The sequence below is a fragment of the Crinia signifera genome, chromosome 2 (genome assembly GCF_055691185.1).
Source record: "Crinia signifera chromosome 2, ASM5569118v1, whole genome shotgun sequence".
Classification (NCBI taxonomy): Eukaryota; Metazoa; Chordata; class Amphibia; order Anura; family Myobatrachidae; genus Crinia; species Crinia signifera.
Genome location: NC_139218.1, coordinates 302,473,644 through 303,004,421, shown reverse-complemented (window position 1 = coordinate 303,004,421; position 530,778 = coordinate 302,473,644). Strand labels below are relative to the sequence as shown.

Here is a 530,778-nt window from a genome sequence, read left to right as displayed (position 1 = left end):
TCCTGTACCTCCAGATCCTGTTTGGCCTTCTGGAGGCCCGAATTTAATTTTTTTTTATCCCCCCCCCCCCCTTATTATATTTGTGCCAAATAAACGTTTATGTACAGTTCGAAATTGCCTTTGTTTTTAATCAGAAATATGTTAGAGGGCTTGTAAGGGTAGGTACATACAGATGTGTACTGTAAGTTATACTTGTAATTTGAGGTGAGGGGTAATGATTGATGTGTGAATGTGTGTGTTTTTGAATAAAATAACACATAGTAAAAATGCATGAATTTTTAATGTTGTTCGATTACAACATCACACATAACATCAGGGTAGGTATACATGTTACACATTGTGGACAAAGTAATTATGGACATAATTTAGTACATATACAGAAACACCAACATTACTTGATGTAAAAATAACAGCAATATGGGGACACATAGATAGTGATTAAAATGCCACATTAGAACATAACAAATATACATGTAATAAGGGGTTCAAATGTAGTTTTATTAGGTCTTTATTGAGGTAGACAATTGAGTTAATAGAAAACAATAATTGAATAACAAATAGATTAATTAATCAATTGTGAGATTTGTAGTTGAAAGGGAAGATTTGCAGGTCCATATATGTGAAGTGTATGCCAGCGTACACGGACGTACGCTCACTCTCACGAGCGGTGACATAACTTGTGTTTTCCATTGAAAACAATAGGGACCCGTGCGTGCAAGCTGGCGTACGCTCAGATCTCCGCAAGAAGTCGGTGGGAAGACGGACGAAAGACGTCCGCGTACGTTGCCGTACGCTCAGTTGTACGCCAGTTGTCGAAGTGTAAGGGCTGGGCCGGCCGCGTACGTTGCCGTACGCTCATTTGTACGCCACTCCCCTTCTACGTTATTTCTGCCCGTACGTAAGCGGCTGATTTGTGGGTGGACTTAACCCTAACGGCCGCGTACGGCTAGCGTGCGGTAATGGCGAACGTACGCACGTTTGGCCGCTCCGAGCAGAATAATGCCCTTTATGTGCCATTTTTACATGCAATAAATTGCATGCAATTTAATGCATGTGATACTCCTGGGGAGCTGCAGGGGGGTGGCCATCAGGGTCCGGCCAGCTGGTGGTGGTAGGTGGGCAGCTCGTAGTGGTGGGCAGCTGGGTCCGTCCAAGCAGCGGTGGCGGCTGGGAGCTTGTAGCCGCATTTTGCCAGGCAGCGGGGCGGGATGTGGCTGCTAATTATTTTGAAATGACTGGCTGGACACTGATTGGCTGAGAGAATTCTCTCAGCCAATCAACGTCCGGCCAGTTATTTCAAAATATTCAGCAGCCGCATCCCGCCCTGCAAAATGGTGGTACAAGCTCCCAGCCGCTGCTCAGACGGACCCCGCTGGCCACCAATACGAGCTGCCTGCCCCCCACCACCACCATCAGCTGGCCAGACCCCGCTGCCCGCCCCCCGCCGCATGGGGAGGGAGGTCCCAAGTTGACCACCGGCTCAGGTCCGATTCGTATGGGACTGCAGATCGGACCTGAGGGGACATCAAACTGAGCCGATTTTGGTCAATGTCACGGTCCGATTCGTCTAAATGGAACTAAATCGTCCAAATCGGCTCAGTGTATGGGCACCTTTAGTTTTAAAACATAAACAAATGGCAGGCTAGTACATTTGGGCTGAAGTTAAATGGAATTCAATAATCAGTGACTGTCATGGATTAGTAAAATAACCCAAGATTTTGAAAATTTGTGTGATTACAGTAAATGTAGTATTTACTATATACAGTTGTGCTCATAAGTTTACATACCCTAGCGGAATTTGTGATTTTCTGGCCATTTGTCAGAGAATATGAATGATAACAAACTTTTCTTTCACTAATGATTAGTGGTTGGGGGAAGCCATTTATTGTCAAACAACTGTGTTTACTCTTTTTAAATCATAATAATAACAACAGAAACTACCCAAATGACCCTGACCAAAAGTTTACATACCCCAGTTCTTACTACCCTGTATTGATCCCTTCAACGACAGCTTGAAGTCTTTTGTGGTAGTTGTTGATGAGGCTCTTTATTTTCTCAGATGGTAAAACTGCTCATTCTTCTTGGCAAAAAGCCTCCAGTTCCTGTAAATTCTTGGGCTGTGTTGCATGAACTGCACGTTTAAGATCTCCCCAGAGTGGCTCAATGATATTGAGGTCAGGAGACTGAGACGGCCACTCCAGATCCTTCACTTTATTCTGCTGTAGCCAATGACAGGTCGACTTGGCCTTGTGTTTTGGATCATTGTCATGTTGGAACGTCCAAGTACATCCCATGTGCAGCTTCTGAGCTGATTAGTGCAAATTTTCCTCCAGTATTTTCTGATAACATGCTGCATTCATCTTGCCATCAATTTTGACCAAGTTTCCAGTGCCTTTGTAGCTCACACATCCCCAAAACATCAGCGATCCACCTCCGTGTTTCACAGTAGGAATGGTGTACCACATCATAGGCCTTGTTGACTCCTCTCCAAATGGAACATTTATGGTTGTGGCCAAAAAGTAAAATTTTGTTCTCATCACTCCAAATTACTTTGTTCCAGTATTGTAAGTGGAATGCTTTGTGACATTTGCATAGTAATGGCTTTCTTCTGGCGACTCGACCATGCAGTCCATTTTTCTTCAAATGCCTACTTATTGTGCATCTTGAAACAACCACACCACTTTTTTTTCAGAGTCCTGTATTTCAACTGAAGTTATTTGTGGAATTTTCTTTGCATCCAGAAAAATTTTTCTTGCAGTTGTGGCTGAATTTTTTGTTGGTCTACCTGACTGTGATTTGGTTTCCACAGAATCCCTCATTTGCCACTTCTTAATTAGAGTTTGAACACTGCTGATTGGCATTCTCAATTGCTTGTATATCTTTTTATATCCCTTTCCTGTTTTATACAGTTCAATTACCTTTTCCTGCAGATCCTTTGACAATTATTTTTCTTTCCCCATGACTCAGAATCCAGACACATCAGTGCAGCACTGGATGAAAGATGCAAGGGTCTTTCAGGAGACTAGAAACTCACTGACCTTTTATACAAACACACTGATTACAAGCAAACAGATCACAGGTGAGGATGGTTACCTTTAGTAGCCATTCAAACCCGTTTGTGTCAGCTTGTCTGCATGTTATGAGGACAAAATCTCCAGGATATGTAAACTTTTGATCAGGGTCATTTGGGTAGTTTCTGTTGTCATTATGATTTAAAAAGAGTAAACATAGTTGTTTGACAATAAATGGCTTCATCCAACCACTAATCATGAGACCCAAACCATGCACTCTCTAATGGTTAGCCAAACTCTTTGGTGGCTGGCCACACCCTTACACATGGGTCCCTACCACTACATACTCCCAGGGACCCTTCATGCCCCAACACTAGTTTAGGGGGTGCATAATTTATTGAGAAAGGTTATGCTAAAATTAACCTCTGCTTTAATATCTGCCTGGATTAGATGAAATGTTAATAGTAAAACCATGCAAACCTTGTATGATGTATTTGCCACTATATACAGATGGAAATTATCTTTTCTTTTTCATTTACAGGTCCTCAATAACGCTCTCCCCCTTTGTTCCAAAACACTGTGCTCTTTCATCTCCTTGATCGTCATCTAGGTGAACTCTATTAGCAAATGGTAACTGTATTTAACCCAGAATGTGAGAACTGCCCTGAAATGTATGACAATAATTATGTTTAATTTTCAAAGCTTAACAGAACCACTGAAAACGTACTTACATTGCCTTTGTGTAAAATTGTGTGAACTTGTTATGCATTATTCAAGTAGTAAGAACAGTTAAAATGAAAATCTTTTGACCTTACTAAAATGCACTAAAGTTTAACTCACTTGCAGAAGGGAGAAAAATAGCTCTTGTTTTTTTCCCCCCAGACCTCGATTTATGCTGGCTGACTGCCCTAGGTTTAATAGAGCCAAAGCAGAGAACAGGAACTATAGTGTAGATCAGAATGTACATACAGTACTTGAACAATGTGTTATTTTGTTCATCAGTGCTACTGTACTCTTGTATTTTACAGTTCAGCAGCCTAATAAAGCATTGTTACAATCTCTTAACACTCAGCTTTTAAATGTAATTGAAGTGTGGTATTTATTATTCCCAAGTTATATGAACAAATCTACTTAAGGTCAATTGGATCAGTGCTAAAACATTGTTAATACTTCCATCTGGGGGTTTAAGCCTTTTATTCAGCTTAGTAATTATTCTATATATAAATCTGAACTGAGATATAAATCCCCTGAAAACAATTCTAGAAAATGAAGAATTACCTTTCATGTCTGTGTTATAACACTTATTATTAGTAAAGTGTTCTCATTTTGGATTGCGAATGTACATGTACTTTTTTATCCCGGCACATTGGGGAAATTGCAATTAAATAATCAGTGTGTCATCGTCTATGAAGAACAGCTGGCACTATTTGGGGATAGATCTGCCACATATGTGACCTTCAAGTACAATTACTACAGTCCTCTTGCAGGTCTGCAAGGATTTGCATACCTCCCAACTTGCAGGGAGACCAAGGAGGGACATTGTGATGCGCGCCGCAGGCCTAATTAAAGGGGGCATGGCCTATAATTGCGGCTCTCCCGCGAGGCCACCCCCCATTTTGACGCTATGGGGGCATAACCCAGAGGCTCTGTGAGCCTCTAGCCATGCCCCCTGGCTGCGGGAATAGACGCTGTGAACGTGCGCACAGCGTTTATTCCCCGCTGCTCAGCAGCCGACAGGGGGACGCCCAACAGCCCCCCCTTCGCCACGGGACACTGCCGGCCGCGGGGGGGACGCGGGAATGTCCCCGAAAACCGGGACATTCCCGCGGTAATCGGGACTGTTGGGAAGCATGGATTTGGCAGGCACTGGGTCAGTTATCCATAGGCATATGGCCCTTTTGAAGCTGTCCCTGTTTCTGATTAACCCCACCTCTGATGCTAGAACTTTATTTAGACTGCCCAACAGTTGGAGCCTTTGAATGACAGAAACCATTGTGGTTTTATATGGAATTCAGTGTCCTTTATCCCAGTTATTGTATAGTGGGTCGACAATGTCTAAGTCGATAGTTACTAGGTGAACCACAATGTCGACCTTTTGCTTGTGCTGACATTTTGTCAATGTCAACCTAGGGTATGTCAACCATTTATAGGTGTCGACCTAGTCACGGTATGCCATTCATGGTTGACCTAGTGACTGTTAATCTAGACATTGTCGACGCTGGAACTGGATACCCTTTATCTCAATACCTCGTACCTCCATAATTATCAGTTATACTTTCCTTTAGCACCATGGTACTTCATGTCTGCAGTATTATTGATTATACTCTCCAGTGGTATCCTGATACTTTATGATTATAGCGCTATCAGTTACAATATACCATCACTTTGTACTCTAGTGCCTCATGTTTTGGTACCACAAGTTATAACACACAGAGGTACAATGGTTCACTGAACTATTTATGCCTTATCTCTAGTCATTTACTCTAGCACTTCATTGTCAAACTCAGTTGAGGAACTGAAACTGCTTAGTGGTTACTAAGCCCATGCTGACATCCCAGGTGATAACCCACACCTCGTTAGTCTCCACATTTCTGAATATTGTGGTATCAAAACAGAACTGACCGTAAGGTATCTGTTACAACCCCATGACTCCCTCATTCTCATTTTCTCTTAGCAGTTTAACTGCTGATTTATCAACATTGCCCCAAGACCCTCTTATTAGGCATAGGGCATCCCACAGATTCACCCAGTAAGCAGGGTGACTCCCAGTCTGCCTATAAATATGTTAATGTGATGTTTTTACAGCTCTACAAGGATCTGACTAATGTGCCACTTGGATATGTGACAAGTAATGGTGCAAACCTGTTGAAGTGCAAGTTTAGTCAGATATTTACATTGTTCCACTCGCTATTACCTTCAGAGCCCGATGAGCAAGTGATTGTCCTGAAACATAGGTCGGTGTCACACTAGGCTTGGATGGTGGAACTGGAGGGTGAGGTGGTGCTGGGGATGCGGCAGTGAGGTGGAAGCTCATGTTAACTCATAGAAGAGAGACTGAAGTAACTCTGGAAGAACACTGAAGAATGCTTGAATGGGTTTTAATGAAGAAATTTCCCAAACAGTTCAATGGTACAAATAGCAAGAAACGGAACTCCGGTCTAATAACTCTCATATGAAATAAGGAAGCTAGGAGACCAATAGACAAAAACTTGAGACTGAGACTTAGGAGATGGGGATGAAGGGCACTGTGAAGACTTTGCAGCTGTGGCTTGGAATACGGGATAGAGACACTGTGAAGACTTTCCAGCTGTCGCTTGGAAGACAAGATAAAGGCACTGTGAAGACTTTGCGGCTGTGGCTTGGAATATGGGATAGAGACACTGTGAAGACTTTGCGGCTGTGGCTCTGAAGATGAGATAAAGACACTGTGAAGACTTTGCGGTTGTGACTTAACCTTTTAGGATACAGGATTGAGTTCTTTCTCAATTGGATACGGGCCAATGAATCTTGGAGCAAATTTCTTGGTTGGAATCCTGAATCTGAGGTTATGGGTGAATATCCAGACTCGATCTCTCACCTTTTAATTAGGAACAGCCCACCATTTTCGATCAGCAAAATACTTATATCTTTGTGAGGTTTTAAGCACAGACTTGGATTTGTCCCCAAGTTTTGGAGAATTGTTGTAGGGTAGAGTCTGCGGTGGGCACTTTAAGAGCAGAAAGTGGTGAAAAGGAAGGTACACAAGGATGAAACCCATAATTATTGAAGAATGGAATTGGTGGAGGAGTTATATAAAGTATTATGAGCGAACTCCGCAAAAGGAAGGTAATCCAACCTTCGTCTTAAGAGGAGGACATGAAGATTCTCAAGAAAGTCTCTAGGTCCAGATTGACTCTGTCAGTTTGACCATCTATTTGTGGACATGAAGAAGAGAAATGCAGTTTAATTTCTAAAGTGGAACAGAGTACCTCCCAAAACTTTGCCACAAATTGAGAGCCACGATCTGAGACTATTTCCTGTTGGAGTTAGTGTAAACCAAAAACCTCAGTGATGAATAGTTTAGACAACTGAGGAGCACTAGGCTTGGAGAGAGGTATAGCATGGGCCATCTTAGAGAATCTGTCAACAATGACCCAGATGGTGTTGAAAACCTTGGAGATGTGTTTCCGTGTGTGTCCAACTCTGTTACATCCTTTCTTAACTGTGGCCACCAATAGGACCGCCGTAGAAAAGTGCGAGTCTTAAGGGTACCAGCGTAACCCATAAAAGAGGAAGAGTGAGCCCATGAGAGCAAATGCATATGCCATCAAAAGAGTACAAGTAGGAATTAGCATTCAGTTGAACGGGGATTCCTAATTTACTAAGCGACCATTTGTAATATACAGCCGCTAATTGCCGCGAAAATATTCCTGGAAAATACTCCTTATTTTCCAGTCGTATTTGGCTTTAGCCTGCATGGATCAGTCAGATCCATGTAGGCTTCAGTGTAAAAAAATGTTACAAATAAATAAATAATTTAAAATAAAAATATTGTAACCCCATGGCTATAACCAGCCCTGAGCTCAAAGAGCTGGTTCTGGTTCGTGAAACTGAGGGAGCAATTTAAGTGCACCAGGCTCCAGAACCGGTCCTGGTATTTTGCTGGCTTGTTGGGCCTTTTGCCCAACAAGCCAGAAGAGTAATGCCACAGCTGGGGGAAACATTTTATACAAGTTCCTCCAGCCAAAACATTCACCCCCTTTCATTGTGTTTTAAAAAACTATAATGTATTGTTGTGGAACTATGGGACTCACTTGCTGCAGGGGCTTAAAGAACCACAAGTCTCAGCATGCGGGGCATTAAAGAGCCCACCGAAACTTGTAGTTCCACAACACTGCAAATAGTTAAATAAACACACACTGACACCCCAGTAAAGTATAACTTTATTACATATATACCATAGATACAGTACTGATACTTACCTATCTTGACACGTAGGTATCCATCCTCTGGTCCAGATTTCATATGGGTATCTGTTGAAGGAAATTATACTGACAGCTCCTTCACATGGATCACATCCTCTTTGTTACCTGTAGGCACCCAGGTACTTGGCAAAAAAACAAACTGAGAACCCATGCCAATATGAACAGCGATAAACGTTGAATGTAGTGTTTACATTCAGCGCCTCTCACTCCAAATGGTGCTATTGGCCGTCTAGCGTCCAATCAGGAGCAGGCTTTCAGAAAAACCGATTCATATTTCCCCTGAAATAAGTCATATTAATAGTCATATTAAATTCACACCTGGCATCGGTCGTATTTCAACATCTTAGTAAATTTTGCCCCACACTGTGATCATCTATAATGATTTTGATAATATTGGCTTTAGTGGAGTTTTATTTTCCTGTACGGACCTTTAATTAGTTACTACAACTGGTTATGCAAAAACTAAATTGACCCCCTTCCCCTTTACTCATTAGTCTTGGCTACATAATCAAATGTTAATTTAGGAAACATTGCCCAGCAGAGATAGGAAGCATATTAATAATCACTGTGCGCTGACATAAAATGTTCCTGCAGTACCAGTGGATTGTATCCTTTTAGGTTTAGTGCACATTTTCTGCCCAGTGCATAATTAGAACTTGTAAATTACTGCCAAGAGAACAAAAGGCTCAACAGCTTGTTTTGACACCAAGAAAAAAACACGCAGTACATTCTGTACTGTCAAAACATCTGTTTAATATTTGCACAAAAATGAAGATACATGCTCAGTGCACTTATTAATTATGTTGATAGAAACTGAAATTAGCAAAAACAGATGTTGTAATCTCTTTACTAGTATTAAACTCCAGGAGTTGGGCAACTTTCTAGCTGTGGGGCAGGCTAAGCATTGTGACTGGAATAGATGTGCGGATGAATGAGATCATTTAGCAAGGGCATCAATACCTCTATCAATCCAACTAGGCTTAGAAGTCATATTCATTTTCCAAGTAGAATAATGTACAGTAGCAGAGATATGCTCAGCCGAGGAAAGAACACAAGGTAAGATGTCAGCTACATTACCAGGCCAAGGCATTTATCTAATTTTGTTGGCTATAATTGCTAATTACCAAAATGCAAGTGGCATTATCTTCAATATTATTGTATTTTTTTAATCAAGGCCATCAATTAAAATTTATCGTAGGTGGATCAGCTGTAAACTGAGTGGTTACAACATGCAGCCAGAAAATAAAATGTAAAAAATGGTGTACTATGAAATACTAAGCAATTGCGTGGCTGCAATATTGAAGGCAGAAGAAAATGAAAATTGTGTACATGAAATATCAGACTCCGAAAGAAATTTATGAGGAAGATTAAGGAGGCAATGTTTCTTTTTGTAGAATATATCACTGTGTGTTTTCAGCTTTCAATGATATAAGTGTTATTCGTGTTTTTTTCACAATAGATGTTACCAGCATGTTGATGGTGTTTATTTGGTCTTTTGTGAGGTGAGGACAAGCACTGATAAATGAAGTATTGATTTCTCCTATTGTTCTGTGCTAGCATCATAAGCAAAGTAATAGCTTTATATATAGTGGGCAAAATCAGTTCTTCGATCTAGTACTGTATAATCTATTTAGTAAATAGCAGCTCATGTTTTCCACCAGCTTAGTTTCGGGGCAAGCTGTGATAGCACATCACATGGTAATATCACCCAAACTATTATTACCCAAACAAAGGTAGCCGAATACTAAAGTGCTAGCTAACAAATAAAAACGTGACCTGGAACTGTAACTATAATTACAAAACAAATCCATTCAGCTTAAACATAAAAGTATAACAGCAGCATATAGTAATAATAATAATAATAATAATAATAAATGACATTTCAATATCATTTTTAAATATAAAAAAAAGATAAATAATTCTGAGGTTTTCCTTATAATACAGCCACTGGCTGGTATAAATATAATACATGCTAAAAAATACACATTCATTGTTATTGCAAGATTAGAGGTGGAATATATTAGGAAGCAAAAAAGTTGATGTGTTTGAAACAGGAAATTTGGGCAAGCTTAAAAGATCAGTTATTCATACAAGGGCCCAATTGTGATGGCTAGCCCGAATCAGTGCATCTCCAAAATGGCAGGCAGTATTCAGTGGTCAGTACCTAACAAAAGTAGTCCAAGGAAGGATGAATGGTTAGCCGTCAATAGGTTTATTGGTGCCCAAGCTTCATTGATATGCGAAGTGGGGAAATGCTAATCTTTCTGGTCCTATCCCACAAAAGACTATGAAAGAGAGGTGTCAGAACACCCAATGGATCATACTTTGCTGTGCATGGGGCAGCGTAGCCACAAACTGATCCCTGTTGACAACCTGACCTAAGCTTAAAGCACCTACAAAAGGCACATACTGTAAGCATTTGAAGTGGACCATAGAGCAATGGCAGGTGGCCTTATCTGATGAATTACGTTGCATTTACATCATGTGGATGGCTGGATGTATGCAGGTCATTTAATTGAAGAAGAGATGGAACAAGAATGCAATGTAGGAAGGATGCAAGCCAGCTAATACAGTGTGATACTCTAGGTAATGTTCTGCTGGGAAATCTTGGATCCTGGCAGCTATGTTATCTTACCACCTAAGTAAACATTGTTGCAGGCCAAGTATGTGCCATGATGACAATGGTTCCTTGATGAGGGTGGCCTCATTCAGCAAGATAATTCATCCCTGCCTCACTGCAAAGGCTCATCAGGAATGGTTGGAGGAAAAAGCCAATGAGTTCTAGGTGTTGACTTGGCCTACAGATCCCCCAGATGTTTTGGTAAAACAAGTCTGAGTCATGGAGGTCTCATCTTGAAATTTATTTTATTGCAAACAGACATTGTACAGTGCAGAGTTTACCATATTGCTGTATGTAAATGTAATATATCATGTTATTATCATTCTAACAATCTATTCCCAATCCACAATTAATCTCTGGGTATATTAACAGTTATGTTTCCACCAAGCTGTATTTCTAGACTTTTTTTGTTTTTACAGCATTAGACTTTCTGTGAGCCCTGATAAATTGCAATCAGGGGATGGAGTGCTTTATGCTCTACCTGTAAAAGCATAAAAGCTGAGCTAGAACAGTATGAAATGTACTGTAAGTGGTTGGAAATGTTCTCACTAGGATTCAACATCAGGCCACACTTCATTCTACCTAAGAGCCTGGTAAGAGTAAAAAAGACAAGAAAAATCGATTCATCTAGATAATAATGTTTTTTAGGTTTGCTGGCACATTAGTAAACCAGTGATTTAGAAAAAAATATATACTGTATAGATTAAACAGTTAAGATATGAGTACTGTACATACTGGCAATAATGGAACAGCAAGCAGCCAGCTGCTAATGATCAGCTAATTAGTAAGATGTCTGTAGGGATAAAAGAAAGTAGTGATGAGTAGTTTAATTTTACTTTAACAATGAAGAAAGTACTGAGATCCCAGATGAGTTGCTGTTAAACGCTAGCCAGGAATGCCGAGTGAAAATGATTCATCCAAATATGGTTTTGTGTCTATTTCTAAAATATAGGGCCTGCATCAGAGATGTATGCAAATGTATTCGCAGCTGCACATTTTAGAGCAGCGACTGTATGAAAATATGCAAATGTCACAACTGCCTGGATTTATACTCAGATGCCCACCAACATATTTGCAAATTCTAGTGGCTGTGTACAAATACCAGCAAATTGCTGAGGTTCTAAGTATCCCTAAAGGTGTGCACACATGGGGCCTTATTCTGGTTCATTCTTTCTGACAAAATCCTTCTTACAGTAGATGGACAAAACCATGTGCACTGCAGGTGGGCAGATGTAAAAAACAGGGATAGTGTACCAGCGCAGGCTGAAAAAAATGGTGAGAACGGTCTCCTTTACAATGACATTTTATTCTTAAAGTTAAATACTAGAGCTGAAATAATGGAATTCAATTTAAAATTGATAATGAATAGGGGGGCGTGGCCTGGACGTCTATGGAGTAGGCAGCAGATCTCCTGAGCTCCCTTTATACATCCTGAAATTTATCCTGATCTGCTGCCAACGTGGACCCTGATTCCTACAACAGGCGTGGGAGACCCTCCTGACCGTCCTGCACCCCCACTGGTGGATCCCTGGGACCACCTGGCTGCTGGACTCGAGGTAGTGGGGGCTGAGGCCTACATATATGCTGAACCCCGGACACTGCTGGCCTTCTCCTGTACTGTAGAGGCACCACGTTTGACGCTGCCTCTCCGGCTGGTGTGGTGGGCGGGAGTGACAGGTGCCTACCACTCCCTGTATACAGAGCGGGGAGCGCCCCCCTTCGGGTAGCGCTGCCGCGGGCCGCGCAGGGAGAGTGGGCGCCATCCTGCCCGTGTGCTTCTGGGGTTGTGGCGTCTATTGCAAGCACTCCGGATTCTATTGCGGTGTCCATTGCCAGCACTCCGGACTCTCTATAATACACCTGCAGGTACGTGCTGTATATACCTGGTGACGCCTGGCATTGTAATGAGGGACAGACCCGAGTACAAATATCCTAATCTCTAATTGGCTCTTTGGCAAAGCGCACCTGCTTATTATATGTGACTCCGTAAAGCCTTGTCTCTCTGATATATTCCTTGGAATACCTATACTGAGAGGGGTGAAAGTGTAAAAGGACTTGTTGCTGCCTATCCAGATACACTGCTGGGTCGTGCTAGCCGTCCCCATTTCCCCTTGGAGATATCCTGTGACTGAGAGTGCTCCCTTGTCTCCTCCTTTCACCAAGCCCAAGATGGAGGCTTCTGTATACCATATCTTACAAGCTATTGCCTCCTCTGCTGACAGGCTTTTAGCTAAACTTACTGATCTGCAGCAGGATATTACCTTTTCTTCTTGCATCGATGCTGCACATGCTGCAGTGCCTGATGGCACTACATATAGGTGTACTGTCTCCGCAACTTCCATGGTCTCTGCCACTCCGGATATCCGGGACAATTACCCACAGAGTCCTATCTCAATACTTGAAAATATGCCTATTGCCCGGCCTTGGGGTCTCATTTATGCTGCCGCATGCTTCATTCTGCCTCATATACATAGAATTCACTATACCAATACTTGGATCTGGTTATATCCGTATTATGGAACTTATCCTGCCTTTCCCTTTGATGAAGACGGAAAACCTGGCCTTTTCTGCTTCTATTTTCCTCGGTTTGAAAAGTGGCCGGACTAACACTACACATCATATTGTGATTTGGATATTCCACTATGTCTAACCCATTCTTTGTTTCCAATTTTGTCTCCTAGAAAGATGTTTCTTTTTTCTTTTCATTTTTTCAGCTTATTGTTTTACATGCGGCAGCTCAGAATTTCATGTGTGCCCCATGACAATAGTCCTTATATATCCTGTTGAACATGTATAGTATATTGTACTTGGGCATCTGGGTGGGGGAGATGGACACATTTAGCCTGATTCAGGGTCCTAAGTGTAAAGCCCTCAACACATTTGCTTCTTAATATCCTGCGCTCTCTTTACTTATTGGGGGGGGGGGGGGGGGTGAGGGGGATTTATATGTTTAGTTTAGTGTAGGGTAGGTTTAGTGGGATACCCTAGGGTGGGTATAGGATTGTTACTGGGATCCAGGTACGCCTTAGTTGGGGTTGGGTTGTACAGGGTGGGGGGTTATCTGGGAGGTTTGCTTTGGGTTTTAGGGGAGGTCTATTTTATTTTAATAGAAATAGTGGGGTAGGATAGAGTCTCCGACAGATAAATAATCTCCGTTATTTTTCTTCTTTATGGGACTGAGGTATCATTCAAATATTTGCCCTGTGATTGTGTTCTATTATCTCCTGCTATGTATGCCCGGATGGCGCCTTCGGGTTGCATTATTCATCTACAGTGGTAAAGAGTGACAATGTTGCCTTAATCCTAATTATGTACACATTCTCCTTTGTATACCCAAGATATTCCCACACGCTACCTGTCTATTTTGCTTCTGTCGGAGTACGCTGTTTAAAAAATGTAAAAAATTTAATAAAAATTACTGAATAAAAAAAAAAATTGATAATGAATAATAATAAAAAATATAATAAAATTTGTGGACATTCAATAATATACAGAATACATCACAATGCAGGCTGGCATTTGTATAGGCATATTACCATGCGGACATCAATCAATGGATCCCATGAATAGCAGATAACCAGGTGGCCAAATGTGTCTCATAAACAGAGTCCAAGATGGTATAGGTTCCTCTGAGTGGAAGGATGGTAGACCTGGATGACTGATGATAGTCCAAAAACTGCCTCGGATTGCTTTCCGGATGGGTAAGTTTGCAGATGGATATTAGATGTCCTGAGTGCATGTGATGCCGTGATGTGAATATAGAGAAAGTCCACTTTTGTAAAAGCTCTTATGCATTAGAAATCACCTAAGTAATAAATGGTCCGTATATTAACATGGAATACTCGGGGCATGAACGACAAGATAAAGCGCTCTTTGGTCATGCGCCAGATTAGACAAAGTAAAGCAGATATAGTGTGTTTAACTGAAACTCACCTGACAGGAGTAAAATTACATACACTAAAAAGAGCCTGGGTGAGTCATGCATACCATGCTCCTTTCACATCTTCTGCACGGGGTACATCAGTTTTAATTAAAAAATCTGTAACATTTGTTTGTAATAGAGTTAAGGCTGACCCAAATGGTCGGTATATTTTTTTGGATTGTGTGATCAACACCAAGCATATGCAACTACTTGCGGTTTATATACCACCTCCCTTTACCTTCGATGTATTGGTAAGAGCAGCTGATTTTGTGGCAAATGTACCAGAGGCCCCAATAGTATGCATAGGGGATTTTAATAATGTGCTTGACCCCAAACTTGACAGATGGAAGAAAACCCAGATGGGAAATAGCATTAATAGTAGCTCCAGAAAATTTTGGTAATCTGATCAATGATTTAGGATGGGTGGACCCATGGAGAGTTAGAAATCCAGACGCAATTCAATATTCATGTTTTTTCTGCTTCTTACATGGCTTTCTCTAGAATTGACATGGTTTTGATATCTAGAGAATTGCTACCGTCAGTGTTGGAAGTGGGTTATAAAACCAGAGGCATTTCAGACCACTCTCCCCTGGAAATAGAAATAGAGGATAATATTGATAAAGGATGTGTTTTCTGGAAATTTAACGCTACATGGTTAACTAACACTGAAGTAATGGGAGGATTAATCGCACAATGGGGGGAGTGTTGGGATATCAATAGGGGGTCAGCACCCGATATGATAACATGGGATGCTTTCAAAGCGTATGTAAGAGGTACCCTGAAAAAAAAAAAAAAACAGGTGAAATTAAAAGAACAAATAGACAAATTATTATAGATCTGGAAAAAAAATGTAATGAATGTGAAGCAAGTTATCTGGCTACGGATACTCCCGAAACAAAAATAGCCTGGGATTATGTGAGAAATAAGTGGCTAGATCACATAAAAACCGATAACATAAAACACATGAAATTTAGCTCGCAGAAATTTTACGCCAACGCCGATAAAGCAGGTAGCTATCTGGCATATCTGGCTCATGTTGACAACCCTTCAAACTCCATCCATAAGATCCTCGATAAGAATGGGGAAATGCAGCACAAAACTGGTGATATAGGTGCAGTGTTTAGGGATTTCTTTGAAACACTGTACCTATCAAATTCCGTGTTCGATCAGGTACAAACACGGAACTTACTAAAGAGTATTAAACTGCCAACCCTACAGGAGGAGGATAGGGATGATCTTGAAGCCCCCATAAAAATAGAAGAGGTAATGGAGGCTATCTCTGCACTGCCGGGGGGTAAGGCCCCGGGCCTAGATGGTATACCCATCGATGTCTATAAAAAATATGCTGCATTTTTTGCCCCCCCCCTCCCCCGTTGATGGAACTTTTTTCCTCCTGTTTTGAGAAAGGGCAATGCCCTCAGACCATGATGGAGGCTAGAATTATACTCTTGCTTAAGCAAGGAAAAGGGTACTTATGTAATATCTGGGCTCCCGTTTTTCTTATGAGACCGCGTCCCCTTGCGGGGCTCGCTGCGCTCGCCACGCTTCGGGCACGGTGGCTCGCTGCGCTCGCCACACTATATAAAATCAACTCCATGCATAGTTGGATAGTAGGGGTATGAAAAAATGAGGTGCATTTAACATGGGAGCCCAGATAATACATAAGTACCAGGAAAAGACCCTACTGACCCCGAGGCATATAGACCCATCTCTCTGCTTCCGTCAGAGGCAAAAATACTGGCAAAGATACTGGTGACAAGGCTCAATAGACATATGAAAAAAATCATCCACCATAACCAAACAGGGTTTTTACATGGTAAATCAACTTCTATAAATATAAGGAAGGTATTTAGACATATCCAGATTCCACAAAATGTTATAGACAGTTCAGCAATAATGTCCTTAGATGCCATCAAGGCATTCGATGCTGTTGAATGGGTGTATTTGTGGGAAGTCATGAAGGCATTTGGATTTGGATCAAATTACATAAGGTGAACACCAATATTATACAGCAGCCCAACAGCTAGAGTGTCAGTTAATGGATGGACGTCCACTGCCTTCCCCCTTCACAGGGGGACAAGGCAGGGATGTCCCCTGTCCCCAAGCCTGTTTTCTTTGGCGATTGAGCCTTTGGCTTGTGCTATAAGATCCTGCCCTGAAATCAAAGGCTTTGATGCTGGACCATGTATTGATAAAATAGCATTATATGCCGATGATCTATTGATATTCCTACTAGACTATGCAAACTCAGCACCTACGATGCTACGCCTAATTGAAACTTATGGCAAGTATTCTGGATTTGGAATTAATATAAATAAGTCTAGTATACTTGCTTTGAAGCCACATCCAGCGAACGAGCCCCGTGAGATATTGCCGATCGGCTGGACTGAATCCTTTAAGTATCTCGGGATTCGAATATCAAGAGATCCTTATGAATTCAGCCAGCTAAATGTGCAACCGCTATTGGACTTTATTGCAGTAAAACTTAAATCTTGGAGAAAATTAATGATTACGGTTACGGGTCGGATCAACCTGATAAAAATGATTGTTTTGCCTAAGCTGTTATATGTTATACAGCAGTCACCAGTATACTTGCCAGTCTCGCTATTTAAAAAGATAAATAGCTTAGTATCATCATTCATCTGGAATAATAAAAGGGTTAAAATCAGGGTTGCAGACTTGCATATAATCCTCTCCGGGAGAAGCCCGGAGAGGAATCTTTCATTACGAGTTCAGGGGCGGGGGCTTACCGGTGACGTCATTAAGCCCCGCCCCCATTATGACAAATAGCCGAAATAACGATTGTGCCATTTTAGCTCCGCCCCCTACTCTGAGACCCGCGGATTGCAGCATTTAAATGCCACGATCGGGGGGGGGGGGGGGGGGGGGCTCAGTGGGGGTCCCCCTGATTCCGGGAGGGTTGCCCACCCTTCCGGGGGCTGGGAGGGGGGACCTGATTTTCGGGAGACTCCCGCAAATTCCGGGAGGGTCGGCAACCCTGGTTAAAATACAGCTGAACACGTTAATGCGGAAAAAGGAGCAACGCGGGCTTGCCCTCCCCAATTTTAGAGTGTATTATTTAGCAGGGCAGCTAATGCACATAAAAGAGTGGGTAACAGAGGAGAATGGTAACAGCCTTATAAAAACACCACATTTTTCGATCTCACTAATTAAAAAAGAACTACAAAAGGGGGAAAAAAAAGAAAGGGGTTTCTAGGATGTATGGCATGATATTGGATTCGATGTGTACAGATGGGTTGGATAAACTCAGTGAAAAATGGGTAGTAGATGTAGGGTCATTCCGGACAGGTGAATGGGAAATGGCTAAGGCCTCGGTGCAACACGCGACAAATTCGATTAAAACGCAACAAGTGCAGCTATACATCTTGCACAGATCCTACCTGTCTATGACAAGGCTGGTAAATATGTGGGGTAGGACATCCTCCCTATGTCCCAAATGTAAAAATGAGATAGGGTCATTTTGGCACTTGATCTGGGAATGTGCTGTGATAAACACCTTTTGGGGTAAAGTGATGAACACACTTGTGAATACTGGTATCCCCGAATCTATATTAAACCCCAAAAGTTGCATATTGAGCATATGTACAGATATGACAATGAACAAATTTGACAAGGCATATATATTTAATATGTGTGCCTTAGCCAAGCTGATGATTGCCAGAACCTGGCTGTCAAAAGATGGTCCAGATTATGGGCAGTATTCAATGAGAAAAGTTCTCCGTGTTTTGTGGAGAATTTGTGCTTTTTTCGCCGTGGAGAGAGTTTTTTTTTCTCCAAAGGCGAGCCACCCTATTCAATGTGACATTTTCGCCGTCGGAGAACAGTGATTTATTGCGTGCTCTCCGTCTTTTACTCGCCGCCACTCTCCGCGTGTTGTCAATGGGATTTTACATGTAGATTCTCCGTCTCTCGCCGTCACTCTCCATGAGTGTATTCAATGCGAAGATGGAGAATAAATTTCTAGGTAAAGTTCTCCGTGCCTCTCCGTGTATCCCTCGTCATCTTTTCATGGAGAAAAGTATTCTGAATTCATGCAATAAGCATTTTGCAGTGTTAATATAAACTGTACTAGTGTATTTTAATTTATTTTGAGTTTCCTTCAAGTTCATTTTGTTCTCCAAGTTCATTATAAATATATATCTGATTTATAAGTTTATTTTTTTTTTACCCAGCATGCATTATTTTACCCATGATTCTCCACACGTTTTTTACCCATGAATCACCTCCCCACCTCACTCCTTCGTTTGGCCTTTGAGGAGATAACACAGCTTTTGCAGTCTGCTGTTTGGAAACGTTTTTTCAGGGTAATTTGCGTTTTTTTGCATTTGTCTGCAATTTCTTAACACTGTCTACAGTTATGGAGTTGTTTAGGGACACTTTTGTCACGTTCATGCTGAATGCCTGCGTGGAGGAGGAATCAGATTTGGATGATGGCACTAGTGTTTCGGCGATAGCTCCATTAGGTGAGGCAGTGCGGGTTTCAGTCCCACGTCCACGCCATTTTCGTAGTAGGCGTGAACTGGGTGATCTCACCGAGGCGGAGGTGATATCTAATTATCGCCTTTCGTCTGAGGCAATCCACATGCTCTATGATCTCATGGAGCCAGACCTGGTCGCTCGGGGACGGGGCAATCACGCACTCACCGGTTTCCAGAAACTGTTGGGTGCGTTGCATTTTTTTGCGTCGGGCACATTCCAGCCCACTTTGAGCCAAACCTGCGGATACTCACAGCCGACCCTTTCGCGCTGTATAGGCCAGGTCATAAAGGCATTCCGCAAATTGACGACCCAGTTTATAAAATTCCCAGATCAAGAGAGCGGTTGGAATGAGATCAGATTTGGTTTTTATTCAAAATGGAAGTTCCCCAATGTGCTGGGCGCGATCGACTGCACCCATGTGGCGTTCAGACCACCGCGTGAAAGTGAGGAGTGTTTTCGCAATCGAAAACATTTTCACTCACTGAACGTTCAGGTGGTCTGCGACCACCGAATGAAAATTACTGATTTACTCGTGGGTTTTCCTGGGTCGGCCCACGACTCGTTCATTTTAAGCCAGTCTGCCTTGTATGCCGATTTCGAGCACGGTCGAATGCCGGACGGCTGGCTGTTAGGTGAGTAGCCTATTCCTTTTTTTTTTTTTTGTTATTGCAATACAAATATCTACAATTGTATTTTTTCATTTTTTGATATAGGTGATGGCGGTTATCCCAATAAGGACTGGCTCCTGACCCCATTGTCTGATCCGGTGGGCGAAGCTGCAGAAAACTACCAAAAGGCTCATACGACAGCGAGGGCAGTACAGATGGGTCTTTTGCCATCCTTGCTGGCGGGTCGCCAGAACGTACGCGCTGGCGACCCGCCAGCAGCCTCGCCAGCGAGGAGACTGAGACGCGCGTGCGTCTCACGCGCACGCGCGTCTCAGTCTCCGTCGCTAGCGCGACGGAAACCCTGTCCGTCTCCGCCTCAGGGAGACGGACAGGGCTAGGGGGGTTAGTGGGGGGTGCGGGCAGGCGGCGGGGACCCCGGGTTACCGCCGGCAAGCCGGCGGGGACCCGGGGGAACGCATCGAAGCGCCGTCGGAAGGGGACGCGCGCGTCCGCTTCTCACCGTCGCCATGGCGCTGGCGGGGGATGGCGGCTGGCGACGCCAGCGCCATCCCCTGCAAAGATGGGACAAGACCCATCTGTAATTGAGCGAACCTTCGGTGTCCTTAAAAGCCGGTTCAGATGTTTAGACAAGACCGGTGGAGCCCTTTTATACTCACCGGCGAAGGTTTGCGGTATAATTAATGCCTGTTGTGTGCTACACAACATTTGTATCGCAAACCGTTTGCCGGTGACTGTAGATGCCGAGGTTTTCCGGCATGGGGACCTTTCTACAGATTTGCACACCGGTATGAATGAACGAGATACAGCGAGAGCTCGACTCATCCGGACTTATTTTTCACGCTGTGAGTATTTTTATTCCATAGTTTCTTATTTTTTTATAAATATATTTTTTTAATGCTATCTATATTTTTATTTCATGTTTTTCAGAGTTTATTTGGCGTGGTTCTTTTTGTTTACATCTGTTGGCCCACTAGTTTGGTTGTTCCTTGTTGTTTGCCGATCATTTTGTTGAACTTATGCTACTTTGGAGCTGTCACCAGGTGAGCATCGCTTCCCCATGGTTATGGTGGGAGGAATGGGGCACTGTGTAATGTTAATAATACCTTCTTTTTCTCTTCTAGCTTCTTCAGTTGGAATAGTTTTTTGGGCCTACAGATGAATACCTGTGTATATGGGTAACCCCTGCTGTTGTGATGCAGCTTGCCTGATTCCCAGGAGCTGTCACCAGGTGAGCATCGCTTCCCCATGGGGAAGGTGGGAGGAATGGGGCCCTGTGTAATGTTAATAATACCTTCTTTTTCTCTTCTAGCTTCTTCAGGCGGAATGGTTTTGGGACCTACAGATGAATACCTGTGTATATGGGGAACCCCTGTTGTTGTGATGCTGCTTGCCTGATTCCCAGGAGCTGTCACCAGGTGAGCATTGCTTCCCCATGGGGAAGGTGGGAGGAATGGGGCCCTGTGTAATGTTAATAATACCTTCTTTTTCTCTTCTAGCTTCTTCAGGCGGAATGGTTTTGGGACCTACAGATGAATACCTGTGTATATGGGGAACCCCTGCTGTTGTGATGCTGCTTGCCTGATTCCCAGGAGCTGTCACCAGGTGAGCATCGCTTCCCCATGGGGAAGGTGGGAGGAATGAGGCCCTGTGTAATGTTAATAATACCTTCTTTTTCTCTTCTAGCTTCTTCAGGCGGAATGGTTTTGGGACCTACAGATGAATACCTGTGTATATGGGGAACCCCTGCTGTTGTGATGCTGCTTGCCTGATTCCCAGGAGCTGTCACCAGGTGAGCATCGCTTCCCCATGGGGAAGGTGGGAGGAATGGGGCCCTGTGTAATGTTAATAATACCTTCTTTTTCTCTTCTAGCTTCTTCAGGCGGAATGGTTTTGGGACCTACAGATGAATACCTGTGTATATGGGGAACCCCTGCTGTTGTGATGCTGCTTGCCTGATTCCCAGGAGCTGTCACCAGGTGAGCATCGCTTCCCCATGGGGAAGGTGGGAGGAATGGGGCCCTGTGTAATGTTAATAATACCTTCTTTTTCTCTTCTAGCTTCTTCAGGCGGAATGGTTTTGGGACCTACAGATGAATACCTGTGTATATGGGGAACCCCTGCTGTTGTGATGCTGCTTGCCTGATTCCCAGGAGCTGTCACCAGGTGAGCATCGCTTCCCCATGGGGAAGGTGGGAGGAATGGGGCCCTGTGTAATGTTAATAATACCTTCTTTTTCTCTTCTAGCTTCTTCAGGCGGAATGGTTTTGGGACCTACAGATGAATACCTGTGTATATGGGGAACCCCTGCTGTTGTGATGCTGCTTGCCTGATTCCCAGGAGCTGTCACCAGGTGAGCATCGCTTCCCCATGGGGAAGGTGGGAGGAATGGGGCCCTGTGTAATGTTAATAATACCTTCTTTTTCTCTTCTAGCTTCTTCAGGCGGAATGGTTTTGGGACCTACAGATGAATACCTGTGTATATGGGGAACCCCTGCTGTTGTGATGCTGCTTGCCTGATTCCCAGGAGCTGTCACCAGGTGAGCATCGCTTCCCCATGGGGAAGGTGGGAGGAATGGGGCCCTGTGTAATGTTAATAATACCTTCTTTTTCTCTTCTAGCTTCTTCAGGCGGAATGGTTTTGGGACCTACAGATGAATACCTGTGTATATGGGGAAACCCTGCTGTTGTGATGCTGCTTGCCTGATTCCCAGGAGCTGTCACCAGGTGAGCATCGCTTCCCCATGGGGAAGGTGGGAGGAATGAGGCCCTGTGTAATGTTAATAATACCTTCTTTTTCTCTTCTAGCTTCTTCAGGCGGAATGGTTTTGGGACCTACAGATGAATACCTGTGTATATGGGGAACCCCTGCTGTTGTGATGCTGCTTGCCTGATTCCCAGGAGCTGTCACCAGGTGAGCATCGCTTCCCCATGGGGAAGGTGGGAGGAATGAGGCCCTGTGTAATGTTAACAATACCTTCTTTTTCTCTTCTAGCTTCTTCAGGCGGAATGGTTTTGGGACCTACAGATGAATACCTGTGTATATGGGGAACCCCTGCTGTTGTGATGCTGCTTGCCTGATTCCCAGGAGCTGTCACCAGGTGAGCATCGCTTCCCCATGGGGAAGGTGGGAGGAATGGGGCCCTGTGTAATGTTAATAATACCTTCTTTTTCTCTTCTAGCTTCTTCAGGCGGAATGGTTTTGGGACCTACAGATGAATACCTGTGTATATGGGGAACCCCTGCTGTTGTGATGCTGCTTGCCTGATTCCCAGGAGCTGTCACCAGGTGAGCATCGCTTCCCCATGGGGAAGGTGGGAGGAATGGGGCACTGTGTAATGTTAATAATACCTTCTTTTTCTCTTCTAGCTTCTTCAGTTGGAATAGTTTTTTGGGCCTACAGATGAATACCTGTGTATATGGGGAACCCCTGCTGTTGTGATGCTGCTTGCCTGATTCCCAGGAGCTGTCACCAGGTGAGCATCGCTTCCCCATGGGGAAGGTGGGAGGAATGGGGCCCTGTGTAATGTTAATAATACCTTCTTTTTCTCTTCTAGCTTCTTCAGGCGGAATGGTTTTGGGACCTACAGATGAATACCTGTGTATATGGGGAACCCCTGCTGTTGTGATGCTGCTTGCCTGATTCCCAGGAGCTGTCACCAGGTGAGCATCGCTTCCCCATGGGGAAGGTGGGAGGAATGGGGCCCTGTGTAATGTTAATAATACCTTCTTTTTCTCTTCTAGCTTCTTCAGGCGGAATGGTTTTGGGACCTACAGATGAATACCTGTGTATATGGGGAACCCCTGCTGTTGTAATGCTGCTTGCCTGATTCCCAGGAGCTGTCACCAGGTGAGCATCGCTTCCCCATGGGGAAGGTGGGAGGAATGGGGCCCTGTGTAATGTTAATAATACCTTCTTTTTCTCTTCTAGCTTCTTCAGGCGGAATGGTTTTGGGACCTACAGATGAATACCTGTGTATATGGGGAACCCCTGCTGTTGTGATGCTGCTTGCCTGATTCCCAGGAGCTGTCACCAGGTGAGCATCGCTTCCCCATGGGGAAGGTGGGAGGAATGAGGCCCTGTGTAATGTTAATAATACCTTCTTTTTCTCTTCTAGCTTCTTCAGGCGGAATGGTTTTGGGACCTACAGATGAATACCTGTGTATATGGGGAACCCCTGCTGTTGTGATGCTGCTTGCCTGATTCCCAGGAGCTGTCACCAGGTGAGCATCGCTTCCCCATGGGGAAGGTGGGAGGAATGAGGCCCTGTGTAATGTTAATAATACCTTCTTTTTCTCTTCTAGCTTCTTCAGGCGGAATGGTTTTGGGACCTACAGATGAATACCTGTGTATATGGGGAACCCCTGCTGTTGTGATGCTGCTTGCCTGATTCCCAGGAGCTGTCACCAGGTGAGCATCGCTTCCCCATGGGGAAGGTGGGAGGAATGGGGCCCTGTGTAATGTTAATAATACCTTCTTTTTCTCTTCTAGCTTCTTCAGGCGGAATGGTTTTGGGACCTACAGATGAATACCTGTGTATATGGGGAACCCCTGCTGTTGTGATGCTGCTTGCCTGATTCCCAGGAGCTGTCACCAGGTGAGCATCGCTTCCCCATGGGGAAGGTGGGAGGAATGGGGCCCTGTGTAATGTTAATAATACCTTCTTTTTCTCTTCTAGCTTCTTCAGGCGGAATAGTTTTGGGACCTACAGATGAATACCTGTGTATATGGGTAACCCCTGCTGTTGTGATGCTGCTTGCCTGATTCCCAGGAGCTGTCACCAGGTGAGCATCGCTTCCCCATGGGGAAGGTGGGAGGAATGGGGCCCTGTGTAATGTTAATAATACCTTCTTTTTCTCTTCTAGCTTCTTCAGGCGGAATGGTTTTGGGACCTACAGATGAATACCTGTGTATATGGGGAACCCCTGCTGTTGTGATGCTGCTTGCCTGATTCCCAGGAGCTGTCACCAGGTGAGCATCGCTTCCCCATGGGGAAGGTGGGAGGAATGGGGCCTTGTGTAATTGGAATAATACCTTCTGTTTTTTTCTTCCAGCATCTTCCGTCGGTTGATCCCAAATGGCTGTGGAGTGATGTGTGTCACCCCCTACTTTTCGAACAGGCTGGACCTGATGATGTGTGCTCCATGACTACTTTATATGTCGACTTGCTGCTGTTATCAGGTGAGTGTCGCACTATCAGGAAGACATCCTTATTTGTACTTTAATATAAATCTACTTATCAATAAAAATGATAGTTGAAAAAAAATTGTCTTACAGATTCCTCCGAATATTTGGGAACACTTGCCCTGGTCCTTTACCATGAGAACAATTTGGTACATTTGCCCTGGACCTTTCGGACACTTGCCCTGGACCTATACCTTTTGGACACTTGCCCTGGACCTATACCTTTTGGACACTTGCCCTGGACCTATACCTTTTGGACACTTGCCCTGGACCTATACCTTTGGGACACTTGCCCTGGACCTATACCTTTGGGACACTTGCCCTGGACCTATACCTATACCTAAGGGCTATACCTTCTGAACATTAATGGACACTTGCAATGAATCTACACCTTGTTAACAATTTAAACACTTGACACACCACTTTTTTTTCTTTTTTTATTAGAAAAAAATTACATAATTATGTTTCATGTTAAAAATAAAAGTGTTGAGAAATTTCAATTGTCTTTCATTACTTTGTAATCTTCATTTGATTGCAGTAGAACCTACCTGTAATTAAAAACAGATAAAATAAATTAATAATGTATTTATTGCAAACACTTGCAAAGAGCAGTTGTTCTATCTCACAGGCCAAAGGCTGGAGTCCAGCGCTTGGCCTGTGCGATAACACAAGTGCACGGTTGGGTGGGTGCGTGGAGCCTGTGGAATGGAGCTTTGCTGGCGCAAACACTTGCAAAGAGCAGTTGTTCTATCTCACAGGCCAAAGGCTGGAGTCCAGCGCTTGGCCTGTGCGATAACACAAGTGCACGGTTGGGTGGGTGCGTGGAGCCTGTGGAATGGAGCTTTGCTGGCGCAAACACTTGCAAAGAGCAGTTGTTCTATCTCACAGGCCAAAGGCTGGAGTCCAGCGCTTGGCCTGTGCGATAACACAAGTGCACGGTTGGGTGGGTGCGTGGAGCCTGTGGAATGGAGCTTTGCTGGCGCAAACACTTGCAAAGAGCAGTTGTTCTATCTCACAGGCCAAAGGCTGGAGTCCAGCGCTTGGCCTGTGCGATAACACAAGTGCACGGTTGGGTGGGTGCGTGGAGCCTGTGGAATGGAGCTTTGCTGGCGCAAACACTTGCAAAGAGCAGTTGTTCTATCTCACAGGCCAAAGGCTGGAGTCCAGCGCTTGGCCTGTGCGATAACACAAGTGCACGGTTGGGTGGGTGCGTGGAGCCTGTGGAATGGAGCTTTGCTGGCGCAAACACTTGCAAAGAGCAGTTGTTCTATCTCACAGGCCAAAGGCTGGAGTCCAGCGCTTGGCCTGTGCGATAACACAAGTGCACGGTTATTGTAACTCACCATTATGCGATCATGTTGTCTCATTCTGTCCGCTTCAAAAATAGATGAGTCACGATTTCAACTCTAACCAATCTTCTTTGCAACATCTGAAAAAAAAATTAGGGAAAAATGGTGATACATCTGGCATTCAATATAACATATTTCACAAACAAAAGTAAAGATTTTTGGGAAAAAAGAAAATGTGGGATCAGATTGCTGTTTTTTGGCCCATTATTACATCCACCATTGTTAAGGAGCTCTCATCATTTCCCAACAATTTACAATGCATGCACGCGCATCCATTGCATATCTGTAACGCCCAACTCCTTTATGAACACAGCTGAAAATGTAAAAGCAGGGGTTAAATAAACACACAAAATTGAACAAAATAGAAAGAAGGGATGAGAACATAAACATAAATAAGTAAGAATTAAGATAATAGACATACAAATCAAAATATATAAGGAAATATACAACCGTGTTCACAATGTGTGCTCCTCTTCCTCCTCAGCTGGTGCTTGGGTGGTTGATGCTCTTTCAGGTGTTGAGTGTCTTGGTGGTCTGCTTGGCCTTTGGACGGTGCTTGACGGAGGTGGATGGCTGTACAGTCCAGAGTATCCTTGGTAAGACTGGGATGGACCATACATGAATGTAGGTGGATGCACAGGCTGCTGGTGTAGATGTGGCGTCGTTAGGTCTGAACTTCTTTGTTGTCCCACGTAGTCCTGTTCATTCCTGGTCCTCAGGCAGTTGGCAATTAGCATGCAGCTTGCAGAGATTTGAGTCTGGCAAGCAGACATGTTCCTCAAGGTCTCCTGTTGACACGTGACGTTCTCTACCAGCTTGTAGATTCCCGTTGTCAAAATCTGAATGCTTTCTCGAAGTCCCTTGCTGTCTTCTTGTCGTCTGCGTTCGGATTCCAGCCAGTCTTCATGACGTCGTCTTTCGATTTCTGCCCAGTCCTCTTGCCTTCGTCTTTCAATGTCAGCCATTGATGTTGCCAGCGTTTCCAGGTGCCTCTCCATGGCAGTCATCCGTTGTTCCATCATGAGGCGGTACTGGTTCTGGCTGTCTTCGATGACTGCTGCCATTTGACGTACTCTCTGCACACGTGATGGAGTCTGGCGTTGCTGGATGTCTTCAATCAGCTGCAAGTCCGCTACAATAATCAAGAAAAGATTGTCTGAGAAACTGCAAAATGACCCATTTTTATAACTGTAACACAAGGTTTAAAATAAGGATTATAGCTTACGTTGCAATGGCGGTGTTGTTATTGCATCCACCTCCTCTTCCTCCGATTCCTCTACGATATCCAGGTTGGAAAGCTGGAAACTCGGTTGTTGAATGGAAAATCCTGTTGTTTCTTCTGTTTGCTGGGAAGTAGACAAACTGCTTCCTTCAAATCCAATGAAGGTGTCTTCAGTCACATTTGAGCTTTCCAAGTGACTAAGTGGACAAAGTTCCAGGGTGAAGGTCTCTTGTGCCGTCGATTCGTCGGGTGGATTTTCCTGGTTGATGGTAGTTGGAGCTGGTGCAGTTACAGCTGCTGTGTTTTCTGCTTGAACATCTGTTATACAAATGTCAGAAAATCATTTAAGTTGAAAAGTGTAAAAAAAATTCTCATATGTTAAATATCACAAATGCTTACCCTCCTGTGGTCTTTGCGAAGAGGTTCCTGCTGGTGTTTCCTCTCGTCGTCTTCTGTGCTGTCTGGGAATCGCATCTGCCTGTGCATTCAACACTTCGGCCCGGCGTACATTAGACTCCACCGAACCTGGTACTCCTTCAACCATGATGGGATTGAAGTGGGCCTGGATGACTTCCTCCCATGGAAGCCATTTCACATGTAATGGAGAGCCTCCTCCAGTCCCCAAACCATGTTGCCGTACCTTTCCCATCTTCTTCTTCGTTTGCTGGCGACAGTCATTGAATCGTTTGTGGCATTTGTCTGCATCCTTTGGGTTGCCACTCACAGGGATCCGATATGATATCCCGGCGGTCGGGATCCCGGCGGTCGGAATCCCGACACTGGAATCCCGACCGCCGAAATCCCGACAAGGGGGGGACATGGATCGCCCCCCCTTGCGGGCTCGCTGCGCTCGCCACGCAGCGGGCCCGGTGCCTCGCTACGCTCGGCACGCTATTATATTCTCCCTCTATGGGTGTCGTGGACACCCACGGAGGGAGAAAGTTTCGGGATTTCGGCGGTCGGGATTCCAGTGTCGGGATTCCGACCGCCGGGATCCCGACCGCCGGGAAATTAACCGCATCCCACTCACAGCTGTAACCTATGATGGCAGTGAAAATATACATCAATAAATCTGGAATTAAACTGGAAAAAGGACCTTATGAACAAGTTGAATTAAAAGGATGTAAACAGCTGTAGACCGTACCTTCTCAGCAATGTATGACCAGATCTTCTTTCGCTCCTTGAAGCTGGTCTCCTGTCTGCGTACACCAAACAGCTTGTCCTGGAATTTGTACGCGTATTCCACCAGAACATTATTCTCCGTTGTAGTGAACGGAGTGTTCTCTTCCGCTGTTGCATCCTCTGTGGGTCCCTTCTTCTTCCGTCCTCTTTTTTTCTTTGGTGCAGACGGTTGTGCACCCGATCCACTGGGTTGTTCCTCATCTGTGGCCTGTTTTTTGAAAAAATGATTAAACAAAAATTAGTTTGGTTTTGATTGTATGTCATCCTGGTGTGCATATTCATTATTCCATAAGTTACAGTACCTGTCTTCTTTTAGTTATTGTTTGTGTGCGTTGCACTCCTTGTCCTTGGCTTTCCGCTACATCCTGCACCGGCCGGTTAGGATTCCTCGCCAACGTAGGAATGGTCTCCGTTTCTTCCTCCCTTGATTCCATTGCTTCCTGACTGGACTCACCTGTATGGGAAAAAAGAGGGGAAGGGGGTCCACGTGCTCTGTTTGGCCTCGACATACCTGTTGTATATAAAGGAGAAAAAAATACATGAGAAATCCGTCTGAAACACATTTACACCCCCAAAAGCCCCATGCAAGGTCAGATCACACACCCAGGAGAGGGGGGCACCCACCCCCACCCCCAAAAGCCATGCTGCATGCTTTAAAGAAAAAATGCACTTTGCAAGAAAAAAAGCACCATTTAAAAAAAAAAACCCAACTTTGCAAAGGGGGACCCAGGGCCACGCCCGAAGCAAGCTGGGCACCCCCTAAGACCCCAAAAAAGCATGCAGCATGACTTTTGGTGGAAAAAAAAAACATGAAAAACACATCTGAAACACATTTACACCCCCAAAAGCCCCATGCAAGGTCAGATCACACACCCAGGAGAGGGGGGCACCCACCCCCACCCCCAAAAGCCATGCTGCATGCTTTAAAGAAAAAATGCACTTTGCAAGAAAAAAAGCACCATTTAAAAAAAAAAAAAAACCTTGCAAAGGGGGACCCAGGGCCACGCCCGAAGCAAGCTGGGCACCCCCTAAGACCCCAAAAAAGCATGCAGCATGACAATAAAAGCCAAAAAAATCAGCAAAATCAAACAACAAAACAATATCAACTGATCACACAATGCACAACTGCCATAGCCCCCCTAAAGTGAAACCAAAACCCCCATAGCAGCCGACATAACACTACACAGATTTCTCACCTAAAAAAAAAAAAACCAATTCCACACTCCAAACTCCACTCCACTCCACTCCTCTCCTCTCCTCTCCTCTCTCCGGGGGTGCGTAGGCTCCTGAATTCAGGTAGGTTAGTAGGTGCTGAACAACTGCTCTCTGCTCTCTGCTCTCTGCAGTTCTCCAACGGCGAGAGTGCGCAGCAGAGAATTTATTTATATGGGACGGGAGAGCGGGAAATCATTCTCCCGCCCTCCTCCCATGTCACCTCATTCTCCGGATTGGCTGATACTCGCCGCGAGGGGCGGCGAGTATCAGCCGCATTGAATACTCACTAAAGTCCCGTGACGGAGAATCTCCAAACATGGAGAATCTCCGCAAAATCACGGAGAGTGCACGGCGAGCAAAAAAAAATGCTCGCCGTGCACGGAGAATATTTTCATTGAATACTGCCCTATGTGTCGTGGATAGCATTGGTCAAATACACTGTTTCACAAGAAAAGTATATATATCTGAGTAGAAATAACTTATGCACATATAAAAAAATTTGGCACAAATGGCTGGAGTCCAGTTGCACAAGTGGGTCATTATAATAGTAAATAATGACAGATAATCATAATATAAGTAAATAAAAATTTTGATGAACTATTGACACTGTATTTTTTGTGCACAGAGCACTGGGTCGGAGTCTAGTTATAGAAATGGCCTACTATAATATTAATAATAAAATATTAAACAATGATAATTACAGTATAAGTAAATAAAAATCTTGTTGGATTGTTGATATTATATTATATTATCTGTGCACAGAGCACTAAGTAGATTAATTAATAGAAATATAATAGTCACAATGGCACTTAAAAAAATAAAAATAAATAAATAAATAAAGAGGAGGGGGAAAATTGATGAATGCCCACGATGCATATACGGGTCAAGTTGGATAAGTCTATTTATTATTATTATTATTATTATTTTATTTATAAGGCGCCACAAGTGTTTCGCAGCGCCGTACTAAGTAATTTTTGTGTATAATGCTATAATATTGAGTATAATACTTTATAATAATTTATATAATGTATAATAATTTAGTATAATTTTGAGTATAATACTATTTGAGTATAATGCTGTACAAAGGCTAAAACAATCTGTGCAAATTTATAAATGTGCAAGATAGAAGTAAATATTAAAATAAAATATTATACATATGAGTAAAAAGCCACCCACCTACCCCCAATAAACAGGATAATGATAAAATTGTACCGTACTTTCATCATTCCATTAATCACCTGCTCCAGTTAATGGATGCGGGTATATTATGTCTTCCATGTATTCTTTTTTTCTTTTTCTTCTAAAAACCTACAGTAAACTGCGTGCACTATTAATGTACAGTATTTTGTAAATGTATTTGTATTGTATGTGTCCTTTGGTAAATGTATGTAAGTCATCCAGTGTATACGGTTGTTTATTCTGCAAAACATGTTTCTTAATATGTGTAACTGTAAGACTGGATTTTAAATGGTATAAAACAATAAAAATTCAAAGTAAAAAAATATATATATATATTTTGTCAGAAAGAGTGAACTAGAATAAGGGCCTCAGTTCCTGCTGGAGCCTGCAGAAAAATAGCCCTGTAATATATATATATATATATATATATATATATATATATACCACTTATGTGTCCAGGATAAAGAGACCAGCACACCACCATTTAAAGCATCTTGCCATGTATTAAAGAAAAGCTTATTTCCAACTGGTAAACATCAATGTAATTAAAGCAGGTAAAAACATGATGAACTTATCATTCCATTAGGGAGCTGCCCATACAATAAACTCCCTTTGGCCCAACAGCTGTTTCGGCGCATCAGCACCTTCTCCAAGGGCACAACTGAACTATAAACACATTGAGGTTTAAATGTGATTACACACGTGTCATGGCCGCTGCTACCACATTGCCACTAACGGTGAAGTTGGATGTGATTGGTTATGGTGAGTTTGGCGGAAGCCTTATCCTTAACCCCTTCCTGACAGAGCTAGTTTTTGCGTTCCTGACAGAGCCATTTTTTTCAAATCTGACATGTCTCACTTAAGTGGGGATAACTTTTTTTTGCTTTTACTTATCCCAGTGATTTTGAGATTGTTTTCTCGTGACACATTGTACTTCAAGTTAGTGGTAAATTTTCGTCAATACAGTCTGTGTTTTTTTGTGAAAAATACCAAAATATCGTGAAAAAATGGAAAATTTAGCGATTTGCAAAATGTTAAATTTTCTGCTTGTGAGACAAATAATCTTACCACTCAAAATAGTGAATAACTAACATAGACCATATGTCTACTTTATGTTGACATCATTATTTCAACTTCCTTTTAATTTTTTGGGACACTAGGAGGCTTACAATATGAATAGCAAATTCTCAAATTTTCAAGAAAATTTCAAACACTGATTTTTTTAGGGACCAGTTCAGTTCTGATGTGACTTTGAGGGACTTGTATGTGAGACACCCCCATAAATGATGCCATTTCAAAAAACTGCACCCCTCACAGTATTCAAAACAGCATTTTGGAAGTTTGTTAACCCTTTAGGTGTTTCACAGGAATTAAAACAAAGTGTAGGTGAAATTTCAAAATTTCTTTTTTTTTGCAGATTTGCAATTTTAATACATTTTTCTAAGGAACACAGTACATTTTACTAGAGAAATGTGACTAAAAATTGATTCCCCCAATTCTTTTGTTTTCATAAATATCCTATATGTGGCCCTAGTGTGCACGGTGACCAAACCACAGGCTTCATAATAGAAGGAGCACCTACTTGATTTTGGAGCCTCCTTTTTATGAGATTATTTTTTAGGCACCATGTAGGTTTCTAGGCACCATAAGATGCTAAAAGTTAGGAACCCCCCCACAAGTGACCCCATTTTGCAAACTACACCCCTCAGGGAATTCATCTAGGGGTATAGTGTACATTTCAAACCCCCAGGGGTTTCACCAATTGTGGTACAACTGGGCAGTGAAAATGAAAAATTATTTTTTTTACACAAAAATGCAGTTCTGGCTCCAAATTTGTCATTTTCAGAAGGTATGAAGGAGACAAAGCACCCCAAAATCTGTGCCCCAATTTCTCCCGAGTACGGCAATGCCTCACATGTGACCAAAAAATACCAGTTGGGTGCATGGCAGGACTCAGAAGGGAAGGAGTGATTTTTGGATTTTGCAGCTCAGATTCTGGTGGAATTTTGGTGGGTGCTATGTCGCATTAGCAAGACCCCCCAAGCACCAATACAGTGGAACCCCCCCACAAGTCACCCCATTTTGAAAACTACACCCCTCAGGGAATTCATCTAGGGGTATAGTGTACATTTCAAACCCCCAGGGGTTTCACCAATTTTGATACAAGTGGGCAGTGAACATGAAAAATTACATTTTTTTACACAAAAATGCAGTTCTGGCTCCAAATTTTTCATTTTCAGAAGGTATGAAGGAGAAAAAGCACCCCAAAATCTGTGCCCCAATTTCTCCCGAGTACGGCAATGCCTCACATGTGACCAAAAAATACCAGTTGGGTGCATGGCAGGACTCAGAAGGGAAGGAGTGATTTTTGGATTTTGCAGCACAGATTCTGGTGGAATGAATGGTGGGTGCTATGTTGCACCAATACAGTGGAACCCCCCCACAAGTCACCCCATTTTGCAAAGTACACCCCTCAGGGAATTCATCTAGGGGTATAGTGTACATTTCAAACCCCCAGGGGTTTCACCAATTTTGATACAAGTGGGCAGTGAAAATGAAAAATTACATTTTTTTACACAAAAATGCAGTTCTGGCTCACAATTTTTCATTTTCAGAAGGTATGAAGGAGAAAAAGCACCCCAAAATATGTGCCCCAATTTCTCCCGAGTACGGCAATGCCTCACATGTGACCAAAAAATACCAGTTGGGTGCATGGCAGGACTCAGAACGGAAGGAGTGATTTTTGGATTTTGCGGCTCAGATTCTGGTGGAATTTTGGTGGGTGCTATGTCGCATTAGCAAGACCCCCCAAGCACCAATACAGTGGAACCCCCCCACAAGTCACCCCATTTTGAAAACTACACCCCTCAGGGAATTCATCTAGGGGTATAGTGTACATTTCAAACCCCCAGGGGTTTCACCAATTTTGATACAAGTGGGCAGTGAAAATGAAAAATTACATTTTTTTACACAAAAATGCAGTTCTGGCTCAAAATTTTTCATTTTCAGAAGGTATGAAGGAGAAAAAGCACCCCAAAATCTGTGCCCCAATTTCTCCCGAGTACGGCAATGCCTCACATGTGACCAAAAAATACCAGTTGGGTGCATGGCAGGACTCAGAAGGGAAGGAGTGATTTTTGGATTTTGCAGCACAGATTCTGGTGGAATGAATGGTGGGTGCTATGTTGCACCAATACAGTGGAACCCCCCCACAAGTCACCCCATTTTGCAAAGTACACCCCTCAGGGAATTCATCTAGGGGTATAGTGTACATTTCAAACCCCCAGGGGTTTCACCAATTTTGATACAAGTGGGCAGTGAAAATGAAAAATTACATTTTTTTACACAAAAATGCAGTTCTGGCTCACAATTTTTCATTTTCAGAAGGTATGAAGGAGAAAAAGCACCCCAAAATCTGTGCCCCAATTTCTCCCGAGTACGGCAATGCCTCACATGTGACCAAAAAATACCAGTTGGGTGCATGGCAGGACTCAGAAGGGAAGGAGTGATTTTTGGATTTTGCAGCTCAGATTCTGGTGGAATTTTGGTGGGTGCTATGTCGCATTAGCAAGACCCCCCAAGCACCAATACAGTGGAACCCCCCCACAAGTCACCCCATTTTGAAAACTACACCCCTCAGGGAATTCATCTAGGGGTATAGTGTACATTTCAAACCCCCAGGGGTTTCACCAATTTTGATACAAGTGGGCAGTGAAAATGAAAAATTACATTTTTTACACAAAAATGCAGTTCTGGCTCGAAATTTTTCATTTTCAGAAGGTATGAAGGAGAAAAAGCACCCCAAAATCTGTGCCCCAATTTCTCCCGAGTACGGCAATGCCTCACATGTGACCAAAAAATACCAGTTGGGTGCATGGCAGGACTCCGAAGGGAAGGAGTGATTTTTGGATTTTGCAGCTCAGATTCTGGTGGAATTTTGGTGGGTGCTATGTCGCATTAGCAAGACCCCCCAAGCACCAATACAGTGGAACCCCCCCACAAGTCACCCCATTTTGCAAACTACACCCCTCAGGGAATTCATCTAGGGGTATAGTGTACATTTCAAACCCCCAGGGGTTTCACCAATTTTGATACAAGTGGGCAGTGAAAATGAAAAATTACATTTTTTTACACAAAAATGCAGTTCTGGCTCAAAATTTGTCATTTTCAGAAGGTATGAAGGAGACAAAGCACCCCAAAATCTGTGCCCCAATTTCTCCCGAGTACGGCAATGCCTCACATGTGACCAAAAAATACCATTTGGGTGCATGGCAGGACTCAGAAGGGAAGGAGTGATTTTTGGATTTTGCAGCTCAGATTCTGGTGGAATTTTGGTGGGTGCTATGTCGCATTAGCAAGACCCCCCAAGCACCAATACAGTGGAACCCCCCCACAAGTCACCCCATTTTGCAAACTACACCCCTCAGGGAATTCATCTAGGGGTATAGTGTACATTTCAAACCCCCAGGGGTTTCACCAATTTTGATACAAGTGGGCAGTGAACATGAAAAATTACATTTTTTACACAAAAATGCAGTTCTGGCTCAAAATTTTTCATTTTCAGAAGGTATGAAGGAGAAAAAGCACCCCAAAATCTGTGCCCCAATTTCTCCCGAGTACGGCAATGCCTCACATGTGACCAAAAAATACCAGTTGGGTGCATGGCAGGACTCAGAAGGGAAGGAGTGATTTTTGGATTTTGCAGCACAGATTCTGGTGGAATGAATGGTGGGTGCTATGTTGCACCAATACAGTGGAACCCCCCCACAAGTCACCTCATTTTGCAAACTACACCCCTCAGGGAATTCATCTAGGGGTATAGTGTACATTTCAAACCCCCAGGGGTTTCACCAATTTTGATACAAGTGGGCAGTGAAAATGAAAAATTACATTTTTTTACACAAAAATGCAGTTCTGGCTCAAAATTTTTCATTTTCACAAGGAATGAAGGAGACAAAGCACCCCAAAATCTGTGCCCCAATTTCTCCCGAGTACGGCAATGCCTCATGTGTGACCAAAAAGTGGCAGGACTCAGAAGGGAAGGAGTGATTTTTGGATTTTGCAGCACAAATTCTGGTGGAATGATGGTGGGTGCTATGTCGCATTAGCAAGACCCCCCAAGCACCAATACAGTGGAACCCCCCACAAGTGACCCCATTTTGCAAACTACACCCCTCAGGGAATTCATCTAGGGGTATAATGTACATTTCAAACCCCCAGGGGTTTCACCAATTTTGATACAACTGGGCAAAATTACATTTTTTTACACAAAAATGCAGTTCTGGCTCAAAATTTTTCATTTTCACAAGGTTTGAAGGAGAAAAAGCACCCCAAAATATATGCCCCAATTTCTCCCGAGTATGGCAATGCCTCATATGTGACCAAAAAATACCAGTTGGGTGCATGGCAGGACTCAGAAGGGAAGGAGTGATTTTTGGATTTTGCGGCTCAGATTCAGGTGGAATGAATGGTGGGTGCTATGTGGCATTAGCAAGACCCCCGATGCACGGTGAATTGATGGACCTAATAATCCATAGATGTGTGGTATATTTTAAAACACTCCTTTATGCAAAGGCCGGGTTTGTCAGGGCAAGTTTCACAGTGGAAAATAGTTTCCTTTCTTATTCCCCTTTTATAACAAACTTTGCACCTTTTTTGTGTCCTGCCCTTTTTTGCAGTGGAGGGGATTTCGTTGGGAAAATGCTGCCCTGGTACAATACGGGGGCCAGTACTAGAAGTACTGGGGCCCTCTGCCTGCTGGTTCCCAAATATCAGGCCCTTTATGACTTCCTCTTGAAAGTGCATAAATGTCCCCCTCTGGCCGGTAGAACGGAATAGCACGTAAGCGTTATACAGTGCCATCTGGATGATATACACGGCCAGCTTCTTGTACCAGATTTTTGTTTTCCGCAGGGCACTGTACGGCTTCAGTACCTGATCTGAAAGATCCACTCCGCCCATGTACCTATTGTAATCCAGGATACAATTAGGTTTTGAGGTGTGGGTACTGGTACCTCGTACAGGGACGGAGGTGGTACTGTCTCCGTGAATTGTTGTCAGTATAAGGACATCCCTCTTGTCCTTATATTTGACCAACAACATATTTTCAGTGCATATTCCCCTGCTTTCACCCCTTCTCATTACTTGGGCAATGTGCGTTTTTGGGAGGCCTCTTTGGTTCTTGCGCACAGTACCGCAAGCTGCTGTACCTCTTGAACCAAGGGCCTTAAACAGGGGGATGCTAGTGTAAAAGTTATCCACATAGAGGTGATAACCTTTATCCAGGAAGGGGTGCACTAAATCCCAGACAATTTTTCCACTAACACCTACGAGGGAGGGGGGGCATTCTGGCGGTTCAATACTTGAATCCTTCCCTTCATATACCCTAAACCTGTGGGTGTACCCTGAGGTGCTTTCACACAGTTTATACAATTTTATGCCATACCTTGCCCTCTTATTGGGAAGGTACTGGCGGAATTTAACCCTTCCTTTAAAATGTAAAAGGGACTCGTCCACACAAATGAATTGTTGGGGGATGTACATCTCCTCAAATTTGGCGCTGAAATGATCAATGACCGGCCTGACTTTGAATAGCCGGTCAAAGGTGGGATCATCTCTGGGTGGGCACTGTGCATTATCGCTGTAATGCAGAAATTTAAGGATCATCTCAAAACGAGTCCGGGTCATGGCCATACGGTAAAATGGGGTGCTGTACAGAACATCTGTACTCCAATATTGCCTAATTTCTGGCTTTTTTACTATGCCCATATGAAACACCAGACCCCAAAACGCCATCATCTCTACTGCATCTACAGGGGTCCACCTAGCAAATGATGACGTGGGGTTTTGAGCAATAAACTGCTGGGCATATAAATTAGTTTGGTCCACCATTAAATTTATAAAATCATCAGAGAAAAATAATTTGAAGAAGTCAATTTCTCTGAGACCTGTGGAATCAAATTGGATTCCTGGGATGGCCAAAAACTCAGGAACCTGGGGCTCAAAATTGGCTGGTGGTGGGATCCATACGGGATCAATCATTGGGGGGGGGTCTCAGCTGCTCTACGGGGGCGTCTTTGAGGGGGTCCCTCATCACTAGAGGAGGAAGATGAGGTTAACACAAATCCTTCAAATTCCCCGCTTGCCTCACTGGCTGTGTCACTGTCAGAGGCAAGCATGGCATATGCCTCCTCCGCTGAGTACATTCTTCTGGATGACTGGGATGACATTTGGGATGACCTTTGGGATGCCATTTTTATTTTTGTGTTTGTGGTTGTGAAATGTTTCAACACGTGTATAGTGTAGGGGGGGGTACAAACTTTATTTCAACCAGGTAGTGTGTATGTAGTGCAGAAAAAAAAAAAAAAAAAAAAAAAAAAAAAAAAGGTCCTGCACCAAAAATTGAGCACAGATGTTAGTCAGTAACGACCGTCACTGAACAGCGCTCAAAGGCAACAGGAATTTATTAAAAAAAAAAAAAAAAAAAAAAGGTCCTGCACCAAAAATTGAGCACAGATGTTAGTCAGTAACGACCGTCACTGAACAGCGCTCAAAGGCAACAGGAATTTATTAAAAAAAAAAAAAAATCAACCCTGTGCCGAAAAAGCTGATCAGTGATGTACGTCACTGATCAGCGCACAGTGGCCACAGGACACCCACAAAATCACAGTGTGTGTAAAAATACCCACAGCACCCTCAAAAAAAAAAAAAAAGGTGAGGGGCAGCAGGTGCACAACCTTTGGTGCAACTGGCAGGTATATATTTCCTGCAGACACAAAATATAGCACTCTATCACTCTCTGTCACTCTCTCTCTCTATCTCTCACTATCTATCACTCTATGACACTGCAGCACTGACAGGAATTTAAAAAACAAACCCCTGCACCCCCAAAAAAGTTGCTGATCACCTCAGATATAGTGATCAGCACAAAAGGCGGGGGCAGCAGACACAAAATTTAGCACTCTCTATCACTCTCTCTCTCTATCTCTCACTATCTATCACTCTATGACACTGCAGCACTGACAGGAATTTACAAACCCCTGCACCCCCAAAAAAGTTGCTGATCACCTCAGATATAGTGATCAGCACAAAAGGCGGGGGCAGCAGACACAAAATTTAGCACTCTCTATCACTCTCTCTCTCTCTCTCTCTCTCTATCTCTCACTATCTATCACTATCTATCACTCTATGACACTGCAGCAAACCCCTGCACCCCCAAAAAAGTTGCTGATCACCTCAGATATAGTGATCAGCACAAAAGGGGGGGGCAGCAGTCAGTTATATAAAAAATATATATCACAATCTGTCACTATCTCTCTATCTCTCTCTCTCTATCTCTCTCTCTATCTATAACTCTATTACACTGCAGCAAAATATAGCACTCTCTGTCACTAGGCCTCTCTATCTCTCTCTATCTCTCTCTATCTCTCTCTATCTCTCTCTATCTCTCTCTCTCTAGCTAACTGCAGCAGCACAACACAGCACAACACAGCACAACACAAGTAGCAAGATCCAGGCAGTGATCAGGTAAGTATTTTGCACGGTTTGCACGGATCAGGTCAGTATACTGCGGCAGCCAGGCACGGTGACCACACTGCACGCAATTCCAGACCGGAATGGCGTCTGCAGTGCAGTCACCGTTAGTTTAAACCCCCCTCCATGGCTGTGATTGGTCCGTCGGTCCGACGAACCAATCACGGCCTTTGGGGGCGGGCGGGGTGAGGTGGGGTGACACCAGTGTCACCCTTACACCCCACGGTGATTGTGGGTTCTTGTGAGTACTTCCCGACCATGACGTATATATACGTCAAATGTCGGGAAGGGGTTAATGTTTGGGTGATATTTGCACTAGTAAGCATCAGGGGCGGATCCAGGATAAAATGACAGGGGGGGCACCATGATAAAAAAGGGTTTGGGTGGGGGAGGGGTGGTGTTAGTGGTGCCAGTGTACATGCTAAGAGAGCGGCAGGAGAGGGTGGGAATGGAATTAAAAATAGGCCCCGGCATTTAAAGTATGCAGGCCCACCATGGCGACAAAAGTGAAGGATGTAGTTGTGCGCGCGCCAAAGGCGCGCTCCAGAAAAGGGTGTGTGGCCACTCAACAGGGGGCGTGTCAACACCATATACAACTTCTACACATTATGCAACAAAATACTAGACCCCATTATACTTGGGGTCTAGTATTGATGCCAAATGGAATGAGCCAAAATTGACATAATGCCACATGGATTGAGCCAAAATTCAAATAATGCCACATGGATTGTGTCAAAATTCACATAATGCCACATGGATTGTGCCAAAATTCACATAATGCCACATGGATTGTGCCAAAATTCACATAATGCCAAATGGATTGATCCAAAATTTACATAATAACACACACGGATTGAGCCAAAATTCACATAATGCCAAATGGATTGTGTCAAAATTCACATAATGCCACACGGATTGAGCCAAATGCATAAAATGCCATACGGATTGAGCCAAAATTCAGATAATGCCACATGGATTGAGACAAAATTCACATAATGCCACACGGATTGAGCCAAAATTTACATAATGCTACACGGATTGGGAAAAAAATCACATAATGCCACATGGATTGAGCCAAAATTCACATAATGCCACACGGATTGAGACAAAATTCACATAATGCCACATGGATTGAGCCAGAATTCACATAATGCCACACAGATTAAGCCAAAATTCACAATACACTTCATAAACAGGGACAATGTCCACCAAATGCGCGCATTAAACATTTACACCATAATGTCCATTACACGTTAAGTTACACGCCATTATGTCCATTATGTGTTATGCCAAACACCATAATGCCTATTAAAAATTATGCTACATAAGTGCTGCTTCTCTACATGCTCATTGCCAAGGGTTCCATGCTCATTGCCAGATGTTCCATGCTCGTTGCCATGTGGGATTACATGCTCATTGCCAAGGGGGAATACATGCTCGTGGTAAATGGGGGACAGCCGCCGCCAGGCAGAAGTGATAGTCACTGACAGTGGCAGAGCCTGGCTGTATTCAGAGCACTGCAGGTCCCGGCTATTTGAAATAATACCCCTTTCACACCAGAAAATGCATTCCCAGGTTGGCCCCTTTTACACCAGCCTAGTCCCTGCATTTTCTGGTGTGAGGGGGAGAGAAAACCACCCCTCCCCCCTTTAACCAGTATCTTATTTAACCGGCTATATCTTCGGAACCAACTGACCCATTTACATGAGACAAGTATTATATTGAAGAACTTTTGAGTGGGCTTTGAATGATTTTGGTCCAGTGAAACTGGAACGTTTGGTTCCAAAGTAATCTGCCCTCATCATGAACAGCCATGAAATTACATTTAAAAAAAAAAATCGGTTTACACGCAATATCTCTGGAACCGATTGACAGATTTGGACCAGCCTGGTATCATATTGAAGGCCCAGCGATTTGGAATTGAATGCTATCAACCACAAGCTTCTGATGCCAGGGCGGGAACTGGCAGCCGTCGGAACCGGGTGGGGGTCGGAATTGACGGGTCCCATATTATCCTATGGGGAAAAAACGTTACAGGTTTGCCAGGCGATATCTCCGGTTCCCGGGGGGCTAGAGTCACGGGGCTGGGCTCGTTGGAAAGCCCTAGTCCTCAGCTACAAAATAAATGACAGGGGGGCACGTGCCCGGGTGCCCCCCCCCCTGAATCCGCCACTGGTAAGCATCCCCTGTTATTTCTACATTTTTTTTTATTTATTTACTAGTAGTGGATTAAAGGGATGCTGGCCAGAGGATAATTGTGCTGAGTGCACTACACCTGGCGAGATTGGACCTAATTCAAGCCCAATCTGAAGGGGACAAATTCGGTCTCATTCCAATGGTAGGGAGTCTGTGTATGCGCATATTTGCACTTGTGCAGACCCCCTGTGGGTATGTCTTCGGCGAGTGTGATATCACACTCTCCGAGGCATTTGCACGGGTGGGGGGCAGGCTTTCAGCAGGGTGGCACTGACCTGTTCGCTACTATTTGAGTGAATGCTGCCTAGCGAACAAGTCTGAATTAAGCCCATTGGGGTAGTTGTATGAAGCAGATCAGTGAGGAGTAGTGATAAAGTGCCTAGTACTTTATCACCGGTCAATCAGCTCTTAACTGTCCCCTTTTAAAAAACAAACATTATCACTTTTCCTCCCTTATCACTGCTTCATACATCTACCCCATTGTTCTTGTTGCATTAAGGAGATCAGGTTATCTGTGTATTTATCCTTTATGGGATGTTTCCTGGAGAGACTGTGGTATAATTACTCAATTGGACATTGCTTTTAGCTTCTTTTGTTTTCCAAAAATGTAGCTGCTGCATAATATGGGTTAGGTGAAATCAGGGAGATTCCTACTACAGATGTAGCCCTGCTCCATACCTCCCAACAGTCCCGATTTTATCGGGACAGTCCCGATTGTCAGGGCCTGTCCCACCCGCGGGCGGCAGTGTCCCGCGGTGTGGGGGGGCTGTTGGGAGTCCCCCCTGTCAGCTGCTAAGCAGCGGGGAATAAACGCTGTGCGAATGCGCACAGCGTCTATTCCCGCAGCCAGGGGGCTGGGGGCATGGCTAGAGGCTCACAGAGCCTCTGGGTCATGCCCCCATAGCGGCAAAATGGGGGTGTGGCCTCGCGGGGGAGCCGCGAGTATAGGCCATGCCCCCCGAAAATTTCAACACGCCTCCGGCGCGCAGCAGCAGCGTCCCGCCTGCTGACCTACAAAAGTTGGGAGGTATGCTGCTCATTGGAGCTCCGCCAAATTGCACGAGCGTCATGTGTGGTGAAAGGTGTGCACCTACTGTAATACTCGTGCATCGATGTTGAACCCATTGGGTGGCACATGATGCAGCACTGTTATCCTGTGCTGTGGGTGGGACTTGGCTGCAGTTGTTGCAACTTTATCTGCTGCAGGTTAATTACCTCTTAAACTGTTGCAAAGTGGCACAAAATGTGCAAACTGAGGGGTGGCAGGATAGTCCCCCTAAATCGGTTCATTTGGAAAGTTTGCAAGAGCGAGCTGCAATCCCAGCATCGTCTAGGACAGGTTCTCATACATGTCTCACAGCAACAAGTATGTGCTGAAGTACAGGGATGGAATTTGTTGGTGGGAAATGAGTAATCCTGCCTTGAAAAGAGAATGTTATAAAATCTTGTTTTAGAACCCCAAACTTAATCAAACGTTATTGATAAAAGTGATAACATATCGTTCTCAGGTATGCACTATGCATAACGCAACTTGGCTCAAGTTCATAGCATATGACCATCTGCTGGTAATACCAGATAAGTGGCTGTGGACGGCGATGACGCCGGAGTGCGCATTAGCACTCGCCGCTCTGTACACACTGGGCGGCTTTTCAGCTGAAATCAACTCAAACTGCAAAAATGAGCTGTTTTCTGCTCAAAACCACCCAGTGTTTATGGGCCTTTAAACTTAATACCTTTTTGGGGGCAAATTGGAAGCTGAATAAAGTGATATTTATGAGAAAATAAAATAGGCAGATCATTGTTAATAGAATATACATGCTATATAAAATATACACGCACATACAGAGATCATTATTTCCGAACACGTCTCCTGGCTGTAGCTGCCGACAGTGCTGGAAACAGCAGTACCTGATCTACTTTTGTCTTTTTCTGGCGCCTTTCCCTTAACTATGATGGCGGCACTGGCTTCTCACATGACGTCGTCGCTCTGTGACTCGTCACCGGCTCAGCTTTGGTTGGCTGGTCGCTGAGGGTCAACGACTGCCCGTTTGCTGGTAGTTCGCTGTCACCCATTGTTGTACCTGACGTCATATGTGAGCGACGTGCGTGTCCAGATGAGGTGTCACCGTACCCGGACACCCGAATATTAGCGAGAGGGCTGCCTTCTGTACTCAACGAGAGCGCTGTGCACCCGGGGAGAGGAGGCCGCCACGGAGACTGGAGATGGCAGACGTGACTAGTGCATCGCTCTGCCAGGAGGAAGGATGGTAAGATGCGGCCTCACAATGATACACAGGGGCCAGAACCCAGGCCTGTGTATACTGTGTATATATCTATAGGTGTGTGTATATAAAGTGACATTCTCATACAGGAGATGCTGGGTTGTGACATGTCCAAACTATTCACACGCAAAAGTGTCACCCTGTCCTTTATGACCATATGGAAAGCACTGCCGGTCTTATATTTATGTGCAAACCTACTTCTCAAGTTTAAGTATAACTTCCAAGCAAAGTCCATTTTAATAAACTTGTATCTGCGTAAAGCCGCCTACACATGGTTCGATTCTGTGTAGCTTCTATTCGATTTTGCTTATATAGACAAAATCAAATAAAAAATCTAACGGTTTTCAGCTGCATTCAGTTCCAATGTGCGGCCACTCAACATCAAAATCGAATAGAAATATATATAGTAGAGATCTCAAGAGGTTGAGGAGACCACCCCGCTTCATCTACTCAGCGGCAGGAGTTGGTAATTTGTGTCATCCTGGGCCACTCCTGGTTGTTCCATCTGGTCCTCCCTCTGGACTGAGCTATTGGGGACTGTTGTTGTTCCATTCTGGATATACAAAGTCGGGACTCTCCTGGCCACTTTCCAATACATTGCCCGGTTTGGTGAGACCTTTTTATCCAGCTTTTAAAGTCATGTCAATCGCATGCATGGACATCCATGTGTACTATTGATATCACTGGCTTAGCCTATCATTTTAGTTTATAAAATAAATTTTTGCACTAGATTCACCAATCTGCTTTCATTTTTTATTCAGCTTTTATTCATATTTTTACTTGTAGCGCTGCTCACTTCCATTGTATATAGTAGAGATCTCTACTATATAGTCCAAACCAAATTTGTACACGGCGATCCTGATTCGATAGAAAATTAATTGCACCGTGTGTATGGATGGGACTTAACTGTTTTTGGACAGCATGGGTGGTGTAGTGGTTAGCACTGCTGAGTTTATGAGATCAATTCCCGGTCATGACCTATTTGCTTGTATGTGCTTTCTCTGTGTGCATGAGGTTCTTTCATATATTTTTGTTTCCTTCCACTCTCTGAAAACAGGAAATAGAAACCTGCTTCTAGGTTAATTGAATTGCTGTGTTGGAAACCCACTGGTTACATTTGCACTAAAATAAATAAATTTCCTCCTTTGTAAGTTAATGATGGCATCCTCCAGCAGCAGCTTGTTGGGAGCTAATTTGCCTACCAGTATATTTTTGGATTGTGGGAGGAAACTGAAGTACCTGGAGGAAACCCACGCAAGTACGGGGAGATTATACAAACTCTGCACAGTTTTAATTAAGTTATTATTTATTTATTTACAGTTTCTTATATAGTGCATCAGATTCCGTTGCGCTTTACAGTTGTAGACAGTGATAGAACAAACTGGGTAACAACAGACAGACTTGCAGGTGTGAGGGCCCTGCTGCAAGCTTACAGTCTGTAGGGATATATGAGGGAAACACAAGGACAGGCACCAGTAATTGCATAACTTGGTCCAGAAGGGAAGCTATATAATACATAAGTGCCTCAGAGGGTTATGCGTGTAGAACTTAACTATGATAGGCTTGCCTAAAGAAATGAGTTTTCAGGGAACGCTTGAAAGTTTGGAGGCTGGTAGAGAGTCTTATTGTGTGTGGAAGGTATTCCATAGGGTAGGAGCAGCCTGATGAAAGTCCTGTAATAGTGAATGGGAGCTAGTGATCCATGCAGTTATGGCCATGGTGGGAATTGAACCCATGATCTCAGTGCTGTGAGTCAGTAATGCTAACCATTACACCAGAGGTTCCCAATCTTTTTTGATTCACGGCACCCCTAGAGTATCAGAATTTTTTTCACGGCACCCCTAGGTCCTAAAAAAATTAATTAGATTGGGTTTATATGCGATTCTTGAGGCAGTTATGTGGTAAAGGGCAGAATTTGCTTCTGTTTGTACACGATTGGCAGCCACCAGCACTGGTTTTGCTCCTAAATAATTAACCATTAATAGTTTGAGTTGGTCCTGGACCACCAAGCCGCGGCACCCCTGCATGTGTCCCGAGGCACCCCAGGGAGCCACGGCACACAGTTTGGGAACCACTGCATTACACCATCCGTAAGCTGGGTGCTGTGCTGTTATTTTGTTCTGTGGTTCAAGCGACAGGATAAACAGTGTGGTACTTATGTAATATCTGGGCTCCCGTTTTTCTTATGAGACCGCGTCCCCTCGCGGGACTCGCTGCGCTCGCCACGCTTCGGGCGCGGTGGCTCCCTGCGCTCGCCACACTATATAAAATCAACTCCATGCGTAGTTGGATAGTAGGGGTATGAAAAAATGGGGTGCATTTAACATGGGAGCCCAGATAATACATAAGTACCCAAGATAGCCAGCTTATCAAGCGTTCCAGGGATTGTTTATCCTACTCCTGCAGGTACCATTAAAACATCTTTGGCGCTTCAATAATTACATTGGGCCAGAATACTGGGAGAATGTGAAAAAAATAAAATAAAAAAATAGCAGCAAAAAAAAAAGTGACCCACACTGCCTAGTGGGATTCAGTATTGAATCCCGGCGGTCGGGATCCCGGCGTTCAGAATCCCGACGCCGGAATCCCGACAGCCGAAATGCCGACAAGGGGGGGACGTGGATCGCCCCCCCCCTTGCGGGCTCGCCACGCAGCGGGCCCGGTGCCTCGCTACGCTCGGCACGCTATTTTATTCTCCCTCCAGGGGTGTCGTGGACACCCCAGGAGGGAGAAAGTGTCGGCATTTCGGCGGTCGGGATTCCGGCGTCGGGATTCTGAATGCCGGGATCCCGACCGCCGGGATCTTAACTGCATCCCGCCTAGTGTACCCAAAGCTGCTGTAATGGATGGTGGCAGTCTTCTATGGAAATTATAGTATAGTGTAAGTAAAGATGCAGCTCTCAGTGGAAAATGTAGGATTTTCAGAGAGGGGTTTCCACATGTAATCTAAAATCTTCCACTCTGCAGTGCATTGGAGTAAGTAAGGGAGTCTGGGGGAGGGTAACAGCCCTGAAAATTGGTCTTTTTGGATACTGTATGGAATACTGTATTAATGTTTAACAGTACAGATGGGCTATAGTATAGGCTGTTTAAAACATTTAAATAAGTGGTCAGGAAAAGGTTAAACATAATAAATACACAAACCTAATAGAACCCGTACTGCATTTTTCTAAGCTCTCAATCTCTCACTTCATGGTAAGGCTCCTGTCTCTTTCTCCTGGCAGCTGCTCTCTGGTCCATTGCGATGTTTGAGGACTCAGATACACACATACAGTAAATACGGTAGAAGAAGCTGGTACACTAGGCATGTGCAGCAGCTCTGCTGTGTCCCTTACACTGCATGATGTGGGGGCAGCTAAATCGATCATATTATATAGCAGTGCTATTGTTGTCATAATTTCAAGGCACTTGCCAGGAGGAGGTGGGTTTCCGGGCAACCAGAACCCCAACCCCTGCGTTTGCCTATGGCTCTGGTAAGGATAAACTGCTAATGATAATACTTAATAATACTTAAGCATTTATTAGTAGATGGGATATTCCACATTAAACATTCGTATGAAGAAAGCAAATTAGCACACATTTAAATATGGACAACAATATGCTGATGTGAAATAGTGAGGTCACTTTTAGATTTTTACATTACTATTTGAACTGCTATGGTCCCAATAATAAAAGCTATCAGTCCAGATAGGCCATTCTCCATTAAAGGTATTTACCAGTCCTTCGATATTAAGGTCCAGACATTCCTTAAGCAAGGCGACTTGCAAAAAGACAGGTATACTGTACTTTGTGTGTGTGTCTTTATTTTAACATTCTTGGTTGTTGTGTATTAGCACGGCACCCACTAAACAAATTGCTTAGTGGGCGATTCTGCGTAAGAAAATAGCATCGCATGCGATTTTATTAGGGTATGATGCCATTTACTTTACTATACACTTCTATGAGATGCAATGAGTTTTAGGCACCCCCCACTATCCACGCCACCCCGAAGTGTGGCGAGCGCAGCGGAACGTGTCCTCCTGACCTTTTCATACCTCCACTATCCATGTCGGCGTGGAGTTGATTTTCTATAGTGTGGCGAGCACAGCGAGCCACCGAGCAGGAAGCGTGGCGAGCGCAGTGGAATACTTGTAATGTAATCCGCGTCCCCTCACGGGGCTCGACATGCTTCGGGCTCTGTGGCTCGCTGCATTTGCCACACTATATATAATCAACTCCACGCCGACGTGGATAGTGGGGGTATGAAATGGTCGGGAGGTTGTGTTCCGCCTCTCCTCGCGGGGCTCGCCACGCTTCGGGGGGGTGCCTAAAACTCATTGCATCTCATAGAAGTGTGACGTAAAGTAAATAGCATCGCACCCTATAAAATCTCATGTGATCGCATGCGATTTTGCTTGCGGTGCGATCGCATGCAATGCAATGAAATCGCACTGCCCACAGCCAGAGAGCAGTGATTAAATTACATTGGAAAATCGCATTGCACGCAAAAACCCGCATGCGATGCGATATTCATATGGTGCCGTACATATGCAAATAGGGCGCCGTGATAATACACAAGTACCACATTCTTTTTACAGGCGAACTACAAGTCTAAGGTGTTGTGGTTCACCAAGTCCCAGCACACGGGGAAGGCCTGCTGGGACTTGTAGTTCGATTTGTAAAAAGCGATGTTTTTTTTAATGTCATTTTACACATATCAGCCCAGCATCCACCGTCCTGGGACACCTTGGACGGGTGAAGCCTGGGGAGGACCCCTTTTTTGGGGGTTCCCACTCCCCCAGGTACTCTATCCAGGGCCAGGGGACCTTATGTAAAGTGTGTCAATGAGCCCGGGGCTGGTTATGCTCAAGGGATGCGGCCGGAATCCCAACCGCCGCAATGGCAGCACTTTGTCCCTCTATGGGAGAATAAAATAGTGTGCCGAGCGTAGGCAAGCACAGTGAGCCTGCAAGGGAGGGGGGGGGGGGGGGCGATCCACGCCCCCCCCTTGTCTCGGCATTGCGGCAGTCGGGAATTACGGCGGTATTTCGAACATAGGGATTCCGACCGCTTTTTTTTTCTTCCTAAATACATCACACTTTATTGTCTAAAGTCGCACATTATCAGTACTAACAATCTCACCTTTTCCTTACTAAAAATTAAACAATCCCATGTGAATCCTGACTAAAAAAAAATCGCACCCGATTACATTTGCGGGTTTAACAGGAAATGTGCTATTTTTAGACATGCGATTTAGTGCGAGTGTAAAACATGTCTAAAAAAATCACACTTTATCTGTGTAGCTGGGTTTCACTGCTAATCTGTAGAAAATAGACTTTACACACAGACACACTGTTTGATTTTCTTAAACAATGTGCACAATAATGATAACCCCTAGCATCTGAACATGCAGTCAAATGTAATCGTATACTTAGGGACTGCATATTCAGCGGGGGTAACATCACTGAATTCTGTCTTTCAGCGACTACCTGGAGAGTCAATTGTTTTGTGGCATTGCATATCATATAGTGCATGGGTCCTCAAACTGCGGCCCTCCAGATGTTGTGAGAAAAAAAATCCCAGCATGCCTTGCCACAGTTTTGCTATGAGGGAGTGTTAAAACTGTGGCAAGGCATGCTGGGATTTTTTTTTTCAAAACATCTGGAGGGCCGCAGTTTGAGGACCCATGATATAGTGTATGAAGCATCAGGCTGCATGGAGGGTTAGTGTTCTTGGGGTAGAGGGAAGGGCATTATACTTCCTGGAACCCTCTTGGTATTCCCTATATCACGATAAAAAAATACATTTGGAATTGAAAATTTGGCAAATTGACTTGAACTGATAGGATAAAGTTTTTAAATACTTCCTCTGGCTCCTGATGAGAGCAATGTGGGGTCTATTGTTTCTCAGTAGAGAGAATATGGGCGATGACTAGATACATACTGCACGCTTTAATGATCTAGACCGGCGATAGCGTCATGGAGGGCCGTGCATCGCCTTCGCGATACACACTGAACATTTGTGCTTAATTTCTAAGTGATTTGGCCAAATCGCTGAAGTTCTGTACACACTGCCCGATATATATCGGATGTTAGATTGAATAACCAATATATTGATGCACTATCGGGCAGTGTGTACCATTGATAAATCTGTGAACGCCGTCATTCACAGATATATTGCGTCAGCTGTGCAACACAGCCGATGCCCGATTTACTTAAAGATGTATCAGTGCATCATGCTGTGTGTATGGGCGATCCGCCGACCGCCTGTACAACCGTGCTAGGAGCTGCTGGTGAGTGACAGCTAAATGTGCAGGCTCCCATTTGTGATGTCAGTCCCGATGGATCGGGCAGCGTGTATAGAGATCACGCTGCCCCATCTATCTGTAGTTATATCGGGATGAAGTCAATTTACCTACAATCAAAATCCAGAAGGTCAAAATACCGACAACCATTGACCGATGGTCAAAATACCGACATTTAACTTGTTCATACTTAACTAGTGTTCATTCTAGCACCTGCTATCTTTGAAAACCCATGCAGTTCCTCTTCCCTGCCTGAGGTGTCGCTTTCTGCTGTGGAGTTTCTAGCACAGGTCTGGTTTGCATATCGGTGCTGATATACAGACCACCCTGGGCTTGAAGCACAACAGCAGACAGCAACACCCCAGGCAAGGAAGAGAAACTGCATGGGTTTTCAAAGATAGCGGGTGCTAAAATGAACAATACTTTATCATCCCAGTGGACATGGAGGGGGAATATATAAGTGCCCGAAGCATAGCGAGCCATGCATGGGGACAGTCAATGGTCATTCAGAAAAATTTGTTAAATCCATTTAATTTCACTAAGTTATATGAACAATTTGTCAGTTTTCTAGCTTCTGGGAGCAAATGGTTGATTTTCAATGTCCCCATACATTACCAGATTTTTGTTCTCACCAGATAGATCAGACCGATACATATTTACTTGTGTAGCCAGCATAAAGCTGGCCATACACTAGAATGACATGTAGGAATGCACGATTTTGACGGGTCGTGCGATCAATTGTGTGCCCATCGTGTGGTATATCAGTTCGCTGTGCAGGTCGAGAGGTCGATCCTCAGATCATACGAGCTGCACGTCTGATCAGTAGTGATTGGGTGCAGATCGTGAGTTAGATTCTGCACATGCGATCAGTTGTTCGATGAATCGTACGCCCACCCTCATTTGACTCGCAGTTTCCTGCACAATCCCACCCCACCTCCTGTGGCGTGTGAGGCAATCAATCGTATGCGGCAGCTGGATCGCATAATGGATTGTAAGCCTATTGTTAACACATTGTGTGTCAAAAATACCCCAAATTGTGAGTCCCCAGGGCTGCTGGGGAGTTCAAGTGAAATTGTGACACAGTCAGAATCACAAGCTTTGAACTTCTAATGTATGGCCAGCTTAAGTCTCACTTATCCTCCGCAACACTGGACACTATAAGATAAACTCAGCAATCACAAAGCACTGTGTCCAACACTAGAGGGGGAGAGGAGAGGTCATTTGTAATCAATCATTTTGTAATCAATAAAACCTTTAGGGGGCATTCAATTAACCGGAAAAACTTTTCACAGGTCAAAAAGGGAGATAGCATTGCGCTTTACCGCTTGTGGCCAATCAATTGTAGATGCAATTTGCTCTTCCCTGTTATTTTCCAGCCTTCTCAATGTGACTGTGAATTTCATAGCTTGATTTCTGAACAAACAAAACCCCAGAACATTGATATTGGAATCCAGGAATTGCCTAAAAATGCTTAGTACATGTGAACAATAATTCCTTCAAAACACATATTGCACCTTTGCCATCCCCTTCAAAAGCACAGGGGCAAGGACCTTCTTTATTTATTTTTACATTGGACAAGTTTTGTATTTTACCTTAGTTATCTTTTATTTCCTGTAAAATAATTTTTAGTGCAATGTGCTACTTTCTGATTGCTTTACAGTTGAGCGATTATCAGTTGCAGGGAAACCTTTATTGCAAAGTGATTGACTGGAACGTTTGTAGGTGTAGCCTGATTCAGACTTCTACTGCGATCTCATATGCTGTTATATTGTGTCTAGATTCCTGCGACCATAGTGCTACTCAGTACTTTGACAGTTGACTGATCTGTGATGGGTAACGAATACCAAGAAAAAGACTTATGTTGGGGTGTTGAATATGACAATGTACATTGCTATTCGATTAAAACATAGCTTTACTAAGTATGCATTAGAATAATGTCCTCAGGACTTCCGGTTCTGGCTGCCTGATGAGGAGGCTGAGCACTGCAGCTCTGTTTAAAAGGCTGCCCAGCACCTCTTACACTGTGTTTCCGCCTCCCTCCCATCACCAATCTACCTCTCCCATACCCAGGACGGCCTCCCCTGCATGGAGCATTACTTTTCAGCAATGCACAGCACAAAAAGCCGTGCACAGCGCGACCTTGAGAAGAGGGGCAAGGAATCCAAGATGGCGCCCGCCACCGCAGACAGTGTGACCGGGCAGCAATCCTCTTCCCACGGCACCCCAGCACATCAGATGTCTCACCAGACTCACAGAGGAGTGGATGACCCTCTCCCTCCCTCCGGCTCACCTGACAATGCATTACAGGTACTCCCAGCTCCCTCAGACCCGGTCACATATGGGGATATGGTGCAGGCTATCAGGGCTGCCATAGGCCCCCTGTTAAAGGAGCAGGCGGCTGATATTACTCACCAGATTGCCCAAATGAACCAGAGAGTGCTCCTTACAGAACACAGGGTGGGAGAAAATGTTGTGGCAGTTACTGAACTTAAAAAAGAATCAGTACTTGTGTACTTTCACGGCTCCCATCGCATGCCATATGTAGTGGCATGTGATGCGATTTTCCCGTGTTTTTATGCATTTTTGATAAAATCGCATGCGATCTGATGCGATGCGATGTCATTTTTCACAGAAATTATGGACATGAGTTGAAATCATGTAAAATGCACCCCAAATGTCATTTTTCACACTGTTCCACCCCACTATCAACGCCAACCCGATAGTCGGGGTATGAAAAGGTCGTAGGACGCGTACTGACGCCGCTCGCCACGCTTCGGGTTGGCGTTGATAGTGGGGGTGGTACAGTGTGAAAAATGACATTTGGGGTGCATTTTACATGATTTCAACTCATGTCCATAATTTCAGTGAAAAATGACATTGCATCGCATCAGATCGCATGCGATGCGATTTTTCCCTGTACGATGCCCATCGTGGGAGCCGTGATAGTACACAAGTACCAAAGAATCTCACAGCCACACTAAAGAATTGTACCAGGTACACAACAAGCTACAGGACCTTTAAAAACGGGTTGAGAAGAAATAATTTGAGGATACTAGGCCTGTCAAAATCAGTAAAAGGGCCAGAGCTGTATGATTTTATTAAACTCACCCTACCCACAATACTACAGATTTAAGATCGCTGTGAAAATTTAGTTATGGAAAGGGCTCACAGGCTAGGCCCTCAACGCCCACAGGAGGGAGCCAGACCCAGGGCTTTAATTGCCAAATTACTGAATTATCTTCACAAATAATTAATGTGAAGTGCATCCCGCAGACACAGGAACATATAATGGGAAGGAAATAAGATCCTCCTATTCCAGGACTTTTTAGCTGAATTGGCAAAGGCTAGGAATGACTTTTCCTCTTTGCTCCAGGCTGATTAAAGAGAATAGGAAATTTGCATTATTGTACTCTGCAAAGTTGTGCATCTTCACAGGATCCTCATTCAATAACTTTGTCTCCCCTGGATGCAGAGAAATTCCTTGACGAAGAAGACACCACTCAACCCCCCCCCCCCCCCCCCCCTCGCTCCATGTCTGACTGCGATTGAACTTGGTGTCCTGACCCAGATGGGAACGGACACTCGGTCCTTTATATGACCCCTCTTTACCACCCTTACATGCGTTTCATGGTTTGACTCTCACTATTCCTTCCTCCCCCCTCCCCAGCACACAAATTTGGTTGTAGACAATTTCACGCTGCATCATTTAAAGATTGTGAGTATGTACTTGTGTTAACCTTCTTAGTATACAGGAATGTCTGTTAAATTAGGTTCATGGAATGTGGGAGGGATCAATTCCCCCTGTAAATGCAAGAAGGTCTTGTTATGCCTGACTAAGTTGCACATTGACCTAGCTTTTCTCCAAGAGACCCACCTCACGGCTGAGGAGACACTTAAACTTTCCATTTTGGGATGGGAAGTGCAAGCCTCTACCCCTTATACATCTAAGGCATACTTTCCTACCTGACCCTCTCCATGTGGGAGAAAATGCTCTGTTCCTGGACTTCCCTGGTAATGTAGGATTGCCATCACCTGTGGGCAGCTAGGTAAAGGTGTCTCACCACAGGTGATGGCAATCCTACATTACCAGGGAAGTCCAGGAACAGAGCATTTTCTCCCGCATGGAGAGGGTCAGGTAGGCAAGTATGATCTAAAGCATGGGTCCTCAAACTGCGGCCCTCCAGATGTTGTGAAACTACAAATCCCAGCATGCCTTGCCACAGTTTTGCTATAAGGGAGTGTTAAAACTGTGGCAAGGCATGCTGGGAGTTGTAGTTTCACAACATCTGGAGGGCCGCAGTTTAAGGACCCATGATCTAAGGCAAGGGGACTGGTGATCTTGGCTAGAACTGCACTTCCTGTAATAGTTGATAATATTGTATCGGACCCTGAGGGTCGCTACTTGTTATGTCAACTCACAATGTCTGATAAGGTTTATATCTTTGATTTCCCCTTATGTGCACCTTCCAATAGTGTTATGCGGAGACTTTAACATGATCGCATATCCTTTGTTGGATAGACAGATCCAGGGAAACCCAAAAAGACGTCAACCCAAATTTGATGTCTTTGGCTTCAAGGCTGCAGCTTTTAGATATTTGGCTAACCTTACACCCCACTGACAGTGAGTTCACATGTCTCTCTGCCTCCACTGGAAAGCTATCCCAAATTGATTATATTATGACCTCATCCACTATATTACCAAAAGTGGAGGAGGCAGGTATTGAACCAATTTCACTATCAGACCATGTTACGTGGGTTAAACTTACCCTGTCTACAGAGAGCTCATCGTTCATATCCTGGTGATGCCCAGCTTCCCTAGCAACCTCCAGCACACTGAGAGCTGCAGTTTTAAGAGCCTGGGAATCTTATTATAAGGATAACGCTGCAACTTTACACACTGATCCTCAGGCTGTACTCCGTGGTTCCATAATATCTTTCTCAGCCCATCAAAAACGTAAATTGACCGCTGACTATCTCTTAGCCCAGAATAATCTTACTAAATCGTTTCAGGCTTACAAATCACACCCTTCCATACACACCCAATCCTCTTATACAAAAGATAAAGCCCTATTTGATAAACTACTTTCTAAATTAGAAGCTTGGTATACGTTCCTAAAGGAATTTAAATTCCATAAGTTCTGCAATAAGTCTCAGCAGACTCTTATCTAACCTTTTACAGGGCCAACGGTCCCCATCAACAATCCACCCTCTAAAACAACCTGACCTCCAATAACCAAATAGCTGATGTTCTCAATCAATTCTATTCCCAGCTCTACTCACTCCCTACATCAGACAATACCCAGAGACAACAATTCTGGGAACATATAGCATTACCCCAGTTAGACCACGCCCTAAAATTCTCCCTTACGTCAGAGATTACTCTGCAGGAGGTGACTGCTATTTCTCACCTTTAATCAGGTAAGGCCCCGGGCCCGGACGGAGTTACGTCTGAGTATTACAAACTACTTCTCCCCCAAATTGCCCCATGTAAGGTTACCATGTTTAACACACTTCTTCAAACTAACACAATTCCCAATCATTTTAATTCTGCAAACATCTGTGTTATTCCCAAACCGTGAAGTGACCCCTCAGACCCAGCTTCATATAGACCTATATACTTTTTAAACTTAGATTATAAGTTATTAACGAAGATTTTGAGTAGTCCCCTTGTTGGTCCACCTAGGCCAAACTGGCTTTGTCGCAGGCCAACACCCAGTGTCGAATATCAGACGAGTTCTTTCAGTGGTGTGTCCAGGATGCCATTCTTTCCTTGGACGCAGAAAAAGCCTTCGACATGGTGCACTGGGATCATCTGTATTTCACCCTGCAGCGTTTCCGTTTTCCGGAAACCTTTCGTGCTGTGGCTGAGAACCCTGTATAGTGCCTCGTCCTCCAGGATTGTCTGAAATGGAACCATCTTTGAACCTTTTCAGGTATTGCAGGGAACAAGGCAGGGTTGCCCTCTATCCCAGCTCCTGTTTGCCCTTAAGTTAGAACCCCTTGCTATCGCCCTCCGTCCCCCCCCCCCCCCCCCCTGTGTCCCCTGGCATTGCCCTAGGTACTACTGTTGTTCACTCTAGAAATTTTATCGGGCAGGACGCCGGGGGGGGGGGGTGTCCCAGGCCGCCGACGTCACTAAAGTCGAAGGCGGCGCTGGGCTTCCCCGTGCAAGCTGTCGGGCAGGCACCAGGCTGTTTTAGCGGGGCGCTGCGAGAGGGGCAGGGCGCATTTTGCCCTTAAAATATCGTGCAGGGTGCAGCGCCCCGCTAAAACAGCCTAGCGGGAACACTACTACTGACATCCGTGTATCCTATTTTGCAGATGACATGCTGCTCTTCATGTCTAGTCCACAACATTCTATCCCCACAGCCATAGACATAATACGCCAATTTGGTAGCTTTTCTGGCTCTATAATAAATATAAGTAAGTCAGAGCTTTTGACCCTGTGTGGCCAACCCCTGAGTTTTCCTGATAACCCAGACTTGAACTCTATTCGCCCACAACCATCCCACATTAAATACTTGGGTATCCAAATCCCGAATAACATAGAAAACCTCTATAAATTAAACTTCACACCTTCCCTATTAAAAATACGTAAAACTATGGAGGGATGGCAGGATCTACCCCGTTCCTTACTGGGCCGTATGAAAGTTGAGAAATCAGTCTTATTCCCCAAACTCACCTATATAATGCAACTATTACCTATAAAACTATCCAATGCTGGTGCACTCCAGATTACTAAACATTGTAGCTCCTTTATCTGGAAGTCCAAAAAGCCCAGAATATCCATGCAAAAACTTCAGCAACCCAAACCGCTTGGAGGCCTAGGCTTCCCAAACTTAGCTCTATTCTAGGGCTCAACTGAATAGATATGCAATGGATTGGGTTCTGGATTTAGACCACTATTCTGTCCTGGCACCAGATAAGACACTATTTTTCCCTTGCTCTCTGAGCGCTCTGCTCCACTCCCCTAAAAAATTGATCCCCTCTCGGATATACTCACACCCCCTTTTTTTTTTTTTAAGAGACATATGAGGCCTGGCACTTTCTATGTAAAACCCTCAAGAGACCCATCCATTTCACCCTGGCTACCAATATGGGGTAACCAGAGTGCAATCCGCAGCTTTTAACCGTATAAAGTCAAAAGGGTTAACTTACTTCCCAAGTCTTTGACCCCGGAGGCAAACCTAACACCTTCGCGCAATTACAAGAGACTTTTGGACTGCCCCAAAAAGCCCTATTCCCAATTATGCAGCTGTTACACGATGTCAAATCCCTTCCAAACAACACTTTCACACAATCTGTGCAAGACCCTTTCTACAGCATAATCTTAAAAATTTCAACAACAAAAAATGGAAAACCAGACATCTATTATGAACTTGCAAACCAGAATGATATTGAGCGCTGATTAATTTTATTCTGTACTGCAGCTGCACCAAAAAGGGGGATTACCTAAACCCCTTTAATAGGATCAAACAGACAAGAAAAAAGAAATATGGAGCAGCGCTGTACTGAATAATAGAAAATTATTATATTTTAAAATATAAAATATAACAATAATATGGCCTATCTATTATGAACTCCTCGCCCCATATACTCAAGCCTCTTGGTCCCGCTCCACCCTTGCTTGGTCTCAAGAACTACCAGATATGCTTTCCCATGATACTTTATTTAAATACCACAGAGAAATAATGAGCACTTTAAAATCTTCTTTATTACAAGAAACACATATTAAAACATTAAACAGAGCATACAGCTCACAGGGACAGAGGAGTCACTATGTAGACGAGGAGACGGTTCAATGCCAAAATGCTGTTGCAGCTCCGCGACACTCTTCAACAATTTGTGGTCCTGCAGGCATATCAAACCATTTTGGAATAAGATACTTTATTATATAAATTAACACTTACACAAATCAGCTACCTTACATCATGTACCCTTACTTTTAGCAAATTTCAATATTTGGCACCTCTCTGGACCCCATGCACATTACATCCTGTTTTTGACAATATTAGTCCTGGCAGCAAAGAAATTAATTTTGAAACCATGGTTTCCCTCAAAACCCTCCCTCCCTGACAAGTCTCCATCTAATGCTAACCAAACTAATGCACTTTGATAAATATGACACTTCACTACCCTCTGGAAATACGTCTAGCTTTACCAGGAGATTATGAAGACTTGCAGCAACCTGACCCATTGTGAAAACCATTAGGATGTTTTACCTGCTCGAAATACTCAACCATGTGTCTCATTATTCAACTCTCCCTAACTAATTATATCTATATTCATTATTATTCATTATGTGCCTAGTGATACAGATCTGATACAATTATATACATGCTCCCATCAAATCTAGTGTGTTACAACAAGTTCCTCTACCCTCCCCAACTTTCCCCTACTATATATATCTCTATTTCTATTTTTACCCCTCCTAACTTTACATATAAAACTGGCAGTTACTGATTTTGAATACCTATATTGTTTATGTCGGTTTCCTAAGTTGACCCCTGTCTAGCGACAAGCAATTGACTATATATTATCTTGATCTCAGGACTGTCATTGTTTGTCCAACATTTTAATGTTATCATACGGATCGGCAAATTGTGATTTTGCTGACTTTTTTAGTTACTACTCTGTATGATTTATTCTACAGTTCTATGTGAAAGTATCAGAAAACCCAATAAACAAAGTTTAAAAAAAAAAAAAAAAAAAAGAATAAAGTCCTCAATAGTTATGATTGTAAATTTATTTATCAGTTTCTTGGACCAAGATTTTAAAATTTTGGTCCAAGAAACCGTTAATTATTATCGGTCATAACTATTGAGGACTTTATTCTAATGCATACTTATTAAAAGCTATGTTTTTATCTAATAGCAATATACATTGTCATATTTAACACTGTGCCCCCAACAAAAGTCTTCTTTTTCTTGGTATTCGTTATGCTTTATTTCTGACTGTGGGTAGCACCTCTTGGTATTCGTTCTGCTTTATTTCTGACTGTGGGTAGCACCTCCAACCCAGTATAAAAGCAATAACAAGCTTTAGATATGATATGGGACTTGGAGATTTATTGGCAGCTGATAATTTAATATATGCTTCTGAATAAACACGCTGGCACTGTCCTGTGCGAAACCATTCAAACAATACTGATCTGTGATGGGTGCAGCCTCCATGTATGCGATTACTGGGATTTACAGGACTGCTGGTGGGCATTTCAATGCAAATCCAGGCAGCAGAGACCTGTTTCCACACAGCCTATGCATACATCTCAGAATTTTGCTCATAGTCCCTAACCATACTACAGCAAATGGCCACTAGTCTCCTTAATGAGGACATATTTTTATACTCACCCAGGGCTGCATCACCCCCCCCCCCCCCCCATCGCTTACATGCTCCACCGGGGATATGTGTGTGTGATGTGGCCACCGCTGCGCTCCTCTGGGGGGGGGGAATGTTTTATGCGGCTACCGCCGGGGTTGGAGATGTGGCTCCGGGTGGGCTCCAGGGGGGGCGGGGGTCACTCACCTGCTCCCAGCTCCTTTCTTCCTGCTCTCCTCAGAGGGAGCGCTGCTGCTGCTGCTCCTGCTTCCTGCTGCCCACCACCGCCGTCAATTGGCAGGTGCCCTAGGCAAATGCCTATTCCTGCCTAGTGGTGGCACCAGCCCTGTACTCACCTATTTTATCTTTCTAGCATTTCTTCTAGATTGTGATAAATTTGTTATATTGAGATTAGAATAATGAGTAGGTAAAATGGAGGCATCTGAGTTAGCTGTGATGTGCCGTTCTGGAGCAGATCATTTTCTCAACAGATTTTTTTTTTTTTTACAATGCACGTTCCATTTGCTCTGTAAAGCGATTGGCTGGCACAAATATACAATTGTCACATATCAAATGAATCGGCACAATCTCCTCATGTGTCCTAGCTTTGCGACTAAGATGCATATTGACAAAACAAGACACAAAAAAACACCCAATACTAGCAGCGTATCATAGGAATTGGCGCAAAGGGATCTAGCACTGCATGGTGTATTGAGGCCAGATGTACGAGGATGCATCTGTACACCTACTGTATCTGTATGTCCTGTATATGAACATCTGCTGATTATAGTGGTTAATTGCTTACACCTAGTATGTACTACAAGAAAATACATTGATTGATTTAAATATAAAAAAAATATGCAGTAGTATTTGCCCCAGCACCCAACATGGTTGTAAGTGTTATACTGGTGATCTCTGATGGTAAGAGGACTGCACATGCATTGCAGTGTGCATGTGCTGCGATGCAGGTGAGACTTCAGTTGCCGTGTTGGAGAAGTAGCTGCCTGATAGACTGGCAGCTGCCAGTTGGGAGCAGAGAGGGTGCTTCTTTCTGAAATGGGAGGATGTCGTACCCATTTTCTGTGTATTCTGAGACCAGTGTTTGTGTCTTTTGATGCAGCATTACTGGTCTTGGCAGTGGGGTGATGATCCAATGCTGCGTCTTTGGACTCAGCCGTGTGTCAGAGAAGCATGGGAGAGAGTGTTTTTCCTTAAAATGCTTTCTGTAGCCTTAGCATAATTTTGCACAGCTGCTGTGTACACAGACTTAGCAGCTGTTTTATAAGGTTCCTACACAATTGGTGATGTGGGCTAGTATGTATGATAGCGATGATAGGGAAAACCGCTGGGCAGAAAATCGCACAGTGCATACACACGGGGTGATTTTTCTGCCCATTTTGGAGATGATATGGGAGAGTGCATCATTGCTCATCACTGTCCCATACACATTGTGTGCTGTTTTCCGGGGAAAATAGCAGCAGCTCCCTATTCAATGCTGTCTTTAGCGACAGCATTGAAGCGGGATCATGGCAGAATGAGCTAGTCTTTAGAAGCTGTCGGGCCCATTATGCGGTGGATTGTGGCGATCCCGGCCGCAGATCGACAATCCACGGCGGTTTTCACGCCCCCTTTACGGCAATCTGCAGGTGGGACATTGAATCCCGCCTGTCGTTCTACTGTTGGGCTGACCGCAAAGGGGCCAGTATCACGGCTGTCGTCAGGGAACGACAGCCGTGATCCTAGATTGAATACCCCCAAAGTCGCCCAGTGTGTATGGGCCTATAGTGTCCATCTTCATATTAGTCTCTTTTTAGCATTCATTACAAGCAAATCCGTGTGCTCTGAGCCCGTTTTGCTTCATACACTGACTGAAGCTCGGTACACATTTAGTGATTGCTGCGTAAGATTTTTACCGTACACATTGGTCGCTAATATTGGGAGGTTGAGCTGCATGTGCAGACAAGGGGCGGAGGGAGGGGGGGGGGGGGTGTTAATAACGACGTTGTGATTGTTATTGATATTGACTGTAAACACTAGATGTTATTATTGGTATTGTCAATGATAGTCATGACCATGTCACCCAGTGTGTACAAAGCTTGACTCGCACGGTTACGGTATCTAGGTCGACCATTAAAATGGGTGACGCAAGATTAAGGTTGGCATGGTCAATGCTTAAAAGGTTGACACAAGTGTTTCATGATTTTTTTTTTTGTTGTCCATGCTGACATGTGTTGACATGGACACCGTATGAGTGTACTACATCCCCTCGCACACTGTTACATTCTTACTCTATGCTCACTTTGATAGTAAAATATGAACCAAGTTGGTCTACACCAAAAAACTTGAAAAACTTGTTTGGACCTTTGATTGTCGACCTTAAGCTTGTGTTGACCTTTTGTCAATGTTGATCTATGGTATGTCGACCTAGTCACTGTTGACCAGTAGTGGTCGACCTAGACATTGTCGACACAGGGACTGCATACCGACTCACACACAGATCAAGTGAAACATAAAAACATAGAATTTGACGGCAGATAAGAACCGCTTGGTCCATTTAGTCTGCCCCCCCCCGTTACTATCAGATGAATCACCACAGTCATATGATGGGTCCTAGGCTCATTTCCAGGTGCATTGTATGGTTAAAAAGCATGAATAGGACCGCTTGCTCTAAAGGCGCCCATACATGCTGTGATGCTGTCCATACTTTTTGTACTAGATCTCGTACCGCAAGCGTGCGATGTGTTAAAGTAATGTGAATTTTGTACTAGATGTGATGTGATCTTGTAAAAACCAGGCAGCACAGACCTTAGTTGCTGTGTGATGTGATGTGTGCGGGAGCGCGCATTGCACCTGTACATCGCAGTGTGTATGGGCACCTTAACAGAGGTAGCCCACTCATTCAGGCCCTTATTCTGGTTGGTGCGGCCAGAGCCGCACACGGGGCTCCGGCCGCACAAACCAATCCCCGCCCACCCTACGGATCGCCACGGCCGTCCGTACACGGACGGCTGGCGATCCGCATAAAAATGGTGGAGGCTACGCCTCCACCATGGTGGGAGCTGCCCCCTGCATTCGATGGTCGTCGACCATCGAAGGCAGGTCCGCACGCCGCGGCAGCTCCCGCAAGCTGAGACCACACGGACAATCGTCCGTGTGGTAGCTTGTATGGGGGCTGAAAGCTGACATCCGGCGACGTCAGCTTTCCGCCCCCATGAGTTGCGTCATGGCCTCATTACCATGCATACGCCCCGCGTTTGCATGGGAACGCCCATGAAACGCGGGGCGTACACATAGGGAAATGAGGGCATGATGCCTCTCACGCCCCTATACGCCCCCTTTGCGGCGGACGAAATACGTCTGCGGCGAAGGGGGCTGCACATGCGCAGATTCACCTCTGCGCATGTGCAGAGTAAAAACATCGGCGGTACGGCCGCACGCGGGCCGTACCGATCCGATTAGAATAAGGGCCTCAGTATGGTGCATTGAGGCTAGTTGTATAAGGACACAGCTGAAATCTAATGTTCTTGTCGGATATTTCACATTTAAGAGTCTTTATATAATATGAAGCTCTAATCCTTATTTTCAGTGCCCAATGACTAGTTACCTGATGGAATGTAATCTTAGATGTTAGGGCAGCTTTAGAATGCTTGTTGTGTGGATGACTTGTCCTCATTTGCAGCGCTCATTACAGAATGTGATATGAGAGGCCTTGGCAGCTGTATATCCCTTGGAACTAGGCTTCACAAACTCTCCACTATGTTATATTTATTTATTATAATCTTTCGTCAAATCTAGTTAAAATAAAAAATGATTTACCTTCTAAATATTAAATCTGTAGTAAAAACAAAATCCTGTTGGTTTTCATGCAAACCACTCAACATGAACAGTATCTCAGTCGGGGACCCCTTTACGAGGCCAAGCCATGTACCCCGAAAAATAGGAAGTGAGTTTGTGGAATGACATGCCCACGAGCTGCGCCTACCATTTGCCATCACAGAGCTGGCGTGCCCCCGTCTCCTTTGAATAGATGCTATGTGCACAGGACTGCACATATTTACCGCTTGCTGCTGAGCAAAGCAGCTAGTGAGACTGGGACTTACTTCTGTCCCCCCCCACCGTGGGACACTGCTCCCCGCAAGCGAGGCAGTCACAAAAATCGACAGTTTGGGTGTATGCTTAATGTTCTTTCTTAAAATGATATAGGGGCTTGGCATGTTAAAGTGGTCGTAATGTTGACATTGACCATGCTGACATTTTATAATGTTGACTTTTCTTCCCTGGTGGTCCAGCGGCGACTTACCTGCTCTTGACAGGTGTAGCGAGTCCATCCTCTTACTGAACCCTCCCACTAGTGTCCAACTCTGCCCCCCCCCCCCCCCCCTAACCATAGCGGTAATGTCAACATTCTGACAGTGTTGACATTTGGAATGTCTGCATGTTAACTGTCCACATTTTAACATAGGAACTGTTAACATTGTGCTGTAGACATTACTGGGTAAATTTACTAAGCTTCAAAAAGGGAAAGAGGTGATGTTGCTCATAGAGAAATTATAGATAGAATCTAATTGGTTGCTTTGGGCAACATCACTTATTTTCTTTTTTTTTTAGAAGCATTCATAAATGTACCCATATGACTGTCGACATTTTGATGACATTATTTATATAGCAAGGTATTGTCCACGTTAGCCAGGTATTGTCCGATAACATTTAAATAAACTGATCACAATTTAGTGGAGAAAACGTCATCGTTTCACTGATCTTAGATTAGTGGAACGGCGCTATTTTCCCCCACGTAACATTTATTGTATTCATCATCTTGCTTGTGTAGCTGGATTTCTATAATAAGTAGTAGAGCTGTAAAAATGTGGACCTTGAAATGCTGGAAATGTTCTTTTTATCTGTCTTCTAAATGTGAGTTTGGCAGTTTTTTCGTATTTACAGGCGTGCAATAACAGGCTTAGTATTCTTCTTTGTGTTGCACTTCATGTTCTGCGTACTTTCATTCTCCATCTTTCAATATCCTTTCTATGCTATTAAACCAGCATTCTTGCTCTTCAAATGGCTTGACAGTTCATTTTACCTTCCTCGTTCTTTTGATTTTGCTATCACACTTTCCACCTTTTAAGATATTGTTCTCTCTATCTACTGAAAGTCCCCATGTCACTCACTGTTCTCCCACGTGGCCCTATTTCCAATGCCATCAACACAATTGTATGGTTAAAGGGAAAAAAAAATTCTATCTTGTTAAAAGTTTTGAAAACATGGCATGACAATTCTACGTGTTTCCCATACAATTGTTTACTGCATTTGGGATGTTACTTGTGAGCTATTGTCTGGTGAAATTTGCCAAATAAACTTGAAAATAACATTTCAGCACTCTGTAAATGACATGTCTTTGAGGAGAGAGAATGCTGCAGAGAGCAATTGGAAGGGAATAATTGTCTGTGTCACAGAGACCTGGTTTGCATAGCTTTTAACAAGGCTGAACAGCGACATTTCCTGGACTAGTCCGTTATCCATTCCCTCTTTTTACATTTGCATCACTCTCCGCTCTGGTGTTAAGCATCAGAACAAATGTACATGCGGTGTGAATAAAACAGCAGGGCCGTTTCTGTTAGAAAGCTTCACTGCTTTAATCCAAGTGGAGAGCAGCACTGGGATGGAGAATGTGTACTCTCCTAGTGTTATCAATGAGCATCTAAAGCCGCTTTATACTGATTGCTTTTGAGCAGTAAGAAAAGGATACATTAATTCGGGGACAGTTGGGGGTACCATATATTTTTCTTCTGGTTAATGGAGTTTCACTGTAATTTGAACAAAAATATAGTAAATAGAAATGGAAGAATGACTGACAGAAATGGCGGTGCTAACTTATTATCATCAAATTTCTAAAAATGTAACTATTTACATGATATGTTTTTGTGTATAGCTGACATCCTAAAACATTATTACATTATTTTAGTTTTAAATAAGTGTTCATTCCAGCACCTTATAAAATGCTTGCAGTTCCTCCTCCCTGCCTGGGGTGTCGCTCTCTGCTTTGGGGTTTCTCCAACAGCCTGCTTTGTGTCTCAGCATTGAGATATCAACCAGACTGTGCTACAAGTGCCACTGCAGGCAGGAAGGAGGAACTGCAAGGATTTTACAAGAGGCAGAGTGCTAGAATAAACACTAAATAACATTTTAATAATCTGTTTGTATTTTGTGTTTGGTTATATTTTTTTCTCTCGTAGTCAGTCTTTCATATATTCTAATACCTTGACTGATGGGTCTGCAGATTTTATTACTTGTAACACCATGGATATAGGCTTTTTTCTTTTGGCCACAACTTTCTCCATTTAACCCCCTCACCGGCCGCTCACCATATTCAAACGGCTGTTTAAACCCCTCGCAGGCCGCATTGAAAACAGCCCACTGTATTCTACTCGGTGAAACCTGGTGTAAAGCTAAATAGAGTAGTACTGTAACATCCCTATTATTCCTCTACCAACCAGCATCAATAACAAAACAAACGTCTCCCCACGCCCCCTCAGAGTTTTCAAGGAAGTGGATCTTTCTTGCATTGTTTAGCTATTAATGTGTTTATACGCTGGTTGCCAGCAACATCAAGCCTCCATTTTGTAGTGCTATGGAATGGTCGGGCAAAGGTGACCAATATCTTTAATCTCTTATACTTGTACCTAATAGAAACATTGTTATATTGTGAGTCTTTTTTTTTTTTTTTACTGCTTTAACCACCTAACAACAGTTTTTTTTGTTATTAGACGATGTAAAAAAATTATTCATTAACGCTGACTCAGAATAATATTTTAACAAGTATGAATAGTCAAGTTTAAATAACTATTTATACCCTTTAGTTTTTTGGGGAAAAGTATTAAGCTATACAGTTAAAAACAAAACAAAAAACATGTATGTAGGTGTACTTTAATATCATGATATATATATATATATTGTTTTAATAATTGTATACAGCTACATACTTCTTGTGGGACTTCATAGTCCTGCATTAAGAGCAGTCCCCAACATCAATCCTGCTGTTTGGGAGGAATCATGACTGTGCTGCAGCAGGGAACCCGAACTCTTTAGGCGCGTACACTCTAGACAATTAAATGAAATGCATGATAACGACATTCTTTATCGTGTAGTGTGTGTACATTATATTAACAATGCGTGCTTCTGTGTGTTGTTAGTGATGTCCTCCGTTGTCTGGACATGCTGGACACCTTAGGATATTGCTAGTGAGAGCCATGCTGTGGAATGAAGCCTTTGGAGGCTGTGGGTAGGTGGTAATGTCGGGGCCAGCCGAGTGCAACTAGATATCATGCAAACAGAGACAGTCCAGTTTGGCATGGTCGCGTGCTTTAAGACCATGTCTGGCAAGCGGTTAAGCATTATTTTAAGTTTGTGCTAATTTTCCTATGTTTCTGAATTTATACTTACTGTCTTTTGGATTGGAGTGCGTAGTGAGAAGAAAGTTGCATTTGGTGTTTGGAATAGCAGTTGACCTCTATCTCTGGCCGTGTACACAACAGAACGATGTGTACCCCAGCTCACTGGGCAACCGAAAGAACAGTATAAGGTGTCACTCATATACAAGATGCCATAGATATCAGTGAGATTTATCATTGTCAACCGCATTAGATATACTTGACATTGACACATTGGATGAACCAGGGAACTGCCAGCGGGATTGCTGGATTGTCCCTATACATTAGACTATACGTACTAATATATTGTTCCGAACCGCATTGAAACTATTTATCGTTCAATATATTGTCCTGTATAGGAAAAAACATTTGGTATCCCAATTGCACACTTAGTGAAACATAACTACATAATAATCAGATAACACAGAGATTTTGGTTGTGTTTATCTGCAGATATAGGGCTAAGCCCCCAGGCCGTACGTCAAGGCATCTCTGTCAATGGGGGTCCCTAATACTTGGTATGGTTCCCCCAGTGACAGAGATGCCTTGACGTACGGCCTGGGGGCTTAGCCCTATATCTGCAGATATATGCAACCAAAATCTCTGTGTTATCTGATTATTATGTAGTTATGTTTCACTAAGTGTGCAATTGGGATACTAAATGTTTTTTCCTAGCCAGAATTACCCCTCCCTTTTGGCACCTGAGTGACACACCTCTGATTGAGCAGCTTACCAACAAAAGTGTTGTATTGTCCTGTATTGTCAGGCTTAAGGTGCCCACACACGCACCGATCCCGGCGATGCTATACGATGGGGTGCGCGCTCCCGCGGCACCTCATCGCACAGTACAAAAAGTATGTGCTGCACATACTTTTTGTACTAGCTTTTTCTAGCATAGCATCGCATCGCATGCACATCGTATGCACAAGGCATACGATGCAATGCTATGTGTGCTAGTTAAGCCCACAACGCACGCCGGAATGCGTGTGGGCACCTTAAGTCTGACTTCTCTACTTCAATAGAAAAAAAAATTGCATGTGCAGATTCCTACCTCTGTCTCTCGTGTTTATTGCTCTAATGTAGAGGCTCACAAACTCTGCCATTACAGTCCAGGTTTTAAGGATATTCTTGCTTAAGGGCAGATCTTGTAATCAAATTGTTTGAGGTACGAATTAGCGCACCTGTGCTAAGGCATGGTTATCCTAAAATCTCTACTGTAATGGTGGAGTTTGTGAAACTCTGCTAAAGCTTTACCCTACTCTGACAGAAGTGTTATTATCTTTGTGAAGCAGACATTTGTGTGAAGTCAGTCACACTACTAAATAGTATATGCATTTAACAATATTAAACTACGGACAGCAGGTCACATTTGAATGTGTAGAACCATTGAATTATGCTAATTGATTCTTTAAAATGTGCAAATTAGCCTTCGTTTGTCACAGGTCTTAATAATTTGGGGTATTACATGGTTTTCCCATCACATCACTCCTCCCTTAGGTTAACCGCAATAACTAATCACTGAAGCATAAGATTATGCAGCACACAAGGGCAAGCCTGCAAAAGAGCAACTGTTGTCAGAAATTGTCAGTTCTTTGTTATTGCGTGGTTTGCATGACAATTGTGTATTGTTCTCAAGCCACATTGGGCAAAAATACAAAGAAGAAAAAGCATTACGTTGAAAACCTATTGTTTCGAATCTCAGCATGTGCCACTAATCTTAAAGGTGATTTTATATATGAATATATGCTGATTTATCATAGAATAAAAATCCTTTTTGCTGTAGCAAATAGCTGGTTTCGATGGGTGTAAGAACTTATTTTAGATGTGCTAAAATTAAGACCCGTACATGTTAGGCAATCCCCACCTCAGTGGGGAGTTGGCAGGTAGCAGCGGCAAGTGCATACACACTTGACGATGCCGGCGGGTGGGAGCGATCGTGGGTTAGGTGGCAGCAGGGGCCTCGTGAACTGCACAGACGAGGGAGGGGGTTATTAACGATGCTCGGGAGCACACATCATTAACTATATTGAGTATACACACTAGGCGAGAAAGTAAAAGATAAAGCTCAGAAGAATTTACCTTTTTTACTTTTAATTTACAGGGGTGAGTAAATTTAAAGGGATGCCTGTGAAGTGCCAGAGAATAGTCCAGAACACTGGCAGCTTACAGCCACCAATATTTCACATTTGTTGCTGACCTTAATTGCAGCACATTCCTGAGAATTGAGTTGCCCCCTGTATATGAGTGTGTTACAGTTGGAGTTTATGGGGAGATTCCATTGTGCCCTCCCCCTGCTAGGTGTCTATTGAAGCTATTCAGTTGTTTCTCTTATTAGAAGTTAGTAGTTAACATTCCTGCCCAAACTATGGACATTTTCATGCATTTTTTTCTTACACCTCTTGAAACTGCAAGAGAAATAAGACTTCTGTGGAAAATTGCCAAGCAAACATTTTTATTCCCCATAATGACCTGTAATGTTTACTTTATATAAGAAATATAATATCTATTTATACAACATTTTTTATTTGAATGAATATAACGAATTTGAGCGACGCTGGTATTTTTTACTGATATTTTGCACATTGATGATGATGATGAAATACGCAATTTTTTTTAACAATGTATTGTGTGTATTTCTTTTTGAACTGGCCCAGGAATTCTGTGCTAAGGGGTTACCCCACCTAAAATGAATGGCAGCATAACTACAAATCCATCCGGGTGTTACAATCATAGTATGGATGGTAATTCTTATGGCAACCTCTCCAAATGTGGCGCCAACCATTTTAATATAAGTGAAAGGGCAAAAGAAAACACTGGCTCCTAATTGGGCTAAAGAGGTTACGAAAAGCTAAGAAAAGTTTGAGCTCAGACTGTGCTCTTAGCAGTGCCCTGGGCATTTAATTATCTGCCTAAAAAGAGACTTGTCAGAATTAATAGGATGTGTTTATGTATTTTTTTTTAAAGATGATTACCCTTGGGCCAAACGGCTTACATTTTAGTCAGTCAAGTAGGTCGATCCAATATATGTGATCTCTTTTTGTGCACCATGCTCGTTATTGTGAAACACAATTTTTATATATACACATTAATATCCAGTCAGTTGTCAGTATGGCCTTGCACTTATTTTTCTACTGTGGCTTTATGTAACAGTATTGCGTGGAGCATATTAATTGTTTATTTTTTACCAATTGTTTTTTTTTTCCCGTACCATTCACCAATGTTTGCATAATGTGATCTTTTGTTCATTAAATACTGCCCATTTAACATTGCGTTTTGGTACTCGTCTAAGGTGGAATCAATAAAATGGATGTGTCCCTGAGTTTTCTGCTTTACCGATTGTTTAATACTGTCCAGTGTGAGAAGTGCCATAGAAACATACTGTAGATTTCATATTAGCGCTCTGCCTTATTTCATTAAATAATAGGTAGGGATGGGTTTCATAGGCAAGTGTTTCAAGTGTACAGTGATTAATATGCTTTTAACAAATCCAAATAAATAAGTAGAAGCTCTCGCAATGATTATTGAAACGGCCCTGACTTTTTTCAACTGCAAGATGCAGGAGAACTAATGATAGAGAAATAAGCGGTAATCTCTAATTAGTGGTGAAGACAACATTGACAGGAAGTCTTGCAGAATAATTAAAAACTGCTTGATCAATTTTATTTAATTTGTATTATTACTTGCATCAATCACACGGCTCGTTTCTATAACATTATGTACTCCGTTGGCCCTGAGCAGAACGTTTGAGGACAGCATATCCTCTTCCAGATATGTTTACTGTCCAAATTGTTTGCTAATAATGTAATGGCTTAATTTTGTAACGGAAGATTATAATAGCATTTATTTTAATCGTTCATGACTTTACTGTGAATGTTCCTGTTTATTTCCCGTTGAATAGCAAAACCAAATATTCAGTACAGCCATACACCGATCAGATGTGCCCAGTAGGCTGTATTGCTCAAGTTCTCAATCTCGTCCTCAGGACCCCACACAGTGCATGTTTTGCAGGTCTCCTCACAGAGTCACAAGTGAAATAATTACCTGTGGATCTTTTAAAATGTGTAATGACTGCACCTGTGCACCTTCCGGGTGACCTGGAAAACTTGAATTGTGTGGAGTCCTCATGACCGAGTTTAAGAACCCTTGCTGTATTCCATGAGTAGGAAATGTGTGACACTGCGGGTGCAGTTGAACTACACATCCCAGCATGCACTACTTTCAGAGAACTGATGTTAGGGCATGCTGGCATTTGTAGTTCCACAGCAGCTGACGTGCCACATGTTGTCTACCTTCTGCTCTCCTCAGTCAAGTTAGGCAATGTAAGACTTTTTTTTTCTATTATCGGTTTCTTGATTTACGTGACAGACAGTGAGAGCAAATGTCTTATTGGTTAATATAGGTTACTGCATGTTTGCTCCATAGCATTTTGACAGTTAATCAAATATTTATTTTGTTTAAAATATAAATTCTATCAAGAATTCAGTCCAAACTGTTTTGTTCTCATGGGGCCAAGGATGAAACCATGCAACATCCTAAATCCTGTGACATTCTGATTACATGCGACCAGGTCTAAAAAAATAAAAATAAAAAAAAGTAGAATATTTATGATTTCACGAAAATTGTTCATCTTAGGTAAGCGTGTCACTGTAGCTAAAGATTCTAAAGCATATGGCTGGTATGTATCAAATGAAAAATACGGTAATAATCTGTGTTCAAGGATTTTACTGTATTTTTAAATCACCACGTTTTCGCCACGGAGGGTAACTAGATTTTTGTGGCATTACCCTATGGTAGCCTACGGCTTCTTCTAGCATACAGCTGCCTCGCACCACTCAAGTCAGCTCTCCTCACCTGCTGTCCTGGCATCCTCCTGGGGTATGATTAGGATTATTCTGCAAGGGGGGAGGGGGGCTAGGCTGCAGTTTGGGAGGCTTAGGTTTAGGAGGGTGAGTTACTATCCGGGATGCTGTTGTCAGTATTCTGACCTCTGGCATCCCAGGTGTTGGGATTCCGATACCATCCTCAGTGTGCCAGCTGCTGTTGATGGCTCATGCTGGTGTCCTGATGCTATGCTACTGCCACTACTTTGCCAGCTATCCATAATGTGCCAGTCCATTTTGATTGACACCAATGCATGGATGGAATGCGTAAATGTCCATTACATTGTATACATGCCAAACAAAAATAATTAATCTCTGGTGCTATCAAGTATTGAGCTCGTCCTGAGTAGAGAAATCTTATTGGAAAGAAGGCGAAAGGGTTCCCTAGAATTTTCAGGACACTTAAAGATCCCAACTTATAACCTGTTGCGTCTGGCTATGTTAGGGGTAGTTATCGTGCATGTCCACATAACAACCATCAACCTAACATTAAAGGCCCCCATCCGGAATGCACATGCGATGTGTCACTTGTCATGCAATCCATTGCAGCAATTATTGCACTAGTGAATGGCGGCCTTTACCCCCACCCCTGCACTCATACCTCGGCTGCAGGTACAAAATCAATACTGGATGCGGGATAACTAAAAACGTCCACTGTACCTACAAATTCCTCCTTGGCATAAATCTGTTACAGTATGTCTCTGGTGATCAGCACTATGTACTGTATGACAGCTGCTGTAGCGATAAGTCACAAATAAAATGTTGCTCTACTGAATTTTAATATGTATTTCCTCTACCTTCCCCCATGGCAGCCATTACTATGGGTTCCTCCCTTCTGGGTAGTCCTTCGGAAAAGAAAAAAAGACACCAGCCCCTATAAGAAGGCTCCACCTCCCTGCTCCGGTGTCTTTTTTTCTTTTCCGGGTAGTTGGAAGAGGGCTTACCCTGTGAAGTGCTGCCGGTATGTAAAAAACCGCTGCTCAGGTGTTGGGACCTTGCTGCAGTCGGTGGGAGCCGGTCCCAATGTATTGTGCCGCATGCGAACCCATTCTGCAGGGGGGAGCTAAGTCGGTGGCACCCGCAGGGACACACTGTTAAGCGGCGCGGGATAGCGTTGTGGTGTGGTCTCTGGCCTGTGTTAATCTGTCGGGAGAACAGGCGGGTGTCAGGTGGTGCGCGGCGCGAGCTGATGACAGAGCGGGAAACGTCATCTGCATGTTAAGTAGCCGGCTGGAGAAGAAGCCGGAAGACGCCGGGACGCGAGGACGCGCTGTGGCGGAGAGCAGAGTCGGCTGGACGGGTAAGAGGACTCAAGCAAACCGCTGTACCACCAATGTTACAGAAGAGGCATAACTAGCTGTGCGTGTGTTACAGTGAGGATAACAGAGAGCCAACGGGGATTGTTGTGACGCTTCAGTGGCTGGAAGGTGTCAGCGGCAGTAAGGTGATTTACTGTGTAATGGGAGCAGTGTTGTTTTCACGGAATGCAGTGAAGCAGAATATTGAATATTGTTATGATCTTGTAGTGCGCACCACCTTAAAATAATGGAGGAAGAAAACCGGCAGGCTGCTAGGAAGTCAGGGTAAGCCCAAATGATTTTTCCTATGGTGGTGGTCTGTATTTTGGTTTTTTTTTTTTTTTTTGAGTGACACCACAGTAGTGATTAGACTATTCTCTGTTGGTAGGTCTGAGACCAGCAGAGAGAAAGAAGCAGAGAGAAAGCAAAGGAGATCTCATAAGCCTAAATGCAGTGCTTGTGACAAATCATTGTCTGAAAAGCATGTGGGCAACCTGTGTGAGGCTTGTAAGACCCCAGTGCAAATACCATTGGTGCAAATGAACAGTTTGGTGGATATGCTAAGAAAGTCTCTGTCGGATACTTTTATGACAAAGGAGGACTTTTCTAAAATGAGATCTAAAAGGAAGCATGCAGTGTTAAGTGATTCAGATGATTCAGTGGAAGCAGGTGGCAGCATGCAGGTGCTGGATCAGGATCCGGATATTGATGATGAGGATCAGGTGCAGGACAAGTCTGAGTCTGACTTTAGCACCGACATGATTAATAATTTGTTGGGACTTATTCACAAGTCGCTTAACATACAAGATCCTGCAGAAGATCTTAATTTACAAGAGATGCTGTTTAAAGATAAAAGGAAAAAGAGTAAAGTTTTTCCATTATCTCAAACCTTGAAGGGGGTGATTTCTGATGAGTGGAAATACCCAGATAAAAGGATTGCTATTCCAAATAGGATAGCAAAGATGTATCCGTTTGAGAAGGAGCAGGTGTCATCTTGGGATGAGGCACCTAGAGTGGATGCAGCAGTCTCTAGGATATCCAGGAAGACTACGCTTCCACTAGAGGACGCAAACATTTTTAAGGATCCTATGGAAAGGAGGATTGAATTGGGCCTTAAAAGGCAGCATCTAGTGGCAGGGGCGGCGTTAAAGCCCGCTGCGGCAATGGCGGTGACCTCCAGAGTTCTCAGAGGCTGGTGCCAGCAACTTGAGGCTGATGTACTGGATGGCATAAAGAGGTCTGAGTTAATCAAAATGATTCAGGATATACAACTGGCAGTGCAGTTCTTGTGTGAGGCGTCGTTGGATTCAGTACGCCTGGCTGCAAGGACAGGGGCCACTACAGCGGCCATCAGGAGAGCATTATGGCTGAAGCCATGGGCGGCAGACGTCCAGTCAAAGAACAAGTTAATGTCTCTTCCGTTCCAGGGGGATTACTTGTTCGGGAAGCAGCTGGATGAGCTAGTGACAAAAATCTCTGGGGGCAAGTCAGTTTGGTTGCCCCAAGATAAAACTGCCAAGAAGAATGTGCCTAGTAAATTTAACAGATACCAGCCACAAGACTATAGGGAGGCCAGGAGTTATAGGCCTGGTAGAGCCTATAGAAGGGGGACCTGGATATCCAGGGCGAATTTTCGGGCCCAAAGGGGCAGAGAAAATAGATTCACTTCCAAAAAGGAACAGCAATGACGCCGACCCTCAGAGGGTAGGTGCCAGGCTGTTAAAGTTTCACCAGGCCTGGCAAAGGTCCACCACGGACAAGTGGGTCTTGGAAATCATTCAGTCTGGATACAAGATAGAGTTCAAAACATGGCCAGGGAAGCTGGTAATAGAATCCCCTATTCCCAAAGACAAGGAGGAAAGGGAAGCTTTATTTTTGAGTTTGGAAGAAATGATGGCCCAAGGCGTGGTCACCGTAGTACCAAGAGGACAAGAATCTCTAGGGTGGTACTCTCGTTTTTTTGTTATAAAAAAAGCATCCGGAGGTTTCCGTACCATTCTGGATCTCAGAAGGCTAAACAGGAAGGTGCGCATCAGGCCGTTCAAGATGGAATCAATCAAGTCCATACTTCCAGAGATAGGGCCAGGAGATTTTATGACGTCAATAGATCTCAAAGATGCGTATCTTCATGTGCCAATATTCGAGGGACATCGAAAATTTCTGCGCTTCAGGATCCTAGGAGTGAGTTATCAATTCACGGCCCTTCCATTCGGGCTGGCAACGTCTCCACGCACGTTCTCAAAGGTACTGATAGTACTAGTGGCAAGACTAAGACAGGAAGGCATAAAGCTTTGGCCTTACCTGGACGACATACTCATAGTGGCAAGCTCCAGGGACGTGGTGCTACGCCACACAGAAAGAGTGATTCAGTGCTTGGAGCAACACGGATGGCTTATAAATCGAAAGAAAAGTCATTTAGAGCCAACTCAGAAGATTCAGTACTTAGGGGTCATAATAGATTCCGGTCAAATGAAGGTGGCATTGACAGACGACAGGAGGTCGAAATTGATACAGCAAGCCAATATGATGCAGATAAAATCAACAGTGAGGTCACAGGACTGCATGAAGGTGCTGGGTCTCATGGCCGCCGCTTTAGAGACAGTGCAATGGTCCAGGTTTCACATGAGGAAGATGCAGGCTTGTTTTCTCACACAGTGGAACAAAGACAGCAAAAACCTGATGCAAAGAATAATTCTGACAAGGGCGGCAAAGTCAGATTTGGCCTGGTGGTCAGACGACGTTCGGCTAAGGCAGGGAAGGTCGTTCACCGCCATGGAACAAGTGGTCGTGACCACAGATGCCAGTCAGACGGGCTGGGGGGCAACTTGTGGTTCAGAGATTGCACAAGGAAGATGGTCCCCATCCTGGAGAAAGGCACACTCCAATGTGAGAGAAATGGAGGCAGTGGTCAGAGCGTGTCAGCGATTCCAGCATCAGATTCAAGGCAAGGAGCTCATCATCAGATCAGACAATCGGGCGGTAGTAGCCTATATAAATCGCCAGGGCGGAACAAGAAGCCGCAGTCTGATGGAGGTGGCAGACAGGTTGCTGGTATGGGCAGAGTCTCATGTCCTGAACATAACATCAGTCTTTCTAGCAGGGAAAGAGAATTACAGGGCAGACGAACTGAGCAGGAAGACCTGTCTACCAGGAGAATGGTCACTCAACGAGGAGGTGTTTACCGAGTTAGTAAGAAGATGGGGTCTGCCTCAAGTAGACCTCATGGCCTCAGCAGAGAACAACAAGGTGCCAGTGTACTTCTCTCGTTTCAAGGATCCAAGAGCAGAGCAGTGGGACGCTCTGACGGCCACCTGGTGGATGAGGCGTGCCTATGTTTTCCCTCCGATTCCGGTAATTCCCAGGCTGCTGAGAAAGATTCAGAGGGAGAAAACAGAGGTAATAGCGGTACTACCTTATTGGCCACGGAGGGCGTGGTTTGCTTCAGTGCGCCAGATGGCGGTGGAAGAACCGTGGACGCTTCCTTCAAGGCCAGATCTTCTAATCCAGGGGCAAATATGTCAACCGCAGCCTTTGACCTGGAAGTTGACGGCCTGGCGGTTGAAACCAAGTCATTGACTGAAAGGGGTTTCGAGGAGGAAGTGGTACAAACCCTGCTCAAGGCGAGGAAGGGGTCCACTTCCGCAGCATATTACAAGGTGTGGAAGAGATACGTGTCAAGATGTAAGGAGAAAAAGCAGTCGCCAAGGGAAGTTACATCAGTACTAAGTTTTCTGCAAGTAGGTCTGCAGATGGGACTGTCCTTGAGTACTTTGAAGGTACAGGTTTCAGCCCTGTCAGCAATGTTGGACTGGGACTTGGCAGGAGACAGGTATGTCCGAAGATTTATTCAGGCGGTGAGAAGACTGAAACCAAAGTTTAGATCTCCCATGGCACCCTGGGACTTGAATTTGGTGCTTGGAGTTCTTATGGAACCTCCGTTTGAGCCCTTACATGAAGTTTCATTACTTTTTCTTTCCTGGAAAGTTTTATTTTTGGTGGCAATTACATCTGCAAGAAGAATTTCGGAATTGCAAGCGTTATGGGCGGAAGAGCCCTTTCTAAATTTTTTTGAGAACAGGGTAGTTCTAAGAACTAATCCACAATTTTTACCAAAAGTTGTGACAGAGTTTCACATAAATCAAGAGATTATTTTGCCCTCGTTTTGTATGAATCCTACAAACGAAAAGGAGAAGCGTTTGCATAACTTAGATATTGTGAGAGCGTTAAAGGTTTATGTTCAGAGAACAAAGGAAATTCGAACAGTCAAGAATCTGTTTGTGCTAACAACTGGTGCTAGAAAAGGTCAAATGGCCTCAAAGGCGACATTGGCACGGTGGATTAAGGACTGTATCCTCAAAGCGTATCAGGTGAGACAGAGAGAACCACCTGCGAGTTTAAAGGCACACTCTACAAGAGCAATGGCCGCTTCCTGGGCGGAGAAGGGATCCGCTTCAGTGGAAGAATTATGTAAGGCGGCAGGATGGTCGTCGATACATACATTTACAAAGCATTACAGACTGGATGTAATGTCTTCAGCGGACGCTAAGTTTGGAAGGAAAGTTCTTAGCGCGGCTCTATGAAAGTTTGAAGAAGTGATTCTGAAACTATGATTTACGTTGATTATGATTTCGAGGAGGCAACAATTCGGTGCTGGTTGTGAGTATGCCCTCCCGAAAATAATAACTGCTGGGGTATGACCCATAGTAATGGCTGCCATGGGGGAAGGTAGAGGAAATATCAGATTATTACCTGGTAATATGTTTTCCTCTACTCCACCATGGCAGCATATATTCCCATCCCTTGCGAATTGTTGTGTATTGTGTTATGTGGAATAATTATTTCTGTTTATATATTAAAGCTGGAGAATGCAAGACACCGGAGCAGGGAGGTGGAGCCTTCTTATAGGGGCTGGTGTCTTTTTTTCTTTTCCGAAGGACTACCCAGAAGGGAGGAACCCATAGTAATGGCTGCCATGGTGGAGTAGAGGAAAACATATTACCAGGTAATAATCTGATATTTTCTGATTACTACACAGCACCTAAAGCAGTGGCTCCCAAACTTTTTTGAGTCACCGCACCCTAGTGTATCAGAATTATTTTTTGCAGCACCCGTTGGCAAAAAGTTTCTTCTTGACATATGTAAAAATATTATTTTAAGTAAATTGTGTTTATATGTTAGTGTTCACTCTAAGGCGCCACCGTCATCAAAGGGGGCGGGCCCGGCCCCTCCGAAGCCACTATGCTGCTGGGGAAGCGTCGGGCATCGCCGCCTATGGCAACGCTGGGCTTCCCCGTGAGGCGGGGCGCTGCAAGAGGGGCAGGGCACATTTTGCCCTTTAAAAACCGGGCAGGGCGCATTGCCCCGCTAAAACAGCCTTGCGGGAACACTATATGTCATCCTTGAGTGTAATAATGGGGTAAAAAGCAGTAATTGCTCTTATTTTATATATACACTGTTCGTACCTATGACATTGACCCATAAATCATTTAAATTGGTCCTTGACCACCAACTCGAGGCACCCCTGAATAGTACAGATGGAGTAACTCTCATTGGAGCTGCTCTTGGCAATTCCTTCTCCATTCACCAACTGACAGAAGGGGGTGAACGCGTACGAGATGCTCGCGTGGACCCTTATGTTGGAGCCTTCCGCCGTCCCTCTTCTATCCTGGTTCTCCCGCGTAGCTGCCCACACTCCCCTCTCATCCTGCCTATCTCCCTGAAGCTGCTGATGGGGACGCTGAGTGTGTGAGACGCTCGCTGAGTGTTATTTAAGAAATATTGGATTGGGCAAAAAGAAAAGAGAATTTTTCAATTAAATAATATATTGGGGTTAATTGCACATTTTCTTTCAATTTATTTATTACCAGCGATTTAAATAGCGCACACATATTACACAACAGTTGAACATTCAAATCAGTCCCTGCCCCAGTGGAGCTTACAATCTATATCCCCTACCAAATGTGCGCACACAGACATTTTAGGGTTAATTTTTCTTGTTGGGAGCCAACTAACCTACCAGTATATTTTTGGATTGTGGGAGGAAACCAGAGTAAACCCACGTGAGCGAGGAGAGAATATACAAATTTCCCAGTTAGGGCCATTGTGGGAATTGACACTATGGCCTCATTGCTGTGAGGCAGAAATGCTAAATATTACACTGTCCATGCTGCCATTTAAATGAGGACCATCTTTCCTAAACATTTTTGTTCATCTCTAAATTGATACTTTTTATGTGTATCATGTACCTTTTCTCCTGCCACTATAAATCAGATCAGTTGTGCAGAATCCAATTGATTTTTGTGTATACCAGTTGAATGTGAATTCTGTGTTTTGGCTTCAATTATTAATCTGTATAGTATATGTGCTTGTTCACACAGCTTAATGTGTGCCCTGGTCAGTTTATAAGGTACATTGATCTGTAAAACAGCACGATTCTTACTTTATGAGCCTATATTTTCTATATATGTTTGGTCAAAGGTTTCAATTAGCCTATTAATATATAGAGCATGTGACCCGGTCTCTAGCATCACGCACAAATGTAAAATGTTAACCTTGAATTGTGGAATTGCTAAATGGTAATGTGTGGAGACTGAAAAGGAATTATTGTAGATCATATAACTGTGACGTCAGAGCATACATTCATTAGTATTTATCAGTGCTTTTATAGAATAAGGGTCGCACTTAGAAGAGGACAGTTTAATTGTAATTACTTGTTTGATTTTGCCCTGTGTTTGATTTGAAAACAGCTAATTAATTTTGTCTTTGCTTATTGAGTGTTACTTCTTTTTCTTGACTAGAGAGCTATTTCTCTATCATATTTAAACAGCAGAATAATTGTATCACAATTTGTGGTCATGACTTGAAGGGGATTTAGGGAAGATGGACATAGGGCATGATTCTGGTTGATTTGCAAAAGCAAACTCATTCTTTAATGAACAAAACCATGTGCACTGCCGGTAGGGAAGATGTGACATGTGCAGAGAGAGTTACATTTGGGTGGGGTGTGTTCAAACTGAAATCTAAAGTGCAGTGTAATAGTGTTTACACACGTGCAAAATGGCTTCCGATGTTCACTATAATTGGCAACATCGAAAGCCCTATCGCATGCTGATTGTGTGCTTTTTTTGGGCTTGCGAGCCGATGCGCTACTGATGCTCACTCCCGTGTAGCGCAAATTGGCAGCCAAAGCCAAGTGAATATATGAATATCTAATGAGCTGCTCCCGGCCCCCCTGCTGGCTGTTATGTGTAAAAATAAAAAAATAGCATGCCCCTTCACAGAAAAAAATACAGATTTTTTTTTTTACACCAAATAATTAAAAAAAAAACTTTATTTTAAAAGATCACAGTTCATTTCACCATAAAAAGATGGCGATTGCTACACAGTGACACATGGCGAAAATCACATTGAAAAACCGCAGCGGATATCAGACGGCAAATTTTCTGTCATTCACTGTTTGCATTCGGCGAATAGTGCACGTTGAATAGGGTGAATCACTTTTTCAGTAAAAGGATTAGCCTTAGAGCATGAAAATAGCACACATTCGACGTAGAATATGGCAAACCAGCCTCATTGAATACTGCCCTAAGAATAGAATTTAATTAGCCAAAAAGTGCTGCTGTGTACAAAACTGCTAAGTACGGTATTCCAACAAGGCAAATGTCTTGCGTCACTATTTGAAATCTCCATTAAACATAAGGATTGTACAAAAACCACTAGTAAAGTACATACTTTATATAGATTTTTCACTGTAAGTGACTAGAGTATTCTATCTGAGCTGACCTCATTATTGATACGTGTAACAGTATTTTATGTTTTTACATCCCTAACCAAAACTAGAATTTCAGCAAAATTATGTCCTAATGAAAATGATCGATAATGAAATAAAAACATTATTAATCTTAATAAACTTTTGCCAAAATGCTATATTTGTCTTGCGGTATGCAGTAAATATGGAACCCTCCATTCAGTTGGAATGGGGTTCGATTGAAAACCAATGCAAGTAGTAGGCGCTGCCTAATTTATGTAATATACTCCCTGTACCCTGCTATTCTACCCCCCCCCCCCCCCTCAATTAATATTTTAGTCTCTTGAAGGGTTTACAAATGATGCATTGTATTTTATTTTGGAAAGGTAAAATGCCTGCAACTTTAAATTTGAATAATCTATCAAAGTAATGGAGTATAATGGAGCAGGAGTTGTTAGGAGCGCACTTTCTCTGTGTATACAGGTGCATAGCTGCAATCCACAAATTGGTCCCAATGTGTGGAGCACTGAGATGCTTCTCAGGAGACCATTGTAACTTCAGCACAATGATTTAAAAGAAGTTATATTTAGGCATGCTGCTACATTTCATGATACTGAAATAACCTCTGGAAAAAAAAACAAGCCTGGCTTTTCCAGTGTTACTGAATGCACTGATTTTTAGATTTACTGTCCATTATTTGGGTCTTAAAGGCATACATGGCATCTAAACTGTATTTGTAAGACCATTACATTAAGGGGAATATTTAGATCTGATTTAAAAGACCGGGTGATAATTGGATGACTGCGCATGCGTATGGTTTGTAGCGAGCATGCATGAGAACATCCTGCGATAAAATCTTATGTCCGGCTTTTGGGGGTGGTAACCGAAGGGAAATGAAGGGAAGTCACGTGACGTCAGTTGCTGCCCCGATCAGCCTGTTTCTATCGCAGCCGCCGAGTAAGTCCTGGGCTAAGCACAGACTGCACACAGTGGAAATTTTTGGGGATGGTGAGCAACTTGCATATGGATTAGCTGCTAATCACTTAATTTTTCACACATCAATTCTCATGCTTGCATAGGGCGGGATTTCACTCTGGCTGGGCAGCGATTACATGATCGCAAGGCTCTACAAATTAGCAGAGAACCATTCAAGTCTGAATAATTAGTGGTAGAGTATAATTTAATGATGGTGTGTAATGCCAGTGACTATAGATGCATGTAGTGGTTGTGTATGTAGAGAACTGTTATGGTATAAAGCCAAAATGGGAAACCTAGACATCCCAGCATGCCCTGCTACAGTTTTGCGGTTTGCCCATGCTAATACTGTTGCAGGGCATGCTGTGATGCGTAGTTCAACAACAGCTGAAGGAACAAATGTTTCCCATTCATGGTATAATGGTTTGACATGCTCAGAGTAGACATGGATATATGAAGAGGTACACATTAGTTTTTCTTGTGTAGATTTCAACATATGTATGGTAAAGGATGTATGGTAAATGTTGTCCTCTGCCATGTCGGCATTTTGCTTGTTGACATTTTGTTTCACTCAAATAAATGAGCAAAACAAGTAAACAAAGGCTTACAGTATAAGACCATGTAGGACAAGTATATGGTAACTAAACATTGCTTCATTAGGGGACATGACACAAAAATAAGCATCAGGGTTTGATGGAGTGAAGTATTTGCAGTAGAAGAGGGTGGTACAGTATCAAAAGCAGCAGAGAGGTCAAGGAGAATATGCAGAGTGCATAGTGGCTCTTAGATTAGGCAGCATGGAGGTCATTGCACATTTTTCTTAAGGTGTTTGCAGTGGAGTGAAGAGGACAGAAGCTTGATTGAATCACGTCAAGCAGGTAATAGAAAGTAAGAGAGGTGGTAAGGTGGTTGTAGACTATACACTCAATGAGCTTCAAGGCAAAAGGGAGTAGGGAGAGGAGTTGGTAGTTGGAAAGAGTTGAGCTCTAAGCTCAAGAATAGGGGAGGCAAGGGTATGCTTGAAGGCAGAGGCGGATGTGTCTGATGAGAGAGAGATTATTGAACATGTGGTCAAGATGGGAACTGATACTGGGGACCTTTGGTCTAGTATTGTAACTTTGCACAAATATCCCAGGCCTAAGTTTATTAGACTAAAGGCTATTTTATACCTTTTTTAACTGTCCTAATTTAGGTGGGACACTTGGGGTAATAGGGCTTTAGTATTTACTGGGAAAATTTGAAGGTATAGCCTTTCTGTTTCTGCTATGCGGGGGAGTAGTGAACTGGGTTCTCCCAAGCTCTTCCCTTGTGGGCTTTTCCTTCTCTTACTTAAACCATCTTTAATGGCATCAAATCCTGCGGTTTGTAGCCACCCTGACCTTTTTATGTGTCGTCTGTTTACCTACCCTGTACTTGTTTTTTTTATTGTATTTAATTGTAAGTCACTGTTCCATGTTTTGCGTAATATATATACTCTATAATACGGCGGTACGGATCCCTTGTGGTGCAACTTAGATAAAGGATGATTCTGGTCGTAATAATTGGTCCCATGCTCAGCTGCTACTTGTACTTGTAACAATAAACTGGTGTTCGGAGGGGGGAAGCTAATGTCTTTACAAATGTTGGGAGCTATACTGTATGCTTTGAATGTCATACATAGTTATGCCCTGTATTTATCTACAACCAAAGTACAGTCATTAGAACACAGGGCAAAAACATTTTTTTTACTTTAACGTTTTTATTGGAAGTTTCTATCTTGTCAAACAAATGTTGAAAATATACTGTTGTGAACAAAAACTAACATATCAGTTGATAACTTATGGTACACTGGTAAACCATGCCTGTTTAGTCTTCTAAGTTTACATGTTGGATTTGTGGAATGGTAAGGTGCACTAGTGCAACTCATCCGGCAGCTCCCAGTCATTGCTGCGGGAGCCAATAGATACTTGTGGCAGCCATGACTATCTCGGTCTCCAATGCTCACAGGATCGCCCAACTGATCAGAATTAGAGGTGAAACACGTGATTTGGCACTTTTCATTCGTTTTCTCCACCCGACACGTCAAAATCATATGAAAAGGGTTAAAATAGAACTAGTGGTTGGGTATCTTAATGCAGATTTATCTGTCTGGTGGGAACAAAAATCTGCTAATGTATTGGGGGAAATGGCAGTTGAGCATTTGGAAAACAGGGAATGGTTGTGCATGTTTAAATCCATTTGATCAAACAGATTTATTAAAATTATTATTTTTGCCCGTTTTTCAGCTTTTGGAAGCAAATTGATTTTAATATGCTTTTATTTATTACCATATTTTTGTTTACACCAGACAAAATTGACTGATAAATCTGTACGTGTTTACTAAGCTTTAGGGGGGTATTCAATCCCAGACTATCTTTCCAACAGGCAGAAATATCATCCGTTTTTTTTACAAGAATACGTCAAATCTACATTCGACCTATTCGTTGTCCGCTTCAATTTTTTGACTGTTTAAATCTTGTGATCGATTAAAACGTGTTTTTCCCGGGTAAAGGGTGTTGGAAACAGCTCTTGTCCCGAACTTGCGCAGCCACCTCCTGCTTCCTGTCCACCCATTACCTGACTGCTCGCCGGTGCCCCCCCAGCTGCACTGCTTTCTTGGGTTTCCCATTGCAGTAAAAATGGTGTCAACCCGGGAAAACACGGCACTGGAAACAGGGACATGTCATTTGAGACCCGCCATAATACCGGGTCAAAAATACTGTGTATGACCTCGGATTCTGGTGGAATATGGTATAACCCTCACTTGCATAACTATAAACCTATACAGTTTTTTTGCAGAGCTTGCCATTAATGAAATAATAAGGATCTACCAATATCTGTCTGAGAGATATTTTATCAAAAGGCTATTGATCTATCCAGCTCATGGTAATTTGCTCAGTTGTATGACTGTTTCTTTTATGTATGTGCTCATGTGATCCCTATAAAAAGAGTAGTAAAAGAGACAGCTTCAACTCTTCATTCTGAATGCAGGAATTCAACATACACTTCTGTATTCCAAATCAGTATTTCAGATCAGATATTGCTGAATATTGGTGGAAAGAGTATGAATAAAGCTGAAATACAAGTGTGCTTTTTTTTCTCTCCCTTTTACCTTAACCCTTTCAGGAGGATGTTAAAAGGAAGAGCGGGATGAGCAGATGAGCCAAAAATACATCTTTGTGTGTATATATTAGATTGTTGCCTTATCGCAGCCACTTGTGTAGTGTGAGCATTGGTTGCTTGGCGTTATTCTTGTTCATTTAAATAAGCGTAGATCTTCTCCTTCAACCACTATGTAATCAGTATTCATTAAGTCTACTAGCGTAAATTGGCATTTCTTAAACCATTCCATGTCAAGGGCAGCAAAAACAGTATTAATCATTTTAATGACCACCAGTCTTTGTTTGACAACCTAAATTTGCATGCCATAAATTAAAAATAAATACCTGTCCAATTCTTGGAACACAATATGAATGCGTTGAATGACGTTGTGACTTAAGAGCACAAAAAGAGATTTCTTCACCCAAATGGGCAAATGTAACTGTGCTCTTTCATAGTGGTTCTGAAAACCTGGATGTATTCTGTCCTCTCTGGCTAATAGAGGGTACACACTGTGAGATATGCACTATTTTTCTAATCAGTTTTGCTTAGAGAAGCAAAATCGAATAGAAAATCGAATGAGCATCGATGCAGATTCGATCCCAATGCACGCTCCCATGTAGTGTAAATCGAATAAAAAAAATATTCTTGTCAGGCAAGACTATATAGTACAGATCTGTACTATATAGTCAAATTTAATGCATTTTGCATACCATTCAATTCGATCCCAATCGAATCGTAATTAAAATCACTCTGTGTGTACCCACTATCAGGGTTGGATTGGCTCGTCGGGAAACTGGGCCATTTCCCGGTGGGTCGGTCCAGATTTGGCTGCTTTCCCCCCTGGCTGGGCCGCCGACCGTGCTACCAGGGCTGGCCGGCGCTGGAGAGCTAACGTCATGCAATGGGGCGGAATTCATAACTGAACAGAAGATACCTGCGGCCATATTTGTTTTGGGCTATGCTGCTGCCCTTCTTTGTAACCAGGCCGTGGCTGGTCGCTCTTGGGTGACGTCACTGCATCACTCAGCGACTGAGTGGCTTCCGTGGCGGTGTGATGGCCTGGTCAGTACCACCCCCCCTTTCCTGGTCAGTAGCATTACCCCATCGTCCCAAATCCCCCCTTCTTTCAGTAGCGTTAGCACCCCCCCCCCCCCGGGTCAGTATCGTTACCACCGTACATTCAGGAGTGTTTGCTTCAAGTTTCTATGCAGCATCATACACCATTATGTTTTCTATATGTGTGTATATATGTATATATATATATATATATATATATATATATATATATATATATATATGTATATATATATATGTATATGTGTTGTATTGCAGGATGTTTGTTTTCTTTTTCCTTTTTACTGCACTTTTTTATGTTTATTTTATTATTTATTATTTTATTTTTATTTTGTATTGCTTATATCTGGAACCTTTTTGATGTGACTGCTTAATCCAGACAAATGTACATTCCTGTAGGCTTTTCTTCTCTGTTTTTCAGAACTATAACTTGCACATTTCTTGGCAGGAAGGCAATGTTTACAAATGTATGCTTTTGTAAATGTGATGGTTGCTTGATTTATACTGTTATGCATATTTTATAAAACCTTTTCACTCTCCTCAGAAAATCTATTGCATAGTTGCACAGCTGACTACAGCAGGTAATAGGCTTCATTCAGATAAGGAAAAAGCTAGGACTGCCAATAGAGCATTGGTCATTGAATCCATGGTTAACCAGCAGTCTGCGATCTCAAAAACCATTCCTGGTTCTTGCAGAATTCTGCTTAAAATTAATATTGACCAAATAATTAGTTTTTGTTGCTGGATGCAGCAGCCAATATACGTTTTTGTCCATTATTATGTTCAAGTACAGTATACACCTTTTACTATATAGAAGACTAATACTTATTTAGCATCCAAAATAAGTTTAATATTAGAAATTGAAAGGTGAAACACCAGCAGTTTATCTGTAGGAGAAAATCTCGCGATCACCATGTAGCTGTTAAATGTGTCTATGGGTTCAGTATGATTTCCCGGCATTCAAAATAATGATAAGCATTGGCAGACAGACAAAATACCAACCCGCTTACAGTGCCGACAGTTAAAATGTCGACGTATCAAAGTCGGCATGTTTGCATCATATAAGTGTGCTTCATCCCTTCACAGGGCTCGCTGCTGTCGCCATGCTTCTATATTCATAACCCACCTCGGTCGTGAAAGTAAGAACCAAGTCGGTTTCAAAGAAAAAAATCCTGAAAAACTTTGACATGTTGACCATGTCGGCATAATGTTGGTATTTTGAGTTGCCAATGGTAGCTTGGTATTTTTTTTTTTTTTTTTTACTGCATCCATGTGTCTATATATAGCATTGCTCACTTCCTATGGTTGCACTGTTGCCAGATTATTGCCAGTATTTGATTTCATTGTCCTCTAATACCACTTTCAGACATGCGACACCGCAATTACATGGCATTTTCAGTGCTGGGTCATTTTGCCGGGTTCAATATGACCCCCTTTCACACTTTGCAGCAAATTACTTGGTTCAAAACGTCAACCCGGTAATTTTCTGAATTAGACGAGTATTTCTTCAGTGTGAAAGGGTCAACCTGCTTCACAAATCCCGGGTTGTCGACCCAGTTAAAGACTTAAGACCCAAGTTGACCCTTTCACACTGAACAAATGAACAAAGTTTAACTGCTTTACCCGGTTTGTTGTTCAGTGTGAAAGGGGTATATTTACTAAAGTGTGGGTTTATAGAATTGAAGGTGTTGCCCATAGCAGCAAATCAAGTTCTAGCTACTCTCTACCAGAAGATGCTAAATAAATGATAACCTACCATCCAGCATGACCCATTCTGCTATGTACAAAAGGCTTTGTTTCCAGACTTCCGGCCAGTGTCCTTTGCAGAGACAAGGCTGTAGCAGGAGCACCGCTATTTGATTTTTGGACTGCGCTGCAGCTCTACCTCTGCAACTGCCACTGGCAAGCAAGTCCAGAAACAGAGCATTTTGGGGCAGGTTTATTAAGCCTGGTAAAGTTCTAAAGCAGTTATAAGGTGATAAAGCACCAGCCAATGAACTCCTAACTGTTATTTTTCAAGCACATCTGATTGGCTGGTCCATTATCATCTTCCACTTGATCACCACTTTATCGCTTTACCATGCTTAATACATCTGCTCCTTTGGATGGTATGCAACAAGTTCTCCTCTTCCATAAGCTTGCACTTTAGGTAATATAGCCACAAGAATCTTACCTGGAGATTAAAAAAATAAATTAATACTGGTGACTATGCCCTAATAACATGGTCCCAGCTTTTGTTTTGCAGGGTAACGGTAATAGTATTTGGGTCTTATGGCAGATGCAATTGCCAGTTATGTAATTGGGGCTTTGTGTATGGGGGTGGATGGATGTGCTTACTGTATTAAACCAAACATCACTCTGCTGTGCACCTAGCAAAGATAAAAAAAGGACTTTAAGTACTAAATAGAATTGTGCATTGTAAGACGTGAATGATGTAGTTTGGTTAATAATTCTTCTTGGCATGGTCTTGGGATGGAAGCACTTTCAGATATAAACACCTCTTTTACTCTTAAGAATTGCTATTTGCCGCATTCCACCGTTCAGTAGTCATTGCTATCATGCAACAGTCCAATACACTAAAAGGTTAATGCTTAAAAATCTAACACGAAGATACTGCACTAATGGATAGCTGGAGACCTTTTCCTTTATTCCTAAATATTAATAGAGTGCCGTCTGTTTTAGTTTGTGGGACCGAAGACACTGCAGGACATCTGAGTAGACCTGGCAGCTGCCTGCTAGTCTCTGACATTCTAAGTGGCTAAACACAATTTGTAACTTGCTTTTAGCTAATTGATGTGATAGAGACAGTAGGGGTTTAATGCAAGAAACACTCTGGTACTTTATATCCTGTCCCTGCAGCCAAATGCCAAGAAAGGTCTATATTAAAATTTCATTCTTCATGAAAAAATATCAAACCTGATCTTCTAATAGATTTTTGCAGGCATCACAAGTTGTTCTAATGTTTAATTTTAGTGGCAATCCAATAGGTGCTCATAGAATGTGTTTTATATACTTGCATCACTCAGAATGTTTGTCTATATAATAAACATCACCTGTTACGGTGAGATATCACCTCCTAAATTACTAATTTTCTGCATTCACCTTCCTTGTGCCTTACCATCTGCACTCCTTCCCACTCGTCCACAGGATTTGTTTATATTACATATGCTTACACAGAGTGAAAGGGTGCACACTATAACGAGGACAGATCTTCCATCCTATCGATCTGCCAACCTAAAGGCCCATTGATAATGCATAAACTCTTACTAAATGTTGTCTCGCTGTGCTGTGCCAGACCTCACAACATGTGCCTGTCCAGTTGCGAGGTCAGTCACCGGTGGCCAATGCAGCAGGTCTACCCTCACCCATACATGTATTGAGATTTAACCACCATCAGTGATATGTCTCTAAATGACAATGTTTAGACACATTGCTGCTATGCACCGCCAATGTTCCAAAATACCAGCCAGTGAGTATCCAGCATTACTGAACAAACCACTCCCCCAAAATCCCTCCTTAAACATAATAAAACAACAGCAAACTGTATAAACACTGTACTTCTGATATTTCTTTTCGTCCACTCATTGCCTTGCACATTTTCTCTAATCCTGCTGGCTGACCGCTCAGGCTGCGAGAAATGTGGACAAATTATGGTACTGTGCACCGTTTAACGGAAACTCTTGAGTGGAATCACAGTTGGAGACAAATCCTTTCAGCAGCATCAGTATTGCAGCAATAACCCTCCAGTAGCATCAGTGCTGCAGATACAGGCCTCCAGCAACATCTCTGCATCCATAAACCTTCAGTAGCATTACTGACACAAACTTTCAGTACAATGACTGCAACAGACACAATTCTCCAATAGAATAACTGGTGGCATCACTGCTACAGTGCCATTGCATACATCAACCTTCATTTTTTTTTACTGCATAAGCCTCTAGTATCAACACTGGTCCAAACCTAAATCTCTGTTGGCATCACTGCAGCAGACACAAACCTTGGGTATGGGTAATAGGATTGACCACTATAGGACAACAGTCACTAGGTTGGCACATGAAATATGAAAAACTAATGTCAACCTGTTTTTTTGTGTGTCTGGGCACAGTCCCTCGCTGTGCTCCGCACACTATTATATTCTCCATCTATGCTCACTTCAATAGTAAATTATGAAAAACCACCTTTAAAAAAAAAAAAAACCTCATGTCGACCTTTATCGTGTGTCAACCTAATGGTTGTAGACCTAGTGGCCGCATCCCCAAATCTTTAGTACAATAACTGCAATACTTCAGACTCAAACCTCCAGAAGCCTGACTGCTGACCTAAACGTACAATAGTCGCACTTCTGCAGACACAAACCTCCCAATCTATCATTCTGAAACACGTAAGGAAATGCTCAGTGTTTGTGCCAGACTTCCCTACAGTTAGGGCTGTTTCACACACACTGGTTTTAACCGGAAGGCAAAAAGCCGGACACACTTTGTCCGGCTTTTTGCCTGACAGTTGTTCATTTCACATGCACCGACTCCGTGAGCCAGTGCTGTGTAAATTTGTGTGTGGAAACTAAAGTGACGTCCGTTTGGTGGTGGTGGAGATGGAACATGTTTTTTAACCTTTTCATCCCGTTTCAATGCTGATGTGCGCTTCCGTTCAGCTCAAATCTAATAGCCAAATAGACAGTGCAGCAATGACGATCTAGTACAGATGTGTACTATATAGTCAAAATTGAATGTATGCGTTTTGGCTTGCTGTGCGATTCGATCCCGATTGAATAGCTATGCTACCGCACTGTGTGCACACTCCATAAGATTAACAAGCCACCTACAAAATATAGCATAGTTTATATTTGTAGTCTGTTACTTATGTCACTGACTCTGACAAACTGTTCAAGTTTCTAATCCAAATAAGAATTGCATTTACAATTTTTAAAGTTAGAAATTGTAATTCACATGATAAATTATGCAGTAGCCCACAGGATAATATCAACCTCTCTCTGCATAATTTCTATGTTAAGCCTCTCTGGATGTGATCTTGTTCTCAGCTAGGTTCATGGCTGCTGGAGTTACTGCAAGAAGAGCATTGTGGTTGCTTATGTGGTGTGCGGATACATGTTCTAAAAAGCAGAGGGTCAGGTATTAATCAAGGCGCACTCTACCAGAGCTGTGACGATTTCATGAGCTCAGGCTTCCTTAAGGGACATTAGTGAAGCAACAGCTAGATTGTCTATTCATATGTTCTCTAAACATTATGCTTAAAATGTTACTACTGCTCACATGCAGATCAGCTCTTGCAAGGTGCACTTGCTAAGTAAATCATATTGCATTTATTTTGTTGTTTCCCAACCTTTTATTGTATGTCCTAGTGTAATGACTGCCATGGGGATCATGGAAGAACCAGCAAATTCTACCCACCAATAATTCCATTTCTCCTTAGAGATCCCATGGCAGCCATTAGAATGCCTTCCCCTTGTAGTGTTTTTCCAGGGATCCCGTTTCAATGCCGATGTGCGCTTCCGTTCAGCTCTAAACGAATAGCCAAATAGACAGTGCAGCAATGACGACATGTACAGAGACACTTGAAAGACAAGGAGGAAGGGGAGGAGTGAGGTTATAGACCACCAGGTGGGCGGTCCCAAGAATAACGCCCTTTCTAAACTAGAGAGGGAGGATATCTTAGTTTTATGGCTGCCATGGGATCTCTAAGAGGAAATGGAAATATCAGTGACTAGAATTGGCTGGTTTCTGGTTTTTGACTTGAATATTTAAAAATGAATAAAATATTTGTTTATAATTTGATGTACATTTAAGACAATGGGGCTAATCGGTGGAAGCCATTGGGTTTGGAGCTTCGTCTTAGGTTACAGCGGATCTGAGAAGTTATGCAAATGCTGCAGGTACCATCTCAAAGATGTCTATCTCTGGTTGTAATAAAGATACAACATCAGAGAAACTTTAGGAATATGGCAAATAGTCCAATACAACTGATGCCAGTGAATCTGTATCTGAAGATCTGTTTTATACAACACTCCCCATCTCTACACCCATATACCTGTAGCCTGTTAATCAAACTGCATTGAGAGCTGCACTGTAACTCTGTTGTAAGACCAGCTATGGCATGTGTAGATCTCCATCTGTGACCAAATCAAACCTATGCCCGCCTTTAAATCTGGTCCGTTATTCTCCATAGATCTGTAGCTTAGAAAGCATATCATATGCTCTAGCAGATGTAATCAATTAAAAAAACTAAACCACTAGATGTGCCTTCCCCTTAAGATGCATCCCCTCCTTGTTGATAATCCCATAAAGTGCATAGGCCAGAGGTTCCAAATGTGGTCCTAAAGGCACCCCCAATGGTACAGGTTTTAAAGTAGGTATATCCATGGCTCAGCAAAGATGGTTAAATCGGACTGAGTTACTAATTAAGTCACCTGTGGCCAAGCATGGTTATACTTAACCCCTTCAGTGGCAATCCCGAGAATTTTCCGGGCTGTGCCTCAGTGCCTAGTCTGGCAAGCCCGGAAAATTCTCGGGATTTCCACTGTTTACAGCCGGGCAGCGCTGCTGAGTTCAATCAAATCATCCTCGGCCGCCCCTCCGGCTCCCTCCTCCTCCCCCCTCCCCTCCGGGTTTTGTATGAGAAGTCCCCGGCGCCAGCTTATGACAAGCCGGCTCCGGGGACGGGGGCGCAGGTCCGGGCAGCCGCTGATTGACAGTGCAGCGGCGCTGCCCGGACCCAGGGAGCAAGTGGTGTTTTTTTTTTAAGGGAGTGCTCCCCATAAAAATCTCGCCCAGTGGGGAGCACTCCCAACCCCCCCCCCCCCCCACTGAAAGGGTTAATACCTGGACTGTCGGGGTGCCTTGAAGACCATGATTGGGAACCTCTGGGATAGACCCAAGAAAATACAGAGGAAACACTAGGTGTATAGCAATTTATGGCCAATGAATCAATCAATGACAGTGTGATGCCAGATTGTTTCCCTTACTCCAAGACCCAGTGACAAATGTCCAAACCAGTTATGCAACGATGGGTGCAGGAGCACCTGAATAACCCAAATGGTGTCAGAAAACTCTTATGATCATCTTATGGTCATGTTGGATGAGTGTTAATAAAGTGTAAAGACTCATCAGTCTGTAATACAGCACCTGCACCACTGAAAGTACAGTAAGTGCCCCATTCCTTGCCCATTCATTTGCACAGATATACACCAGAAGGGATTTGGAGCAGCATTTGCATGATGTGCATGATGTTGCAGACTGTCCAACATCAAATGAGGCAACTGTGTCTGCTTACTGCTCTGAATAGGGCCCTGTAACTGTTGTGCAGCAAAACTAGTTTATTATGAGCAATCTCTAAAGAGGACTTCTAATCATGAAGATGTTCAGTGATACTTCGAGGAATGTCTCCATAGGCGCAGAGAGGCTTGCACCATCTTTTGTGCTTTTCAGAGCTTTTCCACTTTGAGAATAGTGGGGACTGTTGTTTGATCAGCTTTTTTTTAATGATTTCTCCCACTCTAGTTTCCACATGATTTAAAAATATAAATAATCCTCTTGATATATCATGTAGGCTACTGTAATGTTAGGTAGGAAATGTATGGAGTTAAATGTGGGGGATGTATAGTATTTTAAGTACTTATGCATTCAAGACACAGTGAGAGCGTTTGTTGACAGTGTGCTACTTCTCCAACTAGTTACTGTTACTTACATCTTTTCAAAATGTATGTGGTCACACATGTTATATTCATTATATGTTAGAAGTTGAATCGGAAGTTTAGTTCTACAATCGCTGTCTTGTTCAGATCCTACTGTCTGCTTTGAGCTTTGGAAGTGTTTCCTTTTGTTCTGTTTTTTCAAAGAAGTAAGTTTGTGTAAGATCTTCAAGACCGCAGGTCACTGTGTGAGCAGAATGCTTTACTCGGCACTTGCACTTTCTAAAACACAATTGCTAAAGGCGGGGCAAATTCTCCAAGTCAGGCTGCTAAACTTTCTCGTACAGTTCCTGATTTTAAGCACATTTTTAACACCCTTTCATTATAAGTTCCTAAAATACTGGTCACATTTTTGAATCCTTATGCTGGATACACACTTCACAATGTGTGTGCTCAGCCACATCAAGTTGGACCGGATCCGGGGAAGGACCTGGCATCAGCAAGTGTGTATGCCGGCAGCGACCGTGGGGGTGGAAACCATGCTGCATTCTATAGCATGGACCTTGCTTGATATGTCTTCCATCACACTGCATGTACAGATAATGGAGGCTGTCGCTGATTACGCACAGAAAGTTTGTATCAATGATCCATATACCCCTTTCAGACCGCAAAATGCATTAGGACTTTGAAACCGTTCAGTCCTAGTGCGATCCTGTATTTAGGTCTTTTCAGACCTCCTCAGCGATATTGCCAGTTTGCTGACGTCAACTGTGGGCACAGCAGAGCAGCGGAACATCATCAGGGGCGGGGGAGAAGGCAGCGCTTAGAGCTGTCTCTCGACCCACTTAACCCATTCACACCTCAAAGCAACACGGCAGCGAACCGGTAAGAACATTTATTTTTTACCGGTTCGGATGCTACCAGTTTGCGGGACCCAGTAACCTTTTCATATTTCACCAATTACCCTGTCAACATGGCATGAATCCGGTAATTAGGTTGGATGTGAAATGGGCAATAGTGTGTATACACTAGAGCAGGAAAGGCCAACCTGTGGCTCTCCAGATGTTGTGAAACTACAAATCCCAGCATGCCTTGCCACAGTTTTAACACTCCCTTATAGCAAAACTAACTGTGGTAAGGCATGATGGGATTTGTAGTTTCACAACATCTGGAGAGCCACAGGTTGGCCAGGCCTGCACTAGAGGATAACAACAATTTGTCGTTCCGATCATCACAGCACCACTAGACTAAAAGATAGATAGGTTCAGAAATGTGGTGAGAAACAGGATTTGCTTCTGCTTGTCCAGGTGTATTATGACCTCAAGCCACCAGCATTGGTCTGATAAATAATTTGAATTGTCCTGGACCACCAACTCGAGGCAACCCTGCAAGTGTCCAGGAGCACCCCAGGGTACCAAGGCATACAGGGCCTTATTCTGGTTCACTCTTTTGGATGCGCGTTCGTTCGGAAATGACCGAATGCAACACACATCGGACCTTCAAAGAACACACGCCTACATGTCGTCCGCATCCGTTCGGACGGACTTTCAAAGAAGAGGGAGTGTCTTCGGACTGTATCCACACGTCCGTGTGCGGGCGGAACTCAAAGATTCAGCACGGTCCTACTGCGTCCGAACGGACGGGAAGCTGACTGTACGCACCGAGTTGGCGTTTTTGCGCCCACCTCACAAATCTATTCGGAAATCATGCTTCACCCACATTACACACTTCTCCAATTAGGCTACCTCCTAACATATATATATTATTTATATTTGTAATCAATTACTTCCTAATTGACACTTAAACACATTACTTCTTATTGAGATTAACCCTTACATCATGTTAAGTTTTATTAGTTCATTGTTGCACCTTTACCTTTGTATACTATATATTAATTGCAAGGCAAATGTAATATTGAAAAATTAGCAAAATGTGGATTAACACATAATAAATCAAAAATACCTACAGTTTAAAACACATTTAGCCAGCAATGACTTAGTGGTTCCAATTGAAGCTGTGGAAAGTGTTTAATTAATCACTAATGACCAGAGGGCTGGATTGTATTGTGCTCAGCTGCGAGTATTTAAGGTGCGGGAGTACTAATTGGGCGATCCGAATGCCTAGCGCATGAACCATTGCCTTCCGAGAAGTGAAAGCTGCTTGTTTTCACCGTAGATTTCTGCCGTGTTGGTTCGCTTCGGCTCGGTGTCTGGTCCGAATGCACACCTACCACAGTTCGTGCACTCCCGTTGCTTGCGCAGTTAGCTAAAAGTCGCCGTCTGAAAGAATTCTGGACGGACCGCCTCAACCAGAATAAGGCCCACAGTTCGTGAACTACTGGGCTAGTGAGTATCAAGGTTCAGTCTGTTCTCATGTAAATAGGGAATGCATTCAAGCTTTTTTGTTTTTTAAGTGATATATTTTCTGCAAGTGCAAAGACAATTATTTGTTTTTCTAAAAAGTAATTCATGTAACTGATGCAGTCTGTTACCACATTATTTCAGAGGGGGATTTACTCACCCCTGTGTTTTTTTTATTTTTTTTACTAACTCTGCATTAACTATGGCATTGGTTGCCCTGTTTCCAGAAATGCATGAATTACTTTGGGTTGAATGATTTTTGAAATGTAGTAACATATGGTATATTTGTATGTACCATACAGAGGAAACACAATAATGGCTGAGATAATAGAGTTTAGCTTTGTTTAATAGATATATAAATTGCAGAGCTAGATTGACAATTTAGTATTAAAGGCTGCTTGTGTAAAATACCAAAAAACAAACAAAAAAGGTGGTTGGTTAAACATAGTACATGATCCATTTATCTTACTAATCCTATGTTCCCTATCTACTTGGTGATTAATAGACATTTCTCATCCCCCTCAATGTTTGAAGGTTGTTAAATGGGTACTCTTTACCTAGAACGGCGCCCGTCGCGGGCATCGCGGGTACATTTATGGCTACCCGCGACGCGACCGACGCGATGCCCGCGATTTTCCCATTGAAAACCATGTTAAACCTGAAAAATCGCGTCGGTCGCGTCGCGGCCGGCCATAAATGTACCCGCGATGCCCGCGACGCGATGCCCGCGATTTCCCATAGGGAACAATGTTAAAAGGCAGATTGACCGCGATTTTACCGTTAAATGCCTCAATGACCGCGATTTTGACATAGGAAACAATGTTAAATGGGCCACAGAGCCCAAATAGTCCCCCTGAAGTCTTAAATGGCCCCCAAAATTTTTAACGCCACCCCACGATCAACGGGGAACCCGAAGCGTGGCGAGCGGCGGCGGTACGCGTCCTACGACCTTTTCATGCCCTACTATCCACGTCGGCGTGGAGTTGAGAATAGAATAGTGTGGCGAGCGCAGCGAGCCACCGAGCCCGAAGCGTGGCGAGCGTAGCGAGCCCCGCGAGGGGACGCGGATACCTTCACAGGTAAACGCGTCCCCTCGCGGGCTTCACAGGTGTCCGTGGCGACGCGGACACCTGTGAAGCCCGCGAAGGGACGCGTTTACCTGTGAAGGTATCCGCGTCCCCTCGCGGGGCTCGCTGCGCTCGCCACGCTTCGGGCTCGGTGGCTCGCTGCGCTCGCCACACTATTCTATTCTCAACTCCACGCCGACGTGGATAGTAGGGCATGAAAAGGTCGTAGGACGCGTACCGCCGCCCCTCGCGGGCTCGCTGCGCTCGCCACGCTTCGGGTTCACGTTGATCGTGGGGTGGCGTTAAAAATTGTGGGGGCCATTTAACAATTCAGGGGGACTATTAGGGCTCTGTGGCCCATTTAACATTGTTTCCTATGTAAAAATCGCGGGCATTGAGGCATTTAACGCTAAAATCGCGGTCAATCTGCCTTTTTAACATTGTTCCCTATGGGAAAATCGCGGTAATCGCGGGTACCCGATTTTGATGTACCCGCGATTTACCCGCGATTACCGCGATTGCCGCGATTTTACCCGCGATCCCGCGATTTCAATCGTGGGCGCCGTTCTAGGTAAAGAGTACCGTTAAATGTTTAATCAAATGTTTAATCGAAATATCCAAAATGATTATCTCTTAAAATACATTTTTGCAGCAAAAAATTTATCAGGCAATCCAGTAGGACAGCCTGATATAAACCTTTGTTGAAACATCAGGAAATATGTTTTTTTTTAACGGGGTAGTTGGATACCCCCAAAGAAGTTTTTGTTTGTTGTCAAAGAGAAAATCAAACACATACTATATAAGAAAGTCTGAGATTTCAGCATGCTGTGAGCAGGTGGATAAATACATTGCTGTGATTTACACCACCTCACATATTACTGTTGTCATTTGCCGAGCATTACAAATACTGTAATGTTTTAAATTTAGACCCGCACATAAGATAAAGGGTGTGTGTATATACTGTTGTGTGTGTGTGTGTGTGTGTGTGTGTGTGTGGTATGTATGTACATACTGTATATGTATGAGATATATATATATATATATATATATATATATATGTCCAGAAGACCGGCACAACACACTGCACATACGCTGGTATAGCTCAGCTGGGTGCCCACACTGGAAAAATCAGACAATCGAGGTTTGGAGGTGCGGCACTCCCCGCATATTAACAAGGCAGGAAACGGGTTTCAGGCAACGTTTCAATGGCCCTTATTCAGATCTGATCACAGTACAAATTTGTTCTCAAAATGGGCAAAACCATGTGCACTGCAGGTGGGGCAGATGTAACATATGCAGAGAAAGTTAAATTTGGGTGGGGTGTGTTGAAACTGAAATCTAAATTGTAGTGCAAAAATAATGCAGTCAGTATTTACCCTGCACAGAAACAAAATAACTCACACAAATCTAACTCTATCTATACATGGTACATCTGCCCCACCTTCAGTGCACATGGTTTTGGCCATTTTGATATCAAATTTGTACTGCGATCAGATCTGAATAAGGGCCAATGTCTTTAATGAGACATTTTCATCAGGCTGATGAAAATGTCTCATTAAAGACATTGAAACGTTGCCTGAAACCCGTTTCCTGCCTTGATAATATGCGGGGAGTGCCGCACCTCCAAACCTCGATTTTACACACACACACACACACACACACACACACACACACACACACACACACACACACACACACACACACACACACACACACACACACACACACACACACACACACACACACACACACACACACACACACACCCTCACCCTATCTTATGGTATTTGTGTATGTGGTTGAGCCCATGAAGGCCTGTGCATTCGCTTACTATATCAAGGTTGCAGCATGCTAGTAATTATAGTTAAATGGCATGTAATCTTTCTTATTGCTTGAGCTCCGACTTTCCTTATTTTCTCAAATCCTTGTAAAAATCCAAGAACCTGCAGGTTAATAATCTCTCCCACTGTCCAGTTATTTTTGGGCTTAGAAACCTGCTTTTTTTTTTTACTTTCCATTTTGTCGTTGTTGTTTTCAGCGAGATGAACAAGCCATACAGATTGAATGTTAAAATTCTGAAATTGCTTCTCACAGTTATCTGTCTAAAACACATTACTGTCCCCAGTACATGCAGCAGCATGATCTGACAATAAAAAAACATTTCACGATATTAAAAATGTATGCATCTGCAAACTATTCAAATACATATAGCTGCAGGATTTATGTGCCACTGCTTAACCAAGTTACGCTTAAGAAAATAAATATTTTCCATTCAGTACTGCAGCACACAGCAGTTTTAGCAGAATGGCTTAAGCTTCCTTAGCTTGTAACGTGTATTAGTCAAGTCAAATAGTGAAATCTTCTGTATTTTACAATAAATACATTGGACATTAGGTTTGTTAATACGCTCAAAGCAATGACGGACTTGTCAGCTTTCTATGTATGTACACAGAATAGAAATAGGAATTGGTCTACATAGGCTGGATATTACAAACCTGAAAGCCAAATATACTTTAAACATAGACTGTTTATTTAGGGTTCTGCACCTAAGAAGTGAATACACAATATATCAGGGTTAGATACAGTTAGTACATCTAGACCCTCAGACCATCTCATTTTATGCAGCGCTACATGAGCACCGTGTGTTGGTATTACCAGGTCAGGAAATTCTCCAACATCAAGGGGGTGATTCTGAATCTCGCAGCTTACCAAGTCATTGTAATGCTGCCACGGCAAATGGACGCCCCTCCCCCCTGTTGCCGCAACCATGCGAGAGGATGTGTCACGAATAATAATTTCCTCTGCCTTTGTAAATATAAGTCAGTGGATACTGACTTATATTTTCAGGCCAGCGGGACAAAGACAGGGCCAACATCATGTGATGTCAGCCACTTTCCCCCGGCACACCTTGTCCGGCCTGCAATCCCATGGGAATGCCACAGCCATTCGCACGCCGGGTTGGTGCATGCACAGAAATGCGCAGACGCAATCCCTGACTATCGGCGCATGGCCCAATTTCTTTCATTGTGAGTGAACCAGAATCGGCCCATAAGTGTGGTCATTTTAAAATGCTTTATTTAAATAGGTTTTATTTTTAATTGGACTGTATTTTAAGATTTTCTATCGAGTGTAATTTCTCCTTCCATGCTGTGAAGGGGTCTAGATATTGGGCGACACGGTTGAGAAATCTGAGCATGGCCACTACACAAGAAGCTACAGTATGTAACATAGAGTTTACAATTGGCAATCCTTTTCTTAGCTGTAATGGAGATTGGCATTTGCTTTCACTCTCCTCTAAATCACATAATTTTAAAGTCTAGTATATTGCATTTTATTGTTTAGTTGGCCAGTTACAGCTGCTACTTTGTAGTCATCATTACGGATATGTACTTTCTCAGTACCATATATACTCGAGTATAAGCCAAGATTTTCAGCCTTTTTTTTTTCTGAAAAAGCCTCCCTCGGCTTATACTAGAGTCAGTGGCTTTGAACATAGGTGTGGCTATGGCAATATGGGCACCGGCCTCGTGCACTAGATGTCCTCAGTGCAGGAGGCCGGCGGCCATGTTGCGGCTGGCTCAGCGGAGGACGGCTGGACGCAGGAGCAGGTCAGTGGCGGCAGGCGCATACCCCCTCACCCCCGTGGAGCCAGTCAGCGGTGCACCCCCAAGCCCCTGGCGTTGGTAAGCGGCGGCTGCTCCCTCCCCCCCTCCATCTGTGGTTTCCCTTGCAGGGGGAGCAGCCAGTGGTGTCCTGTGCAAGGGGAGAAGCCTCCTGTGCAGGGGGAGCAGCATGGTGTTTTGTGCAGGGGGAGCAATCTGTGTTGTATTGTGCAGGGAGAGCAGCCTGTGGTGTCCTGTGGCGGGGGAGATGCCTGTGGTGTCCTGTGGCGGGGGAGATGCCTGTGGTGTCCTGTGGCGGGGGAGATGCCTGTGGTGTCCTGTGGCGGGGGAGATGCCTGTGGTGTCCTGTGGCGGGGGGGGGGGGGGAAACCTGTGGTGTTTTGTGGCGGGGGAGAAGCCGGTGGTGTCCTGTGCAGGGGTTGCAGCCTGTGATGTCCTGTGCTGGGGGAGCCACCTGTGGTGTCCTGCTATTATGCTGGGAAATTTACCAGTAGCTGCTACATTTCCCACCCTAGGCTTATACCCGAGTCAAAAAGTTTTCCCAGGTTTTTGTGGTAAAATTAGGATTCTCGGCTTATATTCGAATCGACTTATACTCGAGTATATTCTTTTGTAGTGCATTTAAGTTGCCTGTACTTGCTCAGCTGACCAGTTGATACAAATATTATAAAGACCGTAATAATTGCATAAAGTGATATTCTAAAAAGAAATAAGGATCAAATAGGATTTAATGGTAACAATATGATTAAAAAAGGGTCAGACTAGATGGGCTGAATGGCTCTTATCTGCCATAAAATTCTTTATTTGCTTCTATTGGTAACGATATTGTTTAATGTATATGCCCTAGAACGTTCATCCTGGAGCTCAGGTGGTATCGTTACCGATACCATATAATGTGTACCCAGCTTTTATGAGGGGAAATGTAGAACAAAATGGAAGCTACAGATGTGTCCTCATGCATTTTTGCTTTAGTCACACCAAATGGCGTCTCTGGGGCAGAGTGGATCTGCTACCTATAAGACATAGGGGTAAATGTATTAAATGGTGTTATGGGGGAAAAGTGGTATTGGCACATGTGCTGATATTGCTTTTCACCCATGTATTAAAGTGGAAATGTGTGTGAAATGATCTGGGGTCCATGTAATTGACGCTGCTGTGTATAATAAAGCATGCAGGTGTCTCCGTTTATGTATAAAGAGTGACACTGAGTGTACCAACAGGTTCAGCTTTCATAACCCGATCGCCACAGTAGAGACAGCTGCACCCTGGTTGTGGCGGCTGACCAACTCCGGACTGCATGGGAGATCGCTCTATAGTAACCAGATCTGGCGCATGCCATGTGAGCTGGTCGAACAATGAGACACAACGCTGGTGGGGGGAGTTCTCACTCCAGCAACTGAGGTGTTAATACATGTTGTTGGATTACCTTCTTGCTTACCCTCAGTATAGAGGTGCATCTAATGGAGTCTACACGTAGCGATGTATGGGGGATTTTCTGGGCCATCTCACTATATCGCTTAGAAAATGCCTCTACATCGCTCCGTGTGTACAGACATAGTGATATAGACACAAGATGCTATCGCCCAGGGATTAATATGCAGCATGCTGGATACATTTAGTAATATCGCTGGGCAGTCTCCAGACAACACTGGCCCTAATTTATCGCTCAGCACACATCTTTGTGTGCTGTGCAATCTTGCTGAGCGTTCTGAGTGATCTAGCATCCCCAGAACGCTCAGGAAATTGCTACATGTGTAGGCCTCTTAGTACACCTTATATCATCAGAGTTGCACAGGACCTTGCAGCTTGCTGTCATTCGACTTCTTGCATTGCATGGCGTATTGAGAATAGATGTATAAGGATACATCTGTATAATCAGCAAGGGATGTTATCTCTATTTATGCTTGATAAATGAACAATGAATAATTTATGGAGCCAATTCAATTGTTTGTTTCGCCAAGTTCTGGAAGATAGTTGGAATGGGCATCTAAAAGAGCTTTTCAATTGTCTCTCCGATCACACACCTATTAGTAGTTATGGCACCTGACACCTCTGGGGTTTGCTGCGCAAATTAGCTAAACCCATCTAAATAGCTAGATTGGGTGTTAGACACTTTGGGCATCCAAACTTTAGACTATTTACAAACATTTTTTTTTCTCACAATTCTGAAGGCTGCAAGAAAAAAATACTTTTGCATCTGAACAGAACAACAATTGAATAGCTCAGATAGACCCTCATTTGTGTAGACGGCCAGCAGTGCTCACAAGAAACTATTGAATCATCCCTGATATATATAGCTGAAACTTCTAATTTTCATGATAAACATTTTCCACTGAAATTATTGAAACTGTATTTTCAATGTTATAAACCATTTTTCTATTTAAATTCACTGTGTGGCCAACATGTGGAAAGCTATTTTAATAATTGTACAGTATTTTCCCATGTATCCAACAACCATGCTAACTGGTGTATAAAAGCAGGTTTGCAGCCATGTAATTTCCATTCTCTGTTATTAGCACTGATTGAGTTATAATGAAGAACAAAGTAACTTATTTACCAATGTCATAAGATGCCAGTTTGCCAACAAGTCTGCTCATGAAATTCCTGCTAGAGTGGACTCTGTGAAATAGAAGTGCTCTTCTTGAAAAGGGGGACGCAGTTGGCCAACAAGCTCCCTAATGTGATTTCCAGTTCTAATGCAGAGATCTCATAGTCAGTCATTGGTTGCAACATTTACTACTGTTTTCCCAAACTGACTCTGGCACAGGCTGGGCTGGTTTTTGTTTTTATTGGAACCAATTCAGCTGGATGTGGCACTTAAAAATGCTGCAGTGTTTGGCCAAGAAGATATCCATTATATATATGTCACTTTTTTGCACACTGCAATGGGTTACCAGGAGAACATAATAATGTTGGTGGTAGCAGAAGACCAGGTCATGCTGTTGGCATGTAGCACTAATCCTTTATCCCCTTCCTGCATCCTAATCCTAACCTCCTCAACGATGCCTATCTATGACAATTGGCATCCTCACTGTTTACATTTCATCCGGAGATGTTAGAAGTCGACATTGTGGACCTTTTTACAGTTTGAGGATATCAAATTGCGCAACTAGTTTAGACCATGTTGTCTTTCTAATGTTGATAATTAAGTGTCAACATTGTCAATTACAAAGTTAATGTGGCAACTCAGTTTGTGTAACCTAGCAGTGTGTGGCCACACAGTTGCTGTATGTAAACATACCGCACTGACTTAGCAGGGTGGGCTGGGATAATGCATCTGCCTACCTGGCTGTTGCCTCAGTAACTTTTTGGCAGGTAGGTAGAAAATGCTAAAAACATGTTTCTCAACAAAAAAATTAATATTATATAAAGAGCACATATGCAGGACACATTTATTAAATTATATTAGTAGCATAAAATATGCAGTATAAAACCCTGAGAGTGCCAATGTTGCTGTGAGAATAATATCCACTAAAAAATGGCAGCGTCACTCACAGCAATAACTAAAGACAGGGCTTGACAAATTTTTTAAAAATCTAGGAGCCAGGATGAAAATGTAGGAGCCAGAAAAAAAATAGTGACAGTGTGCGCCAAAAAGTAACACTATACTGCCTATTACACATGTCACATACCCAGTACACATACCCACATGCCACAATGCCCATTACACATTGTGCCACACACCAAAAAACCTTTTGCATACTATACCACACACAATAATGCTCATTACATATACCACACACACCGTAACACCCATTACCCGGTAAACCAAACACTGTAATGCCCATTACATATAATACCACACGCCATAATGCCCATGGCCAGGGGTGTAACTAAAAGAAAGGGTGTCTGGGAGAGAGAGGCAGCATCAGGGAGGGAGAGAAAGAGAGTGTCAGAGAGCAAGAGAGTCAGGGAGAGATAGGGGTAGAAAAAGGAGAGTGAGCAGGAGAGACATTGCCAGGACAGTCAGGTAGGATGGACAAACATAGAGGTACAGTACAGATTGGGGAAAATGGTTGGAATGAGCACCATATGCTGCATCTATGAATATATGGATGGACTGGGGCAAAGATGGACAAATGGGCAGACAGTATGGGGGGATCACACAGGTGAGGCAGACTGGCACTAGAGGGTGTGCAGGCCACACAGGTGGGGCAGGCTGGCACTTGCAGGCCACACAGGTGGGGCAGGTTGGCACTTGCAGGGGGGTGCAGGCCACACAGGTGGGACAGGCTGGCACTTGCAGGAGGATGTAGGCCACACAGGTGGGGTAGGCTGGCACTTGCAGGGGGGTGCAGGCTACACAGGTGGGGCAGGCCCACACAGGGGGGGGGGGGACGACACAAATGTATGCTGGTGGTTAGGGCAAAACATGACACACTGCAAGGAGAGGTAGTGTGCATTTCCCCCCCCCCCCCATATCCCCATCCTCTTCCCTATCCCCTTGGGGTTACATACTTTGCCAGGGGTTAACATTCTCTTCAGGGGTTAACATGTGTTTACACGGGGCCATAGAGGAGGCGCCGAGTTCTTTGGCAGCAGCTGCCGCACTGAAGGGGTCAACAGTGGCCGCTGCTGACTTCCTGCAGACTCCATGCGCTACCGTTGGTGGTCCCTGGAGGGGGGAGGGTTGGACACCCTGTCCGCGCTGCTGGATTCCAGAAGGTGGGGAACAGGGGTGGGCACTGCTCAGTGCGCTGCCGCTGGTCCCTGAGGGGGGGTCGGGCACCCAGCCCGCGCTGCTGACTTCCAGGGGACGGGGGCGGGTGCCGCTCAGTGCGCTGCCGCTGGTCCCTGAGGGGGGGGGGGTCTGGTACCCAGCCCGCGCTGCTGACTTCCAGGGGGCGGGCGCTGCTCAGTACGCTGCCGCTGGTCCCTTAGGATGGGGAGAGGGGGGTCAAGCACCCTGGCCGCTCTGCTGACCTCCAGCAGGTGGGGGCTAGGAAACGCTGCCACTGATCTGCCCAGACCAGATTCTGCTTCCTCTCTCCCAAAAAATCTGGTCGCCAGGAAGCAGAATCTGGTCGCCATGGCGACCTGGCGACTGGTATTTGTCGAGCCCTGACTAAAGAGATTCATATTTCTTGACTTCGACCCTGACATTTTTAGTGGATATTTTGCATATCTCTCAAAGGGTTAAATACCATTATAGGTCTTAATATCTTGTTGACGACCATACGAATAGCCGGAAGTCCAGCGCAGCTTGGTGTCTCGAGTCGCAGGTGCGACTAGGCACCTAGTCGCACATGTGGCCAAATCTGAGCCACGATGAGTGGCTACATCTGCATGCATTTGTTCACAAGGTAGAGAATGCTGCCTAGCCACTTAGATTGTGAATTACACCCAATAGTAACCTGCCTACAGGCAGGTGTAAGACACGGATTGGTTATCTGCTTGCTGATGAACGGATGGTTGTAGCAATGCAGCATTTCTCTTTATGGAAGCATGTGGAGAGATGGTGCGAGATTGCAGGAATAGAATTCCCATTAGGATGTGGGCAGGAGGCAGTAAGGTTTACTGAGACTGTCCCTCTCCCCCTCTGTTTCTGATATACGCCTCCAATACGTGAGGATACAGTGGGGACTTTTTCTCAAAAGAAACCGCTACGTGTGTATTACACCTGCACCTCCAGTGAGTATGGTACGCAGTGACCTTGGCAAATTGGAATAGTTTATCTGCATGTGGTGGTATTTGGATACAGCAGTTAAATAAACTGTGATATGCTGTAAAGTTCCTGTTTTTAAAGTGAATATGGTATGCCTGTGCCAAATGTGATTTCTCAGTAAGGGCAACTAGAGGGGGCATGGTCAAGCAGACATCACTATAGATAGGGAGCAGTGCGGCCTCATCTGCATCACCAATAGTGGTGTGCCCAGCCATTAATGCCATCAATTCCCATGTCCGCAACACCACAATGCCAGGACACGACGCTCTGCTAAAACAGCCTACTGTTAAAATGATGTAGTGGTACCAACGCAATTCTTTGCCTAGGACCTCCAATGCTGTGAAGCAAGCCCTGCTGTTTCCATAAGACATTTTTTTAATTATCTGTGCGTTCCTCCCTGCAAGTAACAGCTGCATATGCCTTGATATTGAATGACCAACTGCAACATTCTGAGCCCTTGGAAAACCGCTTTTGTTGCATATGATTTGAATAGGCTGCATCTATTTCATTGTATAGTGCATGGACACTTTTATTTTATTACTTATTTCCTTTGAACATATAATTAATTGCCTACTGTTCATGGAGAATAAAGAACAATTCCTAACAGTCTTTAAATATTTGATCATTTTAAATTTATATTTTTAGTAGAAATGTAGTGTTCAGTATATATTTGCCAGTGAACATACAGTTAATATGATCAAACATTAATTGAAGTACTGAAAGCTTTAACACTTATTTCCAGCTGCAGTAATGAAAACCGATATTACATTTAGTTGCTTAGAAGACCATACATCTCTGCACATGTGAAAGACGGTGTAATACAATTTTGTGAAATTTCTTTTGTAATAAAAACCTTCTTTGTTATCTTCAATTTGTAGATTGAACTGAAAGTCATGAAGATATCTCTGTACTTCAGTAATATTACACAGGTTAACTTAAATTTGCAACCACGAAGCATAGTCCATCTCATTAAAACTTAGGCACCAAGTTTTTGAAACACCTTGGAGACTCGAGTTCTATAAAACCATTTCCCTTGGTTTCAGATTGGAATTGTTGCATTTGTAGTGTGTAACAAGGGTGACATCTTGTGGATCCTTATTAAAATAGATTTTTTTTTTGTACATTAGAAATGTATAGTATCTTGTATGCAAAATAATGTGACCGTCTTTCTTTCAAACTGTAATTTGTCTCTTAGAGTTTAAATTCCTCTTTAAAAAGGTCACGTGATTTATTCGCTATATGATTTAACATTTAAAAATCAATTTTTAATCACTTTTATAATGATTCGTTTTGTATTGGCAGCTTATTTTGAGACTCTCTTTTAAAGACTGTGTTTAGTGTATTCTTTGAAGTCATGGACAGGGGGTATTCGATCATGAATACCTGAAAAATACCTATTCGATGCAGCCATCTTAGATGGCAATTCCGCAGATGCAGGTTGACTTTGTTTAAAGATGAATCTGCATATGTGGAAACTAGTTAAATGGACGCATATTTTACTAAAACACGTAGATCAGTGAATTATTTGCCAATCCTGACCGTGCGAACAGTCGAAAACGTGGCACTTGGATTGAATAGGTAGAATGTGCTGATTTTCCCGACTGTTGGAGAGAACGGCATAAATTGAATACCTCCTGAAGTCTGCAATATGTGAGCGTACAGTGCAATGATAATACATCGTTTACCAGCCTCTGTAGGTTCTTTAGTGATTTTCCTCATTCTTAAAAGCAGAACTCATCCAAAACAAATGAATGATGGGTAGTGAATTGTTTGAACTTGGTGAACAGCTGCATTTGATAGAAAATTATTCTGGAATCTCTCTCTGAATGCTGCCATACATACATTTTGCCCTACAGGGCATTTTTAGTTAAATGACGATAAATTAAGTATGCTACAGTAGGTCCTTAATTATGCGGAAGAGAAACAGAGTTTAGAAATCCAACCTCCCTTGTAACATCCCTGTTTTCTGGTGTTACATAAAGCCCAAAGGAGATTTATATACACAGTGGTACTGATGAAGTGTTAACCATAAGGTGTGTACACACTAGAGGATATTTTGTATATTATATATGCATAGTAACAACCAGTTTTGTGTATATTGTCCAGTTTGTACACACTATATTGTAAGCTATGTCCACTTTACATGGAGCTCAATCTGAGGATATCCTCAGTAACTGCTATAATGCAGCATCATTTAGTGTGTAGCTTTCAAACAGTGCAACCGTTACTAACCACTGCACAGCTAGTTATACAATGCATTTATTGTATAGTAGACACCTTCCTCATAACATTTACCACACTCCTGCAATCTAGTATTCAGTCATGTAGCATTTAAAGGTCTGAATGCTAAGGATCTGATTCAGACCCATTCACAGCCCTGCCGATTAGTGAACGACCACGCATACGTACAGACAGTGTTCCTTCTAGGAAATGGGGTGGGCAGGGCACCGCTGTACAGGAGCAGCATAAGGTGGGCGGACCGGGCCACTGTTGTGGGCGGACCCAGGCCACCAATGTCACAAAAGGGGTGTGCCTGTGCTGCACCATCACGAAATGCGGCGGGCCCGGCCGCCGTCACTGAAGGCTCTGCACCACCGGGTAAGCAACGGGCGTTGCCATCTACGGCGGCGCTGGGCTTCCCCGGTCACACCAACGGGGTAGGAGGCAGGCTCTTTTAATGGGGTGCTGCTAGAGCTGCAGGGAGCATATTGCCCTTTAAAAATCGGGCAGTGTGCAGCGCCCTGCTAAAACAGCCTAGCGGTAACACTAGGGTTACTAACTCATCCCTTTAATCCGGGACACATATTAATTACACAGGTTCTGTGGCAGTTTAAAAGCAGGTGAAATGGAGTCTTGAGGTGTGGCAGTTTAAAACCAGGTGAAAGCCAGCCACAGAACCTGTGTAATTATTATGCGTCCCAGATTAAAGGGATGAGTTGGTCACCCTAGGTAACACTAACGCAGGCATTCCCAACCACGGTCCTCAAGGCACACCAACAGTGCAGGTTTTGTAGATATCCAGGCTTGAGCACAGGTGATTTAATTAGTATCTGAGGATTCTGATAAAACCATCTGTGCTGAAGCCTGGATATCACTAAAACCTGCACTGTGGTGTGCCTTGAGGACCGTGGTTGGGAATGCCTGCACTAATGGATCCTAGTGCGCATTCGCAAGCTGGCCATGCGAATTGAGTCATCTATGTGTTTTCATCACTGGCAGTTCGCAACTTCATTGACAGGTGGGCGGCCTGCCAATGTTTCTGGGAGTGCCCCAGAAAAAGCATGAGGCGTCCAGCCCTTGGTAAGGAGGGATGCTGGCAGCAATCACGATCTCCCCACAGCCTTAGCAGCGCTGAACAAGTATTAGACTTACTCGGCCGCTGTAAACGGGGACAAATCCAATCGATTGTGAGTGATTGCGAATGGATTTACCCTTATATGCACGGCTGCGAATGCATTCACAGTCGTGCATAGGAATCCACACTGGTTCGGTAGCATTTACCTGATCACTGTGCTCCGACAATTCGCAACCCCCCGATTTTTGTCTGAATGAGGCTCAATTTAATTTGCATTTCCACTACTTGCTTCAGTTTTACAGAACAATAGTTATGCCATTTGGCGTTTACTATTTAATTAAGTCTATATTGCGCTCTATTATTACATATGTTGCAGTTTGTTAGAGGTACCAAAAACAAAAATTATAGTTTACAATTAAAAATTTGTATTGTATTTTTTTCCCAGAATAACCATGTCGTACAAACTTGGTTAAATGTTGTCTTAAAAGGCTAGAAACAGTGTATTGTTTATTTGTCATGGTAACTAATCCGGTTTCTGCTGTCATTTTATAGACTATACTAGATAATGATGGTTATCATCTCCACTTTTCCAGTTAAGGAGGGTATTCAGTACTGTCCGATATTTCCAGTACTTGGAAATATCAACTCGCACTCATTCTCGCCACTGCAGATTCGGCTCTTTGAAAAGCCAGATCTTCATTCGCTGAATCGGCCGCTTAGTTTTCAAATTAAACAGGGAGTGGGCGGCTGCGATGGGGTCAGTTTCCAAAGCTGGAGGTTTAATCCGAAGTCAAGGTGCCCATACACGTCCCGATGCGGGCGTGTGTTTTGAGCTTAAATAGCACGCATCACATCGCATTGCATGCCTTGTGCATGCGATGCGATGCGATGCGATGAAAAGCAAGTACAAAAAGTATGTGCAGCACATACTTTTTGTACTGTGCGATGAGGTGCCGTGGGAGCGTGCACCTCAAAGCACATATCGCACCGCCGGGATCAGTGCGTGTATGGGCACCTTCAGACTTCGCGACTGATGGTCGTGATGGTTATCTGATGCTGCATCTTCAGACATTGCACTCACATCTGCGATTCAGTCAATAGGGGTATTTTGCCTTCTATTATTTCCATTACAATGCAACTACCATACAACTCCGAACTGCCCATACACTAGTGCAGGACAGGCCAACCTGTGCCTCTCCAGATGTTGTGAAACTCCCTTATAGCAAAACTGTGGCAAGGCATGATGGGATTTGTAGTTTGACAACCTCATAGAGATCCACAGGTTGGACAGGCCTGCACTAGTGCTATTCAGGCCCTTTTCATCTGTTTCTGAGTGATCGGTTCGATACATCGAATGAAAAATTTTAAAATCACATATGTTTCGTGATCTGATGCTTTGTCTTTTTACGTGGATCAAAGCCAGAGATGGCAAGGCCTGCACTATAGATTTATCGGATCCTGCTGGGATCACATATGATCCATCTGCAAAAGCACCACATATGATGTATTGTATGCGATCCTGCCACCCAGAAAGCTACTGGGCGGTTCAAGGGGGATTGTATACGACTACTCCTATCTGAGAAGTCGCATAATTTATAAGCGGGTTTAAGAAAATGTGTAATATATTACTGTGAAATACTCTTGTATGTGAGACTAACTATGTACCCAGCCATTCTTCTGAATGTGTGTTCAGTGATTATTATCTGGTAACATAGAGCCACCATAAACTGCGCTCCATGAGATGAATCTATAATATAATCTTAATCTATACGCACACATGCTCTCAATATTTATTGTTTGCTGTATTAGATTATGTAGTGAATGAAGTTTCCATACAGTATATTATTGCATTCATCATGCAGTTATTCACAGATAACATTTGCAGTCTTGTTAGTTGTACGACATGAACATAAAACACATTGTTTTATTAGTATCTGATCAGTTGGAGGCATAATATTTATTGTGCAGTAATATAGACATCGTTATGAATCCAACAGTGTCATGAAATCGTGTGAACAAAACAATCAGAATATATTCTGGGCAATATAAATCTTGTTGGGGACAATGGAAAACTTTTTTAATCTTGAGGATATATTAGATACCTCAAGATTATCTTCTTAGATACAATTGATGTATGTAAATGATGAATATAGAAGTAGTATTTGTTTAGACTGGTACTATAAACTGAACATATAAGGTACTTTGTAAAGTGAACCTGCATTAAAATCTAGATAGAAACCTTTCAATGTTATATAAAACTACATTTTGGTGTGTGATCTAGCTTATTTGTATGAGAAACAAAATGCCTACAACGTCTATTATCAGATGGACTGTGTCTAAGCTGATGCAACAGTGCCATCGTGTGGTGACATCTGCTCATTACTGTGAAATGCTAAAGATATTCTGAGCATTGCCAGCTTGTCGCACATCTTTGCATAGATTGATGTAGAATTCATTTGTATGTACATGAGCATGGCTCTCATTTGAAATCGATCACCTTTTGCACGTCTGCATTGTATTACAAGCACATTTACAGCAATATGCAGCATTTTATGCGCTTTAATGCTGCAAATTGGGAGACGGCAATTTAGAGATACAGTGGTCTGAATAATGTTGCACAATATTTTTTCATTACCCTTTTTTAAATGTGGGGAAACAAAAAATATATATGGAATTTAGTCTAACACTTTTAAATGGCTGTGGTGGGTGTGTAAGCAGTAGAATTAGCATTCACAGTCTGCGTTATTTGCATATTCTGTCTTCTGATTGGCTATCTTGCTCACACCTCACTCTGCAGCATCTCAATCTTGGTTTTCCTCCTGAGCTGTGATACAAACCACAGTCCCTTATAGAATAACAGCTGAATGGAGCCATTGGGAAGGGGGTGTTCTTTACCATTCCTGTAATTGCTGATACTGAGAGCATATCTGTTCTACAGTGTTTGTGTGTGTTTGTGTGTGTTTGTGTGTGTGTGTGTGTGTATAAACATATGTATGTTTGTATGTTTATATTAGTGTTCATTCTAGCACCCGCTATGTTTGAAAACCAATGCAGTTCCTGTTCCCTGCCTGGGGTGTCGCTGTCTGCTGTGATGTTTCTAGCACAGGTCTGGTTTGCATATCAGTGCTGATATACGGACCACACTGTGCTAGAAGCACTACAGCAGACAGTGACACCCCAGGCAGGGAAGAGGAACTGCATGGGTTTTCAAAGATAGCGGGAGCTAGAATAAACACTAATGTAAACATACATATGTGTGTGTACGTGTATATGTATGTGTGTATATATATATATATAATTACACACACTGTAGAACAGATATGCTCTCAGTATCAGCAATTACAGGTACAAACATATATACATTTCTGTGAGTTTTATAACCAAATATGTAAAGATCCTATAGTAATGTACATTTTTAAACCATTTTTCATTTAAGCATTTGACACAAATCTCCTATTTTATTGTTTTTAGTTTTAAGTTGATTTTTTTTTTTTTTTGCTACTCAGGGGTAGATGTATAAAGTAGTGATAAGGGAGAAGTTTATAAAGTACCTGCTGCTTTATCACCGGCCAATCAACTCCTGACTGGCCCTTTTTAAACCCAGCCAGTAACTTAACAGTCAGGAGCTGATTGGCCAGTGATAAAGCACCAGACACTTTATCACTGCTTCATACATCTACCCCTGAGTATTCTCATGTTATCAACCTATCCACTAGTTTCTTAGCTGTCCGCTTCATGTTGATTGAAAGAAGAATATAGAACAGCGCTGTTGCTATACTGATGTATAAAACAATAACACAGCTAGGTATAACAAGGATTTATTAATAAACAAGATCATTTGAAATTTAATAGCATGCATAAATTATAAAATGAGCCTTTAGTTGGTAGACAAATAACTGTTTATATACTACACCTCCACAAGAATGATGTTGATTGGAATTCTGAGCAAATGCAGTCAATACATATTCAGCAAGCTTACTGTCTCATAAGCATACTGCCAAAGTAGTTGGAAATGTAGGTAATTATTATTTTTTGTTGTATCTTATTTGCGATTTGATGTTTTACAAATCAAAAATATGCCTTGATTTTTTTCAGTTGATCGTTGACTTTTTTTCTTTTTTTCTTATTAGTAAGTTTGAGGGGCATACAGCTATACATGCTCCAGTGGTGAAGATTACCAGCTAATCAGTGTACCTAACATAGGGGAGATAGGGTTTTTTGGTGAGTTCAATCGCACAAGATTATAATGTAGAGGTATAGGGTAATATGACATAGGCCCCCTGCAAGTACTGGTATTGTTTGGGTAACACTTAGAGGTGCAGAGGTGTGCCACCACGGACAATGTTTTAGACAGAGTATATTGGAAGACAAATGATAATATCCCTGAATGTCTCCAACACGGACTCAGGGATATTATCATATTTAAATAAGAGACACAAGTGACACCTATACGGATCATTCGATATATCCGTACAAGTACATGTACCCGCTGATATCTGTGACCAGGCTAAATTGAGCCATCAGATACGCCAAGGGATAAGCACATACCTAAGATATCAGAAAATTGATCCTCACATTAGGAGGCATTGCATGTTGATACCGCACGTGCAGCTTTTTAAATCACTGTATTCACTGTTCTATGTTGCATGTTAGTTTGTATATTTCGCAGTTTTAAAGAAACCAATAAAAGGTACATTTTAAGTGTAAAAATTATTTTCTCTCTTTTGGTGCACCACACCTGTGACAATCCCTACCCTGTCTTCCAATATACTCTACATAACATAGGGCCCTGGCAGATTGGAATCCCACCTTGCGAATCAGTGTGTACACTCTGTAAATAGATGTGTAAGGCTAGAGAAGACTTCCAAAACCATTCCTAAGCAGCTCACCATTGAATGATTCCCAATGGTGACTACTGTTCGTAGGCTCTGAGTAGCCATGGACTTACTCATCGGCTGCAATGAAATCCTCCTGGTCGAGGCTGAAGCTGATGTCTCACTCTCACCTAAAGTGATAAAGCACACAAGTGTTTTCAGACACGCCTGCCATTATTCAAGTATGCCCAGAAAATGGGAGGTTAACACCCCCAAATGCCGGCTTCCTGTCAATTACCTTGCGAACGGCTAGGGATCAAAGGTAGCTGGACTGCATAGCCCAAGTGCGTTGCGGCCCAGACATATGCTCAGTCTATCGATAATCGTCTGTTGTGTAAATTTGCACAGCAGCGTTCAGTTCTGAATTAGAAGTTTTAATGTTTTTTTTATCCTTATTTCTTTATAAGAATATCCATATATAATATAAGGTGTGTTTGTGTGTGTGTGTATATATATATATATATATATATGTATATATATGTGTGTATATATATATATATATATATATATATATAGCGTCAGGGGGGGTGTCCGGCACTCGTTGCACTCCAACGGTAACTGTCCGGGTGCCTTCCTTAGTAGAACGATACTACCAGATGCATAGGAACAAACATAGGCGTCACTCCGGGTCTTAGGTGAAACAAGCTTTACTGTGTGGCCGCCACACAGTAAAGCTTGTTTCACCTAAGACCCGGAGTGACGCCTATGTTTGTTCCTATATATATATATATATATATATATATATATATATATATATATATATATATATATATATATATATATATATATATATATGTTGAGTATCCCTTATCCAAAATGCTCGGGACCAGGAGAATTTTGGATAACGGATTATTCCGTATTTCGGAATATTTTAATATTTCTATGATGTATTTTGAAGTATCTTGCATTTATGCTGTATAAACACATAATATACACACAAATATATTTTATTACCACATAAAATACACACAAATATATTTTAATTGTTCAAAAAACAAGGTTTCAAAACGTGAAACAAAATGTGTGTACTATCTCAGCACTGAATTTGAATGCCAAGCAATCATTGTCTTGCACATATATAGTGCCAGTTACATATCATGTCCCCAGTGATGCTGTTACAAATGTCCCCAGTGAGTTTTTAGCAAAAAAAAAATTATTTTTCACTTTCTGGAATGTCCGTATTTCGGAATAATTCGGATAACGGATATTCGGATACGGGATACTCGACCTGTATATATATATATATATATATATATTAAAATATCTGACTAGTGACTGATTGTTCAAGGGGCTGTAGCAGGCGTGCCTACCCTCTCGGAATTGCCGGGAGGCTCCCGAAAATCGGGTCCGCCTCCCGGCCCCCCGGGAAGGTCGGCAATCCTCCCGCAAAAGCCAGGCAGCTCCCGCACCCCCCTTCTGTGCCGCACTAATTACCAGGTTTTCGCTTGTCCATGGCAAGGGGCAGGACTAATGACGCAAGTCGCATACTTTTAGCCCCGCCCCCTACTCGCAGACCCGCAAATCGCAGTGTTTGCATGGATTGGAGACGGGGCTTTCAGTCATCAGCCCCGTACCTGCCCCCCAACCTGGAGATCCGGCTGTTCTCTCAGGGCTTCTCCCGGAGAGGCTGTTTGAAAAGTCAGCAAGTATGGGCTGAAACACAAACGAAGAAAAATCTGAAATATTCTAATATTTTGGAATACTTTGGATAAGCGATCTTATCGGGAGACTTTGCCTCTACTGTATAGAGCTTTTCCCATTCATTTCAGCAGTCATTTAAAGTCCGTTACTGGCTGTAAGCTAATGCTTTCTGCTGGATGGCTAATAGCAGGTGGAAAGACCCTGTGGGAAGTTATTTTATGTTGTTTAAACTCCGGTAGGGGCCCCAGTGCATTGCTCTGCCAAGGGCCCACAATGCTGTTAAGACAGCCATGGTGTTTGTTATCCCTAAAACAGGAGAACAAACACCAAGCAAGGGGAACATCTGCTATTGTGAAAACTTCCCCAGGCTGATCAGGGCAGGAATGTGGCCTATGTAGGGTGGAGCCCACAAAGGAAAGATGACTGCTCACCCCCCAAGACTGCAAATCTGTAATTATTATTATTATCATATATTTATATGGTGCCACAAGGGTTCCACAGCACATGACAATACATAGATGAGCGATAAACAAGAAAATAATGAATTACAGTACAATGCAATTCATGACAAGTACATTATTTATTCTTTTATTTACCATTTCTTATATAGTGCAGCAAATTCCTTTGCGCTTTACAATTGAAGGCAGTGATTGAAAAACTGGGTAACAGACAGACATTGAGGTAGGAGGGCTCTGCTGCAAGCTTACAAGTACATGGTAAATAAAGACCGTTGCATCGGGGACAGGGCACTGACACAATTAACAAGGTGTAAGGGATATATTCTAATAAAAGCACATGCTCGTGAGAATTAGGGCTGACTGTCCCATTAGGCAAACAATGGGGGATATCCAATTAATGACTGTAATTTACCATGGCTAATGGGTTCGCCAGGACCTATCCTATTAGCCTTGATGCTACATCTTATGGGGGATTTTGTTTCACCAGCCTAAAGCAGGCAAAACAAAATCACAGATAATTAGGCATTTTTTCCACGATTAATACATAGGATCTGCCTAAAGCCACGGACCTACACACTTTTGTGTAAAAACGGGGAATTGTAGTCGCCAAATGAGGGCTATAATTCGATAGTCAGATAATGACTGGAAGGCAGTATTAAAAATAAGCTTTTTGCTAATTACTTTAAGATTTTTGTATGACGTGCCCTTTTAAATGATGTGTGCGCCACACAGAGTGCTTGTTTGTGTCTGTATTTTATTATGTAAAGGTGATATTTTGTATAATTCAGTGAATTAAGTTCTCTTATTTCCCCTGGTAACTGCACAAATGTCTACCTTCAGTGTGCCTGGAAAATCTAATCTCACCAGATGTGGTTAATTTCATGAATCTTTCATATGTATTAAACTGTATTACTAGTTATGTAACTCCACTGAACTTTTTAAATTATTTATTCAAAGGAAGCAATGAAAATAGTTCTCCCATTAAATAGTGAAATGTGATAGTGACATGAAAAAGTTAGTTAAATATTTCCTGTTACTCGTATGTGGGTAAAAAGGCCAAATACATATCTGTACCTTGTGACGATCTCTCGGTATGCTGTGTTGTACGTAGTGCTCCCCTGGTTGATTGGAAGCAGGACTAAGTGCTCTTACCGCTTCTTTTAAATAATGTATGAAACTTTTTTTTTTTATTGGTTACATTTTGAGAAACCTGTGACGCAAGTAAAACTTTTATTCGTGCAAGTGAATTGCGTTTTGCTCCACAGGCACAGTGGCTATCGAAGTTTTATATTTTTGCTTTTCAAGAAAAGTAAAAAAAAACTCTGGGCACAACAAACAATTCTGCAAAACCAACTTTGTTTATGTATACGTGCATCAATAGGAAATCGTTAACGATTTTGTTAGCTTCCCTTATTGCTTAAGTAACACTGGCTGATAGAAATTACAGCTGTCGCACACGTTATCCCTTCTGTGCGATATCAATCATTATATTGCCCAATGTGAATGCCCTGCATCACGGACCTTGCGTGCTCCCACGGATTGCTATCTACCTCCTCCACAATCTTTGCATTTATAGATGAGCACTTTCTTTCACCTCCCCGCCCCTGCTTGCTGGCATCGCAAGTGTATATACACTTGCCAATACTAGTACCCCTGTATGGGCCAATAGTGTTGCTCTGAGCTCGGGGGGGGGGGGGGGGGGGGAGGAGTATGAGGGTAGCTGACATCCAGTGACGTCTGCTGCCCACCCATCTGTCCATCATGCCCTCATTAGCATGGGAACTCTGGGCATTTCCATATGGTAATGATGCTGCCCATGCCCCTCTCTGCCCTCCACCCACTTTGTAGGGTGCATGCACCTGGCGAACAGAATGTTCGTTGTGGGTGCACACACCCTGCGTATGCACATGTGCAGAAATGCGCGCAGCCCGGCCATCGATCGGGCTGCGGACATATTCTAGGTTTCAAAATCTTGGATCAACCTATTGCTTCTGACCTATAGAATAAGTATAGTTGTATGTGCTGTTGAGATGATTGGAAAATAGAAGTGTAAAGAATTAGAGCGATTTCTTTTGAGGGAAAAATATTCTATTTTACTTTTAATATTTTAACAAAGCTTCAGTGCAAAGGTGTTGGTTAAGTTGCACATTGCATTTTTCTGTTTTATATGTTGAAGTTTATGCTGCACTGTAAACCACCGCGCTCCCCTTCTTTTTTTATTTTTAAGTTCGCTACTTTTTGTTTTTAGTCGGTTGCTATGTTATAACTTTAATTCCTTTCACTGTATGTGTTTTCTGTTAGTGTTGTATGCCTATCATCACATCACTGCAATGAGCATTCATAAATTATGCATTATAAATCCAGATCTAAGTGGGAGAGAACCAGTGAAGCATTTTTCATAGTATCGTTGGCCGCACCCAGTCGTCCCTGGGACATATTAGTCGTTTATTGTCTCCCTCGAGGGGGTCATATTTCTCTCATCACTACTGGCAGACAAGGTCATTAATGTTCATGCTGAGACCTTTTCTATTTTCCCAGTCTGCTTTCAAGCAAATTAGCTGTCTTTGGCCACAACGTTTTGCCTTATGACAGTAGATGTTAAATGTAGACTGTAGGCATCTAATATTACTACCCGTACTGTTATGTAGATGAAAATGTACTATTAGCTTATCCTCTTTTTAAAGAAAATATGTTGCTATATTTTTAGTTCAGACAAGAATTAATTGGATTTGGCATGTTGCAGGTCTGGGCCCTTCATTAGGGAGGAAGGGAAATATGTGTTTTTGCCGGTTGTGCGAGTAAACAAGCGTTCTCCTGGGCACCTCTCTTGTTCAGCCTCTCACTCCTGGGTTTTGGTGACACTGGGGAACTGATTAGAAAGCTCCAGTTGTTTTTTATAGTATTCTCTCGGAGTCACAGTTCAGGTGCGTTCTGGGACATGCATACAAACCTATATTATCCCGCTGACAGCCCTTTCTTTGTCAGCTGAGAAGCTTGCATGTACTGTTCATGTATATGTATATTTCAGCACTGTTTTGCAATTCAGAATCACATTGGCTTTTTAATGCAAAGTAATGCTTATTATTAATATGAATAAAATGTTATAAAGTAGTACATTTTATACATAACATTTATTTGAAAATATATTGAACATGAAGTGTAGGGACTAAAATGTTTTTTTTAGATTAATACTGTAATAAGCAGGGTTTTTATGTTGAATTTGGAAATAGTGATTTTGGTTTCGTAAGATAAAATATTGTTTTCAATTGAGTCACTGCTGATAGGCTTGTGCACCAGTAATAAACATCCAAAGAAAATAATGAGTTTATTTAATAGCGGCCATTTATAAAGTCAGACCACAGAAACGTACAGAATAACCAAATATACCCTAGATTTCTAGCATAATTAAATGGTCAATGAATTTCACCCTGCTAATTCCCTTAAGGTCCATACACACTAGGGTCTCCTCCGGCATAGATCTGTCCTCTTCTTTCCTGCAGTAGTCCTCCGATCCTTGGAAAAAAACAAAAACGATCACCTGGCACCATCGCACTGGAGAGGCGCAGAAGGTTCACCTTCAGCGCCTCTCCTCTGAATGATTCTCGGCTCCTGATTGACCGCTAGGCGGCCAATAGAATCATTCGGTTTTTTTTTTTTACGAATTTCATCATTTTTTTTACGAATTTTATTTAGTAAATTTCCCCCCATAGTTTTTTGGTTATGGATTCTGGAGGCATGATGTTTTAATAGAATCTTTAACACCTAACAGTGCATGTTGCAAAATAATATATTGATTTTGTAGATGTTCTTTAACTGAGCATCTTCTGCATTGTAGAACCGCAGATTGGCCATCCCTACTTAAGGAAGTCCTGGAGTCATTCCATAGTTGTGAATTCAGTATAGACGAGTCTGAGGGCATCTGCGTTGCCAGTTACTGTTTGATACTCTGCGGCCATCTACCTAATATTCTGGTCATTCTTTTGCAAAATTGTCTGATTTTCTATTTTATATATTTGCACCAGTAGGGAGGATGCTCATGTTGGCAGCACTGCTAAAACATACACCCAGACGCTTTCTGTTTCATCCCCCCCCCCCCCCCCCCCCAACACTTTTGTTTTCTAAAATAAAATAATCTAAAAATCTCTCCAATGCTACCTAAAAAGTACCCAGATACTACAGTACCTTTATTTATGTCTTTGATTGTTACATGTAGACAGTCCAATTACAGATCATTCATACTTTCCTGTAATTGTGGTGTGAGACTGAAGTTACTTGAGAAGATGTGCCTCTGCTGAAGATACATTTGTGACCAATTAACAGTATTATCATTAAAGCATCTGTCCACGCCTAAGGTGTTAAATGGTTTCCTTGCAGCAAGTGACTATGAATTAATGTGTCAATGTGCTAATGAAAATGTGAACGGAAAACATAACAAATCTTTGCACACTTAACCTCTTGTTGATACAACTGCACTGGGTGTTATGAGTTATCTCTGTGGTAACTTTGGGAAGAAGCACTATTCCACATTGTACAAATATACTCTGTTGTTTAATCATTCTTATCCATACTGGCAGATGCTCAATCAGTTTAATATATATATGCTTATTTGCATATATATGTAACAAAGGTCTCTGAACCATGTGGTCTTTTATTATGGTTACTTGTAGCATTCAGTGTGTTGGTTACATTCTTCAAAGGCATCTATAATTGGTGGCCATAGCTTCCCTGATTAAGGGGGTGATTCTGGTTGGCAATGAATATTAGCTGCTTAGTGAGCTTTCTAACACCACCCACTGGGTGCGAATGCCCCCCCCCCCCCCCCCCCCCCCCCCACCCCACTAGCTCTGAACATCTCTGTCGCTTTTGCATAAACATCCATTTGCAGTGTACAGGGTCAGAGTAGAGGCAGTTCAAGAAGAAAATTGTTAATGATATTGTGTAATGTGTATGCACCTTTGACCTTATTCAAAGGTGCAGGTACATTATAGCTTTTGCAATGATTAGACATTAGCCTCCATCGTCTTTCTTGTGAGAGTTATTGCAAATTTCTGATTGGTTGCTAGTTCCGATCATATTTGTCTCATTCACCAATGGTCTACATTTTACAGGTTTCCTGTTGAGTGCAGTGTCATTTGCAATTGATGTGGATTTATTATTATTATGTTTTGTGTCTCTCTGGCCGGCCTTGCTTCACATGGGATGCGGTCATTTGGTCTACAGCATGATGGTAGACAGTCATTAGGTCGACACCATTATTTCGACATGGGAAAAGGTCGACATGGGTCTAGGTTGACATAGTAAAAGGTCGACATGGTTCTAGTTCGACAGTGTCTAGGTCGACAGTCAAAAGGTCGACATGGGGTTTTTCACTGTTCTTTGTGCCGACAGGTGGTATTTCATGCCCTACCATCCACTAGGGCGTGGTGGGGGAATAAAATAGTGTGCCGAGCGATGCGAGGGGATGCGGTGCACTTTTAACTGTGTCCATGTTGACTGTTGACATTCAGGTAAAAAAAAAACAGTAAAAACCCCATGTCGACCTTTTCACTGTCGACCTGGACATTGTCGAACTAATGACCTGTCAAAATAATGACCTTTTGACCTAGAACCATGTCTACCTAGACCCATGTTGACCTTTTCCCATGTCCACCTAATGACTGTCGACCATCATGCTGTAGACCAAATGATCCCAACCATCTTCACATATGTTTCTTTACTGATATGGAGCCTGGTTACAGCGAAACCTTGATAAACTTACATTTCGGTACTTGTTTCACGGTGGCACTTCCCAGCAGATCGTATGTAAATCGTATGCAAATCGCATTCAATATTTGTATACGATTTGATCTGCGATGCAATTAAACACACCCCCACTATCCACGTCAGCCCGAAGCGTGGCGAGCAAAGTGTGCCCTGCAAGGGGGACGCGGTACGCATACTCCTGACCGTTCATACCCCCACTATCCACATCAGCGTGGAGTTGATTTTATAAAGTGTGGCGAGCGCAGCGAACCACCGAGCCTGAAGCTGAAAATGAGCCCGAAACGTGGCGAGGGGCCGCAGAATGCGTGTCAAGTAATCCACGTCCGCTCGCCACGCTTCGGGCTCATTTTTGTTGCCCTTCGCGGGGCATGCTGCGCTCGCCACGATTTGGGCTCGGTTGCACACTGCGCTCGCCACACTTTATAAAATCAACTCCGCGCCGACATGGAAAGTGGGGGTATAAACAGGTCGGGAGGACACTTACCGCAACCCCCCGCGGGGCTCGGTGCGCTCGCCAAGCTTCGGGCTGACATGGATAGTGGGGGGGTGTGCTAAATTGCATCACGGATCTAATCGCATGCAAATCGCGTGTGATATTTGCATAGGATTTGCATACGATGCAATCTGCTGGGAAGTGCCGCCCGGGAAACTAAACAACTACCTTTATTTCAAATCTTTCTCATTTTGTCTGGATTGTTAAAATAAAGATATATGTGAAAATAGCAGAGACACAGGAGGTTAAAGTACAGCTACCGTAGAGCCCACATTATGAAAGTCCACTTTTAAAATGTAGCTGTAAACTGTAATTTAGCTTTGGGACTCTTGGCTTGGTGCTCATTTTAACATTTTATTAGGCCCTAAAACCAAAGTTCCATTTCCCATTTTTTTTCTTTGTAATAGCTATAATTATATCTCTGTAACCTACTGATGAGTGATCACATGGAAGTGCGGCTGTTTCATTGCTAGGTGTTGACAGTTAGTACATTTTGTTCAGCATTTAGTCACGCCACTATCCTTTTTTTTTTTTTTCTTTTCCTTTTGGATTCTGCTGTGAAATTGCAACTGTGTTTTATTGCTTAAATGGACAAGGTGATATTTGCACTTGCTTGTTATGGCTATTGGTTCTGCAATGTCCAGCCTGTCCATGTCTTGAGGCTCCCATACACCAGAACAATATTGTACCCAATCATACAATCTTGACTGGTTATGTGACGGATTGTATGTGCACACAATCGTGCATTGCGTGTTCCCACTGGTTGGGGGATTGGTCCTCTGATCAGACGTGCTGCATTAGTTGAGATTGGAAGCCAATTGCATGTGCTTTTAAGCACATGCAATCGGTTGTTTGATGGCTCATGCAACCGACATCATTTCAGTGGCAGTTTTTAGGCAGTTTAGGTGCATACAATCAATTGTGAGATGACCAGTCATAAGGTGGCCATATTTCAGAAAGACCTGTCGAGGTGGCCATATGTCAGAAAGACCTATCTTACACCCTTGTGTGTGTGTGTGTGTTTGTATATGTGTATCATGAATCTACTCTCTACTCCTTTTATTCACATTACCACCAGGCCTCCACCGCCACTCTATGGTTATTCTATGTATTTCTCAATAATAAATGATAAAAGTCACGAAAAACTTTTTCCATGTCGAATTTTTTCCTCTTCAACCTTTTGACCATGATGACCTAATGCTTATCTTATCTGTTGACATTATACGTATTGACCAATACTAGTCAATCTTTTGACTGTTAACCTAGACGCTGTTGGCCTAATGACCGGACACTGCAAAACAACCCTGAACATTCCAATTGTGTTTTAATTTGCGTAGAACATTGGCAAATGTTAAGGCCCATACACATTGGGCGATTTTGAGCTGAAAGCTGCTCAAACTTGGTGTTTTGAATGGCTTTCAACTCAAAGATGCCCAGTGTGTACGGCCCGAGGATTAGCAGTGATGCGCGCTCCCGCATCATCATCATGAAAGCCGTTCATCTACTGGTATTACCTGCAGATGAGTGGGTTTGTGGTGGCTTTCCGTAGCTCTGCACTGGGCAGGAGGGGAAAGCTGCTCAGCGTGTATGTACTGAGGGCCCCCCACGGTTATTGCTGTCCATACACCCTGGGCTCAATCTCCCAGTGTGCATGGACCTGTACAGAGATGATTATGATGGTGTACTCTTGTATATAAAGGTAGTAGCTCCTAGTAATGAGGTGTACTCTTGTATATAACGGTAGTAGCATCTACTGATATCCTAGTACAGCGCTCGACAAACCCCCGGGTGCCAAAACGCCACAACCAGAATTTCCTGTCTGGCGACTAGATTCTGAGGGGGTGGCCTGCCATCTGCTGAGGAGATAGCCCGCTGCAGCAGTGTGTCTGACGAGCACCTACCTAAGCGGAAAGATGCAGTGTTATGTGTCACACGTCCTCTGCATATCTCTGCAATCCGGCCTGGCTGGCAGCATCTGCAGTAACAAAGTGCTTGGGGATCATTTCACCTTCAGCCTGTGCTGAGAACCGTGGAGGGGATCCGGGACACACAGAGATGCACAGGATGGAGGGAAGCTTTCACTAGACTAGTAACCATGTGCAGATCAGTGGATTCCAGCTACCCTATATGCCCCAATGTGCAGATTAGGTAGTCACCGATATCCTATGTTCCTCCAATGTACCAATCGGGATCCCAGCTACCACCTGTGTGATTAGGTCAGTGAGAATGTGATGCAAGCAAGAAAGCGCGCACACACAAAGAATTAAATAAAGGTGTGAGGAGGGTCCTCAGTAGCATAGAAGTAATGAGGCTCATGTCACCTTACTAACGGAAGATTGTAGTGTTAAATAAAATTGATGCATTCAACTTAATATCCTAGAAAGAGTTGTCGTGTGTCTCAAACACTATTGCAGTGCTAGAGCGCGTAGTGTGCGCCTTGTAACAAATTATTTCACATGTTTTTTCACAGGTATCTGTCGGAAGAGGGGTTCGAATCCTGTAGAACTGCAGCAGCTAAAGGGAACAAAAGTGCTATTATCCTTGTTGCGCTCAATGTAAGTACTATCCAATTTCACAACTTTTTTCTGTTATGTTTTTGTCATGTTTTCATGGACGAATCACTGAACCAAAAATGTAAGAACTAAGATTGAACGTAAAAGGTTTAGGAATAGCCCTTGAATATAGCAGGACTGAGAAGAGAAGAAATCGATCACATAGGAAATCAATTATTGGAATTGCCAGAAGTATATTTTAATTATTATTCCGAGCACCTGATTAAGGAGCCCCTTTTCCGTAAGCAACACGGATATAGGATAAATATTATGGGATTTATTCATTGTTAATCGCTGATGTGCGAATTGGCAATCCGTTCGATCATTGAATGATAATGCATGCGTACTGATCATAGCATGTATGCGCAAAGTAGTGACAGAAATAGCCGCAATAATCAGGAACAATCCCTTTGCCACTTGAATGATAGGAAGCCAGCGTTTGGGGGTGGCAACCGGCTGTTTTCTGGGAGTTCAGAAAAGGCACAGGCCTGCACAGGTGTTTTTAGGGAGGGTATGTGATGTCAGCACCTGCCTTAATCAGCCATTAGAAGATGAGGCAATTGTGTATTCATTTACAACAGGATATCTGATTGCGAAATTTTCACAATCCACTCGCAGATTTACACAGGACAAGTTTTCACCTGGGCGGTGGCTAGGGTATGCAGTAGTATGAGTTTCCAACAGTTGGGATTCTGATGTTCGTTTCTCCAACATTGGAATTCTAATTGTCAGGAACGTGATGGGTGAACGCATTCAAGCCCCTTGTGGGCCCACCACACTGCGCTCGCCACCTATTCTGTTCTCCTTCTATGCGGATTGTGGACCCCCACAAGGTAAAATAGCCAGTGTAAGTCAGGATTCCAGCTGTGTGGCCCGACCATCGGGCCCCGGTGGCTAACCACTTAGTCAAATGCAAATTTGCAGATGACTGATCCGGTCCTATGAATTTTTATAGAATAGGGGCTGCTGCCTAAGGGGGCCTCGAATAAGAATTAGAATTATTAATACTTCCAAACAGTGGAAAAAGTGTGAAATTAAATTAGATTCGGCTACATACTATATAATTCTTTAGACTTTGTATCCAAGTTAGGCTACTTTTAGTAAAATGGGTTGGAAGCTGTAAATATACAGTATTCAGTGCTAGTTACTGTACTATACGCATTTCTGGGTTCTAGATTAGCCATTACTGGTTTACAGAGATCTCCTGTATGTAGTCTTCCCAATGGCATGGACATATCCAATTAGCCTAGGGCAGGGGTGGCCAAACCGGTCCTCGAGATCTACCAAGGGTCCATGTTTTCCAGATCACCTAGCTGGTGCACAGCTGTAGTCAATACTAATGGTCTTATTTTCAAACCTGCTGCATTCATTCCTACTATAGATCCTCAGGTTGCTATTACATCGTGAAATGCATTTCAGCTGTATGCCCTTGTCTATTAAGTAATTGAGTGTTTGCTATGTAATTGTTAACCCTGAATATGTTGTCAGTAACGATATCTGTATTGTATAAACCAGTGTAGTGTTTTGTCAGAATTTCAATTTCTACGCTTCGTGTCATAATAGCCAGTGGGGCAGATGTACTAATCTGCCTATAACGTTTTGAGAATAACGAGTCCCGCTTCTCCAGCATAACGTGGAGAAGCGGGCAAACGTTATAGGCAGATGTATTAACCCCCCCAAAGCCGATAAGGAGAGCCGTTATCCCCAGCGTTAACGGCTCTCCTTATCGACTCCCTCGTCGCCCCGCACATGCGCAGTCGCCGTCGCCCCCCCTGCCCGGCTTACTGGGCATGCGCGAGATCTTGCTAAAACCGCGAGATCTCCAGCGCAGCCCAAGCCAGACGCAGGGCTAGCGTTGTCCCCATAGTGGGGGATAGGACAACGCTAGCCCTGAGCTGGCGAAGCGGCCGGGGTGAATTAACGCCTTGAAGGCTGTTAATACATCACCCCGGCCGTTAATCCCTGGGGGGGATTGCAGGGACAGCCCCGCCGAGCGTAACTCGGCGGGCTGTCACTAGCGCACGTTAGGTGCGCTAGTAATACATTAGGACAGACGTAATCCCCCCCAGTTAACCAGCGTAAAGTGCATTTTTGCACTTAACGCTGGTTAATACATCTGCCCCTGTATCCTTTTGGCATAAGTGAAAAGTGCAGTCTACACTAATGCTAAAATAATCTTCCTCCGCTATTTTCATCTGGCAAGCACTGTTGGTCTAGGAGTATAGCCGTTCCATTCCTTATGCTGGGTATATGCTAGAGCGAGCTCGGACCGATATGTAGTTTCCAGCCAGATCGGAACAACATATCCGCTGGATCTATCAGTGTGTATGCTCAATCTGCCCACTCCCGCGGTCGATAGGGATATCTTCTGGTTCACTCTACGCTGGCCTGGACAGCACTATGCAGTGTACTGTAGTGAAGAATGGAACAAGTGATCATTCCATCCTTCATTACATTGTTCTGCTGTGTACTGCAGATATGATATGTCTGCCCGTTGGGCCATGTATCCTTTGGTGGGTACACATTGGTGTTGTGTTGTACCTGGCTTTGAAGTGTAGTTTATCCATTTCTTGACAGGAGCTGATTATTATTATATATATCAGGCTCACCGTGTGCAAAGAGCCAGCCACTTTTCTGTGTAAGTGACTATCACTGCTACATATTAGATGTGTTTAAGCAGCAGCTAATACACATAATGTCATATCAATCTGCTTCTATTTTTTTTCTATCTGATAAATACCACAATATGAAAGGTTGCAGCTAGTTCATTCTGTATTCTATAATAACTGAAGCCTCTTAAGGACATTAGAGCAGTCTATCTCTCTGCTGATTGTGATACTGTAAATGACACTAGGTTTACAAAGATCCACATAAAATAGTGTTATCTTTCAAATAAAGGCAAGAAGCAGTATAATATACTGCTTATACTTAAAAAAAGTTAATACCAATCTATTTCCTTTTGTGTATATTAGTTTTGATAGTACAGTGCAGTAACAAAGAACCACTTACAGATATTAACTAAACACTCCTTTCTAAGCCCACTATATTATTATGAAAGTCTGGGTATATCTAGTGTATATGGACTGAAATGGAGACACAACAGACAATTGGGTCAAACATACACACTTACCCGTCAGCCTTTAACCCCTTCAGTGTCAATCCCGAGAATTTTCCGGGCTGTGCCTCAGTGCCCAGTCTGGCAAGGCCAGAAAATCCTCGGGACTGCCTCTGTTTGGAGCCGGGCAGCACTGCAGAGTTCACTCACTGATCTCAGGCAGCTTTGCGCTGCCCGGCTCCCTCCCCTCTGTGGCGCCTACTCCTCCCCCTCCCCTCCGGGTTTCTTATTGAAGTTCCCGACTCCGGCTTATGACAAGCCGGCTGCCAGGGACAGTGCAGCGGCGCTGCCCCGACCTGGGGAGGTAGTGGTGTTTTTTTTTAAGGGAGCGCTCCCCATAAAAAACTCGCCCAGTGGGGAGCGTTCCCAATAAAAATAACCCACCACTGAAGGGGTTAATGTCTCTGTCCTGATGTTGCAACTAGGCATTTGAATATGCCTGCCCACCTGTCCTATCAGTCCCTGCCAGCAGTGTACGGTGGATCGGTGGAATGTACACAGTCAGACATGCTAAGCTAGCTGCATCAGCTGTGCTACAGGATGATTTAGCTAGTAGTTTGTACCAAACTTAAAACAACCTTTTCAAGGGTAGCTAAAAGATATGTAGAGTGTGTAAATTAAAAATAAATAAATAAATATATATATATATATATACATACACAATTTTCGGGGATTCGGCATGAAAAGCCGGCAGTCGGGATCCCGGCGTTCAAAATCCCAACGCCGGAATACCAAACGCCGAAATCCCGACAAGGGGGGGACGTGGATCGCCCCCCCTTGCGGGCTCGCTGCGCTCGCCACGCAGCGGGCCCGGTGCCTCGCTACGCCCGGAACTCTAATTTATTCTCCCTCCGAGGGTGTCGTGGACACCCACGGGGGGAGAAAGTATCGGGATTTCGGTGTTCGGGATTTTGAACGCCGGGATCCCGACCGCCAGGATTTAAACTGCATCCCGATACTCGGTACTTGGTTAGTTTCACAGCAGCACTTCCCAGCAGATCGCATCGTATTCAAATATCGCACACGATTTGCATGCGATTCGTTCAGCGATGCGATTTAGCACACCCCCACTATCCACATCAGCCAGAAGCGTGGCCAGTGCAGCGGTAAGTGTCCTCCCAACCTGTTCATACCCCCACTATCGCGGAGTTGAATTTATAAAGTGTGGCGAACGCAGCGAGCCACTGAGCCCAAAGTGTGGCGAGCGCAGTGAAAAATGAGCCTGAAGCGTGGAAAGCGGGCATGGATTACTTGACGTGTATTCCACGGCCCCTCGCCACACTTCTGGCTCATTTTAAGCGGACCCTCGCGGGGCTCGCCACACTTTGAGTTCAACTCCACGCCGAGTTGAACTTATTATTGAACTGCATTTGTATGCAAATATTGCATGCGATTTACATACGATCTGCTCGGAAGTGCTGCCGTGAAACTAAACAAGTACCCAATATTCCACTTTGCGCAAAGTCCTGAATATTGATTAGCCATATCAGACAATAGCAGGATGAGATCAGGTGCAGCTCAACTTCAATTAGGGCTTGCCCAAACACCAGCATTAGGAATCATGTAGAAGAAAAACAAGGAGCGCACCAAATGAGCAGTAATATAACAGCCTTTACTAAAAAAAAGGGTAAATCTCAGAAAAGAAATAACAGCACGGAGCACAGTCACTGCATCACCCCCTGACGAAGTCCCTGGTGACGAAATGCGTTGGAGCGTGGCTTCCTGACGTACTGAGTCCAGGTCCCGTTCCGTGTTATCCTGTGGAGATAGCCGCTGCCGCTGACATCCTGCTGTGTCCATTGGAATCAGTGATACTATCTGGATGGTGCTGTGCAATGCAATGACTGTGCTCCATGCTGTTATTTCTTTTCTGAGATGTATGTGAGCTTTTACACTTTTTTTTTTTAGTAAAGGCTGTTATATTACTGCTCATTTGGTGCGCTCCTTCTTGTTTTTTCATATATATTTATTCGGGTGCCGTTCTCAGCGTTCAAACAGCACCCAAATGGTAAGTTGCACCCTTTGGCATTAATAGAATCTATTTCATGATCTGTAGAATTTATTTTTACTTTTATTTTCCATACATATATTTAGACTGTAATACTGTAAGCATATACAAACTTATATTTAACTATAAAAGAAGAAAAATGATGGCCAATCAGCTGCACCTCATTTTATTTCGCACATGTATGTTCTTTAAATCAGTGGTTCCCAAACTTGCCCCTCAATGTTACCGTAACAGTCCAGGATTTAAGGATATCCATGGCTGAGAACGCCTGTGACCAAGCAAGGTTTTTACTTAAAGCCTGGACTGTAAAAATCCATACAAACTGGGCGTTTTTGCCCAGCGTGTATGGATAACGATTATGGGGAAATCCCTGGGCTGAAAAATGTTCAGTGCATGTACACTTTTTCACCAGTTTTAGCGATTTAAAAAAATAAAATAAAAATTATTTAATTTTTTTTCTCTGTGGTTTACATTTCATAGCAGGATGCTATGGAAAGCAGATCCGCTCTGCCGTTCAGCAGATGTGCTGATGGGCCAGCGATGATGCGGGAGTGCGCATCAGCTTACCACCGCTTATCGCTGACCTGTACACACTGGAGCTGCTTTCAAGCTGAAAGATGCTCATACAAGTAAACTGATCAGCTTTCAGCTGAAAGTCGCACCGTGTGTATGGGCTCTCAGGTGAGTACTGAGTTTGGGAAACTCCGCTTTACACAATTCTAAAACTTCTAAGGGGGTATTCAGTCATTGCAGTTTTAATCTCCAGGTGACAAAACGGGGGTAATTTGCCAATCCGTATTCGAATATTCAATCACAGGCATTTTCATTCATTTTTTGTACGCATTCGCAGATTTTATTGTTTTTTTGGTCTAATCGGCATGGCTGAAAATGGACCCAAAAACGCCTGCGAATTCGATAAAACACACGGATCGGAGGCACATTCATCAATAATAAAAAAATTCGGCGTGGATTAAATACTCTCCTAAATCTTAACAATTGTTTGGCTGTTTGGAAGGCTACACAATTTTAAATAGTTAGATAAACGTTGTATTTTATCTATTATTCTGGGCGCATTATACAGAGCCTATTCCCTCTTGCTATCGACTACAGCAGAAGCATTTACAGGTGCTTATTAGGAAGTAGAAAACATCGGATACTTTCGTTCTGTTATCTTGCGCGCGCACAGCAGGATGCCTCCCAATGAAAGACACTGAGCCTGTAGCTGCTAACCATCATTTTCAAAACATATGTGATAACAGATGACAGTAGCTTTCACTACACTGCACAGCAAATGTAACCCTAATGGGAACTTTTACTTGTAACTTGTTTAAATATTAATAGCAGCTATTTTATATAAGGCACGTTGAATTTTGGCTATGCCCAATTAGTTTCAATAGTTAATGTTTTCCCATTAGTTTTTCAGTGATTTATTAACACCTACAACACACATAATATTCTGCTCACAGAACAGTATTGATTTGTATATCTGAATGTATTAATGTGACTGAGAGCAGTTTGCTGCCAACACTAATGCAAATTGAAATCTCACCCAGAGACTTTATAGTAGTTTTACATAGTCTTACCATAATAAGAATCACACCCTCTGACCGAAGCTGTCTGTGGCCAGTGACTAGCAACTGACTACTGTGATGTAATGAATATTAAACTTTCCATCACTTTAATCATCCATTGCAGGCAAGGAAAAGTCATAAAATGTAATTAACAGCATGCACCACAAAATTTTAATTAGGGGAACATTATAGGAATGTCATTAGCCGTAATAAGAGTTCTGTTTGTAAATGGCTAAAGAATTTTAACACCTTCCAATATGTCATTCTGGTATTCTGTAGCATCATCCTTGCATCCTTGCTTTGTCTCCCTTCTAACCATGATATATTCCAGATGCAAGCTTGCATACTGGGCCTGATTCATGTTGACTCGCAATTTTGAGAGTTCGGCCCCGTCCTGATGATTTGGGAACTGCGCATGCTCTTTTATGCGCATGTGCAGCACCCCCCTTTGCGAATGGCTTCGGTCACTTGTATAGTCACCCAGCTATTCACAAGCATCGGGGTGGACGGTGGGCAGGCGCCTGAGGACACCAGGTGTTTCCTGGAGGTGCCCACAAAAATAATGTGTGCGCCCAGGAAAGCACTGGGCGTCCTCATGCAAATGCAGACGGGCTGCTGATGTCACATGACGTCAGAGTCCACCCTGTTCTCTGAGCCACAGGGTAAAAATCATTGATGGTCAACCACCATTGAATGATTTTTGGCCCCTAGACTCCTGTGCGTATGGGTGTTTATGCTAAATATCCATTTGCATTGTGGCAGGTATGTTCGCCCGGTGGGGTGTGGGCATTTGCTCGCCCGGCGGGAGGCTTTAGAGGGCTCGCTAAGTAGCAAGTCTTGGTGAATCCAGGCCACTGTGTTTATTTGACAACTACAAACTCTGAGGCTGATGTATTAAGCCTGATAAAGTGGAAGGTGATAACGTGCCAGGCAATCAGCTGTGTTTGAAAATTGACAGTTAGGGGATTATTGGCTGTTGCTTTATCACCACTTTACCACACTTAATACATCTGCCCCTTTGTTGCCTACTATTTCCTGCATGATTACCAGAATTCAGCTGATAACTGTCAGGCAGTACAAGAAAACCAGTGTTTGAAAGGCAGGACACTAAAGGTGAAGATGTTACCGTAATTTGGATTAAAGCTGGGTGCGCAGTCTGGTGTCTGTCCAGTGCAATGCAGCAATATATCGTGTCCACTTACACACTGCACGATCCACTGTACAGTCACATGATATATTGTTACAGCCCAGCATCAAACTTTGCATCATCTCCTCTGACATGCAGCACATGACATGGGAAGATGGAACCAAGCAAATAATCAAGCAGTGAATTGCATTATGCAGTATAATATTGGCCAATATACTATATGGAGTGTACCCAGCTCTTTGTTTTATTTCAGCTCAAATAAAATCTATGTTTTACATGGAAGACTTTGTTTAACAAGCGGTTTAATAAATGTTCACGTTTGCACTTGTTATATGGGCTGTCAAGAAGGTTACCTAAGTTAACACATACTAAGGCCCACTCTGTACAATGATGTGTTTTAACATAGACAACCATTTAAATAGTATGCTCCTATTAAGTTTATGATCTGTTCATGAAATCTTAATCTTATTAGAGGCAAATCTTTTCCAGTACAGTACAAAAAAAGTACTGTATGCTTCTAACAGAAAAAAAGATTATTGAAGACAATTAATCCTCTTTTCTTTAAAGTATGTAAATACTGGGTTACAGATAAAAGAAGTAATGGTACTTAATAACCCTTGTCCCATCATACTTCATCTCCTATGGAGCTGGAATTATTCTAAGCTGGATGCCAGCTGCTTATGTTAATTATTGCATGCTAGTACAAATGATTTGTGCTTCAGCCGCGCAATTGGCTTAATTCTATGCTTTAGTGACTTCCAACCCAAACCAGAAAAACAAAGCTGTGCAACAGATAGAGGCTGTCATAAGTCATTTCATTTTATCTACAAATTAAATATGTTGACATTTTTTATTTCTTTGAAACCTATTGTTTTTTAAATTATTTTTATTAAGTTTCTCACAAGGTTGTGAGTACAACTGCCAATTCTGAAGTGGGAAAAAGGAATAATATGTCCACACAGGCAATATAGACTATAGCACATATGATGCTCACATGGTACATAGGACCTTATTGTAGTTTACACACAACGCTGCGAATTTCGCAGCGTTGCATGTGGACTAAATGCTGCCCGCAGGGATGGCCACCCCCCCTGCCTCGCCCACCGCGATTCCCCTGACAGCTGCAAATGGATGTTTAGCATAATCATCCATTCGCAGCCTTGGGTGTGGGGGGCAATCACTGATTGGTCGGCGACCATCAAATGATTTTTCCAGCGCTCACAGTGCCCTCGAGCGCCCTGTGCGGGAAGCAGGCGGGCAGCTGACATCTGCTGAAATCAGCTGCCCCCCCCCCCCCCCACACGTCACCGGCTCATTCGAATTGGAACGCCCAGCGTTTTCCTGGGACCGCTCATGACACTCTGATCTTTCCCATGGGCTGTGCCCCCTGCCGCCGCACCACGCGGTAGGCCTGCACTGCGGTGTGAGCGAGATGACGAACATGTAGCTTACTGTGCCCGCTCGCACCAAACGTCTGCACATTCGGAGAGATGCGCCTGTGCAGACACAAAAAAAGTCCTCCGTGCAAACTTGCGGGGTACCGATTACATTTTGAATAACCCCCATAGTGTACATTGTACTCCTAAACAATAGGTTTGCAAAGGATCATTTTATTAACAATACGAAAACCTTTTCATTGATACACATGCAAAGTTAGTAACACGAGTCAACAAGTAATAATAAAAGGAAGACCTACAAGGGAGTAACATCTTAACCATAGAGGTTTTTATTTTGAAAACCATTTATGTATACAGTACTAACTGTATTCCTTTAAAAGAAAATCAATTATATTAAATTTCTTATTAATAGTATGATTTTAATATGCTGGAACTACAACATTGACTCGGACACCAGTTCTGCATTTGTCTTGGACTATGGGGTGTTTGCATTTTGCCCCATTCTTAATTCTGAATAGACTACAGATGTGTCCTCATACAGAACATCCATCCATCCATCCTTCATGCATGCAAAACAATTACTGGTCACGACCATTGAATGATTTTGGTACTTGTTTCCTAGCAGGGTGCCCAGTATGCTGTAAGCGTACAGCTCTATTCTCCGTTGTAAAATCGCATTGCATTGCATGGCATTGCATCTCATGGGCCATTATAGTGCCATGCGATGCGATTTTTAAATGTAGTTTATTCACTGCTCTGTTAGCCCTAGGGGATTGCATTGCACCTCCCGAAAAATTGCATGAGATTTTATAGGGTGTGAAGCCATGCCATTAGCTATACACTTGTATGACATACAATGAGGTTTCACTGACCCACCCCCCCCCCTAATATCCACGCCACCCTGAAGCGTGGCGAGCGGTGGCGGAATGCGTCCTCCCGACCTTTTTATACCCCCACTATCCACATTGGCGTGGAGTTGATTTTTATATAGTGTGGCGAGCGCAGCGATTGCTTTACATGTATTTTGCAACGACGTGGATAGTGGGGGTATGAAAAGGTCGGGTGGACATGTTCCGCTGCCCCTCGCGGGGCTCGCCGCGCTTCGGGGTGGCGTGGATAGTGGGGGGGGGTCAGTCAAACCTCATTGTATGTCATACAAGTGTATAGCTAATGGCATCGCACCCTATAAAATCTCATGCAATTTTTCGGGAGATGCAATGCAATCCTCTAGGGCCAACAGAGCAGTGAATAAATTACATAAAAAATCGAATGGCATGGCACGGCACTATAATGGGCCATGAGATGCAATGCAATGCGATTTTGCTACGGTAGGGTACGTAAGAAAACTGGGCGCCCTGCTAGGACACAAGTACCATGATGGCTCCTGCCTTCGCAAATATAAGTCAGTGGACACTGACTTTTATTTGCGGGCAGCGGGTGGCTGATGTCATGTGACGTCAGCCGGCCGCCCCGGCACACCTCGTCTTGCCTGCAATCTCATGGGAATGCCCAGTGTTTCATGGGGAAGCCCATACAACGCTGGGCATTCCCATGGGTAACACCCGCCGACCCGCACTGCTCCGTGTGAACAGCCCGGCGACATTGCAAAACGATGCGGTCGTTTGCAGTCAGAGATTGCACCTGTGCAAACCCCGACCAACGGGGCAGGGTACAAATTTGGTTCACTCAGAGTGAACCGGAATTGGCCCCTTAGATTGTAACTGCCACTGTGGTTGCTTAAGAAATGGAACATAAAAGTGTGTTCCTGGAAAACCATGTAACTGTACCATTTTGGATCCAGATATGCAGCAGCAGACACACACACACACACACACACACACAGAGTATAGGCATGCTGCTTATTATTTTCTTACCTGCTCGCTGTATTTTTCAGATTGGAATTTGTATTAAGGCTAAGGCAAATGTAATTTTCTCTTCCATATCCCTACTTCCACTCATTGATTTTAGCATCACTACTGATGACCTTCTCTTTTCTGTCTGCTTCCAAATTCCTCTATTTCTTATTTTCAACTACTTTTTCACTTAAGACTAATTCTTATTCATGGACTTTGGTCGCACCACAACCATTACATTCTCTTTGGAATCCATTCCCCCACATTAACTTGACTTCTCTTTTAGTGTTCAGTTGTTAGAACATTGCATTATTCATATTGTCCCACATCTCCTTTGTCTTTGACTTATACAGACATGCATTATGCAATGGTGTTCTCTTCACTACCGCCATCCATGGGCTGCAGTATGTTGAGCTACTGTCTTAAATGTAATGTGCTAGCAAAGTAAACAGGGGAAGCCGTAGAAATATATTGGTTTGCAGTTTCTGTCACTGAATAATTAACCAATAATAAATTAGTTTTCCAACTTTTACGTTTTTAAAGCTTAGATTATTTTAATATTTAATGTCATTAAAATGTATTATTATTTTAGTATTACAAAGGAAATGCTTACCTCTAACTTTGAACCAGCTCTACTTTTACATCTCAACTGGGCTGGATCCAGACTCAAATACAGGTTGAGTATCCCTTATCCAGATATCTGATATCCAAATTATTTCGAAAACCACAGTTCCCAACATGTACTTTTGAAATTATTTTTTAATATCTTTTTGCTAAAAGCACTACTGGGGACATGGTATGTAACTGCCACTAAATATGTGCATGAAAATGATTTGTTTAGTATTCAAATTCATTGCCTAAGATTGCACACAAACTTAGGGCCTTGTTCTGGTTGCTCTGTGCGTATGCGCATTTCTGCGCATGTGCATACAAATGTTGCGTACACCCACGGCGAACAGACTGCGTTCTCGTGCAAATGAGGCCATGATGCGGGGGCGGGCAGCTGACATCACCGGATGTCAGCTGGCCACCCATTTCCTTCCAAGCATGCACACAGATGTAAGTGACTTGAAAGTCACTTTTATATGCGTGCACCTTCCACATCTTTCGATGGTCGGCGACTATCGAAAAATGTGAGTGGTTCCCCCTGCCCTGCGAATGGATATTACTATGTAACATCCATTCACAAACCTCTGCGAGCGAGTTGCCCCTGCGAATGGTTGGCCCCAGCCAACCCTTTGCAAGGCGGGGTTTGGTGGAATCAACCAGAATAACCCCCTTTGTTTCAAGTTTTGAAAACCTTGTTTCAAGTTTTGAAAACCTTGTTTCATGCTCAAATAAAATATACTTGTGTGTATTTCATGTGTTTGATGTATTTGTACAACAAAAATGCAAGATACTGTACCTCAATTAAATCTAAAAATATTCTTAAATACGGAACAATCCGTTATCGAAAATTCTTCTGGTCCCGAGCATTTTGGCTAAAGGATACTCAACCTGTAATTACTGTACTTTGTAGTTATTAATTCTAATGAATATGTACTGTCCCTGGAGGGGCTTGTGATCGCTTCAGTTGTTTTTTTCAGCATATATGATTTTTTTTTTTTTTTTTTTTTACTATTTTATTTATTATTTAAAATATCCATTTCAAGCTGAGGGTCTGATTCGGTGATAAAAGCGGCACCGATGTTTACACAGATGAGTAATTATATCGGCTGACTGTACATGCACCAAGGTAACTTAGCGAAGTCGCTTGCAGAAAGATACAGGTGTGATATGCTGGCCCAACAGTTGGGATTCCGATGGTCCGTATACTCACATCGGAATCTCGACTGCCAATATTCTGACAGAGGTGTGAGTGTAATGAAGCCCCTTGCGGGCTCGCTACACTGTGGCCTCTGTGGCTCACTGCGCTCTCCACAGGGTCTATTCTCTCTCTGGTTCTGATCTCCCTCTATGCGGGTTGTCAACCCCACAATGGAGAATAGCTGTCAGTCAGGATCCGGACTGTGCATTTTAGTCAGGATCCGATGTCAGTGTACTGACCATCGGAAACCCGACTGTCGCTAATTCATCTGGCACCCAAAGATAAAACAGCCATTCACTCATGACCCATAAGAACTGTCAGCAAGCAAAAAACAGGCTAGGTTTTGCTCTGGTTTATTAAGTGCAACATATTTGTGATTGAAGATTCAAGTCTTTTTTTATTATTTTCATATATATAAATAGGGTTTTGCCCTTTTTTCAAACAAGTGTCTGTGAACGCTGAATTTGAATTCGTAATTGAAGCATGTAGCGCCTTCATAGTGTTTTTAGATTTGTTATATCCTAATGTGAACTTTAAAAGCGAGAGAGGAAAGATATCTCAATGTCAGTTAATATATTATAATTGAATCATAATATAAAACAACAAACACAGTTTATTAAGTTTATAAAACTATTAAAAGCTAAAAAGTAAAAGCGAGGCAATGATTTGGGGATCTCCTACAACAGAATGATGCCCTACGCATGAAGATGGAAGCAAAAACACTTGTATACTAGTATTATAATTATAGTACGGGGTTAGCAGAAAATAAGTTACCCACTTCAGAGGGCTCTGGAGTGCGTTCTACTGCTTTGAATGAGACAAATTCAAACTGCAGATAATTTAGAAATATTCCTTAGCACCTAGTGCAGGTGACGATGACTCCTAAGTCAGTCACACCATGGACCTGATTCTGGTTCACTCACAAAAGCAAAATCTGTAATGGACAAAACCATGTGCATTGCAGGTGGGGCAGATGTAACATGTACAGAGAGTTACATTTGGGTGAGTTATTTTGTTTCTGTGCAGGATAAATACTGGCTGCTTTATTTTTACACTGCAATATAGATATCCGTTTGAAGTACGAACCCCACCCAAATATAACTCTCTCTGCACATATTACATCAGCCCCACCTGCAGTGCACATGGCTTTGTCCATTAGAGAGTGAATTTGCTTTTGCAAGTGAACCAGAATCAGGCCCCATATGCCTATTTGGTACTTATGTAGTATCTGGGCTGCCGATTTAGAAATCGGATCGCATCGTATCGCATGCGACCAAATCGTATGCGATGCGATGGTCAAGATTTTTCCATAGGATTCAATGTTAAAATGGTCTGAGTCCATTTTAACATAGAATTCAATGGGAAAAAGGGGTCCTTTTCCTTTCCCCACTATCCAAGTGGGCACGGAGTTGGATATAAACCTGTGGCGAGCGTAGCGAGCCACCGAGCCCGAAGCGTGGCGAGCGTAGAGAGCCCCGCGAGGGGACACAGAATACTTTTTAAGAAATATGCGGCCCCTCGCGGGGCTCGCTTCGCTCGCCACGCTTCGGGCTCGGTGGCTCGCTACGCTCGCCACGCTATATAAAATCAACTCTATGCCCACTTGGATAGTGGGGAAATGAACAGGACCTTCTTAACATTGAATCCTATGCAAAATCGCATCGAATCGCATCGCATCTGATTGTATGCCTTAAGGTAAGGCATACAATCACAAAATCGGCAGCCCAGATACTACATAAGTACCGCCTATTTCCCTATAGACTGTAAGCTTGCGAGCAGGGCCCTCATAGCTTTGACTGTCTGTAAATACCCAGTTTGTTGTATCTCTGTCTCCTATTGTAAAATGCAGCGGAATATGCTGCGCTATATAAGAAACTGTTAATAAATAAATAGCCAGTAGAACACCCCTATGCTATCACCTTGAGTATAGATTCTAGCTTCCTAATACAAATGATGCATATGACTTATCCATTATTAATAGTATGCTGCAACTGTTCTCTAAGCCATCTCTTCTTTTGCACTAAAGTAAACCAAATACTATAACATCTTAGTGTGACTTTATTATTATTGGTGGCCAATGTAATCTTTGTAGACTGCTGGAGCAGTAAAAGTACTTGATCATTCACTATAAATGCTTTATACCTTTTTTTATTTTTGGGGACTTTGCACTTTATTCAACATGAGGTTTCTTTGATATAGATATATACTGCACTGTGCCTGTCTGCCATCTTATTCCCAAAGCAAAACACTGGTATATATTCTGTTCCGGTTTTGTTTTTCAGACAGACCTCAGAAACATTGGGAAGAAATTTCTCCCCAGCGACATCAACGGAGGAAAAGTAGAGCAGGTAACACGCACTTCAGCTTTTTCTCAGTGGCTTGTGTTAATACTGTATTCTTATTGTCACAGCTGCGGTTTTACTTTGCAGGATCCTAGCCCTTCAAATTTTAGTTAAAAAAAAAATATATTTTTTCCTATAAAATCGAGACACTTTGTATGAGGTCATATCTCCAGGGAGCGTATAAAACGGATTGTGTTAAAATTGCATGCCACTGCTTTTGACCTCTTCTGTGTCGCGAGTTCTGTATAGCAGCGACACACTGATTATATTCTCCCACCATCTCTCCTCATTGAACGCAGCTCATGGAGGATGCACACCAGTGTTTTATTAATGCTTCTGAGAGAGTTTAGTTTGCAAAGTAAATCAGACCTGACTGGCGGTGAGATGTTTCCGTGTGTGCTGCCAGTTAGCAGCTGTTTCTATTTGTTTATCAGCTGGTGCTTTAGTGTTTGACTAGATTCGTGACAATCGTACTGCCTTCCATAATAAGGAGAGGGGCAAGCGAGAAAGTCAGGCTTTTTGCTTGATGGGTTTATACAGTGTTTCGTAATGAAACAAATGCAGTAGTGTATAGTAGCACCGTTCTGTTATGGAAATACACATTCTGCTTGATTTCTAATAGCAGTCACCAGTTTTATAGAGACATAAATTATTTTATACAGTGTAACCAATGGCGCCAGCCAATAGAGAGGAATGCTATATATTGTGCTGAATTGTTTAATATAGTATTCTTGAATGAGTTATTGAATTAAGCCGCCAGCTTTAAAACCGTTTTACTGTTCAGTATGGTGGCGCATTGCAACTCGATTGTGGAAGGGGCAAACATTGCATTAAAATACAGCATCGGGATCTTCAGCTTTCAGTATTACCACGAGCAGGAAGAACAAAGGCACAATTAAGTGTGGCAACACTAAACTATAATAAGACTTTTTGAAAGCTGTACATGCTTGAATAGACATACTGAGGCCTTAATTGGTTTGCGTCTGCCTCATATCTGATTGTTTCAAAGCTCATTTACAGGAGATCTCCATGGACTCTGATTACCACCACATGCTTCACATCCCGTGTATATAAATGATATCAACACGTTTTACCTGTAATTAAATACTTTGGTACTTGTGTAGTTTCACGGCGCCACCGCGCGCACAGTGAAACTTTGAAACTTGGCAGCCTGCCAGACACTCTATGTTTACTGTGCCGCGTGCCGCTCTAGCTGTTCTCAGCGCAGCGCGTGGCTGCTTTCCTTATGTAAGCTACGTTCTCAGCATAGCGCTGGGCAGCAGCAGTGCACGCTGCTCAGCGCTGACAGGTCACTGTGGTACTTGTAGTTCCACAGTGAAATAGCGTCTAAATCCAGACTCCCTGAACTGGACACCCCGGCAATTTCGAAGTCTAGATTTAGACGTCTAAATCCAGACTCCCTGCAAACCGCTAAGATGGGGGCATCTAAATTTAGAGCCCGAAGCGTGGCAAGCGCAGCGTGCCCCGCGAGGGGACGCGGATACCTGTGAAGCCCGCGAGGGGACGCGGAGACCTGTGAAGGTATCCGCGTCCCCTCCCCGGGGCTCGCCACGCTTCAGGCTCGGTGGCTCGCTGCGCTCACCACACTTTATAAAATCAATTCCACGCCGAAGTGAATAGTGGGGGTATGAAAAGGTCGTAGGACGCGTATCGCCGCCCCTCGCGGGCTCGCTGCGCTCGCCACGCTTTGGGTTGGCGTGGATAGTGGAATTAACAAGGTCGACAGCTGTTACGTCGACTAGTGTCATTGTGAACAGGTTTAATAGTGTACCCCTAGACACTACTAATTTTAGATGCCCCCATCTAGCGGTTTGCAGGGAGTCTGGATTTAGACGTCTAAATCTAGACTTCTAAATTGCCGGGGTGTCCGGTTCAGGGAGTCTCTGGATTTAGACGTTTTAGCGTCTAAATTGCCAGGTTGTCAGCGGTGCGCAGGACTGCCTATTTCACTGTGGAACTACAAGTACCACCGTGACCTGTCAGTGCTGGGTGCACTGCTGCTGCCCAGCGCTATGCTGATAACTTAGCTTACATAATGAAAGCAGCCACGCGCTGCGCTAAGAATAGCTAGAGCGGCACGCGCACAGTAAACACAGATTGTCTGGCAGATTGCCAAGTTTCAGACACAGACTGTGCACGCGGTGGCGCCGTGAAACTACACAAGTACCAATACTTTAAGTAAATACAAGGGTGTGCAATTAGTTTCTTGATATACTAAAGGGGCATACACACGGAGCAATTTTGTGCTCTTTTCCAAGCGATCTGACTAGATTGCTTAGAAAGTAAGCCAGATCACTCTGTGTGTATGCCCCGAGTAATAGTGATGCGTGGTCCTGCATGTCTCTATCGTCCGCTAGTTAAGTCAATGCAGGCAGCTAAAATTTAGTCAAATTGCTTAGCAAGTGACTTCAAAATCGCCCTGTGTGTATAGAATGAGCGCTAGCGATTGCCATCTATGTCATCCTGAACCACTACCCTGCCTATTTTTTTGCTTACGTAAAATAACTTGGCACACATCTCTGCATGTGTATGAGCTCTTCATGGGCAATCTAGACACCGGGAAATCACCTACCCTAAATAGCTTGGCAAAAATGCTTAGCACACATCTCAATGTGCGTATGCCCCTTTAAAGTACTGTGATGACGTCTTTACCCAAGAGAGGATAAAGGAACTCTCTGGTTTTGGACTATTGGGACTAAAACATAACTCCTAATGCTTGTAGTTAAAAGACAAATGTCCCTATAAAACGCATAATCCAACAAAAAGAAAATATACAATAAGCAATCATAGTTGGAGAACAAATCTTGCAGCATTGTAACTTAGTATAAAAGCCACCTTGATATGAGTGCATATACTAATACTCAAACTGTGGGGTAGATGTATGAAGCAGTGATAAGGGAGGAGAAGTGATAAAGTGCATGGTACTTTATCACCGGCCAATCAGCTCCTGACTGTTAAGTTACAGGCTAGGTTTAAAAAGGGACAGTTAGGAGCGGATTGGCCGGTGAAAAAGTACCAGGCACTTTATCACGTCTCCTCCCTTATCCCTACTTCATACATCTACCCCTGTGTATCTTTGTAACAAGTAATATGAGTAACACTGTTGCAGGCACCTTTGGAAAATAGATACAAATTGTGAAGCAAAAATTAGCGTTCTGCACTGGGATAAAAGGGTCTCGGATCACTGCTTTCTTAGCATTTATCAGTGACTAGTAAGCACACTCGAATCTAATGGGCCCTACACACAGAGCGATATTCAGCCACTTTCTGAGCGATTTTACATAATCGCTCAGAAAGTGGCTGATTATTGCTGTGTGTGTAGTCCACACAGCAATGCAAATGCGCGGGCGCGAGGGACAGCGATACATACCAGCCACGCTTGTTATTGTTGCTTAGAAGGCCCACACTTCTTCGCGTGTGTATGGTGACCTTCTGAGCCATCAGGGGAGCCCCCGTGATGCTGCCCCTGGAGATCCCCGAGCCACCTCCTACCGGCGGATGAGTGAGCGTGAGTCCCGTCTGACCCCGGCAGTGCTCTGCCTCGGTGCCCCAGCAGCTGAGTGACTGCTAGCACACCGGGTGAGCCGGAAGAACGCTCCCCGGGCAGTGAGAGTGAGTGAGCAGCCAGGGATAGAGCCTGGCTGCAAGAGGAGGAGAGGAGGTGGAGATCATGGAGACTGGAAGCAGAAGGGGTCATGCAGGGAACATGAAGTCTCTACAGTGAGCGCAGTCTCTGGCTGCAGCACAGACTCAGCACTGGGGAGTGGGGAATCTGCCCGCTGGGCTGTGACAGGTGAGTGCCCACCTAATTACTGTACATCTGCTGCCCTTTGTTCCATGCCCAGACGCTGGCTGCAGTGCTTCTGGTGCATAGGGGCTTAGGCAAACTTCTTATAGTACTGTTCTAGTTGGAGGGGGGCACATGGTATTTTCCCTCACGTCTCTTCCACGGCTGCATATTGCATTGTGTTCTCAGCTATACAGTAACCCAGGGTTCAGGTTGCTAATGGGTCATGCTGTCCCCTGGCAATACCGGCTCTCCCTGTAGGTAACTTACACTTGGCTCGTGCAGGCGGTCACTGAATGTGCAATACGGACACTATTGCACCAATGTTTATATGTCACACTGACCGTGATGTGTTATATGACAACCCCCCCCCCCCTTGGAGATTTTAAATCTCTCATGCTGAACCTCCCATTATGAATCTATGGCACACATCTCTCTGTGTGTGGGCCCAATATCTGAGAGATTCAGATTAAATTAAATCTCTCATGCTGAATCTCCCGTTACGAATCTCTGGCACTAATCTCTACGTGTGTAGGGCCCTTATTGCTTCGAAGGCAAGTCTGCTACCTTGTACAAACATGCACAAACTCTTGCTTCTGTGTTTGTGCATGTGTGAGAGAAAAATGTAGTTTTACTCACTGCCAACAAATGGCCGTGTTCCCTAGACATATATAAATTTATAGTTATTGGATGCAGTGACACAAGGGGTGCAGTTTCAAGGAAAATGGTCACCCTGGGAAGCTCCGCTTCACATAAACAACTTAGAGCTGAGAGCGGTCTACTACGCTCTACTGCAGGCTCATTCCCTTCTGGAAGATTGGAGCGATTCAGGTCCAGTCGGACATTGCAATGATCGTTGCATATATAAACGGTCAAGGAGGGACAAAGAGCAGAGCCTCCATGAGAGAGGTCTCCAAGATCCTCTCCTGGGCGGAGCTTCATGCAGTGGCAATATCTGCTATCTTCATTCCCGGGTTGGGAAACTGGGAAGCGGACTTCCTCAGTCGCCACGACCTTCATGCCGGGGAATGGGGATTACATCCCCAGGTATTTGCCAGCATTGTGGATCTGTGGGGAGTGCCGCAGATAGACCTGATGACCTCCAGGGTCAACAATAAGGTCAACAAGTATTGCTCGAGGACAAGAGGTCCCCAGGCAGAGGCAGTGGATGCACTGACTACAACGTGGTTGTACGATCTGGTGTACGTTACCTCCTCTCGCGCTGTTGCAAAGAGAATTAAAAAGAATTTGAAGCCAGAGGGTGGAGGCAATGCTGATAGCTCCAGACTCGCCCGAAGGGCGTGGTACGCAAGTCTGCTAAACATGCTAGTAGAAGACCTGTGGCGACTGCCTCTCAGAGGGATCTTCTGGTTCAAGGCCCATTCGTCTACCAGGACTTAGGGTGGCTTTGTTTGACGGCCTGGAAGTTGAGCGGCAGATCTTGGCTCAGAAGGGATTTCATTCCATTACTACTATGACACAGGCCAGGAAGTCGGTGACTGCGTCACACTATCACAAGATATGGCGTAGATACGTGGCATGGTGTGAGAAGTTTAGTTTACCGCCAGTGGATTTTAAACTGGAACGTTTTCTGCATTTTCTGCAGTCGGGTTTAGACTTGGGCCTCCGTCTCGGGTCCTTAAAAGTTCAGATTTCGGCCCTTTCCATCTTTTTCCAAAAGAAGTTAGCTGCGCTTTCCGGAAGTCCACACCTTCCTACAATGAGTACTGCGTATACAGTCCCTGTTTGTGACACCAACGGCACCGCTAGTGGTTCTAGCCTTCCTTCAGTCATCCTGGTTTGAACCTTTGGATTTAACGGAGTTGAAATATTTCACCTGAAAGACAGTGATGTTGTTGGCTCAGACTTCGGCCAGGAGGATGTCTGAGCTAAGCGCTCTTTCCTGTAAGAGCCCCTACCTGATATTTCATCAGAATAGGGCAGAGCTTAGGACAACAACAACAAATCTATTGCTAGGTGGCTCCGTTCCACCATACAGCAGGCTTATGGGGCAGCACATTTGTCTGTCCCGGCTTCTGTGAGAGCTCACTCCGCAAGAGCGGTGGGCGCATCCTGGGCAGCTGCTCGGGGTGTTTCAGCATTGCAGCTTTGTAGAGCTGCTACTTGGTCAGGTCAACATACTTTCGTCAAGTTCTACAAGTTTGACAAAGCGTCAAGGATGATACCCAGTTTGGGCAGGCGGTGTTGCAACAGGCTCTGCACGTTCCCGCCCCTTCTGGAAGCTTTGGGACATCCCCAATGTATTGAGACCTCAGTATCCCATATGAATGATAGTGAAAATAGGATTTAATACCTACAGGTAAATCCTTTTCACAAAGTTCATATGGGTTACTGAGCACTCTCCTCAGTGCGGTCTGCTGATTGCAATTTGTTGTGATCTTGTTCCAACTGTTTTGCATGTTGCAAGACAGTAGGTTAAGAATTCTGGTTTGTACCTTACAGGTTGGAAACACCTGAGTTTTGGTGACTTGTTACTACTTACAGTAGTGATTGTTCTGTTAAAATGTTACAATAACGGGGTTAACTAAATTTACTTGAGTATGTTGTTGTGATTGTTGTGGTGTGCTGTAGTGAATATCCCCACATTGCTTGTTAACGTTTAATCCTACCTCACATACGTTCATCCTTCCTTCTGGGACAGTTTCCTTAACTGGCTAGTGGAGGGGAAGTAGAGGGGAGGAGCCAGCACACCGAGGTTGAAGAAATTTATGTGCCTGTCTCCTGTCAGATGACCTCTATTCCCCAATGTATTGAGACCTCAGTATCCCATATGAACTTTGTGAAAAGGATTTATCGGTAGGTATTAAAATCCTATTTTATTTTTACTTATTTTTGATAATCGTTTAAGTTCTACTAAAGCCTCCCCATAATAATCAGAACAGTGCAGCTATAGTCTGTGTACCTAGACTCAGTGGCAGAAATACCATTGGTGCAGTGCACTCGGGCCCACCGCTGCCCTTGTCATACTCTTTGTTACCCACTGGTTCTCGCGGTCACAATCTGCCTCACCCTGCCTCTCCTTGCCATCCTCTGCCTCTTCCTGTCACCCACTACTGTGTTGCATATTGTGAACTTGGGTTGGTATGGGGGAGTGAGGCCTAAGTTATATTTTTGCACCTGTGCTCACCACCCATAAATTCCACCAATGCCTAGACTGGACTGTGCATGCCAGGCTTTTATTTGTAAAGCAATATATTCTTTTTGCCATAATCTATTACAGCTATTTCCTGCATCCAGTAAATCAATTTATCAAATCTTAGCAATTATTAGTAAAAGGAAAATGAATCCATATAAATGGTTAGTTAAATATCACAAGTAGTTTATTCATAAATCACAATCATATGATTTTTAATTAAAATACATTATAATTTAAAAATATTAATATAAAATGTCACAGCTTTACTGACACACAGAGAATTGTTGATCAGTGAATGCAGTATCTGGAATACTATCCCTTGTGTGGATTTCATATAATAATAATAATAATGTAACTTAAATTCTATTTTATTATGTATAAGGTGGGTATCCAATTATCCCTGGGAAAAAAAAAAATTCTGTGTTGATTTTTATCTTTTTATGGCTGTTCTATTAGATCTCTTGCTAAAAGACACACTTATTCCCAGAAAACACATTGGATCAGTGAGAGCGGTGTGTATTTGGCCAAGCCATGGGCTGCTTTTGGGATTTTACGTCTAAAATCCCTGTAAGACCAGTACGAGTAGATCAGTGCATCAGCATTTCTCATGGATTTGTGATCTCGTCCTACGAAGTACTTCAGTATTACGCACTACTCTTTTTAAACCTTGTTTATCAAGCTATAGTGATCAATAACAATACTTAGAACATGTCTCCGCATCTGGCAAGTGAATGTGTTTTTGCTTAAAGAGATGCTGAATGCAGTGGACAATTCACAGGGCACATTATTAGAAACACACAAAAAAAAGGGGGAAGGCATTCAAAAATAGAAGCTTTATTAGTTTATTTGTCTCAATTACTACATGCAAAGTGAATGAACACAATATTAATCTAAATCAAACCAATATTTGGTGTGACCACCGCCTTTAAAACAGCATCAATTCTTCTAGGACAGAGATAAGAAGGAACTTGGCAGGGAGTTTGTTTAAAAGATCTTGGAGTACTGACCACAGATCTTCTGTGGATGTAGGCTTGCTCCAATCCTTCTATCTCTTCATGTAATACCAGACAGGCTCGGTGTTAAGCAGCAATATCATCACTTCCAGGACCCCTTGTTTTTCTTAACACTAAAGATAGGTCCTTATTCTGGCGTATAAATGGATGGTGACAACAAGTGCTGGACAGCGGCCTCACTCGAGTGAGCGAGCGCTCTAATCGTTTCAGCTGAAAATCACCTGCTAGAAAATAGCAAGTCTCGTGCCTCGCAACCCAGCCGCGTTAGCGGGCACACATTCGGTCAGGCAATCAACACTCACAATACCTAAAATACTTTCAACTGCACACAATACACTCCCATACAGTATAGAAGCTTTTCTCACTAATCAATTAACTACATGGCAGCCACACGGGAAGCACAGTTTTGCAGTTTAACCATTTACACTTCTCTGCATTCATATCTCTTATATATTTCATTGTTTTTACCCACAAATGCAGCAATATTCTTAACTGCTATTAGTGTAGTGTAATTGGGGAAGACAATTGGTTAATTTTAATGCAATAAACAATGTACACTGATTGTTTAATGGTTTGAACATTACTTCCAAGAGGATTCGTGCTGTGGCGTGTAAAACACCAGAAGAGCCTGTTCGCTCATCCGCATGCTGGAAGTCTGAGCGGACAGGGTAAGATCTGTGTGAACCTGAATAAGGCCCATAGTTCTTAATTACAATGGCTGAATACGCGTACTTGTCCTCTTGCAGAATTTATATAGAGCCAGTCAGACACCTCCCTGATGATGTAGCATAATCAATAAGTACCTGTGTGTATTTCTCATTTTTGAGGACACCATTTTTCCTGACCAAGTTCCCAACATTTATTTGCAGCTGCAAAATAGCCAGGAACATCCACCATGCATCACTGTTACATACAGGTAGTAGGTGGGTGTAACTGGGTCCCATTGGTTTCTACCAATTCACTGCCAGACATCTTCCAATTTGGAAGGGAATTAAGCATGATGTTTCTTTTATCTGATGTACTAAGTTTCCTTGGCTGACCACTGTGTTCTCAATATTTCCCATCCTTCTTTAAAAGAGGATAAACAGCACATCTGCTGTATGCCTGTGGCTCAGGCAGTTAGCGTGACAAAGCAACCAGACAACCAGCCAGTACTGCTGTCCCATAGCCTCTCACCAGTGCAAGACTGAGAGGACCTAGAAGGTTGAGACAGAGTATTGGGGCAGATGTATTAAGCCTGGCGAAGAGATAAACTGGAGATAAAGTGGAGAAAAAGTGGAAGGAGATAACACACCAGCCAATCAGCAGTGTTTGAAATATGACAGTTGGAAGCTGATTGGCTGGTGCGTTATCTCCTTCCACTTTATCTCCAGTTTATCTCTTCGCCAGGCTTAATACATCTGCCCCACTGTCTCTTATGGACAGTATGAATACACTGCCCCTCTCCTGGGTAAAGGAAGGGTAAATGTTATTTGAGGGGATAACAATGTAGTTAAAGACAAGCTTATGCCCCATACACACGGTTCAATGTGGTTTTCTATTCGATTTTGCTTTCAGAAGCTAAATTAAATCGATATTGGAAGCATTTGAATTTGATCCTGATGCGTGGCAAAGAAAAAGAAAAAAAAAATAGACTATGCAGGCAGGACTATATAGAACAGATCTGTACTATATAGTCCGAATCGAATGCATATGCCCTGCCGTGCGATTGGATCCCGATCAAATCGGGATTGAATAGCAAGGCAATCGCACTGTGTATACACCCCTATTGAGAGGAATGTTATGAATGTCTGTCGGTTTCCTCCTACAATACATATACTTGAAGGTTGAATGGCTCCTGACTACCCATTTTACTAACCCTAGTGTGGAAGTGTGTGCATGTATTTAGGACAGACTAGATCCGAAAAGTGGTGACCATCTAGCAACCAATAAGATTCTACTTATTTAGCTCCTTCTAGATGTAATAGCTAGAATTTATGGGCAACATCTCTCACTTCTAAAAACTCACACATTCGTAAATGTACCTGTACCTTCAGTTGTGGTCCGTGTTTGTACAGTGTTTTTGATTTTTTTTATATTATTTCTTGCTGTTGACAGCAGTGGCTCCTGAAAGAATAGCTCTTCCAAAATAAATAGTACAATGTTAGGCCTGTGAGATCACAATCCTCGCCCGCACGTTTTTATTTGGGAATAGTTGTTTTGTACGCAGCTTAATGCTTTGATTTCTGAATGTCACATTGTTGCTGTTTTGTTTCCTTTTTGTTGTTACAGTGCTCATCAATCAGTATCACACATTCACAGAAGGAAAGCATACCACAGTGGCATTAAAGAACTATACATTTAATTAGTCTCATAAAAGTTAAGTGCCCTGATTTGCATGGAAAGCATAAGGTGGCAATCATAGATTTGGTGGAAGCATATTTGTACAGGAGCTGAGCCTGATGTAGCAGACTTGGAGGTTTCTGAAAGGTTCTAGGGCCATAAGTATGTTTGGAAGAACATCTACACAGCGTTAATTGACCTGTAAGTTTCTTCAGTATAATGATAATGTGAGCTTATCTGCTTTGCATTTAAATAAAGGCTTTGGAAAGTTCAGGAGTGTAAAGAAACTTTCGTTATTATAGACTTGTGTTTTATTTGTAGATTCTCACAGTTGTTTTAATCTCCCGAGTTATCTCGATAGATCTTCCCAAACGTCTTGGTTGATCATAGTGGCCTCCAGTTGTTTGGATATTGTTATTTTTGATAAGAGAAGTATTCATATCAAATTATTATATTTGTGTTTTTGTTTTGTTTTTATGAAAATGCAGCTATCCAACAAAATGATGCATCATATCATAAGCCCAGTGGTTCCTAAGGAATGGGATCATTGGGTAGACATACATTAGGTCTCCAAGCATTAGGTCGACCACTGAAAGTCAACATGCCTGAAGGTCGACAGGTCGTTAGGTCAACACAAGCATTAGGTTGATATGGATAAGGTACACAGTCTGAGGTTTTTTTTTAAACTTTTTTGACCCGAATGTCAACACAGTCGACATGGTCACTAAGAAGTGCGCCGCGTCCCCTCTCATGGCTTGCTACAATCACCTTGCTACTATCAATATCGATATAAATATGACCAGATGGATAACAAGTAAAGTGCGCAGTTTACGTACTTTGTCTGTAAACCACTAACTCTTTATTCCTAGCTACGTGCGAACCAAGCGTAACACAGCGTAGCGAACCATGTCCGTGTATGATACACGCTATACCGATACTTATAAAACAGTATCTTTCTCAGTACTTAGTACCCAACTTGAGTACACCTTTAAAGGACAATGTCCGTATTACACCTTTTGTCGCTAAATGTGAATAACAGCCAAAACTCAAGAAATAAGGAGATAGTCTCCCAATAATGTATTTAATCCCTAGAGGACAGCAGGGGGTTACAGAAAGAGAAAAACAGTATAACACAGTGTATAGTTTGTCTAACAATACATAGTATGTTTTACACTACTAGGGGGAAAAGAATCCGATATAAAATACAATCAGCCACACTATAGAGAATGCAAACAGTTACTGTCTCATCTAAAGCGCTTGCGCTGCCATCGGGCATGAGTTCACTATTATCTGTGTAGATTATAGCCCGGGGAAATGGAGGGGAGAACAACCCGAATTTGGGCTGTGCTCCCACTCTTATAGTGTCTAAAGAGGGGGAGGCAGTAAGGGTCATCTAAGGAGATCTGATGTCGCTTCTCTTGGATTGGTGCAGGAGAATGCACCTTGGTTTCTTTGTCTTCAGGTATCACCCTAGCTTTCATGGCTCATCCTGAGAGACCTGTTCCTTTGTCTTAGGGTATCGTCCTAGCTTTCATGGCTTATCCTGAGAAACTTGTTACTTCCGGGTCTTCTGGTTACACTGTCCTCATGTTGAAATAATCATGAAATATGTAATTGTTCTATAACTTCTGGCCGTTAAAAGATATGGACTTCTAGCTCAGACCAAAGAGCAGCGCATGAGAGACAGAACACAGAGATGCGAAATATGTAAAAAGAAAGATCGTGTATTACCAATATTAACTATGTGCTGCGAATTACCTAAATTAACTATATTTTTATTACGTGTAAGTGTGAGATATGAATTTATGTGTATTAGTATGGCAGCGCACTGGGTTTGCCTTATTACAGAACTTGGGTATTATACTTTATTTGCGTAACTCTGGGAACCAAAATGGCGGCCATACCATTCTAAAATGGCATGTATGCAATTCGACTTTGACACTACGCTTTGGGCCTTGCTACACTCAACACACTATTTTTTCTCCTATCACGCCATAGTAGATGGTCGGTCATCATGTCGGCTCAAAAAAAGTGAAAAACCCCATGTCGACCCTTTGACTGTCGACATTCCACATGTCAACATAATGCTTGTGTCGACCTAGTAACCAGTTGACCTGATGCGTGTGTCGACCTTGAACCTTGTCGACCTTGCAGTATGTCCACCCAGTGGTGTCGACCTAATGATTGTCGATCATCTTTAGGTCGACCAACCGACCGTATCCCAAATGAACATGATGTTGGTGAACTGTATCATGTGTATATCTTACCTCTCAATGGCAAGAATGCTACTACAGTATATACAAACATTGATAAAGTAAATGACATATGTCAGTCATTGTAGACTCTAAATGCTCCTTGCAGTTTCTTGGACCTGGTCACAGATTGTACACCAGATTCATTCCAAAGGATCAATGTTTAAACTAAGCTACTTTATAACAAAATGTTGTGTAATGCTGTGTACGTCCATGTGTTTGAATGTGGTCAGAAAAAACCTGCCTACTGTACACGTACAGTCAACGTCCTATTGCACTAATACAGTAGGTCTTGGTTATGTTACTAGTGATTTGACTGCTTGACTTGAAAGCCTACATCTGTCACCTATAGAAACCGTGAAACACAGAATTTGGCTACTGTGACCCACCTGGCCCATCTAGTATTCCCTAAACAAATGTTCACACTTTCACGCTAGAGAGATTTTTTTTTTGTTTTGAGCCAATTAAACTACCAGTATCTTTTTGGATTGTGAGAGGAAACCTTCGGGAGGAACCTCGTGTAAGCACGTTGAGAATATGTTAACCATTACATCATGGATCTGTACTGCATCGTATGTTCAGTTCTGACAATGGCCTTGTGATCCCCGATGTAGAGCACAGGTTCTCAAACTCCGTCCTCAGGACCCTCAGTACAGTTTATATTTTATAGGTCAGCTGTGGATTTTCAAAGTGTGACCATTGCCAATACGCCTTTTAGGTGACGTGGAAACCATGAACTGTGTGAGGTCCTGGGGACCGAGTTAAATTACCACTGACCTAGAACATTAACCTGAGATCTGTTACCCATTCTGCTGTGCCACCACATATGAAGCACATATAGTATGAAGGCTATTTTGAAGAAAGGACATTGTTGGCCATGGATAATTTTATGATCCAATTATGGGGTTGTTTCAACTCCCCATGTTTCAAATAATAATAATAATAATAATAATACAAACCTTTCTCGTGAAATAGGTATTATGTTTCAAAATTGGTAATGGGGGGGGGGGGGAGGATTTTACTGTATATGGAGTGGTCAGTTGGTTGGTGCTATTTTAGGGCTGGTATTGGCAGCATTTGGGATAAGTGTAGTGTAAAAAAAAGTAATTTCAGCTGAATTAACCTTGCAATGGAAGAATTTAGGGATCTTTTTCTGTTACTCAGGGCTAGGTGTATCGAACTTCAAAAAGTGATAAAATGGACAGTGATAAACAGCTAGCCAACCAGCTCCTATTGCCAGGTTACAGGCTGGGTTTGAAAAATGACAGGGAGGAGCTGTTTGTTTATCACTCTACACTTTATCACATTTTGAAGCTTGGTACAACTGGCCCTAGAGAATCTCCTTACAGGGCCGGGCTAGAGTGTTTGGCGCCCTCCTGCCAACTATAAATTTGCTCCCTTCCCTATATTACAAAGGGGCAGTGCACACCGAAGGAAAGACGTGATCTCACAAGGAAGCGGCATGGCCACACAATAGCCCTCCCATTCCAAATGACACCACATAGTAGCACAATCGTATTCACATTATATAGCACCACAATCATTCGAAACAGGGAGAGTGCGTGCCATAAATGTAGGAGCATGGGTTTATAGGGAAGGGGTGTGGCCACAACATAAAAGTGACAATAACATCTTAATGCCCATAACACATTATACCACACACAGTAATGCCCATAACACATTATACCACACACAGTAATGCCCATAACACATTATACCACACACAATAATGCCCATTATACATAAAACCACACACAGTAATGCCCATTATACATTATGTCACACATCATGATGCCCCTTACACAGTGTGCCACAAAGATCATAATGCCCATATGACATTGACACACATCATGCTACATGTAATGCCCCAAGTACTCCTGCATATGCCCACAGTAGTAGCACTGCTTATACATTATGCTCACAGTTGCCAACAGTTGTAGCGCTGATCATGTGCAAACGCCGCACGTGCAATATGGCGAGTTACGGAGTTGGGCACCGTGAGGTGTCTTCTCATTGGTTGTAAAATCTGGCTGTCATTTAGTCTTGACAAAGGCTCTAACTAGGAGCCGAAATGTTGACCCATGATGTGGCAGCCTAATTGAAGATCATAAAGTGCTTTTTATTTAGTCTGGCTAGTGGCCTCCTTTTGTACCCACGTATATACTGAATATTCTTTCCAACAAAAAGGATATTGTGAGTGACAACCCCAGCACTAATGGACTTGAACTGTGAGTGTCGTCCCCCACCCAGGGCCGTCTTAACAATCTACTGGGCCCCTGGGCAAAATAATTTTTAGGGCCCCCCTCCACCCACCTATGTGCAGCAGCAGAGGAGGGCTGGGAGTTGTGTGGCGGGGATCCGGGCAGCAGCTGTCAGCGGCATCTGTCTAGGCGACTCATCGGTGACGGCGGTGATCCAGGCAGCGGGGGGGGGGGGGCTGGGAGCTTGATGTAGCGGTGTGTGGTGGGGATCCAGGCAGCAGCTGTCAGCGTTGTCCGTCCAGGCAGCTCGCTCAGAACTTGATGTAGCGCTATTTGCTGCCGGGCAGGAAGCGCTGCAGATTTTGAAAAGAATGGCCGGACACTGATTGGCTGAGCGTCCGGCCAATCAACGTTTTCAGAATCAGCAGCGCTTCCCGCCCGGCGGCAAATAGCGCTACAGCAAGGTCTGAGTCGCCACTGCCTGTATGGACAACGCTGACAGCTGCTGCCCGGAGCATCCCCGACATATGCCGCCCAGATTTCTACATCAAGATCCCAGCCCCCCGCTGCCTGGATCACCGCCGCCACCGCTGAGTCGCCGCTGACAGCCGCTGACCGCATCCCAGCCGCCCACCGCTATTCCCCAGAGCAGTGCCGTATTCCCCAGTGGGCTGGGCCCCTACAATCCTTGGGCCCCTGGGCAACTGCCCATTCAGCCCAATGGGAAAGACGGCCCTGCCCCCACCCTGGATAGATATAGATATAGATATAGATATATATATATATATATATATATATATATATATATATATATATACACTGTATGCCCGCACCAGTGACAGTAGTAGCGATGCCTATACATATGCCGACAGCAGTAGCACTGCACCAGTTGCAGACAATAGTAGCACTGCCTATACATATGCCCACACCAGTTGCCGATGCTAGTAGCGTAGCGCTGCCTATACATGTGTCCACACCAGTATGTGCAGAAATGTGGAAGTCGCCAAATAGTGATTTCCATACTTCAGGGTTATAAGCTGAATCTGGCCCAGTATTTATACAGAAACATACCCCACCCCACCCCATTATTTGTAAAGTTTCTCAATATAAAAGAAAATAACATGATTAAAAAGATATATTAAAAAACATTTATAATAAAACACTTACTGTTTCTTCTGCACCTGTTTGCTTTTTAAATCTTCTCTTGTCTGAGGGTCAGGGAAAGGACAGGGTCAGGGAAAGGACAGGGGAGAGGAGGAGGAGGATATGGAAGAAGAGGGGAGACGATAGAGGGGGGGAACCGGTACATCTGTCAGAATGAATTTAGGTCTACAGTCATTAGGTCGACCCCACTAGGTCGACTGGCAGGAAGGTCGACCTGACTTAAGGTCGACATGGGCCAAGGTCGACATGACCTAAGGTCGAATTTGCATAAAGGTCGACATGAGGAAGGTCGACTGGTCATAAGGTCGACATGGGTTTTTCACTGTTTTTTTTATCCGAATGTCGACAGTCGACATGGACACAGTTGGCAATGAGAATCGGACCCTCGCATCGCTCGCTTCGCTCGCAATGCTTTGGGCACGGTGCCTCGCTGCGCTCGACACACTTGTTTATTCTCCCACCACGCCCTAGTGGATGGTAGGGCATGAAATACCGCCAGTCGGCACATGTCGGCTCAAAAAACAGTGAAAAACCCATGTCGACCTTATGACCAGTCGACCTTCCTCATGTCGACCTTTATGCAAATTCGACCTTAAGTCATGTCGACCTTGGCCCATGTCGACCTTAAGTCAGGTCGACCTTCCTGCCAGTCGACCTAGTGGGGTCGACCTAATGACTGTAGACCTAAGTTCATTCTAATAGATGACCGCTTCCTGAGGGGGGCATAGTGTTGAGGACTGCACTGTCCTCAGACAGATAAGAGGGAAGGGGATGCAACGCTGCTGCCTGTTCATCATTAGATTGACTGGTGCAGCAGATAGACTGGTGCAGGGAGGAATGGGTAGGGGGAGGATCCAGATGTCCAAATTTCTAACAGGCTGCGGCAACCAGGAGCTACTAGACTATATTATACTATGAAGCACACCGCACAGGGTGTACAGAGGGTGCCGCTCTTTGTTTTACGGTGCCGCTGCCTGTATGCCTAATGACAGCTGACAGGCACATAAGGGTCCTTCCACTGAGGAAGAGAGGGCTGCTGGACTCTGCACGGTGTAAGTGTAACATGGACCAGCTCTTCATGTTGCCTGCCGGCTCTCATAACATGACAGGTGCTGAGGTGCAAAGAGTGTGCCTTTTCAGCAAGGCGCCTCCCTGCTTTGCAGGATGCGCTGAGTGGGTATCGCTGGTCCTGTCTCCTTAGCAGGTTATTAGTTAGGAAGAGTGCATTATCCTGTTCTCCCCAACAGAGGAAAACCATTCATGTGTGATAGGCAGCCTTGGGATTGCATTGCCCTTCCCCTCCAACTCCAGACTTGGGGGACATCTATTTCATACTTTGCAGACATGATTCAGCCAGGCACTAGGTGGATATGCAACCCATAGGATTTCTTTAATTATATCTTAGGGAACAGACAGTTATACTGTTGGTGTTTTGCCACAGTGCTGTGATGTCACTATATGTAGGTACAAGTTCCCCACCAGGATTGTATTTTACAGAAGATTCAAAGCAAGAAAACTGTCAACATCTAAATGTTTTGTGTTTTTTTCCTTTCCTTAACCACAGGAGAAAAAAATATATAATATTTTTTCATGTTTGTAGTCTTTTTAGATTGCTTCAAATACAAATGTAGTTTGTTTTGTTTTACATGAATACATTTACATCAATCATTGGGTACCTTTAACATAATCTTCTTTTAAATGCTTTAAAAAAAAAGAGCATGAAGCTTTAAAATCCACCATGTCAAGTGCATTGCATTTTGCTTTGTTTTGGAAATGCAGTATATTCCATTTGGTTCCAGTGGATGGAAACATCTGTATGACTGTAGTACTAAACATTGCCACAAGATGGTGACAGTTATCTTCAGTTTTTAGGTCTATGTTCTGTATTCAGAATCAAGTTAAGGTGTTTTTTTATTTACAGATATTTAGTGGTTTGAAAAGTGTCAAACATCACATGCAATTCTAAGAGCCGTGCTTGCAGGTTTAATGACCAGCCGTATGGAGACTGAACCCGACCCTTCACACAGTATATGGTGATTCGCAAGCACTTACATTGAATATGCTCTGTATAAATCCGCATGTTATTTGCCAGTGTGGAGTTATAGTATACTCCTTGTGATAAGTTTGTTGCCAGCAAACCTGTTTGGTTCTCTGCATGGTTAGTTAACAAGATAAATTCAGGTCCCACCACTTTGCTAGCGTCTGTGGTATTTTCAAGTCTGTTTACCAGAAAATTTGATTTAATCAGATGCGACGGAGATGTGCAATATACCTGGCGTGAGTTTCATCCAGGTACCATGCAACTTTGTTAATGTTCAGTATCTTTGTCACAGCACAATGGGGGTTATTCTAGTTCACTCTTTCTGACAAATTCCTTCTTAGATGGACAAAACTATGTGCACTGCAGGTGGGGCAGATGTTACTTGTGCAGAGAGAATTAGATTTGGGTGGGGTTTTACTTCAAAGTGAGATCTATATTGCAGTGTAAAAATAAAGCAGCCAGTATTTACCCTGCACAGAAACAAAATAACTCACCCAAATCTAATTCTCTCTGTACAAGTAACATCTGCCCCCCTGCAGTGCACATGGTTTTGTCCATCTAAGAAGGATTTTGTCAGAAAGAGTGAACTAGAATAAGGCTCAATGTGACTAAAATGCAGGATTAGACTGTGCTGATAAATTTGATATGACATTTGTATATTGGGGATTATTCAGACCTGATTTATCGGTTGATGTTCCGCAGAGCCCTGCAATCAGGTATTCGCCACCCAGCCTGAGTGAAATCCTGCCTTGTGCAAGGCTGTAATAGGCCTGTGAAAATATTGCAGCCCTGCGATTAGCTGCAAATCCATTTGCAGTCACTCACAATAAAATATTTTTTCTACTGTGAGCTGTCTGTGTCCAGGACTCACCACCCACATACAACGGCTTTCTGTCAATAAACTTGCTTATGGCCAGTGATGATGATAATTAAAAAAGAAAAAAAAAGTATGATGGCCTCGCGCATGCGTACTCCGATCCTTATGCATGCACAGTCTATCGATAATCGGCTGGCCTGCAAATTCACAGCTGTGTGATCAGGTCAGAATAACTCCCATTTGTGTGTGTGACTGAGCCTGTATACTAGGCTGTCCAGGTCCTGTACCTGTCCAGAGCAAAAAAGCGGGCAACAAAGATAGTCAAGGACCAACTACATCCTGGCCATGGCTTGTTTAACCTGCTGCCATCATGCAGACGCTACATGGCCATTCCCACCAGAAGCCTAAAAAGTTTCTTCCTTCAAGCAGTTCACCTGTTGACACGTGAACTCATGAACACCTCACTGTCTAGTCGCGCCATAACCCTTTGCACATAATCTAACACTGTGTCCCCTCGGAATAACTCTCTTTATGACTGTACATGTTCCCCCACCTGCTTATATTGTTTATTGTTTATACTGTATGCTGTTTACTTGTTACCCACCTGGCTGCTGCACAGCAAACCGAATACAAATTCCTAGTATACGCAATTATACCTGGCCAATAACGCCGATTCTGATTCTAAGCAGAATGAAACTTCTATTGCAAAAAGGCTGCATCTGGTACATGGTATCACTTTGTGTACAGATTCAGAGACTCACTGACAAATGTCATATAATCAGCACAGTCTCCTTGTGCGTCCTAGTCTCGTTATTGTGAGTAAGATGCATTTTCGGCAAAAAAGATACCTGATGCTAGAAGATTCCCACATGACCTGCAATGAGTGTGGCAACGACTTATCTGTATCTACTGTATGTACTGTAACAGTACTTGGCATGGAAAAAAGCAGTGGTTTCTGCATTATAGCACTTCATATACAGATTCTCACTCACACACAGATATGCAAGTGTTGCATACAATGTGTCCACATATGTCTATCTTCTGTGTGCTACACAGTACGAGTCACATTACACAAAACAATTATTGTTTACAATATTGTATACAATATCGCATCTCCTCGCATATCGGTTTTGCGATGAGATCTAGTACAAAAGTATGTGCAGCACATACTTTTTGTACTAGATCTCATCTCATCGCAAAACCGAGATGCGATGCAATGAGATGTGATATTGTATACAATAATTGTAAAGTGTATGGGCACCTTTAGCTTTGAACATATTTTGCATCCTTTTCTGTTAAAATACATTTTATTCACAAATACCAACCTCGCTCACATTTGTATGCAGATACAGCTGTGGGTTTGGTGTGACTTGTCATCCACAGTGAACAGTTTTCAAAACCTTGGTCCTCACACTTAAGGTCCATACACCTGGGGTGATTTCAGGGCTATTTCTAAGTGATCTGTCTAAATCACTTATGCTGCTTTCACACCGCAAAACCTGCTCAGACCAGGTATTTAAAACGTTTTTTGAAACGGGTCAGAACAAGTTTAAACCCTTTCACACCGCATGTAAATACCTGGTCTAAAGCAGGTTTGCGGTGTGAAAGCGGTAAAGCCCCCCCTACTATGCTCGGAGAGACGGCGCTGAGACACAGGCAGCAGCAGCGCAGGGTGTGCTGATGATGAGAGGGACAGAGAGCAGGCAGCCAGCGGTGCAGCTGATGGAGAGCGGGCAGGGGGGGCGCATGGTGAGGTGATGGGGGGCATCACCTCACCATGCGCCCCCCTGCCCGCTCTCCATCAGCTGCACCGCTGGCTGCTTTCCGTCCCTCTCATCATCAGCACACCCTGCGCTGCTGCTGCTGCCAATGTCGGACTGTCTCTCAGCACTGTTTCTTCCACCACCACCCCGCCGCAGAGGCAGCGGGACATCCACATCGTGCTCCCGCTGCCCGCACTCCGCTGCTGCCCTGCTCCGGAACTGGTGGGACAGGGCAGACAGCCGCTCGCACCTCAGCCAGAGCCGCCCGTCCCCGCTCACCTCCTCGGCGCAGTGCAGCAGCCCCCGCTCTCACCCCGGGCAGGGCAGGACATAGTGCCTCGGAGTTGCAGGGACCCCCTGCCCCCAGCTCGACCATTCCCTTCCCTGCGCTGGGGGGGGACGGACGAGGAGAATACCATTTCAGACCCGTTCTAGGCACCAAATAAACGGGTCTGAAACGGGTAGGACCCTCCATATTTACAGTTTCCAAAAACCGGTTTTTGGAAACGGTAAAATCACACAGCACCTTTCAGACCGCACACATTACCGTTTTGAAACGGTAAAAAAACGGCAATAAAACTGTAAATATGTGCGGTCTGAAAGGGGCATTAGATATTAAGCATGGATTGCTCTGTGTGTATATCCCCGGGCGATGGGCCACACATCGCTATTGCCTGACTAGAACTTGACTGCATGCAATCAAAATCTAGGCACATTGCCAGTGTATTCACCAGGTATCACTGGTAAGCACACATCACTGGTGCATCGCATGTGTGTCTGCAAAGTATGCTGAGCAATCTGTACTTAAACACATTGCTTAGCACGGGGCTCCTGTCGCCCGTGTGTATGGGGCTTTACAGTCTAAGTTTTCATGATGGCCAAACTTGATAGGCAGCAGCATGTGCGGGAAGGTGGTGCATGCTGAGCTCAGAATCTGGGTGTGGGTGGATGCCAAGAAACCATACGACTCCTGGATTGGCAACACCTTCTTTTTTGGGGTGTTTCAGCATGTCCTGGTACTGAAAACCCTGATTAAATACAAAAATATATTATTGATGGAGTATTCTTAAGGTTCATACACACGGGGTGTTCAGCCACTTTTCTAAACGATTTGACTAGATCACTTAGAAAAGAAGCACTGAATGCTCCGTATGTATGCCCTGCAGTGATGTCACATCACTCAGGTAAAAAAAATCTAGGTCGCCCCATGTGTACAGGGCTTTAGTTCGTAAATGAACATGAACACTGCAATTTCAACATTATTATCTTTTTAAGCAGTGCTAAATTATTTTACTTGCTGTTATTTTTCAAGTCTTTTAAATAGATACTGTAGTCTATCTTTCAACCACTAGGTGGCATCATTAGCCTAGAATACATTATACCATTTTAACTGTTGAGATGTGAGCATAGGAAAAGTTAGTACTTTTCCACTCTTGAAATGCGCATTGCAGAATTTGTGCACTTCAGATGGATTGGTATGACAATTAATGTTGTCAGAACTGTTCTAATACCTGAAAGTAGTGAATTTTTGAAATTATAACTTGCAGATTTAATGAACGGCTACAGTGAAATGTTGTTCAGTAGGTTGACTTAAAAGAGCAGGTCAAATGAGGTTGTGTTATCTTAATGTTGACAATGCTTTTCTAAACTGACAGTCACATTTTCATCTCTCATGGCAATTTTTTTAGTCTGTGTAGATGATGTGGGCATTTCTATGATAACTGCATCATTATTATTTGAGCAACCATTTGCTCATCTTGTGCATAAAGGAATATATTATATACTGTATTGGGCAGCATGGACTGTGTAATGGTTAGCATTACTGACTCACGTACTGAGGTCATGGGTTCGATTCCCACCATGGCCCTAACACTGGAGTTTGTATATTCTCCCCGTGTTCGTGTGGGTTTTTCTCCAGGTACTCCGATTTCCTCCCCTTGCATGGTGTTTCCTCTGGGTACTCAGGCTTCCTCCCACAATCCAAAAATATACTGGTAGGTTAATTGGCTCCCTAGAATGTGTGTGTACATGTGTTAGGGAATATAGATTGTAAGCTCCGCTGGGGCAGGGACTGATGTGAATGTTCAAATATGCGATGTGCAGTGATGCAGAATATGTGTGCGCTATATAAGAAACTGTTCATAAATAAATATATATTTATACATACATATTCTATCTATGCGGTACTAAAAAATTGTAAACTCTTGCTTAAAATACTTGTCACAATGGTGCAACCTACTGAATACATGGGGTTACTGAAAAATATAGTAAAAATAGAAATAAGCATGTTCTTTATACAATTATTACAATTTCTAGTATGACATTCCTGCAAACACTGCACAGATTGGGCAATGGACCCAACGCTGTGGATTGGGGGTGACCTCCATGACCAAAGTCCATTTTATTTTTTTCCAGTCTGCATTGGTTTGGCAAAGTGCAGATTGCTTTCGTTACCAAAATGTGCCCGTTTTATGTGTAACCCAGGGCATGCACCACACTTCTCTTTATATGCAACATGGTGGTTACTCTGGGGATAGTTTTTGGGCAGTGTGCTGATCACATAGGATATCATATTTTCATTTTGAAGGGCAACAATTATTGATACACATTTGTATTTATACTTAGATTACAGTATTAAACCTTTTTTATATTGAATTATTTCAATCATAACATGCAACACCATAGTGCCCATATAAATTCATAATAAGTATTTCCGCAATTGCCCCCAATTCATTATATGCCACTAAGCCGCACCATCCTTTTTATAATACACTAAACACTGCACTGCATTCATAATATACCACACACAATACAGAACCCAACAAATGTATACTATGTTGTGTGTGGAGATTTAGCCAAATTTCATTGGTAGCAAAATACTAGAACATTCAATGAAAAGCTTAATGAATACAAAACAGGCATACAAACTTTCTAGGGACAGTGAATAATAGTATAACCACACAGCCCATATAACTAGTTTTCATTACATTGTAGTTGTCCATCTTCCAATTAAGGACATTGCACATTTCTCAGTTGTAATGGGCAGGAATATAATGTCCGCTCAATATTTCAGTCCTTCAAACAGGTGTGAACCATTAGGTCCGACAGTCAATAGGTCGGCAACTATTGGTTGACGCGTGATAAATGTCAACATGGTTTTTGCCGAAATTGACAAAATGTTGACACAAGCAAAAGGTTGACATGAATTTTCACTTATCGGTGTCTATTCTGAAAAGTGCCAACATGGTCACCATAAAGGTGTACCATGTGGCTTGCTGCGCTCGCCATGCTCTGGGCATGGTGCCTCGCTACACAAGGCAAACTATTATGTTTTAACTCTACCCACTTGGATCGTGAAGTATGAACAATTTGTTTAAAAAATAATAATAATAATAATGTTGCCCATTCCCTGTGTCAATATTTTCCTTTTGTCAGTGCCGACCTTTTCCTGTGTTGACCTATTGCCTGTTGACCAATAGTGGTTGACCAATTGATCCGATACCCTTCAAACCTTTGTTTTGACCGTCTCTCACTTAAATCGTGTAGTGTATACAAGAACATACCCTTTGTATAAACCTGTGACAATTAAGCAATTTACTCAATAAATGACATCATACACATGTGTCTGCATACATTATTGCTGCAATCATGCCAAACATCCAATTTCCGAGCCAGGTCCGGTGAATCTACGCTAGTATTCGGGATATTGTTTTGCCTAAAAATGTCTGTCACAATGCAATGAAGCTGAAAATGTGTCCCGCTATATCATTGCTGTGGGAGGCAGTGAGTCCTGGTGCTGCAGCATAACACAGCCTTTGGCTCCCCAAATTCAAAGCTAATGCACGCTCCTGCTGTAGCTCCTGTTACCCCATTGAAAGCTGCCTTACTCTACGCTACACATGGGCAAAGATAGAACTGGACACATCTATAGGATGCACCAGTAGGCTGTGGTGCTTAGTTTGATATAGATTATATTATTATATTTTATATAATTTTACTTTTATTCATCAGGGCAAGAATTCTCTAAACAGTGTGCAAACATACTAGAAACTAACCTAAACTAGGTTACTGAACCAAGCAGGAAACTACAGAAATATTTACATTCATATATGGATAAATACACACACACAACCATCCATTCGGGTGTCGGGGGGGATCCCGACGGTTAGTATCCCGACTACTGGTGCTCCAACAGGGGGATCCCAACTCGCAGGGGCTATTCTCCATGTGGATGACCACCATAGATGGAAAATAGATGCTTTGGGTAGCGAAACGAGCCACCAAGCTCGCAGCATGGCAAGTGCAGTGAGCACGCAAGCCCCGTTGGAGCACCGGCAGTCAGGATTCCGACATTGGGATACTGACTGGTGGGATCCCCCTGTCAGACTCCATACCACACCCCATCCATCCATATGTGCTTGTCCAACATCTCATTCCAGATCCATTAACACTGTAACACTCCTTGCTGCCAACGAAGCCTCCTATGGGAAGTCTTTTACACTAGATTTTAGAACATAGCTATAGGAATGTGCTCACATTCAGCATAAAAAAACACTTCTGTTTGCTGATAGGTCAGTTTCATCCAATGATTCGTTAATTGGCTTGAGGTCAAGGCTCGTGTATGCCAATCTAGATCTTCTACACCAAAATTACATACAATTAATCTACCTCATTACATGGTGGGCATTATCATGCTGATACCATAAAAGTCCCTTCCCAAACCTAATTTACAGTAGTGTTCCTTCTGTGAACTGGACTGGGCAGGGCGGGGGCAGAATGAAAGGAGTGGACCAGGCCCACAATATCATCAAAAGGGATGGGTCTGGGCTGTGACATCTTCAAAAGGAGCAGGCCAGGCCTAGCAGATGTAACTGCCAGGGAAGTGCTGGCCATCTACAGGGGCGCTGGGCTTCCCTGTGTGCATTGGCGGGGAGAGGCAGCAGGCTGTTCTAGCAGGGCGCTGAAGGAGGGGCTGCTGAAACAGCCTAGCGGCAACACTAGAATGTACTTAAATGTAGTTATATGCTGTACCACAGGCATTCCCAACCACTGTCTTAAAGGCACACTAATGGTCCGGATTTTAGTGAAGTAAATGCACAGGTGACTTAATTAGTACTTCAGCTATTTTGATGGATATAACAAAAACCTGCACTGTTAGTGTGCCTTGAGGACCGAGGTTGGGAATACCTCCAGCAGCATCAATATTTCTCTTCACTAGCAATAAGGGCCAAGGCCAAACCATGTAAAATGACACCTGACTATTATTTCTGCTCCTCCAAACTTTACAGGAAACCAATTTCCGATCTCACCAGACGATTGGAAAGATAAATAGGTGTGTAGCCAGCTTTAAAGTGCACATACTTCTTACCATGTTTGTGTACACCTGTTACAGCCTGCTGGTAATGCTGGTTTGGTCTGATATAAGCAGCTATTCTGTCTGCGTTAAATGCTGTGTGCTTGCTGCCTATGTTTTCACAATTACTGGCCTGGCTATCCCCCTGCTATGCTTTAGCATTGTTTATTATGAATGAGTGCTTTCATCACTCACCTCCACTCCAACACCCCCTTCCCGCACATCATAGTAGTGATAACTGAAGGGAATGTCCATGCATGTACAGTATACAAAGGTGAGGTACATAGGCAAATTACTGTAACAACATAAAGTCCATTCCAATTCAATATTGATGTGTTTTTTAATACAACAATAGCTTGCTTTGTTATCCTAAATAATACAGCTGTAGAACTACTGTATTGTGTGACCTCTTAAATTATCTGCAAGCTGTGCAGATATGTCATAACTAAGCTTCTGTTTATGTAATTAGTTTAATCTTCAAAATGTGCTAATGACATGGACATAAAACTAAAAGAAGCTATGTAAACATAGTAATGAATAAAGAAGCCAAAACGCACTGCAGATTTTAGTGAAAGGCAAACAGTGTAACATTTTCATCTGTCATTTGTTGTATACAGTCACAATACCTCCTTCATCTATGCTACACCCACGGAACCTGAAACTTTTGCAAGGTTTAAACTTCTATTAGTGTTTGTTTAGCTTTTATTTCAAACATTATGCGCTTTGAACACTAAGCTGTAATTATGCTATGCGCCATCCTCTCATGCCTGTATGCAAGTACGGCTGTATGCTGCACTTACTATACCTCGGTATTCCTAAACAATGTGTTAGTCTGGCGCTAATCCAGGCTGTCTGGAAACTCCCTTACAAAGGACAACTTGGGCCTTTTACAGGTAATTGAATTGACCCATAAGTTTGCATTGCGTACCTAATTTATAATAATTATTTAAAGTTGACGTCTTATAGCGTCTTTGTTTCTACGGTGCAAACACAGTAGACGCAATCTCGTGGGTCATAAGCGACGTCCTCTGCCTTCTGTACATGCAACCCAATCTGAGTATAGCATCAATGATCGCTCTATTCCTGGTTGTGGTCGCTAACCAGATCTGTTGTAAAACCGCTAAGTGTGTACACACATCGTTTGTCATCGAGTTCTATGGAAATCGATGAGGACATTGCATTGTTTGCAGTGTTGTCTAATGTGTGACCAAGCGTATTGCGAAACACGTGTCAGGACACACGTGGTCACGCCCCCACCACTCCCACCAGTCCCGGCAGAGAAGAGGTTTACTGACGGATTCACTCCTCGTCCGTCTTCATACACCGGCGCTGCAGCACTGAACGGGAATACACCAGCGGGTATTCCCGCCCCTTACCGTGTCCCCCCGGATCGAATACCTGCAGTATCATCGCCGGCCGCAGCCGGCTTAGGTAACGGGGTAATCCCCCACCTGTGTACCCTGAACATATCGTTGATTGAGCACACATCTCTTGTTTGCAAACTGCATATCACTAACATCCTTTCTACTACTTTGAGGCTTATTAAGCTGAGTACCTCTGCATAAGTTCATTTAAACTTACAGTCAAGTGTTGTATAAAGCATTTAATAACCCGTGTTTGCAGGGCTTTGTTGCTACATTTCTGCCACATTCGACTACCCTTTTATATTTGCGCAAAGTATTTTCACTTTGCACACACTGTATCTGAATCGGCAGTTCATATGCATGTTTGTCTCAGACTCCAAGTTTTTCAATGCTAAATACGATATTCACATGTTGAAGCATATCTGTCTCTGTCCTTATACGCTGTAAAGAGTCATTCAGAAGGCAACAGTCATCCACCTGATCAGTGTGTTTATTTATTCCTGGCTATTTAGTTACTAATTTCTATTAATTGTACTTGCTACACCTGACTGCAATGCCCAATGGTAACAGGGTTGCTCTGCTCGGATTTGTCTGAACAGCAGAAGTCCATCTTGGCTCATCCATTTTTATTGACATCGGAAATAACCAGGCAGGGATATACAGCCATACTTCACAGGACCGCCTGTAACCCGTCCGAACACAGCAGCTAAGCAGTGAAAGGCTGGATTAGTACCTGTATGGGAGACCTACAGGGAATATCCAGTGCTGTATTCAACTACTGGGACAGTACGTCTGTCAGTATCTTCAAGGTGCAGCCACAATCACCTTTGATCCTTCCCTTTCCCTCTCTCCCTCTACATTTATCATTTATTATCCAATTATGCCGACACTGCAGTAGAAAATCTAGTGGTGGTGGGCTGTGTCCATTGTTTCATTTGTTTGCCATTATCATATATTATATATAAAATTGTCATTTGGCAAACAGTGTCTTAAAACATTTTCGCATTCATACTTTCTTTAAGTGATTGGCCGCATTACCGGCAGGAGATTTACAATTATCTAGACTCCAAAAGGTATACACATGGTGTGTCGACAATAGCTATAAATGCAATTTATTTTAAAAAGCTTAACATTAAAAGTTACGTTTTAATTACTATCATCTATATCTTTACTAATCCATATTATCACAGTTTAAAGCGTGCCCCAGAAACCTACTGGTTCTCTTTTAGTCTTCTCTTATAGACTACCCTTTTCAGTATATGTGCTGAACTTTTTTTTGGGAGCACCACCAACCAGCAATTGCTAATCAGGTTTTTCCTGAACAGCCTTCTCTTATGTTGGTTAATTTCAATTGTTACCGTCGAATTTGCAACTTAAAAAATTGTCTCTTAGCCTGTGCCAACCAACCCCCTATCTAAATCTTGTCTAATGTGTACCCAGCTTTACATTTAAAACAGATGCGGAACATTTTAAAAGCCTCTTTCAGAGGAACAAAATGTGTCCATTCTTAAAGTTTTGTATTCTTAATGTTGAAATACAGCTAAATGTCCTGAACACACATGATATGGGTTGTTTTATCTTTCATTATTGATATTTGCTTAAAACACTTAAGGTGGAATTCTGTTAGCAGCTTTGGTTAGCCAGGGCTAACCTATTAGTCCTGATGCTGGCTTCCTTTTCCCCCCAATATATTATGCCTGAGGCACGCTAAGCATATTCCCCAAAAAGCTGCCCCTGGACTCGCAGTAACAAATTGGATCGTCCTATCAATGATGAAGGATGTCTGAGAGCACCACCTCCACACTTGAGGGTCTGGAAAGTGGTAATTCATTGTAGTGTGGGGTTGGGGGGCAGTAGATTGAAGTTTTAGCCAGGGTGCAGAGAAGCCTTACACTAAGGTTTTTTTTTTTTTTTTAAGGAAAACTGAGCTTCGTAGGTGCAGGAAAATGTTTGCCCTTAGGGACCAAAAGTTTTAAAAATTCAGCTACTGTCCCTTATTTCCTCCCTATTTAGAATTTTTTGGTGGGCTCATAATAATTTTAAACTGTCATTATACCTTGATAATGGTACCCTAAAAGTAAAAATCATGGTTCAACACGCACCCCGAATTTATTGTGAATAGTAAAAACAAGCTAATTTAAAAGAAACGTTTTATTGCATGACCTCACCAATCACCATCATTACTACTGCTGCACCACCGTGGATGCTAAGTGACTGAGTGTACATTTACAACAGAATGTCTAATTGGGGGCAGAAGGAAATATTGTGGAGCTTCACAGATGGAACCTTGCAGGCAAGAATGCAAAGAGGTAATCAGTTGAGAGGGGAGGTGCCAGTCATTAGCTGAGTGAAGTGGGCAGATAGGAGTATGCAGAGAGAGGAGGTTGAAAATATAGGGGGGGGGGGGGGGGGAGGGTTTGGATTGGATGATGGCTTTATAGGCCAGGGTCAGGTGTTTGAATTGATTTCTGAAGGTAAGGGTGAATTGGTAATGGAGGCAGGCAGAAGCATTGTAGGCAGCTTTGAAGGGTCTGAGGTTTGAACCAGAGAGGCCAGATAAGAAGAGGTTACAGTGGTCCAGTCAAGAGATAACCAGTGAGTTGATGATCCTTGTTATTCCAAAGGTAGAAGCGGCATGAGATGGTGAGGTTGTTGATGGATAGTGAAATTGAGGGAGAAGAGGGAACTTATGGGCTTATTCTCCTAGAGATGATCAGTTAAAGAAACTACTGGGACATCCAGGTGGAAATATTAAAGAGACAATGAGTGAAAAAATAGGAGGAGAGGTAGATCAGTTTCACCAGTATTAAGGTCCCCATACATTACTGCAGCAGGAATGCATGCCAAATATCGCATGCAATCCCAGCAAGTGCTACCAGAGGCTGTCTGATCTGACAGATCCTTACCACAGCACTTGTGATCTAGGGCAGTGGTTCCCAACCCTGGTCCTCAAGTACCCCCAACAGTGCACGTTTTCCAGGTCACCCGGCAGGTGCACTCATTATTCAGACACATTTTAAATGATCCACAGGTGGAGCTAATTATGTCACATGTGATTCTGTGTGGAGACCTGCAAAACATGCACTGTTGGGGGTACTTGAGGACCAGGGTTGAGAACCACTAATCTAGGGGATCTGATGCGGATTGTATCAGACCTAAAATACATCCAATTTGCCAGTTTTCATCAGATTTATTGGCTTAATGCGTCGAAATCAGGCAAAATCGTCCAGCTTAATTCATATTGTATTACTAGATTTTAATGAGCTCACTTACTGAGTGTAGAGTGAGAAGGGGACCAATAACAGGACCTTGAGCGACACCAACTGATAGTGTAAAAGGTTGATCAATGAGAAGTTGAGGAAAGCAAAGTGATAACCGGGTTGGAGGCCTGTATGCTGGTAAGCATTTTGAAATAAAAATTTTTGCAGCAAGAAAAAGGCAGCACAGTATGAAGTAATCTATGGATATCAATGTTCAGTGACAATTGTTTAGTTAGCAGGAGAGGATAAGCAGGAAACTTACGGTCCTATTCAGAGATGGGCGAAATGCATGCTTAATGCAAGCAGCATAGTATTTTCATCTGAATTCCAGCAGTGAGAGGCAGGAGATGTCTCCATAGACGAGACACCTCCTGAAAGTTGCTGCAATCCCGGTACTGTGGCTGATCTAACAGGAGAGTTGCTCTGAACTCTGAATCTGGTCTATAGCCAATTACCTCAAGGTTACTTTTGGTGAAGGTTTCCTAAGGAGGGAGAGGTGGAAAATTGGTAAGAATTAGGATAAACGAAGCTGCTGATGACGTTATGCAGAAAGATGGAATGGTGAATACTGTAGGTAAAGTCACAGATCGCAATGGTGAGTGAATACCACAACAAGGGAGTACTCGTTTGCATGGGAGAGTGATGAGGCCCATTGGTATAGTCCAAGAGACGATATGGGGAAAAGGATGTAGATGGAGAAGGCTCAGTGGGAACATCAATACAATATTGGGGCGATTATATGCCTGCTACTACTGAGGTTGGCAGGGCAGTATTAAATGGGACTTGGAATGAGCAGCAAAGGGATGAAAGCTCCCCCCTTCCCCCCCCCCCCCCACACACACACACACACACACCACAATGTCAACTAGGTCAGGGTTTGAGCGAATGAGAAGCTAAGAGCACAATGGCAGGAGAAGTATCAAATGATCAGATCCAGGATTTTGTTATTGCTAGGAGATGCAATATGTTAGACATAAAAAGGTCATGTGTGGCAGACGGGTGATGGCATGAGATCTTTAAATAACAATTTTATTTTTCTTCAACTACATTTATAATCTCCATATTCCAAATTTGAACAAAATCTGAGCTGGTGAGGTGAAAGTTTAGCAAAAAGTGTGTTGATTTGGTACAGAATGACCCCATCCTAGTTCATACCCCAAAGTGGCTGTCTCCATTTTATGTATTTTGATAGTTTTCATCCAAAACTATTCCGAGATTATATAATTTTCTGATCTTTTATCTCTCAAGAATTAAAAAGCCATGACTACCTTCTAAACACAAGTGGAAATGTTGATCACCATGTGTTACAAATTAATTTGAGCCATTTAAGGTTAAAATGTGTTCAGGCATTTGAGAAGGACATTAAACTGTTCATAATTGCTGGTATGAGTGCTACAGGCAATTGGAAAGGAAGCGATAATAACATCTGAGTGGTTTCATAGTAAACCGTTGCTAACACTACTAATTCTGCTGAACATGTAAGACAAACTTTGTTTCTTGTTGTTGTCACACATTCGTAATATTTAGCTGGACCTTACAATTTATTATATATTTATAATATACTTCAGATTGTTTAAAAAGCAGAAGTCATGTAAAAATCTTTTGTTTATTCATTGATGATTGCAGATTGACAATCCCAAATTTCAAATCGGGACCTCAGTGGGATCTACTATTTTATGGTAATTTATATAGTAGCATAAACAGTCTGTGTTTGCAGAAGATTATATCCAAACAACAGAAATAAAAAAAACAAATACTGTATTTGGCAATTTTATGGGGATTGTAGCTTTCTTAATGTTAGCAGCCCACCTCTAATTGTTTCCATTAACTTTTATACCTTGGAGACCTTAACATTTATGGGTGTATGATAGATAGATCGATAGCTGGGTAGATACATAGATTATTTAATTGATAGATCGTGTCCATTTAGTGACTCAAGATATAAATAAATCTATAAAAACATGTGAATTATTTTCCAATTGTGGTTTTTATTTAAGCTCAAGCATATATGTTGCCAAAGGCGGTTCACCCACCCAAGGTGTGCATATTTCATAGTATGACCGCACAACCAAATACTCTATCTTTAGAAGATGGTTCCTGTTATAAAATATTTCTGTACAAGATAATCTAAGGTGAAACAGCTAAAGAATAGGAGGATAAAATAGTCATGTGTTTTGAACAGATCTTCGTTGTACCAATCATCTTTGGAGGGGATTGATATCGGGTCCAGTGAGTTACAGTATGTAGTCACTTTTTTTTTTTATTGTATTATTTCCATCAGAAATGTGCTGCAGTCAGCGGTGCTGCGTTGTGCTGCTGGCAGCCAGGCATCGATGTGCTGCTGGCAGCCAGATGGCAATGAGCTGCTTTAAGTCAGTTGGCAATGTGATGCTGGCTGCGTGTGTGGATCGTATTGTCGACCAGACTTAGGTCGACAGTCATTAGGTCGACACTGTTGGGTCGACAGGCAGCAAGGTCAGCATGGTTCTAGATTTACCTCTAGCTGCTCCTGTAGAGGGGGATCCCTTCTTTGTTTCTCATAGGAGACAAGATGTAGTGTTCCTAAAGCAGTCTGACTTGGAGGAGGTGTTCAAAGCAGCCTGGAAAAATCCTGGAAAAACGCTTCCAAGTATCTAAGCGTTTTAAATCTGCCTTTCCTTTTGACCCTGAGGGTAGAAAGGTGTGGGAGGAACCTCCGGTTGTGGACGCTTCGGTGTCCCGCCTATCAAAAAAAGGTAGTGCTCCCTGTCCCGGGGACTTCGACTTTGAAAGACACTGTCAACAGAAAACTAGACGGCACAGTTAAGGCTACATACACGGCCGGTGGCGCGTCTCAACGACCAGTGCTCGCTAGTTGCTGGAAGGCTAAGGCCATATTCACATGGGCCAACCAGATCCAAGAAGGTTTACTGGGTGACATGGATGTGGCCACGGTAGCTGAAAAGCTGCGTCACATCCAGGACACAACAAAAATGTTGTGTAAGGCACAAAAATGGCTGTGTCGGCCCATAGGGCCTTATGGTTACAGAGTACCGCAGATAGACCTGACTTCGGCCAGGATGCTGTCTGAGCTGAGCGCTTTTTCATGTAGGAGCCCCTATCTGATTTTTCATCAGGATATGGCGGAGCTTAGGATGAGACAACAGTTCCTGCAGAAAGTGGTGTCAGCGTTCCATGTGAATCAACCGGTAGTGGTACCCTCCAGCTTAGGACATCAAGATATACCAGAATCCTTAGATGTGGTCAGAGCTCTGAAGGTTTACGTCAAGAGGACTGCATGTATTCTATGATGCACAAAAGAAGGACTTCCCGGCTTCTAAGCAATCTATTGCTAGGTGGATCCGGTCTAGCATACAACAGGCCTACATGGCAGCACAATTGGCGGTACCGACCTCTGTGAGAGCTCACTCCACAAGAGCGGTGGGCGCATCCTGGGTGGCTGCTCTGGGTGTTTCAGCTTTGCAGCTTTGTAGAGCTGCCACTTGGTCAGGTTAACATACCTTTGTCAAATGTTATAAGTTTGACACAGTGGCCAAGGATGATACCCAGTTTGGGCAGGCGGTGTTGCAACAAGGTCCGCTTGTTCCTGCCCTTTCTGGAAGCTTTGGGACCTCCCCAATGTATTGAGACCTCAGTATATCATATGAATTACAGTGAAAATAGGATTTTAATACCTACCGATAAATCCTTTTCACAGAGTTCATATGGGATACTGAGCGCCCACCTATTGTGATCTTGTTCCAGCTGTTCTTGCAGGTTGCAAGACAGTGGCTTCAGTACTCTGTAGTACTTTACCGGTCAGTTGACCTGAGTTGGAGCTTCTGCGTTTTGGTGACTTTTAGCTCTATACAAATCACTCAGTGATTTTAAAAGTTATAATGTTATTATAACACAATAATGGCGTTAACTAAATTTATTTGAATTAAATCCTACCTGACATCATCTTTCCTTCAGGCACAGTTTCTTAACTGGCTAGTAGAGGGTAGTAGAGGGGAGGAGCTAGCACACCCTGGTTAAAGACATTTATGTGCCTGTCTCCTGTCGGATGACCTCTATTCCCCAATGTATTGAGACCTCAGTATCCCATATGAACTCTATGAGAAGGATTTACCGGTAGGTATTAAAATCCTATTTTTTAGAAGCCTTGATATATCTCTCCCATAGGCTGGCATCTTTTCCTTCTTACTCCTTCGCTTTCAGAATAGTTCAGATGTAAGATACTTGAAATGAAATCTTTACTAAATCTGTGAGACTATTTATTGCTAACATTCCGGAAAGAGTTTTCTGTAGATGAAGCTCTTTGCTACAAGCACCTTGCAGTTAATGGCACATAAAAGTGGCTTTGAATATTTGTGATTGCTGTGTATATGACACATTTTATTACAAAATGCTGTAATACCTGTCTTTGGATATTCTCCAAAATGTCTATTTCTTAACTGTTGATATATAGATCTGCTCCCATGTGGTACAGAGGCTTTCAAGCGTCAGTTCAGTTTTGCATTGAAAAACGTTGTTTATTACACCAATCCAGACATGCCCATTGATAGAACTGTAACTTCCCAGAGGAGTTCAGTGGATAAGATGTGAGGCTTTAGAAATAAGTGTTATCCTGTCCACTCTACTAGCCCTAGGTCTTCTGCACATGGGCAGTTTCATACACCCGCATTCATTTTGCTTCCTGTACTGGACACTGGCCGCAAGCTCACTCATACCGGGATCATTATTCCACACATTTTAACAACCTGTAGCTAAGATTTACCAAAGCTTGTAGCAAGGTATAGTTCCAGTAGCAGGAGCGGATAAGTTGCTTATGAATCTCTCTCCATTGTATCTCTGATTAATTTCTCCACAATTCTGCACATTGTGTTTGCTGTATTCCCCCCGCCTATGTTTTATCTCTCCGTATGTTGTACATCATATGTTCATCAAAAATTATATCAACTATTTAACCACTTATATTGGGATTTATTGTGCAGTGTAATACAGAAACTGTGCAACACAGTAGTACTGGTGTGAGTACATATGCACATTTGTCTGCGTCCACCAATTCTGTCCATTATATCCAGAAGACTGACATTATCTTCATTATTAAAAGCTATTTCATATAGTTAAGAGAAAATAGACTTGTAGAGGGTTGGGAACGTCTGATAATTTACTGTTATGTGATGCGTTTGTTTGCCTTCCTTCTAAATCTACATTATACTATACTTACCAGGTAGATGGTCCCTGTGTTCTACAAATTCAGAAAATCCGTAATGTATCTGCTCCAAAAGACAATGAAGAATCTCAGGGAGCTCCCAGAATGCTTCGTTTGCAGATGACCGATGGACACACAACTTGCACAGCCGTAGAGTTCAGTTACTTGTCCAAAGTCAGGTAAGCCAATTTCTTGTGTAGGCGTAAAGGTACTTTACTGATGTTAATTGGAGATAAATGAATCTGTATGCGGTTAACATCCCAGAGGATGGGATGCCGTCAGTCAGAATGCTGACACCATCTTCCCGGATGAGGATGCCGACACTGGAATCTCAATTGCCGGTTTCCCGATTGCGGTATGCGTGGCAGATTAGCATTAGGCCGGGTGAGGGTTAGGCACTAGCTGGGGACTTGAGGTTAGACTGCAGTGGGGAGGATTTTTTCGGCTTAGGCACTTAGAAGGGGTTTTAGGGTTATGCTGCAAGATGGGATGATTTAGGTTTAGGCAATGGGGTACAAAGGTTAGGGTTAGAATGGTGTGAGTTTGGCTGCATAGAGGGAGGGATAGGAGAGGACAGGGGAAAGTATTTTGACCTCTGACATCACCCATCACCAGCATCCGTATGCCTTCCAGTGAATCCTATGGACTCGCAAAAGCAACAACAAAAAGCTGCAGGCATGATCTTTACTGAACTAATAAACATACGTGAAATGGAAGTGGCAGTCATGCTCTCCCCTTAGCAGCAGGTAGCAATGTATGGCAAAAAAGAACTTGCTACACATGGTCTGATTGTAAGATTAATGTTTTTGGTTTAACCACACACTTGACCCCATGACTGTTCTTCTAAGTAACTTCTGACTATATTTCGACCTGCAAGTACTGTCAGGAAATGACCACCCACAGACTGACATCAATGAGCAGCTTATCTCATGTTTCACAGTTCCCAATAAATATACTCTTGATTTTGGTTCTTATATAATTGGAGTCATGGGCTGTTTTCAGTTGTGATTTTAAAATGATTGTGGGCACCTTCATTAAGGAGGTGGTGGGTGACCATGCACAATATAAATCTCACAAGTTAATGTGATACCTGTACTCGGTTTTAATGGTCACTAAGAGATTAATTTTTGGGTCATCATTTGATGGTAATATTTAGTTTTAATAAAAATGGCTTTCCTTGTCCACATGGATAGCTTTATGTCAAGTAATTTTCAGTGACTTTTCTATTTTTTTAAAATTGAATAAATGATGTAATAACATTGCACTCTAACCTACAGTAGGTCACGGTTTTCATCTCTAGTCCTCAATTGCCACTAGAAGGTCATGTTTTGTAGATCTCTTTAATCATAGACATGTGAGATAATCTGAAAGGGAGAAGGTTATAGTTGTTTTGGGGCAAGATAAATTGGATAAGAGTTTAACAAAGGAGTTTGAATATTAAAGGGGTGCAAATTTAGGGACATGCAGAGAGAGAGATAAAGATAGAGATTGGTTTGAAAGAGAAGATGCAGTTGTGTGTTGGATTGACTGGAATGGAGAGAAGTGGGAATATGGAAGGTTAGATAGAAGTTTTAAATGAGATGCAAGAGTCCAGGATAACTCCGGCTGGAGACATGAGAGTGGCCAGATCTATGCATGCTTAGCATAGATATAGTATTGAAAGCTGAAAAAGTCAATGAGCTCACCAAGAATCTAGAAGAGTACCAAGAGTTTTTGGAATATTGGGAGAGGTTTAGTGATTAGTAGAGACTGTGAGAGTAGTCAGAGGGCTAGGACAACCAGTTTGGGGGGTATCAGATGTAGAAGATGGCACACCATGCAAGGAGAGGAGAGGTCCTGGTGGGTAGGTAAATAAAGAGTATTGTCATAAAACAGTAATTAGTCACTTTTTTAGGAGAGCTTTTTCTATGGAAAGGACAAAACCCAGAGTAAAGAGGGTCAAGGAGGCTGTGAAAAAAACAATAAGCTGGTTGATGAATGGCCACTCAAAGCGTTTGGAAGCCAAAGGAGAGAGTTGGGGCAGTGTTTGCATGGTGAGTTAGTATAATAGTTTTTTTTTTTTTTTTTAAAGATCAAACAGACAAGAACTTGTTTGAAGGCAGAGAGAGGATGAATATGTACAAGGACAGAAAAAAATTGTCCTTTAAGAAATGGGTCTGAATCGGCTCATTTGTTTTTCCCCAGCACCCTCAGTGATATCAGTAACCAGATATAAATCCTATATGGTAACAGATTTCAGAGATCTTGGTTACATATATTTGCGCAAATGTATGAATAAGCCCCCAAGCCATCGTCAAGGCTTCTCTTGTGTATTGGAGGTAACTAGCGCTATATCTAGGTTGAAAGATTGGATGGTGCCTGATAAGTGAGAGTGTTTGAATATGTACTATTGTAAAGCGCAACGGAATCTGCTGCGCTATATAAGAAACTGTAAATAAATAAATATGGGAGAAGACAGGGTGGGAACAATCCCATTGAGGGGAGGGAGCACCTGTCAAGAACTGTGATTTTCTCTTCAGAGCAGCCAAGGGGGTACAAACTCCATTTGTTTTGGTTAGTCTTAGTCTTATTTTGTATATAATGAGCATGTAAAAAAATGTGCATTCCATTTAAGGACTATACTTTGCACAAGTGTAATTGCACTGTTTTTTATTTATTGATTGTGGTAAGTGAACAAACAATGAACATGGTCCAATTGCTTATGCTCTTGTGAAAAACGACATCAATATATAATCTACTCCTCGTGCAATCATCCTATCAAATTAGTTCTTGATTTGCCCAGATTGATGGTTTTGTTTTATTTTTGGATACAGGCTGCTGGGTAAATATAAATTATATTGCAGATCTTCTGCGTCAAATGTTTTTGATATTTCAGTATAAATAGTGTATAAATTTAGCCCATTTAAATTGTCTCTTTTATTAGATTTAATGTCCCAAGCTCGTGTTACAGTATGTCACAAAGACTCTTCCGCTACAGGATATATATTTATATATTATTATATTTTTATACTGGATATCTGGGCGTCATAATATAATTAAAATATGCATTTAAAATGGGACTTAACCACAAACCACTATTAGGGTTAAATTGCAGAAGATGAACTCGATCACCTTAGTATATATTATATAATGATTTGCATTTAAACTGTTGATAAAGGTTTGTGTCACTTTTTAAATTGCCTGACATAATTGCTAGCTATCTGCTGATCAGAGGTTTTGATTAATGAATAGCCAGCCACTTCTCTGTTAAGGTGTCAGTTTAATAGCTTCAAACACTCTGCAGGAATGCGTAATTACAATACAAGATCACATGTTTGGTGAGTCTGGGGCATGTAGATAAGAAAACTTGAGATACAGTATATGTCTCTTGTATTTTAATTACACCTTAAATGCTGCATACAAGGCTGCAATGTTATTACTATAGTGTGCAGCTGGGGGACACTGTTTAAGCGTCATTCTACCTTGGTTAGACCATGGACCTGATTCTGGTTCAAATGGTACCTGGCGTATTTGCCCCCGGGACCGATTGCGCAGGGCTTTTGTAGGAACGCCTACGGTGACTATCCCAGGATGTTCCCATGGTGGACACCAATGGAAATTAGTCAGTTCAGACTGGATGGGCGGCATTAAGCAGCTGAATACATGAATATGGATCTGCACATCTGTTTTGTTTGTATGCATGAAAGATTATGGCGTTCATATACTTAATTATGGGGAGGTATTAATATACTATAATTTGTATTTACTCTATATAGCCACTTATAATGCATAGGAACTGATTTTTCTGGAACTGTTAATGTTTTCAAAATAAAGGTTTTTAACCTTGTTAAAGTTGAGATAACTACATCTCTCTCATTGTGCTATCAATTGGTTACTCACTAGAAACCTCATTTAGTGAATGTGTTTGCATAACTCTGTATTGCAGATTGCAATCTTTTAGAGCCTAGTTTCATGAATGGCTTATTGTTGCATAGACCAGTGTTTTTTTATTTTTTGTCTGCAATGTCCTTGCCAAAAGGAACCTTGTGTATAATTGAATTAGCCTCTGTTTGTGAAATGTAACAATGACTGGAGGCGTCACAAAATACATGTAACCAATATGTCTACCAATTAACTGGTGCTGCTTACCTTTTGGTAGTAATTTTAATTGATGGCAATGAAGGTATGTTCCTTGGCTCTTGTATTTGGCGTACTGGGTCTTGAATCCTATCTTGTATAGAGGAGAAGGCGTAGCCGAGCAGCAGGAGCCGGGCAGCGCTGAAGCTAGCGGAGTTCAGAGATCAGCTCAGCGGCATTGCCCGGCTCTAAGCAGCAACAATCCCGAGAATTTTCCGGGCTTGCCAGTCTGGGCACTGAAGCATATGCTGGAAAGTTCTTGGGATTACCACTGAAGGGGATAAGACTCTCCTCTAGCCTTAAAACTTTCAAGCGTTCCCTGAAAACTCACCTCTTCAGGCAAGCTTATCATATTCAGGAACCATGTCATGAAATCTGGTGGGACAGCCATGCTATGGAATCCTATCCTTATGTATCCCTCCTATTATCCCTATAGATTGTAAGCTTGCAAGCAGGGCCCTCCTACCTCTATGTTGGTATGTTTCGACCCAGTTTGTTTAATCACGGTTGTATCCAACAATATGCTGCGCTATATAAGGAACTGTAAATAAATAAATGCACAGACTTGTTTGTCTCTAGATACACAAGCCATAGGGAAGATATGTAGGCATAGTGTCAGGCACTCCTACATACATTTTACTCTTTCAATACACTTTCGTTTTACTAGAGATTAAAGATGAAGTTAGATGCTAAACTTCAGAAAGTTTATCCACACATGATCAGTGCTTTAGTTGAATCTATTTTCTTTCCCCTTAATATATGCATGCCTGTGTGTGGAAAATGAAGGGCCCTTAAAGACAGATATTCTTTATGAAAATAACTTTTTCTCTAATATAAACCCCTTATAAATCTATTTCCTCCATTGGAACAAAAAGAGGGGGCGTGAACAATCGCACTGACAGTGTTTATAAGGTAACCCCTTGTTTCAATCAATATTCATAGACTTTATTATGTGGGGTGTGCTGTCACTTCAACAGTAATTTGAGCAATAACAAGGGAAGAGAAGAAAGACTATTATGTACGTGACGCACTGTTAGGACAAGACATTTTTTTTTTTAACCTTTAATTGTTTATTTTAAGATTTGCTAAATATAAAAACAATTGTTTTTATATGTCGCAAATCTTAAAATAAACAATTAAAGGTTAAATTTTATTAATTTTTCTTGTCCTAACAGTGCGTCACGTACATAACAGTCTTTTTTCTCTTCCCTTGCTATTTCCTTCATTGCTTTTCATTTGATTATTTTAAGTGCACCATACTTGTAAATAGATATGTCGCAAATGCATTAGATCAATTATGCATTTGTGCATTGTAATCCTTTCAAAGTGTGTGCTTTCTCATACACGGTGGAGAATATGCTATACAGCACATATTTTATAAGGTGGAGGATATGCTGCTGTTTTTTTTTGTATATACCAGTACTGATCTGACCATTTAAACAAAAAAGAAAATACATAACCAAAGGAGTGAGGTCAGGTTATCAGGGTGGCTGAGATGTCTGAATGTGCATCATCAGCTCCCCACATGAGGCGTTTGTTTGTGTCACATCTGAATGACTCCTTTGAACATCTCATGTTGGCTTTTTAACCTGCTGTGTTACAAGGTATATGGTCACTAGGTTGACATGCGTGAGTGTCAACATGGGGTTAGGTTGACAGTTATTAGGTCGACATGGGCGGGATATGGTCATTTGGTCACCAGCAAGTTGTTAGACAGTCATTAGGTCGACATGCAGGAAGGTCGGCATGGGTCACTAGGTCGGCCTGGGTCACTAGGTCGACAGTGAAACTGTCGACATTGGGTTTTTCACTGTTTTTCAAGCCGAGGTGTGCCGACAGGTGGTATTTCATGCCCTACCATCCACTAGGGCATGGTGGGAGAATATAATAGTGAACCGAGCCCAAAGCATGGCGTGCGCAGCAGTGCACTTTAACCTGTGTCCATGTTGACTGTGTTGACATTTGGTTAAAAAAACAGTGAAAAACCCCATGTCTACCTTATGACCGTCGACCTAATGACCCTTTCGACCTAACCCATGTTGACCTACAGATGGAGCCGGCCTCTTTCTTGCAGGGGCTGGCGATTCTATCGCCAGTAGCCGGCTCTCGCCAGGAGCACACGCACTAGACGCTCGCGCCTCCCCGGTGCCCCCTACCCCCCCCATCCCTGCCCATATCCCTGAAGTAGAGATGGGCAGGGACACACAGCGGCGCCGTCCGGAAACTAGGACACATGTGCACGTGAGACGCACGCATGTTCCAGTCAGATGGAGCGCCTCTGTGCCGCCGATCGCCAGCGCAAGCATGCTGGCGATCCCCGGCCAAGAACCAGGGGCGCTCCATCTGTACACTCATTTCGACCTACCTGCATGTCGACCTAGACACATGGCAACCTAAATGCATGTTGAACTGATGGTGTCTACCTAATGACTGTCTAACAACTTGCTGGTGACCAACTGATCCACATCCGACATGGGCTAGGTCTATAGTCAAAAGCTCAAAATAGGGTTTTTCACTTTTTTTTTTTGAGACGTATTTCATGCCTTTCCATCCACTAGGGCAGGCATGTCCAAACTGTGGCCCTCCAGCTATTCTGAAACTACACCTCCCAGCATGCCTTGCCATAGTTTTAGCATTCCCTAATAGAAAAACTGTGGCAAGGCATGATGGGACATGTAGTATCACAATAGTTGGACATGCCTGCACTAGGGCATGGTGGGAGACTAAAATAGTGCTCCGAGCGTAGCGAGTTACCATGGCGAGCGCAGCGTGGCACTTTTTTAGTGTCCATGTCGACATTCGGGATTAAAAAAGTGAACAACCCCATGGTGACCTTTTGACTGTAGACCTTGCCCATGTTGCCCCAACACTTGTGTCAACCTAATTCTTATGTTGACCTATCTCCGTGTCGAACATGATGCATCTTGACCTTTAGTGATCGACCTAATGCATGTCAACCTTCCTCTTGTCTATGACCCATACCCGTGTTGCGTTATGTTATAGCAAATGGTGTTGCTAGAAGAAAGATTCCTGTGAAGGTGGCCATATATCTACAGATCGATTGCCAGATTGGGCCGGTTGGAACAAAAACATGGTAATGGATGAATGACAGTTTTTTGTCAGTTTTCCAGCAATTCAAAGCAAATGGTCAACTGTCATTTGCTCTCATCCATTACCAGGATTTTGTTCCAATCTGACAATCGATCTGTAGATGTATGGCCAGCGTAACCCACAGTCGGGGACCCTGAATAATTGTAAAAGTAGTCAAGTGAATTCTAATGACACATATCCACCTGGTGACATAGGGGTACATTTACTAAAGCTTTTAGGGTACTTCTGTACTTTCACGGCGCCACTAGATAGGACAGATAGGATATCGCTGTCATCGCGGGCATTGAATGCACTAAAAAATCGGGTGCGACGCGATGCCCGCGATTTCCCATAGGGACCAATGTTAAATTTCTCAATTGACCCGATTTTTCTGTTCAATGCCTCAATTGACACGATTTTTCCATAGGAATCAATGTTAAATGGCCCACAGAGGCCAAATAGCCACCCTGAAGTGTGAAATGGCCCCCACAATTGTTAACGCCACCCCACGATCAACGTGAACCCGAAGCGTGGCGAGCGCAGCGGTACGCGTCCTACGACCTTTTCATACCCCCACTATCCACATCGGCGTGGAGTTGAGAATAGAATAGTGTGGCGAGCGGACGAGGATACCTGTGAAGCCCGCGAAGGGACGCGTTTACCTGTGAAGGTATCCGCGTCCCCTCGCGGGGCTCGCTGCGCTCGCCACGCTTCGGGCTCGGTGGCTCGCTGCGCTCGCCACACTATTCTATTGTCAACTCCACGCCGACGTGGATAGTGGGGGTATGAAAAGGTCGTAGGACGCGTACCGCCGCCCCTCGCGGGCTTGCTGCGCTCGCCACGCTTCGGGTTCACGTTGATCGTGGGGGCCATTTCACACTTGAGGGTGCCTATTTGGCCTCTGTGGGCCATTTAACATTGATTCATATGGAAAAATCGTGTCAATTGAGGCATTAAACAGTAAAATCGGGTCAATTGAGAAATTTAACATTGTTCCCGATTTTTAGTGCATTCAATGGCCGCGATACCCGCGATTTCTAGTGGCGCCGTGAAAGTAAAGAAGTACCGCTTTTAGAAATGAAAAGAGGTGATGTTGCAAATAGCAACCAATTAGATTCTGTGTATCATTTCTCTTGCATCCTAGAAAGTAATAATTTTAATCTGGTTGTTATGGACAACATCACATCTTTTAATTTTTGGAAGCTTCAGTAAATTTACCCAATAGTTTGTTGTATATATTTCATCATTAAAAAGCTAACGTCTCCTCCTAAGTACCCGTTGTCCAAATTCCTCCTCATTGTGAGCCATGGTGTGTGTGTGTGTGTGTGTGTGTGTGTGTGTGTGTGTGTGAATATATATATTCCCAACCTGCTCCAGTGAAAAATATGAATTAAATAATTTGTTCATATGTCATCTTTTATGGTCAGTTCTGATTTGAAGGACAAGATCTGTGTATCCATATATGTTATGACTAGTAAGCCCGCTTGAAGCAAAAGCTTTGAAAGCTAGTCTTCTACCTTCTGTGTTTGTACACGTGTGATAAAGAGATGTAGTTTCACTCTCTGCCAGCAGATGGCAGTGTCTCAGACTCACAGACACTAGACAAAAATATAGATGATTGGCAGCCACAAGCTTTGGTTTTGCCAATACATTGGTCCAGGATCACCAACCCGAGGCAGCCCTGCAAGGGTCCCGAAGCACTCAGGGTGTCACGGCACACAGTTTGGGAATCACTGTCTTTCAGGAATATTAATATGTGCATTTTTGAGAATTACTTAATCCTGGTGCGTCCTGCCTGCTTGTGTATTATGCTGCAGAGTCTGATGTGCAAGAGCCTGCTGCTTAATATTTACAATAGATTTTGGAAGAATATAAAAAATCTAATTAAGATAGCAGTAGTAGTCTAATTCTGCAACACATTGGGGGTTATTAACTTAAAATATTTTAGTAAATATCCCGGGTATAGTTCAACTAACCATATCGCTGTCTCAACTGGCTAATAAAATGGCAAGTGATCGTATCCATCTAGCAAATCACCTGTAATAATGGTGCTTATTCTAGTTCACTCGCAAAGGAAAATTCCTTCTCAAATTGACAAAACCATGTGCACTGCAGGGGGGTAGATTTAACTTGTGCAGAGAGAATTAGATTTACTTGAGTATTTGTTTCTGTGCAGGGAAAATACTGACTGCTGTATTTTTACACGGCAATAAAGATCTCAATTTGAAGTAAAACCCCACCCAAATCTAACTCTCTCTACACAAGCTAGATGGATACGATCTCTTGCCATTTTATTTGCCAGTTGAGACAGCGGTATGGTTAGTTGAACTGTACCTGGCATATTTACTTTAATATTTTAAGTTATTTCTTTGAGATCTAATGGTACTTCAATACATCAACTGCTGGATAAAAAAGCCTACTGTTCTCTTTTATCACTGTGTGCAGATTTATGTGTTTAGGCTGGAAAATATCTGAAGAGATTTCCAAACGTGATTTTCCCAGAAGGCCTTAATCATAAGACCCGCCGACATGGCCAATGATATTTACTAGTCTGTCAGAAGACCGTTAAATCTGACATCATATGCAAAAAGCCAACGATAACACATTTTAAGATAAGTCAGTGAGTAAGAAAGCAAGTTATTGAACATGCTGTGCATATTTAAGATACATTTTATTTCTGTCTGAAGCTACCTAAGATTAGTAAACCTACATTCCCTCCAGTGGTAGCAAAAATTTTATTAGATCACTGATGCCAGAAACATCTCATCTGTATATATTTTATATTGTCCTTATAGGGCATGAAGTAATTTCAATTACAAGGTAATAACTATGCCCCAAAGTGGAAAAAAAAGTTTACAATTTTAATGCATTTCCATAAGGGAAAGGTTGTTCATTTTACAGTGCAGAACTCTCACTTACTAGTTAGCTGTGACAGTTGTTAGTATTTCCTTTCTCTTCAGTATTGGGAGCCAGACACCCAGTGCCGGTGCCAGCCATTTCACCGCCCCAGGCAAAATGGGGGGGATTTTTTGCGCCACTCATCTGGGAGTGGAGTTGCGGTCGACCCGCCGTTCATCTGCTCCAGATTGTGGGTTGGATGCTGGCGCCGTTCACCTGCTCCAAGGGGGGGTGCGGCAGACCCGCCGCTCACCTGATTAGTTGTTGGTTAGCCAGGGCATGCTGGTGTGAGGATGATCTCACTTCATGCCGCCCTCCAGTGGCCGGCAGCCCAGACAATTGCCTAACGCTGCCTATTGCTGGCGCCAGCCCAGCATACACCAGCAGGGAAGGGCAATAACAGTGGGGACAGATAGGGCTGCGGCTGGCAGCCAATGGGTGTCAAGGGAGGAGTTTTAGCAGGGCAGAGGGTCTTGTGATCAGGAGTCAGCTTCCTCTCTGGAAATTTTCCCACCCTCCCATCCCTATTTTTCTGTCTCTATTTTTTCTTCACCTGGGTGGCTCTGTGCGATGCTAGATAGCTCAAAACCCTTATCAAGATAGCTCATTACACAGCAATGGGCCAGCGCTGTATGCTGAGTTCTGCTGAGAACACTGACCCTGACCCATGCAAACCCGTTGACTATCGATTATTTATCCAGCATGCTGGATAGTAATCACTGGGGAGATAGGGATGCACAGGGCCACGCATTGCTAATTCTATGCCCCTACACATGGATCGATGTAGGGGCATTTTTTATGCAATCTAGTGAGATTGCTTAGAAATTGCCCCGACATTGCTTCATGTGTAGGCCCCATTAGCACAACTTGAGAATGACGATCAGTTGTAATCTACAGTATTTGAGTTTATTTGGTGAGACTGGTGTACAGCTGCAGAGAAAGACAAATGAAGTAACCAAGTGCCGCAAGTTTGGCGCTCCTTTCATAATAAGATAAAGCTAAAATGAATAAGCCTGTAATGAATAAATGGAAATTAGAACATCTAAATGACAGTAAGTACATAAAGAAATAAACAAAGATAACCTAGTGTTATTTTCTCAGAATGTGATACTCCAGAAATAGAAGCATAATGTTATCACTATAAAAAGAATATTGCAATATAAAAAGAGGATCATGAGCATAATATATAGATATTTATATAGAGGTTCCCTCATTCTTTATTGCTGCAGTCGTTCCAAACAGTCCTTATTAGTGCATTAGGTGCAGTGAGACTGAGGGGGTATTTAATCACCGGCGACCATCTCCTGAGGGGGAGATGGCCTCCGGGCCCTATTCAATGCTGTCTTCCCCGCATCATTGAACAGGGGAGCTCGGCAGAAAACGAGCCCGACTTCACAAGCAGTCAGGCTCGTTCTGCCGAGAACAGCCGGGAAGTGAGGAGCTGCCGGCTGCAGCTCGCCTCTTCCCGATCGCAACTTCTCGTCCCACTGCAGGCAGAACATTGAATCCTGTCTGCGTGTTCTCAGTTGAGCAGACCGAGAACGGGACAGGGTCACGGCTGTCGAGCAAGCAAGCTCGACAGCCGTGACCCCCAGATTGAATACCCCCCTGAATCTTTTTTTTACCCAAAAAATGCTTCTTGCACGCAACGTGATACAACCAGGGGACAAAAGGAGTCTGCTGATTTATTGAATATAATAGTGTACTAATTTACACTAAATACTTTTTTTTCCTTTTTATTACAAGTGGTGTTCTGCTCGTTATGCATACTCCATCACACACAATATACAAGTGTACGTGCTGTGACTAGAGCGATAAAAATGCTGATGTGAATGGCTGACGTTATCTTCTGTACAGCACTATATATTATTCAAGCTCTATATAAAAAGCTGTTACAGGTTGAGTATCCTTTATCCAAAATGCTCGGGACCAGATGGATTTTTGATAAGTGATTATTCTGTATTTCAATGATGTATCTTGAGCTATCTTGCATTTTAATGTTGTATAAACACATTAACCACATGAAATACACACAAATATATTTTATTTGTGCATAATCAAGGTTTCAAAACATGAAACAAAGTTTGTGTACTATCTCAGGTTCTGACTTTGAATGCCAAGCAATCATTTTCTTGCACATATTTAGTGCCAGTTACATATCATGCCCTCAGTAGTGCTGGTACAGATGTCCCCAGTAGGTTTTTAGCAAGAATAATTTTTGCCACTTTCTGGAATGTATGGTTTTCGGAATAATTTGGATAACAGATATTTGTATAAGGGATACTCAAAGTGTAATATTTCCAATTCTTGTTCTATACTGCATATCCCTTTTTTCTTAGCTTTGTAACACCCCTTTTACACCAAAAATCCCGGCTCCAACCCAGCATTTGGAACACGGATCCAAGCCTACCTGCAGTGTAGATAGAGGTGGTGCTTGCAGATTACATCATCTCCAAGCACCGGGTCCCGCGATCGCCGTACTGGAGGCAAGAGCAGCACCAAGGTAAACTGCTGAGCTTTCCCCTATTACCCGTGCTCCCCCCAGCTCCCAGCCCCCGTCCGCGAGGAGAATGGATGCCGCACACGGGCATCCTTTCACCTCCTCCCTGCCTCCGTTGCTGTCTGCACAGTACAGCAGACAGCAGCGGAGGCTGCCAAACCTTCATGTTGACCGCAGGATGCTGCGGTCCGGAGGTTGTGCTTCCCCCTCATTGATGTAAACTTGACCAGGGTCGGACGACCCGGCATACCCATTTACACTGCACTCTACCCAGGTCCTAGCCATGTTCAACCCAGTTCAGGACCTGGGTAGAAGTCCCTTGTAAAGGGAAACGGGTTGACCTATTTACACCGCCGCTGACCCAGTTGTTTAACTAACCAATCAGTTGTTCCCCTATACCAGGCATGCCAAACTATGGTCCTCCAGCTGCTGTGAAGCTACAAGTTCCATCATGCCTTGCCACAGTTTTTTTTTTTAATTAGATATTTTTTTATTATTTCCATTGACATAACAACAACAGTAAAAGATAAACAATAAAATATAAAAAATACAAAAAAATAAAAAATAAAAAAGAAAATTATACATATATATATATATATATTATGGAGTATCTCTCCAACATTGGTAGGCTGTCCAGAGACAAGAAGTCCCTTACACATAGTAATCCCTTCACATCTATTTATCATATCCATACATTTTAATTAACCCAGACATGTCCATGGCGTGTCCATGGAGGGACAGCGGAGGGTAAAAAAAAAAAAAAACAGGGAATTCCCTTTCTTTATCTTTTCCTCCCCTCCCTCCTCCACTCCTCAATTCCTCCCCTCCCCCCCCGTCCCCCCCCCCCTCCCTTAAGTGTCTATTTTATTCTTATAGATTTGAACCTATCTATATTTTCGGAGTATATTTTTCCTGTGTTTTAGTGTACGTGATTTACTATGTGTCCTAACTTTTCCTATTGTGCTAATGCAGCGATATATTAAATTGCTGTATAGGGGCAGTTTTCCCTCCCCTTTTCCCTCCCCTCTCCAACCCCCCCCCCCCCCCCACTTAAACTGCCTTCGTGAGTTTTCGTGAAGTTCCCTTTGTTATTTACATTTTGTGTTCCCTTTCATCCTCCCCTTCCCCTTACTATTCCTTTGTGTGGTGTAGTCCTATATTAAGTGTATGTATTTGTGTTATCAGTCCCAAAAGGGCAAGAGGAGCAAGAGGAAGGAGAAGGAAAAAAAAAAAAAAAAAAAAAAGGGGGGGGGGGGATTTTCATCCCTCCCCTCCACCACCCCCTCACCGACACACCCACACCCACCCAACCTATGTACTTAGGTTACTTATAGAGGTCCATTCTAAAATCAGGAATTAACAGTCTAGTAAAGGGACATTTACAACCTTGTATCAAATTGTATGAATACATCGATAAATAACCAAAATTGGATTGAGACAATAGTTTTCACAATTAGTACATGCCCCATTTTATAACCCAATCAACGGGATAATCCTCATCATATCTATACAATACAGCCTGTGCATATTCATATATAGAAAAAAAAAATTTTCTTTACATATATATACATACATACATACATACATACATACATATATATGCATACACATAAAAAAAAAAAAAAAAAAAAAAGGGGGAAAATTAAAAAAAAAGTATATAAATAAAAATAATTTAGAAATAAATAATAAATTCATTTATTTATCGTATCCATATACCAATATACAATCTATCTGTACTTCAAGCAACTACATCTTTATTATGTCTTACCTAACACATCTACCCTTTCATTTATTTTCAAGACACTATATATCCTACTTTATGATATTGGTCGGTTCTATGTCGGTTTATTTTTTATCAATGTCACAGCCACCCTTCCTTCTATTTCTTATATTATCTTCTATTCATTTCTACCTACTCCTGAATTACACCATCTGTCCCATTTTTCTGAGAATTTAATTGGTGTCCCTCGCATTTTAAACATATATCGCTCATGGCGTACCACTTCGTTAACCAATGCTCTCCACTTATGTATATTTGGGGGATCTGGCGAAAGCCATACCCTTGCTATAATTACCATAGCCATTGTGCTAAGGCATAGAGAATATCTATATATATTATTTGAGTACTTTTCTCCCAAATCTATACCAAATAAGCATACCAGAGGGTCTATCATGGGTAACATTGGGGCCGTACTTCGTACATCTTTCCAAACCTCCCTCCAAAAATCATAGATAATTGGGCATTCCCATATCATATGCCAAAAATCCGCATTATCCTTCTGACATCTTGGGCATTCGGAGTTATCTCTAAGCCCTGCCTTTTGAAGAGATGACGGGGTCCAATAAGCTCTATGAAGAATATAAAAAAATATTTGCCTATAACGTATACATGGAGTAGTATCTTTCAGAGAACCCATCATCTGACTCCATTGCTCATCATTAAGATGCCCAAAATTCATTTCCCATTTTACTCTTAGATTACTAATTTGGTCTGGAATACCTTTATCATTTATGACTGCGTATATAGCAGACATTTTCCCCTTCTGCCCCAAATTTAATAACATTTTTTTAACCGGTGAATCATATATTATCGGGGGACCTTTGGGGAACTGGGCTGTCGCTGCGTGGCGTAGTTGGAGGTACCGAAAGAAGGCAGTATTCACAATTCCTAAATTATTTTTTAATTGTTGGAAGGTTATAAACCCATCCTCAGAATATAGCTGGCCCACTTCCAATAAGCCATGAGTGACCCAGATATTATCCTCGGATATTTTAACCATTTCTGGATATGAATTATTAAACCATAATGGAGTGCATTTGTCTTGTGCTGACCATTCATAGAACTTATGGGTGAATCTCCAGATCATTATAGCTTGGCGAAGTATATGTGGCAGCATAGTATGTGTTAAGCCTGAGAGTAAAAATTGAAGAGGAGAAAAGGAGAAATTAGGGGAACACTCCACCTGTTCCACTAGAAAATTCACCACTGTTGAATCAGCCGTCCCCTTTACCCATTCAGATAGATACGCTAATTGTGCAGCAACATAATACAGACGCAGGTTAGGTAACCCCAAACCTCCCGATGACTGCGATTTGTATAGGACTTTAATTGAAACTCTAGCCTTGCCATTGTTCCAAATGAAAGACAGTAATACCTTCTCAATTCTGTTAAATACCTGTTTCGCTATATAGATTGGAGAATTTTGTAGCACGTATATAAATTTTGGTTGCATAACCATTTTGAATAAATTAATACGGCCAAAAACCGACAGTGGCAGCTTCCTCCAGGCTTGGGCCCTATCTCTGAAGTTTAATATTATAGGATCTATATTTTGAGTTACATACTGAGCAACTTCAGATGTGATCCACACCCCAAGATATTTGAACCGAGTAGTCCATTTTAGGACTTGGTCCATAGATTGATCTTCTGGAATCTGTCCAGATATGGGAAATATATGCGACTTTTCCCAGTTAATTAATAGTCCGGAGAATTCACCGAATCCTTTTATTATTTGAAATGCCGTTCTAAGAGAACTTTCAGAATCTTGAAGGAAAAGAAGTGTATCATCGGCATATAAAGCCACTACGTCCTCTATTTTTCCTATTCTTATCCCCCTGACCCCTTCCGCTTCTCGTAATAAACACGCCAGGGGTTCAATCGCAATAGCGAATAATGTGGGGGAGAGGGGACATCCCTGTCTAGTCCCTCTTTCCAATGGGAATGTATCTGATGTGTATCCATTTATTGTCACTCTAGCTCTCGGGTTGGAATATAGCAATTGTACAAACTGTATAAACCTTGGCCCAAATGCAAACTTCCGAAGAACCCCCCATAAATACCTCCACTCGACAGAGTCAACGGCCTTAGCCGCGTCAAGCGACACTACCACTGCCCCCGATCCTGCCGTGTTCCCTCTCTGAAGATGACAAAATAACCTCTGTAGGTTCTGGGCAGTAGATTTTCCTGGCATAAAACCTGTTTGGTCTTTATTAATTATGGAGCTAATAACTACACTTAATCTGGCTGCTAGCACTTTAGACAATATTTTTATGTCTGTTGTTAGCAATGAGATAGGGCGGTACGACTCGGGAAGTGTGGGTTCCTTCCCCTGTTTTAATAATGCAATAATATTTGCTTCAGCCATAGATGGCGGGAGTGACCCCCATTCAAGAAGTGAATTAAATAAATCCAGCAAGTATGGAGCAAAAAATGTCTTAAACATTTTATAAACCTCGGCTGAGAACCCATCACACCCAGGGGCCTTTGAAGCAGGAAGCGAGGATATAGCCGTCTCTATTTCCTCCACTGTGAATGGAGCATCCAAAGCCTCAGCCTCCCGATTGGACAATTGTGGGAGTTTCATTGTCTCCAAATAATCCTCCAATTGTGTGTCAGAATATGAGGCCCTAGATGCATACAGAGAGTGGTAGAAGTCCCTAAAGACCCCAGCCACCTCCGCCCCCGAGTAACACATCTGTCCGTCCGATTTCCTTATTCCTTGTATAATATTACTCCTAGCTATATCCGTACGAGCCAGATATGCTAAATAACTACCATTTATCTCCGCATGCATATATTTCTCATGCCCAGAAAAATTTAACCGGCGCCTTGATTTTTCATATATACAATCCACCCATTCCCGTTGTGCATCCTGCCATAGTATTCTATCTACCTGTAATTGCGATATTACATATTGTGCTTCTAATTGCTTACTCACTGTTTCTAACCTCTCTTCTTCCTGTCTACTATTCTTCTTAATCTGAGATATACGCTTAATAAATAGGCCCCGCATATATGCTTTAAAGGCATCATGTTTTATAGTGGGGTCTGGGTATGACTGATTGTCTATTTGAAATCCTTCCCATAATAAGACCAAGTCTAACCCTTCCCCCATCAGGGTCAGCCAAAAGGGATTAAGTTTCCATAGTTTTGTCCCTTGATCTGGGTTTGTCCTTAAGGTAAGGGATATCGGGGAGTGGTCTGAAATTCCCCTCGATAAATAATCTACCATTACCACCTCCGGTATTAAATCAGGGGAAATTAAAGCTAAGTCTATACGTGAGAGGGTGTGAAATGTTGCCGAATAGCAGGAAAATTTTCTAGTGTCTATATTCCGTCCTCTCCACACGTCTACCAAACCCATTTCTGTCACGAGTCGTGCAAATGCAGTAGGGGAGGGGGTCTGTGTACTTTTAGTTATCTCTCTCCACCTATCCATATCTGAGTCCATCACATTATTGAAGTCTCCTATACATATTGTAGGGGTCGTGGGTGAGTTAGCAATAAATTTAACTGCTCGCCGTAAAACTTCATTTGAATATGGCGGAGGAACATATACGGCCAATATATGTATCAATTTACAGTTAATATATGCTCGTAAAAAAACATATCTACCCAATGTATCGACCTCACTTTGTTCCAAATGAAACTGTACCGACTTTCTAACCATAACAGACACCCCCCTTGCATTACTAGAAAAGGTAGAATGGAAAGTATGACCAACCCACGGTTTTTTAATTGATAATACTTTGCTACCAAACATATGTGTTTCAAATAAACAAATTATATCCGACCTATATTTTTTTATCTGCGACAGGACCAATGACCTCTTGATTCTATCGCCTAACCCTCTGACGTTCCAGCCGAGCAAGTTAATTTCACCTACCCCCATAACTGGTCAAGAGGTGAGAGGGGACAAAAAAAAAAATAGAGAAGAAGAAAAAAAAGGGAAGGTGATTTAAACCCACTTTATATTCACATTTTATATCATATAAGAGAGCCAGCTTAATAAATAAGTATAAGTGGGGAAAAAAGGATAAAAAAAACAAATAGAAAAATTGGAAAAGATAACAATTCCCCATACTCCCCTCCTATCACATAATAACAATCTTGTAATCCAATATTATTAAACTATATTCACTGTGCTGTGCATTTTGAACCTTACTCATCTGACCTCTTTCTTTTAAATATTTTTCTCCATAAAGAAGTACCATAAACACGTATATACAAAAGTAATTATACAGTAAAAAATGAAAACCAAAAAAACAAAAAAACCCATCCCTTGCCCTCCCTGTATAGCCTTGAAATTCGAAGGTATACCCATACCCTATAACAAAAAAAAGAAGAAAAGAGATAAAAAACATCAAAAATAATAACTTAATAATAATTAAAGAAAAGAAAAGAAAAAAAAAAGGAACAGATTCTTCACTTAGGGGATAGTGGTAGATATAAAACCACTACACTATCTTCAGTATGAACTCCACCCTATAATCAAATGTATTGGACCCTGACGTCCACCACCGCTGGGGGGGTTTGGGGGGGGATAAGAGAGGCGAAACCGGACGGGGAGAGAAAAAATAAAAAATAAATAAAAAAAATAAATAAAATAAAATACCAACACCCCAACCCGCCTCATCCCATCACGCCCCTCCCTCCACCCCCAGGTTGATTTTATTCCTGACCACACCCCTATATCATCCGTTAATAATTTCTGACACTATATTTCATGATATAGCCTATGGCTGTTTCTCAAGCCAATCCTCAGCTTCTTTTGGAGATGAGAAGAAGTGTGTGGTGCTATTAAAAACCACTCTCAGTTTTGCTGGATACAGCATGGAATACTGTATACTGCGGTCTCTGAGTTTTTTCTTTACTTGGAAAAACTGAGAGCGGCTTTTCTGTACTTCCTGAGCAAAGTCTGGAAAAGCAAGTATATTCTGGCCATCCAGAAGTAGGGGGCCTTTTCTTCGTGCCAATTGCAAAATAGTGTCCCGGTCTTTATAATGCAGGCAGCGTACAATAATGGTTCTGGCTGGGGCACCTGGTGGTAATGGGCGAGCTGGGAGCCTATGGGCCCGTTCTATAGAGAATTGCGGGGTAAATACATCTTTCCCAAAAAGTTTAATTAACCAGTTCTCAATAAAAGTCTCTGGGGTGGCTCCTTCCGCCCTTTCAGGTATCCCAATAAATCTCACATTGTTACGTCTTAGACGCCCTTCTATGTCAGCCATTTTAGCTTGCATACTTGTTATCTGAGTAGACATTTCAACAACTTTTTTTTGAATCGGAGAGGTTGTGTCTTCCAATACTGAAATACGTTGTTCGGTCTCACTGACTCTGTCTCTGATTTTTTGAAAATCCTGTCTTAACAAGGAAACATCCGCCTGAACCTGTCCTATCTTCTCTGTAACTCTTTGTTCCGAGACCGATATGGCCTGCAATATTTGTTGAGTAGATTGCACTGTATCTACAGCTTTAGGTGTATCGCCCTCCATCACAGAAGTTGATAAGCTAGTATCTCCATGTTTAACGGCGCTTTGAGTTGACCGAGAATATTTCTCTAATTTTGCTGCAGCTGCTGCGCCCTTCACCATTTTTTTTTTTTTTTTTTTTTATAGTGAGGGAGACCACCTGTATTTATTTGGATTTTGACTGTATACACGTCTTCAACAGCCCCTTACTAAAAGAGTACAAAATAGTTCACAGAATTAGCCTCTCCACACACAGTCAGGTGACACAGGTGGGTTTTTTCACAAAATTGTACTTGTGGCACAGGAAAATGATAATTTTTAACCGAGGTAAAGGTCTGAGACAGCAGGCCCTTGGATAGATTCTCTCAGGTAATATCATATAGACACAAACAAGTCTTTCTGCTGTCAATATCTCTTGCCCTGTAACAAAACAGGTGTTTTAACCCTTTAATCCTATATATATAAAAAAAAAAAAAAATCTCGCTTGTCAGATACGCGTTAAACAGATAACAGTCTCTCAGGAAAAGTTCAGATATCTCCCCACCACAGTCCTGCAGCTTTTTTTTTTTTTTTTTTCCTTTTGTTTTTGTTTGTTTTATATTCTGTTTTCTTTTTCCCCCTTTTTATGCAGCTCAATTTACTTTTACCCCTTCTCCCACCTAATCTCCTGTAATTATCCAGGGATAGGTGACTCACGTTTTTGTAGCTGCAGTCGAGAGGTCTTCACGGTGCTGGTAACTGACTCAGCTACCTCTCTCCCGGCACTCAGTTCTCTTTGAGATCCCCCCAGAGAGCTAGGTCTAACCAGGTGTCCCCCGTCTAACGGCGTCCTTCCTCTCACAGAGGGCGCCGAGTCCAGAGATATCGCAGCCGGGGATACCAGCCGCGCAGCCGCCCAGCTGTCAATCAACCCGCTGCTTTTCCGGCTTCCGCCTTCCTCCTCACCACACGCCGGGGCTTCACACACGCCGGGGTCTCTGCTCACACCGGAGCTTCAGCACGCGCCAGGGCTCATACACCTCCGGATTACAGTCCCCACGCTGTCAAGCACGCACCTCCGTCAGCCTCTCACCCGCAGCGGCGGCAACACATCGCAGGCTCAGGATTTCTCAGGAGGTAAGAGAGGAGTTACAGCCTGTGGCTGCTCACTCCATACTGATCCTTAGCCACTCCCCCCGCCTTGCCACAGTTTTGCTAATAGGGAATGCTAAAGCTATGGCAAAGCATGCTGGGATGTGTAGTTTCACAACAGCTGGAGGCCCACAGTTTGGACATGCCTGCCCTATACTATGTCACAGTGATGCAGTGGTATCAGTCACCTGCTCTATAGCTGGTATATATTAGATGTGACTGCTTATAGTGAAAACTGTTAATGCCACCATAAAGGCCAGTATTCAATGCTCCCAATTCACCTTTTTTTGGGGGGGGCAAATCGGGCTGTTTTCACTCCTTGCAGTAAATTATTTTCTCTGATAATATGATTCACACTATTCAATGTTCACTGTTCGCCGAAAGCAAACAGTGAATGCCGGCCAGTTCTCCGTTTCATGCTCGCTGCAATTCGCTGGTGTATTTCAATGGGGTTTTCACTGGGATTCGCTGAGAGTGTATTCAATGCTCAAATGTAGAACTGCTTTCTCCATTGATTTTCGCCATGATTCTCCATTTTACATTCGTCATCTTTTTTAGGTGAACTGGAATGTGATCTTTTAAAATAAAGCGTTTTTTTTTTTTTTTTGGTGTAAAAAAATCTGATATTTTTTTTCTGTGAAGGGACATGCTATTTTTATTCATGTGCTTGCAGAACATGAATATATATTTTATTATTTTTATTTTTTTTTATAACTTTTTTTTTTTACACATTCGCCGGTGGGGGGTGGGAACCGCTCATTAATATCATATATTCACTGCACTCTGGTCCCGATCTTTACATATGCAGGATCGGAACCAGTGAGTGCGGCCGCTCCTATCCCAGCCCTCTGCCAGATCTAGGGGGGCTCTCCCTGAGTCAGTGCCAGCCCCCCTTCACCCCCACAGTATCTGGCGCAGGCAGGGAGGCTTCCATCTCCCTGCCTGCAGCTGTCCCCTAGCTCCACAGCGGCATTCGCCGGGGGTTGGGTGTTAAAATTCGCCGCCAGGGGCAGAGAGCCCCTGAGGCGTTGAATAGGGCGCGGAGGGGCGGCTGCCAGGCGAATCTCCCTGAAGGGAGAATTGCGGCTAAAGTGCAGCTAATCCTACACAGGATTCGCTGCCAGACGCGATCCCGGCCATTGAATACTGGCCAAAATGTGATGCTTGTTTTCTTTGCATTCCCAAGCTTTGCAGTTGAGCAGTACAGTATATTGAAGGCTGACTGGCTTTAACTTGTAGTGAAATATTAAACTGCAGAAGCATAATTATACCTGGTAACTGAATACACACTACAAAAAGACTGATTTCCAGTTTTGAGTTTTCTTAACAATAGTACTAAGCCTTCTTGGCTAATACTTTGCATGCCTGCCAGATGAACAATGATTGCTTTCTTCATTGCGTTTTGTCACATTCACTTTTAAAATGGTTCTTGAGAAATTGCTAAATGCACATTCACATTTTCAAAATTCTAAATATATAAATGTAATGCAAATTTGTATTTGAAAGAGCGCTAACATCTGTTAACTTTAACAAAAGATGGAAATGTCTGTGCATAAAGAATAGAAACATATTTATTTTTATAATGCTTGCTTTACATAATGTAACCTTGATATTGTTGTTTATTTCTGTTATGTAGGGTCTCTTCAAATGTACAGGTTGAGTATCCCTTATCCAAACTATTTTGCAAACCATACATTCCAGAAAGTGAATTTATTTTTATTTTTTTATTTGCTAAAAGCAATACTGGGTACACCTGTAACATCGCTACTGGGTACACCTGTAACAGCGCTACTGGGTACACCTGTAACAGCGCTACAGGGTACACCTGTAACAGCGCTACAGGGTACACCTGTAACAGCGCTACAGGGTACACCTGTAACAGCGCTACAGGGTACACCTGTAACAGCGCTACAGGGTACACCTGTAACAGCGCTACAGGGTACACCTGTAACAGCGCTACTGGGTACACCTGTAACAGCGCTACTGGGTACACCTGTAACAGCGCTACTGGGTACACCTGTAACAGCGCTACTGGGTACACCTGTAACAGCGCTACTGGGTACACCTGTAACAGCGCTACTGGGTACACCTGTAACAGCGCTACTGGGTACACCTGTAACAGCGCTACTGGGTACACCTGTAACAGCGCTACTGGGTACACCTGTAACAGCGCTACTGGGTACACCTGTAACAGCGCTACTGGGTACACCTGTAACAGCGCTACTGGGTACACCTGTAACAGCGCTACTGGGTACACCTGTAACAGCGCTACTGGGTACACCTGTAACAGCGCTACTGGGTACACCTGTAACAGCGCTACTGGGTACACCTGTAACAGCGCTACTGGGTACACCTGTAACAGCGCTACTGGGTACACCTGTAACAGCGCTACTGGGTACACCTGTAACAGCGCTACTGGGTACACCTGTAACAGCGCTACTGGGTACACCTGTAACAGCGCTACTGGGTACACCTGTAACAGCGCTACTGGGTACACCTGTAACAGCGCTACTGGGTACACCTGTAACAGCGCTACTGGGTACACCTGTAACAGCGCTACTGGGTACACCTGTAACAGCGCTACTGGGTACACCTGTAACAGCGCTACTGGGTACACCTGTAACAGCAACACGAGGACATGATATGTAACTGGCACAAAATATGTGCAAGAAAATGATTGCTTGACAAATCAAATTCAGTACCTGAGATTGTACACAAACTTTGTTCCATGTTTTCAAACCTTGTTTTATGCACAAATAAAATATATTATTTGTATTTCATGTGTTTGATGTATGCACAGGGTGGTTATGCAGAGTGATCATGAAAATCGCTGGACGTAAAAATCGCTCATTGCCTGCATTGAGCGATTTTCACACGGCCTATGGATTTTCAAAGGGAGTGATTCACTTTCCACAATAAGAGACTGTAGAAAGTTCACTTGTCCAGGAAAACAGGCCAATGGCCAGCGATGATTCGTCAGCTTGCATAAGTGCTCACTGCTCATTGCCCAGCCATACACAATAGGCGATTTTGAGCTCACAGTACAGTAGCTCAAAACATCAAAAGTCAGCTACTTTGAGCTCAAAATGCCTAGTGCATATGTGCACCACTTTTGCCTGAGAGTGTCAAAATTGGTGCTGACCAATTAATACAGGTATTGTATTTATCCTTTAAGGAGAATATACTCATTACAGTGGCACACGTATAGGGGTCTCATTCTACCTTGTAATTTTGTCTTATGCCTTAGACAGATCAGTTTTGAAAAGAGCAAATGCATTACAGTATTATGGTAAGCAGTGGCGGCTTCAGAAATTATGGCTCGGCACAGTACAAAATTGAAAAAAGGAAACCAAACCAACTGGCACCACAAATGCAGCCAAACATTACCAGCTTTGATTCACTGGCAGTTTGTGTGGCTCACCTTTTTGAATTTTGGACTCTGCTACAGCCCATCAACATTTTATTTATCAATGAACCCACCAACTTCTTGGTATCCAGCTGATAGACCGTGCATAGGTCAACTAAGTTGGGAATAAATTAGTCATTATGGACTTAGGTACTGAATCAAAGTTAATCACAAAAGCAAAATCTTTCTCAAATTGGCAAAACCATGTTGCACTGCAGGTGATGCAGATGTAACCAATGCAGAGTGTTAAGGGGCATACACACGGGGTGATTTCTGCCCCTTTTCTAAGTGATGTGAATACATTGCTTAGAAATGGAGCACCATTCGCTCCGTGTGTATGCCCTGCATTGATGGCGAAGCATGGTCCCTCACATTGCTATCACCTGCAGGGAAAGCCAGTGCTTGCACTGGCTTTCCCTAGATCCTGTAGCTTAGCCTGTTAAAAATAGGCAAAGCCCCGCTCAGCACACATGATTGTGGTGTGCATCACAGGCACACTGCGAGTTCTGGTGAGCGATTTGTGCTGAAGCACGTAGCTCAGCCAAAAAAGCCCAGTTGCCCCATGTGTATGCAGCTTTAGATTTGCGCAAGTTATTTTGTTACTGTGCAGGGTAAATACAGGCTTCTTTATATTTACACTGCGTCAGCATGTGCGGGTAAGGGAACCCCGTTGTGCTGGTTTTGGATGTAATGAATTGAACGGTGTGTACACACTTGTACAATGTGCTTGAGATTTTGACTATATAGTCAAAATCGCATCGGGGTCGCATGCAGATCGCATGGGTTTTTTTAACCCTTACGATCCCGATGTGCGCTCCCGTATCGCAGGCAGAAAGTCTTGGCTGCATAGACTATATCGTGCAGATCTGCACTATATAGTCCAAATTGTATGCAGATTGCATGCTGCAGTGCGATGCGATCCATATGCGATATGATCACGTCGCAAGCCAAATCGATAGTGTGTACACACCATAATACCTCTCTGGGAACTTCTGCAAATGTTTTGGGAAGAACTTCATGAAAATTTGTGATTTCTGTTGTAGTAAAATGGACACAAGTGTGTTAGATGGTGATATCACTAAAGTTGTTTTGTCAGTGAGTAAAAAATGTAAACAAATCTGATTCTATTGGAGGGTGTATACCTATTTTTATCAGCTATACATGGATTTAGAAATACATATCTGTATTAGTATTGCTTGTTTTTAAATATTTTTTTATTTCTTAAATATTCTCCTGTCTTGCTCTTGTATTTACTTTTAAATATAGAAGTTTTATCTGTGCTAAATCTATCTTGAAGTGTACTTACAAGAGTAGTAATTCCTATTGAGGAATTATAGCATAACCTTGTGTATTTCCATATTCTGTATCCTGCATTGCAGTTTGCCTGCGTTCTGGGTTTGCCCATAATTTTACCATGGAAATAATGCTGATGTGTGAGAAAATCTTAAATGCTCCTTAAGTACAAAACACCGTTCTGTACACACAAGCCATGTACATCTGCATTTAATAAGCAGTCTTACTCCATTTGTGTTTGTATGCATTTTAAATAACCGTATATATTGTGTTTCTTTGTGATCATCTACCAAAATCTTTACATTTTAATTGTATTCTCCATTTTTCCCCCTTTGCTCGTAGCTTGAACACTCCGCCTGGCACAAAAATAAAGCTATTAGGAACTGTTGAAGTGAAAAATGGATGCTTGCTCCTGGATGACACCAACACGGTTGTGCTTGGAGGTGAAGTGGAACCGCTCATAGAGAAATGGGAGCTGCAGAGGGTGAGGCTAGCACAAATCACTTTAAAGTCTTGTTGTTGACTGTATTATTAAATTGACTCTTCCAGGCAGAGAATGAGTATACTTTTGGAAGAATGCATCCATTATTCCTCCTTTAACGCTTTTTACCTATTTATTCCAAGGGATCAGGATGAGTGGAAACCATTTACTGTAGGACGTGTTATGACTGAACCTTTTCTATCAATGCTTCTCTTCAATATTATTCCAATGAATATGTATTAGATGTTTTTTATATACACATATATTTATTATACTAAGCATGCTAAATCTTGACTCCTATACTAGACTTTTATATTATTGCCAAATAATGTGCTGACCTTCAGCTTTGCTAGACTTGCTTAACTCCATGGTGATTATGTAATTTTAGGTTTTTCTGATTATATGCTTTGTGCTCATTTTCAGCAAACCATGCAGTGTATGGATGATCAGGTGGCAGAACCATTAATGTATTGTTCAGGCATACTGTATGTTAAAAAACCCTGAACCATTCATCCTGAAGGGGCAAATACCTTCATACTTGTTTCATTCATCACATATTTCATTTAGATTTTTATATTATGCTTTTCAATGCAGCTGTCATTTTCAATGGTAATGGTGTCCAGGGGCAAACGCAGGATTTTCGGAAGGGGGTTTCTAGAGGGGTGGAGCAAAGCACGGAGATGGACACTTAGGTGACCCAGTATATGCCGGGTCAGTTAAAGTATTATAGATAGACCAAATGTATATACATAATAATAATAAAATTAATATATATATATATATATATATATGTACATATACATACAGGGGTGTCAACAGTGGTGTAGACCCCTGGGCATAGCAATGTATTTGGGCCCCTACCGATCCTCCAGCGATAGGGGTGGGGGAAGCTTTGATGTCCCGCGGGTGGTAGGGGGTATTATATCAACCGCTCAGCATGTAGGCCTGGATCAGTAATTTCCACTAATTACCCCTTTACTGCACAGATGGTGGGAGATGGGGTGGGAGAAGGGGGCATTGGGCTGAATGAAGGGGCCCTGATACATAACTTCCAGGGTGGTAGAGGATGTTTAATATGCAGAGGAGGGGTGTATAGTGGAGTGGGCTTATTATTCATAATTTTCTGGTGGGAGGACAGCTTGCTTGACTGCAGATATCTCCAGTTCCTGGAAATAGATTTCTTAGGAATGGAATTAAAAACTAGAGAATCCCACCTACCAAATTATATTGGGGACTGGGGGATCAGAGTTCAGGAGGCAGAGCAATCTGCCAACGAGAATATAAAACTACATACCAGGTGTGTGGAGCTGGAGCAGTAACCAGCTGCTAGAAGACTGATATCTCTGGTTCTGGGAAAAGTAGAGACAAGCTTATAGTGTCCTTCAAAGGGGGAGAGTCCCAGCTTTTGGAATATACCCTCAGCAAAACTCTAAGTCAGACAGAACCTGAAATATCTGACTGGGAATAACAATTAACAGGCTTGGATGGGGACCACTGCTTTGAAGTCAGCTATATTCTTCTAAATTGGTTATTGTGCTTACAGCGATCCCTTTTAAGATTGCCCCCTACTAATATCTCTATCACTGTTAACAACACCATCATCTCCCCCGTACCCCAACTCCGCTGCCTGGATGTCACTCTCGACTCCTCCCTCTCCTTTGCACCCCGCATCCAAACTCTGGCCCATTCTTGCCGGTTCCAGTTACGCAACATTGCTTGCATCAGGCATTTTCTCTCACAGAGTGCAACTAAGCTTATCATCCACTCACTGGTCATCTCACGGCTCGACTACTGCAATGTTCTCCTCAACAGTCTCGCTCGATCCCAACTGGCTCGTCTCCAATCTGTCCTCAACTCTGGAGCCAGGCTTATCTTCCTCTCCTGCCGCTCTAATTCTGCCACTCCCCTTCGACAAAATCTGCACTGGCTCCCATTACCCTGCAGAATCCTCTTCAAACACCTCACACTCCCATACAGGGCCATCTCTAATTCCATTGCTCCATATATCTCTAACCTTATCTCCATTCATACACCCTCCCGCCCTCTACGGTCGGCCGATGACTGTCGTCTCTCCTCCACCCTGATCACTGCTTCCCATGCTAGACTCTCCCCGACCTTGCAAAGCTTCAAACGGGCACTGAAAACTCACCTATTCATCAAAGCGTACCCGACCCCTTGCCTGTTTACATCCTGCTATCTAGCCACCACCCACTTGCTTGCACCTCTTGTAATCTGTCTGTCTCCCCTTCCTACTAGATTGTAAGATCCTCCGAGCAGGGCCCTCTTCCCTCCTGTTGTCAAAGCTCTCTTCTCTTCACATTTCACTCACAGCTCTCCTATACTCAAACACTCAGTGACCATCTTCGTCCGCATACTCATCTCCATCATTGGCCTCAAGCCTCTTATAGTATGTTGATTGAGTCCTCACTACTTATATTTAAGCTGTAATGTGTATTGAACTGTGGCGCTCTTTTTTGTACTCTATTTTTGTTATTTATTCAATGTTATGCCAAGTTTTGTCTCCCTGTACTGTTCCTTTGTACGGCGCTGCGAAACACTTGTGGCGCCTTATAAATAAAATTATAATATTAAAAGATTGTTTGGAAATTTCCATCACTTCAAAAGACCATCAAACAGTGGTGTAATGCAGATTCTGATTTTATTATTCATTTAGGTACTTGTTTCCTAGCACGGCACCCATCGCATTGCATACCATAAGGCATACGAAGGTATGCGATGCGATGTTAGCCGATGGTATACAATTCTAAATTGTATACCATCGAATTGTATGCCATTGTATGGCATATACACTGGTATACGATTTTAAATTGTATAAGCACCCTAATGGGTGTTTTCAATGTTAAATTTGCCCCCTAGAAGATAAATAATTGTATAAGCACCATAATAGGTGCTTACAATGTTAAAAGCACCCCCACGCCACCCGTACTATCAATGCCAACCCGAAGCGCGGCGAGAGCTGCGAGCCCGCGATGGGCGGCGGTACGCGTCCTCCAAACTTTTCATACCCTCACTATCCGTGTCGGTGTGGGGTTGATTTTATATAGTGTTGCGAGCCCGAAGCGTGGCGAGCGGACGCAGAATACATGTGAAGTAGTGCGTGTCCCCTCGCGGGGCTCGCCAAGCTTCGGGCTCGGTGGCTCAACTCCACGCCGACGTGGATAGTGGGGGTATGAAAAGGTCGTAGGACGCGTACCGCAGGACCCTCGCGGGCTATCTGTGCTCGCCACGCTTCGGGTTGGCGTTGATAGTGGCGTGGGGGTGCATTTAACATTGTAAGCACCTATTAAGGTGCTTATACAATTAAAAATCGTATAGGGGGACCATTTAACATTGAAAAAAACCATTAGGGTGCTTATACAATTTAAAATCTCATCGTATGCCATTGTATGCCATATACAATGATAAACAATTTTAAATTGAATACAATGCCATATGACTGAATATCGTGGGCGCCGTGCTAGGAAACAAGTGCCTTCATTTATACCCCTTTCACACTGCACAAATATTCCGGGTCTGAAAACACCATAAGGAAAAACTCGGTTCCAGCAACCAAGCATTCCAACCTGTGTTAAAAGAAGGGTTTTACCCAGGTCTGACCTGGGTCACTGGGAAGTTTAAACGGGTAACCCGGGTCTCGCTTACACTATATGGGCACTATTTTACACTATTGTAACGTTGTGTGCTGAGCGATGTGCTAGGGCCAGTGTTGTGAGAATACTGGCATGCTGGATATTAATCACCGGGCGATAGCAACACGCGGAGCCACGCATTGCTATCGCTGTGGCCCCTACACATGGAGCGTTGTAGGGGCGTTTTCTAAGCGTTCTAACTAAAATGCCCTGAAATCGCCCCATGTGTAGGCCCCATAAAAAAAACACAATTAATGTTAACTGTACTCTTCCTTTTTTATTTGTTTATAAACATATGTTTTATTTGGATTGTGCATTGCTGAAAAATGTAAATTTGCAATGTGTTCCCAAACATCTGGTTCTAATAATCACATTGTGTCTGGTGAATTTGTTACGATTCTGTACAGTTTCATTCTGCTGAACTATTTTTACTTCACTGAGCAAAACCATTGCTTTTCCAATGGGTAATTTAATTTCTTAGAAACAGATTACTCTTATCTTTTTTTTTCTGTTCAGTGCTTTTACTTCAGTGTTTATTTTTATTATGTGTTCTGTGCAGTGATTATGGTGAGTACAGTAATTGCAATTCTTGGAACCCGTTGCTCAGGTTTACCTGCGTACATTTTCTTCTATCCATTCTACTATGTAAAAGTAATTTCAGCAACTTTATATAGTTCCATAGTTGTGTGGTTTTTTTTTTATTTTATTTTTTTACAATGTATAAAAAATAAGTAATTATTTTTATCTAATCGTGTATCTAGTGATCTTATGTATTCTGGTCTATAACACAAATGCCTCTGGAACCTGTAGATAGCTAAAATTCCTCCAGGTGTCTTTGAGTAAAGCTTTAAGACCTGTCAGGAGCCTTGGGGAAAGTGCGATTTAATTTATTTATCTGTGTGGAGATGTACAGGGGTCATCCCTCAATACATTTCAGATTGACACAGTGCTTTTACAGCTACAGCAATGCAGGCAACTTACAATAAAATGGTAAGACCATAAATACAGCATCAAAGTGCTAGATACACTCTCCTCTTTCCAGCTGAATAAAATTAGTTCTCTGACAAGTGTTCTGTGCTTCTCCCATGTTTTTATCTTTCAAAAAGGTTTGAGTGTGTGTGTGTGTGTATATACACACACACACTCACACACACACACACACACGCACACTGAAAAGATAAATTCGTCCAACATGGGTTTTTATTGGGTTCTTTTAGGGCAGGGATGTCCAAACTTTTTACAAAGAGGGCCAGAATTCTTTGAACCATTAATCACATCAGAATTGTCCCCCACTCTGCCCCTCCTTCACTGTATGTCCCCCAGCGTGCCCCTCCTTCACTGTATGTCCCCCAGCGTGCCCCTCCTTCACTGTATGTCCCCCAGCCTGCCCACCCTTCTCTGAATGTACCACATACTGCCTCTCTTCACTGTATATTCCCCTGCAGGAGACAGATGCTTGGGCTCCCGCCGCCGCCCTTCTCCGCTCCGCATATCACGGGAGCAAGCTTCCCCTTTGCTGCTCCCCCCTCCCCGCACACTACTGTCACTGTGATCGCGGTGGAGGGTGATATATAATTGCAGCAGCAGGAGTTGGACACATACTCATCTGAAAGACGCCAAACATCTCACAGTGGCAGCCGGCAGCCCCTCACCAATGCAGACAGCAAACCAGCAAGGTAAAGGCGCACATTAGCCGGGGTCCCACCTCTAGAGTCCTGTGCTTGCGTTCTACGTCAGGCTCCAGCCGCCCTCTTCTGGCTGGAGGCTGCGGGCCGCTTGAAGTGACATCACGGGCCGCAATTGGCCCCCGGGCTGGACTTTGGACATGCCTGTTTTAGGGTAACACGCATTTACTATTAACATGTGTTTAAGTATTTAACATCACTTCCTGGTAACAGATTTCAGTTGCGCACCAAAGGGTGGCTCTCTAGAACTTTTCTACTTTTTCCTGGAAAGGTCCTCCAACCAGTTGTAGAATGACATCTATGTCCCATTTTCACCTTTCACTACCTCCCTGGCTACTTTCATCTTGTCAAGAGAGGCTGCGCAGAAGAAGTGAGCTTCCAAGTGCGGTCATTCTCCCGTTTGTCAACAGTGAGAAGGTTACAACCACCATTCTTTGCAGCTTGCTTCATTCATGTGAAGCAGAGCTCTATACCTTCAGAATTTACATAACCAAATCCCTGTTGCTCCAGTCCACCACTGATGGAGGACACTGGTCCTGATTCAGAGGTCAATGCAGTAGTGATGTGGCACGCATATATCTGAGTTGCATTGTGTATACATCAGGATTGTCACCACTCAGAGATGCAGTACATATTGCGATGGTTTGCAGAATTCAGTAGGTGTGTCTGGCAGGTAATGCAGCACGTCGCTGGAAGTTGCTGCATCCGAGGTCATTTCAGTCTTTAATGGCCCCCATCCACTAGTCAAATTTCGGTACTTGTTTAGTTTCACCGCGGCAGCATGGCCGCGCGCTACTTCCGGGTCGGCGTCCCCTGGCGCTCGCTACACTTTCTAAAATAAACTTCATGCCAACGTGGATAGTTCATACCCCCACTATCCACATTGGCATGAAGTTAATTTTAGATAGTGTGGCGAGCGTAGTGAGCCACCGTGGCCGAAGCGTGGGCGAGCGCAGCAAGCCCCGCAAGGGGACACAGACCCGGAAGTAGCGCGCGGCCATGCTGCCGCCATGAAACCATTTTTTTGAATGATGATTCGTATTCTGTTAAAGGCATATGCATTCGTATTCATAAATATGAATGTGCCATTAATACGAATACGAATGGACATATTTTTGGCATCATAAATCATAAATGACAAAAATACGAATACGGCTAAAATAATCGTATTTATGAATATGATTATTTGAGCATTATTTGGCTTAGTAAATTCCCCCAAAATGTTTACAACTGGTGCTTGTATTCATGAGGAATCCATGTAATAAGTTTGTTGTTATTCTATACTCTGTGATAAAAATTATACATTTATTAACGTAATTTTAACGATCAAACAGGATTCAAAATTACTTTTTTTCAAAGCATAAATGAAACTGCTGTATGTCATGTAATATTTTCAAGCATCCTTAACCTATACAATGGGGTTTATTTTACAAAGATGGGAGTGCTATTTATCTTGGGCTGTTGTTATGGGCAACCAAACAGATTCTGTTTCATCTTCTAGAAGGTGCTAAATAAATAAGTAGTAGATTCTCATTGGTTGCCCATCTTATAAATTTCCACCAATGCCGTCAACAATTTCCCCTGAAATCCCACTAAAATAATATAGGGCCTAATTCTTAACTGATCGATGATGTGCCGACAGCAGTCAGATACCCACTGCCCAGACAGAATGAACCCCTGCCCTATGCAAGCCTGCAAATGGCTTACAAATGGATCACTGATCTTCAAATGGATATTCAACTCACTCACCATCAAATGATTTTCCCAGTGTGCGTAACTCTGACCCTTCCGCAACTCTGCGACAGAGACCGGCTGATTGAGGGCGGAGCAGATGTCACACACCCTCTCGGAAACCGCCGGGACACGCCTGAGGTTTTTCTGACACTCCCAGAAAATGTCTGGTTACCACCCCAAACGAGGGAGTGCGAAAAAAAATAATCACTAATTTTTATTGTTTGGCCTTGCGTGCTATGATATATATGCATGCGCAGTTGTTAGATAATCGTTCGGCTTCAGAATTTGCACAACAACTATAAGGTCTAAATAAACCCTAGAGTGCATACACACTGTGCAATCTTACAAATAACCAATGATATGTCTTCAGTGGCCACATCCAGAAGTAAGGTGTCATTGATGATATCTTCAGATTGAGCTGCATGTATGGACGGCAGAGGATGTTGTTGCCAACCCACAGGAGTACATACAAAGTGCATACAAACTATATGATGTGAATGATTTATCACCACATAGCCATACATTGTCAATATACTGCATTTTTTATACATTAATTGCAAGCAGTAGATGTTAATGGAATTGGTTATTATGTCATAAAAGCAAAAATTTAGAAATATCCTTAATTTTAATCCAGTATCATGGTCCACCAATACAAAGTTTTTCATTTCATTATAAACCATATGTTGGCCATACAATGGGATGATAGTTTAGTGCAGGGGTCCTCAAACTAGTTTGCTCTGGGACCCCATCAGACAATAAAAATGATTACAGGACCCCAGCAAGTAACTGCAGAAGGTCATCACATCACCTCACGTATAGTCCGCAGGCAGCACATACATGTCAGCATTGAACAATGATGTGAGGTGTCTGAAGTAACAGACAACTCAATAGATTTTTCAGACTCCTGGAATCACTGACTGAGATTAGAAAAGTCATCAGCCTGATGGTCAGCAACATGGAGTCGTGACCCCAGGCTGAGAAGGTCGGGACCCACAGTTCTGGTTTAGTGTGTAGGATAAATCAATAAATGTATACTTGCTCCCAAAAGCTCAAAATAAATCTGCAAACAGTTGAACCGTACAGTATGTTATAGTACACACCATTGTGTAAGCTCTGTATTTAGGCTGAATTTATTGGTACATTGGTCGGAAAGAAGTCTTATCCGGGTGCTAGTGGACAATTATTACAACTATTTGTATTCTCACCATCAGAACAATGTGTGGCTATTAAATGATTAATATATGTAAATTTATCACATTGAACCATTACATAGACATTGCAGCATACCCATAGTGGTAAATTGGGTGCGTGTAAACTTTATTCATTACACATTGCATGTTAAGATTGCGGATTCCAGCGTACACAGCCTAGTGCAAAGTAGCTTTAACATGATGCATGTACCCGTACGTACATACATACATACATACATACATATAGCAATACTGTAAAATGGACACATCTGGATCTCTCATTTCATACTGACTAACTAAAGCCCCGTACACAAGGGGCAGGTTGAGTCCCATACTGGTGAGGTGCTTAAGCACAGATTGCTCAGCACACATCACTGCACAGGTGCGATGCACCAGCAGTGTGTGCTAAGTGATCAGTGTTTTACCTATGCTTCTAGGCAAAACTCTGCTATCTAGCAGTATAGACCGTGCATGTAAGGTCTATCTGTGTGGGCAGTGGCGACATGCAGGACAAGTGCATTGCCATCTCTATAGGGTGTACACACGGAGCGATCCGTGCTTAATTTCTAAGCTATCTAGAAATAGGGCTTCAATCGTCCCATGTGTACGCCCCTTGACACTGATCCAGGTCATATTGTACTACAGTCTTATTTGTTTTGCTAAAAGTGGGATAGTAAACATTCTTTTTTTTTTTCTTAGTAAATTTGAGATTCCCGCCCACATATAAAATTATGTACTTAACTGGCTAACCAATTACTGCAACTATAAAAGGATTGTGGTTTCATATTTCCTTGTAGGATTTAATTGTGTGCCTTTAATCCCTAAATTGTCTTTCATTTACAAACTGGTAATTGCTATGTTCATTGCTTTAGGTAGACCATTTAATTTGCAGAGCGAGGAACTTGTGAAGAGTGTGGCCAATTCATATCAACATCTAAAGTCACGCAAGTGATTTTTACTTTCTGATTACAGTAATTGTGACATTCTGAAGCTGTCACGCTGCTGTCTTTGCCTCAAATAATGATGTGTTAAGACCAGTTACCGGCCTTTTAAAACATATTTAGTAGCTAATGATATGTTTTAAATCTTGAAAATTGTTTTTTTTTTTCTTTCTTTCTGTAACCTATTAATGTTTTTCTGTACTAGTAAAATGCACAATTGGCAGTGACGTACTGTCTATTTGTAAAAATTAGAAATTAGGAGAGTTACATTTGTATTATCCAGCGGATCAGCACTGGAAAGGATGACTCACAAATTGCTTTCATTTATAAACTAGCTGTTATGCCAAGTTTCGCCCTAGGTGGATAGGAGGGGAAGTCACACCAACACCACCCTCACTGGCATATACAAACCCTAGGAGGGTCCCGTCCTCAAGATACCTTATTGAACTATAAAAATGTTCTGAAATACGTAATAATGTTTTATCCAAAATGCATTTTGGTTAAAGGATACTGAACCTGTATTATAAAAAAAAAGTGCCTAGTCACTGACTCAAAATATAATAAATTATAATAAAAAAATTAAAGTCCAGGTGCTAGAGTTCATTTTTCATTTTTTTGTTAGTCAAGGTACATGCAATGAACCAGTGCGTTTGTACAGTGAATCCACGTGATTCTTATTCAAGCTGAACGATATAGATGCTGATGCAGCGTGTGTTAAACTACTCAAGGTGTGTGTGTATTTTATAGCGTGACCTCCACACCCACGAGCAATTTATCGCTCTTAGAAAATGATCTATGTTGTTATGAAAAAGTTCGGTACTTGTGTAGTTTCACGGCGCCACCGCGCGCACAGTGAAACTTTGAAACTTGGCAGTCTGCCAGACTCTGTGTTTACTGTGCGCGTGCCGCTCTAGCTGTTCGCAGCGCGTGGCTGCTTTCCTTATGTAAGCTACGTTATCAGCATAGCGCTGGGCAGCAGCAGTGCACCCAGCGCTGACAGGTCACTGTGGTACTTGTAGTTCCACAGTGAAATAGGCAGTCCTGCGCACCGCTGACAACCCGGCAATTTAGACTGCTCCGGCAATTTAGAAGTCTAGATTTAGACGTCTAAATCCAGACTCCCTGCAGTCCTGCGCACCGATGACAACCCGGCAATTTAGACTCCTCCGGCAATTTAGAAGTCTAGATTTAGACGTCTAAATCCAGACTCCCTGCAAACCGGGGGGCATCTAAATTTAGACGGTAAAGCCTCTAAATTTAGTAGGGTCTAGGGGTACACTATTAAACCTGTTCACAATGACACTAGTCGACATAACAGCTGTCGACCTTGTTAATTCCACTATCCATGCCAACCCGAAGCGTGGCGAGCGCAGCGGTACGCGTCCTACGACCTTTTCATACCCCCACTATCCACGTCAGTGTGGAGTTGATTTTATAAAGTGCAGCGAGCCACTGAGCCCGAAGCGTGGCGAGGGGACGCGGATACCTGTGAAGCCCGCGAGGGGATGCGGCTACCTGTGAAGCCCGCGAGGTATCACAGGTATCCGCGTCCCCTCGCGGGCTTCACAGGTATCCGCGTCCCCTCGCTGCACTCACCACGCTTCGGGCTCGGTGGCTCGCCACACTTTGTAAAATCAACTCCACGCCGACGTGGATAGTGGGGGTATGAAAAGGTCGTAGGACGCGTACCGCCGCCGCTCGCCACACTTCGGGTTGGCGTGGATAGTGGAATTAACAAGGTCGACAGCTGATACGTCGACTAGTGTCATTGTGAACAGGTTTAATAGTGTACCCCTAGACCCTACTACATTTAGAGGCTTTACCGTCTAAATTTAGATGCCCCCATCTTAGCGGTTTGCAGGGAGTCTGGATTTAGACGTCTAAATCTAGACTTCTAAATTGCCGGGTTGTCAGCGGTGCGCAGGACTGCAGGGAGTCTGGATTTAGACGTCTAAATCTAGACTTCTAAATTGCCGGAGGAGTCTAAATTGCCGGGTTGTCAGCGGTGCGCAGGACTGCCTATTTCACTGTGGAACTACAAGTACCACAGTGACCTGTCAGCGCTGGGTGCACTGCTGCCCAGCGCTATGCTGATAACGTAGCTTACATAAGGAAAGTAGCCACGCGCTGCGCTGAGAACAGCTAGAGCGGCACGCGCACATTAAACACAGAGTCTGGCAGACTGCCAAGTTTCAAAGTTTCACTGTGCGCGCGGTGGCGCCGTGAAACTACACAAGTACCAAAAGTTCTGTAATACATGATGTTGGGTGAAAGAGAATACGAGGAAAAATTGTCCTTTTTATGTTTATCGTTGGTGAAGACTGATGTCAGGTCCTGTAAGTGAGGCATGGATGGCTCTTTTGTGTAAATGGGATAAACATTTGTGGAGTGATACAGCTGTAGCTCTGTGATGGGGTTTTGATGACTGGTGGAAATATTTCAGGTGTGCGTTGGGAATCAAATGCACGGTCATGTGATTTAGTGTGTCCAATCATATAAGGGGGGTTTCTGTTGTTATAACACACCATCATATATACCCCCTGGCCACGGTTGCCAGATCATCCCTTGTCCCTTGATAGTTGCCAACCATCGAATGATTTTTCGCTCGTTCGCAGATAAGTCAGTCTGATTTGACTTTTTTTTATCTGGGCCGGATATGTCCGAAAAGGGAGTGGGCGCTGACGTCCTGTGACTTTGGCATCTCGCCTCGTGCAGGGTGCACCCACTGTTTTTGTGCTCGGCCCGCTGTGTGTGAACGCATCGGTGAGTGTGATAGTTGCCGAAGTAGTTTGCACATTGGGCCTACGCCTGCGGATTTTCAGAGATACGCATGTGCAGTGCCACACCATCGGACCCCGGGCCAAATTCATAAAGGTACTTTTACTTTTATTTGACTCTATAGCTAAGTTGAAGAATGTTTCTCTTAGAATGTACAGCCTGCAATGACCAATACATTTTCTTTGAAATAATCAGTTACTGAGAAAAAAAATATTTATGGACAATCCCAAATATACTCACTTTAGTCTAGCAGCATGTGGTGCCTATTTGGCATGTTATGTTGGTGGGGGGCACTATATACTAGTGTTCTTTCTAGGAATTGTGGCGGGTAGGGTGCTGCGGCACAGGGGCAGCGTAAGTGTGGAATGGGTCCACCGACGTCACTATTGTGGGCGGTCCTGGGCTGCCACTGTCACAAAAGGAATGGTCCCAGGCCACCAACGTCACAGAAGGTGCTTGCCCGGGCTGCCACCGGCACCAAAGGGGCCCCTCTGAAGTCTCTGCACTGCCGGGGAAACGCCAGGCATCGCCATTTATGGCGGCGGTCGGCTTCCCAGTGCACATCGGCGGGGTCGGAGGCAGGCTCTTTTAGCGGGGCACTGCTAGAGGGCCAGGGGGCTTTTTGCCCTTTATAAATTGGGCAGGGCGCAGCGCCCCGCTAAAATAGCCTAGCAGGAACACCACTAGTATACTATCAGATGTAAGATTTTATCATCTATATTGCTGCATGGCCTCCGTTACAGATGTACTGTGGATATTTAATTCCTTTTCTAGCAACAATGTTATTTTAGATTTGCTTTTCTAAAGAGACATTGGGAGACCTTGCTCAGATTTGCTTTTTATCTTGACGCCCAGTAAAGTGCTTAGCAACTGGACAGACAGGCTTTGTGCTCTGAATTGTCCTTGGAAAGTGAAAGATTCTTATTGGTTGCTTGTATCTAATAGTGAATCTTTCATAAACACAAAGAAACTATAGTGTAACCGGTATAAAGGTATCAAACCATACTTCATGTATTACCCTTGTGTTTTGTCGCGGTCTTGCTTTCTCTTCTGCTGATCACTGTGCTTTTTGCCTCTGATTGCTGCTCGTAATTGATGTTGTAACAATGCAGCAGACTGCATGCAGAGACAGACTGTGATGCTTTTCATAAAGACATGTTTATTATTTGCTTCTGATCATTTCCTAAAAGCAGTTATTTAAACCAGTTGCCCAAACTCTGCCGTTTCAGTCCAGGTTTTATGGTTGTCCATGCTGGAGCACAGGTGACTTAATTGTTACTACCGTCAATTGGATTTAACCATCTGGAATCAAACTTGGATATCCTTTAAACCTGGACTGTAATGGTGGCATAAAGGGACACTGATTAAAAAAAAAAAAAACCTTTTGAAGTGACATTGTCACCTTTTGGAAATGAGTTACTAACATCCCTTTATTCTGTGCTGGTGCCGCAGAGTCTGTTACATGCAGCCATTTGTCTTTCATCTGTCTCACAACCCTGGCTCAGTACTGTTAATATGTCTGGAGGGCAGAAGTGTGAGCAGTAGGACCAATCATAAGCCTTCATTTGCACACAGTTTTGCAGTAATAAAGGTAATCATTTCTCAGGCTTTGAAATTATTTGACAAAAATATAAGCCCCAAAAAATATATTAATGTAATTTGTGATTACAACTTTTTGCCTTATTCTATACATTTCCACACCACAATTTATTTTATAGTTAAGCACACTGTACTGGTGTACAGTCCGACGTGTGAGTGCCTCTTAAAGCCAATGACAATAAGGGCCTTATTTTGATGGCCTCGCTCCCCGCACGTTCGCATGGGGGAGTGTTGGTTTCCTTCTGCACATGTGCATACGCTGGGTGCAAGCGGGCATGGCAAACTGCTAGTTCACCATCCTGTTCGCACCTAGCAGTGCGGGTGGGGGGGGGGCAGGGGGTATGAGGCGGCGGCGATGGGTATTCCCATTAAAACGCTGGGCATTCCCATGGAGATAAGGCAGTGACAAGGGTGCCATGAGCAGGCAGCTGACGTCACCGGATGGCAGCTGCCCGCCCTGTTCCCGTACAGGGAGCACGCAAAGACACCAGGGAGTCTTAGTTTTGCGTGCACCTTTCAAATCATTCGATGGTCGGCAACCATGAAATGATTTGGCTCCTGCACTCAAGGCTACAAATGGATGTTTATGCAAAACATCCATTCGCAGCTGTGCGAGGGAATTCGCCAAGCTAGGGGAAGGGGTGGGCAGCTGTGTAAGTGGCGGGCAGCATTTTATCCAGATGCAACGCTGCAAATTTCGCAGCATTGTGTGAAGTACAAGCAGAGATGGGCAGGGATTCTGCTCCCCGCTGCCGAGAGACGGGGAAGCTCGTGCATTCCTGTCAGATGGAGCGCATCTTCGCCAGCTTTCGTCAGCGGAAGTGAATGTGGCGAGGGCTGGAGCTAAATGAGAGGAGCTCCATCTGTACTTATAATTTCACCTTTTTAGTTTTTGTGTGCGTCTATGAGAAATGTGTTCCCTGAGCACACACAGACATAACCGTTTATGGTGATTTTTGTTACTCTGTCATTTCCATAGCTCATGTATTCTAAATAGACATTTTGCTGTAAGGAAAAGGTGACTTTGAGATGCGGCTGGTGGTTTGGTACGTGTGCATATGTTTAGCTCGGGTCTCATCACTAGGCTAGATAAATACACATTTAATGATGTTGAAAAGAAAAAGACTCTGAGTCTTGCTATGGCCCCTGCCTCCATCTCTCTAGTTTATGGCTCTATTCAATCAGATTTTTGCATGCATGTCACACCGCTAACTAGAAGAGAAAGGGTACTAATGTAGCTAGGCGGAAAAGCCATCCTAAATCAGAAATCTCACCCAATCTCCAAATGCATTTTATATTGTCTAATGCATTTCCAATATGATCTCCTTATATTTCATATAAATTACTAGAAACACTTCCCTGAACTTTAATATATTTCTATTGCGAGCTGCAATTTATTTTTCTCTCTTCTAAATAGGTTTGTAACATTGGTTGGATACTCCAATAATCTGCAAGTGTGTTCCATAATAGTGTGCACGGTATTTGCCGCTGTGCATAGTAAGTTGTTGTTGGCGGGTTCTGCTCTTGCAGATAATAAGGAGGGAGGTGGTTTATGTCTATAGAATTTGGATGAACTGTATGAGATACAAATGTACACAATTATGCTGCTTTCCCACTGCAGACCCGTTTTAAGTTACAGGTAATCTTAAACGGTATTTAGCATTCCCACTGCAGCAGATTACAGTTTTAATTGCCATTTAAGTACCATTCCCATTGCAGGTAAAACGTTTTAGCTCTTCAAAACGTTTTTACAGCACAAATGAGTGCCTGTGACTTTAATGGGCTTTTCAGGGTTGTGGGGAGTGTCACAACACAGGCAACAACCAATCGCTTGAATTGTAGCCTGTTTACATTAAGAATACCGTTTAAGATGCATTCCCATTGCCTCTTAAACGGTAGATTACCGTTTAAAACACTGCTTTGAAAACGGGTTGAAATACCGTTTAACTTTAAACGGTATTTCAACTCTGGCGCTTTCCCACTGCAGCCTTAAATGGTATTTTGCCCTCAAAAATCGGCAATATACCGTTTTAAGGCTGCAGTGGGAAAGGGGCATAAGGCTGTTCATGGAAATGGTAATATACTGTAAATGTTATAATTGGGCATAGATTTATTATGTGAAATTGTCAGTTCAGTAGTGATTCACAAATAGTAAGTAAGTTTAATTTATATATGTAGCGCACTTTCTCCAATGCGCTTTAGAGACATTAAAAAATAATGCACATAATACAGAGGATGTTGGTTTTACAGTAACGGACAAGTCACAGACAAAATAAACCCTTGAGCACACAGTAAGCATAATGAAGGGTTGGTACAGCATTTTGGATAATAACTTCCATGGGTTGTGTACTCCTCCCTGACAAGGTACCAGGTGCTGCAGCCATTTTAGGAGCTCTGCGTAGGATTATCCTGGGTGAAATAGATCAGTGGTTCTCAACCTGGGTCCTCAAGTAACCCCAACCGTTCATATTTACCAGGTCACCCTGCAGGAGCACGGGAGTACTCATTATTCACTGACACATTTTAAAAGATACACAGGTGGAGCTAATTACTGCACTTGTGATTCTGTGTGGAGACCTGGGAAACATGAACTGTGAATATTATTGTCAAATACACCCACCAACCAGTCTTCAGTGTACCCCCAGGGGTACGAGTACTCCAGGATGGAAACTGCTGGCCTAAGCCAAAGAGCTACACAAGGGCTTGAAATACGTCTTTATGTTAATAGGATTAATTTATTTTCTTTCTTGTTATCATTAAACCCTAAATCACAAAAGATTATGCTGGCGCCATATAAATAAGTGTAAATAAATAATAAATGCTGACTCCAGAAATGTTTTTTATTTTTTTCACAGAGCTTATCAAAACACAGTAGAAGCAATATCGGGACGGAAGGAGGACCTCCACCATTTGTGCCTTTTGGACAGGTAGGATTTTACTCACTTGTGTACTAAAAATCACTGATGTTATCATGTGTACAGTTTGTAGGTTAACTGTACCCATACTGCATATGTCATCTAACACATGGGTAACACTCTGACCTTAATAATTGCAGCACATTACCCTTCATTGCAGTAATAATTTAACTCCGGTCAGTGTCACCTATCACAAATGTTACTAGCAATAAATGCATTCACATATACCTATCCTTATATTTGATCAAATTAAGCATGTAACAGACTTTGCCATGTAGTTACATCAAAACCCTAATCCTAAGTACCCAGTTCACTATGATACTCCTTTTCCATTAGTAAATAATGTGAATGTGTAATAAACCAAATAGACATCAACCCAGATGAACCATGAAGACATGTTTTCTTCAATATGCCGGTCACGTTAGGTCGTTTCCGTTACTTAACAAAATTTCACTTACCATCGCTCCCAATTCTTCAAACTCATGGGGCCTGTGCTGGGTGTGGATCATTTGGTCTACAGCAACTAGGTCGACAAGCATTGGATTGACACCACTAGGTCAACATTGGTGTAGGTTGACATGGGTTTATGTTGACATGACAAGGTCCACAGTCAAAAGGTCTACATGGGTTTTTCCACTGCTTTTTGACCTGAATGTCAACACTGTCGACATGTACCCAGTTTGACGTGCACCGCATCCCTTCGCATGGCACTCTTTGCTTGCAATGCTTCGGGCACACTATTTTATTCTCCCACCACGCCCTAGTGGATGGTAGGGCATGAAATACCACCTGTCTGCAAATGTCGACTCAAAAAACTGAAAAAACCCATGTCAACCTTTTAACTGTCGACTTAATGCTTGTGTGTCGACTTAATGCTTGTGTGTCGACTTAATGCTTGTGTGTCGACATAATGCCTGTCGACCTTGTTGCTTGTCGACCTTGTTGCCTGTCGACCTAATGACCGTATTCTGCTGTGCTACCACTAGATGCAAATTTATATTTTATTTCTCGTGTGGGTGTATGAGGCACCAACTGTGTGAGCTTCTATCCAGATGAGTCGCCATCCGATCAACGGATTCAGAGAAGTGACATTTGCTTATCTAACTTAAACTGCTTTCACATCGCAAACCCTGCTCTGACCCGGTATTTGAAAATGTTTCCGAAATAGGTCTGAGCAAGCTAAACCCCTTTCACATTGCATGGTGAAACTGGTTTATTACTGGGTTGGTGCCTTTCACTCTGAACTCTGTTCACCTATAGAAAACAGTGTAATGTCATTTGTAAAGGACTTTTATGGCTCACATTTTTGTATTATAGCTAAAAATGAACCTGTTTGTTGGTGATTATGTACTGGACGAATTATAAATGTCTTTAGTTATATATTAGAGAATCCTTTACAATGCCAGTGATTTGCCTGGCAATGTCTGCCTCCCCTTTTATTCTAAGCAGGTCCCTCCCCTCCTCAACATACATAACTGTATGTTCTGTAGCATAGACATATGCCAGCAATGCTTCTCCACTACTTCCAATGCTATTTCTCTTGTTTCCTGATTCAGGATAGCGTCATCAGGCAGGGAGACAGCCTATCACCTTCTTTGGCACAGTCATGTGGTTCATGATACTGTTTTTTTTTTTACAGCTATATGCTGGGATGTGTAGTTTCACAACAGCTGGGGGGCCACAGTTTGGAAATGCATGCATTAGACCCTTGCCACATGCCCATTATATACTCATCAGATCTCTCCTAATGGCCATTGCAATCGGACCGTGCACAAATATGGGAAGCGCTGAACAATTTCCTTTTTCTTCTGCCCAATATTAAAAGTGCACTGATTATGATCTCCCCGTGTTTTACAGAGATGGCGGTTACATACAGTAACATGCATGCAGTTTCTCACCCCAGCCGCCAAGCTTGGAGCTAAGTTTAGTAAAGAGGGGAAAGGAATCTTGGACTGCACACCCTAATTACACATACTATACATTAAAAGGTCGTATATTGCTGACACTAGTAGAAAGAAAATGACGGTACTGATCCACACTCTATACAACAATTATAATAAGTCTGCTAGCTTATATTGAGCAATATCGAGATTCTATACTAGTCCACCAATTAGCGACTGGGTGACCTCATCTCTGATGGGTCCCAAATACTGATTTTGAATCCATGCTGTTGGGCCCCCAAAAAGCCAGGAAATACCAATTGCTAGTGAGAAGCTAAAGAATTAGTGAATTAACAAAGATTTGCAAGAACAATAGCAACAGAAATGCGTAGAGCTCCCGGAAAATGGTTTGTTGCTGCGATTCCATTAAAGAGAAACTGACTGTTGGAAATGTGTTTTCATTTTAAATAAACAAGGTGGTAATAGTTGTTAATCATAAACATATTTCTATTCATCTTATTGTAATTATGTTTACATTTATTTAATGGTTGTGTTTGATGAAAGCAAAATATATCCAATTTCTGCATTACAACTTTTGGAGAAAACCTGCATTAACCTCAACACTGTTTTGAACAAAATAACATTTTGTATAATGGCTCTTGTTGTATAATCATCTTTTAATTGCCATGATTATGTGTGGCACAATTTCACAGCAGAAAATTGACAAATGACTTTTTGCAGCCAGTTCCAGATGTGCTTGTTGAATGCACCTAAACATATGAAATTTCAGTTTTAACAAATGAAAATAATGGTCACCGATAGATTAACCCTGACCACTGATATTGTTTATTTTTATTTGTTAGCAACGTGCATCAGTTACTCCGGTTGACAGCAAAGATCTTGATAGCCGAAAAACACTGCAAACATCTAGTGCCACAAAAGCTGTGGGGGAAAATGATGAGTTTGAAAAGCAAAGGACTGCTGCCATTGCTGAAGTAGCAAAAAGCAAAGAGGTTTGCCATCCTTCGTTATGAGCTAGGCTAATTTGTTCTGAAAAGTCTTCATTTTTTAACTGTTGTATAATTGTATTACTATTGCGCTAAAAGGCACACACTAGATTCAGTGTGACTCTGCTGCTGCTTTATTGCATCATTTTACCTGAAAAATGAGTGTATTTAATCTTGGACGATCTTTCCACCCGGGGAAATATCAGCTGTCCGTATTCAATCCCGGCCAGCCTATGCAGGACTTTCCGACAGTCGGAATCTTTTATGAGAGTCGGAAAAAATGGTGCTGTCATTGAATAGGTCTAATGTAAATTTGACCTCTTCTTGTCAGATTGGTTGAATACCACCAATAGTTCCAAATGTATGTGACTAGAATGCACCAGGAGGCTGCTCATTGGTTTGAAATGCAGCACTCTGTGTACAACGAAGTCTGAAACTGCTTACAAAATGGCTGCAGCTTTTTACCCCCACTAAGTTTTGTTGTGCTTTATATGCAGACTCAAGTGTCACATATCAGATTAATCAAAACAGTCTGCTGGTGCATCATTATCACATTACATTTCAACAAGGATGCATTTTCAGGTAAAATGCATACGCAAAAAAAAAAAAAAACCCAGTGCTAGCAGAGACGCATGGAACCTCACTTTTTTTTTATCCTTGCAAGAGGTTTCCTAACTCAACAATGTCTCTGTTCTGTACTGGAATATAAACCTCTCTTCAGGAGGTAGCCCCAATCCTTCCAAAATGGCAAATGAAACTCTGGCAACATTTCTGAATTTAAATAAAATGAGAAGTATGTGAGTTGTGATGTTTATATATGATACTACAGAAATATATGCACCGCTTTTGATGCATACATAGAGGGATCAATTCATTTAGTCGGAGACCAGCAGCGATGGTGCTACTATTGCTACTGCTCATATGGCACTGTCCTCCTGCTCCTGATGCTCACCCGGTCCCGCGGTACCTGATGCAGCCCTCCATTTGCTGTCACTCACCGGGTCCCAGCGCCGGGCTGGGTGAGCAACAGCAGACAATTCCAACAGTCAGATTTGGCTCAAATCCGACAGTTGGATTTGGCAGCACAATTGAATAGGTACTGTATTGTCAGCTCCATTCTGACAAATGCATGCCAGAATGGATCCGACTTTAATTGAATAGACCCCATTTGTCTGACCTCCAAATTGAAAGGAGCAACAACTTTAAACATGAAAATACAATAGAAAGCATTATGAAGGTCTTAAACGTTACTGAGCAAAATGTCGTTATGCTGTCCTCACTTCTATTGTTGATAAGGGTTTTAAGCTATTTGAATGACCATTTATTTGCATTATGTTAATGATTGTGCAGACCCTATGCCATCCCCTGTCCCTATTCCCTCCTGTCCTGTTATTACTGCCCCTTTCCTTTCTCAAGTATTACTGCAGTGCACACATGCCTGTCACATACATGCATGCACAATGAGAGCTGGGCCGTGTACCATGCACAATAGGCTTCACATGCACATGCCGCAGATGCAATTAGACCATCACCCAAACGTGATGACCTAATTTATATCTGGGTCCTATTTTAGAATAGATCTGTCCTATCAAACACCTTCCGCTTTACGCATGATATGACAGCTGTAAGCCTCATTCTGAGTTATAGTCAGAACATTGCTTAATAAACACAGACCAGTTTATTTATGTTGTTTTTTTGGCCGTCTCAGGAAATATGTAAGCCAAAACCTCATTTTGTTTTCTATAAATAAGTCCTATTAATACATGCATCAGGTTTCTGATTAGTATGCCCGAGGCTCAATGACAAAACAATTGCTTTTTCTGGCACCTTTTAATATTGCTCAGCTTTATACTCCTCCGGAAAATGCCAGAAACTTGGACTTGGTGTAAATCCAATGTTACCCAGTTTAACGCTAGTCTTATTTTATATCCTGTTATATAGTTTTCCATTTGCGTTTATTGTTATGATTCAGTTCAGAGTAGCTCATAAACATTAACATTATATAACTTCTTTTTATGACTTGAAACGTTGACAAGAATGAAACAGCCAATGAGTAGATTACGGTTGCGGTTTATGGAAATTACCCTTTTTATTTATCAGTAGGTACAGCTCAATAATAATAAGCACAGCTTCCTGGGATTTATTCCCTCCCATAATATGGCTTAAGTTTAGGATATGTTTATGAAGACGTTGGTTTCCTTAAAACAGCATCTCTTATTTCCAGACCAAAACTTTTGGAGGAGGTGGTAACGCTGGAAGCAATCTCAATGCAGCTTCTGGAGGGAGTCGTAATAGGGAAGTTTTCCAGAAAGAGAAAATAATCAGAAGTGAAGGAAAATCCGACGGAGTTTATCGCGAGCTGGTAAGGTTTATCCACATAGCGGACTCATGAGCTGGAACACATTTATATTCTTCTGGCTCTGTTTCATCTTCCTTTTTATATTCCATTTTTATTTTTTTATTTTTTTTACCTTCATATACAGTATGGTCATAGAACGAAGTTCTCGGTTTCTTTATAGACCTCTACTAACTAACTAAATTACTAAAGTAATTTGATTTATTTCCTTATCTCCTATGCCTACTCTTTTGAAAAATGAATAGACTGATACTGTATGGAGACATTTTCACTGATGAAAACTAGGCTCATACTAACAGAAACAAAAACTCTTGGCTACTTCAACAATGTCACATAAGAATAGCAAAAATTACATACATTCGTTTTTTTTGTGTGTCGCATCATTCCACAAAAAAGTAATGTTGCCTTTTATTCTCTATCTAAGTGTGTATGAATATCTGTAAAAGAACTAACGCAGGACCCTGCGTGTGCCCAAAATGTGGGGACTTGGCTTAGCAGCAAGGGGGTGTGGTCTGTGGTCAAGGTGCTCACAGGAGGGCACAAACAGTTTCTGCCTCTGTGGAGGCATGGCTAGCAGCTCTCAGAGCCACTGGCCATGCCCCCAACCCCTCTGTCTCAGGGAAAAGATGCTGTACACATAGGCACATGGTCTATTTACCACTACTCTGTTCAGCAAAGTAGCGGTGGGGCTAGAGGGGACTCCCAACTACCCCACTCCCGGCCCTGAGTGGGAAGCGGGATTGTCCCCAAAAAATGGGTCGGTCCCTCGGAAACCCGGGGCACTTAGCGGGGTATGTGTATGGGATGCAGTTAAAATCCCGGCGGTCGGGATACGGCATTCAAAATCCCGACGCCGGAATCATGAACACCGAAATCCCGACACTTTCTCCCCCGTGGGTGTCCTTGGAGGGAGAATAAATTAGTGTGCCGAGCGCAGCGAGGCACCGGGCCCGCTGCGCTGCGAGCGCAGCGAGCCCGCGGGGGGGGGGGGGGGGGGGGGGGGCGCGATCCACGCCCCCCCCCCTTGTCGGGATTTCGGCGTTCGGGATTCTGACGTCGGGATTTTGAACGCCGGGATCCCAACCGCCGGCTTTTCATGCCGAATCCACGTGTATATATGTATGTAAAAGGGCTGAAGTTACCCTGTGTATACCCCTTAAGAAGTAGGAGTTAGGAATAGAAAGGGAAGTGGCTTATGTTAATTGTTAAAATGCGCAGAGGGCCATGAGGCTGAAGCGGCACGGGGAGGGCCATGAGGCTGAAGCGGCACGGGGAGGGCCACGAGGCTGAAGCGGCACGGGGAGGGCCTCGAGGCTGAAGCGGCACGGGGAGGGCCACGAGGCTGAAGCGGCACGGGGAGGGCCACGAGGCTGAAGCGGCACAGGGAGGGCCACGAGGCTGAAGCGGCACGGGGAGGGCCACGAGGCTGAAGCGGCACAGGGAGGGCCACGAGGCTGAAGCGGCACAGGGAGGGCCACGAGGCTGAAGCGGCACAGGGAGGGCCACGAGGCTGAAGCGGCACAGGGAGGGCCAGCAGAATCATTGATTCACATGATTCTGCTGGCCTCTCTGGAGCAACTAGAAGTCCCACTGGAGATCTATTTTTTTTACTACTGGATGAAGGAATGTCATCCGCTTTTTAGGTTTCAAATAAAATTTTATAACGTCAACAGAAGAGGCTGACAGAAATACTAAGACCTGTCACATTATAGGCCACATAAGACTGGCACACTATTAATCAACTAATTGTTAATGGTATATTCCTAATAAGACCATTATATTCCCCTGATGAAGTCTCTATGAGACGAAACGCGTTGATATTCTCTACAAGCGTTTTTATCATTACAATCCTGTGAAGCTGAATAAAGAAATATTGGAAAAAACAACTCCGGCTCACTTCACGGGATGTGGATCTTGAATTAGTGCATTTGAACATTTATAATTTCAATTTGGCGCCATACCACTATTGGGTAAAAAAAAAATATATATATATATATGTCTAGAAAACTCTGCCATCTGTTGGCAGTGAGTGAAACTACATCTCTTTCTCTCACACATGTACAAACACAGAGGCAAGTGTTTGTGCATGTTTGTACAAGGTAGCAGGTTAGCTTCCAGCGGGCTTACTAGTACCATAAATTTAGACACTGAACTTGTGAGCTAGCATTCATAATGTTACATGTGCACCAGCCGCCGACTGCAATAAGAGCTAAAGCATATCATCAGGTGCTAGGAGCCTTGGAATGTTTAGTCCTTGCATTAGTGTACACATCATGGTGAGGCTAGGACAGTTACCTGCTGATAAACACCAATTTCCCAGGCGGCAGAGCTAACTGGCAGGAGTAGAAGCTTCAGCAGCATCAGTGTTGCTGTGACTGTAGGAAGGCGGATCACTTGGTGATAGACAGTCACCACAGCCGATGTAGAGCCATCCTCAACTCTGACCACTCCGATGGAGGGGTTGGGGGAGTTCTAGCAAGGAAGGAACGATTGACACAGACCGCAATATGTGGAAAGTGTAAACTACATGATCACAGCTACACTTTTGTGTGGCTGTGACAGTTGCTCTAAAATGCCAGTCCATACCCTTCAAGCACAAGTGAAAATTAATAAAAGGACTTATTAATTTTAAAGCTGGTGATGTATTACATAGCAGCTGTATAGACATAAATTGTTAGGATTTAAGTACAGCTGCAATAGAGACTAAAGGTCCCCATATGCTACTGTGATTATGGCCGATTTTACCTAATTCCGACAGATCGGGCTGAGAAATTGGATAAAAACTGGCCAAATCGCATGTATCTGACATCCCATCTGATCCGCTGTGCTTACCCATGTGCATTGAATCGGACCTGGAGATTGAACCTCCCGCTAATAGGATATATCGGATTTGCAGTGGTCAGGTGCACATCGTGTGTGGTTTTTTTTAGCAACGGTGATGTATGTCATCCAATTTCTCTCCTGGCAGTTCCCTGGGAGGGAGTACTTTTAAAAAATCCACATCAAGGGCCAAATTGGATGTAAGGACTCCCGGCAAGTTGTCAGACGGAGTTATGCTTTTCTGGAGTAATGCCTAAGGCTCAGTAAAGAAACTTGTAGCTGCCTAGCTGACAAGATAAACTGTCAACTATAGAAATTGTATCATTTCACCTTAAATCTACTCTAGTTCGCTCTAGGAAAAATGGGTTTTCCCAAGTAGGCCCATTACGGCATACTTAAGCTTGGGTGGATGCACTAATATTGAAAATGTACACCATTTAAAGCATGGGTCTTCAACCTGTGGCCCTCCAGATGTTGTGAAACTACATGTTCCAACATGCATTGCCACATATTTTTCCTATAAGAGCATGCCAAAACTGTCAGGGCATGCTGGGATATGTAGTTCCAGAACATCTGGAGGGCCACAGGTTGAAGATAAGTGATTTAAAGGGTGGGTACATTTGTGACCGTAAAGAAATTTAGTGACCCAAGGGAAAGTAAGTGTGGATCTGTCCTGGTAAAGGGGGGTTACTCATGTAGCAATTCACTTTTACTGTATGTACAGTATTAAACTTATTATTTCTAACTCTATGTAATGGGGCGAACACACTGTTTGATTTTGACATGTTTTCGATAAAATTTTGCTTCTAGAAGCAAAATCGAATTGAAATCGAACAGTGTTAACTGCATTCCATCCAGATTCAATCCCAGTGCATGGCCCAATGGCACTGGGATTGAAAGCAGAAATAGACTTGGCATTCATGTCTATTTTTGCTTTGAATCGGTATCGATGTGGTCACTGAATCAAACTGTGTGTATGGCCCCATAAGCTTAATAGAAGATATGGTGGCACTCCTTTGAATAAGTCACTGTTAATCTGTTCATTTCAACCATTACTATTGCACAACAATGTCAGATGGAACAATCCTTCCAATCCAAAATTCAGAACTATGACCCAATAAAGAAAGAGACCTTAATGGTAGGACTACCCACTTGCATCCATCCACATTCCATACACCGAAAGCAAGAAAAACAGCACTCTAAAACATTTAAACATTTAATAGACAAATACTTAATAAGGGGCAATTCAATAATACACATATGGGTTTACAGAAAGAAAGATAAATAAATACAGGATTCGGGACCCATGCGGGAAATAGATGGTGGTGTGACCTGCACTGGAATGATTGAAAGCTTCTAGGTGGAGTCAAATAAAACGAATCCACTTGGTGCCGTTGGAGGTATGTCGTCCCAATTGGGGGCTTGTATGGCATCCAGCGAGTCCTCACTAGTTTAAGGCTGTTGTCTAAGGGTATAGATGCTCCAAAGGGAATAAAGCGGCAAATTCTCAGGTGGCGGAAGTCTGTCACTATCACCTGCATGTCCCTATTGATGACGCGGACTTCCGGTGACCAGAGCGCATGCTCGCACAGCTCCGGAAGTCGGTTTGCTGCTGGGTTGCAGACATTGGGCCAGATTCTCTAAGCTTCAAAAGTGATAAAATGGAGAGTGATAAACAGCCAGCCAATCAGCTCCTACCTGCCATGTTACAGACTGCGTTTGAAAAATGTCAGGCAGGAGCTGATTGGCTGGCTGTTTATCACTCTCCATTTTATTACTTTTGAAGCTTAGAGAATCTGGCCCATAATGATGTGATAGATCATGTGACAAGGGTCAATTTCTTATGTTGAAACGCAAATAAGGAAGTGTAATGCCGTTTTTAATGCCAATCACTATATTAAATGAATGTATACTGAACCAGGAAAAGCTGCATAGACATTTACATTTATTTAAATGGCATGGATAGAGGCCTCTCTTTTAAAAGGACAATGTCTACAAACATTTCATAATACATCGGATAATTATGTATACAGTCTCCAGACATAATACGCCAAATAGTTATCTCTGCTGTACAAAGGAAGACCTAAATGGATACTGTCTACATAGAAACGATATCTTTTACACTTATATTTTGCAACGATATGCAAAAATGAAATTATCACGTTCGTCTAACCTCGGGTTTGGAATGCCCCCCCTTCATTCTCTACTTTATTTTTCATCTATCACTTTAATCTATTTCATGTTTTTTTCTTTTTTCTCAATAAACACAACTTTACTTTTTAAGTAAAAAAAAGTAAACCAATTCCAACAACGGTTTACAATGATGAACAAACATACGAGAAAATTCATTCATCTTTAAATTTACTTCTTTAATAACTAATTTCACAAGGTTTTAAAAAATACACATTGGATAACTTTGATCCCTAAGCATAACAATTTATAAAATTTACATTGATTGTTTTTATTGCTCTGCATTCTTTCATACATGTTCATGCACAAATTGATTCACATCTATCATTCAACCTTTCTTAATCACATATGTTATCGATATGTACATTTTACCACTACATTCATTATACTTATCTGATGTTGATAATTCAATATTGTTACTTGTACTAACTTTTGCTTGTCCAATTAAAAATTTGCACTTAAGAAAAAAAAAATTTAAACCGCATATTGGGATGATACTGTACTTCAAACATTCAGGATGGTCTCATTCAATAGGGGTCATTTTCATTATTATACCATCAGTATTTAAGGTTATAAAATAGTCATAATAATAAAAACATGTACAATATTGTATGGGAGCATACAATAAAAGTATACAATGGAACCATCCACATTCCATAGAGGGCTTTTAAGTTTTAACACATTCACTGGGAGTACACAAAATCAATATAGAACACTTATTTAAATGCATTTTATTCATGGAAAATTAAAATCCCTCCCCTTTTTTGCAATCTCTGGACTACAGTTATGCAAATATTTAAGCATCCATTAATATCCAGTTTTGCTTTTTTTTTATTCTTTATTGGATTCCTTGTTTATCTACTTAATTGCTTAGTTCAGTGACTTTATGATATTGTTGGGTAGCCAACTTCAGTCCTCGAGAACTAGCAACAGTTCACGTTTTCCAGCTCACCTCGCAGGTACACAGGTGCGCTCGTCACTGGCTGACACATTTTGAAAGATCCACAGGTGGGGCTAAATACTTCACTTGTGATTCTATAATGAGTCATGGTAAACATTAACATTGGTAGTTCTGGTGGACTGTAGCTGGATACCCCTAATATTGAGTTTGGCCACTCCGATTACATTCAATCTTATATTAACCTTAACTTCATAAGTCATACCTGGGTGATTCAGGTAAGGACTCCCTGAGTTGCCTGTTGACTTTCGTTAATACATAATGAGCTGTGGACATAAAAGCAATGTTACTTTTTTTTTCATCTCATGAACTGCATAGCTAATAATTAAATGCTGAAATGCCTAACAACATTGCATTATGAAGTAATTATTTTTTTAACAAGGTAATCAATCTAGAGGTTTCTAGTCCTGTAATGATGTTTCGATTGGCCATGCTAACAAAATGTCATGTAATTCTTAAGCGTTCCATTTCTGGAATAGATATTGTTCTGTGGCGGACCTAAACAAAATTCTTAATTTATTTGATCCCCTTAGCTTTTTATGATGTCGCATATCATTTATCACTCAATAATCTAATTACTTTTAAAAATTGCCCATGTCGTAACCAACTAAATAAGTGGTATTTTAGTAAGCGGAAAAATACTGTTGAGAAAACTGCAAGATCAATATAGCATTTCCCCTATAATGTGCACATATTTAGGAGCAATGGTAAATCTTCGATTCTTATTTCCTTGTCCCATACCTATTAATTTGATATATTTTCATGTGTTGACAAAAAAAAGATTACTTCTCTCTACTGAAGCAGCATTTAGAGCTCTTTATATGCCTGAATGCTAAAGTGTTTTGAACAAATGTTGTTCTCTCTACTTTTTCTTCCCATTGTCCTAGATTATCATTGAATCATCACATTATAGAAATGATCCTGTATCATTGGGAATTTGTTCAACTACTAAACAACTTAGGGGTCTGAAAATGACCCAGCTCTTTAAGAAATGAGCTGGGAATATATGATTGCAGTCAATGTGAGATTGTTTACTGGGATATGATATCCTACACACCTTGTTATTAAGTTCCATTTACTGTATGCAATCACTTTATTACAGGTTGACGAGAGGGCACTGAGAGACATTACAGAGATGGGCTTCAGTAAAGAGGCAGCCAGGCAGGCACTTATGGACTACAGCAACAATTTTGAGGCAGCTTTAAATTTCCTACTAGCTGGAAGCAAACCTAAGCCTCCTCAAGGCCCGCCGATGCGAGGTATATTTTATATGGTATTTTGCATTGATTGGTATGAATGCTTATTGTCTGAATACTGTCGGTTTTGCAAATAAGTCATTATGCACCATGGTACATTAGTCTGGCTGTTATAATAAACTGATTAACATTGGCATTTATATAGTTAAACACCATTCTTTTGTTACTTTAGTTTTAGATCCCATGTCTCCTCAAATTTGCACATATACAGGTCGAGTCTCCCATATACGTATATTCCAAAACCGAAATATTCCGAAAACTGTGGTTTTTCAGAATATTTCAGGGGTTTTGTGTTTTTTTTTTCCCCCACAGCCCCTTTTTTCATACTTACCTCATCACCCGGTGTCCACAGCGGCCTTCGGCATCCTCTACATCGGTATCTTCGGTCCCAGGGGTGCCTTGTTGGATGCGCGGACGTGCCGGTTACGTCACCGGAGGATTCGCGCATGGGCCCTGGGACCAGAGATACAGCCGAAGAGGATGCCGAAGGCCACCGCGAATGCCAGGGGACACCGTGGATGTCAGTACACCATCGGGGCACCGAAAGGTGGACCAGGTAAAAATTAAAAAAAAAAAAAAAAATATTCCAAAATCCGTAAAAATCGCTTATCCGAAATGCTCGGAACCACGATACTCAACCTGTATTTTCTCTCCACTTGATCACTCTCCAAAGCTTAGTATATCTGTGCCAAAGTATCTTGTATACATTCTTTCCTGAACTCACTTGACTATTTTGCAACTACATGATTGACTGACTAAATATTTGCATTGTTTTTGGAAAATACAGCATTTTTGGAATAAAATAAAGGATTATATTAAATATACCTTTCACATTGAAATTTCACTAGAATTGGACAACTCTAACCAGGCATAAAAGAAACAAGCTGATCCCTTTTTTGACAGTGCTGGTAACAGTAGCAAAGAAAATAATACTAAATCACTGGATAAACTCGACAGTACCAACAATATCAGAAGTGCATAATTTTCTTCTGAAAACACTTTATTTTGATAGATTTTCCTCCTTTCCAGTAACAGAAATAAGTACAACAAAATGTTATAGGAAATTGGAACCATATATAGAATCATTAACACAACTTCAACAAGCAGAAATACATAAAGTATTCGGAAAAAAAAACGAGTAGGCTCATTGAATAGAAAATAGTGGGAAAGAAATAAAAGAAAGAATAGGTAATACATGAGCAAAGTAAAATGAGACAAATAAACAATAGAGTAATAGGTAAAAGGACATGAAACAGGAAAAAATATTTGTATTTCCCCCTCCTTTTTCTTTAAGTAATGTTTGAAATTATATGTTAATGTCAGTATAGTTTAAGTATGTGTATTATGCGATAAATGTAGTGTAATAAATGAATTTTCTTATTTTATGATATCAAATCTTTGTAAGCATGTGGATATACATATCTGGAAATTAATAAAAATGTATTTAAAATGAAAATAAATATTTGCATTAATATGCAAAAAAACATAATCGTCTAATGTGTACCCAGGTTTAGGCATAAACACAGTAATGTCTCATGCGTAGAACACCGGTCAACACAAATTTTGAGTCTGGGTTCTGCATCTGATTTTTATTTCTTCCACAATGCTAATTAACGAAAAAATTGTTTTACCTGAAAAAAGTTTGCTTATATAGCTATCAGAATGAAATTACAGATTTTCATACCTTTTATTGTATGTGCAAATAAAACAAACCTCTTTTACTTACTAAAACCCGCTTCTCCTTATATGGTCTTTGAAACAATTTAATATTTAGCGATCATTGTAAAAGGGACAAAAACAAAGTTTTTAAACTTTGGTTCTTTTTCGATACATCAGAAAATAGTTGTTAAAATAAAGACATAAAATAGTATATTTTTTTGTTGTTGACCGGTATAATCATTCTATTTGGCTGTTTGTTACATTGCTAATCTTGCCTAATAAAAGTGAATGAAGGAAGTAATAAGCAAAACTCATAATAACAGGTAGCAGCCATTGCTGACGCGCTGTGTATAGCATACCACTCTCACAACCTTTTTAAAGTTCAGCTAAACTTTAAAAGGAGAAAAAAAAGTTTGTTTACAGAAGAGAGAAATGTGCAACCTGTTTTCCTTAACTATAATAAAATAGTGAATAGTATCTGTTACATATTCCCCCTCTCAACGTACAGTATACCGTTTGGCACATTTAAACTATTACCTTATTTGTGGCAGCTGCTTGGCAGTATGCTGTGAGATGGCAGAGCCGATCTACAGTAAGTCATGGTAAATGACTTCACCTAGAATACCTATATTTTCGGTTCCGTGGTGGTTGAACACTACTTATGTCCAACTTCTTGACACCATTGTAAGGATATTTTGCCCTGTTGGAGGGCCTGCTGTAACTTAAATTGATTTGGAGAAAACATAAAGTTTGATGATCAAAAAAAATTGGGGAAGCTCTGAAAGGCTGGGCTCTTCACCTCTGTTCATTAAAATGCAGTTTAAACAATTGATCCTTTAAAACTCACTAAGACTGTGGTATGTCACCTGATTTCAGGTAAAGGGAGAGGTCGTGGAAGAACACGTGTGGAAGAGGATGATGCACTAGCAGGTGCCAGACCTTCTGCACCAAGTACTCTCTTTGACTTTCTGGAGTCTAAAATGGGAAGTTTCTCAGTTGAAGGTTGGTTTTAGGAACATGTACAGTAATTTGGATTATGCATTTGTTTAAATAATCTATATTGGATTAGCATTTTATCCCTTGAATCCTTTATTTGGTATTACCAGTAGCACAGCACCTGCATTTCCCCTGTTTGCATCTGATTTTGCTATTGTTACAGCTGGGACAGCCACCAGCACAGCAACTATTCCAGCCAACTATTATACCCCTGTGCAGGAGAGTACTTTTCTGATCAGTGGAATAAAGATTCAGACAGACCTAAGTGACCAGTGACCCCCTCACTTTCATGATCCCTGTAAAATATAAATTAGTAGTACAGTACTTGCATTAAAGTGGAGGCAGAAGCCATGATTGGTTGCAGAACCTACATCTTCCAGAGCATTCACCAACCCACAGAAAATGTACATTTAATGTGTACTCTAAAGGATTCAGGGGGGTATTCAATCTGAATTATCGGAAATGGAGGCTAATTGTAGAATTTACGCCGATGTCTGCTTCCGATAAAACGCGGCCATTCCAACACTCAGTAGTCGGAACATTGAATACAGACTGTCACATTACAGTCAGAACGGGTCAAAAACGGCCCTGACCTTCCTGTTAGGAACATCCCAACATCCGGATTCTGTATTGAATACCCCCCTTGGTGTATACATGTGTGGTCTTGTATCTGTATATACTGTAGTCATAGAGCTTATCTGTCACATCTGATATCCTGAGCATCTATATTGGGGTGGATTTTCGCATATACAGTATAACCTGAGATCTGCTATTGCAAGTTCCTTTTAGTAGACATGCTATACATATTGCATATGGACTAATCATTGCCAGTGAAAAAACTGATGCTAGTTTGGAGCATTGGTACAATGCGCCAGTAGGCATGGCCCATAGTTTTAAAACAGCAAAACATATGAAACCAGGGTTGTTTAATATTTATACCTATTGCATTTAATCCATGCCACCAATGAAGAAACTGCTCCTCTGTAAATATAACCCTTGCGCTTTAGGGCAGGAGAAACATGAGGCGTGTGATGGGTTCGCAGATATCAGTGGTAGGCTATCCATAATTGTGGACAAAGAATGTGAGAAATGTTTGAGGCACCAAAAATAATTCTGCTTATTTAAAGTAGAACTGACTCCATCTATATGGAAACCCCCCCCACACACACACACACACACTCTTTTTCCTTCTGTAATTGCATACGTTCTCTCCAGTAAAAGTATTGCAGTGTATTTTGTACTTGTTGTTGACATTGAAGGAACAAAAAAGAAAGGCTGTATAAAATTATAGTAGCCAGTACAAATAGTTCTGCAGGTCACGGTCTGCTCCTGCAAAAATAACACTTACTTATTTATTGGCATAAGTATAAAGTAATTAGATGAATTGTTTGGAACTGGCATATACTGTAATTAATTGCTTTGCTTTCTTTAAATCTCATGCTTCCAACATAATTACTTTGTACAACAACTGTTTGCTTGGGATTGTGCACAGTTCACTTTAGAACATCTTTCTTCTTTACACTGAAAAGCCTGTAATTTGTCTTATTTATGACTTATGTGAACCTCTGTAAGAATACAATGAATAATACAGCGCCGTGGTGGATCTATTATGGTTGTCACATCCTCAGTAATCGCCTCCAGAATGCATGCAGCCCTTATTTTCACCATAGTAAAACCAAAAGTATACGTTCCTATACAGACTTAATCGCACAGTACATAAACAGCAAACATTTATTTACATTATTTTATGCAGTGTGCACACTGAAAGTACATACAGGAAATCATTTTGAGGTTTTGCACAAAGGTCCAATAAATGTAAACATTTTTAAGGTTGTTTCTCTTTCTTAATATGTTCATCCTTCACCTGTAGCTTTGCAGGCAGCTCTGCTGTGGAAATCGATTCTCTGCTCTCAGTTACTTCTCCTTGTTCAAGCCCGTTAGATCTGCGAAACTTGTTAGCAACCATTACTGAACTTCTGTAGTTTAGTCCTGGTTAAAAGAAAGTAATAACTGAGTTAATGACATTTCAAATGACTTTTATTTGTGAGCAGTGTAACTTTGACCTTACTGTATGTACTATACAGGTACTGTAATTTGCATTACTGTGCTTTAGAGAAAACTAGATGATTGCCAGACCACATTTTATGCTTTCACTTACTGACTACACTATGGAAATATTAATGCAAAAGTGCAAAATATGGTAATTGTACATTTCACACAAAATAATTCAGCTGTGGTTTAACCAAGAGATCGCAAAAATGTATGAATGGGTCCTTGTTACATGAAAAGCCATCTGCAAAGAAGGGATTATTATTATTATAACTTTATTTATAAGGCGCCACAAGTGTTTTGCAGCGCCGTACAAAGGAACAGTACAGGGAGACAAAAACTTGGCATAACATTGAATAAATAACAAAAATAGATTACAAATAAAGAGCGCCACAGTTCAATACACATTACAGCTTAAATATAAGTAGTGAGGACTCAATCAACATTGTATATGAGGCTCGAGGCCAGTGATGGAGATGAGTATGCGGACGAAGATGGACACTGAATGTTTGAGTATAGGAGAGCTGTGAGTGAAAAGTGAAGAGAAAAGGGCTTTGACAAGAGGAGGGAAGAGGGCCCTGCTCGGAGGAGCTTACAATCTAGTAGGAAGGGGAGACAGACAGATTACAAGAGGTGAAAGCAAGTGGGTGGTGGCTAGATAGCAGGATGTAAACAGGCAAGGTGTTGGAGAACCAGCTAGTTTATGCAGGACTAGTTTATGCAGCGGAAGGGTACGCTTTGATGAATAGGTGAGTTTTTAGTGCCCATTTGAAGCTTTGCAAGGTCAGGGAGAGTCTAATGGAGCGAAGGAGTGCGTTCCACTGAAGGGGTGCAGCACGGGCAAAGTCCTGTACTCTAGCGTGGGAAGCAATGTTCAGGGTGGAGGAGAGACGACAGTAGTCGGCCGACCGTAGAGGGCGGAAGGGTGTATGAATGGAGATGAGGTTAGAGATATATGGAGCAATGGAATTAGAGATAGCCCTGTGAGGTTTTTGAAGAGGATTCTGTAGGGCAATCGGAGCCAGTGCAGATTTTGTCGAAGGGGAGTGGCAGAATTAGAGCAGCGGGAGAGGAAGATAAGCCTGGCTGCAGAGTTGAGGACAGATTGGAGAGGAGCCAGTTGGGATCGAGCGAGGCCAGTGAGGAGAACATTGCAGTAGTCGAGCCATGAGATGACCAGTGAGTGGAGGATAAGCTTAGTTGCAGTCTGTGAGAGAAAAGGCCTGATTCGAGCAATGTTGCGTAACTGGAACCGGCAAGAATGGGCCAGGGCTTGGATGTGGGGTGCAAAGGAGAGGGAGGAGTCGAGAGTGACACCCAGGCAGCGGAGTTGGGGGATGATGGTGTTGTTAACAGTGTTAGAGATATTAGTAGGGGGCATAGCTCTGGGTGGCGGAAAGATAATATAATATAATATGTTCGGTTTTGTCCATATTCAGCTTCAGAAATCGCTCAGACATCCAGGAGGAGTTGGCAGAGAGGCAGTTGGAAACCTGAGAGAGAACAGTGGGGGACAGATCAGGAGAGGAGATGTAGATTTGGGTGTCATCAGCATAGAGGTGATTTTGGATGCCAAAGGAGTTAATGAGTGCACCCAGAGAGGAGGTGTACAGGGAGAACAGAAGGCAGCCAAGGACGGAACTCCAAGGGACTCCGACAGGAAGGATGGAAGGTGGTGAGGTGGAGGCAGAGACCGAGAAGGAACGGTTGGAGAGGTAAGAGGAAAACCAGTTGAAGACCGTGCCAGAGAGGCCAATGTTTTGGAGTGTGTGGAGGAGGAGAGGGTGATCCACAGTGTCATAGGCAGCAGATAGGTCCAAAAGGGATTTACAGAACATCAGTGGAAATTCAGGATAACACTGAATAATGCATTTTGTGTTATGACAATTGCTTGAGCTTTTGATAATTGATCTAATCAAAAACTGACTTGTTCAAGTAATTGATTAGCACCACAATTTCAGAGGACAAACTGTTATTGTAACTTCAGCAGTTCAAAATATAGAATCCGGTTTTGGCCAAGGTCCGCTGTATTCATTGTGGGATTAGATTTACCAGTCAATTTGTAGATGTTTTTCCCCAAATCTATTATTGACCAACACACCTGTGTGAGTAATACTCTGCCTGATAGATTTTAATGAATATTTAATGGAATTCAAACTCTATTCTACAGATTAGAACTACTTCACCTGGGATCTACACTGCAAGTAAAATGTCAATTACTTTCATCATGGTTTTTTTATGTGTGTACATTATTGGAAAAGAAATGCCAGGGACACCTTTCTGACGAGTAGTTAATGGAGAAGGGAAATTTAAAATCTGTTTCGTGGTCTGGGTGTATGAATGTAAAGTGTTGCATAATGTGTGTGCACTATACTACTAACTTGGTAATTAACACAAAAGACTTGCCCTCTGCACATATATGGGCAGCACAGATGGTGTAAAGGGTAACCTCACAGCACTGAAATTGTGGGTTCATTTTGTATCATGGTCCTAACTTTGCATAGTGTCCCCATACTCCGGTTTCCTTTGACGATCCAAAATATAAGGGTCGGTTAATTTGGCTCCAAACTCTGTGAATATGTGGGCAGCACATTTTGTTGGGAATATAAATTGTAAACTCAGCTTGGGCAGCAACTGATATGAATTGCCAAATTGTCTCTATAAAGCACTGCAGAATATGTATGCACTACAGCTGGAGCCTCACCCATCCGCCAACTCGCCACAGCACGCCTAGTGGCAGGGCAGTTCAATGTGTGTGGTTGTGGTGAGTGCAATACCAGTGATCATCCACCAGATGTCTATTTTAAAAATCACTACTGCACATGCATGAGATGTCTAATGCAATGCTATAGCGAATGCATGTGTGTGAAGTGTCCATTGAAATGCATTATAGTGCAAGAACTACATGTTCAGTTTGCTAGATAGACACTGTTTTTCCAGAAAATACTATTGCGTAGACATGCATCTCATTGCGCTATCCATAGTAGGCTGTGGGGATAAGTGAGTAAGTATACAGTACTTTCACTGAGAATAGGGCAAGCGTGCATGTGAGATACTTGTATGTCCCATTCTAGGCAAACATCGCGCTGAGCAGCAGAGACATAGGGCGGTATTCAATGTGAATACCTGCGAGGTGCAGCGAATCCTTTTTTGGATTCGCTGCACATTCGCCATGTTCCGGAGCCGGCGGGCTCCGGTATTCAACGAGTCAGGGGCAGCGAGCCCCTGACTGGCGAATATGAGCTCCTGCGGCGATTGCCGCAGGGAGCCTCAGGACGGTGCCAGGCAGAGAGATGGTAGTCTCTCTGCCTAGCCCAGACCTTTGTGGGGGGTTAGGTGTGCTCCCCGGGTGCCAGGCAGCACAGGCTGCCCCCCCGGGGGTGCCAGCAGGCGAGCGTATATTCACTACACAGGATCGTAATGATCGTGCAGTGAATATATGAATATGTAATGAGCGGCTCCGCTCTGGCGCCACCTGCTGGATGCTGTGTAAAAAAAAAATTAAAAAAAATTATTTTTAAAATTAAATATGTATTCATGTGCTTACAGCACATGAATAAAAATAGCATGCCCCTCCTCAGAATAAAATTCCTGATTTTTTTACACCAAATGTATTTATTTTAAAAGTTCACATTCCACTTCACCATAAAAAGATAGCGATTGCTACTCGGTGAATCATGGCGAAAAAAACCTTCAAATGTATTCGCCATGTGGTCATTGAATAGGGTGATTCACCGTTTTTGACAGAAATTCGCCAAACAGCACAAATTCGCCATAAAAACCTGGCGAATCAGGCTCATTGAATACCGCCCATAATGTAGGTTCCACTTATGTAAGGGCACTGCTGTCCGTGCATCTCATTACGCTACACTGGTTAAACGCTGATTTACACTACAGTAGGAATTCAAAATAGGGAAAGGGTATGGGGACTGATAACCTGTGCACTAGTACCACATATAGTTTAGAGTACAATATGTGTAATGTATATGATGATCCACAGTTTTAATTTATCACGTGCCACTGCACTAGTAGATGTTGTGGAGGTGCTCCCCTGAGAGTAATATATGATACAAACAAGAGAAAAGAGAAAGTACTCTCTTTTTTTGGGGGCACGCTTTGAATTTAAAACTTAACGTTTAATCATGTATTCATTAAAAAAGTTTTTTTCTCAATGACATAACAGGACGAACATACATAAAACATACAAGGAGTTTTTTCTCTTAAGAACTCTATTTTATTGAGAGTTCTAAGATTGTTGTGAATTGGTCTAAAATAGTACGGGGCTTACCAATCTAAGAAAAGTTCTGATTGGGAGCTACCAATCACACAAAAAAAGTGGGGGGTAGAGGTACCACAGTGTATGGAGTGGACCGCAAATATTTGATTGTATTTATCTTACACCAATAATATTTATTTATTTGATGCTTATCAGGCCTGATCTCTCATCTTTATTTTTTGAAAAAATAAGAGGGGTGATCCTTTTTTACAAAAGTGGGGTTCAGGAAGTAGAAAAGTAAATGCGCTTTTCTTGAGAGAGTAATTTTTTATATAGCCAAAAATTGGTATATAGAACACCAGAAATAAGAGATAAAGAGTAGGACAAACTCGTGTCAGTACATCCCTGCAGGTTGTTTGTTACCACGGTGACTGCTGCTGATTGCTCTTACCGGGCTGGCTCGACCAGTCCTTACAATTGAGCGGGTCTGTCCGTGTGACAGTTGCAGATTTGGGTGTGAAAGGAGTTAGGATATTAGTCCCTCAATGTTAGAGTGGGTGACTCCCTGGTTGGCAATGCCCTTGCAGGGAAGTCTACCCTCAATCAATGAGGTTTGTACCCTGAAAGTGTACAGATTAAGGGCAGATATGTCGCATTCCTGGGTGTCTGTGCACGCTGCTTTCTCCCACTTGCTTTTCAGTATTGGTGGGCGATGAGCGGTGCACTCTACCCTTAAGTGCAACTTGAAAAATCCCCACAGGTAAGAAAAAGAAAGAACAACAGGCAAGAAAAAGCCGGGAAGAGTCTATGCTTAGATGAAAGAATATATCAAGACAGAGATTAATCTATTGTCTTATGTATCCACTAACTCATGTGCGCATATACATCAACCTTCCTGCTATATAGGTGGGTGTAGTTACCTATACAAATGATGGTTGTTTAATTTGATAACGTGCATGTTCCCTGAGTGTCGACAACCGTGTCAACACTAATACATTGGCAGCTCAAAACTCAGGTCTTGTTATATCAACTGAGGTCAGCTAATATACCTGTACAATCAATGTTTCTTGGGTGTCAACAACCGTGTCAACACTGATGCGGTACTATTACAGTATCCAGGGTTGCTATATCCCGCATGTATTTTGCTTCAATAACCTTGTGAACATTTAGACACTGTAATTTCATCATTTGTTTAGGTAACTACACCCACTCATATTTTGAGTGTTGAAGTTGAGAAGTCTGAGCTGAGTGTCAACAATCGTGTCAACACTGACACAGTGTCAATATTAACGCAGATGGTATTATACCGCACATATATTGTCTTCGGATTAATCTTGTGACCATTTATATACCAATTAATATTCTTTTTTCATATTGGTGACAGTATATCCATCTGCATGTGTATTCAAAGATTCATGCATTGTCACCCATTGAATATCTTCCCTGGGGTGTAATTTGGTCTTTAGTGACTACAATACTAAGACCAATTTCACTACTCCTACTTGGAGACTTGGGTACATTCCTTTACCATCCTCTTTTCACTCCGCTGGGTTTCCTGTGACACCACTATCACTCTCAATCACCATTCGATGTCTAAATGATAGATGGTGAGTAGCAGAAGAGGGGTTTCACGGTACCCACACTTTACCCTATAACTTCTACGCTGCCCTCTCATTTGCTGGGGTACACCTAGTCTCTTTGCAAGGCCATCGGCAACAAAGGACATGGTGTTACTTTTCAGCAAAAAGCAGAAGCACATATAAGCCTCCTGACAACCAGGTTATACTCTCATCCTATGGTGTGGTTACGGTCATACTTCACTGGCACGCCTGATTCTCATACCGAACTCAGAAGCTAAGCAGTGTTTGGCCGGGCCAGTACCCGTAGGGGTGACCGACGGGGAATACCCGGAACTGTAATACACCGGATTGCAGAAAAACACTTGGCCAAGGGAGCTATCTACCCTTTAACACTCTGTTCTCTCTCCTTCTATTAAGAACCCAGTCAAGTCAGTCCGCCTTATCTATCCACATTGATCCTTCCGAAGGGGGATAGTGTTATGCGTCAAGTACACCCCAATGCAACATATTGTTTGTGAGCGGCCATTTTGCCTGGTACATTGAATCCATTACAGGATTCCCCAGTATTTTCTCACGCCAGTGTACTTAAACATTATTCGCCACCAAATGTTCAAATTGTGATCTTTATTCTTGTTATGCATCATGTTTAGAGTTCATATTTGAACTGTTATTTCATACGTACTGATATTTTAGTAGTAGTTTTTCATTAAAAGTTACATTTTAAATACTTTCCATTCATTATCATTTTAAAAAGTGTGCCCCAAAAACCCTTTTTGTTCTGCCTATGTCACCCTCGTGACAAAGAATATTTTTTCAGTTGTCTTGCTGAACTTTTTGGGAGCACTGCCAACCAAACACCGCATTTATTTGCTTTCGGGCGGTAAGAACGTTGGTCAAATAACATGTACGTTCATAATTGTACCTCACAAATTCATTAATCTGCCTGTGCCAACCCTCAACCATATTGTAACTAGTCTATTTATGCTCATAGCAGTGAGTGTAAATAGACTGTTAGGATGAAAGATGGTGACTCCCTTCTGTGTGACTCCTGTCTGTCTTACCCATCCCTCTATAATGTAAGCTCTCACGAGCAGGGCCCTCTCTCCTCTTCCCTCCTGTTCTCACAGCACTCTTCTTGCATTTCAACTACAGCTCTCTTACCTACAATCTATAGCTGCATCTATTCTCATTCACTTCCTTATACTGTATCTCAGCTGTATTGTGTACTAAGAATTGTGCTTTAATTGTGTTATGTCTAGTTCTGTGTACCCTGCACTGTTCTATATGTATGGTGCTGGCTGGTGCAATCACCATGTGGCACCCGCTGAATGGCTACCTGGGTGCTGCACAGCTCAGTAATTATATGTTCCCCATGTCTGTGTCCCTCATTAGAGTACATCTAGTGTGTGTGTATGTATGTGTATATATATATATATATATATATATATATATATATATATATATATATTCACCAGATGGCTGGCACTCACATGTTCAAATAAATAATTGCTGGGGTGACATTCCAAAGAGGGCCAAGGAGTGGTCCAATATAGATACACGTATGGAGCAGGAGTCACTCACCAGTCTTGCAGTAAACAAATTGTATATATATACGAATGGGTGGTGTCCAGAGTGCGCTCGAGTGGTACCACCTAGCCACAAACTAATAGTCCCAAATTAGTGTGATATATATATATATATTCTGTACTGTTACTGGCTACCTATCTGGCTGTGCAATCACCATGTGGCGCCGCTGAATGGCTGCCTGGGTGCTGCACATCTCAGTAATTCTATGTTCCCTATGTCTGTGTCCCTCATTAGAGTACATATAGTATAAGTACTGATACTGGCTACCTAGATGGCTGTGCAATCACCATGTGGTGCCGCTGAATGGCTGCCTTTGTACTGCACAGCTCGGCAAATATGTTCCCCATGTCCGTGTCCCTTATTAGATTGTGTCTTGTGCATATCTGTACATGTGATGTATATCTGTACTGCCATTGTTGCCTGTTCCTTGTACTAATAACCCTTTGTATTACAGCATGTGCATTGCTATTTTTAATGTCTGTAAAGCGCCTTGAGTCCTGTTGGAGAAAGTGTGCTATATAAATAAAACTTACTAATTACACTAGTTAAAACACACAGGGGCTGCTGACAAAGGCACAGACGCTGCAGTGATCTAACCGCAGCTCTGGTCCCCTACCTGCAATGCTGTCGAGGTTTGGATGCACCTGCTGTGCAACAGGGAGCTAAGCACAAGGCAGGAGCTGACCCACCTAAGCACAGGATTGCTCACTGTCACCTCCCCGCAGTCCGGCGATGGCACCCTGGCTGCACAGGAATCCATAAACCCCTGCAAGCAGGACATACATTGGAGGAGACCCAACCCACGTGTGCTGCCGCCTCCTCTTTCATATGGTAGCAGTTTTGAGACTCTGGGACGGACACATAGAACCTGAAATATCATGGTGCAAAGTGGTCACAGTTTCCCCCTAGACTATAATGGACCCATTAATTCAGACCCACCATGCGCCCAAACCTGGACAGCGATGCGGGTAGGGGATTAGAGCTGGAGGTTGATCCTTGCAGTGTCTGTGCATTTGTCAACAGCCCCTGTGTGTTTTAAATAGTGTAATGAGACACCCCTTAGACGTGTAAAACCTATGATGTTGCTCCATAGATATGGGCTTCCACAAAGCCCTGGTTCATGCTCAGTAGCCATTTCTATGTGTCTTAAATAGCCTAATAAGACGCACGTACATAAATGCCCATATACACTACATGCATAACCTATGCATTATAATTTTCTGAGAATAAAAATGTCTATTTAGCATACAGTACTGTACAGTAAAGTAGTATGTATACATTTATGAATGGTACAACATTATCACTTAGAGAATCAAGCCTGAGTCTCTGAGCATGGAGAGCGGCACACTTATCCACTAGCCTACGACATCTGTTGATAGCTTCCTGTTCTCATGAGTCTATGTACTGAGTGAGCTCATGCCCTCAGTTATGCTTACTGTATACTGCATTGGCCTTGAAAGCTGTAGGACGTTATGGTTCTGAAATAATTTGCCTATGGGACACAGACGATCCACCCCATTTGTCCGTGTTTGTACTGTACTGTACAGATGGAGCCGCAGTGCTTTTCACCGTGAATAAGACGCATGAGTGGCATGTCCCATTCTGGATTTGTGGAGCATTATCCACCAAGCGGTGGTGAGGTGTATTGCATGCATATTGTATAAAGATGTGCAGGCTCTGATTTACTCTAATTTCAAAGCAGGATCTTAATGGCTATCAACTGTCAACAACTGTCATGTGATTTGGGAAAGCCAATAAGATTCAGCTTTGAAATCAGAGTAAATCAGAACCTGCGCATCTCTCATATTGCATGGCGTGCCTCGATGCACTTCAGTGCATCTGAGCGCGCTACAAAAGTGGTGCGCCAAAACCCTCGCCTAGGCGCATTGACGCAATAGATGTGTGGCTCCATCTGTATATAAAAAACTGAGAGTAAATAAATACCAACTGACCCATCAATACTGCCAAAGAGCCCCTCTTGGCATAACATGATCCATTAAGTGGTGGATGGTGGACCCAACGGATGTACTCCTAATGAACGTATCTCATTCATTGCACCACATAACACACAGATTAGCCGATCAGTGCATTACACTGTTTATGTTTTTTCTATGCTGGCGATGAAATTAATAGAACTAAGCTTGATGTCTGTATATTCTTAAGAACAGGTCAAATAGAACAGTTGCATCTCCTTACTAATAACATTGGATTAGATACCTTCTACATGTTTATACTATTTGTCACTAAAGTTTTTCCATTTTCATAAAAGAAATTCTATGGAACTAAAGATCTGGTTAGTGTACAACTGTATACTTGTCACCTAGCCAAATAACGTTTTATTCCCAACATTAATAGCCCTTTTAGAGGAAATTGTTTTGTGTCCAGATAGACATTTTAAGTGATTTGTTTCAGATAAAGTGTGAAGGGATGAACAATCTGTACCAGGCTAGAAGCCATTCACTCGCTAGTAATGGTCTAATTACTTTTACACCAGTGTTTTCACCTTATGCCTTTTGTTCTACTGAAAAGGTTTAAAGTCTGTAAACAAAGGTGAACATACAAGGCTGTAAAGCAGGCTGCTTAAAACTTGTTTTTATGGATTTTGTGTATGATAATTTAACCGAGGCAAGTACTTAATGTACTTACTAGTTATGACCGATGAACCTCCTTCATATTTTGCATAATGTTAAGTCTACAACAAGAAACTAGAAAGAAAACTTTGCTTCACGTGTATGTTTTACACTATGGGCCTTATTCAGATCTGAGCTCCGTACAAATTTGTTTGGAAAATGTGCAAAACAATGTGCACTGCAGGTGAAGCAGATGTAACCTGTGCACAGAGAGTTACATTTGGGTGGGGTGTGCTAAAACTGAAATCTAAATTGCAGTGTAAAAATAATGCAGCCAGTATTTACCCTGCACAGAAACAAAATGACTCACACAAATCTAACTCTCTCTATACATGTTACATCTGCTCCACCTGCAGTGCACATGGTTTTGCCCATTTTCCAAACAAATTTGTACTGAGCTCAGATCTGAATAAGAACCTATGTGCACTCAAAACGTATTAAGCATTAATGAGAAGCTAATTTATTAAATATCAATATTCCTATACTAATACTAAACACTTTTTGTTTCAGCTGCAAATATACAATATGTTGAGTGTCCCGTATCCGCATATCCGTTATACGAATTATTCCAAAAAACGTGTTTTTTTTGGACTACCATATATACTTGAGTATAAGTCGAACCGAATATAAGCCGAGGCACCTCATTTTACAACAAAAAACAGGGAAAACTTATTGACTTACTCGAGGGGGGCTTTTTCAGCATAAAAAATGTTCTGAAAAAGTAGGCTTATACTCGAGTATATATGGTAGTTCAACTTTTTTTTTTTTTTCCTGACCCTTTTTAAAAAAAATATACTTACCTAGTCCCCCGGTGTCCACGGCAGGCCTTCAGCTTCATCTCCGGTGTCTCCAGCGGTCCCAGGAGTGCATTGCGCGAGTTCCCAGGCACGCCGGTGACGTCACCGGTGCACCTGGGAACTCGCGCAATGCACTCATGGGACCGCTGGAGTTGCCAGAGATGAAGCTAAAGGCCTGCCCTGAATGCCGGAGGACTCAATGGACGCGGAGGGACCATAGGGGACCCACCAGGGGACCGTTAAATATGTAGAAAAATAATTCCAAAAACCGTAAAAATCCCTTATTCGGAATGCTCGTGGTCCCGAGCATTTTGGATAAGGGATACTCAACCTGTATGTACAATCTCAATTGTTGAACCAAACTCTAAATGTGAAGCGCAACATTAGTGCTTTTAAAACAGGGCTGAGAAAAAAAAAGTGGTAGAGCGCTAGAAGCGGATTAATTGGATATTACAAATTTAATAAGGTATATAAATAATTAAAATAATTACTGGAATGACATAAACAATATAATAACAGTAGCAATGGCAATAAAAGTAGTAGGACAAGGAAAGGCGATACTTATATATCTGTGTTGCTGAGGTTAATGTCCCTGGGGATGGAGTGCTCTTAATTCTCTGGATGATGCCCTGTGGGGATGATGAATTGCAATGAGCCATCCTGGATTGTACAGAGTGACGCTGGAGGATGATCTGATTCCCAGTTCTGGGGTCCCTCACTATGTTGCGCTTGTTTGTGGCCACTGTGGTAGGTCTCACGCTGGAGGATGATCGAATTCCTATTGATGGAAAGGTCCTCACGATGTTGCGGATATTGTGGTCCACAGTGGAGATGGAAAAGGTTCCCTAAATTTTGTGGGGGTATTGGAGGCAATCCGGAATGGGTGGCAATGAAAGGGAAAATTTTCCATGAATGGGCAGGGAGTGGGGCAGCAAAAGGCAGAGATCCTTCCAAGTCCAAGTTTTAAAAGTAGCAAGTGCTGCCTAACATGTTTCGTCGTGATGTCACGACTTTATCCTACCTTTGATAAAGTCGTGGCATCACGACGAAACATGTTAGGCAGCACTTGCTACTTTTAAAACTTAGACTTGGAAGGATCTCTGCCTTTTGCTGCCCCACTCCCTGCCCATTCCTGGAAAATTTTCCCTTTCATTGCCACCCATTCCGGATTGCCTCCAATACCCCCACAAAATTTGGGGAACCTTTTCCATCTCCACTGTGGACCACAAAAGGGAAATGCTTACACTTTTTCAGGGATTTTGTTGTTACTCCAAGTTGTGGTGTGAACAACTTGGTCTTTAAGTAGAAAAGAACATGTGGTTTAGTAAAACTTTTGTTTTTCTCGATATACAGTATATAATAAGTAATTCATACTGTATATAATAATTATTTTTTTATCTTCATATGCATTTTATTGATTATGGTAATGGTGATGGTGTTAGGAGGCCAGGGTTATATCTGGTGCAGAGTGTGAAAAGTTCTACCTCATTCCTGTTCTCCCTACTTTGTGGTGTGGAGGATATCTTACCCACACATGCAATGATATCAGATGAGAACTGGTTCTACACCATGCCTTTCCTGCACCCCTGTAATGGGTTAGGTGGTTAGCTTGGCAGGTTACCAGATTTCAGCGTTCGAGCTGCCATGGTTTCTTCGGTGCTGCTTGAGGGTTAAAACTGTTAACCCTAAATGGTGGTATTTCATACCCCATTCAGAGTTCAACTCATCTCTTCTATCATTTGTTGGATGAATTACAGTGGATGTTTTCTCTAGCTTTCTCATGCAGTTTACAGTACTCATGTCTGGACTGAAAGTGCTGCAACAAGGATTCATCATTATGATACATGCTACTAGAAATGCACATCATAAAATAAAATGGGAAACTTAAGGAGCTTGCCAGAGAATTACAGGAAAATGATTTGATATTTATAAATACAGTAAAGTATAGGTAAACCTGCTTAAAATAACAGTAATTAAGCCAGTAAATACTGCAGATGTTCTAGCATCATGGTGATGTAATCCATGGATATAAATCTTAATACTGTTTCTGCACAGAACCGTTTATAATACCCCTTTTACACCAGAGTCGTGACCCGGGTTATTGCCGCTCCAGTCCAGGCCGGGGTTTGGTGTAAAAGGGGGAAAAAATAACCTGGGTCCTGTTACCCGGGGTCCGACCCGGCAAATGTTCATGGTCCCCGGAGTCAGGGGCCGTGTAAATGGGTAACCCGGGTCATCCGACCCAGGGACCCATTTCCTCCAATCAGAGAGCCCCAACCTCAGGACCGCAGCGCCCAGTGGTCAGTCCGAAGGTTGGCCCGGGGCTGCGTACAGCCTCCGCTGCTGTCTGCGGTACTATGCAGACATCAGTGGAGGCTGGGAGGAGGTGAATGGATGCCTATGTGCAGACAGCATGTCAGACGGTGCTGCGGGGGTGACGGTCAGCGGGGTTACAGGCACTTGGAGATGTCCTCTCCGAGTGCCGGCTCAGGGCCTGAATTCACTGGCGTTGCCCAGCCGGCATAATGCTGGGGTACACTGGTGTAAAAGGGAACAACTGCCTGGTCGAATCCGGGTCCAAAAACCCAGGTGCCACCCAGCAGTTTTGGTGTGAAAGTGGTATTAGTCACCTGTTCCTTATACACATACAGTATTAGATAGGTAGCAACATTATATGTAATCATGTTATTGCTGAAAAAGTATACTATTGGGCACTTCCATTTAAAAAAAAGGCATACTGTAGAGCCTAATACATAAAAGTAAACACAGGTACAAGATGTTGGCCTTATTAACCAGTTAAAGTGCTCAATTTTGTTAATAGTGAAGAATATTTGAGTTCTTCAAACTCTGTGTTCACTTAACGAAAACAACATTTTGAGCACACTTTTAATAACTTGCAACAAAAAAAATGCACATATTATCTCAATTTCATGGTTAATTAATATAATGGATATAATTCAATTTAACGGCCGTAAATTATTTTCTATCCATGATATGGTTACATGAACGTAAAGTTGATTCAATTACTGAAAAAGGTTTGTTAACTTAAATGATGGGTATTTAAAGCCCATGGAATGGCAAGAAAAGCTGGGTGCAAACCGGATGGATTCCAACAGCACAGCGAAGTGCCTTTGAGGAAGAGCCCAAGTGGGCTTGAAACGTGTCAGAGTTAATGACCCACCTTTTTGAGACCAGGAGGAGTCCTATTCATTGCATGCTATTTGGAGCCTGGCAGGGCGCACATCCAGATCGCACCCTGCTTTTCTTGCCATCCCCACGGGCTACAAATACCCATTTGGGTAAGATCATCTCCCCTTATTTGCTTTTGGATTAATTTTATTTTTATATGTTCTATATATGTATTAAAGTTTTTGTATTTTTACCTGAGCACCTGATTCTTGTCACAACCTTTTTATTTCACTATTCATCCCTGTTCCATGGTCTGAGGGAGACCTGGTGACTTGTAAAAAGGCTGCAACAGGTGATACAGTAGCACTGGGTAGTAATATTCAAACCAATTTTTCCTTTATACGGTATCCCAGGATGTCCACATCTTGCAATAAAATTGTGAAAACCTAAAGTTAATCCTCAAATATTAATTTATCAAATATGTGCACATACATGTAACAGGATGACTTTGAAAGTAAGCTCATTTATCTATTATAACCTACACAAGATACCATATTTTTTCTCTAGGGTTTATTTCGTACTGTTTATTATGTTGATTTGTTCACATTCGTGGTGGCAGTTGTATAGTAGTGTTTGACTATATGAAGTGATTTAGTTACGGTACTTGTTTCCTATCTGGGCGCCCGCTACGTTAATTGCGCACCATGCTATTCTCCGTATAAAAATCGGATCGCATCGGATACCACAAATGCACATACACGATATTGAACGATGCGATGCGATAAAAGTTGATTGCAATTTTTAGTGGACTGATAATGGCAATTTACCGCCCCATTACCAACGACACCACCACTATCCACGTGATCCCGAAGCGTGGCGAGCGCAGCGGTACGCGTCCTCCGACTTTTTCATACCCCCACTATCCACGTCGGCGTGGAGTTGAGAATAGAAAGTGTGGCGAGCCCGAAGCGTGGCGAGCGTAGCGGATACCTGTGAAGCCCGCGAGGGGACGCGGATACCTGTGAAGCCCGCGAGGGGACACGGATACCTGTGAAGGTATCCGTGTCCCCTCGCAGGCTTCACAGGTATCCGCGGGGCTCGCTGCGCTCGCCACGCTTCGGGCTCGGTGGCTCGCTGCGCTCGCCACACTTTCTATTCTCAACTCCACGCCGACGTGGATAGTGGGGGTATGAAAAAGTCGGAGGACGCGTACCGCCGCCCCTCGCGGGGCTCGCCACGCTTCGGGATAAAATTGTGAATTTTCCCTTGGGTACCAAAGTGTCTTCCCTTGATTCCCAAGTGCCACCCTTCCATCCACTCCGATCCGATACAAAATGTAGTCGGATCGGACGCCATCGTACAGCATTGTGCACCGCATGCGATGCGATCCGATTTAAAATGAAATCGGATCGGATAGCATCGTATGCCATCGTACATCATCGAGTACCGAATCCGATGCGATCCGATTTCATTACGGTGCCGTACGTAGAAAACCTGGGCGCCCAGATAGGAAACAAGTACCTTAGTTACTGATGGAATTGACCTACTCCTTCAGAACAACAGGTTTATTCATGAAATGGCTCGCATTCATGTAATTCTTAAATGCTCAATTAAAATTTTCCAAATTTGAAATGGGCGGCAGGAAATTATCAGTAGAAATTAGCGGGGACTTGCAAAAGGCGAGACTAGCATTGATGTTTGTAATTCAGTTTACTGTCCTTTATCTATTATCCTATTCAAATTTGATTACTGTGCTTTGTATTGAAAGCTAGAATTACTGTTTGTAAGTGTATATTTTCTAATGCTCACTGTTGGCAGCTGCAAAATATTTCTTTTTAATGCAAATTTGTAAACTGTTGTCTTTTAAATGGGCAGTGAGAAATATTCAATCTTGCGCTTATCACAAGTAAATTATGCTGCATTGTTAAATTTTTTCATTATATTGTCACATTATTCTTTAAAGACTGAATGTGCTAATACACCTTATGATTTTTCCATTGATTTTGGACTTCAGACTTCTCACGCTCTAACAAAAACAGCCTTGTCAAACAGAATTCATTGAAGATCGGACTTTCTCATTAAACTGGGAGGGTATGGTAATAATAATAATTGCTATTAATATTATTAGTAAATGTCCATAGAGTCTCAATGTAAAGCATTTTACTGTACAGTAAGGGGAACTGTTGCAACCAAACACACATTATACATAAAGGAAATAAAATCATAATGAGGGTATATCTATGTTTGATATTGCTTTCTACCTGAATCCAACAGGATTTTAACTACAGTATGTTATGCTTTGATTCTGTAGGCATATGTAGAATAATTATTAATTAGCTTAATAATTGATTTCTTTTTTATTGTCAAACTCCGAATAAGAATGATACAAGCTTTGTCATAGCTGTAGTTGAACTATGTTGGCAGAAGGACACCCAGTAATAAAGAAATTAATACTGAAGTACATTGGTTTAGAAGACCTTTTTTAGGCACACAAATAATAAGCTAATAAGGTCATGGTGAACATAACAAGGGTAGAACTTACAAGAATGTGATCTTCTGCAGCATTGGAGGGGACAGATCCTGTTAGATAATGAGATGTATATTCCTTTTAGTCTGGCAGAATTTTTATGATTCAGCTTTGATTCACAAGTAATAACACAATAAGCCAAGAAACCAACAAGCTAGGTGGACAATGGTAACAGAACCAGAATGACATTCTAAAAACTGTCCAGTGGTAATCAGAGATGGTAACTAGATAAATTGACATTTTTGTCATAACCCTTCTTTTTTATAAATGCTAGTAAGAGATGAAGGTGATTGATGACAGATGGGATGGTGATTCTCCTTTTCATATCACTCACTCAAGCATTGCGTAGGTCATGTAGACCTGTTTGCAAGGATATATATATTATTATTTTTAGATCACTGCTTATTGCAGTCAGTGGGGGTATTCTATGAAAAGCACTAAATTTCTTCCAATAAAATGGTTATGGTAATTATTATCAGTCTATTTTGGCCCTTTTTTTTGTCCCAAAAAAATCTCCCATTTTTGGACAAAAGCCAGACCCATCACAAACAGGGCTCTAAGGACTGGTTATCAGGGATTTTTCTAATCTGCGATAAATTCCAGGGTTAATTGAAGAACAACCAAGCTGCTGTAATTTACCGTGGCTCTTTCGAAAGCCCCCCTCCCCTTATGTATTTGTAGTCCTGTTTTGTTTTTAACGTTGCCACATGCCTTTTTAAATGTTACTTACAATTCCAAACTGAATTGTTTCTGTTATTCATTTATTGTACTAATTATTAATTGTTTTAGCTAACATATTCTTTCCCATATTTTCCATAAAAAATATACTCTAAAGTTAAAAATGTTAACTTTTTAGTCCACATTTGTGCATGTGTGCTATAATATTCAATGATGATATTACGAATACACTGCTGTTTTATACTAATGTATTTTACTGTGACAATGTCTGCTTTCATCGACATTTGTAAAGTCCATTATATAATATTAACTTGCTGTATGGATTTTTCTAATTAAATGCATATTATTTAGAACAATCTATTTTCCTTTGCAGATAACAGGTTGCAAGTTCAGCATCAGAGCCAAGGACAGAACAGAGTGCAAAATATAGAGCAAAATGGAGTAAAGGATTACAGCCAACCTCGACAGTTCAATAGGAATGATGCCAGAGTTCCAAGGAATGAAAAACCACCTAGATTTCAGAGGGAAAGTCATACATCTAGGCAATTTGAAGGTAATGGACCACCAAGAAGTCGGGGTCCAGAAAAACATAGTTCTTTTGGTCCAGAGCAATGGATGGATGATAGGAATAAGTGTGAAAGAGGATATTCAAGAAATGATCGATTAAAGGATTTTGCACATCCTGCCAGTTATCAAAATGATGGTACTTTTAAAAAGAGGGATAATACTATGCAAAATAGGACCATAAAAGGTCCCAACATTTATGAAACTAAAGAGGATAATAACATTCAGAATAATACAGAGGCTGCTAATCAAAAACGTGGTAGAAGAGAAGACCAAAGACAAAATTCTGAACTCTATATAGAGAGGAGACCACGGACAGGTAACAGTGAGCCATTCACAAGTGTACCCAATGAGAAAAGTTTTAGTGCCAATATGGAATCCTCTAATTATCATGCAACATTAGTAAAAGATGGTGCTAATGATTTTCCAAATGGAGAGTTTGAACAAAAGGGTCGAAGAATTGGGCCAATCAAACCAATTGGATCAAATCCGAATTCAGCACATGATGACAGAGATAAAATGTTTTCTTATAACAGTAACTTTAAAAAGAGATCTGGTCCAATAAAACCGGAACGACTACCAGAAACTGCCATCCCGGCCTTTAGCTGGAGACCAGGAGATGAGTGCTTGGCTCTTTATTGGGAAGATAATAAGGTATGATTTTTTATCCATATGTTCTATTCTGTTGTTTATAAATAATTTGCCTTATTATTACATATGCGAAATGCACAGCAATTACTACTGAGCAGTGTTGTTGTATACATTTCCACAAATCATTACATGCATCTGTAACCTCAAGTTCACACTAAACCCACTTTACATTTTTCGTAAAAGCTTTATTCGTCATGATCATCAATATTTATAAAATTACAGAACTCAGCAGTCAATATAGCATCAGACATACAAAAATTTGAAGATAACACCCCATTTATCTGAATATAGACACATTGGAGCATATTCAATTTTTCAAGACAGACCTTACCTTTTGTTTTATAATGTGACATGATCAAGCTATTGTTGTTTTTCCTTCGTAAGAACCTAATACCCCTTTCACACTGTAGCTCTTAACCGGTATATTGCCGATTTTTTAGCCTTTTAAAACGGTTAGAGCTGCAGTGTGAAAGTGTCAGTCTGGATTTAATAACCGGTATTTGCAAATGTGTAAAAAGCAGAGCCATACACGGTTCAGAGCCGTTTTTTATGCAGTGTGAACTGGTATATAGGACTCCGGCAGTAGCTATGAGAGCGCAGTGCATATGTAATGAGCCGCTCATTACATATGTGCATATGTAATGAGCGGCTCATTACATATGCATCTATGTAATGAACGGCTCATTCATATGCACTGCACTCATTACATATGTGCATGTAACGAGCGGCTCATTACATATGCACTATGCTGTCTTATAGCTACTGTCTGTCCTGCTTTCACACTGCAAACCTGCTTGAGACCCGGCATTTATGTGCAGTGTGAAAGGGGTTTAAAATGGCAATATACCGCTTTAAATACCGTTTTAAAATACCGGGTATGAAAAGTTTAGGCAATGTGAAAGCAGCATAAGATTGTGTTGTGATTAAACTGGGATAATAAGCAAATAAAGCACCAACGTTATCTGTATATTTTATGTGCCTATTAAAATATATTTTGCATATCATCCAACTGCATGTGTTTTACAGGTTAGCTGGTTTTAGTTTTTTTTTTTGTATATTTGTTTTCACGGTCAAACCTTAATTAATGTGAAATGTGAATGCTTTGACCCCATGTCCAACGAGATAAAATTAACACCAGCCATCGCGGCCATTTTTCTGTTACTGTAGCTGTACGTACATTCTTCCTGGTGGAAACCACATGGGAGATTTAAAAAGAAAAGAAAAACAATGGGCAACATGAAAACATATTGGGTAATAGTAATAATAATGTTTATTACTATCCCACATTCAAATCTTTTGTTCTTTAAAAATCATGAAATAAGAAACTTGCAAAAGTAGAAAAAAAGAAAATTTAAGGCCTTTTAAAAGTAAAACTTATTACGGTATTTTTGAGGAGCATCAAGTAATGAAAAGGTTTATTTTCGAGTACTTTCAGGCTTATTTTAGCCCTGAAAACTGACATGTAATTACCGGTCTAATCAAGCTAAATGGAAATATCCAGTTGCTTTCGTCATTAAAGGGGTGTACTACGGGTTCTGAACCTAGTCCCAAAATGAGAATTGTCTTTGATTTTAGACCTGCTCTGTGGCTGCTTTTTTGCATGCAATTGCATATGCCCCTTACGCTGATTGAATAGTTCTTAGCCCAAATTGTACCCTCCTTATGAGTGGCAACACTACCAAGTGTGGGGTATTTGCGTAGCTCCTAGGTAATGCCAATTTATGGTCAGTAACAGGAGCTGGGTAGTGCACTATAGCTTAATGTGCTGTACCCAACTGCTGTCACAATGCAGAAGCCAGTGGCAGTCAGCGTCTCCGGCCCCCCGGATCGATGGTGGGGTCAAGAAGCAAAGCCGTTCCCCATTCATGAACCCACATCCTCTTTTGTAGTATAGAATCTGCATACCAGCACCAGGTCTCTGTATTCAATGTTAGGACAGCATCTTCAGCCATGTGTGCCCGGCTGCCACCAAATACCCCAAATGCCATTATTTGAGTAGAGCACATCATATACCAAATTAAAGGTCTCGGTCTGTAGATTTGCAGGAAATGTCGGCATTGTAATCAGTTGACAGTCTGATGCTGTGAGGAGAGAGCCTTTGTTTCCTTTACTGAGGTGTGTTAACGCCATTGTTGGGGCAGGCCGTTTCCTAGCTTCTTTGTTGCATCTATTTCCCATGGTATCAATCAAGCCGGTCAATCATGTTGCAGATAATCTGATACTGCATTATAGGACACAGCTCCGATCACAATCGCAACTGAAGGTGGCCATACACTACTGCAAGAAGTAGTGTATGGCCATCCGATCCTCCTTGAGTCACCCGGGACCTTCCCGGATGGCAGGATTGTATGCACTCCTTCTCCATATGATGTATCACTTGCGACCCAGTTCTCCACCTCCAGGAGGGTATCTAAGTCAGAGGTCAGACATGTGACCTCTGTCACCGATCCAGTGCGCAGTGGACCGCGCATCAGATAGGATGCAATGTTAAACACATGAGATATGGACTGATTTCTCAGCCCAATCCATCAGAATTGTGTGAAATTGGCCCAAATCGCATAAGTGTGTGGGGGCCTTAAGACAGTGTTTGGTAACAAGTGGCTAATATTGTTATACAGAATGAAATGCCTGTAAACAATGAACAAAATAAATTAATATGTTCTAATATACAAAATAAAATCTCCCAACTTTCAGCCCAATGCAGTTGCATGCTTGTTTTCCTTGCAGCTGTAAAATTGAGCTTCCTTTCATAAATGCTAAGGGAACAATTGGTCATTCTTCTAGGGTCTTGCAGGCACAACAGTCACCATTAGTATCTGCACTTGCACCTGCCTGATACTAGGTGCAAGAGATCCATAAGACAAAGGTTTCCCTTTCCCATATGCATTATCTGCTCATGCAGCTTGAGATTTAGGGGGGAATTTACTAAAGGAAATTTGTAAAAAATAGGTGTAAAAATAGGTGTATTTGTATCCAGAAATACACTTACTTTTGACATTTACTATCCCGAAAATACGGCTATTCGTATTGACAGAACATCAATACGAATTGCCGTATTTTCGGGATAGTAAATGTCAAAAATAAGTGTATTTCTGGATACAAATACACCTATTTTTACACCTATTTTTTACAAATTTCCTTTAGTAAATTTCCCCCTTAATGCCTAGAAACACCTATTTCATGCGAGTCTCCGTTTGCACAAGAGGCAGCTTGCACGCACCCGCTTGCGACTTCAAATATATATATATAGGGCGGAGCATGCGTACACCATATTTTGCATTTCAGATGGACACACATTCGGCTTTAAAACTTCAGATGTGTCCAACTCTGAATCAGGCCCTTTACGTGCAGAAAGGGTGCTACTTAAAGTACAATAAAATGTATTTAATCTACTTTCAGTACTACAAAGCAGAAATTGAAGCACTACATTCTTCTGGAACGACAGCAGTGGTGAAGTTTAGTGATTATGGAAACTATGAAGAAGTGCTTCTAGACAACATCAAACTTATACAAGCAGAGGCATGGGTAAGTCTGACATAAAGACCATAGGTCCTTTTACTGCACTAAGATCACAGACATTTGACACCAAAAAAGTGCAATCTCATATTGTCATTGTCCATGTCAACCTAGACATTGTCTCTGAGGTATACTACACCCTTCCCGCCGCATGACATATTGAGGTACAGTATAGAGGACCAATATGTAGATGAAAATGTTAGTTGTGTTTTTCTCTTGTCCTATAGGATTATAATAGAAGGTGTTTGTGGAGTCTTGGGTGATGCTAGGCAGTTTTAGTTGATCTGATAAATCCACACACCCACGTTATTTCTCTGTTGTTTGTGACCGCATTGATTCAGTTACCCAAATAAAGACAACAAACAACAACAATTTAGATTAATACCAGGAGGATTACCTGCCAGATTTCTAGGAGGAGTCTTTTAATAAGTGAAAGATTCCTCTGAAACTTTGGGAATGTTATTTACAGCGGCCGGCATTATCACTACAGCGGACCCTGTGAGTAGCAGTGCAGAGAGGGAACATTTTTGTAAAAAAGTTATTTTCAATATTAAAAATCATGGCGGCACCACGATTATTAATACATAGGCCCCTACAGCTATGGAACGCGGTGCGCTTCTGGCTATCAATTTTTTATTATATAAAAATTTAATAGAAAGTTAGTCAGAATCGCACAGTATTCAGTCACATTTGATGCAGATTCGATCCCGATGCTCACCCCCGTTTAGTCCGTATCGAATAGAAAAATAGACTGTGCAGGCAAGTCGATCTGGGCTACCTTAATCCTGGACAGATATTTCTGGACTAAAGAGTTAATGCTGTCAAAATGAATGTTTTGTTTGTTACAGAGACGCTCAAATTATTTATAATATCAAGTCAATTTCTGATCTGTAAAACTAAGAAATAGGTAGTAGTTTGCTTTATGTTCCATTTACTTAACCAAACATTAGCTTTTCTGATCAATATTAATTTGTGTTATGGTGTAATCTTGGAATGTAAATGGAAAAATCAATGTGTCCTAATTTATGTAATACACATCCATTCGCTTGCTATCGTTCACCTAGCAAGACATTTTCTCATTAAACAGCGTGCATTTCTCTACTCCAATGCTCAAGTGACTGAATTACAGGTTGTGTTATATCTTCAAATTAAAAATTGTGGTATTCTTTCTGCCTTTCTTCTTTGATTTTTTTTTTTTTTTTTTATGATCATAATTGTTATTAAAACTGAAGGTGTTTTAGAGTAATTGGATGTTTCACCACATCTAATCATGCATATCAGTGCTTCCCAATGCATGTTTTACAGATCTCCTATTTGGGGCTGCAAACAATAAAATAGGAAGTTGGAAATTACCATTAAGTGCGACGAATAGCCTCACTCACACTGCGAGCACACTCACTTGCTAATTCAGTAAACCCTGTAGTGCAGTGGTTCCAAAACGGTGTGGCATGGCACCCTGGGGTGCCACGGAGCACTAGCAGGGGTCCCCTGGGTTGGTGGTTCAGGACAAATTTAAATTATTTATGGTCCATATAATAGGCAAAACCAATGCTCACGGCTTACAATTATTAAATTTGTGTACAAGCAGAAGAGAATTCTATCCCTCACCACCTAAAATATCCTAAAGGTGCATACACACTGTACAATTTTTTTGACCAATTTGGTTGAAAGACATTTCCATTGAACCCAGTGTCCTGGATGGAAGATGTTGACAAAAGATATTGTCAACAAACAAACGATGAATGATAATGCGCATACCCGCCAGTTGTTCATCAAGATTGTTCGTTAACTATGCATGCAGCTCAATTTTCAAAAAGAGCCTATAAACTGTAGCTAGATTTTTCTTCTTTCGTCTGTCGTCAATATCTTTCGTCAACATCTTTAGTCCAGGACACTGGGTTCAATGGAAATGTCTTTCAACCAAATTGGTCAAAAAAATTGTACAGTGTGTATGCACCCTAAGGTTTAATATTTATTTAATAACAGTTTCTTATATAGCACACAAACATATTGCGCAGCGCATTACAAAGATATTCCCATGAGTCCCTGCCACAACTTACAATCTATAGTCCCTACCACATGTACACGCACACACATTCACTCTTGGGTTAATTTTTGCTGGGAGCCAACTAACCTACCAGTATAGGGGAGAATATACAAACTCTACACAGTTAGAGTTATGGTGGGAATCGAACCCATGACCTCAGTGCTGAGTGGCAGTAATGCTAACCATCACACCGTCCGTGCTGCCCTATTTAATTAAATTTTATTATTTTTTTTATTTTTTAAGTGCTCAATAAGAAACAATTGTCCTAGGGGTGCACAAAAAAAAATTCTGATACTGTAGGGTGCCGTGATGTGAAAAAGTTTGGGAACCACTGCTCTAGTGTCTGAATCTCTTGGTGAATAAAAACCTAAACCCAACAGCATGTAGAAGAATAGCTTGTTGGCTTTCAGTAGGCGCCTTGAGTCCCGTTGGAGTAATAGTGCTATATAATGTAAATAACATTATTATTATTATTATTATTATTATTATTATTATTATTATTATATGCAGCAATTTTTTTAATTTTTGAATTACTTTCATGGTACAGCCCCCCCTGATTTCCATAAGATACAAAACAAAAACCTTAGCTAAATGTATATCATAGTGTATTCAGCCCATATGTCCCCTTGCATTGAGTGTATACCTATGCCTGGAAATATTCGGTATAATTCTTCTACAAGAATATCACTCGGCAGATGCCTGCTTGATAAAATGTGCAATTACATATTATCCTGTAAAAATACAATGAGTGAATGATAAGGCCATGTTGATGACATCATGCTCTACAAATTATTAGTTGACTACACATGCTCTGTAGATCAGAATACACAATTCATGTGGCGCTTAATAAAATGCTAAGAGAACAATACTCATACAAAATATAGACAATTTATTACATAAATAAAAATACAATTATTAATATTAAACCTCCCAGGGGGTATTTGTTAAATACATAATTATATAAAAAAAAAAGGTCTGCTACAATTCAGCAACATCCACAATAATAATCTTAAGACTCTATATATAGTACAGGTTGAGTATCCCTTATCCAAAATGCTCGGGACCAGGAGAATTTTGGATAACGGATTATTCCGTATTTCGGAATATTTTAATATTTCAATGATGTATTTTGAAGTATCTTGCATTTATGCTGTATAAACACATAATATACACACAAATATATTTTATTACCACATAAAATACACACAAATATATTTTAATTGTTCAAAAAACAAGGTTTCAAAACGTGAAACAAAATGTGTGTACTATCTCAGCACTGAATTTGAATGCCAAGCAATCATTGTCTTGCACATATATAGTGCCAGTTACATATCATGTCCCCAGTGATGCTGTTACATATGTCCCCAGTGAGTTTTTAGCAAAAAAAAAAATTTTTTTCACTTTCTGGAATGTCCGTATTTCGGAATAATTTGGATAACGGATATTCGGATACGGGATACTCGACCTGTATATACTTGAGGCTCACCACACATAAATGTCCTCGTGCACTTTTATTGTGGAATATGTTCAAAAGAGAGGTTTACTAGGTAAAGATGGAATATCGCACCTGTAGGTGTATAGTGGGCGTTCCAAACAATGGCAATCACTTTTTTGAGTATAATAATCAAATGATTGCTTTATAAGCACACAAATGAAATGTTTTTAAATACGTAATAATAATAAGTAATGTCCCTGTGGCAGCCCGCAGCTACTCACACTATATGATGCTTGCACGGCTGGTGAGGTGTTGCAGTTCAATCAAATGGAGTTGCTCCCTGTGTGTACAGTACCTGACTATTTGCAGTCTGCAGTGTCTGTCCTGCTGTAGCCGCTGGAGATATTATCGCCGTTGGCATGGCCATGTGTTTGGCTCTGTGTTAGCTGCCGCTCAACAGGCTCTGTGTTAGCTGCCGCTCAACAGTCTCTGTGGATGGGCTCTGATGTAGGCCAGTGTATTTGAATCCAGAAAGAAAATGCTGCAAAATTAAGTACTAACACTGGCCTATAACAGCCATTGGAATTTACCCTGCCTTCTAAAGATGGACTAAATCCATACCATTGCAGGAAAATGCAGCACAAAACATTGTCATTGCCAGAATATTGTACATTTGGCAACAGCTCTCAAAAGCAGTATAGTTATGTAGGTGATAATCCATAAACATGTCCTTTTGTGGAGAACATGGTGAAGGATGATGTATTTTGCTTGGTCCTTTTACATTACCAAACTCAAAATAATTGATTGCCTAGTCAGGACCATCCAGGTTACCTAGCTGGGCACAGATGTAATTACAGATTGTCACTATTTAGAGATCCACAGGTGACCTGAAAAATAGAAACTGTTTAGGGGTCTGAGGATTGAGTAGTCTATTTACTAAGCCTTGGATGAAGATAAAGTAAGAGCCAGTCAACTCCCTTCATTTTTTTAAAGGCAATGATTATATCTCTAGTTTCACCAGCGGTTATACCAAGTATCCTGATCATCTCTGATTACCATCAGTACAACATAGGTTCACTATCTGAGTATTTCTCGATTTAGCCTTCACTGCTCAATACCTGCTTTGCTCATACCCAAGTTCCACCCACTTCTACTAGTCACCATTCGGAGAACGTCATCAATATCAGTCGCCATTGGTGCTCCAAACATCGATATGCTGTAATCATCAGTGCACTCCCTTTGTGCCTGTTAGTGGTTAACTGAGCATCTATGTTTACCTGCTGTGCTTCACATTATGTCTGATATCCTCATGGAGAATCCTAGTACCGCATTGCTGTATCAGTTGATAATACCAATTCCTCGGTTCCAGTCGAATCCAGTCATTTCTTTGTTCCAGCCAACTCCTGCCTATACCTGGGTCCAGGGACTTTCACATTTTTCTCTTACTTTTGCACCCAAGCATATACTCACCCTCCCAGAACTCCAGTACTTGTAGACACTCCTTCGGGCCCTGGACTCCTCCTCACTCCCTAAAGTCCTCCCATTGGTGTGGGATAAGTTTATTAGGAACCCAAACTTCCTTTACAATCCTGCTCCTGGGGTTGACTCACAAGTCAATCAAGTTTAACCCTCAGGTGTGACAAGGGGGGGGGGGGGGGGGGGACTGAAAGGAAACAAACAGAAAGCTCTTTTTAACCATTACGGCTTTAGAAAGGCATATGCTGTCTACAGTGAAACATGACATTCCTTATTTTGGCATTAAGTTCCATTCATTTTTTTAGTTCTGACTACCTTTGATCATTTTTTAATAATTGTTCTAAACATCATACCACATTGAAGCACTTTGGTTTGGTATACATATCTAAAGTAAAATAAATCCACTTTAATTCAGATAAATTAACGTAAAAGTAAATTAATGTTGAATTATTTTATCCAGAGTGTCCAAAGCAAAATTAAAATGTAGTTTTTGTTACTATAAATGGTTAATTAAATAGCCAGGCTTATCTGTAGCAGTCATTTGTTGAATATACACATCATACAGTAATATAAATGATTTCTGTATAATTATGTAAGTATATAAGGATGAACTATCCAAATTTAAACATGGTTTATATAACCCTAAGTCACTATGTTGCTAATTTTATGTTCATAGGAATCTGGTAAAGAAAAAGAACAACAAAAATATACATATCAAAGTAGATCTTTCCAAATGATCAACACGATATGAACATTTTCAATTAATTTCAATCATATCAGGAAAAAGTAAAAATTAAATGTTCAAAATTGTCAAACTGATGGGATTAAAAAGGCAAATCTTGTAAAAATAAATAAATCTGAAATCGGTCAAATAGAAAAAAAAAACCTTCGCTAAAGAAGACTACATAATGTTGTTATTAAAAAAAAAATATATATTATGACCTAGATCCTCGTGACCCACTGGTACTGGATGACATTGTGGATCCTCGATATACTGGGACACTCAAATAATTAAAGCTTCCTTCGTAGATAGTACTAATGGTCCTATTCCAACATGGTCAGTATAGCATCAGATCACCATCACCACTACTGGTCACAGCACATGACCAACCCTGGGTTTGCCATGCCTTCACAATAGGGGGAACATGCCCCCCAATTGCTGCAGGATTTTGGGTTTGCATCAAAATCCAATACATGCCCTATAGTATATTACAATCATTGCCATATTGTTCAAGAATTCTTATTTTAAACTGATGTTTAATTTTATTTTACATACACCTTGAGTCCTGTTTGACAAAGAGCACTATAAAACTATGATAAACGACCTCACTAGTTTTGCAGTAGCTAAAGGATATTATATAACTGACCCTGTTTCCCCATTATAGGAAAATATATTATCTTCTGTATACAGTATGTTCGCAAGCACTACACCACAAGCATAAGAGCTAACCAATTTTTCCGAAGCACCAAGCCAACCACTTCCTATATTAGGAATAAACTGGTTAATGTTCGCTAAGAAGCTTGTGTCTGTAGTAAATGACCAATGTACTCATCATATTTTAGTTCCATATGTTCTAAAAGAGTAATTTAACCCCTTCCCGACATTTGACGTACATTTACGTCATGGCCGGGATGTACTTCCCGACACATGGCATAAATGTACGTCATGGCTTTAAACTGTCACCGCGTCTATAGACGCGGTGACAGTTTAAACATGTCTGCTGTCCCTGACAGCAGACATGTCCCTGCATGCCCAGGGGGGGTGGCGATGCCTCCCCCCCCGTCGGCGATCGCTGTGATTGGCTGTTCAAATGTGAACAGCCACTTACAGCGTTTTCTGTGTACCGGCGAATAACGTTCGCCGGTGACACAGGGATCGGTGGTGATTGGTGCTGTAAAGTACAGCACCAATCACCACGGGGTGTAAGGGTGACACTGGTGTCACCCCACCTCACCCCACCTGCCCCCAAAGGCCGTGATTGGTTCGTCGGACCGACGGACCAATCACAGCCATGGAGGGTGATTTAAACTAACGGTGACTGCACTGCAGACGCCATTCCGGTCTGGAATTGCGTGCAGTGCGGTCACCGTGCCTATCTGCCGTGATATACTGACCTGATCCTTGCAAATACTTACCTGATCACCTGATCACTGCTTGTAGCGTGCTGGATGCTTCCTGGATCTGACTTCTTGTGACTTCCTGCTGCTGCTGCAGTGTGATAGAGTTATAGATAGAGAGATAGAGAGAGATAGAGAGAGATAGAGAGAGATAGTGACAGAGAGTGCTATATTTTGTGTCTGCTACCCCCCCTTTTTGGGGGTGCAGGTTTTTTTTTATATATATATAACTGTCAGTGCTGCTGCTGCAGTGTCATAGAGTGATAGATAGTGATAGATAGTGATAGATAGTGATAGATAGTGATAGATAGTGATAGATAGTGAGAGATAGTGAGAGATAGTGAGAGATAGTGAGAGATAGTGAGAGATAGAGAGAGATAGAGAGAGATAGTGACAGAGAGTGATAGAGAGTGCTATATTTTGTGTCTGCTACCCCCCCTTTTTGGGGGTGCAGGTTTTTTTTTATATATATAACTGTCAGTGCTGCTGCTGCAGTGTCATAGAGTGATAGATAGTGATAGATAGTGATAGATAGTGATAGATAGTGATAGATAGTGATAGATAGTGATAGATAGTGAGAGATAGTGAGAGATAGTGATAGATAGTGAGAGATAGTGATAGAGAGTGCTATATTTTGTGTCTGCTACCCCCCCTTTTGTGCTGATCAGTATATCTGTGCTGATCAGCAACTTTTTGGGGGTGCAGGGTTTTTTTTTTTTATATATACCTGTCAGTTGCTGCCAGTTGCACTGTCAGTTGCACCAAAGGTTGTGCACCTGCTGCCCCTCACTGGTAATCAGTGTCGCATCAGTGATCACCTTTTTTTTTTTTTGAGGGTGCTGTGGGGTCTTTTTTTAATTTTTTTTTTTTACACACACTGTGATTTTGTGGGTGTCCTGTGGCCACTGTGCGCTGATCAGTGACGTACATCACTGATCAGCTTTTTCGGCACAGGGTTGATCTATTTATTTATTTTTTTTGATCAAATTCCTGTTGCCTTTGAGCGCTGTTCAGTGACGGACGTTACTGACCAACATCTGTGCTAAATTTTTGGCGCAGGACCTTTTTTTTTTTCTGCACTACATACACACTACACACTACATACCCCCCTGGATTGAAATAAAGTTTGTACCCCCCCTACACTATACAAGTCATCCAGAAGAATGTATTTAGCGGAGGAGGCATATGCCATGCTTGCCTCTGACTCTGACACAGCCAGTGAGGCAAGCGGGGAATTTGAAGGATTCATCTTAAGCTCCTCTTCCTCCTCTAGTGATGAGGGACCCCCTCAAAGACGCCCCCGTAGAGCAGCTGAGACCCCCCCCCCCCCAATAATTGATCTCGTATGGACCCCACCACCAGACAATTTTGAGCCCCAGGTTCCTGAGTTTTTGGCCATCCCAGGAATCCAATTTGATTCCACAGGTCTCAGAGAAATTGACTTTTTCAAATTATTTTTCTCTGATGATTTTATAAATTTAATGGTGGACCAAACTAATTTATATGCCCAGCAGTTTATTGCTCAAAACCCCACGTCATCATTTGCTAGGTGGACCCCTGTAGATGCAGTAGAGATGATGACGTTTTGGGGTCTGGTGTTTCATATGGGCATAGTAAAAAAGCCAGAAATTAGGCAATATTGGAGTACAGATGTTCTGTACAGCACCCCACTTTACCGTATGGCCATGACCCGGACTCGTTTTGAGTTAATCCTTAAATTTTTGCATTACAACGATAATGCACAGTGCCCACCCAGAGATGATCCCACCTATTCAAAGTCAGGCCGGTCATTGATCATTTCAGTGCCAAATTTGAAGAGATGTACATCCCAGATAAATTCATTTGCATAGACGAGTCCCTTATACATTTTAAAGGAAGGGTTAAATTCCGCCAGTACCTTCCCAGTAAGAGGGCAAGGTATGGCATAAAAAATGTATAAGCTGTGTGAAAGCACCTCAGGGTACACCCACAGGTTTAGGGTATATGAAGGGAAGGATTCAAGAATTGAACCGCCAGAATGCCCCACCTCCCTCGTAGGTGTTAGTGGAAAAATTGTCTGGGATTTAGTGCACCCCTTCCTGGATAAGGGTTATCACCTCTATGTGGATAACTTTTACACCAGCATCCCCCTGTTTAAGGCCCTTGGTTCAAGAGGTACAGCAGCTTGCGGTACTGTGCGCAAGAACCAAAGAGGCCTCCCAAAAACGCACATTGCCCAAGTAATGAGAAGTGGTGAAAGCAGGGCACAATCCACCGAAAATATGTTGTTGGTCAAATATAAGGACAAGAGGGATGTCCTTATACTGACAACAATTCACGGAGACAGTACCACCTCCGTCCCTGTACGAGGTACCAGTACCCACACCTCAAAACCTAATTGTATCCTGGATTACAATAAGTACATGGGCGGAGTGGATCTTTCAGATCAGGTACTGAAGCCGTACAGTGCCCTGCGGAAAACAAAAATCTGGTACAAGAAGCTGGCCGTGTATATCATCCAGATGGCACTGTATAACGCTTATGTGCTATTCCGTTCTACCAGCCAGAGGGGGACATTTATGCACTTTCAAGAGGAAGTCATAAAGAGCCTAATATTTGGGAACCAGCAGGCAGAGGGCCCCAGTACCTCTAGTACTGGCCCCCGTATTGTACCAGGGCAGCATTTTCCTGATGAAATCCCCTCCACTGGAAAAAAGGGCAGGACACAAAAAAGGTGCAAAGTTTGCTATAAAAAGGGAATAAGAAAGCAAACTATTTTCCAGTGTGACACTTGCCCCGACAAACCCGGCCTATGTATAAAGGAGTGTTTTAAAATATACCACACATCTATGGATTATTAGGTTCATCATTTCACCGTGCTTCGGGGGTCTTGCTAATGCCACATAGCACCCACCATTCATTCCACCAGAATCTGAGCCGCAAAATCCAAAAATCACTCCTTCCCTTCTGAGTCCTGCCATGCACCCAACTGGTATTTTTTGGTCACATGTGAGGCATTGCCGTACTCGGGAGAAATTGGGGCACAGATTTTGGGGTGCTTTGTCTCCTTCATTCCTTGTGAAAATGAAAAATTTTGAGCCAGAGCTGCATTTTTGTGTAAAAAAATGTAATTTTTCATTTGCACAGCCCAGTTGTATCAAAATTGGTGAAACCCCTGGGGGTTTGAAATGTACACTATACCCCTAGATGAATTCCCTGAGGGGTGTAGTTTGCAAAATGGGGTCACTTGTGGGGGGGTTCCACTGTATTGGTGCTTGGGGGGTCTTGCTAATGCGACATAGCACCCACCAACATTCCACCAGAATCTGAGCTGCAAAATCCAAAAATCACTCCTTCCCTTCTGAGTCCTGCCATGCACCCAAATGGTATTTTTTGGTCACATGTGAGGCATTGCCGTACTCGGGAGAAATTGGGGCACAGAGTTTGGGGTGCTTTGTCTCCTTCATTCCTTGTGAAAATGAAAAATTTTGAGCCAGAACTGCATTTTTGTGTAAAAAATGTAATTTTTCATTTGCACAGCCCAGTTGTATCAAAATTGGTGAAACCCCTGGGGGTTTGAAATGTACACTATACCCCTAGATGAATTCCCTGAGGGGTGTAGTTTGCAAAATGGGGTCACTTGTGGGGGGGTTCCACTGTATTGGTGCTTGGGGGGTCTTGCTAATGCGACATAGCACCCACCAACATTCCACCAGAATCTGAGCTGCAAAATCCAAAAATCACTCCTTCCCTTCTGAGTCCTGCCATGCACCCAAATGGTATTTTTTGGTCACATGTGAGGCATTGCCGTACTCGGGAGAAATTGGGGCACAGAGTTTGGGGTGCTTTGTCTCCTTCATTCCTTGTGAAAATGAAAAATTTTGAGCCAGAACTGCATTTTTGTGTAAAAAATGTAATTTTTCATTTGCACAGCCCAGTTGTATCAAAATTGGTGAAACCCCTGGGGGTTTGAAATGTACACTATACCCCTAGATGAATTCCCTGAGGGGTGTAGTTTGCAAAATGGGGTCACTTGTGGGGGGGTTCCACTGTATTGGTGCTTGGGGGGTCTTGCTAATGCGACATAGCACCCACCAACATTCCACCAGAATCTGAGCTGCAAAATCCAAAAATCACTCCTTCCCTTCTGAGTCCTGCCATGCACCCAAATGGTATTTTTTGGTCACATGTGAGGCATTGCCGTACTCGGGAGAAATTGGGGCACAGATTTTGGGGTGCTTTTTCTCCTTCATACCTTCTGAAAATGAAAAATTTTGAGCCAGAACTGCATTTTTGTGTAAAAAAATGTAATTTTTCATTTTCACTGCCCAGTTGTATCAAAATTGGTGAAACCCCTGGGGGTTTGAAATGTACACTATACCCCTAGATGAATTCCCTGAGGGGTGTAGTTTGCAAAATGGGGTCACTTGTGGGGGGGTTCCACTGTATTGGTGCTTGGGGTCTTGCTAATGCGACATAGCACCCACCAACATTCCACCAGAATCTGAGCTGCAAAATCCAAATATCACTCCTTCCCTTCTGAGTCCTGCCATGCACCCAAATGGTATTTTTTGGTCGCATGTGAGGCATTGCCGTACTCGGGAGAAATTGGGGCACAGATTTTGGGATGCTTTGTCTCCTTCATTCCTTGTGAAAATGAAAAATTTTGAGCCAGAACTGCATTTTTGTGTAAAAAATTTAATTTTTCATTTTCACTGCCCAGTTTTACCACAATTGGTGAAACCCCTGGGGGTTTGAAATGTACACTATACCCCTAGATGAATTCCCTGAGGGGTGTAGTTTGCAAAATGGGGTCACTTGTGGGGGGGTTCCTAAATTTTAGCATCTTATGGTGCCTAGAAAACTACATGGTGCCTAAAAAATAATCTCATAAAAAGGAGGCTCCAAAATCAAGTAGGTGCTCCTTCTATTATGAAGCCTGTGGTTTGGTCAACGTGCACACTAGGGCCACATATAGGATATTTATGAAAACAAAAGAATTGGGGGAATCAATTTTTAGTCACATTTCTCTAGTAAAATCTACTGTTTGCAAATCTGCAAAAAAAATGAAATTTTGAAATTTCACCTACACTTTGTTTTAATTCCTGTGAAACACCTAAAGGGTTAACAAACTTCCAAAATGCTGTTTTGAATACTGTGAGGGGTGCAGTTTTTGAAATGGCATCATTTATGGGGGTGTCTCACATACAAGTCCCTCAAAGTAACATCAGAACTGAACTGGTCCCTAAAAAAATCAGTGTTTGAAATTTTCTTGAAAATTTGAGAATTTGCTATTCATATTGTAAGCCTCCTAGTGTCCAAAAAAATTAAAAGGAAGTTGAAATAATGATGGAAACATAAAGTAGACATATGGTCTATGTTAGTTATTAACTATTTTGAGTGGTATGATTATTTGTCTCACAAGCAGAAAATTTAACATTTTGCAAATTGCTAAATTTTCCATTTTTTTACGACATTTTGGTATTTTTCACAAAAAAACACAGACTGTATCGACCCAAATTTACCACTAAATTGAAGTACAATGTGTCACGAGAAAACAATCTCAAAATCACTGGGATAAGTAAAAGCAAAAAGTTATCCCCACTTAAGTGATACATGTCAGATTTGAAAAAAAGGGCTCTGTCAGGAAGGCAAAAACTGGTTGTGTCAGGAAGGGGTTAATAAAGCTAAAAATCGCAGTTCAATTACAAAGATCATTCATGTTGATAAAGTAGAGAGTGTTGAATCTAAGAATTATTCTTGACACTTTCCATTAGGCAGACGGCAAGGCAGTACCCAAGCATTTGTCTCATGACTGGTGCCAATTGGTGTAGTTTGTGAAATTTGTATTTGTGCAACCAGCACTATGTAATACTTATGTGAAAAGTACAGTAGGTAATGTTGTTTAACTGGTAACATTGTTTTGTAGATTTAAAAAGGGATTGTAAGCTGCAAGGAGGACTGAATGCGGCAGCTTTCTGAATGTGAATTGCAATCTAAATGCTCATCCTAATACATATGCATTACAATGCCCCACTTTTTACATACACCAAAGCAGATGTCATTCTTATCAGCTCAAACACCGGCTTTTTTCTAGGTGCATAAGATCCATCTGAATTTATTATTCAGAATCTAGCTAAATGCACAGGACACTCTATCGAGACAATGCTCTTCCCTGAGTATGCCCAGTTGACACCTACAATGCCAATTTCATTGAGTGAAATGCCCGACATGCGCCGAACTCTAAAGATCCCCAGAAATCTGGTCCGATGCTCAGACCTGTGTGCATCGGACCTGAGTCGGAGGTCAAACCTGCATGCAGGTCCAAAATCCAACTTGGAACCTCTCCCGGCTGGGAACAGGAGTCACATGAGATACATCATATGCAGAAGCACCACATGCAATGTATCGCATGTGATCCTGCCACCCGGGAAGGTCCCGGGTGACTTGTAGGGGATCGGATGGGCAAACACTGCTGTGATACCTCACAGTAGTGTATGGCCACCTTAAGACTTGGGCCACACATTGCGGTACAGTGGGTCCTGTTTAGCAGGACCTGCTTGGCTGAAGAAGGCTGGGTGTCACACACAGCATTTTGGCCGGATCCTGCAGAAAAGGATCCGGCCACTGCTGGCTGGATTTCAAGTAGAGCACAGTGCACTGTGTCAACACAAACTGTACATTCAAATGTACAGTATGTGTTCTCCATGAAATCTGGTAGTCTAGTCATCCTGTCCAACTGTAGCATGCTGCGGTTGGAACTGGCGGCTACGGCCCTGCCGCATATATTTGGACGGTTGCATAGGAGCCATTGTGCAGGTTCCTTCTGACCAATTGCTGTTCCACAATGTGTGACACCAGCCTGATTTCCTGGAGATATGAAATGATGCATGTATATGCAGCCTCTTTGAAACTTAATTGCGACTCAAAAGCAGGTCCTTAATTTATGTGGCTCTGGGACACTGCTTTATATAAGATGTCCTAAACATTATTTGTTTCAGTTTGTAGTGCGATAATTATAATGTTCTGAAAAAGTTCTGACTCAATAATGGCAACTGTCCCACTGTGTCCAAATTCTACTCTATTGTAACCTGTAAACCTTACTTTATTATTTATAGTCCAAAGAATTGACACTATTCAAACGCATACAAAACATCCGTAAAGTCTAGCACAATACATAAACGCTTGCCATAAAATTCCTCTCATCTCCTTAGACCTGAAACATTTAACTGCACTTTGTGCTTAGTTCTTTGTGTCATTATTTACCAAATAATGCCTGTGATTTTGGGTTCTATTATTATATCACAAAACAAGGTTGTTGGTACAGTACTTGAGCGCCTGGAACGCGCAAAATGCATCTGCGGGCTATTATGACAATTATTATACTTGAAAGGAAAAAAAAGGCTTTTGAAGCACAAAATTAAATATTATTTAAGAACTTGAAAGCAGTCTTTTGTGTAATTTAAGAGAAAGACCGAAGAAATATCCCCATTTATAAGTGTCACTTGAAGAAATTGACCATACTATTGACTTTTTCTTATATTTTGAGGGCAAACATGTATGTTCAATAATTTATCTGAAACTCATATTTATTTTGTATTGTACCGTGTAATCAAATACTGTACTCTAATTACATAATCCATGACACTGACCTGCTTAAGAGTTCCTGATTTGCTTCCTATGAAGAATTCATTATTTCAGCTACAAAATGAAATACAACTCAATTATAAATATTCTGTTTGTATTATTAAAGGCTTTTTTGTCAGACTTCTTTTTTCTGTCACACCAATTTCTCATTCTGAAACATTGGTAGAAGTTTTAAATCATTGGAGAACAATAGACATGTGACCTTGGGCTTACTGTTAAATGAGAATGAAGACCTGTTGAAAGGGGTACGTTTAGTCACTGGAAGTTGGCGCTCAGTGGGGGTTTATTTAATTGTGTATGTCTTTTTACAGTTATTACGTGATGACGCAGTAATCGGTTCTTTTGATACTGAAGCATTGTAATTATTATTTGCATGCAACTGAATATAATTGCCTATCTTTGTTAGCAGTTGCCCCACCCCAGGGCCACAAGTATTTTTTACATTGAAGAGTAATCTTACCAGCATCTATTACAGGTAAATGGAGAAAGTAAAGTAGAGCACACAGTGATAGCTCATTTGAAATTCACATTTTTTTTATCACATACTGTAGTGGTTCCCAAACATTGGGGATTATTCTGGCTCACTCGCAAACGCACACTCTCTAATGGACAAAACCATATGCACTGCAGGTGGGGCTGATGTAACATGTGCAGAGAAAGTTAGATTTGCGTGGGGGGTGTCCTTTAAACTGATATCTATATTGAAGTGTAAAAATAAAGCAGCCAGTATTTACCCTGCACAGAAACATTAAAACACCCAAATCTAACTCTCTATGCACATGTTACATCAGCCCCACCTGCAGTGCACGTGGTTTTGTCCTTTGGAGAGTTATTGTGCCTTTGTGAGTTAACCAGAATAACCCCCATTGTGCAGTGGCACTCGGGTGCTTCAGGGTATTTGCAAGGGTGCCCTGGGTTGGTGGCAATTCAATATTGTGTATGGTCATCATAAGTCAATTATTATTAATATTATTTTTATGAGAAGCAGTAGAATTAATAATACATAGAAACAAAACCAGTGCTGGTGGCTTCCAATCATAAAATATGTGGACATATAGAAGCAAATCCTGTCTTAACCACAGATGATCTATAACCACAACTTATGTAATATTTTTTTCCGAATTTGTCTGTAACAATCTTTTCTTCTTGGGGTGACCAGAAAAAAGAAATGCTTATACTTTAGGGTGCCCTGATTCAAAAACATGTGGGAAGCACTAGCATGCAATGAAGGCTGCTGCGGCATGTACAAAGTAATAAATAATATACGTTGATGGCTGCTGCAGCATGTACAAAGTAATAAATAATATACAGTGATGGCTGCTTCAGCACGTACAAAGTAATGTATAGTATACAGTGATGGCTTCTGAGGGATGGACTAAGTAATGAATAATATACAGTGATGGCTGCTGCAGCACGTACAAAGTAATGAATAGTATATAGCAGTGGTTCTCAAACTGTGGGTCCTGACCCCAAAGTGGGGCGCGACCATCTAAGCATGGGGTCGCGACTCCATGTTGCTGACCATCAGGCTGATGACATTTCTAATCTCTCAGCCAGTGATATTGTAAAAGGAGTTTGAAAAATCAGTTGAATTGTCAGTAACTTCAGACTCCTCCCATCACTCTGTGCCTCCACAATGCTGCCATGTATGTGTTGTCTGCTGACCACATGTGTGGTGACCATTCTGTGGTAACTTGCTGGGGTCCTGTCATTATTTTTATTGCAAAATAGTTGACAACCGCTGGTATATAGTAGAGATGTGCACCGGCCACTTTTCGGGTTTTGGGTTCTGATTACCTTGAGGTTTTGGGTTCTAATGGGTTTTGGCAAAACACCTCCTAAGTGTTTTGTGTTTGGATTTTTTTGGGTTTTGGGTTCTGATTTTTTTGTTAAAAAAGCATAAAAACAACTAAAATCGCAGTATTTGGTGGGGTTTTTTTTTGCTCCTACAATATATTAACCTCAATAACATTAATTTACACTCATTTCCAGTGTATTCTGAACACCTCACACCTCACAATATTGTTTTTAGGGCAAAAGTTTGCACTGAGGTAGCTGGATAACTATGCTAAGCCACACAAGTGTGCAGCACAAACACGTGGCTCATGTAAGAGTGGCACTGCAGCGGCAGATACGGCAGTATTAGGCAGTGAGCTCCAGACCAGACGGCAGATATGCCAGTATTAGGCAGTGAGCCCCAAAACAAACGGTAGATATGGCAGTATAGGCAGTGAGCCCCAGACCACAAAGGTAGAGATATACGGCAATATTTAATTATTTATTAGGCAGTGAGCCCCAGACCACAAAGGTAGAGATATACGGCAGTATTTAATTATTTATTAGGCAGTGAGCCCCAGACCACACAGGTAGATATACGGCAGTATTTATTAGGCAGTGAGCCCCAGACCAGACGGTACATACGGCAGTATAGGCAGTGAGCCCCAGGCCACAAAGGTAGAGATATACGGCAGTATTTAATTATTTATTTGGCAGTGAGCCCCAGACCACAAAGGTAGAGATATACGGCAGTATTTAATTATTTATTAGGCAGTGAGCCCCAGACCACACAGGTAGAGATATACGGCAGTATTTAATTATTTATTAGGCAGTGAGCCCCAGACCACAAAGGTAGAGATATACGGCAGTATTTAATTATTTATTAGGCAGTGAGCCCCAGACCAGACGGTACATACGGCAGTATAGGCAGTGAGCCCCAGACCACAAAGGTAGAGATATACGGCAGTATTTAATTATTTATTAGGCAGTGAGCCCCAGACCACACAGGTAGAGATATACGGCAGTATTTAATTAATTATTAGGCAGTGAGCCCCAGACCACAAAGGTAGATATATACGGCAGTATTTAATTATTTATTAGGCAGTGAGCCTCAGACCACACAGGTAGATATACGGCCGTATTTATTAGGCAGTGAGCCCCAGACCAGACGGTACATACGGCAGTATAGGCAGTGAGCCCCAGACCACAAAGGTAGAGATATACGGCAGTATTTAATTATTTATTAGGCAGTGAGCCCCAGACCACAAAGGTAGAGATATACGGCAGTATTTAATTATTTATTAGGCAGTGAGCCCCAGACCACACAGGTAGAGATATACGGCAGTATTTAATTATTTATTAGGCAGTGAGCCCCAGACCACAAAGGTAGAGATATACGGCAGTATTTAATTATTTATTAGGCAGTGAGCCCCAGACCACACAGGTAGAGATATACGGCAGTATTTAATTATTTATTAGGCAGTGAGCCCCAGACCAGACGGTACATACGGCAGTATAGGCAGTGAGCCCCAGACCACAAAGGTAGAGATATACGGCAGTATTTAATTATTTATTAGGCAGTGAGCCCCAGACCACAAAGGTAGAGATATACGGCAGTATTTAATTATTTATTAGGCAGTGAGCCCCAGACCACACAGGTAGAGATATACGGCAGTATTTAATTATTTATTAGGCAGTGAGCCCCAGACCACAAAGGTAGAGATATACGGCAGTATTTAATTATTTATTAGGCAGTGAGCCCCAGACCACAAAGGTAGAGATATACAGCAGTATTTAATTATTTATTAGGCAGTGAGCCCCAGACCACAAAGGTAGAGATATACGGCAGTATTTAATTATTTATTAGGCAGTGAGCCCCAGACCACAAAGGTAGAGATATACAGCAGTATTTAATTATTTATTAGGCAGTGAGCCCCAGACCACACAGGTAGATATACGGCAGTATTTATTAGGCAGTGAGCCCCAGACCAGACGGTACATACGGCAGTATAGGCAGTGAGCCCCAGACCACAAAGGTAGAGATATACGGCAGTATTTAATTATTTATTAGGCAGTGAGCCCCAGACCACAAAGGTAGAGATATACGGCAGTATTTAATTATTTATTAGGCAGTGAGCCCCAGACCACAAAGGTAGAGATATACGACAGTATTTAATTATTTATTAGGCACAGAGGAGACAGTAGTACTACAGGCAGGTACACAGTTAGACTGTTCTCCTAAGCAGAGGAGAACAGAGTACACAGCAGCACTGAGGGAGACAGCCCCAGCAAATAAAATAATTAATTACAGCACAGCACACCAGAGGTAGACCGCACAGAGGAGACAGTAGTACTACAAGTACACAGTTAGACTGTTCTCCTAAGCAGAGAACAGAGTACACAGCAGCACTGAGGGAGACAGCCCCAGCAAATAAAATAATTAATTACAGCACAGCAGCACACCAGAGGTAGACCGCACAGAGGAGACAGTAGTACAACAAGTACACAGTTAGACTACTACACAGCAGCACGGAGAGACAGCACCAGCGATTGCAAAAGCTCAAGGTCAAGCTCAAGTTTAAGCCCCAGCAGCAGCACCAACACACCCTCTCCCAACCCACTACTTGACTGGAGTGAAGATGGCGGGCGCGGCAGCCGCTTATAAAGCCTCGCGAAATCCGACGCCGGGAGATGACGTTCTAATCACGCGGACGGACCGAGTCAGGCGGGAATCTCCGATCGCTGCTCGGAATGATGACGTCCGTGGGGGCTCGGATCTCTGAAATCCGAGCCCGCACATCTCTAGTATATAGTGATTACTGCTGTGGCATGTACAAAGTAATGAATGGTATACAGTGATGGCTGCTGTGGCATGTACAAAGTAATGAATAGTATACAGTGAAGACTGCTGCGGCATATACAAAGTAATGAATAGTATACAGTGATGACTGCTGCGGCATGTACAAAGTAATGAATGGTATACAGTGAAGGCTGCTGTGGCATGTACAGAGTAGTGGGGCAGATGTATGAAGGGTCGTTATGGGGGAGAAGGGGTATCAGCGCACGTTATGTGCACTGATACCCCTTCTCCCCCATGTATGAAGCAGCCAGCGTGCGGTACAGGACAGAGGCGCTATGCGCCCCTGTCCATATCGGCGCTGCTATCTAAATGATAGCAGGTCGAATGTATGAACGGTCAACATCGCACGCTGCCATTTTTGGCTTCGCCAGCATCAGGCTGGCGAAGCCCTATCTAAACAGCAGGGACAGCGCTGTCCCTGCTGTCAGCGGTGGGCTGCGCTGGGGATCTCGCGTGAGTAGCGAGATCCCACGCATGCCCAGTGCAGCCGGCCAGGGGACAGGAGATACATCTTGGTACTGGTTTCACCCCAAATTATGTCCAGATCCACAGTGGGGTATTTGTAATCCAAAAGGTGCTGGTGACTGGTACACAATGTGGCTAGAGCGGGCTCCAAAATGCAATTCTCCTCCTTCCTTTCTACTCGGCGGCTGAAGCTGAGGAAGCCACCGAGTAGAAAGGAAGGCAGAGAAACGCGTTTTGGAGCCCGCACTAGCCACATTGTGTACCAGTCACCAGCACCTTTTGGATTACAAATACCCCACTGTGAATCTGGACATAATTTGGGGTGAAACCAGTACCTGGAGCTGACCTCCCATAGCAGGGAGTGAACATCACACTGCAATTCAACAGCAGCCAATGCTCAGATATAGGACTTGGTCACCTGCACATATCACAGCAAGAGTTATAATTCCATGTGGGACTGGTAACTATTTGCTCATTTAAAAAGGTTGATATTGCCTCCTAATAATATATATGCAGCCATAAGCCTCATAGCCAGCCCGTGCCTTATGTTATATGTCTTTTATGTCCTTTTTGAGTGTAATGATTTATATGTAAAATGCGCATTTTTCACTAATGTATATTATGGTCTTTGGTACTTGTTTCCTAGCACGGCCACAATCGCCGATTTTCCCATTGAAATGCATTGAAAAAAGTCAATATCGCGTCGGTCGCGCCGTATGCGGCTAATAAAGGCTTAAATGGTCCAGACGCGATGCCCCCGATTTCCCCATAGGGAACAATGTTAAATGCCTCAATTTACTCGTGATGCCCCCGATTTCCCATAGGAATCAATGTTAAATGGCTCAATTGACCCAAATCATCATAGGGAACAATGGTAAATGGGCCAGAAAACCCAAAAAACACCCCTGAACAGTGAAATGTCCCCCCAAAAGTAGTTTACGCCACCCCACGTTCAACGCCAACCCGAAGCGTGGCGAGCGCAGCGGTACGCGTCCTCCGACCTTTTCATACCCCCACTATCCACGTCGGCGTGGAGTTGAGAATAGATTAGTGTGGCGAGCCCGAAGCGTGGCGAGCGGACGCAGATACCTTCACAGGTAAACGCGTCCCTTCGCAGGCTTCACAGGTATCCGCGGCCCCTTGCGGGGCTCGCTGCGCTCGCCACGCTTCGGGCTCGGTGGCGCTCGCCACACTATTCTATTCTCAACTCCACGCCGACGTGGATAGTGGGGGTATGAAAAGGTCGGAGGACGCGTATCGCCGCCCCTCGCGGGCTCGCTGCACTCGCCACGCTTCAGGTTCGCGTTGATCGTGGGGTGGCGTCAACTACTTTTGGGGGGACATTTCAGTGTTCAGCTGTGTTTTTTGGGTTTTCTGGCCCATTTCCCATTGTTTCCTATGATGATTTGGGTAAATTGAGCCATTTAACATTGATTCCTATGGGAAATCGGGGGCATCGCGGCTAAATTGAGGTATTTAACATTGTTCCCTATAGGAAAATCGCGGGCATCGCGTCGGTACCATCGCACCCGATTTTTTAGTGCATGCGATGGCCCCGATTTTTCCTGACGATGCCCACGATCAAGATCTTTGTGGCCGTGCTAGGAAACAAGTACCTGGTCTTTTGTTAAAAAAAGAAAAAGATTAATTGTATCTTCTTACCAGAGTCTTATTGTTAATGTTATTGAGTGGGGCAGCGCCACCTGGTGGGGATATATTATCTCCACATACACCTTGTTTTGCCCCAAGCCATAGAGGTTGTACCTGTTTTCCAGGACTTCAAGGATCTACTGCTAACGTCTTGGTGCCAGATTCCACCGGACACCTTGGGAAGTCTTGTCGAGTCTATACCTAGACATGTCAGAGCTGTTATGGCAGCACAAACGAGTACCCACATAATATTAGGCAGGTGCTTTTAATGATATGACTGCTCGGTGTATATGACATTGGCATTCTCATGATATCAGCACCTGGAGATCGAATCCGAGAAATATATATATTAAAAAAAAACAGACCTGCTTAGTATAGCTTCTTTTTGCTCCACGTGGTGTGACTTAGGCACTTAACCACAGTAGCAGTTCCTAAACTTTTTACCGTCTTATTCATAACATAGCCACTAACATAGTTGCTTATAGTTTACTAATCACTTAGCCCTAGTGTTTCTTGTTGCAGCCGTGTTGCCAAAGAGAAAGTGATATAATTTTCCAGATAAAACCTAATTATGTGTTGGGTGAAGTATCGTTTTCTGTGCATTGTACTTTTGGCAGAGTGTTGCAAAGAATCCACATCTGTGGCTGGACGCATGGTACTTCGTAGTTGCAAAGTCCTTGGCATGCCAAATGCAACTATTTCATGCAGCTTGAGGATAAGTGTATTTCATAGATTACACTTACTAGACTAGGACTTGGTAATGACTAGATGATTTTTAATGATCTGATAAAAGTAGAATTCATTGGTAATGTTTTCTTTTTCATATGACTGTATGTGGAGTAGTCAATTAGGCCCTTTGCAGGAGCCAGAGGTACTTAAATTAGCATGTATTACCACATAAGCAAGTCCCTGCAGACGAACTAAACCTCACAGGTGCATAAGTAAAGTCTGAGAAGAAATCCACAAAAACAAGTAGCACGCCAGAAATAAAATGCCCAATGGTTTCACAGTTTGTGGAATCAGTGGGTTCAGTGCTTGAATACCACTGTTAATTGAATAGCCCCTATGGGTATCTTGCATAAACAAATTAATACAGAAAAAACAACAATGTCTAGCCTACTAAAATACACTAAAATGTGCTCCATTGATTTGTTTTCATTGCAAGAAGATAATTAATGTCAGGAAAAGTGGCACTGGCACACGCATATTACAGTGTGTAGGTCAGTACTTTGGCACAGATCTGGTGCTGCTGGCTGGCACAATGTCCTACTGTCACTCCGTTGCTTTAGTCAGGCATGTGGTCTGACGTCCCATGCTGGAGTATGGGTTGCATGGGCACAGCCAGGACCAGGGGGGGGGATGTGGTGCTGACACTACAGCCGGGGGTGGGGGGAGCGTGCTAACGCTTCAGCCCGGGGGGTAGGGTCGAGGTGGAATAGCTACTGACTGGGGGGGTACACTACTGACCAAGCTTCAGGTTCATCCACCGCACCACCACGCTTCTGTCTGCTAGCTGGTGACGTCACCCAACAGTGACAAGCGGCCGCAGCCTGGTCACAAAGTGCAGCAGAGCTCAAAACAAATATGGCCGCCACATGTGCATATAATATATGCATATATGCAGCGGTCATATTTGTTTTGGGCTATGCTGCCATTTGTGACCAGGCTGCGGCCACTTGCATATATAGGATGACGCCAGCCCTGGAAGAACGGTCGGCAGCCCAGCCAGAGGGAAATCTGGACCGGCCCACCGGGAAATGGCCCGGTTTCCCGGTGGGCCAATCCGCCTCTGGCCATGACACGGGGGTCAGCTGACCCATGTGCTCCAAAGCCCACTGTTTGTCATGTGACGCAAGTACAATGTCACTGTGTGAACCTTCCTTTCCAGTCGTGCACCACTCTGCAGTCACATGAAGGCCCTCTAATCACCTGCCACTGAGGGGGATTGTCCGCTTAGAACAGCTCATGGCCATGAACAATTGTGTACATCCTGAGATCCCAGAGGCTTATATCTAGGCTTCAGGTTACCTAACCATCGGTTCCCAGGCTGACCCTGTACCATCGGTTCCCAGGCTGACCCTGTAACATCGGTTCACAGGCCGACACTGTACCATCGATTCCCAGATTAAAATGTTCTAAGGTTAAATAGATGGTATCTTGAATATTGTGGAAATTGTGATTAAAACATTACCTTTTTATGAACCTAAATGATTTAGAAGCGGATATCTCACATAACATGTAAACAGATTTTCATTAAGTGGAAGTAAGCTCTGATTTAGTAGTGCTCGCAGTTAGATTTAATTGAAGGAGATAAGCTTTATAGTTTAACAACACTTAGGTAATTATATTTTGTAATAAGAACAAGCATTGCAACAAGTAGCCCCTCTTCTATTTAGTTGTTGCTAAATAAATTATTCTGCTTAAATGTGGTTATCTTAAAAGCCAGCAGGCTAAAAAAACTAGCTATAACGTTTGTACTGCATAGGACCAAATAAATATTAAGCAATGTTTTATTTATTTATTTATTTACAATTTTATATAGCATGTACATTATACACTAAACCAATTAATATGTGGTTATAACCATTGTTTTGGACATTTTCTCAGCCAGGTTTTAAGTATCATCACGATTGGCCCTTAGGGAGATTTGGAAATAGACTATATTTAAATGTGTGACAGATCTTACACTAACATGACTGGACACATCAGATCACATGACTCTGCATTTTTCCTAATAATTGCACACCTGATACGTTTGTGTCTTCCAGGAAAACTCTAACATACTGTAGCATTCAAAATGCAAATACAGTTGTGACATAAGTTTATTGTGCAAAAGTTGTTTGTGCATCCTATTGCAAATAACACACATTTTAATTAAAAAGTTGCAAAAGAGATGCCTGGTTTATGTGTGCCATGCAATTAGGTGACTAGAAGGGCTTTTTAATGCGAAAGGAGGCTAGAAGTACATGGACACATTGACATAGCTAGTGTATATGTGTTTGTGGGTCTACTATTTATGTGTACAAATGTAGCCACGCTCATCTTTGCAGAGCCAATCCGCACAGGGTACACTCATGGTGATTGGTGCGATCCCCTTACCATGCATGTGCATCTATTTATCTTCTCCAGCTCACAGAAACGCATTGAGCGGCAATATTGGCACCTGGCGATAATGCGCCGCAGGTGCAAATTTTGTGCACCCAAACTAGCACAAGCATCCATATCACCATTAGGCTACATTTGTATGCGTGTGTTTGTGTGTCCAAACACGACCAACTGCCTAGCATCCTTATCCGAGGGCCACTAAAACACTGCTCACCTTTTTAAAATAAAAAATGCAGAATCCATTAATATAAATGGTTAAAGCTGTGTACACATGGGGGGGGGCGATATATTGCTGAGCAATGTATTGCTCCGTGTCTCCTTTTCATCAGCGACCAGAGATGGTCACTGATGAAAGGGAGCCACATAGGGAATCAGCTGGTCGCAGGAGCATAAGGGGGCTAAAAACGGGCAAGCGCACTCCAATCGCTGGCAGTATGGTCGCTCAGTGACCATATTGCCAGTGATTATAGCCCATGTGTACGCACCTGCAGATTTGCATGAAATACAGGAAACAGAGAAAATAAAGGTCTGGCAAGGATATTTAATATTGGAATTATTTTTCTTGTATATTTATCATGCTAAATATATACATCTAATAACACATTTGTATTGATGATTTCTGATGTGTAGGAAGAAGAGGGAGAATATGGAGACTCGCTTGATTTCCGTAGGGGAGGTGATGGACAACCAAGAAGATCTACTAGACCAACTCAACAGTTTTATCAACCTCCCAGAGCACGGAACTGATTGCTAAGGTGACAACAAAATATCCTGGCAAGACCTTTAAAAAAAAAACTAAAGACAGTGAGGATGCGCTCTTTTTGTGACTGCCACAGAAGAGAGATAATTTTGGGGTATCATACAATTCAGTTATATCCTATTTTGCCAAAAACAAAGCCGGATTTAAAAAAAATAAGGTTCCGTTCATTTAAGTTTATAGACTGTTATTTCTCAGGGCTATAACTTTTCTTGATGACCTTTTTCAATTATGGTAACCTACTAGTTATACAATAACTTCAACTACAATTTGCATTTCATTATAGTTAAGCATAAAAAGCAACAGATATATATTGAAAAGCAACAGTCCCAATTAAAGTTTGCTGCAATATTTCAGATCCAGTTGTATTGTCTAATGCTTGTTTATTTTTAACAGATCTAAAATAGATTTCTCATGGAAGAATGGAATGCTGCAGCTGTTTTCACGAAGTGGTATATTTTTCTATTGAATTGCCTTGCACTGTGGTATCAATAAACATTTTGTGAACAAATCTCGGAATGTTGGGCTTTTAAGATGCATTTAGCTAGATTTGTCATAAAGTTACTAGTTATTAAGATAATTCTTAATGGAGAAGCATTTCTGTTGGAATCAATAAAACCACAGTGCACCTCAGTTTTGTCTCCTGAAATTCTTAAATCTGTGTAATCATCAATTCAACTATGAAACTAAACTTGACAATTCAGCTCGGTTCTAAAAGATAGTACATCACCACAGTTCACTACAAGCAACTAGAAGTTTACCAATAGAAAATAATGTAATAAGCAACACTAGCTCTAATGAAAAATGTAATGATTGCTGTTGTGAAATATTCATGATTCACTTGTGCTTAAATATGCCTGATTATAGATTAGAATCAGCAATGTACAGTAGCGTTAGAGTCTTTATTTATCTAAGCCTTACTGGGCCGTGGAGCAGTCTCAAATTACAAATTAATGTTTGTGTGAGATTAATGACGTCTAATGTGCTGCACAGTGTAAATGTATATTAAAAATTTGGGTAAAGTTCTAAATCCGTTTTTTGTGCAAGCACATTACATTTAAACTCTGGACAATTTATTAGCTACCCCTTTCTTTTATTGGGTAGGGCCATACTTTTACTCAGAGTAGAAGGACGTTTTCCAAGGAACTAATCCCTAGGAGAATTCAGGCGCTTGACAGTAGCTGTAATTCTGTTATTTAGTAGCTGCTCAACAAGGGGCATAGTCAGTCCCTACCAATACAAAAACACAAGCCACCAATCACGCACAAGGCATGAGAGCAGCGCTAATGCATAAAAAGAATTTAAACAAGTGTTTGGTACAGTGTAAACATTTTACTCAATAAAATCATATATAGGAATGGGTATATAAAAACAAGTACTGTTTGACAATAATAGAAATAAATTCTTCATGTCACAGGAACATGAACACAGTGTGGAGTAGGCCCCATCGATGAATGGGGTATGTGGGGGGGGTTCTTTGATACAGTGCTGCACAAGAGGTTGATAAACAAAATGGAGGAACTGGGACTAGGGGTAAGAATTTGTAGATGGGTAGGTAACTGGCTGTGTAATAGAGAACAGAGAGTGGTTGTGAATGGCGCAGTATCAAATATGATACCAGTACTAAGTGGAGTGCCACAAGGGTCGGTACTATGGCCCATTTTATTTAACATATTTATTGACGATGATATTGGGGTGGGAATACTCAGCAAAGTTTCCATCTTTGCTGATGACGTAAAATTGAGCAGAGTAATTTGATCAACTGAGGATGTCTCCACGCTTCAGAATATTAATAAACTAGATGAATGGGCAAACAAGTGGAAAATGAGGTTCAATGTGAATAAATGCAAGTTTATGCACCGTGGGAGACATAACCAATGTGCTAGTTGTAACCTAAGCGGGGAGGCATTGGGTTAATTCAGAACTTGAAAAGGATCTAGGCGTCCAAATAGATAACAAATTGGGGTGCAGTGCTCAATGTCATATAGGAACAAACAAGGCAAACAGAATACTAGCATGTATAAAAAGAAACTAGGAACTCAAAAGTAATTATGCCACTGTACAAAGTATTGGTTAGACCACATCTTGAATATGGAGTACAATCCTGGGCCCCGCACTATAAAAAGGAAAAAATCCAAAGAAGAGCAACAAAGCTAATAAAGGGAATAGAGAATTTAACCTATGAGGACAGATTGAACAAATTGGGATTTTTTTTATGCTAGAGAAGAGACGTTTAAGGGAGGACATGCTCAACATGTACAAATATATCAGGGGCCAATATATGGAACTGTCAAGCACCCGTTTTACTACAAGGAAGGACTCTAGGACATGTGGGCACGAGTTTAGATTAGAAGAGCAAAGATTTAGAAGGACATTTTTTTTTCACAGTCAGGGCAACCAAACTGTGGAACTCTCATCCTGGTGAGGTGGTGTCAGCAGACACAATAAATACTTTCAAATAAGGTTGGACAAACATTTATTGGTTAAAAACATCCAGGTGTACAAATAATGGAACTATGTAACTATGGTGCGCGCTCGCTCATTATCGCTGGTGGCCGCTGCTCATCTGCTGGTATTACCAGCAGTGTGTATGGGCCAGCGATTAGCGGTGTGCGCTGGTGCGTGCTCTCCCATCATCGCTGCTGTATTACCAGCAGCTGAGCGATGGGGTGGACGGCTTTCCATAGCATCCTGCTATGAATAGTCATCCACCCCAGGGAATATCGATCTGAAGGGGGGGAAATTACTCAGTGTGTATGGACTGAGCAAGTTTCAGCCCATTGACTCTCTCCCCATCATCGCTGTGCATACACGCTGGGCAAAATCGCCCAGTGTGTATGGACCTTTAGAGCTTCTGGTCCATGTTGACACACAGTTGGTGCAGGTTTGTCAGCTGCACATTTATGTCTCAAATCTCCTAAATCATTAAATGGTAAAGGTGCTTTACTGGATTGAAATTTGTTGAGGATCGATTCCAGTGAAGCATACTGAATTTATGATAATTAATCAGCTTGAGATATGTGATATGTACCATATCATGTTATCAAGGTGGAATTCACCATTAGAAGGATAGAATGTGGGCACATGAGCATGTTTAATGTTTGAGTTAGGGTGTGTCATTTTAAAGATGCTTAAACCCATACACACTATGCATAAAGGAAGACCATGATATTCCTTGAACCCCCCCGCAGCTACAGAATGTGTGATGTTAATTTCATACAGTACATAAAGTTTACATACAATACCATATGGATTTCAAGGCGCTTAGAGAAATTAAATTTTTCAAGATGATACCCAAAAAATAAAAAAAAAAGCCACAATAGTGTGATATTGTTTGACAATATAATGCGTTTAGGTTGTTTTAGTGTTGACTCGTACCCGATGGTGTTTTCTACATGTAAGGTAGACAAGAGCGCATAGAGGGAGGGACGATACTCATCACTATGGAACCAATACTCCTTTCACTTTCCTTCTTGGATAGAGTGGTATCTCAAAGGATAAAAATTACATCATAGTGCAGTATACATACTTTTAATAAAACACAAATAAAATCTGATAACAGCGTTTAGGATCTCAGAAAAGAATGCAGCAGGTTTAAAAATGTGACCGTTAGTATTGACTACAGCTGTGCACCAGCTAGGTGATCTGGAAAACATGGACCATTGGTAGATCTCGAGGACCGGTTTCAATACCTTGTGGTATCTTTATCAAGATGCCTTGATAAAGATACCGCAAGGTATTGAAACCGGTCGGCCGTGGTCATTAGGAGAAACAGTGAAAGGACCTTAAGGATTCTCTGCCTCACTCCAATATCCAGGGATGCCTGTTTGGATTAACATCTTATGCTTTTTTTGTCTACACTTACCTGTGGACAAAATTTAATGGTGAGAGTCCTGAGATCCTAAACGCTGTTATCTGCTTTTATTTGTGTTTTATTAAAATTGTGTATACTGCACCATGATGTCCTTTCTATCCGAGAAGGTAAGTGAAATGAGTATTGGTTCCATAGTGATGAGTATCCTCCCTCCCTCTATGCGCTGTTGTCTACCTTACATGTAAACCACACCATTGGGTACGAGTCAACACTATAACAACCTAAACGCATTATATTGTCAAACAATATCACACTATTGTGGCTTTTTTTCTTTCTTTTTTTGGGTATCATCTTGAAAAAATGTAATTTCTCTAAGCGCCTTAAAAATCCAGCCCAAAATCTATATGGTATTGTATGTAAACTTCTTTGGAGTGGTTCTCCAATTCTTTGGAAGTGGTTATTGGGGCTGCTGATTTAGCGCGCAATATTTTAGCCCAAATCTACTGTTTTTACTCAGTACGTAAAGTTTGTTTTGAAAAATGTCAATGCTAAAATCATGTTAGAAATATAATCTGAAATAGCCGTACATGAAAGGTTTAAGATGCTTGAAAGCTAAAAATGAATGACATTTAGTGTAATTCACTCTTGAAATCTAAAGTGCATTACAGTTACAATGTTTAATTTACAATTCATATATATTTAATGTATGACCCTCTACATATTATGTCAATGTTTTCCAGTTATGAGTAAATAATTGTATCTGTAAATTGCTGAGATGTAAAGACCTGTCAAGCTGTAGGGGTTACTACAATCTAACACCGACATAACACACCCAAGTCATAGAACACAGAATGAAACCTTGGAAGATATTATATGTACACAAACACACACACTCCTACAATAGGTTAATGTTGCTGAAAATTTATTTACCAGTGTTTTCTTTTTTTAAATTTTTAATTTTTTTTATTTTTTTTGGGACCAAAGTGGAGGAAACCCATGCAAGCAAAGGAAGAATATACAAACCCTACACAAACAAAGCCATGGTCCACAATCTAACACGTGACCCCAGAGCTGTGATGCGTTGTACAAGCTTTTTTGCATCCCTCTGGATATTATATGATGACACAGATAATGTACCCTCCAGAGAGGTTGAGCTATGGTCTTTGGAAAAACATCTTGTGACAGTACTGTATGAGAGTTTTCTATTTCATTTACCAGATGAGATGATCTTTCTTTTAAGTATTTTTAGAGTAGCCTTTTCCAGGTGGATTAAAGAGGCTTTCATCAAATATACTGTCCCAGGTTCTATATAACATTTTAAGCAATGATCTATTCACAAAAGGGGAGTGACCAAGTCACACAGTAGCGCTGTTTCCGTTCGGGGAATCAGACTAATTTATTTTATTGAATAGAGCTGCAGCCACTTAAACAGAGGGAATGTGTACCTCCGTGCATAGAAACAAAAAGTGGTATGTGGTGATAAATAATATCACCACCAGATGGCGCTGCTCTACTCAATATACAAATTATATTGAGTCATTAAATAAAAATAAATCCTTTTTAATAAAAAAATATACATATACCAAATATCACAATAAAATATACAATTCATATATAATTACACTAAAAAAAGACACACAAGACACACAACATACAGGCTATGAGCCTTGTTTGGCTATAATTGTGTGGTTATAAGGCAATAGTTCAACTATTGAGGCTGTAAGTGAGCAATATTTACCAGTCCCAAATAGGTATAATAGATCTCTTAAGGAGAAAATTCATATAGGCACCATCTCCTTTATCCGAGCTCTGCAATAATTCCCTTTTTCGGGGGTACAACTTTCTCCTTTGTATAGGAAACAGGCTCCAGGTATAGGTGTCCTTAATGTCTTTTGTAAAACCAAAGAGAAATTTAAATCCGAGTAACTGGTAAACCGGGCTAAAAGCGAGCTCCAAGTACGCGTTTCTCCACCTCCTTATACTCAGCGGCTTCCTCAGCTGTACTATCTATTCACGTTGATAGGAGTGGGGGATAGTAAAACAAAAGCCCAGGGGACTCTTGGACACATTTCTAGATCAGTTTTGGTTTGTATGTGACACATATATGTATTTGGCACAAACAATACAAATATATAAAATTCTGTATGTGTGATAATATCATCTAACATAAGGACAGAGCTTGTGAGACATTGTATGCAGGTAAGTATTACTTTTTTTTTCTTTTCTTTCTACTCTCACACATTGATCAGCTGAAGTGTCAGAGCCAAGCTCAGCCTACACTGGCAACAGGCAATGAAGAATATGCAGGCACAGGGTCTCAATAATGTGAAAATGTGGTCTCAATATAGTGTTATTATCACGGGGCTCCCTTCAATATTTCTTTCATTCATTTTTTTTCCTAAGGTATTTTGACATATGGCATTTCCATTACTAGTATAATAAATTGATACTAAAGAAAATGTGAATTAAAGGGCTTGGAGGAGAATTTGATAAAGTCTCTAATATTAATAAATGTAGGTGACCTTAAAAAACACAAACATTATTTTTCACAGTATATTAGTAAGATATTTTTGATTAAATATGCCCATTTAAAGTTTGAAACTGGAGAATGATATTGGTCCCATGCAGAGTGGTGTTTCAAAAAGTTTTCTTAGGAAAACATTTAAGGAGAATATAAAGTAAATAGGGCTTTTAAAAATGTTGAGAGAGAATATATTGCCAAAGAAAAGTGATGATTGGGAAGCTTCCCTAGCTGGTTTGGTTGATAAAATGTCATAATGGGTAAATTCAATGTACTGTATCTCCATCAGGGTTAGGTTAATCTTATACATAGAGTATAATAAACTGGCTATTGAGCATTTTCCTGATCATAAAAAACATTTATTGTCCTTTGTAAAGCATCCAACATTATCCAATGAAGGATTAAATAAACCTGCTATTTAGATCAAAACTGGTTATTTTCAGTTGTCTGTTTGGTATCTTCATTTCAAATCAATGTTCTTATATGTAATTCATTCTCCAGCCATGAGATTCAATGGTTATGTAAATTGTGGTTACAGGTCAAGTCTCCCTTATCCGTATATTCCAAAAACCAAAATATTCTGAAAACCGTGTTTTTTCGGAATATATATATATATATTTTTTTTTCCCCCACAGCACGTTTTTTCATACTTACCTTGTCCCATGACAGTCTTTTTAATCCTCTTCGGCGGCCTCTCCGGTCCCAGGGGTGCATTGCGCTAATGGGACCAGAGATGCCGCTGAAGAGGATCCAAAGGCTGCCGTGGACGTCAGCGGACCGTCATGGCAATGGACCAGGTAAGTATATATAAAAAAAATCGTTAAAAATCCCTTATCCCAAATGCTTGTGGTCCCAAGCATTTCAGATAAGGGATACTCAACCTGTATAAATTATTTAAATGAACTGAACATTTGGTACTGTTACCTTGTAGCTACCAAGATTGTCCTAATGCTGTAGTAAAAGAGATCATTTGCCTACCAATTGTCCATGTTCTATGGGGTGTGGTATATGGTCCTGACAGTCGGGATCCCGACAGTCATTAGCCCGATGGCGGAATCACGACTGCCCAGACACAGACACCGCAACAAAGCCCCTTGCGGGCTCATTGCACTCGCCATGCTGCAGGCACGGTGGCTCGCTACGCTTGCCACCTATTCTATTCTCCCTCAATGGGGGTGGTGGACCCCCACGAGGGAGAATAGCCGGTGGCCGTCGGGACCCCAAGTGTCAGGGTTTTGACTATCGGGATCCCGACTGTCAGGAAACTGTCTGGCACATGTTCTATGCTTCTTGTGAATTATTCAATTTATCTGCTACAGATTTGAAGCATATGGTGGAATACATTCCGAAAACCTTATAACGGGTTTATAAAGCCACCCAAGTTTCCATAAGGAGCTGGTCCTGAATAATATCACCATAAAAATAAGTACCGTATATACTCGAGTATAAGTCGACCCGAATATAAGCCGAGTAATCTAATTTTACAACAAAAAACTGGGAAAACTTATTGACCCAAGTGGGACTCTCACTCGAGTATAAGCCGAGGGGGGCTTTTTCAGCATAATAAATGTTCTGTAAAGTAGGCTTATACTCGAGTATATATGGTACCCACTATTATTTTCAGAATTGTTAGATCAATTTTAAGGGATTTTTATGTTTACCAAGCTTGAAATATGAGGTGTTTGCTATTTAAATGTACTGTTCCCTCCAAGGTGGAAAATAACATTCAGTGCTGTACATGATTAATTTTTGGTCATTTCATTTGGCTTAATAAGTCATCCTGCTCTATTTCAGGACCTCATCAATGATGTTTAGAGAGAGTTTGGGGGAAAATGTGTAATGGTACAGGTATATTATGTTGATACTCCTCTTAAGTCCATTAGTGTCCGTGTGAAATAGGTTTTGCAAAAACTAAGATAGAACAAACTTTAGAAAACTGGGAAAGTGTGAGATTGGGTTGCAGGGGGTCTCATTTTTGGTTTAAGTGATTTAGTCTAAAGGATTTTTTAATGGCAAATAGAAAGTGCAGATTATGTAGACTTAAGTGCTCTCTAAAAGCTCACGAAAAATGTTTTAGGTTTTGCTAATTACTACAGTTAATCTATTTCCACAATTAAAGTAGTTGTTTCCATACTTCCAGCTGTGTCAAAAAAGGTTGATTGAACCAAATGGTCTGCTTTTTCTAAACTGAATTGGGATTTTATTCCTGTATCTGTTTTATGTCTGTTTGGAATTGCTATTCGTTGTAAATGTGGATGCATCCATGCGGGACCTAGGACCATGTTATCTTTGGTAATTTTCAAATACCATTAACTGTAACCCTGTGTATTTTTCTCCAGACAGTTACACACCACTGTAATAAATGATAATGTGTGTAAAGAGGCGGGATCACTGATCACAAAATATTGAATGTACCCAGTTGGCTTTGTTCTCTTCAAGGTTTCATTTGAAATAACGCAGATCAGGGTCTAAGAATCTAAACACAAATACATCTTCTGTAAGCTTTCTGCAAGTACACTCTGGTCCTTATGCACTGCTGTTATTACTGGAGATAAGATAGTATAGGGCCTCACTCAGTTTTTATTAGAGAGATGAGCAGGCAAGTATTACACCTATAATTAAATTATTTGTGTCTGAAATGTTCAATTCCCGCAATGTTGATTGAAACTAATAGAGGGATTTTAGTTCATCCAGGTATTGATAAGTTAAGATGTTGCCTCCTTCTTAATAATAGGCAACTCTGGAAGTACGTTATGTACAGATGTGTCTTCATACATCAAACCTCTATATGCCACACAGAGGGAGATTCCTGGTGCGAGCGTGCCAACAGGTCCTGTGCAACTCTACTAGGGTTGGGCAGAGGATCTAGACAAAATTGCATTTTTGACATAAAAAAGGTACTGACAAACCCCTTGGCGCAGATTACAATGTTTTTCTCTGGTCTCTCATCGATGTTTGCCAAAAAATGAAGAGAGAGAGAGAACACAATAGTGTGATACAGTCAAAACCAATATTTTACATATAGGAAATAATCCATAGGCTGTGACTCGTACCGTGCAGGAAAGTCTACTTTTTAAGGTAGACTGGTATTCGCATATTGGGGAGCGGTCACGTCACCACCAGCAATCGATTTATTCTCCAATGGATCCAATAATCACATGTAAATGAAAGAAAGCTAGTATGGTGAAAGTACCGCTTTTATTCCATTAAAAAGATACAATAAAAACAAAAGTGCATAAGCTGACTCTCACCGAGTGAAGTGGTCTACTCAACGTGCAGTAGACAAACAAGCAAATGTTAAACAACCAAACAGGCGTCCCTGGCAGCTGGTCACTCGGGTAAGTACAGCAGTCCACCTTGTCCTCCGCCAACGCGTTTCGAAACATCTCTGGTTTCTTTATCAAGGCTTAAGGAGGAATGGTGTCTGTACCTGTATATATACTCCTATCTGGGACAACCTAATGCCAGACAAGGACTCATCCTACTGAGATAATCCGGGATTTTCCTATCTAAATAATGCCCCCCTCTTGCCGGGTTTTCAGCATTTCTCAAAGTCACATGGTTTGGATCGCGGGAAAGAGAGCCGTGCGATCGTTTCCCTCCGGTTTCCTGTTGGTGCCGGAAGCGGAAGTGACGTATGCGGTTCACCGGCCGTTGATTTCCGCGTGTCACTGACTCTTTTGTTCTCCATATTCCGTCCCCGATCTGTATGAAACGGAAGTGGATTTTGCGTCTCACAGCCGGGCATTGTTTGCGTTCCATTCTCATTCCTGATACTGTCCGTCTTTATAAAGTGACTTGTGCTCATTTTTCATCCGTTATTTAGGAGAATTATAGAAAAGATGTAAAAAAGGCGCATTAGTAAGACGCATTAAAAACATATTAAATATAACGGCTATGTATTGCTAAAATGACATATAAAACCATATTATAAAGAGATATTAAAAAAGAGATAAATTCATAAAAATTTCCATGCAGAGGTGTTTCGAAACGCGTTGGCGGAGGACAAGGTGGACTGCTGTACTTACCCGAGTGACCAGCTGCCAGGGACGCCTGTTTGGTTGTTTAACATCTGCTTGTTTGTCTACTGCACGTTGAGTAGACCACTTCACTCGGTGAGAGTCAGCTTATGCACTTTTGTTTTTATTGTATTTTTTTAATGGAATAAAAGCGGTACTTTCACCATTACTAGCTTTCTTTCATTTACATGCGATTATTGGATCCATTGGAGAATAATCGATTGATGGTGGTGACGTGACCGCTCCCCAATATGCGAATACCAGTCTACCTTAAAAAGTAGACTTTCCTGCACGGTACGAGTCACAGCCTATGGATTATTTCCTATATGTAAAATATTGGTTTTGACTGTATCACACTATTGTGTTCTCTCTCTCTCTCTTCATTTTTTGGCAAACATCGATGAGAGACCAGAGAAAAACATTGTAATCTGCGCCAAGGGGTTTGTCAGTACCTTTTTTATGTCAATATTGTATCTTTGTATGGTTGGTGGAGCATACCACTGATTTAAACCTACCGGCAGCATTTAGCGCAGGGACCCTTCCAATCATCCCTATTGTTAAAATTGCATTTTTGATGCAACATAATGCATTTACAGTATGATGCACCAGGAGACAATGCTGAATAGTTTGTACATGATACGTGTATACAAATTTGTATATGAAACACAGAGAATCTTGACATGGAAAAAATCAATTTCTGCTTCATCATAGCACTTTGTATGATGATTAAAGTTGGGTACACATTAGACCTGGGTTAGCCAACCCTAGTCCTCGAGAGCTACCAACAGTACATGTTTTGCAGGTCTCCTCACAGAATCACAAGTGAGCTAATTAGCTCCATCTGTGTATCTTTTAAAATGTGTCAGTGATTAATGAGTGCAGCTGTGCAGCAGCTAGGTTGTCTGGAAAATGTGCACTGTTGGTAGCTCTCGAGGGCTAGGGTTGGCTACCACTGCATTAGACTATGGGGCTGATTCGGGATCACTCATTGTACTCTGGATTCAACCCCAGCTGCCATTTTATGCCTGCCGGAGACAGGGGGGCTGACGTCACATTACGTCAGTGCCCGCCGCCTCTTCAGTGGACACCGACAGAAATAATAGTCAGTTTAGACTGACTTTTGTTTGCAAAAGGGAGAGAAATCATTCGATAGTTGGTGACCATCGTATGATTTCTCTCCCTTTCATCTGCATGCAAGGGTATGTGTTCACGTTCACATCCCCTTGCATGATACCAGGGGATTCAGCAACAGGGGGGGTAGGCATTTGTTCAGGCAGTGGGCGACGTTAAGCTGCTTGCTAAGCAGAGAATGATAGCTGCTTAGTGAGCGGTCCTGAATCAGGACCTATGGGTATACCCAGAGACCTTGGCAGCGACGGGAGTGCATACACACTTGCCAAAACAAGATGCAAAGCGGGAAAACAAAGTAACGAATAACAAAATAGATTTCATCACAAGTACATGTACTGCATCCCTAGGCCACATCTTTATCAGGTACAATACAATGTTTGACTCAAATTTAAAAGTGCATCAGGGCAAAGAACATTTTTATAGGGAAACTGAGGTGGCTCTTTTCTACAAGTTCACACTTAAGCTTGCAGATATTGTGTTATTTTAAACTTAAAATAACAGGTTAAGGCAGGGGTTCCCAAAGTTTTTGAATCACGGCACCCTGAAGCATCAGAAATATTTCCGTGGCACCCCTGGGCTGAAGGTTTCTAATTGAGAATGTCAGAAACAAATATTAAGTTAAATAAATTGTGTTTATATTGCATCCTTAGGGTCAGTTATGTGGTAATGGACAGGATTCACTTCTATTTGTCCACAATTTTATTATTATAATGGACATAAACTTGCATTGGTCCTGGACCCCCAACCCAGGGCACCCCTGCAGGTCTCCCCAGGCACCCCAGGGTGCCACAGCACACAGTTTGGGAACCACTGGGTTAAGGCAATCATTATCTAAATTTTGGGCTTAATGACCTATTGACATATAAAAAATTGTCAGAAAAATAAATACAACATATTACCTGTTACACTTGCTCAGGTCGGAACCTACAGTATAAACCTTTATTTTTTTTTATTTTTTTAAATGCCTGCCAGAATTGCTTTGGATCTACAGCAGTAATAAGTGGATCCTAAAAAATGCATAACCCATACGGTATCTGACCTAGTGGAAGACTTCTGGCAATGAAGAGAGGTCTTTGGTTCCAGTTAAGAATTTCCTGCTAACAGAAGCATTCCATAAGACTCAACCTGAAAATTTGTTTTGGTACTCTTTACTTATCACGGCGGCCATCGCGGGCATTGAATGCACTAAAAAATCGGGTGCGACGCGATGCCCGCGATTTCCCATAGGGAAAAATGTTAAATGTCTCAATTGACCCGATTTTCATGTTCAATGCCTCAATTGACCGGATTTTTCCATAGGAAACAATGTTAAATGGCCCACAGAGGCCAAATAGGCACCCTGAAGTGTGAAATGGCCCCCACAATTGTTAACGCCACCCCACGATCAACGTCAACCTGAAGCGTGGCGAGCGGCGGCGGTACGCGTTCTACGACCTTTTCATACCCCCACTGAGTTGAGAATAGAATAGTGTGGCGAGCCACCGAGCCCGAAGCGTGGCGAGCGCAGCGAGCCCTGCGAGGGGACGCGGATACCTGTGAAGCCCGCGAAGGGACGCGTTTACCTGTGAAGGTATCCGCGTCCGCTCACCACGCTTCGGGCTCGGTGGCTCGCTGCGCTCGCCACACTATTCTATTCTCAACTCCACGCCGACGTGGATAGTGGGGGTATGAAAAGGTCGTAGGACGCGTACTGCCGCCCCTCGCGGACTCGCTGCGCTCACCACGCTTCGGGTTGACGTTGATCGTGGGGTGGCGTTACCAATTGTGGGGGCCATTTCACACTTCAGGGTGCCTATTTGGCCTCTGTGGGCCATTTAACATTGTTTCCTATGGAAAAATCGGGTCAATTGAGGCATTGAACATGAAAATCGGGTCAATTGAGACATTTAACATTGTTCCCTATGGGAAATCGCGGGCATTGCGTCGGTCGCGTCGCACCCGATTTTTAGTGCATTCAATGCCCGCGATGCCCACGATTTTTTTACCTGCGATGCCCACGATCAAAATCGTGGGCGCCGTGCTAGGTAAAGAGTACCTTTGTTTTCCTTGACCTCTCCTCAAAGGGAAAGTACACTAATGTTAGAATGAGTGGAATTCTTTAGAGCTCACATGACTATAACTCTTTGTTCTGCTAGGCGTGGAATTAATATTAGAACAAACCAAGCATCTGTGCAAGTTGCCTATGGATGGTGTATTGGTTAGCATTACTGCCTTACAGCACTGAGGTCATGGGTTCCATTCCCACCATGGCTCTAACTGTGCAGAGTTTGTATATTCTCCCCGTACTTGCGTGGGTTTCCTCTGTGTACTCTGGTTTCCTCCCACAATTCAAAAATATACTGGTAGGCTAATTTGCTCCCAACAAATTAACCCTAGAATGTCTGTGTGTGCGTGTACATGTGGTAGGGAATATAGATTGTAATCTCCACTGGGGCAAGGACTGATGTGAATGTTCAAATATTTACTGTAAAAGCGCTGCGGAATATGTGTGCGCTATATAATAAACTGTTAATAAATAAATAATAATAAATATTATACACACTGTGTCTGAGTCCACTGCAAAGCCGCTGTTCAAATAGTTGAGTGATTATTTGCCTCTGCTCATGTGCAAACATTTCAGAAATCCCCTTCTATGAAAGTTTTACACAGAGTGGGCAGAGAAAGGTGGTATCGGGGATTTGGATTTCTCTCAGTATTAGTCCTGACTTGTGTGGCCCATGTCTCACAAGTTGCGCAGTTACGCAGACCCTAGACAAAATGGAGATATCTGGATCAAATAAAGTAAAGTAAATAAAGGGAACCTGTTAAATACTGTAGGTATTCAGAAGATCAGCTACTTGCAGACACAGATAATTAATCTGCACTACAATTTAGATCAGACAACCCTTAATAATTAGAGGGTCAGGTGTATTCATGCTGGTGGCAGTTGTGATCAATGGTGGTTCTTAAAGTCCTGGGCTGAGATCAAGATCTTAACGGTTCAAGCATGATAGGAGCCAGAGTGGTATGGACTTCAGCATAAACTGTTTGTTGTATAGGGTTAGAGACTTTTTGCACAGAATGAAACCGCTTGCAAGGGGTTCACCAGCCAGAGGTATTGTTCCACACGAAAGTCTCCATGGCATCCACGATTTTGTTTTATTAACTGGAGCCCTCTAATTCTGGCACACTGTTTGGTGGTTATCCTTCAACAAATAAGAACACCATATAAGGTGTGGACTTTAACCTAATGAGGCTTTTTTATTATACATATATGCACAGTAGTATTGTTGATGTATTTGTTATTATTTGACAAATTTGGTTTTGTGTATGTGCTTGTTTTTAGATGTTATTGGTTTTTAATGTTTTATATATTATGCTTGCAGTGTGGTAGTAGTGCTCCAATTTTTTGCCTTTGACATCTGGCTGGGCCTATGCTAAAACTGGACAGCATCAATGTGACCGAGTCACATATGGTAGTCTAAGCGATACAGACTGATAAAGCTAGACTTTGTGAAAGTAGCTAGTTATTTTTCTCCATCACTTACCTCTGCTCACTCCTCTCAGTACACAGAATGGCTGCTGCTTTTCTCTACCCCATTGTGCTGTCAGGACCTGGTGGCACTTGTTGTAGAGACCAGTCTCCAGAAGGGATCCATACGCTATCCTGACGTTAAGGATGCCGGCGGCATAATACTGACCAAGGCATCCTGATAGTAAATATGCTGACTGGAGCTCGGAAGGTACTCTAACCATTTTGCCTACTCCCTAACCCTCCATTCTGCCTAAACCTAACACCCCCATCCTAACAATAACCACCCTTTGTAAGTGCATAATCCCCCTCTCACAGTCTAACCTTCAATTCCCTGCAGCCTAATCCTAAATCCCCAAACTAGTAGCTAAACCTATCCACTCTTCCAAGGCACCCTCACATACTTATCGATCGGGATCCTAGCATCGGGATTCTGATCTATTTGGTGTTCTGAGGGCGGTCTGGATGCTATATTGAACACTGATCTTGACCATCAGGGTGTTAACTGTATCCCCCTCCAAAATTTTATTTTGCAAAGTAGTTCCAGCTGTCACTCTTCTTCAGTCTCCTGTCACACTATAGCCAGCTAGCACCTAATTAATACATATTTATAAAAGTATGCATTGGTTATATAAAATTTGCAGGTTTAATAATAATTATATTATATACTGTATTATATACTGTTTTTACAGTAATACCACAGCATGAATAGGTACCCTGGGCCTGGGTTACCCAATCACAAACCAAACACAGGACAAAAAAATAACAATTTCTATCCAGGGCTTATGAGCAGACATTATTATTCAGTCTTTGTTATAAAAGGCCAACATATCATGTAGCTCATTACATGTACATAATGAGTAATTAAAGCACAGTAAGTACTGTACATCAAAACATCCATAGATAATATATGATTAAAGTCTTAGAACCTTAGATTGTCAAGGGATAAACACGAAAATGGAACATTGTTATTACCACAACAAGATTGTTTTTAAAGCCCTTGCAAATATATTCTAATTAGGAGATTAAAGATAGCAAGACAAATAACAGATGAATCCTCTGATTGTTTAGAATGTCATTGTGGTCTCTACATAACCGCTTCTGATTCATTCATTAACATGGTAGAACAGAACAGACGTGGATCTGTTTCCATAAAGGAGCTTTGTTGAATGAATATTAGCTAAAAATACCAAATCTATTAGTTCATAATTAAAATAAACAACTGGTCCGTTCTGGAAATTGTTGATTTTAAATAATTACATGTCTTTTTTTCTGGATATTTCATGTCTGCTGTGAGTATTAATCAATAAGAATATCTACAATAAATATATTCTGAACATATTCTATAAAACATCAGCAAAACCTAGTCAACACATCATATAGATTTCTATGAAATACTAAGGCTGTATTAGCTGTAATTTCAGTTTAGAAATGTATAATGAATTAGGACATATATAATAGGGGTGAATTTCTTTTCCTGTGACTACAGCTGCAGATAAGGACCATTTGTCCCATCTAGTCTCCCCCCCCCTTTTTTTTAAATTATATTGTTACCTTAAACCCTGCTTGATCCTTATTTCTAGGTAAGGATATCCGGTACTTGTTTCCTAGCACGGCCACAACGATCATGATTGTGGTCATCGGGTGTAAAATCGGGGGCATCGCGGCCATCGCATGCACTAAAAAATCGGGTGCGATGGGCCAGACGCGATGGCCGCGATTTCCCCATAGAGACCAATGTTAAATGCCTCAATTTACCCGCGATGACCACGATTTCCCATAGGAAACAATGTGAAATGGCTCAATTTAACCAAATTATCATAGGAACAATGGTAAATGGCCCAAAAACACCCCATAACATTGAAATGTCCCCCCAAAAGTAGTTTACGCCACCCCGCGATCAACGTGAACCCGAAGCGTGGCGAGCGGGGCGGCGGTACGCGTCCTCCGACCTTTTCATACCCCCACTATCCACGTCGGCGTGGAGTTGAGAATAGAATAGTGTGGCGAGCGCAGCGAGCCACCGAGCCCGAAGCGTGGCGAGCGGACGTGGATACCTGTGAAGCCCGCGAAGGGACGCGTTTACCTGTGAAGGTATCCGCGTCCCCTCGCGGGGCTCGCTGCGCTCGCCACGCTTCGGGCTCGGTGGCTCGCTGCGCTCGCCACACTATTCTATTCTCAACTCCACGCCGACGTGGATAGTGGGGGTATGAAAAGGTCAGAGGACGCGTACCGCCGCCCCGCGCGGGCTCGCTGCGCTCGCCACGCTTCGGGTTCACGTTGATCGCAGGGTGGCATGAAATACTTTTGGGGGGACATGTCAATGTTCAGGGGTGTTTTTTGGGGTTTCTGGCCCATTTACCATTGTTCCCTATGATGATTTGGGTAAATTGACCCATTTAACATTGTTTCCTATGGGAAATCGCGGTCATCGGGGGTAAAGTTAGCCATTTAACATTGTTCCCTATGGGGAAATCGCGGCCATCGCGTGTGGACCATTTAAGCATTTTTGGCCGCATACGACCCGACCGACGCGATTTTCACTGTTTTCAATGCATTTCAATGGAAAAATCGTGGGCATCGCGTCGGTCGCGTCGCAGGCCACTAAAAATTACACCCGATGGCCGCGATTGTGGCCGTGCTAGGAAACAAGGACCGGATATCCTTATGTCGGGTGTGGTATGGCGGTCCGACAGGGGGGTCCCGACGGTCAGTAAATCCCGACTGCCAGTGCTCTGACAGGAAGGTGAGTGCAAAGAAGCCCCTTGCGGGCTTGTGGCTCGCTACGGGTTCTATTCTCCCTCTATGGGGGTCGTGGACCCCCACAAAGGAGAATATCCCTTGTGGGTTGGGATCCCCCTGTCGGAGAACCGGCCCTCGGGATTCCAACTGACGGGATCCCCCCTGTTGGGCAATCTGGCACCCCCTTATCTATATCCCATGCATGTTTAAATTATATTCTGTATTAGACTCTACCACCTCTGATGGAGAATTTAATCTACTATACTTTTTCTGAATTGTAAAAAAAAAAAAAAAATGCTTTACTCAGTTACTGGTGGTTTGCTTTCTTTTATTATGATGTAAATGTCTCTTGTTCAGAGTTCTCATGGTAACAGCGATAGTCTGGAGGCTAAATGGAATGTGCACCAGTTTGCAGCAGATAAAGAAAAAAAAAGGTTTGGCGCTCAGGTAAGTGTCACACAAATGTCAGATGAAAATACTGTGTAATGGAGATATTTTTTTCAATACGAAACATTAATAGTAATACAGAAAGACTCCGCCAAATATTATTATTGTGTTCTCAGTCCTGATTGCTTCATTCACAAGATTCATAAAAGAGGTTCACTGTTACGTTGCACTTTACAATTGTAGACTGTGGGGTCGATCCTAACGGTGCATATTGTTCGTGAGTTGCGAATCATCACAACACTGTGCACAATTTATAGCGGCCCAAATTCACTGAAAAGTGCTTGCACCTCCATTGGGGTGTGAGCAATTTTCAGCAAATTCAGCCCTGCGAAGGGTGCAAGTTAGGCTTAATTTGGGTGCCGTTTTCAGTGTTAAAATGGCACCTGAATGGCAACTCGCACCCCTTGGGGTTAATAGGATCGACCACAGTGATAGAATAAACTGGGTAACAATAGACAGACAGACATCGAGGTAGGAGGACCCTGCTGCAGGCTTACAATCTAGGGAAATAGGAGGGAAACACAAGGACAGGCAGCAGTAATAGCATAGAAGTCCCACCAAATCCAGAATGGAAGCTATAAAATACATAAGTGCCTCTGCGGGTTATGTGAGTGGTACTTAAATATCAGGCTTGCCTGAAGAGGTGTGATTTGAGGGAACGCTTGAAAGTTTGGAGGTTAGTGGAGAGTCTTCTTGTGTGTGGAAAGGCGTTCCATAGGGCGGCCCAATGAAAGACCTGTAATAGTGAATGGGAGCTAGTAATCCGCATGTAAAGAAAGACACAGATCTTGTGCAGGGTGGAGTGGTTGGGTTGGGAGATATTTTGAGATACTGTAACTAGAGATACAGTATATGTTGGTGTAGTATGTTTAATAGCTTTATATGGGAGTAGAAGTATTTTATACTGAATACTATAAAAAAAAGAGTCTTTTCTTGTGAAGACCAGAGAGACTACTGCAATAATCAATGCGTTATATAATGAGTGTATGGATAAAAGATTTTACAGTGTGTAAGAACAGTTCAGTCTAGGATAACTCCTAGCTAGAGAGCTTGTGGGTTAGGGTAGATTGGGGACTCTGGGGTTGATAGATTTGTGTATTGTCCGCGTACAAGTGATATGAAATCCAAAAGAGCTGATTAGTTTGCCAAGTGATGAGGTATAGATGGAGAAAGCAGAGGACCTCTATCTGAGCCTTGTGGAACTCTGACTGAAGAGGAGGTGGAACCAGAGAAGAGAACACTGAAAGAGCGATCAGATAGGTAAGATGAGAACCAGGAAAGGGCTGTATCATTGAGACATAGGGAGTGTAGAGTTTGTATGAGAAGACTATGATCAACAGTGTCAAAAGCAGCGGAAAGATCTGGAAGAATAAGTAATGAGTAATGACCTTTAGATTTAGCAATGACTATTATTCAACACTTTAGTCAATGCTGTCTCAGTGGAGTGTTGGAAACGAAAGCCTGACTGAAGTGGGTCTAATAAGGGGTGAGAGTTAAAGTGTGTGAGTCAAGAGTAGACAAGTCTCTCGAGTAGCTTGGAGAATCATGGAAGCTGAGAGATGGGACGGTAGTTAGAGAGTTAGCATCAGAATTGTGTTTTTTCAGAATGGCAATAATCACTGCATGTTTGAACAGAGAAGAAAAAGTTACCAGTAGCATGCAGTACACAGAAGCATATAGAAGCATTCTTTATGATTGGATCCATGTTTCTCTCCAGGATATCACAAATAAGACCTTGATAAAGACTACTTTGTATTCAAAATGTGTAGGTTGAGTTGCGTTTGGCATCCTACAGTATTTGAAGTAGACTAGTATTCCTGGTTCCTTCGTCTGTGTATCATCTACCGTACCTCAAGTACATTATTATGCTTGGCATTTGTAGGGATTTTTATCTACAGTATATGCATTTTTTATTTGAATTTCTATAACAAATCTGTACTTTAGTCACAAAAATCCAAAGGCTAAATATAGTATTAATGTCAATATAATAGAAAGTATGTAGACCTATATATCTCCATGTCAACAATACAGTACATTCTCAGTCAGGCATGTACACGCATCAGTGCATTCACCCAAGCTTTAGACCACCCACATATTTTACAGCTTTATCAGGTATATGTATACACTGTAGGAGGCCTTACCCAAACGTCTATAACTAGCTTGGATTACAGAAGTACAGTTAGGAGGGTTCTCATTGGTCAGAACCCATGTTCTGCTCAATCAGGTTGGATCCATTTTCTGTGGAAGTGCCTGTGATTGAGCTACTGTACCATTAGCAGATTGTAATATATATATATATATATATATATATATATATAGTAGAAATTAATCTGCACTTTATTGGTTGTAAACCATAATGGTCACCCTGGGGCCCTCAGGTGTGTCAGAAACAAGGGTACGTAGGCGGGGGATGTAAGCGGCTTTTTTAATAATCACAGGATTTTGTAATAATCACGGTCACTCCATAGCGCACAACAATGTTTTGGGCTTTATTTACCTCCTTCGGGTTGAACAACAAGTACAAATAAACAACTTAACTATATACCACCACCTTCACCATGATTCGGTCCCAGGCACGCACCAGCCGTCTGGTCCAAATGACGTCACACAACAGCGACACATTGCACCTGCTACGCACAGACCTCCGGTGCATTGACTGGTAGCCACAATGATAACAAATAAAACACCATGTGTATAAATAAAAAATAAGAAATGTAAAAAAATATATAAAAAATACAACGGATAAAGCTATAAGATACTAACTATAAAAAATAACAAAACAATTAAGAACTACTATACAGTAAATATATCAAACTTTTATAAGAATCAGGATAGATGGCAACTTTCATTCAGCCAGAATGGTTACACTGTGTTAAGCCGGTGTATCCATCTGACCTCTCGCTGAAGCAGCTGCCTGTCATGGTTTCCACCTCTCAGGCTGGCTTGAACCTGATCTAGGATTTTATATTTGAGAGTAGCTACCCCATGTCGTAACTTTCGAAAATGTCAGGGAACAAGTTGTTCAATGATATTACACATCCCTTCCAAAAATGCACGTTAGGGCGGAGTAAAAAAATTGAAATTGAGATATTCTAAATCGGCTAGTGTGGAAAAGTTGTGACTTGACCAGAATAAGAAACATGCAAAAGCATTTTGATCTCATCTTCTGTTCTGTGGCAAGAGACCTAAACTTTCACTTTTTCGGTGAAAATAATGAAACCTATGAAGAAGCTCCGATATAGTTCAAATTATGTCAAGATGTCTTATGCTGTGTACGCACTTTTCAATCTGCATGAGATCCAGATGAGATTTTGACTATATAGTCAAAATCTCATCTGGATCTCATGCAGATTGTATGGGTTTTGTCCCAAGCGATCCAGATGCGTTCAAGATGCGCGCTCCCATATCTCAGCCAGAAAGTCTTGTGCTGTGTACACACTTGTACAATCTGCATGAGATCCAGATAAGATTACAATTTAGACTATCTGCATACAATTTAGACTACATAGTGCAGATCTGCACTATATAGTCTATGCAGCCAAGACTTTTCAAAATCTTATCTGGATCTCATGCAGATTGTACAAGTGTGTACACAGCCTTGGCTGCATAGACTATATAGTGCAGATCTGCACTATATAGGCTAAATTGTATGCAAATAGTCAAAATTGTATGCAGATAGTCTAAATTGTAATCTCATCTGGATCTCATGCAGATTGTACAAGTGTGTACACAGCATTAGAGTGGTTCATTAATATAATTTAGCATAGTAAAAAGAGTATGAGCTTGTCCTAATGCAAAGTGACTGACTTTGGCGGGAGAAAAAAATCCCTGATAACTGACTTGTTTTCATGGTCGCAATTGTGATGTGTGTTTTCACCCAAAAGTGTTTTTTTTTGGGGGGGGGGGGAGGGGGGATGCTCTGTAATTGAAGTAAAAAAATCAGGGTAAATCCCTTTTGTTTGCCCTTAATAGAATAGTGCACATCTGTGTCTTCTAATGTCCAACTCTTTACTGAATGCTACAGTAAGTAGGAAAAAGGATACTTACCTCAGCAGTTCCGTGCCTAGCTCTTGGTGGTTCAACCATCATTCCGCATTCGATGTTCTAGCCATAGTTCTTGTTGACGTTCTAACCATTGTTCCACATTTGATGTTCCAGCCATCATTCCTGACAAAGTTCTAACCATCGCTCCAGTCATCAATTTTCTAACCATCGTTCCAGTCATCAATGTTCTAACCATCGATCCAGTCATTGATGTTCCAGCCATCGTTCCAGTCATTGATGTTCTAAATATCGTTCCTGTCATCGATGTTCCAACCATCGTTCCAGTCATCAATGTTCCAACCATTTTTCAAGTTCTAATCATCATTCCAAGTCATCAGTATTCCCAGGCAACCCCAAGTAACGTACTTTACCCTTAGTGTGGTTATAGACTCAGACCCCAGGCGTCTGTTTTTCAGACCAATTTATGTTTAAAATAAACTGCCACAAGTAAAGACAATAAACAGAAGTGTTTAAAATACTGCACCATAAGAACAGAGTGTAATGCATTGTTTACTGAACTTACTGTAGCATTAAAGAGTGTGTTGGACATTAGAAGACACAGGTGTGCATTATTCTATTAAGGGCAAAGAAAAGGGATTTACTGTAGCCTGATTTTTTTGCCCCTAGTTTTTTTTTCTTGCTCACTTCAATTACAGAGCATCCTCTCCAAAAACAAAAACACATTAAGGAGAAAACACACAATATTCACAATTGTGGCCATGAAAATGGGTCAATTATCAGGGATTTTTTCAGTCACTTTGCACTAGGATAAGCTTGTACTCTTTTTTTTTTACTATGCTAGAGTATATTAATGAACCACTCTAAGACATCCTGACATAATTTTAACAATATCGGAGCTTCTAAATACGTTTTGTTATTTTCGTCTAAAAAGTAAAATTTTAGGTCTCTTGCCAGAACAGAAGATGTTGACTCAGATCAAAATTATTTTGCACGTTTCTTATTCAGGTGAAGTCCCAACTTTTCCACACTAGCCGATTTTGAATATCTCAATTTCAACTTTTTCACTCCACCCTATATTGCACATATTGTTGACCTATGGTTAGCAGCTCTCTCTTTAACTGACATTCAGGGGCAGATTTATTAAGCTTGGTGAAGTGATAATGTGGCTGATACTTTATCACCGGTCAATCAGCTCCTACCTGTTATTTTTTAAACCAAGCCTGTAACTACACAGTTGAGAGCTGATTGGCCGGTGATAAAGTACCAGCCACATTATCACCTCACCAAGCTTAATAAATCTGCCCCTTAGTCTTCCCTACGTAGAGAAGACCACATGGGCAACAAATAATATATATGACAAAAGTAATACTACAGTACACGTCAAAACCTGACTAATAGGGATATGGCAACCAGTGTGAGGATGTAGGAATAAATTTCCTGTCTCCTGTCACTTTACAGAGAATATTTGAACACTCACATCAGTCCCTGCCCCAGTAAAGCTTATAATCTATATTCCCTACCACATGTACACGCCATAATCCCAGTATATTTTTGGATTGTGGGAGGAAACCGGAGTACCTGGAGGAAACCCACGCAAGTACGGGGAGAATATACAAACTTCGCACAGTTAGGGCCATGGTGGGAATAGAACCCATGACCTCAGTGCTGTGAGGCAGTAATGCTAAGCATTACACCATCCGTCCTGCCCCGTATATATACATCGTCCTCGAATTAACTGTGAAAAAGGGAGCCCCCTTTTTGTCGCAATAGGGTGCTGGCTGGACTAATGCAATATGGTATTTCGTTTGTGTTTTTTTTTTTATATTTACCAGTACTGTATGTACAGTATTTTACAATCTCTTATATGTACTGTACATTAAATGCTGTATAATCCCACCTCTATTATCCAAGGGTTGTTGTGAATTGCCATATTTCTATTACTGCTGTTTGTTCCAATTGGACCCCATTTTCTTAGCAATACCAACCACATGCCAAGTATACCCCTGCTAGTGTTCTGCCAACCCTAACTGGTAATGCCTACTGCTGGCAAAGGAAATATCAACTGGAAGACATTACTCCTAGTTCCACCTGCCACTGACAATTTAGAGTAGTGAGTAGCAAAGGAAGATGCAGAATAAATGCGTCTTGTATAGTATTCCGTTTTAGTACATGTATTTGGCTAAAATTATTATACAGTAGCATTGTAATTGTGATGCATAATTCATTGGATCAGATGTTGAGGAACAACAGTATGACAAGTCAGATAATGTCCTGCAGAACAGAAGTAGGCTATGGGTCCTGTGCATGGCCAGATGACATGTCAGTGGAATTGCAAACACTTTGTTGGAAAGTGTCAGTCTATAAGAGAAATGTGCATTATAATCTGCACATTTAAATGTAAGAAACAAACAGCAGAGAAGATTTTGGGTCACCCGAGGCACCCCAACAAACCCCATATCAGTCTGGTTCAGATAGCAGATTAATTAAACTGCACATACAGTGCATAAGGGCTCTTATTCTGGTTGGCTCACAAAGCAGCCTGATTTTGCTGTTCTGTGAGCCATGTAGTGCCATTCGCCCAAACACCCATTCTCCACTATTCACATTTTGTCCCCACAGTGATGCGTATGGAAGTTTTGCATGTAACTCCATTCCCAGTATTGCATGGGTGCCTAAAATCATTTGATGGTCGCCTACCATTGAATGATTTCAGAAGCACCCCGCTAATCTAAGTCACTCCCTGGTGACTTAGATTAGCGGCGCCTGCTCCATGAACAGGGTGGGCAGCTGACATCCGGTGACCTCAGCTGCACGCCCACGAAAGCTAAGTAGCCACCTCGATACGAATGTGAACACTCAGCATTCTCTTCGGTGCACCCAACACTTTTGTGGGTACGACCAGCATTTCTGGGCATGGGCATGCGCAGATCTTCTACATCAGTTCCTGTTGCAAATTCGCAACGGGGCAAATCAATTAGAATCAGGGCCAAGGTCAGCTTCTCCTCAAAGTTATGTTGGGCATAGCTCTCATGCATTGGGGCAAACCCTGCTACTCCTGTTGGGCCAGTTGTCCGACATTGATCAAAATTGTTGGGCGGTGGGCAGGGGAAAACATTTTGCTGGTCAGGGCAGCAGTTGGTTCCCTTAGTCCCCAGGCTCCACAGTGCAATACACTTGCTGCAATACTGATAGAACCGCCCCTTCGCTGATATATACTGTAGGTAGATGTAGATTCAGTTGCACTGCACAGTGTTGAATGCAAGTTGGCTGTCTTTGCTCCTGCTTTGCTTGCACAGAAATAATAATGACTTACACCATTTGCGTGTATGTGCACACATGTGTTAAGAGCTCCTATATCCAGGGGCGTGGTCACGGCAGCATGTGAGTGAGGGAAGCTTTGCCCCGGCTCTCCTGTGCACGTCGGTCCCCTCCGTGTCTCAAACACATGTGCAGACTGAAAAGTGTGGCGATAGTCTGGGATCGCTCATAGCAAGGACTGGACCCTTCTCTGTATCCCCTACCTGGTGTCTGGACTGGTATCCTGCGACGGAGTTTGCTTGCGGATGCGGCGGTGGTGGTTGGCGTCCCTGCCGGACATACTCTCCTGCTCTCTTGGCGTGACCCCCCTGTTTGGGCTCTGCTTCCGGGTCGCGAGCCGGAGGACACCAGCGGGAGTGAGCGGTGCTTGCAGCCACACACGCTGTGCAGTGAGGTATTAACTGCACCAAAGCCTACTGAAGTTGGTCCCCCTTGCTCCAGAGCCTGTGTCTTGGTGGCGGAAGGGAGACTCTGTGGCTGCAGACCTTCGACTGGACCCCCTGTGTATAAGCTGATCCTCTAATCTGACTAACCAGCTGTACCCTGACTCTCTTGCTGAATATCCTGAGCAGGGACAAGTGACCGAGGAGGCTGCAGTGCTCTGGTGGAAAACAGAGCTGCAAGTAAGAGGGGTCTGCATAGTTGGCTAAAATTGTGGGGAGGTATCTCAGTTAAATAATCATTGGAGACTTAATACTACGTTATATACTGCCGCTGTTGTCATAAAAGGAGCACCCCAAAACCCGCGCACACACATAATAGCGAACTGTGTCGGTACCAGGGGTGGGGGATAAAACTGAGTGTGAGATTAAATCTGGTGGCATATCTCAACTTCCATATATATATAAAAAAAAGAGAGATGGGAAAAACAGGCCAAAGTGCTGCAGCTGCACGACTTGAAAAATATGCACGCTCCCAGACACAGACAGGGAGCAGCTCCCAGATTACTACTCCACAATCTACCCCACAGTCCACACCGTCTAAGGGGTCCAATGATTCACGCCCTACGGATGTGACACTACAACAGGTGTTGGACGCAGTTAATACTTGTGAAACACACTTGATGGAACAGATTAACAAAGTCCAGTCGGACATAATGTTGTTGAGAAATGACGCTCAAAAAATACGAGAAAGAATTACAGAGGCGGAAAGTCGTATCTCTACAATAGAGGATGTAGTGGCCCCTCTCCAGTCCCAAGTGAAAACTATGGCAGGGCATTTGGCCGATATGCGACTCAAAATGTCAGACTTTGAGGGTAGGTTACGATGTAATAACGTTAGATTTATTGGCTTTGAAGAATGTTTGGAGGGCAACCATACTGAAAAATTCCTAGAGGAATGGTTAATACACTCCTTCAGTAGAGATGCCTTTTTCGGCCCAGTTTGCAATTGAGAGGGCTCATCGTGTGCCGGCACGCCCAGCACCACCATGGGGCCCCCCATGCACAATCATTGCTAAGATCCTTCATTTTAGAGACCGGGAATGTAAAGGAGTAAGGCAGATCTTGGGTACCTGGGCAAAAAAATCTCTGCCTTTCCGGACTTCCCAATTGAAATCCAGCGTGAGCGAGCGAAATTTAGAGATGTAAAATCAAGGCTCAGAGAACTCGATCTTAAGTACTCAATGCTATATCCCTCTAAATTGAGGATTGAGACGAATGGGGAGACTAAATTTTTTTTCTCCCCAGGAGATGCCGCAGGCTGGCTGGATGGGGCATATCCTGGTCGAAAACAGCTTGCTAAATGATTGCAGTAGGATATGTATATTCCATCCGGTAACTCTGTTAAAAAAAAAAATGTCTTTTTTTGTTTTGTTCTGTTCATTCTTTCTTTGATAGAGTGATAATGTGAAATGATATGTTGACCACAAGTATATAGTAAATATTATAATGTTATTCTGCACTTTGAGACAGGGGGGGGAGTACTAGTTAAATAGCAGGGGTTAGATATTTGGTAAAATATAGGAGAGCCGGACGCGCCTTTGGTGTCCATTAATTAATTGTCCCAAAGTATAAATTGGAGGGTATGAGAGGAATTGGGGATGGGGGGATTCAGGTACGCCGCGGGGATATAGGTAGTACAGGGAGGGGGAGGGGGGGTACATGTTTTGAATGTTTGTATGAAATGTTATACATCAACTAAAATGATAATTGAAATTAATTATTTACAAGGAGACAGAAAAATAAAAGGCAAGATCAAAAGGGGAAAAAATGGAGGAGGGGTATAGAGGTGGAAAACAAGGGAAAAAAAGTAAAAAAAAATTAGTGGGGATGGTTAAAATCATGACCTGGAATGTTAGAGGCCTCAACGATAAATTTAAAAGATCATTAGTACTAAATCATTGTAAAACCTTAGAAGCTGAAATTATATGCCTTCAAGAAACCCACTTAGGAGGGGATCGGCTGCTCGCTCTGAGGCCCCCATGGATGGGGGCGATGTTTCACGCACCATTTACATCAATGTCTAGAGGCGTGTCAATTTTGCTGTAAAAATCTGTGATTTTTGAAAGTCGCACAGTCAAAATTGACCCTGGGGGCAGATATATATTTATAGACTGTAGTATTAACCATGTTGATATTTGCCTTCTAACTATTTATATTCCACCCCCCTTTACATATGAGGTGCTGAGGGCAGCAATTGATTTCACCATATCCTTCCCAAACAATCAGGTGATTTGTCTAGGGGATTACAACAATATTATGTCGCCCCAATTGGATAGATGGTATGGGGGGCATAAAGAAGCCAGTAAAGTGGGGAATAGATTTGCGGAATTTATAGGGGAGATCGGATGGAATGATCCCTGGAGATTGAGATATCCAGATAGTCGCCAATTTTCATGTTACTCAGCAACATATGGGGTATTCTCCAGGATTGACATGATCTTAACATCGGATAAATTACTGAACAAAATCACATATATAGAATATAAGGCTAGGGGAATATCGGATCACTCCCCGGTAATTATGCAGCTAGACTTAGAGGTAACGGTGGGCTTTCGATACTGGAAGCTTCAGCCTTTTTGGCTATCACAGATGAATCAGGAAGAGATAGAGGGGGAAATGACTGCTTTCTTTGACACAAATGTGGGTTCTGCACCAAATATATATATCTGGGATGCCTTTAAGGCTTTCTTGCGAGGAGCATTTATTAAAAAGATCTCTTATCTTAAGGGAACTCACCGCAAGAAAGAACGAGATTTTGAGACAGATGATACAGTTGGAAACTGCATTTCTCATGAGTAAGGCAGAACTAGATAAGATTAGATGGCAAAGCGCCCAGGATAAGTGGTTGGAGTACCTGCAGGAGGTAAATAGTCGTAGACTTCACTTAAGTTCACAACAATGGTACTCTAACTCAGACTCTACCCCTAGTATAACAGATGAGTTTGTGTCCCATTTTGGCAAAGTGTATCAATCACAGCTAAAAGTAGGAGAAGAAGAAATAGGTGGTTTTCTCGAAGGAATAAAACTTCCTTGACTATCCCTAGAAGCCCAGGGTCTCTTAGATGCCCCTATCGAATACGAAGAGATAGAAAGAGCAATTAACTCCTTACCCTCAGGAAAAGCCCCGGGAACAGACAAACTACCTGGGGAGGTGTATAAAAAATATATTAAAATCTTTGCACCCCGATTAACTATGCTCTTCCAGAATATGATGGTGGAGGATGATCTGCCCCCCTCTATGACTGAAGCCTTAATAGTGGTTATTCCAAAAAAAGGAAAAGACTTGACCAGGGTGGACTCATATAGACCAATATCGTTGATTCCAACTGATGCCAAGATAATCGCAAAGGTTCTGGCGAATCGTCTTGGTAAAGTAATTCAAGATCTAGTCCACCCTGATCAAACAGGGTTCATGCGAGGGAAGTCTACTATGATTAACCTAAGAAGAGTCCTTTCATACATACAACATGCCAATGTGGGAGGGCTGAATGCTGCGATCGCCTCATTCGATGCAAACAAGGCATTTGATTCCGTCGAATGGGGATATCTATGGCGTACCTTAGAGGCATTTGGAATCGGCCAGGGCTTTATTAGATGGATGACACTTTTGTATAAGAATCCAAGAGCAAGGGTCTCCATTAATGGGTACTCATCATCCTCCATCCCATTGTATAGAGGAACCCGGCAGGGGTGCCCCCTCTCTCCACTTATATTTGCCGTGGCTATAGAACCACTAGCCTGCCTTTTAATACATAAACTGAATTGCCAAAATCCGCGGGTAGATATGGGATATAATCTGGTATCGCTATATGCAGATGATCTGCTTGTCGGAATGGCGGATCCAAGTAGAGATCTTAAAACAGTGACTGAGGTACTCAGGCAGTTTGGGGAAATCTCAGGGTTAACAATAAATTGGAGTATATCCCACCTCTTGATAGTAGGCGAAGATAGCCTGGGCGGTAGCTGGGCAAATAGTCCGCTAGAGAAGGTCACTAGGTTTAAATATCTCGGGATAGTGATATCAGGACATACGGACGAGTTTATGAAAGATAATATGGCTCCTGTGCTAGTGGAAGTGAGGACAAAGTGTAGATGCTGGGCGAAACTTCCACTGTCCGTAATTGGACAAATAAATATTATCAAAATGGTAATTCTACCGAAAATTCTGTACTTATTACAGCATTCTCCTTTATATATTAAAGATGATTTCTTTAGAAGTCTGAATAGTATTTTGTCCTCATTTATCTGGGGTAACAAGCGCCCTAGAATTAAACTAGCGACACTCTGGAGAGACAGGGAAAATGGGGGATTAGCGCTGCCTAACTTTAAAAGATATTACCAAGCAGCCCAATTGACACATCTGTGCGCTTGGGTTAGGACAGAAGCTCCAACAGGAGAACTAAGTAGACTGATAAAGTGTGTCGACCCAAATATCACACCCTTGCAGACCTTACTATTAAATTCCACCCGTAGAAGTTACCCACCGATTATAAACCAAGCTATTAAAACCTGGAGAGCAGTCGGTAAACAGGGAAAGTATGAGGGTGTTCTCTCCCTCCCGGTAGCAAAGGAGATTAAAAGCAACAAGGGGGTAAATTATGGGCCCAATATGGTGTTGTGTCACTGGGTCAACTATACCAAAATAAAATCTTTAAATCATATGAACAATTACAGAGTGAATTTGCATTGCCAAGATCCATGTTTCATAGATTTCTCCAGCTTAGGAGTGCAGTGACTCAACACCATAGAGGGAAAGAAGGGTGGTTAGTAGAAGCACCAATTAAACTTCTCATTAATAAACTACCGCTACGGAAACAAGTTTCAAAGATATATAAGTACCTATCGGCCAATGCCGACGAGGAAGGGCTGTTGCAGTTAATGTCAAGATGGGTTAGTGATATTCCAGAGTTAAAAGAGAGCAGTTGGCAGATTGCCTTAGCCTCCCCTAGAAAGGCAACAAATTCTATTCGAACTCAACAAGTCCAATTTAATATTTTTCATAGGACATACTTAACCCCACATAAGCTAAAAAAAAATATATAGGTCCGAAACAGATACATGCCCAAAGTGTGGAGAGGACGGGGCTAATTTTTGGCATCTACTATGGTCGTGTTGTAAAGTGAAATGTTTCTGGGACAGGGTATGTCAGGTTATTGAGGGTATGGGGATAACACGGGATGTGTTTACGGAAAATAATGTTATAATGGGGACATGGCAGGAGGAGAACATCTCGAGAGAGATGAGCTCTCTGCTACTGAACCTTACAGCACTAGCCAAGGTGATTATTGCACGATATTGGATGGCACAAAAAAGCCCCGTATTTGCAGAATGGATTAATCTTGTAAACACCACATATGAGCACGAAAAATTTATATATGCCTCTAGAATCTCTAGCACTAAATTTCACTTGATTTGGCACGTTTGGCACGAATCAGAATTCTATAAATTCACAGGCAAGATCGCTAAGTAACTAATAAAGTAATAATAAAGTAATAATATAATAAAGTAATAAAGTATGTTAAAAAAAATGGATTGGTAACTAATAATTTATACACTTGTATAAGCACATGGTAGTTTAAAGTATATAAATCTATAAAATTTTGTATATAAATAATGTCACAGAAACACTTCGCGCGCAGTAATCACCTTTGGTTAGGATATGATGATAAAAGACTGTATAAATCCCTAAATTGTCTGACAATTTGTCTTCAAACCCATTTATATGGTGGAAGTAAACGGAAATAGTGTAACACGATATTAACCTATCCTCTTGTATCTGCAATAAGTTGTAATAAGCATTTAGCTATGATATAATGTTTACTGTCTACTTTGATAGAGCAAGTGGAATAACACGCTCTCTTTTTTTTGGGATGTATGCATTGTTGTTTGTGTATGGTGTTTTGTATTTCTATGTTTTAAAAAAAGAGCTCCTATATCCATATGCTTGGTTTTAAAACTGTCATCATCAGTGTGCACCTGCCCACCCTACCACTGGTCCAAAACATCCATCTGAAAACAGGTGTCATTATGCATGTGCACAACTATACATTTGAATGTCCTATAAATACATAGCTACATCCGTTAGGACACAAGTGGAGATGTTGAACATAGCTCTGTATCACCAGTACTTGTGATTGCTTCGCAGTGGCACAGTGCAAAAACCTCCACCAAACCAACTGGCATTCACCTCCGCATCTGCCCAATGGTATCTTTGCATATCCCATCAGCACAATATCCTTTGCATGTTATATAACTAGTACAGCTTTATGATATACATACTATATGTATTAGCTACTGTAGATCTTACATATACAACATACTGTATTTCTTGCACATTTCTTCCATCCTTTCTTTTAAAGCTAGCTCAAAATGAAGCTAATTTTTAAAATGAGTGTAATATTGTTCTAATTACAGTAGTTATTGCTGTTAATGCTTTCATCTTGGAATTATTTATATTTGTATTTCTCATAGAGCTAAGCAATCATACAGAATAAAGCAAATATGCTGATGGTAATTAGAAATATGAATAGGTTGAACTTGTCTGTCTTTATTTCTCTCAAGGAAATATGCTGCATTCATATCGAACCTCTATACTCTGTAATTGGAAATATGAATAGCTTGAACTTGACCGATGTCTTTCTTTATTTCTCTCAAGGAAATATGCTGCATTCATGTCGATTGTCTATTATCTGTAATTTATTTATGTCTTACTGTCCATTTAAATAAAATATCCTACTCACAGACCATATCTGCATACATTTTAGGATGAAAATAAAATGAATTACTTTTTGGTCACAAGCTATTTAAAAGCATTGCGCCAATAATAATAATAAAGCTTACACTGTGACTTCTATTCGTGACGATCTGAGATATACTAACACAGTTATTGTCAGTCAGTTTTGCCTGCACAAAACAGAGTTTTCCCCCTGCTTAAGTTTAAAAGTAAAACACACAGCAAGATATAAGCTCTAAAAGCAAGTTTAACCCACTGATACACCTCCACATTTCTTATGGTGTGTACACACGTTGAGATTCCCTTGCTATTCGACTTAAGATTCTAGTGCTATGCAATCTTTGCTATCTATGTACTTTTTACATACAATTCATACAATCTGCATTAGATTTGAACTATATAGTCATTGCTGCCCTGTCTACCTGGGTTTCGATTTGTGCAGTCACGGGAGTTCGTATCCGGATCGCAAGGTAAAAAAACTATGCGATCTGCATGAGATTTGACTATATAGTCAAATCTCATTGTGTGTACACAGCATTAGACCTCGCTTTCGAACTATTGTGACATCTGCATAATATAACCATTATCTTGTTGTGGATGCTGGATAGTAGTGTCAAGTAATGGTTAAAAAAAATGCTCAGGACCAGAAGCATTTTGAATAATGTTTTTACTGTATATTTCAATGAGTTATCTTGAGGATGGGACACGTATGAAAACAAAATGTATTTATGTTGTACAAACACATGTAACACATACAAATATATTTTATTTGTGCATGAAACAAGGTTTCAAAACATGAAACGAAGTTTGTGTGCTATCTCAGGTACTGAATTTGAATGCAAAGCAATAATTTAGCACATATTTAGTGCCCGTTACATATTATGCCCCTAGAAAAAAATTATGTTCCAGAAACCATGGTTTTCGGACTAATTGGGATAAAAGATATCTGGATAAAGGATACTTAACTTGTAAGTAATGTAAATCATCATGTGTGTCGTGATCAGTCAAGGAAGAGGGCAGCAAATGTTGTGGAGAAGGTATTTTGTTTGCATGAATTAAGTAAAGAATTTTTACGTTTCACAAATATTTTATCCAAGTAAGAAATGATGGGAAGGCTGATGCACCAGTGTACACAGACCTCTTTCTTGAATGTTCGGAGTGAAAAATAGTATTTTATGAGCAAAATTAGCAAATTAGCCCCAAAAATATTTTATAGACGTTATATACAAAGGTGGCAAGAATATGTAGGCCAGCAGCGAACCACAGTAAAACTTAAAAAATATCCCTAAAAGTGAATTCCTGAGGGTGCTGACTAACAAATGTATATGTAAAAAAAAGTATTGAAATTTCTTTGAGATTAAAAGAAAGAGGCTACAGCACGAAATTCTAAAAAAAAAAAGGGTACTTATGTATTATCTGGGCTCCCATGTTAAATGCACCCCATTTTTTCATACCCCTACTATCCAACTACGCATGGAGTTGATTTTATATAGTGTGGCGAGCCACCGTGCCTGAAGCGTGGCGAGCGGACGCGGTCTCATAAGAAAAACGGGTACTTATGTATTATCTGGGCTCCCATGTTAAATGCACCCCATTTTTTCATACCCCTACTATCCAACTACGCATGGAGTTGATTTTATATAGTGTGGCGAGCGCAGCGAGGGGATGCGGTCTCATAAGAAAAACGGGAGCCCAGATATTACATAAGTACCGAAAAACGGGAGCCCAGATATTACATAAGTACCAAAAAAAGAACTGCTATGAAGAACTATGATAGGATTTTTTTAATACCTGCACCATACACCTGTACCATACACCTTTGTATACCTGCTTGCATGCCCGCAAGTTAACCATTTACAGTACTACTGTTGACTCTATGCTCATTACTACAAATAAACCACAACCTGGTTAAGCTTAAAAAATGTGTCTCATCCAACAACACCACAAGCACTGCAAATATACTCTGCCAACAGGTTATAGGTCCAGACCCTGCGTGCTTGGAAGATTAACCCCCTAAAAGACGAGTTATAGCACTGTATATAAAATAATGCACAGATAACTCTAAGTGACATTTTTTTATAGAAAGGTTAACATGATGTATAACACAGTGCACAGTATGAAATTTTCTAATTAAAAGGTTCCGAGAACTACACTACGTGGAAGTTTGCTATGAAAATGCAGCTTAAGGGGGAGAAGTTATGGAAGGTCACAGTAAAACCAGGGGACCACCCAAACTCAAAAGAAGTAGACAGAGTCATCAGTACAATAGGTTTAGCTGTGGAGCAGCATGTCTATTCGTTAATTAGTGGGATAGAGTCTGCTAGGGACATGTGGACAGCCCTGCAAAGTGTTAATGAATATAAAGGTCTGATGAGAAGAAGGCGTTTCAGGCGCATGCTATATGGAACGAAGTTGAGTGCCTGCAAGGACATGAACGACTACATCAATAAAATCTTATCAATAGCAATTGGCATCTGTAGGAGCACAGATGAATCAAAAAGAAGTAACGATGGTGATGCTGCAGAGTTTGACTTCTTAGTAGTTGCTTTAGAGTCAAATTATACCAAGTTAATGACTGAAATTGTAAGAGCCAAGCTACTACAATTCCAGGAGCATATCCTGGGCACTAAATTCAAGAATTAGAAGTTAGTGTTTTGTATGTCACAAGGTAGGACACAAAGCTTCAAATTGCAGGATGAAAAATACCTGTGGCATGCAGAAGCTGCGTTACCAGAAAAACGACTCAGCACTGAATGTAGCAGACAAGCTCAGGAAGGATTGCTAGTATGTGGACTCAGGAGCCACTAGGCATTTAAGCTGCAATCAACAATAATTCTATTTTTAATGTCATGTTTACCCAATACAGTTACAGGGATCAGAGACAGGGTCCTTACTGCATCACAAGTTGGGGCAATCACAGTACATTTAAGAATTTGAGGAGAAACAGTTGTTACAGACATCCAAGAGGTATTGTTCGTGCCAGATTTGGGTAAGTAACCTCATCGCCATTAGCATATTGGAGGGAAAAGGTTGCAGAGTCCAATTTGAAAAGGGCAGGTGTACAGTATGGCGCATAATAAAAGAGGAACTGTAATTACTTCCGCAACCCGATGCAACCAACTGTACTAGACACAGAGGAGGGTTTGGCTATGATGGCCTCTGATGAAGACAAATCAAAGGAGCTGTTTCAAATGTTTAGGTCATCTGGGATATGACAATGTCCAAAACTGATGCATGGAATGGCAACAAGTATCACCATGAGCAACTCTGTATTACCAGTGTGCATTAAAGGAAAGCAAACCCTTAACCCATTTCCCAAATCAGTCAGTAGAGCAGAGACACCATTAGCTCTAGTGCACACTGACGTGTGTGGTGCAAAGGAAGAGGTGGCTACAGATACTTTATGACTCTCATCGATGACACCACAAGAATGACACACATATACTTCATTAAAGAAAATAATGAAGTAGTCAGCAAAATTGTGGCATACAAAACCTTAGTGGAGACTCAGACAGGTCTGAAGTTAAAGATCCTGAGATCCGACAATGGTGGAAAGTACAACAACAAAGTATTAGCCAATTTCCTTAAAAAATATGGCATAAAGCACCAACTAACAATTGCTAACACACCATAACAGAATGACTTGAGTGATCGTGAAAGCCGCACAATTTTTGAGAGAGTATGGACGATGCTGAGTGAAGCTGGTCTCAAAAAAAAAATTTGGGCAGAAGCAGTATCTACCGCAGCTTACCTAAAGAATCGAGCACCTAAAGTATATGTTAAAGGTAAAACGCCACTGGAGGCCTGGTCCGGGAAAAAGACAAGTGTCGGTCATCATCTTTGGGAGTAAAGCTTTTGCCCATATACCAAAAGAAAAAAGAAGAAAACTAGATCCAAAATCCATACAAAGCATAATGCTCAGCTACTGCGAAGAAAGTAAAGGATACAGACTTTGGGATACAAATTTTTTTTCTAAATCCAGAGATGTGGTGTTACAGGAAACATTGCTACTAACTAAGGCAGTGGAGAAACAAAATAATGTATTGCTGGATGTACAGGCAGCAGAAAGCATGTCTGAAACAGGTTTTCCAATTTTACAGTCTCTATCTGGTAACAGAGTTTCCATGAGGAGTAAAAAAGGCGTACCCGCTAAAAGATACAGCAATGAGTATGCGAGTATTGCTTACTGTAATCCTGAAAGAAGCAAAGTCAAGCAATGATTGCACAAAGTGGAAGTCCGCAATTGATACAGAGCTGTTAGCACTGGATAAAAATAGTACATGGACTATAGTAGATAGGCCAAGTAACCGTAAAATGATTAAAAACAAGTGAGTCTTCTGCAAGATGATTAATTCAGTTGGGAGAATTGCCCGTTGCTTGCTGCCAATGTATACACCCAAAAGATGGAAATTGATTATGGAGAAATCTATTCTCCAGTTGCAAGATACAGCACCCTAAAATTGGAGATTGCCATCGCCACTCCACATAATCTACTGCATACTCTACATTTCTAAATGGAGAATTGATGGAAGAAGTTTATGCAAAACCAGTGAAATCTCCCGTTGACAAGTGTACAGAAAGCCGAAGCCATGTCACCAAATATTCAAGGGGAGATAGAGGAGATGCAAGACTTTTAGTTGGTAGTTGGATCTACACAAGTATTGGGGCTCGCTCTGACATCATACATGCAGTAACATAGTAATTTAGTTTGAAAAAAGATATCTATCCAGTTCAACCTATCTAATTGTCTATTAGACTAGTGAATAACTATATCATTCCCTTTGTGTCCATAAATGCATCCAGTTTTATTTTAAACTCCTTTACTGTGTTTGCTGTTACCACATATTCTGGCAAAGCATTCCAGAACTTAATTAATTTAATTCTTAGTGCATACCCCTTAGTGCCTATCTTTATATACTATTGACTCAAGACCCCTTATTAATTTAGTTGCCCTTCTCTGAACCGATTCCAGTTCATTTATATATTTTTTAAGGTGAGGTGCCCAGAACTGGGCACAGTACTCTAAATGAGGCCTTACCAATGATTTATAAAGTGGTACTATCACATCGGCATCTCTTGATTCCATTCCCCTTTTAATGCATGCCAAGGTCCTTCTAGCCTTTGCTGCTGCACTCGAGCAGTGTGCACTATTATCCATTCTATCATTTGTGATAATGCCTAAATCCCTTTCCACTGCAGAGCTCCCAATACTAACCTCATGTAATTTATAACTAGCGTGAGCATTTTTGCTCCCAAAATGAATTACTTTGCATTTATCTACATTAAATTGCATCTTTCACCTTGTTGCCCACGTTGCAAGTTTAACCAAGTTGTTTTGCAGTGCTTCCACATCCCCTTCTGAGTTAATTTCCTTGCTCAGTTTTGTGTCATCTGCAAATATTGCAATATTACTTTGCAGGCCATCACCTATATCGTTAATGAATATATTAAACAAGGTGGGACCCAATACGGAACGCTATGGGACACCACTTTACACCTTTCGCCAAATCAAAAATTTCCCATTAACCACTACTCTCTCTTCTCGATCGTCTAACCAATTATTTATCCAAGTACAATTTTTATTCCCCATCCCTACCTTACCTACTTCCATAACAGCCTCCTATGTGGTACTGTGTCAAATGCCTATGCAAAATCAAGGATTACATCCACTGATTTCCCTAAGTCCACATTCCTGCTGACCTCTTCGTAGAAACAAATTGGGTTTGTCTGGCATCATCTATTTTTAACAAACCCATGCTGTGCTTTACATATCACCTTGTTGTGTTCTAAGAAATCTTTAATGCAATCTCTAATTATCCTCTCCAGTATTTTCCCTACAATGGATGTTAGACTGACCAGTCTATAATTTGTAGGGTTTGTTTTACTCCCCTTTTTCAGTATACATCCCTGACTTCACTGATTCCTCAAAGATAAGGTAGGGCAAGCCAGTTTGTGATCGATCCTGGGAGACAACAGTGAATCGCAAGTGAAAAGAACGTTGCTGACATGTTGAGGAAAGGACTGTCGACACACTTGCTGACTACATTCATAAAGACTGTGGACTTGAATGTGTTTAATGTTGATATTTTTTTTACGGTTTGCTCCTCCTAACCGTTAAAGGTATGACCACGTTAAAATGTCATGTTCTTTTATACGTAACCAGAGACAGCCTTGAGCAAGAGGGAGTGTTAGTAAGGTGCGCTCTGCACCTGTCCCCATGGCAACACCAGCAGGCTGTTTTGTCCCCTTGCAGCCATCGTTGTTAGTGGTAGGCGGCCCCAGCATTCACGCGCGCTGTCACAACTCAGAGTGACAACACACTTAGCCCATCAGCAGGCAGCGTGCCCTTTTAGACCAGTCAGCATGCTGCTTACCTCCTATGTGTGTCTCTGTGCTGTCCGTTATCACGGCACTCCCACAGTGTGTGTGTGACAGGGAGAGCTAGTGTGATAGCGCATCCTGAGCCCCACAACACTTTTGTTGGTAAGCTGCTCAATCAGAGGTCTGTCACTCAGGTGCCAAAAGGGAGGGGCAATTCTGGTTAGGAAAACAACATTTTGTATCCCAATTGCACACTGAGTGAGAGATATCTACATAATAATCGGTACTTGTGAGTTATCCGGGCGTCCGATTTTGAAATCGGGTCGGATCGGGACATCGCATCGCATCGCATGCGACCATCGGATGCGATGCGATGCGATGCGATGACCCGATTTTTCCATAGGAATCAATGTTAAAATGGACTGAGTCCATTTTAACATGGAATTCAATGGGAAAAAGGGTCCTTTTCATACCCCTACTATCCAAGTGGGCATGGAGTTGGATATAAACCTGTGGCGAGCGTAGCGAGCCACCGAGCCCGAAGCGTGGCGAGCGTAGCGAGCCCCCGAGCCCGAAGCGTGGCGAGCGTAGCGAGCCCCGCGAGGGGACACGGAATACCGTCCCCTCGCGGGGCTCGCTTCGCTCGCCACGCTTCGGGCTCGGTGGCTCGCTACGCTCGCCACAGGTTTATATCCAACTCCATGCCCACTTGGATAGTAGGGGTATGAAAAGGACCCCTTTTTCCATAGGAATCATTTTAACATTGATTCCTATGGAAAAATCGGGTCATCGCATCCGATGGTCGCATGCGATGCGATGCGATATCGCATCGCATCGCAGCTGATTGTATGCCTTAACTTAAGGCATACAATCAAAAAATCGGACGCCCGGATAACTCACAAGTACCTAATAATCAGATAACACAGAGATTTTGGTTGCGTATATCTGCAGATATAGGGCTAAGCCCCCAGGCCGTACGTCAAGGCATCTCTGTCACTGGGGGTCCCTAATACTGGGTATGGGTCTGGGGTCTGAGTCCCGCTGTCTACCCCGCCAGAGGGAGAGCCCCGTTGTCGGTCACCGACAGAGTTCCCCTGCACTTAGCACCTGCAGTGTTAGAGCCACAGACCCTCACAGACCACAGCTATTAGTCTGCATGCTGTGCAGACTTAAAGCCTTTTCAAAGAGACCACAATACACTCCTGTATCCGCTGAAGCTACAAGGATACAATAAGTACCTGCACCATACACCTGTGTATACCTGCCTGTAATTACCTGCTACAGCTATACCTGAATGCTATATATGGTATAACTGCAAGGTAACCATTTCAGTACTACTAAAAGAATATAAGTGGACCACCTTCTGGTGCAGCTGCCAATTTAGTCTCAACAGTTGCAAAAGAGACTCCAACTCTTAAAAAAAACACATATGTTACCAAAATTCTTTCTGGCTAAGAAAGAATTGTGTTAAAGACGTACTTCACCATATATGTTTTTTACATTCTTCTTTGCATGAACATTTTCCACATATGAAAATCTACATATGAGGATATATGAAAAAGCTCTGGAAGGAACCCCTATGAATATTGTCTTCACCAGAAGGGAAGTAGCATTGCATATTTAGCGCCAGTGTGTCTCCATTTGTATTTTGGTAACATTTCAGTACTACTGTTAACTCTATACTCATTACTACAAATAAACCACATTCCTGGATAAGCTTCCAAAACGTGTGTTGTCTAACAACACCACAAGCACCACTATATCTGCCACCACATTTTTCTTTCACAATATTCCATACAAATAGCAAATTCTTCTTCACATACATCACCCAACACACATTGTTTTCCTTGTGCTTTGAATCACAGATAGGAAAATCAACAAATGTACATGTCTACAGCATCTGCACTAACCTATTGCATACATTGTATCACCTTTATTTGGCCCTTATTCTGGTTCACTCACAAAAAAGACTACCCACCCAAATCTAAATCTCTCTGCACGTTACATCTCCCCCCCCCCCCCCCCCCCCCACTGCCGTGCACAGGGTTTTGTCCATTTGAGAAGAATTTTGCCTTTGGGAGTTAACCAGAATAGGGACCTATGTCCCTTAGCATATATTCCTTACTTGATGTCACACAACTATCTCTGCTTTATATTTGACCCCCCTATTTTCCAAAGTATAGTTACACTAGAATATATCAAACATTTCCTCACTTTGTACTATGTTTTCAATGTTAAAATCTTTTAATATACCGTATTATATTTTTATATTAATATTTGGTACTCTTTACCTAGAACGGCGCCGCCGATCAAAATCGTGGTCATCGCGGGTAAAAATCGCGGTGATCGCGGTAATCGCGGGCATCGCGGGTAAAATTGGATGGTCGCGATGCCCGCGATTACCGCGATCACCGCGATTTTCCCATAGGAAACAATGTTAAAAAGCCTGATTGACCGCGATTTGACACTTAAATGCCTCAATGGACCCGATTTTGGCATATAAATCAATGTAAAATGGGCCACACAGCCCAAATAGGGCCAATGAACCCTTAAATGTCCCCCCAAATTTTTAACGCCACCCCACGATCCACGCCAACCCGAAGCGTGGCGAGCGCAGCGAGCCCGCGAGGGGCGGCGGTACGCGTCCTCCGACCTTTTCATGCCCTACTATCCACGTCGGCGTGGTGTGAGAATATAATAGTGTGGCGAGCGCAGCGAGCCACCGAGCCCGAAGCGTGGCGAGCGCACGCGGATACCTTCACAGGTAGACGCGTCCCCTCGCGGGCTTCACAGGTGTCCGGGTCGCCACGGACACCTGTGAAGCCCGCGAGGGGACGCGTCTACCTGTGAAGGTATCCGCGTCCCCTCGCGGGGCTCGCTGCGCTCGCCACGCTTCGGGCTCGGTGGCTCGCTGCGCTCGCCACACTATTATATTCTCACACCACGCCGACGTGGATAGTAGGGCATGAAAAGGTCGGAGGACGCGTACCGCCGCCCCTCGCGGGCTCGCTGCGCTCGCCACGCTTCGGGTTGGCGTGGATCGTGGGGTGGCGTTAAAAATTTGGGGGGACATTTAAGGGTTAATGGGCTCTGTGGCCCATTTAACATTGATTCCTATGGCCAAATCGGGTTGATTGAGCCATTTAACACTAAAATCGGGTCCATCGCGACTTTTAACATTGTTCCCTATGGGAAATCGTGAGCATCGCGTCGCGGGCATCGCGGGTGCGTTTATGTGCGGCCGCGACGCGACCGACACGATTTTTATGTTTTACATTGATTTCAATGGCAAATCGCGGGCATCGCGTCGGTCGCGTCGCGGCCATACATTAATGTACCCGCGATGCCCGCGACGGGCGCCGCACTAAGTAAAGAGTACCTAATATTTTTTTGATTGAAAACATTATGGGGCAGATTTATCACCATTTTCATCTGAGGGTGCGGATATGATAATTTATTACAGATTGGAGCAGTGTTATTAGGGACAGAGATTGCGAGAAAGCTGTATCCCCGTGAACACCTTCCACAGCCTTTCCAGGTATTTTTCATGAAAAATACCCTAAGTAACAGTATGTGCTGTGTAGCTGCCGCTGACCCCCATTCCATTTGCGACTACTTCCACAAGCCACAACCCAGTGCTCCTGGAGGGCTATTGGCCTTTGGATATTCTTCTGCTGTTAAGTGATCTGCTGCGTCACAGCTTTAAAAAATGTAAAATAATGTCAAAATAACGCTGTTACTGGCAAAGAAAACAATTAACATAACTTTGAATTTGCTTTGATGTGGGTTTTCATTCTTGGTGATGTTGGTGTTTTCAAGTGCATGGACTGGTGTTTTGTCTCAGGATAGTACTGGAAGACCCATGTTACATTACAGGTAATAAATGTTTTGTTTTTTTATGTTCAAAGCCTACTGGGATGGTCATCATCTTTAATATCCTCACTAATTGTTTTGTGCTACTGGTGAACTACAATCTGGCACATCAATGTGTAAAGATTTGTTGGGCATTTTGGTCAATGCAAGATGAGTGCTCCCTCTTTTAACACATGCAGTATGTCAGGTACACTAGACTAGGCAGATATATAGATGAGATATACTGCATCTATCTCTCTCTTTATATATATATATATATATATATATATATATATATATATTATATATATATACAGTATATGCACTTTATATATATATATATATATATATATATATATATATACAGTATATGTACTTTATATATATATATATATATATATATATATATATATATATATATAAATTGCTGCACATTCTTTTAATGTGCATTGAAAAGAATAACTTTATACTTATGGAATTGTCCCAGAAGCGTAAATGGTAATGACATTTAGTAGAGAAGCTACATGCTGAACTATAATCAAACAGAGTTACAGTACATTATTGTGTAAGCACTTATTATATTATAGAACATTTCAATATAGAATTAAAGTATCTCTGAGGCAAAAAATAAAGTAAAATTTTTTTTATTTTATTAAAGCAAATGCAGTGATGACATTTTATTATTCTTGGTATACAAAAACGAATTACTTAGTGAGATAAATGAAGTTTCTTAGGTGTATAATGTCATTTTTTGTTATGCTGTACACTGAGCACTTGCCATTGCCAGAAACAGAAGTATTTGAAGAAGGAGCCAATGCAGAGTTTCATGCAAGTTGATTTTACATTTGTTGGCAATTCTCAATAATATGAGACCTATCCCAGCCAGTAGATTAATGGGAGTAATTAGGTGACTGGGAGGGTTTTTGTACATAGGCTAAATTCAGTGAGGATATATATAAGGAATGGGATCATTCGTCAGACTGCATTTAGGTCTACAAGCATTAGATCTGCACCATTAGGTCGACTTGCATTTAGGTCGACCTGACTGAAGGTCGACAGGGTCATTAGGTCGACATGTGTTAGGTTGACATGGTCATTAGGTCAGAGGTTGTGAATTAAGATTGATACCAAATGGCATCAACCAATTCACTTTCCTGGCGCTCCAATGAAAGAATAATAATAATTATATTGGTGCTATATACTCCACACCTATTAAACAATTCCCCAGCTGCTGCACGTGTTGGATGAGCTAGCCAAGCTCATAAGGTGGACAGAATACAGGGGGGGGGGGGGGTTTCAACACAATTGCGCTGCTGGGTAAGTGTAGTAAAAGAGAACTCCAAGTCTAGTTAGGTACGGCCAGAAAGAAATGACACTGGACACGCTTGTAAATTGTATTATTTTATAAATGTAAAAAGAGATAAACACATATACATACATAATAACACTAAAACATAAATATAAAAACATATAGGGTTAAATCCTGAATGGTAAAAGGTGTCTCCAAGGTATAATATAATCCCAGTAATTGGGGTAGCTCAGTTCAGATGTTAAATAGATTGTTAATAATCAAATGAAACGGGGTATCCTGCAGTCATGGATTAATAATGCCAGTTTAGCATGTAGGCAGACATGCACTAGATGAAAAGGCAGTTCATGTAATTATAGAAGGGTAATATTAGAATTTCTCTCACCCATATATTGACGGCAGCGGGGAGCCAAATAGATTTTTGTTTAGCTCAACCCTAAAGTGAGGGTACCTCCAAGTAGCGGGGACAAACAGCTGGGTAAATCGGTGAGAATGGAGGCAGTGATGTTGGCGCTCGATAGCGCTAGCAGCTGACGTCCCCAATATGATGATCCGGGGGACTGGCAGGGTAACAGCGTGTCCTGCTTGCGCTCGTCAGAGCTGGTAATGCGGCAGCAGAGGCAGGAGTAAGCCGGTGTGGCCCTGAATCAACTTCGGATAGCTTCCGCGAGGGGTTCTATTGCCAAGGCTAAAACCAATGGGGACAGTGGGCAGCCCTGACGAGTACCATTGGGAATTTTAAATGGGGCAGAGAGGATGCCATTCACGTATACTCTGGCGGAGGGGTTGGAATACAGTGCTGAGATGGAAGAATGTGCTCTTCCCTCTATAACCAATTTCCTCAAAACTGCATGAAGATAGCCCAAATGTAACCTATCAAAAGCCTTCTCTGCATCCAGCAAAAGCAATAAGAGCGCCTCCGAGAAGCAGAGGAGGCATCCAACAAATTGATAAGTCTCCTAGTGTTGTCCGGGGCCTGGCGACCCCGAATAAACCCCATCTGATCTGGTGAGACTAATGAGGGGAATAGGGGGCTGAGTCTATTTGCAATCAACTTAGCATAGATCTTCACATCTGCAATTAAAAGGGCTATTGGACGGTAATTAGACACTAATGCCGGATTTTTCCCCTGCTTGGGAAACGCTACTATTCTGGCTTCCAGCATTTCAGAGGGGAATGAGCCTGCTACAGAAGCCTCATTAAAAACCGAGAGTAGTACCAGAGACAAAACCTCCTGGAAGCAGGAGTAAAACTTGTTAATAAATCCATCTGGGGCTTTACCTTGTGGTAAGCTTTTAATAACCTGTATAAGTTCTTTCTCTGTCCAGGGAAGATCTAGGGCTTGGAGATCGGGCATCTTTAAGTTAGGTAGAGATAGCTTACTTAAGAATGAGTCTATATCTGAAGCAGTTGGTTAAGGTGTGTTAGCATCCTCTTTTAGATTATATAGATCAGAATAGTAATTGGGAAAGGCAGCTGCAATGTCTGCCGGGTCAGAGACCTTCACCCCTTGAGGGTTGGTTATCCCCTTCACTCTCTCTTTTGCCGTTTTTGCCCTCAATTGCCTTGCCAATACTCTACCTGCTCTATCTCCCTGGGTATAATACCTCTGCTTTAAACGGAATAAATTTGTATGAAATTCTGTCAGAGCAATAATGTTCCATTCCTCCCTGGTTTTGAGGAGATCTTGGTAGACCGTTTTATTGGACAGAGAGGATTTAAGCCTATTTTCTAAATCTGCAAGTCTAGTTTCAACTTCCTTTTGGCGAGCCTCTCTTTTTACGCAACTGCGCTGCCGCCTGGATAGCCGCACCCCTAGTTACCGCTTTAAGCGCGCACCATTGTGTAAATACTGAGGTGTCCATCGGATCGTTAGTGTCCAGATACATGGTAATAGATTGGGCGATTATCTCTCTAGTTTCAGGATGTGTTAGGAGGTGTTCACCTAAACGCCAGGGGTTGGGTGGGTTTCTAAAGGATTGGGGATACCAAATCAAAAGGAGAGCAGAATGATCGGACCATGCCGTTGGCAGGATAGAAGCCTTACACATCTGTTGCAATGTCCACTTATCTGAAAATGCCAGGTTGATTCTGGAAAACGACCCATGGACCGGGAAGTAAAATGTGAAGTCTCTATCTTTAGGGTTTTTGGCTCTCCAGATGTCATATAAATCGTATTCATGAATAACCGGATGAAAAGCCGCAGAGTTATCACATCTACTTGGGGCTTTCGAAGGACAGAGCTTAGAGGATTTATCAGTAAGTAACAAGACATTGGTTCCCCCGGCACACTGAATAGTTTTAGCAACTAATCTTGAACACTACATGATAATAGAATTCAGAGATATTGGTTACATATACCTGCGCAGGTGTATGTAACCAATATCTCTGAATTCTATTATCATGTAGTGTTCAAGATTGGTTGCTAAAACTATTCAGTGTGCCGGGGGAACCAATGACTTGTTACTTACTATGTATTAACCCCTCCCTTGCATGCACCTGAAAAGTTTTACTGAACTAATTTGAGCATCTACCACTATCTGTATGTAGGATTTATCAGTACTCGAATCAACCACCATATTAAAATCCCCTAAAAGGAGCAATTCTCCCGATAAGCAGGATTGTAGAACATTACAGAACTTGCGGAGAAAGGGAACCTGTATGGCGTTGGGGACATAAACAGTGGCTATAGTGACAGGTTTATCCTGAAGTTTGCCCACCAAAATTAAGTACCTGTCGTCCTGATCTGAGAGCTGCTTAGTTACAGTGAATTCTCAGGAACTGGCCAATAAAATAGCTACCCCAGCTTTTTTAGTCGGTCCATTGGACATTCTGTATAACATGTGGGGAATTTATGATTGGAGAGTTTTGGGGGGGAGGAGGAAATGAAATGGGTTTCCTGTAGGGCAATAATATGTGCCTTCAGCTTGGCAAAGTGGGCGAGGGCCAGTCGGCGTTTATTTGGTGAATTTAAGCCTTTAACATTTAAGGAAAGTACCTTAACCATTATTAAATATGAGTAAGTTGCATCTCAGAGCCGGCCTGCGGCAATATGATATAGCAACGTTGCAGATATATATCCCTGCAGTCACATGAATATCAACATTTAACTTGATGTGTCTCTCTATTTTAATCTCAAGGAGGGGGTGGGGATGTGGGAGGAAAAATAAGGTAGTAAGGCAAAACAAAAAGAAAACAGAAATTGAAATTGCGCACCATATAGGAGCGACTGTGGGCCACCGTAAATGGTATCACATTGGGGGAAGTGGCGACCAAAAGTGCCACCAATGCTCCACTTAATATTTAGGGAACATAGTAAACCTCAAACATCTATGACCCCAAAGTCCCACCCCCTCCAGTTGTGAAGGAAATTAGGACCATGGGGTGAAGAAAACTGGAGCCCATCCAGACTTAGTAACCAAAACATCAAATATAGGGAGTGTTAGGTGGGCTTGTACAATAAAATTTAGCAAACTGGCAACACAGCGTATAAAACATACCATAAATAGTAACACATACTCTGTAAATAATGCTTCTAACGGGAAGATGTAGGCCTCCTAGAGGAGAGAAAACGGGTGGGGATATGCACTTTCTGAGGCCTACATATAGAAGATTCTAGCTTAAGGCAAAATTGAACATACAGTTCAGAGGACATCCCCTAAACCAAACATACCATCCAAAGGATATCATCTCTCAAGTCGCGTCGGCCACCATTGATCAGTCTTGTGTCAATTTTGGCATAGGCGATCCTCCGCCCAATGTCACCTTCAAATTCCAGGATGACAACAGTTGGGAGCCCTCAGCCGGGGAGGAGACAGTTATGATGCGGCCGTCCCATCTGATAATCAAACGGGTAGGGAAGCTCCAGCAATAGGGTATAGCTGCCTCCCGGTTCTTGTGATCGAGGTGAAAGATCGCCTGAGGGCCAGTGTGGCAGCTGAGAGGTCCCCGAAGATCTGTAGGTCGCCCAGGATAGATTCGCTTTCGCCTGTCGATCTGGCAGCTTGGAGGATCCGTTCTTTGATGTGGTAGTAGTGCAGATGCATAAGAGTGTCCCTTGGTGCCCTCCGGTGCTGCTCTCGCCTTGGGGAGGCGATGGATAAGATCAAGTAGAAAGTCTGTTATATGAACTGTAGGAAGCAATTTTGAGAAGATATCTGTGACAAATTGTTTAAGTTCAGAATTAGGTACTGATTCTGGGATTCCTCTTATTTTTAAGTTATACCGATGGGATCTATCCTCCAGATCTCCGACCTTGCTGCGAAGCATCGTAACTTGTACCTGGAGATCTTCATGAAGTGAGATGAGCTCATTATGGGATTTAACCACCTCCTCCAGTTTGTTCTCTATGTGGTCAGTGTGCTGGCCTAGGGCATTAACGGAATGCTGGCAGCTTTGCAGGGCCAGCTTAAATTCTTGTGAGACATCCATCTTGAAGGAGGCAAGTAGCTGTTTCATTGTGCCAACCGTCAGTGGGGCATCGTCCGCCATCTCAGACATCGTTGATGGGGTTGGGGAGGGAAGGGCCCGGAGGGTTACTGGTAATGGGAGGAGGGTTTTGAGTTTTATTAGGATGGGATTTGTCCGATGCACCAGAAGATGGTGATGACTGTTTGAAGAAGCTCACCGGAGGTACTTGGGAGGAGCCCTTGTTGCGTTTAGTAGACATCCCACCTGTAGAGGAGGGGGTGGACTCTCTGTTGCCGTTTACAGTAAAATAGAAGTATGTGGTATAATGCCAGTGTGATATAGGCCTGAGGTGTTACATTAGATTGGTAGGTAGGTGTGGTGCACCGGTGACATGAGGGTGAGCCGTTACATAGCCAGGTGAAGACAGTCTAGATCATGTCACATTTTCAGCAGGTATAGCATACATGTAGTCTAGGGATATAGCTTGGAGCCACCAGATGGAGCTGTGGAGTCCTGACTGTCACCAATTGGAATATAAATGTAAACCACAGCGTAGGCTCTGGCTAGGAAGCAATATTTCAGGGAGGGATAGTATTCAACAGATCTCTTCCCTTAAGTACAGTGGGATACTGGTTAGATGCTGCGTGATGGGGGGTTACTGTGACCAGGTCTGTGGAGCATGCAAGATGGCCGAACCTGCAGCCCTTATCAGTTCTGTGGAGAGACTGTCAGGTGTCTAGCTCTGGTTGCAGGATAGCAGGGGAGTTCCCTGGCAGTTTCACTGGGGTGAGGGATGTCCCTTGCCAAGTGCTCCTGCACTGTGTTGTCCCCCAGGGGTAGAGGATTACTGCTGCCACATCCAATATGGCCACCGCCACACAGCAGAGATCTGCTGGTCCTGGGGAGTCTCTAGCCGCCCCCCCAGTGCTATTACTTGCCCCTCCACTGGTCCAGGGAGCATCTGGGAGTGCTGGAGGATGTCTGGGCTGTCTGTCCGCCCCCTCACTGTCGTTTCGGCGGCGCCTTCCCGCCGCGGAGCCCGATTCCCGGGTACCTCCGCAAATTGAGGCACCGGCTCCGGAGCCGCGAAAAGGCTGCAAATCGTGGGAGCCCGTGGAAGGATCCCCGGACCCCGCAGATGCCCGCTCCCGGAGTCGATATGGGCAGGAGAGCCCTCTTATGCCGCCTGTCCACAGGAGATGAGCTATAGTTGTACAGGAGGCCCCTTTAATGAAGGACAGTGCAGTCGACACAGTCAACATAGCACCGCGTCCCCTTGAATGGCTCGCTGCGCTCGCCATGCTTCGGGCACGGTGCCTCGCTACGCTTGGCACACTATTTTAGTCTCCCACCACGCCCTAGTGGATGGTAGGTCATGAAATACCGCCTGTTGGCACATGTTGACTCGTAAAACAGTCAAATTACCCCATGTCGACCTTTTGCCTGTCGACCTTCCACATGTCGACCTAATGACCCTGTCGACCTTATAAAAGTCGACCTAATTACCCTGTCAACCTAAGTCATGTCGACCTAAATGCAGGTCGACCTAGTGGTGTAGACCTAATGCTTGTAGACCTAAATGCTGTAGACAATATGACCGTATCCCATATATAATATATACAGTGACGTGCTGTGTCCTTACCTTTTTGGAATGGAAACCCAGATACCATCCATCCACATAGGACAGCACTCTCCTCCTTTGCTATAAAACAGCCGGGGTGTCAAAGTCCAGAAGGCCTACCTGGTAGGTACTCCCAAAGATACAAAATGTTCAAAAACAGACGCACTCACCGGTCTTCTTTTTGCTTGTAGTTTTTAATACATACCATAGCGTGAAAGACACTTATAACATGACAGTGGGTTAGTGGTCAACGTTTCGGTCTCTACCAAGACCTTTGTTAAGACCCCTCTCCTACCTCCATCAGCGTATATATTATATATCTCCACAATAGTGTTATAAGGTGCCCTACAGTAGTGGATGGTAATTCCTGTCCCTCCTTACTTCATAAATCCATAAATAGAAAATCACTTTTTATACCTAAAACATTTATTAAAATATTATATACTGTATTTTTCGCACCATAAGACGCACTTTTTCTCCCCAAAAAAGTGGAGGGAAAAGTGTGTGCGTCTTATGGAGTGAATACTGAAAAAAAAAACAGCAAAAAACTCCTGGATGCTGGTGCTGGTGCTGCTGCACCAGCATCTCAGGAGCTGCAGCAGAGCCCACTACCCCCCTCTCCTGCTACTTGTCAGAAGCTGAGAGAGGTCCGGGCAGCAGGGATCATGCAGTGTGCTGTGGGGTCCGTTCGGCGAATGGGATATCATCGGCGGGATCCCTGCGGTAGATGGGAACTAGTAGCACTACCAGGGACGGCGCCACCACTAGGCAGCATTAGGCATTTGCCTAGGGCGCCGGCCACTGGAGGGCGGAAGTTCGGTCCCCCATGTCTCCCCCGATGGAGTGAGCAGAGGTGAACAGCAACTTACAGAGCCCCATCGGGTGCCGCCGTCCGGTCAGGAGAGAGGGAGCCCGCCCGCTGTGCCGCCCAGCCGGAGTGAAGTGCTGCCCGTTGCCGTCAATCATCATCCGCCATGTGGCGGCGCGGGAAGCGCTTCTGGGTTTCCCGCGCCACCACTTCAGGGTTTCCCTGACTTCAGACGCATTTTTGTGCACCAAGGATATGGCTGGTGCAAGAGAGCACTGCCAATGATGATGACTATGAAATCCTGCATAAGGGTATAGCAGATATGGCTGTATAGTTGCATGCAACTCTGCATATTGCAGAATATTAGCAACTGGATCCGTGCATGCTGTGTGACAATTTATGTGGCTAAATGTGATGTAACTCTGCATCAGGGTGGTTATAAGTAACAGGCACTTCTCTTTGTAACATTCACAGGAATTTTTAATTAAAGCCTTCAAGCTCTCATCCTAACTCATTGCTACATGTTTCTTGCTCACTGTCTCTCCCTTCTGTGCCACCCTTGTCTGTACACTACTCCACTCTAATTTGTAAGCTCTCATGCACACGGCCTTCTCTCAGGTGTTTTTCCTTGCTTTTCATATTCCATCATCTCCTCCCATCTGCACCTAACCTTTAGGTTTAACCAGCACTGCTTATTTGGGTATCATGGCTACTGATGTCGCAATGCTAAGAAACCTAGGGACTGATTCAGCATGGATAGCATATGATGAGCTACTTGCAGCAGCTTATCATATATGATCCATACCAATGCAAATGCAGAAGGAGGTGCATACCACACCCTGCCCACATTTGCGCTTGCATTAGACTGTGATTATAGTTTAAGAGGAATATTGCAACCACAGGTCACAATGTTCAAGCAAATGGGTCTCCTTCCTCTTTACAGCACACTTGGATACTTTGGGTACCGATGATTGATATAACACATGTGAGACAATCCTGTTGTGGGTGATATTCATTACCACATTCTGATGATTATGGTAGTGTTTCGCACTCTTTCTCCTTTACGTGTCGACTGACCAATGGGATGAGTGGATGATGTAACCCATGCTGTTATGTGACCTATATCATTAACCATTTATTTGTTTGATACATTTGTTTTTTTATCACTTGTACAGTACATCACAAGGCTATGGGCGTGCTAAAATATTATCTCTTTGTAAGATAAATATTGTGTTGGAACAAGGGTGAAAGTAAAGATAACCCTATAAGGCGGGGTACACACCAGAACGATCCTGATTGTTAGTAGATCGTTAGCAGATTGTGTGATGGTCGCACAATCTATTTAAGCACACGATCTGCTAATGATCTGCATCCAATCTGATTCCAATCCAATCTGAGTCTGTATCAAGTTGAATGGATCTTTTACAGATCCTACCTGCAGCAGGTAGGATCTGTAAAACGACCAAACAACAGCGGGGACGCGCATCGGATTGGGATCGGATCGGAATTGGATCTAAACATGCAAAAACATGCCTAATCTACATACAATCTGCATCCAATCGGTCGGAATTGGATAAAGATTGATGGAATTGAGCCCTAATCGTTCTGGTGTGTACCCAGCCTAAGCAATGTGCTTTGGAATATCCTGCTACAAACTTTTTGAGAGATATCAATCTGCAAGAATTTTGTTACTTTGTTGATTATCGTCTCTAAATAAAGTTACTACACAGTGCCTGACTGACGTGACTCAAACATCTAATGGAGATATCTGTACAGAGAGATTTATATTTGAGAGGGATGTGTGCATCTTACAATCGTACAATTGCAGCGTAATAATCTAGTAAACATCTTTTGATCAACAAATATGGGCGCAATATTGGAGTAAAGAAATTGCCACTGATCCCTCTCTTGAAGATGTGTCCACATACATCTGTACCTCATGTTCTACAAGTTGTGTTCCCTGTAGTGTTCTAAAATGTGCCATATGTACATACAGTATGTGAACCACTTGAGGCGCCTTATAATATGTGCAAAAAAATGTCTAGTTGTAACTGTGTCTGTATCTGACTAGGAAATATTGCAGTTTAGTGTTTCTCAGTAAGACATATTTCAGTCCGAAATGACACCCGGCGCTACAAGACATGCTATGAGCATGCTGGGTCTAGAGCGGTTGTTTAGTGGCTAGATGATGTTAAGTCACCATAAAGGAGCGCAAAACAGTTTATTAAGACATATATTATAAAAAAATGTATTAGACACGCTTAAAACCACCTACACATTTATAATGGATGCATTGTGTGTGGTGCACATGGTCTCCAAGGCACTCTGCATCCATTTTTTTCAAAACATACCTAGAGTCCCACGTTGACAGCAACAGTGCTGCAGAAATCACCAGGAAAGGGGCATATCAGCCATCTCCTCAGCATTTTTACGTATGCGCAGTAAGAAAATCCTTGGGGAAATGGCTACAGCACCACTCTCCAAGCTACTTGTGGATGTACTATAGACTCTGGGACAGGGCTAGCATTGCCCGATTAACCAATAGACTGATTAGGCTGCACCCTAGGGTGCCAGGACTTCCAGGTGACAGCCGACAAATGAAATGAAGGCCTCATTTATTCCATGCTTGTTGGGTATCACCTGTCCCAATGTACTTTGGGGAGTAAAGTTCTTTACTGATGGAAACATTAGTTTATGTACATCATGCTACAGGGCCAGCTGGGCAGCCTAAAGCCAAAGTCTCCTTTATAAGCCACAAGCGTCAGATCATATATGCCTGTTGTATAATCTTTATTACATGCATATGGGGCAGTATGACTGGTGAGTCCAATAACAACCATACACGTGTTTAGCAGCATTACAAGGAAGGGGAGCTACATGTGTCTTAGTCTAGGGCACCTGGTACCCTTAATCAGGCCCTGAGCACTAGCGTCCCCCGAGTCTATAGTGCAGCCAGCTAGAGAGCAGGGGGCACAGGTGTAGTGTGCACAAAGTGCCTTTGCATAAAACATACTGTAAAAATAATAATCTTAAATTAACCACACAGTAACACTAGCGTTTCTACAATATTAATATGCTATTTTCAGGCTTTATGAAATTATTGCTCAGCAGTGGGTCCTTGGGATCCAAACAATACTGTTAATGGAAGGTTAAAGTCTTGTGTATCCATTTTATTAATACAATTATTTGATGCCTATTACCATCTGTAATAGTTGCAAACTGCTGCGGTCTAGATCACGGTACAGGGACAGCATGCCATCTCTCCGCACAGGGGGAGGTTGAGAATATGTGCACAACACAAGGCTGAGAAGGCTACTTTTTCCAACTGTATTAAGGATGGTAATGAGCATCAGTTCATTGTATTCAAAGATACACAGAGCTCTTACCTTCCAATAACTTTTTTTGTTTGAATCCACTGCTGAGTAATAATTGCCAATTGCTCTAAAATATTGGAGATCAATTTTTGATGAGATTGAAGAGACACTGGTAATACTGTGGTTTATTTAAGATTTTATATTATTTTTATTATGTTTTATGCATGTTTAAGGAATATTGCTAAAATGTTACATTTAAATATTTTGCGCTCCTTTATGGTGAGTTACTGTATCATTGTTTAACCCCTTCCCGACATTTGACGTATATATACGTCATGGCCGGGATGTACTTCCCGACACATGACGTATATATACGTCATGACTTCAAAGTGCCACTGCGTCTAGAGACGCAGTGACAGAGGGACGATGTCTGCTGTCCCTGACAGCAGACATGTCCCTGCATGCCCAGGGGGGGCGGCGATGTCGCCCCCCCGTCGGCGATCGCTGTGATTGGCTGTTCAATGTGAACAGCCAGTCGCAGCGTTTTCCTGTGTTACCAGCGAATCAGACGCTCGGTAACACAGGTGTCAATCACCGCCGGGTGTGAGGGGGCATGAGGGGGTCATCGGTGACGACGACACCTCACCCCACCTGCCCCCAAGGCTGTGATTGGTCCGTCGGACCGACGGACCAATCACAGCCAAGGCGCGCCATTTAAACTAATGGTGACTGCGCTGCAGACGCCATTCCGGTCTGGAATTGCGTGCAGAGCGGTCACCGGCCACTCTGTCCTGCTATACATACCTGAACCTTGCCTGATACTTACCTGATCACCGCTGATCACTGCTGGTAGCGTGCTGCCAGCAGCTGAATGCTTCCTGGATCTTGTGACTTCCTGTGTCCTGCTGCTGCAGTGTCATAGAGTCACAGATCGTGAGAGATAGTCAGAGATAGTCAGAGATAGTCAGATATAGTGAGAGAGAGTGATAGAGAGTGCTATATTTTGTGTCTGCTGCACCCCCTTTTGTGCTGATCACTATATCTGAGCTGATCAGCAACTTTTTGGGGGTGCAGAGGTTTTTTTTTATATATATACCTGTCAGTTGCACCAAAGGTTGTGCTGCCTGTGCAACTGACTGCTGCCCCCCTGCTTCCTCCCCTTTTGTGCTGATCAGTTTAAATTAATTAAGATCAGCAACTTTTTGGGGGTCCAGGTTTTTTTTTAAATATATATGTATACCTGTCAGTTGCACCAAAGGTTGTGCTGCGTGTGCAACTGACTGCTGCCCCCCCTGCTGCCCCCCCTTTTGTGCTGATCAGTTTAAATTAATTAATCAGCAACTTTTTGGGGGTCCAGGTTTTTTTTTTTTATATATATACCCTGTCAGGTTGCACCCACAGTTGTGTGCCTGCTGCCCCTCACTGCATCACTGCATCACAGATCTGCAGTGTTGCATCACTGCATCACAGATCTGCAGTTTTTTGTTTTTTTTGGAGAGTGTAGTGGGGTTTTGTTTTTACACCCACGTTGCTTTTGTGGGTGTCCTGTGGCCGCTGAGCGCTGATCAGTGACGTACAATCACTGAACAGCATTTTTGGCACAGGGTTGATATAATTTTTTTTCTGCAGTTTTTTTAAATTGTTTTTTTTTTTGGAGAGTGCTGTGGTATATTTTTTTAATTTGTTTTTACACCCACGTTGCTTTTGTGGGTGTCCTGTGGCCGCTGATCAGTGACGTACAATCACTGAACAGCATTTTTGGCACAGGGTTGATATAATTTTTTTTCTGCAGTTTTTTTAAATTGTTTTTTTTTTTTGTTTTTACACCCACGTTGCTTTTGTGGGTGTCCTGTTGCCTTTGAGCGCTGTTCAGTGACGGACGTTACTGACCAACATCTGTGCTCAATTTTTGGCGCAGGACCTTTTTTTTTTTTTTTAACCCCTTCAATTTTTTTTTTTATTATTGGGATCAAATTTCTGTATAAAGTATTTTTTTTTTTTGCACTACATACACACTACACACTACATACCCCCCGTGTTGAAATAAAGTTTGTACCCCCCCTACACTATACACGTGTTGAAACATTACACTTACAGAAACACAAAAATAAAAATGGCATCCCAAATGTCATCCCAAATGTCATCCCAAATGTCATCCCAGTCATCCAGAAGAATGTATTCAGCGGAGGAGGCATATGCCATGCTTGCCTCTGACTCTGACACAGCCAGTGATGCAAGCGGGGAATTTGAAGGATTCATCTTAAGCTCCTCTTCCTCCTCTAGTGATGAGGGACCCCCTCAAAGACGCCCCCGTAGAGCAGCTGAGACCCCCCCCCCCAAATGATTGATCCCGTATGGACCCCACCACCAGACAATTTTGAGCCCCAGGTTCCTGAGTTTTTGGCCATCCCAGGAATCCAATTTGATTCAACAGGTCTCAGAGAAATTGACTTTTTCAAATTATTTTTCTCTGATGATTTTATAAATTTAATGGTGGACCAAAGTAATTTATATGCCCAGCAGTTTATTGCTCAAAACCCCACGTCATCATTTGCTAGGTGGACCCCTGTAGATGCAGTAGAGATGATGACGTTTTGGGGTCTGGTGTTACATATGGGCATAGTAAAAAAGCCAGAAATTAGGCAATATTGGAGTACAGATGTTCTGTACAGCACCCCACTTTACCGTATGGCCATGACTCGGACTCGTTTTGAGATAATCCTTAAATTTTTACATTACACCGATAATGCACAGTGCCCACCCAGAGATGATCCCACCTTTGACCGGCTATTCAAAGTCAGGCCGGTCATTGATCATTTCAGTGCCAAATTTGCAGAGATGTACATCCCTGAAAAATGTATTTGTATCGACGAGTCCCTTATACATTTTAAAGGAAGGGTTAAATTCCGCCAGTACCTTCCCAGTAAGAGGGCAAGGTATGGCATAAAAATGTATAAACTGTGTGAAAGCACCTCAGGGTACACCCACAGGTTTAGGGTATATGAAGGGAAGGATTCAAGAATTGAACCGCCAGAATGCCCCCCCTCCCTCGTAGGTGTTAGTGGAAAAATTGTCTGGGATTTAGTGCACCCCTTCCTGGATAAAGGTTATCACCTCTATGTGGATAACTTTTACACTAGCATCCCCCTGTTTAAGGCCCTTGGTTCAAGAGGTACAGCAGCTTGCGGTACTGTGCGCAAGAACCAAAGAGGCCTCCCAAAAACGCACATTGCCCAAGTAATGAGAAGGGGTGAAAGCAGGGGAATATGCACCGAAAATATGTTGTTGGTCAAATATAAGGACAAGAGGGATGTCCTTATACTGACAACAATTCATGGAGACAGTACCACCTCCATCCCTGTACGAGGTACCAGTACCCACACCTCAAAACCTAATTGTATCCTAGATTACAATAAGTACATGGGCGGAGTGGATCTTTCAGATCAGGTACTGAAGACTGTACAGTCCGTACAGTCCCCTGCGGAAAACAGGATAGATTCGCTTTCGCCTGTCGATCTGGCAGCTTGGAGGATCCGTTCTTTGATGTGGTAGTAGTGCAGACGCATAAGAGTGTCCCTTGGTGCCTCCTTCGGTGCTGCTCTCGCCTTGGGGAGGCGATGGATAAGATCAAGTAGAAAGTCTGTGATATGAACTGTAGGAAGCAATTTTGAGAAGATATCTGTGACAAATTGTTTAAGTTCAGAATTAGGTACTGATTCTGGGATTCCTCTTATTTTTAAGTTATACCGATGGGATCTATCCTCCAGATCTCCGACCTTGCTGCGAAGCATCGTAACTTGTACCTGGAGATCTTCATGAAGTGAGATGAGCTCATTATGGGATTTAACCACCTCCTCCAGTTTGTTCTCTATGTGGTCAGTGTGCTGGCCTAGGGCATTAACGGAATGCTGGCAGCTTTGCAGGGCCAGCTTAAATTCTTGTGAGACATCCATCTTGAAGGAGGCAAGTAGCTGTTTCATTGTGCCAACCGTGAGTGGGGCATCGTCCGCCATCTCAGACATCGTTGATGGGGTTGGGGAGGGAAGGGCCCGGAGGGTTACTGGTAATGGGAGGAGGGTTTTGAGTTTTATTAGGATGGGATTTGTCAGATGCACCAGAAGATGGTGATGACTGTTTGAAGAAGCTCACCGGAGGTACTTGGGAGGAGCCCTTGTTGCGTTTAGTAGGCATCCCACCTGTAGAGGAGGGGGTGAACTCTCTGTTGCCGTTTACAGTAAAATAGAAGTATGTGGTATAATGCCAGTGTGATATAGGCCTGAGGTGTCACATTAGATTGGTAGGTAGGTGTGGTGCACCGGTGACATGAGGGTGAGCCGTTACATAGCCAGGTGAAGACAGTCTAGATCATGTCACATTTTCAGCAGGTATAGCATACATGTAGTCTAGGGATATAGCTTGGAGCCACCAGATGGAGCTGTGAAGTCCTGACTGTCACCAATTGGAATATAAATGTAAACCACAGCGTAGGCTCTGGCTAGGAAGCAATATTTCAGGGAGGGATAGTATTCAACAGATCTCTTCCCTTAAGTACAGTGGGATACTGGTTAGATGCTGCGTGATGGGGGGTTACTGTGACCAGGTCTGTGGAGCATGCAAGATGGCCGAACCTGCAGCCCTTATCAGTTCTGTGGAGAGACTGTCAGGTGTCTAGCTCTGGTTGCAGGATAGCAGGGGAGTTCCCTGGCAGTTTCACTGGGGTGAAGGATGTCCCTTGCCAAGTGCTCCTGCACTGTGTTGTCCCCCAGGGGTAGAGGATTACTGCTGCCACATCCAATATGGCCACCGCCACACAGCAGAGATCTGCTGGTCCTGGGGAGTCTCTAGCCGCCCCCCCAGTGCTATTACTTGCCCCTCCACTGGTCCAGGGAGCATCTGGGAGTGCTGGAGGATGTCTGGGCTGTCTGTCCGCCCCCTCACTGTCGTTTCGGCGGCACCTTCCCGCCGCGGAGCCCGATTCCCGGGTACCTCCGCAAATTGAGGCTCCGGAGCCGCGAAAAGGCTGCAAATCGTGGGAGCCCGTGGAAGGATCCCCGGACCCCGCAGATGCCCGCTCCCGGAGTCGATATGGGCAGGAGAGCCCTCTTATGCCGCCTGTCCACAGGAGATGAGCTATAGTTGTACAGGAGGCCCCTTTAATGAAGGACAGTGCAGGAGCGCTAAATCCGTGCTGCTGCCTGTGATGGCTGCTAGGCCACGCCCCTCTTTTTCATTTTTTCAAGCGTCGACACAGTCAACATAGCACCGCGTCCCCTTAAATGGCTCGCTGCGCTCGCCATGCTTCGGGCACGGTGCCTCGCTACGCTTGGCACACTATTTTAGTCATGAAATACCGCCTGTTGGCACATGTTGACTCAGAAAACAGTCAAATTACCCCATGTCGACCTTTTGCCTGTCGACCTTCCACAAGTCGACCTAATGACCCTGTCGACCTTATAAAAGTCGACCTAATTACCCTGTCAACCTAAGTCATGTCGACCTAAATGCAGGTCGACCTAGTGGTGTAGACCTAATGCTTGTAGACCTAAATGCTGTAGACAATATGACCGTATCCCATATATAATATATACAGTGACGTGCTGTGTCCCTACCTTTTTGGAATGGAAACCCAGATACCATCCATCCACATAGGACAGCACTCTCCTCCTTTGCTATAAAACAGCCGGGGTGTCAAAGTCCAGAAGGCCTACCTGGTAGGTACTCCCAAAGATACAAAATGTTCAAAAACAGACGCACTCTCCAGTCTTCTTTTTGCTTGTAGTTTTTAATACATACCATAGCGTGAAAGACACTTATAACATGACAGTGGGTTAGTGGTCAACGTTTCGGTCTCTACCAAGACCTTTGTTAAGACCCCTCTCCTACCTCCATCAGCGTATATATTATATATCTCCACAATAGTGTTATAAGGTGCCCTACCGTAGTGGATGGTAATTCCTGTCCCTCCTTACTTCATAAATCCATAAATAGAAAATCACTTTTTATACCTAAAACATTTATTAAAATATTATATACTGTATTTTTCGCACCATAAGACGCACTTTTTCACCCCAAAAAAGTGGAGGGAAAAGTGTGTGCGTCTTATGGAGTGAATACTGGAAAAAAAAAACAGCAAAAAACTCCTGGATGCTGGTGCTGGTGCTGCTGCACCAGCATCTCAGGAGCTGCAGCAGAGCCCACTCCCCCCCCTCTCCTGCTACTTGTCAGAAGCTGAGAGAGGTCCGGGCAGCAGGGATCATGCAGTGTGCTGTAGGGTCCGTTCGGCGAATGGGATATCATCGGCGGGATCCCAGCGGTAGATGGGAACTAGTAGCACTACCAGGGACGGCGCCACCACTAGGCAGCATTAGGCATTTGCCTAGGGCGCCGGCCACTGGAGGGCGGAAGTTCGGTCCCCCATGTCTCCCCCGATGGAGTGAGCAGAGGTGAACAGCAACTTACAGAGCCCCATCGGGTGCCGCCGTCCGGTCAGGAGAGAGGGAGCCGCCCGCTGTGCCGCCCAGCCGGAGTGAAGTGCTGCCCGCTGCCGTCCATCATCATCCGCCGTGTGGCGGCGCGGGAAGCGCTTCTGGGTTTCCCGCGCCACCACTTCAGGGTTTCCCTGACTTCAGACGCATTTTTGTGCACCAAGGATATGGCTGGTGCAAGAGAGCACTGACAATGATGATGACTATGAAATCCTGCATAAGGGTATAGCAGATATGGCTGTATAGTTGCATGCAACTCTGCATATTGCAGAATTTTAGCAACTGGCTCCGTGCATGCTGTGTGACAATTTATGTGGCTAAATGTGATGTAACTCTGCATCAGGGTGGTTATAAGTAACAGGCACTTACTTCTCTTTGTAACATTCACAGGAATTTTTAATCAAAGCCTTCAAGCTCTCATCCTAACTCATTGCTACATGTTTCTTGCTCACTGTCTCTCCCTTCTGTGCCACCCTTGTCTGTACACTACTCCACTCTAATTCATAAGCTCTCATGCACAGGGCCTTCTCTCAGGTGTTTTTCCTTGCTTTTCATATTCCATCATCTCCTCCCATCTGCACCTAACCTTTAGGTTTAACCAGCACTGCTTATTTGGGTATCATGGCTACTGATGTCGCAATGCTAAGAAACCTAGGGACTGATTCAGCATGGATAGCATATGATGAGCTACTTGCAGCAGCTTATCATATATGATCCATACCAATGCAAATGCAGAAGGAGGTGCATACCACACCCTGCCCACATTTGCGCTTGCATTAGACTGTGATTATAGTTTAAGAGGAATATTGCAACCACAGGTCACAATGTTCAAGCAAATGGGTCTCCTTCCTCTTTACAGCACACTTGGATACTTTGGGTACCGATGATTGATATAACACATGTGAGACAATCCTGTTGTGGGTGATATTCATTACCACATTCTGATGATTATGGTAGTGTTTCGCACTCTTTCTCCTTTACGTGTCGACTGACCAATGGGATAAGTGGATGATGTAACCCATGCTGTTATGTGACCTATATCATTAACCATTTCTTTGTTTGATACATTTGTTTTTTTTATCACTTGTACAGTACATCACAAGGCTAAGGGCGTGCTAAATTATTATCTCTTTGTAAGATAAATATTGTGTTGGAACAAGGGTGAAAGTAAAGATAACCCTATAAGGCGGGGTACACACCAGAATGATTCTGATTGTTAGTAGATCGTTAGCAGATTGTGTGATGGTCGCACGATCTATTTAAGCACACTATCTGCTAACAATCTGCATCCAATCTGATTCCAATCCAATCTGAGTCTGTATCAAGTTGAATGGATCTTTTACAGATCCTACCTGCAGCAGGTAGGATCTGTAAAACGACCAAACAACAGCGGGGACGCGCATCGGATTGGGATCGGATCGGAATTGGATCTAAACATGCAAAAACATGCCCAATCTACATACTATCTGCATCCAATCGGTCGGAATTGGATAAAGATTGATGGAATTGAGCCCTAATCGTTCTGGTGTGTACCCAGCCTAAGCAATGTGCTTTGGAATATCCTGCTACAAACTTTTTGAGAGATATCAATCTGCAAGAATTTTGTTACTTTGTTGATTATCGTCTCTAAATAAAGTTACTACACAGTGCCTGACTGATGTGACTCAAACATCTAATGGAGATATCTGTACAGAGAGATTTATATTTGAGAGGGATGTGTGCATCTTACAATCTTACAATTGCAGCGTAATAATAAATCTAGTAAACATCTTTTGATCAACAAATATGGGCGCAATATTGGAGTAAAGAAATTGCCACTGATCCCTCTCTTGAAGATGTGTCCACATACATCTGTACCTCATGTTCTACAAGTTGTGTTCCCTGTAGTGTTCTAAAATGTGCCATATGTACATACAGTATGCGAACCACTTGAGGCTCCTTATAATAATATGTGCAAAAAATGTTTAGTTGTAACTGTGTCTGTATCTGAGTAGGAAATATTGCAGTTTAGTGTTTCTCAGTAAGACATACTTCAGTCCGAAATGACACCCGGCGCTACAAGACATGCTATGAGCATGCTGGGTCTAGAGCGGTTGTTTTGTGGCTAGATGATGTTAAGTCACCATAAAGGAGCGCAAAACAGTTTATTAAGAAATATTTAAAAAAATGTATTAGACACGCTTAAAATCACCTACACATTTATAATGGATGCATTGTGTGTGGTGCACATGGTCTCCAAGGCACTCTGCATCCATTTTTTTTCAAAACGTACCTAGAGTCCCACGTTGACAGCAACAGTGCTGCAGAAATCACCAGGAAAGGGGCATATCAGCCATCTCCTCAGCATTTTTACGTATGCGCAGTAAGAAAATCCTTGGGGAAATGGCTACAGCACCACTCTCCAAGCTACTTGTGGATGTACTATAGACTCTGGGACAGGGCTAGCATTGCCCGATTAACTAATAGACTGATTAGGCTGCATCCTAGGGTGCCAGGACATCCAGGTGACAGCCGAGGAATGAAATAAAGGCCTAATTTATTCCATGCTTGTTGGATATCACCTGTCCCAATGTACTTTGGGGAGTGAAGATCTTTACTGATGGAAACAAAAGTTTATGTACAGTGTGCTACAGGGGCAGCTGGGCAGCCTAAAGCCAAAGTCTCCTTTATAAGCCACAAGCTTCAGATCATATATGCCTGTTGTATAATCTTTATTACATGCATATGGGGCAGTATGACTGGTGAGTCCATTAACAACCATACACGTGTTTAGCAGCATTACAAGGAAGGGGAGCTACATGTGTCTTAGTCTAGGGCACCTGGTACCCTTAATCAGGCCCTGAGCACTAGCGTCCCCCGAGTCTATAGTGCAGCCAGCTAGAGAGCAGGGGGCACAGGTGTAGTGTGCACAAAGTGCCTTTGCATAAAACATACTGTAAAAATAATAATCTTAAATTAACCACACAGTAACACTAGCGTTTCTACAATATTAATATGCTATTTTCAGGCTTTATGAAATTATTGCTCAGCAGTGGGTCCTTCGGATCCAAACAATACTGTTAATGGAAGGTTAAAGTCTTGTGTATCCATTTTATTAATACAATTATTTCATGCCTATTACCATCTGTAATAGTTGCAAACTGCTGCGGTCCAGATCACGGTACAGGGACAGCATGCCATCTCTCCGCACAGGGGGAGGTTGAGAATATGTGCACAACACAAGGCTGAGAAGGCTACTGTTTCCAACTGTATTAAGGATGGTAATGAGCTTCAGTTCATTGTATTCAAAGATACACAGAGCTCTTACCTTCCAATAACTTTTTTTGTTTGAATCCACTGCTGAGTAATAATTGCCAATTGCTCTAAAATATTGGAGATCAATTTTTGATGAGATTGAAGAGACACTGGTAATACTGTGGTTTATTTAAGATTTTATACTATTTTTATTATGTTTTATGCATGTTTAAGGAATATTGCTAAAATGTTACATTTAAATATTTTGCGCTCCTTTATGGTGAGTTACTGTATCAATGTTTAAATAATGTTTCAAATGTTTGCGCTACAAGTAAAATCAGCCAGTATTTACCCTGCAAAAAAAAATTAAATGATTTGCACTCCTTGCTTTGTAACATAAGTCATGTAAGATGTGGCTATGAGGGACATAAGAGGAGATGGAGGGGGTGGCAACGGCCTCCATTTCTCCAAATGGGTTAATGTTGCCACTGTTATGGGGGAGAGAAGAGGACAATTTCTTCTACAGGGGAACGAGATTTGATGGCCTCTATGTAGCAACTCCTGTGACTGGTTTGTGTGACCATGTGGGTCATGCAGACAGCGGATGGTGTTGGAGATGATCCGTTTCTGTGTTCTTGGATGCAGTTTGTAGCAGTCATATAGTAGCAACTCTAACCAACTGTATCTAAATGACACCCATGGTTTGTGTATGATACACAATGATTACCTGCTTTTATGCTATCCACCCAACTATGAATCAGTCCTATTATGTTATTATAATCATTTTATAAGGGACAACATTTTAGAGTGATACATAAGTTAAAATTGCCATAAGTTGTCTGTATAATAATCGCAAAGGACGTAACTATTAATATTACAACCTAACCGATAAAAAAACTTAATTCAGTAAAAATACAAAATATGGAATAGGGATGTTTGGATTTCTTTGTCCAGGATAACCTCAACCCATTGTGTTTTGAACAAATAGTGTCATTTAGCTGTAAAAAGTCAGAGTGGGTGTGGGAGAGGCTACAACCAAGTGTGTAGGATAGTTTTACTAGCTGCCGCATTGATACCCAACAAGAGCAGCTTGTCGCCCTGTGTAATGTGAGTGTGTGGGGGAAGACTATCAAATAAAGCCCATTCTGCTGTTATAGTGATATAATTCACAAAATTATCTGTGCAATAGTTAATAACCTGAAGCTAAAAGCCACATATTATTGGGCATGCCCAAAGGCAGTGCTATATCTGGGCAGATTGGGTACCACACTTGACTGTTTGAGTAAAATGAGTCCCCCCTATTAAAATTCTCCTGTGGGTAGATAAATCAGCCCTATGCCATATATTTAAGAACATAGCAGTTTAAGATGATTAGGGTAATGGTGCACAGGCTTAGCATGGGAACTAAGTAGGTTTTTGATGATATCTTGTGGAATTGAAAAAGCCAAGGGTAAAATTTGAAGAATAATTATCATGGAATCTTTCATATACAAGTATAGATTGTTGAGATAGCTCTACTTGTTAAGGAATGATTTTATAAGTGTCTACTGGGTTCTCCCAATCTTAATTTGAAAAAGCTCTAATAACAAAACTAGCATGATTTTGGTCCTGCAGAAATGTAAGATGGAAAACAGCTATTGGGGGTATTGCTCCTTGACCTCTTGGAACACGGGAGGCCTCTTTTACAGACCCACAAATCAGTGTTTGACAAATGCTGAATGTCTAAGATGCTTGTCCATTTTGAAATTCAGGATTGTCAATAAAAGAAAGGTAAAGAGAATTATGTGCCATCAGTCTGAATTTGTGCCTCAATATGTGCCAGGTTTTCCTGGTGTGCCAAAGTAATGGATTGTCCCGCAATGTTGGGAAATTTCCTGATGTGAAGAAAACTACAGTAGTAAGTAATTCCTCCCAGAAATTCTGTTTCCATAGATGTATTACCATATGAGTCTCGTTCATATCACCTTGTTATATACAGTACCTAATGTGACCCGCATAGGAATATAGCTGAACAATGGCGAAATTGATTTCCCCCATTGATTTCAGTTTGCTGCAATTTATTTAATCCTATCCATGGATCCTTGTCTTTCCAAATACATTTTCTAAAGTTAAAATTAATGAACTGCATCTTTGTTAGAAATCACAAAAAGGAAGGGCTTTTCTGAGGAGCATCAGTTCTGGAAATTAGTGCATCAGGCCGTTGTGTATAACACACTTCCCTGCATAATGCCCCAGGCTCCGCCTCCAAGTCCACCTGCTTCTTCAGTAGAGTCGACTAGTTGCTGCCGCTGCAGCGCTGAGGTCCTTTGTCTGGTTATAGGCTCTTGTCAAGTTATACCAATCTATAGGCTAGGGAACAAAATTTGCACAGACTGTCACTATATCATCTTGAAATACTGACATTAATAGTTGTCTGGAAGTCACATTATCAATGGCTATACTTCACACAGCCTGGCAGCCATCGATGATGATTACCATGTAATCATTTTGTACCACACACAGCCATACATGGTAATCATCATCATCATCATCATCATCATCATCAATTGCTGCCTGTCTGTGTACCATACTAGCAGGATATATCATACATTTCTGGGGGTAAAGTATACGATTTCATTCCTTTCAAATCAAGGGGATACCATTGGCATATCTACATTTATTTTGGGTTAAAAGTTAAAAAAGTTCTCCTAACCGTCTTCAAACTTTGCACACTAACTTAACATCTTAAGGGACAATCTAAGGGTTCTGTCATTAGGGTCCATGCTTTTTGTGTTGTTTTCATGCATTGTGATATGCCTTTGGAAAGCTTATGACTTTCTGAATACAACCAGTGCTGCTAAAAGCACCTCCAGGCCCTGGTATAAAGGGTGATTTTTTTGTAGGGGGCGTGGGCTGTGTGCTGGCGCACAGGCTACTGCTGCAGCTGCCCTTCTCACTGAGCAGCGTGTGCTGAGCGGGGGAGAGAGGCTGTGCTGCTGCAGCAGCCTCTGCTCTCTACTCCCACTGCCCAATCTCTGCAGCAGGGGAGGGGGCCACAGGACCCGGGCCCCTGCAGCAGACCCGGGCCCTTGTAAAAAGTACCCACTCCCCCCCTGTCAATGGCACTGAATACAACACTATAAACAGACTCCCTTAAGTGAACCCTTTAACCCCTTGATTGGTGGGTTTTACCAGGGCAGGTTTGTCCTGCCCCAGAAATACTCACCACAGAAGGGGCAGCCGCTGCCTTCTGCAGCAGTCCCTGCTCTCCTGGGTCTGCTGCTGACTTTGGCAATTTGCAGCCTGCTTGGAGACGTTCCTGGTCACTTGGGGGCTGGAGAGCACTCCGGTGTTCAGGCGTTCAGCCATTTGGCACTCCTGTGTTTTGACGCCCAAACACACAAACGGCTGAGCACGCCTGAACCTCCCTGAGTGGCCCTGATACTCCCTGAGTGGCCCTGATCCTCCCCGAGCGCAACTGGGGGGGGGGGGGTGGATCAGTGACAGAGGTGGGATGGTGGTGCACCAGTGGTTCACCACTGGAGGCACCACTGACACGCCCTTTCTTTGCAGTGGCAGCTCAGCCTGAGAAATTTGTGTCCATACCACAAAGGGGTTAAAAGCCTATAAAGTTACATTAAATTAAAAACATTTTTGAAAACTTTTGAGAACTGCATAAGCATAAACTTTCACCAGTTTGTCCGACAGGCCTTAATATTTGTCAATGTTTTTTTAACGCATTTAATTATCGAAAACTATTCTTATCAGAATATAAGAATAGTCAGATGAAAGCAGACATTGCAAGTTATGTACAAATACATTTAAAATCTCCTGCTTTTCCACTGCCAGTGACATATACCCTATCAGGGTGACACTCATTTGGCAAGCAAGAATAGCCTGTATTGTAATTACTGAATCTAGGAAAACTAATTTGTGGTTCAGTTAGCGCAACAGGAGGCAATTACTTAAAATGAGTTACCTTTGCTTTGTATGTAGACTGCATTTTTATGTTTGCATTTTAAGTAACATAGGACTCAGCACAAAGAAAGTTTAATTGAATTACTTACGCGTATATGTAGTGAGCATTACATCTTTTTGCTTATGCAAACAAAGATAAATGCTGACTTTTCTGCTTACCTCAAACCTTATATACAGTATTGCCTTACTTGTTGTTGCCAAAATCAGCTGAAAAATGAGTGTACAAAATGAGAGTAAATGTACATATTTTTCAGGACTCCATACATGTAACAATGCAGAATAAATAATATACAGTACTATGTAAAAATGCTCGGACAAATATTTAGAGGCCCTTTTATTAGACCTAGTTTTCACAATGATAATGCAGTTTTCACTTTTCCCATTTCAAAATGAAACCATGGGTTATATTACTTTACACACATTATTGAGGTCATTTACCAATTTACCAATCACTTATAAAGCATCAATCTGTTTTTAATGTCTTTTTTTTAATCCTCTTTTCTGCTCAAAGATGTACAGTATGTCTCTGGATTCCAATTTGCAAAGGGTCCAATGAATGTATCTACACCATACAGTATGTCTGTTGCTCCATAACAAATGAGGGAGGTACAGTACAGGGTCACATCCACAAAATTGAGTTTGTATGCAATTGCCAACTGAAAATATTCTAAGTTTGGTTTCTGTGTATATTGCCATTCGTATCCTATTTGTTTAACCAGTGTGCTCTCTACCGGAAGTTCTTCAGGACAAAAATGCAGTAGCATGTGGCTAAGTGAAAGCTAGCACATTTTTCATGTTAATCTCTGATCTCAACAACCATCTTTTATTTTTCTGCCTACTAAACACTTTTTTTTATATTCATTTTTACTGACTCACAAGACTCTAAACACTTGCGTGGTGGGTTTTCCTGCCCCAGGAAAACCCACCACTCAAGCTGCAGCCACTACCTTCTGCAGGTAGTGCTGCAGCCAGAAGCAGCAGCAACGGTCCCGAGTGGCCACTCGGTAAAGATCGGGGCCACTCAGGGTGGTGATTTGTTTGTGTGGGGGTGTTGGGCACACTTGAGTGTTCGTGTGCTTGAGTGTTCAGGCGCCCAAACAACTGGGTGCTCACGTGCAGCCCCGAACTTCAAGGGTAATGAGGTGATTGTCGGCAGTGAGGAGTGCCTGAGGGAGACAGATGAGTGAGGAGTGTAGGGTAGTTTGCTGCTAGAAGGTGGTGCAACAACACGCCTGGACCTGCAGGGGTACGCCCAGCATTTTTATGGGCAGACCCATAAAATGGTTTTAACACAATGCGCTGCTGGGTAAATGTAATCTCTGAGTGATCCACAACGCTCACATAGACACTGGACACACTGATAAATAAAATCATTTTTATGAAAATATATTACATTAAAATAATAATAACCATATATAAAACAACTGAAAAGATAAGAAATACACAAATATGAAAAATAGTGTGTTACATGGTACAGTGTTAATCAGAAAGTCTTTACAGAGAACCAACAGTTTTAGTAGCTCAAGCTGAGAATATAATGGTTAATAAGCTCATAGCAGTATCTTGGACAGTTAGCATGGAAGCAAAACACGCATTAAGCAGTTAGTTTGCAGCTGTAGATGCTAAATCAGCAGATGGAGGTATCAGGCACAGAGCAGTGGGCTTCAGTGTGTATTAAAATTAGAGAGTGTTGCACAGTTTAGCGCAACTGTCCGTGGTATGGATCACCCTCAGAATCAACCTCTATGATGATGCTGCTGGCCGTGTGGCGGTATATCTGTTTCAAGGTGATCCTTGAGACGTTAAATAGCTGGCAAGTGATAGGAGCTGATCAGCGGCCAAGAATGAAGGTGATGGCTGTAATTAGACAGCGGACAAAGCAGCAGAATGCACTGCACTGGGTAGCGGGACAGAGGCTCCGGACATGATGTTGGTGGAAGTGACGGCAATGCATTTCGCTTCCAAGGTAACTAGAAAGAGCTGTCTTGAAAAAGTTTTCGGTTGCCTTGGAAACGGAATACGTTGACTAACACCCATGAAATGCTGGACATTCCCATGGGCGAGTACTCCAGCCCGCCGCCCCCCCCTGCCACATCCTGCAATGTTGGGTGTGAGCAGTCTGTTTGCTGTGGCTGCATGCACCCGACGTATGCACAACACGCAGAAATGCAGCGGTGCATGCGCCAAACATCGGTTCCCATGTGAACAATTGGCCACTGCAAACGGACCTGAATAAGGTCCATAGTATATTTCAGTGGTTCTCAAACTTGGTCCTCAGGACCCCAGACAGTTCACGTTTTCCAGGTCATCTGACAGGTGCACTCCTTATTGAGTGACACATTTTGAAAGATCCACAGGTGGAGCTAATTATTTCACTTGATTCTGTGAGGAGACCTGCAAAACATGCAATGTGTGGGTTCCTGAGGACCAACTTTGAGAACCTGGGGTACAGTGTATGCATAGATTTCCTATGAACACTTGTTTCAGCTGGAACAAAGACGTGATCTAGAATAGGTAATTTTTTTTTTACAGGTGACTTGAATTTCTACTGGAGAAGAGGACGTGATAGGCGATGGAGGATGTAGGTAACTATGTGCGAGTATAAGTGCACATGTATGCATTATTAACTATGTATTTTCTACTGTGTGTGTGTACTGTGTTTATGTCATGTTTCTTTTACAGGGGAGGCTACAGGTAACAGTAGACATTTTAATGCCCTACAAGCTGGGACCCGTTTTTATCCAAGTTCCAGCATGCAGGACAGGATTGCTGGGACCGGTAGTTTCACCTGTAAAAAGACAATATTCTAATTTTTACACTTTAAATCTAAGCATTTGGCACCCATTGGGCCACGGGTGCTTAGCATAGCCCAGAGCTTTGGTCCTGGTAATTGTGGCCAGGGATGACTAGTTGGGGGTAATGCTACAGCTGTTGAGACCAATATAAATGTGGCATTACCTTCTTGACTAGTGGATCCTGGTGCTGTTTTCAGAATTATGTAGGACCCCTACTGTACATCTTTATATTACATCATATTTTTAAAACCAGGGCCAGTCCAAGAGCCTACTGTTGGTTCTTTAAATCCCCTGCACATTTTTTCCCCATGCATTTTTAGAACCAAGACAGCCTACATCTTGCTATCAAGCCACCTCCCACTTGTTTGCACCTCGTGTAATCTGTCTGTCTCCCCTTCATACTAGATTGTAAGCTCCTCAGAGCAGGGCCCTCTTCCTTCATGTTGTCAAAGCCCTCTTCTCATCACTTTTCATTCTTTGTCCGCATACTCATGTCCATTATTGGCCACAAGCCTCTAGTAGTATGATGATTGAGTCCTCACTACTTATATTTAAGCTTTTGAACATTCTTCATCAAGGTAAAAAAAATGTAAATATCTTAAAAATAAGGATCTTTCTATATAAATACTGATGTATCTTGGATAGAATTTTTTTGCAACTGATTTGTAGTTAGATACTGTAGTTAAGTTATTATAATTTGTTATTTCTAAAAATATGTTCTATAGAAAATAGATAGAAATATCACAATACTAAACACGTACCAAACGAAGTATCTGTCAGACTAAAGGTGTCTCAAAATACAGTACTTGGCACATCAAATACAAATCTGTCAGCAAACAGCAGTAACGAAATTACTTCAACTCTTTGGAATGTTTTTCACCACCAAATGAGACAGCGCAGGTGCAGTCTTTGCTCAAAATTGGCTAACCCTTTGGGACAATCGTTCCAAAGATAGTTCAGATACAATTAAGAAAATAAAAACAACTTCACATGCATACATGTACTGGGGATCGGTATGAAATCCCGGTGGTCAAAATTCCGACGCCGAAATCCCGACAAGGGGGGGACGTGGATCACCCTCCCTTGCGGGCTTGCTGCGCTTGCCACGCAGCAGGCCCGGTGCGCTCACCACGCAGCAGGCCCGGTGCCTCTCTGCGCTCGGCACACTAATTTATTCTCCCTCTATTGGTGTCGTGGACACCCATAGAGGGACAAAGTGCCAGGATTTTGTCAATCAGGATTCTGGCATCGGGATTCTGTATTATATCTTGTCCTCTGGTCAGCTGGAGTGTAACTATTGTTTTGCTGCCGCTTTTTTATATTCTATATAAATTTTGGACCAATGTATGCATTTATAAACCTCCTTGTCTTCATTATGTATCAATAGCTAGAGTGACTTTTATGCACATGGTAATACAACATGGTACCCCACTGTATAATGAAAGAGGATCCCAAATACTGTTATAATGCACACTCTCAAACTTCACTCTCTTTTTTTAACAAATAAATACAGTACAGACCGCCATTTTAGTCATTTTGCACCTGAACAAACCATGTTACAATGCAAGATATGCTAAATAATATTTTTTATTTAGATTATATGATGTCTGCTTTTGCCTGTAGCCTACACATGATGGCAGGGGCAGATTCAGGAGAAAATGACAGGGGGGCACCATGATAGGATAGGGTTTTGGAGGGGGAGGGGGGGTGTTAGTGGTGCCAGTGTACATGCCAAGAGAACGACAAGAGAGAGGTTGGGAATGGGATTAAAAATAAGCCCACAGGCCCACCTTGGCAACAAATTGAAGGATGTAGTTGGATGTAGTTGTGCGAGCCGAAGGCGTGCTCTGGAAAAGGGGATGTGGCCACTCAAAAGGGGGCGTGTCCTTGAGTGTAGTGTACCATATACAACTTCTACACATTATGCAACAAAATACTAGACCCCATTATACTTGCCCCTTACACATGATGCCAAATGGAATGAGCCAAAATTTACATAATGCCACATGGATTAAGCCAAAATTCACATAATGCCACATGGATTGATCCAAATTTCACATGCTTCATAAACAGGGACATTGCACACCAAAGGTGCGCATTAAATATTTATACCATAATTCCCATTAAAAATTATGCTACAGAAGTGATGCTTACCTACATGCTCATTGCCAGAGGTTCCATGCTCATTGCCATATGAGATTGCTCATTGCCATATGGGATTACATGCTCATTGCCAAGGGGGAATACATGCTCCAGGTAACTTGGGGACAGCTGCCACCAGGCAGAAGTAACAGCCATTGACAGCCTGGCAGAGAGCAAGGGGCTGCCCGGCTGTATTCAGAGTACTGCAGGTCCTGGCTATTTGAAATAATGCACCTTTCACACCAGAAAATGCATTCGCAAGTTGGCCCCTTTTACACCAGCCCAGTCCCTGCATTTTCTGGTGTGAGGGGGAGAGAAAACCACCACCCCCAACCGGCTATCCAGTTTAACTGGCTATATCTTTGGAACCAACTGACCCATTTACATGAGACCAGTATCATATTGAGGAACTTTTGGTCCTGTGAAACTGGGCCATTTGCTTCCAGAGTAATCTGCAGTCAAAGAACATGAACAGCCAAAAATCGGTTTACCTGCAATATCTCCGGAACCAATTGACCCATATGGACCAGCCTGTTATCAGATAGTAGGCCCAGAGATTTGAGTTCTAAAGAGATTGACCACAAGCTTCTGTGATGCCGGGGGTGGGGGGTGGGCGGGGGCTGGAAGCAGTCGGAAATGAGTGGGGGTTGGAATTAGCGGGCCCCATGTTATCCTATAGGGAAAATGTTCCAGTTTGCCAGATGATATCTCCAGTTCCCGGGAGCTAGCGATGTCTGACAGGGGGGAGGGCACGTGCCCGGGTGCCCCCCCCTCTGAATCCGCCCATGCATGATGGATATAAGATCAGGCATGTGGAGCTGTAGCATGGATGTTTATGGTTATATATTAAGAGTTAGCTTCATGCAGGTGTAGTTATGACCAACTTGAGTGCATCTCTGAATGTGCCCCAAAGTCAGTATTACTTTTTTTTATTATTATTCAAAGCAGATATGAAAATAGTCATATAGTGTTCATTACAGTATGAACAATAAGCACAGAACTTTTCATACACTTTCAGATAATTAAATAGTCAAGCAGCATATAATAAAGATAATGTAACACCAGTGGAATTTTCAATTACTGTATAGTAATAAATAAAATGATAGGCAAGCGCGGGCGACATCAGACATTTGTAGATTCTGAAAGATCAAGCAGCATGTAATAAAGTTAACAAATGATAATATTTATCACTAATGTTAATTTCATGTATGTTAAGTTAATTTAAAAATAGAAAATAAGAATACATCACAGGTAGGCAAGACCGACATATGGTATGGCCATCATTAGACTTAAAGCTATCCGAACAATACTTCACGGGTCACATGTAGGCATGGTCGACACATGTCATGGCTAACATTAGATTAAAGCAATCAGAACAATACATCACAGGTAGGCATGGCCGACACACGGCATGGCTAACATTAGATTAGATTAAAGCAATCAGAACAATACATCATGGGTGACATGTAGGCAGGACCGACATTAGACTAAAGCAATTGTAACATCTCCTAACAGCAAGCATGTCTCATACCATTGGGTTGTGTGAAATCATTTATGTATTTGGATTTTTGATTGTTCTGATAATCAATGAATATCTCCCAGGTATCAAAAATAAAAAAAATTCTGTATGTTTATCTTTATAGAGTGAAGATTCTAAACAGTTCATATGAAATACAGGAAATAATTTAGTTTTAAGGAGATTTATGTTAGGAGGTTCCTTATATATCCATTGTTGTAAAATAGATTTTTATCGCAACTGCTGATATTATCATCATTAGTCTTTATTATCTTGTCTTGTTTGGTAAACAGGAGAAATAACCCCTAAATCTGCCCATTCAGCTGACAAAGAGAGATCATTTAGAAGATAAGTCATTGCATATCCTCTGACTTTCCAAAAATGTGATATAAGTGTACCACATGCAATGTATAAATGTAGCATTTGGGCATGTATCAGTGGGGCAGAGGTATTAAGCCTGGAGAAGAGATAAACTGCAGATAAAGTGAAAGGAGAAAAAGCACCAGCCAATCCACTCACAAATGTCATTTTTAAACAGTTCATTGGCCTGTGCTTTATCTCCATTCACTTTATCTCCAGTTTATCTCTTCAACAGGTTTAATACATGTGCCCCAGTAATTGATACTACCATTAAAAATCTATAATGTGGTGAAAGGTATCCATTATGAAAGATATTATAAAACATTTTCCTATACATTGATGATGACATTGTTCGCATAGAATAAGATACATTTTTAATAATGTCTCCTTGGTTATGTGAAGAAAGGTCTGCAACCAAGAGGAGAAACAAGTCTGATTTTTCCAAATCGATAGTGTCGTGTAATATCTGATATTACCTAGATATGGCTTTTTTTTGCCAGAAGAAGGCACAGCTAATATTATATCTAATGGGTTAGACTAATCCCGAGATGTAAAGTGTTTGGATAGGAAACGAGCATAATGTTGGGTTGGTATAAATCATCTTACACATGATTCCCTTTGTTTAGTGAGGTGCATTGCTTTGTGAAGACTTTAGAAATGAAATTCCCTTTTTAGTACTTACTATTGGCAGGAATAATGAATGGGCAATGCACGTATAACTTTCTTAAGTTCAAGCTCTTAATTTGCCACTAATAAAATCATTCTTGAAAGCACTGATATCTGCTGCCAGATGGATGACAATAAATATTGCAGGAGATGAACTGGTGATTAAGCTGATCTGTCAAGTTAAAAGTTCATAAGAGTGAAAAAGGCCAGATGTAGAATTGAAAGAGACAGGGCACAGGAAAGTTCCATATAAATGTGTATGATAATCCGAGAAAAATAAATAAATCAAATAACTCTCAAGGCAAGGTCTGCATTTGGTGATTCATCACATAGAATATAAGTATAGCTACATTTCTAAAGCTGTATTATTATCACACTTCTAGGAATTAGATGGGGTTTCAATATGGCCAATGAATTTATTCTATAGTGGAAAAACAGACAAGACAAGGTGCTAAATGTAAAAGGTCCTGATTTGACAATGCAGACATTTTAGAATGGAGTAAGGAAAGGCAACTAAGTGGGAGACCAAAGGGGACAAATAAAAATACTGTGTTCTATGTAGTAAGTTCTGAGTGTGTGTAGTCGTTCGATAATTGCTTAATTTGCCATTTCTATGATTAGCGCTCCATGTTAAATAAGGCTCAAGTGACTAGCAGCCCCCAGAAGGAACTACATAGGATAAATACATTGATAAATTTTAACTTGATATTCCTTCTGGTTGTGAGGTTTCTTGAAAGAGACCTAGTTATCATATACTAGAGTTCATTCATTTCTATACACCCCAATATGTGTCAATTCTTCTGCATAGGATGAACTTGATACGTGTGTTATATAAAGAAATGAGGCCACCAGCTGTGGCTCACAATGCGTCATTCCCTGTGGAGTCATGCGCCCCAATTTCATTCCTGAGCTAAAGGTAGGTATGCTAACAGACATATATTATCTGATGCCTGTAAGAAATAAGTTAATACTGCAAGGTCACAAGGTGCCTGTCAAGTACATCAAGTACATGTCCAATGCTGTTTTGTAACCAACTGGTAAACATATACACAGGAAAACACTCCCAATATTCACTTTGTATTAGAGATGTACAGGTTCGGATATACTCGGATTTACCAAGATCTCAAAATGGGTTCTTATTGGCTATCGACAGACACATGTTTTGGCTCTAATATATGTGACCGCCAGATAGCCAGTAAGATCCCATTTTGAGATCCGGGTAAATCCGATCCTGCACATCTCTAGTTTGTATGGTTATAATGTGAATGCTTGTGAAAATATATCAAGTTGGCTGGTACTGTATGTGGCTCCCAGGAAAGGGTAATCAGAAAGCAATTTGCCACAGTTGCTTTGAGAACGGCATAGCATTGTTTGCATGAATTTACTCATCTGGAGAAGGATTTTCTTGGCATGCAGTCCACACGTAAGAGATACATTGTAAACGACAATACATGAGTGCAAAACGGGAGGACTCATTTATCAGAATATGTTTCAAATGGGAAATATTTCAAACAGCTCGTCAGATGTGATTGAAATGAGGAAGTAAAGCATGTCAGTCACAACCAGCAAATATTGCCTTGAAGGGAAGCGTTCCAGCCTGAAAACCATTACTTAGGTTGCATTCGTACTGTTATGGGGCTTAATTCAGCATGCATCACTATTTAGAGAATTCACCGTCTGGCTGTCAAAAAAACTGTGCCTGCATGTACACATATGGGAATAAATATGCGTACAGATAGCAGTCATAGTGCAGTCCCACTTTGATTGACAGGAACCAGCATATAGGGGTGGAAACATGGTGGTTTTTGGATGTGTTTGTGAAAACACAAGTGTGCCCAAGCCTTTTTTTTACATGTGATGACCAGTTCTAGTCTCATTCTTTAGGAAATTAGTGGAAGCCTTAGACTGGGTCAGATGTAAAAAAAGCTCTTTAATGTTAAGTTTTTTGCAAATGGACCTGCGAATGCTATTCACAGTGCACTCGCAATTTTGCAAGGGGCATTTATTCTCTTTTACTGGGCGGTGACATTTTGCTTGCAGACAACTGCTTTTTCTCTAATTAACAATCCATGCTGAATTAAGCCCAGTGGCGTAACTATGGAGGGTGCAGGGGATGCAACTGCTATGGGGCCCAGCAGGGGCGGATCCAGGATAAAATGACAGGGGGGGCACCATGATAAAAGAGGGTTTGGGTGGGGGAGGGGCGGTGTTAGTGGTGCCAGTGTACATGCTAAGAGAGCGGCAGAGAGAGGGTGGGAATGGGATTAAAAATAGACCCTGGCATTTAAATTACGCAGGCCCACCATGGCGACAAAAGTGAAGGATGTAGTAAAGGATGAAAAGGGGGTGTGGCCACTCAACAGGGGGCGTGTCCTTGAGTGTAGTGTACCACACCATATACAACTTCTACACATTATGCAACAAAATACTAGACCCCATTATACTTGCCCATTACAAATGATGCCAAATGGATTGAGCCAAAATTCCCATAATGCCACACGGATTGTGTCAAAATTCACATAATGCCACACGGATTGAGCCAAAATTCATAAAATGCCATACGGATTGAGCCAAATTTCATAAAATGCCATACGGATTGAGCCAAAATTCACATAATGCCGCATGGATTGAGCCAAAATTCACATAATGCCAAACGAATTGAGCCAAAATTCACATAACACACGGCTTGAGCCAAAATTCACATAATGCCACACGGATTGAACCAAAATTCACATAATGTCACACGGATTGAGCCAAAATTCACATAATGCCACACGGATTGAGCCAAAATTCACATAATGCCACACAGATTGAGCCAGAATTCACAATACGCTTCATAAACAGGTCCGCCAAAGGTGCGCATTAAACATTTACACCCTAATGTTAAGTTACACAGCATTATGTATTATGCCAAACACCATAATGCCTATTAAAAATTATGCTACATAAGTGCTGCTTATCTACATGCTCATTGCCAAGGGTTCCATACTCATTGCCAGAGCTTCCATGCTCGTTGCCATGTGGGATTACATGCTCATTGTCAAGGGGGAATACATGCTCGCGGCAAATGGGGGACAGCTGCCGCCAGGCAGAAGTGATAGCCACTGACAGTGGCAGAGCCTCGCTGTTTTCAGAGCACTGCAGGTCCCGACTATTTGAAATAATATCCCTCTCACACCAGCAAATGCATTCCCAGGTTGGCCCCTTTTACACCAGCCTAGTCCCTGCATTTTCTGGTGTGAGGGGGAGAGAAAACCACCGGTACTTATGAGTTATCCAGGCGCCCGATTTTAGATCGGGTACCATCGGATCGGATCGCGTCGCATCGCGTGTTAACCAAATGGTATGCGATGCGACGCGACGAGATCAGCACCCGATTTTAGCAGTGTACCCGATTTTAACATTGGAATCAATGTAAAATGGTCCCTGAGACCCGATTTTACATTAATTTCAATGTAAAAATGGCCAAAACCCACAAAAAGTGACAAAACTTAAATCCCATCCCCATTGTTAACGCCACTCCACTATTGACGCCAATCCGAAGCGTGGCGAGCGCAGCGAGCCCGCGAGGGGCGGCGGTACGCGTCCTCCGACCTTTTCATGCCCTACTATCCACTAGGGCGTGGAGTAAGAATAGAATAGTGTGGCGAGCGCAGCGAGCCACCGAGGCCCGAAGCGTGGCGAGCGCAGCGGATACCTGTGAAGCTCGCGAAGGGACGCGCTTACCTGTGAAGGTATCCGCGTCCCCTCGCGGGGCTCGCTGCGCTCGCCACGCTTCGGGCCTCGGTGGCTCGCTGCGCTCGCCACACTATTCTATTCTCAATCCACGCCCTAGTGGATAGTAGGGCATGAAAAGGTTGGAGGACGCGTACCGCCGCCCCTCGCGGGCTCGCTGCGCTCGCCACGCTTCGGGTTCACATTGATAGTGGCCTGGTTGTGAACATCCAATATCATTCAGTGTTAAAATCGCGTGGCATTACAATGCGACGCGATTACGATGCGATTTTGGATACGAGGAAATTTCAAGGGAAATCACGTCGCATCGTACTCTTATTGTACTGACACTCAATTTCAACGTCGGGCGCCCGGATAACTCACAAGTACCAAACCACCCCTCCCCCCTTTAACCAGTTATCTCATTTAACCGGCTATATCTTCGGAACCAACTGACCCATTTACATGAGACAAGTATCATTTTAAAGAACTTTTGAGTGGGCTTTGAATGATTTTGGTCCAGTGAAACTGGAACGTTTAGTTCCAGGGTAATTTGCCCTCAAAGAACATGAACAGTCATTGAATTACTTTTCAAAAATAGAAAAATCGGTTTACCCACAATATCTCTGGAACCGATTAACCGATATGGACCAGCTTGGTATCATATTGAAGGCCCAGCGATTTGTAATTGAATGAGATCAACCACAAGCTTCTGGGATGACAGGGGGGAACTGGCAGCCATTGGAATTAATGGGTCCCATATTATCCTATGGGGAAAAACTTTACAACTTTGCTAGGCGATATCTCCGGTTCCCGGGGGCTAGTGACACGGGGCTGGGCTCGTTGGAAAGCCTTGGTCCTCAGCTAAATGAAATGACAGGGGGCACATGCCCGGGTGCCCCCCCCCCCCCTGAATCCGCCAATGAAGGTTGCTATGGTTGACTACGGAAGGTAGAAATCTGTTTATATAATGGCCCCCAGATCTGATTGCAGTACAAATTTGTTCTCAAAATGGACAAAACCATGTGCACTGCAGGAGGGGCAGATGTACAGTAACATGTATAGAGAGAGTTAGATTTGTGCGACTTATTTTGTTTCAGTGCAGGGTAAATACTGGCTGCATTATTTTTACACTGCAATTTAGATTTCAACACACCCAATCCTAATTGAATTCTCTCTGTACATGTTACATATGCCCCACCTGCAGTGCACATGGTTTTACCCATTTTGAGAGCATTTGTACTGCAATCAGATCTGAATAAGGGCCTATGACTCCAGCTGGAGATGATTACTGCACCTGAATTCAGGTACATAGAGGTTACTGACCAATGCTAGGCCAGCACTCTGACGAAGTCTCTGTGACGAAATGCGTAGGGGCATGGCCTAGCGTTGTTGTGAACAAGTTCAGTCGTTTGTAACCGGATCCAGTTCTTGTAAGGTGCTGTGCACGGAGCTGTCTGACTGCTGTGATTTGTACCGCCAACTTTGGTACGTGACCCCCAACCTTTTCCTTTTAATGTGTGTGCAATGAAAAATATTTTGTTCAACCGGTAATTGCACGTACAGCCCATCTGTACCTAGGCTGTTTGAGGAATAAATGACCTAGTGGCTACTTGTTATATATGTAGATGTAGGTGCGGTCCGGCCCTCTCAGCAATTGTGCATATGCTCTGGTGCCCTCTGTGAAGTGTGGACAGGGGAAAAAAGCAGGGGCACACCTAGTCTTGGGAAAGTAAATGATTTTCAAATCAATGCCTTTCATATGTTACAACATATTCTAGACATATATTAAATTTTTTTTAATTTTGTTATTATAAAAAGAATGTCTCACAATCTAAAATGTGATTTCTCAGTTAAAATCGTCACACTATGTATATATTAGCATACAGTCAGCCTGTTGACATCAATAATGAAGATAATAATCCGCCGGGTAGAAGTTAACCGATTGATGGCAATGGACTCATCAACAATATGAAAGCCAACGTGTTTCGTCAGAACTGACTTCATCAGGGGTAGATACGAGTGGTGTAACTATACATTTTGCTCCCCCTGCCAAAAAGTTTGTGGCGACCCCGGGCTCCTCTTAGGCGTGTTTCCCCAGCGTGTGATGACATCACATGCATAATGGAGAAGCTGAAGCAGGAGAGAGGCAGAGAGACCAGCATACATTTCTGCTTATCCGCCTGCCCATCCTGTGCACAGAAGCCAATAGCCGGCTCTGTACACAGTCGATTGAATCAGTGAGGGGATTTGTCACCTCTGTCATGGCCGCACCCATGCTGTGGCTGACTCGCCTCCGGTGCTCAGCCAGCAGCAGCAGGCAGCAGCATATCAGTGCGTCGAGCGGGTGCCGGCGCCCACACAGACCCCGCTGCCACTTGCTCCCCCAAGGGCAGCCGGGGCTGCCTTACAGTAGTTACACCACTGGTAGATACAAAACATTGATTGATAGCCTATCGGAAGTTGCAGAAAAAACACAACATACATACCATATAATAAATCATAGAAGAGAACTCTCTTATGTTTGTTTTAGGGCAAATCCTTCAATTTGATTGGAAGAAGTCAGAGTCTTTAGGGAAAAAAGGGGGCGTCCCAAAGATTGACTGTACTGTGGTCTATAATACAAGTGTGCGCACACTAAGGCTCCTGCTGCAGGATTCCTTAGTGTGAGCACACCTGTATATATAATGTTGATGCTGACCTGCAAAGTTGCAGTAAATAGCCGCTGCTGATCAACCATCAACTCTTAATCAGGCCAATAATCTGTACTGGTATGTTTCAGTATGTGCTGTGGCATCTTAAGTAAAGCACAGATATTTTGTTTTTGTATGTATTCTTGGGAAAGGCGAGTGAAAAGATTTGACAATGTTGGCCAAGTAATGATTAATGCGTTTTACTGATTTTTTTTCTTATTAATATCGCTTCTCTAAGTTGTGTGTCCAATAATTATTATGTATTTTGGAGAAAGGTGAAGATTTTTTTTTATTGTATGAGTCTGCAGCAAATTACTTGGGAAATTTCTATTGAAATGTTTGTACCATCAGCAAGGGATACCTGTTAATAAGAAAAGAAATCAGAGTTATGAGATTTCGAAGCTGCAGTTAGTTTTATTTACAAGACTGTGCTGCTGGCACCTGCCGGCTTCATATTTTCTCAGTCTGCAGTATTATTATACTTAGTGCCATTATAAATCCCGCAGAAGGTAAATCTCTGTGAGAGTTCTGTTACAAAGATACATAAATATATAGCAACACAATTTTCTGTTCAAAGACAAAACACTTTTGTTTATATATGATAGTGTTTAATGGTTTTTGTGTTGATAAAAGTATTTGCTCCACTGAGGCATGCAAAATAAATGGTAGGGCTGTCCGTTGTGAAATATGATATTTTGAGATTGAAGGTCCATAGTGAGTTACAGATAGTGTTCATTCTAGCACCCGCTATCTTTGAAAAGCCATGCAGTTCCTCTTCCCTGCCTGGGGTGTCGCTATCTGCTGTAGTGCTTCTAGAACAGTGTGGTCTGTGAATCAGCACTAATATGCAAACCAGACCTGTGCTAGAAACACCACAGCAGACAGCGACACCCCAGGCAGGGAAGAGGAACTGCATAGGTTTTCAAAGATGTCGGGTGCTAGAATGAACACTAACAGAGATGGGTCTTTGCTGTACATATTGGAGTCACTTAATTTATGTGCACTAATGACAATCCCTGGGTGATAATATTTATGACTTACAGTGCAGTATGTAAGGGGAAGAATAATAAAAAATGTCTAAAGCTCATTACAAGTAGTGAGATTTATACTTACTGTAGAGAGACCACGGATGAAGTACATTTGTTTTTATGAGCTTCCCTGTGTCTATCCAGAATCACTTTGCCATCTGGGCTACCATCCATTTAACATTGGCTGGTTAGGGGATGTGTATGTTGCAGGCAAGAGTGTGTGCTAACACTTTACTGACTCTTTTTGTTGAGAGCGGTACAGCGGCCATCTTGACTTGGCCTGTTGTTTCCTGAGACCTCTTCGTTTACATAGGACACTTGCCTCTCAGCAGTGGAGCAGTTATTCCATGGTCTCTGGAAAAAACCTGAACATTGGTCCCTCCCTGTCCTTGTGGTGATGGGCCTCTATGTACGTCCTGAGGCATCATCTGATTCATGCCTCCACTCTATCTTTTAGCTGATGTTATTGGATGCTGTTAACCCAAGCCTGGAGAGTTGTTTGTGGCTTTTCTGCTATCTCCTGCTCCTATGGGGATCTTTTGTGTTTCCTGGACATATTTGAGACTTTCAGAGATTTATTATTTATTTATTTATTAACAGTTTCTTATATAGCGCACACAAATTCTGCAGCGCTTTACAGAGCATAGTTATAATCAAAAACACATAACAAATTACAGTACAAGACAGTTTAGGACAAGTACATGGTAAATATGGATAGTTGCATCAGGGGACAGGACACTGAAGCAATTATCAGGGTGGCAGTGGTTTATATATTCTAAGAAAGGCACATGAGGAGAGAGGGCCCTGCTTGTTAGAGCTTACATTCTAAAAGGGGAGGGTTAGACAGACAGGGGTGACGCAGAAGGGAAAGAAGTGGGCATAAACAGTAGGTAAGGATGAGAGATGGTCAGGTTTTATGCAGGAGGGTGGGAAGATGACAGCTTAGTCTTTGATATTTTAAGTCTAAAAAAGCGCTGGGTCATCCAAGAGTAGACAGCAGAGAGACAGTTGGAGATATGTGGCAGTCCACCTCAGAGGTGTCCCTGTGCCCTCAAAGAAGGTCAATTGCAGCTAATGCTGCTCAGAGAAAGAACTGCATTTTTATAGAAACAGCAGGGCTGTGAGGGTTCAACAAACTCAGCTAGTGTCCCAGCTCCCCTGCACTTGTGACAGGAAGCTGAGAGGTCAGAGGTGATCCCAGCAGCAAGGTGAGAGGGAGGAAGTGTGCAGAGAGTGAGAAGACATGCTGGGAGCAGGGTGAGACTCAGGCAGAGAGAGGAGAAGGAGAAAGTCCAGCAGCGTGTGTGCAGTGAACAGAGAAGCTGTTCCCCTGTCCGGCACTGAAGAGGAGATCAGGTGCTGCTGAGAGGTGCCAGGCAGCGTGACTGGCCAGCAGTGAGAGACCCAGAGAGGAGTGAAAGACCCTGAAGAGTCATGACCAGCAGGAGCTGGCATCTGCAGCTGAGAGTTAAGGTACAGGAGCACCCCTACCCCCAGGCTGGCCTGCACCCCACATTGGCCCACTTTACCCAGCTATTGAAGTGGCTCTCCACTGCATAGGGGACAACTGTTATTGGGGTGCTGATCACCCTGCGACATTAGCAGCCCAGAGACACCTGCAACGCCCCTCTGGCTGCATGCCAGATTTGCCACCACCGCCAAGCCTATATCTACAGCCTGTGTTGTATGTCTAGCAGGGAGTTGCCCTAGGTAACGGGGACTCGCCTGTACCCCGTTATAGGGGACCATTAATATTTTCTGGCCTTTATATAGTAGTGTGCACACTAAGGTAGGGCCTACCCTTGTACTTGTGAGGATCTTCCTGCGTGGGACCGTTTCTTCATTGACTGTTTTCCTTGCACCAGGGACTACAGTTCATTATATACAGGGTGCAGTATAGTGTTATATGTGAAGTATAGTATTCTAGTGATGTCATATTATTGTCTTTAATATTGCTCTCTTTGATGTCATTGTCTTTGTGTTTTTTTATCTTTCTTATTGTTGTTTGCATATGGGTACGAGTATATCACAGCGACTAGTCCAGTTGTTTTTCTTTAATAAATATTTGTCGCTGCTAACCGAAGTAGCGTTGTCTTTTGTGGGTCCCTTGGGTTGTGCCGTTCCCTGCCACAGGTTCTCCAGCAGAAGCCGCAGCCGTCACCAGCTCCAGATTTAAGGTACGCCATCTTGCACCACATCGTACAAGGGCACTGTCACAGATATGAGTGAGGATAGAGGAAGAGAGATCAGGAGAGGAGAGGTAGATTTCAGTGTTATCAGCATAGATGTGACAGTGGAAGTCGAGTGAGCACATAAGCTCACCCAGAGAGGACGTACAGTGAAAGAGAAGAAGGGGGCCAAGAATAAAATGTCGGGGGACACCTACTATCAATGGAAGAGCAGGAGAGGTGAGGTCATTAGAGGTACAGCTGGTCATTTTCAAAACTGACAGTGCAAGTACAAGCTTTAACAGTGATAGTAAAAGTTGTTTGCAGATGTAAAATGCTGATGTTATGGTTGAATTGCCAGATTAAGCAGCCAGGAGTAGTATGTTGTGTGAATGAATTTAACTCACTCAAAGCAGACTTTGGTTTTCTCCGTTGTTGTTTTGTCCTTCAGTTTCACTTTGATGTAACGCTGGTATAACGCTGTAGTTATGAATCAGTTTTCCCACTTTAATAACGGCCCACTTCAATCTAGGCCCACAGATAAACTCTGGCCACAGCCTATCCGGCCACAGCCGTATGCAATGACTACTTAAGTACTCTAACAATGCATGAGTTCCCAATTCCCAATAATTGGAATCCAGAGATGTGTGCAAACTCCTAGGTGATTTAGTAAGTAGCCGCTGTGTGAAAGTATGAAAATGTTGCAGCCACAGGATTTGTATTAAGATGCACATTGGAAGCGTCTCGACTCCCTGAAACACATCGGTCAACAATCGACATTCTGTGAAAATCCCTCATCAGAGCTATTTTATCTGTGTATGGGATCACAGTTGCAAGCTATTATATGCCCCAATATGGGCAAAACATGCCTGTGTTTGAGTGTCCACTGCCTCTTACCACACACAAATGATCCCTGCCTGTCAATCACTTTTCGAAAAAAATATGCACTGCAACTGCTGGCTCAAAACCATGCAGCACATGTACTGTATGACTTACATGGCAGAAAAAAGAATTAGACTACATTCGACATTGGCATTGCCTGTGTCTCTGTTGCAGATGATCTGCTTTCTATGATATCAATCCTATTATGCTTGCTCTGCATTCGCAGATACAAGATGTGTTACGGTTCTCAAATGCTCTTGTTTGGCACTTATACCTGTACTCTATGATCAGGTTCTCTGCTATTCTGAGGTGACCCATTGTGTTACAAGTTTTGGGGGTGCTCACACATTATCCTAAATTGCAATGTTTTTTTCCTTCTTTTTAGAGTTTTACAAATACATTACCACTGGCTCTGAAATCCCAGATGCACTGTGCTTTAAATGTACTTTTATATGCTATGTGACTAGGTTTCTCCTCAGAATCCTCCATACGAGGGGTGTAGTGAGCGGTATGCGGTTCCTGGGTCAATGTCTAGGTCGACAGTCACTTGGTTGACCACTAATGGTCAACAATGACTAGATCGACACCTGGAAATAGTCCGCATACCATAAATCACAGAAGGTCGACACAAGCATAATATCTACATGGACATGGTCGACACCCACAAGGTAGACATAAGCCTTTCACATTTTTTTGTGTAGACCGACTTGATTTATTCGTTATTGTTCAAGTAGGCATATAATGAGAATATAATAGTGTTCCGAGCACAGTGAGCGGTACACTTATCTGGTGTCCATGTTGACACTGACACCAATAATAGTGGACAATTCATGTCGACCTTGTGGATGTCGACCATCTCCACCTCGACATTATGATTGTGTCGACCTTCTGCCAATGTCTACCTATGGTTGGTCAACTCAGTGATTGTCGACTTAGACCCAATGTATTGTAACTGTATTTATTTGGTTTGTTGAATATTTGTTTACTTTACAGCATATGCTAGTTTTAACATTATCATAATGGTGAATTACACTTGGTGTATATTGGTTTGTTTGAATACAAAAAATGTTGTCTTCTTAATAAGTTTTGCGTCAATGTAGAACTTCACATTTTCTGTCTGTTGTTTTTTTTTTTTTTGCATTGCAGATGTTCCACAGTTTTATTTGCTTGATTAAATATTTTATGTTGAAATATTTTATGAAATGCTGGTTCCACAATACAGAGGGATTTAAATAAACATGACGAGTGGGTGGAAAAATGAAGTTCAACGTTGATAAATGTAAGGTTATGCATCTTAGAAGACATAACCAGTGTGCTACTTACAATCTAAATGCCGTAGAATTGGGTAACTCAGATTTGGAGAAGGACCTAGGAGTCCAAATTGACAAACAACTGGGGTGCAGTACACAGTGTCATGGAGCAGCCAATAAGGGGGATGCAAGCTATCTACACCAAAATAATTATGTCACTGTACAAAGCACTGGTTAGACCTCATCTAGAATTTGGAGTACAATTCTGAGCTCCTCACTACAAAAAGGACATTATAGAACTGGAAACCAATTTAATAAAAGGAATCATTAAGCTATGTGGACAGATTAGCCCAGTTACACTGTAAAAGAGACGTTTAAGGGGTCAGATGCTTAACATGTACAAATATATCTGGGGACAATATACCGAAATGTCAAATACAGTACCCAATTTATTTTGCTAGGACAAGTGGGCTTGCTCTCAGGCTGGGGGAGAAAAGATTTTATACCCTCCAAAGGAAAGGCTTTTTCACATTCAGGGCAGTAAAAGTATGGAACTTCTTCCAGAAGAAGTGGTGTTGGCAGACACAATAAACACAGGTTGGACAAGCATTACTTGGATAAAAACATCCAGAAGTACAACCGATAAACATAATTTAGCCCAAAGTGGAATCGAAGTAAAAAAATCAAGCTGGGATTTAACATCTGGACAACATCCTCTAAAGGGTCCTGTAAAAGGTTCACCTTGATGTTACTATGTTATGTACTATACTTTACTTCATATTGTATACATATAAAGCTAGTTGAAAGTTTGTAGCTACAGTATATATAATACTGTATGTCTGTATAAATTAATAATTCATGGTGCTATGGATGGAAAATAGCAAAAAGTTCTCTGGAGAATCCATACCTCTCAACATTTCCATTTCAGAAATCGTGGCACTTGCTTGGATGTGACCTATGGCTTAGGGGGTGTAATCTTGCAGGGATGCAGGCCACACCCCCATTTCCCATCCCTATGGGTGTATGGCCAGCGCTGTGTAATTTTCAGGCCATGCCCCCAGCCTTTCTGCCCCTCCAAATAGATGCTGTGCGCACGCACAGTGTCTTCCCCACTCTGCGGCACCAGGCAAGGGCAATGCCTAACCCCCCCCCCCCCCACACACACACACACACACACCCACCCACCGCGGAGCACTGCTGGCCCTGGGCAGGACTGTCCCAAAAAACAGGCCAGTCTCACAAAAAGCCGGACAGTTGGGAGGTATGAGAATCTGTGATTATTGCTCATGTAATAATGTTTAACGTTGAACCAGCATATGTCTAATTTGAGGCAGCGATTGTTCATGCAGTACATATAGTAAGGAAATGGCTGCCCACAAAGGTCAGATGGTAAAGTAAATGGGGAAATTGAGTTAATCCGGACGAGAAAATGGTACAAAAATTAAATAAAATACTTTTCTGGACTACCCACATCTCATGCTCCCATATACTTTTCTGAAGCACAGGGTGACATTTAATAGGATGCGATTTTTTCTTTCAAAATCTCCCATTATCACACTTTTTTAAAATCACATTTTTGCCGCGAATTCGCATGTTTAATGAGGTGCATATTCCGGAAAGAAAAGTGCGATTAAATGCGATAATGGGCGAATTTTAGGCATGAAAATGTGCGAATTGTAGGCATGAAAATGTGCGAATTTGAGGTAATGTGCGATTTTGTGTTTGTAACAAAAAAAAAAAACGGCGTGAGGTCCCCCCTCCTGAGCATAACAAGCCCCGGGGTCATCGAGCTGGACCTGGTTCCAAAAATCACAGACCCCCAGATTTTTTGTCCCCCGTATTTTTGGAACCAGGACCGGTCCAAGAGTCCGGGGCTGGTTTCAGAAATACGGGGGACCCCTATGCTTTTTGTCCCCTGTATTTTTGAAACCAGGTCCGGCTCAATGAGCCCGTGGCTGGTTATGCTCAAGAGAGGGGACCTCACGCCATTTTTCCCCCAAAAAACACTTTAACACATTTTTTAACACAGGACCATGCACAGATCTCAATGATCTGTGCAGTGTTCTAGCCAATTCGCATATCAGAACCTGGTCTAATTAAAAATGTGAATTGTATACTTTTCAATGGGAAAACATCTGGATGCGAGTTCCGGCGCGAGTAAAAATCGCAATTTCAGAAAGTGCGATTTCGCAGCAAAATCTGCAGGTTTTGCAGTTTTCCGCATCTCATTAAATATGCGAATTCGTGAAAAAGTGCGAGTTCGGCCGTTTTTGGTGAAAATATCACAAAAGCCACATTTTCGCATCTCAATAAATGTCACCCACAATATCTGTACAAAAGCTACAGTATTACCAAGTTGGTGTAGATGGTAGAAAAGAGCTAGCTCAGGGTTAGCCTACCTGGCCCTCTCCTTCAGGGAGAAAATGCTCTGTATGATTACTATCACCTGTGGGGAGCTAGGTAATTGATAAGAAAGGTATTTCACCACAGCTGATGGCATTCATACATTACCAGGGAAGTCCAGGAACAGAGCTTTTTCTCCCTGAAGGAGAGGGTCAGGTAGGCAACCCTGATCTAGCTGGAAAAGAGAGTATGAAACATGTGACATAATTTAAAGCACTCCAGGCTTGTGAAATAAAGTAATCTGATATTTCACTGACATTACCAAGATAACTACTAACCAGAGGGGAAAAGAAATAACAGGTACATATACACTGTATTGAACCGTAATTGCATGGTGACACCATTATTTATCTATTAACAGTTTCTTATATAGTGCACACATATTCCGCAGCACTTTACAGACAAATGTAAATCATGTAATTATGGTTCGATATTTACAGATTTTATTGAACATCTACAAAACCGAAGAGCCCAGTTAGCGGGACCTACTTACAGCTTGACTTCTTTTATTACGTTTGGGTATGTATACCTATCAATGCTCTTGTTTAACAAACTAAATCTGACCATTATTTGAACAACTTTTTTCTTACCACCCAGATATTTTACCCCTGATAAAGTCATTATGACGAAACGCGTTGAGTTTCTAGTTCCATTTTATCAAGATTTGACTTCACAATGACTTTGAAAGACATTGTTACTAAACTATTTTTGTTATATTAAATATAAATTACTCCTACTGATTGGTGTAATGGTTTTGCTAATGAAATAAAAACAATATAAACTTTTACTGGCGGTGGTGGTATACTTGTAGCGTGCTCTATTTTTGTATATATTATCCTTCAAGATTCAGTTATGGACAATTACATTTTTGGGTTTAATTGTCTTTCTTAAAGTTGTTTTCATAAAATGGCAAAATTTCATTATCACACTTTCTGTAACCTTGGCTTGAAATCTGCAGTAGTGGTTTATAGCTCTTTGCTATGGAGGCACCTTAAACTTATTACAGTCACATTACCTTCTGCATCTTTACAATAGTTCCAAATCTTCATAAAAACAAGTAATTTACTGTATTCAGTAAATACAACTTTGTGCTTACTGAAATATGGATACTTTATGCACTATCCTAGTAAATTAATTCCATCCATTGTTGGCACAATTTAAGTATAACACATTACTATTATATAAACCTAATCCTGGTATTTATTAATTCACCGAAACTGTTTTTGCTTCAGATAAAATATGTTAAAATTCAGTAATGATTATTTCAGCCTGCATAACATGATTCAAGCTGTGCCATTTTCCATCTCAGTATGTCAGCTGAAATAGTACATTTATATTCATTTGGCCATATTAGCAGATGTTAGTTTGTACCTGCCACTCATATCAGCTAAAATAACAATGTGTTTATTGTTAATATTTCTACCAGAACAGTTTGCAGTAACAACAGGGGCCTGCTATTCCACCTACTGGCTAACCTTGCATTCTGCTACATTGTCACTGCTATATTGTCACTTCCATGTATATGTTTCTGACATTTAATGTAAAAGAAAACCTTAAGGTCCATACACACTGGGCGATTATGCCCAGTGTGTATGGACTGCTGTCATCGCTAGGGGGAAAGCCACTCAGTGCATACACACTGGGTGGGATGTACTAAGTGAAAAATGTGGTAAACCCCCATTTTCGGGGGTTTTACTGCATTTTCAAATGTACTAAAACCCAGCCGACCTGTCCTCACAGGGTATCGCCACCTTTGGGTGGCGATACCCTACAGAAACCTATGGGCTTCTATCACTGCCTACCGCAGATGCCGACCCCACTAGCCCATCCCGTATCACAGCTGGAGGTCTTTCCGACTGCAGGGGGAGGAGGAGGCGCCGGAGACAGCTGCTTAGCCGGGGATGTGACGGAGACCCCTCAGCACACCACATCACAGGTATCGCGGCGGGCTTCCATCACCGTTTTGCGATGCTAGGCACATATGTTAATACATATGCACTAGCATCGCTGCAGAGGGGCAGCAATGTATTTTAATACATCCCGCCCACTGAGCGGCTTTCCCCCTGCCCGGTGCTGTCAGCGGAGGTCAGATGGCTTTGCATAACGCAGCCCTGTGCAAAGCTGTCCAAAAAGCTGCTCATCTGCTGGTAATACAAGCAGATGAGTGGCTTTCCCGTATATGATACCAGAGCGTTTATCATTGCTCATAGCTGGGCCATACACACTGGGTGGCTTTGAGCTAATTCTTAATGATAAATCGTTCACATTGTATAGGGCACTGTATGCACGCTCCTGCGAGTGGGAGACTACTTACTCTGATGTCAATACATGCAGTTTAATCTGAGTGACAGCAATACTGGATGTGGGCCCTGACGCTATATTGTTTGTTTTGTTTACCGTAGTGCATGGCCACCTTTAGACATTAATGCACAGATGTTGATCACTTAATAATGTACATTACATTAATGTACTTGAAAGCCTAGCGGTCAGATCAGATGTGGTGTGAGCAATGTGTCAGCACCGGGGTTTCTTGTGTTCCCGGCTGTGACCGTGGTGGACCAGTGGACGGCACTGGTAAGCGGAAAGCAGGAGGCTTGATATATGACATGCACGGGTAACCAGGGCACAGCGAATCAGAGGGTTGGCAGAGACCAGAAGCAGGGGCGTGGAGTCTAACTTGCCAGCGGTATTCACCAGGGAGCCCCGCAAGGAACTATGGACTTAGCTGCATCTGACAAGCAGTTCGCGGCCCCCTGCCCTGGTCTTCTGGATGCAGGCTGGGACTGGAGACTTGAGGGTATGTCTTGAAATGGCCTGGGAGCCGGGGATGACAGTGAGCAGCCTGGGAGCTGCGAGATGGCCTGGGAGCTGGGGATGACAGTGGGCAGCCTGGGAGCTGCAGGACGGCCTGGGAGCCGGGGATGACAGTGGGCAGCCTGGGAGCTGCAGGACGGCCTGGGAGCTGGGGATGACAGTGGGCAGCCTGGGAGCTGCAGGACGGCCTGGGAGCCGGGGATGACAGTGGGCAGCCTGGGAGCTGCAGGACTTGACGACCTGGAAGTCGTTAGTCGATGGCCTGGGAGCCGGAGGTGTAGATGTCAGTATCCAGAGGGAAGTTTGGTAAAGTCTCTGGGAGCACGTCAGTGCAGAGTCGATCAGGGATGTCGGCAGTATAGACAGGATGTGACAAATACTCTGGCACAGCAACTGATGGTCGTCGGAGAGGACACAGGTGGTATTGGTCACTAGGAGATGGCAGTAGCTGAGAGTCGACCTGGATGTTGACAGTGCCTGTCGACATATCAGGACTGAGATGGAGAAAGTCACTGATGGTAAAAGCAATGTGGCCTGGGAGCCACTGGAGTCTAGCCTGGAAGCTAGTGAGGGATTGCTAGCAGTGGTGTCCTCTGCTGGGGATAACTTGCTCACTCAACCCCAGAAGTGGAATTAGCAGGAGTCTCTGGAAGATGTACGGAACTAGGTAAGTAGCAGCAGCAGGGCATGTGGAGATGGTATCGCTGGTAAGACTGGATAGCCAGGAGCCTTGGGAACTTCTCTGACACAGGAGTACACTCAGGGAACAGATAAGAGCAATTGTTCAAGGCAAGGAAGTTAGGCCCAAGGCCTGAACTATATCCTCCTTGCCTGTTCATGATTGGCTGCAAGCCGCAGCATCAATCAGAACCAGGAAGTGTCAGTGTACACCTTGATTCTGCTACAGGTGTACAGGTCACAGTTCAGGCCAGCGGGCAGTGTGATTGGCCTACACAGTCAGCTGACCACAGGTGTCATGGCGGTGCCAATACTGCATGGGCCCAGCGTGAAACTGGCAAGGGGCATCACCAAATGCCCACGGGGGCACAAGGGACATCACACCACGATCCACCACCTGAGGCGCCACAAGCATTGAACCTACAGCGCAGGGCGGACCAGCGTGAAGGTAGGGGATGCGGTCGCAAATGGGGCTGGGCACTGCGGTTTGTGACACAATGATAGATAGAAGTCCCACGCTCAGTTTATCAGTAATCGCTTACCTGTGTTATGTAGGGACAAATACAGTATGTATGTGACGGAACCGTTCATCAGTTTAGATCATTTCACAGTGTGATATTAGGAGTATTTTTGGTCCAGGCTACATCATTCATTCCAGCCCAGCCTGGTGATACCCAGTTAAGTGTTTCCTTTGGTTCAAATAGTTTTAACCATTGTTCGATGTTTTTGAATAAAGGATACATATGTTTTTAAATTCATAGTATCCATTTTGGTTGTTTTGCTTAAATTCGATATAAAAAGCATCTCACGGAAATTGGAAGGAGCCAGAGAAGGAGACAAAAGACCCACCAGACATGCTATTGTCAGATAGCTCTGTGTGAGTAATTTGATTAGGGGTGGATGCCCCACAACATTGTTTCTGCGTGATTTAGTCCTGAGGGATATTATGTGCTTGTTTGAATTGCAAACCATTGTGAGTGTGTTTAAAAGGGGTCAACACCCCGACATACAATTATATATTACTTTGTGAGCCATTCCATTGAAATTTGGTTCCCAGAAAAGTTTGATAGTCAAAACTGTATTACACGAGGGGATTTGCCCTCCATCTCTTCTTTTTGTCATTTCATAAACTTCCTATCATGAAAAGAATGAATTGAGGAGACTCATCGTGACATATCACCTGAACAGGGGAGTACTAGCTTCTTTTTGTCATAAGCACCCATTTACTTATAATTGATATTTCTTTCCTACTTCCAGACATTCACTCCATTTTTCTATTTATTAATACTAAGTTAGTGCTACCCACTGCTGGATATATATACATACACACATACACACACACACACACACACACACACACACACACACACACACACACACACCACACATTCATTCATTAAGAAGGCACTCGTCATATCTTTTAAAAGTAGCCAGTATGTAATTTATTCTTCAAACAGCCCAGGTACAGATGGGCTGTTAACATTTCGATCCAACTGGATCTTTTTCACACTTTTAGGCAGGTGGGGAGCAAATTTATAGTTACGCCACTGCCAGAAGCTGCAGACAAATAGGGTCCCATCATGTTCCTTTGTGTATATATATATATATATATATATATATATATATATATATATATATATATATATATATATATATATATATATATACATACATGTGTTCAATAGATGAAGATGCGGCGACTATTGCTCTTTAAGAATATACAATAGTGCAACCTGCCCTAATTAGAACATGGTTTGCCAATGTTGAATATGGAACTAGAACCACTATAGGTGAATTAATTGGCTATGGTTACCAATTAAAAATAATCACTAGATGTGAGTAAAAAGATTAAATTTATTATTACTATAAAAATAGGGATATTAATACAATAAAAAAGGGATATCTTAAAAATAATCAATACAATTCCTATCCTAAAAAAATTGCGGAGATAATTATTTAAGAATAAAATGAAGAGCTATAATTAAAATAAAAATATATATTCAAGGTGCAAAAAGTAAGTAAGGTGCTTATCTTAGATGAGGCAGGAGGGCTAGAGTGTCCCAACGCGTTTTGTCCTTCTGACTTTATCAAGGGATAATATATATATGTATATATATAGCTCCTGATGACAGTGAGGATACACTGAAACGGCCGTTGGGCATGTGTGACTGACAGTGGACTGCCATGCTAATGGTTGCTGGGTAAAGCCTTTACAGCCCTTGGTAAACTCTTTGTACCAATTGGACTTTGTACCGACGCTCTTTCATGCCTTGTCCACTGCTTAAATTCTCTTATAAATGTATATATATATATATATATACATTTATATATATATATATACTGTATATATAAATATATAGCATAGGATCCTTACCAGAACTGTGTCTGTCTGTTTTACCATCTGTTACACCCACTTACACACTTTGGAACAAGCTGGAAATGTCTATCCTTAGCGATGACAAATCCACAGACTATATTTAAAAAAGTTCTGAAGACTAAACTACTAGTCGATGCTTCCTCTTCAAGATATTTAAATTGCTGATATAAAACGTTAATTTATCCTAGATTTCACCCAATTTGCTATCAATGTATTGTAGGGTCTATCTGAGCAATAGAAAAATAGCTATTTTACATGGTTACCATAAAAAGCAATTTTCCACTCTGTATAGACAATTTTCTCTGGCTAAGCTTTTATATGTAACTTGCTGAATGGATAATAAAATAGCTCTGAGAAAACTGCTCCTTCTCAGAACCATATTGTACTGTATATTATAGACACATTTCTTGGGTGTAAATATCACAAATCGCAGTCACAGGCCTGTGTACTACATTCCGGAAATTGCAGAGCACAAACTAAAAATGCATATGATTTATATTATTTCTAAGATTAGTATAATATTTATAGTGCTTCCTCACTGTGCTTAACATTGCTGTCACTACAAGTCTGCATTCAGTGAATATGCCTAGTAAGCCTGTGTTCTGTATTGCCAATGTAGTGCTGCATAAATAGCCCTTACTTTACATTGGATTTGCTAACTTGTGTCCTTAAAATATATAGAAAGTATAGTGAGCTCTCCTGGGGCATACACATGGGGCAATAATAGCATGTTTTATAATGGGATTTGTCTAGATCGCTTAGAAATGAAGCATGAATCGCTCCTTGTGTATGCCCCATAGTGATCGCAGCACAATGCATCGCCATCTATAGCTCAGATCTAGTTAAATCACCTGCCTGTACTACTCAGAACACTGGTTAGCACAGATCGCCCATAAACACATTGCTATCTAGCCACCGGTGAACTCAAGGGGCAATTTCCCTAGCCTATTTAGCTCAGCATGTAGCCTAGGCAACATTGGCCCATGTGTATGAGGCTTAACCAGGGCCGGTGGGAGGCCCCCGGGAGTGGGGGGGGGGGGGTAGGGCGCCCCGCCGCTCACCCGCTCAGCAGGGGTGGTGATGCAACCCCCACCACTCCACTGGGGGAGAGTTGCACCACCAAGTCATTCTACGAGGGTGTGGGGGGGATTTCAGACCAGCCCCACCGCTCACCCACTCACCTGGCTGCACAGGCTTACCATAGCCTATACTCCTGCAGCTAATCCACCATCAAGAGCATTTTCCCTTTGCCCTGGAAACACTTATATCAGGATATCACAGGTGCTGCTGATTACACAACCTTGCTTCTGCTCCTGCTCCAAAACCTGCTATGGATCCTCTTCACATTGGAGAGATGCTGTCTCTGCCAAACAACATGCTGAGGTACCGGGCGTTGCTTGGGTTTCAATGTTTTTGTGGGGCAATGCCTTTACATATTTTCTGCATCTGTAGCATTTTGATAATTATTTTTGAACTTTTTAGAAGTTTGTACATTTTTGCATTTTGTCAATATTTTTGGTAGAAGTCCCGCCAGTAACTCAATCACTTAGCTAGGCATCCCAGACCATTTGTCCTCCGTCTGTGACATTTACATCAACAATTCATCTAGTGGAGGGCCCAGAACACGCTCCCCGGGTCAAGGGTCCACCTGGGGTTTGCGAATGCGTAAACCGCCGAATATCCGGGTCGGGGCTGAATTCGGACCCTAATGAAAAGGCCTGAATTGGCCTTAGTGTCCGAATGCATACCGGGCAAACCGACATATAACAGACAACAATCATGTAAGAGATAATTCATAATGCTCCAGTTAAAATCAATGGAATGTTTTAATTTTCCTCTTATCCTCTTGTAATGTGATGAAAACAATAAACATATTATACTAAACAATGTGAGTCACACCCTGGTGGAGAATATGAAATCCAATTCACATCATTAATGTCTAAGCAACAACATGGCTTCTGTAATGGAAAACAAACAGAATGAATGTCCTGGCTTTTTGTCATTCAGTATCACAGGCTGCAGTAATGCGAATACACTATGTCATGATTTTTATGACTTGCTTGTTTATGCAGGTGGGAGTGATTGTGCAGGTTGGCAACACAGCAATCACAGTGAGGTTTTGCTATGAATTATGGAACGAATTCTATAAAGCAATCATTTTGAAGTGATTTATGGAAGCACAGCAATCAAATGCATCCATGCTAGGCTGCCAGTCAATAAAGTGTACATTTTAAAGCAAATATATAGGTTTAATATGCGCTACACAGTATACACAGTATGTAACAGTAGTTTGTGTGTACATTTTCTTTTTATATGTACACACGTTATACACACAAAAAAATGATGTGACACAGGTAAATACACAATGATCATTTCTGTTCCAACAAAATAATTGTATAAGTGCAAGAAAGCTGGACATGTTCAGAGTTTGTTTTGTGTTCTGGAAAAAAGCTTTCACCTGAAGTGGCCTGGAAGGAAATAACTTGAATGGCTAGGAGAATAGGAATGAAAGGCTCAGCAATTTTCCTGCAAAATTGTAAGTAAGCACTGTTCATTATAGGTTGGGTTGGCTTGTGGCCAGAAATGAAATATGGTACTTGTGTATTTTGGCGGCGCCCCCGATCTCCATCGCGCAATGTTTCAATCGCATCGCATGCCATGCACCCGATGGCATGCGATGCAACGCGATTTTTGCCCCCTATGCGATGAAAGATTGTATAAGCACCCTAAAGGGTGCTTTTAAGCACCCTAATGGGTGCTTACAATGTTAAATGCACCCCCACGTCACCCCCCCACTATAAACGTGAACCTGAAGCGTGGCGAGCGCAGCGCTACGCGTCCTCCGACCTTTTCATACCCCCACTATCCACGTCAGCGTGGAGTTGAGAATAGAAAGTGTGGCGAGCGCAGCAAGCCACCGAGCCCGAAGCGTGGCGAGCGGACGCGGATACCTTCACAGGTATCGGAGTCCCCTCGCGGCCTTCACAGGTATCCGCGTCCCCTCGCGGGGCTCGGTGGCTCGCTGCGCTCGCCACACTTTCTATTCTCAACTCCACGCCGACGTGGATAGTGGGGGTATGAAAAGGTCGGAGGACACATACCGCCGCCACTCGCCACGCTTCGGGTTCACGTTTATAGTGGGGGGGGGGTGGCGTGGGGGTGCATTTAACATTGTAAGCACCCATTAGGGTGCTTATACAATGTTTCATCGCATCGCATCGCATTGTATGGCATTGTATGCCATATACAATGTCATACAATTATAAAATTGTATGGCATTGTACAATATCGCGCGATATCGCGTCGCATCGCATGCTTTATGGTATGCAATGCGATGGGCGCCGCCAAACTACACAAGTACCTGAAATATGAAAGTGTATGGAAATAAAACAACTAAATGTAAAATAATTATACATACAGTACCCCACACTCCCGGAAGAGGCCAGATATCCTGCAAATTCCACCTGATTCCTAGCAAAGCAGACCGGATGAGATTGAACAGGAAATTGTTTCTCCAGAAGGGGCGGGCTTAAGTATGCAAATGTTTGCCATTGAATCCCTGCCTCTTACAATCAAACATGCAAGTCACAACCTTTTGAGGGTGGGGACTAGTGACTGACAGCCCAACTCAACTTGATGGTGCACTCAGCATTTTCTCTAGGGGCTTCTCAAAGGTAAGTAACTGTGATATTATAATTTAGGAACAATGCCTCTTTACAACCAGAGAAACAAAAACACCCCATATTATTAGTGGTGGATTTCCAACCAGGCACGTGATGCACATCTCATGTACACTTATTTGACATTCTTTTACTGCAGGCTGTTATGGTTAATGGGCCTGATTGAGACCTGAGCGCTGCTGTTCAAAATTGCAGTGGTCTGTGATCAGGTAGCCATTGCCCAGACAGAGTGAAATCCCGGCCCATGCAAGTCTGTGAATGACTTATGAATGGATCACTGATCTCCAATTTCATTTGCAACACACACTATCAAATCTTTTTGCCAGTCTGTGCAGTGTGCGTAACTCTGACCCTTCCACAGAGAATGGCTGATCGAGGCCAGAGCTGATGTCACACACCCTCCAATAAAATTCCTCGGCATGCCTGCATTTTTATCTGCCACTCCCAGAAAACGACAGGTTTGCACCCCCAAATGCCATCTCCCTGTCTGTCAAGTACATATACTGTAGATAGGCGTAATTTAGAGCTGTGTTGTACAAATATTGCTTATAATGTAAATAATTACTTGGTTGAAAATGGTTACCGATTGAAAAATGCAACCAGACAGAGTACTGTTATGAAAAATATTTTATGTACATATCAGAAAAAAAGGGAATGATGTAACCATTACAATCCAGTGTAAAGTTGCCCATACACTACTCCAATCCCAACAGATTGGGCCAAGAAATCGGCCCAAATCAGATGTGTTTGACGTCCCCCTCGGGTCTGATGCCTGTTCCTGTGTGCGTTGAACCTGAGCCGGAGGTTGGCCCCCCTCCTGGCGGTGGGGAACAAGGTTGCATGCGATGCACTGCATGAGAAAGGAACGCATGCAACACATTCTGCTGCCAGAGAAGGTCCTGGGCGTCTCGGGTAGGGGGGTCGGATGTAATGTGGCCACCTTAAATGTTTAAATAAAAATTACTGAGAACATCACAATGTTTATTTTATTATTGTGTATGTTTTCACACATGTCTAGGTCCTTGAGGTGAAAATAGTTACTATTCCCAGCGTGTGATGAATGAATATGACATATAAAACTCTCAGCTCCAAGATATGAGCCTATTTATGATGATGTAGGGTTATTTTGTTAAATACGTACTAGAGAATTTTGGAACCCTTGTTATATAAGTCCTTTCATATTTCTGCAGTTCTATATTGTAGTTGAGAGCCATTTGCATATCAGCCATATCTTCACTTGACCGTGTTCATGTTACGTGAACGTGTATAGATGCTAATTTGCAGGCTATGCTGAGTTATGAGATCTGCAGAGGTCTCATTTCAGGCAGATCTCTTGCACCACATATACGGCAAGTCTATGTTGATAATGATGATGTCTAATTTTGCAAGCAGATGAGGTCAAAGATATGCGGCACCTCTGCATATAATTCCATAGCCACCGGGCTGTACCTGATCCAACATGCATCTGACATTTGGGGGTGGTTATAGGGACTGGTGTCAGGGTTGGGTCAGTTATCTTTTTAGCGGTACCAAAGCTAATGGCTACATCAAATATCCAATGTTGACACAAGTGAGGCAGGCAGTGGATGTCTTGTTAATTAAGGTCCATCCTTTGGTGTTGCATACAAACATACAGCAGTGTCAAAATGAGCACACATCTCGGAATCCATTTACCACCAATATCTGGAACAATGTATCTTATTGGACTGGACCACAGGGTCAACACCCGGTGGGCTCAACTTTAAGGGATCAGGCTCAAAACACTAGAATTATACATTATTCATATATTACCTTATATTACCTTATATTGCACAGGACTATAGTGTATTATCTACAGTGTTGCATTCATTAACTGAGTAAATAATCATGCGTGCACTACCAGTATTTACTATACATATTTATTACAGGGCCCAGTACTTAGTTTACACATTGTTTTTTAAATTCAATAAGTTTTTATTGAGGTTTTCCATGTATTTTACAAACAGAACATTAAGGCAGTCAACATTCCTGCCAAAAACAAGTGAAATGCTGCATCAGATTGTACAGATGGAGCCGGGCTCTTCTTTGCAGGGGATGGCGACGCCATCCACCATCCCCCGCCACCCGCCATCTGTATTTGCGAAAGGGGAAGCGCGTGCACGAGATGCGCGCGCGTCCCCTTCCGGCGGCTTCCCCCGGGTCCCCACCGCCTCCTCGCACCCCCCCTCACCCTGTCCGTCTCCCTGAAGCGGAGACGGACAGGGTCCCTTTGCCCCGGCGCACGGACACTGAGACGCGCGATGGCGAGCCCGGCCCCATCTATATGTACAGTACAATGATATGAGCAATAAAGTATATAATGTGGTCAAACCAGAAGTTGAGTATATTCCATTAATTGATATAAGCAAATTTACAGATGACCGAAACACATATCGTAGCTGGGATGCATAAAACACAATACTATAAATTCAATGTGAGTCTATGAGAAAGGAAAAGTAGCGAATAAGTATTTAACAGACGTCATTGTTAGGATCCATAAGTTCTGGTCGTTGACTCAGCCTAATAAAGGGTTACATACAGATGGGGCTTGGACCATCGCAGGGCTGGCGTTTCTAACGCCAGCCCCGCCATGGGGCACGCACGAAACGCTTGCGCGCTTTCTGGCAACGGAGCCTGCCTCTGGTACCCGCTGCCCCTCCCCCGCCGTCACCGCAGGTACCCCTCCCCGCCCCGAGCACCCCCTAACCCTGCTCATCTCCCTGAATCGGAGAAAGGCAGGGACATGCAGCGTCCCTGCTGAGAGACTGGGATGCGTGTGCGTGTGAGATGCACGCGCGTCCCAGTTCAGTGTAGCCCCTGCCGCCGGCGCTGGCGAGCCCTGGCCAAGGATGGCAGGGGCTGCATCTGTACATTAAACAGCAAGTGTCAGTTGTTGTGAGAAGGAGGACGGGAGCCACCTATCTCATATTCAAATGATCTTCCTCTCCGCACGTCTAGAAATATAAACAAACTTCTCCTGTTGGACAACATCATTAGGGGTGGGGCCATGGCAAAAGTGGTGGAACATCAGCAAAATGGGGAGTGGCTGAGTGAAGTGACCCAGTGTGTACATAATTTTGGGGGAATATGCCCAGTGCTTCCCGAGCAGCTGGGCATCCCCTGGCACCATCCCTGCACTGAATAGATGATGTACACATGCGTACACCATCTATTCACTGATTAACGGCTGCTTGGCCGAGCAGAGCAGCAGTGATCATTGGCTCCCCCAACTGTGCCTACCCCAGCCTGCCAGGGGGACACTGTGACCTGTGGTGGGAGAGTGGGACAGACCAGTTAATGAGACTGTCACGCTGTAATCGGGACAGTTGGGAGGTATGCATTATAGTAGTACAGTATTTTAAATGTATATGCTATATTCTATGCTATATACTAGGCTCTGTATGTAACCAGACAGGAATTGGTTTTACATGCATACAAAGTTGCCAATGGAGCATTACCAGGACAGTCTCTACCATTAGGCAGCTGTCGAGGGGCTCCAGAATCTGGGTGATGCCCCTGAATCTATCACAAACCTTGTTGAACCTAATGCAAATGGAAGCTGTTGAACTTCTAAGATGCCACCTCCACACTCTCACCCGAGGTTCTGGAAAGTTGGTATTTGTGTGCAGTTGGTGGGGGGATAAGTAAAGAGGAGACGGGCAGGGTTCCGCTGCCCAGCGTCCCTGAAGCTGAGACAGGCAGGGTTCCGCCGCCGAGTGACTGGGACGTGCTTGCGTGTGAGATGCTTGCATGTCCCAGTCTAATGCAGTCCCTCTCAGCCACGCTCGCCAGCAGGGACATTCTGGCGAACGCTGGAGCTGAATGAGAGGGGCTCCATCTGTATATATAAATATATATATTTTCGGAATTCAAGACTCCTATATGAAACCATGCGGTGGATGATGAATATTGCAACACAAACCCTCTTCTAAACTATTTATAAAGTTAAACATGGAATATTAATTTTGTATCACCATACGGTACACTGTGTTTTGTGTTTGCCTGTACACACATTAGGTAATCCAGGTTTTTAGCAGCCCATTGTGCATCTTTAAAAAAAAAAGAATTACCCACCAAGGCAGAGCATTAAGGCCGCTGCTTCCATTCACGGGCCAAGTGCCGAAATCGCGTGGAATCGGTCCAAAGTCGCATAGTGTATGGGGGCCTTTAGGCTTCGCCTCATATCAGTCACACTGTCCTAACAGCAGTTGTAAGATGGTGTGGCAGGCAGAAACATGGTCAAACATTTAGGTACATTGTGTGATCCGAGTGCTACATAGAAAAAGGCACACCTGCAGCGAAAATGTCTCAACAGTCTATTGTGATAACGTCAAGAAACAGGTTTGGTGCACTACTTTTGATAACAGCAAAGCAGTCATTCAAGGTGAGGAGCAATCTGGCCGGCCACACATAACCACTACAAACAATTTGGACCATCCGCTCTTTACCCCCAACCTGGCAGATTTGTTGATTTCCATTGATTGGAACCATTAAAGAAGCACCTTGATGGAAGTTGATTTGCAAGCCATCACGTACTAGTTTGATAATCAATAGTTCTACCAAGTGGGCTGACTGTTTGACTAGGCTACTGACTGGAAAGCCACAGGGCTAGGACCTGATTTTTGTGGTTCATGGTTTCCTAACTCTGGACTTTGACCTTTGGCTTCATTTAACTTCCACTCCAGCTGAGTGTTCTTGCTTTGTTGACTTGCCCCGAATTATCCCTTGGATACCAGCAACAAATGCTGTCAACTTACCTATATACCATACATTTAGTATTTACACCTCTGATCCTAAATCTGTTTAACCCTTTAGCTACCAGCTCTAGCCACAGATGCTACCAACCATATTCAAATGTTCCTTCCATTTCTCACGTGTATTAGAGGTCGATAGCAGTTGGCGAAAGTGGGCTCTGTTAGCTGGCAGCGGGGGGGGGGGGGGGGGGGGGGAGATCTTGGGACAGGAGATCATTTGTCACTTTCACCGGCATAAATGGAGAGCAGTATAATAACAGACTCCTCCTATATTAACAAATAAACTAATTGCACTAATAACAAACCTAAGATTTTGAGTGAACTGTTTTCCACAGTGCAATCTCAAATTTAAAAAATGTAGTTTCTAACAAATGCATGAATTTGTTTTACATTGTTGTGAACTGCACATGTATACTGTGCTATCTAGAATTCATTGAGATTAATACTTGCTGCCCTCTCAAACCGCTACGGTACAATGGAAAAAAAAACACTGGTGCTAATACAATACACCATGCTGCACATACTTTTTGTACTAGATCTCATCTTAAAACCGAGATGCGATGAGATGCGATATTGTATACAATATTGTATACAATAATTGTAACGTGTATGGGCACCTTAAGAAAGATACACTTCCTCTGTTATTACCAACAAGATTTCATTTCTTTTAATTGTCCTTATTGTCTCTATACTTTTCCTTTTGCTATGAAAGTAAAATTGTTGCTGAGCTAGGTGTGAATGCCTTAATGGATCAGTGCATTATCGTGTTCTCTCATTACTATTATGTGATTCTTATACTACTCTTTTACTAGGGATCAGTAAACTGTTTGCGACTTATTGTGAGTTAAATTCCCCATTGGGCTTTTATGTCCCTGGACTAGTGAGATATAAATGATGCGTTTAAGGAGATTTATCAATTTGCTGAGCCATCCTCTCGCCTATTGCTGGTAATTAAGAAGCAAATCAATCAGAAGCTTAGGCTGCAATTTATTTGTATATGGATTACCGTGAATTGCAGCACAAAGTGTATACTATGGTAGCATGGCTCACTAGATATGAGTTTTTATTTCTCTTGTGTATGAAATAAAAAAAAAATCAATATTACACAGGACCAAACATCAATATCCTATTGCTTATTACGCTAAATGCACAGTTAAATTTACAATAAAATCTAGTTTTTTCTGGGAAACCAACTACTGTAGCTTTGAATTATTTGAACAAAATTCCCAGATGCATTTGTTATCACTGGCACCTTTAAAGTATCTTGGATCACGTTAAGATAACTATTGTAAGTGAGCAAACAGATAAAAGCCACTTTGTTCACATACGTGAGCTGCCCACTGGCAATAAACACCATTTAGAAATTTTGGAGGCTTTCAGGAGATATCATGTGTGAGGTTACAAGGTCTATTTAAGCACTGTTGTTTTCTATTTCTTTTTCTATTCCACTTATACCCCTTTTACACAGCCGTAAAAAAAAGTTTTTTTTTTCCTTGTGAGTGAGCAAAGATTTTGGTGATATATCGGTGGTACCAACATCAGCTTCATATAACCTGTAATAATATGCTGGTCATTGATTTTATTGATTGCTCCAATGTAATTTTATATTGTTAGTGTTAACATCATTTTAAAAATGATCCCAAGAGTATCACATGTGGTTCTGAGCATCAAAAGTCTTTGTTGAATGCTCACTCATAGGGCAGTATTCAATGAGGCTGATTCGCCATGTTCTATGGCGAATGTGTGCTATTTTCATGCTGTAAGGTGAATCTTTTTACTGAAAAAGGGATTCACCCGAACAATTCGCCATCTGATAGTCACAGCAATTCACTGTGGTTTTTCAATGGGTTTTTCAATGTGATTCGCTGTGAGTGTATTCAGTGATCAGATGGTGAATTGCTTTCTAAGTGATTTTCGCAGTGTGTCACCGTGTAGCAATCGCAGCACATGAATATATATATATATATATATATTTTTTTTTACACATAACAGCCAGCAGGGGGCAGAGAGCTGCTCATTAGATATTCATATATTCACTGCTCCCGATCATTACATATGCACGATCGGGAGCAGTGCAAGCGGCTCCCTACCCTGCTAGCTCTCCCAGGGGGCAGCTTCTGCTGCCTGTGTCCCTGGGAGCCCTGCTTCTGCCCCACAGTGTCCGGCGCAGGCAGAGAGGCTTCCATCTTCCTGCCTGCCGCCGTCCCCCAGCTCCCTGCGGTGTTTGCCGCAGGGGTTAAGAATCGCAATCAGAGGCAGTGAAATTAAATATGGTGACAGGGAGGGCTGGCAGCGAATGCTCAAGCCCTCCGGAACACGGCGACTGTGCAGTGAATCCTAAACAGGATTCGCTGCACATGCCGAGTATACTCATTGAATACTGCCCAGAAAACCCGGCATGGTATCCACTTATTTAGCTGGAAGTGTTATGCTCCCTCAGCAAATTACTATGCCATGTGGCGAGTATATTGTCAAATGGATATTAACAACAAAGAAGAAAATGCAGCAAATATATCCTGAGGTGTGAATCATGATTGGCATATACATCAGAATATCCTAAAAAAAGGGGGGTTAAGGCAGGGCTGGACTGGTCCACAGGGGTCACCCCTGATGGGCAATACTGCCAAAGGCCCCATCTCCTAATCTAGGGATAAGGTTCCAGACTTTGCACTTGACATATACATATGTTATATTATACTGCACAGTGCTATGGTGCATTGCATGGACTAGTAATATTTACCATATAGTGCATATATATATTTTTTAAAGGGATCAGACCATACATTCTCTAATTGAAAACCATTGCTCTATGGTGACTGGCCAAACCTCTATGCATGGGCTCTGGCCAGTGCCACTACATTTTCTTGATGGGCTCTGTCTGCCTCAGTCTGAAACTGGTTATAGGTTACCCTAAGGTAAAAGAAGAGAAAGACTAGATGGACCAAGTGGGTCTGATCTGCCATCAAATTCTGTGTTTCTATGTTTTTTTTAGGGCATAATCAAGCTTTCTGCAGGTAGATAAAAGGCCATTATGTTTACACCAAGGTCAGACTCTCCACCACTTACCATAGAATTTGGAATAATAATGATGATCATTTTATAAAGAGAGGTTGAGGTCTTTTTTGGATGTTAATACAGTATGTAATAGGAACTGGACCAGCTAAAGTTACCTACTGTATGAGTAAAAATTAGCTCATATTCAACTACTTTCACTATCGATGATGGGGAAAATTGCTGGGTGTATACACACTGAGCGATTTTTGCCCTTCTGAGCAATTTTCCTGGGGGTGTATGACTTTCCATAGCAGGACACTATGGAAAGCTGTCCACTCCACCACTGTTAATGGTAAAGTATATAAAACGGTAGGGCACAAAGTGTCCTATGAGGGCACCTAGGGGTGAGTGGGATTGCTGAGCAGCAGTTAAGTGTATAGGGGTGTCAGACCCAAAAGGCAAAAAGGTACAAGAGGTGTATAACTGCGCTAAAACTAAAACACATGCAACAGGTGTCACTAAAAAACATATAGTTAATTTATTAAAACATATTTAAAAGATTACGTGGTGGGGTTATTGGTATTTGATATTCAGTAAATGGATATATAGTCACCCAAACGTCCAGATGGAATATGTGCCAATGTCCATTCCTAGAATGCCTTCTTTTTGATTTCCAAGTGTTTATAAGCCAATGTATGGATTGTTTCAGGAGAGACTGCGACTCCAGCCAGAGGGATATCTGTTTTGAGAGTTCCACTGTTAGAGGGCTGGCTTGGTCCAATCCTGATGCAGTTGCGGCTTTGGGAAAAAGAGGAAAGCTGGTTCGGTAGTGGCTGGCTGTATATAGTTGTAATCCAAGTGGTGGGTGTCCAGATAAGAAGTCACCCTTCTCACAGGGCTGTTCTATTATATTCATATAACATCCCCTTTTATAATTTCACATTTTACCATATTGGTTACAGAACATAAACATTATTTGCAAGGGTAAAAGTAATTTCTTATTCTTCAACTTACACCACGCAGGGTGTTTCATTTTATGACTATATCACTGCTTTTAGTTGTACATACATATTAATTTTTACTAATAAAGTAACTTTCTGTGTGTCATTGAATCATTTTTTTTGCTTCCATATCCTTAAGAATATGGAATGTTAACATATAACAAAGGGGGGCTTAGACAAACAAGACAACGAGAGAAAAAAAATACAAACGAACAAGAAGAGGAGAAAAAAAAAGGGCGGGGAAGAAGTGTACCACTCCGCCAAAGAAAAAATCCTATATTGTATATTAATTTACATTTTATTTATATCTCAATCTCAGGCAGTTCTTATAGCGCACAAGTCATATGTCCCGGGCATACTCTGCTGCTGGATACCGCAGTTCCATGTGAAGCCGTCTTTGGACACCGGTGCCACTCTACTACGGTTGTTCCTCCCCTGGCCGACGCGTTTCGAAAACTATCCCAGGTTTTTTATCAAGGTTCAGATGGTCAGAAATCCTGACCTTGTCATCAAGCCGTTTCTCTGGGGATCCTTCCTCTGTCTCTCTCTTACTCCTCCGTCCTCCCAGCTCTCCATCCAGATGGAAAAAATGAATAAATCCTTATCTCCTGAACCTCCTTCCCTCCAGTCTCAGTACATAGCCTAAAACTTGAGATCGTTTGAAGAAGGTTTTCCTGCTCGACCTTGTTAAAGCCCTTGATATATTTGTAAGTTTCTATCATGTCCCGCTTTCCCTTCTCTGCTCCAAACTATACATACAATATTAAGATTTTTTTAGCCTTTCTGGGTAAGTTTTGTGATGTAGGCCATGTACCTTTTTAGTTACCCTTTTTTGTAATGTTTCTAGAGTATTTATATCCTTTTGGAGATCTGGCTTCTAGAACTGGACACAGTACTCTTGACGAGGCAATACCAATGACCTCTAGATTGTAAGCTCCTTGGAACAGGGCCCTCTTCCCTTCTGATCTCACAGCCCTCTTCTTACATTTCAATTAAAACTCCCTTACCAACCTATATATACCCACATCTCACTTGTGTTCATTCATTTCTACAGGTTGCCATACACTATGCGATTTGGGCCCGATTCGGAGGAATCGGGCCGTGAAATCTGGCCAAATCGCATGTGCAGACATCCCATCCGACCCGATGCGCGGTCCCATGCGCATCGGGTCGGATTCGGGAGGTCGGACGGGCTGCACATAAGATTTGTTAAATCTTATGTGCAGCCCAAGGCGGGCAGGGGATGCAGCGTATAGTACGTGCGGTGGAGGGAGCCGAGCCGGGCTAGAGAGGCAGTGGGCGCACTATCCTGGGCGGGGGGGGGGGGGGGGAATGCCGCAAATAGATACTTCCAGGCGGTGAACGCCGCAAGGGGATCAGAGACAAAGACCGGGTAGCGTAGGGGAAGCCGGGCACATAGAAATGAATGGACAGCCAGTAATTGGCTGAGAGCTCTCTGACTGAGAGAGCTCTCAGCCAATCACTGACTGTTAATTCATTTCTATGTCCGCCCGCTGCTGCCCGGCTTCCCCTACGCTACCCGGTCTCTGCTCTCTGGTCCCCTCGCGGAGTTCACCGCCTGGACCAGTGCGCCCACTGCCTCCCCTGCCTGGCTCCCTGCTTGCAGTCCCCTGCTCGGCATCTGGCTCCCTCCACCGCAGGTACTACAGGCTGCGTCCGCTGCCTGCTTGCAGCCCCCATGCCCTGCTCAGCTCCCGGCTCCCGCTGACCGCAGCTCCCCGGGGGGACTGCATGTGATAAATCGCATGCGATTTATCACATGCAAAACCTGGCACATCAAGTGCCAAATCGTATGTGACCCCCCCAAGTCGGCCTAATGTATGGGGGCCTTACCACTGACAACTTGCCCTTGGTAACATGCAGGCTGCTCTCCTGCTTCCCTATATCTCAGCTGTATTGTGTACTAAGAATTATGTTGCTGATTGTTTGCTGTGCTCTGTTTTTGTTCTTCAGTTACTGTTTTGTTTGGTCCTGTGATCCTTGTATTGTTCTAATTATGTGCCCTATGTCTTAAGCTGTGAACCGCTGGCTGGTGCCTTATCAATACATTGCAATTATTTTAATTATTACTTCTTTCATTCTGCTGCTAATTTCTCTCCCTATGCAACCATGCATCTGACTTGCCTTCCTCATTGCTTTGTTGCATTACTTACCTACCTTTAAGTCACCTGAAATGACTCCTAGATCTGTTTCCTCCTCCAGATAACATGTAACTGTTTTAATGCAAAATAATACAGGTTGAGTATCCCGTATCCGAATATCCGTTATCCGAATTATTCCGAAAACCAGACATCCCAGAAAGTGACTTTTTTTTTTTTTTTTTGCTAAAAACTCACTGGGGACATATGTAACAGCATTACTGATGACATGATATGTAACTGGCACTATAAATGTGCAAGGCAATGACTGCTTGGCATTCAAATTCAATATCTGAGATAGTACACAAATTTTCTTTCATGTTTTGAAACCTTGTTTTTTGAACAAATAAAATATATTTGTGTGCATTTCATGTTTTTGATGTGTTTATACAGCATAAATGAAAGATACTTCAAAATACATAAATGAAATATTAAAATATTCTGAAATACGGAATAATCCGTTATCCAAAATTCTCCTGGTCCCGAGCATTTTGGATACGGGATACTCAACCTGTACTGTGGCTTTAAACCGCAAATTTAATTAAATAATATTTATATATAGGAAGATAATACTGTGTAACATAACACTTCATGACTGTTGTGCATACATAACATTATCGAAATCCCAGGTCTGGCGCATTCACATTAAACCTGTCACCCATTATATAGAGGGCGACCCGGGTTTTACCCTTCTTATATCTCGGGTCAAATTGCCTGTTTGCTTGACCCAGGTTTGAAGTTTTGGTGCTTTCATACTGCACCTCGACCTGGGTTGTTACATCAATATCCCGGGTCCGAGGTGTGGTGTGAAAGGTGCCTTAACATTTAGCTGCCGAAAGAAGGTTCATTCCATGTTAACTGCCACCTTTTTTGGCTTTTTGGTCCATAAGTAGGCATGTTGAGAGCCCTGAATGCAAAGAATTAGTGGAAGCGATTGGAAGTTCGCAAACGTGTAAGCCAACCACTAGAGCTTGTGTATCATGATGGGACATATCTTTCGCATCCATCATGTGGGTGCTTTTTGAACGCAGCCAGAGTGTGTTCAACTCCAGATACTAATGAATACATTAGTGGATGAAAAAACATTGGACAGGAGGGCATTCCACATGCAGCCGCTTGGCTGTATGGCACAGAGACTACTCACTACTGCCACCATCACCGTCTTTCTGTTACCCACTGTTTTTCCCTATCACACTCTGCTTCTCCCTTTCACCCACTGCCATGTTGCATATTGTTAGCTTCCATTGGAGTGGAAGAGGGGGGTCCAACATTTTCCTTTTAAACTTGGGATCACTACCCACAAACTCCTCCACTGGTTTGGCATACTTTACATAGCTGGATTCTCTCATGATCTTAAACTAGATAATAGACTGCTGTAGATGAATGGAAAAGCAACCACTGATATGTCCATCAATGAATGAGCACCTACAGTACTATGTGTTCTGAAGATACCTTTACTTTGTTTCTTTTGCCATAAGATTCTACCTATTATCTTCGAGAAGGTGCTATATAAATAAATAGAATCTGGTAGGTTGCTTTGAGCAACATCTTCACTTCTATAAACCTGAACTGTTGCAAAGATAACTTACATTAAACCTCATTTCTCAAATAATTCCATGAGGTGTTTTTTAGTCAAACCACAGAATTTACAGTTTTTAAACAGTTACTTTAAATACATGTTCTTGGTAAAAGCTCAATCAGCTATACGCACTAACTACCGATGATCCTGTAACATTATTTACAAAGTAAAAAAATCCATTCAATTTGTTTTATATAAGCCATCATGTAAGGCCTGGATCGTGCAATTTGTTTTACATAAGCCATCATGTAAGGCCTGGATCGTGCAATTTGTTTGGCTCTAATCCAAATCTGTGTCTTGCAGTAGTTAACAATTGCTAATTGTGTTAATGTCAGTACTATTGATGTGAAGTGTATAGATCTATAGTTTTTATATTTTCTATTGCAGCTTTTGTGCCGTTGAACTACGGATATTTGCCACTCTCCAATTATTTAGAATTATACTGATCATCAGTGACTTGCTGAAAGGTTCAGGTAATGTTATTACAAGCAGATCCCTTCTTTTCATGCTCTTGTATACCATTTAAATCTACTTTTCATTTTGATACAAAGGGTGACTTTTTATGGGATAAGATTTGTGTTATTTGGCCAAATCCCGTTTTCGCATATTTAATGAGATGCGAAAAACTTTACAAAGTGCGATTTTAACTCGCGCCGGAACTCGCATCCAGATGTTTTCCCATTGAAAAGTATACAAATCGCATATTTAATGAGATGCGAATTTGGGAAATGTGTCTTAAATTCGCCAAAAAATCAGACCAGGTTCTGATATGCGAGTTGGCCAGAACCCTGAGGCTGAGAGCGTCTTCGGCTTATGCTTCTCCATGGAGACGCATAGCTCAGCCAATCAGGGCTGAGCTATGCGTCTCCATGGAGACGCATCGCCCAATCATGCTCTCAGCCTGTGTCGCGCTGGGACAACGCGACAGAAGCTGTTAGCAGCATCGGAGAAAGCCGGTTGTCCCCGCTGTCAGTGCGGGGGTAGTCGGCTCTGCAGAAGGGAGACCAGCGCTGGATCCTGGATCGGTGAGTATATTGTTGTAAAAGTTAGATGTGTGTGTGTGTATGTAATAAAGTTTTACTTTTATGTGTGTGTGTTTTCTTTTAACATTCTTTTTACAGGTGGACTACAAGTCCCAGCGGGCCCATTAATGCCCCGCATGCTGGGACTTCTGGTTCTCCAAGTCCCAGCCTGCGGGGGAGGTCTGCTGGTACTTGTAGTTCTCCTGTATAAAGCAATGTTAGGATTGAAAGATTCAACCCCATCAGGCCGGCGTCCACTGGCCAGGGACGCCGGTGACAGCCCCGGGCTTCAGCCCTGGACGGGTGAAGCCTGGGGGGGGACCCCTTTATTGGGGGGGTCCCCACTCCTCCAGGTACCCCGTCCAAGGCTGACCAGCCACGGTGCTCATGGTACTGCCGGGGGACCTTATGTAAAAAGTGTCACCCGGCTGTGGCATGACACTGCAGGCTGTTGGAGCCCGGTGCTGGTTTCAAAATACGGGGGACCCCCAGATTTTTTGTCCCCCGTATTTTTGGAACCAGGACCGGCTCAATGAGCCCAGGCTGGTTTCAAAATACGGGGGACCCCCAGATTTTTTGTCCCCCGTATTTTTGGAACCAGGTCCGGCTCAATGAGCCCGGGGGTGGTTATGCTCAGGAGGGGGGACCCCACGCAATTTTTTTTTTTTTTTATACAAACCCAAAGTCGCACATAAGCTCAAATTCGCACATTTTCATGCCTAAAAATCGCACATTTTCATGCCTTAAATTTGCCCATTATCGCACTCAATCGCACTTTTCTTGCCTGAACACGCACCTCATTAAATGTGCGAATCCAAGGCAAAAATGCGATTTGAAAAAAGTGCGATAATGGGCGAAAAACTGACGTGCGAAAAACTATCATCCCATAGAATGTCACCCATAATGTCATATGATCATATGTGGTAAATGTCTACAGTACAATATAGCTTGCCAGTTTATGGAGTGTGTCCCCTTTTATGTTTTCAACAGTGAATACAGAGCAAATATATTTAAGGAAAGTGCAATCTATATTCACCTCCTTCAGCATGCCTGTATACACCCCTTGGGTTATTGGATTGTGTCATATTTAGCTTTTTTTTATTTTTACTGACTGCAGACATAGCCAGATTAAGGTGGGTATGGGGACACAGGGGGTATTGTTCCCCGGGCTCCCCACTGTCAGGGCTGCCCCAGTCAGAGCCCAGTGACATCACTAGCACTCCTGATTCCTGTCCCTGTGTGGAAGTAGTACAGAGGCTGCTGCTATTCTTGCACAAGACAATATAGATGATACAGTAGATTTTATGTTTTTATTTTAGAACATAATAGTCTCTCAAATAGTAGTCCCTTAAGCAGTACCCAAACATTATTAAACTATTAATTTAAATCGAATATGCTCCAGTCGTTTAAATTTACTTTTAAATGTAAATTTTATATACTTAACATATATCTCCCAACATGACCCATTCCAGGAGGGACAAATCCTCTCCACCTGGACTTTCCCTTATAATTTATGAATGTAACTACAGATGGAGCACCTCTCGTTCAGCCGGCGGCTTGCAATAGAATCACCAGCCACCAGCCTCCACCAGCCGCTGGAAGGGGCCACGCATGCATGAGACGCTTGCGCGCCCTGTTCCGACTGAGCTCTCCACCACCTCCCGTCACCTCCATGCACCCACTCCTAACCCTGCCCCTCTCCCTGGAGCGGAGACAGACAGGGTTTCCACTCCCCGCAGCCAAGTGACTGGGACACTCACGCATCCCATTCAGATGGGGTGCCTCTCCGCCGGCGATCGCCAGTGGGGGCATTCTGTTGATTTCCGGCGCTGTTTGACAGGTGCTCCATCTGTAGTTGTGTTGAAATGTTTTTGTTAGCAATCAAATAGTTCAACACACCGTAAGTGACGTCAATCATATATTGAGAGGGACAGGGGCGGGCTGGGCTGGGGGGCATGGTGCCATGTGCCCCCCCGGCCGCTCAATCTGTTGTGTGCGGGCCGCCTGTTTGGTTCTGAAGCTGCTGTTGCAGCAACGGCTAACCAGTCTCCGACTGGTCTTCGGAAACATGGCCGCCGGCCTCCTGCACTGAGGACGTCTAGTGCAGGAGGCCACTACAGAGAGTGGCTGTGGACTCTCTGAGGAGCTCAGACCTCTGTGGCTGCCAGCAGCTGCTGCGCCTGTGTCACACTGCATTACAGGCAGCAGCGTGGACAGCACAGAGGATCCCTCCCTGCTCCTGGTCAGCGTTCCTGTAGGGATCGAAAAAGGGGCGGGGCTAACGTCTGGAGGGGGCGGAGCTACACGACTGTGAAGGAGATGATGAGCTGCCAGCCTGAAGTGCCCTGAACCAGTTAAGTAATATGTGAGTGTACTTTAACTGGTGTGGGCATGTGTACAAGCAGTGCTACTAGTGTCGGCAAGTGGTGTGGGCATATGTAAAAGCAGCGATACTAGTGTCGGCAACTGGTGTGGGCATGTGTACAAGCAGCGCTACTAGTGTCGGCAACTGGTGTGGGCATATGTACAAGCAGCGATACTAGTGTCGGCAACCGGTGTGGACATATGTACAGGCGCGTTACTAGTGTCGGCAACTGGTGTGAGCATATGTTTAATCAGCGCTACTAGTGTCGGCAACTGGTGTGGACATATGTATAATCAGCGCTACTAGTGTCGGCAATTGGTGTGGAGTTATGTACAGGCAGCGTTACTAGTGTCGGCAACTGGTGTGAGCATATGTATAATCAGCGGTACTAGTGTCGGCAACTGGTGTGGACGTTATGTACAATATAAGTTGCGCTGCTACTGTCGGTAACTGTGTGCGATATATATATATATATATATATATATATATATACATACATACATACAGCGCTACTACTGTCGGTAACCCTGGGCCATTATGTAGTCATATGCAGGTGTACTCGGGGCATTGCGTGGAGCATAATGTGTGTTGTAATATCATATGGGCATTATGGTGTGCGGCATATTGTGTAAGGGGCATTACGCTGTGTGGCATAATGCATAATGGGCATTACTGTTTGTGGTATAATGTGTTATGGGCATTATGATGTTATTAGTACTTTTATAGGGCCGCGCCTCTTCCCCATGAAGTATCGCTCCTACATTTTGCCGCCGCCTTTGGCGCGCACTCTCCTATTTTTAGTGTGGTGGTGGGGCAAGCACCAATTTCCTTTCTGGCACAGGGTACCAAAGTGGCTAGTAATGCCACTGGTTCTGGCATAACTAGCCAGGGGGAGCATCCTGTGGGGCTCCTGATATTATACAGGGGAGCAGCCTGTGGTGTCCTATTATTTTTTTATTTTTTATTAATACATATACGAAAAACCTCCATTTAACGATGCGCTGTTACTTATGGGCCGGTGCTCTGGACTTGCCCCCCAGGCTAAAAGTTGCCAGCCAGCCCCTGGAGAGGGACATCCAGATAGGGAGCATTTTTCCCTCCTGTAATGGGTAATTTTGGGAGGTATGCCTCCCTGCCCCCCCCCTGTTTAAGTGCCCCGTGTCTTTCCCCCCCCCCCCCCCCCAATCCTTATCCGGCCCTGACTGCAGACTACGGTACAGGTATATACGGTTTATCTTTTTAACTAATAAAAAGTGATCTATGCAACATGCTATTAATTCGCTTTGCCTCATCTTTTAATATTCAGATGAAAAGGTTTTAAGACAGGTTCTTTGTATTAATGTCCTATCAGTATGTAATATATTACAACATCATTTATATTTTAATTAATGCACTAGCTTCATGCCAGAACTAATTTAGGGTATATTAGTTATTTTATAAAAGAAAAAGGACAGATTAATTGACACATGATAATGCAACCTTCTTCATTCATGCCACATCTTCATGAAAAGCTGTAACGGTATTTCCTGTGCCTGTTAAACGCCAATAACATTTCCCCCTCCAACAGCACATAATGATTCTACAGGAAGTAAACTGTCAACTGATTTCTTACAGAAACATAATTCAAAGTATTCACCTGACTTAAGGTTCACTTTACAGTTCTCTATTTTCAAAGCATCCATAAAACTGTTTTTAATTACTGTGCAGTGGTATAACATTTGCAGCTAGTTTTTAAGAAATATTTCTTCAGTTGAATAATAAAGTGTACAATGGATATTCTCTCATAAGAAGAAACATCAAAAGATGTAAAGATCCAATGAATGCTGTCACTGTAAGGTGCCCACTGACTAAGTAGCAATAATAATTGATGTCACAGCTCGCCACTGTTCTTGAGATGCTTACTAAACAGCAGTATCCTAGCAGTATGCGATGAGTTTTACTCCAGCTGTCATTGGTGATCAGTGACAGAGAGAGACTATAAATGCTGATAAGAAGTGATTGCTAGGGAATAAAAACCTGCAATATCCCTTTTATATACTGCATATATGATTTAGCTACTGAAGCTAAGCAGCCTAGGAAAGCAGAATAGAATGCGAAATGTTTAGCTATTTCCTTGGTGTGAGATTAAGTAGAACAGTGTTAATAAAAATAACTGACAAATCCACCGGCATGGATAGGTTATCAATATACTGTGAAATCTGTGATATGGTACTCCTTCTTGAAGCATAACTCCCAACATTTTCATTTTAGAAATAGAGAAGCTCGAGCCCGAAAAGAAAAACGCAAAAAGGATCTCATCTCTTTTTTAGTAGTTGGAATTGAAGCATCACTAGGGCCTGTACCTTACTCATAAGAGGTTTCAGACACCCATTGACCACTACATAGTCTAAGTTTTTTGTTTCATTTTTCCGCAGAACATTTTTTTTTTTAAATTAGCAAATAAACCTGATTTTGGCAAAGACTGAAGAACAGCTCAAAGCCTGTTAACGTGGGGATTCTAATGCTGACTATATATGACAATATCGTCCAAATAGACCCAGCATAATTTTGATGAGGCCGAAGCACCCAGTTCATTAACCTCTGAAAAGAGGCTGGGGCACCATTGAAGGGCATTGTTTTGAATTAGAAAAGGCCTAATGGAGTTTCAAAAGCAATTTTCTTATTAGCTTCCTTTGTCAACTCAATGTACCAATACCTTTTTGTAAGGTCAAGGGTAGAAATATATCTATTTTGTGCTTTGAGACCAGCATAATAGGGCTACAACAGTTGCTAAAAGACTCCTCAATTATCTGTAATTTCAAAAAATCTAGGTACAACGGATTCCTTTGTTTGAGGGTAGTAGCAGAGCAAAAGTCCATCAAACCCTCAACCAGTCTATTTCCGACTTGTACACGTACCTGTTTCCTAGGCGGGAGAGGACAAGTCTCTAAAGTTGTAAAGACAATGGAGAAAAAACAATTCAAATGCAGAAATACTGAATCTTGGTACCCATCTTGGTCACAAGAGAAAAAAACCTATGCTGGAAATGTTGGGGAAGTTACGAGCTCTGGACCTCCAACTTCTGGGAAACTAGCAGCCAAGAACTTCCCTGTAAAAAGGGATATTCTGTCAAGTTTGTTACATGTGACAACATGACATCATCCACTGAAAGAACATTTTCAAAGTACCTTTTTATAGAAGGATCTTTCCATTGAGCCTTTCTTAAATCCGGCTAAGGTGCAAGGGGAAGTGAAAAGAGCTCTTCATTAATACTACTTAACTGGCCTGGTTTTTATACCCTAGCTGGTCTTAATTAAGGAAAGGGTGTGGTTCCTCCCTGAGTTGCAGGTGATTAACCCTTTCCTCACCATGGGCCTTATCCTCTTTCTGACAAAATCCTTCTTAGATGGACAAAACCTTGTGCACTGCAGGGGGGAAGATGTAAAATGTGCAGAGAAAATCAGATTTGGGTGAGTTATTTTGTTTCTGTGCAGAGTAAATACTGACTGCTTTATTTTTACACTGCAATATAGATCTGACTTTGAAGTAAAACCCCACCCAAGTAACATCTGCCCCACCTGCAGTGCACATGGTTTTGTCCATCTAAGAATGATTTTATCAGAAAGAGTGAACTAGAATAATGTCCCGTGTGAGAGAGACCCACTATGCCACAGATACCTACAGTGCAAGTAGTGTAAGATCCTCTAGTCAGTACTGTTCTTTTTACTTTATGCATATACAGTATGCCACACCTGGTAAATTGGTTGCAATACTAGCAACAATAAACTTTAAAGAAGCGAATGCTTAGGGAAACTGATATACAGGGCATATGTAATATGGTATGAGTTTGCTGGAGTTACTGGATGCAGGATGTCGCAGTCGTGCCCAGCCTGCCCCGAAAACAATCCAGACACACCTGCTGTGTTGTCCAGACCACGTCCCCCCCCCCAATGCCATGATAATGCCCCCAAAAATGCAGCGTTGCTTTCCCAGCCGGCAGTTACACTGCAGTACCATTTTCCAGGATGCAACCGCAGTTTTAGGCTTTGCGCATGTGCGGTACCGCATGCACAGGTTACCAAAATTCACCTAATACCAATTTTTGATTACACAATGCGGCATACCATTGTGTATATAGTCCTAGATAACACAATAATGCAATTGACTCTAGTATAAAGAAAATAACAAATATAACAATATCTAATGAATTATAATCATGAATAATAATAATTTATAACAATCATTTTATTGTTGACATGATCAGATATTAAAGTTAAATTATCTCAACTCTGAAACAGCACTGGTGAACAATACTGGAAGAACACAATTCCCAAAAGAATATTATCTCTTGAAGGTCAGATGGGAATAATAAGTCACACTGTCCTTGCTAAATATGATGAGTCACTGCAGGTGCTGTAATGCAGAATCGGAACAAATCCAAAACAGAAGAACACAAAGTCCAGTAAGGATATTATCTCCTACAAATATTGGTAAGATGGAACTGTCCTGACAAAAACTGATAAATCCCTGCAGGTGTGTGGATACAAAGCTTCAGTAGATAGAATCTAGAGCAAATAATGACAAACAAATGTATACTTGCACAATGTGGGCTGTCTCCACATGGGGGACAGATTATTATCTTAAGGGCCAGTGGATGGTGCTGTGATAAATACCATCAACCTTGTTGTCATTTTATGAACAACCTCAGATGAACAAATGGTGGAAGGCTGCAGCAAAGCCTTCCTACTGTGTGTGTGTGTGTGTGTATATATATATATATACAGGTAGCTGTGGTGGCACTCCGTGTTGTCAGCACAAAGAGTACTGTAGCTTGGTCAATGGCACCGGTGCCTTCCAGTGCAGGGCTGTGAGGCGCTGTGCATAGAAAACGCTGGGGGGGCACACCGCTTGTCTCCTGTTCTTTTTTTCCGAGTACCGCCGCCCCCCCCCCCCCAGCGTTTTATATATATATATATATATATATATAGGGGGGGAGGCGGTGGCACTCCAGTGCAAGCGACAGAATTTAAGCCAAAAAGCTGTAGGTGCCTTCCAAGATATAACTCCCGTGGGAGTTCAACGAATGTAGCAATGTAGTGGATGCGGCGGCACTCTAACAATAAGACACGGACGGCAAGGGTAATATCCAACGTTTCGTGGCGGCATTGCCACTTTATCAAGGTGCCAGTGAACAATAAACATATATACAAAAAATACCTTTATAGCCCTGGGTTCTGTCCATGGGACACGGCGTCCCGGCGTGCTGCGTCTAATGATGACGTCACTCACTGCCTGAGGCGCAGTGCTCCACGGAGAAAGCCCGTAATCTAAAACACCTAAAAATAACAAGAACACAATCAGTGTAAGAAAAGAAAAAAATATGCAGATAAAAGCAGAATTAAAATATAACAAGAAAGCGATTAACAAGAGATAAATATCTACATCACATGATAATGAAAATGTATATCAGGACAGTGACAAGGGATAAGTATACTGTTTAAAGAAAACAAGACAATCCCAAATTGTCATTTAACCCCCGTGGGGTCAGCGTATCTAGCAAATAGATCCAGCGGCTCTCCATTTTAAGTAGAATAGATGATCTATCACCACCGCGAGATAGCGGAGGTACATGATCTATAATGCGGTAGCGCATTGAGGGGAGGGAATGCCTGGCTTCAACAAAGTGTTTACTAACTGGATGGTCTCCATGTCCAGACGTCAGCGCTATTTTAATGTTAGATCTATGTACTGCAGCCCTCTCCTTAAAAGCCCTGTCGGTTTTGCCAACATAATGTCGGCCACAGGGACAATTAAGGAGATAGACTACATATTTTGAATGACAACTGACCCGATGTTTGATCTTTTTTTTTCTGTTATAAGGATGATGGAATGTGTCACCCGGTATCATGTAGCTGCAAGTGATGCAGCCACAACATTTGCAACATCCAGGTTTTGGGGTGCCTAAAAAAGTGGATTGCGGAGTGGGATAAATGATATTGTTTCTCACAAGATGGTCACGCAAATTTCTCCCTCGTTTATAAGAGCACATAATGGTTTTGTTATTCAGACTGGGTAGTGTGGGGTCACTAGTAATTAATGGCCAATATTTTTGTGAGGATTGTCTTATGGCCTGACTTTTGTTATGGAAAGAATTGACCCAAATGAGTTTATTATCCACATTCCTGTCTTTAGAGGTGGGTATCAAGGCTTGTTCACGTGTTATGGCCAGTACCTTATTTTTGGATTTTAAAAGGTCAACGTAGGCATAACCCCGTTCTAAAAACTTACTGATCATTTTATTCAATGACACCTCCAATTTGAGTTGGTCACTCTCAATGCGACGTACTCTAAGCATTTGAGAGAACGGCAATCCCTTTTTCAAGGGGATAGGATGGTGACTGCTAGCTAGCAAAGTGGTGTTTCTGTCAGTGCTTTTTACGTATAGAGAAGTACTGATAACGACATCATTGATGGTAATTGTCACATCTAAATAATTCACTTCCCTGACATCAGCCAAAAAGGTCAGTTTAGCGGGGGAGTCAGAGCTATTGTGGGTTTCCAACAATGCATGCAAAAGATTGGTCTCGCCCCTCCATACTACCAGCAGATCGTCTATATAGCGTATATAGAGTGTAAGATGTTCAGCTATACCAACATTATTGATGAAAAGCTCCTGATCAATTGTATACATATATGCATTGGCGAGCGATGAGGCCACAGAAGACCCCATCGCACACCCACGGAGCTGCACATAGAATTTGCCATTGAAGGAAAAATAGTTCCGTTTTAAAGTTAGGTTCAGTAACGATAAAAAAAATGTAATGGCAGGACCCTTATACAAAGGACTGTCCGTGATGAGTTTGCGTACCGCCTCTATACCCGCATCGTGCAGTATGCACGTATATAAACTCACCACATCGATGGTACACAAAGTGGTATCTGTCGATACACAACCAATATCATTCAATTTACATAAGAGATCAGTAGTGTCTTTTAAATACGTTTTCATATTTTGGACACAAGGTTGTAAAAAATAGTCTAAGTAGACGGAAACATTTTGATACAGTGACCCCCGGGCAGAGATAATGGGTCTGCCCGGGGGTTGCACAAGGCTTTTGTGCACTTTAGGCAACAAATATAATAAAGGGGTCACTGGAAAAGGAGTGGTAAGTACATCCTTAGTTGCTGATGAAATAATTCCTTCACTGGTAGCCACATGTAATATTCTGTCCAGCTCAGTTTTATACAGCATAGTAGGATCTTTATCCAAAGGCTGATAGGTGGCAGAGTCAGAAAGATGTTTATGAGCTTCAGCCACGTAATCCACCATGTTTAGAATTTTTCCTTCAATGGCAAATTCTATGTGCAGCTCCGTGGGTGTGCGATGGGGTCTTCTGTGGCCCCATCGCTCGCCAATGCATATATGTATACAATTGATCAGGAGCTTTTCATCAATAATGTTGGTATAGCTGAACATCTTACACTCTATATACGCTATATAGACGATCTGCTGGTAGTATGGAGGGGCGAGACCAATCTTTTGCATGCATTGTTGGAAACCCACAATAGCTCTGACTCCCCCGCTAAACTGACCTTTTTGGCTGATGTCAGGGAAGTGAATTATTTAGATGTGACAATTACCATCAATGATGTCGTTATCAGTACTTCTCTATACGTAAAAAGCACTGACAGAAACACCACTTTGCTAGCTAGCAGTCACCATCCTATCCCCTTGAAAAAGGGATTGCCGTTCTCTCAAATGCTTAGAGTACGTCGCATTGAGAGTGACCAACTCAAATTGGAGGTGTCATTGAATAAAATGATCAGTAAGTTTTTAGAACGGGGTTATGCCTACGCTGACCTTTTAAAATCCAAAAATAAGGTACTGGCCATAACACGTGAACAAGCCTTGATACCCACCTCTAAAGACAGGAATGTGGATAATAAACTCATTTGGGTCAATTCTTTCCATAACAAAAGTCAGGCCATAAGACAATCCTCACAAAAATATTGGCCATTAATTACTAGTGACCCCACACTACCCAGTCTGAATAACAAAACCATTATGTGCTCTTATAAACGAGGGAGAAATTTGCGTGACCATCTTGTGAGAAACAATATCATTTATCCCACTCCGCAATCCACTTTTTTAGGCACCCCAAAACCTGGATGTTACAAATGTTGTGGCTGCATCACTTGCAGCTACATGATACCGGGTGACACATTCCATCATCCTTATACCGGAAAAAAATTTAAGATCAAACATCGGGTCAGTTGTCATTCAAAATATGTAGTCTATCTCCTTAATTGTCCCTGTGGCCGACATTATGTCGGCAAAACCGACAGGGCTTTTAAGGAGAGGGCTGCAGTACATAGATCTAACATTAAAATAGCGCTGACGTCTGGACATGGAGACCATCCAGTTAGTAAACACTTTGTTGAAGCCAGGCATTCCCTCACCTCAATGCGCTACCGCATTATAGATCATGTACCTCCGCTATCTCGCGGTGGTGATAGATCATCTATTCTACTTAAAATGGAGAGCCGCTGGATCTATTTGCTAGATACGCTGACCCCACGGGGGTTAAATGACAATTTGGGATTGTCTTGTTTTCTTTAAACAGTATACTTATCCCTTGTCACTGTCCTGATATACATTTTCATTATCATGTGATGTAGATATTTATCTCTTGTTAATCGCTTTCTTGTTATATTTTAATTCTGCTTTTATCTGCATATTTTTTTCTTTTCTTACACTGATTGTTTTCTTGTTATTTTCAGGTGTTTTAGATTACGGGCTTTCTCCGTGGAGCACTGCGCCTCAGGCAGTGAGTGACGTCATCATTAGACGCAGCACGCCGGGACGCCGTGTCCCATGGACAGAACCCAGGGCTATAAAGGTATTTTTTGTATATATGTTTATTGTTCACTGGCACCTTGATAAAGTGGCAACGCCGCCACGAAACGTTGGATATTACCCTTGCCGTCCGTGTCTTATTGTTAGAGTGCCGCCGCATCCACTACATTGCTATATATATATATATAAAATACGTAAACAAATGTAATCAAATGTTACACAATTTATTAATGATTTGGAAAAGCAATCAACTATTTAACGCCACAAATTTCTAGCAGTTGTGTAGATTAGGTTTGCCCAGGCCACTGCACAGGACAGTTAAAAGATGCAACCACAGACACGTGGTTTGTTTTTAGCCGTAAAAAAATTAGCACATTTCAAAAAGAACAAGTATGTATTACCAGGGCCGCAGAGAGGGGGGGAGTGGGTACTAATTAACTGGGCCCGGGTTTGCTGGAGGGGCCCGGCGGGAGCCCTGGTCCGACTCACCCCTCCTCCATCCCTCCCGGGCAGCAGTAGCACACACCTACAGCATGTGTCTCACTGACCGCGTGAGAGGTCATGCTGAGCCTGCTGTCAGCACAGCACATACTGTAGGTGTGTGCTGCTGCTGCTGCGGGGACAACGACGACAATAACACTCCCCCTCCATTTTAGAGTGTTTTTTCACCCCCTCCTTAACATTTTGGGCGCACTGGCATGGTCTAATTGCGGGAGGTCGCTACACCTCCCGCAATTAGGCCATGCCCCCTAAATTTTACTGGGGCCAGGCATACCTCTTGGCGGCCCTGTGTATTACATAGATAGAATGGCATACGTCTAATACAATGTAACACCTCTCTTAGGAGTATGGTATTGCACCAGTCCATAATCCACAGAGGACTGGGCTCCAAAACCTGACTATACTCCATTTCTTTTTGGAAGATTTTCGTGAGCCATCATGAAGAGTGCATGGTGCCTGGGAAAAAAACTAATGGGAAAGAAACTACTGTTAAGATCCCAAATCTGTAGTCAAGGCAATGAGTTCTGTCCTCAAACCTCTAGGTCAGAAGTGCAGAATGATTGTCCTCAAGCCCAAAGGCCAAGATAGCGAAGCCAGCGTAACAGATTTTTTTTCCTTATGCTTACAAGGCTCTGTTCAAAGTCTGGTATTTGAAAGTGGCTTTTATGTATAATTATCCTGACAACATGAGCAAAGTTGACAATACTACTGTATGTACTGTTCTGAAGTACTAGAGATTCAGGTTTGCTTGATATGTTATATATAGAAATGTGCACATACATTAAATTTACATCCAATACTCCAACACTAGATTACTTAGATGTTAGGTACTGTTCTTTATAATTATGACTCAAATAAACTATGATGCCTGTTATCATATGCAGCTGTTTGATTTTTAACAGAAAAATAGTAATTATATATGTAAATACATTTTAATAATTGATTATTCTCACCCCTCAATTTCTGCAACAACCTGTAATACGATATAATGACAATCAAAAATAGTCAAGATCAGGAGTTCCAAATTAAGATAAGCTCAATTAAGTTAATCTCTTTTTCTTGCCAGTAATTATCACACTGGTTTCCACTTATAGAAATCCTGAAAATATGACCTACTGGGTGGAGGCGTGGGCTGAAGCTGAGAATTACTGCCACAGATGTAACAAAATGAATATATGTCTGTGTTATATCTATTAACCAATTGATTGATGTTTTGGGACAATGGTTTACAAGCTTCTGCAGAGTCCCACTTGTGTAGCTACATGTGCTCTCCAGGTGAGTGTCATCTCTTGATTTGTTTCTCTGGGTATATTAGAGAGGGTGTTTGTAGTCAACTTTTCCCATGATTAAGGTGTGGTAACACGCATCCAAACAGCTGTCGCCACCATGACAGGCTTTCTGAAGGGATGACATGCTAAGCCATATACTGCTTGATTAATAAGTTTAATAAGTATTATACACTATTGTGCACTTTGTACCCTATTCAGGTCCATTCACATCCCAATGTACGTTCGCACGGGTGACTGGTGGTGGGCGTATGCACATGTGCATACACTGGGTGTGCGTGGCCACGTTGAACAGACTGCACCCAAGATTGCGGGCAAGGGGCGGCGGGCCGGGGGACTTGCCCATGGGAACGCCCAACGTTTCATGGGTGTTCCCATGAAAATGCTGGGTGTTCCCATTGGAAGCTGCCCAGTGATGTGGACACCAAAGGTGGGCAGCTGACAACACCGGATATCAGCTGCCCACCCACTTACCTGAGAGTAATCTTAGATGTGCGTGTGCCTTCACATCATTCAGTGACCATCTCAGACACTGGTGACACATGATACTGTTTATTGATCCAGGTCACTGCTTATTACCTGTTGGAAAATCCCATTTTCTGTTGGAAATATCCTGTCTCGTGTATTTCATTTGAAATTCGTTTTTCCTGCTGGAAAAAAGTGTATTTTTTTATTGACACACAAGGTATCCTTAAGTAGGATCCAGCCCTTAAACCTGTATTCAATGGTTTAGAAAGACTTTCCCCTGATGAAGTCATTTATGACGAAACACGTCGGGTATCCTATTTTGGAAGAACTGAACCATGAAACCTATGTCTGAGAAATAAAAAATTTTTTTTTATGAATTTTAAATAGTTTGGTCTACCATATAATTGCATGTAAAGGGTGGTGGATATAACATAGCACACTCTATACCTCTTTTCATATAAATATATGTATGTAAGAAATGTGTTAACAAAAGAGAAGTATAAGTGGCCTACAGTGTCTTAGAGGTAAAAATATATGGTACTTGTTTCCTAGCACGGCCACAATCGTATGGATCGTGTACCTTTAAGTTAAGGTACACGATCCATACGATGGACCCGATTTCCTTTGAAATCAGGTCCATTTGGCCAGCTAGGACAAAATATCGGGGGCATCGCGTCGGTCGGGACCATTAACAATGGTCCCGACGCGACCGACGCGATGCCCCCGATTTCCCCATAGGCTTCAATGTTAAAAAATATTTTAACATTGAAATCGTGTCGGGAAAGGTAAAATATCGGGGGCATCGCGTCGGTCGGGACCATTAACAATGGTCCCGACGCGATGCCCCCGATTTTTACATAGGCTTCAATGTTAAAATATTTTTTAACATTGAAATAGTGAGAAAATGTGAAAAATGTGAAATGGGCCAATATGACCCATTTCACATTATAGATGTCCCCGTCGTCACCCCACGATAGACGGCAACCCGAAGCGTGGCGAGCACAGCGAGCCCGCGAGGGGCGGCGGTGCGCGTCCTCCGACCTTTTCATTCCCCTACTATCCATGTCGGCGTGGAGTTGAGAATAGAATAGTGTGGCGAGCGCAGCGAGCCACCGAGCCCAAAGCGTGGCGAGCGCAGCGAGGGGACGCGTATAACTTCACAGGTATACGCGTCCCCTCGCGGGGCTCGCTGCGCTCGCCACGCTTCGGGCTCGGTGGCTCGCTGCGCTCGCCACACTATTCTATTCTCAACTCCACGCCCACGTGGATAGTAGGGGAATGAAAAGGTCGGAGGACGCGCACCGACGCCCCTCGCGGGCTCGCTGCGCTCGCCACGCTTCGGGTTGGCGTCTATCGTGGGGTGGGGTGTACGCCGTTAAATTTGGGGGGGTTGGGAATATTTTACATTGAATCCAATGTAAAATCGGGTCCCAGGGACCCGATTTACATTTCATTCAAAAAAAAAAATCGGGTCGAAGGTCGGTCGCGTCGATCGCATCGCATGCGATGCGATCGACCCAATTTTTCCGACACGACCACCCCGATGTAAATCGGTGTGGCCGTGCTAGGAAACAAGTACCAAATATTCAAATAGTGTATTAAATATCAGGTGAATTAATACAAATTACAATTACAATTGAATTATCAAAATGTATATATGATAAAGTAGGATATAAAATGCATAAATACAATTTCAAATTTTCATTTTGTGATATTGTATAAATTAATACATGTGTGTCACCAGCTCGGGCTATATGATCATAAGGAAAGCTGCAGGTGGTCCATTTGCAAGTACCGCTGCCAACTGAAAAGGGAATACCATCACCCCCCTTCCACCCCCAAAACATCTCTCTGGGAAACACCACCACCAAATTAATGGAGAATACTGAGACAGGTGAGCCCCATCTCTATACATGTCTTCTGTATGATTTAAATACATCACCTTTTATTGGATGACTCCGATTGCCGCTGCTTTCTTTCTATATCTTCATTTAAATACTACAGAGGGCACAGGAGCAATCACTCTTGAAGGAGAGTGCTGTTCCTTACACCCTTGTATATACAGTATACTGTATACACAGGTTGAATATCCCTTGTCTAAAATGCTCGGGACCAGACTAATTTGGATAACGGCTTATTCTGTTTTTAGGAATATATTTATATTTCAATGATGTATCTTGAGGTATCTTGCATCAAACACATGAAATACACACAAATATATTTTATTTGTGCATGAAACAAGGTTTCAAAACTACCGGGTTTAGTAACCAGGGGTCCAGCGCATGAGCAGAATGAAATGTGCTGCTGTGGAGGATGCTGGGAAGAATCTGATTGAATCGCTCATAAATCTCAGGTGAACGAAAAGCTCATATACTATTGGGTAAGTCCATATAAACACACTGTTACCCACTGGCGGCTCCAAGCTTCAGGATGTATTGCATTCTAGAGTTTGGTACATAACGGAATACAGCCCAAACATCTGGCCCTATATCAGTTAAATATATTACAAGATATGATAGATCACTGCAGTATCACAAACTAAATTATCAATAAAAATGATAGAAATAGCTGATTTGACACTCATACTGTGGTAATAGCCTATAAATATATATATATTGATAGAACAATGATAATTTCATACCGCTGATGCTGCAGTTTCTGTGAGATATTGGCTAGACTAAGCTTGATTTAACATAGCAGAGTCAATTAGTCTGTTTGAGCATAGCAGGAGCTACATTACTATTAGATATTTAACAGCATACAGTACAATATTGAAGGGTACAAGAGAGAAGTTTATGAACATTGTTATATTTGGGATAGCTACAGTATATGAGATCTGAATATAGGACATAACAGCACAAAAGAAACATTCATTATATTTAGTGTGTTTATACTGTAGATCTGAAAGTTTGGAGCGAAACAACTTTTAAATCTATTATGATCCCACTGTACATGGAGGTAGAGTTTATTGAAGTACTTAAATAGTACCCAGTTTGTTTTATCACTGTCTACTATTGTAAAGCGCAACTGAATCTGCTGAGCTATATAAGAAACTGGAAATAAATAAATAAATAGTACTTTATTAATGAAGTAGTTTATTAATAATATGGAATAAGGGATATTACATACAGATGGAGCCGGGCTCCCTCTTGCTGGCGAATCGCCAGAACGTCACCGCTGGCGATCCGCCAGCAGCCCAGCGTCCATCTGGCTGAGACGCCCGTGCGTCTCACGCGCGTCTCAGTTTCCGGGCGGCGGGGCGACGGGAACCCTGTCCGTCTCCGCTTCAGGGAGACGGACAGGGTTAAGGGGTGTGCGGTGGGGACCCCGGATGACCGCCGACAAGCCGGCGGGGACCCAGGGGAACCGTGCTAAAGGGGACGCGCGCGCATCTCATGAGCGCAGATACGGGTGGCGGGGGATGGCGTCGCCATTGCCATCCCATGCAAGGAAGAGACCCACTCCATCTGTATATTCCTCTAATGTGGTTATTATTTGCTTGGTCACTTTGTCATATACCATATCTACTCCACTTGATAGTGATAATATATTAAAAATATTTATGTAGGCATATCAGTTTTGAGAAACAAAAGGTAATAAACCTTTCCTGGAGTGCCAGTTTTTTTTTAATAGAAAAGGCTCATACACAATGGGCGATTTTGAGCTGAAAGCAGTTCAGTTTCACGATTGGAGCTGCTTTCAGTGCAAAAAGCCGCCCAGTGTGTAGGTGGCCAGGTGATGTGTGGTGAGCACTGATTGCATGTCGTTGCCGGCTGCCCCGGCTTATCTGCTGGTGTTACCAGCAGACTAAAAGGCTTTCCATAGTGTCTTGCACTGATCGATTTTCAGCCCAGTGATTTTATCGATCATCGCTGTGCATACACGCCAGGGGTAGATTGGGATTTAAAACTACCCTGGAAAATTTCTCGAAGCAGCCCTTATGGGGGGTGGGATCTTGTGAGAGGGTGTGGTCAGGGGGAATACCCCTCTTCATATATCCTGTATCCTTATTTTACTGAACTAGAATACAGTATGTCAGATTTTTCCCAACCTTGTATATGCCACAGTACTTCCATTTTTCTATTTAATACAGGTTGAGTATCCCGTATCCAAAATGCTCGGGACCAGGAGAATTTTGGATAACGGATTATTCCGTATTTCGGAATATTTTAATATTTCAATGATGTATTTTGAAGTATCTTGCATTTATGCTGTATAAACACATAATATACACACAAATATATTTTATTACCACATAAAATACACACAAATATATTTTAATTGTTCAAAAAACAAGGTTTCAAAACGTGAAACAAAATGTGTGTACTATCTCAGCACTGAATTTGAATGCCAAGCAATCATTGTCTTGCACATATATAGTGCCAGTTACATATCATGTCCCCAGTGATGCTGTTACAAATGTCCCCAGTGAGTTTCTAGCAAAAAAAAATTTTTTTTTCACTTTCTGGAATGTCCGTATTTCGGAATAATTCGGATAACGGATATTCGGATACGGGATACTCGACCTGTACTATATATTTCTAAACTAATTCTACTGTGTAGGTGTGTGTATGGGTAGAGTTAGGCTGCGGGGTTTGTGCATGATTAGAGTTAGGCTGCGGGGTGTGTGTGTATGGGCAGAGTTAGGCTGTGATGTGTGTGTGAATGAGTAAAGTAAGGCTATGGGAGGTGTCCCTTGTATAGGCAGGGGCTGGCTGGCAACTTTTAGCCAGGGGGGGGAAATCCACAGCACCGGCCCATAAGTAACAGTACATCCTTATTATTATACTTTATTTATATGGTGCCATGAGGTATCCACAGTGCCCAGTTCAAAACAGGAAAGCCGCCCCCAGCCCGGCCCCTTGACCCACCTTATAATGGATTTTTAAATCTTTGCTTCAATTCTATTCTTGATTTTACACACCGTAAAGCTCATTTTATGTTACGTCACATACATGCCCATTATACATAAAACCACGATGCCCATTACGTGTAACAACACACCGTGATGCCCATTACACGTTATGCCAGGGCTCAACAAATTATTTTTAAATAGTGACAGTGCACACTGTAGGCATGCACCAAAAATTTACACTGTAATGCCTATTACATGTCACACACCCATTACATATTATACTGCACGCAGTAATGCCTATTACATATTATGCCATGAGTGCTGCTTACCTACATGTTCGTTGCTACGGGTTTCATGCTCCTTTCTACGGGTTTCAGACTCAATGCCAGGGGTTGCATGCTCTTTGCCAGGTCATGAGATGCTTGTTATCTTGTGGGAGGTGAGAGTGACTGCGGCAGGCAGCCGGGCAGAGAACGTAGAGCAGGGCTGCTATGCTGCAGGTTACGTTACGCAGAGCAGCCACAGGCTGATTCTCATACTGCCTGGCCGACTCCAGAGGCTGCGAGCGCAGACAGTGTGCTGCTCATCCACGGCTCGGCTCTCACAGGCTGTCTCAGAGTTTAGACTAGAGTATTCATCAACTGAGCAGCCAGTGACAGGAGCCAGAGCCCGAGCCGCCAACCAGCATCATCTCTCACTAAGCCAGCGCCACGGCCGGGGCGGGCACACACCGACAATCGGCTGCAGTGCAGAGCACACATAGCTGCATAGTCAGCAGCCACTGGACCACCAGGGCCCTTTTGCTGTATAAGGTGGCCCACAACAATCAGCAAAAAAGCGGCCCGGGGGGCACATGGCACCCTGCCCCCTGGCCCAGCCCGCCACTGTGTATAGGTATGGTTAGGCTGCAGCGTTTGTGTGTGTGTATGGGTAGAGTTAGGCTGCGGGGTGTGTGCATGGGTAGAGTAAGGCTGTGGGGTGTGTGTGTATGGGTAGGGTGAGGCTACGTGTGTATGTGTATGGGTAGGGTTAGGCTGCAACGTGTGTGTATGTGAAGAGCAATGCTGCGGTGTGTGTGTGTGTGAGTAGGGTTAGGCTGCGGCGTGTGTGTGTAAATCGACCAGTGTGAGCTAGTTAGTGAAATATCGGGATCACATCACACATGTATTTTTCCGATACCAGTCTAGGATCAAAGGACTAGGGTTGGTCATTCATGACACATAACATTCTATTTAGCAAATTAAGGATGGCTACCATTAGATGTTTCATCAGAACCATCGGTAAAATGGTTTAGATGGTCACTGTTTAAGCCTCAACCATCGCTAGGTCTCTGACAATGCTTCCTCAGTATCCCCCCGAAAAAAATTTTGTCTTTGTTTTTTTTCTCTGTTGCTGCTGCTGGTGACTGACAGAGTAATAGACCCTCTGGTCAACCAACCAGCTTCAGTACATAGGACAGGGGGCAGGCTGGTTGGCACCTTTCTGGCCTATTGCCCATGAATTAATCCACTGAAATTCTGTTCTATATTAAATGGAGGGCCTGGATCTGTTAATCCACCTGTCATACTGTTAATTCAGTCACGTTTGTGTATGTGTAAAATATGTAGATCTATATACATCGGATTTGCAGACAAGGTGGCACTCCAATATAATAACTAAACAATGGGAGCGCCCCAGGTGGGAGTGTGGGGGGGGGGGGGGGGGTGTGCGATGTGGCCGCCTGGCCGCCATGCTGCTCCGGGGGAGGGGGGGTTATGGGGAATGCGATGGTGCCGGTGCACTGCTCGGGGGGGGGGGGGGTTGCTGTTTTGCTTGGAGGGGGAGTTGCTGTGTTGCTTGGGGGGGGGAAGGGGTGTGTGCTGTGCTGCTCACTCACCGAGATGCAACTTCCTTCCTCCGGCTCTCCGCTGCTGCTGCTTCTACGGTAGCTTTCCTGCTGCTAGCCTGCAGCTCACTACTGCCCTCTAGTGGCCGGCCCCCTAGGCAAATGCCTAAACCTACCTAGTGGTGGCGCAGGCCCTGGGTGCAGTGTCCATAAAATATTCAAAAGCGCAATATAACTCACTGGTACCAGGAGAGGTCATGTGACCTGAGAAAGTGCTAAAAAAACGCTGCTTTGTCATCATCTGCTACATTGTATCAGTTCCACTGCCCCCTGTGGTGACGTCCCAACCCAGCCCCACCCATCTGCTGTATATGGAGCACAGACCAACCCGGCCTCCTGAATAATCACCAGCTTCACGCATGTTCGAGGGCGGTGAGACAGCCATGCAGCTTGCATTCTGCCGTCAGTCTGCAGTCGGTTGGTGGGGACACAGCTACAGGTTCTGTGGTCACGCTCGTCTCCTCCTGCTGGCAATACTTGTGGAAACACAGTCGCGGCTGAGAGTGGGAGAGTAGCAGGCGGCTTGTAGGATCCATTGCTGGCCGAAGTTCCAGGGGAGAGTGGATGGGGAGGGTGAAGGGCGGTGCTACACCATGGGAGGAGCTGCATGCGCAGCAGCCCTCCCATGGCCACTGTATTCATGGGGCAGAACACTGCAGCAACTAACTGCTGAGATTGCGGTTGCACGGCCCACGGTGGATAGAGGGCGGCCAGTTTTATTGCCTTATGGGCCGGAAAGTGGCCTGGTTTCCAGCCAGGGCCAATCCGCCCCTGATATATGCTGGGCACTTGATATGCACCTTTACTTAATATTCTCCTTTCAACGTTATTGACTTAAAAATGGGGATTTTTGCTTTTTAAGGATCAATTTATTTTTGTAGTTATAGTATGTGTGTGTATATATGTATGTATGTTCTGTGAGTATTGTATGTATGCATTGTTTGTGTATTGTATGTACAGTATGCAGTGTGTTATATGTATGTATGTATGTATGTATGTATGTATGTATGCAGTGCTATATGTATGTATGTTTGCAGTGTGCATATTGACCCTTATTCAGATCGCAGTACAAATTTGTTCTCAAAATGGCCAAAACCATGTGCACTGCAGGTGTAACATGTATAGAGAGAGTTAGATTTAGGGAAGTTATTTTGTTTCTGTGCAGGGTAAATCCTGACTGCATTATTTTTACACAGCAATATAGATTTCAGTTTCAACACACCCCACCCAATTTTAACTCTCTCAGCACGTTACATCTTCCCCACCTGCAGTGCACATGGTTTTGCCCATTTTGAGAACAAATTTGAACTGAGATCAGATGTGAATAAGGGCAAGTATGTATGTATACAATGTGTATGTATGTACGTACGTACGTACGCAGTGCTGTGTGTAGGTAAAAGGTATGTCTGTATGTATGCAGTGTGTATTGTATGTATGTACAGATGGAACCACTCTCTTCCTTGCCGATGTGCCAATTGCCATGGCCCACTGGCATGAGTGCATCCCATTCTCAGCAAGGGACCTGCGAGCATGTCAGATATATATTATTTTGTTGGTGAATATTAACAAGATTGCTATACTTGCTCTATTAAGAAGTTTTCTTTTAGTCAAGGTAATAGCAAAATCACATTTTGCTATCAAATTTTTTTCAGTGGGTATGTGTAATGCATATGGGTATGGACATACACTTGTAAAGTTTGTCTGATGTAAACCAGTTGCTATTGGTGCAGATCCACATGCACTTGGTACTTTTTGTAAAGGTCGCACATTTGTATTTTAGTGAATTGATTTTATGATTTTGATCATGAATGTGTTTGATGTCAGCAGGAGCCGCTGTAAGCCTTAGCATTAGTAATGATCTTTTTTATGTGTTTAGTGAACCTGATCCTACAGTAATTCGTCTTTTTGTTAAATGTTTCTACAAATTGTAACTGTACTGTGACACAGATAAAGTAAATACTGTTGCACCTAGTGAGACCTTTTCCATTTGCAAATTTTTAGGTTAGGAAGTGGCAATATTTCATTGGCCTGTTACTAATGTGCTACACTAAACATAGCATTTGTGTGTTACCAAATTTGTAAGTTGATTCTAATTTATTCTTTATTAAAAAAGACTGGGAACCTAATTTTTTTTTCTTACCTTTAAGAACAAGCTCAAATGCAGCACACACATCGGGGGAGTGTAAGTGATATTACTAAATCGCTTAGAAATGAAGCATGAATTGCTCCCTGTGTAGCCCCCCAACGACTGTGATGCGTGGTCCCCCGTGTCGCTGTCACCGATCTTGATTTATACTGCATGCATTATAAATCTAGTCATTGCCAGTGTTCTCTCACCAGAGAACACTGGCCTTGACAGATTGCTCAAAACACATCGGTGGTGCATTGGTATGTGCTGAGCGGTCTGTGTTAAGCAGTATTGCTAAGCAAGAGGCATCCATTTCTCTGTGTGTACAGGGCTTATGGCTTGGTATACACTAGTAGTGTTCATTCCAGCACTCGCCATTTTTAAAAACCCATGCAGTTTCTCTTCCCTGCCTGGGGCGTCGCTGTCTGCTGTAGTGCTTCTAGAAATGTGTGGTCTGTACAGCAGCACTGATATGCAAACCAGACCTGTGCTAGAAACACCACAGCAGACAGCGACACCCCAGGCAGGGAACAGGAACTGCATGGATTTTCAAAGATGGTGGGTGCTAGAATGAACACTACACTAGAGAGATATGTCTTTTTTAAAGATCCAAACAATATATAGACAGTCCGCGTCTGAATGGGTTTGTGCACCTGGTATGTCTATGAGCGTTGTTGAGACATATCATTTTTGGCCTGTAGCACAGCTAATGCTGATTATATCTTCCAGGTATAACACCATATGTGACTGTGTACAGACAACCCACTGACTGCTCATACATGTGCACAGCGTCTATTCCCACAAGCAGAGGGGCTGAGGGCTGGCCAGCAGCTTACAGAGCTGCTAGCGATGCCCCCAAAACATTGGAAATGGGGGAGTGGCCTTACAAAATGATGCAATTTATAGACCACACCCCTGTGTCATGAGGCCACACCCCCTAATTTCGGTGGCGTGCAAAGATGTCCATCCCTGGCCACGGTAAAAGTTGGGAAGTATGCAGTTCAAGGAACTAAACCAATCAATATTCTGTATGTGTTGTTCTGTTTTTCAAGAGATAATTGTTTTGTTCCTTTTTTTCACATCCTCTGTGTAACGGAAGTGCCTACTATCCAAGGAAGTACTGGAAGGTGGTATACACTTTCTGCTGACACTTTAAGGAAAATTACAGACCGATTCAACAGGTTTGAAACAAAGGAAAAATAAAGAGATTGTTAAACTCAACTTCAGGTATGTTCTCCAATTATGTTAAAGTTTTTACATTTCATGCTTTCTTGTGTTAATTATGTAAGCGGTACAACAGTAAACAAACGTCTTTTACATTTTATTTTTTAATAAAACAGAGTACCATGCTGATTTTTTGGTGTTGTAGTTCTGTATACCTTTGCTAAGCACCAAAAAAAAAAAAAGGATGTCTAATGTTGATTTAGAAGTTGTTTTTCATTTTGTTCCAAAAAAATGTGGGTTTTTACCTTAACGTGAAAGGTAACACAGACAAAGTAGTTTGGAAGGAAAAAAGTATTTTAGGGGTCCAAATTATGTATTCATTTGTTAATAAACACCCCTGATACTTTAAATAAACTGGATACAGAAGCCGTAATTAGTTATTCATTTTAATAAATTTAAAAATCGACATTTAATAAACTAATTGTAAGACAGTCAAGATATTTGGCATAAATAGTTATTTTGACATCCTCTCTTAACTAAAAAATGTCAGTAAAATCTGAGATGGGTGGTGGACACATTTGTTTGAACTGACAAGCAATGGGTTGACCACTGAAGGTTGACTTGGCTTAGGTCGAAACATTAAATAGGTAGACATGGCTAAGGTCACCTGGTTGGAAGTTCGACACAAGCATTAAGTTGATAATGGGAAGGACGGCAGTCTAAAAGTTGACATGCGTTTTCCATGTTTTCTTTCAGCCGACATGTGCCTTCAGGTGGTATTTCATGCCATACCATCCACTAGGTCATGGCGGGAGAATAGAATAGTGCTTGAAGCACGAAGAGCGCTGTGATCCATGTGAGGGGATGCGGTACATTTTGATGGTGTCCAAGATCGACTATGTTGACATTTCGGGGGGAAAGTGAAAAAGTCATGTTGATCTTTTGAATGTCAATCTTCCCATCATTAACCTTATGTGTGTGTCGACCCTAGCCATGTTGAGCTATTTCATGTGTCGGCCTACTATGGGTTGACCCAATGAACTATGACCCAATGAACTATACCCCTGACATGGAATGACCCTATTGTAATTAGAAGTTTAAATGCATGCAGTAGTATAGTATAAATACAGCATTATATTTGGCCATGTTTATGTGCTTATGCATGTCTGCTGTTCCAATATTGACACTTGAAAAAATATATATTTTTACTTATTTCTATTAATTCTACCCCTCTAAGATAGTTTCTGTTTTGCAAATACATCATGTCAGGATTACGAACAGCAGGGGGTTGTATCTATTTATAATAGCTAGTTAAATCTACAGCAGAATTTTTTTTTTGTTGCAATCTGTCATGTTTTTGTGATGACATATCTAGCTGACTTACTTTTAATATTTAGATAGCACTATCATAATATCTACATTTTTAAATATCACCAATATTTATGAGTACTCTCTTGATGCGTATTTCTCCATTTTCTGACATATAGCAGAGCGCTGCATTGTATTTTGTACTGATAAACTCCAAGGGAACACTTCTCTAGGATACATGTAAGGCTTATTTTAGATACCAGACATAAGGGTGCTACAGTATTCTTGATTCAGTGACCCTATCGTGCCAAAATAAACACTCTATATTTTGCAGACTGATTTAGATCCTAAAATAGGCACCTGTATAGCTATACTGCCACTGACTAAATTGTTGGCCATATATTATTTACCGCATGTGTTTGAATCATTCCAGACCCAGTAGCTGTGGCTGCAGAGATGTTGAAGAATTATTTCTGTCCTGTACTTAATGCTAAGTGTATTTCTGTTGTTGATCTATTAAGGAAAATTCCTCTCCCCTCCATAAAAAAAATTGGGAAGATACATTATGCTTTCCAATGAAAATGCTTATTTACAGCTCATCTACCCTGGAGGGCAAGGCTGTAAATGAATAAGGTACAGTACTCAGAGCGCTTCATTTGGCACTTGAAGAAATACATTAGTCCAGGGTTTATGCCACTGGTGTTCAGCTCTGTTGCTGCTGGTCGGCTCAAAAAAAAATGTATTTCTTTAAAAATTATGAAATTCGGAACTAGGACCACCCATTACCAACTTTCTAGTTTCACCTATGTTGGTGACATTTGGACCCTGGTCAAGTTGCGAGGTTGCCCTCTGTATAATTAAGGACACGGGTTTAGTGTGAAAGTTCCAGACTCTGGTCAAACCCGTATCCAATCCGGTTTAGCGATGTAAAAGGGGTAAGGTGAGAGTATGGATGGCGGAGACGATAGATGGTGAGGCTGCCCCACAGAATACTGCACAGATTTGCTTGTTTACAATGGTAGGCTGGAGCTTAAATTGTTGTACATTAAACAAAGAATGAAGCCAAGTAATCCAGAAACATCAAGTCATTTGGGTGTATTTACTCAGGTGGAGTTGCCTCATTTTGTCTGGCCCCTAATGGAAACTTATTGGAGAACAGGTGGATGCCTCTACTGGTGGTGGAACAAATGTTCCTGTACAGCGTGTTGATCATTCAAAGTTGAAATGCTGAATAAAAGGATGATAATAACCACAGTACACTGGAAAACTTATTTTAGGATTACAAGGAGATCAAATGTGAATCATTATGTCCAATAGCTGTTTAGTCCAATAGAAAATGTCTGTACTAATGCTGCTTATTGCTTAGAATCTGGCATCCCTGACTGAGCATCTTTTCACAGGTATTATCATCATTGCTACAATAAGTGAGTGTAGAAGGTTGAATAAACCTAAATTTAAATAGCAACTATGCGATGGCATTCTTCAGGGAAATTTAATTTGTATTGTAATTCTATGTGGCACTCTAATCTGCGGTTTCTATTCATTACATCTTCCTTTAGAAAAGTTCTAATAATGTTTTCTGGGTCATTCCTGAGAGAGCATTACATAGAAGTTTCTAAATCTCAGAAATCTTCATTAATTTAGCTGCATTCAGCCCAGCTTATTAATGACATTCCTATATACATGTTTGTGCTTTCTGAATAACACAAGAACACTCTGGCCTGCTATAGAGATACGTGGGAGCGAGGTACACAACATATCACAGGTATTTATTTCCAACTTTATTCAATCAGGTTTTTCTTAATAATTAATGACTTTCTGCACTAATCACATACACCACACTGTTTTCGTCTAAAATTACAATTCACAAAGTCTATGTGACCTCAATTTGTCATGAAGACAATAAAGTTGTTAGAGATCATTCAGCATGTTCAGTCACGTGTAATGATTGCATTTCTTATGTTTTCCTATTTAAGAGAATGGCATTATTTTTAACAGACTGGATTCCCCTTGGTGTGATTAAAAGGTTATATATTTAAAACCCTTAAGTAAAGCAGTTAAAAATTTCACAACATCTTTTGTGAGAAGCTGAAATTTAAAACTCTGTTTTGTTGTGGTAATTGCTGCATGGGCTTTAATGCTTTGTTTTGCAATGGAAAAAAAAGGTAGACAAAAACTCAAAAAAAGAAAAATCACTAGATTAAGGTGACCATAAATGTAATAAGGGAGAAATTGTTATATATATTCATTCATGTGAGATAAAAAAAAAAAACCTATAGCCACCTTTATCAGTTAGAGATACATACTTCAGTTTCTGGAATACATAACAATACATTTTAAATTATGCTTGACTGTTGCCGGGCAAATCTATAATATTGACCCTTTAAATCAAGCTTCCTTATCCTGGAAGCTGAAGAGACGCCTCTATCCCATTGCCTAGCAACTGCTGGGAGCTGGGACGGCCTATTCCTAACGGTACCTCCCCCCCTTGAGGAGGAGTTAAAGAACCCCTAAACCCAGGTTTGTCAGGAAACTCCTAAAAAAAACTTCCTTTTAAGCCTGGAGGAGTGTAAATCCTTATTCAGGACCCAGGACCTCTCTTCCAGGCCATATGCTTTCCAGTGGACCAGGAATCCAGATGTTTTTTCCACCAAAAATTCCTGATATTCACAGGAGACCTCTCCCTGATAATCTTTTGTGGAAACTTCCGGGATATGACATACCTGTAAGACTTTAGCAAAGAACAATGAAAGGTATTGGAGATCTTTAGTGATCTGGATAATTTTAACCTGAAAGCAACCGGGTTAACCTTTTTGATCTATGAAAAAGCACAATGAATAAAGGTCCCAGTCTGGCCTAAGGTTGCCTGAGTCTGATGTTTCGGATTGACAACCAGACCTCGCCACCTACTTTAAAGTTACAGGTACTACGGAAGCTGTCAGATGGTTCGAAGACAGGAAGTAAGTGGCAAAGATGAAAACAAACCACTGGAATTAAGTGACTTGCCTCTGGGATGATAGCCTTATATAGACATAAATAGTGACATCCTGGTAGAAGAGTGGCAAGCATTATTATAAGCAAATTCCACCAGGGGCAGAAATTCTGACCAGTTGTTCTGAGTCCCTGAAACATAACAATGCAAATACTGTTTTAGAGTCCATTGGACTGAGGATGGTAACCAGAGGTGAGACTTAACTTCATACCTAATGAAGTACATTAAATTTTACAGAAGCGAGCGATGATTTTTGGCCCACGGTCTGAAACAATATCTGTGGGCAGCCCATGCAGTCTAAAGATATGATGTACAAACGACTACCAACACTTTGGCAGGCGGCAGACGAGACAAGGCGACAAATGAGCCATTTTGCTGAACTATTACCAAGATGACCTGAAAACCAGCAGAGATAGGCAGGTCCATAACAAACTCCATGGATATGTGTGACCAAGGCCTGACTAGAACAGCCAGAGAGTAACTGTGATTAAAGATCCTGAGTGAGACCAACCCAAATGGAGTTTGCTGGAATGGCAGGCGGTGGAACCTCATGTAGAGGGAGAAAACAGCGAGACAAAGCATTGTCTTGGATCCAGGTCTATACATGGAAAACATTGCCCAATGAGCCTGAAGGAATTGTAAATTTTTATGATCAGTTCATACGGTTATAACATGTTTTGCCCCTTCCAGCCAATGCTTCCATTCCTCAAAGACCCACTTAACGGCAAGGAGTTCCCTATTACCTTCATCGTAGTTAGCCTCCGCAGAGGAGAACTACCTAGACATATAGGCACATGGATGCAGAGCTAAGGTCGTAGGGTCCTCTTTAGACAACCTCGGAGGCATCCTCTTTTACCACAAAAGGATGTGGATTGGGATGTCTGAGGACAGGAGCAGTGACAAAGTCCTGTTTTAAGACCAAAAGGCCTGTTCTGCTCTTGGTGACCAATTAGATGGGTCAGACCTTTTTTGGATAAGGCTACAATTGGTGCTACCAAGTCTTAAAATTAAAAAACAAAAAGCCTTTACTATTTAGCAAAACCTAAAAACCTTTGATTGGTAGGTTGTGTCTGCTCCAGAACTGCTTGGAGTTTTTTAGGCTCCATGGTGAATCCTTTAGGCGAAATAACGTACCCTAAAAAGGACATCTCAAAAACATGGAGGTCACATTTCTCCAGTTTGGCATACAGGTTATTCTCCCTTAACTTTTGTAGAACCTGCTGAGCATGAAGATGATATTTTTCTAAAGACTCTGAATAAATCAAGATATCATCCAGGTAAATGACCATGAACTTCCCTAAGAAGTCATGGAGAACATAATTTATCAAGTGCTGAAACACCGCAGGAGCAATGGACAAGCCAAATGGCATTACCAGGAACTCATAATGCACTGACAGTCTACTGAAGGCAGTTTTCCATTCATCGCCTGATCTTATGTGAATGTGGTTATAAAGCACCACGCTGGTCAGTTTTGGAGAATTTCACTGTTATTTTGTTTAGGGCCTGGTAATCAATGCAGGGTCTCAAGGAACCATCTTTTTTTGCTCACAAAAAAACCCTGCACTCATCAGAGATTTAGAAGGCCTAATAAATCCATTTTTAAGACTATCTTGAATGTAGTCCTTTATGGCTTTAGTCTTGGGGCCAGACAATGCATAAAGTCTCCCTTTAAGTAACTGGGTGTCAGGAAGTAAGTTAATCGTACAATCGTATGGACATTGGGGGGGGAAGGGTGTCTACTTTCCCTTTAGAGAAGACATCAGCATAGTCAAGGCACACAGCAGAAATCTCTTCTGACATAACTGATGCTACATGTACAGGATGAGTAAGACAACCGATGGAGCAGTAAGCATCCCAACGAATAATCTCTCCAGATCTCCAATCAATGGAAGGATTATGCTGGGCTAACCTGGGATCACCCCAAACTACAGAGATGGCTAGACAATGTGTGAGAAAAAACATAATCTCCTTATAATTAAGTGCCCCTATAGTCAGGTGTTATGGTGGAGTCTGATGTGTAATCACCCCATTAGACAGGGGGTTACCATGGTTAAAGATCTCATCACCTTAAGGTGAGGAATACCAAGAGTTGTGGCAAAAGAAATATCCCAAAAATTCCCACTGGCCCCATTATCAATAAAAGCAGAAACCATTGAGTCTTAACCCTTGAAGGATATTCTCACAGGAAGTAATACAGCAAAATTTGAGGACACTAACTGTAGACCAAGATGAACCCCCTCAATGTTTATTTGATCTGTGCATGTCCCTGCTTGTTGGGGCAGAAACTGGCCACTTTCCCCTTGCCACTACAATACAGGCAAAGTCCTAATTTAAGACTCTGCATTCTTTCCCCAGAGGAGATTCTGGAAAGACCCGCATGCATGGGTTCTCTAAATCCTCAGGGGAGGAATATGAACAAGAACAAGAAATAGATTCAGTCTTTTTCTCAGCCCTCCGCTCTCTAAAACGTCTATCAATTTTAACTATGAGCTCCATGAGCTTATCAAGAGTTTCTGGAGCTGGGTACGGAATAAGACTGGTATGACAATAATAAGACTAGTCTGACAACCCAAAGCGAAACTTAACATAATTATACCCACCTGCTGAGTCTCAGATGCTGAGGACCAAGGTTTTAGTTGGAAGTATAGTTTGCAACTCTCCCTGAAATGAAAGACATCCCTGCGGTTACCTGAGAACTGTTCAGGAAGGTTCTTCCTAGGATCAGGAACACAACTCTGTACTGACTCTTCCTGAGTTTTTACCTGAATGGAGAGATCGTTAACCATCTTCGTCATGTTCTGGATCTGCCCTGTAAGCACCTTTGAGGTAGCCTGACTTGTGGGGTCCATAAGGCAAAAGGTCAAGGTCTTCTAAACATTTTTGGCAGGTTATGATGTTAGATTGCGGGTGAGAACCCAAAGCCGTGATCGATGTTCAGGACGGCCACAGCGTATCCTACACTGATACTACCTCTGTTGCCTTCTCCTGTATCTGTCAAGTGCCTGCAGAGCTAGGCTTTGCCTTTAACAGCCACGTTTGGGGGGCCAAATTAAGTCAGCTCAACCATTTTATCAATTTTGTAGCTTAGTGCTTCTGGCCCTATATCTGGCAATGTGGAATATCTATCATAATACAGAATATGTAAAAGTTTATCCTGTGTTCCTGTCAGAGTAGGGGACTGCTTCTTAATCCAAAATTTTAATATCTGCTGCTTTGCCACCGTGACTAACACTGTTAAAAAGGGTATCAGATGTAAGAAGGTTTGAAATATCTCCCAGTTGTGAAAGTCCGCCAATAAAAAAGCCACTGGGTCAACTGATGCTTTAAATATAAAATGAGTGTTAATAAACACCAATATTTTGTTCCAAGAAGAACTCCCAGAAGAACATGACTGAGGAATGGGAACACTTTGGGCAACCAGCTGTCTCCTGCTGTACAAAGTGTTTCTTTTGAGTCTGGGAAATATATGCTCTATATATTGTCTTAAAGTGAACCTCCTGTAAGGATTGACTGATTTTTACACTGGACACAAGTCATCACAGGCTCAGAGTAGCCAGAGACGTACTCGGTGGTGCAATGGAAAAAGGCATATCCATCCAGGAGCTTATGTCATACACCCTCCCCTAAACTGCTCAGGCATGCCTGAGTTTTCCAGGACACTTCCCACGTTTTCCTAGGCACGTTTGCATTTTTCTCAGCCCGCCCACAAAAGGGCTGGTTTCCACCTCCAGACCCCTACTTCCTGTCATTAACCTTGCAAATTGCTTTTGAATAGAAAAGTAGAAAGATTTAATGGCAGGACAGCCTCGCACATGTGTACAATGGCCCATACGCATGCACAGTGTATAGATAATCGGCCACCGTGCGATACAGCAGCCCTGCGATCAGGTCTGAATTACCCCCCAAAGTCCAATAGGAGTAAGATTTTGTTTTGTAATGTACAACAATCTCCAACAGCAAGCACTTATGGTAGCTGTCAAAATAATGTCTAAACTTTTTCTTTCCAATAGTTATTTATCATATGGTGAAAGCAAATAGCAGATATTAAATAACTTGCACTCTGTGCATTTTTATAGCAATAAATTAAAAAATTGAGAGCTATTATATAAAACCGTGTGTAAATCAAATCATTGCCTACTTCCTTGTAACTCAGGGGTCTATGTATTAAGCCTTGGAGGATTATAACAAGGATGGAGAAAAAAACCAACCAGCTCCTTCATATGTATCCTCATACAACTAACCTCAATACGCCATGTGCCGCAAGATGCCTTGCATGAGCCAGAATGTCCTGTGCAACTCTGCTAAGGTTCGGTGCCATGCTTTGGACACGGTGCATTGCTATACTCGGCACACTATTTTCTCCCTCCATGCCCTAGTGGATGGTAGGGTATGAAATAATGCCTATCGGCTCAAAAACACTGAAAAAACTCATGTTGAACTTCCCATTGTCGACCTTATACTTATTTCTTTCGACCTACCGACCCTGTAGACATTAGCCATGTTGACCTATTTCATGTGTCGACCTAAGCCCTGTTGACCTTTAGTGATCGACCTAATGTAGGTTGACCTTCATAGTGTTGACCGAGGGACCGCAACCCATTCTTTATGAGCTTAAAGGGGGCATCTGATGGAGCTGTGATCACACGTCAATGTGTCGAATCAATGATATAATAATTATATATGGTATTATTAATGTAATTAGCTGATTGTATTTAGTCAAAAGAATCTGGCAATACTTTTTAAATCGAGAGTGGGGAGATACTTTTTTTTTTTTTTGCTAAGTTCTCCACCAGCTCATCAACCCATGGCATGGGGTGGGAATCAAACTGAGATACTTGATTTCATTTACAAAAGTTATTGCAGAATCTTAAAGCACCCGAAGTTCTAGTAGTCATAAATATTTATATCTATGTTTTGTCTTTTTTGAGTATTTGACTTTTATTTATATACGGGTTTAGATATATTTTGGTGATGTGTGCTAATTTCTGTGGTGGCCTCTTTAATGCCCACAATTAGTTTCCTTGATTGCAGTTGGTTTACCATTGTGCTGCCTCTGATCAGATTCATGGTCTAAGGCCGTGGTAGCTAACTCCAGTCCCAAGAGCAACCAACAGTTCCTGTTTTTTAGATCATCTGGCTAGGGTACAGGTGCACTCACAACTGTTGGTAGCTCTCGAGGACTGTAGTTGGCTACCCCTGGTCTAAGGGTTCTTCCAGTTTTGTGTTCCAGAGTGGAACACAAACCAAAAGAAGAGCTAGAGCGAGCACCCAGAGGTGAACGTTTGAGATGCCTGTGGGTGCTGCACTGAAGTGGTTGCTCACAATTTCAATACTGTTACTCCAGGGGATAAGTTTAGTAAGATTGTCTGTTTGCCTTAGTTTGAGAGCTAACTTTAAGTTTTGCAATTTACAGTAGATGATGTATTGCATATCTCCCAACATAACCCATTCCATGAGGGACCGGATGCTTTGTTTCTGGACTCCCCCGTTAATGTATGATTGCCATCACCTGTTTTATACAGGTTAATGGGTAAGAACATTGTTTCAACACAGGTGATGACAATCTATACAGTACATTAAAAGGAAATCCAGGAATAGAGCATTGTGTCCCTGGATCATGATGGGAGGTATGGTACTGTATAATATTGTTACATCTGGGGTTGAGTTGGTTGATCTGATGTTTAGAGGCTCTTCTGCACAGCAGTATTATATGGCGTCTCATGCTGAAAATAGTCTTACTAAAGGTTCTATTGAGGACCACTTGGCTTATTGTATACATGTATATACTGAAATAATTACCATATATTGTAAAGTAAAATTAGGTCATCATATAGAAGATGATGTTCCCATGACTACATTTTTCTGCATCCTTTTCACTCATGTCACTGGTAGATTTTAATGTACAATGGCAGTATAATTAACTGCATGCTGAACTAGCCCGCAGCCCTTTGTTTTGCAATGTATTTCACACCAGTTTTCCTTTGTGATGAAATAGATCAGTCAGCCAAGGAAATCCAAATTGTAGAAGTAGTATACACTGCAACTGTTTCCAACTCATTTTAAAGTTATATTTTTCTCTATAAAAGTACATAGTCCCCAAGTTTAATTTTGCTGCTCTTACCTTATTACAGTAAATGGTAATGATTTATATTCTTTCAAGTCCAAAATTATTTTTTTTACAGCTCCTTTTTTACTTTTCACCAGCTCCTTTAATTATTGTTGAAATGGCAGGGGTGTAACTAGAATTTAATGGGCCCCATGGCAAAATCTTGAAAGCCTTTGTCACTGCAATGCGCGCTCCTGCTTTCAGCCCCTAATGGTCGCTGGTCAGAGGAGCATACTCCTCCGACCAGCGACTTCCCCTGCATCTTCTCCTGGCAGTGTGTCATTTCCATCAGCGACCATCTCTGGTCGCCATAGGCGTGTGCAGCACATTTTATTAGGAGGTGTACCATCAAAGGGGTGTGTCTAGCACCACCTATTGGGCTTGTTTAACAGCGCCAATCACGCGTGTCTACTAGCATCTCCTGCATTTTAAGTTTAAATCTTCTCATTACTTCTTGGTTACATATATCTGCAGATATAGGGCTAAGCCCCCAGGCCGTACGTCAAGGCGTCTCTCTGTCACTGGGGGTCCCTAATATTGGATATGGGTCTGGGGTGTGGACCCTCAACATACCGGCACACGCTGACTACTCCAGGGCAGCACACAAATGAAAGTTAGTAGGGGTTAATAAGAAGCACATAAGTGCTCTCCAATCCATTCTTAACGCTGCTGCTAGGCTCATCTTCCTCTCCCGACACTCTACCTCCACCTCCCCCCTCTGTCTATCTCTTCACTGGCTCCCCATTCCTTCCAAGTTCTCTTTAAACTCCTCACCACCACCTACAAGGCTCTCTCCACCTCCACCGCTCCTTACCTCTCTTCACTGATCTCTATCCACACTCCCTCCTGTCCTCTTCGCTCCGTCGCTGACCGACGACTGACCTCTCACCTAATCACCTTCTCCCACTCCCGTGTCCAAGACTTCTCTCGCGCTGCCCCCCTGCACTGGAACAAACCTCCCGCCACCCATCAGGCTTTATGATTCCCTTACCTCCTTCAAGCGCTCTCTCAAAACCCACTTTTTTCGACTAGCCTGTCCCTCCTCCTAACCTCTTTTGATCCTCCTATCCTGCCTCCGTTCCCATCCGTTCCTACTAATCCTATTGTTTTTCTTTCGTTCACCCACCTCCTTTTAGTATGTTAACTCTTATGAGTGAAGCCCTTCTTCCTCATGTACTCACCCTACCTCTTTACCTCACCTGTGCTCCTGTCCTGTTCTTCCCTTCCTCTACTTCATCTTCAGTCTCCTCGATAATTTCGACACCTACTTCTGAACTGATGCTGATTTTAATTCTACCAGCTATACCCCTATTAATGCTGTATTTTATCAACACACCCTGTACGTTACCTTGTATTTTTTTTGTTTGCTATGTACGGCTCTGCGGACACTTTGTGGCACCTTAGAAATAAACGTATTACTACTACTACTACTACTACTACTACTACTACTACTAGAGTGAAGGTGTGATTAAAATAATACATACAATGTGATAGGGAAAACCATAAGTGTTAATAAAGTGTTAGGGTGTGCTAACCTGGAGCAGACCAGCCATACCAACAAAGGGGGAATCACACTCCCAAACCCATCCCATACACAATAACATATATGTCTGGACCTAATAGCCCAGTGTAAGGCCACATGATAATGGCTTACAACATCTGAGAGCCAACTTACCTGGAGCTACCCCTGGCTTTTCTTTTTTTTCCAAACCAGAATTACCCCTCCCTTTTGTCACCTGAGTGACATCACCTCTGATTGAGCAGCTTGCCAACAAATGTGTTATGTAGTGATATGACAATGGTCTAGTACAATTAACAATGGGTGCTTCTTTTAATAGAATACAGTTCTAAAAAGCAAAATATTTTTGGTAACACGTATTGCTAGCAGCAGGGAGGCATTTATAAAGGTGTGCACAGCATAAGGGGGTGCCTGTGCATACCTAACATTCAATGTGCGCACGCCTATGCTGGTCGCTGATGAAAACGGGACACGGAGCAATACGATTCAATGCAAATATTGCTAGCAATATATTGCCAGCGATCATATTGCTCCGTGTGTACGCACCATTAGCGGGAGAGAGAGAAGAGAGTTGGAGATAGCTAGAGAGGGTTTTCATTGAAAAAGAGGGAGTAAGGGAGAGAAAAAGAAATAGAGGAGCAAGAGAGAAGGAGAATCTTTATTGGACAGATGCAGGGCCAGATTAACAATGGGCCTGATGGAGCTACAGCTCCAGGCCCACTCTCTAAATAGGCCTATTTTGTAGCTGAGGGACAGTGCTTTCCAACGAGCCTGGCCCCGTGTTGCTAGGCCCCCGGTAACCGGAGATACCGCCAGGCAAATCTGGAACATTTTCTCCATAGGATAACATGGGACCCGCAATTTTCTGACCCCAACCTGGTTCCAACGGCATCACAGAAGCTCAAGGTTGATCTCAGTCTAACCCAAATCGCTGGGCCTTCAATCTGATACCAGGCTGGTCCATATGGGTTCATTGATTCTAGAGATATTGTGGGTAAACCTTTTTTTTTTCATTTTTGAAATGTAATTTTATGGCTGTTCATGTTGTTTGAGGACAGATTTCTCTGGAACCAAATGGCCCAGTTTCACAGGACCAAAATCATTTCAAAATCATTTGAATCCCACATGTAAATGGGTCAGTTGGTTCAGAAGATATAGCTGGTTGTTTAAAGGGGGGGGTTCTCTCTTCCTCAGACCAGAAAATGCAGGGACTAGGCTGGTGTAAAAGGGGCCAGCCCAGGTAAATCCCTGCATTTTCTGGTGTGAAAGGGGTATTATTTCAAACAGCCGGGACCTGCATTGCTCTGAATAAAGCCGTGGCAGCCACGTGCTCTCTGCCCGGCTGTCAATGGCTGTCATTTCTGCCCGGCGGCGGCTGTCCCCCAGTTACCGCAAGCATGTATTCCCCCTTGGCAATGAGCATGGAACCCCTGGCAATGAGCATGGAACCCCTGGCAATGAGCATATAGGTAAGCAGCACTTATGTAGCATAATTTTTAATAGGCATTATGGTGTTTGGCTTAATACATAATGGACATTATGGTGTGTGGCTGAACATGTAATGGGCATTATGGTGTAATTTTTAATGGCACACAATGTCCCTGTTTATGAAGCATATTGTGCATTATTGCTCAATCTGTTGGTATAGTGTGTATTTTGGCTCAATCCATGTGGCAAAATGTGAATTTTGCCTTAATCTGTGTGGTATAACGTGAATTTTGACTCAGTCCGTGTGCCATTGTGTGAATTTTGGCTCAGTCGGTATGAATTTTTGCTCATTCCATGTGGCACAATGTATAATAGGCAAGTACAGTATAAGGGGGTTACTATTGTGTTGCATGATTTGTATAAGGGGTATATGGTATGATAAACTTAGGTGACCACATAAAAGGTGCTGAAATGTTGTCTACCAAGTTTTGGCTTTCAGTATTTTTTTTATGACTGGAGTGCCACCTCACCCCGCAAGGATTTTAGGAGCTTAGGACATTGGCATCCTGCTGGTGCACCTTTGGAGGACACCCGCCAATATATCTCCCTGCATTTTTCCTATGCCAGCCCTCCGCTTTTACCAGGCATATATAATCAGTTGAAAGTATTTAAACAAATAGAGACACACCCATAAGCAGACCCCCTAAACACTGGTCATGCCCCCCCACATTATTAGGTGCGGCCACAACCCCTATTATTGCACATAATAGGCCCTTGATAATTTTCAGCTCCAGGCCCATTTAGACCTTAATCTGGCACTGGACAGATGGATGGACTGGAAGGGACTTAAATGGACAGACAGATGGGAGAGGGCACAGAGAGAGGGATGGTTGATTGATGGGAGGGGGCACAAAGAGAGAGGTGGATGGGAATGGCGGTACTGTTTACCTAGAACGGCGCCCATCGCGATCTTACATAGAAATGCATGTTAAAATGTAAATCGCGTTGGTCGCATCGCATGCGGCCAAAAAATCGCATGCTATGCGACTGACGCGATTATCACGATTTTACATTGGGAACAATGTTAAATGGTCCAATTGACCCGATTTTACATAGGGAACAATGTTAAATGGCCCACAGACCTCAAATAGCCACCCTGAAGTGTGAAATGGCCCCTCCAATTGTTAACGCCACCCCACGATCAACGGCAACCCAAAGCGTGGCGAGCGCTCCGAGCCCGCGAGGGGCGGCGGTACGCGTCCTCCGACCTTTTCATACCCCCACTATCCACGTCGGCCTGGAGTTGAGAATAGAAAGTGTGGCGAGCGCAGCGAGCCACCGAGTCCGAAGCGTGGCGAGCGGACGCGGATACCTGTGAAGCCCGCAAGGGGACGCGGATACCTGTGAAGGTATCTGCGTCCCCTCGCCACGCTTCGGGCTCGGTGGCTCGCTGCGCTCGCCACACTTTCTATTCTCAACTCCACGCAGACGTGGATAGTGGGGGTATGAAAAGGTCGGAGGATGCGTACCGCCGCCCCTCGCGGGCTCGCTGCGCTTGCCACGCTTCGGGTTGACGTTGATCGTGGGGTGGCGTTAACAATTGGGGGGGCCATTTCACACTTCAGGGTGGCTATTTGGGGTCTGTGGGCCATTTAACATTGTTCCCTATGTAAAATCGGGTCAATTGGGCCATTTAACATTGTTCCCTATGTAAAATCGCGGTAATCGCGTCGGTCGCATCGCATGCGATTTTTTGGCCGCATGCGATGCGACTGACGCAATTTTTTACCTTGCGATGCCTAAGATCAAAATCGTGGGCACCGTTCTAGGTAAACAGTACCGGAATGGCCACCATGAGAGGAACAGAAGGGATGGGGCACATAGAGAGGGACGGATGGGATCGGGCATATGGTGAAGGACAGACGGGATGGGGAACATAGAGAGGGACAGACAGAATAGGGCAGAGAGAGAGATGGATGGAAGGGACCACAGAGAGAGATGGATGGGATAGGACACAGAGAGAGGGATGGGCAGGATGGGGCACAGAGAGAGGGGCAGAGAGAGATGGATGTAAGGGGCCACAGAGAGAGATTAATGGAAGGGGCCACAGAGAGAGAGATGGATGGGATAGGACACAGAGAGAGGGATGGGCAGGATGGGGCACATAGAGAGGGACAGACAGAATGGGGGCAGAGAGAGATGGATCCTGGGATGTGTAGTTCATTAACATCTGGAGGGCCGGTGTTGCCCAGTCCTGGTGTAGAGGATGCTGCATTTTACACAGCTCCCCTCTCACCTGAATGTTTTTTTCAGCTGTCTCTTCCTCGGCATCAGAGATTTAGATAGGATGGGCACCAGCAGTAGCGTTCCGGAGTTGCTCCCATGCAGCCTTCCCACTGGCTCCCACTGGCTAGTTATCTTACTAAGAACAATTCAATCTTCTTTCTCTGTTTTCCATAAAATGAGGAGCATCAGTGCATCTTTTCCGTACCTCAATAATTATGTCCTATACCTCTCCTTTGTCAATGCAAACTTTTATCCCACAATATGGCCAGTAGAAACCTTGGTCCTCAGTTTTCTTTGCTGTAAATCTAAGTACATAAATGACCTCTTGTCTTTGTATATACAGTGTATAATCTGGTTATTGGAGCACAGGGCTGATATTGAGAAACAGGATCAAACTGTTTTACAATTTATCATTTTATTCTTTACAGTATATGAATTGCTTTTCCCTTTTGGAGACATTACATACAGTACATATAAAATAAAATCAACACTTTTCAATTCAAATCAGTAATTAAATATGCCTTGTATTAGTATTACTGTGAATGGAGTTGGCTTGCGTATTTATTTCCATTTAGTTTCTTGTCAGCACCATCTTACTGCTCTATTTTTGCATTATCTAGCACATGTAGGGCTTCATCATTGAACATACAGTATCTCTAGTGGGGGTGCAGTGAAAATACTGTCAGTCATTAGAAAAACAGTGGGATAACAGCGGCCACAATCCTGACACATCCTAAGGCCCCCAAACACTGAGCTGGTTTGGGTCAATTTAGTCTGAATCCAACAAAAATGGCTGTCAAACCATCCCAAATCGGTCAGTTTGATGTCGGTCAGACATGAGTCAGTGGTCGGACCTGCTGGCTGTCCGACCACCCGCCTAGGGACCTCCCTCCTAGCGGAGAGCCGGGCGGGGAGCAGGGATGCACACGATCCATCACAACAAATTGTGACGGGTGGCATGCGTCCCTGCTTCCTGGGAAGGTCCAGGTGGCTTGCAGGGTACCGGGTGGCCGCACACTGCTGTGAGACATTGCAACGTGTATGGTAAATATACTAACCGGCCACTTTGTCACACTGTTCATCTTCTGATACTGTACTGTATTTCATACCCAACTCCTCTCTTTGCTTTATTAATGCAACATAGTAAGACTGTTGTACCTGCTGTGTGTGAGTGTGCAGTAACCTATAATAACTGATTTGATCAGAAATGATAACATTTGTTACCAAGGGTTACTGCACAGTTTGCCCTTTGTTAGTATAGAAACTCTGCTGTTGTGTTTTGACACTTGGAGCCTGATGTAATGCAGTGTAAAGAATGATGGCCAAACTCAGAGGTTTATTAAAGAGGCAGTCATTCACAAGGCTAAACCATGGTTGTATAACATTACCTCTTTAAAAAAAACAAACAAAAAAAAATCCGAGTTCAGCCTGTAACACGTACGGCTGCTGGACTCACATTGCATTACATCAGGCCTTTTAAGGGGTGTGGCCTAATCACAGGAGGCGTGGTCATGCACCCTCTGAATAAAATAGAGAACAAATAGTTATTTAAGCACCTCCCTGGCCAGACTGATGCCCAGCATGTGCTGGGTTAAGAAAGCTGCTGCAGATGCTGCCAAGTAACACTGATCCCCTTCATCATTACCTTCATTGGTAATTAACCCCCACCCCTTCCATTGGTACCACTGCCTCTGTGTAATACATATGCCACAGGAATTTTCAGAAATATTTACGCATGTGAGGTTGCAAAAAAGTAAATGCTGAACTACAAGAACATTGGCATTGCATGTGGTTTATGTACAGCTCTGAATAAGGCCCTTAATCCCTGCCATAGATTGAATAACTAAATGTATATCACAAGGTCATTATTAATCTTGATTCCTCTATCCTGTAAATTGGGGCTGCTCAGAGGCTATCGAGCACTGGTTTACATTGTTGGCTCTGCTGGTATGCAGTCATCTGCTGAAATTAAATTGGGTTTGTGAGCTGATTATGGCAAAAACAATATATCTGTGTCATCTGCATTGCAAATTATATCAAAAGACAATTTAACATCTGCCAGTGGATTTGTGTCATATAAAAAGCTACAAGACACACAACACAGCCTGACAGTGGAAGTTTAGTAATGAAATTGAGGAAGAGTTATGAAAAGTTATGCAAATGACTGACAAATTACTAAAATGTAACTTAATATGCTTCAATTAAAACACAATGGAGAAAATGTAAAGGGAATGACAGCAATTCACAGGTGAATTAATGCATTTTTATATAACGTCAAGCTAATCAATTTTCAAGAGGTACAATACTACCCGAAATCCAGTGACGTGCGGTGAGATTAGTGTCAGGTGAGGCAGGAGCTTTTAGGGACAGTGACAGAGGGGTATGCAGAGTGACCGCAGGGGATGGGGGAGAGTGACAGCAGGGATGGGGAGAGTGACTATGGGGATATTGACAGTGGGGGACGGGAGAAGAGTGAAAGTGGGGGGTGGGGAGAGTGGCAGCGGGAAAAGTGACAGTGGAGGATGGGAGTGTGACAGTGGGGAGAGTGACAGTGGGGACATACTGTAGGGCTGAACCATTACTTACTTTTGAAGCCTACCAGGGCTCCAGCAGCATTGGCAGTGGGAGGACGGGATGCAGCCGCAGAAATCATCATGATGACAGCTGGCTCAGGCTGCAGTGGCAGGAGGACGAGGGGAGCCAGGCCTCCCGGCGAGGTGCAGAAATACAGACGCCAATCATGAAGAGAGCTGCCCACGGCGGCTGGCGGAGGGAGTGAAGCCAGCATAAGAAGAGAGCAGGGTCATCCAGCAGGGTGAAGGCCACATAAGGAGGAGGGGGGAGGTTAGCTGGGCCACCCTAACATGTCGGGTAAACTGTACCCGCTCCTCCCCTCTCGGCGCCACTGCAGGCAATACAGCTCCTCCCAGAGCCTGTCCCGCACCAGATCCCCAGGTGCCCTCCGCTCCCAGCACTGCAGGTTATTCCTGGCAATGCTGAGCGTCTGGTGTAGCCTCTGCTCCAGACCATGCTTCTGCCCCAGCATCAGGCAGCCAGGTCCCCGATCTCCAGGGCTAGCTCTGACTGCCAATAGTGGGTCCAACAGCCTCTGACCCAGCTGCGTGTGACAGCGGATCAGTCTGTTAGTGTGTGACAGACTGATCCGCTGCCTAATCACATCTGTCTCAGTGACAGGGGTGTGATTTGATGTGAGTTGAAGGCACGTCCCTGTCACTGAGGCAGAGGTGTAGGTGCCCTTTCCCCATTCTTTTTCAATGGGCTTTCAGCCTCTTTTTGTGCCCCCAACTTAGCCCCGCCCCCTTCTGCTGACAGTTTTAAACTGTCAGCTGGAGGCACAGCTCCCGCTGCCTCCCAAAGCTCACACAGCCTTTCATGCCATAAATTATAAAAAAAAATACAAATAAGATATTTATAACACAGTTTTTTATGATTTATGACAGGTAAGGCTTTGCCTCCCCTAACTGCACGTCCCTGCCAAAATCTGCATTTAATTAAAATATTTCTCTTGTAGCAAAATATATTTTCAAGCAGCAGGGGTGTTTGTGGAGTAAGCTTTAGATTGACCATTACACGTGTAACTTTATAACCTAACAAGGAGGATTTAAAAAGGAGTGGTGCTAGGTATTTCATCACCCAGGGTATAGAATCTGCTTGGTTCCTCAACCTTAATGAACCGTTATTAGTAGTCCCCTTCAGCCCTGCTTGGTTAACACACTGTAATGTGCGTAGGGTGAGCTGGGCTGCCATCAGAATTTGTGTAGCCGGGGACTGACAAAATAGGTAGCATCTCCAACTGTTATGCAGCCATTAAGCTGTCCTTCACTGGTGTTTCCCTATTGAATGTCAGTGTGTTGTGACTTTCAGCTGTTCCAAACTGCCACACAGTAGATAAATGTTGCCAAGCAGAAGGAGAAATTATGCACAGGGAGAACACTGATGTGCTATGTGTGGCTTACTATGCATTGGGAACATGCTGAGTTTGCTATGAATTGGAGGCACTGCTATGTGGCTTACTATGAATTGGGGGCCCTGCTGTGTGGCTTACAATGAATTGGGGAACACTTCTGTGTGGTTGTAAATGTGTGCACTGTATATATGAACGACTACAAGTTTGTTGACTCTAAACTTCAGATTTTGTATATTATCCCCATGCTTACATGGGTTTCCTCCGGGTGCTCCGATTTCCTTCCACAATCCAAAAATATACTGGTAGGTTAATTGTCTCCCAACAAAATTAACACTAGAATGTCTGTATGTACATGTGGTTGCCATAGGCGAATCTAAGGGGTTGTCCGGGGGTGCACCAGACCACCCATTAGACTGCCTGGCTAATCAAGTCTCTAGCGCTAGCATCTGCCGGGTGCCTGCTCATTAGACAAGCACGAGTGGCGTGACATGTCCCACTGTACCTCGTGCCCCTCCACTGTATTCCCCGGCACTGGTTCAAACCGCCTTTCGCCCAGCTCCCCAGATGAGTGCCTAGCCACGGTGCCTACCAGGAGGGGACAATGGTGCTGCAGCTTGACCTCGGTGTGTGTGTATATTTGGGGGGGGAGGGGGGAGAGTTATGGGGTGAGTATGTAGAGGACAGAGAATGATGTGTTGTGTATGTGGGGCGAACAGGGGGACTAGTGTGTTTAGGGGGTAGAGGATTATATAGGGTATATGTGAGTGGAATAGGGTGTGTGTGTGTGGTGTAGGTAGAGGGTTGTGGGGTAACAGGGGGAAACAGCATGTGCTGAGGGTACAGTGTATGTGGAGACTAGGGTGTGCTGGTGTTAGATAGACTTGTGGCATATGTGGAGGGACAAGTGCAGGATGTTTTGTGGGTAGAGGGATAGGGGTGTATGTGGGAGACATGGGAGGTAGGTTAAATAGGGGTAGAGGCCTATGGGGTTCATGTGGGTGGACAGGGGAAGTAGGTTGTGCAGGGGGACATAGAGGTAGGGGTTAGGTATGGGGAGATATGGGTGTATGTGTGCTGTGCAGGATTATGGGGAGTAAGTGTGTGTGGGATAAGGGGTGTAGAGGATTTTGGGGATATTGGGCCTTATTCTGGTTAGGTCAGTGAAACGTACGCACGGTCCGTTTCACCGTACGTTTCCCAAACGCAAGCGGTGAGCGAAAGTCCGCCCAAAGAACAGCCGCACATGGACGGTCACAAAACACCAGCAATGGGGAGTGGCGTACACTTGAGCATACGCCACCGTGCACGGACGGATCTCCTCTTAGCCACCGATAACTGGCGTACAACAGAGCGTACGCCACCGTATACGGACGGGTCTCGTCCGTTTTCACACCGACATCTTCCGTATATCTGAGCGTACGCCACAGTGCACGGATGGGTCTCGCCTTTTTTCAATGGAAAACTCAGCATGTGTCACCGATCGTGAGAGTGAGCGTACGTCCGTGCACGGTGGCATACCCTTCACATATATGGCCCTGCAAATCTTGCCTTTGAACTATAATTAACACAATTAATTAATTATTCTAACTGTTATTCAATAATTGTTTTCTATTAACTCAATTGTCTACCTTAATAAACACCCTAATAAAACAACATTTTAACCCTCATTACATGTATATTTATTATGTTCTAATGTGGCATTTTAATCACTATCTATGTGTCCCCACATTGGTTTAACTTTTAAATAAAGTTATGTTGGTGTTACAGTTAAAAATTTGACACATGTCGACTTCTGTGAATTGAGTGTCCTGCATTTTCCTGCACTTCACAGGTATGCGCGTCCCCTCGCGGGCTTCACAGGTATCCGCGTCCCCTAGCGGGGCTCGCTGCGCTCGCCACGCTTCGGGCTCGATGGCTCACTGCGCTCGCCACACTTTCTATTCTCAACTCCATGCCGACGTGAATAGTGGGGGTATGAAAAGGTCGGAGGACGCGTACCGCTGCGCTCGCCATGCTTCGGGTTGACGTTGATCGTGGGGTGGCGTTAACAATTGGGGGGGCCATTTCACACTTCAGGGTGGCTATTTGTGGTCTGTGGGCCATTTAACATTGTTCCCTATATAAAATCGGGTCATTTGGGCCATTTAACATTGTTCCCTATGTAAAATCGCGGTAATCGCGTCGGTCACATCGCATGCGATGCGACCGACGCGATTTTTTACCTTGCGATGCCTAAGATCAAAATCATGGGCGCCGTTCTAGGTAAAAAATACCAAAACACTTTCTGAATTGGGTGTAGATGGTTATAAAATAACTACCTTGACATATATAAGCAGGTCTTAGAATGAATCTTACCTAAAATTAAACCAACCTTTACATGTTGAAGTGTACAAAGATAAGGTTCCAATTTGTTTGAGGGCTGTCTGTGGCTCACAGGTAGTGAAATAATGGTTTTCACTTAATAGCCTGCAGCATTGCTTATTACATTCAGGTGTAGTAATCAGCGTTAATTAGCAGATCCAGGCGTCCGCTCTCATACGGTATCTTTAGGGCTGGTCTGGAGGTATCTTTGGCATCCGCCTGTTTTTGGGCCAAAATGCACGGTGCGTTCGCTGATTGAGGCGGTTGTAGCACCGTACATTTTGTGTGCAGACCCCCATGTACGCCCATGTTTACGCCCAGTTTTCCTCATTATTCTGGCTGCTCCCCTAAATACGCCCCCATGCCACCCACAATGACATGTTCTTGCGGACAGGTTTTTTCGCATGGAGAGACCCATCCGTGAGCGGTGTGCGGATGCCGCACATGCGCATTGGGAAAGCTACGCATGCGCAGATGAAAAAAACCCCAGATCCGCCCGTATATGGTCCCACCGTACCAAGCAGAATAAACCCCTAAGTATGTGTGATAGAGAGGTGAATTGGATACAGGGGGACGGAGAAGTACAGGGGAGATGATTAACAGAGAGGTGAAAGGGGGAAGGAAAGGTGCATGGGGGACAGAGGTTCAGGGGGACAGGTAGATGGAAAGGTGCAAAGGGGACAGAGAGGTACAGAGGAATGGAGAGGTGTACACGTACATGCATACTAGAGATGAGCGGGTCGGATCCCTGAGATCCGACAGATCCGAATATCGGGTATCCGGGTCAGATCGGATTCTCGCGGGAGCGGGATCTTATAAAAGATGCACGCGCGCCCCGCCATCTTCACTCCAATCTTGGAGAGGGAAGAGGGTGGTTGGGAAGCTCCGTGCTGTGCTCTGTGCCATGTGCTCCGTGACCTGACCTGTGCCCTCACTGCCCTGTGCTGTGCTATGTGCTCCGTGCTGTGCTGTGCTCCGTGACCTGCCCTGTGCCCTCCCTGCCCTGTGTTGTAGACTTGAGAGTCAGTGACTGTTTATAGGCCTGAGCCCTGTAGTGTGATTTAACTAACTAGGTGCTGCAGTGCTCACACGCAGGGGCTGCAGTGTCCACTGTCCAGGGGCTGTCCTGTGGCCCGTGCCCTGTTGTGATTTATTTAGCCCTAAGGCCTGTGTTGTGATTTATTTAGCCCTGAACCCTGTGTTTTTTGTGATTTAACTAACTAACTCAGTGCTGCAGTGCTCACACGCAGGGGCTGCAGTGCTGCTGAGTAGTACACTGTGTACAGAGGCTGCAGTAATACAAGGGTCTGTGTCCAGTGTGACGGCCTATATCTTATCCATTGTCCAGTGTCACGAGTCACTCACGACATATATCATGTGTCCTGTCCTGTGTGATGACATATCCTGTGTCCAGTGTGACGACATATATCCTGTGTCCAGTGTGACGACATCTATCCAGTGTCCAGTGTGACGACAATATATCCAGTGTCACAAGTCACAACATATATCCTGTGTCCAGTGTGACATGTAATGTGTGCCGGCATATATCCTGTGTCCAGCTTGACATATATCCATTGTCCAGTGTGACGACATATATCCAGTGTCCAGTGTGACGACATATATCCAGTGTCCAGTGTGACGACATATATCCTGTGTCCAGTGTGACGACATATATTCTGTTTCCAGTGGGATGACATATATCCAGTGTCCAGTGTGACGACATATATCCTGTGTCCAGTGTGACGACATATATTCTGTGTCCAGTGGGACGACATATATCCTGTGTCCAGTGTGACGACATATATCCTGTGTCCAGTGTGACGACATATATCCTGTGTCCACTGTGACGACATATATCCAGTGTCCAGTGTGACGACATCTATCCAGTGTCCAGTGTGACGACAATATATCCTGTGTCCAGTGTCACAAGTCACAACATATATCCTGTGTCCAGTGTGACATGTAATGTGTGCCGGCATATATCCTGTGTCCAGCGTGACATATATCCATTGTCCAGTGTGACGACATATATCCAGTGTCCAGTGTGACGACATATATCCTGTGTCCAGTGTGACGACATATATCCAGTGTGACGACATATATCCTGTGTCCAGTGTGACGACATATATCCTGTGTCCAGTGGGACGACATATATCCAGTGTCCAGTGTGACGACATATATCCAGTGTCCAGTGTGATGACATATATCCTGTGTCCACTGTGACGACATATATCCAGTGTCCAGTGTGACGACATATATCCTGTGTCCAGTGTGACGACATATATCCAGTGGCCAGTGTGACATCTAACCATTGTGTGACAGCATATATCCAGTGTCCAGCGTGACATATATCCATTGTCCAGTGTACAGGAGCTGTGTCCAGGGGCGGTGTCCAGAGGCTGTGTCCAGTGTGACGGCTGTGTCCATTGTCCAGGGGATGTGTCCAGTGTGACGGCTGTGTCCATTGTCCAGGGGCTGTGTCCAGGGTGACAGGCTGTGTCCAGTGTCCAGGGGCTGTGTCCAGGGTGACAGGCTGTGTCCAGTGTCCAGGGGCAGTGTCCAGTGTCCAAGGGGCTGTGTCCAGTGTGACAGGCTGTGTCCAGTGTAAAGTAAGAAAAATAAATAAAAGTAATAAATAAAATAAAAACACATTTTGAATAAGGTTCAATATCCAAAGATTGGTTGGGCAAATACTGGATAAACATTTTATTTTACTATGTAAACACAACAATAAAATATATGAATTTATATCGGGGGACAGAGCACCTTTCTTTGTCGCCTATAATCTGTCCTAAACACATACTGTAATTAACACAATAAATACCATTACATATTCAGTAGGCTTTATCTGAACTGCAGATGGTTTTCTACATACTGTGCAGAAAAATCATCAAAATAAGCTCACAGCCTCACTAATCAACATGCAGCTGTGCCACTGGCAATCATCTCCGTGGAATCCTGCAGCAGTACGTCTTGACACTTTGAATACAACTTTGATGAACTACCTCAGGCAATGACATTAGGAAACTTAAAGTCTTTTCTCCTTTCCATGTGTTAAATGTTCTCACCTTGTAATGTAATTATTCAGTTTATTAGTAAGGGAAATTGTTTACAAAATGTATCATTTACAGTATTACTCCATAGTTGACATTATGTTTTGGTTAGGTTAAGTGTATTAATTATATATTCAATTATATATTTGTCTTAAAGAAACCACTGCTATGCAATGCCGTCCTCCCTCCTCCGTCGGCACCGGGCAGGGGGAAAGCCGCTCTTTCCCTGCAGCGATGATAGTGATCATCTCTGTCCATACACGCTGGGCATAGTCGCTTTCTGCACATGTTACATCTACCCCACCTGCAGTGCAAAAAAACTGTATTTTGTGATCCAATCTGAATTAGGCAATAACTCTCCATAAATCGCAAAAAACAAACAAACCCCATCAACAAACATTGTTGCTTAGGATCAGCTCTACCCATTGTTTCCCAGTCTTTGTTTCATTCTGACTGGGAATCTGGTACATTCAGAAAGATCAGAACAAACTATTTACACCAGGCATGGCCAAACTGTGGCCCTCCATCTGTTGTGAAATGACACATCCCAGCATGCCTTGCCATAGTTTTAGCATTCCCTAATAGCAAAACGGAATACGGTCACTAGGTCCACAGTACAATTGTCGACATGCATTAGATCGACCACTGAAGGTCGACAGGCCTTAGGCCGAGGTGTAAAACAGGTCGATGTGGCTAAAGATCAAAGAGGTCATTAGGTGGAGACAAGCATTAGGTCGACAGTCCAAAGGTTGATATGGATTTTTCACATTTTTTTTAAATTGACATGTGCCGACATTCGGGACAAAAAAAGTAAAAAACCCATGTGGACCTTTTGACCGTCGACCGAATGCTTGTGTAGACCCTGCTGACCTTAGGCCACCTCAACCTGTTTCATATGTTAACCTAAGGCCTGTCGACCCTCAGTGGTCGACCTAATGCATGTCAATCTTAAGGTGCGTACACACGGGGAGATATATCGCCCAATGCCCCCTTTTCATTGGCGACCAGAGATGGTCGTTGATGAAAAGAAGCCTCTGCCAGCGGTGCAGCAGAGGTTATCAGCTGGTCGCACAATTTATCGCCGGGGCACACTCCAGCCAGCGACCATATTCCCAGTGATATCAGCGGTACTTGTTTCCTAGCACGGCCACACCGATTTCCATCGGGGTGGTCGTGTTGGATAAATTGCCTGCATGCGATGCGACCGACCCGATTTTTTTATTGAATCAAATGTGAATAGGGTCCCTGGGACCCGATTTTACATTGGATTCAATGTAAAATATTCCCTAGACCCCCAATTTTGCAGCGTAAACCCCACCCCACGATTGACGTGAACCCGAAGTGTGGCGAGCGGCGGCGGTTCGGGTTCATGTCAATAGTGGGGTGACGACGGGGCCATATATAATGAGAAATGGGTCATATTGGCCCATTTCACATTTTTTACTATGTGAGATGGACTTTATCAAGTCCATCTCATCTTGTGCCATTATAATGGCACAAGACCAACTCGATGCTCCTGATTTCAATGTTAAAAAATACTTTAACATTGAAGCCTATGGCAAAATCGCGGGCATCGCGTCGGGGCCAATGTTAATGGTCGCAACCGACGCGATGCCCGCGATTTTCCCTTTGCCGGCAAAATGGACCTGATTTCAAAGGAAATCGGGTCCATCGCGGTCATCGCGTACCTTAACTTAAAGGTACACAATGCCCGCGATTGTGGCCATTCTAGGAAACAAGTACCATATCAGCCCCTATCGCAGCCGTGTGTACACGGCTTTAGTTTGGCTGACCTAACGATCCACACCAAGCAAATCTGTTGCATGGCATGATGGAACTTGTAGTTTCACAACAGCTTGATGGCAATAGTTTGGCCAATGTTATTGTATAATTGAAACAGCATCTGAAAAGGTAAGAATCCTCTGAATGACAACATTTTTATTATATATATTTTTTAAACTTTTTTAAATAATTTTTTTAATGGAAACATATTTTAAATATAATCTCTAAGAATATATGACATAATAATGATTTTCTTCTGTATGGAAAGGAGCATTGTAATTTTCTATTGAGCACATATTTTTGAGATGGCATTTTACAGTATTTTCATTGACATATGATTGAATGATTAATAGCTCAACTGCTATAGGTATTTTTTATAGTTTTTTTATATAATAAGTATACCTGGCTATGTGTTACATAAAGGTGCTTTATATTATAAATAGGGGGCGCCAGATTCAAATAAAAGGCCACCGTCTGCTGCACACAGACGCCGGTTATCAGGGGCGTAACTTCAAATTTTGCGCCCCCAAGCCAAACAATCTGTGGCGCCCCCCCCCCCCACAGCCGCCATGGTACCTGGTCACAGGGCTCCTGAGAGCACAGCTCGAATTTCCTGCGGCGAAAGTAGCTCCAAGCCTGGACCTGCGGCTCCATGTCCAGCCCGCCGCGTATCCCTGGCAACGGGTCTGGCGTCTTCTCGACGCGACAGTGATGTCCTCCTGGAGGGAAGGGTTTCACCCCTGCTTCCTGCTGCTGGCGCTGCTGCCTGTCAGTGTGAGAAGTGCAGAGGCGGCCGGCAGCAAGATCAACAAGGTCCCTCTCTGCACCTTGCTGATCTTGCTACCGGCCGCATCTGCACTTCTCACACTGACAGCACCTTACTGCATCGAACCCGGCGCCTTCCGCAGCGCTTGCTCCTCCAAGCAGTGGCGGGGGCTACCACACGGTGGCTACACCACTGCCGGTTATAACTCTGCCAAGCTGTTTCTGGTTCCTGGTGGGTTTCAGTTCTTTGGAGTCTCTTGCTAAGGTTCTCCAGCGGTCCTGCTGCCCGTCTTGGTTATCTGTTCCCAGACTCTGTTCCTGGTCTGTGCCTCTTGGTCCCTTCGTGATCCTGCTGACAGCCTCAGGTTCCATCATCTGTCCCAGGCCACGTAAGTGCTCCAGTGGAGCCTGGTGTTATTTCCTTTATTCACCGGCAGCCCGCCGGCCAGTGTTGCCTTCTTTTTGGCGACCAGCCTGTTTGTTTTATTTGGAGGGCACAGGCCTCCACCCCTCGGTGGTTCCATCCTGTCTTCCTCTCTGGTGGTTACCAGTTCCTGTTTTCTGTTCCCTTTACACTTCTTTAGTCCCTGGGGTAGGCAGGGCGTTCCTGTTTATTTGGGTTATTGGTTTTGGGGATTCGCTTCCTGCCCTTGTTACTTTCTCCGTGGAGATTCCCCCTTTCTCTCTCTTGTGTCTGCGACTGGGTCGCATTCCCGTCCTTGGCCTGTTGCCGGCAGATAGGGGTCATTACCAGCATAGGCCCTTTAGCTAGTCATTCCTCTTGAGCCAACCTCTGACGATTGCAAGCTCTTTGTCCCCACATAGACCTAGCTGCATTGGGGTGGGAGCGGGCATAACTCGCTCCTTTGGACGCGGTGGCAACAGGTGAAGACTAGCATTCGCAGGGGTTTGTCATCTGCCCGAGGTACTCAACAGAGAGAGTGTAGGGTTCGCAGTGGCCATCCTAAACAGCGGTCACAGGCTCACGCCTGACCTCCCACTCCCTGTTCCCTGGTGCAATAGTGCACAACCCTCAGTTACACTTAACAGCGCTAAAGCAGGGGATAGCGCTTCCCCTGATCTAAGACACCCGCCGAGCAGGTGTCTATCGCGTGGCGATGAGAAGCAGGAGGCATAGCGCAGCTACGATATTTCGTAGTGCGCGCCTGCCTCATTTATGAATGGTCAGCATCGCTGACCGTTCCGCCACCTGCAGCTATCGACTTCGACAGCTGCAGACGGTGATGCCCTATGCCTACAGCAGGGACAGCGCTGTCCCTGCTGCTGGCTCTGAGCTGCGCTTGTATCTCGCGTGAGTAGCGACATCCTGCGCATGCGCAGTCCAGCCGGCCGGGGGGAAAGGAGACAGCGCGTTAGTGTTAACTGATGCGCTGTCAGCTGGAGGGAACATTGCCGGAGGGTGGAGTTAGCGCTCCCCCGCTTCGGCGGCAAGATCTTAGTAGATCTTGTCGGTGTCCCCTCCTGCTTCGCCTCTCTACTGAGGCGAAGCAGGAACTGTTATAGCGCCCCCAGCATGTTTTTCCCCTCAGAGGTACACAGCAGAACTACTCGGAGTCCAAGAAGAATTGTAGTGCTCCAGCTAATGAATGATTGCACTTGATGAGGTACATGCCCTACTTGACGTTTACCTCTTCTACTGGCACTTACTCCCACAATGCTCTTGCACACACTGTGGGGCAAGCTCCTGCTGGTCTGAAGATGAGAGCAGTGTGTGCCTGTGTACACATAGCATCAAATTGCAGCTACAAGGCCCCCAGGTGTCCTTGTTCAGCCGCAGTTGGTTAGTGGAAGTGAAAGGAATGAGATGTCTGGGTGTTGAGTGAATGAGAAAGTGTCTCTGTGTTGCAGTCTATTGGGTGGGGTATTTGGGTGTTGTAGCGTATGAGGGAGTGGATTTGTCTGGGTGTTGCAGTGTATGAGAGGGTGGTGTCTGGCTGTTGTAGTGTATGAGAGGGTGGGGGGGGTGTCTGGGTGGTGTATTTACACCAGTGGGGTGTATCTAGGCCTGGCCAGCACAAAGTTGCAAGTGGAGGTATGCATTGCAGGAAGGTGCTTGGCTGGTTTGCACTTACCCTACTGTTGCAGCCCCATAATAAACCCACAAACCTGTATTCTCTGTGAGGTGGGAGCAGCATCAGAGACGACCCATCAGGTGGAGGGAAGCCACCTCAAAAATGTATAGGAAATTTGCTGAAACCAGGAGAAAGGGGAGCAGCTGACCATGCGAATACCCCCAACAAGTCTTGGAGACAGACAGCAGAAGCTGCTGCAGCCAGGGCCGGAGTGAGCAGGGCGATAGAGAGCCTAGCCATGCCCAAATATTTCTCTGTGGGCATCCTAATCTTGGGAGATGTGGCCATGCACCCTTAAACTAAAATACAGAAGAAATATACTTTAAGCGCCCCATGTTAAACTTCACCACTGCAAACAGCAACGTGTGATGGGTTGAGAAGAGCTGCTGCAGCCTCTGCTTACAGGTAATAGGGGGAGGACCAGGGCCCTCACTGGGCCCCTTCATCAGGTATCACCCCCTCTTGGCACCCCTGGGAGTGAGAGCAAGTTTTTGGGTGTAAAGGGTCTGTCATCCTTATTAGCAGTGGTGGACTGGGCCGGGGGACAGGGTGCCATGTGCCCCTTGGGTAGGGTTACCACCTCATCCCTTTAATTCAGGACACATATTAATTACACAGGTTCTGTGGCAGTTTAAAACCAGGTGAAATGGAGTCTTGAAGTCAGCCAGCCACAGAACCTGTGTAATTAATATGTGTCCGGAATTAAAGGGATGAGGTGGTAACCCTACCCCTGGGCCAGTACATATATGCAGCACTAGGCCACTTGTGCACCTCCCCAGCTGTCAGTGTAAGGATGCAGCCGCTGCTCAGCTCACTGCTGTGTGCGGCTGCTTAAGAGGGCTCCATAAGGGGGCTGATGAGTGCTCTGATAGGGGACAGGACTTAGCGGGCTGCGAGTGGGGGGGGGGTGGGTCTGACAGAATGGTCACTGGCTGGTCGGCTGCTGTATGCAGACTGCAGCTTTGTGTAGCTCACCACTCCGAATTTGCACAGCGGGCGGTTATCTGTTGACTGAGCTTGTGCAAGAGCCGTAATGCGCATGCGCTACCAGGGCTAGCAAACGGAGATGGCTACTTTTCCCCTTCACTAGCCATTCAGAAGCCGATTTACAGGAAGTAGGCATCTAGGGGTGGGAGTGGTAGGGTAAACGCTGGGCATGTGAGATAAAACGCTGGGTGTGCCTCAGAAAACGCATGCGAGCCCAAGCATTATAGGTAGGGTGTTCGACGTCAGTAGCTGCACGAATTAATATGCCTGCATTCATCGCAGCCAGCCAGTAAGTCCTGGGCTATGCATCTGTGATGACTGACATCATTCGATGGTGAGCAACTTCTGAACGGATGTGCAGCTGTTGACATCCATTCACACAGCAAGCAAATTCATTTGCAAAGTTTTTTCCGTCTCTGCGATCAGGTGTGCATCAGGCACTAATTTTACCCTTTATGTTGGGGCCATCCAACTGCCAAAGCAGCACCAACCTCACAGCCCCCATCATCTCACCACAATTTAATGACCACTGTCTCCTCCTCCATCACTAGTTACAGAATAAAAAAAAAGGCATAATGAAACAACAACAAAAAAACTAACAAATGACCTGGCCTCATCTGACTTTCGGCCTATCACAGCTCTCATGAAATTACGTTTGGATGGAAGGAAATCAACCATTGTATGTATTAAAAAATGATAAGTGCACTTTTGCTGCTTAACGTTTTTCACATATCGGAAGAATATGTGTGCTAGAAGAAAAACAGGGGCCACTTGTTTGTGTTTGCCCCCCAGGCTGAAAGTGGCCAGCAGGGATATATACTCTACCACCTAGATGGCAGAGGATATGTAAGGGCGCTTGGAGAGATGAGTATGTAGTGCAGAGCTGCTCACACCTGGGGGTGGGAAGGCCCCTATACAGCTAGAGCTAAAAAGGAAAAAAGTGAGTGGTGGAGCGCTGTATAATTAAAAAATGTATAAGGTGACCAATTGGGTATTACATTAATATTTTAATATGACCTATCATATGGAAACAAATAAAAACACAATATATAATGTGTGAGATAAGAAACAATGTTAATAAAAAGACAATATTCACCCCTACATGGATGGACCTGGATGTGGAAATAAATGAATTATAAAGTCTCACTTGTTCCTGATATCTGATGAAGCCGCTGACACCTTACAGGAGGCGGAGAAACGCGTCATAGGACTGTATGCTACTCTTACCATCCCCCTCTGGAGCTCCAGAATACGATCCCTAACCTGCCTGCAAAAAAGCAAGTACTGCAACATTGGAACCCAGCACTACACAAACAGTAGCTGGTCAGTCAGCAGCCTGCATAAAACTGGGATCCGTCCTCTTCTTGTTTTAAACTGTGTCTGGCCAGACAGTGGACATAAAAAACCCTTTTTTTCTCTGGGACAGTTTTTTTATTTCTCTGTCCCAGGAAAGCATTAATGTCGATGCAAGGTTGTAAATACTCATGTAATTACACGTGGATCTAGACCATCCTTGGAGATTGTATATTAATAAGCTAAAGGCTGTTTTTATAAAAGTACAAATCAGTTATTAACCCCTTCCCGACATTTGACGTATATATACGTCATGGCCGGGAAGTACTTCCCGACACATGACGTATATATACGTCATGACTTCTAACTGTCACTGCGTCTAGAGACGCAGTGACAGAGGGACGATGTCTGCTGTCCCTGACAGCAGACATGTCCCTGCATGCCCAGGGGGGGCTGCGATGCAGCCCCCCCGTCGGCGATCGCTGTGATTGGCTGTTCAGTGTGAACAGCCAATTACAGCGTTTTCTGTGTCACCGGCGAATAACGTTCGCCGGTGACACGGGATCGGAGGTGATTGGTGCTGTAAAGTACAGCACCAATCACCGCGGGGTGTAAGGGTGACACTGGTGTCACCCCACCTCACCCCGCCCGCCCCCAAAGGCCGTGATTGGTCCGTCGGACCGACGGACCAATCACAGCCATGGAGGGGGGTTTAAACTAACGGGGACTACACTGCAGACGCCATTCCGGTCTGGAATAGCGTGCAGTGCGGTCACCGTGCCCAGCTGTCGCCATTTACTGACCAGAATCTTGCTCAATACTTACCTGATCACTGCTTGGGATCTTGCTTCATCTTGTGACATCCTGTGCTGTGTTGTGCTGTGTTGTGCTGCTGCAGTGTCATTGAGTTAGAGAGAGAGAGAGATAGAGAGAGAGAGATAGAGAGGCCTAGTGACAGAGAGTGCTATATTTTGTGCTGCTGCAGTGTAATAGAGTTATAGATAGAGAGATAGAGAGAGATAGAGAGAGAGAGATAGAGAGAGATAGAGAGATAGTGACAGATCGTGCTATATATTTTTTATATAACTGACTGCTGCCCCCCCTTTTGTGCTGATCAGTATAAATTAACTGATCAGCAACTTTTTGGGGGCGCAGGGTATTTTTTATATATATATATATACCTGTCAGTGCTGCTGCTGCAGTGTCATAGAGTGATAGATAGTGAGAGATAGAGAGATAGAGAGAGATAGTGACAGAGAGTGATAGAGACTGCTATATTTTGTGTCTGCTGCCTCCCTTTTGTGCACCCCCAGCAACTTTTTGGGGGTGCAGGGGTTATTTTTCATATATATAACTGTCAGTGCTGCTGCTGCAGTGTCATAGAGTGATAGTTAGTGAGAGATAGAGAGATAGAGAGAGATAGTGACAGAGAGTGATAGAGAGTGCTAAATTTTGTGTCTGCTGCCCCCGCCTTTTGTGCTGATCACTATATCTGAGGTGATCAGCAACTTTTTAGGGGTGCAGAGGTTTTTTTTTTTATATATACCTGTCAGTTGCTGCCAGTTGCACTGTCAGTTGCACCAAAGGTTGTGCACCTGCTGCCCCTCACTGGTAATCAGTGTCGCATCACTGATCACCTTTTTTTTTTTTGTGTGTGCTGTGGGGTCTTTTTTTAATTTTTTTTTTACACACACTGTGATTTTGGGGGTGTCCTGTGGCCGCTGTGCGCTGATCAGTGACGTACATCACTGATCATCTTTTTCGGCACAGGGTTGATCTATTTTTTTTTTTTTGATCAAATTCCTGTTGCCTTTGAGCGCTGTTCAGTGACGGACGTTACTGACCAACATCTGTGCTCAATTTTTGGCGCAGGACCTTTTTTTTTTTTTTTTTAACCCCTTCAATTTTTTTTTTTTTTACCCCTTCAATTTTTTTTTTTGAACCCCTTCATTTTTTTTTTTTTGTATACAGTATTTTTTTTTTTTCTGCACTACATACACACTACACACTACATACCCCCCTGGTTGAAATAAAGTTTGTACCCCCCCCTACACTATACACGTGTTGAAACATTTCACTACCAGTAACACAAAAATAAAAATGGCATCCCAAATGTCATCCCAAATGTCATCCCAGTCATCCAGAAGAATGTATTCAGCAGAGGAGGCATATGCCATGCTTGCTTCTGACTCTGACACAGCCAGTGATGCAAGCGGGGAATTTGAAGGATTCGCCTTAAGCTCCTCTTCCTCCTCTGGTGATGAGGGACCCCCTCAAAGACGCCCCCGTAGAGCAGCTGAGACCCCCCCCCCCAATAATTGATCTCGTATGGACCCCACCACCAGACAATTTTGAGCCCCAGGTTCCTGAGTTTTTGGCCATGCCAGGAATCCAATTTGATTCCACAGGTCTCAGAGAAATTGACTTTTTCAAATTATTTTTCTCTGATGATTTTATAAATTTAATGGTGGACCAAACTAATTTATATGCCCAGCAGTTTATTGCTCAAAACCCCACGTCATCATTTGCTAGGTGGACCCCTGTAGATGCAGTAGAGATGATGACGTTTTGGGGTCTGGTGTTTCATATGGGCATAGTAAAAAAGCCAGAAATTAGGCAATATTGGAGTACAGATGTTCTGTACAGCACCCCATTTTACCGTATGGCCATGCCCCGGGCTCGATTTGAGACGATCCTTAAATTTTTGCATTACAACGATAATGCACAGTGCCCACCCAGAGATGATCCCACCTTTGACCGGCTATTCAAAGTCAGGCCGGTCATTGATCATTTCAGTGCCAAATTTGAAGAGATGTACATCCCAGATAAATTCATTTGCATAGACGAGTCCCTTATACATTTTAAAGGAAGGGTTAAATTCCGCCAGTACCTTCCCAGTAAGAGGGCAAGGTATGGCATAAAAATGTATAAGCTGTGTGAAAGCACCTCAGGGTACACTCACAGGTTTAGGGTATATGAAGGGAAGGATTCAAGAATTGAACCGCCAGAATGCCCCCCCTCCCTCGTAGGTGTTAGTAGAAAAATTGTCTGGGATTTAGTGCACCCCTTCCTGGATAAAGGTTATCACCTCTATGTGGATAACTTTTACACTAGCATCCCCCTGTTTAAGGCCCTTGGTTCAAGAGGTACAGCAGCTTGCGGTACTGTGCGCAAGAACCAAAGAGGCCTCCCAAAAACGCACATTGCCCAAGTAATGAGAAGGGGTGAAAGCAGGGGAATATGCACCGAAAATATGTTGTTGGTCAAATATAAGGACAAGAGGGATGTCCTTATACTGACAACAATTCACGGAGACAGTACCACCTCCGTCCCTGTACGAGGTACCAGTACCCACACCTCAAAACCTAATTGTATCCTGGATTACAATAGGTACATGGGCGGAGTGGATCTTTCAGATCAGGTACTGAAGCCGTACAGTGCCCTGCGGAAAACAAAAATCTGGTACAAGAAGCTGGCCGTGTATATCATCCAGATGGCACTGTATAACGCTTACGTGCTATTCCGTTCTACCGGCCAGAGGGGGACATTTATGCACTTTCAAGAGGAAGTCATAAAGGGCCTAGTATTTGGGAACCAGCAGGCAGAGGGCCCCAGTACTTCTAGTACTGGCCCCCGTATTGTACCAGGGCAGCATTTTCCGAACGAAATCCCCTCCACTGCAAGAAAGGGCAGGACACAAAAAAGGTGCAAAGTTTGCTATAAAAAGGGAATAAGAAAGGAAACTATTTTCCACTGTGAAACTTGCCCCGACAAACCCGGCCTATGTATAAAGGAGTGTTTTAAAATATACCACACATCTATGGATTATTAGGTTCATCATTTCACCGTGCTTCGGGGGTCTTGCTAATGCCACATAGCACCCACCAACATTACACCAGAATCTGAGCTGCAAAATCCAAAAATCACTCCTTCCCTTCTGAGTCCTGCCATGCACCCAACTGGTACTTTTTGGTCACATATAAGGCATTGCCATACTCGGGAGAAATTGGGGCACAGATTTTGGGGTGCTTTTTCTCCTTCATACCTTATGAAAATGAAAAATTTTGAGCCAGAACTGCATTTTTGTGTAAAAAAATGTAATTTTTCATTTTCACTGCCCACTTGTATCAAAATTGGTGAAACCCCTGGGGGTTTGAAATGTACACTATACCCCTAGATCAATTCCCTGAGGGGTGTAGTTTGCAAAATGGGGTGACTTGTGGGGGGGTTCCACTGTATTGGTGCAACATAGCACCCACCATTCATTCCACCAAAATCTGTGCTGCAAAATCCAAAAATCACTCCTTCCCTTCTGAGTCCTGCCATGCACCCAACTGGTATTTTTTGGTCACATGTGAGACATTGCCGTACTCGGGAGAAATTGGGGCACAGATTTTGGGGTGCTTTTTCTCCTTCATACCTTCTGAAAATGAAAAATTTTGAGCCAGAACTGCATTTTTGTGTAAAAAAATGTAATTTTTCATTTTCACTGCCCAGTTGTATCAAAATTGGTGAAACCCCTGGGGGTTTGAAATGTACACTATACCCCTAGATGAATTCCCTGAAGGGTGTAGTTTGCAAAATGGGGTCACTTGTGGGGGGGTTCCACTGTATTGGTGCTTGGGGGGTCTTGCTAATGCGACATAGCACCCACCAAAATTCCACCAGAATCTGAGCTGCAAAATCCAAAAATCACTCCTTCCCTTCTGAGTCCTGCCATGCACCCAACTGGTATTTTTTGGTCACATGTGAGGCATTGCCGTACTTGGGAGAAATTGGGGCACAGATTTTGGGGTGCTTTTTCTCCTTCATACCTTCTGAAAATGAAAAATTTTGAGCCAGAACTGCATTTTTGTGTAAAAAAATGTAATTTTTCATTTTCACTGCCCAGTTGTATCAAAATTGGTGAAACCCCTGGGGGTTTGAAATGTACACTATACCCCTAGATGAATTCCCTGAGGGGTGTAGTTTGCAAAATGGGGTCACTTGTGGGGGGGTTCCACTGTATTGGTGCTTGGGGGGTCTTGCTAATGCGACATAGCACCCACCAAAATTCCACCAGAATCTGAGCTGCAAAATCCAAAAATCACTCCTTCCCTTCTGAGTCCTGCCATGTACCCAACTGGTATTTTTTGGTCACATGTGAGGCATTGCCGTACTCGGGAGAAATTGGGGCACAGATTTTGGGGTGCTTTTTCTCCTTCATACCTTCTGAAAATGAAAAATTTTGAGCCAGAACTGCATTTTTGTGTAAAAAAATTAAATTTTTCATTTTCACTGCCCAGTTGTATCAAAATTGGTGAAACCCCTGGGGGTTTGAAATGTACACTATACCCCTAGATGAATTCCCTGAGGGGTGTAGTTTGTAAAATGGGGTCACTTGTGGGGGGTTCCACTGTATTGGTGCTTAGGGGGTCTTGCTAATGCGACATAGCACCCACCAAAATTCCACCAGAATCTGAGCTGCAAAATCCAAAAATCACTCCTTCCCTTCTGAGTCCTGCCATGCACCCAACTGGTATTTTTTGGTCACATGTGAGGCATTGCCGTACTCGGGAGAAATTGGGGCACAGATTTTGGGGTGCTTTTTCTCCTTCATACCTTCTGAAAATGAAAAATTTTGAGCCAGAACTGCATTTTTGTGTAAAAAAATGTAATTTTTAATTTTCACTGCCCACTTGTATCAAAATTGGTGAAACCCCTGGGGGTTTGAAATGTACACTATACCCCTAGATGAATTCCCTGAGGGGTGTACTTTGCAAAATGGGGAGACTTGTGGGGGGGTTCCACTGTATTGGTGCAACATAGCACCCACCATTCATTCCACCAAAATCTGTGCTGCAAAATCCAAAAATCACTCCTTCCCTTCTGAGTCCTGCCATGCACCCAACTGGTATTTTTTGGTCACATGTGAGGCATTGCCGTACTCGGGAGAAATTGGGGCACAGATTTTGGGGTGCTTTTTCTCCTTCATACCTTCTGAAAATGAAAAATTTTGAGCCAGAACTGCATTTTTGTGTAAAAAAATGTAATTTTTCATTTTCACTGCCCAGTTGTATCAAAATTGGTGAAACCCCTGGGGGTTTGAAATGTACACTATACCCCTAGATGAATTCCCTGAGGGGTGTAGTTTGCAAAATGGGGTCACTTGTGGGGGGGTTCCACTGTATTGGTGCTTGGGGGGTCTTGCTAATGCGACATAGCACCCACCAAAATTCCACCAGAATCTGAGCTGCAAAATCCAAAAATCACTCCTTCCCTTCTGAGTCCTGCCATGCACCCAACTGGTATTTTTTGGTCACATGTGAGGCATTGCTGTACTCGGGAGAAAATGGGGCACATATTTTGGGGTGCTTTTTTTCCTTCATACCTTCTAAAAATGAAAAATTTTGAGCCAGAACTGCATTTTTGTGTAAAAAAATGTAATTTTTCATTTTCACTGCCCACTTGTATCAAAATTGGTGAAACCCCTGGGGGTTTGAAATGTACACTATACCCCTAGATGAATTCCCTGAGGGGTGTACTTTGCAAAATGGGGTGACTTGTGGGGGGGTTCCACTGTATTGGTGCAACATAGCACCCACCATTCATTCCACCAAAATCTGTGCTGCAAAATCCAAAAATCACTCCTTCCCTTCTGAGTCCTGCCATGCACCCAACTGGTATTTTTTGGTCACATGTGAGGCATTGCCGTACTCGGGAGAAATTGGGGCACAGATTTTGGGGTGCTTTTTCTCCTTCATACCTTCTGAAAATGAAAAATTTTGAGCCACAACTGCATTTTTGTGTAAAAAAATGTAATTTTTCATTTTCACTGCCCAGTTGTATCAAAATTGGTGAAACCCCTGGGGGTTTGAAATGTACACTATACCCCTAGATGAATTCCCTGAGGGGTGTAGTTTGCAAAATGGGGTCACTTGTGGGGGGGGTTCCACTGTATTGGTGCTTGGGGGGTCTTGCTAATGTGACATAGCACCCACCAAAATTCCACCAGAATCTGAGCTGCAAAATCCAAAAATCACTCCTTCCCTTCTGAGTCCTGCCATGCACCCAACTGGTATTTTTTGGTCACATGTGAGGCATTGCCGTACTCGGGAGAAATTGGGGCACATATTTTGGGGTGCTTTTTCTCCTTCATACCTTCTAAAAATGAAAAATTTTGAGCCAGAACTGCATTTTTGTGTAAAAAAATGTAATTTTTCATTTTCACTGCCCACTTGTATCAAAATTGGTGAAACCCCTGGGGGTTTGAAATGTACACTATACCCCTAGATGAATTCCCTGAGGGGTGTACTTTGCAAAATGGGGTGACTTGTGGGGGGGTTCCACTGTATTGGTGCAACATAGCACCCACCATTCATTCCACCAAAATCTGTGCTGCAAAATCCAAAAATCACTCCTTCCCTTCTGAGTCCTGCCATGCACCCAACTGGTATTTTTTGGTCACATGTGAGGCATTGCCGTACTCGGGAGAAATTGGGGCACAGATTTTGGGGTGCTTTTTCTCCTTCATACCTTCTGAAAATGAAAAATTTTGAGCCACAACTGCATTTTTGTGTAAAAAAATGTAATTTTTCATTTTCACTGCCCAGTTGTATCAAAATTGGTGAAACCCCTGGGGGTTTGAAATGTACACTATACCCCTAGATGAATTCCCTGAGGGGTGTAGTTTGCAAAATGGGGTCACTTGTGGGGGGGGTTCCACTGTATTGGTGCTTGGGGGGTCTTGCTAATGCGACATAGCACCCACCAAAATTCCACCAGAATCTGAGCTGCAAAATCCAAAAATCACTCCTTCCCTTCTGAGTCCTGCCATGCACCCAAATGGTATTTTTTGGTCACATGTGAGGCATTGCCGTACTCGGGAGAAATTGGGGCACAGATTTTGGGGTGCTTTGTCTCCTTCATACCTTCTGAAAATGAAAAATTTTGAGCCAGAACTGCATTTTTGTGTAAAAAATGTAATTTTTCATTTTCACTGCCCAGTTGTACCACAATTGGTGAAACCCCTGGGGGTTTGAAATGTACACTATACCCCTAGATGAATTCCCTGAGGGGTGTAGTTTGCAAAATGGGGTCACTTGTGGGGGGGGTTCCTAACTTTTAGCATCTTATGGTGCCTAGAAACCTACATGGTGCCTAAAAAATAATCTCATAAAAAGGAGGCTCCAAAATCAAGTAGGTGCTCCTTCTATTATGAAGCCTGTGGTTTGGTCAACGTGCACACTAGGGCCACATATAGGATATTTATGAAAACAAAAGAATTGGGGGAATCAATTTTTAGTCACATTTCTCTAGTAAAATGTACTGTGTTCCTTAGAAAAATGTATTAAAATTGCAAATCTGCAAAAAAAATGAAATTTTGAAATTTCACCTACACTTTGTTTTAATTCCTGTGAAACACCTAAAGGGTTAACAAACTTCCAAAATGCTGTTTTGAATACTGTGAGGGGTGCAGTTTTTGAAATGGTATCATTTATGGGGGTGTCTCACATACAAGTCCCTCAAAGTCACATCAGAACTGAACTGGTCCCTAAAAAAATCAGTGTTTGAAATTTTCTTGAAAATTTGAGAATTTGCTATTCATATTGTAAGCCTCCTAGTGTCCAAAAAAATTAAAAGGAAGTTGAAATAATGATGTCAACATAAAGTAGACATATGGTCTATGTTAGTTATTAACTATTTTGAGTGCTATGATTATTTGTCTCACAAGCAGAAAATTTAACATTTTGCAAATTGCTAAATTTTCCATTTTTTTACGACATTTTGGTATTTTTCACAAAAAAACACAGACTGTATCGACCCAAATTTACCACTAATTTGAAGTACAATGTGTCACGAAAAAACAATCTCAAAATCACTGGGATAAGTAAAAGCAAAAAAAAGTTATCCCCACTTAAGTGAGACATGTCAGATTTGAAAAAAAGGGCTCTGTCAGGAACGCAAAAACTGGCTCTGTCAGGAAGGGGTTAATACTATATTTGTTTTTTTATACTGTTTAGTATCACTGGCCAGTGAAATATATTTGTTTAATAAATTCCTAAACTTTTTATTTTTACATTGTTTCTAGCGCGTGTGTCCATATATATTTTACTTTGTTTCTACACTGGGAATTGGCATCTCCCTTTCACGCTGCCTGAACCGTATATGCAAGGGAGATTTCCTCTAGACTAATTATTATTTTTAAAATATCTCTCTTCATATATTGGTATACATTAATTCAATCCCAATAGTGGATTCAACAGCAATTTTGGGTTGACAGGGAAAAGCGCCTGTTTCTATTACTTACTTGGACCAGCTCTCCAATTTTAACTTATCAACTGGACTTACAAACTAAGGGACACCACCACCTGCTCAAATTCTTGAAGCTCTCCATTCCGTGAGACGTGTACCATCTTTCCTCACGACGGGAGTTTACATCATCAGGCTACAAGTCAGGTTTATGGACACCCGCCAATCCAGCAATACCATCCAAAAATAAGAGAGCGATATCAGGAACAAGTGAGACTTTATAATTCATTTATTTCCACATCCAGGTCCATCCATGTAGGGGTGAATATTGTCTTTTTATTAACATTGTTTCTTATCTCACACATTATATATTGTGTTTTTATTTGTTTCCATATGATAGGTCATATTAAAATATTAATGTAATACCCAATTGGTCACCTTATACATTTTTTAAATTATACAGCGCTCCACCACTCACTTTTTTCCTTGAAAGTTGCCAGCCCCTGCTCATTAGTACTGGTCAACGAGTCGGCTTTGCCTGCTTTTCTCTGCCTCAACAGGTGATGGGAGTGTAGGTGAGGCTAATTAAGTGCAACTACTGTCTGCATTATGCATAAGTGGCCATTATGTGTAAGTGGCATTATAGTGGGCATTATATGTAAGCAGCAATACAGTGAGCATTAATATGTGTAAGCAGCAATCCAGTGAGCATTATGTGATTCAGGTGCACTTTGTGCAGTGTAATGTGAATAAGATTGTGATACTGTGTGGCAATATTTGAATTGAGGGTTCAGTTGTGTACAGGGATGGATTTAGAGGGGGGGGGGCGATTAGGGCGGTGCCCCCCCCCCCTAGGACATTCAGTCAGCCAGGACAAAGTAAACAATCCCTAACTGATATTGGGGCAGATGTATTAAGCCTTAACAAGAGATAAATGCAAGTGTGATAAAGAGAGATAAATGTCCAGCCAATCACCTGCTAACTGCCATGTTACAGCCTGTGTTTGAGAAAAGTCAGTAAGGAGCTGATTGGCTGGACGTTTATCTCTCCTTATCACCCTTGCATTTATCTCTTGTTAATGCTTAATACATCTGCCCCATTATCTCCTGGCTCTCCCTCCCTCCTACCTCTCCCAGTGCCCAGGCAGCAGGTCACATTAGATGCCTCATCGAGTCTGCAAAGTAAATCAAATCAGCACACTTTGTTTATTCATTGCGAGACAGACTGCTTTCATCTTCTCTACAGCTTCACGGGTCTCTCTGCAATCTGATAAAAGTTAAAGCAGGCCTTCCAGGAACTCAGGAATTGTGTGTGTGTGTGTGTGTGTGTGTGTGTGTGTAGAGGAACAGAAGCAGAAAGGATTTCAGTAACAAAATTAACCCTGGAATGTCTATGTGTGTGTGTGTGTGTAATCTTGTACATATTCATAGGGGAATTGAAGTAGACCTGAACAGCATGATTGATTGCTATGCAAATAGTAGAAATTGAAGAATGGATTTTGTTTTGTAAAAAGTTACTTATTTGCTTTTATTGTTGAGATATATTTATAGCGGTTTAGTGTTTTGCTTAAGATAAAGCAAATAACAAACTTACAATATATTTATTTGTATGATGGAGGAGATAGGTCTGGGAAGGGGAGGAGCCAGGACTGGGAAGGGGAGGAGCCAGAACTAAAGGGGGGAGTGTCAAGATTGAACAGTAAACCGCCCCCCCCCCAGAAGAAAAGTCTAGATCCGCCAATGGTTGTGTACCCACGCCGTTTCCTTGTGAAACCATACTCATATTTTTGTCACTTTATAATACTTCACAACATTGTTTGCAGGTGGAGCTTAACCCACTAGCACTGTATCTGATTATAGCACTCATAATTATTTTGCTGTTTAGTAGAGACCTTATTACTGACACCTATCATAAGATGCACACACAGACAGTGTAAAGGTATAAGTGATGATAAAATACTAATAAAATTTGTTAACAATCCAAAGCTTATAATACAGTATATAAACTGCATTGTATATAAAAATAAGGACAATAACAAAATGTATGCACTGACATTAGTTCGGGATGCAGTTAAAATCCCGGCGGTCGGGATCCCGGCGTTCAGAATCCCGACGCCGGAATCCCGACCGCCGAAATGCCGACACATTCTCCCTCCTGGGGTGTCCACGACACCCCTGGAGGGAGAATAAATTAGTGTGCCGAGCGTAGCGAGGCACTGGGCCCGCTGCGTGGCGAGCGCAGCGAGCCCGCAAGGGGGGGAGATCCACGTCCCCCCCTTGTCGGCATTTCGGCTGTCGGGATTCCGGCGTCGGGATTCTGAACGCCGGGATCCCGACCGCCGGGATTCAATACTGAATCCATTAGTTCCATTTATCCTCAGCATTGGACGCCAGACAATCTCATGTCCGTGTGATCTCAATATACTGGAGGTTGTCTGGAAAGAAATATCAGTTAATAAACAAAAGATCAGGTGAGAATGATTTGTAGTAACTTAACTTTAAAAAACGTGTGTATTGTACTTACAATTCGCAGTCTGGGTTTCCCTAAACCTAGCAGAAGTACATGGATTATATATGCACCATCTAATGTGTTGATGCTAATTGCAGTTCTGGCTCTCTTAAGTATATGTCTTTGATTACTAATTAAATGGGCTAATACAGGAGAATTGCTGACACCATAGAATCAATTAAAACAATGTTGTTAATTAGAAGCAACTTTAAAAACAAATTAAGTTAATTTAAAGTGTTTACAATAATTGTAGAAATGCCACATTGCCATATTAAGTCTAGTTGGGATTATGGTAGTTGTGCTAATTGAAGCACAAATTAAAATTGGTAATGGGGTGAAGTAGATGTGTGTCACAGTAGCTATTAACATTCTAAAATCACTTAAATGATTCACATATGTTTGGATTGGTCATTATGATCTATCTGGTTTACAGTATGTTATAGTGTAGTGTATTTATTTTATGCTACTGGTTGGAAATTTGGATTTGGCTCTATGGGACATTGAAATTGGAATCAGGGTTGCCGGTTTGACCCGGTAATTAGTGCGATGTGAAAGGAGTTACCGGTTACAGCTAACCGGTAACAACACAGCAATCCAAACCTGGTAAAAAGCAGAGTTCTTACCGGTTCGTTGTTGTGTTGTGTTGCTGTGAAGTGTGAACGGTTAAACGGGTTGAGAGACCATTTTCCCATTAACACTATGGAGGAGGCAGTGCTTGGAGCAGCGCCAGCTCTAAGCACTGACTCCATGACCACGGCCAATGGCGCACTGATGCTCTGCTCTGCTGGGCCCCCTCATGATGTCATGATCTGCTTGATTGATGACTGGCAATTGCACTAAATACAAAATCATGGATTAATTAAGAAATGGCACGTCCCCCATTTTTCCATTTTCCGATCACATTTGGGCTCACAAACGGACCAGCCTTATCGCTGCTTATACCGCTAAAGCTGTACTAGACCCTCATCAAGCGTGGTATCAGTTGAATGGAATGGGGCAGATATCATATGTTATGCATCCCATTCCCTCACCTTCAATGAATATGATTCCTGAAACTCTTTACATATGTCTGTATCAGTCCTAGGATTCCACTACATTCAGGGTTTATGGTTCCTTAGTGTTGCCTCCAACAGAGAGTCTGACTCACATAGGGTAACTCTAAATGTAGCATTGGCTTTTGGTACACATATTTTCTAGAGGATGGTCCAGTGCACAAGTCAAAGTCACAGTAACAATGGGAAGCAGATCATAATTTGTTGAGATATATATTTCTAAAACTACTGCTGAGTGTACATTACCACCTTCATCTTTAAAAAACCTCTTGCACGTGTATACCCCACATATTTTCCAATATGTGGTAACTACTTTATATATTATGACATTTTCAACTAAAATGTAAAATTGCTCAATTCTGGAATAACCCCTCCTCATCTGCTCTTGGTAACATTATTGACATGTTGCCTTTACAATGGAAAAATCAGGACTCAGTCCAGTGGTGTAACAATAGCTCCGCAGACCCTGCGGTGGCTTGGAGGCGCTAGGTAAGTTTGGGTGCCACTGAGTTTGCAGAGCTATTGTTACGCCACTGGACAGAGTCCTGATTTTTCTATGAATGAAAATACTGTGAGCGGTATTAAAACGTTGCTCTGCTTCAATATATGATGTTACAAGCTGAATGGATTTCTTAAGGAGTGCCGCATGGCGCACTTATTGGTCAGGAAACAATGTTCTAGGAAGTGATATGTGTATAAGGGCCCTCCTATCTTTCTTTGTCTATCCTATGCTGTTTCTCTACTAACAGGGAGTTTATATTGAGGAGCAGCCGTAAGATTAATAAGCGCAATACAGGGGTCTAGATTTTTCCTTTCTCTCTCTAACAAAAATAAGCAGATAAGTTATTTATTCAGCTCTGTATCTGACCTTTAGAAACCATGGGGTTTATGCTAAGCAGGAAGCTACAAACAGCTTTAGAGTTATCTTTGGCAGAGTCCACTAAAGACTTTTCCCAGTGTGAAACTAATTTGTAATAGTTGCTCATCCATAATGTTTATCAATATAGTTTTAAATGTTCTTTATTTATCATTTAGCAGAATATTTGGTACTTGTGTATTATAACGGCGCCCGTTTCTAACGTATGGCACCGTAGGGAAATCGCATCGCACCGCATGGGCCATTGTAACGGCCGTGCGATGCGATCCGATTTTCCTATGTAATTTATTCACTGCTCTCTTAGGGCCTTATTCTGGTTTGGTCGGTGCAACGTACGTACAGTCCGTTTCACTGTACGTTTTCCTGTACGCAGACGGTGAGCGTAAGTCCTCCCACAAAACATCCGCATACGGACGGGCACAAACACCGACAATGGGGAGTGGCGTACACTTGAGCGTATGCCACCGTATACCGACGGGTCTCCTCTTAGACACCGTTAACTGGCGTACAACAGAGCGTACGCCACCGTATACGTCTCGTCCGTTTTCACACTGACATCTTCCGTATATTGGAGCGTACGCCACAGTGCATGGACGGGTCTCGCCTTTTAACCAATGGAAAACTCAGCGTGTGTCACCGATCGTGAGAGTGAGCGTACGTCCGTGCACGGTGGCATACCCTTCACATATATGGCACTGCAAATCTTGCCTTTCAACTATAATTAAGACATTTAATTAATTATTCTAATTGTTATTCAATAATTGTTTTCGATTAACTCAATTATCTACCTTAATAAACACCCTAATAAAACAAAATTTTAACCCTCATTACATGTATATTTATTATGTTCTAATGTTGCATTTTAATCACTATCTATGGCCCTTATTCTGATCGGTGCGGATATTCCCGCATTCTTACGGAGCGGTCCGCACGCCACGGTGTTCTGCCGCGTGCGGCCATCGTCCGTAGAAACGCCCACGTGTCCTCCGCATTCGGACGGACTCACTCTTTAAGAACAGGGCGTGTTTACGGACGACATACAAACCATGCGTGTGCGGGAGAAACACTCCGATTCTGCACGGTATTACAGAGTATTACAGAGTATGCTCGGGAATACCGCATCCGAACGGGAGCCAAGCGGTGCTACCGCCCGTAAGCGGAGTATTTACGCCAAACAACCCACTATTATGTATCTTCTGCAATACATCACATGACCCACTTATTCAATTACCTATCCTCATAAAAAACTGCTTATTTGGAATTGGAATCAATTAGATGCCAATATATCCTTACAAGCATGCCTAACACATGCATTGCACACATTAACCCTTACAGCAATTTAAGTGCAATGGTTTGTATTAGACCCTGTGTAAAAGATTATAAACAATCTACACATATACTGTTTAATGTGCAAATAAAACCAACAACTGTGAACTTGCATAAACCATTTATTAGAATCCAAAATTAACATTTAAATAAAAAAATATAAAATAATAAATTAGATAAGTAGATCTCGCAGGTCCTGCAGATCGGCTAGTAATAGCCGCAAATGGTGCTCCGCCCGCAGGAGGGCCCCACGAACCCCCTCATCTGCCGGTGTGGTGTCATCTGTGGGCATGTCAAAGGGGCAAAAATTAGTCATGATATTCATGCATACATTTCACATACTGCGACATAAATTGCACAAATGCTAGGTGACATGTGTATATATATATATATATATATCTATGTAGAGAGATAGAGACACACATAGATAAATAGATATGACACATACATATCTACATACATACAAACTTATTTACTACATACTGTGTTTTTTTCCCTCTACCCTTTACTCTGCAGAAGACATAACAGTCATAGTGTTTCTTCTCAGTCACAACCCACCCATGACTAACCAATGACAAGCATGTCATGGCCTCCGTCAATAAGAACTTGTCACAATCTCCTCAGTCTAAGTTCAGTGATGGTTCGTGGCATGGGAGTTATGCAAATGTCAGGAATGCACAGTACACATCCTCAAAATCATAATTCACTCTAAACCAACCTACAATTCTGTGAGGGCAAAAAAACAATCTGAACTACAGGGGGTGTTTAGGTAGAGGAGGCTCCTGGGACACTGGCAACTTGTGACTCCATTCCAAGGTAGGCCGGGCCATACTCCATTTATAGCATACATCCTATAGTTTATAAATAACATTCACCAACAATATAGATTCCACTATTTGATGGGTCATAATCAACGCTTGCAGCAGGTGAATTTAATCCACAAATGATCCACTCATCCCTTTACTCCAGGATCCTGTTTAACTACAACGGTTATGTGGCAGTCAAAATGGAGCTCCAAGCCATCCCACAAACCTGTGTAATTCAGAGGTGTCCTGGATGAAAGGGATGCCTTGGACACCCCATCTAACCCGTACCTGTATCTGTAGCTACCCACTTTGGGGTCTGTATTAATAGGATTGTACCAAAAGTTTTAATCACCAGTGCTACATAACAAATACCAGTACAACTACTTCATGAATGATGCATTATGTAAACATACCGATCTGATGGGACTCCGGGGCCTGACACGCCTCCTCCCCCTCGGATTCGGACACCTCTGGGGCAACCGTGGCCTCCTCAGCCCCCTCCTCCGCCAGCTCCTCCGCCACCATCACCTCGTCCACCTCCTCCGCCACAACCACCTCCTCCACCACCACCACCTCGTCCACCTCCTCCGCCACAACCACCTCCTCCACCACCACCACCTCCTCCACCTCCTCCTCCGCCACCAACACCTCCTCCTCTGCCACCAACTCCTCTTCCACCTCCTCCACCACCACCTCCTCAGGCACCTCCTCCTCCTCCACCACCTCCTCCACCATCTCCTCCACCTCCTCCACCATCTCCTCCACTTGCTCCTCCACCATTTCCTCCTCCTCCTCCACTTGCTCCTCCTCCACCCTTGCCGCCACCTCCTCCTCAGGCTCTTGGCCCTCCTCCTCGGCCAGGGCTGCCTCGGCCTCTTCACGTGCCTGTCGGGCTCGGGCTCGTGCTGTGTGTTAGAATAAAAAATCATGGTCAATGTCGGGTCATTGGGGCACATGTATTAATCCATAACAAGACATACATGGAAGGGTGATAATGATGGCAAACGATGCTGGAAAGTAGCTCCTTACTGTTAATGGACTCCAAAATGTGACATTTAAATTATTATGTGATTGTTAGTAATTTGTTCAAACATTACAACCCTGGCATTTATCAATGTGTAACACATATTAGATCTGGCACATTGTATGCATCAGAATCATCAATGCTATGTCATTACATATAAAAGCCACATGACTGCATGTTAACCAGGAAGAAGCACACATAACAGTCTATGGACTTTTAAACCCATGGACACCCACTTATCATGAGACACATTTTATTGTTTCTATATGCTATGTTGTAAGTGCGAAATTTCATAGCTAAAATACTCACACTCAGCTATTTCGCCCCTAATTTGCTGTAACAGCTGGGGCTGGCGCCTGCGGAGGTCCGACCACCGCCTCTCGAGCTGCCCGATGGTCCTCCGCACCCGAGTGCGGGCGTAAATCCTGCGGCCTGCCGCAGCATAGGCCCGGCGCTTATGTCTATTGCTGATAAAGGGCCCCGCACGGCCCAGCCTTGTCTCCATGACGGAGACCAGAACCCTCAGCTCCGCAGGAGAAAACGGGTCTGCCCTTCGTGTCTCCGCCATGTTAACAATGGCATCAATCAACCAATCAGGTGGTGGCATTGGTTTATCACAGTTATTTGTGTTAATAACTTTATTGTTCATCTTTACATGAACAGCGTCTCTGCGCCAACACAAATGGTGACAAATTCGCATGCCTTCAAAACAGTAGTGCTGATGTATGTTAATGAACAAATCTGATATATATAAAACACAGTGTGTATGCACTTAGCAAATCCAATGACGCCTCGCTCCGCCAAGCAACGCGTGCTATAGCTTAGCAACGCATAGCTGTACTTAGCATTACTTACTCTATGCATCTATGTGTATGCGTACATTTATGTTTAAAAGACACATACACATACTTGCAGGTATCCTGAGTCCAGCATTATACACCAGCGCTGCCTGCCTGGCTGCCTGGCTGGCTGGCTGCCTGCCTGCCTGCCTGCCTGCCTGGGTGCCTGCCTGCCTGCCTGCCTGCTCCTCGAAATGTTTAAACATGTTAATAAATTCAAATATCATATATATATATATATATCTGCAAACAAATCATACATCAACACAGGAAAAAATCCCCAACACATTAGAGAATAAATCAATGTACTCACCAGTCATCAGGGATAGTATCAACTACAATAATGAAGATATAACAAACACATAAGATCCCTTGTACAAGGTATAATAATGAGCACCTATATTGTACTTCCCCCAAAACTAAGCACATATGATAAATATCTACTATTTCTTTGCCATTAGGAGGGCAGGCTGCCTAATTGTCGTTTTGTAACACTGACAACTACCACACTGTACTTATTTGAAGGGGTGATTTTGACAACAATTGATGTGTTCTGGTCAACTAGATAAAATGTACCTGAAGTATCTTTGCGCCACAGAGTCCCGCAGCTGGTATCCCCTCCGGCATTCAGGGGCGCGGGATGGGCGCATGGGCGGATCTTGCGGCTCAGATGGTACCTCCCACTCATCAAAGGGTATCTCACGCCGCACAGCAATGTTGTGGAAAAATATACACAGGCCCACGATCCTCGACACCATTTGAGGCGCATACTGTAAGTCACCACCAGTGCGGTGGAGCACTCTAAATCGACCCTTTAAAAGGCCAATTGAGCGCTCCACCACTTGCCTGGTGGCAACATCCGCCCGATTGAATGCCTCCTGTGGGCCCGGTGCTGGGTAGCTGTACGGCGTAAGTAGCCAGGGCGTACATGGGTAACCGGAGTCACCCAGAACCCACGCATCACGGCCTTCCAGCTCTTGTAGTCTTTGCCATATCCCGGTTTGTCGGATGACATGAGAGTCATGGGCACTTCCGGGAAACTTCGAGTTGAAGGCGAGAATCTCCATGGATGGGCCACATACCACCATCACGTTCAGTGAGTGGAACAATTTGCGGTTCCTATATATCTTCTCACTTCGAGATGGAGGCACAAATGGTACATGGGTGCCATCCACAGCCCCTATCACATTAGGGAAGCCAGCAATTTGATGGAAGGCCTGCTGGCTTCTGCGCAGGGTCTCGGTGGCAAATGTCATGGCCATGAAGTGCCCCTTGCGCCTGAACATGGCCGACGTCACACGCCTCAGGATTCGGCAGAAGGCCGGCTGAGATATTCCAGCAAGTACTGCCACTACTTGTTGGAATGATCCTGAGGCGCAGAAATGCAACACCGCCAGCAGCTGTGTGTGAGGCGGAATTGCTGTCGTGATCCCGTGTAGAGGTTCCAGATCACTCTCAATTAACGAGAGCAGATCCAGAATTACATGTGGCGGTAACCGGTACCTAGTAAGTACCTCATCATCGGGCATAGCAAACAGAGTCACCCGTGTGCGATAGATTCTAGCACGTCCTGGCCTCCTTGGGCGACGAGTGGGGAGAGCCGCAAGTGCCCTTAGCCTCCTTTCCATGTCCCGCAGCATTGCTTCAGCAACCTATAAAGAAATGAACATAAATACTGATGCACCTATGCACATAATGGCCATATCCCACTACAAATAGATTTGTAGGCTTCAATACGTACAATAGATGGCCGCCCCGTAAAATCCCGAAGATCCATTTGACTCTATAATGATGTAACAATAATATGAACTCAATACACACCGTCCTAAACACACAGATGCTTACAACATCGAACTACTAAACACTACTTGAGTATCAAAGGTGTCTGCATTTGTTGCCGACATCATGTACTATGAGACATTCCAGCTATTGCTGGGACATGTTGTCCTGCAATAGATGAACACACACAGGTTTCAGACCTGTGAGTGAAATAGTGAACATGTGACATGTTGCAATAATGCTACAAAGACTTTGCTGGCCCAACAATCTGTAGTCAGTGAGGCAATGGTGCATACATTCATACACTTACATTGTTAATGGATAACATATCTACAAGGACCATGGAAGAGCTTACCTTAGACCCTGACAAGTCCAGATCTGGAGACAAATGATTCTAGCAGCAATTCACTATTTATAGGCCTGTCACATGTGTGGTCTATAACAGTAGTGATGAGTATTGCATGACTTGTGGCCTGGATTTTCTAAGGGATTGGGCTACTTTTAGCTTGCAATCAAACGCCACAATACCACAGTAGTCATGAACCAAATGTCATGTCATGCTAGCAAATAGCATGTGTATTGTGCGATAGTCACAGGTGTAGCAGAAGATTCTATGCAATGTTAGAATTGGTGACCAGTATTTCATGTCGAAGTTTCGCCAGGTTTTACACAATGGAATTTCCGCCACCGTATGCGGCGCGAAAAAACAGCGACGTACGCTCGTGCACGGAACGCAGCTGCCGCTGATGTCCGCCAAACAGGATACACAAACAGTATATAAAGGTGTATTAGAAGGTGACAATGTTGTTGCTAACATGTCTGGATCACAACCAGAGGTGGACCCAGATCTGCAGCAACTATTTGACCAGATGGACTCCAGCACCACCTATGTGCCACTGCACATGCAGCCAGTGGGTAATGAGGAGGCTGCTGGCCCTTCTACAGCAGGGCAACCTGCACCTGACCATTCTACAGCAGGGCAACCTACACCTGGCCCTTCTGCAGCAGGGCAACCTGCAGCTGTCTCATATGCACCATCAGCAGAATCTTTTGGAACACAACCGGGGACTTCACAAGATAGTACCATGGCCAGCACTTCAAGTGCAGCGACACGTGCCAGGGGGCGTGGCCATGGACGTGGCAAGGGGAGAGCGAGGGCAACAGAGGAACCAACTACAAGAAATAAGGCATATGAAGCACAGGAGCTTGCCATCCTGGTTCCCCGAGCACGTGATTGGATTGAGTGTCCATCGGAGAAGCTGACACACACACGCAGATGGAAGATTTGGGAACAGATAACGGCAGAGATTAATGAAGTAGCGCCACAAGTTCGTGAGACGGACCATGTGAAGAAGAGGCAAGTTGTTTTGTGATACATGTGCCCAGTAATAGACAAGTAATGATTGAATTCATGCTTAGATGGATTTTGCAAATGGCCCGTGAGGTTGTTACGATACACAGACATTATTGCCATGTTATTTAGTTGAGAGTTAGAGTATGGTGATTGTGAATGTGTATTGTAACGGTTGATATCATAGTTGCATGTAATGTTATCTTTTGGACATTAAGCACATGTCGTAATATGTAGCACAGAGCAATGGCTGCAACAGCAAACATCTGGAGTGACATGTATTAATATGTCAACTTACATTGCAGGTGGCAGGACTTCAAAACCAACCTGAAGAGGAAGATGACCAAGCGGTGGGAACACAGCCAGACATCTGGGGCCGGGCCCATGCCATCAGGGCTAGAGCTCACCCCCCTGGAGTTGATGGCCGAGAGCTGTATATCAGTTGAGGAGGTCAGGGGGGTGAGCACGATGGATAGCGAGGCCCCAGCTGAAGTGTTTGCGTCTTTTCTGGAAGGTAAATATTGGTCATGCCATAAGCTTGTGCAAGTAATTATCTTAGAATGTGTCCTAATTGTGTTTATCATTTTCCACAGACACCCCACTGCTTGGTGACGACTCTGGTCAGGAGGTGGAGGAGTCCGTGCCACCTGGCCCCAGTGGTAGGCCTGTGCAGCAGCAGCCATCGGCCCAAGCCGATTTGGCCAGGTTGGCCCAGATGCTTGGGGACATAAACCAGCAGGGAGAGTTGGCATCAGAACGGATGCATAGGACCGAGGAGATCATGGCGAGCTTGGTCAGCACCCAGCAGGCCATCGCTGGGAGCCTGCAGGCCATGGCTGAGGCGCATCAGGCCATGGCTGCAAGTGCTCAGGTGCTGGCCGAGCAAGCCACCCGCCAAAATGATCTCCTCCTCCACCATAATGAGCTTATGGTGGAGCTGGTTAACAGCAACAGGGTCCTAATGTCATCCGTTTCTGGTGCATTACCACCAGCAACACTCCCTGCTGGCAGGAGGGGTAGACCAGCCAACCCCTCACCAGCATCTGCTCCACCTGCCCCAGCATCTGGCCGTGCCCGAAGAGCTGCTGCACAGGCCAAGGAGCCTACCAAGGCCAAACGTGGTCGAAAATGAACTTGTGGCTGCATTAATCTCCACCGTTATCTCATCCCAAATCTTCCATTGTACTGTGTGTGTCAGCTTCTTGTGTCCAATCACGTGCTGAGGGTAACCAGATGAGCCCTTGCTTCCAATGTCCTTTTTGGTTCCCCTGTTGCCCTCTTTTGCCTGCCATTACTGTCAGCTGCACTTGATGTGATGTTGCTAAGTCCCCGGTTGTGTTCCAAATGATTCTGCTGATGGTGCATATGAGCCAGCTGCAGGTTGGCCTGCTGCAGAAGGGCCAGGTGTAGGTTGCCCTGCTGTAGAATGGTCAGGTGCAGGTTGGCCTGCTGTAGAAGGGCCAGCAGCCTCCTCATTTCCCACTGGCTGCATGTGCAGTGGCACATAGGAGGTGCTGGAGTCCATCTGTGTGCAATTATATTTGTTTTGTATTATAATTTATTTTGGTACATTCCTGCCATGGTTTGTTTTTTTTGGTATTTTTATTTTTTTGTCATTGCATCACAGTGGCATTGACTGTGAAATTTATATAAATAAATTGCTTTACTTTACAACAATTGTGTGGTTTAATTAGTACATGTCGCATACACATGTGTATTGCTAGTATTAATATTCAGTCATGTCCATTGTTAGCAGGTTTAAAGTGTGTCAGAAGTACAGCATATGTGGGTGATGAGTAAGGTTTCCTTGAAGCAGCAATGGTTTCAATTAAAGCACTGACAAGCGTCCTATTAGTGATTAATGAGTAAAGGAGTCGATTTTATTGGGTTCAGGTGTTAATGCTTGTAGTCATTAGGCGGTCCGTTCGCCTCCCGCAGGAACGAGTGGTGTCCGCAAAGCAATAGTGGCCTTTTGGACACCGCACATTTCTTTCCTTTTTGTTCGCGTGCATTCGGAGTGGTATCCGAATGCACGCCACCCAACATAAGTGTACTCCCCCGTGTCCGCCCATGTTTCCGCCCCGTTTTGCCCACTTTGAAACTACGCCCATGTGTCATTCCGCATGACGCCCATAATACGCCCATATTTCCCGAATGATTGCGGTGAACAGTTTTGTACGGGATTTGCCCGAACAGGTACGGAGTCAAGGCGTGGCACATGCGCGTGGCGTTCTCCACGCATGCGCAGACGCCGTAAAGACGCGATCCGAAAGTATGCGGTAAAGTACGCGTCAATCAGAATAAGGGCCTATGTGTCCCCACATTGGTTTTACTTTTAAATAAAGTTATGTTGGTGTTACAGTGAAAAAGTTGACACATGTCGACTTCTGTGAATTGAGTGTCCTGCTTTTTAAAGTATACAAAAACACTTACTGAATGGGTGTAGATGGTTATAAAATAACTACCTTGACATATACAGAATAAGCAGGTCTTAGAATGAATCTTACCTAAAATTAAATCAACCTTTACATTTAGAGAAGTGTAGAAAGATATGCTTCCAATTAGAGATGTGCGGCGGCCACTTTTCGGGTTTTGGTTTTGGATCTGGATCTCCCTTCGTGTTTTGGATCTGGATTGGTTTTGGCAAAACCACCCTTGTGGGTTTTGGTTTTGGTTTTGGATCTGGATTTTTATGAAAAAATGCTAAATATGGCTAAAATAACAGAATTTGGGCCTGTTTTTGCCCCTAAAGTATTATTTACCTCAATAACATTAGTTTCCACTCATTTCTAGTCAATTTTGATCACTTCACAGCTTACAAAATTGTTTTAATTTACTGTAGTTGGGCCAAAAGGGTATACCGAGGTAGCTGGATGACTGAGCTAAGCGACAGCAGTCGGCATCACATACATGTGGACCTTACACTTCCAACCTGGCAGAGCGGCACTGCAGGGGCAGACAGGGTGGCAGTTTAATAAACTATCCCAAAAAAAGAGAAATGCTCCAAACAGCAAATACAAAGAGGTATCGGCCTTGTAATGACTGGTGGTAGCAGCTTCAGCACTCCCACTATTTCCTCCTCCATCATCCTCCAAAAATGTGTTTTTATTTTATTTATTACTTTTATTTCTTTTTCTTACTTTACAATGGACACAGCCTGTCACACTGGACACAGCCCCTTGGACACTGGACACTGCCCCTGGACACAGCCCCTGGACACTAACCCTGGACACAGCCTGTCACCCTAAACACAGCCCCTGGACAATGGACACAGCCTCTGGACACAGCTCCTGTACACTGGACACAGCCGTCACACTGGACACAGCCCCTGGACAATGGACACAGCTGTCACACTGGACACAGCCTCTGGACACCGCCCCTGGACACAGCTACTGGACACTGGATATATGTCGTCACACTGGACACAGCCCCTGGACAATGGACACAGCCATCACACTGGACACAGCCTCTGGACACCGCCCCTGGACACAGCTCCTGGACACTGGATATATGTCGTCACACTGGACAATGGATATATGTCACGCTGGACACAGGATATATGCCGGCACACATTACATATCACACTGGACACAGGATATATGTTGTGACTTGTGACACTGGACACAGGATATATTGTCGTCACACTGGCCACTGGATATATGTCGTCACACCGGACACTGGATATATGTCGTCACACTGGACACTCGATATATGTCGTCACACTGGACAATGGATATATGTCACGCTGGACACAGGATATATGCCGGCACACATTACATGTCACACTGGACACAGGATATATGTTGTGACTTGTGACACTGGACACAGGATATATTGTCGTCACACTGGCCACTGGATATATGTCGTCACACTGGACACAGGATATATGTCGTCACACTGGACACAGGATATATGTCGTCACACTGGACACAGGATATATGTCGTCACACTGGACACAGGATATATGTCGTCACACTGGACAATGGATATATGTCACGCTGGACACAGGATATATGCCGGCACACATTACATGTCACACTGGACACAGGACATATGTTGTGACTTGTGACACTGGACACAGGATATATTGTCGTCACACTGGACACTGGATAGATGTCGTCACACTGGACACAGGATATATGTCGTCACACTGGACACAGGATATGTCGTCAGTCGTCACACAGGACAGGACACAGGATATATGTCGTGAGTGACTTGTGACACTGGACAATGAATAAGATATAGGCCGTCACACTGGACACAGCCCCTTGTATTACTGCAGCCCCTGTACACAGTGTACTACTCAGCAGCACTGCAGCCCCTGCGTGTGAGCACTGCAGCACTGAGTTAGTTAAATCACAAAAAACACAGGGTTCAGGGCTAAATAAATCACAACACAGGGCTTAGGGCTAAATAAATCACAACAGGGCACGGGCCACAGGACAGCCCCTGGACAGTGGACACTGCAGCCCCTGTGTGTGAGCACTGCAGCACCTAGTTAGTTAAATCACACTACAGGGCTCAGGCCTATAAACAGTAACTGACTCTCAAGTCTACAACACAGGGCAGTGAGGGCAGGTCACGGAGCACAGCACAGCACGGAGCACATGGCACGGAGCACAGCACAGGGCAGTGAGGGCACAGGTCAGGTCACGGAGCACATGGCACAGAGCACAGCACGGAGCACACGGAGCTTCCCAACCACCCTCTTCCCTCTCCAAGATTGGAGTGAAGATGGCGGGGCGCGCGTGCGTCTTTTATAAGATCCCGCTCCTGCGAGAATCCGAAAGCGCGATGATGACGTTCGGCCTCGTTATTGGTCCGGAATTCAGGCGGGAACTCCCGAGCCGGCTCGGATCTGGCCCGGATCCCCGATATTCGGATCTGTCGGATCTCGGGAATCCGGACCCGCTCATCTCTACTTCCAATGTGTTTGAGGGCTGTGTGTGGCTTGCAGGAAGTGAAATCATGGTTTTCACTTAATAGGCTGCAGCATTGCTTATTACATTCAGGTGTAGTAATCAGCGTTAATTAGCAGACCTAGGCGTCCGCTCTCATGCAGTATCTCTAGGGGTGGTCTGGAGCTATCTTTGGCATCCGCCTGTTTTTGGCCCAAAATGCACGGTGCGTTTGCCGATCGAGCGGTTGTAGCATCGTACATTTTTGGTGCACACCCCCATGTACGCCCATGTTTACTCACAGTTTTCCTCATTATTCCGGCCACTCCCATAAAAACACCCCCATGCCGCCCACAATGACTGTACTCTTGCGGACAGGTTTTTTCGCATGAAGAGACCCGTCCCTGAGCAGTGTGAGGTTGCAGCACATGTGCATAGCGAAAGCTACGCATGCGCAGATGAAAGAAAAAAAACGATCCGCCCGTATACGGTCCCACCGTACCAAGCAGAATAAGGCACTTAGCCCCGGGGGATCGCATCGCACCTCCCACATATATAGGGTGTACGATGCCATTACATTAGCTATACAATTATATCATTGTATAACATACAATGAGGTTTTAGGCACCCCCCCCCCCCCACTATCCACGCCACCCCAAAGTGTCCTCTGACCTTTTCCTATCCCTACTATCCATGTCGGCATGGAGTTGAATTTACATGTATTCCACGTCCCCTCGCGAATATTAGCTGTTCTAGCCATACTACAATGGGTTAATACATTTGTAAGCAATTTTTTGCAAAACTCAAATCAAATAAAGTCTTCAAATTTTGCCATATGGGTATATGTAATTTTTTTTTTTCATCTCAAACTTATAGTTAAAACATAAATGTAAATGGTAGCAGATTTTTTTTTTATTGGTTCTGCTGCAATAACAACTCAGAAACAGGAACATTTGGATACATAACTGTAAAACAGTTTACCATTTTAGGCATATTAACTACTACTTGGTTAAAAATATTCCAATGTTGTGCATATTATTTTTTAATATCCATCATATAAAAATAATGTATTCATAAAGTAGATTGTAAAAAAAAAATGAAAGCCCTGCTTAGATATTACTTTTGGATTAAACTGCACAGTAGGGGAACTTCATTGAAAATTCTAGCCAGAGAAGGAAAGGGAATTTAGTTACTGATAAGTCCACATTCAATAGTTGTGAAGTTAGATTCTCCTTAAAAAGAATGTGCCATTATTTCTATGAAGATTAGATCAAGTGTTTTTTTTTTTCATTTCTGCTGTAAAGATTGCAGATAAAGGCTTAATTGTGTGATATTTCTTCATACACACATTTATACAGCTTGAACTACTGTGTCCTCAATAAAAAATAGAAGCCTCAAAGCATATTATTTCAGCAAAAAGTTTAAATTTACAATTAAACTTTAACACTTAAAATTCAAAAAATTAGATATTGTATGAGAAGTTATGAAATTAACTAAACAATTCATTAAATGAAATCCATCACATAATATTAATGGAATCACCAGAGTAAACCAGAGAATAGTCAAACAGGATTTGAGAGGGTAGAGATATCACTGAAGATTTAATCAAAAGCGTAGTCAGACGGGCCAAGGCCAATTCCAATCATTTAAAACTATTGTTGTCTACACAGACACAACAGACCAGACAGCAACAAGATAGACATAGGATGTGGAAGAACTTTTTAACTCTGATTACTGCATAAGAACTGAGTTCATAGCATGTCCTTGTGGCAATGGCCTTTTCACTCATACCGTACCATCAGAACTTGTTTTTGTGATCTGACTGATGATACTTCAGCTTTGCCTGCAAAAAATGACAGGCCCTGGATAGGAAAGTAAAGCAACAGCAGCAACAACAACAACAACAACAACAACAGGTTAGGTCAGAAGCAGAAATAGAGAAAACAGGATACAAAGTCTAACACAAGAACATCACCACAATATAGCAAAGTCAACTCTACAAGTACAAGGCAGTTCTGGATACATGGACAACCAGTGGCGTAACTATAAAATGACCTCCCCCCCACGCCGGAAATTTCAGCAGTGCCCCCCTGTAAAATAAAGCCTACCTCCCCCCAAACCCCCAACCCTTCCTTGCCCCGCTGCTTACCCCCACTGCCCTGTCTGTGGCTGAGAACAGCATATATACTTTTCTGCGGTCCCTGCTCTCCTCCTGGCTGGTTCCTGCCAATGAAAATGACCCTCACAAAATGGCTGCTCCTAACAGCGGACATTTTTTGAGGATGCTAGAGGAAAAAAGTGTCTGCTGTAAGGGGGCAGACATTTTGTGTTGGCTATTTTTCATTAGCAGGATCCTGCCAGGAGGAGAGCTGGGATCACAGAAAAGTAGATTTGCGGGTCCCGACGGTGGCAGAGAGCAGAGGGGGGTAAGGTTGGTTCCAGGCCCCGGCAGCAGTGTAGTGCATCACATCGATAGCCCCACAACCACCCATAACCGCACCCACCCATAACACACCCATCAGCGCCTGTAGGATCTGTGGGGGGGATGCAGTCAATTTGCCGGCGGTCGGAATCCCAACACTGGAATCGCAACCGCCGAAATCCTGAATCTTTCTCCCTCCGTGGGTGTCCACGACACCCATAGAGGGAGAATAAAATAGCGCGCCGAGCGTAGCGAGGCACCGGGCCCGCTGCGTGGCGAGCGCAGCGAGCCCGCAAGGGGGGGCGCTCCACGTCCCCCCCATGTCGGGATTTCGGCGGTCGGGATTACAGTGTCGGGATTCCGACCGCCGGCATTACATATCGGATCCCTGTGGGGCTATTGTTACACCACTGTTGACAACAATTAAATTAATAGAATATATCAGTGTACAAGAAGATCTTTATATAGGTATGGATATTCCTATTAAAACAATAAAATATTAGAAGAGCTACTGCACCAATAAACCTGAGGTCAAGATTAAGGCACAATGGTTCTTAGCCCAAAACACCACCATAATAGTGGAGCAGTTACAGGTCAATTTGTACATTTACATTTTGCACAGCAAGTATTAGATTCATTTTCAATCATACAGTAGTATGTTTTTTTTCCTATCCGGTTGACTAATCAACAGCGTCTAGATCGACAATCACGTGGTTGAACACTAATGGTCGAATGTATTTAGTTAGACGTCTAAAGATAGTCAACAGTGTCTAGATCGACAGTAACAAAAGAAAGACGAAGCATAGATGGGAACATGATTGACAGTTGCAAGGTCGACACAAGTTTTTTATTGCTTTTTTTTGCTTTAGACTGACTTGGCTCATACTTTACTATCTAAGAGGGCATAGAGTTAGATTATAATGTTAGATTATAATAGTGTGCTTAGTGTAGTGAGCATGACGAACCATACAAGGGGACTCTCTATGCTTATATGTTGTCCACGTCGACTTATGTTGACATAGACACCATAAAAACTGAAAACCTTGTGTTGCCCTAGTAACTATCAATCACGTTCCTTGACCATTTTTTCTTTACTTATTCTTGCTATAAAGATTGTGTTCATTTATACAGCATCAACTATTGTGCACTCATTGCTTTTTATTACAACACCCACATTACATCAATAGATTCATAAACCATAAAGAATGCTAGAGAAACATTCTTGTATAGAGCTTCAGTTTAAAAATTCACAAATCCAGATTAAAAATCTCCAGCCTTAAAAATCCAAAAATAGTTACTGGATGAAGAGTAATTTACATAAACAAACAATGAATGTATTATTGTAATTTTTAATACTGTAGTTTGCAAATAGAATAAATATTGAATATTTGAAGTCTAAGATCTAATTCCAATAAAATCACTTGTGTGGTGGAGATATATTTCCAAAATCTGTTATTGTTAATGGATACCATTAAACTGATTAAAACATACAGTATTAAAGCCTAAAACAGATATTAGTAAAATATTAGTAAGGCAGGGTATATGGTCCAAGTGGATAGAGATGTCACTGAAGGTCTAATAGGGCAATCAAACAGGTGAAGGCTGATATCAGGAGCTTATAAAATAAGCTGTCCTGCACATACAGTATGCACATGTTAGAATCTGGGTTAGAGATATGTCCGTATCAGTTTATAAGCAATTAGGCACTTGATGAGAGGTGTGTTGATAGTGAGTGTGTTTTATATAGTTACTTTGCATAAACGAAGCCACTGGCACTTGAGGGCCCTGCTGCAAGCTTACAATCTACAGGGAAGCACAAGGACAGGCACCAGTAATAGAATAACAGTCCCACCAAGTTGCAAGTCCAGAAGGGATGCTATATAATACATAAGTGCCTCTAAGGGTTGTATGTGTGTGGTACTTAAATATGATAGGCTTGCCTGAAGAGGTGAGTTTTCAGGGAACGCTTCAAAGTTTAGAGGCTAGTAGAGAATCTTATTGTGCATGGAAGGGCATTTCATAGACTGGGGCAGCCCGCTGAAAGTCCTGTAATAGTCAATGGGAGCTAGTAATCCGTGGAGAAGACAGACACAGATCTTGTGCAGAGTGGAGTGGTCGAGTTGGTAGTATTTAGAGTTGAGTAAAGAGATATATGTTGGTGTAGTATGGTTAATAGCTTAATATGTGAGTAGAAGTATTTTATATTGAATATGGTAAAATACAGGCAACCAATGGAAGGACTAGCAGAGTGGATCAGCAGACGATGAACGTATTGCTAGGAAGATCATCCTTGCAGCCGCATTTAAAATGTAGTGTGCTTCTTCCCATTGGCTAAGGAGAGGATGACACTCACAGTAGAATGACTTCTGCAGAGCATTCCTCCCTGAGACATCTGCTGAGGGAGAAAAACAATATATATATATGTGTGTTCCCACTGGTACTAAGCGCTCACATTCTAATGGCTATTATTAGAAGGTGTGTTCCGTAATCTGGAATGGGCATATTGAATTGTGTAATATTCTGTAATAGGCATTACGTGTGTTCCATAATGTGTAATGGGTAACGCCTCCATTTTTTGATACCACGCCTCTTTTCCACAAGGCCATGCCCCCTTTTCACAGCACGGCTTCGCCGAACAAGGGTCCCACCTCCTCCCGGTGGGCCTGTGTGCTCAAAATGCCATGGCCGATTTCTGGTCCCAGTCCGACCCTGCATGTCACTGATTTAGCTGGAACTAAGCCATGCAGCATTCCAGGAACCTGCACATAGTATCATACCTACACGTTACTGACTTGTGCTGTATTGTGAATACTGTATCTGGAGTTCCAGCTGCGGAAACCATACTACTGTAGCTGTACAATTTGCTCACCGACAGGTATCTGGAACAGCTTGTTGAATCCTGGCCAGCAGCTTGACACGTAGGACGTAGGGACCAATCCTGGGATCTCTCCTATGAGCCGTGACAGCACATCTTCAGGGGGAATTTGATTGTTTTCCCAGCGAGATACCACTAGATGGTGTCGGGGCTGATACATTTCATCTCTCAGTGTCCTGAGGTGGCAAGCTGAGAAGTGTGATAATTAAGAATCAGTTTGTTCACCCCAAAGCTGTACTTTAGACAGGTCTAGCCATTTAGCTTTCAATACTTTGACCCTGTCAACATATTTGCTTTTGACTATCTAGTATCAACCTATTGACTATCTGTCTAGACTCTATTGACCTTTTAATCCCCACCCATTTTTGCCAATAGAGTATTTATTTCTCTACTTACATATTAAGATTACAGTCGTTTATACCCCTTTCACACTGCACTTGTTAAACGGTATATTGCCATTTTTTCCCATTTCTAAACGGTTAAGGCTGCAGTGGGAAAGTGCCAGAGTTGATTTACTGGTTAAAGATAACCGGTATTTCAAAACGTTTAAAAAGCAGAGCCCTACACGTTTCAGAGCCGTTGTTTATGCAGTGAGAATGGCTCTGAAACGGTATTTTTAAAAAACAACAGATTCCAGACCTGTGATAGGCTGTCCCCTGCATTCTGCCTTGAAACGTGTTCATGGGATTAAACGGGTTAACTGATGTGAATGGTACTTAAACGGTATTTAAAACGGTAATCAATGTGAAGGCTGAGACCCGTTTTAAAATACCGTTTTTTAAAATGTTTTGGCAGTGTGAAAGCGGTATTACAAAAGGAAAAACAACAGAGTGCTTGAAAGCGGTATTAGTTTATGCCCAACACTTCAATACAATATTTTGTTTTCAGCAATTAACAACTTGTAAATATGCCAAAGACACATCCAAGATTCCTGCTTGCTGAAAATGTAATGGGTTTGTCTGTGCACTTGTTTTGCCTCTTTATTACACTATAAAACATGCCTGCCTACTCATCAGTAATGGGCTCTGGATTCCATATGGACTTTGGGAAGAGTCAGTTATCATGCAACATTGATTGTACATTACAGTATATCACATGTTGGGGCATAGCCAGCTTTTGACATGTGGCGGAACAATATAAAAAAATGGACCGAAGACCCAGGGGTTTAAAAATTTGAATATCTATATCTAAATAATATGTAGGGTGACATTCAATGGGATGAGATTTTTAGTCACTTTCCAAAATCACCCATTATCGCACTTTTTAATATTGCATTTTTTTTGCAGCAAATTCGCATATTAAATGAGCTGCGTGCTCCGGGCAAAAAAGTGCAATAATGCGCGATTTTTAGTCATGAAAATGTGTGAATTTGAGGAAATAGCGTGAGGTCCCCCCTCCTGAGCATAACCAGCCCCGGGCTCATTGAGCCGGACCTGGTTCCAAAAGTGCAGGGATAAAAAGCGTAGGGGTCCCTTGTATTTCTGAAACTAGAAGAAACAGAGATGATTCCCGCACCAGTCGTTTGTTAATAGTAATGAGACTTTCTTATCTCCTCCAATACTAGTATTTTCAGGGAGTAAATTAATTAGACGATGGAGGTGCTATTTACTACTTGATTATAGACACATGACATGAACAAGAAAAAGTAAGTATAATGTAGGTGCACTGAAAATCTGATAATTTTCTGAAACTATCCCTGAACTCTTGGACCGGTCCTGGTTCCAAAAATACGGGGGACAAAAAAATCTGGGGGTCCCCCATATTTTGAAACCAGCACCGGGTCCAACAGCCCGTGGTGTCATGCCACAGCCGGGGGACACTTTTTACATAAGGTCCCCCGGCCATACCATGAGCACCGTGGCTGGTCAGCCTTGGACAGGGTACCTGGGGGAGTGGGGACCCCCAATAAAGAGGTCCCCCCCAGGCTTCACCCACCCAGGGCTGAAGCCCGGGGCTGTCACTGGTGTCTGTGGGCTTTGGACGCCGGGTTAAATCATTCATACATAACATTGCTTTATACCGGTGAACTACAAGTGCCAGCAGGCCTCCCCCGCATGCTGGGACTTGGCAAACCACAAGTCCCAGCTTTCAGCCTACTGGCACTTGTACTACTGTGCGAATGGACTTGGCGACTTGCATAGACATGAATCAGCCCCATATCCCTCAATTATCAACCCTCCTCCTCAGTGGCACTTACCTGTTGCTGATCATATATCACTTCTGAGTGTACCTAAAAAGAAGGAGCCACCAGGGAAGAGGGGGCTATGTACAGAATCAATAGGCTGTATGGAACGGACAGGGGAATAAGATATGGGCATAACTTAAGTAGGTGCAAGGGGAGCCATTGCTTTGGTGCTAAGAGGCTTAAATGGGTAATCAATTCCGGCCGAATTCCCTGGCCAGGTGAAAAATCGGCAATCATTTGCTGATTAGTATTCAATCATGGCATTTTCACCCATTTTTTAGACCATTTTCGCCAATGCTGTTCCACTTTTTTTGAGGAAGCAAAATCTGTCTATCTGGACATCCCTCTGTGACATCTCAGTTCTTGAAATCCCGTCATCCAGCAAACCCCCCCCCCCCCCCAACATATTACACATCTTCTGTGTACTTATCCTGTTGTTTTTCGTTCGTCCACCCACCTATTTTTAGTATGTTAACTCTTATGAGTAGGGTCCTCCTGCCTCATGTACTCACCCTACCTCTTTACCTCACCTGTCCTGTTCTTCCCTTCCTCTACTTCATCTTCAGTCTCCTCGACAATTTTGACACCTACTTCTGAACTGATGCTGATTTTATTTCTACCAGCTATACCCCTATTTATACTGTATTTTTCAACACACCCTGTACGTTACCTTGTCATTTGTTTTTTGCTTGCTATGTACGGCGCTGCGGACACTTTGCGGCGCCTTATAAATAAACGTACTACTACTACTGTGCAGCCCTGCATTGACTGGTGCCCATCTCAGATAGGAGCAGTTTTACTTACAGTCTAGGGGCCAGATGTATCAAGCTTCACAAAGTGATAAAGTGGGGAGTGATAAACAACAAGCCAATCAGCTGTTACCTGTTATTTTTCAAACCAAGCCAGTAACATGACAGGTAGGAGCTGATTGGCTGGCTGTTTATCACTCTCCATTTTATCACTTTGTGAAGCTTGATACATCTGGCCCTAGAGAATTACATAGAACATTGTCCAATAAACCTGTATCCAGGTTGGAATCAGGGATCTGAATTATAGGCCTGATTCTGGTTGACCCGTAAATCTGCTTTGCGGGTTCTCTAAACGCCGCCCTCCCAAAACACCCGCCCCCTCTGCTCATGCCGAATATTCCTGCATGTATGTGAATGGATGTTTAACATAAACATTCATTCGCAGCCTTTTGTGCGGGGGCAAAACGCCCAGTGTTTTCATTGGAACGCCCATGAAACGCTGTGCATTCCCAGGGGCGCTATGGCAGCCCACCACCCTGGGCTGTCATAGCCCAGGGTGGTGGGCTGCTCACACACAGAGGCTGCACATGTGCATAAATACTTATGCGCATGCGCACACTCTAAAAAATCTCTCCCCTGTGCGAACGCAGAAGGGAGCGATTCAACTAGAATCACCCCCTCTGTGTGGTAACATATTAAATGTATTAAACATTTTCAGTGATAGAAAAGGTATCAAGTTAATGGAGATGCCAATATATTATGTATTAGATCTACTAATGCATAGTTTGGCAAAACTACCAATGTGGCTTTGGTCGGTGAATTTAAATTGGCAATAGAAATTCAAAAACATTGGTACTCATGTTTATGGTACTGCTAGCAGAAGAATACTGTGCTTCCCAGCATGTGTTTTATTACTCTTATTGACCATTCACTGTCCCAGTGATATAATGGTCAATGGCAGAAATAGGGCACGTGTAAAGAACACTTTTTTCCACACTAGCTCACTTATTAGACTACCAAATCATTTCATGTAAAAAGAGATTTTGTATGTTATGGTACAGTCAGTGGTGTAGGGTGCAGCCAGGGAACCCGGAGATCATGTCATGGCGCCCCCCTAATTGGAGGAGCACACAGAGACAGCCCTCCGCCCTCCTCCGGCAGCGCAGCACATGACAGGAGGGACGGAAAGGGAGCACGGGCTGGCTCAATGTGTCGGGGGGTGTAGCCACAGTCCGGGGGCAGCAGCATCAGGCTCTGACTGCTAATGTGACGTGAGTGACAGCAGAGGCCATGACTGGAGGGACCGGCGGCAGTGCGGCATGCATGTAATCGTGTGAGGGGTATCATTAGGAGGTGACTGTGCACCCCTGGCACCCCCTGTGTGCATACCTATGTGCGCTTAACAGACAGGCGGCCGTGGCGGGCAATGTATGGAGAGAGCATGCAGTGAGCCATCACTGCTCACTTCGTACATCACCCGCCACAGCTGCCCGCCCACCTGTCTGTTAAGCGCACATAGGCTGGCACGCACCACACAGGAAAAAGCAGGGGGCGCCCTGGGGGCCATCTTAACAGCAGTATGGGCCCCCGGGCAAAGCAGTGCAGCAGGGCCTCTACCTACACAACCACTCAGTGGCTTAACTATAAATCTTGCTCCCTCTAGCCAAAATAGTTTCTGACACCCACCCCCCCAGTACCCCGTAATGCCTCTTACACTATATAAGACACATCGCAATATCCCATACTCTTTAGAATATACACCATAATGCCCCTTACACACACATATATATATATATATATATATATATATATATATATTAAATATATATATATATTAAATATATATATATTATATATTATATATATATATTATATATATATATTATATATATATTTTAGATATATTATATATATTATATATATATATATATTATATATATATATTATATATATATTATAGCAATTGGATGGCTGCGGCACTCCTCCTGGGTCTATGCGTATATAGCTGGTGCCCCCCGCTGGAGATCCCCTGGGGGTATCGATAGAGAGCGTGGTGGGTGCGGCGGCACTCAAATAAACTGACACAAAACGACCTGGATAACCCAACGTTTCAAGACCTGGTGGTCTCTTTATCAAGGAGTGAAGACAGTGCATGTACAAAAACAATTTACCTTTATGCAGGTCTGAGCCGTCCACGTTCCTCCCCGGCGTCCCTCCGGCGCAGCATCATGACGTCACCGCCCCCTCAGGCGCCGTTGAAGCCGTGGAGTGCGTCCAGAACTGCCCATACCCTGAAGTGAAAACACATAATGAAAACATGTTAAAATACATTAAAAATAGTGATGAAGAGGCACATTGTGCCATATAAGATGACTAACATAGTCAAACATTTAAAATACATAAAATGGTGATAGTGATAATAGTGCAAAAAACGCATGAACACAGCAGGGATTCTAACAATGCTGTACCTATGACAGCTCATTGGTCTCACTTATAGTACATAATATTTTAACTGCACTACGTCAGGGGTGCTACAATCATGGGAGACCCTTCAAGAATCCTGTATGATACATTACAACATTTTATGATAGCTCATTTTTAAAAAATGTAACTTCAGAAATAAAATATTTAATTGTTACAAAAAGTAGGATAGACCGGCATGCTCGTTAAGACCCCTGGGGGCCAACGTGTCAAGTCGGTATATCCAGCGACTTTCTGCTCTACAGAGCATAAGACCCCTATCAATGTGTCGGGGGGTGTAGCCACAGTCCGGGGGCAGCAGCATCAGGCTCTGACTGCTAATGTGACGTGAGTGACAGCAGAGGCCATGACTGGAGGGACCGGCGGCAGTGCGGCATGCATGTAATCGTGTGAGGGGTATCATTAGGAGGTGACTGTGCACCCCTGGCACCCCCTGTGTGCACACCTATGTGCGCTTAACAGACAGGCGGCCGTGGCGGGCAATGTATGGAGAGAGCATGCAGTGAGCCATCACTGCTCACTTCGTACATCACCCGCCACAGCTGCCCGCCCACCTGTCTGTTAAGCGCACATAGGCTGGCACGCACCACACAGGAAAAAGCAGGGGGCGCCCTGGGGGCCATCTTAACAGCAGTATGGGCCCCCGGGCAAAGCAGTGCAGCAGGGCCTCTACCTACACAACCACTCAGTGGCTTAACTATAAATCTTGCTCCCTCTAGCCAAAATAGTTTCTGACACCCACCCCCCCAGTACCCCGTAATGCCTCTTACACTATATAAGACACATCGCAATAATATCCCATACTCTTTAGAATATACACCATAATGCCCCTTACACACACATATATATATATATATATATATATAAAATATATATATATTATATATATATTTTAGATATATTATATATATTATATATATATATATATATATATTATATATATATTATATATATATATATTATATATATATATTTGCATTTTCTTTATTTAAAGTGACATAGTGCTCAGAAGTACTCACTGGATGGTGCAGATCATCATGTCCAGCACCACCTGAAAGGCACCCTGCAGTCCGTGCACCTGAAGTCGGTCCCCAGGGCCTGGGTACAGGGTTTGGCAAATTTTTAAATTCTGTATGGCCGGATGTGCTACCCGGCCAGTCGCCTGCTGGTGCTCCTACGGTTTGTCCAGCAAACACCCGGAGTGCAGCAGGTTAGTGTGGGGGGGAATGGGACAGGTGCAGTTATCACGGGAGCGCAGCAGTGCGGCAAGTGGCAGATGACGTGGGGCGAGTGGGGGGAGTTGACTGGAGTAGGTAGATGATGAAAGAAGCAAAGTCCCTTTGCTCAGACCCCGCTGGTGCTGGCTCCCCTAAAGCCACGCGGGGTCTGCGTTACAGTTACGCCACTGTCACTGACACTCAGTTACAGTAGCGTCTTTATAGTTGTGACAGTGGAGGGGAACGGGGGGAGTCAGAGCTCGGGACAGGAGTCTCACTCTCAGCCATGGGACACTGGGCCAGATGTATTAAGTCTGGTGAAGAGTTAAACTGGAGATAAAGTGGAAGGAGATAACGCACCAGCCAATCAACTCCCAACTGCCATATTTTAAACACAGCTGATTGGCTGGTGCGTTATCTCCTTCCACTTAATCTTCAGTTTAACTCTTCACCAGGCTTAATACATCTGCCACACTGTCCCTGTAATGCACAGTGCACACAGTGCTCTCAGAACAGAGTGAACCAGAGCGGAACTATGGAGAACGCAGAAGGGATCCCTCCTCCCACCGTTGGTTGGTGCAGTCAGCGCGCGACCAGGTCCCCTCCCACGCTCCCAGTAATGCTCTGCGGGCGGCCCGGCGGCATGTTTATCAGGGGGTATGTGCCAATGCGCTGAGTCCCTTTATGATGTTAAGAAGGCCCTGGGGGCCCCTGCAAACTATTGGCGCCCGGAGCACAAGCTCCGCCGGCGCCACCCTAGCTACGCCTCTGGGTACAGTATGTATAAGGACGTTGCATTGCTAACTTAGAGCATTGATACTGTGTTTTAATCATTGTAAAATAGCTGCATGTGCACACATAGCATAGCTAAACGTCTTCATCTTTACACTTGTTGGCTGTAGAATCACCAGGGGTTGATACAGAGCTACTAGTGTATATGCATATATTTGTGTACCTAAAATGTGTTCACATTAACTCCATCCAATGGATACAATGGACAATTGTAGAAGCCCAGAATCCATTAAATCTGTGCATCCTTCTTACTGCAAAACACAGGGGTTCCCGAACTGTGTGCCGTGGCTCCCTGGGGTGCCTCGGGACACTTGCAGGGGTACAAAGGGTTGCTTGTCCTGGACCAATTAAAAATATTTATGGTCAATAATTTATGGACAAAGCCAGTGCTGGTGGCTGCCAATCGTAATATGTGGACAAACAAAAGCAATTCATGCCCTTTACCACATAATTCATGTCCTTTACCATAATTATTTTAATATTTTTTTCTACATTTTTGGGGATTTAATATTTGGACATAATTGCATCTGTTTAAACAAGATTTCACAATGTATTATTTTTTTTTACCTTTGTGTTTACCTTTTGTTATCTTTAATTTCAAACACCATTTAATGAATTGTGCTGATTAGTAGTAAGATTTGCAACTCTGAATGGTTCATATATAATGTTGATGAGATCCACTTATGAATTGTGTTTATTTGTTTGAGTCCCAATTACATAAGCTATATTTTATATTTTCTAAGTAGTGCCCGAGTCCATAGAGTTTAATTTTATAAAAAAAAATAAAATGCTAAAGCAGGTTTGCTTACAATGTATTTAGTTGCTGATTTAAAGCTATCAGTCATCACTTGCATTTACAAACTTTGTATTAGTAAATGTATGCCTGATGGGGCCCATGCATCCAAAGGGATGCCTCTATGACCGTGTCAAGGATTTGGGGGAATCCAATTATTGGGAAATCCTCAATTTGCATATCCCACCCATAAAAACATGAGGACTGGGGGGTGAGGAATTATTAAAATGCTGTTTTTCCCACAACCACTGATGGAAACGAATCAAATGGCTGCTGGTCGGATTGACAGAGCTGGGCATCCCAGCTTAGATGTTTGGTCTGCATTAGAGGCTGTTTGTATAGGTTTTTGTTTTTGAAAGCAAACATACATCACAGTGTAGCAAAAATAAGTCCTTTTAATTGGAATGCATTTCAATTTAAATCCGAAAGGAACACCATTGTCTTACTATGATACCCCTTTCACATCGCACTTTTAAAACGGTATATTGCCGTTTTTTTTCCATTTTAAAAAGTTTAAGTCTGCAATGTGAAAGTGCCAGAGTTGATTTACCGGTTAAAGTTAACCGGTATTTCAACACGGTTAAAAAGCAGAGTCCTACACGTTTTAAAGCCGTTTCTTGGCAGTTTGAACAGCTCTATTTCAATGGCTTTAAACGTGTCCCGTGGGGGTTAAACGGGTTGAATGTTTGAATGGTATTAAATGATTTTTAAAACGGTTTTCACCTGCAATGTGAAAGATCTCAAGGCTCTGACCCGTTTTAAAGTCCCATTTAAGAATACCGTGTCATTACCCATTTCTGCAATGTGAAAGCAGTATAAGGCTTACTATTTTCATTTTTGTGTAAAACAGTTTAGTCATGTGACAATTGGAAAATATTGCTTGTGTAGCTCAGAAGTATTTTTTAGGTAAAGTTTAAATGCAATGTAACTTTAATCTGTGTTTTCAACCAGTAGATACTCTTGAAATATGAAAATTGCAACATGCTAATTTAATTGTCTTGAACAGAAAAAATAAAATACATCTTGTGATTTTTTTATTTAGTGGCATTATTATTATTATCTTGATTTTCATGGTATCTAATTCTAATCTGGTCTAATCACGCTATATTGTTGTGAAATCAGATAACAATAATATAAGAATCTTAGCGCATAGAAAAGAAGACAGAATAAAATAACACTTTGTCATCCTTTTTCCTGTAACTGAAAAGGAGCTTTTTAAAAACTCTCTAAATATGTTATCACTATTTCCATAGATTTAAAATTCCAAAAATGAGTTTGCACTTTTGGAGTAAGATGTCAGAATAGGCAAAGGAGCAGAGGTTTACACATGCTGGTAGAAAGAATTGCACAGATTTAATTAATGGGGTTATACAGTATTTACAAGTGTGGGTTTAGAATTGGAGATAATGCCCATAGTAACCAACCATATGGTGTGATATGAACTACATAGTACATATCACACTGTGCGTTAATTTTTGCCCGCCCGCCGCTCGTAGATGCCGCTGTCCCCCTTCACATGACTGCTCCATCTGTATACAGCTTCCAATGCCGATAACCAAATTAGCCCGCATGTCTGCGAATGGATGTTTTGCATAAACACCCATTTGCAGCCTATGGGGTAACACCCACATCATTCTATGGTCGCCCGACCAACAAATGATGTAGTGGGTACTTGCAAATTTAAGACACTCTCAGGTGTCTTAGGCTTGCATCTGGCCTGACCTAGGACAGGGCGGGCAGCTGACATCTGGTGATTTCAGCTGCCCACCCACGTCACTGGGTCATTACCATGGAAACACCCAATGTTTTCATGGAAACAACCATGAAACGCTGCCCGTTCCCTTGGGCGCAACTAGCCTCTGCCGCCTCCCGTCTGCATTGGTGGGTGCGAGCGCCCGGTGAACAGAAATGCGCATGTGCAGTAAGAAAACATTTGACACCTTTGCTAATTTGCAACAGTGCGCATTGACCTAAATAAAGACCTGTGTGTACTGATGGAGCCGTTTTCATTCATCCTGACAGCGCGCTGAGTCTTCCTGTCTCTGTGTACCAATCACAAAGAATGGGATGCACGTGCGTGTGAGATGCTTGCGCGTTCCCATCTCCATGAATGGCACACCAAGACGGGAATACATAGCGCGCTGTCGGGATTAATAAAAATGGCTCCATCTTTATACATCTTCCAATGCCGATGACTTCCATGGGGTCGGTATCAAATGAAAATTAGACCGTGCAGGCAACACAATTTTGATTAGAAAGTGTACAATTTATAGTATAATATAGTCAAAATCGTACCATGCTTATGCATGTTTAGTAATTCCACAGAGGTGCAAAACTAAGATTTAGGGGGTGGTTCAGGTTCCTTCGTACAGCACATTTTGTTTGCTAATCTACAAAACCATGTGCACTGCTGGTGGGGCAGATGTAACGTGCAGAGAGAGTTAGATTTGGGTGGGTTATTTTGTGTCTGTGCAGGGTAAATGCTGGCTGCTTTATTTTTACACTGCAATATAGATATCAGTTTGAAGTACACCCCCCACGCAAATCTAACTCTCACTGCACATGTTACATCTGCCCCACCTGCAGTGCTCGTGGAGTTGTCTATTAGCAAACCAAATGTGCTTTGCAAGCCAACCTAAATCTCCCCCTTAATTTACAGATTGAGAATATTTGAAATGAGATACAGGAATGAAGAGAATGGGGTCATTGGATAGACAAGCATTAGGTTGAAATGCATCAAGAGATTTTTTCCACAAGGGAAGAAATCAGGCGCTACAGGGACACAGAGAGACATCTGTACAGGGACACAGAGAGACATCTGGGGGAGGGGACACCAAAAAGAAGGAGAAAATCAAGTGTAGAGGAAGTCGAGGAGGAAAAAAGATACAACGTAAGAAATTAAGATCAAACGAACCCCCAACAAATGTTTTCAATATCTCCTCTAGGAAGCTGAATGAAACCGAGCTAAAACTACTAGGTAAGGGTCTGAAATTTTCCCCTTCATCGGAAGCAAATATTTTTAATTTGTTCATTGAGCTTAATCGATATATTCGAACGCTCTGCAGACAGAGATACTTTTTTTCTCAGAGATCCCAAAAAACCGGAGACTCAGGATCCCCTATCCTTTTAGATAGTGGTGATCAGACATCACTTGATACTCTCGCCGAATTGTGGCAAGAGAGTAATGACTCCCCTAAAAAAGTTTTTGACATTGATAAATCCAAATTAAGACAAAAATCAGATTTTTACCCGATAAAGGCAAAAGGAACCAGTATCGAAACATTCTATAAAACAACTCTGGATGATTTCAAGGAACTATGTTCCTCCAAAAATCGAAAAACAAAATGTAATTACAAAAATAATCTCAATCTTTGGGAAAGGAGAGCCCTTGCCGGTCTCTCTGGGGACAACTCAATTGTCTTCAGGGAGGCCGACAAGGGTGGAGGAATTGTCATTCAGGATCACGCTGACTACGTCAGCGAAGCACTTCGCCAATTATCAAATACCACTTTCTATATAAAATTAATCACCAATCCCACCCAAACTTACATTAGAGAATTACAAATATTATTAGAACAGGCTACTCTGGACTCTGTCATTACAAAAGAAGAATTTCACTTTTTATTCAACCCTCACCCTTCTGTACCTATATTTTATCACTTACCTAAAATTCACAAGCACCTCACTTCCCCACCTGGTCGTCCTATTATTTCTGGTATTCACTCCCTCACTTCCAATCTTTCCCAGTTTGTTGATTCTTATTTACAGCCACGGGTGTCAACTCTCAGATCACACATCAAAGACACTTCCCATTTTCTTAATATGATCAAAAATATCAAATGGAAAAGTTCCTATCAGTTCTTGACACTTGATGTGGAAAGTTTGTATTCAAACATACCCCATGAATTGGGGGTACATACCATCTGCAAAAGACTGAAAGATGATGGTGATCTGACAGTTGAACTATGCCAATTTCTTACAAATTCTATTTTGTTCATTTTAAAACACAATTATTTTCTGTTTCAGGACACTTTTTATTTACAGGTGATGGGGACGGCCATGGGGACCAGATTCGCGCCCAGTTATGCCAACCTCTACATGGGAGAGGTTGAGGACCAATTTATTTGGCATTCCATCTTTGGCGCGAATCTGGTTCTCTATGGCCGTTACATAGACGACTTATTCTTTATTTGGGATGGGGATGACACTTCTATTACTTCATTTGTATCTCACCTTAATTCCAACCCCTTTAATTTGAAATTTACTCACACCTGTCACCCTTGCACTATTAATTTTTTAGACATAACTCTTAATATATTTAATGGACAGATCCAGAGTAGCAATTATCAAAAATCGGTTAATACTAACTCTTATTTAAACTTCAAAAGTGCACATTACCCCCCTTGGATTAGAAATATCCCCAAGGGACAGATGTTGCGCCTTAGGCGTAACTGTTCCGAACTCGAAACATTTGACCAACAGGCTTCCCAACTCATGAAATCATTTCAAAACTGTGGCTACCCTGAACAATTAGTCCAGGGGGCATACAAAACTAGTAGAGGAAGGGATAGAGACACACTTCTGCGTGAGAAAATACCAAATAAACAGATTTCTGAAAACAATAATAAAATTTCTTTTATCTCCACCTTTAATAAAAACTATCAAGAAATACAGAGAATCATAAATAAAAATCACTTTATTTTAAAACAAGACCCTCTACTTAGAGACGTGTTACCCCCTAAACCGTCGTTTATTTTTCGCAAAAATAAATCACTAAAAAATCTCCTTGCCCCCAGTTGTCTCCGAGAATACCCAAAAGAAGGTACTCAAACAAATCCAACAGCCGCTTGGTTACCCAGTAAACCTGTGGGTTGCTACAAGTGCGGCAGGACCCAGTGTATTACATGCGAATATATAAAAAATAAAATTTCAACTATCAATACACCCACTGAAAATATAAAGATTCGTGGTTTCATTAACTGTAACACCATCTATACCATCTACTTACTTGTTTGTACATGTAATCTAAAATATGTTGGCCGCACTACACGTCCCCTCAGGACTAGATTCCTCGAACATCGTAGAAATATCCTGAGGGGATCCCTACTTCACAGTGTCTCACGCCATTTTTCTGAGTGCCATAAAAATAATCCAAAAGACCTCCAACTCATAGGTTTAGAACACATACCACCAACAAAAAGAGGGGGCGATAGATTTCGGACCCTCTGTAGACAAGAGATCTTTTGGACCTTTAAAATGGATTGCCTGTTTCCGAAGGGCTTAAATGAGGCTATGGAACTGAACATTGTCCTCTAAATGCCCTTTTTATATATGTGTAGTTTGTATTTACTTTATTTATATTCCATTTGCTTACGACCCCTCCTCCCATTTCCCCCCTGCTTCAATGGAAATATCATTTCCTACTACATTAAATCAGAATCTATGTGTATACATGTATAGTATTCCTATATGCTCTCATATTATTATTATTTTTTTATATTATATAAATAATATTCTTATAAATACTTTTTTTCCTTTTCTCTTTATTTTGTATATATATATTTATATATATATTTTTATATGTGCCTGTCTATATACATACTGTTTTTATATGTTCATAATTTGCATTTTTTATTTATTTTTTATTATTATTTTTATATTTATATTTATTTTCATCATTCATCATTCATTTTTCATTTCCAATAATTTGTTTATTTGGGTATATCTATATTTAGTACAATGGAGAAAGATAATCCCCATGAAATTCATATGTGCACTATTATTACCTTCCCCGATTATATATAAATTTGCCTTGGCTCATCAGAAAAGAGATCCGGAACCTATGTGTTAGGTAAACCGGTGCGCGCCGATAACTGTCCCGCGGCGCGCACCTTATTTGCCTCCTTCCCCCTTCTCTTTATAGATCCTGAACCTTTGTACTCAAGACAAAGTGTGCGCACCGGATAAAGGCCCCCCGACGACGCACACACTCTGTGCGTCTGCCTGACTTTCACCATTCAGCTCCCCACCGTCACACATATACTTCCGGTGTGACGGTGGAAGCTAAACTGGGACAACTGCTGGAACGCATATGCGTTCCAAGGCACGATATTTGCCCAAAAGGTAGCTTTCAAATACTCGTTTTTGGGCTCCTTACAAATCAAAAGGTTAAGACCCTTATTGTCTATGTCTCACTTGCGCTATGATCCCGGAATATATGGCCTTATATGCAATAGATGCCTCCTTACCCCCGATCATGTGACCTCCCTCATTTACATATGAAAATACATTCTTTATCTCTCTCTCTCAATTTTGTATAAATTCAATGTAAATTAGATTGGATACTTATATGGATACAAGTCTGTCTCCTACTGATAGGTATATAATGTGTTTTATGCTGTATTAATTTTTAATTGTATTTTGTTTGATGCACACACATGCTAATTGTTTGCTCATTAACAAGGGTACATATACCCATACCAGAGGCACTGTCAGTCACTCTTGATAAAGCTGCAGTTGGCAGTGAAACGCGTTGAGTGGTTACCCCTTATTTCACGCCCAGGAACCAAAAGCTTATTTCATCGCCCTGTGTGGACCCATTTGGATACAAAGTACCACCTTTGTCAATCTACCTCCTTTGTGTGGCGGACACTGCTCTACCAGCCCCTCCTTGGCAATACCATCCAGCCAACCCAGTGTGAGGGACCTTGCGAGCAGAAGCCCACTTCCAGTGACATTCCATCTCCTGGCGGACACCGCACCCTGGACCACCCTGGTGGCTATACCCCAACATAGCCCACCAGGTCAGAATTACCAGTGGAACAGCGGAAGCCTATAATTTACTTCTACCTCCAAACGGCCTACAAAATACCGTGATCAATAGTGAGGACTAACATCTGATTGTCACACAAGTGGACCTCCCTGGAACAAAAGGTCACCAAAAATACCGGTAAAGTGCACTTACCAGTGACCCATTGCACCCCATTATTCATCTTTGTGTCCACCTGGGCCATTGCATATTCCTCATTCCTGTGGCTTGAATTTTTAATCCATTTTTACTGTGTATTGTTATGTGCATATCTACTTATTGTCTATGTACTTGTTGTTTTTTTATATAGTAAAATCATTTACATTCACTTCATTGTTTAATTTATTAAGCGCTGCTCACATGCCTTGTGCATGTTTGTTTGTGAAATGCATCAAGGTCGACATGGGATTAGGTCGACATGGAGAATGTCGAGAGTCTAAATATCGACATGGGGTTTTTCATGTTTTGTGAGCCGATAGGCTCACAGACAGGTGTCTATTCAAAGCACAAGACAAAGGGCCTTATTTTGGTTCATTCTTTCTGACAAAATCCTTCTTAGATGGGCAAAACCATGTGCACTGCAGGTGGGGCAGATGTAACATGTGCAGAGAGAATTAGATTTGGGTGGGGTTTTACTTCAAAGTGAGATCTATATTGCAGTGTAAAAATAAAGCAGTAAGTATTTTCCCTGCACAGAAACAAAATTACTCACCCAAATCTAATTCTCTCTGCACATGTTACATCTGCCCCCCCCCCCCCCCCCCTGCAGTGCACATGGTTTTGTCCATCTAAGAAGGATTTTGTCAGAAAGAATGAACCAAAATAAGGCCCTAAGTACTTTGAAGAGACACCTGTCTGTGAGATGTAAAATCATTATCTAAAGCCTGTCTCGATATCCTTTGTGTTCTTCTTCTGGTGAAAGTATAGAGTGCACTTCTATCTCTTTCTTTCATCGAAATTCCTTGTGCCTTTATTAACAGCGAGGTTCCATAGAAGTGCTGCCACCCCGCCAGTGCCGAAAAAGGCCATATCCTTTTTTGAGATATATATATATATATATATATATATATATATATATATATAGAGCAAAAAGAAGAGGGCACTCACCAATTGTAGAATGTAGTTTGAAGAGAAAAGTTTATTTATGCTTACATGACAGGGCTAACGTTTCGGTCTTGTTCAGACCTTTGTCAAAGCCAAGCAATACAGAGAGCAGGTCCTTCCACCATGAACACCCCATGGTGGAAGGACCTGCTCTCTGTATTGCTTGGCTTTGACAAAGGTCTGAACAAGACCGAAACGTTAGCCCTGTCATGTAAGCATAAATAAACTTTTCTCTTCAAACTACATTCTACAATTGGTGAGTGCCCTCTTCTTTTTGCTCTTTATTGTCTGGATATTTATCCTTGGAGTGAGCACCGCCGTGGTGACTCTTTTGGTGATAGGTGCGGAACTGCCTGGAATTTATATATATATATATATATATATATATATATATATATATATATATATATATATATATATAACCAAATAAAGGGCACACGAGGACTTCCAAATAGGTGAAGACAAGGACTGGTTTATTACACAGTCAAGAAGATGTCAACATTTCGGGGTCTCCCCCGTCGTCAGGACAAATAAGGTGTATGAACAAGTGCTAAACAATACTGACATTTATAAGCTTAAGACATACTTACCCCCTCTTGCAGACAGCACTCTCTCCGCGACCGCCAGGCTTGATTTCCGGGTGCGATCGCTCTCTGGTGACGTCACCGCTACTCACAGCGCCGTCTGACAGGCGCATCGCTGCGGCTCCATCCTGGGGTCACGTGGCGCTGGCTGTTGGGGAGGCAGGACAAGTGATTATTGGTGGCATGGCAACAGTAAACATATTGAAAATACAAACGAGTACAAGTGTCACATTATATTAAAACGGTTTCCCATATACAGCATACATTGAGGGGGAAACTAAACAAAGTGCATAAACGAACACAGCAAATGGTGAGAAATGCATACTGCGTGAATAAGTGACAATAGTTGTGTGGAGAAAAAAACATGTATAAAGTGAACAGACTAGTTAAAAACCCTGTGCTTCTAGGAGCTGCGTAAGGTAATTCGCAGTGGGTTAGGGGCATGAAAAACTGTTAAAGGACGCACCACTAATCAGAAGTGTGCCACACATAAAGCACGTGCAACCGATGGCTGCATGTCTGTGCAGACGAGCAAATTGGCCGTCGTGTCAGCATAAGCAAGTGTCGACCATATGTCGAAGTGACTGAATGGCATGAGAAGATGCCAGATAGTCTGCGGCAAGCCTGTATTTGATGTTATGGAGATAGCTGGAAGCAGATATTAAACGACTGGATGAGAAAATAGTTAGGGGTTCCTTATAGGAAAGCGTGCAATCCCAAATTATCGTTTAACCCCTTAGGGGCCAGGGTACCCAATCTAAATATCCATTGACACTCGAGTTGTAGAAGTTTCTTGGAACGATCACCTCCACGGATGGAGGGAGGGACGTGATCTATGATCTTGTAACGCAGACGAGCCAGGCTATGTTTAGCCGTGGCAAAGTGCCGGGCCACCGGTTGTTGGCTATTTCCTGAAATCAGGGCTGCTCTAATGGCACTACGGTGCTGCGCCATGCGGACTTTAAACTCGCAATCTGTCTTGCCGACATAATAAAGCCCGCATGGACAATGGATGACATAGATAACGAAAACTGTAGAACAGGTCAAGGGCCAATTAATTTTGAATTTTTTGCCAGAGTATGGGTGAGTGATATCTTTGCCCGCTACTAAATAGCCACAAGTAGTACACCCCAGGCATTTAAAGCAACCAACCCTGGTATTGCGGTAGGACCGTGTCTGGGTGTTAAAGTTGGTAATTTCCGTTTTTACCAAGAGATCTTTAAGGTTGGGGCCACGGGTATAACTTGGCATAAGTTTGGTGTTTTTGAATATGGGTAGTTCAGGGTCTGTGCGAACAATATCCCACCATTGTTTTGCTTTGCAGGTGGTATGCTGGCTAGTGGTACAAAATTCATTAACCCATGGTATGCTGGGTTGCTTCTGGCTACTGGTTTTATTGGCGATGAGATCGTTACGGTTTTGAGCCATGGCCTTGGCTTTAGACTGTAATAGTTCCTTTAGAGGGTAACCGCGTTGTGAAAATTTATCAATCATGATGTCGATTTGACTAGAGGCCTCCGAATCTAGGTCGGCTATCCTACGGACTCGTAAAAACTGAGAATAAGGGAGACTTTTGACCGTATTCCGGGGGTGATGGCTGTCATGTCTCAGGACTGTGTTACGATCAGTCGGTTTAACATATAGCGTGGTGTGCAGGTTGTCATTGCTGATTGAAGACTTCTTCAGCTACTCTGAAACTGAGGCTGACGGTATACTCACCAAAGACCCAGCATTTGTGGAAACTGACGTCGATACCAGCGAAGACATTTACAAAGAGCTGTTCAAGCTCAAAAAAAGAGAGCTGGACTTTTCATACCACGCACGGACCTTGTCCGATTATTATAGAAGCAAACAAATCCCTCGCGGGTTCAGGGTGCATAACACCCCTACTATTGGCCGCTACAGCGTTCCATTTTGTAAGAGGTGGATTTCTATACTTAACAAATGCTCCATGGACTTGATCCTCCTTGTCATTGAGGAGGCCAAAAAAGAGCATCAGATTACCAAAGAAAAACTAGAGATATTTGAAGCTACCAAACTTGAGTACCTGACAAACGACACCTCGACTAAGTGGCTTGACAAATTAAAAATCCAAGTGGATACATATCAAACTGAGCTAATACGTTTTAAAAAAGAAAAGTTGAAGAAGGTACAGGCCGACTACGAGCAGCACTCCGTGTACCCGTGGCTCGGCAGCACCTCCAGACCCCCCATCCGTGGCAGAAGAGGTGGCCGCCCAGGTTTTCGCCAGCGCTTCCATAACTCCAGTACTTCGGGGAGCGAGACCGACACGACTTACAGAGGAGGCCCCAGCAACAGCCGCGGTCCCAGCCCTTTAGGTATAAATACCAGGACCGGCCCCAAAACCGGCCAAAAAGACCCACAAGAAGAGGGGGAAAAACCGCCGCCGAAAAAACAAAGCGCAAACCCCCGAAGGGCTCTCGGATCTAATCTTCAACCTCTCCTCCACCCCACTTACCACCACAGAGATGCAGGTGTTGAGCAGAGGACTCTCGTTTGTCCCATCTAGAGGACCTAATGCTTTCCGTTGGAAAGTAGATACATTCAAGTTCAACAGAAATTTAAAACTCAAAGAGTATTTTTCAAAACAACCGACACCTCTGATGGAAGATCCTCTACCTATGGCCATTAAAAACCTTGGACCTCGCTCAAAGTTCGATCCACAATCCACAAATGCCTCAATCAAGACTTTTTCCCGTCTTCTGGATGCCGCACTTCCCCAGCCCCCCCCACAGGTATACCCCAACTTATCCCCAGCAGAACGCTCAGCACTTAAAGATCTGAGTCAACGTACGGACATTGTCATTCGTAGTGCTGACAAAGGAGGGGCTATAGTTGTCATGGACATTGGTCAATACAGGGATGACTGCTACCATCTTCTTCAGGACAGTGTTACCTATACTAAACTCACAGCAGACCCCACCACTAAATTCAAGCGCATCTTGGATTCCATGCTTGCTGCAGCGGCCAAAGATGGTACCATTACTGAGACAGTCTGCAAAAAATTACAAACAGCGTACCCGGTTACGCCAATTTTTTACACGATACCTAAAATCCACAAGGACGCACAGCACCCCCCAGGCAGACCCATTATCTCTGCCAGGGGGTCGCTGTGCGAACCCATTGCGATTTACCTCGATACCTTTCTCCAGCCCTGCATCCAAACATTACCCACTTACCTAAGAGATTCCACCTCTCTATTACAACTGTTTGCCAACCAAGGGTCTGTTATGCAGGATGTCACTCTAGCTACGCTTGATGTCACTAGCCTGTATACCTGCATCCCGCATGCAGATGGTGTACAGGCTGTGGCTAGCCTTATCCAAGACCACCCCTTATACAAAGGCCCCCAAGTTGTGTTTTTTAGCGCTTTATTAAAGTACACCTTAGCGCACAATTTCTTCTATTTTGATGGGTGCTATTACTTACAAAAAACGGGGTGTGCCATGGGATCCCCGGTAGCTCCTTCCCTTGCTAATGCCTACATGTGGCAGTGGGAAAAGATGCAGCTTCTAGATAATCAGGTGATCAAGCCTCAGGTTGTCATGTACAAACGTTACATAGATGACCTGTTCCTTTTATGGCGAGGTCCTGTTAGCCCTCTGGAGGACTTTGTGGTCGTTCAAAACAATTCACAACATCCAGTTAAACTCACGCTGTCCACCAGCACCAGCATGATCCCCTTTCTTGATCTGGCCATTTCAATCAGCAATGACAACCTGCACACCACGCTATATGTTAAACCGACTGATCGTAACACAGTCCTGAGACATGACAGCCATCACCCCCGGAATACGGTCAAAAGTCTCCCTTATTCTCAGTTTTTACGAGTCCGTAGGATAGCCGACCTAGATTCGGAGGCCTCTAGTCAAATCGACATCATGATTGATAAATTTTCACAACACGGTTACCCTCTAAAGGAACTATTACAGTCTAAAGCCAAGGCCATGGCTCAAAACCGTAACGATCTCATCGCCAATAAAACCAGTAGCCAGAAGCAACCCAGCATACCATGGGTTAATGAATTTTGTACCACTAGCCAGCATACCACCTGCAAAGCAAAACAATGGTGGGATATTGTTCGCACAGACCCTGAACTACCCATATTCAAAAACACCAAACTTATGCCAAGTTATACCCGTGGCCCCAACCTTAAAGATCTCTTGGTAAAAACGGAAATTACCAACTTTAACACCCAGACACGGTCCTACCGCAATACCAGGGTTGGTTGCTTTAAATGCCTGGGGTGTACTACTTGTGGCTATTTAGTAGCGGGCAAAGATATCACTCACCCATACTCTGGCAAAAAAATCAAAATTAATTGGCCCTTGACCTGTTCTACAGTTTTCGTTATCTATGTCATCCATTGTCCATGCGGGCTTTATTATGTCGGCAAGACAGATTGCGAGTTTAAAGTCCGCATGGCGCAGCACCGTAGTGCCATTAGAGCAGCCCTGATTTCAGGAAATAGCCAACAACCGGTGGCCCGGCACTTTGCCACGGCTAAACATAGCCTGGCTCGTCTGCGTTACAAGATCATAGATCACGTCCCTCCCTCCATCCGTGGAGGTGATCGTTCCAAGAAACTTCTACAACTCGAGTGTCAATGGATATTTAGATTGGGTACCCTGGCCCCTAAGGGGTTAAACGATAATTTGGGATTGCACGCTTTCCTATAAGGAACCCCTAACTATTTTCTCATCCAGTCGTTTAATATCTGCTTCCAGCTATCTCCATAACATCAAATACAGGCTTGCCGCAGACTATCTGGCATCTTCTCATGCCATTCAGTCACTTCGACATATGGTCGACACTTGCTTATGCTGACACGACGGCCAATTTGCTCGTCTGCACAGACATGCAGCCATCGGTTGCACGTGCTTTATGTGTGGCACACTTCTGATTAGTGGTGCTTCCTTTAACAGTTTTTCATGCCCCTAACCCACTGCGAATTACCTTACGCAGCTCCTAGAAGCACAGGGTTTTTAACTAGTCTGTTCATTTTATACATGTTTTTTTCTCCACACAACTATTGTCACTTATTCACGCAGCATGCATTTCTCACCATTTGCTGTGTTCGTTTATGCACTTTGTTTAGTTTCCCCCTCAATGTATGCTGTATATGGGAAACCGTTTTAATATAATGTGACACTTGTACTCGTTTGTATTTTCAATATGTTTACTGTTGCCATGCCACCAATAATCACTTGTCCTGCCTCCCCAACAGCCAGCGCCACGTGACCCCAGGATGGAGCCGCAGCGATGCGCCTGTCAGACGGCGCTGTGAGTAGCGGTGACGTCACCAGAGAGCGATCGCACCCGGAAATCAAGCCTGGCGGTCGCGGAGAGAGTGCTGTCTGCAAGAGGGGGTAAGTATGTCTTAAGCTTATAAATGTCAGTATTGTTTAGCACTTGTTCATACACCTTATTTGTCCTGACGACGGGGGAGACCCCGAAACGTTGACATATTCTTGACTGTGTAATAAACCAGTCCTTGTCTTCACCTATTTGGAAGTCCTCGTGTGCCCTTTATTTGGTTTCATATCTCTGGAACTGCAAGGTTCCTATCGCAGGCACCGGGGCAAGCCACGTTGGCTTACACCAAAGTCCGGGAGTGCCAGTTTATCTGGAATCTATATATATATATATATATATATATGTCCCGGAGTGACACCTTTTCCTTTGCTGCTATACTATTGGGGTTCTCCCCAGGGTGAGTATCCAGGCAAGCACCTTGATTATTCGTCATAGTGCTGGACTTCCTCATGGCAAGGAAAGGTAGTAAGCTCCAGTACAGAGTGAAAGGTGTGTGCTGAGTGATGGGCAGGACCAGGGGAGTACCTAACACTGAGTGGGACCCATGGCAAAAGGCTGCCTGCTTCACCCACCCCACATTACAATGACTTCTAGTGGGGGCAGGCTGGGGGGGGAGGGGGCAGAAAAAAAGCGAGTGAGAAAGAGAGTACCTGTGGCAGATGTTGCGACAGCCACAGTCTTCTTTTTAACACCAGCCAGTGACAGCGCACCTCCCCTCAGGTTCGGCACCCATGGCAGCTGCCTAAAGCTGGCTAATGGATGCGCCGGCCCTGTCCAGCACATGTGCAAAGTTAGCCTCAGATGCAAGTGGATCTGAATTGGGCCCAGTGATCTCTGTATTGTGAGCCTGTAGCTTAGAATCCTTTCTTATTGATCTTGTAGTCAATAGGATATAGATGTATTTTTTCCCTGGGATGCTTTCTGTATTGTACATAGGTTCTATGTAATTTATTTCTGTGTTATATGAGTGTCACTATATTTTATGATGACCACTGGGATGGTCACTGGATTGATCATTCTATTGTATATCAATCAGCATGCTGCTCTCAGGTTTTGACACTCCTAAGCAAAGATGATTAGACTTTTTTCTTCTTTACTATTTTCTCTTTGCTAGGGAATATACTGTAATCCTTATTTTTGTTGGCCTGAGCAGATTTGATTTTGCTGTCCCTACATGAGGCCCCCTTCATTATTGCAGCCAGGACTACTTTTAGGGCCTGCTTCAGAGTAGTATGCAAACGACGGCATGTTTACTAATCCAATGATGGGTGGCCTGCGTATGTGTCAGAGCCTTTCTTGGCATGTGCAGATTGAGTCCTGCATTGTCCTTCACAGTGCCTGCAAACCTCAGCAAGTCAATCTAGATTGACATGCGGAAGCCATTTCAGACACGGTGGTGGGATCTGTTCTAAAAAAAGTGGGGCATGCCATCCCCCATTTTGTAGAGTTCCATAGAGTATTTGACACAAAGCTGAAAGCTCGACCCCCAGATGAATTGTAATGCTTTATTGTGATTCTGGCTACATACAAGTATTCTTCTTCCAGTGACATTTAATAATTTCATTTTTAACAAAAGAGGCGCTTTTTAACCAACAGGATAAGAACAGGTTTTGTTCTGGTTCCAACCTATACCAGCAGGTATAGCTTCTTGTTGGCAGATCACTGTTTCATGGGGCAAAAAATACTTATTTGATCAATAGACCACTACAAAATGTCATACTTTTTTAAGTGACATTCACAACTACATAAAAGCCTCAAAAGGTCTAAGGCCAAAACCACAATAATATGGGATAATATAAAATGGGAGTTTGGGCTTCAGGCGCTGGGAAGAGCCCCCTTGTGAGTTTAGTGGCCAGAGCCCCTCCAATGCTTCGGCCGCTAGTTGTTCCGCCCCTGGGTGGAGCCTCTCCCCGGATCAGCTTGAGAGATGGGGGCACTGAGGAGATCAGGAGCAGGGAGTCCAGGTGAGCAGGAGGCCGGGGGAAGGGGCTACTGGGCGGACAGGTGGCTGCAGTCGCTATAGTCCATAACTGTCCATCTTGTTTAGAACGCTGGGTGGGGGCAGAGTTCACTATATGACTCCGCTCAACGTTATACACACACTCACAGATTGACAGTTCTGGGCTATTATATAAGAGATTATTATTTTTTACATCGCTGCTAATGCAATGATGTGATCATCTTTTAGTCTGTAAATAATAATAATAATACTAATAATAATATTATATATTTTTAAATAGAATGTTTTTCCTAATAGGACTCAAAGTGCTTTACATTTGCCTTTACTGCACAATATACAAATCCAGCTTAGCAGTGGATATTAGTGAAATGCTTGAGTAAATAGGAAAATCTTAAGTCTATTTTTGAAGCAGTCTAGAGTGGGGACCTCTTGAACTGTGCTATTAAAAGAGTTCCATAGAGTATTTGGCACAAAGCTGAAAGCTCGAGCCCCAGATGAATTGTAATGCTTTATTGCAATTCTGGCTACATACAAGTATTCTTCCAGTGACATTTAATAATTTCATTTTTTAACAAAAGAGGCACTTTTTACCAACAGGATAAGAACAGGTTTTCTTCTGGTTCCAACCTATACCAGCAGGTATAGCTTCTTGTTGGCAGATAACTGATTCATAGGACAAGAAATCCTTATTTGATCAATACACCACTACAAAATTCCACACTTTTTTTTAAAAATGACATTCACAACTACATAAAAGCCTCCAAACAGAGCCGGTGGAAGGTTTTTTAGCACCCTAGGCAGAAATTGTAATACTGCCCCCCCCCCCCCCCCCCCAGTTACCGCACTATCGTTAGTAATAAATCACTGAAACATTGATTGACTTTACACATCCACACCTCTGTTCTACAATCTATGGGTACATCGCTGTGAGGGACCAGTTTAGATATCTATATTGAAGGGAGTGTTGAAGAAAGAGGTGCAAGAGAGAGAGAAAAGGGGTAGTGCGAGCAGGAGTTAGAGGTAATATCTGGGAGAAATGGAAAGAGAAAGAGGGGAGCAAGAGAAAAGGAGTGTCAGGGAGAGACAGGAGGAGAGATGGGATGGGAAGAGGGTGAGACTGTCAAAGAGGGGAAGCATGGCGAAAATGGCAGGGAGGAGAGAGTAAAAACAGCAGCAGAAAGAGAGCTAGATAAAGAGAGGGAGTGAGTGAGGGGTGGAAGGAAGGAGAGCAGGGTTTAAAAAGGATTCTGACAGCTATTCCTTTATCCTCCTCCTAATCCCCCCCTCCCAATACAGGTGACAATATGTACCTCGCTCTGTCCCCCCTCACTCCAGTGCTAGTGGCAGTTCTGTGTAAGGGGAGTGAAGAGTAGGGCTCAGAGGCGGGAGTAGTGCGGTTTGAAAGGGTTCTGGGTGACCATAAATAACTTTGTGCCCCCTCCCCCGGTACACTCACCAGGACCCACTCCCCCGGTACACTCACCAGGACCCACTCTTCCTTTCACCAGCACCCAGTCACCTGGTCAGCGGCTCTGGCAACCGAGTCTCCTGCTCCGTGCAGGTTGCTAATGACTTGTTTCTCCCGTTCAACACCGCCACTGGCTGGGTCTCCTGCTCGGCGCCACCACTGGCCGGGTCTCCTACTCGGCGCCGCCACTGGCCAGGGCTCCCACTTAGCGCAGACTCATGCTCAGCAGACCCACTGGCCAGGTCTCCCGCTCCATCACTGGCTGTCTCTCCCGCTTGGTAACGCCAGTGACCGCTCACTTGCTCAACGTAGCCACTGTCTGGGCAGCAATATTATATTTGAAAATAGAAAATAAAGACGGTGCATTGGATTACTTTTAAAATTCTTAATTTACATGTTCATCCCAGCAAAGGGGCGCCCTCTAGTGGCCAGCGCCCTAGGCAGCTGCCTAAAGCTGCCTAGTGGTAGCACCGGCCCTGCCTCCAAATGTCTAAGGCCAAAACCACAATAATACTTGAAACAAATATACTATGTTTTACTGTATGATATAAAGTATGAGATCTAATTTACCTGATCATTGCACAGTGTAATCTGCTCAGTCCTTAATGATCAAATCAATAAACAATAGTTACAAATATATATGTTCTTCCGAAGGGTTGTATGACATCTCCACACTAAGGGGGGTATTCAATCGCCGGTGAGCATCTCCCGTCGAGGAGATGCCCGCCAGGCCCTATTCAATGCTGTCTTCCCCAACAGCATTGAGCAGGGTATCTCGGCAGAACGAGCCCGACATCACAAGCTGTCGGGCTTGTTCTGCCGAGAATGGCTGTGAAGTGACGAGGTGCCGGCTACAGCTCACCTCTTCCCGGCCACAACTCACGGCCACTCCCCCTTCTTGCTCCCCGGCAGGCGGGACATTGAATCCTGCCTGTTCTCGGTTGAGCTGACCGAGAACGGGACTGGGTCACGACGGTCGAGCAAGCTCGACTGCCGTGACCCTCACATTGAATACCCCCTTAGACTGTCTAGAAGATCATTTCTCATAAAAAATATATATAATTCCATATTTATTTGATAACTGGATTGTACATTGGGGCTGATTCAGAGGTGCACATTGATCATATGAGGAAAAAAAAATAGGACTGTCCCGTAGTGGCAAACACAAGAAGAATTTGAACAGCGCATATGTTTTGAGAATCAAAGAATAAAAAATATTTAATAAGCGATTAATACCCCACCTCAGATCCTAATTGTACACAAACCATATACTATGATGATCCACTGATCATGCCAGGTTACATAAATTCAAGAATGCCCCAAGAAAAAGAGAGTCTTTCCTTCTTCCACGTGTAAACATTTTGTACCATGCCAGGTGATGTATGCTCCTGTGCATTGCACATCGCAGGGTACAAAAAGGATGTGCTGCCCGTACTTTTTTTAACTAGATTGCATTGCACCGTGTATGGGTGGCATTAGTATATCTATAATTTGTTTATGGAATGTTTGAAAACAAGTCTCTCAAGTGGATAATCTTTACCCATGTACCTACAAAAAGGACATTTCAAATAATTATTCTTTTCAACATTATTAAAATCTAGAGTTCTAAAGTACACTGTAAATCTTGTAGCTCTTAATGGCCCAAAATAATGAGATTACTGTACTTTATTCTGAATTACAGAACAAAAATATGTATTATTCTGAATGTACAGAACAAAAAAATCTTGATGAAAACTGAACTGAATGAATCCAAGGACTTATACGAGAATAGCAGCAAAACTATCCATAATGGTTGTTTTTCAGTTTTCTGTCCTGTACTGTATTATTATGATTACATTTAATTTTTTAGGCACCACAAGTGGTACACAGCAGCCGTATACTGTATATTGTGCACAGATTACACACTAGAATAATTGAAAAAGTTAAACAGCAGAGGTAACAATAAGCAACACAGTTCAGCTGAGATGTAAGTAAGGGAATGTGTTGTATGTATACTACTAGGCAGGGCTGCCGACAGGGGGTGCTATGGGGACAACTGTCCCGGGCCCTGCCGCTCTGAAAGAGGGTAGGGCCCGGGCAGCTCTATCCCCAGCACCCCCACCTCTTCACTTGTCTACACTGCAGTGGCAGTGCCGCTGAGCCGCTGCTGCCGCACTCCCGCCCCCTCCTTCAACAGCGGCAGCATCTGTGGTTATTATATGCAGCCCGTCGTCTGCACATAATGTATATAAAGTGCCATGGGGTGGATGGAGCGTGGCGACTCCAAGTTCACTCCTGAGTCCTGCAGGAAGCCAGGAGTCCTCCAACAGGAAGTCCCCACCGCATGGCGTGGCGTGATGATATCACGCCGCGCAAGACAGATGAGGAGTGGTGACTTGAAGCCCAGCTGTCCCGGTACACCCTTGCAATGCCCTATGGACTCCTGCAGTGCGTATGTGGAGGTAATTAAGAATTAAGAAGGTAATAAAGATAGCAATGCCAATCATTACTATACATCGAGAGGGGGGGGAGGGGGTTTGAGGGGGGGGGGCTTCCTATTTGGTCTGTCCTGGGCCCCACAATTTCTGATGGCAGCCCTGCTACTAGGAGCAGGCTGCCATTGGAAGAGATGAACAATTACAAGTGTTGATGGTCACTGAGTAGGAGAGAGCTGTAATTTAAGTCAAAGAGGTAGGGGGACATATAGATGACACAAGCAAGGTGGCCTGATAGCAGGAAGTATGCAGGCAAGGAAGGCATGAAGATGCCGCCCATCGCATTTATAATTATCGCATATGTTCTAACATATGTGATAATTATAGCAAAAGACAGCTCTTGCATTAAGAGCTGTCCGTTGCGGTGAGAGTCGCCGGGTCCCAGCAGGTCCCGGCGGCTCCCCCTCCCTCACACACCCGGCGCTGCTGCTGCTGCGCCGGGCTCTCCTCCTCCCTGCACCCGGAAGAGGATCAGTGCAGGGAGGAGGTCACAGGTCCGGGCAGCTCTGCCCGGACACAGGTCAGGGGGCGATGTGGGGCGGCGGGGGGTCGTTGCAGGGCGGCGGAGGGTTGCGGTAGAAGCCCATTGGCTTCTATGGGGCATCGCCAGATTTTTCTGGCGATGCCCCCCGCTGCGGTAACCCGATAACGGGGTTTTTACCGCATTTCTAGCTTAGAGAATCTGACCCAAAGGGGAGCAGCCTTGAGTTCAAGTTATGCCAAAGAGTCATAGTTGTTTTTAATAAGAATGCAGTGGCGTAACTACAAATTTTGCTCCCCCCTGCCAAAATAGTTTTTGGCGCCCCCCCACCCCCCTTGCACTATACACCGCACACCCTAATGCCTACAGTATTACACCACACAATGTATTGCCATTTATACTATATGCCACTTACATATTACGCCACATGCATGGGTTGCAGAGAATTTATTTCAAGATGTATACATTGTATAGTGGAGTATGGTAAATGGCATCTGTGGTGGGAGCAGCACATGGAGAAATAAAATGACACCTACATGCAGAATAATAAAGGGATTGTTCCTATCTTTCCACACCTGATACTCAAAACACAAGCTGATGACTGGTTACAATGATTCAAGGTGTCACATACCCTAAGTGCTGTGCGAGAATGCTGGGGGAAATACAGCACAGTCCTGGCCTCTTGTAATCACCCAGAGTCTCCTAACTGTAAATCTCTGACATCATCTGTATTACAATCTCGCTGCCTCTGCAGCAGCACCTGTTTTTATTTTCTCTAGGCATACCCTTACCCAATGCAATGCCACTCAGCGCAGTACGTATGAAGCTGCTAGCAGCCTGTAAACGTCACTGCTGTTTCCCCTGGCTCCGACACATCCGTCCCAGGCTGCCCCTGCCCGCCCATCCAACAGCCCATCCAACAGCCCATTCAACAGCCCGCCCATCCTTTACACAGTAGCCAATAGCCGGCTCTGTGTACAGGCAAGTGAGGGATTTTTTTTTTTTTTTACAGTGAAGGTCTGTCATGGCCGCAGCCGACTCCCTGCCAGAATGCGGGCAGTGGCAAGTGGCACTATGTCAGATAGTCAGTGCGCCGGGCAGGTGGCAGCACCCAACGCCCACACAGACCCGGCCGCTCGCTTTCCCAAGCGGCAGCGGAGGCTGCCTTACAGTAGCTACACCACTGTAAGAATGGGTGAGACAACAGAGAGTGATAGGTTAAAGAGATGAGAACCAACAGTGAGGGGAGGGGGGGGGGGGAGGGGGTTCATGGGGCAAATGGAAGGAGATGATAAGATGAGAGAGTCGACTTCCTTACCAAGATGAATACATGAGATGAATGATTAGAAAAGGATTGCTTGTTAAGGGCATAGCTGTAGGAAGAGAAAATATGAAGTCCACCAGAAAGCAAAATTGTTTTTTTTTGCAGGAACAGACTATCCTATACTGATTAAAAATACTTGCCGACCTGTGTACAGACTTTATTAGACAAAAAGGTACTTTTAGAGATTATACACCAATTTCTCTAACAGTATTACACAGAAAATGCATAAAGCAGATACAGGGATGGTAGGAGCAGTAGTCCAGGTTACCTAGCAATGTTACATGGAAAAAGCAGATGCAGAGATTGTAGGAGAAATAGTCCAGTATTGTATAAGAATTTCTCTTTTTGTATGCTAAAATTTGATAATCATGTATGGTTATATATACAGTGAAAAGCTGTTGCACCTGGTGCTGCCTGATTTTTCCTCTGACACACTTAAAGCATTCCCCTTCTACAATGTCCCCCCATTATCCATCTCCTCTTACTTGGTCCCTTAGGAATGTTAGGGACTGGAGTGCAACTAGAACTTTGTAGGCCCCATAGCAAAATCTTGAAATCCCCCCCCCCCCAAAACCATTATCTGTACAATCCCCCTTAAGGGGTGTGTGGGGGTGTGGGGGGAGGGGGGGACAGAAGAAAGAGCCAAGCTGTGGACATGGTGAAATTCTGACTGTTTAGCCAAAATCAAACAGAAAGTTAGTCTGAATCACAGTGTACAGCCGCATTCGATTCCAGTTTGATGCCGACTCGCACCACTCACAAAGATGAAAGCAAGAAAGAGAGGGAAAGAAGGATGGTTAGGAGAGAGAAAGTGCATCATCAAAAAAGAGTGAATGAATGAAGGAAAGAGAGGAGCGAGTAAGAGAGATGAGTGAGAGCGGGAGGTGCAAGAGAGAGAAAAGGAGGGGTGCAAGCAGGAGTGATCAAAGGGAACAAGAAAGTGAGAGTGAGGAGGTGTCAAAGAGAAAAAGGGGAAGAGACCAGGGGCGAGAGGCAACAAAATGTCAAAAACAACCAAAGTTCAAAAAGCAGCTTTCGGAGGTTTGGCTGTGCCCCAAGTATGCACCAAGCCAACAATACGATGGATTCTGGGGTTTGGATGGGGTGTGCAATGCCACTTTCATATAATCGTTACTCTATAGAAGCCTATAGGCTTCTAACTCCAGTACCCTCGCTTACCACCATGGGTCTCTTTGCTGACTGGTACCCAACTTCCTGCTGTCCGGCGTCTGCCAGCAACTGTAGATTTCCAACTCATTGCTGCCAGCAGCAGAACTGGTCAGGTGGTTGGAAAGGGGAGGAGATCACAGGCGCCCATCAGCAGTTGCATCCCCTGCACCCTCATAATAGTTACTCCACTGGTTAGGGACCCACCAATAACGTTACCTGGTCGTGATTAGTGGTCCATATTTTTGTCCAAAATTAATCTAAGTACCTCAAATTATTCTAAGTGCCTCAAATGTACTCCATGTTTAATAGCAGAGTTTAACATTTTTGATAGTTCTGATTAGCATTTGTTTTTAGAACTTACAGTGCGTGTACCTGCATTTTCTCTTTTTATATTTCTTAATGTACAGACACTCTTTCTTGATGTCATAATATACATATGCTTCTTCCATTTGTCATAATATACATAAACACACCTTCCATATGTCCATATGTCATAATATACAGACACACCTACCATATGTCACAGTGCCAGATTAAGCTTTCCGGGGCCCAGGGCACTTTAGACAGGGGGGCCCTTGCACTTGCCATTATTGCTTGCAAACTGCATGAAGAATATTACACTGTCAAAACACAGAGTAAAGGCAGTAAAAACTTGGTCAATGGGTAACTGCAGGGGGATATATATATATATATATATATATATATATATATGCAGGGTTGGGCACCCCACTTGGTAAAACACAGTCCCGGTGCCAGGCAGATAAAGGTTGATAATAATAAGCACTTACTCCCCCACGACGTGAGGAATGTAGCCGGCACACGGAGTTGAAGCATAGGTGATTTAATAAGTCAGCATTATGATGATGAAAACTGCCTGTGAGCAGTTGAAATGGCTGTCGGGTAATACAGCTGTTACTGTCTACATGATGCTGACATTAAATCACCTATTCTTCAACTCCGGGGGTGGGGGGGGGGGCAGCACCATTCATCATTGTCACATTGGGAGATATGTGTAGCTGCAGCACTACCACACTCCCATGCACACTCTGCAGCACTACCACACTCCCTAGCTAGAGGGGGGCCCAGGGGTACTGACCCCCTTTGCCCTCCTTTAATCCGGCCCTGATATGTCATAACATATAGATACTCCTTTCCAATTTCAATGTAAAGATGTACATTTCATATTTCATAATATGCAGGCACTTCTTCCATACAGTTGTGTCCTCTTACAGTGTTGTTGCAGTTCTTACTGTGACGTGTACGCATCATGGTAAAAGCTGTGCTGAGTTGCTACTGCGGCTCTCCCATTCTAAATTATTTGATAACATGTGCGAGCATATGTACAGTACCACTATCCCATGAGTTACATGTCACAATGTGTATGCTTCAAGGCAATACTGTATGAAAACACATATGTATTTCATAATGTACATACTACTCATAAGTCATAATTTGCATAAACACCTTCCATATGTCATTATATACAGATACTGTACTACTTCAATGTGTCATAATACAAATACATACCCATCATTCCCAACTCCCCCCGATTTTCCTGGTTCAGTCTTGAATTTTTGCGACTGTCCTACAGTATGTCCCACCCACTGTCAGCAGTGTCCGTGGGGGGGGGGGGGGGCAGTTGGGAGACCCAACTGTAGAAACTGTGAAATACTGTAGATGCTGGCCATTCCCCCAAAGTGGCAAAATGGTGGAGTGGCCTTGTAACTATGGAAATTACCACAAAACAGTGCCCCCTTTCTGGGAACACTGGTGGTGGGGCTGTGCAGGAGTCCTCAGTCTAGTTATTAAAATGTTTGGAGATATGCATACCTTTCATATTACAAAATATACAGATACTTCTTCCACATGTCATTATATACATACACACTTTCTATATGTCATAATATACATACACTCCTTCCATATATCATAATATACAGACAGGGGTGCATTGGGAACTAAAAGTGGCTTTGGATTTTTTTTTAGAAATGGTCTCGCATGGGTGGCACCAAATCAAATGTAGGTGGAGCCACCAAAAAGAGTGGGATAAATACATCACTACACCTGTGTGGAGGCTATTGTTAGCCTAGTTGTCCTCAGACATTTACACTGATTTGAAAAACCACAAACCACATTTCAAATAATACCCCGACCTCTCCAACTGAGACTGGTCACAAAACCTCAAGTCTCCATCAAGCAGACAAACAGCTCATTACCATAATCCCCTGAATGTTACAAATATCCCACCCCTCCCCTCCAGTGGAGCCCAGGAACATTCCATAAATTGTTACACCTCCAGATAGCACCCACTCTTGTCCCTTGAACACATTTCACAATGGAAATACAGTAGCTGGGTGCCCACCTTAGATGAGTATTTGCAGTGTCAGGTTCTTTGCTCTGCAAAACTTCAAATTATTTTTGTGTGGGAGCCATGCAGGGAATGGGGACACTACTCTGGGTAGGGCCAGATCACAAAGCTAAGTCACTGGCTGACAGGTGGCATCACAGTTGTGGTGGCCTACCAGGAATCTTCCCTACTATGTCTATGGCCAAGCCGCCACTGTATACAGATACTCCTTTGAATTAATCCAAGTATTCAGTGCTTCAAGTACGGGGGTATGGTGTGGTATGGTGCACATGCATGTTGCAGGTATGCCTTATCATGTGCCCCCCTGCCCGCTGTCATTTTTTTTTTTTAAGTCTAATTAATGTGGCCACTTCCACTTTTTCTAGTCGCCACTGCAGCCCACCTGCTCAGCTCCTGGTGATGCTTACCCCCACCAAGATAATGCCACGCCAGGTGCAGCCTCTGCTCCATCGCGATTGGTGCAGAAGCTCAGCAGCAGTGGGATACAGCGCCGCGCAGTCGGAGGAACCGATGCACACACCGCTTGGTGGTGACAGAGAGGGGAGGCTACCACCGATCTGCACACCCTGCCTGCAATTCTTTCCAAGGAGGCCACAGAGGGACAGGACACTGAGTAATAGTGCCATGGGTGGGGGCAGGAAATGGAGGAAAAGTTCCTGGAGCAGTGAGTCCACTGGCATTATGTTTAAGGGGCACTGGTGGGTACATTATGTTTAAGGGGTACTGGGTGGGGCATTATGTATAAGGGGCATTACAGTGTGTGTCATAAGGCAATAAGTTGTGTGGCATAATATTTCATGGGCATTACGGTTTGTGGCATATTGTAATGGACATTACGGTTTGTGGCATAGGGCATTATGGTGTGTGACATAATATGTAATGGGCATTCCAATGTGTGGCATAAAGCATTATAGGGTACTTATGTAGTATCTGGGCTGCCGATTTTGTGATTGTATGCCTTACCTTAAGGCATACAATCAGATGCGATGCGATGCGATGCGATTCGATACGATTTTGCATAGGATTCAATGTTAAGAAGGTCCTGTTCATTTCCCCACTATCCAAGTGGGCATAGAGTTGATTTTATATAGCGTGGCGAGCGCAGCGAGCCACCGAGCCCGAAGCGTGGCGAGCGAACGCATATTTCTTAAAAAGTATTCTGTGTCCCCTCGCGGGGCTCGCTACGCTCGCCACGCTTCGGGCTCGGTGGCTCGCTACGCTCGCCACAGGTTTATATCCAACTCCATGCCCACTTGGATAGTGGGGAAAGGAAAAGGACCCCTTTTTCCCATTGAATTCTATGTTAAAATGGACTCAGACCATTTTAACATTGAATCCTATGGAAAAATCTTGACCATCGCATCGCATACGATTTGGTCGCATGCGATGCGATACGATGCGATGCGATCCGATCCGATTTCTAAATCGGCAGCCCAGATACTACATAAGTACCCATTATAGTGTGTGGCATAATATGTAAAGGCCATTATGGTGTCTGGCATATTGTGTAAGGGGCATTACTGTGTGGCATAATGTGGCCATGCCTCTATTGTCATGTAGCTACTCACCTAGTTGCATGTGACCACACCCCCTCATGACATATGACCATGTCCATTTTTGGCACGCACGCCTAAGGCGCACTATCAGTACCAGCAAGAAAATGTTTGTACTTCCACCACTGATACTGTACTACAAGCTGCATTCCAGCTGGAAACACATGCTCACAGTCAGGTTTGTGTATCAGTGGTGCCTTGCCCATAGCGCATCTGCACTGTCGGCACATCTGCTGGCACACCTAGTCTGCACAGCTGATTAGCGCCTGGCAGGTGAGGTGCTGTCCCTGCTGTGCATCCTCTGTTGCTGCAGAGTGCATCATACTGTATATTGTAGCGGCATGCCTTGTATAAGTTGAAAAAAGTTATTCTGGGGTTATTCAGACCTGACTGTACAGCTGTGAATTTGCAGGCTGGGTGATTATCGATAGACTGTGCATGTGTACGGCTTGTAATACCCGTGCAGGAGGCCAACCTGCAATGAATCTAGTGAATTGTTTCTCCCTGGCTTACGCAAGTTGATTGACAGACTAGCTTGTGAGGGGATGCGTATGCTAACACATCCACTCACATGCGGCTGCAAGGAGGAGAAATCATTCGGTGTTCGCTCAGCATGAAATGATTTGTCTAGCCTTCACTTAAGCCTTCACCTAAGTTTATACTAATTTTTCAGGGGCTGACCTCATTTGATTAGCCACCCGCCACAAGGGTGCATGGGAATGCCTGTATTCGCAGAGGTATGCCCTGCATTTCCATGGGCAGGTCCACCATTTTTGTGGGCACTCCAATAAAATTCGGGCTGATCCACTACATCCACCCATCCAGTTGCGAACAACCCGGCGAGTGTGAAACTTGCTGAAGGCATCCGCTCCCGGGGTTTGTGCATGTGCAAACCCCCACCATCTGGACCGGGGCAATTCGGACCTGAGCGATTAGGTCTGAATCACCCCCATAATCTGCCAAAAAAACTAACCACATTCCAAATTTAAAAAAACAAACAGACATATAAAATTTATAATTTCATAACATGCTATTCGAGAAATGTAATATACATACTCAAATCTACATGTAACCTTCTATACTGTATGTTGGTAAAACAACCAGAAATGTAAATACACGTATGCCAGGGCATATACTGTATATAACATACAAAAGGGTCATCCCCAGCACCCATTGTCAGAACATTTTAAACCAAGCATGCCCAAACTATAGCCCTCCAGCTGTTGTGAAACTACACATCCCAGCATGCTTTGCCATAGTTTTAGCACTCCCTAATAGCAAAACTGTGGCAAGGCATGATGGGAATTCTTGTAGTTTCACAACACTTGGAGGGCCATAGTTTGGACATGCCTGTTTAAACTAATTCATAAGAACTCAGAATGCTGTATAAAAAAAGATACATAAAATAATCATGGAGAACAAGAGACCTAGAGATTATTTTGGCTAAGGATGAAATGGAATGGATTCGCCCACTTAACACATTAGTCTCTAAAGCATACTTGCCTACTTAAAAAACTAGTTTCAGGGAGATTCTAGGTGGTAGCAGAATGTGCGGGGCAAAGCCGCTGAGGGGCGTGTTATGCTCCACACAAAGGGCATTTCTAGCTCCACCTATTGTCACTCAGAGGGGGTTGTGGCTGCCAGTTGGGATTCCAAAACCAGGTAACCAGATCAACACACAGCCCTCTCCCCCATATTAGATTCAGTATACACAGCTACTGTACATATTACATTTCATTACGCAGGGCCGGATTAACAATGGGCCTGATGGAGCTACAGCTTTAGGCCCACTATCCAAATAGGCCCATTTTGTAGCTGAGGGCCAAGACTTTCCAACGAGCCCAGCCCCGCATTGCTAGCCCCCGGGAACCGGAGATACCGCCAGACAAACCTGGAACGTTTTCCCCATAGGATAACATGGAACCCGCTAATTCCGACCTCCACCTGGTTCCCCCCGGCTGCCAGAAGCTCGAGGTTGATCTCAGTTGAACCCAAATCGCTGGGCCTTCAATCTGATACCTGGTCCATATGGGTTCATTGGTTCTAGAGATATTGCGGGTAAACCAAATTTTTTTTTCATTTCTGAAATGAAATTTCATGGACCCAAACGGCCCAGTTTCATGGCTCCAAAATCATTCGAAGCCTACATGTAAATGGGTCAGTTGGTCCGAAGATATAGCTGGTTGTTTAAAGGGGGGCGGTGGTGGTTTTCTCTCCCACTCACACCAGAAAATGCAGAGACTAGGCTGGTGTAAAAGGGGCCAGTCTGGGAATGTCCCTGCATGATCCTGGGACCATATTCCCAGGTAAATCCCTGCATATACTGGTATGAAAGGGTTATTATTTCAAATAGCCGGGATATGCAGTGCTCTGAATACAGCCGGGCAGCCCCCTGCTCTCTGCCCGGCTGTCAATCGCTGTCATTTCTGCCCAGCGGCGGCTGTCCCCCAGTTACCGTGTGCATATATTCCCCCTTGACAATGATCATGCCACATGGCAATGAGCATGGAACCCCTGGATTTGAGGATGGAACCCCTGGCAATGAACATGGAACCCCTGGCAATGAACATTTAGGTAAGCAACACTTATGTAGCATAATTTTTAATAGGCATTATGGTGTTTGGCATAATACGTAATGGAGATTATGGTGTGTGGCTTAACATGTAATGGGCATTATGGTGTAAATTCTTAATGTGCGCCTTAATGCGCACCTTAATGCCCCTATTTATGAAGCATATTGTGCATTATTGCTCAATCTGTTTGATATAGTGCAGGCATGTCCAAACGATGGCCCTCCAGCTGTTGTTGAACTCCCATCATGCATTGCCACAGTTTTGCTATTAGGGAATGCTAAAACTATATCAAGGCATGCTGGGACGTGTAGTTTCACTACAGCTGGAGGGCCACTGTTTGGACATGCCTGGTATAGTGTGTATTTTGGCTCAATCCATGTGGCAAAATGCAAATTTTGCCTTAATCTGTGTGCCATAGTGTGAATTTTTGCTCCATCGGTGTGAATTTTGGTTAATTCCATGTGGCATAATGTGTAAGAGGCAAGTACAGTATAAGGGGTTTACTATTGTGTTGCATGATTTGTGTAAGGGGTATATGGTGTGGTAAACTTAGGTGACCACATAAAAGGTGCTGAAATGTTGTCTACCAAGTTTCGGCTTTCAGTATTTTTTTATGACTGGAGTGCTGCCTCAACCCGCAAGTATCTTAGGACATCGGCATCCGCGGGTGCACCTTTGGAGGGCACCCGCCAATATATCTCCCTGCGTTTTTCTTATGCCAGCCCCCTACCTTTTCCAGGCATATATAATTAGTTGAAAGTATTTACACAAATACAGACACATCCATGAGCAGACCACCCAACCAGAACACTGGCCATGCCCCCCACATTATTAGGTGCTGGCCACAACCCCTATTATTGCGCATAGTAGGCCCTTGATAATTTTCAGCTCCAGGCCCATTTAGACCGTAATCTGGCTCTGTCATTACGCACAGCCCCCCTCCTATTACACACAGTACATTATACATAGCCCACTCCCCATATTACACCAAGTACATTATACACAGACCCCCATATTACACCCAGTACATTATACACAGACTCAACCATATTACACCAAGTACATTATACACAGCCCCCTCCCCCATATTACACCCAGTACATTATACGCAGCCCCCTCCCCCATATTACACACAGTACATTATACGCAGCCCCCTCCCCCATATTACACACAATACATTATATGCAGCCCCCTCCCTCATAATACACCAAGTACATTATACACAGCCCCCCTCCCCCCATATGGCTGTGCATTATACACAGCCCCCCTCTTCCCATATGGCTGTGCATTATACACAGCCCCCTCCTTCCATATGGCTTTGCATTTTACACAACACCCTCTCCTCCCCCCATAAGGCTGTGCATTATACACAGCCCCCCTCCTCCCCCCATAAGGCTGTGCATTATACAAAGCCCCCTCCCCATATGGGAGCTATCCTTTGCGGTAAATGACAGCGGGATCCACACGGCGCTGCTGCTGCTGCTGAGCCAGGCTCTCCTCCTCCCTGCACCCGGAAGAGGATCATAGTGCAGGGAGGAGGAGGTCACAGGTCCGGGAAGCACAGCACTGTGCTGTCCCGACACAGGTGAGGAGGTATCGATGCGGGGCGGTGGTGGGTCATTGCAGGCTGGCGGTGGGACGTGATAGAAGCCCATAGGCTTCTATGGGGCATCACCAGATTTTTCTGGCAATGCCCCCCCCCATCGCGATAACCCGGCTGGGGATGCTTAGAGCATCCCAAAATGCGGTAAAAACCTGATAACAGGGTTTTTACCGCATTTTTAGTTTAGAGAATCTCCCCCTAGGTCACTTACTACAATTTTCCATATGTCCATTAATCTCACAGCCAATCCTTTACATACAATCAAATACTATCAGGTGGGAAAACACACAGCTAAATGGCTGTATTCAATTCTCTCCACATATGTCACAAGGAGACAATGTTGCCACTATTGTTCCTTTTTATAGTGGTTAACAGCAGCAGTATCAATTTGTATCAGACTATCAAGGTATAGACACAATTGGGTGTAGTATTTCAATCTATCCACATTTGTTTATATTAGTATTGGTTATTTGTCTCTGAAACAAGAGTGTCAGGAGGAGAAAGAGAATGAAAGAGGGTATTAGGGAGAGAAAGGGGGTGTCAGGGAAAGAGAACGAGAGAGAGAATGTGAGAGAGAAGTTGTCAGGGCGAGAAAGGGGGTGTCAGGGAAAGAGAGAATGAGAGAGGGGTGTGTCAGGCCGAAAAAGGGATGTATCAGATAGTGAGAGACAGTGCCAGGTAGAGAAAGAAAGGATGCACAGAGAAAAAAGGAGAGGCTGTGAGAGACAGAGGGAAAGAGAGTGGAGATGGGAAAAATAGAGAACCAAGATTGGGAATGGGGAGTGAAAGAGAGTGAGGGGATAGGGAAGGGGAGGGAGAGCAGGAGTTTGAAAGGTGACAGGCATCACTTTTTACCACTCCTAATTCCCTCCCATTGTAATGCTGGTTGCCTGCTCTCCCCCCCCCCCCCCTCCTGGTCAACTGCTCCTCACCCCGGTGCTGGTCTCCTGCCCACAAGGCTGCAGACTCTAGTCCCCTGGCTCCTTCCTCAGTTCTATAATGTACCTGTTTGCACTGTTCCCCTACTCACAGCTGTGCCAGTCTCCTACTTCCCCCGGTGTAGGTGCCCTTCTCCCACCAGCGCTGCCCCTCTGCTCCTGGCCGCGCCATGCCAGTCTCCTGCTCCTGACCTCCAGGCGCTGGTGCCAGCGCCACCAGTCTCCCACTCCTGACCTTCAGGTGCTGATGCCCTTCTCCCGCCTGCACTGGTCCTCATGGTCCCTGCTGCACTAGTCTCTGCCTGGCACTGGTCTGTTCACAACCCCTTGCTCCTCCCACCGCAAGTCACTTGCTGCCTCCAGCCTGCTACTGTTATATTGCACCTGTTGGCGCTGGCAGTGTCAGTGTCCCGGTTCCTCCAGCGTTAGGGCTCTTTACTCCTACAGCCGGTGGTCACTATTTAACTATAGAGGATGCAGGGGATTGCCTTGGGGCGCCCCAAGCCTCCGGGCCCCATAGCAGCTGTGTCCCCTGCACCCTCTATAGTTATGCCACTGCCAGTGCTCCAGCTTTACTGTTGCTACTTATGAATACAATGAACGGTAAGTGAAAGAGCAGCTGCCTAGTGTTAGGATGAAGAAATAACGTAATATTTCTATGGTCAGTGATGATGGTGGGAAGACTACTCTGTTATCAAGTAATATTGCAGAGCAGTACCACCTCTTTCAGATGATGCGAGAATGTGAAACTTGTGTACCTTTGAGTATGGTGGTGCAGAAATCTTCAGTGACTGATAAATGGGTGAATGGTAGCTTGATGATGCATTTCTCCCAAACATTTGATTAAGACCCATAGTACTGTCCAGTATAAAGTGCTTTGACCAGAATGTACAGATGGAGCTGGTCCTAGCTTTGCAGGGGATGGCGAAAGAATCGCCAGCTGCCATCCCCCGCCAGCCGCCATCTGATCTGCGAAAGGGGACGCGCGCATACAAGATGCTCGCGCGTCCCCTTCCGATGACGCTTCCCCCGGGTCCCCGCCGGCTTGCCGGCAGTCACCCGAGGTCCCCACTCCCTCCCCGCTCTCCCACCTAACCCTGTCCGTCTCCCTGAAGCGGAGATGGACAGGGTTCCCGTCGCCCCGCCGCCCGGAAACTGAGACGCTGGTGCGTGTGAGATGCACGCGCATCTCAGTCAGATGGAGCGCACCGCCGCTGGCGGATCGCCAGCGGAGACAATCTGGCGATCACCAGCAAGAGGGAGGCTGGCTCCATCTGTAGTATTGAACCGTCATTCATGGAAATTTTATTATTGTTATTATCATTATCATCATCACCTTATTCACCACTCCCTTGTGACAATACTTAATACAGCTCATGCTGTTTGTAGTGATCATTATTAACCTGTGCTGCCCTTTTTGGCATACTGATTTTTCTTTTTGTGAACCAGTAAAATACTTATTACAAAAAAAGAACAAAAAGTTTGTATTAAAACTACCTTTCATATTTTCATTCACAAGCATAGTCTATGTTTTATCAACTTATATATTTAAAAAGGTAAGTATTTTTTAAAAAAGTGAAAGACATGAAATGTTAACTTCTTGTTTTAAGGATATACATTTAATGTAACTATGCTGGCTTATTAACCCATTGAGTGCCAAGGGAATTTGTCAAAATAGGTATGAAAATTGCCAAGCAAACATATTTTTTCATCATAATGACCTGTAATGTTTACCTTACAGTATATAGGAAATATAATATTTTTTGCACAACATTGTTTATTTGAATTTATATACCAAATGCGAGTGACTGGTAATTTTAGCGGATATTTTGCTCTCACAGAGATGTTGGCAATCAAAGGTTTAATTATGTATATCTTTATCTCCAGTAATGCTATTAAAGAAATTACAAATATTGTTAAATGGGAATATGCCATGGCTGTGGTTCTGAAATATACAGACAGAAATCGTTATGACTGTGGTCAGTAAGGGGTAGATTTATTAAGCTCAGTGAAGTGATAAAGTGTCTGGTTTTTATCACCGGTTAATCAGCTCCTAACTGTGAAGTTACAGGCTTTGTTTGAAAAATGACAGGTAGGCGCTGATTGGCCGGTGATAAAAAACACTTTATCACTTCACTGAGCTTAATAAATCTACCCCAAAGTAACATACAGACATAGGTGCCGATTCTGTGGGTGCTTGAGGGCCCGAGCACCCACAGAAATTGATGAGCACCCACCCGCTGAGCAGAGGCCCTGTCCCACTGCACTCCCTCGTCGCTGGCACAGGTACTGTGTGGGCATTTATGTACCTGCATTGTGGGGGCATTTATGTATTTGGCACTGTGGGGGGGATTTTTGTACCTGCACTGTGTGGGCATTTATGTATTTTGCACTGTTGCCATAATTTTAATATTGGAGACAACTGTGCTATGTAATATAAATCAGTATTATGTTGTGGCCATGCCCCTTTCCCATGAAGCCACTCCCCTATATTTTTGGCTTGAGCACCCACCAGCAAAAACATAAATCGGCACCTATGCATACAGATGGAGCTCAGCATTGGAGATGCTCCTGGTGATTCTATCGCCATTCGCTTCCATTCGCTCATGTGCCAGAAGGGGGCGCGCACGCATGAGATGCTCATGTGCCCCGTTCTGACTGAGACCGCCGGATCCCTGCTGATCCCCCGTACTCCCCTGTAGGTGCCCGCACCCCCACTCGCCCTGCCCGTCCCCTTGAAGCAGAAATCTGCTCCCGGCCGATGTGCTGACGGGGACGCACGTGCCCATCAGTTGGAGCTCCTGTCCTCCAGCCAGCTCAGGAGATCTGGCAATAGTTTAGGCTGGCTGACAGGTGCTCCATCTGTATGTTAAAGCAATTGAGCATGAATGGTGTAATGAACATATTTTCTTGATTATCTACACTGGAGACCCTCCAACAGTATTTATTATCATCAGTGACAGTGAGCATTGATTTGGTTCTTTAAAAGAAAATGAATATATAACATAATACATATTGTCGTATGGGGTGCATAAGTAATAATATACTGTGGTGACATGTAAATTACTCTCTGTTGGAAGATAACACTAACACTTAAGGTGCATACACATGTACAGATTTTCTGTCTGATCTATTTGGTGGGAACAAAAACCTGGAAATGTATGGGAGCATATGACAATCAAAAATGTCCACCCAAATGCAGGAAAACAGAAAAAATATATATGCTTTGATAAATTTGTTATATCAGAATGATTAAACAATTTTTCTGACTGATCACTGTCTGTTTCAAGTGTTTGGGAACAATTTTTGATTGCCATATGCTCCCATACATTTCCAGGTTTTTGTTCCCACCAGATAGATCAGATAGAAAATCTGTACGTGTGTACACACCTTTACCTTATGTTTACTTGAACACATTTAGAGCTGTTGTTACACACAGTAGTTTGAGCTGTTAGCCTATGACAGCGGTTCTCAAACTGTGGGTCCTGACCCCAAAGTGGGTCCCAACCTTGTCAGCATGGGGTCGCGACTCCATGTTGCTGACCATCAGGCTGATGACTTTTCTAATCTCAGTCTGTGATTCAAGGAGCCTGAAAGATCTGTTGGATTGTCTGTTATTTTAGATTCCTCCCATCATGTTGTGTCTCCACAATGCTGCCTGACTTGGCTCCTGAGGTTAATGCTATGAGACACTGTTCCTAGGGAATACCCTGTATAGTCACTTTTATTGCTATAAGAATTACAGATACCATATTTGGTAGAAAATGAATTTAAACCGTGAGCTCCCGGCAAAGGAAGTGATCAAGCCCTGCACGGGCGAAACGCGTCTTCCCGCATACTTGCACACAGCACCACCCTTAGGTAACTTGCTCCTGGAAGGAGAGACAGTTAGACGCTGCCACTGCCATTTAAGAGGACACTAAACGAGCCAGACGCTTATGCACCGTCCGTACCAGCAGACTGCAGTGTCACTACGCTAACGGCCGGGTCTGCCCTGCCGCTGGCAGTAACGATCTGGAAATCAGCACCAGACAGCTCTAACCGTGGAGCGGGTTGCTCCTGGACGGAAGGACAGAGTTCCCGCACACTTGCACACAGCAACATCCTTAGGTTTCTTGCTCCTGGAAGGAGAGAAAGTTAGACGCTGCTACTGCCATCTACGAGGACACTGAGCACCGTCCGTACCAACAGATTGCGGTGTCACTACGCTAACGGCCAGGTCTGCCCTGCCGCTGGCAGCAACAATCTGGATATCAGTACCAGACAGCTCTTACCATGGATAACCCGCTCCTAGATGGAGGGACAGAGAGACGCTGCCGCTACCAATAAAGGGGACATTGAAGGAGCCAAACGCATATGTATCGGCTGAACCAGCAGACAGCAGTGGAGCTACGCAAACGGCCGGGTCTGTCCTGCCGCTGGCAGCAACGGTTTGAAAACCAGCACCAGGTGAGTAAAACCTTATATATACTAGTAACTAGTACCACGCACCTAGGCATCTGCAAATGTACCTGCACTAGAAAGAGGGTGACGTCGCACCCCAAACGCTTATCGCTGGTGGCACTTTAAAACGCATCATTCAGAGCAATATAGCTCTGTCTAGGCAGCAATATCAGCCCTGCCTTAGAACTATGGTTATTATATGTGTATTTAAGGAATAATCTACACTTGTACTTCATGACTAGACCCTTTACTGTCAATCTGTAACGCTGTAATTTGCACCGGTACTAGAAGGCTACCCACTACTATTTTTCTGTGGACTCTTCTCACTCGCGGGACCGGTAGTATATGTCCTGCAATACGCATCGGCACCAGGACTTTTTTCTACATGTTAAACGCGGAGTAGCAGAGAGTCTACATCTAATCTACCCTCTTTCAGATTGATGGGGTCCCAAAAGATCTCTCATCCCTCATCCGCTTGTAAAAGATGAGATGACAGCAGAATCTATGTGGGAACCTTACCCTGTCAATCTCTACTAAACTGTTCTCTCCTCTGTGCAATCCAAATAGATACTGTGTAATATTATTGCCATACAGCCATTGAAGAACAATTGTTTCAAAAAACTGCTCAACGCGTTTCGACGTGTTGGCACGTCTTCTTCAGGAGCAATAATTTATTGCTCCTGAAGAAGACGTGCCAACACGTCGAAACGCGTTGAGCTGCCATCAGCATCTTTTGCATCTGCACCTTATTTACCTATCCGGACCAGCCCAATGACATAAGGATTCAACAAACTCAGCCTTCCCCAATACGAGACACATCTGGGTTTTTCGATACCATCCAAACCCGAAAATATTCTGTGGTCTTTCTGAGTCAATCTGGATCCATAATCTGCTGGATAATTTTCCGGGACTCCATCCATCCTCCTCCCCAAATACACAGGAGAGAGACTGTCCAACTACAACTTGGTAATTATTCTACCATCATAGGTGCATCTGAACTGCTTCTTTTGTCCACCCACTGGAGCACTACTTCTCCATACTGCCCTTACCCATCCCCCAATTGGTGAAATAGAGAATTCTCTAAAGTTGTCAACTTTTTAATGTTTTATTGATGTTTAATAAATGTATATTTTTGGCTAAATTGTGTTAGCCTCTTTTTCAGTCAAACCCAGCGCTGTATACTTCCCCCTTTTTCTTTCAAACTATTAGAGGGAGCTTTACACACTCCCATATACAGCTGCTTTAACTACACTTGTGGTCCATATCTCTTTGTATTCATGTTCCTAGCTACTGTATGTTATAAAAGCACTAAAATCTTAGCTTACTTGTAATGTTCTGGCAACTTGCTGAGTACATGTCATTTTAATTCTGATGTTCTAACCTTTATATTTGGCTTTAAATCACCTTTAACCAAGATATCGCTTTTTAATAAGTAAATGCATACTGCAGAAAGTTTATAATTACTCGACTGATTAAAACACGTGGCTAAATTGCTTTACTTCTAAATTCCTCATCCCATATTTCACTTACATTAATCAGTATAGCAGCTAATGTTCTTTTCCTCCTTAATCATCTGTTACATTAGGTGGTTGCAGTGTCCTTGCTACTACCCAGTTAAGCTTAGAGAGGATGAGTGCCATGACCTTAAATTGGCAATCAACAGCACTCATTCAGATTACTGTTTGCCCGTCAGCAAATTCATTTTCCAGATATGGATTGTGAAAGTGGTCCTCTGTGAAGCAGTAGTGCTAGTAGAAGTTTAACTATTTTTATTTCAAATTTTATGAAAAATACAGTAAACCTGGAGTTTTATAGAATTGAATTTCACTGAGAATGAAAAAATATTAAATGTGATCATTGTTTTAGACATGTTTTAAAATTGACTGTACATACAGTATTGTCATGTAAATATATAACTATGTCTATACAGGTTGAGTATCCCTTATCCAGATTTCCGTTATCCAAATTATCCAGAATTTTTTTTTCTTGCTTAAAAGCACTACTGGGACATCTGCAACAGCACTACTGCGAGTGTACACAAATTTTGTTTCATGTTTTGAAACCTTGTTTCATGAAATATAAAATATATTTGTGTGTATTTCATGTGTTGTTGTGTTTGTACAACATAAATGCAAGATACCTCAAGATATATCACTGAACTATAAATATATTCTGAAATACGGAATAATCTGTTATAGAATAGAATAGAATCAACTTTATTGGCCATGTATGCTTGCGCATACTAGGAATTTTTTGTGGATTTACAGTGCATCATCAAGCAGGGATGAAGGGGGGGGGGGGAAGGCATTACATACATTACATTAAGACATTACATGTGGGGAACACATGCCCGCCGATCTGCACAGCGCCTAGGCAGCCATCAGCAGCGCCACTGGTCACTGCTACAGCCAGGTAGGTAACATTAAGCAGAGACAGTACAGTTATCACATAGGGAGAACATACTCGCCATACAGCGCCTAGGCAGCCATCAGCGGCACCACTGGTCATTGCAGCAGCCAGGTAGGTAACAATATAAGCAGAGACAGTACAGTTATCACACAGGGAACATATTTGGCTGAGCCACACAGCTCCTAGGCAACCATCAGCGGCGCCATCTTGATCATGCTGCTCAAAGGCAGCAGTAATAATATGGACCTGAGCATTTTGGATAAGGGATACTCAACCTGTACTATCATTCCGCATTTAGATTTGTGTGTAGTTTAGACTTGGGAGAATAAGAGGAAGTGGGAAAGTGTAAGCTTCCTAAAGGGAAGGCATGAATGTAATGAATGTAGCGCACATTTCAGAAGGCGTATATTTACAGGTTCCATACAGTAGGTCTTAAGTAAACCCATGTGACGATGATGGTGACACTAGCCTATTGTCATTGCAGAGCCTGTATGTGTGTTGACCCACCAGCTAGTAGTCTTTCATATATTGGCATTTTGGCTACATTTCCAGTGCCGAGTTTTGGATGTTAAGTTAGATATATTATTTTCATTTTCCCTACTGCCATTGACAAAAGTTCCATTGGATAAACTGGCAAATTAAAGATGTGAGGATATTTATATTTCATTACATTTTATGTGGAAAATGTGACTTTCACATTTATTAATAACACTGTCTGCAAGCCAAATCATTACGCTATAACTGAACATAAATTTACACATTTATACGCCTGACCTAAAAATATTGCCGTTTGATTTGGATGTATTTTTATACAGCTCAATCACACACGCTTACAAACAGCTTTTACATGTACAGTACATTCAGGACACAAAATATATCCAAATCAAATCAAGTCCTATGCTAATCAATATGAGCCTTTGTCTATAGTCTTACTACAAATGTTAAATTGTTATACTTCTTATGAGCCATTAATTGCTGATGTCAAATGTAATATTCTTAAAATGAATGCTATTATTTTACAATCTGCACTTATTTAATATACAGATAATGTTTTGTTAATCCATTAATTATGATGATATCCTGTAACAACAAGATAAAACTATATTTTTCTATATCATTTTGTGTTTGTGTGCAGTACCTGCCAACTGTTAAAGTCTCATCACAGAAAGGTACAGTACAAGCTAATCATTAATAAATGAACCCACTTCTCCGAGTGGCGTATACATGGTTATCTATAAGGTGCTGCAGATTCCAAAACCTTTAACTTTTGTGTTTCTGGTTTTTATATTTCATTCATGGGCATTCTGCACCATGCTTGTGCATATAATATTCGCTCCCGCGTCTCATAGAAATACATTATCACAGTGTGTCGGGTCTGCGCTGTGG

General features: G+C 43.0%; 2 protein-coding genes, 4 long non-coding RNA genes and 1 pseudogene across 7 annotated transcripts; 5 read left to right on the top strand and 2 right to left on the bottom strand.

Moving 5' to 3' along the window:
- The first annotated feature begins 20,236 nt into the window (after positions 1-20,236).
- On the top strand, positions 20,237-23,258 carry LOC146059077 (uncharacterized). 2 transcript variants are annotated; one of them, XR_014470141.1, is made up of 5 exons: positions 20,237-20,488; positions 20,574-20,686; positions 20,768-20,874; positions 23,013-23,119; positions 23,201-23,258. It is a non-coding gene; the product is annotated as an uncharacterized LOC146059077 (long non-coding RNA). The 2 variants fall into 2 exon arrangements; XR_014470140.1 differs by having other exon boundaries at positions 20,237-20,686.
- Positions 23,259-24,549: 1,291 nt separating this feature from the next.
- On the top strand, positions 24,550-25,239 carry LOC146059075 (uncharacterized). The gene is made up of 3 exons (XR_014470139.1): positions 24,550-24,615; positions 24,699-24,825; positions 24,922-25,239. It is a non-coding gene; the product is annotated as an uncharacterized LOC146059075 (long non-coding RNA).
- A 403-nt stretch (positions 25,240-25,642) lies between these two features.
- LOC146058521 (uncharacterized) lies at positions 25,643-29,134 on the bottom strand. The gene is made up of 6 exons (XM_083170809.1): positions 28,884-29,134; positions 28,544-28,789; positions 28,416-28,438; positions 27,799-28,178; positions 27,403-27,717; positions 25,643-27,309 (listed from the first exon to the last, which is right to left on the bottom strand). Exons 1-6 carry the CDS (start codon positions 29,088-29,090, stop codon positions 26,633-26,635), a joined length of 1,848 nt encoding a protein of 615 aa, XP_083026935.1. The 5' UTR covers positions 29,091-29,134; the 3' UTR covers positions 25,643-26,632.
- Positions 29,135-43,716: 14,582 nt separating this feature from the next.
- Positions 43,717-284,146, top strand: TDRD3 (tudor domain containing 3). The gene is made up of 14 exons (XM_083168890.1): positions 43,717-43,970; positions 125,461-125,545; positions 140,723-140,788; positions 176,513-176,673; positions 202,522-202,663; positions 219,093-219,164; positions 221,896-222,045; positions 224,264-224,401; positions 231,466-231,622; positions 234,155-234,280; positions 253,841-254,685; positions 258,082-258,207; positions 283,387-283,511; positions 283,910-284,146. Exons 1-13 carry the CDS (start codon positions 43,927-43,929, stop codon positions 283,501-283,503), a joined length of 2,229 nt encoding a protein of 742 aa, XP_083025016.1. The 5' UTR covers positions 43,717-43,926; the 3' UTR covers positions 283,504-283,511; positions 283,910-284,146.
- On the top strand, positions 168,693-168,811 carry LOC146061418 (5S ribosomal RNA; annotated as a pseudogene).
- Positions 284,147-409,008: 124,862 nt separating the features above from the next.
- LOC146059074 (uncharacterized) lies at positions 409,009-419,752 on the top strand. Its single transcript, XR_014470138.1, has 3 exons — positions 409,009-409,178; positions 411,402-411,551; positions 419,625-419,752. It is a non-coding gene; the product is annotated as an uncharacterized LOC146059074 (long non-coding RNA).
- Positions 419,753-466,688: 46,936 nt separating this feature from the next.
- LOC146059073 (uncharacterized) lies at positions 466,689-467,924 on the bottom strand. The gene is made up of 2 exons (XR_014470137.1): positions 467,804-467,924; positions 466,689-466,866 (listed from the first exon to the last, which is right to left on the bottom strand). It is a non-coding gene; the product is annotated as an uncharacterized LOC146059073 (long non-coding RNA).
- Positions 467,925-530,778: the final 62,854 nt, after the last annotated feature.

Bases quoted from the DNA above. Each gene is read 5' to 3' on its own strand.
- LOC146058521 (XM_083170809.1), bottom strand. From the start codon at position 29,090: ATGTCGAGGCCAAACAGAGCACGTGGACCCCCTTCCCCTCTTTTTTCC. The intron at 28,790-28,883 runs GTACTGTAACTT...TTCAAAAAACAG, and splicing joins CAATAACTAAAAGAAGACAG to GCCACAGATGAGGAACAACC. The intron at 28,439-28,543 runs GTACGGTCTACA...CTGCCATCATAG, and splicing joins GGTCATACATTGCTGAGAAG to GTTACAGCTGTGAGTGGGAT.
- TDRD3 (XM_083168890.1), top strand. From the start codon at position 43,927: ATGGCAGACGTGACTAGTGCATCGCTCTGCCAGGAGGAAGGATG. The intron at 234,281-253,840 runs GTTGGTTTTAGG...TTTCCTTTGCAG, and splicing joins GGGAAGTTTCTCAGTTGAAG to ATAACAGGTTGCAAGTTCAG. The intron at 258,208-283,386 runs GTAAGTCTGACA...TCTGATGTGTAG, and splicing joins TTATACAAGCAGAGGCATGG to GAAGAAGAGGGAGAATATGG.